At 35.6% G+C, this 556,205-nt stretch overlaps 7 protein-coding genes, 4 long non-coding RNA genes and 1 pseudogene across 15 annotated transcripts; 2 read left to right on the top strand and 10 right to left on the bottom strand.

The window, feature by feature from the left end:
- Positions 1–57,641: 57,641 nt before the first annotated feature.
- Positions 57,642–68,790, bottom strand: LOC149077617 (uncharacterized). The gene is made up of 2 exons (XM_089245170.1): positions 68,510–68,790; positions 57,642–61,511 (listed from the first exon to the last, which is right to left on the bottom strand). The coding sequence occupies exons 1-2, from the start codon at positions 68,735–68,737 to the stop codon at positions 57,846–57,848; spliced, it is 3,894 nt and encodes a 1,297-aa protein (XP_089101296.1). The 5' UTR covers positions 68,738–68,790; the 3' UTR covers positions 57,642–57,845.
- Positions 68,704–71,824, top strand: LOC149077616 (uncharacterized). The gene is made up of 2 exons (XM_089245172.1): positions 68,704–69,362; positions 69,966–71,824. The coding sequence occupies exon 2, from the start codon at positions 69,970–69,972 to the stop codon at positions 71,371–71,373; it is 1,404 nt and encodes a 467-aa protein (XP_089101298.1). The 5' UTR covers positions 68,704–69,362; positions 69,966–69,969; the 3' UTR covers positions 71,374–71,824.
- Positions 71,825–142,503: 70,679 nt separating this feature from the next.
- On the top strand, positions 142,504–149,640 carry Cwc25 (CWC25 spliceosome associated protein homolog). The gene is made up of 9 exons (XM_089245169.1): positions 142,504–142,696; positions 143,182–143,354; positions 144,874–145,019; positions 145,337–145,436; positions 146,015–146,084; positions 146,809–147,057; positions 148,231–148,430; positions 148,611–148,766; positions 149,320–149,640. The coding sequence occupies exons 1-9, from the start codon at positions 142,679–142,681 to the stop codon at positions 149,432–149,434; spliced, it is 1,227 nt and encodes a 408-aa protein (XP_089101295.1). The 5' UTR covers positions 142,504–142,678; the 3' UTR covers positions 149,435–149,640.
- On the bottom strand, positions 149,606–368,525 carry LOC149077613 (protein Obscurin-like). 3 transcript variants are annotated; one of them, XM_089245168.1, is made up of 74 exons: positions 368,249–368,525; positions 355,480–355,851; positions 353,113–353,166; positions 351,265–351,333; positions 351,075–351,118; positions 348,451–348,570; positions 345,256–345,661; positions 341,263–341,417; positions 322,678–322,771; positions 308,790–309,076; positions 262,464–262,579; positions 259,174–259,338; positions 257,873–258,043; positions 257,598–257,667; positions 256,259–256,354; positions 254,375–254,467; positions 251,907–252,071; positions 250,689–250,829; positions 249,264–249,423; positions 236,003–236,647; positions 224,650–224,712; positions 222,677–222,913; positions 221,584–221,758; positions 221,271–221,446; positions 221,055–221,142; positions 215,427–215,608; positions 214,135–214,258; positions 213,630–213,805; positions 213,091–213,196; positions 211,421–211,596; positions 211,215–211,320; positions 209,871–210,049; positions 209,120–209,228; positions 206,534–206,721; positions 205,948–206,062; positions 203,992–204,161; positions 203,661–203,778; positions 203,143–203,318; positions 202,501–202,612; positions 199,786–199,961; positions 199,030–199,135; positions 198,276–198,454; positions 196,837–197,036; positions 194,516–194,668; positions 193,790–194,028; positions 192,477–192,602; positions 192,183–192,358; positions 181,730–181,798; positions 180,839–181,003; positions 180,131–180,334; positions 179,752–179,882; positions 179,468–179,621; positions 178,709–178,990; positions 177,883–177,988; positions 173,909–174,109; positions 173,395–173,533; positions 173,068–173,240; positions 172,630–172,656; positions 171,325–171,477; positions 171,030–171,075; positions 170,273–170,359; positions 169,454–169,674; positions 168,428–168,572; positions 165,956–166,151; positions 165,708–165,859; positions 162,199–162,331; positions 161,893–162,024; positions 160,279–160,443; positions 157,842–158,022; positions 157,270–157,552; positions 156,961–157,141; positions 153,649–153,724; positions 151,789–152,127; positions 149,606–149,914 (listed from the first exon to the last, which is right to left on the bottom strand). In XM_089245168.1, exons 2-74 carry the CDS (start codon positions 355,790–355,792, stop codon positions 149,887–149,889), a joined length of 11,664 nt encoding a protein of 3,887 aa, XP_089101294.1. In that variant the 5' UTR covers positions 355,793–355,851; positions 368,249–368,525; the 3' UTR covers positions 149,606–149,886. The 3 variants fall into 3 exon arrangements, with proteins under 3 accessions (XP_089101294.1, XP_089101292.1, XP_089101293.1); XM_089245166.1 differs by lacking the exons at positions 308,790–309,076; positions 322,678–322,771; positions 341,263–341,417; ... (5 more) ...; positions 355,480–355,851; positions 368,249–368,525 and adding an exon at positions 268,627–270,803; XM_089245167.1 differs by lacking the exons at positions 308,790–309,076; positions 322,678–322,771; positions 341,263–341,417; ... (5 more) ...; positions 355,480–355,851; positions 368,249–368,525 and adding an exon at positions 268,627–270,802 and having other exon boundaries at positions 236,192–236,647.
- Positions 301,890–303,223, bottom strand: LOC149077614 (receptor expression-enhancing protein 5 pseudogene; annotated as a pseudogene). Its single transcript, XR_016194176.1, has one exon. The product of XR_016194176.1 is annotated as a receptor expression-enhancing protein 5 pseudogene (transcript).
- LOC149077608 (uncharacterized) lies at positions 362,468–527,876 on the bottom strand. Its single transcript, XM_089242381.1, has 5 exons — positions 527,758–527,876; positions 525,964–526,077; positions 523,668–523,769; positions 521,565–521,637; positions 362,468–362,526 (listed from the first exon to the last, which is right to left on the bottom strand). The coding sequence occupies exons 1-5, from the start codon at positions 527,842–527,844 to the stop codon at positions 362,468–362,470; spliced, it is 435 nt and encodes a 144-aa protein (XP_089098507.1). The 5' UTR covers positions 527,845–527,876.
- On the bottom strand, positions 396,286–418,747 carry LOC149077612 (uncharacterized). 2 transcript variants are annotated; one of them, XR_016194171.1, is made up of 4 exons: positions 418,727–418,747; positions 398,410–398,445; positions 396,561–396,602; positions 396,286–396,327 (listed from the first exon to the last, which is right to left on the bottom strand). It is a non-coding gene; the product is annotated as an uncharacterized LOC149077612 (long non-coding RNA). The 2 variants fall into 2 exon arrangements; XR_016194170.1 differs by lacking the exon at positions 418,727–418,747 and having other exon boundaries at positions 398,410–398,928.
- Positions 461,424–465,974, bottom strand: LOC149077611 (uncharacterized). The gene is made up of 5 exons (XM_089245164.1): positions 465,875–465,974; positions 463,326–463,403; positions 463,020–463,073; positions 461,945–462,025; positions 461,424–461,503 (listed from the first exon to the last, which is right to left on the bottom strand). The coding sequence occupies exons 1-5, from the start codon at positions 465,967–465,969 to the stop codon at positions 461,479–461,481; spliced, it is 333 nt and encodes a 110-aa protein (XP_089101290.1). The 5' UTR covers positions 465,970–465,974; the 3' UTR covers positions 461,424–461,478.
- LOC149077610 (uncharacterized) lies at positions 469,720–488,955 on the bottom strand. The gene is made up of 10 exons (XM_089245374.1): positions 488,880–488,955; positions 485,410–485,439; positions 482,401–482,544; positions 479,107–479,136; positions 478,440–478,574; positions 475,545–475,622; positions 473,760–473,832; positions 473,632–473,637; positions 469,955–470,049; positions 469,720–469,782 (listed from the first exon to the last, which is right to left on the bottom strand). The coding sequence occupies exons 1-10, from the start codon at positions 488,946–488,948 to the stop codon at positions 469,720–469,722; spliced, it is 723 nt and encodes a 240-aa protein (XP_089101500.1). The 5' UTR covers positions 488,949–488,955.
- On the bottom strand, positions 518,737–519,218 carry LOC149077609 (uncharacterized). Its single transcript, XR_016194178.1, has 2 exons — positions 519,107–519,218; positions 518,737–518,848 (listed from the first exon to the last, which is right to left on the bottom strand). It is a non-coding gene; the product is annotated as an uncharacterized LOC149077609 (long non-coding RNA).
- Positions 527,877–539,464: 11,588 nt separating the features above from the next.
- Positions 539,465–539,959, bottom strand: LOC149077607 (uncharacterized). The gene is made up of 2 exons (XR_016194179.1): positions 539,824–539,959; positions 539,465–539,576 (listed from the first exon to the last, which is right to left on the bottom strand). It is a non-coding gene; the product is annotated as an uncharacterized LOC149077607 (long non-coding RNA).
- A 2,557-nt stretch (positions 539,960–542,516) lies between these two features.
- LOC149077606 (uncharacterized) lies at positions 542,517–547,121 on the bottom strand. Its single transcript, XR_016194177.1, has 4 exons — positions 547,012–547,121; positions 544,429–544,479; positions 542,693–542,779; positions 542,517–542,600 (listed from the first exon to the last, which is right to left on the bottom strand). It is a non-coding gene; the product is annotated as an uncharacterized LOC149077606 (long non-coding RNA).
- Positions 547,122–556,205: the final 9,084 nt, after the last annotated feature.

The raw sequence follows: 556,205 nt of genomic DNA, 5'->3' as shown, positions 1-556,205 counted from the left end.
TTTGTCGAATCCGGTCACGCGGTGCTTTGCTTCAATTCAATCAAGAAACTTCGATATAACCTGTGCATCTCATTAGTCTTTGGGAGAACTGATACATAAAGAAATAACCACCTGTTTGTTTTCTATTTCATCGAGCTCTTGGATGAGTCCAAATTAGCAAACAAAGAAAATGGACACCTTACCTTGCTAGATCCTATCTTTTGATTCATTAACGACGTTATTCACTGACAAAGTTTAACTGTAATCGGAGGTTAAAGATCGAAATGGATGGTTAAAATTCGGGGTTTTAACCAATCCTTGTCCGTCTCTAATCCTTCAAGTTGTTGTTGGGCCGCAGCTCATAGTGTGAGAATCCCTGCACTAAACAATACTGTTCACCATTTGTGCGGATGATAAAATTAAATGATCGAATCTTTGAATATATTGCAAGCAACTCAAACTATACGGAAGTAACGTACCAATAAGTCCCCTTCGTGAATCACTTCGAAAGAAAAATTGAAACTTTCCATGTAAATTTGAAAAGCAGATATCGGTGTCCTCATGTAGGACATTCGATTTACCCGTTGGTGAATTGAACACATATGCCATTCCATCTACATATGCTGAATCACGGTTACCAAAGTAAGAATTCCAAAATTCATTGTTGAGGCCACGTACCATTGTTTCTCGACAGTTTTTCGAGCATTTGCTCAGTTCTGACGAACTTACAAAAGTGGCCTATCGTTCATGTCGGGTCCTGCCTGTCATACATGCAAAATATGACGAAGAATTGTCTAAAAGTGTAGGTTGGTATAGAGAACAAACGCACACACACACACTTTTCATTCCTTCCAGAGTTGTGCTGGGTTTCCCACCAGTACCTCAATTACCCAGAATTGTACACACAGAGAAAATCAATTTCATATAAATAGATTTTAAATTCATCCTACTTTTGAAGTGAATATTCAATCGATCTATTCAAAGCGAGTTCATTGTTCCGAACGACATAATTAAGACTATCACAATACTTGTGCAACTGACTTGAGGCACCATAAGTATAATGAAATTTAATACAGTTGAAATTCATAAATCGTTTAATATTTATGAATCACTCTATTAAAAATTCGTATGTTAATACAGCAAAAATTCCTATTACAAAAAAAAACATGCACATACACAGAAGATACAAAACACAAATACTAAAGTCTCAAAATGCCTACAAATAGGTTAAGAAAGCCATAACCAATTAGAGCAAAACAGAAAAAATTTATATTTTCGAACAAAATTAATACAAAATTATCCAAGTTATATATTATTTCAGGCTGTTATCCTGTTTAAAAAATTTTCAGAACAAATTTTTGTGAAAATATTAGTAATGAAAAAAAAATTCAGAAAAGATGCTAATTTTTTATACCTACTTAAGATGCGGTACAAGAAAAGTGGTTTCGTTTAATAATTCACTGCATTAACATCATTATGCAAAGGACAGAAAAATTTGAAAATCTTCTAGATTCGAGTATTGAAACATTGCGAATGAAACAAATGTAAGAGGAAGAGAAATTCGCATCAAAATCATGGTATAAGATAAATTTATTTAAAAAATAATTCATTCTATGCTTTCAGACTGAATTATTGAAATTCAGACACTTATTGTTTTATAGTAAGGATTCCATGGATCTCTGAAATAACCATTAAAAACCTAAAATTATATTATCTATACATATAAAGTAACATGTTCTGATTGACTGATTCATCATCGCCGAGCCGAAACCGCTGAGGATATAAATATGCAATTTGGTCAGTAGTTTTGCTTTGTAATGTAGAGGCTCGCTCACTAAGAATGGATTTTTCAAAATCAAATACCTGGGGGGGGGGGGGTCTTAAAGGGGGAATTTCCAGATTTAAAAATCCACGTGTAACAAACAGCTGGCAATGAATGAAATTTCTTATCATTATTCTTGTCTAACAAAGCTCATTATAAGAATACTTGTATTAGAAATATTAATATGGCAATTGGAAGAGAAGAGGTTTCTGTAATACCCCAAATCAGGAACAATTTTATATGGCCATAGTGAGGGTGACCATATTTTTCATCGAGCAAAATGTGGGATGCTAAATGGTAGAGAAATTTTCTTGTGGCAGCAAGTAATTCTAGTTACAACTGGCAACTTCGCGGCAATTTCTCTACCATTTGGCATCCCGTATTTCGCTCGATGAAAAATCTGATCACCCTCACCATGACCATACAAAAATGTTGTTTCTGATAACTTACAAACACCGTTTCCCTTTCAATTGTCTCATATATTAACAATTCTAATTTAATTATTCTCATAATGAGCTTGGTTAATAAAGCGCAAACCACTAGAGTGAATTTGCAGTGAAAGAGAAAATTTGTTAAAATATTAAAATCTTAAAAGTTTGAGCATGGTGAATATTTATGTATTTATGTTTTTGATAATAAATTTTCGCAAATCAGCTTTAGAAATGGTTTCAAATAAGGTATCCGACTACGTTCGAGAACACTTTTCTATAAAATGATACTGGAGCGAACTTTAATAGCATATTTTGTGATAGAAACTGTCCCGAAATGGTGAAAACAATAACAGATTTTGGTCTACCTATGTGTCATTTTCTATGGAAAAGTCATTTTAGGCAAAATTCACGTAATATTCGAAACACGATCGCAAAAAGTTTTGTAAATAAAATGTTTTGTGATTTTCATAGTACGTTTAAAGCAAACAAACAAACAAACAAATACAACGCCACAACAGGCAAATTGCCCAACGAGGTGGCTGACTTAAGAACATCATGGATCCCCGAGCCATTTTTTGGAGGCCCTACCTACTACTGCTACACCACCCCCCCCCCCCCCCCGCGGAACCCCAAACGAATCGGTACAAGCGGGAATGTGCGTGTACGTGTAGTGAAACCTGACATGAAGTGGTGTTGTTTCTCTGTAATGCTTGTTATGTGTAGTGCTGCCATCTGCCACAAGTTTTTCTAACTATGAGTGAAGTTTTATGATTGAATTATTTATCGTTGTAGGACTGTTGCTCTCTGTGGCGAGACTTTTTAACGGGGAGATCGGCTCGCATTTGCACCTTGAAGTTGGGAACCACAGAAAACCAACGTCAGCCGACCACCACTGTGGGGTTCGAACCCGGATCCTCGCATTGCGAGTCCGTCACTATAACCACTCGACCATCACAGCGGCAAACATGAATCATCATAAATTTTTACAGCAGTGATTCAAACCAACAAACTTGGCAGGTCATATTCAAGTGACTACATTGGGACTTTTCCCAATTCAGTGTGGATAATCATTTTAGGAGGTGAATATTGTTATGACTATGACCTCATATCAATAGACACTGTAAAACCAGTTATAGCCCATGCTCTGTCTCTCATGGGGGATATAAGCACTGTACCCAGAGGGGGTGGGGCCATGCTGATATCAATTATCTGACAGTGGTTTTGTTGGAAAGAGAATCTCAGTACCGAATATAATGAATATTTAGCTACTGAAGTTGTAAGTTATGAACCAAAGCTTAAAGGATTGGATGATATGCTCATAAGTTAAACCCAAATGCGTTAATGAGTACGTGTGAATTTTTTTTGAAATTTCATCCCACATTCCATCTATAAAACACTGTAATTCAAAAATTATATTTGATAGACCTCAGATTTTGGTCCATGACCGCAACAATATACAGCAGAATATGATATTGAAGTTTCGCAATGATACAATGAATACATTTTTAGAAATCCGGTCGCAAAAACAAATAAAAAATGTCAAAAATATAATTTTTCCTAAAACAAATATAAAATTTTTATTCACTCATTACTTGTATGTACAAACCAAACGCAACAAGAAAATGGACGTAACTTCGGTTCTGAGCGTCATATAAGCAAAACAACACCTGTTAGGGAATCGCAAAGAATAGGGTTTTCATAAAAAAATAAATAAAAATCGATACTTTCTTCCAAAAAAAAAAGTTTTCAACGTAGTCGGATACCTTAATATTTAAGTAAAAAATTTGAAATTTTTATATTATTTATTTTCATTATTTGAATTGAGACGTATTTTACTGAAAAATCCAGTAAAATACGCGTTATTTGTGGTCACCCTTTCTTCAACCAATCGGCTCAATCAAGATTCCCCATTTCGATTATCGATAACGGAACATAATGAATATCTTACGTCTGCATTAGAGAGAACGGATCCATCCGGAGGACTCTCGCAGATGACTACTACTACCTTCAGGTATCAAATATTATAATCAGTTCCACACCAGAAGTAACCAATAATAATTCTCGGAAATAATTATAAACATTCAAATTACGATGCCGTATATATCGGGTCATCATCTCACGGAAACATCTGCAATATAAATAGAGAGAAAAAAAAAATTAAAATACACATCCTTTTATAGCGGATATTTTGCTCTAATATTGTCTCCAACATCTTTCGTCTCCACCTGTTGGCGAATTACATCTTATTAATATTCAGCAAGTAATACGATGTAATATTGATGATCAATCCTACGGTTAATTGTTCATCGGAAGGAGGTGGAAAGAAAAAGCCATCGTGGAAAAAAAATAAAAATCAGGCAGGATGATGCCATTGGTATGGGCGAGTTGTACAAGATGGCCATTTGATGTCTTTTCCATCACCAAATGTGGCTTCTCTTTTCCTTTTCTCACACAGTCTTGTTTTTTTTTTGTTAACCCTTCTCTACGGTATTATCAAGTAATGATCATTGACCGCTGTCATTAAGTTTATATAAGAAAAGATGAAGAGGAGAGGGGAAAAAAAGAGTATAAGGAGCATGTGTACGTAATAATAATCGCCATCTTTTTCCAGCAACGACCGATTGTTTATGATACCTAAAGATGGGCTTGTGGTTTGCCTGTAGCTAAAACATTAAAAGTTAGTATTATATACAAAAAATGACGATTATTATTATTTTTCTTTTTTACGTATATTCTCCCGATATCTAATTAACCAATGACAGTGTTTATACTCTTTTTTCTCTCTCTCTACCTTATAATCCTTATAATGAAAGGAAACATTGGCGGCTAATGGGGTGAAAAAAATCAGCCATTGCTCAAAGTATTTAAAGGGTGTTTATGTGTAGTTTCCACGCAAACTTTGCCAAGAGAGAGAAGTAAATGTTGTTGTCATAATTGTATTGAGACTTTCATTAATGAGCGTAAATTATTCTAATTATCCGCTAAGCGATTATCTATCGAATTTGCACGTGAAAGAGGGAATTTGAGTCGAATTTATAAGAAAGAGACAGAGAGAGAGTCATCTAATAAAGATGGCTTTCTATGGGGATTCGAACTATCACATGTTTTTATGAATTCCGTGGTGCTTATAGTTAAGGACAGACAGGGTCGGATTAATAACCATTAAGCAAAATAAGTAAGTGCTTAGGGCAAGTGTTTAGGAGAAAAGGGGAACCACAAAAAATGATCAAACAGTGCAGTGGTTTTTAAATGTACAAACTTCTTTCCCAGCATCAACCATCCAGTAAGAAATCCTGAAAATTTAAGAGCACTCGATTGTACAGTTGAAGATCTTCATTTAAAGTTTGATCAGGGTCTGTTTACCGGGCACTGAACCAGCAAGACCGTCGAGTTTACTCCTTTCCCGTTAAAAATTACTGGGAAAGGGATGACAAAATACCGTAGGTACAGAACCCCCCACCCCCAGCGGCAGAAAATTATAGTTTCTGGTTGCGTCCCTAAGGGTTCCACAAATGCAAAGAAACTAAGATAATTTCGAACAAGAACTGACATTAATGCTCAGTTTTTGGATTGAAATTTTGCTCCATTTCCATAAAGTAAGCCCACTGCCGTCTCAACAGCATCATAGACACCCTCCTCAGGCAAAACAAATTTTCCTGACTCCCCCACCTAGCTATATATACAGGGTGATTCAAAACTCAACGTACAAACTTTTAGGGTGAAGTAGAAAACACAACAACAAAACAGAACATAATCTTTTTTTTTTGCATAACGACTTTGAGCACTTGTTGTGGAACTTTACACGTACTGCCCTCGTGTGAACTACCGCTAAATAAAGAGTTTTCACACCCATTATTGGCTTGTCATTTCTGCATCTTCGTTTATGCTCCAGCTGATCAGGTTTTGGTTTCCAGTCATACATTCCTATGTGTTTGTTCCTCGTTTCTGTGTTTTCTACTTCCTCCCCTAAAAGTTTGAACGTTGAGTTTTGAATCATCCTGTATATACCTGCCCACACATCACACGATTTACATACACACTCTCTCCAAAATTTTAACCAAATCAAATTTTTATGACGCCTTCCCGGCATTCGAGGCTCCCGAGCCATGGCATCGCAGGCCCGGGGAAAAATGATTCTTCTGAACACCCCGCCCCTACCTAAAAATACCTGCTTACCAATTTGCATACTCATATTAGAAAATTGTAAACAAATCTAATTGTCATGGGAGTAGGTGGGTTAAGGTTAAAAATAAAGAAGGCGGGCATTAAAATCACTTGAGTGCTCAGGGCCACCATATGGGTTAATTCGGTCCTGAGGACAGACATCGCCATTCGACAATTAATGCCAGTTCCGAATTCCGTAACGTGAGGATACCACCAGGGTGCTACCACTCCGGGTCACTAAATTTTGGTGGCTACGGGGATAAAACTACTTTGAATGCATTTTGATTTTTAAAGTCTAAACCAGGGGTTGGCTACGGGGATAAAACTACTTTGAATGCATTTTGATTTTTAAAGTCTAAACCAGGGGTTCACAGACTGTGCGCCGCCAACATTTGTCAGGGACGCCACGTAGTGGTGACGCTGAAAAGGTTCTTCGAACCAATTCTTTGTTACACTGCTCTGGGATCCGCGGAGAAGCGTTGATCTAACGTTGGTCTATGTCCTAGTCTAAATCAAAGAGTGTTCGACATCTAAGAGAACGTGGGCCACTTTATTGGTTTGAAACGTGTCTCGGGGGAACTTAAATAATCTTTAAATATATAGCAGGCCACTTAAGTGATTCGTGAATGCATCGCGAACCACTTAAATGATCTGTAAATATTTCGCTGGTCACTTTAGAGATCTGGGAATATATCACGGGCCACTTTCATGCGGAAGTATGCCATGGGCAACACACGTACGGGTAACTCAAATGTACTGGAACCGCTCGGGAACCGTGTCAGACGTCAGTGATCTGTGAATGAGTCGCGGGTCGCTTGAGTGATCTACTATTTCACCAAACACACCAACTCTGGCCATATCGCTACATTGCAATTTTCTGCCATTAATGAAGTGGGTTGGAAATGAAGGCGCTGTCTATCGGTTGCCTGAAGTTCGTCTGGGGAAAATATCGTATCTATATATCCTCCCACTGTCGTATTCGAACCCGGGACTATTGCAGCAACCTTCACGGTGGTAGACGAGCATCTTACCACCACGTCACTCGGGGAACTTTTGTGGTACTTGATTGAATAAGTTTTTTCTTCAAATTATATTATTATTAGTTTTAGTAAATAGAATTCTAATGCGTTATATGGCATATATGTGTTAAATAGCTCAATTATTCCTTTGAAGAACAGACATTTTTGTAAAACACGTAAGAAAAAGCACCCACTATATGAGACCCCCCCCCCTCCCCTCCGTCTTCAAAGAAGAAATCTGATGTATTTACTCTCATCAGGACGTTTTCGTTTAGGAAATTCTCTCGCGACATCTTAATCATCAATATTATCCCTCGCCGAAAAGAGGACCATGACCAACACTTTGGGTACCACTGAATCAAGGTAATAGAGGTGAAGAAAGAAAACTTTTTTCAGGTAGTCGTACCTTAAGGGCAGCAAAATATTATTCGATTCAGGCGGCAGTATTTTTGGGACCAGCCCTTTGAAAATTTATTGTCACGGTTACAAATTTATCGTCCGGCAATAAATTTGTAACGCCCTGGGATGCAGGTAGCCTTGTTGTCCATTCGGAACTACCCGAGGGAGGCAAAATGCATACTTGCCCCGGTTGAGAGAGTATTTAAATGCTGCCCCCCCCCCCCCCCGCGGTAGATAATCGGTTCTCTAGTCCTTACAGATCTAGGGATCATTCAAGTATAACGTCAGCATCGTGGGGGGGGGGGGTTTCGGATTTGCTGACTTTTGATGATAAGTGAGGAGGGGGTTTGAAGGTTGCTTACGTCATCAACCACCCCTTTTTGAAGATATGAAATATTCTAAACTGCTGACAAAATTTTGCTGACTTTTGCTGACAAGGGGGAAGGGGATCAAAAAAGGCTGAAAATCTGCTTACGTAATAATTGAATGGCCCCTACCTTTGAGTGCCTCCGAGAACACTAGGAGTCTTTTCGCTAGGCAGCGGACAAATTGCTAAATTTATGGCCTAATGACTTTATTTATTAAAATGAAACAGGGCAGAACATACGGGGCTTGGGGGATGTCATAAGGATCTCGTGATAATAAGAGTGATAAGAGTCGAAGTGATAAGAGTAAGAATAAAGTGATAAGAGTCGATTCCATGATTTTAAATTGTAAACAGTGCTGTCTTAATGTATGGGTCAACCTGGGCAGGCCCCGGGCAGAGAGAAAAGGGACTCATGGAAAATCAGATTAGGTTAAAATTTTCCAAGTGTAAGCATTTTGAATTGGTAGGCAGGTATTCCCAGCCAGGCAGGGACTTCAGAAAATTACTCAGCCCGAAAGCTCATGATGCTCTCAAGACGGCCCTAACAGTAAGTACATTACGCAGATTTTTTATACCCTAGAATATCATTTTGCCCGGAATACCACGGTGCCGGGAGACATAATTCAAATAACTGCTGCTGTAACATGCTGCCCTACCATGAAATACTGGTATGATAATACGTAATCATCAGGTGCCAATGTTCAAAGATCATCAATTGTTTATTATGCAGCTATAGTCAACTCTGTTATAACGACATCGAAGATTTTGCGAAACTTTGTTTAACCGAGTTTTTAGAAACAACGGAATATCGGCAATTCTTGTTAGAAATGTTGTCAATTATCGCCTACTAGCTATAATACCCGACGCTGCCCCGGTTGGTTTTCTTCAATTACTGGGAGGATTAAAAAAATTACAAACCATTGTAAAGGCATAAATTATTGTACATAGCACTGGCAGCAATAAAAAGATGACAAACCATTGTAAAGGCATATACATGTCTTAAACGCATTGGTAGGGAACCACGTAACCAAAGTAAGCATTCCAAAAGACATTGTTGAGGCACAGGAACCATTGTTAGCAGACAGTATTTTGTTGTTTTTTGCCCATTTCGGGCATTCGTCCCAGCTCTAAAGCTTTTAAAGTAGCCCATTGTTTAATCCGGGACATGTTTGGTATGCATGCAAAATTTGGAAACGATCGGTCTAAAATTGTAGATTTGTATAAAGAACACACACACAGAAAATCAATTTTATGTTTATAGATTTATATAAATTGTGGGGAAATTATCTTCATCATTCCGTCCCCCCCCCCCCAAGATTTTATTATTTGATTTGAAGCAACATTCGTTCGAAAACGGGACATTTTTCTAGAAATTTCTTGAGGAAATCGAAACGAAGTGACGAAATATACGTTGTTATATTCGAGATCGTTTCATTTCCACCGACGTTATAAGCAAGGTTCACTAACATTACTCTTCATAGGAATCAGCCAAGAACGCCAATTGTGAAATCGCGTTTGACCGTATACTATTTTAAATGATAAAAAAATTTAAGGAAAAACATCCTCCAGAGGGAGAGGGAGCATCTGTTCCGAACAGTGAAAGTGCCGCTAAAAACCATGTACGCATTATTATACGTAATCTCTACTTAACGCAAACTCCCTTCCTACTTATTTACTAGTTATTAACCATCAGGAGTTTGAAAATAATAAATGAATAAAAATAATAAACTATTAATGGTGTAATAACTACCATTAATCCCACAGTTGTTGTTGAGTTATGTGCGCCGAGAAACCAGTGCTGTGTTACGCCGCTATTTACTAATAACATGGTGCAAGAGGGGTGATTAGGAAGGTATTTAGTATTTCTATAAAAACTACTTATTAGGAAGCGGAAGGTAGGAAAAAACATCCATGCACCCAGGGTGTGGTTAAGAGAGGAAGGGAACATTTCTGTGTGTTGTATTGAGAGAATGTTCCTATTTAACATATGTTGTACACAAGTAACATGTAAACAAATGATTAACCGTAGAGCTTCCGGCCGTGATATCGGTTCTAGACGTCCCTCCCCAGTACTGTTGATTTCTCTGGTTCTACGGGTTCAAATCTGGACTGTGTATTTTGTATCTATTTCTAAATGGTCCCCCCCCCCCAGCATCACCAGGAATTTGTAAGAGCCCGAATTCATACAGTGAAACCTCGCCACAACGATATTAGATATACAGTCAACGCTCATTATAATCACATTCCGTTATAACGACCGACCGATAAGACAGGTCCAAAATATTTCCCAAATTCACCATGTTATTTTATATCCAATATAATGACTGGTAAACATCATTCAATCCATTACAACGACAGAGCTTGACTCGGTTCCCCCCCCCCCTCCCCGTTTTTTTTTCAAAGTTTCGGAGAAAATCCGTCGTTGACTTGGACCTTGACATTTGATGCTTGGAGAAGAAAAGGTATGAAACGATTTAAAAATAAATGATTGTGATTTCTATGCTGGAAACCCATTGATTAATTAGCGCCATCACTGGAAACTTTTTGCTTATCATTCTGTGTTTATTATGTATTACATTATTTTCCCACTCCCACGTGATTGATTTTTTATCTTACTATAAATTTCATTGCAATCCATTCGTATCTTCCGGTGCCCCAACACCCCAAAAATAGTTAAAAATTGAAATTTTTATAAAAAAAATTTCGAAATTACTTTTGGTTTGGGGTGAGAAAGTTGTGTCTTGGGCATATATTCGTTTGCATAATTTTTTTTTGTAAATTGAAATCCATTCATATCCCAAGCGTTCCAAAAATAGTTAAAAATTGAAATTTTTATGAAAATGTATTAAAAACATTTTTCAGAGTATTCAGGTATTAAAGTATAAACTTATAAATAATAATACTTTTCTAACAATACGTGAAGTATACATTTAAAAATCAAAGCAATAAATCATAAAACTTATAAAAATTGAACTTATATAATGGCTTTTTTAATTGTATTAATTTGAAGATTTACATATTTATTTGGTATTAAAATGTCTGATATGGCTTCTTGATTTTGTCCTATTCAATATGAAATCGTGTCTCTTCTCCACACGCACATTCCGACGCCTCAGACACTAGGCATCTTTCAACTGCTTGGATATGGCATGAATATTTTCACCATTCCTTCCAAGTTTTACAATGGTTTCCAACTTTCACTATGGTAAATAATTTTACACATTTGATAATAATCAATAAACGATTTTTCATTCTCTGCCTATACTATTTTCCCTGTGAAATCGATTATTTAACTCATTTTTTTAAATTTTTTATTCAAAATTTGTATAAAAATCGTTTTTTGGCAAATATTTAAGTGTCTTGGGGCACCGGAAGAAATTCATTGAAGTTGAAAAAATTTTGCATTTATGTAAGTATGCTTAAAAGACAACTTTTGCACCCCAAGCCGATTCTTTCATCCACATTTCGATTTTTCGATCCACCCTAATATACAGGCAAGTGAACTTATCACTGTATTTCGCTGAATGTAGTGAAAAATAAATGAAGGTTTTGGACATACATGCTGTATTTCCGTAAATACAATATTTATATCGTATTATGTATTTAAATTTTGATTTTTTTTTCTTCCAGAGGCATTTTCATTGCAACATTATAACAACAAAAAAATTACTACGTCAATAAAATATGAAATTTTTCGGAGAAGCTAAACTTTACGATTTTTTTAAAAGGTTCGATATAACGTCCGTTTTCCGTGGAACGAAGCGGGAGGGCAGTGCCGTCTTAAGGCATGGGCCTCAAGAGGAAAGGGGGGGGGGCCTCACAAAAATGAGATCTGGTTGAGATTTTCGAGAATTTGCCTGGTAGGGCCTCAGAAAAATCATTTGGCCCGGGGGCCCATGATGCTCTTAAGACGGCCCTGGAGGAGGGAGTCAAAATAATGTGCGCAATATAATGTGTAATATTATAATGCGCAAAATAATGTGTAATATTATAATGCGCAAAATAATGTGTAATATTATAATGCGCAAAATAATGTGTGTAATAATAAGAATAAATGCAGGTTTTTAGGCCGTAATATAGAATTTTCGTAAGTGGAATGCACATACTGCACTATGTATTTAAATTGTAGTGTCTTTTTCACATTTTTATTACAGTATTTTAAGGAGAAGCTAAACTTTAATGAATTAAAACAAAACGAAAAAATTTGATATAATGACATTCTAATATAACGTCCGTTCTCCGTGGAACGATTGGGGAGGTCGTTATAACGAACGTCGACTGTATAACGATAAATTCTTCTACAACATCAAATCTTGTTTGGAAAATCGCCTATAGTCTATAATGCAGAATTAATAATGATGTTGGAGAACTCTGAGCAACGAAGCGCCGTCTGAAATAGCACCTTGTGTTGGCGTAATCTTCTAAGCACATTATTTTCACGATATATCGAATTCCATTTTCATTTTTATAAATTTTATAACATAACTTTTCATTTTTAATCTCTCAATAAACACCATTTACTAATTTCTCCTATATTATCCATTTTTATTATTTTATTCATCCTATAACGCAATCACCGATATATTTTCAAAATCTTATAATTTATGTTAATTCAACATGTAGTTACTGAGTGGTATTGCTCTTATCGATAATTTCATTGATAAAAGATGACGAAGATCAATGTTTCTCGCTAAATCCTTTAAGTGGCATTGACGAGATATCTCGCCCCCTTAAAGCCCTTAGATTTAGTATTGATAGGCTCCATATATTTTGTAAAATTTATTTCTCAATGGAAAACTTTTTCCCCTGCACCTCTTAGTTTACACTTGCTGAAAATCGGAAGAAAGTCGAAAGTCGTTGAAGTTCGTTATTAAAAAGATGTGGCGTTTTATAGTGCGTTTGGTGATTTCTGCTGTGCCGCTTGAAGGGTTAACACATCAAATCATGACGCTGGTTTTTTTGGAATGATAGAGACAGCGTAAAAAAACGCAAATGACGTAAGAAACATGGATAAATGAACTTAAACATGAAAAGAGCGTTTTGGGAAATCAGTAAAATAAAGGATGAAATTTGAAATGAGGTTAAAATTTTAACATGCGAGAGGAAAATAAACACAGGTGACGCTCGTTATAACGACCCACGAAAAACCGATGTTAAATTGGGTGGTTCTTATATTGAATGTTTTAAAAACGATTAAAATTTCTTAAGAAAATTCCTTTCTTGTAGTATTCATTTTCATTATCCAGTATTATTCATTTTGTTATAAAGCAGTAACATTAAAAATGTATGTGGTTGAAAATAATAATCACAGTATTTAAATTAATTTATGACCCAATTTATTTCAGTCAAATACATTTAGAGACAGATGTAGCTAATTTCTTTGTAAGAAATGAGCAGGGCAGTTCGGACATACACTGGTGAAATAAATTAAGAGAATTTGCATATTTTATCGAATTTCATGAAAAGAACTGAACTGAATGTAAAACCACTGCTTCTAGGCAAAAATGCAAATCTTGTACGTCAAATACGTAAGCGTACACGTGTGTGTAGGCGGAGCCAGTAGAGAAACAGGCTTCATAAGCGCGCGTAAGTTAAGACGCATTTCGTTCGCTAGCACACCTCGGCGAATTTCTTGGTGTTATTTTGCAGCAATCAGTTAATTTCAAATCGTAACAGTAAAAATGAGTAACCACCAATGTTTAGATGATGGAATGAGGTGGCGAATTGTGGGAAGGCTAGAAGCAGGCCAATCTCAATTCCAGATTTGTAGAGAGTTCAATTTAACGTCCGGCGTCGTGTGTAACTTATGGAAACAGTTCCAGGATACCGGATCCATCGAGAGAAAGCCTGGGCAAGGTCGTCCAAGAGCCACGACAGCCAGAGAAGATCGCCATTTGTCGATTATAGCGAGGCGTAATAGGAGTGCTACAGTTTCTCAGCTCTCTCGTGACTTGTATGCAGCCACAGGAACCCGTGTATCAAGGGTGACTGTTTCCAAAAGACTTCATGAGAGAGGGTTGTTTGCAAGAAGACCTGTTGTTTGCTTCCCGCTCACTTCTACGGACAGGAGAATCCGTTTATCATGGTACAGAGAGATTGGAGTATGGATCAATGGGCGACAGTTCTCTTCACTGATGAGTCCCGGTTCAGCCTAAGCACCGATTCTCGCCGTACGTTCATATGGAGAGAACCAGGGACCCGCTACCTACCCTGCAATATCCGCGAAATCGACCATTATGGCGGAGGAGGTTTAATGGTCTGGGCAGGCATCATGTTGGATGGCCACACACTTCTCCTGTCTTTGAAAGAGGCACTGTGACTGGTGTGAGGTATAGGGATGAGGTCTTGGAGCCCTATGTTCGCCTTTTCAGGGGTGCAGTTGGCCCTGAGTTCATTTTAATGGACGATAACGCGAGGCCACATAGAGCTCTTCTGCTCGACGATTTTCTAGAGAGTGAGGATATTCGCCGGATGGATTGGCCAGTCAGATCTCCAGACCTTAAACCTATAAAGCATGTCTGGGACGCTCTGGGGAGGGCAATCGCAACTCGCAACCCCCCTCCGGGAACCATCCAGGGAATGAAAACAGCGTTGCTGAACGAGTGGGACCAATTGCCACTGGAAATGATAAACTGCCTTATTTCAAGTATGAAATCACGCTGCGAGACCTGTATATCTGTAAGAGGGGACCATACCCATCTATTAACCCATTTTTTTTTGTTTATTCTGCAACCACTGTTTCATACCTTCCGACTCCAACGAGTGTAACGCACGATTATGCGTGTGTATTGCAATTATTGAATGGTTATTTGTTTTGTATTGTATCAATGTATGTACATATCAAATTTCATTAAAATCGGTACAGTAGTTCTAGAGATAATCGACCAGGTCTGCAAATTCTCTTAATTTCTTACACCAGTGTATTTATCGATTGAATGATCTTCTCTACAGATAACCATTGTGTTGGGTCGAAAATAGCATGGACGTAAATAAGAGAAAATTTGGGACTTATTTTACTGGTCGTTATGATGAAATGGTCGGTATAACCAGGGACGTTCTAAGAGCATCGTAGGGGCCTCAGAGCAAATTGGTTTTTTAAGAAGGACCCCAACCTAACAATATATGATTGCTTTCCAATTTACGTACTTAAAATCGAAAATTTTAACGAGATCGCATTATTATGAGGCCCCTCCTGTACTTGAGGATCTGGGGCCGTGCCCTGGTCGGCCCATGCTTTAAGACATCACTGGCAATAACGCTGTAGTCGTTGTAGCCTAGCGTCGACTGTAGTATGGTAAAAAACCAAGGGTTGAAACACCATTCAGCAAGTTCCGAGATCTGTTTAATGGCGACAAGACTTTTTTCTTCCTACGTTACTCATTTCGTTCAATCACGAGACTCCAAATTTCATTTCTCTTATAATCATACAGCTGTTATTAAGGTTTTGCTAATATTTATACAGACATTTCAGCAGCGCTGGACAAATCGGAAACAAATTCAAGTCCCGGCCAAATTTCTTAGGAGTTGAGCATGTTTCCCCCCAAGAAAAAGAGTCCTAGATAATGTTGTTGTTTTCTTTTGGAAGATCCATTTTTACGAAATCAAAAATTAATTGATTTATTTGTCATACTTACACTTTACCTCAGCAACGATGCTGGTAAAATTTCAGGTGCCAATACCGATTTCCTAAGCGCCACGGTGACTAGGTGCCTGGGATTTGTCCAGCCCAGCATTTCGGTATACCTCTATCACCGTAAAATGTTTATTTGAGTGCTATAAAAACCAAAAAACATAAATACCAGCTGGAACCCAATTCCCACCAAAATCCCCAAAATCCTGTCAAAAGCCAAAATATTTCTTGACAACCACCATCATTTAATCTTCGTAAAGTTATCCATTCCTATACGTTGAAAATCGTGACAGCCAATCCGGCGAATTCTCCAAATTCCTGACACACAAAATAAATAATAAAATAACAAAATACGAGAGATCAAAAGTTAGCGAAAAGATAAAATAAAATATTAATTCCACCAGATTAAATTAACACAAATAGCTTTTTTTTGTGTGTGTGAGGAAAGATGGGGCTCAGGGTGGTCCGTCCAAAGGCGTAATGTTATTTAAACGTGTTGCTCCTGAGCGAACAATTCATTTTTTAAAAGCCTTTTTATTATCTTTTATTACATTATTATTTTGTTTTTTTTCGCGAGCCCCATAACAGAAAATGAAAAAATAAGGCCCAGTAGCTGCTTTATTAACACAGCGGTAAACGACCCTACCCGGCCCTTTTGTGCTGGGGAAAAATGACCTTTGACCTCCTCCAGAGGCAACACACGAAAACAACGCTTTTTTCCACTATGGAAAAAATAATAATAAGATAAAATATATGAAAAATAAATAAATAAATGTATGTGTATAAATGATGCCTCCCTTTTTTCTGCTAGGTTATTACGAGTGCCCATGGGGAGGAGACATAAGAACTTTCCTTGTCTCGCCATTGGCTAACTGTCCGAAGGGCCCCATGCGATAATTACTGTGTGTGTGTGTGCATCAGCTGGGGCCCACAACATCAGGGGGTAGAATGGTGGCGGTAGAAGAGGGTTGTGTGTGTGGCGATCCTCTGAAGAGGCAAAAAGAGTTAAACGCTACCAGTCGTCGTCCTTCTTATACAGTCTCTGGAATCTTTTCTTATGTTGTTGTTGTTGTTCTCACACACCACATACTGAAGAAGCTGTAGTAGAAGTAGTGGTAGTAGTAGTACGCTGCTATCACCACCCTACCTGGCGGCGTGATTATAAAGTAGGGCTGCCACTTCTTTGATATATGGGACCCTACACTATCATTATAACTCGACATTTCGGTAGGCCGTGGGGGAGGGTAAGAAAAAGAATGAAGAGGAAAACGAAATTCTTTCAAGACATGAAGAAGAAAGAAGAACATGAGAAGAAATGCCTTGTAGTCATTCCGAATAACATGATATTGATAAGTTTGTGACGTCAATTTTTTGTGATTTATTTTTTTCCAAAATCATGCACATGTTTGAACTTGAAATGGTAATCTGAAAATAATTTTAGCATTTGCCCTCCCACCATAGTTTTGGGGCCCGATTTTTAGATAATGTTCTCTGACTATGTATCCAAACATTTGAGAAGCTTATTTTCAAACGGGAACATTTCCACTTTTTCTAAATTTACAATATAGAAGTAAGCTTTACAAAAGCTGAAAATATCCCAACAGGTAGCATGTAGGAATGATAGAAGAATATTCACAAATACTATGTTTCTTGACCAACAGTCAACAGAGTTATCCACATTTGAATTTTAGAAATGTTCCGTTTTGAAAGGAAATTAGTGGCAACGTTATCTTTCGATTGAAATTTGAATTGGTCAAGTCTGAAAAATAGGAAATTTCTACTTCACCTGTTGATTCCAGAAGGTTTTAGCCCAGGAAGGTACCCTTAGTGTTTTCTCGTCATTAACGTAAGAAACAAAATCATTCTACAGTGGAACCTCACATAACTGACACTCCCCGTTAGCGGACACCTTCACTGACTTAAACTATTATGAATTACATTGAATGGTACTGAATGTATCTATCTTACTATCCATTAACGGACACTCTTCGTTAGCGAGGAGTGTCCGGTTCCATGGCTGTCCGTTATCGGGAGATGAAAAATACCGAAGTGTATGAAAAAAAGGTAGATATGTTCCATTTTGATAGAAACGTTACAATGTCATTTCAAGCAAAAATACTTCCGTTTGAATAATCCTGGTTGCATAATCTGACAGAGCTTATCACAGCTCTATTGTCGAATCCCCCACTACCACTAGTTTTTTGTCCAATAATCAAACAATATCTTTGTCATTTTCAATCGCATTCTCTTGTACAGGCCCCAGGGCCAACAATATTGTATAAATAAATAAAAATAAAAAATATTCATAAATCGTTAAAAGATGTATGTTGGAAAAAGTGGGAATGTTCCCTTTTGAAAATAATCACCTCATTTTTATTTTCATGGGGGTGAGACGGTCTTTGCCTGGGTTTGCTCAGGGTCCCTCTTAAGTTATAGTCGAATTCATTCACGTAAACTAGTATTAGGCTCGAGCCCCGTCTCCAATCTTCATTACTGTATATCTATTAGAATATTGGCTAAAACCTCCTCTCCAATATTTCTTGAGTTTGCTATAAATAAGTCGTAACGATTTTGATGCCGATGGTGGAAAATATTATAACAGTTTATTATAAACCCTTTAAACGACATTGACGAGATATCTCGTCTTCATAAAAGCCTCTTATTTTAGCAATGACGAGACCGGATATTTTTTAAAGTTGATTTCTGAAAATGTAACACTTTTCCCTATACCCTTAGTTTGCACCTGCTGCAAATCGGAAGGAAGACTACTTCATTAAAAAAAGCATGTGGCATTTTGAATTGGGTTATATAGTGATCCCTCTTTCTCCCTCTCTCATTCTTTCTGCTGTCCACTGAAATGGTTAAAGAGAAGGGTTTGGTGGGGGTGTTTACAGGTGGCGTAAGTCTAGTTCAGGCTGCCGTGATAGGATTTGCGTGGATTGTTTTGAAAGCGTATTCAGTACAATGATTGCAATTGATGATTAGGACTATATTACAATTATGTCGTAGCACTCTATGGTGCTGCTGAAATGCTTCTAAAACGAGCAGGGGTGTTGTGGAACATTTGAAATTTTAATCACTTTTCTGAAGCACTTATTATATTATTTTGAGTGTGGATTTTCACATTCGTGAAACTCTCCTTGGGAAGAGATGTCTTCGCAGAAACGTTCATCGAAGGCACAAGTTCCACGTCTGAAAACATTGTCATTGAGGACTTTTTATCCCGAAAGGTAAACTTATATAATGTGATAAAAAAAGAGGAAAAAATAGGATTCATACTTGACTCCAAAATTGGAGCTGTCAGACTCCCTTCTGTGGGGGTCAGACATTCTTGTGACGCCACTAGCCAATTCCATGGCACCCTGCAGCGTCACAACCATTCATACTTGAAATACCCATTGGAATGCATATGAGTATTGCATACAGCCTAGAAGTACACAGCAGAGAGAAACCGAACAGCAAAGTCTCGCCGCAGAGATCAACAGGCCTACAACGGTAAAATCTTCAAACATTACTCTTCATTCATAGTTCGAAAAATATGTGGCAGATGGCAGCACTATAACAATCATTGCACAGAAACAAGCTTCACGTTAGGTTCACAACACGGACATGCACATTCCAACATGTACCAATTCGTTAGAAGTTCCGCAGAGGAATAGGGACGAGATACATGTGTGGTTTAGTTGTGGTAATCGTAGCCTAGAGGTGCTTAGAAAGCGTGCTCATCCCCTACAAATGCATAGGAGGCTTACGTATGAATAGAACTGCGTGGGATGTTTATCCACTAGACGTGCGTATTAGGCTTTCGACCCCAGGAAAATGTTTAAAAGGGTTGCGAACTCATCAAATGCATATGATGCTGGTGTATTCATCGGGAATGCAGTACAAGCTTCCAACGGATGTTCCGTAGAGCCCTGGGATACCGTGGTATCAAAAGCTGTGAATTTTTTTTTATTGTTATTATGATGCAAACAGCTATAATCGGAGAAATATTCCTTTTTTCTTGGTCTCATAATCACACATCATCAAGGGTTTGGTGGAACAGTTTCATAATTATCGAGGATTCCGGCTAGAAGTAAAACATTGAAAACCTCTTGTTTAGTCCATCAACTTCCAACCGGTGTTCCGCGAGAACTTCTCTGGGATATACCGCAGTATCAGAAGCTGTGAAATTTTTCGTTTCGCTATAGAAATATCTATGTTGGGTGAAGTATTCATGTTTATTTTAGTCCCAGGAACAGTCCCATCAATCCATCGAGGGTTCCGCAAGAACAAAAAATGTGGGAGCCTCTTGTCCTAGAGAAAGTCGTAGGACGCTTGCTAATGTTTAGCAGCTTTTTATTACGTTGCCAATTTTTTCAAACCATTGCTGATTATTTTGTCGCTTAATATGTCTGAATACCTCGTCAATACGTACCCCGGGTCGAGAATCACTGCTGCAGACAATTAAATTTCGCAATGGAAGCGGGAACCTTTAAAAATTTGAATAATTAAGACTTTGCGTTAAACACAATATCTTCTGAAATAAGATATACAGTATATATTTTTTGAAAATAGTCACATACACATGTTACGAGGAGATTCCTTATTTATCCGCCGTGCACAGAAGCGAGATGTTATCGCGTGGAAGTAGTGATTTCAAAGTCACGAACATGAATCTTCCGAATGATTGAGGAGCATGTAATGTACGCGTACGCACATACATATTCACTCGCTATAAGAAAGTATCAAAATGGAAAAGCCAAAGAATGTCCGTCCGTCCGGTAAATTATGCGCATCGTGTTTTGAACTCTTTCGGGGTTGTTGTGGGCGAAAGTGATAAATACTTACCCGAGATGATATTTCACTGCTACCTCACGTGCATGTTGTTCGTTGCTGCAACCATGTAAATATGGAGTCGTGAGATTCGTTTCCCCCCCCCCTCCACCACTCTCTACATCTTATAACCATCTTCTGTGTTTAATATACGTCACGTTTTTATTCCTTTCTTTGCGTTCAGTGGCCTTTTTCCCCTTCAAAAAGTCTTTATATTAATATGCACCCACCGGCCAGATAAATGATGCCTTGGACGACAAATCGAAATGTCTACTGCAGAGGTTTCCAACGTAAAAGCTCCCGCGGAACCCTTGACTGTAATAAAGCTGTTCCCACGAAACTCTTTATGGTTTTATGAGGTTGTTCCACTGAAAACAAACAAATTTTTAATTCTTCAATGTACAGGATGCCTTCAAGTCCGTCTCAACATCAACATGGAACCACATTCAAAATTATATGCTGGGCCACCACACTAACTTACATATTTGATCTCATAAATCATAGAGCTCGACTTCATTATTGTGTAGACCGCTATACAGCTGAGACTTTTTAGGACGTGCCCGGGTGGGTTCATGGAATCTTTTTTGCCGATCTTCAAAATATTTCTCCTGCTTTTTTGCTGGGTCCACCAATCTTTTCTCACATTTCCGTCGCCAGTCCACGAAATTGTTCAACTACACCAATCCGCAGCTGTAAAATAGTTTGAGGAACATTGTTTTGGATGTTATGCCTTTTTCCTCCAAAAATAACTCAAATGTTGCTCAATATTTGTGAAGCATATAGGAATTACATTTTACGTGAACATTGCTTCGGTGGTTTCGTGAAGTTTTAAATCGGAAATTTTTATGCAAACATCGGATGCAAACACCAAACATAGCCCCCACTCTGTCCCTTGTGGGATATAAGCAGGCTATTTTGTGGCTGGGCCATGCTGGAAAAAAGAAAAAGCCCCGCTAGCCACCAAGACCGTGGACCGACCTCCGACCGACGCAAAGGACTACAAACACTGAAGATGAGGATGGATGTGGATGATCTGTTACAATCGATGACGTTGTCCCGGAGGCGGAAATCTAAAAAAAACGGGAGATGTTCTAAAACTCCCTGAACGGAGCTCGCATTTCATCGGAAACCCGTAGGAGGAAAACTAATACGACACCAATATAATGAAGTTAAAATGAACCCATTTCTAACTTCCCATTATTCTTCACTCACTTAAAAAACCCACGAAACAACCGGTCAGGCTTCATCACATATTATCCTCCTCCATATTAATCTGATACCCATTCATAACATCTCAATTTCATTTGTTCCGCTCGCTTCAAAATTATTTTTATGGAAATATAAGACCTTGAGATGTGTACAGTCACATATATATAGATGGCCTTTTTTCGCCTAAAAATAGTTGATAAAAAAAATTGATTAACATTTGTCAACTGGAAAATAATAGTCCATTTCCAAAAAAAGCGAAATTTGCTCCAAAAAAGATCGAGAAAATTGATACAAATGAGCAAAAAAATAATAATAATAGCTTTCTTTTTCAAAGAGACTGTTACATGGGCCTATATATATAAGAAAAAAGAAAATGGATCCAATTTTTAAGAGAATTGGTTTTTTGTTTTATTTTTGGTACTTATCAACTTACTTGACACGCCTCGAAGGTGAATCGGTTAGAATCTCATTGATTGGATTTTGTCGATTTGATTTCTTTTCTTCGTTCTCGATATACAAGGCTTTTTTTTTTTTTAGGTTCAGCCCACACAAAATTGTGTTTCAGCAGCAACAACAACTCGTTCGGTTGAAGCCCTATCTGATTCCGATTTTTCAATCTGTTTCAACTCTCCTACTCTCACGATAAAAATCTCATTGCATAAAACCTATCTGTGCTCGTCTCTCATAATTGAACTACCAATCGCCCGTCTGGGGGCAGGAAACTGTATCCGAATCAATTATTTTTGCTTCTGCTTTGCCACGATATTGATGGATCTTTCTTTTTGTCTTCATGCTGTAGATAACAAAAAAAAAAAGTTATATATATTAAAGGGGGGGGGGGGGAGCTTGTGCATTGACTTCGCTGGGAAATAATAATAAATACATAGGCGGAATTTTCTAGAAATGTTTTTGTTTTTCTGTATATGTGGAATGGGATGTTATTTGATTCCGGAATCATGTGTCTTGGATTGGCTTTAGTAAAATTATTATTATTTTTAGTCATTTTCAAGGCTCGCGATACTTCATCTGTGGAAATAGGTCAGTGTAATGGGCAACCTTTTTTTAGAAGCGGGCCAAAAACCAAAAAAAAAACAATTTTTTGCGGGCCGGGCATATTCGGGCATTGATTCATACTGTACCCTCTCCCACATTAGCCGGCAAACTCGTGGGACATCATCTTTTGTTGGGGGGGGGGGGGTCTGGTCCGTTCTCGGTATGACGGGAAAAGCTAGGTTTAATAAAGATAACAATATGCATTTAGCTAATTGAATGGATTTTTAAAATAAGAACTTTCCAGTCTATGTGACTCGAATTTTCCGGCATGCCGGCTGAAGTTGGGGGGGGGGGATACGGTAATTGGAATTTTATGCTACGGTTTCATTGGAAATGAGACAATGGGTCATCATTTACAACTGTGAAAAAATAAATACAGTAAGTACATTCTAACAGCTTTATTCATATTTATTACTAGAGCCCGGAAGTTCAGGCGAAATGCCATAAATTCCTTTTTTGGTTATTTTCAAAATTTTTTGGTAAAAATGTCTTCTTTTTTTTTAAATTTTCGTGCCGTAAATGTCTTTTTTAACAGTTTTAAGTTTATTAGTAAATTTCAGAGGCCATAATCTATAAAACTTTGATATTTTAAGCATTCAAAACTTCAAAAGAATTGTTCTTTTTAAAATTTTCCAAATCTAATTATTATCATCAGAAAGATCCCCCCTCCCTCTCCAGTCTCCATTCGATCTCGAATTAGTGATCTGAGAGATTGTTGTTGCCACGCATTAACTTTGCTTCAACCGGATGGTGTTAGACGTGAATGATTTTGTTTCAGAGAAACGCAGAGTTTGGTTCCTCTACGGACTTCACATAATGTCTCGCTCAAGCATTAGACTGCGTTATATGTGCATAGCGGACCGATGATTGTCCCAAGAGGTCATGAATTGACGTCGTGGCTCACACAAGGCAGGATAGGAGCAGACAGAGCTCTGGACCCCATATTGTTTTGATTTTTATTTTGTGCACCATAAATGCACTGCAAACACCCATGGCTATGTATTAAACATACATATTTAGCATTCGATTAAATTGATCAGAGTCGCCCCCAGGGGTGTGCGGAAACCATACGGCCGTACGGAGCAACGCGCTTGGAGTCCCGCATACGTGGTAATATTTCAAAGATAGAATAAACTATTAAAACTATAACTTAACTTAACTAACTTAAACTATAGAAATGATGGTAATTGTTCCAAATAAACGAGATTCATTAGCAACTCAAGGAGCCCCAACAGACCATTTTCTCTACGGGTTTCGCGTCTGGTAATGGTGGCTTTGGAATTGAGATAATTGTGAGGGTCTACTAACATTTTATTTTGGCTTAAAATCAATTCAACTTGGATAATGATGCAGTTATTATAAAATACGATTAAAACAATAAACGGATTAAGTGCAACCAATTTTTCAGCTAGTTTTTGGACCCTTTTAATACCTTTTTGTTTTAGTTATTTTTTTCTTCCTTCCAAAAATTATAAATGCCATTTTTTAGTGCCTATTTTAGGCATTTTTAGTTCAACTTCCGGGCTCTATTTATTAGATATATGCTCTATTTTTATGCATATGCTGAAGATTTTAAATCAATTTCTGTTTAAAAAATTCTCACAAATATATTTTTCATATTTAAAAAAAGGATTATTTTCCCCTTTAACGAATTTTTTTAAAACACTGAAACTGAAAATTTCTATACTATTACTAATTTTGAAATCTGCGGCGGGCCGGATAGAACCTCTAAGCTGGCCGCAGTTTTTTCATCACTGAAATAGACTTTTCCGTTTGTGATCTAGTGTAGAGTTAAAAAAAGCTGTATTAATGTATTGCATGAATGGCTTTGTTGCGAATTGATCGGCGAAATCAGTATTGTACGTATAGCATCCGGCTTACTTCGAAAAAATTTTGAAAATTCAAATCCGTAGAACTTTGAATATTTTTTTTTTCATTTTAAGGCTTGATATTTTAATCTTCCTTCAATCTTGAATTTTCAAGAGTTATGATTTTCGAAACATTCTTCCACACGTTGCTGTAGAAAAAGTTGGTATAGAATGCTGGGTTTCGTTCCGAACGATCTCTCGCGTACTCTGTATTTGTTTTACTTTTCCTCCGGTTTAGTTCGTCGAGGTGTGGATCAGTGGTTCTCAACCTACTGGTCTGTACAGTACCTCCCTTGTGATACTGTGATATTCTAAGATGGGCCACAGGTGAAAATCAGATGAAAGTAAAGCCCCGACAAGTGGTGAACGGGGGGCTGCAGAGAGCTGTGAAGAAATAAAGCTTTCAAGTGAAATACGGTGGGAAAAAAGTGACTTCTTTCAGAATCCAATACAGCTGTCCATAGCACCAGGGTCATCTTAACCTATTGGTCCATGTGGGCACGACCCTGCTCTTCATATCCATAGGGGACTTACAGAATGAGATCTGGTAATATGATTTTGAAATGTAAGCATGTAAGCTGTTTCCTCCAGGTACGTACGGTTCACTATACATACACACACACATTCCAATGTGTACCAATTCGTTAGAAGTTCCACAGAAGAACATAGACGAGGTGCATGTCTGATTTAGTAGTAGTAGGTATGCACGGGATCCCAAAACAACAATTCGCACGGGGATCCCCGATGTTGAGACGTACATGCATAAAAAACCCCTACAAGAAGGAAGCTTACCGAACTCTAGTCCAAGGTAGGTGTGAACCCAGGGTGATGAGTCAGGAGTTTCGATTTATTAAGTAGGTGCATTGGATCTTCCCGTATTTTACGCACACCTAGTTTTCCCATATAATTCGGCTCTTGGGAGGGAGGATCACCCACTTTCCCTGGATCCATGCCTGGTCCAGGATTACAGAAATCTTATTTATAATTTTTTTCATTATAAATTCAGCTTATATTAAATTCGATTCGATAAGTAGGAAGGGTCTGGCTCTTGTATAAAGTTAGGACGCCCTGGGTAAGACAGAGAAGCCAAGACAAAAGAAGACATGGTTCAAAGGAGGCCATAGACTGAAAAAGGTTAAAATACACTGGTCTGGTCTGGATAAGGACAGTACCAACACGGGGTCCACCTACGCCCCAAACCAAAGACGACCCCCAACATGCAAACTAATTAGATGTCAAAAGATTAACGTCCAGGTAGTGGTCGTAAATTTTTTCCAGAGCCATTGCAGCCCGCGGTACGGTCCTGGTCTGGATTGGTGTTTCTGGATCAGCATTTACTCGAAGACTTCCTCCCTCCTCCTCCCCCCCCCCCCCAGTCAAAAAATAGGGTAGGGACCAATGACCCCACATAGTTAATGGTTCATAGTAAAGCACTTACCCGGAGTCCCACAGATCAACATACGTACACCATAAATTCATTGTGAAATATAAACATGGAGCTGGTTAATGTAAATTTCTATTTTTCCTGCTTTGTTTCAGCGTACCTCTCATCTTGTTGATCTCTGAGTCCCATGGACAACCATTTGAAAATCACTAGTCCAGCCACTATAACAGGGTTCTCAACCACCAGGAGTCCATGGATTTCTCGAAGAGACCTCACTGTGTCCTTGGATGAGGAAAACAATCCACTCATTGTCCTTGATTGCTATAAACTAAATATTATTTTGTAAAGGGGTCCATGTTCTTCATTTTTTGTGGCACAAAAGAAGTCCGTGAAACACAAAAAGGTTAAGAACCCCTGCTCTAGAGTAAAGGTCGTAAACTGGCTGCACAAGGCCTGTAATACGAACTTATAATAGTGTTATACTTATAAATAATTTATTCGACATTATAATATATAAACTCGTGTTCGGAAAATTCATTGACAGCAATTCAACATGAGTGGTTGAACGAGTGAGTGAATGAATGATCGAGTGAGCAAACTCACTATCACTAACTCATTGGAGGTTAATCTGTCACTTACTCAATCATCAGGTCATGCACTTACTCACTATGTCATTGACTAGATCATTCATTCTGTCACTCGCTGTGTCTTATTGGCTCTGTCACTTGGTATACCACTCTGGATCGCTCACTATGACACCACAAATTAACTCACTAAGTCACTTACTATATCTCTAGGTCACTTACTCACTGGTTCACAACTACTCTATCACTCACTCCGACTACTGTATCATTTACTGACTCACTCACTCGCTCACTTACTGGCTCACTGACTTGTGTCAAATCGTTAATTGGTGAATTTTCCCAGCGGTGAATTTTAAGTCGGTGCATTGTTGTCGGGGAATTGTCCGTAAATCATGTAAGCTTGATATATTTCTTAAATTTTAGTGTAAAAATAGTTCATAAATAAAAATGTTCAAATGATGACTACAGCTAATTACGCAATCCAGCGAAAGGGCCTTTGTTGCAGACTTGTTTTTCAGTTTGTTCCTTGGTTTACAAAATTTAGCCCACGCATGCACAGGCACATATAGGCGGATGATTTACGAAAAATTCACCGACAACATAGTAAATGAGCGAGGAATGACCGAGTAAGTGAGTCTATAAATGATACTGTAGTAAGTGAGTGAGTAAGCGAGTGGCAGAATGAGTGAACTAGTGAGTAAATGCGTGACCTGGTGATTGTGTGTGACAGAGTGAGCGGATTAGTTAGGGAGTAACAAAGTAAGTGACCTGGTTAGTGAGTAGGCGAGTGATAGTGAGCTTGCTCACTCTATTATTCATTCACTCACTCATCCACTCATGTCGAACGGTGAATTTTCCTATCTGTGAATTGCATGGTGGGGGAATCGGTGTGGGTGAATTTTTCCGGACATGGATTCATACAGCATATCATATTTTATTTCCTAAAGCTGTCCAGCAAAAAAACTTCTTGTCCATTGTTTTCTAAAAATGTCGAATATCTCGTTTCATTTCAAAGAGGGCACCACCTTCATCAGATGGTGATGTCCAAACCTTCTCCACGGTTAAAAAATACCAAACTTGATCTTGTCTTTCTCCAGGTGACACCAAGTTGTTGTCCGATTGTCCGAAAATACTTTCGATGCATAATTGGCGTTTTTGATACAAGATGAGACAAGGCGAAAAAAGCACTTCAACTGGTTCCGATATCTCTAAAACATGGAAGTAAAGGCCCAAGAGTGTGCGGCACACCTTGTTTTCTACCACTCCTAAACTAGAAGTACTTGTTGAGGTCCACACACTACTTAAATAAACTCTTCAAAGTACACTCTTGTATGAGAACGAAACTAATAAAAGAAAAGCCCGGTTTTTTTCTCCTCGATACAAATTTATGTTAAGGCATTTTTTTTTCGTTTGAGCTCTGTCTAAACACTCCAATTAAAAGGGCCGAGATGGTTATCGGCATTCGGCCATAAATTAGAAGGCCGTCGATGCCGTTGTCTATTCCGCATCCTCCTCCTCTTGGATTGGATGCTGTCGATTTTACATTCCTTTAACCCTTTGCTTCAGGATAAAAAGGATTGACCAGGCAGTTTTTTTATTATAAAGGCAGTATTTACTTTCCTCCTCGTCGTTCTGAATAAGCTTAACTAATTAAAACAACACAATAAACGAACGCGTAAAACGATAAAATATTGGACACGTTCATGTCTTAAGCGTGTGCTTTCATTTTGAGTGTCTCCACCCTGTTCCGAGGTTGTTGTTCTCTGTCTCTTCACTATTGACCAATGGACAGAATTAAGTTCGGGAAGACTTTCAAGAGATGTTGTTGCGTTTCTGTATTGTCCAAACACAGTCAAATCTCTTCTTTAACGACATTTTGCATGTCCCCACCTCCTTCTTAATGCAATAATTAAATTTCACCACTTTAGTGACGTAACCCCACGTTTTTGGCGTCTAAAGATACGGGCGGGGCTCATCAAGTGATAATGCTGATGTCACAGAGCACGGTGTCATGGCGCTGTTGTTATACATAAGCTATTCTAATCCATTATTTCTATAAAAGTTTTCGATTTATTACTTTCTGTTTTTGATATTGGTACTTGGATGCCTACTAGATATTCTCGCCTTTGTGAAGTAAGTGAAATTTTAACAACGTTTTTGTTTTTTTTACACGATTTCCGGGGCATTGTCGACCACTACCCAGGGCCGTCTTAAGAGCATCATGGACCCCCGGGCAATTGACTTTTCTGAGTCTAAATTTAGAAAATTCTCGAAAATTTCAATCAGTTCTCATTTTTGTAAGGCCCCTCTTCTCTTGAGGCCCCGGGGGGGGGGGGCATACGGCACTGCCACTACCGTGCTCACTGGGATTGTCACTCTTAGTGATGAGCTCGCTAGTACAGTGTACGCTATACCACTTATAGCGTTCTTCTAAAAAACCGTCAAGAAAAAAGCGTTCCAAGTGAGAAAACGCTTTAGAAGGGAAATTAGGAAAAGAAAAGTGGATCCGGCTAATAAAGCGGAATTGACAGTATTTCTAGGCTTCCTAGTTCTATGTAGTTCCATGCAGCTCTTTGCAGTGCAGAGTTGTGATCCTGATACTTATTCGTGTTTTCTATTTTATGCAATTTCTACTAGGCAATGTTTCTTTACCTTTTCCACTACAAAAGATATGGTGCCCCCCCCCCTCCTGTTTTAACTATCCCCCTATCCACGAGCTAGACATTTTCTACTTCTTACATGGATTTCGGAAGAAATTTAGATTGTTCAAAAATTCCAACAAAATCGATCGCTGGTGGACTACATGGCTCTGACATTCTGCAGCAGCCCTTCCCCCAGGCTGGGATATTTTACTTTTATGCGCCCGCCCTTAAGGCCGAACTTTTCACGAGCCTCTCTATAGTAAATTGATATTGTGAAAAAAAGACTAATTTACCGCAGCACCAACTGCGGTTATATCGTCATACAGCAATTTAATACCGATCGAGATGGGTCGAAAATATCTCTCTAGAGAAAAAGGCATGTTATACTTCGGTTCTCGTCTTGGACAGAGGTAGCACTTTCCGCGAGAGCATGTTGACTTGTGGTAGAATTTGGGCTATCCAGGGTGCAAATTGAGAAAAGGCCTATCACCTAACCCCCTGCACCCACGAATGTTTGATTGCACTTACTACAGAAACTTCGTCAGAAGAATATAATATTTGCTTTTAGAAAAGTACTCTTGTGTGCATTCTTCCACACATTCTATGATCAAAAATGCTTGCTTAGGTTCTTATATCGTCTCTTAAAATTTAAACCATGAATTTAGGAATCACCTTGTACTGTTTTGGTCATTTGTTTTAACTTTTGAGGGGTGCTCCTCACTGTACATACGGCCTATGCATTGTTCAAAAACTCAATGTTGGGAAACCCTAACAATCTAAGTAAACATTCAGGTACTCATTTTTGCGTAAAAGAGACCACTTGTGGCGTAAAGAATTCTTTTTTTTACGATATCCGACATTTTTAGAGTATTGCCGATGTCTGTGATACCTGTTTGGTGTATTTACGCGATATTCGTCTAAGATTAGTCAAAGATTGCTGCAGATTTTCATTGGGACACACATTGACTACACGCGTTCAAAAAAATGGGCTTTTTATGTACCTTTTCAAAGTTTTCATAACAGAAGAAAGGAAAATTTCCACCCTCTCGCTTTTTCAAGAAATGTTCTTGAAAGTGAAAAAAATATCCATTTTTTTTGTGACGGATGTTTTCTGAAAGCGCATGCTCATTGCAAAAAAGGAGTGAATTCCGAGAAAACCAAACTTCTCTCTCAAACGAGGGTGTATTGTAAAAAAACTCAAAGGGCGTCCGAAGCAGAAAGTAATCACACAATCCCCAAGAGAGAGAATTAACTGTTCAGCGGCGCATGGCTATTCAGCGTGCTATGGTTTGACGGTATGATTATCAGATTCGAAGTCCTATTCCACAAGACTCCCTGGAGAATCCATTCAACAATAAACGCTAGTTGGCTCAATCCGATGTTATCTCTGAGTATTTTGCAGGTGTTTTTTAGGCCCCCAACACACCAACACCCCCAATAAAGAAGAGGGTCCTAACCAATATCCACTTTTCCAGAGGTGTTGCCTACACACGTTCAGGTTTATCTAAATTTTTCAACGGACCAGGATGAATCCAATATGATTTTTCAAGAAGGAGGCGACTTTAAGCGTAACCCTCGAAAACTTTCCAGGATCCCATTATTTTGGGAGCTCCACAATTTGAACAGCGTATATGATACTGCCAAAGCCTGTCCAATGCGGCCATTTCGAGACGGGGTCTGCCACTTCGCGGACCAAAAGTTGACCAAGACTTTTAGCCAAAGTCCGAATTGCAGAACTGATTTTGAGTTTCACCGGCCATTTCGCGAAGTGGCCAGAGATCCCTTGCCCAACCTCGATGTGCTGATGTAAGAGGTAAGAACCAAATCCATTTTTTTGTAATCCCCAACGTGTGATGCATGTCTGTATATAGCATGCACTCTATTGGATAAGCTCCATGTGACGAAAGGAAAAAAAAGTGAAATTTCAGAGAGAAAACTAAAAATAATTATATAAATATATAGTTTATTTCCCCGCCAATTTTTTTTGGAAAAAAATGATTACCGCATCGTGGCTGTGGTTTGATGGGTTGCTGTAACTAACGTGGACATAATTATCACGAGAAAATACGCCAACTCGACGATGATTCCGAATCATGTCTTTTGTAATCGGACTTCGGCCAAAGATCACCGGCTACTTCCAGAACTGGTCGGGTCAATATTTAACGAAATTGGCCAATTCCCCGCCGCGAAGTGGACAATTTCGGGCTTTGGCAGTAACATATATTTACTGACTAACCAAAGATCTTTGATCCTGGTAGCAGTTCCCAGAGGCCCCTCCCAGTTCTTACTTTGCCCTGGGCCCCTTCCCCCCATATCATAGTTAGGCCCTGATTATTTCATCTCCTCCTCCACCCCTTTTTATTTGTGTGTGTATCTTGATAAGCTCTGTTGAGGAATGGTAAAAAGGAATCCTAAGGTATGAGCCGTGGACCAAATCAACAATGTCTTAGTTTTTGGTTGTGGCCCTGGAAGCGTATTTGCATTAAATTACAGTGGTTAATCGTATTGATTTTTCCTACCACGTGATTGGGGGGTCCTTTGCGGACCCACATCTTGGCTTGAGTCGAAAAGGGACTTAAATCATCAAAATTCATTCATAATTTTTTATTCTGAATGAATAAATTAAAATTAGTATTTTTCATCATTTATTATTTCATACTAATAATGTTGTTTTCATTATTTCATCATTTATTTATTATTGAATGATTTTAAATAGAATAGAAATTTAAAAAAGACCGAAAAGAAGGAGCGCCAGAAATGTTTGACCACCTGAACTCATGACGATGGCCAACTAAATTGTCTACTCCATTGAATAGTATATGGAAACAGTTCGACAGGCGCGGATCCAGGACGATATGTCGATTGGGGGGAATTGTGAAGTACTTTGAATCATCCCGCATTTTACGGGGCTGGCAAATTTCCCCCATGTTAGCTGACTCTTGGGAGGGGGGGGGATCGTTCCCATCCCTCCCTCCCCAACTGTGTCCACACCTGAGCGAAGACTGACATCTTCAGCTGCGAATGTAGCCGAGGCAGCTATTTTCAGCTGCGACTGGATAGAAAACAGAAATCAGCTGTGAATGAAGGCAGAAATCTTCATCTGCGAAAGAGGCTGAGGCAAACGGATTCAGAGCGATATGTCGGAGAAGTGACATATGGCGTAGGTGCATTCGATCATCCCGTATTTTACGGGACACACAAATTTATTTTATATTACTCGGTTCTTGCAAAGGACGATGGATCCCCGCTTGGCAGTAGGGAATCCAATGTCGGGAGGAACGACTTATTCATTTAATGGCCTCATAATTTTAAGGGACAGACAAATTTTTACCTTGGGAGATGCGATCGCCCCTTCCGGATCAGGAGCGGATCCAGGGTGGATATGTCGGAGGAAGCGACTAATTGCGTATGTTTGTAGGATTGTGTCCTGTAAAATATGGGACAGACAAATTTTTTCCCATATTATCCGGCTTATAGGAATGGTCGATGGTCCCCTCTCTGGATCCACGCTTGCATGTATAAGCCATACACTGAAATCAATAAGTAGTCTCGAATATAATCTTATTTCTTCCACTCGCCAAATCGCAGCTTGATAACCCATCTGGAAGCCACCGGACATTTATTTTTTCATCTCAGCCTTTTTCTTGTAGTTTTGGGACCTCGCCCCCGTGTATGTTGAGTCCCTTCGGTGTAGCTTAATGACTAACTATCATCATCATCATCGGAACATGACCAAGAAGAAAGGCGAGGGTGGGGGAGGTCATAAGTGAAGTTGAAGGGTAAGGGGGAGGGGGAAAAGGAGCCATTTATTAGCCCGGGGCCAACCAAGCCAGTCCCAATACCCGTGCCCCAAAGGTACGTACGAAAAAAAGAGGGAGGTAAGGACTCGTGAGAGGTCGTAAAAAGAAGAGAAGATGGTGGGAGAAGGGATGAGTCCCGCCACCATCTTCTTTCATTCTTTCTTACTTACCTGAGAAGAGGAGCTATTACACTTTTATCAGAGTTGTGCCAATGTTTAGCAGTAATCATACAGCAGCCCCGTACTTTTGGGAAGCTCAATTTTGCCGTATTTCCTGATGGATGGTGAATTGCTTGATCGTACGTAGTTGGAGGTTGTGTTTCCAGAGGTGGGATGGATAGATGGATGAATGGACTGTTATCACGTATCTCTCTCTCTATACTCAAGAGAGAGAGAGAAAAAAATGCTTGTCCTAGGACACTTTTTTTTGCTTTTGCCGATGATGATCGTCTCTGTAGCGTTCTTTTTCGGCGTATCTTGCGGGCGTATCGCGGTTCGAAATGATTTTCGTTTTGTTTTTTTTTTTCGAAGACATTGGGGGATTGGCCTTAAAAAAAACTAAATGCGTTAGTTAGGCCGAAAACGGCCCTATTTCTGCAGCTGATGAATCTCATCTGTTTTGATGTGTTTGTTCCTCAACTGTCTAAGTTAATGATACTACTAAATATATTCATAGGTGGATTGGGCAATGGTTATCCCATTGGTGGTCTCTGGATTCACCAGGATTCCACGAGTGCTTTTTCTGGGAAAAAAGACGGCTGATTCTCTCAAAAGCTATAAAATGTAAAATTTTTCATTAGCGATATAAGAAATGTTTAAATTTTCGAGTAATATTCGTATTTCCCCGGTTCCGTAGAACAGTCTTACAACTGCAAGATATACGGAAAACTAGCTATATAGTAGAGATGCTGATTTTTTGGAAAGAAAAATTTAACTCTGCCTCCACGGGGGCCGATATCTTGTTTGCCAGACGAGTGCTCTACCACTAAGCGATGAAGACAGATAAAATATTTCTTCCTAGGATTACATATGCTGAACGGCACTGTGCGATGGGCAGTGACAACAATCAGCTAATTGCTCATAAATGGCCATCGGGGCTACCAGATGGCGACACATATGTAGAGGAAGATGATTCACCAATTCTTAATATAAGATATACAGAAAACTGGCTTAATGTAGAGATGTAGTCTTTCGCAATTATCGGGGAACGAACTGAAACGTTGGAAAATTCTAGACTAGGTACCTGAGGATGATATAACACCTAGACGGAGGAGGTTGGATCAAAGATCTCATCAAATCTTTTTTTTTTTTTTTTGGAGCAATTCTTGCCCCTCTTGAATCTCATCATCATGAGTGAATATCGACTTCAACTCTCACGCTATTTTAACACAACAGCATGTAAGGCCGTAGCGAGGGAGGCGAAGGACTTGGGGGTCTGCCACCCTCAAAATGTGGGGAAATGACCGAAAAAAAGTGAAAAAGATGGCCAAATGTATTGTTCTATCACTTTAGTCTTCCCCCCGCCCCCTACCCCCCGTTAAACGTTAATCAAGGACGACCTCTTGCATACCGGGCAAGCAAGAGGGTCTTGGTTCGAGTCCCGGTGGAGGCAAGGTGACTTTCTTTCCGAGTTCACCTCAGCATAATATCTAGAAAATATCTGTTTCCTTGATATCTTCTGCTGAGAAAAAGCCGGCTCTAATAAACGTTGGTCTTAAAATTTAAGAAAAGAGGAAAAAAGTTTTCAAAAATTTGTGGCTTTGAATTTCGAAGTAATTGAATTTTAAATTTTTTTTTGTCATCGGCATATTCCCCCGTTTGAACAAGTTCGCACACGGTCGTGGTGGTTGTACATGACATTACATTTGTCCCGCTTTCAGTGGTATTCTTTTCAATGAAGACATGAGAAGTCCTTCTGGTCAGTATGCGGAATGTCAGACAGTCACAGAAATGTTTGACCAATCTGATTATTGACCTTTTTTTCGGAACAGATTTTGAGGTCTCACTTTTTCAAGACTCTATAAGGAGATAGTTACTTATAGTTACGCGATATTACGCTTCTATCCTATGTCTCCGAAATTTGGGACCTCCTACACTGCTAGCAATATCGAGAAGCTAGAATCAATGCAAAATAAATCCACCCGCTTTATCTATGACATTTGGACCTTCATTGTGTCTGTTTCCGAACTAAAACGTGAACTTCATCTTCTCCCGTCTTTTTTCTCGCTTAACCATGCATTTAAATTTCAATACCTCGGTTATTATCTCAAAGCCAACATGCATCTCTAGCAGACTTGACCAAACGAGATAAACCTTATATCTGCTTTCACCGACTGCTTTAAATTCCATATACCATAGCTCACTGGAACTTACTCCCCGGCACTGCCGTTGATTCACCCATTCCTTTTACATTTTCGAAAAAGGGGAAATATTATTTCTGTCACCATCAACCGCATTCTCATGTATAGGCCTCGGCCAACATCATTGTGCAAATGAATAAAATAGATAAATCGCAGGCATTGGTGAGAAGCTGAAATGCTTTCAGGGTGTAATGTCTTAATGATTCAGTCATAGACGACCCTGGAATTAATTGAAACGTTTATTTATTCTGAACTTCCTTTCTTTTAAGTGTGAAAAATTTTGTCTATTCCAAGAATATTTCAAAGCCAACACACTGAAATATATTAACCTAGTCTCAAAGGGGTTGCCCCCTATGGATCATTTTTGGTTATTTTGGATTTTTTTTATAATGGCCCCCCTGTCTTTTGTGAACAAAAATTTTATAAATAAGGTTCACACCCGGTGATCCTGGGCCTGATTTCAGCGAACTTCTCCCTCCTATGAGGGTTTTCTGCAGGCCTCTTTCTCAGCATCATGTACCACAAGTCAAATTGATATTCTGGAGACGCAGAAGTTTCTGGAAGCCTAATAGCTGGAAATAACTTACATATTTTACATACTTATGCTCGAAAATAATAGCACCAGATCTCATCGTGTAGAGCCCATACCTATGGGCATGAGGTCCAGTCGGAAAGAGAAATCACACTTTTCCCCACCATATATTATTACACTTAAAGTCTTCTAATTTTTTTTTTCATAGTTCTCTGTGCCCATGACGCTGAATAGACGGTTTTATGTTATTGCTATGAAAATTTCGTTGGGGGACACCGAAATGCACACTGGTCCTGGGGGACAATAAATTTTCTAGTTAACTATTTCCTAATAAAGTTTCTAGTTGCGGCCCTGCCCCGAACCACCTGTATATAATAGCTCATCTTTTTACTTTCTTTTCATCGGTGATCTCCCCCCTCCCCCGGTATATCCCAGGACCGCAGGGGTGGACACGTGGGCCCTATGTTGGGAAACATTCATCTACAGAGTTGAGGAGCGGTCAAACCTTTGAACCATTCTAAACGTGGGCATCATCTCGTAATTTGTGGATGATCCCTTTTCCATGATTACAGTTTTACTCTTTTTTTTTCAATTTTATGCTACTACCATCGGAAACGTTTGTTTCCCAAGACAGGTAGGATGGTAGGGGTGGGTGGGGTCATCCCCAGAAGCCGTTTTTTTTTCTTATACATACATCTTAAGAAAGCAAAAAAAAAAGCAGCATCTTCCAAGGAGGGAGGCAACAAGCAAAAAGAAGACCCGGCAGGTAAGGTAGGCAGGCGAGGCATACGTGTGTGTTCGCAGTAGCAGGTGATCAAGGCAGAGGTCATGGGCCCAGGGTAATAGGTAAAACATGGGCCGAGTTGTAGGCTTGGTAGGGAGAGAATGTAGAGAGATGTACCACCAGTTAAATGATGACCATCACTTCCCCCTCCTTTGGGTTGTAGTAGCCATTAGTGAAGATCTTTTCTTCATCCACCCACTTTTTACTTCGGCTTTTTTTTTTCTCTTTGCTTTCTGGTAGGCAACGATGGCCAACATGGTGCTACCTGTTCGAGAATACGGCCGTGTGTTGTTGCCTATTTTTTTTTTTTTTTCTCTTACCAACATGGAATGTCCCTCCCCCTTAACTAAGGAGTAAAAAAGCAGAAAAAGGAAATATCCTTTCTTATCTTCTGGAATGTCGCCGTTGACGAACAGTTTTAAGGTCGTTAAAAAATATATACAGTACAGACGATATCGTTGACGGTTTCGTTCGTGATTTCTACGTCGATCTTTTTTGATGTCCAGACAAGATGGATACTTCAGCATTCCTGTAGCTACTGGAATTTCCCCGCATCGCGAATAACCGAGATATCGGATAAGGACTTCATTAGTCCTTCACGTAAAGATATTTTTCTTTTTCTCAACTCAAGAGCAGTCCTTTCGGTCAAAGAATGTCCAATCGATCCGAGATCTGTAAATTTTCTAAGTCTAAATTGTTCAGTCCTAGTTCTATGTAGTTCCATGCAGCTCTTTGCAGTGCAGAGTTGTGATCCTGATACTTATTCGTGTTTTCTATTTTATGCAATTTCTACTAGGCAATGTTTCTTTACCTTTTCCAAACACCAAAAAGTCACATTCACCAAAATACAATCATGCATTGCGTTTAGGATCAGTAAAACCAGTGAGAATAGCAAGAGTACAAAAGGCAAAAAATAAACCTTACTCCTTCGGGTTCAGTAAGAAAAAAATTGTCACCTCTTATTACAGCAAATAAACTGAAACTTCTTTGTACCGCGTGGAATCGACACTTCTCTGTACAGCAAGACAAGAAACTAACACCTCTCTGTCAAGCGAGAAATTGACACCTCTTTGTACAGCAATATGAGAAACTGACTGCTCATTGCACAGCGAAAAATTGGCACCAGGGCTGGATAAATCTATTGTTTGACATTTTCCCGAGGGCATGTAAAAGTTTTGATCAGTCGTGTTTTTTTTTTTGTTTTTTTTTCGACCACTGAAAATAAATTGAACATTGTAGCAGCAAACAAAGCACAACGAAAGAAAATTCAACAGGAAATGGTCGAAAGACCTTACTGTGTGTGTACCGTATGTGTCTCTTATCGCCAAACCTGTACCCTCCAAATGCTTACAATGTGTGCGGACTTTCTTACCATCTAAGGATAGCACTGAAAACATCGTTAGAAAAAAATGCTGAAAGGACATATGACCGTCAAGACAATTGAAACCCGTTTCTTTGGGGCTCGCGGCGTCTGCGTATTCTCAGAACCAAGCAATGAACAAATCACTCAAGTGTCCACTCTAAATAGCTATCAGAAAATTATTTCTCACAGTCTATTTTCGTAAAATTTCAGCGATCACCCTAAAATACATGGCTTTTACAGTGACAATATGCAAGAGGAAGTGTTGCAGCAACGCATTTTCACTTCATACAAAAATTGTTCGCATTTGATGGATATAAATGAAGTTTTTTCAAAAGATTCGAGTTCGAGTCGAAGTGAAAACGTCGAATTGAGAGTTTTGCGTCGAATAAATTAATTATTTTAACATTAAAATGTATAGGAACCATTTACGACTGAAGCCAAACGTGGTACAACCGACTGACGTATAAACGAGGTTCGACCGCATATGGCTATATTATACAGTATATAAAGTGTCCGAAAATGATAAAAATTCCGCGATTGATTGAAGAAAATATTTACGCCTTATTTCTCTTTACACAATAATATTGGAAAAAATATTTATAACAAAAAATTTACTTCTGCTGCCACCTATCAAATAAAAACAGAACTGTCTGTTATAATTTCTTAACTTTTTTTTATAAGTTAATTGTTGTTTTCAAACGAGTATGCAGCGTGAAAACGAACAAAATTGAATTAAATAAACTTTATATTATTCATTTTTATTCTTATACTGCATATTGGTATAAATTTTACGCGCCAAAATACCGGTTAGTATTTTTCAACACGTGACAGCGGAAATCTTAGCTTAGAGCGTTTCTCGTATTTATAATAGCAAAGTATGAAAATATGAAATATAATAAGTGAGTAGGTTAGAAAATTTTTCTCCAATTTTTTTTTTTCACCGGTTTGCAAGTTATTTCTCCGATTTACGTCGGTTCCCATTTATGTCATTTTCATTCAATTTCTGCAATGAGAAAAAGGCTGAACAACACTGAATAAATTGTGCAGGGCCCAGTCTTTTAATGCCACTAGGTAGTTTTTATCCCTCGCCTTTCAATATGATGCCCTCTGAAAAAAAAAAAAAAATTCATCAAGTCCTCTCGATTTTAACGGTGAATTTGCGTTTTGTCCCGGTTTTTATTAGGACTTGTCCTATTTTTTCTGTCACATGATCTGCACACCCTATCTTAGGCCTGCGCCTGTCGCCTGGTCCCGCACTGCAAATAGGCTATGATTCTGCGAGCGTTTGATGACTTTTCCGACGCCAACAGGGCGGACAATTATAATTGACTAGTTTTAGAATCTTAATTTGTGATCACATTCTTTTTGAATTTTCATAAAGTAAGTAAATCCAGTGATAATATTTTTCGGGCGTTCAAAGAATTCATTCAGGCATATATTATTTCAAATAACCGTACGTGCTCAAATGTAAATTTTTCGAGATTTGCCCAGCTCTGATCGATACCTCTTTGAGCAAACACATCTTTGTGCAGCAAGGAACTGACACCTTTAGGTAGATTAGGAAGCATAAAACACTTGACATTGCAAGCTTCTATGTGCAGCATGAATCTGAAGCTTTTCGGCGAAGCAAGATTCTGACATTTGACAAGAAACAGACTAAAACTTCTAGGTAAGGCAAGAATCTAACATTTCTTGATACAGAAGGATTTAAATGAAGGAGAAAATGAACAAACACACAAGAATCGGACACTTCCTGGTGAAACAAGAATCTGATATTTCTTGGTAAGACGAGAATCTGGCACTCTTTGATGGAAACAAGAATCTTGGTGAAACAATAACCTGGCACTTCTTGGTGCAGCAAGAATTTCACTCTTGTAAATGAACAAACTGACACTTCTTGGTGAAACAAGAATTGTCAGTTGACACTTTTATGTGCAGCATGAAACTGCAAGTATTTCTACGTGCAGCAAAAATTTGACACTGCTATGTACGGCAACAATCTAACACTTCCTGGTACAGCAGTAATCTGACACTTAACGAACGAACAGATAATATACTTCGTGGTAAAGCGGAATTCTGACTCTTGACACGCGAACAAGCTGAAACTTCTTGGTAAAACAAGAATCCCTATCAAAGATACACCTCTTATTAAAGCAAGAAAGTGACAACTCAGTACAGTAAGAAACTGATACCAAGAAACTGGACATCTCTTCATACAGCAACAAACTAACTGTTGTACATATTTTCTAACTTATTTCAACCTATTTCAATCAAGCCCGAAAAAGAGGAAGAAAAATAAGCCCAATTACCAATTGATTGCCTTGAACAAACTCCCAGCGGCCATTTACATGACTTGATATGATTATTAACAGAAAAAATTTGCATTTATACACTTTCTTTTATTATTTCTTCTTCACTGGAGTTTTCATTCAGGCATATATTATTTCAAATAACCGTACGTGCTCAAATGTAAATTTTTCGAGATTTGCCCAGCTCTGATCGATACCTCTTTGAGCAAACACATCTTTGTGCAGCAAGGAACTGACACCTTTAGGTAGATTAGGAAGCATAAAACACTTGACATTGCAAGCTTCTATGTGCAGCATGAATCTGAAGCTTTTCGGCGAAGCAAGATTCTGACATTTGACAAGAAACAGACTAAAACTTCTAGGTAAGGCAAGAATCTAACATTTCTTGATACAGAAGGATTTAAATGAAGGAGAAAATGAACAAACACACAAGAATCGGACACTTCCTGGTGAAACAAGAATCTGATATTTCTTGGTAAGACGAGAATCTGGCACTCTTTGATGGAAACAAGAATCTTGGTGAAACAATAACCTGGCACTTCTTGGTGCAGCAAGAATTTCACTCTTGTAAATGAACAAACTGACACTTCTTGGTGAAACAAGAATTGTCAGTTGACACTTTTATGTGCAGCATGAAACTGCAAGTATTTCTACGTGCAGCAAAAATTTGACACTGCTATGTACGGCAACAATCTAACACTTCCTGGTACAGCAGTAATCTGACACTTAACGAACGAACAGATAATATACTTCGTGGTAAAGCGGAATTCTGACTCTTGACACGCGAACAAGCTGAAACTTCTTGGTAAAACAAGAATCCCTATCAAAGATACACCTCTTATTAAAGCAAGAAAGTGACAACTCAGTACAGTAAGAAACTGATACCAAGAAACTGGACATCTCTTCATACAGCAACAAACTAACTGTTGTACATATTTTCTAACTTATTTCAACCTATTTCAATCAAGCCCGAAAAAGAGGAAGAAAAATAAGCCCAATTACCAATTGATTGCCTTGAACAAACTCCCAGCGGCCATTTACATGACTTGATATGATTATTAACAGAAAAAATTTGCATTTATACACTTTCTTTTATTATTTCTTCTTCACTGGAGTTTTCATTCAGGCATATATTATTTCAAATAACCGTACGTGCTCAAATGTAAATTTTTCGAGATTTGCCCAGCTCTGATCGATACCTCTTTGAGCAAACACATCTTTGTGCAGCAAGGAACTGACACCTTTAGGTAGATTAGGAAGCATAAAACACTTGACATTGCAAGCTTCTATGTGCAGCATGAATCTGAAGCTTTTCGGCGAAGCAAGATTCTGACATTTGACAAGAAACAGACTAAAACTTCTAGGTAAGGCAAGAATCTAACATTTCTTGATACAGAAGGATTTAAATGAAGGAGAAAATGAACAAACACACAAGAATCGGACACTTCCTGGTGAAACAAGAATCTGATATTTCTTGGTAAGACGAGAATCTGGCACTCTTTGATGGAAACAAGAATCTTGGTGAAACAATAACCTGGCACTTCTTGGTGCAGCAAGAATTTCACTCTTGTAAATGAACAAACTGACACTTCTTGGTGAAACAAGAATTGTCAGTTGACACTTTTATGTGCAGCATGAAACTGCAAGTATTTCTACGTGCAGCAAAAATTTGACACTGCTATGTACGGCAACAATCTAACACTTCCTGGTACAGCAGTAATCTGACACTTAACGAACGAACAGATAATATACTTCGTGGTAAAGCGGAATTCTGACTCTTGACACGCGAACAAGCTGAAACTTCTTGGTAAAACAAGAATCCCTATCAAAGATACACCTCTTATTAAAGCAAGAAAGTGACAACTCAGTACAGTAAGAAACTGATACCAAGAAACTGGACATCTCTTCATACAGCAACAAACTAACTGTTGTACATATTTTCTAACTTATTTCAACCTATTTCAATCAAGCCCGAAAAAGAGGAAGAAAAATAAGCCCAATTACCAATTGATTGCCTTGAACAAACTCCCAGCGGCCATTTACATGACTTGATATGATTATTAACAGAAAAAATTTGCATTTATACACTTTCTTTTATTATTTCTTCTTCACTGGAGTTATTTTGGAAATCAAACATGTCTCGTCTAATCAATTCCGAAAGCCATCAATTCAGAAATGCAATGCAGATAGGTAGATAGTGTGTCGCAAGTCACGCAAGCAAATAAGTAAAATGTCTCAGAAATTCAAATTCGATACGCGATGGCTTCAAGGTTACTTGTGGGAGTCTTTTTTTTATATCGATTCCATCAACGAAATATTGCTTATTTAACCCTAGTCCTAAGTGAATTCCCTCTCTATATATATTTGTCTCCATTGGTCTGACAGGTCTTCAAGATCAAAACAAACTTCTCTACTGGACAGAGACGTGGGCAACTCTCTGGGACGTGGGCTGTCTTGAGTAGCTTTTTCCGCTACTTTTGACGAAACCCACATGATAATCACTGAGCATAAGCATCAAGAAATACCCCGTGCGTGTTTCTCGCATTGGAAAACCCTTCTCCCACACCTAGATGTTACTTTGTATAATTATTTCAATAATATGCCAAACATTAATGGAATAAATTATCTTTTTTTTATATTTTCAGATGTCTAATGTCTATCTATTCAAGATCAAGTCTCTGTGGGGGAATCGCAATTCGCTTATTTGATTCCTCTCATGGAAAAAAATCAATTTCTTTCTCTGTTTTTCCACGTTCCGTCTCTTACGAACAAAACAATCCGGTTCATTGTACAATTATCAATCAGGAACTCATCAATATTCACATCCTTCCTACGTTATGGAGATCAAATGACCTGATGCGTGTGTTTGTCCGCGAGAAATGATGCGCGCATGCCCACGATGTCCATGAGAAATTAAAAAGAAATTGATGCACTCGATGAATGACACATTTTTCTCTTTTTTTCAATAAGATAACAATTTTGATAAGGATCGTATGGAATACGAATAGAAATGTTCTCTCTGTTGAGTGTGAACCGGATACAGTGTACAACAAAAACCCACTCGAAAAAAGTCCTTTTCACGACATCGAAACTTTCTACCTATCTATTACTATATGCGAATACGGATGTAGCGGCTGAATCAAGCATTTCGTCTAGCCTTTGTTTTTAAGAAAAATCACAACGCCTTACGCGACTTTTGATACAATGTAAAAGTCTCAAGATGCAACACGTTACTGCCTTCGGGAACCATTTAGAAACCAAAAGGATATCTATCTGTCTGTTAAGAAAATAAAACAATGCCGTTTGCTCCACTTAATCGGTTAATGAATAATCCGATATCCCGCTTATATTGATAAAATCCCCTGGAAACGAAATTTCTCCAGTAAAGGCAAGTCCTTCTTTCCTCCCCCCCCCCTTAATGTGACGATAATTATGGCCCCTGTAATTGTCTTTTTATAGCATTTCATACAATATATTTTCAGACTTTGTTTTTGAAGTTTAAAATGATATTTGAAAAAAAAAATTAGTTCTTTTTCCAAAAATATTTGGAAGTTCTCAACAAATTTAATACTAAAAATGGAAATCGTTGTCATACATTAAAAGCTAAGCCGTATCGAAAAAGAAAAAAAAGTATTTTTATAATCATAAAATACCATGAAATAAATACAAATACAACGCTACAACAGGCAAATTGCCATCATTAATGATAAAAATATTTAATCATTAATGATCAAATCTTTACGAATATTTTCCTACGTTTAAACCAAGTTAAAATGTTACTCTGAGCACTACATAGACAATTAAAACCCCATATTATACATTAGAACAGTGATTCCCAACCTTTCTTAGGCCATGCTCCGCCAAAGAATCTCTGAAATCCTGATGTTCTCACACCCCTACTTTTGTCAGGGGTACCCCCCCCCCCTTCGGTGAATCCCGAAGTTTTTTTGTTTGTTTTTTCAAATGTAAGAACAATAACATTTTTTGCTCTGCCTCCTTAAATTTTAAAACGGGTCTTTGTGTGTCCCCCCCCCTCCATTTCTGTCTGCTTTTACTTAGTCAAAAGCAGTAATTCTTAATCATGGGAATTCAGGGGGGTGGAGAGGGGGGATTCGTGAGCTTGGATGCGCAAAAGGTTAACTCATTGTTTTTACATTGCTGTGTACACAGTGATATTGTAAAGGAGTTCACGGATTTCATTTTTCTAGTATAAGGGATTTTTTTCCGTGGACTTTATCTCACTACTTCACCAAACCTGGCCATATCGCTATATATTGCAATTTACTGAAATTAATGAGATGAGTTGGAATTGAAGGCGGTATCGCCTCAAGTTCGTTTAGGAAAAATATCTTATCTATATCCTTCCTCGGGTTTGAACAGGGGACTTTCACGGTAGTAGATGAGCACCTTACCACCACGCCACTCTGGAAATGACCTCATCCCACTCTGGCACAAATTTTCTATGTAACACAAAACATTAAGGACCCTTGGGCAAACCCCCTTCTGCTGAAAGAGAAAAATAAAAGAAAGAAGTGATATATTGAAGAGTTTAAAAATTACAAAAAAAATAACTGAAAAAAAATTTAGGTTAAAAGTTAAAAAGGTTGCAAGCCTTCAATAGAAAAACACAAATTGCTCCCCTTAAAAATGAAATTGTCCCCTTGTGAGGCGTAGGCCCCACTTTGGGAATCACTGCATTAGAACCTCCGATTGGAATTCACAGGATAACTATAAATACCTATCAACCACTATGTCTATATTACTTTGATTGAATGAAGCATTCAGAAATTCAATAAAATACACAAACAGTTAAAATTTATGAAAAATTCAGCATTTTTTTTGGGGGGGTTTCCTGTAATATCAGTTTTATCTTTACATTTATTTTTATTTTATTTTTTTTGTTCTTTGTTAGCGCCGCTAACGTTTGAGATACAAGAAAAAAAATGTTTGTAAATCTGCACAAACGCCACGGCTTCATGTAATACCCTAAAATTAGAAGAAAAGAAATAATTTCTGCTTGTGAAACAGAGTGAAAGTTTTGAATGCAAAAAATAGCAATAATTAAAAAACAAAAAACTCAAACTGAAATTGCCAGAGCATGGAATTTCTCAAGCTCGGGTATCAAGCATAGCAAAAAATGTGGATAAAATCGAAGATTTGCGAAAGAACGGAAGCTCTTGATGAGAAAACGGAACGGAAGGAAAATTCAATTTCGACGGTGTCGACTAATTTCTATTGCAATGACTTTATGCTGAAAAGCCAAAAGAATCCTTGATATCCGTTTAAGCGGGGCTGACTGCAATTGTCTTTGTGTATAGCATCTTATAGAATATATTTTCAAATATTGTTTTTAAATTTTAAAATGGTAATTAAAAATTTTAGTTCGTTTTCAAAAAGATTTTTAAACTTCCAAGAATTTCAATACTGAAAATTGAAATCTACCTCATTCATGAAAAACTGAGGCATATCATAAAGAAAAGCAATGCATTTTCAATCATAAAATAACTCATCAAATTTATAAGAAATCTTTTATTTCATACTCTGAGCTGGCTAATCCAATCTTTCTCTCTCTCTCTTTCTCTCTTATCACGAATATTTAGCCTAAGCTTAGGCCAAATTAAAATGTTAGTCTGAGCACCTGCATATAAGCACCTAAGACCATTTTATATTTCCTCCAGAATCCAATCCACTCAACGAAATAACCCTAAGTCGATAGACATTCTTTATTTATTGATTGTATCTTAAACTCTGATCAGTAACACCTTTACGTACAGACTTTTGGCTACAAATTTGGAATGCACAGTTGAAGTACCAGCAATGCATCTCAGAAAAGATATGAGAAAAGAATGATGGCCCTCTTAGACATGACCACAACTAGATTAGTCCCGGAGCAAGCACAGATTTTGGCACCTCCTTGTCATGTTGAAATGTTGAAGGAGCGGTTAAAGGGTGAAATTTGCCCCCCCCCCCGGTCCGGCACTCGGGGCACCAGACCCGCCTGCTCTCCCCTAGTAGTTGCGACCCTGTTCTTAGAGAGGAAGTAACAAATAATACGTCCGTCAACCATTATAACTTCGAAAGAAGATGCCCTAAAATGGGTACCTCGAAGAAAGGAAAAACTACACCTTAAAATAAATCGATCCATCACTTCACCCTCTCTTACAATCACTATAAGCGATAATTTAGCGAATTATATCGATCGGCATTGCCTCATTTATTTTCTTCCCGGTCTCAAAACTTCTCACCGTTTAAACGGAACATTTTTATTCTCTCTCTAGTAAAAAAAAGTCAGATCTTTGTCTATACAAGGCTAAAAAAAAATCAAGATGGCAGCTGGTGGTACATCTTATATATGTATATTATAAAAAAAGAAATAATAAAACTAAATTTAAAAAAAAAAAAAAAAATTGCGTATAAATATAAAAGGGGGGTTAGAACCGGTAGGCGGTTATAAAATTGCAAATGACCGCCCTTCTGGACCGTGTACTAAAATCCACACCCACATTATGGACTACGCCCTAATCACTGCTGGTAAACTTGTCATCTATCCGCCTTCTTATGAAGTGTTTCGAATAAACCGACGAAAGCCACGCTGTCAAGTGGTTCTTCTATATAAGCATAAAGGAATATAGAGACTATGATGATGATAATATTGGTGTGATCTCTTGAGAAGATAATGAAGTGAAGACTCGAGGAGATATCCATCCGCGGTTATGCAAAAGAAAAAACCCAATTTGATGTAAGACGATCTCTCGGATCATTACGTACATCTAAAGAAAGGGATGTGGGGTGTGGGGGATGTAATATAATAACAATAATTTCCGGCATCAACACACAACTACTTGTTCGGATACTGTCTGTACGAGACATTTGGAATAGAGGAGGGGCTATTTTCGAAAAAAATTATTGGAAAGTAAAGTCTCTTAAAAGAAAGAAGAGAGTATCTGATGAAAATGTTTTCTCGGAACACAAGACACTCCCGTAGAAATATATTTTTTTTATTGTTATTATTCTCATTATTATCATTACTATTATTACTATTATTGATGTCTAGTAAAATAAGAGACGAACGCGATAAGTCTGGTGGTGAAACAGCCGAAAATTGCTTCTTCAGGATTTTCCGATACATTCATGTGACTAACCGAGAATAATTTTCTTACCAAAATACCATGAGATTACAAATAAAGCGAAATAATAGTAAAAATAAATCGTGAACGTGTTTTATAAGCAGCCAATAAAATATAAATTGGAGTGGCATGTAATATATTTTTGCATTTCTTTATTTTTCTTTTGGGACTTTTAAAAATTTGGAAAATGATGCGAAGACTTCGTCCGACTGAAAGAAATAAATTGTTAAGTCACGTGCAGAAATTCATGATGTATGTTCAGCAATATTGATTCTAATTTTATCTAGTTACTGAATATGGAGGTTGTGTATCTTCCAATGATACAAGTTATTGCATCTCTTCCTGACACACAATAACGTACTGTCGGAAACCCATCATGGATTCAGGAAAGGGAAGTCATAGGTAACCAACCTCCTTCGCTTCTATGATTACCTGACTAAACGTTTGGGAAATAGCAGAAACGTCGACGTAGTTTATCGTGATTTCCAGAAGGCATTCGATCGGGTCTAACATGGTAAACTCTTGAAGCATTTGCATGAGATTGGGATTGGGGCAGGATTTTCTGATTGAACAGGTGCCAAAAGTGGGGTCCCTCAAGGAAGTGTCCTAGGGCCCTACCTTTTTCACTTATTATCGATAAACTCAAACTAGGTATCGATGGGATGGTTAGCAAATTCACACATGACGTGAAGCTAAGGAAGGATGCCATGAATTCAAGCGATAAGGAGATGCTCCAGGCAAACTTTAACATGATTGCAGAATGGGCTAATGAATGAAACATGACCTTCAGTGTTCATAAGTGCATAATCACTCATTTTGGTTCGAACAACTTACGTTTCACTTACGAATTGAATGGTAAAGTGAAACTTGTACAATACGGAAGGTCAAGAGACTGAAATTATTTTCCGTTCTAGACAGGTTTCCGTTTTATAGAAGTGCACATAAAAATAAAGGAAGAGATTTATTTTAATCGTTTACGAAACTGAAAAGTTTTGAGAATATCACCCTAACGTCTATAAACCAACGAGTGTTAAACAGAAAGGCATGAATATTATTATTTTGAATTTTTTTTCGTGTTTGCTGTTTCAAACAACTTCATATATGAATTTTCATATTTAAAATGCGCTAATAGTTAAACTTCAATATAAAACGTTCTCCCGAATAGTAATAAAATGAACACTTACTTTTGTGCAAAATGAAAATTTTTCAATGCAGTGAAACCTCGATACTTGATATAATATGTAACGATATTCTGCGGATCAAAAAGAAATATCAATGTAGAGGGATTATCGTTATGTGTGATCAAATTTATGCTGTTGTTATCATTCCTACATCGGCATTGTTAATGCCATCAGAAAATGCGCTTTTATGTATTTATTCGCCGCAAGAAATTGTAATTGATTAATTTATTTATAAAATTCACTTACATGCATCGTGTCCCTAGAGAAGTTTACCGCATTGCACTTCTGTGTCTTACACAGAAAGTAACAATACCAATAACTTTATAGCTTTCGGTGACTTTTAGTGAAAAATATTGATGTTATCAGGTGCATTGCTTCAGAAGAAGAAAAAACAAATGGCGAGATGAAGTTAAAATTAAATTCAGAACGATTTGGAGCAAAATATAAAAAACGGTATTTTTTAATATTTTTTTTAAATTTCTGTGCAGTAGCCAAAACACGTTATTGCTAAATTGGAACAATAATTCAGCCTCCCTCGCGTATTGCTCTCCCGAAATTATCAAACATTTTCCAAGAGATTGGAGTGTTTTCTAACAAAAGTGGCCATTTCCATCATAAATGAAGCGCTAAACAAGCTTTTACTAAATTTGGAATAGTAAATCCGCTTCCTCTCAAGCCGGACCCCCAGAACCAGTTCAGATAGATAATAAGCATTCATCGTTTTCCCGAAAAGTGAAAGAGTTCGCCTAACTAAAAAGGGATCAGAAGGACTTGACTTTCCTTTCAACCAAAGGACAAAAACTTGCACTTTGCGTAAAACATTTTCCGTTTTAGCATGTTTTGCATCTACAAATAAACTAAATATGCCTTCCGTTTCCGCGTTAGACAAATTCTTTAGAGGTTATAAATAAGTTCTAAGAAAGGTTTCCTAATATTGAAAACGCATTAATTATTCTCTAGAGCGCTATGTATTTGTTCCGTTTAAGACAGGTTTTCGTCTTATGCAGTGTCCGTCTTAGACAGGTTTCACTGTATTAGTATCCCAGATGCAACTAGGATCACCGATTTGGGAATTATCATTGACTAGCGGCTTAGGTTTTATGAACATTGTTCAGCGGTGGTCAAAAAAGAAAATAGAATGCTCGGTTTCTTTTTCGAAAAGGTCTTCAAAAGTCATCCTTTCGTTTTTCCGAGGTTCAGTTCGTTCTGGACTGGCGTATGTCGTAAGGTTTTAGAGACCATACCTATACAGAGGGCATAGACATGGTTGAGAGGGTGCAGAGAAGAGAGACTTGATTTTGATTTCTTGAATATGTTTAAATTTTGGAAGAACGCAGGTGTCGGGGAGATGTGAGCGATGTGTTCAAAATTTTCAACGGGATGGATAGGATGGATCATGAATTACTAGTGCACCGTCAATCAACTGCTTTGACAAGGGGACACCAGTATCGATTGATAAGGGACAATTCTAGATTATGGTGGCTCAGATATTTTTTTTCGAAAAGGGTTGTTAATAAATGGAATAGTTTACCTCCGAGGGTCGTGGATTCTAACGCAATTGATACGTTTAAAAAGAAGTGTGATAGTGGCGATAGTGAAATAAATCGAGAAGCTATGCTTTGATAATAGAAGCATAATCTTTTTTGTGCTCATTGTTTTACAATATATTGTTAATTAATGTTATTTATTCATTATTATTATTATTTTTTTTTTTTGGTGATATTGATTTTATATTAGGTTGCTGTATTTTGGTTATACTTGACCGGAGCAGGACGTTTGGACGCGTGACACTTGGACTCTTGCCGTTTGGACACCGTACAATCGGCAGAATCATTACAGTCGATCAATTTACAATTTATTAAACTTTTAGAAAAAATTATCTATGAATTTTCATAAAGTTGGGTGGTCAGCACCGAATTTGTCTTGCAAGCGCCGAAGAGCTGCTTTTGCATAGTCACGTACAGTGCGCTTATAACAGGACCAAATTGTAGGCTTAAACAGTGGTAGACTGTTGGCGGTTGTTTTGACCCAATCTCCCAATATGATAGTTTTCAAAGAGTAACTTAATACTGGTATCAAACTTACATCAATAATTTTCACATTGCCATCTTCATTCACCCTTTGTAAAACGTCGATTTCATCCTCGATATTGGCCATGAGTGCAAAAGCCAAACCAGGAATTATACGAGCATATAGAGCAAAGTCCGAATCAGTGTTGTATCGATGAATAAGATATTCAGAAGTGAGACGCTGCTTTATATTTTTTACTAAATGGAATAAGCGTCCTTGCAAATTTACACTAAGAAACGCATTGGAAAACTCGTTGATCACATTGAAAGCGCGGCTTCCAAACAGCATGAGTCCAAAGAGCTGCGCCCAAACGTAGTGTACGCATGTTTGACATCCATATTTTTTACGGGCATACTTTTTTCAGTGGCAATTTGCCTGTTGTGGCCTGTGTATTTGTATTTGTAATAGTTCCCCCATGTTCCTTGTTCATCCCTCTACGACTTTAAATTCTAGTATTGGATAACGGATGAAAATTCTTATAGGATCTCTCGATATTGGGTGAAATCCAACAAGAACGGATCGCTCATACACACACATGAAGGATGAAACACAACTTTATCCTCTCTTAAGCGTTACAGAAAATGAAAAAATAAATAAAAGTGAATCAATCATATACTGTCATCAAGAAGGTATCGGGGGAAGGGTTTGAAGCCAGAGTAGATCGTCTCTGAGCATCACAGAGGAGAATACAGAAGCAACAAACAATCTCTGATCATCATGGATGAAGCAACAGGCATAAATCAAGTCGTGGACATCACGAACGATTTGTAACAAAAGCAAATGATATCTGAGCATCACGTAGGTTGTGAAAGAGAACAAGATCATCTGTAGTCATCGAGGAGGATGTGCAACAGGAGCAAATTAAGTCTGAACAACATGGGAAATGTCTATCATTACCAGATCATCACAGAGAGTGCAACAGACGCATCACGAGGGTTATGTCTGCAACAGTATGCGCAGCAAGAGCAAATCGGCTTTGAGCACCGAGAATATGTGCAACAGAGAACCATATCATTTCTGATTGCTACGGAGGATGTGCAGCAGAACACATCTCTGATGATCATCATGGATGATGAAGCAGGAGCAAATGTCAGACCCGAGTATTTGAAAGATGTGCAAAAGGACCAGATCTGTGATTATCACGGAGAATATGCAAGACAAGGAAGGAGATTTCACAAATGCAAATTCTCTGTAGTTATGAAAGAGTGGGATTAATATGAGAATGAGCATCTCAATCTTCAGGAATTGTGAAGGATAAAACACATAATTATCCTGGCATACTGCCGAATGTAACGAAAAATGCTCATAACTGGAGACCGAAGTTCAGGCAAAATACCATTCTTTTATTTGCATATTTGGCATCTTTTTCTCGGCCACCTCGTTGGGCATTTTGCCTGTTGTGGCGTTGTATTTGTATATTTCCAAACTTAAAAAAAGTTTGTTTCTTTTCTAAATTTTTCGTGCTGTACATGCCTATTTCGATAATGTTTTATGTTTATTCGTTAATTTTAGAGGCCTTATTCTGTAGGACAGAGATCTTCAACCTTTTTCCAGTCGTGAGCACTGCTTGTACCCATCATCAAAAGAAGAACACCCTTACGGCAAGTTTAACATACGAATACATGAAATGACAATGATTTCAAAATCATTATCAAAATGAATTCCTTCAAGGTGTTTAATTGGAACGTTGATTATATATATAAGTGCTCGCGAGCACAAAATTCGACACGAGCATCAAGCACTCCGGATACTTCAGGGAGCACCGTTGTGTGCTCGCGAGCAACGGGTTGAAGATGCCTGCTGTAGAATTTCGATATTTTTAGTATTGAGAGTTTTAAAAGAATTTCTGTTTACAATCTTCAACTCTTAGGCTGGATTAGCACTATAAAACTTTGATAAAAGACCTTTTACAAAGCTTGAAAAAAAAACAACTAATAGGCCTATTGGTTACAATCGAGAGAATATAACCAATACACTGATTGGATGAATTTTTCAAGTTTTATAAAAGAACTTTTCTAATACTTATCTAGTGTAATCCCGGCCTTGGTACGAATTAATTAAGGGTGCTCGGTCGATTGCCATCAAAATGGAATTGTTTGAATTTTCGTGTTCCCGCCGACAGGTCGATTGTCCTGTCTAATTTTCATTACTGTATGTAATGAAAAAGAGGATGTGGGGATTGCGAAACACTTCTCAAACGTTATTTAAGTGATCATTGTAAACATTATATGCAATTTGGTTAAGAAATTGGAAGACCGTTCAATGTGTTTTAATGCGTGTGCCAAATAAAAAAAAAAGTTTTACTAGCGTCCTCTGCTGTTGACTAAAAGCATTAATTTTTGGAATTAATGCATATTGTAGGTACATCTATACCCATATTTTTGTAAAAAATTATTTTGTGAGGTATTATTTCAATGAAATTTATTTTAATCGGGCTTAATTATAGTGAAATTTGATGCAGTGAAATATTGGTTATCATCTTTTTATTTTATTTTGTTATGATGGACATATTATTACCTTTCGAAACAGTTTAAGTTTCGATCTTGTGCGCGTCAAAATGAATATTAGTTTCGTTTTCTAAGGACATCTATTTTTGACTTTAAATAGTTTTTGGACATGTATATTTTTTTAAATTTCTATCGTTTCTTTTATCCGAGAAATTAATTTTTCAATAATTTACAGAATAATTTATTATTTTATTAAGTTGTGCCTTCTTATGAAGGAATCGGATACAGTGAAATATCGGTTAACACGATGTTTCTTCTACTTTTTTGAGGCAGAACCATTGAAAAAAAACTAGGCTGGACAAATTGCTTGGCATGCCCCGGGCACAGAGGCGGATTTAACGGCGGGCGCACGCCCAGAGCCCCCGACTTCTAAAGGGGCCCCAAAAAACTTCACATTTTTTTCTAATTTAAGGGGCCTAGTATTTTCTTTTGCGCCCGGAGCCTCGACTGACCGACTTTAATCCGTCACTGCCCGGGCATATAAAAATTTTGACCGGACATACTTTTTTTTAATATGCCTATACGCGTTCGCTTCGTTCGATGCATAAATTTTCTCTATATATACTGTATATTCCTCCAATGCTGATATTTTCGGATGACGAGAAGCACTGATTTCTACTTCGATGACTTCCAAAGAGACTTCTCACCGCTTTCATTTTGAAGCCATTGTATATAAACAGTCAGGAGGCCGCTGACCGCCCAGAGAGACCATCTTGGAATGACTTGCGTCACTGTATACAGTGGATCCCGCTTATAACGTTCCCTCTTTACGTTTCCCTTTTTAGTACGACTTATTTTCTTGGTCCCAACTTTCACTAAAGCCGAATCGATCTTTTTTTTTTTCTTTTTGTCTCGAGATTATTTTCCGGCTGGTGATTTCATCGGCGTGGACTCCCTATTTTTTTACAACTTTTCCATATATTTCCCACGTATTTTCTATACTTCAATTTTGTTTACACGCCTATTATTATAATCTATCATTGAAACAGTAAGTTCTTGAGTGCGGAAAATTTTTTGCCAGTTTTCGGACCCCATAGGGAAGAGTGTTTCATTGAGCAATCAGCTTCACAAAATATATGAACTTGTCAATGCAAAAACAAGAGGCTTTCAAGGTGGTGAGATATCTCGTCAATGCCACCTAAAGAGTTAATTGTAAATGCTCTTTTCTTAATGCCTATGATTTCTAGTGCCTTTTTTGCCTAGCTATTTCGACCATTTTAGTGCCGGAACTTCCGGCCTCTACTCATAACACCGAGGACTACAGATTCAATAATAATAATAACTGGGATTAATTAGATTTTAATGCATTGTTCGAGTACATGGTGAATCATTGAAAAATGAAAGGACATAACCCTTACGATAACGGGAATAAGCAACTTTATTAGATTATCATTTGAGAAGCATGGAAAGTACATATTTGAGATTGTAAATGCAAGGAAAAAAACATATTTTCACACACACACGATCCCTCGAACTTAATGACAAGGTAATATCATCCACCAAGAGACTTAATTTGTAGCGATCGTAGATAAAAGCCGCCTACGCAGGTGCGGCAGGTCAGCTCCTACAAAGGCCAACCTAAACACAGGGCAGAACAAAACGCATATTACACTGGGAGGGGGGGGGGGAGGAAGGCTTCATCCCTGCAATTTCTCCCTCTCCTCTCTTGCTTTTTTTCTTCCCATTCGTTACTTACTTCATCAGGCCAGGGCCAACAAGGCCCCCATTAAAATACATAATCGGTCCTCGTCTTCCGATAGCAATCTTATATCGGTACACAGTTTGGCTCTCTCTCACTCACTCACTCACTGCTGCTGCTGCTGCTGCACTATAATATTTACTACCATCTACGTCTGCCCTCTAGGCTAAAATAAGAAAAGAGAAGAGAAATGGTGATCGGGCCGTGAGATATCCTGTGACCAAAATATTAATTATGTGGTTTATAAGAATGCGAAGGAGTCATCGTCGGTAATACTAACTCTCTCTCTGTGTCTTGAGAGAAATGATACTCTCTGTCTCATCTGCAGATGCTGGAGGAGGCGTGAGTGAGGAGGACCAATTTCAGACTATGGACTGTGAGAATAACTAGTATGTGTACTTATATCCCCCCTCTCTGTCATTCGCCCATTATACATACACACACGCAATTTACGGGTCGGGCCGTTTGACTATTTGTATGACGGGGTCTGGGCCTTGTGCCCCCCCCCCCCATTCCTTTTGATCACATTGGAATCTCTGGTATATTTATAGGGTGTGGTTATAGACCTGTCTATGGAAATTTTGAATCTAGGGGAAAAAAATACTTCTTTTTGGGATGACCTTTCTCTAGTTTTGGTCATGCAACAAGTACTTCTGAATGAAACCTTAAAAGAAATAAAACCGAAGGAAAACATATTTTGACGTGACGCCTACCTGATGCTGTCAGGTATGCATATGTAGATATAGCGGTGATACGTCGATGACACTGGTAATGATTATTTCTCCATCGATCATGGGTCTTGTATTTCCTAGTGTCATATCAGATTGGTCAAGGTACGCAGCTTTGCATGCGAATTGAAGAAAAAAAAAAGGAAATACGCTATTGTCAGATGTCATGAGAAATACGTCTGAGCGTTTCTCATAGATTGCGAACGTGTTTACGTTGATGCTGAAGCAACATTTACTGATATTGTTCGAAGTTTACAAAAATAATAATTCGATTTGAAAAGGCTATTAATAGTAAAAAAAAGAATCCCCTTATTGTTTGGGGAAAACCTTCTGAGAAATCGATTTGGTGGGGGGAATGGTAAGTATGAAACAGCAATAACACCAGCGTATGTACTGTATCAATGGAATGCTGAAATGGATGGGAATTGATGTATTTTTGTTGGTTTTTGGATATTGTTTTGCTGTAGGGTCAATGACTATTTCCTCATGTATCAATGGTCAATATACAGATACTCACTTTGGCATAAATGGCTTTTCCTAAATTGTTGAAGTGCCTTTGTGATCACGACTACTTTAAAATGGAATCTCATTCCCTCTGGATGGAGAGAAAGCAGAATGTTTCTGGTATCAGTGAGGAGCGGAAATGGCTCTTTGAGAATGAGCCACTCCGTCATAATTGAGGGAGCATCTCGTATGGTTCTGGAATGCGTGAGAAGCAAAACAAAGGGCCCTTTAAGAACGAACAAATTCTCCTTGCGTCATCATTAGGGAGATCTGCCTAGGTGATGCGAGGAGCAGAAACGACTATTTTATGAATGAAATCTCATGCTGTCATCATTGGGAAAATTGGGATGCTTTTCGGGAACTGTTATGAAATCGGTGAGGAGCAAAAAAAAAAACCTCTTTCAAGAATGGCTCCTTCTTACGCGATTTTGTGAGATCTGGATTGGCTTTGTGATCGGTAAGAAACAGAAACGGCGATTTCAAGAACGACACCTTACGGAATTATCATTGAGGGTGCAAGAATGTTTCTTGATCAGTGAGGAGCAGAAACGGCTCTTTGAGAACAACACTCACTCCGTCGTAATTGGGAAAACATTTGGAATGTTTCTGAAATCTGCGAGGAGCAGAAAACGCAGGTACTTCAATAACTACTACTTCCTAAGTAGGGTGATTTTAGCGGTTTTGGTGCACAATAGGACTGCGCATTTGCTGCGCATCAAACAATAGGGCTCCCCACTTGCTGCGCATCAAACAATAGGGCTCCCCACTTGCTGCGCATCAAACAAATGGGTGCTTCGCACTTGTTGAGGCTCGCTAGATGGCGCTTCCTATGACGTCATTCCTAAATTATCGTTCTTGCCTATGACGTCATTCCCAAATTATCGTTTTTCAGGGGGGTCATTCCTAAATTAAACTTTATTTCCCAAGTGATGATTTTTTTCAGGGAACATTCCTAAATTAAACTTTTGAATTCATTTTCTGACTTAGAAAAAATTTGCTCCTAAATTAAACTTTATTTCCTGACTTGTTTTTTTTTTTTTTGGAGGGATGCATTTTTCCATCCCAAGTGATGAGATTATTTCAAAGAGGGGTCATTCCTAAATTAATCTTTTCTTCCACAAATTATTGTTTTTTTACTGACTTAGTTATTTTTCTAATGATTTTTTTTTTTCATTCCTAAATTAAACTTTTTTTTTCACATATCAAGCTGTAAAATAAAATTCCCTCAAAAAGAAATGTTATTGACTTTTCATCATACTCAAGCTGAAAAAAAAAAAATCACACGTAACTCAATTAATGACAGAAGCATTGATGATAAAGAAAATTAAATTTTAATGATACACAAAATAAATGAGAAAAAATATATATACAAGAATAAATGGAAAAAATATATATACAAAATAAATGGAAAAAAATATATACAAAATAAATGGAAAAAAATATATACAAAATAAATGGAAAAATATGTTAAAATAAATGGGAAAAAATATGTACATCAGTGTCCATGTAGCACTGTTCATCGAATGGCATAGTGGCCATACGCATATGTTTTAATGCCATCACCGAGAATATAGCGTTTATCGTCGCGAGGGCACAGCGACGTTTTGCGGAGGGCGACCGTTTGAAGTTTGTGGTTACTGGAGGAGATTTTTAGCATGGTGTTTTTGATCGAGGAGTTGTTGCGGAGGCAAGTCAGATAATCTTGATGTTTGAGATGCTTTTTGACGACCGCACGAACGACCCCTTTGGCGGTCTTCTTCTCCGCGACTGCTGTAATCATGCTGTACATTTTTGATCTTAATCCGACGAATTCCACAACGGGTTCGCCGCCGTTCTCGTCCTTCATGACGCCCACCACTTTTTTATTCTGCAGGCTAAACAGAGGATGATCACCGGGATAGTTTGACGTGTCGAATCTGTGGAGCTCCTCCCTCATGTCTTTGTAAATGTCACCGGTTTTTATCTCGTAGAGGAATGAATCTGTGTCTGTGAACAAAACTTCCACACCGGGTCCGTACTTTTTCTTCATAAAATTATAATGGAAGTCCGCCATCAAGTGTTTGGACAGGTCCAAAATCGTGACACCGGTATATATGGGCCTGTCCAGATGGATTTTCGTCTTCAACATCTTGATGACGGCTAACTCACCGGTGATTATCCTGAAGCATTCGAATGCCGGGGATGATATTAGCTTCCTCAAGCTCTTCTGATTGTTGGCGAGACGGATGTCGACGTGCTTCCTCAAATTTTCTAGCGATTTCCCGTACACAGCGTTATTGAGGAGCTTATAGAAGTCCTTTTCGAATTCGCACCGGGCATTTTTCCTCTTTTCGGTGTTGAACGCTATGTACGGGCGTATCCAAGGCTCTTGTGTGAATTCGACTGCACGCCGAACACCCGTCAGCTTCATCCCCAGCGACGTGTATAACTTCAGGCACCGGTAATGGATGACGTAGGAAGTTTTGTTCATCAGATTTGGTGAGAGCTTTTTGGATGGTTTATCACCGGGTCTTCTGATGAATGGAGAGAGCATGTCACCAGTAATTTCAATGTTTTCTGCCGCCAAGGGGAAACAATTGTGCTCGTCGTGCAACTTCACCGGGTATTCCATGTCCACTTCTAAAATATACCCCTTGACGGCGTTGTCATCGATGTTGAGAAAATCGATGCTCTCGAGTTCACTGGGGGACAACCATCTAAAGTCTCTCACCGGGAGGGGCTCCATCATACACTTTCCATATAAATTATTCACATCATAGTACATGATATATGATGTAGGTTCACTGGGGTTATAACCGGGTATTAACGGGTTGTTGGCTCGCGCATACCGCTTGGAGATCACTGAGACCCCACCTCGGATACCTTTCTCCATGAAGAGATGCATGTCCGGATCGTTGATCAATTCGAGCTTGACACCGGTCATTCGCAGACATGCGTTCCAGGCCAATCCCGGGGATGTGAACGTATGCACCGGGTCGATCTTGTAGTTTTCTTCGCAGAGTTTTCTAAAACTCTCGAACACATCCCCGAGAAGCAGCACGTCAGTCTTCACGTAGAGGTTGTGGTAATCACCGAGGTTGGAACACCGGAATTCTCTCCAAACGGTATGCGCATATGTATACTCGTCACTGGTTATATGTTGATCCCCCAGAGAGGTGTAAAAGGCCTCTCGTGGGGGCAGCACCGGATCTTCGAACTTCTCAAACGAGTCAACGTACTCGTACGGATAACATCCTTTACGTTGAAGAAGATGACTCGTAGCTCCAAAACATTTCTTCATGTTGTTGAAGTCACCGGGGTTCATCGCTTGCACGAGCGAATCCAACGACGCCGCCAAGAACTGGTTGGAATCCAGGAATCGCAGGCGACCGAGAGAAAAGGAGATAAATTTCTCCATATTCCTCCCGATCACCTGGATCCTGCGATCGGGGTACCGGGAAAGTCCTTGCATCAGGAAATGAGCGTCGTAGTTTTGTAAATTGTGAAATATAACCGGGATGTGACGTCTTAACCTGAGCTGGAGATTGCACTTCTGATGCAGCGCCGCTCTAAAACCACCGGTGATGTGACAGTGGTCACGAACCCTGTCGTCACCGAGTGGGCGGTCGCACACCATACAAGTGGTCGCATTCCCGAATCTCTCTTCATCTTCAGCTGTCATCTGCAGAGGCACCGGGTTGTCGAGCTTGCCCATAACCACTCGTTCTTCTTCGACGAGACACCGGAAGAAGACGTCCACGCAATCTTCACCCCTGTACACTGTGGGCTCTTTCACGTATACACCATCGGGCCCCACGACCGTATACGCGAATCCACAGGGGCGGTGAAGGCTCTTCTGGGTTGTGCTAGAGAGAGACGGGTTCGGCTTACAGCTGTCCACCTTCTCCAAGATCGCCTCAAAGTCCGCATATATGACGTATGGAACGTGCAGCTGGTAATGGTTGTTCTTGAAGAACATCACGTTGTCGTCTACACCGGGATACGTCACTCGTTGCAGACCGTGTGTCTGGCAAAGTGGTTCGTGCGCATTCAGCTGCTCGAGGGAGGAGAAGCGTTGCAAGCAATAATTGCAAAAGTGGGATGCACCTTCATACTTGGTCGTGTAGGAAAGCAAACGAGACATGTTTTGGATGAGGCAGTAGTGCGACGTTGTCTCGTTGCTGATGAACAAGAGGTTGATTGGTGTACCAGACACCACCTCACTAATCCTGAGAGGAAAGACTTCTCCCCCCTCCAACCCAAAGACGTTAATGCGCACTGAATTCGCAGCTTCGAACCGTGGGATTTGTTTAAGTGTCACCGGGTATACTAATTCACTGGTATTCAATTCATTCTCATACTGAATATAGTTGAACACCCTTTCGGGGTTTTGCTTCACCGGGTGTAGGGCAGCCAACACACACCAGAGAAAGCATTTCTCATCATCGTTCTTTACATTTACCACTGCTCTTCTGCTGGCTACCCCCTTTGGCAGCGGAATATAAGTGGCGGCCGCTAGTGGTTGGTATTGCGCCGTGTTTAGCTCAAGCAAGAGCACGCGCTCGAGCACCCAACCACTTCCGCTGCCTTCAAAATCCTCTGTCGCCTGCTTTACCTTTACGAAGGCTATTTGTAGGTGCTCTTCTATCTGGTCGGCGGTTAAAGTGGTGAGCATTTTACTTCGAAGATACCCGTTGCAGAACTCGTCCTCGCCGTCACTTCCTTTCCTGGAAAAAACAGCAGTCGCGACGATGTTCCATTTAAGGGACCTGTGGGTGGTCATGTCCTCCCTCAACAGCCGCGTCAACTCCTCTCTCACGCTGTCGAGGAAGGTGGTCATATCCATTTCGGTGTCTGGGGTGGGGATCAATTCGTGCGTCGACAACATGTCGAGTGCGCGCCTGACTTGCCCTCCTCCTCCTAGCTGTGCTCCTCCTTGGGGTGCTCCAAGCTGCTGCTGTGCCCCATGGCTCGGTGATGGCCGCTGTGGTGGTGCTCCTTGTGCCCACTGTGGGGGCACACCATGCTGGGGTGGCGCACCATGCCCCATGGCACGCTGGTGGCGCATCAAATCGCTCTTGCGGTGAAACGCTGCATCGCACACCAAACACTTGTGGCGACGCTCGCCATGCGTTAGCCTGTGCTGATTCAGATTCCTACGCAAGGAAAACTCCTTGCCGCACGTCTCGCATAGGTGTCGCTCCTGAAAAACAAATAAAAAGGGAATGTAGGACACGTAAGTCTAACACAAGCAATGGATGAGAGGTATAGAAACCCACGTCTTCCCGCTAGTTTCGGTGGCGTATCCGCCCTCAAGCGCGTGCTCAAGTCATCAAAGAAAAAAGAAATCAGAGATTGGTTGGCTGGCGAGAGAGCGTACACGTTACACAGATCCATTAAAAAAGTGTTTCCCCGCAACAAAACAATAGTGGCCGGTCTAAACAGTCAATTTCAAATCGACTTGGTGGACATGCGTAATCTAGCAATTCACAACGATGGTTACAACTATCTTTTAACGTGCATCGACGTCTTTTCCAAGTACGGTTTCGTCGTGCCTCTCAAAAGGAAAACCGGTGACAGCGTGGCCAAAGCTTTAGAAAGCATCTTTCAACAACGTCAACCAGTGGCGCTACAGAGCGATAAGGGGCGCGAATTTATAGCGTCACCAGTCCAGCGCTACCTCAAGCGTCAAGGTGTAAAGTTTTTCACTACGGAGAACGAACAGATAAAGGCCAGCGTGGTGGAAAGATGGAACAGGTCTCTCAGAAACTGGATGTACAAGTACTTCACTGCCAAGAACACGTATCGCTACATCGACATGATCGAAGACCTCGTGTGGAGTTACAATCACAGGTATCACAGGTCTATAAAAATGAGGCCCGTGGACGTGAACCCCGGAAACGAGCCGGAGGTGTGGAACAATCTCTATGGGGATACACCCAAGAAACAAGATTGCAAGTTTAAAGTGGGTGATCACGTGCGCATCACAAGATCAAAACACACCTTCGAGAGGGGGTACGATTCTAATTTCACCGAAGAGATATTCGTGGTGACCGAGTGCGTGAAAAGGGAAATTCCCGTTTACAAGCTCGAGGACCTGATGGGGGAAGAAATCAAGGGCACATTCTACGCTGAAGAGATGGTAGGTGTAAAGATGGGAGAAAAATTTCCGATTGAAAAAGTTTTAAAGAAGAGGAGAAGAAAAGGAATTATTCAATACCTCGTGAAATTTCGGGGGTATCCGAAAAAATTCAACGCGTGGGTGGTCCTATAAAAACCCGGAAACAGTGCGCGCATCTGTCATTTCAGAGATGGCTTCTTTCTATCTCACTCTACCCAGCGATGCTTCCAGAGACTTTTTTCCCGACAACACGCTCTCGAGTTTCGTGGTTAAACTTCCAAACACCCTGGAATTCGAATCCGAGATGGAAGTCGCACTGTCGGAGATAATTTATCCCCATTCATTCCACAACATCACTCAAGAGACAAACACTTTCGAATTCGATGTCGGAAACAAGATAATGAAGACCGGTCGCATAGCCCCGGGTTTCTACGAGACGACCCCCGAACTGATCAAAGCCATATCCACTCAAAATTTTCAAGACAAGATTGGTGTGACGTACAATAAAATCACGAAAAAAGTTAAGGTGAACCTCAAGAAAGACACCAAGCTCAGTCTCAGACACGGTATAGCCGAAAACCTGGGTTTCGAACCCGGCCTGATAGAGGGTCCGACCATAGTCGAGGGTCCTTTCACAGCCGATCCTAAATTAGACTTTCATCTCTTGTACGTGTACTGCAACCTGGTCGAACCTCAGGTCGTGGGTAACACCTACGCCCCGCTACTGAGAATCGTGAAAACTAGCGGTCAGGACGGGGATATCGTCAGCGTGTCTTTCGAACGCGCCCATTACGTGCCGCTGGCCAGAAAGAGTTTCGACATCGTTCACATGTATTTAAGGACGCACATGGGCAAGTTTTTCACATTTCAACGTGGAAAGGTGATAGTGAAACTACACTTTAGACTGCGACATGCATTATAAACCGTACCGGAGCTGTGCCCACAGCATCAACGATTATTATCTCGCTCAGGCTGGAAACGGACTCGGATATTATCAGGGTAGCGCTCTGCAAAGAGGTTATGGCCTCGGATCTATATTCAGCTCTCTCTTCAGATCGGCCGTGCCCCTGTTGAAACGCGGTGCCAAGGCAGTCGGTTCTCAACTGTTGCGCTCTGGTGTGGATTTCGCCAACGACATCGTTCAAGGAAAAGACGCAAAGATCGCAGCTCGCGATCGTGCCAAGGAAGCCGGAAGGTCTCTCACGGATAAGGGGGCCAATAAAATCAAATCCATGCTCGGAGGAAAGAATAAAAGGAAGAGACTCGTCAAGAAAACCGTCAGTAAGAAGAGAGCTAGAAAGCTGTCGACATCCGATATATTCAGCGATGGCTTTAATCCACGAAAATTCTCATGAGTGTTTGAAAAGCGAAGCCGATCTGTTCACGGTGCCACCCACGGAAACCTCTATAGAATCAGCCGAATGGGTCCAGTACCATCCCATATCTCAAGTGCGTGATTCGGGGGCCCCCATCGAATTTCACGTGGCCGGTAGTGCCGAAGAATACATAGACCTTTCTGCCACTCAGCTGTATGTCAGAGTAAAGGTGACAAAACCAGAAACCGCCGAAGCCGTATCGACGGCGAATAATTTCTTGCATACCCTTTTCTCTCAGATTGACGTCACGTTGAATGGAAGAACGCTCACAAACTCATCACACACTTATCCGTATCGAGCTTACCTGGAAACGCTGCTTAACTACGGATCGGATGCAAAGAAAGGACCCCTGACAGCCGAGGGCTACTACAAGGACACTGCAGGTCACATGTCTGACCTAACCAAGAACGAGGGGGCCAAGAAAAGAGCTAAACTCGCGGAAAATTCTTTTGAAATGATGGGCGTGCCTCACGTCGACATATTCTATCAACCGAAGCTGATGCTCTCTCTGGTGGACTTGAAGATGAGACTGGTTCGCTCGAAACCCGAGTTCTTTCTGATCACTGCTGCTCAGGGTTGCGACGTGGTTATCGAGCAAGCGAGTATTTTTGTGCGTAAAGTAAGAATGAATCCTGCTGTGGCTGTAGCGCATGCCATGGCGCTCGAGAAAACAACAGCCAAATATTGCATTAACCGCGTGATATGCAAGGTTTATTCGATATCCATGGGAAGCATGAGTTTCGTGCAAGATAACGTATTTCTCGGGGTCATGCCCAAGAGATTGGTTATGGGCATGGTGGACACGGAAGCATTCAACGGAACGTTCAATTTGAACCCCTTCGACTTCAAGCACAACAACGTCAACTTTGTTTCTGTTTCTATCGATGGAAGACCCGTCCCCCACACGTCGCTACAACCAGACTTTAGGAACAGACACGTCATCAGAGCCTACAACACACTCTTCGTGGGCACCGGAAGGCCCGGAGAAGATAAAGGATGTGACGTGAGCAGAGAAGAATATGAAGCCGGCGGTTACAGCCTCTTCGCCTTCAACCTGATACCCGACATGAGTGACTGCGGACACGTGCACCTACAAAAGCAGGGTAATCTGCGAGTGGAACTCAAGTTTTCCTCAGCCTTGACCAAGACCGTGTCGGTTATCATATTTGCCGAATTCGAATCGTTGGTGGAAATAACAAAGTCCAGAAGCGTCTTGTGTGACTTTGCGGGATGAACACTAAACAGATAGAGCACGCCCTCTCGACACACCCCCACACTCGAAAGGCTTTCCTAGGTGTTTTTGCGAGTGACAATTTACCCGAAAATGTGATCGCTTATCCCGCTGCACTGGTTGTGAACACGGACAGAGAGAATGAACCCGGAACGCACTGGTTGGCTATTTACATCGAAAACGAAGCGAGAGCTGATTTCTTCGACTCTTACGGGAACCCGCCCACCTATTTCAAGAAGGGACACATAAACAGATTTCTACGACGCTACTCGCGCGTCGACTATAATGACGTCATGTTACAATCAGATAAGACAACCGTGTGCGGTCACTATGTGATTTTTTTTATCTATTCTCGATGTATCGGCAAAAGTATGAATAATATTGTATCGCGTTTTAATATGCAAAACGATATGCGCGTAGCAAGCTTTGTAAAGAAAAATTTTTCTGTTAAATAAAAGAGAAAAAAAATTCATTCATTTGTCATTTACTATGGAACCTTTCAAGCTGACACATCCGAGCACCGTGCTCATTGCCGGACCCACCGGTTCGGGAAAAACATATTTTCTCAGAGAACTATTAAAACACAGAAACGAAATGTTTCGAGAGCCTCGTCCGAAACGAGTTATATGGTTTTACGGCGAATATCAGACTTTGTTCGAAGATATGGAAGACTACGTTGAGTTTCGAGAGGGGAGCAATTTCGAAAGCGTGGAAGAAGACAGCTTGGTGATTTTAGATGACCTCATGAACGAGCTATCGGGCGAGAAAAAATTAGCAAACCTTTTCACAAAGTACAGTCACCACAGAAAATTGACCGTGATTTTCATAGTGCAGAACGTGTTTCACCAGGGGCGGGAAATGAGAAACGTTTCTCTGAACGCGCAATATATGTTTCTATTCAAAAATAGAAGAGATGTCAGTCAGGTGACCCACCTGGGACGTCAGCTGTTTCCCAATAAAATCAAATTTTTCAACGAGGTGTTCGAGGATAGCACGAAAAAACCGTATTCGTATTTAATGGTTGATTTACGACCCGAGACGGAGGAGGAAATGCGCCTGCGCACTAACGTGTTACCTGGGCAGACGCAATATATCTATAAACCCAGGAAATGAAACTTTCCATTTTCGAACATGACGGCTGTGATAGAGGTCGAGGGTTTCCAGCTGTCGGATAGAACATTCATAATCAAGGAGTTGGCGTGGTGTTTCATGCATTCGAGAGAAAATTTTCACTATGTATATAAACCGCCCAAAAAGTTTTCGGAATTATCTCCTAGAGATAGACACCAATGTCTCTACGTCACCAACAACATACACGAAATATCGTGGTCGGCTGGTGATGTACCTTTTGAAATGCTGGAGCGGCATTTGCAGCGATTATCAAAAGTCGTATTGTATACGAAAGGCCACGACAAGTGTCGGATGCTACTGCAGCAGTACGGGTTAAAAGTTTATAATCTAGATGCGATTCTCTGCCCCAACATTGTGGACTTGCCAGAAGTGAGCGCGAACTGTTTTCTCCACGAAAACATGATAAAGCACTGCGCGCTGAAGAAGGCTATAGCATATAGCATATGGTTGGAATAAAAACATCGTTATTTTAAAGTATGGCATTGGAGAAGCAACAAGTACTCCGTCTACTCTCTGCCTGTCCGAGGAATAAACGCAAAGACTTGTTGAAGAAATTACCGAAATCGGCGTTAAAGACGGTCTGCGAGTGCTCGCTCAATATTTTGAAGGGTGTCATTCCGTTATCCCCGAAACAGAAAAATAAACTGAAAAGACATAAAAATACACTTCGCAAACTTGCCTGCAAAAAGACGCCGCTGTACGAGAAAAAGCGCGTGCTCATTCAGAAAGGAGGTTTCTTGTTCCAGTTAATCCCTGCCGCTATACAAACCCTCGCAACTTTGTTCATGAAATAATGGAATACGCTCGAAAATACGCTTTGATCCCAGAAAATTTGTTATCGCGTCACGTCACCACAAAAGAGCAGCTTTCTGAGTTGGACAACGAGATGTTGAAAATACTTCGAAGCAAGGAGCCCGAAGCTATAAAAATTAAACTCTATCAGAATCTGCTGAACAAGAGAATCAACGTAGCCGAGAATAATCCACCGGCAATTCAAGAAGAGAAGAAAGTTGACGAATCACCGATAGCTCTGATTTCTGTCCCGAAATCGCAAAGAGGGCACTCAGAAAAAATTATCACGCATATAAATAAGCATCCGAACATATTAAAAATTAATTCTAACGGCTCGATCGTTTATAAGAGCAGGCTCGTCAAAGGAAGCGACATTCGCGATTTGATATCAAGTGTGGTCGGTCGGAGAAAATCACCCGTGGTGGGTCAAGAAATTTTCCTGAAAGCGCTAGAAGAAACCGGAGCTCCGAGAGATTATATAAAAAACCCATTTTTGAAACATATTTGGTTAGAGCTTTGAAATGCCAACAACAGTGGAAGCCGTGATCTACGATCAAAACAATAGAAAGCAGGGTATCGCATGGAAAACGGATGTACCGTCATTCGATTTACCGAGCTGCTGGTCCTACGAATTGGAGAGTAATGGAGAACTGATAAGACACAAGAGAATGTTCGCCATATTCACGATACTGATTGTTATATTATTTACTCTTATAGCAACAACATATAAAAATCAAATGGACTTTGAAAGATGTAATTCCTCTCTTCCGCTGGGAGGAAATATTTTTCTCACGTATTGTAATAAAACCTACGATATACGCTATTTTAGCGGAAATGCGCCCACTACGAAAGCCGTTAATCTCACCAGTGCGCAAATGTATAAATTGATTCACGAGTCTGCTGATGTACAATTGAATAAAAAAATTTCTATTTGAATTCTTGTGTCGTTTTGAAATTGTTTCGCGACATGAAATTCCCAGATGTTTCGCAGCTCTACCATTAAATAAAGTTTAAATACCTTACATGAAATAAATTTAACTTGAAATAAATTTACGCCTGAGAAATTGTTTCGCGACATGAAATACAACTGAATAATTTTTTTTTCGATGAATGAAAATTTAACTCGCGACATAAATAAATTTGATTTGAAATTAAATTTAACTCGGAATAAAATTTAACTTGTAATGAAATTCCCAGATGTTTCGCAGCTCTACCATTAAATAAAGTTTAAATACCTTACATGAAATAAATTTAACTTGAAATAAATTTACGCCTGAGAAATTGTTTCGCGACATGAAATACAACTGAATAATTTTTTTTTCGATGAATGAAAATTTAACTCGCGACATAAATAAATTTGATTTGAAATTAAATTTAACTCGAAATAAAATTTAACTTGTAATGAAATTCCCAGATGTTTCGCAGCTCTACCATTAAATAAATGAGTTTAAATACCTTACATGAAATAAATTCAACTCGAAATAAAATTTACTCCTGAAAATTAATTTGGAATAAAATTTAACGCGCGATAATTTAAAAAAACAACTAACCTCTTTCTTCTTCTTCTCTGACGGAGCATATCCACTTGGTCCAGCTTCTACTGGCGCAGGACGCTTCAGGCATTGCTGGATGAAATTCTCCTCATCCTCAATCATTAATTTTATATCGCGATCACTAACTAAATCCTCGTTGAGACATTCATTGACGAAATTATCGTCATTTTCCAACAATCTAACTAATTCTTCTTTACTTATACCGAAATCGATAAAACTAGCCATTGCGCGAACGTACGAAGCGAAAGCTAAAAAACTTGATGCTGTCTGGACAAAACTCAAAAACGAAGTGAGAGGATCTGCAAAGAAGATGATACTTTTAATGAGATAAAGGGTTAGGAAGCGATAACGAGTCTCGTGTGCTATGCGTCATTACTCGGGCAGACAGTACTCATATAGTTATCAGTGTCGCGTGCAGAATAATCGAAGCAACGCGAGTGATGCATACTCACGTCAATATCATTATCAGTGATTTATGTAACATTGGATAGTGTATCGTTAGATATTGGTACTGTATCAGTGATGCATGCTCACATGAATATATTGTATCAGTGATTCACGTGAATGAGATAGTGATGCTACTCACATCATTATCAGTGATTCATGTAACATTGGATAGTGTATCATTAGATATTGGTACTGTATCAGTGATGCATGCTCACATGAATATATTGTATTAGTGATTCACGTGAATGAGATAGTGATGCTACTGGGTGCACTTTGAGATTCACAGTATATTCCTATACTTATGCTTATCAACTGCAACTGCAGTATATAAACTGCGGGACAGACACAATTCCTTAACTTAGTTCTCTCGCTCGCTTGGATACACTTCTCTCTCCGCAACTTGGTAAGATTTTTTTTTTCTATGGCTTCTTGCGTGTTAGATTTTGAGGGATTCTTGCTTAAAAGTGGGATATATGTTGTTAAGGAAATGGCTTGCTTTGATTTAAGCACAGGGAGAGTATATCACTCTCTCTACAAGCCGCCATTCTCTAGCAAGGAGCTATCCGAAGAAGATTTCCCACAAATGCTCTGGGTTAGCAGAAATCTTCTTAATATTAGATGGGGGGAAGGGCTTTTCGATTATAATTTAATGAAAATTCATCTCACCACTGTTAATAACAGATATAGTTGCATTTATGTGAACTGCAGGCAAAAAAAAAAATTTCTAGAGCAACGATTCAACCTGGAGACAGTGAAAGTCTTAAACTTCCCAAAATCCTTGACTTCTTGCGGGTTTCACCCTCTGCAAAAAGGGCATTGCGCAAGGTCGTAGCATGCGCTGAATGGTTAGATGCATAAAAATTTAATTTTGTAAAATAATAATAATAATAAAAATTTAAAAAACTTAAAAAAAAAAAAACTTCTGTTAAAATATATATTTCGCAATTTTTTTTTTTTTTCATCTTGAGAGTTGCGGAGAGAGACTGTATGCGTTGTTTTCATTTAGACAGATGGAAAGCCTCCGCTATGAATACGCTCGGAACGTACTGGATACTTCCGTTGCGATACTACACCAGCTCGAATCTGAAATCGTGTACCGTCCAGCAGAGGAATGCGTCTTCAAGTTTGGCGACAAGACTTATCCGATGCCCAGACAGCATGCTGGGTATGGTGACGCTGGCCTACACTACACCTTTTCCGGAATGACCCTCCAGGCCCAACCGTGGACACCTCTCCTCTTGGATTTGAAAGCCGTGGTCGAGAGCATCTCAGGCCATGACTACAACTTTGTTGTCGTCAACCGATACTCTGATGGAACCAAGAGCATCTCCCCGCATTCCGATGACGAATCACAGCTCGTCAAAGATTACCCCATCGCTTGCCTCTCCCTGGGCGCTGAAAGAAAGCTCGTGTTCTCTCGACGGGGGCACCAATCCGTGGACCGAATCCTGGAACACAACAGCCTGCTGACGATGCTACCTCCAACCAACCAGCTGTGGCGTCACGCGATACCTAAAGACCCAAAAGTAAAAGACGTCCGACTCAGCCTGACGTTCCGGAAAATGGTTTCGAGTAACAAGCGCCCATCACCGAACACTCAACCACCATCGGCTAAGAGATCTCGCAGCAGTGGATTCAATAAGGAAGCGCCGCCTCCCAACATCTTTCACGTGAAGGAGAACTTTTTCGTCAGCGTCGTGATCTTCAGTGGTGAAGTGCGCGTACATATTCGAGAATTTTTCGAAGGCGATGGACTCATGCACCCAGCTAAAAATGGAGTGACTCTTTCGCCGTACGTGTGGGAATGTTTGAGAACCGAATTCTCTCGTCGTACTATGCTGCAACGCGTTGATAGAACTTTCCTAGTGTCGGAGAACCTGATCGTGGACTACAGCGGTGATGATGTGCTAATTCAAACTCTACATCGCGGGGACAACAAAATTTTCAAGTGCTCCGAAAACCCCCTCAAAATGACTTTCCAGGCAATCGAGGCACTCTTCTGGAGCGAGGATGATAAACCACTTCATACCGTGATCAGTGAGCTCGTGCAGAAAACGCTCTGCTTGGACTATCTGAAAGTGTGTGTGCGCGAAAACCAAACTAAAGGAACGAGTTCTATGGATATCACCGACATTTTGGCTAAATTGGTGAGTGAAAAACTTTTTGCTAGCATCGAAAAAATTGTTGACTGCCATGGGTGTTCCATGGGATATGCTAATCAGTTGGGTCATGAATGTCTGCAGTTGAATGATAATTTAATGTTTTATAAATATTTTGATCATGCTTTAACCCTGATTGACTTTCGCGAAGTCGCTAAAACTCTGGCGGAAAATTACGATGTAGCGGAAAAATGTTTTAATGCGATTGATTTTGATGTTTTGAAATCTAAGATAGAAGAAATTTATTTGAAATAAATGAAAATCATATAAAATGACTTTGTATTTTATTGCTCCTTTGGTTTATTTTTACTTTTCAGCTTGGACATACAAAAGTTTATTTGTGACTTGAAAAAAATTTTATTTTAAAATTAATGAAACGATTCATCTTTGTTTAGTTTAGAAAATAAAGTTTAATTTAGGAATGAAAAAATCATCAGAAAATAAAGTTTAATGTAGGAAAGATCCCCAAGTTAGAAAAAAAAAAAAAAAAGTCTGAAATTAAACGATAATTTGGGAAAGATCCTTCTCTTTGGTGATATCTTCGAAGTGACGTTATGGGAAAATCTTGGGATAGAAAAAAATTAAGTTAGAAAATGCATCCCTCCAAAAAATAACAAAGTCAGAAAATAAAGTTTAATTTAGGAATGACCCCTCTTTGAAATAATCTCATCACTTGGGAAGTCAGAAAATAAACGTTAATTTGGGAAAGAGTTGAAAGAACGGTAATGAACTTTAAATTTCCCAGGGTGTTGAGAAAAAAAAAAAAACCAAGTCAGAAAATAAAGTTTAATTTAGGAGCAAATTTTTTCTAAGTCAGAAAATGAATTCAAAAGTTTAATTTAGGAATGAAAAAAAAAAATCATTAGAAAAATAACTAAGTCAGTAAAAAAACAATAATTTGTGGAAGAAAAAGATTAATTTAGGAATGACCCCTCTTTGAAATAATCTCATCACTTGGGATGGAAAAAAAAAATTTAGGAGCATCCCTCCAAAAAAAAAAAACAAGTCAGGAAATAAAGTTTAATTTAGGAGCAAATTTTTTCTAAGTCAGAAAATGAATTCAAAAGTTTAATTTAGGAATGTTCCCTGAAAAAAATCATCACTTGGGAAATAAAGTTTAATTTAGGAATGACCCCCCTGAAAAACGATAATTTGGGAATGACATCATAGGCAAGAACGATAATTTAGGAATGACGTCATAGGAAGCGCCATCTAGCGAGCCTCAACAAGTGCGAAGCACCCATTTGTTTGATGCGCAGCAAGTGGGGAGCCCTATTGTTTGATGCGCAGCAAGTGGGGAGCCCTATTGTTTGATGCGCAGCAAATGCGCAGTCCTATTGTGCACCAAAACCGCTAAAATCACCCTACTTTCCTACTTTAACGTTGGGGAGGCATCTGGCTGGAATCTGTGATCTGTAAGGAGCAGAAACGATGTTTCATGAATGAAATCTCACTCTGTCGTCATTAGGGGAATAGGAATCTCAGAGATGAAAGTGAAGTGAAATAGCTTTTGAGAATGTCTTCTCACTATATGTCATCATTGGGGGTGGTCGGAGAAAACCTGGCCATGGAAAATGTGTGTTTATGTGTTGTGAACCTAACATGAAGTTTGGTTCTGTGTAATGTTTGCTATTGTGCTGCCACCTGTCATCAATTTTTCTAACTATGAGGGAAGTGTTATGTGTTAAATGTAAATAATTGTACCGTTGTGGATCTGTTCGCCTTCTGTGGCGAGACTTTTCAAGTTCTTCAACCGAGAAAGGTGCTTTCAGCATTTGTGCAGGGCCGTAACTATGATTTTTGCCACCCCCACAACTTTAAAATTCGACAATATTAGGAGGGTTTTCTTTGTTTCCACCTGAAATCGCCGTCCCCTAAATTTTGCTCCCCGGGGCAGTTGCCCCCTCTATTTCCGACCCTGATCATGTGTGATGATAATCAATTAACACTGCCAATTTCACTTATAATTCCAAGAATAAAAATTGCTGAGCATACTTGAAACATTTTGAACATTAATATCTCAATATCAGAATATTTTCGATCTGATAATTCGGTGAGGATCGCAGATAACAAATTTAAATGATTATAGATTCAGTCATCCATATTAAAAATATATAAAAAAAGATTATGAAATTAATGTTTATTCATTTAGTATATATTTTCGCTCATGATCATCAACATTAGCATGACATGCAATGTGCAAACTGTCGCATGATTTATAATAACCGAACAAACCTCGAAAGAAAGGTGGAATTCATTAGGAGCCAATGCGCAAATTGAAAAACATCGCATAACATGCTATTGCATACATGTATAAAAATCACATAACATGATTTATATCATTATCATTATTCTTATTATCATCGTCACATTGCACTTATAAATAACCGGGGACACATTTGGTATTGCGCATGCGTGCGACGCAAAACGCAATTTAGAAGAGGAGGAGAAAAGAAAACGTGTCATCAGTAAAGCACAAGTGAAACTAATTTGGTGCCACTCCCTGGTGCGGGACAAGGAATATGTATATGATGTGGGCTATTACCCACCTTCTCGATGCTTTACTAAGCAAGGATAATAGCCCAATATGATGGGATTCAGGAATGCGGTGGTAAAACCCTCGCATGACAGAGTCAAGAGGGAGAATTCGGACAGACAACAACACCAACAAAATTGTCCTGTGGCTTCTCTCTCTCTTCCTCCTTGAAGAAAATAACTCGGTTCTCTTTTTTTTTCTTCTTGGAAAGTTTCGTGTGGTTCTCATTAATCCTGTCCGGTTTGATTATAACCTTCGAGCCCTTATAATGGCCTTCTAATGACATACTGAGGACATCGCGCGGTTCTCTCCTTCCCTCTCCCTCCACTTATATGTATATCACACACCACCCTCGGCCATTATTCTACTTGTCCTCCGCCCAAACTTGATATAGTCTCTCTCTCTCTCTTGCATATCAGTGGCTGCTTACGCATGGGGTGACCAGATTACGAATAACGTTATCCAATGGGTACCATCTACAAATTGAGGCTAAGATCGGTTTGAGGATGGTCACGACGGAAAATGCGGAGTCGTTCTGGTGAGCCGACTTCACAAGTCGTCTTTGACAATACCCGTGGTCAAGAGTTCTGCTTTTTAAATTAGAAGTTCTTAACCTGTAGTCCACATACTCCTTGGGGAGTCCTTGAAGATATTTCATGTGCGTGCGTGCATGTGTGTGTGTGTGTGTGTGTGTGTGTGTGTGTGTGTGTGTGTGTGTGTGTGTGTGTGTGTGTGTGTGTGTGTGTGTGTGAAGTCTGTGAGCTTGGATGAGAAAATAATTAGCTTATTGTTTTTAAATTGCTATACACTGAATATTATGCTATATGCTATTAAGGGGTCCGCGGACTTCGTGTAAATTGGCACAAAAATTCCGTGGAATTCGATAGGTTAAGAACCCTTAGTTATAAAATGAAGTTTTGTGAAGAAAAGGGTCGAACCTTGCTGAAGAGCCACCTCCTAGTAGGACCAATTTTTCTGGTCAGGATCAATTTGTTTTGACAGATTATCTTTGATAGAGATCATTAACAACTAGTTGTGCAATCGTCTTCCACACACAGGCTTCTTTGATCAAAGCAATGACATCATGTTTATTTTCGTCCTGTGTACCATTCCTATACGCTTCGTGAGTCGAAATGCCACACAAGAGTGCTATACAGAATTAAGAAAAGGACTTTTTGATGACCCCTCAAGGGGCTCCACTGATTTGGCTACAAATTAACAACTTTGATACTTTGAAACATGTGCAGGCACATTGTCTCATTGAAACAAAAACTGTCTAAAAAGTAATGAGAGGTGCCTCAGAAAATAGAAATTCCGTCGAAACGGTCTTGATATTCCTATATTTCCAAAATATGGCTCTGTCATTGCATATGTCAGTAATATTTAATAATATCGAGTCAATCTAAAGTGTTTCTCATCAATGAAAACATCCCCCCATCTTACTTAGCATCGAAAGATACAGGCTTTTTAGCCAAATCACGTCGCTTTCGTAGGTGCTGTTTTTTTTAATGGAGAGATTTTCATTTCGTTTTGCATACGAGACATCTAAAATTTTTTTATCACAATAAGCACAGTTAGTCCAATGCAAGGCAAATTTTATTCCTCCTGAATTACATCAGAGAGATTTATTTTTCCACGTAAAATCAGTCTGTCTCATGGAAAATCGTCTTTTTCTGCAATGGTAAGAGAAAGAAGCCTTCTTGTGCAAGCTTTCAGTCCATAATTCTCGGGTCCATTTATGAAACTGTGTAACTAACAGCCTTCAATATTTTAGTTCTTCTCGCCATTTCATGATCAGACATCACGTTTTCTATGACAGCAAGCTTTTCGCCCCTTCAATAGCCAATAATTAGTTTGTCTGTGGTATCTTCACACTTTCAGGAAAAGAATTCGATTTAGCAGTGCATGACTGATCAAAACGATCTCGATTGCTACGCCGACATGAGAAGTATTGCAATTTCTTTCTTCGATGTCAGAAAACACGCGTGTTTTTATACTTTTTTCCCCCGGGTTTTGACTTTTGCTATAATTTCAACAAGTTTTTTTTCGGGAAAAGTGCAGTAACCATCAAAATTATTTTCAATGGGAAATGTTTAGTTTCACTTGTAGTTATCACTCTACAATTTTCATGCATGTATAAGCATAAGTTTTGAAGATATTGGGATTATTCGGTTGTCTTTAAACTTTTACTATCCTCTTAGATACTAGTATAACATCTGTGCTCCCTCTACAGAAGCATAATTCGATCCATTTACCACATAGTCCATTCTTCGAAGTTCATCATTCATGCAATCATTCTCCACTTTTTTGCGGGTTTCCAAGAAAGCCTCGAGCACTTTCTGCACCCACAATCAGAAGAAGAGCACCCATGTGACAACACTGACACATGAATAATCTTAAATCAGCATTATGCTTATAAAAAATCTTCCAATGCTGGGCCGTCTTAATAGTAACATGAACCCCTGACGACAAAGTGATTGTTCTAAGACGCCCATATCTTGTTCAAAATGACTGTCTACCAATATACATGCTTCCACTCTGAAACTCCAACCAGGTCTTATTTTCATGATGCCCCTTCTGCGCTTGAAACCCATGATCATGTCTTTAGACTGAACTGCTTCAATGCAACTTACACGAGTAGAGTTCAATCGTAGTCTATAACTACGATTACATCTGTCAATAATACATGAGGATGAAATCAGACATCGAGCATTTTTGGATACCCTCCATAAACACCACGATGCTCATGCACAAGCAAACAACAGTCCCAAGATGCCTACATTACATGATATCTCCAGCTAAGAATACGAAAAAAAAAACCAAACATATAATGAATATGACAGCCATTTCTTTTTCCACAGACTAATGGACAAAGAAAGACTACATACTTACGTATGCGGTTGCAGTCATCATCACAAGAGATAGATAGAGAGAAGGTGGTTGTGGTTAATCGGGGGTGGTTCCCCCCCCCCCTTTAGATCCCGTCGTATATTTCAAGAGCTATCACAGACTTTAAGAAAAAATAAAAGATTTTTCTACCACCTTGCGTGACATGGGCAGCTGATCGCGATATCAGATAAAAAGGCTCTTCTTTATTACTTACAGGTAACCACCACCATCACCAGTCAGAGAGTGAGAGAGAGAGAGAGAGGATGGGGTTCACATACACAATATTACCCTCAAAAAAATCCCCAGTCCATCACGCAACTTGTGTGATTAATAACTTCAACCAGACAACGGACTAAAAACTTCACTATCTTCCCGAGGATAAAAGAAAAACTCACCCAGTACTAACTAACTTCAAGAAGAAGAAGCAAAAGAAGATGCCAAGTTGTTGACCTTGTGGTCCTTTTTTTTTTAGCCATTTGATGACGATGGACAAGGTATGAAATGAAATACAGTATACATTAAGAAAAAAGCTCTTTTAAGGACTTAGAAAAAAAAATAGGCAATGGACATCACATTTTCTCCATTGAGTATCACGCAAGCAATTGATATCAATGTTAAAGTGTAACGGTTGCGACGTTTTCCCACGGTTAGTAGGTATGTAGATAAGAGAGACTTTTTTAATGACTCTTCTTGGATTGCTTTATTTATTTTTTTCTCGAGAGGAAAAAGGTGTTATTTGGATGGACACGAAAAGTGACAAGATGTCTTGATTTTTCTCGTGCATGAAATAGACTTTATCTCTCCCTAATCTGATATAATTTCGGCTGTTCGGCAATCGATTATAATGGAGTAAAAAAAGATAAATTTGTGGCTATACGTAGAAGTTCTTCCCTTTTATGGTCGCATTTCAATGCCCGTGTTGTTTTCTGATTGAGAAATGGCTTCTAGGGGTTATTGTGAGACCATCGATAGCCGTAGTATAACGCGTCGCTCTCTTTTGATGATGGTTTGCTGAGGAGTAGAAGTTTAGGTAGTATGCAGAAAACGTGAATATCAGCTTGCATTTGGCTCACCAGTTAACGTGAAAATTCAAGCATTTACCATCTTCAGTTCAGAGTATGGCAGACTGATGCAGCACCAGCAGAACACAAAACAAGCACAGCTTTGACAACATAAATACTTTAGCAGCCACTACATTCAGAAGACATATTCCGGCATGTACCAATTCGTAAGGAATTCCGTGCAGGAATGTGACAGAAGCTTTGGTTTGTTATGTCTCAAATGAGATTTCTTTTTTCGTTCATCCCGTGCTCGAGTTCGTATATGCAAGTAAATTAGGCATTTTTAGCGGATAGTTTTCATTCGCAATTCAGATTACTCTAAGTCAAGGTATCATGCGTAGCTATAAAACAGTTCAATGTACCCTCTAGAACAGTGTCTCCCAAAGTGGGAAATAATTCCCCTCCCCCCCCCCCCGGTGGGCGATGGAATGGTCCGGGGAGGCGATATAAGCTACAAGTATAACATAGGATCCTATGGGCTCACTTGAGTTAGGAGGTTATGAGAGAGAAAAATTCTGAAGAAGGGGGCGATGGAACAAAAAATTTTGGAAACTATGCTCTAGAATTTACCGGTTACGGTATCAAAACACGTGCAAATAAAATCACGGAACTAAAGAAAGAAAAATTCAGCAAACACACAATGGAAAAAAGCATCGAAATTCATTTCATTTTGATTGATTAGCCATCGGTTCAAAGTATGGTAATCGCTCAATCAAACCAAGACTGTGTTATAGCTGCAGTTGTGCTGTTGAGTAATCAACAGTTCAATGCATTTCCGACCATGGTATCGTGTTACACACACTGAGTGTGGTTTCTGCTAAGGTTGGATGATTCTGAATGAATAATGCGACAAAAAAATAATTGTATTTTTTTCTGTACAAAAGAAAAGAGGAAAACACTGAAATAAAATAAGTTTTTGATCAAAATATCGTATCTTCAGACTTAAACACTATCCAGTTGTGGCTGAAACGTTCTCGGGAGAGTAATTGCAGCTCGTCATCTTCCTCCCACAATCATCCAGGAGCTGAATACAGTGCTGTTGGATAAGTAGAGCTGGCTGTCACAGGGATCCCTCCCCTAAACATCCTTTTTCCCAGTACGAATTCACGTTGCACGACCTCAATAACAGTAAAACGGGGGGGGGGGGAAATTATACTCCTTATTACCTCTTCCTTTTTTTCTTCAATATTTTAAGTCTTGTGTTAGACCAGTGCCTTGGCTTACGCAAAGGGAGGGGTTGGTGTTCTAACCCCCCCCCCCCAAGCCGAGATTATAGTGTTATTTTGGAGGAAAAAACGTAAACCCCCTTGAGAAGAAAAAAAAATCAACCCCCCCCCTCGAGAAAATTCTGTGTACGCCTATGGACCAGTGCTACCCAAAGTGGGCAATATCACCCCCGGTAGGCAATGGAATGGTCCAGGAAGCGACAGAAGCTACGGGTAGTAACATAGGATTCTATGGGTTCGCTTGAGTTGGGGGCGATGAGAGAAAAACATTTCTGAAGAAGGGGGCTGATATGGAACAAAAATTTTGAGAAACTATGTGTTAGACCATTTGACACTGATGCGTCGCAATTAACCTGTACTCGGGCCCCATAACCTGCAGAGCTGTCTTCACAAGCTCCGAAGTTGTGTCCTAAACATTCTTTTCAATGAAGGGATGCATTAATTGATCATACAATGGTCGGGAACCACAGCTCTCAACCACGCGACCTCCACAAACAAAAGGATATCAAAAACCGGATTATTACCTAAAGGCAAAAATGAAAATTTTTAATTTTATGTGTAAATTTACTAGAAAATCGGTATTAATGATCCGTGTAAAATTGTGGCACGGGGGGTCCCACTAAAACTCGAACAAGGATGTGTGAGTCTCAGGGTTGGTCTTACCAGACGGTGAGAGGGGAATCGAAAATGCTCAGAAAACGAAAATCATGAAAATTCAGAATAAATGAAAAAAAGTAGTTTCAGAGTTGATGAAAACTCCATACATGACGGAAATTCCAAATTTAGGGAAAAAATAATTCCAAAATTATTTCTTTCCGGATGAAAATGCAGAATTTTTACGGAAGAAATTATTGTTGCCGTAAATGCGCACACTCCCCCCCCCCCCCGCAAAACGCAGAGCCCGATGTGACCGCTTCCGCTAAGGGTGACTGGCGAATCACGCCCGTTCCCTAAAATTTTTCTAATTTCAAATGCAAAGTCCTATTATTCTCGAACCCAATCCGGAACAGATAAGTCAAAGAATAAGGACCCTCTCTTCCTAGAACGAATTTTAATTCAAAGGTCCGTAATAGGGGGTGCCAACCCTTGATCATTGTACCTATCGTACATCTCCATGTAACCTTCCAAATATTCTCTCGAACATTCCATATTCTTAGGGTTTAGCCCTCCAATTACAAACACCCTCCCATGTTTTTGTTTTTTTTAAGAGTTGAAACCACGTCAAATATATCCAAAAAAGAAATTGACGATAATAAAATACATGGGGTAGTAAAAAAAAAAAGCGTCTAATAGTAATAGGAATGGCTGATGAGTGTACAGTCGCCCTGTACCCTGTCATTATGGACCTAAAGATAGAGGAGACCGTTTCTCTCTCTCTTGTACAAGGACTTGTCCAGCAGCAACAGCAGGGCGTACGAAATCACCTCGTCTTTTAGCTGGAGGGCAGGTTAAAGAAAAAACCCGAAGAAAACATGAGAGGGAGGGTCGACATGTACGCCATGTGTATGCATGTATGTACACCCCCGAGAAACCCATTTCTCCTGAAACCTGCACACGCACATTTTCCATGTACCCACTTGATATTCTCTTGGGGTGTTCTCTCTCTCTCTCTCTCTCTTTTCTCTACGTTCCTTTTTCTCTTTTTACCTGAAAATGACGCCCCCTGTCTGTCTTCTGTAGCCGAAAATACCTTTAAAAAAAAAGACGCCCCCAAGGCAACAAGGGGGAGGAGATGTGTCTCCCCCGTTCTTAAAAGAAAAAAAAAATGCCTACCTTTTTACCCATTATCCGTCCGCCCTTGTCTGTCCCTGGTGCGAAAAAAAGAATGGTACCTGCGGGTCGCCAAGTCCACAACAAGTAGGAGGAGGAGAAGAAGGACCTTCAAGGAGATTAGGACCCGTAATTAACTAACTTCAAAGAAAGGCATAGGGTTGCTTAAGAAAGAAAGGCAAAAAAAAAAAGAAGATAGGGGGGAGTTAATTTCTCCAATGTACGCGGTGAAAAGAGGGTTGAGGGGGACCTCCTGGAATTTGGCGGATTGTGGCCAAGAAAAATTTCTAAGAAAATCTAGGAAGGTCATCATTTTCCTATTGTATTAAAATATTTAACTTGAGATTTAAATTTCCATTGTTGCAGAGAGTGATATTCCCCGCTGAGCTTTATATGTAATGTGTTCCGTAAATCCGTAAATAGTTTAAAAATTCTTAAGAATTGAAGGAGTTGGTATATTTGAATGCGCACGAAGGTTTCTAACAGCTGGCTGACGCCCTTGTGCGGGGAATCGAACGAACGTCTTCTCACTTGCCGGGTGAGATCGATAGTGGAGAGTGACATCATCCTTGAATAAGTCACCATCTGATGGCAGTGTCAACAATTCTGAACCTGAGTTAGATCTGACCGACCATGTACGGTCCCGTTCAGTTCACGCGAGCTCTTGATTGATGCTCTTGAAGAAAGATTGAAATTCGTTACCTTTGTATTCTGTTGGTCTAGGGCAGTGTTTCCCAAAGTGGACAATATCGTCCCTTGATGGGCGATGGAATGGTCCACGGGGGTGATAGAAGATATGACTATAACGTAGGATCCTATGGGTTCGCTTGAATCGGGAGAGGGGGCGATGAGAGAAAAACATTTCTGAAGAAGGGGACGATGGAACAAGAAGTTTAAAAAACTATGGTCGGCATGGACTTCCAACTGGTGTTCCGTGTAATCAAACACCACGGAATCCTTGAAAACCCTGGAACCCGGAGAGCTTTCAAAAAAAGGAAAACTTTCTTGTTATACTGAGATACTCACAAAGCTGTTCTTTATTTTGAGTTTTAACGAGATAGTGTCTTTTTAAAAAATTCAGGAGATTCAAAGAACAGCATAAATCAGGAAAAGAAACGTTGTTCGTTAATTTATGATGGTTTTTTTTTTTCAATTTTTCTCCGGCTTTTGAATTCAAGTATCTCTGCGAATATTGCACTTAAAAACGTAGAATTTTATTTTAAGACGGCAAAAACTTTCTAAATTTGTTTTTGAGGACACGGTGTCCGTATTAAACTTTAATTAATTTTTTTTTTTATAAATAAATAATCCCTTGCAACATGAATGACGTATCTGAGTTCTACACATTATTTTAATATTTTTTCTAATTGGGAAAATGAATCTAGAATCAACGATTCGCCAGTGAAATACGGCAAATGGGATTAAGTAATGACACCTGTGCACAGGGTGTCCTGTGAGTAGTAATGCGGCCTCTATCTCATCAACCGTTCGCCGTAGAGATATGATTCCAATTTTAAAAAATGCTCAAATTACTTCAAAAAATTACAGTGCACCAGTTTTAACAGTGGAAATGCAGCATGTCATAAAATAAAAAATCTAAATGTTTATATGATCACACTGTCCTCTAACTTTCAATTAGAGAGTTGTTGCCCTGTCTCTCCTGAAGCCAACAGACAAAAATACAAGTTTCTAAGTGCAATATTCGCTGAGATATTCGAATTGGAGAAAAGTTGGGAAACAGCATAAATGAGGGAAAGGAGTGTTGTCCGTTATAAACCAGAACCAAACTTAGCCCCGGGTATGTATATTTCACGTATTTACAATGTCTAAAAGCCAAGGTGGTTATGTTGTTCTTGCTCGTCTTACTAATATTAATTTACAACACACAAATAACAACTGTTAACATTTTGAAGCAAATTAGACAATTCAATCAATATTATTGTTCAAAAAATATTTTTCAATATCATATTATATTGAATTTTTCCATGTGACATATAATCAGAAACCAGTTATCAATCAATCACAATCTATGAATCACAACAGTTGTAGTTTTCATTTTATAGGTGACAGCTGTAGTTCCACTTCAGCGATGTTTTCATGTAATATATCTGTACTTCACAACCATACTATCGTATGCCCATTTTTGTCAATTTTGAGATATTAATACATTATCTTGTAGTTCTCATACTGTAGTTTAGGGCCATAATATTGTATTTTAGCTAAAATAATTTTTAAATTTAAATTTTTTTAACAAATGAACTACTATACGCTGCCCTTCGCCTAAATTTTATTGTAAAATAAATAAACTTTACGTTTGATTTTCTCTGCCGAATTTTTAATTTTAAATTCAACTACGCACACTTCTGATTTTTTGACCAAATTTCGCTGACTTCTGATTGCAGGATCGAATTTCACCATCAGTCGAACTATACAGTACTTCTGATCGTGAATAAAATTCCATTCGGAACTCAAATTTAATTAACTAAATTTTATTACCAGTTGATATCCAAATGTCATGCCGCATTCTGCAATACTTCGGACTGAGAATATACTACGACAGCGGTGTTCAGCAACACCTCCAACTGCAATTTTAAAATTTATTAATATATAGATACACATATGTTTATCCATTTATTGTGTTTCAAGCAAAAATATTTGTGTGAAAAATATAAATTAAAATGAGAATTCAATATTGGAATTTTAGGAAAATTTAAAAAAAATTGGCAAAAAAAAAAATGTTTGAGAAAACAAAATTTAGAAAATACACAAAATTGTAGTTTTTTTTTTTTTTTTTTTTTTTTTGTTAATGTTGAAGCCCATACAGAAACTGTTCAAACAATTCAATAAATGAAAATTCTTTTCACTGTAGGCATATTATACAGGGTGCCCTGCAAATGCTAATGCAGCCTTTATCTCATGAGCCATTCGTCGCACAGGTATGATTTCAATTTTAAAAATGCTCAAAATGCTTTAAGAAAATTACCCTATACCAGTTTTGAGAGTGGAGATGCAGTGTGTCATAAAGTAATAAAATCAAAATGTATGGTCACGCTGTCTTCTAGCTCCCAACTAAAAAGTTGTTAACCTGTCTCTCCTCAGGCCAACAGAAAAAATTACAAGTTTCCAAGTCCAATATTTGCTGAGATATTTGAATTCAAATACTTCGGAGACAAATTGGGGGAAAACAGCATAAATAAGGGAAAGAAGCTTTATATCTAAGAGTTTATGATTTTTTCCAACTTTTCTCCTATTTGAATTCATATATCTCAGTGAATATTGCACTTAGAAACATCGATTTTTTTTTGCCCCAGGTAGAGTATAGAGACAGAGCAATAACTTTCTAATTAGAAATTTACGACCAAGGGCAGTATAAAAATTTAGATTTTTAATTTTATGACCCACTATTTTCACTCTTGTAACTGATACATAATGATACCTGTACACATTTTTTGAGCATTTTTTTGAAATAAAATCCTTCTTCTACGACGAACGGTTGATAAAATAAAGGCGTAATTAGGACTTACAGGGAGGGCATCCTTTATACGTATTTTTCTTTTACACACGAAGAGTTCATTTCACTCATGATTTTAGTTGTTGGAAATGTAATGAACTCACACATGGCCCGACTTTGACTTAAGATAGATCCTGTGCAAAACAAACATTCCGCGGCTGGAGTTTAGATGTCTATTTAGTCAGTGAATATATCTTAATGAAGTTTGGGGCTCTAAATAAAGGGTCCCTGTGAAAATTTCCTACTCCCCCCCCCCCACTCGGAAATATGGAGCTGCTCATTACCATGCAATTACCCCTAATAATACTTAGTTATTGTTGGGGTTAAAGTTCGGAAATTCCTCAATAGAAACTAATAAATGTCACACGACGTAAACGAATTATGTTCCTTTTAAATTACCATTTCAGTTCGTTACGCATATAGCCCTTCAATACGTCTATTCTTACGTACCATTTACGCTAACAATTACGTAGAATAAATAAGTAACAATAGTGCCCCGTACAAAAAAAACAACAACAATGGACCCGTCCCCCCCCCCCCCGTAAATACGAGCTAATTATCCTCATGCCACGCGGAAGTATTATAAGTTTCTATCGTGATATTATTTTCGACGACACTTGGAAGTACAAAATACTATTTTCGGAGAAGGTCATTCAATCAATCGTTGACCACAATAGTCATTACCTAATAAATTCATTTGGCAGAGAAACCAGAAGAGATCCCTGGGAAAGGCCTCGTAATTATGGAATAAGCTAATATCCCGTCGAGATCAGTTCACAAATTCCATATCCACTTCGAACAATAATTAACGTCTTCTTCTTCTTCTTCTTCTCCTCCAATGACCAATGGTAATTTCGGGCTATATGTGAGGGAAAGATCATTCATTTTACTTTTCTTTTTCTTTTATCTTAAACTTTCGCCAATAACAATGAGCCATTGTTTCGTGGATAACAACTACGAACAGCAGCGAGCAATAAACATGTTATTAGTGCAATGATAGCAAATAAAAACGAGGGATCGGTAAGAAAAGAAAAAAAATGATGTTCGTGTCCTGTGTGCGGTAGAGACTGTTGATTACTGATTCCACTATTTTTTTATTATTATTATTATTATTATCATCATTATCATCATTATTATCATTATTTTCCATTCTGTTTGTTCTTGTCGATCCGATCGTCTTCTTGTGCCCGCTCTTTATTATGTCGCAACTAGTAAAAAAGAAGCCAAATAGAGATGATAATGGAGTCGTGTAGAATGTCAAAGTTAATCAGATAATGAGTGAAAGGGAGAGAGAGAAAATCTTGGAATTTCTTGCGATGTCCATTCCAGCCAATGGATGCCACTGACCCCTTGCGGCCTGTCCTTTCTTTCTCTTCCTCAACTGTATAACGGCCACTAAAATTGCGGCTAAAGAAAGGTTTGTCGGCATGATTATAGTGATAGTAATAAATTCTCGTAAAAGGAGAGTGTAACTGGCAGTTAAAGAGTCTGAAACTTTTAGGAATCATTATGGAAGTATTCCTGTTCATTATTGATGAGAAAATAATACAAACGGAAACTGCATTGGAATTTGGAAAACATTCATGGGAGTTTCACAGATACTAATTAGACAGAAGGACAAATATTCAGACTTTAAAACCATTTTTTGTCCTGTTATTATTTGAAATTGTTTTAGTAAAGAATGAGTTTTAAGACATTGTCTCTTTTTTTCTTCACAACCTTGAGTGAGATGATGCGATGTCTCATCAGTATTGTGGACGAAGTAAAGTAATCCAAGTCCAAGGGGCAGCTTAAGCAAGGGCGCAGTGATTGCTGTACACCCGGGCGGCAGGTTGTAAAGGGCAACAGATTAGGCTTTAGTCAGATTACAAGAAAATTGAGCAAGAAATTTCAAGTAGTAAAAGACACATGACATAACGCTTTTGAGCCACACGTTCACGACGCAGAGGTTGAGAAAACGTGAGGGAATATATACAGGGTCTATGATAGACGGTAAAGCGAGAAACAAGAATGCACTCTGTCACAAGGGGGGGGGGGGGGAATTAAGTACACATTTTGCCACTCCCCCCAAGCAGTTTTTCTGGAACGATCAAATAAAGCAAAAGGAGAAATTTGTTTTTTACCTGTTGGGCTCTAGAGCGCCAGAAAGGAATTTAAAATAAATTCCTGGATAAATGTTGCCTCGTTATACTTCCTCTTAACGGAATAAGTGTAAGTAATGATCATGGCCCGACTCTCCAAGGGAGGGGCTGACAAGGCTCTAGCTCAGGATGATTCTCGTCGTTTTTGTTTCTTCACCCTTTAAATTTCCAAGTGGGGGGGGGGAGGGGGTGCCAAACGTCCCAGCCTAGGAGCGTTGCTGCGGGTCGAGGTGGGGGGGGACATGGTAATGATGGCTCATAAATGATAGCAGTGATGTGAATCAAGTTATCTGACGTAATTAAAAACAGTAAAATAATCCTGAACCAAAATGTGGGACAGTTTCCTTTGAAAGCGGAATATATGCTCACGGACATTTTGTTCGGTAAACAATTATATGTGCGTGTAACGTTATATTGAAAAAATAAAAAGATTTATCCCAATTAGGACCGGACACAGGATTGACCTTTGAGGGGGGGAGGGGTAGAGAAGGCATTGTGGGGGGGGGGGGGATCGCAAAAATTTTCTTCACGAGAAATTTTGAATTACCACCCTTCAAAAAAGCATTTAAATTAAGAGAAATTGGTTAATATGCATGTATAATTTCAATTTTTTTCACTGAAATATTAACTTATACTTCATTTTTGGTTGGCTTGAAGGAGGGCAAGGGATAACCTGAGCACCACCTTGTTTATAACTCTGATCCCAGGGTCAGGCAAATGCCCTGTCAGTCACCGTCCATGGTCGTGTTTAGGATCGTAACACGAGGCTTTTCACAGAGGCGGCAAGGTAAACTTGCTCTCTCTGCCAAGTCTACTTCTCTCTCACGCACACGCGCACACACGCGCGCGCGAAAACTAGATTAACCAAATATTTTTCAACTGCACTTATAGGAATATAAAGAACCTCTGCTAAGTTTTAAGACTTAAATTTTTGGTTTCTTTCGAATTTCGCTTTTATGGTATCGTTAATATCGCTGCAATATGTTAGCTCGGAACTTCATCTTCTAGACTGAATTTAACACTTCCAATTGAAAAAAAAACAAAACAAATGTTGTGTCCTTGTAAAATCCTAGAAATAATATATTTAAAAATGTTATAAAATTTAAATGTCCATACTTTTCCCGAATCCTATACAGGGTCCCTAAATCCTGCAGAAGAGCAGTTAGGTTGGTTTTTCTGGAGGACATCCAGACCAGACGATTCACGTGGTCCCTACATAGTGGATTTATAGCTTGAAAAAATAGAAAATAATGATAAATCGTCTCGGGCGCGTTATTCCATCCTATACATATGATTTTAATATGGGAGTTATGCTCATTGGTTAAGATTATAATCACGTCACTAAACAAAGGCAAGCTGGGGTTTTTTTTATGACTATAGTGCTATCTGGGTTGGCGCTCAATTAGATACTGCTTATTCTATTACAGCGTGTAGGGTTAAGAATGTCGCATTAAAATAGGGATTTTGAAATTGAACAGCAGCAGTTTTCTACTCTGTTAATAATCACCAATATAAGACCGGCGATTATGCATATACACCGGATTTTTACGTTTAGTAAATATATCAATGGAGCAAAAGTGGGATAAATCCGGTTATTATACATTTCAACAGGTTATGCATGATCGCCGACCATTTTGGTAAGTTTAATAAATTTATCACTTTTACCTGCGATAATACAAAAAAAAAAAAACCAAGCATCTTTGATAAATTTGATAAATGCTAAAAACATCACTTTTATCGGCGATTGCGCATAATACCCAAGTGTCGTAGGTAAGCATGATAAATCGTACTATATTCATCACATTCGACAAATTTCAAGTATTTATTGAATGAACCAGGTATGCTTAGATATTATGTATCACAAAAATGATTATCCCTAAAAATGATGGCCAAAGTTTATCGAGTTATAGACAATAAAATTCAAAGTTCAGTACTTTTTCTCTAAGTAATGGGAGCCACGCTCAAAGTTATTCCAACGACAAATAATTCTGACTAATTTAATTGATTCTTTCTTTCAGACCGAGCACAACTCAGGTCTATCGCCATGGGCAATTTACTACCTTGTGAGTTGTGCCGGAAGTGTAAGTATGTGTCTAACAGTCTGCGTGCGTATCTACTGTAGGGTTACCAACCGTCCTCCTTTTTTGTCATTTCAAGCGTCCTCCTACGTTACGAAAATTTTGTCCTCCTTTTCAGGTTTCCGGAATTATTTTTCTTTTCTTTTTTATGGGGAATTGTTTTTTCTCCACTTTGAAACATATTTCTTCATTGATATATGAGTGTTTTTGATCCCCCCCCCCCCACACAGGCATTCGCCAATAGTCGTCGAAATTCCCGGAATTTTTCTGTTTCTGCTTTTTTTAGTGATTTTGTTTTAGAGTTCTGAGAAATTATCGTTGTGGTGGGTTTTATTCGTCGGAATAGGGGCGCCATCTATTGTGGAAGTTTGGATAAGTGACGTCACTAAGGATGCGGGCGCAGTCGTCCTTTCTCAGTTTTATGGTAATCTGGCAATACTTTTTAACAGGTGGCTCGCATTCGTGCCTCGAAGTTGGAAATCACGGAAAACCAACTTCAACTGACCACCAATATGGCGGTGGTAGAGTTCGAACCTGGGACCCCGCGATGCGAGTTCGTCACTACGACCGCTCGACCACCACAGCGGCATTTAATTAATTCACAGTTGATAGTGGAATAATTATTACAGCATCGTTAGTTATTCAATGAAATTTAAAGGAAATATTTTTTGGCCGTAATTTTTATTCGGGTTCCCTTGGAACTTGGCCGGAATAGTTCGTTTTCCGAAAGTAAATTCAAAAATTCTAAGTTGTGATCGCTATTATTATTTTTTTTTTACTTTTCTTTCTCATGAAGATTTTTTTAATTAGATATAATAACATAATTTTTTTTTTGTTCTAAAACGATGCTACGCAACATTTGACACATTCTTTTGTAACTGGAAGAGAGAGAGAGAGAGAGCGTTAAGATCAACGATTCAGGAATTACTCATCGGACAATGGTAATAGTAAAGACCTTATATGTATTACGGTGACTGTGATAAATCCGATCATTATGCATAATCGACGAGAATTTTAGTTAGTTTGATAAATTCCCCTAAATTTATCACATGTCTAGTTCCTCGTCATGAATAGTTCGCAAGCGTTGCTTCGTTGGTAAACATGATAAATCGTACTATATGATATACAGTACCATATTCATCACTGGTTGTTAACCTTTGGAAGAGCACGGCCAGGTGGCGATTGAGAAACCCCGCTATGCATGATAAAGGATAATTCATGCATATATTGTATCGTTGCATCGGAGTTACGATCGTAAAATTTGTTATCATTATATTGGGGTCGGACTAATAATAACGTGGTCTTCACGTATTCCCAAGGGATCAGCATGATCCGTCCAGGGAATTTTTTAGTGTTAGTAGACATCCATGCCCGAACCGGGATTCGAACCCAGACCTGCGCAGTGAGAAGCTAGTTCCTAACCACTCGACTGACAGGCGGCATACTAGACGAATTTAGAATATATTTCACATTTATCGAATTCCCTAATTACACTAGAGCGTTATGCATAATCACTGATAAAGTCAATAAATTTCAAGTATTTATCAAATTTACCAGCGACACTTGGTTACTTGGTAATTACGCATATTCGCCGGTAAAAGTGATAAATTTATCAAACTAACCAAGACGATTGGCAGTTATGAATAATAACCGCCGCATTTTACCGTGATATATAGACTTCAAACAAAAATTTTTTTTTCGAATATATATATATATATATTTAAAAAAAACCAGTAACACAAAGAGTTTAAAATTGAAGTTTTGATAATCCAATCGATCATCCTGAAAATATTCGAAATTACATCTATTTAAATAATATCAGACATAATAATAATTATTTCTAGACATAAGTTATTTTATTTTGGGATAAAATTAAATATTGATGTGCGAATAGGAAGTATTCATTTCCAATATATACAAATGGATTTATCGGTACGGCAAAAAAAGAAGCTGTGATTACCTCGTTTAAGTAACAACGTAAGTTTCATCTTCGAAAGGGACTTACTACAAGAAAACAACACCAACTAAAGCCAAAGAAGAATCATATAAAAAAAAGTAATAATAAGCTTAATAAATTATGTAATACTGTTTGGCTTTAGGCTCCTATAAATAATTAGTTTATCTGTTAATAAGTCTTAGAGAATGGGCTTCTTGTTTAATTACCATGACTAAGTCGACCACGCATTACCCACAGGCTAAAATAAAAAAAAAACGCTCTTCCTTCCCTATGTTAAAATAATAATTAAGGTCCGATCTCACAGTTCCCAGAACAAAAATATAAAACAAAATCGTGTGGCAACGAAAGAGTTTAAAAAAAAAACTTGCTTTTTTTTCTCCTCCGCTCACAGTTTCTTGTTAATTAAATGCATTTATAACTGTTAAATAAATAAGTGCGATAGAATAGTGTGATCATGACTTGAATAATAATCAAACCACGTTCTAGTCCTTCTATAAATGAACAAAAAGCGCGCCAAGTTTAGGAGAAAAATGTCTGAATATATAGAGTGAAGGCCGAATCGATTTCGAAACTAGAGTTATTGAGAAATAATTTCATTTTTTGTCGCGCCAAGATCATTGTGTGTGCATGAAGATCGGTCTGACCAGTACCTTCCAATTCAGAACTACGGTTTCCCGGGGAACATTTGCTTTTCTAGGGATTCAGACCCATATTGTCGATTCAGGAATGGTACCTTATTAACTCGGTTTCCGGAATGCTAAATAGGCCTACTCTTCGTTGAGGCAGAGCGGCGGGCTGTGTTCTGGTTAAGAAGAAAGCATTTAAAGCTATGTTGCATATCAAATTATACGCCCGATGAGTATCATGTGGAAATCATCAAAAAAAGTTGGTTCCATTTTTGGAATGAAGAGAAACGGTGAGATTGTTGATGGTTGCACGGAATCAAATAACGGTGTATAGCAGTGGTTTTCGACTTTTTTTTTTTCTGCATCATGTAACCCCTGGAAATACTTAAAACACTTGCGTACCTCCCAGAAAAGCTTTTGCGTATCCATTGAAATGCGTAGAAGTTGTGCGTTTTAATTGGAATGCGTAGAAGTTGTGCGTTTTAATTGGAATGCGTAGAAGTTGTGCGTTTTAATTGGAATGCGTAGAGAGGTTGTGCGTATTCCTTCGTAGGAGACTTAAAGTATATAGGTAATCTTAATTTGAATGAAAATTTCGGGTATCCCTTGGAATGTGTATGATCGTTGCGTACTCCTAGAAATGCGTAAAACTATGCACAGGCATACTTCTAGAAATGAATCAAAATGTGAATGTTCCACAAAGGCGTACAAAATGTCGTATTCCTTAAAATTCTTGAACTTTTTCACACAAAAATTCTTGTTGGTATATTTATGTACAATTGGCAACATCGTCTTTTACTGCAGAGTGACATGATACCGATTTCATTAGAAAAACCATGGAAGAACTAGAGTGCGCACATACGCTATATAGTCATAAGCGGATACAGGCTCCTTTAATAACGAGAGAGGGGGGAGTTGTTAAATCATTAGAGTGAATAGTGAATAGGGGGGGGGAAATTTACCCCCCTCAGCCCTCCCATCTTTGATACAAATACAATTTTTTGAGGGGAATGGGGACTGTAGGGGCAACCTTTACTTCCCTCCCTGTATCTGCCTATGCATACAGTACCTACATTTTTATTACATTCTATCTTTTCTACTTTATCCATCGTGTAAAAACTGACTTTCAGCGACAAGGCATGTGGAATCGTCAATTACAAAAGTGAATCGAATGTTGAAGAAACAACAAAAACTTCGGAATAAAGAAAATAAACAAATGATTAGTGGGTCTCTGTTTGATTCGGGACCCTGAGCCACGACGACCATCCAAATAAGGACTATCCAGGTGTAATCCAGGAGGTCATGCTTGAGCCCAGGTCCCATCGAAATTTTCATTATGATATTCAAATAGTAAATTTTAACCATTTAATTTCAGTGTTGCACTCATAGTTGGTACAATAAATAGTTAAAATGCTCTACGATCAATTACAAAACCATTCGAGGGGCTCTCGCTCATAAAAAAGTTGGGTATCATTGGTGTAAAGTCCAAAAAAGCTACACCCATTCTCATGTTTTATCTACTCAAAATTTATAATTAAAATATACGAGTTTACATAAATTTTGGATGAATAGAGAAAAAAATCACGACTACGTAGTACAGTTTTTATATCACCAAAATACACACGAGCTCAACCTTTTGCAGTCCTATGTCCAGATGGAAAAAATCGTTACTTCCTTGTTGAAACAACCTTTTACAACAGTGTTTCTCAAAGTGTGTGTCGCGGCTCCTGGGGGAACTGCCAACCTTTGTCAGAGGCGTCGCAGTGAGCAGGTGATATTGATCGGCGTGCCTATTTATTCTTTGAAATAAATAGGATAAATTTCTATTTGTATTATTTTATAAGTGAAAAAACACGAAGTACGATTCATACTAAATTATTCTGGGGAACGGCAGATAAATTATGAATTGGGCAAGGGAGGCGCGGGTCACAGGAGTTTTAGAACCCCAGTCTTACAACAAGAGTGCTCATCCTTTTCGAGAATGTGGGCCGATTCATTGGTTTGAAACCGTGTCGCGGGCCACTTAAGTGATCCGGAAATGTGTCGAGAATCACTAAAATGATCGTTAAATATGCCGCAGGTTGCTGTTGCTTGAATGATCTGTAAATGTTACGCGGGCCACTTAAGTGATCTGGAAACGTGCCGTAACCGCTTAAATGATCTGGAACTGTACCGTGGAAAAACGTAATTGAGATGAAAATGTGCCGCTGGCCACTTAAGTGATCTGTAAAACCTGAGTCACACACACACACTTGAGTAATCTGGAAATGTGCTACGGCTGACTTACGTGACCTCGGACCACTTAAGTGATGTGTGGAAATGCACAGCGGGTCACTTAAGTTATCTGGAAATGCGTCGTGGTCCACTTTAGTGATCTAGTAATGCTCCGCGGGCCATTTAATTGAATGAGAATGTGCCACGAACCACTCAAGTGTTCTATAACAACGCTCCAGGATGCTTAAAATGATCTGTAAATTCATTGCCGGCTGCTTGAAGAATCTGGGAAATGCCACACACTCACACCAAAGCTCATTTTTACAAGATTGAGTTTGAGGTCGTGTGCCATATCATATCACTCCGAGGGCCATGTTTGGTTCGCTAGTCATGAATTGAGCATGCATGCCTGACAATCATGGGAAGGTCCTTGTGATTTGGTCCCTGATAAATTATTTATATATATATATATATATATTATTCAAAATTTTTTTATGCGTTTGTTATTTGAGGATGTACACCAAACACCAAGGGTGCTCAACCTTTGAGAGAGTACGGGCACTTCACTCCTTTGAAAACGTGTCGCGCGCCACTTAAGCGCTCTGCAATTGTGCCGTGGGTGACTCAAGTGATCTGGGAATGTGCCGTGGGGGACTTAAGCGATCAGGAAATGTGGCGTGAGCCACTTGAGCCATCTAGAACTATGCCACGAGTAACTTGAGTGATGTGGAACTGTACCGCCAGCCGTTTAAGTGTTCCGAACTGTGCCACACGTCACTTAAGTGATCTGTCAATGTGCTGCGGGCCACTTGAGTGATGTGGAACTGTAGCACGGGCCACTCAGGTGATCACTAAATGTGCTGCGGATCACTCGGCACTTAAGTGACCTGTAAATATGTCACGGGTCACTCGACTAATTTGTAAATGCGCCGCTAATCATTTACGCTATCTGGAAATGTGCCGCGGACCGCTAAAGTTCTCAGGAACTGGAAAAACCTCACCATGCCCCAATCACTCAAGTGACCCGCGACATATTTACAGATCACTTGAGTGATGTGAAACTGTTGCACTGTCCGTTTAAGTGTTCCGGCACTGTGCTGCAAGTCACTTAAGTGATCTGTCGATGTGCCTCTTAGTTAATTTTTACAAAATTAGGTTTGAGGTCGCGGGCCATACCAGATAACTCCGAGAGCCACATTTAGCCAGCGGGCAGTAGGGTGAACACCCCTTGATGAGCACTGTGAGAGGTCTATAAGAATCACGAAAGAAAATTAAAAACAGGATTTATGCCGCAAATCCTTATGGATTTAAAGCACAAGAGAATCCTTCGGCAAGCACACACAGACACTAAATATTCTCGATCTCAACTCCCTGCCCCCTCTTTTATTTTTCTTTTGTTGGTCACTCATAAAACAGAAAACATTGACCAATAAACATGCTTTAATGACCTTAAGCAGATATTATTTTATGCCCTTTCTTTCCTCAAATCTCTATTTTATCTATTTTCCTTTAAGAGAGTATTATGTATTATTATTATATCCCCTCTCTCTCTCTCTCTCTCAAGTCTCCTCCCATTTATGGACGAGCGGGTAGCCTTTTTGACCACCTCGAGGTTCCAGATATTTATTGCTAATAAAAACCTTCTGATTTCCTGTTCTTAAAAATATTCTTCCATCACGTACGTAACTCGGAGGTGTGTGTGTGTGAGTAACATCAAAATGATCTGAATTCGCCATGCAAAGCATGACCGGAAATTTCACTTAAATGTTATGGTTTTGTTTACTGGCAGGGCTATATTAGTGATGGGGAAAACTACGGCCCGCGGGCCAGATGCGGCCCACCAAGGGGATCCATTCGGCCCACCAAAGGTGTTCCGGTTGTATCAATTCGCACAACACAAATCAGTTCTTAGGCTGACCATATTCCCTACATAAAAATACGGGAGGAAAGAAATCGGGATCCGTAGGTGTATACATATTATCAGCAATGAATTTTCAAATGCAATTCAAGTTGATAATTATAGCCAAAAAACAAAATTCAATGGCAAGTAAAAAGTTGCTAGTTTCAGCCAAAAATATTTTCAAAGGGAATTAATTTGCCAACTATCACTTAAATTGCTGAAAAAACGCCAATGGCGTGAAGTAGGAGGCGTTCCACAAGACGCAATGGGTGAAAAGTTGCGTAATTTAAGTATAAATTTATTTCTTCCATTAATCGGAATTTTTGGTGAATTAAAAAAAATATTTTTTTCCAGTAATTATGAAAAAATTTTCATCAATTCTGAAATTATTTCTTATAATTATTAATTCTGAGTTTTCATTAACTCCAAAATTATTTCTTCCATTAATTTTGAATTTTCCCTAAAATTCTGAAACAATTTCTTTCATTATAATTCCGAAATAATTTCTTTCATTAATTCTGAAATTATTTCTTTCGTTAGTTCTGAATTTTTATCGATTCTGAAAAGTTTCAATACATTGTTTCTAATTTTTGTATTTCTCAGCATCTCAAAAAAAGTACTACTGATGTACCAGACAAGACCCGGACCCTGTCCCTTGATCAAAAAAGTACTACCACATCTTTCCGTTTGTTGACTTTTTCGCTAATTTATTTGTTTTAATTGAAGCCCAATAGGCCACCAGGAATTTTTGAGCCTCGCAACACATTATTATAGCCTCGTTCCGTTCAAACTTCCACGTCGAGTTTTAAACCAACCTTAAATTTAAAAAAAAAACCATCAATTTTTATCCCCATCATCTAATCTTCCCAAGTACTGTATTTTGAAACTGAAATCACAACAAACACAAATTTTCAAAACGCCAACCACAATAAAATTAATTAATTCAGTATAAAACCCATACAATAATAAAATTTGAAACAAGTAAAAAGAGGACAATCAAGTCCGAAATTCCGATTATGAGGACAATGGACGAATCGGGGGGAAAAAAAAATGTCCGCTCTGCGGAGGTGTCTGTCCATCTACCAGACATTCATATCTTATTTTCTTACACGTATTATTACTAGAATGAATAGGAAACTGATTTAAAAAGAGATTGTTGTTTTTTTTTTTTTTTTGTTTCGTTTGCGAAATATTTCTCGTTTGAAATGAATGTTTTATATTGCCAAAAAAGAAGAAATATAATAATAATAAAAGGGAAGAGAGAGAGAGGAAAAATAATTAATGTCATAAGATAAAAACGCCTCAAGCCTCGTCCGTAAAATAAAACCAGTGGAGACTCGGAGTCGCCTTTAGAACCGGTCAGTCAAAAAAAGAAATGACCCTCCCCCTACCTGTATATACAGTAGTCTCTCTTTTTATGTTATGTGTCCACCCCTCCCTATTTCTGTAGAAATTTCCAGTGAAAAATGAAGCTGCCGACGTGGGACTACAGGTAATTACGCTCCCTACAAAATATGTACGCATAAGAAAAAACCAAAAAAAAAACACTTATATGTGCTCTACATTTGGCTCTAAATCGCGAAGAGCGGACACACTCTCCCTCTCTCTCTTTTCGTATAATTTTCGCTCTCTTTTCTGAAATATTTTCATTACAATATGCATATGATGGACGAAATATGCTAAACGACACAAACTGGTCCGATCAAGAGTCATACGAACGGGAATCAATTTCAAAAAAATAATTACATTAAAACACGACACATGTGAATGTGCAAATTAATCAATGTGAAAAATGCAGAAAATATTTATGCATTAATTAAAATTAAGTACTGTCCGCGCCCCCGGCCCCCCCCCCGCTTTATCGTATTTTACGGATATACCCTGTTTAAACAGATAAAATCCTCCAACACCAAAAGTTTTCCCATAAAGACAATGTTAAAATTCCACGCTTTTACTATAATTTCACTTTCCGTCTTAAATCGAATATTACGTTTCACACGTCAACTGTTAAGGGGTCATTCGAGTATTACGTCAGCATCGAGGGGTGTTTCGGATTTGCTGACTTTTGATGACGAGGGGGGAAAGGGGGGGTTTGAAGGTTGCTCACGTCATCAACCACCCCTTTTTGAAGATATGAAATATTCTAAGCGGCTGACGAAATTTTGCTGACAGGGGGGGGGGGGAGGGGGGTCAGAGTTTTGCTGATTTTTGCTGACAATGGGGGGGAGAGGGTCAAAAATGGCTGAAAATCTGCTTACGTAATACTTGAATGGCCCCTAATACAAATCAACCACTATGCACATGATGTTTTCAGTGAATGAAACATTCGAAATTGAAATGGGAAATATGTTACTAGAATTAAGATAAATACATTTGAGAGTAGGTTCTGGCCTCAATACTGAAGTTGTCTTCAATACGTACATTTAATTATTTTATTTTTATTTTCTGTTGAGCCAATAGAGGGCCCTAACTTTCCTAATCAAAAATAATTTTTTTTTTGGGTATTGTGATCATGGTGATTAAATAAAATTTCATTTCATTTTTGACGTCTGATTTATTCGAGAAGCTTTATTAATATTCATGAGTGGAGATACGCCCTCCGACCCCCCGTCAACGGCTGAACCGACTGATATAATGTATATGCATATATACATTGAGGTGACATAATCATCCTCATGCCCCATCCCCAGACTTTTAAATCTATCTCCGCCTATGTAAATATTGATTCTTAATAAGTTTTTCAATATACAAACTATACAAACGCCGTAAAATGGCAACTGAATTGTGCTCTCCATAGTCGGATACCCCGTTTAATCGATTATTGTGTGATGGAATCGTAGAGATCCGACCGATTAAGCGGGACCGACTGTACCCAGGACCGGGGTCCTGATAAATCAGGGTTCGTATAACTTAAGAAAGCGTTTCTCATGTAAATTATTTGGTATTTCATTTAAGTTCTAATTAAAGACAAAATAATACGTTTTTTAAAACAATAATTCAATTAAAAACGAATTACCTAACCTGGTACTTTATAGCAGGAGGTTCTTAACCTGGGGCAATATGACCCCCTTGCGGTCCCGGGATATCCTAAGAGTCCCGGTTAAAAATCAGATGGAAAGGAGACACATGACGAGTGGCGAAGGGGGGGGCGGTGTCATGGACAGCTGTGGCCAATTACAACTTTCGAGTGGAATAATGGTGGGAGAAAATATTACTACTTTCAGAATCCAGCAAAGTTGTCCATATAACCCATGGGGCATGTGGCCCGTTGCCTCATATTCTTAGGGGTCCTGTTATGATTTGGTACTATTATTTTCGAATGTATGCAAAATATGTAGGTTATTAAGTCCAGCTAGTTGTGGATCCCTTAAAACATCACTTTACCCATGATGTTGAGATGGCCATACATAATTCCCCCCCCCCCCCACCACAAGAATTAAGCTCGTGAGGGATATGTGTCAGAAGAGTCGATTGTAGGTTGTTGTATCGTCCCATATTTGACATAGACCTGTTTTTCACACTTGATTCTGATCTTGGGAGGGATGATCACCCCCTTCCCGGTCCCATGCCTGGCCCAGAGTTCCAGATATCAATCTTATTTATAAAATCTTTGTTCATTATAAAATTTAGTTTTGACTAAATTCAGTTCGGTAAGTTGAAAGGGTCTCGATCAAGGATGGGGGGGGGGGGTACGAGGATAAAATATTGTCCGAATGGGGGCCATGGGGTGAAAAGGGTTGAGAAGCACTGCTTTAAAGTATATAAATGGTTAAATGTTGATAAAAAACGGGGCAAATGTATAAGAGATGCTAATCCCCGGCCCGGCAAACATAGTTCGCCATACGGAGTTCCCCGAAGGGAGCATTTATTTTCCCCACAAAAAGAAAAAAACAACTTTACATCTTACCCAGGGAGCAACCATTAACAACTCTCGAGCAGCAGCAATTTAGTATCCCTGTGGGTTTATAATAATTACTTGACTTAAGTATCAATACGGGACACAAGCGGTCCGTCGTATTGTTTCAAGCATTTTACGGATCCTCGTTTTTAGAAAAGTTTAGAAACACTGATATAACTTAAGAAATTCAAAAGGCAACAATGTTTTTTAAATACAACAATAGAGTTCCTATCAAACTCTCGCAATGCTATCATTTTCTTTTATTTCTTTCCGAAAAGAAAGGATGAAAAAAGGAAAAAAAGCTTTCCTAATTTTCTCGACACGATTTCGTAGTAGTGGCGGCGGTGGTCATCTCCTTTCGGCAGCCATGTTTTTTTCTCACGTACTCCTCCGCCTTTTCTTTTATATAAAGAAAAAAAGAAGAAAATGGGAAGATCGTGTTGTAGGGGGAGGGTGGGAAAAATAAAAATCACCAAGACCAAGAAGAAAAGAAAATGTCTTGTTTCGCCTTCCCCCTTTTCTTCCCCTTAGAAAAAGAAATAAATGCAGAAGCTACTTCAAATTGCTTCGAGCAAAGAAGAACTATTATCGCCGTGAAAAAGAAAAGTTGACGGGTCATCGCCAGAAGCAGCAGCTACTGTAGTAAAGTTACTGGTTGCCACAAAATTACCGAATTCACCTTCATCATTTTATATCGCCAAACTTGGCTGAAAACATAACGAGGCTATTATTCTGTATTAGTTTCTCCACCAATGGTCCGCGGACCAGAGGTGTTGCGTGACGACGTCATCGGTCAAGGGGGGCTCAACCTTTAGGAGAGAGCGGGCCATTTAAACGGTATGTGAATGTGCCGCAGATCACTCAAGTCCTCTTTAAATGTGAAGCAGATCGCTTAATTGAACTGAGAATGAGCCGCGGGGCCACTTGATTCATGTTGAATTGTGCCGTGGATCACTTGAGTGCTTTAGAACTTTCATCAATTATGGAATTCTGAATTTTCGTATTCTGGAATTCTGAATTTTCGTATTCTGGAATTCTGAATTTTCGTATTCTGTAATTCTGAATTTTCGTATTCTGGAATTCTGAATTTTCGTATTCTGGAATTCTGAATTTTCGTATTCTGGAATTCTGAATTTTCGTATTCTGGAATTCTGAATTTTCGTATTCTGGAATTCTGAATTTTCGTATTCTGGAATTCTGAATTTTGATAAATTCTGGAATTCTGTGTGATTTTCTTCAAAGCTGATTTTTAATGAATTCTTGAATTGTGAATTTTCTTCAAATCTGATTTTTCATGAATTCTTGAATTGTGAATTTTCTTCAATTTTGATTTTTCATCAATTCTGGAATCCTGTATTTTCTTCAAATCTGATTTTTCATCAATTCTGGAATCCTGTATTTTCTTCAAATCTGATTTTTCATCAATTCTGGAATCCTGTATTTTCTTCAAATCTGATTTTTCATCAATTCTGGAATTCTGAATTTTGATAAATTCTGGAATTCTGTGTGATTTTCTTCAAATCTGATTTTTCATGAATTCTTGAATTGTGAATTTTCTTCAATTCTGATTTTTCTTTAATTTTGATTTTTCATCAATTCTGATTTTTCATCAATTCTGGAATTGTGAATTTTCTTCAATTCTGATTTTTTATCAATTCTGCAATTGTGAATTTTCTTCAATTCTGGAATCCTGAATTTCGGTCAATTCGGATTTTTCATCAATTCTGTGGAATTCTGTTTTCTCATCATATTTCTCAAACTATTTATTTTATTTATTCTATATAATTGATGAATTTATATGTATAATGACCGCATTTATCACATTTATCGTAACATTCCCGTCCTATCAATCTGAACCTTCTTTAGTTTAGGGTTATTTACTCATGGCATCCAATGTCCCCAATTCTAGCAAACTTCCAGCAATTAATAAAGCCCTAAAAGTAAGAGTTCTGTTAGAGAATGGAACCAAAAATAATTTCTGAAGAATATCAGATTTAACGGGACGATGCTAATCTCCCTCACTGACGTTCTACTACTTTTAGACACAAAAATTTACAGCAATATTTCTGAGGAGATATAATCACCAAAACTGAATTTTGGGTTTATTTTTATCTTTGTGTAGGTCCATAAAAATACAGTCGGTCCAGAAAGATTGGAAGGCAAACACCTGCTATAGGAAACTGCTTTAAATTCTAAGATTCGACAAAAGAAAAAAATAAGGACCCCTGACAGCAGGTTGTCGTTATTTTGAGGGACCTCAGGTCACCGACTCCTTTTTTATTATTAAATAACAACTTTCCTCCCCGCTAGATCCTAAGGAAAAAGAATCTTACCTTATTCCAGAGAAAGTGCACCCAGTTACATAGAAATCTCGCTATAATAGAAAGTTCCAGGCAAAAATAGCGGGTGTATGTGATATGAAAGGAAAAAAAACGCTATATCGGGGGAAGAAAAAAAATCTCCTGAACACCTGGACCTTATGCAAGATTAAATCTTTAAGGAGGGACCTTTAAAAAGCTGGGACTCTCGAGTGAAACTAATTTTTGCGTAAGTGCACTTAAATGCTGTTCACAAAAGGCGACTCGTGGCCAGTGAACCTGATCCCTGTTTTCATATTTCTCTTCAGAGGTACGCTCCTGCACGTTGCTGTATTGTACTGGTGCATGTAGTTTTAAAGGGACTTTTTTTTTATTTATTAATTCCACAGACGTGTATTTTCAATATAACCAGAGATTAATGATTTTTTTTTCACTGAATGACCGAGTGTGGTTCTTGTTTTCTCATTCAGCACCTGCAGGTGTAGCGACAGTCTCATCGACTGGTTAATAGTCGAAGAGAAGTGTAATAAGTAGAGCCCGAATTATATATGCGCTAAAAGAGTGTCAAAATAGGCTTTAAGAAGAACGCAGAAATATGCACTAAAAACACTGAAAATGTTATACATGCATTAAAAATAAAGGTAAATCTTACTTAAATCATGCCGAAATATGTGAAGAAATCAAAAATATGTGCGGAAAATGAAAATAAACGCATCCAATAATGCCGAACTATGGCATAAAAAAAAGAAAAATATATGCAAAAATGAAAAAAAAAATAAATTTAAAAGTGCCAAAAAAAAAGAAATTCATAAAAATTGTGAAAATATGCATTCAAAAATACCTGAATATGCATGGGAAAAATGCCTTAAAAATCATTCAATATGTCCTAAAACACTTTATACGTATAATGAAAAATATACGTGGAATGAAAAAATGTATGCATTTAAAAATGTCAAAGTTTCCCTAAAAATAATAAATATGCACGATAAGGAAAATATATGCGTAAAAAGAGAAATATGCAAAAAAAAAACGGAAAGGAAACAAATGTGTTTATTGAAAGCACGGAAGTATGACTTAACCCAGGCATCTTCAATCCGTTGCTCGCGAGCACCACGGTGCTCCCTGAAGCACCCACAGTGCTCGATGTTCTTGTCCGATTTCGTACTCGCGAGTTCTAGATCAACTTTGCAATTGAACACCCTTTACAAATTGCATTAAAGGATTGAAATCATTCTGATGTAGTCGAACCTGTTGCAAGGGTGCTCTTCTTTTGAAGTTAAGTACAGGTAGTGCTGGTGACAAGAAAAATGTTGAAAACCTCTGACTTAACCTAAGAGAAAAGAAAAATACGAAGTAAAACAAAAAATATGCCCAAAAACATGAGTTTGGAAGTGCGAAAATGTGCATTTAAAAGTGCTTAAAAATGTATTCAAAAAATGCCTCAAAATGAACAATGATCGGTGGTAAAATATTTCTTGAAAAATTAAAGAAAGTTGATTAAATTTGAAGAATGGAAAGATAAAATAATCTTGAAAACATTAGGACAATGCCATCAATAGAAAAAAATTCTTAAAATATGCATTTTTGTTTTCTAAAATTTCGGTGATTATATGCACTAACTATAAAAAAATGCTAAAATATGCAATTGCATATAATCCGGGCTCTAGTAATAAGACTCAGTGTCTTCGACAACCGTATGAAAAGAATTCATCGCAAACAATTCACCGCCCCCAATGGTATTTTAATACATGATTTCAATGTTCATATACTCTATATTCAGTTGTAGTTACGTTTCCAATTAAACAACAATAATACTTGCTAGTTATTTTTTTCAAGAAATTGTTAAATAACGTTATTGATTGTACATCTGTTACTGCCAAAGCCCGAAGTGCGGCCATTTCGTGAAGTGTCCAGCCTCGTTGTGAATTGGCCAAGAGTTTTGGTCAAAGTCCGAATTGCAGAAATGATTCAGCCATTCCTTGAAGTGGCCGGAAATGCCTGACCAAAGGTCAATATGCTGATGTAACCCGGCCGAATATAGGAGCCAATCCATTTTTTTTTTTCATCTCCAACGTGTTATACATGTCTATATATAGCAGCTGTATCGGATTAATTTCATGTGACGAGAGAAAAAAAAAAAAGGTGAAATTTGGTAGGAAAAACTATAAACACAATTATATTATATAAACAGGTTTTTCTGTCAATTTTTGGACGGAAAAAATGATTACAGCATCGTGACTGTGGTTTGATGGTCTGACATAACTAACGTGGACATTATTATCACGTCAAAATACGCCACCTTGACGATGATCCTGAAATATGTCTTTTGTTATCGGACTTTGGCCAGGGATCACCGACCACTTCGCGAACTAGCCAACCAATCTCCGAATTTCTGACATTGGCAGGGTAAATATTCAACGAAATTTTACAATTCATGAAGTGGCCGGCTCCGTCGAGAATAGCCGAATATTTTGGGCTTTGGCAGTAACATATCCATTCTTAATGAAATGTGTTTTAATTCTAAATGCCGCAATACAAGATCTAACTGCTTATTTGCTATCAAGTTATTCAATGCGAATGTTGGTAAATACTGTGCTGTAAACAGATTTTCTGAATTTTATAATGAGCTTCTTCGACATCTGGAATATTTTTCATTCGTCTGTTAACGAATTTAGATTTTTGTTACGATTGCGTTGTATACATCTGTGTGTAGGGTTTTTGCATTTTGTGTAATTTTTGTTACTTTACATGTAATTTGCGAATCTTACTATTTATTCGTAATTCGTGTTCTGCGCTAATTTTTACTGCAAGCTGTAATTGGGTTTCAATCTGTTGCTTTCTGTGTTTTAAATAAATAAAATAAATAAAAGTAACACACTTATCATCGTAAGAAGACATAAATAACGAAAAGGGTATTTTCTCCGCAACTCTGGAATTTGCATAGAGCACTTCAATAGAACGTACAAACTTGTTTTTCTCGAGAAAAACTCGCAGAAATCAGCACAAAATCTGCAACGAAACGATCCCTGAAAAACAAAACGATCACATGCCACGACTAGATTGACTCTAATGTCATACATCTTATCTAATATAAGATTGATCACATGAACATGAAACCGAAACGAACACACAACAAAGGAAAAAAGAAGAAAATAGAACAGAGAAAAATCGAGTTTTGTGTTGAGCGTTTTTGATTCAATGACCGATTCGGAACAAAGGAAAAAACATGTCGTAGACCCGAATCGATTCACAGTATTCTGTTTTTTGCTCTGATATAAAATTCGAGCAATTTTTTCTTAAATTTAACAGTCGATACGCGAAGTAAATGATGGGAAGCTATAGCTCCGTGGTTCCCAACGTAGAGCCCACGCCTCGCAGAGAGGAAATTTGATTTTTAACGGGAGCAATGTCTGATAGGGTTATCGACAGAGAATGTTGTATTTTATAACTCTTTTTTCATTAAAAATTTTTTTATTTGTTTATGAATATTATGTGTTTTGTAATTGGTTCAAATAATTGATTTTTTTATATTTTATTTTATCTTTTCAAATTTGTTTCAACTGCACTCAAGTACATCCAGCCCGACCTTGACCCCCACTATGTCCCCATAGGGGATGTAAGTTGGTTTCCCACAAGGGCGTGGGTCAAGGTGGCAAATTTACTCAAGTACAAGAATTGTTAATAGTCACATGGATATGTTACTGCCAAAGCCCGAAATTGATCAATCCGCGACGGTGGCTGGTGATCCCTGGCTAATGTCCGATGTGCAATTAGATCTTGTTTTGTGGGCACTTTGTATTAAAACACATTTCATTAAGAATGGATATGTTACTGTTGAAGCCCGAAATCGGGCAATTCTCGACGCAGCCGGCCTTCACAAATTGACCAATTTCGTTGAATATTTACCTGGCCAATGTCAGAAAATCGGACATTGGCCAAAGTCCGATAACTCAAGTCATATTTCTGGATCATCGTCAAGTTGGCGTATTCTGTCGTGATAATAATGTTCACGTTAGTTATGGCAGGCCATCAAACTACAATTACGATGCTGTAGTCATTTTTTTTTCTCCCAAAAATTGACAGAAAACTATATGCTTAATATATAATTGTTTTTATAGTTTTTCCTCTCAGATTTCACTTTTTTTTCTCTCGTCACATGAAATTAATCCGATACAGCTGCTATATATAGTATAACACGTTGGCGGTGGAAAAAAAATTGATTGGCTACTATCCGGCCCGGGTTACATCAGCACATCGAGCTTTTGCCAAGGATCTCCTTTCACTTCACCAAACGGTCGGCCAAATTCCGAATCGTTTCTGCAATTCTGACTTTGACCAAAACTCTTTGCCAGTTCGTGAAGTGGCTGGCCGGCAGCCCCGTCGCGAATTGGCCGCACTTCGGGCTTTGGTAGTAACAGATATATATGTTGCTATGCTACTGGACGTTGGCCGGGACGACTGGGCTGTCCCCGGCGCAAATCGGCCAACTTCGGGCTTTGGCAGTAACATATACATTAGTATACATACATATACATTAGTCACCATTCTATGTAATTTTTTTTTTTAATTTCTATCCGGCAGAGCACGAAAAGGATGCCAAATGATATGTGTCTTCAGCTCACATGTAAATTTTTTTAAGAAGGAGTTATCTTCTGCCTCCGGATTGACTTTTAAGAATACATATTTTGAAAAAAATTACCTTTTTTGATGAGTTGTCACAGTAAGGTTTTTTTTTTTTTTTTTAAATTATGTGTGTCCATAAAACAAATACAAATCGCATGAGTAACGTTTATTTATTACAAGAAAAAGTTTACATAAAAGTGGCATTTATATTATTATCATATTTCAAATAGCGCGAAAATCCTTCTTACTGTTTAATTTCGGCACAGCGTTTCGAGACTTACTTACTAACCGAAACGGTGACCCAGTCCATATTCCGAAGAATTTCTAACCGATAGGTCACCGCCGGGGTAAAAATAGTATGACAATGGATCAGATATATATATTCTACTTCTGCCAATCAATGAGATCGATGTAAGATGATACATCAAATTTTACAATAGGAAGTTGAAACAGTCGGAGTCTATTTTTCTGAATGCGACGGGATGTTTGTTCACGGATGTGCGGTTCAGAGTCGGTCAGCATTGAGATCAATGAATTTTCAGGGTGTGCGAAGTAAGTGTTTCTTTGAGAAATACAGGATATATTTCGCCTGTGGGCAAGTGCCTAGTTGCAGCGATGAGCTTGAACAGGTGCCGTGTTCTATCTTTACAGGAAGGATGAGTTGGAGTTAAATCCAGTTTTTTTAACCAATCTATGTTGATCTCTTATCCAAAAATTGTGTCTACAGTTCAAACCACGTCCGTGAATACGGCCGTAAATGATCTGAAAATATGTCGCTTGGTTCATTTTTACAAAATTATGTTTGTGTTCACGGGCCACGTCAGATGAATCCGAGGGCCACATTTGTCCCGTGACCCATAGGTTTGAGCATGTATGTTTTAGATACACAAGTCTAACTTTCATGAAAATTTAGGAATATGTGGAATATATATATATATATATATATATATATATATATATATAATTCCTTTTCATAGGAACCCTCAAAAAAGCCCAAAAACACACACAAAATTATTTCTAAATTCACAGAATAAGATAAGAATCATTCGAATACGAGAATATCTTTAAAAGAAACCAATTCAATGGAATTTTATGATTGATTAAAATGAAAAAAAGGCTTCAAAAGAATGAAGCAATTACCGGGTCATTTCAATTAACCTCCTGGTGGTCGCAGTCCGGTCGGGTGGGTGGGTTGGGAAGAAAAGATAGCCCAGGGACCCAATTCATGGGTCAGGGTCAGGGGAAAACACTGCTACTGTGTATAAGTGCATGTGCGTGATAAATATTCTCAGACGCCCCCATCACGTCCGGGGGCCCCGCCCCTCCCGGGAAACAAAAAAATAATAATAATAAGTAAATAAAGCGGTAGTTCCTTCTTCTCTCAAAATGGCTTCGACGCTCATAAATCCTTCAGCTCCAAATGAAGCTCTAGTTCCTCGTTAAGAAACAAAAAAAGAGGTCGTGAGGATTCTTATACTGTATACGTGTAGAGCTTGTGTGAGGTTCTCTCGGATCAGCTGCCAAACCTACATGATGCCATGACTCTAGCATCAGCTGAATTTATAGTTTTTCTTAATTAGATGTATTTCAGATAAGTAACTTCAAAAGCACGCGTGAGAAATTCTTGAGCGTGAGCAGGTACTGTTTTGGCAAGCATGTATATGTATAATCGTCCTTGAGTAATTATTCAGATGAAAGGGGGATGGTAGCCATGTCTAGAAAATTCACCTCCAGCAATTCACCGACATTAGTTTGACATGAGTGAATAAACGAGTGATCGCGTGAGCAAGTCAACGAGTGAGTGAATGAATGAGCGAAACCCGGCCTGTCGTTCACTCACAAGGTCACTCAGTCAATAACTAGGTAGCTCATTATATCATTCACTCACTAAGTTGCTAATTATATCACTTATATATATGTCGCTCACTATATCACTCGATCACTCTCTCAGTAGGCCGGTCACTCACTTATTAACTCACTTTGTCATTCACTCACTAGGTCATTCTTTCTATCACCAACTCACCATGTTGCTCATTCTGTCACTCACCATTAGATCCCTCAATCTATCATTACTTCATCGCAACCAACTCCTGCCATACGGAAATTTCCAACCGATGATGTTGGGTGGGAAATGAAGGCGCCATCTATCGAAGGTTGCCCCAAGCTCGGCAGGTAAAGAATTCATGCTTTCAATATTCTTCCCTCATAATCGAAACAGATTCTGACGGCAACCTTCATGATGGAAGACGAGCATCTTACCACTGCACCACTCGAGAGTAGTGGCAAGATGTCTACCACTGGGTCGCTCATCATGACACGCACACACTAGGCCACTTACTCTATTCTCATGTCTCTCACTCGGTCACTCGTTCACTCACTAGTTTGCTCACTCACCAATACTAACCACTCTGTCACTTACTCACTAGCTACTATATCATTCACTTGATTCACTCACTTACTGTCTCACTGACTCGTGTTGAACTGTTGACGGTGAATTTTCAGTAAACCAGCCAAATTAGACGGAAAAATCACAGAAGCCCATGTTTGACTTGGTGTCTGAAATATCGGGACATACGTTAATTTTTCATTGAAATGGCAATTCAAAGGCAATAAACAATTATTAAGCTCATAATCGAGAAAAATTCGTCTCTCTTTTTTTATTCAACAATAGCAACAAAAACATGACAACTGATACAAACTTGTACAAAACAGAAACACACAAAAAATACATGAATTAGGAACATTCAATCTACGACCCCAAGGGACTAGGGTGTCCTTCCAGTAGGTCTACAGAGAATGATCTAATATCTGTTAGTCAAATGGCAACCGTCATAAATTTTTAAAAAACTAATTAATTAATGGTTAGGATTTTCTATTGATTTTACTTAGCATACTTTTTAAAATATGAAGTAACCAAATGGTTTGATAGCAAGTTATGTCTACATTAATATTCTATTTTTTATTAGTGTAATCAATGTTACATATAAATTTATTTAAATCAATATACAGTGTCTCAGCACAGGTTTACAAAATTCTAGAAGTGGTAGGGTGCACCCAGACTATTCGGAATCACATGTAATGCAGGGTAGGAAATGCTTTCCTGACGCGTAAGATGACGGTATACGGGAGCGGTGGTTGGGAGCGTTTGGAGCATTGGCTTGACAGATCGCCGAAACTATCATATCATGCCTTGATAACTTTTTTCGCAGTTTCCAGACTAAAGGCATATCAAAATATTGGGTGTATGCATCCCTATTCACAGCACTGAGGAGCCTGTTGCCTTCATTGCAGGAAAGTCATAGACATGCCCGGAATCGTCCAGAATATTCGAAATTCAATGCGCCTGAGATGTAACATCTGCATTACAGCTCGCGGATAACACTTTGAACACGTTTGACCCCTGTTACTCTCTCGATGCACATTTAGTACTGGGGACCCTCTCGACTATGGTCGAAAACGTTTGGTGTACAATACATGTTGTTTGTAAACACATAAAAAAAAAGGATATGCACTATTTTAAATGAAAAATGTAATGTAAAATCTTCCACACACATGATGAAATATCTTACAATAAGTGCTTTTTTCTCAGTCCCATATGAACAAACTCATTGATAATGTCATAAAAATCTAATTTTTCAGTTATCTCAGCTTCTGCGCGCAATAAAGCTAAAGATGACAAATTTTTCTTTTGAAAGACTTGAGCAAACTGATTGATGATTTTTAATAAGAATAATCTAATAACCTTTTTAATAAGAATGATCTTTCTCTAGAGAAATTTGATATTGGTGATGTTGTTAATGATGATTCAATGCTGTCTCAACATTTCTAAAAACGTCTCTTCTAAACCTCTAGCGTCATTTAACATTTGTGTCACAACACAAACCCGAACCAAGGATGAAAATTGTCGCAGTTCGTCTGAAAAAGTGTTTGCAATAAAGTTTTGCAATATGCAAGTGTACATAATCATAACGTACATTTCAGGATTTCATGTTGATAAAACATGCAAACTTTCTGGTCATCGTTTCATATATCATTTTGCGGTCATAAAGATGTGAAATTGAGGAATCGAACGAAAGGTATTTTTGTCGTGGAGCTAATATTGCAATAGGTGCGTTATACATTCTGTGTAAAGTCTATTACTGATTGGTATAATATTAAAATTGATATTTAATAGAGTTTGCTTATAGTGGACACTTTGGAAGTAGTATGTTGTGATTTAGGGAAAATTTTCTTTGATGTCTCCAAAATTTTACCAAATAGAATGTATAAAAATTTGAGTAAAATATATACTTGTACTTTTAGAAATCTGTGGGGTCCCCTTAAAACATGAAGTCCTGGGCAGATATCCATGATGCCCATGCGGAAATCGGGCCCTGCATGTGCCCTACAATTTTGTGCAATGGCTTCTACTTTAAGATGTCTTTTCGTTAATTTCAGAACGAATACCCACAATAACAATATTTGTTTGGTGGTCGGCAGAATGACTACAATCCCGGCTCAGTAATAACATTATTTTTGTGAAAAAAAACAACAAAAAAACCAGTGTTTTGTACATTCTTTTCATGTTACATAGTATAGCGAAAAATCGACGTTGCGACGAATTGATTCTGCGACAAATTAAGGCGTGACGAGTTGAGTGTGACAAATCGACCGGCTACGTGTTGTAGGTCTGCTGCTCTCTCTGTGGTAACACTAGCGGGGAGATCGGCTCGTATTCACGTGTTGAAGTTGGGAACCATAGAAAACTAACTTCAGCCTATCACAGCTATGCAGTCAGGTGGGGTTTACACCTGGGTTTTCGGCAGCACCGTACAAATGCTGGAAAATGTGTATACTCACTCAACGGTTGAAAAAATTACAAGTTTGAAGGGGGTTGACTGTATTTTCGAATTGCTAGCAAAAAAATGTTCAGCTCTCTATTATTTCTTTTATTCTTTATGTACTTCTTTTGAACTTAATGAAGGTTTAGTATACTGTGAAAACAACGTATGTGTTAACCCAAAATAAAACTTCGAAATCTCTTCTTGGAGATGTAAAGTGGGGTGTTCCCAGTCCATCAAAGTCAATGTATTTTAAAGCAAATGATCTTCAACTCGGTGAATTCATATTCCATCACACCTATTTGAAAAGGAAATGTTTTCTAGATATTTACTGCCTATAAATATTCATTTCGATATCCAGCCGTTAAGAAATAGTTCAAGCTCAAAAGAATACCTAATATACGTAAATAAAACATTTATTTTATGTTGTAACCTTTCCAACGCCAGACATGGCACTGCGGAGGAGAGGAAGTGGGGAATCCACGTGTCGTCTAAAAAGTGAGGAAAATCGTTTCCAAAAAATGAGTTTGTTTTTTGTTCACCCTTGTGAATATAATATGTGAGAGGGCTGTGTGTTTCGAATCCCAGTTGAGGCAAATGTGAATTTTCTTTCCAATCAGCATCTCTACATGACAACCAGTTTCCTGCATACCTTGTGATTGTCACATGTTATCCGTTATTATATAAATGTTGTATTTGTTTAGGAAATTGCCTCGTCCATCTTTGTCGAATGTGTCACTCAATATCATTCAACTCCAAATCATTGATCCTGTCTTATTGAAAATTATTAATATAAACTTTCGTAATGCCTCATACTTGGTCTAGTAATGGTCAATAATTATCTCAAGCAGGTTTTGATCCGGGGGGGGGGGCGAATTGTGCAAGTTCGTTTGATCATCTCGTATTTTACGGGACAGACCAAATTTTCCCATTTTATTCGGCTTTCAGGAGGAGCGGTTTTTCTCCATCGCCCCCCTCTGGACACGTACCTGAACGAAGGCAGACATTTTCAGCCACGAATGGAGTAGAGGCAGACATATTCAGATTCGAATTGAGCGAAGGTAGGCATCTTAAGATGTGAATGGAGCGGAGGCAGACATCTTCAGCTGTGGAAGGAGTGGAAGCAAACATCTTCAGATGTGGAAGGAGTGGAAGCAAGCACCTTCAGATGTGGAAGGAGTGGAAGCAAGCATCTTCAGATGTGGAAGGAGTGGAAGCAAGCATCTTCAGCTGTGAAAGAACCGAGTCTAGACACACATCTTCAGCTACGAATATATTGGAGAAAGGCGAATCCAGGGCAATGTGTCACAGAAGTGACTTATTAAGTAGGATCATCTCTCATTTCACCTGTCAGACAAATCCTCTCCATGTCATTACGCTCTTGGGAGAGGCAACCCCCCGGATCTGCTCTTGATCCCAAAGGAGTAATGATTATTATTCAATTCATAAAAATATCATGTACGCAAAATGCGCAAAAAAAAAAAGAAAAAAAAAACAATATCTGGGATACCGGATACAATTTTTCATGCACACATTATTCTTCTAAACATTCCCGGCAATGTTTACGTGGGAGATCCATCCCAAAAGAGTCAATCTTCTCATATACCTGGAATAAAAAAAAACAAAACTAAAAAAAGAAACAAATAATAAAAATATAACACTTTGAAAACGCCTCCTACTACAAATTGTACCTTATACTTTTATTACTACCACAAGAGTAATGTTTCAAACATTCCCACGGACCGCGTATATGTACAGTTGCCACCCCCGTAACACGAACCAACGAGCAAAAAAAAACCAAAATCCAAAACAAAAGATCACGATCTCAGAAGAAAGAAAAGAGAAGCTAAATAAAACAGTTAAAACAATAAAAAAGAAATATTCTATCTATCGGCAGCCATGTTATTTTATTTTTTGTTTGGCTCTTTATTTTGTGGCAACCATTACCGTGACGGGGGGGAAGAAGAAAGAAAAAGGGGGTACGAATAAGTTTTTAATGGCTGTGATTGGTGAGATTGTGTTCGTGAGGTTGCCATTAAAGAGGAAGAATCAGTCGATTTGTTGTATGTATGCGAGTTGAAGTCGTGAGGGACGTTATGTTACGGCCTTATGGTTATGGTCCGAACATAACTGGGCGTTAAACGAGGCGTTTAGTTAAAAAGTTTTCCATCTTCTTCTTGGTTCAATACATTCGATGTTGTTTGGATACATTTGGTTAACCCTTTTGTCGAACAAAAAAAAAGAAGCTCCCGATTCGGTTGGATTGAAATTATGTGGTATAATATCTTGGATGTCATATAATTTTCTTTCGACAAAATTCTATCTCGTGATTTAGAAAATAATTGAAAACTCACCAAAAAATGATATTAGTTCCCCCCTCCCCTCAATTACGTTATTCCGGATTCTCAAATCGTGGAATGTGTGAGAATTTTTAGGTCTAAAGATATGTTTCACTACCTTCAACCAGGACCACATACAGGGTGTCCTGTAAGTGCTAGCACGGCCCTTATCTCATGAACCGTCGGTCGGAGAGGTACGATTCCAATTTAGAAAGATGCTCAACAGATGTTCAAAAAATTACCCTGTACCAGTTTTGAGAGTGAAGATACAGTGAGTAACAAAAAAAAAATCTAAATTTTTATACGGTCCCCCGTGCTCTAACTTCCACTTAGAAAGTTGTTGTCCTGTCTGTCCTGATGCCAAAAAAATCATGTTTTGAAGTGCAATATTCATAGAGATACTCGAATTTGAAAAACGGAGAAAATTTGGGAAAGAGCAGCGTTAAATGTGGAAAAAATCGTTTTACCCGCATTTAACACTGTCCTTTAACAAATTCATGAAAAGCCGTCCATGGCTCTAACGCTATGGCGGATTTATTGCCCTAGCGTCGAACCCTCCCGCGTCTAATTAGAGCCGGCTTCGAGCTCTAATTGGTGGTCGGCTGAAGTTGGTTTTCTGTGGTTCCCAACTTCAGGGTGCAAATGCGAGCAGATCTCGCCGTTAAAAAGTCTCGTCACAGAGGGCAACAGTCCTACAAACAGTAGAAATATTCAGTCATTACACTTCCCTCTGAGATATAGATGGCAGCACTAAAAAAAATCATACACAACACTAGATACACACTCAGACTGTTAGGTACACATACTTACACTTCCGGCAAAACTAACTAGGTAGTAAATTGCCCATGGCGATAGACCTGAGTTGTGCTCGGCTTGAAAAAAAAAATTAGCGTGCATCCACATTTATAGACAAAAGCACGCAACATTCTGGATCGAAATAAAAAATGACTGAAATAGATGGAATAACATGGCAAATTCTATTTTTCAATTATTTCAGTCCCCCCCCCCCCGCTCCGCAAGGTACTTTATGCCACGACTCTGGTCTATGGACAATCGCGTTACGAATCGGGTGTTCCCCAATTTCTCATAAACCAAAATCGCAGATCTATCATCTCAGATGAGAATTGCACATTTTGTAGCTGTGAACTTGTCACAAACTCTATAGACTAAATCAATCGATTTGTCTTTCTTTCTTTCAAACCGAGCACAACTCAGGTCTATCACCATCTATGGGCGATTTACTACCTAGTGAGTTGTGTCGGAAGTGTAACTGTGTGTGTGTACCTAACGGTTTTTGAGTGCGTATGTAGTGTTGTGTTCGATTTTTCAGTGCTGTCATCCATATTTCAGAAGTGAAGTGAGTGATGTGTTATGATTGAATTACATTTGTAGGTTTTTTTCTCTCTGTGACGAGACTTTTTAAAGGGGAGATCGGCTCGCATTCGTGCCTTGAAGTTTGGAACCACAGAAAACCAACATCAGCTGACCACCACTGTGGCGACGGTGGGACTCGAACCCGGTACCTCGAAAATCAATTTGTCTATAGACGGTCGCGTGATTTTGTCAATGAGTGTGGACATAGCTTAATGTAACACTGTTGATGTTAATTGTTGCGCGAGAGCAATCATATACCAAGAGATCATGCGCAAATCTGGGAGGAGGAGGCAATAGGGGAAAAGTGGTCCGTTTCATGAAATACGGAACGATTCTACAACCTTACACATTTAGTTGCCGCACGCATTATCTTGGATCGAGTAAGGGGGCGCCACTAGGCATTTAAATTTCCAAAGAATTCCACGGACTTGAGAATTTGGGAATCCAACGCTTTCCGGAATGCATGTACTAAAACTTTTGGAAGAAATTCTGTGAGAAATTTCTTGCGAGTTACACAAATTTTATAGTATTTAATTTATAGCGTATTAGAAAAAAATTAAATAGTATACTCGCAGGCAAGGGTTCCCCGTATACGTTCATTTCAAGGGTTCTTAATCATTTGTGTTCCATGGACTCTTTGTGCCAATAAGAACATTTGTGCCAATAAGAACATTTGTGCCAATAAAACAAATTCCAGGGACCTCCCCCCACCATTTCCAATAAGATGTAGCCCATATACACATTTGCTTAATAATATTCAGCACATAATAACGTAAAAGCAATAAGCTAATTATTTCCCCATCCAAACTCGAGAACTCTCCCCCTCCCCGGAAACCTTTCAAAGACCCCCCCCCCCCCAAGGGGTTCATAGGGAATGAACAAATCCATGATTAAGAATCACTACTCTAATTTGCGGGGGCAATGGTTTACAATTTCATTTCCAAACCAAATATGATTATCAATATGATTTTATAAAATGCGGAAATGAGCATCAAATCATAATTTCGGGATCTCAATATTAAAATCATGCGAGCATTTCATGAATAAATAAAAATTATCCGATAAATATCATCTCGTATATATTTTCACAATTTCTAATCTCTATAGTTCTCTCCATAATCACGCTTATTTACAGTTATGTCCAAGGGAATGGAATATCAATAATTAACGATCGTTATTCGAGTCAAAGAATATGACGGTCAATGTTATTTCTCACGCACGCACCGTCGCCAACTAAAAGAATAATTGCCAATTTTAAAAGGCATGTGATATGATTACCTGTTTAGGTTTAGAGTCGAGAGGGAAAGAAAAGAAAAAAAAAATGTAATAATAAAAATATATAAAAAATATAATATATACTTGTACGCGTATATAGAAGAAGAAATACTTTCTGGGAAGTCGGGAGCCACCGTGACTTGGGCAATTAATGCATCCCCAGAGACTTCAATCGCTTCCCACGCTTTAAGAAAGAAAAAAATAACAAGAAAATATTTAGTACAAGGAAGGAAGGAAGGTAGGTGAGAGAGGCTCTTGATGATTGGGGGTGGCAATTTGAGTTTGAAGAAAAGAAAATCGAGGCTATTACATGACATCCTCGAAGGGAACTTGCACTCATTGAAGCATCTACAATACATAGTACGTGTGTAATGAAAAGGCAATGATCATTATATCAAACAGCACGGAAATGATTCCAATAATTTTTATTATCATATTATTATATTATTTTCGTGAATTGTTATATAATTTGTGAGTTACATATTACAGTAGACTCTGGATATTTCGGCCGTGAGCTAGTCGCGCCTGTAATCCGGAGTTTTTTTAGGCGTGTTTTCTTCGATCATAGAAGAGGGACGCATGTCACGTAATGTCATTGAGGAGAAATTTGTTATTTAAATGGGCTTTTTTTGTATTGACTTCCAGTAATCCGGTGAATTCGGTAATCTGGCTCACACCCTGGTCTGATACGTGCCGAATTAGCGAGTCTAACTAAATTTGGTAATTACATTTTTTTGCTGAACGAGGAGCAGGGGTCTACAAAGCATGGCCCGCGGGCCACATTTGCCCCAAGGAGCTTTTGTGACTCTCCTATCATTTTCGGAAAATGGTTGAGACGTTGAAAAAAAATTATTAATTCCAGAGTAAATGAAAGAAATAATTTCGGAAATCAAACTGATGAAAACTCGGACTACTACTGAATGAAATAATTTTTGAACTTTTGAAACAAATAATTTGAGGAAATAGTGAAAAAGATAAAACTTATAAATCAATGAGAGGAATAATTTCGTGTATTTTGATAGAAATTATTATTAATAGAAAAATAATTGCGCATAATTATTGAAGGAATGTATTGATGTATCTCAATATCAAGATATATAGAGAAGGAAAATAATTTTAGAATAAAATAATAATTATCATTATTAATAAAATCATTTTAGGCAATTTCAGATCAAAATTAATCTCAGAATTAATTAATTTAATCAGTAATTAATCAAAAACGTTTTCAGAATTAGTAAGAAAATATTTCAAAACTAATCAAAATTGGTAATTAATGAAAGAAACAATTGAAACAAATTAAAGTTTTTCAATTATTTTTGTCCCTATTTAACTCGGGAGCTCTTCATTCGCCCTCATATGTCGCATGAGTTTTGTAGCCCGCGGGCTCCGTGGGAAGGTTAAATTTGTCCTGCCGTGTCTGAAAGTTTGAAGACCCCCCTGATTAAGAGTTTTTTAGGTATGAATTTGAATGAAAATCATTTGCCGTCCGGTAATCATTTCCGGCAAATAAGCCGCAGGAAAAATTACCAAAATAAATTGGTTTTTTTTCTAAAAACACCGCGGTTTCATATAAGCCGCACAAAACACGTAATTTTCATTCCAGAATTTATCCTTTAAGCAATTTTCAAAATTTCCTTGATCCGCATTATAACTGTTACAGCAGAAATCTCTAAAGCGCTTTGCAAAATGCCACACACTTTTCAAGAAGAATATTGTTTTACAGATTTTTATGCAACTGAGATAAGTACTTTCCTCTCCAATACCAAGAACAATAATAATAATAATAGAAACAAGTATAAGAGAAATAATCTATATTTTTCTATTATTAATACTGAACGTATATTCCTTTGCTACACGAACCGAAGGGAAGAAAAAAACACCGTCTCTCTTCTTCTGTTATCAAACTTTGAATAAAAGCTGATTCCGCCTACTGCCAGTTGATCTGACAGATTGGGGGGGGGGGAGGATTATGTAAAACATTGAAAGAATAGATAAGATTTGCAAAGAAAGCCCTCTATACAGAACTAGCTGGGCTCAGTTTTGCCGAAATAAGAAGGTTTTAAGTACGCAAGATATCTCATAATTTCCGGAATATGAGGCATCAAATTAATAGTGATATCTCGTCATTGCCGCTGTAAGGGTTAAATATACAATCAATGAACCGCCTTGAAATCGCAAATTCGTTACGAAAGCGGGTCGCGAGCTTAATGCTTAGATCAGAAGATGTTCGAAAATTTTGATCGAAGTGTTCAAAATTTTCAACAGGATGGATAAGATAGACCATGAATTATTAATACGCCGTCAATCGATTACTTTTACAAGGGGACACCGGTATCGATTGGTAAGGCACAAATTTGAGTTATGGTGTCGCAGGGAATTTTTCTCTAATAGGGTTGTTAATAAATGGAATAGCTTAATCACTGGTATAGTAAATTCTAAGACAATTAACACGTTTAAAAAGAAATACGATGAACACGTTGAGGTAAATCGAGAAGCTATCCATACTTAGAATTATACAACCATAAGTATTCTTTATGGGCATTGTATAATATTTTATCATGTATATATATATATTGTTTGTAATTGCATTTTTAATTCGGTTGCTGTATTTTTGAAATATGTGACGTCCATATTTGTTATGGGCATCTTTTTTCTTAGCCACTTCGTTGGGCAATTTGTCTGTTGTGGCCTTGTATTTGTATAAAAGCGAGGGCGACTATCATTGGATTTGCCTTGTAGAGATCTACCGGCAGACGTCAAAAGCATTGAATAATTTTTGAGATATGAGAGTTCAAATCATTTTTGTTACACAAATTTTTGCAAATGCACCCAGTATTGTCGGATGATTATTCACTGGTTTGCATCGCTAGACAGAACATAATTTATAATAATATTTCAAATATTGCTGTCTCATTCTTCATAAATATGTTAACATAAAAAAAAATGGACGTGTAGATTTTTTAAAAACCATCTCAATAAAAATATTCACACAATCAGACACAATTTTTTTTTCTCGAATTTCTGGAATATATCAGTTGAGCTATTCCTCCGTAAAGTCCATATAACTGACAACACGCCATTCATCAATCATTGACAACAATAAGTATTGGTTTTATTTCTCAATATTGAAATAAGATAGCAAAATATCTCTGAGGTGGCTATAATGACAGATTTTAAAACCTATCAATGTTGTATTTTTGTTTTCTTCCAATTTGTATAATTTCAAAGATTATTTTCTCCATTGTAAACAAATTTATTTGTAATCGTAAACAACGGATATGACTAATTATAAGATCGATGAAAGTATAAACAATTATTCATCAATCATAAACCCTATTAGCATACAACTGAAATTCCATTTCCCCCCCCCTCCCGATTTAAATCATTATAATGTTTACAAAAAATAATAGAAATAGTAAAATAAATTGATAGCTTTGCTGCTATCACTAACCTCTTTCTTAATTTGCATACACTTAAATTTTCTTCTTTATTTTCATTGTAGTTAATGGCTCGGGCCAAAAGTCACGTTCCGTTTCATTACGACCCAATTTACGGGAAAACGTTTTATTCCTTTGATTGAACTATCAGTTTTATCGATTGTTTCTTACTTGTACGAGAAAAAAAAATCAGATTTCTAGTAAACAACAAGGAAACAAAATGCATGAGATTATTTTGGAATTTGAAACCTATGTTATTGCAGAGTAACATGAAACAAATTTTTTTCAAAAAATTCATACTGAATCGATTTTTTTCTCCCAAAATATAAAATAGATCTTTTAAAAAACCGGGTATTATATTCGAGTAATCACTTTTCTTTTGACTTCAGGGGTTCGTGTTGCGTTTTCCAACAAGCCATTTTTATAAGCCGTCTTTTAGAGCGTTGTTGGAAGTAGAACAGCAATGAATACAAACAAAAACAACAAAATAAAGAACAACAAAAACTACTGACAACGCTTCTTTCTCTAATTTTCTCAGATTTGTGAATTCAGATATCTCTGTTAATATTGCACTTAGAAACGTGGAAATTTTTTCTTGCCATCAGGTCAGGACAACAACTTTCTAATTCGGTTTCTGGGCACAGGGTGTCCATACCATTTTTTTCCAAATCTTAATAACTATACAACCCCTTGCAACATTAATGACATATCCGAAATTCCTGACTTCGCACATTTATATTCCGCAAGAATGACTTTAATATCTGTCACTGTTTTCTTACTAAGTACCCCATTTTGAAAACCGTCACTCGATTGCGGGGCACTATGTAGCTATTCAACACATTTTTTCCTACTACTCGATAAGATACAAAAGTACGAAATATGAGAAATACAAAATTCACTATACTCATCTATATACAGTGGTACCTCGGTTTTCGTCGATAATCCGTTCGAAAACAATCGGCGAAATCCGAAACCGACGAAAACCGAGGTAATTATTTCCATATGAATCAATGTAAATCCAATTAATTCGTTCTAGAAACTCCAAAATGATACCAAAAACTCATTTTATAGTGAATGAATACAGTGTTTAATACTAAAAACAATAAGAAATTAATATAAAATGAATATAAAAGACCAATGTAGAGAATAAATGAACATTTAATACGGCATTTACATTTTTATACCTTTCTGAAGACTTCTTGGCATATGGAAGACGGTGAGCAGGGGGAAGAGAGAGATGTGCAGATGACATATCCTGACTGGTTCACTGATTCCTCATCGCCGATCCGAAACCGCTGAAGTTTCGAATATGAAACTTGGCAGTGGTTTCATTTCATAAAGTGAAGACCCACTAAGAACGGGTTTTCCGAAATGCGTCCCTTAAGAGGGGTCATAAGAGGGTTCAAAGGTTATATAGAGAAATCACGATTCGCCGAAACCGCTGAAGCTATAAATATAAAACTTTGTCAGTAGTTTTAGTTTGTAATGTAGACACATACGAACACCCTAAAAAGGGATATTTCAAAATTCAACATCTAACAAGGTCATACGTGGGGGGGGGGGGGAGAGGAGTTTCACAGGTTTATATGGTGCATTGCTGAATCCAAACAGAAGAAGCTATAAACATAAAATTTGGTTAGTCATATATTTTATAATCTAGAGAATCACTACGACTGGATTTCTGAAAATTTAACCCCCAAGGGGAGGGGAGGGGGGTACAAATGTTATATGGGTGAAATCATTATAGTACGACTTTTCTGATTTTCTGATTACCAAATTCACGCGAATGAAGCCGCGGGTTACAGCTACTTTTCATACGTGAACAAATGTGGAACTACCGCATTTCGCTGCGTGTAAATCGTAGATGCATTTCATTCACAATTAATGAAATCGTGTGGAAAGAAAGAGCTTTTTCTGTAAAAATAAAATGTCGATTTTTTTAGAGATATTTACTCCATTTAAAATCTTATTGATTTTTTTTATAAATTAATTTTTCCAAATATTCATTTCCATTCCACCTATCTTTCTTTTCTAAAAAAGAGAGTTTTTTTACGGATGTTCCGCGGATTATACGCAGAAAAATATGATAACATTGAAAGCAGACATTTTCATTTCGAATCTGAAAATTTCAAGTTATTGGCACAATTAGTAGTTGAGATGATATACGGAGCTAATCTTTATCATACAAATGAATAAAATCAATATATATATTTACAACAGTACACTTGTTAATTGAATTCTTTCTCCTGGAAAAATTATTCATGAAAATAGATTTTTTTCATCCTATGAAAATACATTAGATCACTTATCTAACTATAGTCGTCATTTTATGCAAATAAAGTTAAATTAAGCATCAACTTCCTCAAGAGAGTTTATAATGGATTCAGTTTTTTTCCCCTCAAATTTATAAATTTATAGTATGTGCATACGTTTGTATATAAAATGTGTATATAGAATGTTATATTACGTTGCTTTATCAGAAAAAGGAATTTATTATTAGAAATTATTATTAACTCTTCTGGAAGGACGAGTATTCTTTTGAAAGCCATATAGTGGGTGTATGTATATGTCTCTTTTTGTTTATTTTTTGTATTTTTCTTTGTTATTCTGTCTTTTTACGTACTTTGTTATGTGTTTTATTCAATAATAAAAAACAAACATACAATATGTGTCTTACAATTGCAACATTTCCAAATCCTCCGGTAGATCTTAACTAAAAAATCTTAAATGCAGAACTGATTTAAACAATTTAAAAGATATTCCCTTCTCTTTCTCTCTCTTTTTGAGAGAGAGAGAGGAGAGATATTACTAATTCCCTACAATAATTTTTCAAAGAGAATAGAATCGTTGATGCACCGAATCTTGATTGAAAATGCACGTGTTCGTGAGTGAAAATGATGCAACCGAGCTACAAAAGAATCTGTTATTATCTGCAGTGCTGCCATCTGTCGATGTACTTTTAAAATATACACATTGCTGCTCTTTCAGAAATATTTTTCCTGAAGATTCAATCAAAATCCGCGTCAAATTTTCAATAGAAAAATTGTATTTTCAAAGTAGTTTCCATCCACCAATATGAAATCGATTTTGATCACAAATTATGATAGCAGCCAAAATAAGTAAACTGATGTGTTAAATTTATTCGCTAATAATCTTGATTTCTGAAGGGCACCGAAAAACCCAAACTTCTCACTTATAAATAATTCAAGGGCCCCAATATTTTCTTTTGCGCTCAGGGGTTCAATCGACTTTAATCCGCCACTGAATGTGAACAAATGTGTAATAATGTGGCTCAAAGACAACTCTAGGAGCCATACCAAAATCAAAAAGGCTTAGAGAATCTATTGAGATGCTGCTATCCGAAGTCCACGCCGACATGTGAGAGAAAGAGAGATATCTCCAATTATGATACTCGCGAGTTCTTGATATCGAGACACTTTGTAGGCATCTAAATTTCAAAGACATACTATATTAGAAATTACAGCACTATTACAACGCTGAATATAATTTTGTTCTGGAAATAACTTCAGTACTTTCGACTGAACTTACGACACCCTATGGCAGTGCTTCTCAAAGTGCGCTTCGCGATGAGCTGGAGACATTGATTTGTGCGCTTATTTTTATTTTGAAGTGATTCATTAATAAGTGAAAATACCAGCTAAACTATTCTGGGGAGCCGCATATGACCCACGAATTGGGCAAGGGAGCCGTGGGGATCAAAAAATTTCAGAGCTACTGCCCTATGGTGACGCGGTACACTGTTTGGAAAAATTACTACGAAACTACATATATACATCGAGTCTCTGTTGTGATATTTCCCAAATGGTTTGTCGAGGGAATTGCGGTATCAACAGACCATCCGTATAATTGTTTGGTATTTGTCCGTGAGATATCTCGTGAATAAATTTCAATTCGAAGCAATAGCTCTGTGATTCACCAGCAATGTTTAACCAGCATTTTAGGTTGGCCCGAAGGATTTAAGTGATTGCGCAAGGATGCAAAAATTAAAAATTCAAATATAATTCCCTAGGGCAGCGGTTCTCAACATTTCTTGACTCGTGGAGCCCTTTTCAGCATATAATTTGTATGGCGGAACCCTGTTTGACTCGAGGAGCCCTATTTTGTACATAATTTTTATGGCAGAACATTGTAGGCCTCTCTTATTTACTTATCTATCAAATTTACCGATTCATTTTATTTTCTTCGAGTCGCCGCGGCGCCCCTGGGAGGTGCACATGGAGCCCTTGGGGCTCCGCGGAGCACCGGTTGAGAACCGCTGCCCTAGGGTGTCACGGTTGCCAGTTGGAAATCCCTGCTCTACTGCATCAATCATTTATCACTGCATACAAAATAATGTGCTGGATATAATAATGAAAATATTGCAGAATCATTCCAAAAATGTCAATCGCGACTCCCTTTCAGTCAATTTCGCAATTAAATTTCAAAATTAATTTTTCCGAAAATTCAATTATCTTTTTTCCTGACGTACAAGACTCACTTCGATTTTTAAGATAGATTTAAAAAAAATTACGAATTTTTCTGTTAAAACATTTTTTTTTAGTTTAAATTTGATTTCCGAAAAACAGAAATTTTTTTAAATTTCGATTTCGAAAACGATGGGAATTTCCCCCTTCAATTGATATTTGAATCCCCCGTTTAAAGCGTAGGCTGAAAAAAAATAATAATGTAGGTAAGATAGTGGGAGCTAAAGTAGGCGGAGGCACCTGGGCCCAATAAAAATACAAGAAGACGGCCTAAGAGAAGAAGAAAAAATATATAATAATGATAATAATAAATATATATATTAAGAAAAAAAAATAACAAGAAGAAAAGTTGCAGTAGCTCCGGGCCGAAGACATCATCAACATTCCCCCCCTTCCCCGGGGCCCAAGATAATAGCAGACAAGAGGGTGGAAATTTCGGGACCCACGGAATGAAAACAGGTAGAAAATAATAAAATAAAATGATGCCTACAAGAAAGAGAAGGTTTATTATAAATGGTACAGAGAGAGGGTGGTTATATACGAACGAAGAGAGAGCCCGGAGGTAGGTGAGGGGGCGCCTCTGCCTGATGGTTTGCCGTGGGCCCCGTAATCACGAAATCTTTTCTTTTGTTCCTTTTTATCTTTTTATTTTCCTACTACCTTTACCCCCGCTAATACCTGTTGCGGCTTCTGCTCGGCCGCCGTAATTGGGCATGTCACAGGGCCTAGTGTAATTATAAGTCAGCCCCGTCGCGGACCCTTCTGACGCTTTTGATAAAAGAGTTTAACCGAGTGAAGGTTGTTGTGGTTGGTGGTGGTGATAGAAAGAGGGTGCGGGAGCCATGGAAGACCCTTCTCCATGAAGTTTTGACCTTCGAGGACCCCCACCCACCACCGACCACATCTAGGCTGTTTTTGGGCCTGTCATTATATCTACAGGGGCTGGGATTCCAAGATCATATATACATGAATGCATGCATGCACCCTATCAAGGAACCAACATAAGAAAATAAAATAAGAAATAGTAGTAGTAGAGAGTGATAATAATAAAGGTACAAGGGAAAAAATGCAATGGAGGTTTGTTCTGTAACAATGAGTATTCTGTACTTTTCTACTGCTCCGGTAGATGAACCTTCTTATTTTATTTCATTACTAGGCCGGCTAGGCTATACGAATGACCATTTCAAACCGGACTCACGTTCTTCTCGGATATTTTTTTTTCTTCTTATTATTATTATACGCATGCGTATTATACAGTAGCTTTATGCCCTCCCACAACTTTTTATTTTCATTATTATTTATCTGAAACGGCTTGGAATATACAGGCTTTATTATTTTACATATATATATATATATATGCCTACCTATTTTTTTATATTTATTTAAATGGGGTCTACGTATATTTAAGTTGAAAAACATATTTTTTAAAACAATGCATTATCTGTCTTTATCTGGTATAATACTAATTATTTTTTTAATAACCCAGATTTTGATAACATTATGTGAATAACAGTAGAAAAAAAATAACATTAGAAGCTTAGTTTTCATGTAATATTTGAGGATAAATATATGTTGTAAAAGGGCTGTTGAATAGTATTTACTTGTTAACTAGGAGAAGACCCTTCAATTGCTTCATTATGAGGACTTGAAGGAATCAACCAGGAGCAGAGGCTTAAATAGCTAAATTAATGAATTTCCGATCTTTAAATTAACATGATCCTGATGTTGAAAAATTGAGTATTTAAGATTTATTTCATTGGAAAGATACATTCGTTATGCTGACATGCGTACCAACCGGAAATTAGGGAAAAAAACTGATATTTTGGTGAAAAATTAAAATACCGAAGGAAAATACCTTTTATATGATATATTAATGAATTTCCTCTTAATTTATATGCTTTTTGAAGGGTGATAACTCAAAATTTCTCAAGCAGACATTTTTTTCCCCCTCCACCAAGATTTTGTGCCCTCCCTCCAAAGGTCAATCCTGGTGGTATGCTTATACAAGTCATTGTACCTCGGCTATCGAAGGTAATTCGTTCCGGATTCACATTCGCTAGCCGAAACGCGATTTTCCCAGAGGTCTCCATGTGAAATCATTTAATTTATTCCTGATACGGCCCAAAATATAAACATCAAGAAGCATTATAAAAAAAATGAAAACAAAAACAAAAAAAATTGACCGTAGATGGGGGAAGAAAAAGTTCACAATCGGTTGAAGAAGTATTTGAAGGAAAATAGAGTGCACAAAAACACGGAAGACCTTTTTATTTTGCATTATTTACGCAGTCCAGTCGAGTTCGTAGGTGTCAACTAATGTTATGTGATCAGCTCATTTCTGTGCCTCATACTCATACTAGGGCCGTAACTAAGATTTTTGTGAAGGAGGGCAAATATGACTTTGCCGCCCCACCACAGAAAAATCCGATGATTTTATAATGACACTTTAGTTCTTTCCCAAACTTTTCTACCACCTCTAATGCTTGCCGCCCGGTGCTATTAAACCTCTCCTCACTCCCCTAGTTCTGGTCCTGCTGATGCAGATGGAGAAGATAATCTCCTAACGCCCAATTTGATGCTAAAAGTATCGCACCGAAAGAACTACAATGTAATACAATTGCATTGTATTGTACCGAAAGAATGTGTGCACCGTAAACTTCCAAATGTAGATTTTTTTTTTTTAATGCATTTTTCACTTGGTCATTCATTTTACATGAAATATCTCCATAGCTTTCTGGAAGAGCAATAGAAGTGTATCTGGAAAGTGATTCCTAGTGGGCTTGAAGGACAATAATTTTTGTCAGTGGCGTCGGTGCTGTGCGTACATTGGGTGCTTAAGTACCTACAGAATTTTGTCGCAACGGTCTGAGCACCCCAGAATTAATTCAGAAATCAAAATCTCCTATAGTCCAGGAACGAGACACTTTTTAATGCTGTAGTGAGTAAGGGTGGTCAAGAATACCCTCTACCCCCTACTTTTTCACTCGTGCTCTTCCCCCCCCCCCCGCCAGAGCATTCCAGAACCCAAACAGTGCCGCGTGTGCTTCAGGTTGAGAACTACTGCGTTACTTAATATCAAATACTAACCATCATAACACATCTCTTATTCAGCATAAAGAGGAGTTTACCATGATATTTATTCCTCTGACCTTCTGGTGAATGTTATTATCTAAAAATGAAGCACCCATAAATAAATCATGTTATAAGCACAAAAAGCCATCCCGTTGAACTCTTAGATAATTGAACGCAAGCCTCCATCCATTATTGAAATATTACCTTTTCATCGGCTGTGGAATATTATCAAAAGAACTGTTGTTGTCCAGGGTTTTCAATGTGGGCGTGAATCAGGAGTTACGCGATCAGGAATGAAAACATTTTCCTCAGAAAAAGAGCAGCAGGAAACGAAAATACATCCTTCGACACCGTGGACAATAAATAATGGTCCCCTTTTTTACAAGGGACGGTCCCTGTCAAGTCCAAAGAAAAGGGCCCGCTCAATTGTATAATCGTATCGGTTTTTCACGATCGGTTTTTGTCATTTTTTTTTAAAGATTTATTTGTGTCTAGCAAGGGGTAGGCTACTACTTTCCTAAGATGGGCCTATGCGAGCCTGTCCAGGTGCTTTCACCCCATCGGTCACGAAAATACATGGTGGAAGGAAATGATGACTTAAGGAAAAAAATTGACTTGGGGTCACGTTTATTGTAATAGGGGACCCCCCCCCCCCCCCTATTCCAGTCATCATAGCACAATCATGACGGGCGAACGAAAATGATTTCGTTCGCCCAAGACTTCATTGAATGGTTGGTACCCACGTGTCCCTTTTATGGGAAATCGTGCTTTTTTGACAAACGATGGATTTCTTTTGAATCTTAACACTTAGGAAAACCATATAACCCGTATTTTACGGGTATTCCCTTGTGCAACATTCTTCCATGTGGCTTTATTAATGTTAATGAAAATGTCCCATCTTTTGAAGAAGCGTCTTAAATAAAACTCACTAGAATTTGCATTCTTCGTTAGAATTAGCATGAAAATTGTTCTCGTAAATTATAAATTAAATTGTAATATAGTGGATCCCGCTTATAACGTTCCCACTTAGAACTTTTTCCCCTGCCTGGTAGGACTTATTTTCGTGGTTCCAGCTCAACTAACTCATCGAGATTTCCCGTTTAAAATGTTTTCTTCATGTCGTTCTTTTTAACACTATAAGCGAGATCTACTGTACATAATTATGATCATAAAATCACATTTTTGACATGTTCAATGTTCACTTTCATGAAATATATAACTTAATCCCCCTGCAAATTGCAGTAATTATCTATTGTATTTCCCACCCATTGGCAATTTTATTCAAAGTTTGCAATTTTCCTTACATTTGGTAAATTATTTTTTATTCACAAATTGGCAATATCTCTTATTTGGCTATCTAGCGATGTCTGAAATGAGACATTCGGACCTTGAATACGTGACATGACTATAACGTTGTTTTTGGTTTTTTGTTTCCATTTATGAATAATTTCCACGATTTCCAAAATTTTTATACCTTCCAAATCTTAATGAATTATTTATCTACTTCGCTCAAAAACCCAATTATTAGGTTAATAAATCCCCATTTTGATTGAAAATTCTGAGTCACAATGATTCAAATGAATCAGAGACAATGCGGTGCAAATGCTGATCCCTGAAAAACACCTTCCCATATATATAGATAATTTGTTTCGTTACTGTTTAAAGTAGTTTTTTCAGTTAAAATATCATAATTTATTATTTATTATGTATAAGATGCATACTTTTGTTTCATTTAAGAAGCATCATACAGCCACTCTCCCGACTTACAAACTTTCCTAATTACGAACAGAAATATTTAGTGCTCTCAGTCGATTATATATTGACCATGGTGGCATTTGGCAAAAAATGTTTTAACCAGACCCGCCTCTCTTTCTGTTTCCGATCAAAAATTTGTGAATCAGAGCAAAATCAGATTGATTTCGACTTACAGGAGATGCTCGGAACTAATCCTGTTCGTAAGTCGTGATGTGATTGCGTTTCTTTCAGCGTAAATGTATTTCTTCAATTTTTACAATTTAACGTCAACAGAGCCTTTAATATTAAAATTAATTAATAATTTTTATAGTCGTTCAGAATTTTGGATTAAAAAGCGTCAGTATTAATAAAAAAAAATTGAATTTTCTGACCAAATTCTTATATAAAAATATAGATTATAATTTTTGAATAAATTATTAAATTTTAATCTTCCTAAAATTATTTGAAATTAACAAAATTTTATATACTATTAATATTTATGTGCAATTTACAAAAAATAACAAATAGCATTTTTCTCTCACATAAAACAGGCATCTGTCATATTTTGCCTGCAAGCACCGAAGAATGGCCGTTAATTGTGTTTTCATTGACTGGCACTGTTAACCAAATAGGCTAGTCTATTTAAGTTAGTTATGCAGGGATTAGAATAATGCTGAATTGAGTTCGAGTATATGTCGGAGTGCTCTTATTCTGGTTCTAAAGGCATAGACAGTGCTCGTGGCTCAAAAAATATTAAAAACCCTTGCCTTAAAAGAATAATTAATTGTGATATTGTCAAAAGCTGTTTTTGTGGTTAAGAAAATACAAGAATATTTCTGTAAAAATGATAAATATGATACCGGTTGTTACTAGCAGAGAGTAATATGAATACATCATAGAAAGTTAATCCCATGCGTGCAATGAAAAATTTATTCTAATTTTTTTTTGTGTTGAAACTTCAAAATAGAATTTTTTCTCGTGCCTCAAGGGAGCACGCAGCGTGAAATACCAGGCTTCATTCAAATCATATGCGATGGATGGACAAGACAAAATTTATTACCTAAATCCCAGAATTAATATTTGGTGTGAAGGTTTTTTTTCCTTCTTTTAACATGCTTACGGCCTCCATGGTGTGCCCTGTAGGTGATTGTAGGCGGTGCTTTTGGGGTATTTTTGAAAATCTTGTTGTAAACTCGAAAATATTCGTGTACCATCCATTCTTCGCTTGACCTTTCGGAACTGACCTACCAGTCGTCTCTCTTTGACGGTATCTAAGACCGTGATTTGTGGCTGTACAAGCGCAAGCACCGAGATCTAGGTAAGAGAAAATCGCTTTAAGCCCAAACAAACTCCACGGGATGCCAATTCACAACCGAGATGATCTTTTTGAGAGAGAGAGCGCGTGGGCTTCTGCATGTTTACGACTTTGTATTTTGGTATACATATATGTTTTACCGACGCCATTGTAAGGCTCGCGAATGGGCCGCAAATATTTGTGAACGTGATCCCGATGTATCGCCTGATGAAAGAGAGAGAGAGCAATATACCTATTCTACTACAACCTTAGCACTATTTGTTGTAAGAGTTGTTTGCATTCCGCTAGAATATCGGCAATGGGGCCTTTGAAGATTTATTGACGTAAATGATTTTGATTATTGAAATTAATTTCAGAAATTGAATTTTAAATGAGAAAAAAAATCAAAATTTGATTATCCTGCTATATGATTAGAAAAATAACTGGATCATTCAATTCAATGACTCTCTGAAATAACATTTATTAATTTTTGGAAAAAAATTTCCGCAATGTTCGATGCATTTAACAAGATTTTTATGAAAATTTTTGACCAAGAAAAGATTACCTGAATCTTATTACCTGTGACTTTACAATGCATTTACATGCGATTGAAAAACTCACAAAAAAAATAATTTTAAAATTTGTTAATCTCCATGAATTTGAATGAGGAAAAATTAAAAAGACGGTCTTAAGAAGGGCAAGAAACAACACGAGCTATAAAACTTTTATTGCCTTAAATTAATTACAGCCCAGTTCACTCTTGATGGTTCGAGAAGTGTATGTTATAAGCAAGGTCTTGAAATTAGCTTACACAGCAGTTGCATGCATGCATAAAGCGCATTATTGAGATTGCCCTGGACAAAATAAGCTTATAAAGCATGTAATTAAATTTAATATACCATGAATATAGTTTTTAGTTGATATCTCCCGAGGAATTTTTGAAGAACATACAGGATACATAGAAAATTCATACATTTTTTCTCAGTTTAATTGATTCTACTGATATTATTTGAGTTTATGCTGGTGGTTTTCATTCAAAGTTGTCAGCATTTATACAACAAATTTAAAAAAAAGAAGAAACAACTAATGTGTTCATGAATTTCACTTATCACAAATCAATATGATTTTGCATAGTCTTTCAAAAAGTAGAGATTCGATGTTTTTGAAACATTGCAGATTTCTGATTCTACCGATCGCAACAATCTTTTTTTTTCCCCCTGCCATCTACCAAGTAATCCAGAATTAAGAGGAAAGTAAACATTCCAGTTATCTGAAGAGCATACTTATTACATGCAGTTTTCATAGAAATGCATTGAAAGAAATTTTCTCAAATAACACATAATTTATGTATGTTTTAAGCTGGGTATGTTATAACAGAGGTAAAAATATGTGAAAGTGAACGAAAAATTGAATTTCACAAAACCGTGTGTTATATCCACGGTGTATGTTGTAAATGTACTCGGCTGTATAGAACAATGGATTTTTAAAACCCTTTTATAAAATTAATTATATGAACGGGTGTATGTATGTGTGTGAAATACTTTTTACGGTTTTGGTATTGGTCAATAATATATGGGATGTGACGTATTCTAGAAATAAGCACTTCTAAAATATTGGCAGCTTATAACATGGGCCGCTTATGGCCTGGGCTTCAATAGTGAAGTAATGCTTTGGGGAATAAAGTAACCCCCCCCCCCCACAAAGGCATCTTAACACTTTTAGAGATGTGGGTACTCGGCTTTTACTTTATATATATGTGTGGATTTCTGGATTACTGTAAGTCTAGGGTTGGATTGCTCGGTCAAGTTTTACAAAAGTAAAATACTATGGCCATCCACAGCATTTCCCAGTTCAGGTTTGATGAAGAATTAGAGCCTCGTTGAAGGTTCAGTGTCTAGGCTCATCCCAGCACTGCAAAGGGGCCACTGACGATGCATGGCAATTCACATCGTTTGTGATAGACTGCCTCTTGGCTGGTAGAATATATATATATTTGGTATTTTTGCCATCTACCTTTTCCATTTGTGTTGACTGATCTAATATTGAAATGGGAGTATTTTTCAAATAATCTTAATAATATCGCAGATGGCACCAGACCGAATATGCACCTCATGTAAACATTACTTTAGGGTAAGTCTAATGAATTGGTGCATGCCGGAAATATATATGTGTTGTTTACGTAACGTAAAGAAGATTGCTTTGAGGGTTATGTGGTCACGTTACGCGTTCGAGGAGTGCTGTTATGCGTATTCCGAATTCGTAAGATGAAATAAATTGGCTTATCCGTAATATGAGTGAATTTCAATTGCTGTTGGCCTGTTTGCTCTCTTTGGAGATACTTTTTTTTTTGAACTGGGGACTGATTTGCATTCGTGCATCGAAGTTGGAAAACCACAGAAAATTCATTTCAAATGGCAACAGCTGCTACTACTACTTAACCGTACAATACACATTCCTCAGCAGAATTTCTAACGAATCTGTACATGTCGGAACATGTGTGAGTTTTATGAATGGCCCTAGCGTATTTATGTTGTCAGAGTTGAGCTTGTTTCGTGTTCTTGCTGTTACTGTCATCTGTGTCTTCCATATTTTGAAGTATAGGTGGTATCGTGATCATGATCGTTACATGGTGTTGAAGGTATCTGCCTTCTCTTTGCGAGAGACATTTTTAAATGCAAGACCGGCCCACTTTCACTCCTTGAAGTTGGAAAACTGCAGAATGCCAACTTCAGCTGACTATCAACGGGGTTCGAACCAGGATTCTGATGATGAGGGACCAGTCCAATGCCCATATGATTGCACAGCGTCTAGATGTCAACAACTGCGGTACACGAATTTTGTTTAAAACATTGAAACATAGGGCTTAGGCTTATTGCGTCAGTTACTCGCCTCTACGAACAGAAATTTTGCGTCATTTTATCCGCGATGATTTGAAATAAATTGATCAACAAAATTCGTACCATTGCATTAGCCTATTGATCACCGTTATCTAAGAATGTCAGATTGTTTTTACGACCCCGAAAATTTCCGACCACTAGCCGCCACTGAAAAAAATATTCCAACAGAAACTAATATTTTAATTTCCTAATTTTAATTGAGAAATTAAAATACTTACACGAGTCATGGTTATTATGCATACTTACCATTCGCCTTGGTAAATTTGATAAATTTATCACTTTCGCCGGTGAATATCCATAATACCCAAGCGTTGTTGGTAAATTTGATAAATACAAAAAAATAATCACTTTTATCGGTGATTATTCATAAAAACCAAGTGTCGTTGGTAAATTTGATAAATGCTTGAAAATTATTGCCTTTATCTGCGATTATTCATAATATTCTAGTGTAATTGATGAATTTGTATGAATATGAAAAAGTTTCAAATGGGTCTAGTATTTCCGATGAATATTGTCGGACCCCGATATAATGATAACAAATTTTACTATCGTACCCCGATATAATGATGCAATACATGTATGAATTATCATATATAATATATCATATGTGGTACGGTTTATCATGTTTACCAACAACGCGACGCTTGCGCATTATGGCAAAATCGCCGGTAAGAGTGATAAATTTACTGAAATTTATCAAACTTACCAAAATACTCGGCGATTATGCATAGTAACCGGATTTACTCGTAACAAATACACTTCTCACAAAACCCTATAACGAAACTTCAAAACAAATGATTTATAATTAATGTACACACACTCTAAAAAATAGACCCGTGTTCGAAACTATGCATTGGTCATGTGTTTGCGCCTTAACCTTAAAAAACGTGATCCAACTGCGTAACACGGATTCTCGCTATTAATTATTCGCACTTCTAAAGCTTGGTTCGTAAGGAAAAAATAATAATAATAATAACCTTAAGTTAACTATCATTAAGAATATCTGTTGAACTGTCCCCGCGCGGAAGAGAAGTATGAGGACTGGCTGGCGCATAATTTCGCTATTAGCGCATGCAGCAGCAGTATCTAGTGTAGTCGAACCTCGTGTGGACGATGGATTGGACTCATTCATATCTCTTCGGTAAAAGATGCCATGTTCTGATAAGGCCGTACGTTTTGTGGAATGGCTTTTTAAGAGACCGCTGCGGCGAAATTTTATTATTTTATTTTTCTTTATATTATTATCATTATTATTATTGCTATTATTATCGTTATCGTTGATGGTAATTTTTGCCGCTTCTTGTCAGTGAGTTCGCATAATGATGATGACAACATCTCGTAATCGATGCTCTGGAAGGTTGATGAAATATGTTCATTAATTATTGGGTTTTTTTTAATCCTTGTTTATTTTTCTCGTGTTTTGTGAATTTTTTTCAGAATAGAGTCGGCCCCGCTTAATCGAATATTAACGATTCCCTCGCACAATATCCGATTATGCGGGGAACAATTAAATTGCCATTTTACAACGTTAGTATAGTTCGTATGTTGAAAACTGATGAAAAGTATCACTATTAATAAAGCTTCTCTCGAGTGAATCAGACATCAAAAATGAAATGAAAATTACATTTAATTACAATGATCACCAATGCCCCCGGATGTTGATAACATAAAAAATCATAAAAAATTATCATAAAAAATGGCCGAAAAACTCGAAAAATGCCCTGAAAATTAAAAAAAAAATGCCAATGCATGAATGCCCTAAGGGCCGTCCGTATTCACGCATTGGGGATATTTGGAGGGGGAAATCTGATCTATTCACAGTGTTAATTTCTCTTCCATTTCAAAACTTTTAGGCGTTTCCGTAAAGCAGAGGTCTTCAACCTTTTTCTTGTCACGAGCACTGCTTGTACCCAACCTCAAGTTTGACATATATCAGAATGATTTCAATCCTTTAATGCAATTTGTAAAGGGTGTTCAATTGGATGTTGACCAAGAACTCGCGAGCATGAACATCGAGCACTCCGGGTGCTTCAGGGAGCACCGTGGTGTTCGCGAGCAACGGATTAAAGATGCCTGCTCTAAAGACATCAAAGTTTTTCTGCAGGCAATAAGTACGCTTTTTTCTCCCTTTATTTTTTTCAAATTTCGTGATAGCAAATTGGCCTTCTCCACTTTTAGTACACTGACATTATCGATAGTGTTTAAAGCTCCATACTTTTCTGCAAGGACTGAATGGTAGAAACCAGAATGCTGAAGATTGATATGAAATAAATATGTACGTCATATGTCATTAATTCTTAATGTTCAATATTCCCAAGGTAAAATAAACCTTACGAAATCTTACTGTACGCAGCATTCTTACGGATCAAAATCATTCAACATGAAAATTTGCAGATATCAAAATTCTTTCTGTAGTACATGCAAGTACTATACCATTTCATGCGGCGGATTTCTTGGGAATATGTGGAAATCACACGTTATTACTATCATATACTATATATATATGCAGTATATATATAGTTACTTTTCATATAATGAAAATTATTCTCTCCCAACATCCCACATAGGATCAAAACTTTTTGAATTCATTTTCACTTATTATTTGGTTAAGTGTGGCCAGCTCTTGGAATAATTACTAAATAACTAAATCATAGGCGGAGATTGACTTGGAAGTCTGGGGGGGGGGGCAAGGTCATTATTGCTGGGGGGGGGCACGATGATGATGATGTCAGCTCATATACATATATACATTCGATCAGTCGACTCTACCTTTGACGCTGGGGGGTTAACCCCCCCCCCTCCGTATCTCCGCCCATGAACTAAATTTACCTGGAATTGATTCTAAACTGTGTTTTTTCATCTACAAAGGAACATATATGTTTAAGTGATGAAAGTAAGGTTTTGTTTTCTTTTAATTTAAAAAGCCTACTCTTTTCATTTTGAAAAAAGTTTAAAAAAGAAAAAATATCATTGAAATGCCAAAAAGTTCCCTGAAATCTAAAAACAAAAAGCATTAAAAGTGGATAAGTACTAAAAATTTTAATGTCATCAACATCCGGGCTCTGCTAATTATGAATATACAACTTTTATTTGAATCCAAAAAATTATTACAAAACAATAGTTTACACAGTTCAATAATTTTTAATTTAGTTAGAATTCAATAATCAAATCCGCCTGCGGACCACCTATGCTATCGGCACGGACCACAGGTTGAGAAACGCTGACGTAATGCATTTAGAAATTATCACGTTTGAATAAGGTACTTCTGCTGCCATCTATGGGTAGACAAAGGAATTTTTGGTTTTTCAAACGCACTGTGCTATATGGCATCATGACTAAATTATTTTTTATACATTTCTTTTACCACCCTTTTTGTTTTTGTTTTTTTCAAAGGGAAGTCTATTTAATTTCCTCCTTTTCTTGCTGAAGTACCTGCTTCGGAACATCTCTTTAACACAGTGGTTCCCAAACTTTGTACATGGCACCCTGAAAGGCGTCAAGTTCGACGCTCAGAGACCTCAAAAAAACAAAAAGCGGCCGAGTGGCGTGGTGGTGAGATGCTCGGCCACAACCGAGAACGTTCCCGTCACGGCCCCAGGTTCAAACCCGGGAAAGAATATGGATATTTTTCCTAACGAGCTTTAGGCGACCACCGATAGATGGTGACTTTATTTCCAACGCACTTCATTGATAGTAGTAAATATTGCGATATGGTCAGAGTTTGGTTTAGTGAAGCAGTAGTCTCCTCACAAACTTCAATGGTGGGGGGGGGGGGTCTCAAATATTCTCACCCTAAAAAAAATATTGTCATCAGAAAACCAAACTTACTTAATCATCAATTTTCTTCTGCGCTCAAAACTTCTCAATATTACTGCTATTACTAACTGCTATCTCAAATTACATACGAGTTTCAAGGAGCTCCGACGATCCACAAAATCAACTCTTCCCCGTAGTGTCTTGCGGTCTCGACTCGGCAAGGCTGATCGTTGACAGAGTTACCGTTAATATCCAATTGAAATACGGAGGACTTTGTATCTGGCTTCGTGGAACGTGAGAAAACGTTCGAAGACGATCGCACAGCACCTGAAGGCACCTGATGAACATCTCGACTCCCGAAGAAAGCTTCCTCTTTGGAAGCAATGCTTCGACAAACCAATATCACCACCCTTAAGAGCGAGTTGGAGGGACACACCCTTTCGGGATTTGACGATGGTCAACCTCAGCATATGTCTCTAGTGCCTTTTAGTTCCTGCGGCCTTCTTGGAGAGAAATCCACGTTCTACATCCACCAGCTCAACGAAGGTCCCCATTGAAATGAAGAAACCTTCGGAATTAATCAAATTAAACTGAAGAGGAACCTAGTCCGCCAACCAATTGAGCAACCTTGTTCAATCGGAACTCCGGAAAAACATTCAAAAATCGTTCTTTATATATATACAAGGAAACAAAGAGAACTCTTGAGGCACCATTGTTACAACAATAATCTGCAACAACAATTTGATGACTTACCTCAACAACCAGGCCAAAGTTTTGATGCAACAATGAAAATCAGACTGCAAAGCATACTTCGAATTCGGTCATTTGAAAAGCCGATTCTAGGGTATCGAAGATCTGCGATTCCTACAACGCTTATTTTATGTACATTCGTGACTGTTTGAATGATGATACCTTCTTAATCTGGAAACGTTTTTTTTTAGTTACCTTCAAAAAAAAGATTAAGAAATTAAAGGATATTGATTAAAATTTCATTTAAAGGATTCCCCTCCCCATCCAATGCCGGCTTAATGCATTGGGCTCACCCAGACCCAGCCCAGAGGCGGATTTATGACGTGGCAGTGCCGTCTTAACACATGGGCCCGGGAGCCTCAAGGGAAAAGGGGCCTCATAGGAATTAGAACCGGTTGAAATTTTCGAAAATCTATCAGGTAGAGCCTCGGAAAAATCACTTGACCCGGGGACCCATGATGTTTTTAAGACGGCTCTGTGACGTGGCCACCTGCTAGCAATCGAAAATTTTCAACATTTCTACCGTTCTAATTTGATGATCTTGACCACCAATCAGTAAAATTATCCTTACCCCTCTTTCCCGAACTTGCCGCTCTGGGCTATAGGATAGTTACCCCGTGCCTAGCGAATATGATGTGCCATTCGGGATTCTGTGACGGGAGATCGAACTGAAAGCTGTGATGGAAATTAATGTGGTTCCAAGACCTGTTCCTCATATGTTTGGGCACTGAGCAAACAGAAATATGTGAAACCATCAACAATACTGACAAGGGGGGAGGGGGGTGTTTGGATGATGCTTACGTCATCAACCACCCTTTATGAAGATATGAAATATTCTTAATGGCATCTTATTCGGTGCGCCAAAAACGATAAAACAAATCTTTCCATAGTTATTGGGCACCTGAACTAACATTATCCCTATTGATAAGTCCCATACAGAGCCACTTTAGTGATCTCTAAATGTTTCACGGATCCTTCAAGTGCTCTGGAAACGTTTCCGGGTCGCTTAAGTGTTCTGCAACTGTGCAACGAATCACTCAAGTGACCCGTAATTATGCCGGGATCACTTAAATAATCTGGGACTGTTCCGCGGGTAACTTGAGTGATGAAGAACCGCATCGGGGGGCCACTTAAGTGCTCTAAAATTTTGCCACATGTGACTCAAGGAATCTCTAAATGTGCCACGGATCATTTAAGTGTTCTGGAACTGTATCACGGGTTAATAAGTGATCTTTGAATGTGCCACGGGCCACTTGAATGCTCTGGAATTGTGCCACGTGTCATTTGAGCGATCTGTAAATGCGCCACTTATTTCATTTTTACGAAATTGGGTTTGAGGGGTCAAACCACATCACATAACCTTCAGGGGCATATTTGATCCGCGGGTCAAGGGTTTACCGTGTATGGCTTAAAGAGTGGGTCGCAATGAATTTTTTAAAGATAAATTTTGAGTTCTTACCCTTCAAATAGCATTGAAATTAACAGAAATCGAGTATAATTACATATAAAGGTGTTTCGAAATTTTAATTTTTTAAGAAATATTTTTTACATTAAAAAATATTTTTTTTTCGTCTGGGGGGGGGGGGTGGCACATGAGCCCGCCCCCCTCCCGCGTACGTTTCTGATCTCCACCAATATGTGTTAGGAGGTGGGGGCAGTGCTGACAGAATTTTGCTGACAAGGGGGGGGGGGTAAAAAATGGCTAAAAATTTGCTTACGTAATACTTGAGCGGCCCCAAAGGGTTGTGTAGTTATCAAAATAAAATAAAAATTAACTTTTTATACGGACATCCTGTGCTAAGAAACAATTAGAAAGTTAATAGATGATATTTTTTCGACCCGAAACATACTGAGAAATTGAATTTTTTGTTATTGAGTCCAAGAGTTGTTGTCCAGTATTTTCTGAGGCCAACAAAAAAACTCCATGTTTCCTAGTGCAATATTCGCCGAAATATTTTAATTGAAAATTCGGAGGAAAATTGGGGGAAAAAAGCATAAGCTAACAGAAAACGTTCCCCCCTCACCCCCATTCATGCTGTTTTTTGAAAATGTTCTCGTTTTTGGAACTTAAATATCTCAACGAATATTTAAGAAACGTGGGAATTTTTGTTGGCATCAGAAATGGCAGGACAACACCATTCCAAGGGTTTTTCAGTACATGGTATCAGTATAAAAAGTTAATTTTTATTTTATTTTGATAAATATACAATCTCTTGCAATATGAATGACGTATCTGAGGTCTACACATTGTTTGGATACTTTTACTGTACTGGAACTTTGTTTATATGACGTTCCAAATTACACATTTGTACGAGTCAAAACGTCGTATAAATGTGTAAGTCAAATAACCAAGATTTTTTGATAAAAATGTCTTCCCCCCCCCCACCCCCCCCTACAGACATACACAATATTATAAAATTCAATGTGTTTAAATTGCACCTCCAATTCTTTTATGAAAAATATTTCAATCGTACTTGAGGGGAGAAAAAATTAAATCGCATTTCGAATCACTTAAAGAAATAAAATTTAGCGGAACATTACCTTTTTGCGATATACGACGTTGCTTAAAAAATTGCAACAAAATCTTCTGGACTTGGAAAAATTTCCTATCTTGGAATTTTTTGGCAGTAGAAGATTTGCAACCAGCAGCTTGGTCTTTGATTTTGTTTCTCTGCTTTATTATAGTTTTCAAAGTTGACGCACAGGGATATTCAACTGTTTTGCAAGATCAACTTTCGTCATTAATTTAAAATTCTTCGCGAATTCTTCCAAATTTAAATTTTTTTTATGGTAAACGCTTTTCGTTTTCTTGACATTACGAACGGTGGATTCGACAGAACCGGCACGCAAAGCACCACAGCGAAAGAAAATTCTACAGGAAATGATGAAAAGAACTTACTGTATATGTGTACCGTGTGTCTCTTATCGGCAAATCTGTACACTCCAAAGCTTTCAATGTGTTTGTGGACTTTCTTACCCACTGAGGATAACGCTGAAGCAATTTTTGAAAGGGCATATGACCGTCAAAACAATTGAAACCGTTTCTTTTCATGCTCACCTTGTCTGCGTATTCTCTGAAACAAGCAAAAAACAAATCACTCACCTAAATGACCATCAGTCAGCTCACTGGCTATTTTCGTACATGTCAGGAATCACCCCAAAAATTCATAAATTTTACGCTGAGAATGTGTAAGAAGAACTGCTGCGACAGTGCGTTTACACTGCATACAAAAATTATGCGCTTTGATGGATATAAATGAGGTTTTTCAAAAGGTTCGGAGCTCAAGTCAAAGTTAAAACGTCGAATGATTGAGGTTTTGCATGGAATAAATGAATTATTTTAACATTAAAATGTATAGGAACCGATTGCGACCGAAGCCAAACGTCGTATAAACGTGAAAGTTGTATAACTGAGCAAAGTATAAACGAGGTTTCTCTGTAATTTAAAGTATGTTTGTAGGATCAAACGGTTCGCCAGTCATTTGCGGTGCCAGATGTTAGCTATGCACCCTGCATGTACTCGTACCATCCTTTAAAGCAGTGATTCTCAACCGGTGCTCCGCGGCCGATCGAGAAAAATAAAAATAACAGTAAATTTGAAAAACAAATAATTATTAATATTTTTGAGTAACTTTGATGAATAAATAAAAAATAGGCCTATGGGCTCCGCCATAGAAATTATATACTGGAAAGGGCTCCGTGGGTCAAAAAAGGTTGAGAACCGCTGCTTTAAGGCAAGCAATTTCTTTCTGTTCGCGGGCGAACATATAGGTCAGTTATAGCGTCACGGGCAGCATCAGTGGTGCAACTTCGGTGTATAAGCCGCTCCATTATTAATTGAATTAATTAGTTAGTTATTAAATTAATTTTCGTCACAAGAAATAAGAAGTTTTTAAGCGGTGTGTTGATCAAGAAATCTCTGCTGTTGAAAGAGTTCAAATGATGATCACAAATTTAATTTTTTCACGGTACTTTTACCTTGTCGCGGGCCACACAAAATCACTTTACGGGCCAGCTCTTGGTCACCCCTGCTTTAAAGCGCACAGAGTATTACACCGTACCAATTATGTTAGAAAAATAATCTGAATACCGTATTCCTCTGCATTAGCCGACATGCCGGGAAATAACGAGGAAGACCAGCATGCTGGTAATACCAGTGTTTTCTGCATGCACCCCCCCCCCCCTTTAAATTTGGGTCTGATAAATGTTAAATTCTTGAATATCTTTATTTAATAAAAATTTATTGCATTTTTTGAATGCATTAAACCTCACTTATCCAGACCCCAATGTTCAAAAACCTTGTGTCTCACGAGTGTTACGGCATGCCGCATAATGCAAGGAGTGTACAGTAAATTCTGAAGCATGCTGTGATCTTTGATTATTTTTCACTTGTATAAATTCAACAAAATGAAAAATTCGAAATATTCTTAAAAAAAGGGGGGGGGGCAAACATTTTCCAGGGGGGGGGGGGCAAAGCACATGTACTCAATGTATGTATATACATATTTGTATATATATATATATATATACCAATTTTATTGTATTTTCAAAAGCCGGGGGGGGGGAGGAAATGAATTTAAAAAAAGAAATAAAAGAAATTGACGTGGGGAGCACGTGCCCCTTTTAGCCCCTGTCTACGAAACATAGGCGGAGATAGACTTGGAAGTCTGGGGGGGGGCACGGTCGTTATTGCTGGGGGCACGATGATGATGATGTAAATTCATATATACATATATACATTAGATCAGTCGACTCCACCTGTGACGCTGGGGGGCATTTTCTCCCACTCCCCCCGTATTTCCGCCCATGCTACGAAACATGCCCCCTCCACATCCGAAAGCAGGGCTGAGATCTGCGGCGAGCCCCCAAGCCAGACTTTTCATGGGCCTTTTTATAATGAATTCATAGCATGAAAAAACAAAAAATGATGATAATTGTCCCGGGCCCCGAGGGCCCTTGCCAGCCCCACCCATGAGGCGACGGCGGCATGCTGCGAACGATCATGCTTAGACACGGGATGTTTGGAAATCCTAACCAAATAAATCATGTTGAATTGCGACTGAATGATATATAAGAAAAAATTTTTGTAATATCATAGGTCGGTTGAAGGTTTTGAAAGCGGCCTATTGAAATTTTGCCCCCATTCTCGCATTATAATTTAAAGTTCTTGTAACCAAGTAATTAAATTTGTCATCCCTCCGGACTGAGCACCATGTGCTATAGTCCCCTTAGCCCCAATCCCTCTGAAAAAAACGAAAAAAAAATGTTGCGCGAAAATTAAAAAAAACTAATTTTTTAAATTTTACCGCCAAATTCTTTGACGTCATGTTAATCCCAGCGCCACCTGTGAAAACTTTCACCTACCTGATTTCAGAAAGCTAATGTTTTTATTACTGGCAACACTGAAGATTTTGTTTGTTTATAAACTTCATTGGTTCAAGATGGTGGATTGTAACGTCATGCATAATCCCTTGAGGAATTAAACTAATAATCATTATAAGTAGAAAGGAATTATTAATTTGTGAATTCCTTGTTTTTATATTTATTTTTCGTGAAGATTATTATTTTTTGGCTTTCATTATGGGAGGTGGTGATCTGGTGAGTTGAGACTATAACGTAATCCTAGTGGAGTTAAATTGAAAAGAAAAACACAAAATTATATAATTATTATCTTTCAATAATAGATATTCATAAAAATATATTCAAAATTGTTATGATGTTTGTTCGTTCTGTGCAAAAGTGATAACAATACCCAAATTATAACATCCATGATTCTAATAAGCAGCATCGACTGTAACCAATTTGCAGCTATTTTCGAGCATGAGATGCAAGATGAAATGTAAATTATATGGCATCGAAAGTTATACTGCTAAATCACTACTAGATGCATTGATATATCATGAATCATTAAGTGTTCCCACCATGTTCAGCTTGTTTGATCTTAGCTTTTCCTATCATGTTCACTTGGCAATCACCGAAATAGCTGTATATTTATCCCCTGAATGCTGGTCATCGTCTATTTGCTTGTTACAAAGTGTTTAATTTATAAATGAACTTTTTCTATTTTTTTTTTTTAACCACAGAACTTGAAGAAATCTTGGCATCCGTCTACGCTGAGGAATATCGAAAGAGTCTGGAAAGCGGAACAGAAGCATGAAGCTGAGCAGCAGAAAATTGAACAGCTCCAAAAAGAGTTGGCCGCTGAAAGAGCGAGAGATGAGATGCGAACGTATGCGGAGGATCAAGGCGTTGTCAAGTAATTTGATGAATTTTTTTTATTTATTCTTGTATTTGATGTAGTTTTTAACATTTTAAACTGATTAAGGAATATTATTACGTGGAGTATCAGGTTTATTCTCTTGTGTGCTAAAAACTTTTCTGAGATAATTTAAATGTGCAATCAGCAGTATGCATATGTATGAAAATATATGTTTTAAACCTGCTATTCAGTAGAGATGCAGAATATGCACTCGTGCTGTTCTTCAGCAAAAGTACCCCATTTGGTGCTATTTTTTCCCCATATTTTTCAATAAATTGCGTATTTATGCATAAGCCAAGTTTTTTGCTGAAAACTTTGTCCTCAATTTGTGGAGGGGAGTTCAGCTTATACACAGATGAGTTTTTTAGGAGAAAATATTGGCCCCCCGCAACCTTACCAAATCATATAACTACATGGCTTCTGCATGGCTAGCTTGAAGATCTGTGATGTCGTTGGACTACTTTAGGACTTCACTAATTAGTAGCGTAATTTTTGTAGCTATGTTCCAACCCCCACAGAACTGATGATGTTGAATCCAAAGCAAAAAACTCCATTGGCTTTGATGCCCCATAGATTGACATCAATTTTACAGGCTTTGAATACGAGTACTTAAACCTATCTTATAATTCCCTTTCAGAAATCTTGTCTTAGTGGGTGTCTTTATCATGAAATATAATACTGACCAAAAATTTCATATTTTTAGCTTCAGCGATTTCGGCTCGGTATGATTTCTCTTTGTAACCTTAGAACCCCTTAGGGGTCAAATTAAAAAAAAACAAAACTTAGTGAGTCTTTATATCATAAATTAAAACCGCTGACCAAATTTCATATTTATAGCTTCAGCGATGGTGAGTTATTCAGGACATGTTATTTTAAATGTATAGAGGTTTTTAGTTATTAGAGCAGTGGTTCAAAAAACAATTTTAGGTCTCAAAGCACAAATGTTCACTTAAAACACTAAATTATTCTTTCCATTGTCTTCTCACACGGGACAATTTGAGAACCTGTCTGCATTGGAAATGTATTATGTCAAGGTTTGAAAATCCCATTTCATCATGACAACTAACAAAAGTGTTATTGATACCTGACATTTTCTATGTGCAGTCACTAATTTATGTCAGTGTATCATGAAAAGGCATAATCTCTTTCAAACCCTGTACGAACGGGGGGGGGGGGGGGGGTTGTTTAGATGTTCTTTTTTTAAAATCTCAGTTCAGCCATGACTTCGAGAATCAACTTATGTGAGTGTTATTGTTGAAGTCATGCCTGAGGGGAAAAAGAGTATCTACAGTGGAAGAGAATAACTCCCTACAATTGTTAGTGCCGGTTTTGAAATGGTTAATTTGTAGCAAATTCAGGAAAAAAATTTATTTTGAACCATTTTTCTCAATTGGGTTTTCTAAGAAATGTAGCTGGTGTGGTGCCTGAGTTTATTTAAACTTGTCGAGCCCTGTTTTACCTCTGCGCATTGATATCAAAGAAGTATATCACATTCATTATAACTTATGTGTTTTAGGAGAAGAGATGAACGACTAGATTGGATGTACCAGGGACCAGCGGCCATGGTTAACAGAGATGACTACTTGTTGGGTCGAAAGATTGACAAAACATTTGAGCTGCTGCAAATGCAAGAAAAGGGAGCTGATCCAACAAAAGAAGAGAGTATGTGTAATTTTTTTTTAAACAAATAAATCATTTCCACATTGTGTTTTTCCTTTGGAGAATGGATGTCTGTAAATGTTTCGTTTAGTTCTAATTCACTTACATATCTATAGTTTGATCATGGATATGTGCATACAATCTGAGAATGTTGGAATCAGTTGGTACCAAGCATTTGATAATGAACTGTGATTTTTCTGCCTCAAGTTTACTACCATAAATTTTCTAAAAGTGAAGGGCGAGATTCTCTGTGATGTATATTTGTAATTGTGTTTAATTAACTCTCTGCGATTTTTTTTCTCATTTCCTCATAATTTTAGGTGGTCAGCCCAGCTCTTTATTTCGCCTAGGTTCATCTGCATCTGATGTAACAGTAGACCTTGCTACGAAAATAAGAGAAGATCCTCTGTTCACCATCATGTAAGTTTGAATGTGCATTTTCTGATTGAACATGTCTCGTTTTTTGATGATTCTTCAAGATTGATCAAAATATTATCTCTTCATGCAAGGGTTGTGAATGAAAAAGCAGTAACATCGGCAATGCAAAAGTAGTATTGAACATACAACTGAAATTTTTTTACATCCCTCGCAATAATCACCATTGAAGACTTAACCTCTTTTGCAAATAGTAAACATGTTTAACAACATGTGTAGTATTTCGAGGTGCCACTGTACTTTACTCCATATAGAAATGGGAAACTTGGGAAAAATGATTACCCAATTTACTCTTGTTTTTTACTTTGATGCAGTGAAACCAGCCTAAGAGGAACACTATAAGATGGGGAACCTCTCTTGAATGAAATTGAAAGATGGTGCTTTGATGTACACCTTTATAAAACTGTCCTATTTCGATCTTTTTAACGTTGCATTTCATACATGTTTCATTGTAGTAGCAAGAGAAAATAATCAGATTATTTCAAGATTTTACAGTTATGTTATTGATCAATGGCCTTCATTACATGTATTTATTGTGTTTAAATAATTTTTTTTTTTTGTAGGAAAAAAGAGAAGGAGCAGCGTAAGAACCTTCTGATGAATCCAGTGAAAATGAAACAGTTACAAGCCATGGTAAAGTATAAAATAGTTAAAATTTTAACTATATAAATGCTTATGTTAATGTGGTGACTGTTGATACCAAACAGAACAGTCTGGAAGAGAAATGAGCTGACTATTATCACATAGCAGCACACCAACTCACACGTTTTATAGTTTCCACTGTGGCTTACGAACCTGACAGCACAGCGTACAGTTTAAAATAATAATAAAGAAAGATGTTGAGTTTTTTATCTTCCTTTTAATAATTCTTGTATTTCTTTAAATTTCATCCAAATTTGAAGTTGTTTATCTCGACCTTCGGTCAGTATTTATATTTTTTAAAGTGCTTCGTAGTGTTTTGTGAAATTTATCTTCAAATTTTGGGCTGTTTCTAGAACAAATTAAATTATTACACAGAGGAACTTATAGAAATCGAGTTTCTGCTAATGAATATGATTCTGGAAACAATTATCTTCATTAGCCGAGGTATATTGCTGTATTCATTTTGTTCTTTCAACTGACACCCTTTAAAAACAAATCAACTTGAAAGATTGAGTTTATCAGTGCTTTCTCAAATAAATCACTGTGTCCATGTCTGATGGAATGATCACATAACTATGACGATAATTTTAAAGTTATTGCATTGTCATAGTTTTCAGAATTTATTAAATAGCTAATTTTGGTAATTTTTTGTTACATTAATAGCTTAAATTTATTTTTGTTTGTTTCTTTAAATTTGTTTTCATTGTTAATATAGTTGAAAGACACGATCAAGAAAGACAAAAAGAAGAAAAAGAAAACCAAAAAAAGCAAAAGTAAGAAGTCAAGGAAGAGGCATGAGAGCAATTCCTCAGATTCTAGTAGCTCTTCAGATTCAGATAATGACCAAGTAGTTTCACGGGATGAAAAAGCAGAAAAGAAATCTCATTACACACAGAAAGATAGACGTGATGACAGATCCTATGAGAATGGCGATAAATATCTCAAAGGCCGTAGATATGAAGAGGTAATTTTTTTTTCAAATTTTTAATCAAGGTTGACCTCAACTACGGGTGTACACAGGACCCACCATCTGTGGGTAACATACTATACTGTACACTAATTCTGATCATATTGCCGTGCGGCAATTTCTTACCAGTGGAGCTGGGTGGGAAATGAAGGCACCATCTATTGGTGGTTGCCCCAGGCTTGGTAGGTATTCAATCATTACGCTTCACTCATAGTTAGAAAAACTGGTAGCACTACACATAACAAGCATTACACAGAAACAAACTCCACGTCAGTTTTCACTACATGTACACGCATATTCCAACATGTACCAATTCGTTAGAGGGTTCCGCAGAGGAATATGGACAAGGTACATGTGTGATTTAGTAGGTAAAAAAATTGTGTTTTAGATGTTTATCCACCTGAATTCGAACATGTGAACTTTGATGTTAGAAGCCGAGCATCTTACCACTGCACCTTGAGTTATTTACCTTCAAAAAACAACATTTTTGAACTAAAATAGCTATTTTTCATCATATGAAAGACCACAGACCTTCATCTTATAATATATTTCACATATTTTTAATCATCCTGGGCAGAAATTCATGTCACTCCCCTCTCCCTGTGTGCACCCCTTGGCTTCATCATGTGTTGAAGATTGTTTCATCGTTGTGATATTTTTGTCTATAAAATACAACACTCTACTATTTTGAACTTTTTTTTTTAAAAAAAAAGAAAAATAATTTATATTACAGAGCAGTGTTTCTCAGTGTTGAGGTTGTGTGGATCCTTAGAGCCCAAAATAGGGAGAGAAAAAGAAGGGATGTGCTTAAGTGGAAATCTTGAGAAACGGTGCACATTTTTGGCATAAGAGGGGAAAGTTTTCAAAATAAATTTAATCCTTGATTTCAGTGAAGGATAAAAAAATTCCAGTAGGTTTTTTGTTGAAAAAACGGGTCATTTTATTAAAAAAAATAAAAAATAGGAACAGCAAAAATATATGACAACGTCCTGGATCATATGGCCACCCCATGCAATCCCCAAAAAATTCAGTTTTCTTTTTTCTTTGTATGACATACTTTCTTCAGTGTAAAATACTTCATCACTTGATAAACTACAGATTTTTCAAGTCTGAGAATTGGCATCTATGATGTACGATTATACCTTTCTTTTTTTCTTTTTTTGTGTGCAGGAATATGAAAATAGAAGAGATAAGTATAAAAAAGAACATGATGGAAATAGAAAAAGACAAAACGATTATGACGAGTATGATGAAAATAAGAGAATGAAATACTGCAAAGATATTGACAGAAGACAAGAAAGAGAAAATGTGTATGAGAAGAAAAATTCTTATAATTCTAAGAGCTTTTATCAAAAGCCCAAAACTGAAAAGTGAGTGAGCTAATATAAATTATTTGATGAGAATAAAGGTTGAATAAAAATTTCTTTGTATTAAGTAATTTACATCATTGTGCCTAATGTTTTCTTATGATCAGAAAGTCTTTTGCAATGGTAGTCTCTGAGCATGGTGAAATTCTAATTATTTGCGATTATGCATTTTTATGCTCACAGGAAAATGAGTGCAGAGGAGAAAGAAAGGCTAAGGCAAGAAATGATGGAGAATGCCAGGTGGAGGGAAAAACAAAGAGAGAAGAACGTGAAACGTTATGTCAAGGAAGGTGAACGAGAAGACAGAATTGGTGAAGGAAGTGCCTCAAGCTTCATACAGTAAGTGTAAATTATAGTTCGACCTAAGGTTTAGAAATTTTAAGGTGCAAAAATTTACACCTATGAAAATCCTAAATCAACAAATGTGTTACATTTTCGTTTGTAAATGAATTATGTGAAACACACAAAGAAATTCAATCTTGCATCAATTATATTGTGTTTCTTATCCATTGAACAATTGATTTTCAAAATTTTACCTGCTTTTAAAAAATTAAGGCAATATGATTATTATTTTTTGAGCAATTTTTTTAAGATGGGTGTACAACCTTTTCAGTTTGTGGGCCAGATATGAATATGGCTCGTAGGCCAGACAAATGATGTAACTATTGTGTTGCATACATTGATACTGTTCTTCAGGAACACCTTTCTCGGGCTGAATGAAACCCTTTAGTGGACTGCATTTGGTCCCCTACACTGGAGGGCGTGCACCCCTACTTTAAGACATTAATTTTCTTGTATATAAAACTGGAATCATTGATAATATTAAATAGTGTAACTTAATCAAATTTTCTATACATAAAACATGAGTTGTATCACTCTTTTTCTTTTGTAGACCAATGTTGTCGAAAGCTGCTGAGAGAGGAACAGTTGAAAATAGAGTCAAGCAGAAAATATTCACTATCCAGAGAAATAAGTCTGACATGGACCGAAACTTTGCTCGCAGATGATCATCATTCACATTCAATAAATAAAAGCATCTGTAAATATTTCTTTCAAAGAGTAAAAAAATTATTAATCAATGTTTAAAAATGTTTGTCAGAAACTTTGTTGCATTTAAATATTTGATGTATTGAGTTCATAAGATTATTTGATTTACTGAAGTCTACGAGTTTGAATAATGAGCACATAAAAAAATGATTTCTTCATTTCTCAATTTTTCTTCTTTTTTTGACATACATAATACAGGTTCAATATTACAGAGTCACAAATGAGTTAACCTAACTTTGTGAACAGTCAACATGATGATAATCTCATTCATTACATCAGGAACGCTTATGGATCGGACAAATGTCTTTTCGACAATAAATTGGCTGACTAATACAAAATTTAACAATACACATGAAAATTTTGAGAAAAAAAAATCATGTATACACACACACACAGTGACTAACGCATTCACTTAAAAGTCATCATCTTTAACAATGACCCTGAAATAAAAAGAAAAAAAAAATAAGTACAATAGAAATGGGAGAAATCATAATTAAATTACTAAAAGAATATACTATATTTTTCTGCATTAGCTGCCGTGTGGGAAGACCAACATGTCAGGAAATTTGCATTGAGTTTCAGATTGCATTGAGTCGAATTGAATCAGATAATTTTTAAGCATCAAGAATCAATTACATTGGCTAATTTGAACCTTATCCATTCTTTGCATTTCTGGGGAGCTTTTCTGTTTTATGACCTATGTTTAGGTAGTTCAAATTTTGTTTGCTTTGTCATAATAACAAATAAATCATAACAAATCATAATTTATCAAAAATATTGGATATTATATATAGAAATGTCCTCTCCACTTGTCAATACAAGATTCATTGAAAGACTGGTTATTTGTGGAGATGAAGATTACAAGGAAGAAAAATTCATCATTACCCCCGGTCTCTCCCTTGCCGGACGAGTGCTCTGCCATCTAAGCTATGGAAGCAGATAGAATATTTCAACCTTGGAGTGTATATATATGTTGAAAAGCACCTGTACATGGACGGCGTCAACAATCAACTAATAGCTTGTGAATGACAAAGGCCAACCAGATGGCCACATGCATATGGTTATTATAACCATAATAACCATATAACTGGTTATATAACCAGTCTTTTGATGAATCTTGTATTGACAAGTGGATGAGGACGCTTCTATATGCATATGGTCATCTGGTTGGCCTTTGTCATTCACAAGCTATTAGTTGATTGTTGACGCCGTCCATTCTACGGTGCCTTTCAACATATATGTACGCTCCAAGTTTGAAATATTTTATCTGCTTCCATAGCTAAGATGGTAGAGCACTCGTCCGGCAAGCGAGAGGCCGGGTTCGAGTTCCCGTGAGGGCAGTGATGAATTTTCTTCCTTGTAATCTCCACAAATAACCAGTCTTTCTATGAATCTTGTATTGGATATTAAGCATACTAATCCTTCGTGTAGATTAGAAATAAAAGCAGACTGAGAGGAATTTTTGTATTTATTGACCATATGTGTAAAATTGGAATAAGCAGATCAAAAAATTAAAGAATTGCACTGTAATATAGGATGTGTTGTGACCATAGGCGTACACAGAATTTTCTCGGGGGGGGGGGTAAATTTTTCTCTTCTCAAGGGGGGTTATGTTTTTTCTGCAAAATAACACTATAATCTTGGCTTGGGGGGTTAGAACACGAAACACCCCTCCACCCCTTGCGTACATCAATGGTTGTGACACAAAAGTGTGATAGCATATTTCTTCAACCTCTGAACATGCAGAGAAATATAAATATGCAAAATACAGTATTTCGTATTTGGTTGATGATAATTAAGTAAATGCTCAGTTTTCATTATCAAATTCCTGGGCAAAACACGTTCGTTTGTTACAGTAAAAACTTACTTATTCTGATTTGCTTACTTATTGGATAATTAATACAAATTCATATCCTCTTTTGAACGTACGTGGTATCCTGTGATCCTCATTAAATCTCACTTTTTCTGGCATGTCCAGGGTCAAGCGTTCAAAAAGCTTAAGTCCAGAGTTATACAATATGCCAGCTAATGTGAAGGAATAGGATATCAGAAGGTTGCAAAAGTATTTGGGTAAGCAACTTCACCCGCAACTCGAATGGGTAAAATGTCGAGAAAAATTTATTGATCATGTCACTCTTAACAACCTAAATAGAGTGCACTGTCACTTGTAGATTAGTTGGAATTTGCTGTACATCAACGTATACTCAAAATTAAAAAAATCAGATAAGATACGTTTTGACAGAATGTATTTAAAATGTACATTTAAATAAGAAAGCAGTTTATAAAATATCACGAAAACTAGAAAAAATATTACTTTGTTGAGGACAAACCCAGAGAAGTTAACATCTCTGGATCCATGGCATCTGCTTTTGCAGAGTGAAATTCTCTTGCGAACAAGGCCAGCTTATCTGGGAGGAACCAGGCACTTTCTCTCTTAAGGATCATGTACTCGCTTGGTGCAAGCCATTTGTTTTCTAAACATTCTGCTACTGTAGGTCGTTTTATAGGACATGACTTGAAGATGTTCAGAAGAAACCTGGTGGCTTCCATTGTAACATTTTTGTAGACGTTGTCGAATTCATAACGGACGAATAAAACATTGTCTGTTGTCTCTTGATCTGTTGCACCCCGGAATGGAGATACTCCACTCAATCTACAACATGAACAGACAAATTGTCATTTGGAATAAGAAAAATACACGAAACTTGCATCAATTACATTTGTTATCATGATTTTTTTAATCATAACTTTATCACATTTTGATTCATCCTGTGGAGAATAGTGTTAGTCAACTTTTTTCTAACCCATGTGAGTATCAAGATCAAAAATCTTGCCACTAAATTTTGATGGTTGGCTGGTGTCCTGTTTTTTATGCAGGATTGTACCTACCGTATTCTAAACCTGTAGCAGACTTAAACTGTCAACTGACATCAATACGTCATTAAAACTACTATAAATGAAGAGCTTATTTTCAAAAGAGAACTTTTCCACAATTACTAAATTTACAGTAGAAGTAAAAATCATTTTTTCTCCAGAATGAGCTGCTTCATAAAAGTGGAAAATAGTGCAACAGTTAGCATATGGGAGTGGTGTAAGAATATTTAAATATTGTTTCTTGATCAGCATTCAAGGGTGTTGCCTACATTAAAATTTTGGAAATGTATTTTGTCCATAATCCGACAGAGCTAATCCCAAAGATTCAGAAACCATTGAAAAGTGCATTTTGTAAAAAAAGTGGAAATGTTCCCATTTGAAAATAGCTCCTTAAATATCACTGAAATTATTTGTTGCATTGCATTCGCATTAACCCTTTGTAGAATATTCATGTATAATTTCCATTCTGAATTCTTCACCTTCTGACAATGTTAAAGTTTATTAATAGTTGTTGATAATAGAGTCTAGCATTCTTTGGCTTCCATCCTCTTCAAACCCTGTCATCAGTATAATGCTGGGATATCTCGCCTCCTTAAAAGCCTCTTATTTTAGCAATGATGAGCCCAACTATTTTCTAAAGCCCACTCCTCCATCCCTTTCAACCCAAGCCAACTTTCAGTGACAGGGAGAAGAGACAAATATGTCTAAAATTGATCTTTTTCCTTCCCAATGTCTGATTCCAGTTGGCACGTGAATAAACATACATCACATATACACAGATACAATATTTATTTTTTTGGTTTTAAGGTTCTCAGAGTTGGGTAGGAAAGTTATGTTCACAAAATTGGAAAAAATAGCCTTCTTGAAAAAGATATGCCATTTTTAAAGCAGATCAGTGAAAATAGTCAAACTGTTTAAGGGTGGGGGGGGGGGGATTAAAGAAATCTGATTTACCTGAAAAAATTTTAGATAAATTTAAAAATGTGAGGTATTTTTTACTTCCAAAAATTTTTCTGAACTCATATTTTTAGAGCATTTAAACATTCCACCGATTTATGGGGTTTGAAACACGTGGATCTGTTGTATCGATATCAGAAGATAGTTTGATTCATTAAAAAATAAATAAACAAAAAATTCTTAGAGAAAAAACGGTGCACAGAAATTACTCTATTTTTGAATGAACTTTGCTGCTTCAAAAAATTTTAACCAACCTTTGCTTGCCACACTTGGAATTGCAGGTTGGCCACCACTGTTATAAAACATCATAACCAATTTTTTTTAAACATTATTGTTAACTTACAGAATATAAGTGAGAACTCCAACACACCATACATCAGTACCAGTTGTAACCTCTTCATGCTTAACTACCTCTGGAGCTAAAATTAAAAAAAAAGCCTAAAATTAATGCATCAAAGGCTTGTCTTTTTACCATGAGTTTATATAACTAGCTCTTTTCCTATCTTCTCTTATAGAATGACTAGCTGTTACCTGCGGCTTTGCACTCGTGGATTTGGTAATCTGAAAATTTCTTGGTGATGATTCTCTCCCCTATATAACCTTTGAACCCCTTAGGGGTCAAGTTTTGAAAAACCCCTTCTTAGTCAGTCTTTACATCATGAAATAAAACTATGACCCCAATTTCATATTAATAGCTTGAACATTTCTATATATAACCTTTGAACCCTCCTTGGGGGTCAAATTTTTAAAACCCTTTTCATAGTGAGTCTTTACATTACAAAATAAAACTACTACCTAAATTTCATATTTATAGTTTCAGCTCAGAGATAATAAATCAGTGAATCAGTCAGGACACGTTATTTCACATATACATAGATTACATGAAACAGTGCGTGTGTGTGATTCCGTTTGCCAAAAACTTATATTTTTCAAAACAATTAGTAACCTATATCCAAGGATGATGTCACTCTCTGCTATCCATATGAAAGTTGGCTGCTGTTAGTTGAGTTCTGCTATTCATATCAAAAGCTGGCTGATACGAAGATATGTTTAGGAAAGAGACAATTCATCTGCCTATGCTGGGAATCGAACCCACATCCTCTCATTTGCTGGGTGAGCGCACTAGACTACACAGGCAATGGATATCTCAATCTTTCCTTAGAGCTCATGTGCACTGAACAGGACTGTACATGGACAGTTGGACCTAATTCAGGTCAAAGCTCACAATTGCTGACACTGCCACCAGATGTTGACTTATCCGAGGATGATGTCACTCGTCGCTATCCATACAGAGGTTTTTAACAGCTGGCTAATGCGAAGATATGTTAAAGACAGAGAGAAAATTCAACTGCCTATGGGGGAGTCGAACCCACGTCCTCTCACTTGCCAGATGAGTGCACTGGACTACATAGGCATAGAATATCTTGATCTTTCTTTGGAGCTCATGTGTACTGAACGTTGAATTTTCTCTTTCCTAAACATATTTTCTCATCAGCCAACTGTTAAAAACCTTCGTATGGATAATGGAGAGTGACATCATCTTTGGATAAGTTCCCATCTGGCGGCAGTATCAGCAATTGTGCGCTTTGACCTGAATTAGGTCAGACTGTTTATGTACAGTCTCATTCAATGCACATGATCTCTAAGGATGCTCGTTGCTTGTGTAGTCTAGTGGTCTAGGGCACTCACCCAGCAAGTGAGAGAATGTGGGTTTGATTCCCCCGCATAGGCAGTTGAATTTTCTTTCTTTCCTAAACATATGTTCACATCAGCCAGCTGTTAAAAACCTTAATAAATTTATGTACCATAATTTTTTGCCTATAATTCAAGCATTATACCCGAAACACTCAGAATTTTTTAGAGCAGATTAAATGTCCCTGAATATTATCCAGAGATTTTTACAAAAGAAGGTTCTCATAAAATAATTACTTCCAAAAATACAGATATACCTCTGCTAACATAATGCATAATACCTGCCTTGGCATAAAAATTTTTCCGCTAACAAAGATTTTTTTTGGGGTTTTTTATACCTTGTTAACAAAAATGGACTCGGCTAATGAAAATTTTAGTTGATATGGATGCATGAGCAAACATAAAACAGCCGTATCATGAGCTAAATTTTTGCCCCAATCAAAATGAATCCAATTAGTGACTACTACACCGCACACCAACTCTGATCATATATCGCCATACAGCACTTTCCAACCAGTGGAGTTGGGTGGGAAATGAAGGCTCCATCCATAGGTGGTCGCCCTAGGCACAGTAGGTAAAGAACTTGCTTCTAATTTTCTATGCCCGGAATCGAACCCATGGACCTTGATGATAACCTTCATAGTGGAAGATGAACATCTTTACCACTGCGCCACTCGGGCACTACCCAATTAGTAACTGTAACTTGAGCCAGATTAATTTATTTTCACCTATGAATCATTTTCTAGATACACATTTCTCTTTCAAAAAGGTTTTTTTTTGGGAAACTTCATGTAAAATGAATGATTAAGCAGCAAAAATGCATTTGAAGGAAAAAAGTCTTAGACTTGAATGATTTCAGTGCATAGGGTAAGACTCTTGTTACAAAACTCTACAGGAGCTTATCTTTCCCATCTGCATATGTGTGAGAAAGAAATGAGATGACTATATCACATACCACACCAACTTACACTTTTTTTCATTATGGCTCATGAACATGACTGTATAGTGTACATATTGTAAAATAAAAAGATGATGTGTTTTTCTTTTCATCTTCCTTCAAATTCTGCTTCAGCCAATTGTGAAGTTGTTCATCTCCGCCATTGATCAGTTTCTATTTTTTTATAGTGATTCTTTGTGTTTTATGAAAGTTACTTTGAAATTTTAAGCAGTTCCCAGAACAAATTAAGCAATTTCCCATAAAAACCTGTGGAAAATCATGTTTCGGCTAACAAATGGGATTCTGGAATGAATTATCTTTCTTAGCTGAGGTCCCCATGTAATGAAGATTTTAAATTGTAAGCAATCTAAGTTTATGAGCAAAAAATATTTAATGAAAATGTTTCAATTCACAAGAAAATGCAGTGTAAAGGACAGAGTCATATGCAAGAGGGCATTGAGGCCTGCACACCCACCGAGACGATAGATCAAAAATTTAAAACATTCTTAAATACCTTTGTAAAAAGTTGAAATTTAAAAAAGTTACATGCTGTCTTCAACCCTTTAAGTGGCACTGACAAGATATCTCATCGCCATAAAAGCCTCTTATTTTAGCATTGGCAAGCGCAAGTATTTTGTAAAGTTGATTTCTTAATGGAACACTTTGTCCTATGCCTCTCAGTTTGCATCTGCTGAAAATCTGAAGAAAACCTACTTCGTCAAAAAAGATATGACATTTTTTAAAGGGGGTTAAGGGATTTCCGCTGTGCCACTTGAACTATACTTGGTTACTATATACTATCTTAATTAATTTCTGTTAATTTACAATGTTTTTTGAAGATTAGTAACTTAAAATCACTCTGGAAAATATTCCTTGTGTGTGCCCCTCTGAAAGTCTATCTTACCTGCTTCTCTATTCAACACGACCCGTTAAATCCTGATGCATTTTGATTTTATTTGATATGGTTATCAGTGTAAAATATTTCATGACAGTTTATTCAGAATAGAGTTCATTGTAAAAACAAACCAAGATATTCAAGAACGCCTTCTACTAATGCTTTTCCACCGCTTTTGGGAACAAATCGTGCACTTCCGAAATCGACCAACTTTATATCAGATCTCCTCTGATTCACCATCACTACATTATCTGGTTGTAATTCTATATAGAAAATTCCTCTAAAGTGTAAATATTCGATGGCATCCAAGACCTGCAATGATGAACAGAAAATAGTTATCTTATAGAATTCAATTTCTGACCAAGATTCAAGAGAGAAGAATATTTTTTTGTTTTATTAGGTCGTATACAAAGTAATAATGACCAAGTCAATTGAATCACCTGCTTGATGATTTTAGCGACAACTTCTTCATTATAGTCTTTACGTAGTGACAGATACGTTAGCACATCGACTCCAGACAGTTTTTCCATTATTAATACAGTCTTGTCTCCATGGTGAGATGCTGAGAGTAAAGCGACTATTTTCTCATGTTGTAATGATTTGAGAATGTCATATTCTTGTTTTCCATCCGACGCTGCACCCGGTTTTGACTGAATGATTTTGGCAATACTCGTAGTACTTGTGGCTTTAACCCATACATTCAAAACCACTGAAAAACGTCCCCTACAGATAATAAATGTGGAAACAATTAATCTCACTAAACTTAAATCGCAATGTGAAATAAAGCTTGATTTAATTATTTGATCAAAGCGAAATGAAGCACAAACACAGTAAGCCACATGCAGTTGATGCTCATTATAACAACCCTCATAGTTCCATTGGAAATGTAAATTGTATTAGGTGGAATCTCATTATATCAAAAGAAAAACCATATAAGATAGTTGTAATGAGAAAACATTTGGGACTAACATACACTAATTTTTCTCACAATTTTAATGATATTCTAACTCACCGGTCCATTTCGGAAACAATTCTGTACAAATCGAGGATATCTCCTTCAACAAGCTCAACTGGTTTGGTCTCTATTGAATAATCCAGCTCAATGCTGTGATCTTCCATGACATACTCTGTACATTTCTCGCTCATTTCTTGTTGGTATTTTCTGTAGGGACTTACCTTTACATTTTCAGCTCCTGGAAATTATATTAAAAAAAAAGTTCCTGAAAATCTAAATTACTTCAATAATATTATGTATTCGACCAGTTCTCAACCTGCTACCATGTATGAAAAGTCATAGCAGGAGATTAAGAAGCTGCAGCTGGAACAAATAAAATGAATAAGGTGAAATCAGGGTTCAGTCATTAGAATATTGTTATGAAATTATGTAAATAGTCCTTATTTATAATATATTGTGTAATTTTTCGCTAATAAATAGTCATTATCTTATATAAAAATGAAAATTAGTGAATTTCTCAGTGAATCTCACCAAGTTGGCAACAAACTTGAGTTTGACAACAGCGTTAATGCTTTGAATGTCTTGACATCAGAGAAATTTGTAGAAAAGAAAAGAATGGGATCTTATACAAGAAACTTCTAGAGTTTTCTTTCTCTCTCTACAAAACCAACTGCTAAAGCAGTGATTCCCAACGTGGGCGTTAGCGCCCCCTTGGGAGCGATGGAAAGTTCCAGGAGGGCGGTAGGAGCTATGGATATAACATAGGATCCTATGGGTTAGATTGCATGGGGGGCGATGGGAGAAAAAAAATTTCTGAAGAAGGGGGCGATGGGACAAAAAAGGTTGGGAAACTATGCTAAAGGGAAACGAGAGGTAGTTGAGAAGAGGACAAACTCTTGCCTGCGCTTGAGAAGCCGTCTTTCAGGGGCTCTCTGTGTGTAGCATATATTGAAAAATCTCTGCTTGTGAATAAGTGTTAATAGCTGTTCTAAACAAATCTGTGATGACATGCATTTTGTTTCGTTCTTTACTCATTTTAAGGACTTGTGTCCAAGAAATTATCTGGAACAATATTTTAACATTTATCTGAACATGGATTCATATATTTTTATAAACAGACTTATCCAATATTTTGTTCGCCTTCACATTAATGAAACAAACCATAAAGTCGTTTCTGAGCAGGGTTTGTAATTTATATTCAATCTAAGCTGCCTCTGCGCACAGCAGGGCTGGAGAGAGTTTTTTGTGAAAAAAACATTATAAATATCATTGCTTGACAGCCCGCCATTATATTATCACACCATTATAATAAACTTCAGGTTTGAGCAGGTAAAATGAAAAAATAAACAGGCCATTTCTCTCTATCATAATTAAGAGATGCTGAAAGTATGTTTTTTCTTATTGTATTTTTTGAGTAAATTATGAAACTTATATGATGAAAAACACATTTAATAATGAAAATTTAATAGCCGACTATTTGCTGCCAATATAGGATGAGGCAAAAGAAAGATAAAAGGTCAAAATAGGGGGGGGGGCATGAGGGAAAAACGTTAATGGGAGACCATAAGAAAAAAAGGGGAAAGACGAGCAAAGAAAAATATAGAAAAGCACTTATTAGGTGACCCGAGAGGAAAAAAAGAAATTCAAGAACTGTAAATTTTTTTAACATAGTTAACATTCAATTTTACGAAACCTCCAATTTATGAACCACACATTTTTACAGATTAGTATTCTGGTCCCGAACAATATACCATTCCTTTTAATGTCTCTCCCATTTAGAGTTTCCCATTGCTCAAGTCCACATGAGTTTGGAAAAATGAGCACCTACTGTAATTCAGGTAATTTTTTAGTTTAATCATTTTTTGATCATTTTTGTCGCGTCGCACCACTGTCATTTTCTGCACACGAGGGCTAATTAGACAGGGACCTACAATTTATCGCCGATTCCGAACGGCAGGCTTGTTTTTTTATACTCATCGAGAGGTTGGTGCGCTAGCCTCTCGATGGGGGACTCCCTGCGGTAGCAATTTTTTGCTGCGGTCAAGTCGCCGTTTTTTTGTTGTACCCCTGTGTCAGGAAAGTTTTCTGACAAGGACGAACCGGGTATCGAACTCGCGACACCTCTAAACATCCTTTGGTACTTAAGGCGAGCATCTTATCGACCGGGCTACCGCGCCCCTAATTTTTTAGTATTTAAAATGTCTGAAGTTTTATAAGTAAGGCCAGAACTAGAGGGGAAAACCAAAAGGGCATATGTCTTGAGCAGCAAATTTTAGAAAGAAACTGTTATAAAATCATCTAATTTTACAGTGGGTGAGGGAAAAATTATATTTGCACCGCTCTTACAAAAATACTAGTAACGGTTCTCATATTTAAGTATTATAAATTTTCACTAATAAAAGAACAAAACTTCATAAATTTTCAGTATTTTAGTTCCTGGCCATACGCATCCAATAGTTTTAATTTCAGCAGTAACAAGAAATCATACACTGACCTTTCTCTTTTGTATTTACAAGTCTTGAGGGGAAACCAACTTCTCCCCAGCCAAATTTGTTGAAAGCTTTAATACGGAATTCATACGCTGTTGTTGGCTGTAAGTTTCGAACAACAAAGTATTCATGATTGATGCTTTTTGACACTTCCAACCACTCAGTTGAGCCTAAAAAGTAATTTAATGCTGATCAGTGCTTGTGTGCGGGCATTTATTGTTTACATAAGAAAAATATTTTCTCCCAAACATTTTCAATGAAATTATAAAATCTTCAAAATTGCATGGAAGAAAAATCAGAATTATAAATTTTTTGAATATTTTTGATGTGTATAAAAAGAATAGTTTAGACTGCAACTAGGTCCATTTTTTGCTGCTGTCCTCAACATGGTTTCCCATATCCTGCAGCCGGGCGTCATGGCTCGTTGATGGACTCCTCTAAAGTGAATATATAGTGAGAGAAAATAAAAAAATGATAAGAATCATCTTGGGTTCCAGGGCAAGAGCCCTGCCAGACCCATCATTCGCGGGGGGGGGGGGGGGCGATTGTCCTTCCTTTGGCTTTACAAAATATACTAGAAATGGTATAAACATATAAATTGAGTACATGTTCTTTGCAACCCCCTCCTCCCCTTGGAAAAAGTTGAAATAACTGCCCGGAGCCCTGCTCCTTTAAACTCATTTTGATGACTCATGGTCATCAATATGAGTTTCTGTTCAATACTAATTAATACGTTGTGTTCAACATAAATGTTTAAAAATAAATTTATATAATTCGGTAATATTCATACAGTTATTTCAAGGCCTACATAGCCCCTTTTTCAAATGAAAAAAATGGGGGTAATAAAAATATTTTTTATTATATAGTGCAGACAATTTTCATATAAAATTCCTTGACTACTCACAAACATAATTTTCATCTTTGTATTCTAATCATGTTTCTAGATTAATTTGTTATTGTAATATCCATTATTTTGTATTTATTGTTTGAATTAAACAAAAAGTTTATTTAAAAAAAATTAGCTAAGAAGCACTGAATTATTTCATTGACTGTTTTGCTCATTTTATTTCTGGCCGTGGAAATTCGAGGCAGGAATCGAGTTTGATCACCACCTAGAGAATGTGAGTTTTTTTTTTTTGGTCAGTGAAAAAATAAAATTTGTGAAACAGTCAATCAACTATGTATAACTATGTCTGCACCTCCTGTCACTAATCACAGCCTTCTAAGCATGCATATAACTCACATCATAAATACGTTAAGACCACACACACACATAATACGTTCTGGCATGCACCTGTATGTTAGAAATTCCCATAGTGAAATACGCATAGTAGTGTCCACCTACCAATCACAAACAGCTTTCATCAACCCATAAACATACATCTCAATCAATGACTACCTGAGGACCTGCAATTATCTCTAAGTAATGTTAACCTCAAGTACTAAGGAAACATTAAGAACAAACTCTTACTAACAACAATATTCTTTTAGCCTGGCAAATTATTTGAATTTAAATTGAGTTTCAATCTAAAGCCATAGATTACGCTTCCTGAATTTTATTTGATTATAATACCTCATTTTTGTTCTCAACTAAAAGTTTCCGAAATGATTCTTCTCACCAGTTTGTTTGTACTCCAAAGTGTAGCACAATGTTGGTGTATGACCTTCATCTCTTGGTGGTGCCCACGAGAGATAAACTTCAGTGTCTGATACTTCCTTTATTTCAGGTGGGTCTGGTCTGCCTGGCTTATCTACAATAGAAAATTCAAACTTAAACAAAAGTTTTAACACATGCTGGAACTTCACCCGAAAACAGAATATTTGATATGATTAATATACATTCATATGAACACATTATCAAAACATTGTATTTTTGAAATTCTTTTGGAAAATCTAAACATAAAATATTACAGATCGCATAATACCTCCCAGCTTGAGTCGAGCCCTGCATATGGTCATACCATGTTCATTTCTGGCAACACATTTATAAACACCTACATCATAAGCTCTTGAAGGGTTTATCCTCAGCTCACTACAGCCATCCTTTTTATTTGTTACCTACAACATATTTTGATATCAGAAACTTTCATTGGATGAATAAAATCATTTCATGAAAACACAACTGAAAAAAAAAAAATATATATATATATATATACATGGCACTAAAGTTCCACAAGTGTTTTTAGGGGATTAACTGCACATGCCTTTGCTTCAATCAGTTGAGATTACTTCACTTATAACTAATTGAATGATATACAGAATTGAGCCAAAACATAAAAGTCACTTGCAAGAAACACAAATAAATTTTTTTTGCAGCAAACATATGGTATGTATAACCAACGAAAGTATAACAAGAAGTCATAAATAAAACACGGGCCAGAGTGTTGTTGTAATTGAAATTTTGTGTAGCTGAAACATTAAGAACAGAAAAGGCTTATCTAATTTACACTGCTGGCCACCCAAATTGCAACACCAAGAAAGACAAGAGATATCGCAACAATATTTATTTCGTAGATAACATGTTGACCAAGCATCAAATGATTAAATTTATAGACTTCTGTGAAGTGTGGTTCCTGCCAAAATCAGTAGCCAGAGTAGCCGCCATTGTTGGAGATCACCGCTGCCACACGCCTCGGCATTGATTCAAAGAGACTTTGGATGTGTTCTTGGGGTACAGCAGACCAAGCAGCTTCCACGCGTTGCCAAAGTTGATCTGGTGTGGCAGCTGGGGATGTAATGTGGGTCAATCGTTGAGCAACCATGGACCACATGTTTTCTATCGGCGAAAGATCCGGAGCGCGAGCTGGCCAGGGAAGCAATTCAATCTGGCGATTGACGAAGAACCTTTGGACAATGCGTGTCACGTGTGGTCGCGCATTATCCTGTTGAAATATGGCTGTGGGCAAACCCTGAAGGTAAGGAAGGACAACTGGCTCCAACACCTCGGAGATGTAGCGCTGGCTTTTTAAAGTACCGGCAATGCGTACTAGAGGAGTGCGAGAGTGATATCCAATACCGCCCCATACCATAATACCAGGTGCTGGACCAGTGTGGCGGTGCATAACGCAGCTGTTCAGCATCCTCTGTCCACGGTGTCTCCAGACTCGAATCCGACCATCGTGGTGCTGCAGACAGAAGCGTGACTCGTCAGTAAAGACAATTTCATTCCATTGTGCCGTCCACATCCTTCTTTCATCGCACCATTGGCGGCGGAGACCTCTGTGGTTCTGCGTCAAGGGTAGACGAAGCAATGGACGTCTTGCGGACCGACACTCTGCTGTAAACGGCGTCGAATGGTACGCGCAGACACTGGATGATGCGGTACAGACTGAATGGGCTGTGCTATGGTTCGTGATGTGGCTGAGCGATCCGTCACTGCCTTACGCACAATACGCCTGTCATCACGTGAAGTGGTGCACTGAGGTGGATGCGATCGAACACGTCGGTCCGTCGTACCCTCCTGCATCCAACGATCACATATCCGCATTACAGTTGTTTGATTTCGTCCAACACGACTACCGATTTCCCTGAAAGATAATCCACAATCTCGGTAGGCCACTATCCTTCCTCTGTCGAACTCGGATACTTGATCAAAAGATGATCGCTGTTTTCTACGAGGCATAATTGATCGTTTTTTTGAAAAAACCACAAGAAAAACACAATTGCCGTACTTCAAATCGTCGAAATCTCCAAGCCTTAAATAGCGCTTTGAAGTGGCGCCACAGGCGCGCGTGATGTGCGTCTGCGCTGAAATTCTAATCATTTGCATATCTCACCTCCGCTAATGCATGTTGTAAATTTCATATTATTTGCATGCTTCCTTCAGGGTGTTGTATTTACGGTGGCCAGCAGTGTATATGAAGAACATATTGCTATGACTGGATCTCTAACCTAGGTGTCCAGCAAAATGAATTACTATTTGTCAAAATTAGGTAAATATTTTCCTTCTTTAATGTTGCAGCACAAGAAAGCTTTGACCACCAACATAGGTTTCACTTATAACCTTCACCTTCAAATATAACAATCGCCTTCGAAACAGCACTTATAGTATGCTAATCGCATTATGTAGTAATTAATACATATCAAGGATAGCACAAAACAAATGAATTTTTGATTGAAATATTCATGTCTCATTGATACCAGAGGTAAAGTTTACTTTTCTGTCTTGTCCATGAAGGCAGGGGGATATGATGAGCAGGACAGTGCTTCCATACACACAGAGTACATAGAACCTTTTCGAATTTAATCTCCCATAACCACTTGCATAGAAGAACCACTGTTATATTAGGTAAGCTATTCTTTTGTTTTGTCTCAACTCTAAACCTAATGTAAAAAGATTACTACTAGTTTCTTTCAAAATGAGCAAAACTCATGTCTATTGCCATCGATGGGCAATTTACTACCTAGTGAGTTGGGCCGGAAGTGTGGGTGGGTGTGTGTGTACCTAACAGCCTGAGTGCTTATCTAGTGTTAGGGTTGCCAACCATACTTTTTTGTCTTTTCAAGCATCCTCCTATGTTTCAGAATATTTGCCCTTTTGTCCTCTTTTTCAGGTTTCCGGAATTATTTTTCTTTTTTTTCCCCACTTTGAAACACATATTTCTTCATTGATACGAGTGTTTTTTTCCCCACACGCTTTTACCAATAGTCGTCAAAATTTCCAGAACTTTTTTCTGTCTCTCCTTTTTTTTAGCAGTTTTATTTTAGAGTGTGGGAAAATTATTGTTGTGGCCGTTTTTTTCGTTCGGAATAGTGGCGCCATCAATTGTGAAAATTGGGATAAGTGACATCATTAAGGATGGACGTGCAAGTGTTTTCCTTTCTCAATTTTTGAATCTGGTAACCCTATAGTGTTACATCTGATTTTTCAATGCTGCCATCTATATATTTCAGAAGTGAATGAAGTGTAATGATTGAATATTTGTACTGTTTGTAGGCCTGCTACTCTCTGTGGCGAGACTTCTTAACGTGGAGATTAGCTTGCACTCACGCCTCGAAGTTGGAAACCACAGAAAACTAACTTCAGCTAACTATCACTGTGGTGCCAGTGGGGGCTCGAAGGGTACCCATGATGTGAGTCTGTCACTATGATACTCGACTACTGCAGCGGCAAAACGATGACTCTACTACTATTAAACAGTACATGCACCTCATAAATAATATTCTGCAGAATTTTTAACAAAATACCAGAACATGTGTTCTAAATTGTTTGTGTGGCCCTTAACATATTTATGGTTTCAGAGTTATGTGTTTTGTTATCATATATTGAAGTGAAAATGGAAGATGCCCAATACACAAACACAAATTTGCCTGCTGTCTGCAAAGATACTTCTTCAAATGGGAGATCAGTATACTGGTTCGCATTTGCATCTCATAGTTGGAAAACAGCCATGCAAATAGATTACTGCAATATAAGAAAAGAAATGACAATCACCACAACACGACTGCTTTCAAGAAGTATTCCATCATTCCTGAACCAAGTACAGTCTGGCTTTGGACGACCAATTGCTAAGCATTTGAAAACAACTTCTTCATTCTCCTTCATAACAGTATCCTGAATCTTCTCCCGAAAAAATGGTGCTTCCCCTATTTATAAAAAATATTAATTAATTTAATTAATACGGAGAAACAACATTAGTCAACATAACATTGAAATTTTTAAAGTTGAATATCGAAAGATACCAATTGCTATTTCCCTGGAACCTTTGTCTTTCCAAACCTCTCGTTTTAATAGCTCCATCTGTTCATGCGCAAACCCAAGAGTTCCAATTTCATGATATAGGCGCATTGGAATAGTTCTAGTGGAGAGTCCTTTACGCTCATCCCCTATTTCTTCATCCATGATGTCTAAAAACTTGCGCCTTTCACGTATAACTAGCTGTTAAGGGAAAGACAAAAATCTAATCAAATCATTTTTAATTTTTGTTATAACTCAAAATTTTCTATTCTCAAATGCATCATAGCAAGACTCTCGTTAATCCGGTTAATCTAGTAATCCAGAATTTTTTAGGTGGGGGGTTTTTCTTAAAGCAATAGGAGAGGAAAACATGCCACTATGTCTGTGTAAAGTGGTTTATATCATTTAAATGGGCTTTTTCAATTGACTTCCAGTAATCCAGCAATTTCAATAATCCGACATACCTTGGTCTGATATGTGCTAGATTTGCAAGAGTCTACTGTAATGATAAAACACTAACTGAAAAATGTCACTAAATTTTAAATAGGAAATATTCTACATTATATAATCATAAGTAATTTTACAAAAATGTAAACTAAAACTGATTTCATAAAAATTAAAAAGGGGGAATTCCTAGAACAACACTTAATGATATTTTTTATTATGCCAAAATCAGGTTGGAAATTAAAGCATGCTGCAAACAATGAAGAAGTGGTCAGAGTTATATTTGCTAATTTGAAAGGCTAATTTTCTAAGGCTCAAAATATGCCAATTTTCAGTGCCACTATGACATACAATATTCTGCCGATTACTGGATCAATGATGCAATAGATCAGTGTTTCCCAAAGTAGAGCTCTTGGCAACGGGATAAGTCCATGGCAAAGTTCTGGCGTTCATTCATTCATGTTTCCCAAAGTGGGTGATGGAATGGTTCAGGGTGGCAATAGAAGCTACTGACTTAACATAGGATCCTATGGATTCCTTGAAGGGGGGGGGGGCGATGAGAGGAAAAAATTGTTGCTGAAAGGGCGATGGAACAAGAAGTTTGGGAAAATATGGAATAGATGAATGTGTGGAATAAGTGATATTACATAGTATCAATATGTCGAAGACTGATTGCTGGCAACCTATGGAGTGAATGGATTATTTTTTTTGGCCTACTGGCAATGGGTGTAAATGCTGGAGTCAGAAAAGAAAAACCCACATCAAAAGAAAAAAATGTTCAGTATCTGTCACATCTTTCTATGATGAAATTTAATTTCTGTATAAGCAATGTTTTCTCTTATTCTACAAACAAATACTCATTAGAAAATGATAGCTAAGGTTTAGAATCTTGAACAATGAAAATATCATTTAATTAATTGATATTTGAATGTCTACTATGACGTATATATTTTGAGTCTCTTGAAGATTGTGGTTTTGAAACCAAAAGTAAAATGGATGCAGAAGTGGAGGGGAAAGCATTGAAATTTTTTTTAAAAACACAAGAATTATGGCAGATAGGCCAAGAATAAAAATATTTTACATTTTTTGGTCAAAAACTTTGAAATTATTAGGATTGTTGTCATAAATGTCAGACATTGCCTATCCTCAGAAATGGAAATGGGGCCGAATAATTAACAAAACGTTTGAGACATTTGCCAATATGAATTATGAGACGTAATAACTGCATGATAAATTCTGATTATTCCCTTTTTGGTATCATTATAATATATTTACTGTCAGTGTGAAGAAATCAGCATTTAATTACATACATATGTTCATAAGAAATGCAGAAAGTATAAGGTTTAATCATGAGTAGAAAATTCACAGCCTAATTCTCCTAAAGGAAAATTAACTTGAAATAAATACATTCATTATTTAAAGGAAAATTAATTATCGGAAAAATTCACAGCCATGCAATTCACTGACATGGCAATTCACAGCTAGGAAAATTCATGCACACACAATTAATCAACAAAGTGACATGGTGAGTGGATGAACAGGTGAATGAGTCAGTAAGCAAATGAATGATTGTTCAAGTGAGTCAGGGAATTAGTGAAAGAACATATGAGCAATTGAGTGAGTGAAAGAGTCACTCACTTGGTCATTAATACTGTCACTCACCCCCTCACTTGTCATTCACTGGTTCACTTAAATGTTCATTCATTCACTCAATTGGTCACTCACCCATTCACTTTGTCACTCACTCCCTCTCTCTCTCATTTACTCAGTCACTCACTTGTCCATTCCTTTGACTACTCACTCCATAACTCAATCACTTATTCTCTCAATCCATCTCCCACTCTGTCACTTACTCACTAGCTTATTTGCTAGCTCATTCACTAACTCATTTGATCACTCATTTGCTCAATCACTCAGACAGTCAGTCACTGGTGGCGAACTATTGTCGGCCAATTTTCCCAGCATGCTTTTTCCAGTAGTAAATTGTGTGGCTGTGAATTTTCAATAAATCAGGTTTAATAAACAGCTCTTACAGTGCTATCACCCCAGTGGGAGTCTCGAAGACTAGCAGCCAGAGATGGACTGGTAGTGGCTCCAACTCTGAGATACTGCCTTATACGCAATGGAAAGTCAGGATCCCTCAACTGCAGCAGATATGTGTCAGGGCCACACTGATAGCTGCATGTGAAAAAAAAATAAAATCATTATTTTCTCAACCAAAATTAAAAAAATAATAGTAAAGATTGACAAACTTGCACAGTTTTTACAAAGTCTAAAAGAGTTTAACAAATTCTGATGAACCAAAAGATATACAACATATCAAAAAGACAAAAATTTACTTCAATGATTTAGCCTTTCTTTTTTTTCACTCGGTTTAAATCTAGAAATGTATCTGAAATTTTATTTTCCTATTATCTATCACCTATAACAATAACCACCTCCAAAAATGTGTTCATACAAAATCAAATACTGTTTAAAAGATATGGTACTAAAATGTAAAACTTTAGCACTATTTGTAACATCTCTGGGAATTTCAAACATTTTACAGCACCCTTATCGGATATAGAGACACCTCAAATTTCCTTTGACATACACTAGTTGAGAATCAGTCACATTACCAGGTTTAATGTAATTGAATCGCATAACTACAGTAGAAGTCTGTTACAACGGAAGCTCACAATCACGGGAAAAATTGACGTTATAACAAACTTCTTGTTATAAGCTGATGCTTTTGAAACATTAAGCTCTTTGACAATCACCTACAAATCACTTGTCATATCGAGATTGTTGTTATGAGCCATAATTCTTATAATGTTATACTCGTTATAATTCTCCATGCCGTTATAACAGACTTTTACTGTATCATCTGGCATCACACCTTTGGTTGCATGATGTTTGGAAATCACTAATTTAAACAATCAAATACATGCATGAAATTTAATAAAAAAAAAAAAATCTGAAAATAAATTGAACTGAGTATAACCCTTCATATTTTAGATATAAACAACATTAATTTCAAGAATGTCACTTGCATGATTGAATGAGAAAATGAATCATACTTGCTCTCAGAGCGAAAATCAATTTCTTCTCGATTGATTTTTTGTTTGTATGTGATATCATCAAATTGTGATGGTCCAATGGCTGGTGCTTTAACTTCTGGCTCAGGTGTATTTTCTGGTGTATAGCATTCTCCTGGTGGGTAAATCATTTTACTCGGATGATGGAAACATGATTCTAAAGTTCGTCTTCTGTAGCATCGTTTGCAAGAGGCATTGTCATACTGCAAAATAGAATGCAATTCAATAAAATATGATAACTGTAGGGAAAACTGTTATACCTTGAAACATTATTTTTCGAACATTTTTTTTTGCTCAGTAAGTTTTTATCATAAAATTTTGCTATTTAATTGTATAATTATATAATTATAAATATAAATAAACATAAATTAGCATTTAGTATCAGTATACTGTATGAAGCATATCATGTGAAGTTTAAATTACCCTTCTTTCTTACTGTAACCATGAAATATGGATTTTTAGACAAGGCGCAAAAATGTGTTCCGAGGTACAACATGGGTCTTGTACTCTTCATCTCTTCCATTCCAAAAACATCAGCTAGAATGCAATACTGTCAAAACTATTCAAATTGTTTCAATGTTTATTTTGCTCAAGGTACAACTGTTTCCCCTGTACTAAGCAATATTTACATGAAACTTTTGAGATTTTAATAGCATGAAAATGAACAAGTTCAGCTTCTACACAAGTAAAAAAATCACTGGAACTTGGCATTAGATTATATTTTTATAAATAGTTAAAACATCAACCAAATTGTATAAGAAAATGCATGCAATTAGATTAATATTATCAAAAATATTATACCCAATCTTTCCATTTCCTGTAATAATCTTTGAGTCTGTCTATATTGCTGAGAGTTTTATCACCAGCTGATGGTACATCTGCGTAATCCTAAAAAAAGATTTTAGAAGTTGTCAGAAAATTTAAGCTTTTGTTAAAGTTATTATTCATTCAAAAATAATATATTTATATACAAACACTGTAAATTATTTTCTAATCAGGGTTTTAATTTTTGGATTTTTATTAATTGTGATGATTCAGACAATCAATATAGCTGTTGTTAGATATGTGCAACGTGTGCAGCTGTGTAGGATGATAAAATATTATTGACAGAAATTTACCGTTGGCATTTTCTCGATTTTTTTTTTTTTTGGTTTTGATTCACCAGAGAAAGAGTAATATCGATGATAAATAGTAATATCAAGTTAATATCACAACTTTACATTCAATACTTTCAACAACAGAACCTCAAGAAAGCCTCTTGAAAATAAGGACCATAGAGGTAACTGAAGCAAAAATTCACCAATTTTTTAAATCAGTGAAAAAAATTGTTTTGCAGTTACTTTAAAACATTTTACTGAATTCTTTTTACAATAAATTAAAAATATTTTGATCATGAAAAAAATTTTAGGAAAAATGTGCATTTTATAAGGATTGACATTATAAAGTTTTTATAATTCCAAATAAAATAATCCATGTCTCAGGCCCTTTTGTAGACACAATTCCTGATATTTAAGCCATCATGATAAAAAATAAATAAATGAAACTATGGAATTTTTACCTTAATCCACCTGTGTTGGAGCGCAGTCTTTACATTCATTCTTCCACTGTGGAAGAAATAAAAAAAACACAATGTAAATTTTATGCATATAACATATATAGATTGAGCAATAAACAAATTTGTAAAAAAATTACTTATAAACCTAATAATAGTACAAAGCAGAAAAAAATACTTAATTTAATGATTATAGAATAATTTGAATACAGTGGAAGAGAGCTATAAACTATTTATTAATTTTTTTATTATGACTTTTGAATATTAAAAAAAAAAAAACAAATAGAGAAATCATTTATACCTGGGGTCAAACACCAGAAGTTTAGACATGAAGTCCTTTGCATCATCAGTGACGCCTGTGAAGGCACTTTCACTAAAATTGATTTTTCCTTGCTGTACCTTGGTTAATGTCTCTCTGTCATTCTCGCCCAGGAATGGAGACAAGCCACTTAGCCTGATGTAATAAATAATAGAGAGAGTGACATTTTTAAATTAATTGTCTTTTTTTTTCTTTTGTACATTGTTTCGTTCAATTCATAAAATGAATGACGGAAAGAAAATTCTGCAAATGGTGATCATTTTTAACTATCACAAGTGAGCTTTCTATTTCAACATTTTGACACCTGTATGGTTTTATTCCACAGACTACCATTTTACAGTCAACAATGTGAAAGACGACTTCATTAAAAAAATAAATGGGATGATGATCTGTGTTGGTTTCATCTCCCTTAGCAGTGGCAGTCAAATTGCTGAAAGGCAGTCTCAGGGACAAACATGCATAATTTTTACTACAAACCATGAAATATTGAAAAAAAAAATTGTAGGACCCATGATCTTATGTTAGTAAAAACACATTAAATCTTAATAGGTGATCTTAATTTGTATACATGACTATGCATTTGGTATTAAATGCTTACAAAGTGTTGAAACAAATCTTTAAAAGCACACAATTCAAATATGACCTAAATGGTGCCTTTATTTAAATAATATCCAGATGAACTGTAAATGATATATAAGACTTTATACATTAAGAAATTAATATATTTATGTCAATTATAGAATTTCAGTGGAATTGATCTTGCATACTTAGGAACTTACATACTCATCTAAGGTTAAAGCAATAGCTGGTGTGCTGGTAGAAAATGATGGTATATAAGTAGCCATTATAAAAACAGGAATGAGATAAAGCAAGAGGGGCGACATTCCCCTCACTTGAACCTAATCTTTCTTGAATTTGATTTAGGGATATTTTTCCATCTTGCCCTGCTGGATTTGTACTGAGTAGGACAGTGACATCGAGTTTACTATGCCTGCATGTTCCAAAGTATGTAATGCATAGGGATGTGTTCCTATGCATTACATACTTTGGAAAAAGTGAGTGGAAGTACTAAAATGAATCATCAACAAGTTAACACTATTGTTAGAAGCGCTTTGATGAAATTAAATTCAACATCATTTCATTCAACATTAAATTTCAACATCCCTTTAAAGTGACAGATAATTGATTTTAACTTCCTCTCCATCAAATTAAACAGTAATTAGCATAAAATCTTGAACATTGTCAGCTCAAAAAGGTGATAAAATAAAATATACATTTGCTACTCACAAGAGATATGTTATCACTCCAACACTCCTGTGGGAAGAAAAAAAGAAAAGTTTGTAGTAACATAAAATTATTGCTAATACAATTACTGATATGCAGCAACTTACATAACATAAAATAAAAAGAAAATATAATTTTTTAACTTTAATACATATGTAATTTTTAAATTCTTTCAGGTTTTTTTTCAAAATACTTTAAAATCAAAAAATTCTACTTTTTATTTCAAAAGATTTATTTGATGAAAAGCAGATTACATGATCACATTTTATATTCATATAATCTTGGTTGTCATTTTCTTTAAACTAAAAAATTTTAAAGTTGATAAAGCTACCAGGTATCTGAAGAAATGACTGAACTACCCAAAAATAAAAATATGAAATAATTCAGAATTAGACAAAATTAGAAAAAGAGAAATTCGTTTAGTGAGACAAATTAACCTACCACATATCAGCTAAAAGTGTTGCAGGTAGTTTGTTTGCTATTTCAGGGGCTACAAATTCTGGATGACCATATTCTAAGAAATAGTCTTTACCAGGTATGAGGTGGGCAGCGAGTCCGAAGTCTCCAACTTTGATGTCATAGCTGTTGACACGAGACACTAACATATCTCCAACCTTAAAAATTAAAACATAAAAAAACATTTGAGGACTGGAAAGGAGAAATTTGAACAAGAAATTTCTTTTTTATTGAAACATATGATGCATGCAAACATGTAACTTACAATGTAACCCAAGAATAGTAATAAAAGAAGATGAAAAACCTACTTACAGTCAATCCAAGGTGACCAATAAATCGTCCGTGCATATGTTCTAGACCCTCGAGAAGTTGCTTGATGTAATAAGCCACTTCTCTTTCGGTTAATGTTCCCCTCTTCAGAATATTATCAAGTAATTCACCTCCACCACATCTAACATAAGAATCAAGTCAAATAACACAAGAAACCTCATTTGTAAGACACGAAAAAATAGTCAAGAAAAGAGGTTAAGCAAAAAGATTGATGTCTTGAATAGTGAAACCATGGTGTTCAAAGCAAACAGAGACCACAATTACCATTAATGCAATCAGAAGCATAATAGAAACATTCTGACACTTAAAACGTTTTTATAAGCATTCTATTCTAGATTAAAAACATTGGTAACAATGCAAGCAATGAAAAAAAAAACGTTGGTTTCCACATATTTTTTCAAACATTCTTTTGTAAATCTTTTTAAGTACATTCAATAAGCATATTCAAACATAAAAAAATAAATAAAAGTCCCTACAAAAACATATTGAAGGATACAAGTCAGTTATAAGTTTAAGTGAATTTTTAGCATCAAATGCATCCCATAGTCGAACAAGTTTTGGATGACAGAGCTGATTCATTATATCCATTTCAGAGCGCATGAAGCCTTTGAATTTACCAGTGCCATTCATCATTTTTGCAGCAAAGCTGTCACCAGTGTCTCGTTTGACTGCATGGTACACAATTCCCTGAGTTCCTCTAAAATACAATAACCAAAGACATTTATGTATGAAATGATAATTATATATATGCTCATAATTCATGTATATAAAACCTTTAAAATAGAGTTATAAAGCTCTTATAAGTATTTATAGAGCTATAAAGCTAAATATGTAATTCACGTATGTAACAGATTTATAACCCTATTAACCTATAGGGAATAGAATTGAATAAATAAAATAGAATACAGTACAGTCTTGTTTATCGGACCTTTGCTTATCTGACATTGTGTATTATCCCATGACCCACTGAAAAGAAGAAAAAAAACCGTATCAATCAACAACAAGAATCGCAAGTTGCTAGCGTGAGCGTAGTCTATTTTTGTTGACCCTGACTGTACAGTGACGTGCCTGTCTACACTATGATTAAGGATGATGATCATTATGAAATAACTGATGAAGAAATTGTTGCTTTTGCATTGCGATGACAATGAAATTGAAAATGAAGATCAAGCACCAACTGTTGAGCATATTAGAATTTCACATAACGACGGAGTTAAGGATCTAGAAACTACAATTAAATACACTGAGCAATAAGAAGCTACAGGAATTGACATAAAGATGGTGAGACTTGGCAGCAAAGAAACGACACTCGCCAGGATAGCAGACTATCATTAAAAAAAAAAATTTTCTTTAGATTATCACACGACTGAACATTTAAGCTTTAAGCACTGTATTTAAGTTCAGAATATTGTGTAACTGTCAAGTTAATTTTTCAGTTAATTTTTTCAATTGTTTCGCTATAAAATATTATTATTAGGTTCATAAAGTGTAAAATTATAACATAGTTTAATGTCTACTAAGCTGTTTCTTAACACCTCCCTACTATCTAACATTTTTACTTATCTGACGGTAACAAGACTCTACTGTATAAAGAACAGAAGAGAATATCTTGAATAAAATAAAAATAATTGAAACATAGAAGGTTTTAGAGTAATTATCCAGGTGTTATATGACTGCTGTGTAGGAGTGTGGACATTGTGCTGGACTCAAGTCCTAAGGATCCAGGTTCGAACCACATTGATGGTACAGTGGTGGTTGGCTGAAGTTGGTTTTCTGTGGTTTTCCAGATTTGAAGTGCGCACATGAGCCGATCTCTCATTTGAAAAAGTCTCTCCCCAGAGAGCAGGCAGACCTACAACACAACACTGACATAACTTGGAAATTCAAGCATTTCCATTTTTACTTTAAAAAGTGATCATTTGATCATTTTCTGCGCATGAGGGCTAATTAGACCGGGACCTACAATTTATTGCTGATTCCGAATGGCAGACTTGTTTATTTATACTCGTCGAGGGGTTGGTGCGCTAACCCCTCGATGGGGGGACTCCCTATGGTAGCTTTTTTTTCTGCTGTCAGGTCGCCGTTTTTGTTGTACCCCTGTGTCAGGTAATTTTTCTGACAAGGATGAACCGGGTATTGAACTCGCGACACCTCTAAACATTCTTTGGTACTTTAGGTGAGTATCTTATCGACCTGGGCTACCGCGCCCTTCAAAAAGTGGAAAACAGCTGGTAGCATGAACATGAAACACGTGCAACTCGACAACATACATGCATTAGAGCCACGTATACGCATATTCTAGCCTGTGCGAATTCGTTAGAAATTCCGTAGAGGAATGTGAAGGAGGTGCATGTACAATTAAGTAGTAGTAGTAGGTGTTACATGAGTATGGTAAAAAAAATCTGATTTTTATACAGCAATATGCACAAAGTTATGCAATAGGTGTGGCCTAGTAAAATCAGTGGCTCCCAAACTTTTTTGACTCGCAGAGCCTTTTCAAGTATATAATTTCTATGGTGGAGCCCCATATACCCTCTTTTCATATAGTTATCAAATTTACTGATTTAATTTATTTTCCTTGAGCAGCTAACTCAAACAAATACAAATACAATGCCACAACAGGCAAAATGCCCAACAAGGTGGCTGATCCTAGCAAAGAGATTTACCCTAACTAATTAATTAATTAATTTTCTTTTTCTAAAGGACATTTTGACATACTAATTTTTACACAAATCAATCAAAACAAATTTGTTTTTTAATACTTTAAACATTGAAGGACCGGACACACCCCGCTTCCCATCTCAGAGAGATATAGAAGCTTTCCCGGGGGATGGGTGTACTTGGAAATTTATTAATTTATGTGAAAATAACAATGATATACATATATACAATAAATAATCTGGAGTAAAAATTGTGATCATATAGCATCATCCACAGATAATCAGTCCGTAATCGTAATAGTCCTTATATAAATAATCAAAGAATAATTTTTGTCTTGTATGTGATAGAATCTGGAAGTGAGTTTATCCAATCTAGAATATACCAATCTCATCAATCAAGCTGTCAAAAGATATAAATTGACGTCTCTATGGCCGGCATCTCCATTTCATTCACATCCGCCGGAAAAGGATGAAACAGTTGACACTTGTCTTCTTGGGCATAAATTGTATCGATTATTAGGTGTCGGTGAAACAACCGATGCTTTTCTTCTTGGCCGTGAATTATACTTTTTAATAGGTAACCGTGTTACCTCTCTTGTTGGCTAGTAAGCCGGGTCTTCGAGCGTGAATATCATCCCCTTGATCCCGCAGCTCGCGTCTTATTGTGGAGTAGATGTAGGTTACGGTCCAGGAATCGAATCAACCTCTGCAAACGTTGAAAGTTCAGAGGGCTGTCTAGAATTCTTATCTTTCAAGCCAGCATTCTGGACTCTGGCAGTTGGCCAAAGTGGAAGTCTCTTGTCTGGAGACACATGGTTATGTAATGCCATAGGAAACCATTTGAACCGCGGATGCATGCGCTGTTACTAGAACGTTTAAAACGCAGAAGATACACCGGAAAAGGGCCATGCTCGGAGATAGCGATTGCTTTATCTCTCTAGGTCATACCTTCAAACTCCAATGAACTCGTCGTTGTATCTTGTATGCGTCCTTTGCTGCACATGTATTCCAATTGGTCTGCCACTCCTGCAACACGTCCTCTCTAAGCACCCGATGGACGGGATAGAAAAATTGTCCATAAAAAGGGGGGGGGGTGACAGTCAATCAGGGGTTTAAAACACATACTTTTATTATACAAGGGGAAATTATTATTTGGCCATGAAAGTGACCGCTTCTGAGGGGTGTCCGTTAAGAAGGGTTTTACTGTGGTCAGTTTTGTCTCAGGTGTGAAGATATTTCTGACAATGTAATTAAGTTAGGGCCACTTATGCACTAAGTATACACATTTCGTCATGCACCAGTTCATCAGAAATTCTATAGAGAAATGTATACAAGGTGCATGTATGGTTAAGTAGTAGTATAGGTTTGAAACGTTGAGAGCTGAAGATCAAGAACACTGTCAACAATGACAACCACACTGAAAAATTTTTCTTAAGACTGACAATAACGTTAGACAGAAACAGGCAAGAAACTGTAAAAGCCTTTAAAAACAGAAGATGCCATACAAGCCTTGGGGGGTTCCAATTTCCAAAAATCACAGCAAAGTTTTCATCTTTAATAACTTCCCCAACATACACTCTCAAAGATCAGCAAAGTTTTGTTACATATGGTATTTTAATGGACTAAATAATTTTTATGATTATCGTTTAATAATCATTACTATTTCAGCTGTTTCTATGTTCCCTGTGATTATGATCAAATTTCAAGAATGTGAACTTTCAACAGAAAATTGTATAGCTCTGAGTTCCTGTAAGTTGTATTGCTGTAATTTTGACATAGATGGCACTTTAAATATTATTGAACTTCATACCTGCCCAGCTCATCACCAATATCATAAAAGTCTTCCAATGTTTTTGAACGAGGTCTCACTGTGATGGGCCTAGTATATGTTTTCCTTTCGAACATGTCTTCGGAGTCTGGGAAAAAGAAAAATATCATAAAGCATTTGAAGCATGGTTAACTAGTGAAACATATTTCCGTTTCTTCTTATTTTTAGAAAGGCAATTAATGCTTTCAGTTTGTTCAACAAAAAGCAGATTATATAAACTGCTCAGCTGGCCAAATCTCTAAAAATGTACATACCCAACCTAAAATAATAAGTTCCTGAATCAATATTTGACATGCTAGCATTGGACATGTGGTTGAAAAAAATACATGCACGTGAAGTAATAGTTCTGCTCACCCCTGATACACTATCTCATTGAGACCTAAACACTCCTGAAATTGATGAAATTTGGTAAGTGGCTATGCCTTTGTTTTTCATGGTATGGACTCACCACTTCTGATTCGTATGCATGACACTTTAAGTTATATTGTAACATTATGGACAACTCTGCTGCATCTGCACTGTGGCAATCGTTAAAAACAAACAAACCAGGTGTTCAATAAAATAAAATGTTTTGAATAAACATGAAAGATTATCACTACAGCAAATCTCATATTTGGTCTTATCAAAGTTAATTTTTTCTTCCAAAATCTTATCAGATAACATGAAATCAGTTTAACATAAAATAATATATTGGCCTTTATATTACAGCTCTTTAGTTCTATGTTAACAAGATTGTCAAAAATAAATAAAATATACATGCACATGTATATTCACTGATTTTATACATTGAAAAAAAAAAGATAATCACCTTCAATATTCAGACTAGCAGATGTGGATGCGGTACCAGCAATATTAGAAGCAGAGCAAGAGAAAAGACCTGCATCTCTGGAAATGAGATTACTGAGGAACAAAGTACATTTATCAGGTTCTTCCCACAATATTTTGACCCGATCTGATTCATAAAGAGGATGCCAATCCCTGAACCACTTGATTTTTGGATAAGGTACTCCAGTGACCTTGCACTGCATTCGAGCACATCTCCTATTCATAGCAGTGGTCTCATCTAACTTCTGGATGAAAAATGGGTGCTCTGCAATATGAAAATTAAAAATATATATATAACGTTCTAAAGAATAATTTATTCAAAACCTTAATGAGTATTATGCCACGCATTCTCCTTGCATGACAAAAGAGAGAGACTTTTCAAAACCACAGAATAAGTAGATGTACATATCATATATAATATATGAATTACAAACACATAAAATATAACATAAATTATAACACACAAATTTTCTGCAATGAATGAATGTAAGACATTCAACCAACTGTAATCTCATATATACTCACTATTACACCCATAAATACTTTGAAAAAATTATTTTTATTTGCAATAGATATAAAAGTCATCAAATTCATGTTTTTTTGACTATTTATATTTCTTAAGAATTTATTGTGAACAAGGACGGATGAATAATTTAATCCGAATATTTGCACAGTAATTGAAAGTTTATAAAAATTACCATTCATCCCCCCCCCCCCGAATTCATAAACAAGCATACTTCACCTGCAAGAAGAAGCTTTATCTTCATTTTTGCTTCTCCTTCATTGTTTGTAGCATGACATAGGTAAGTGCCAACATAATCATCATTCATGCAGCCAATAAACACTGAAAGCTTCCCATTACGATCTTGAAGGAAGCTGTACTTAGTATTATCAATCTGAAATACAAGAAAGTTTCAAATGAAAATATGGATAATTGTTTTGAATGTTATCTATCACCTGATGAAAATCAAAGGAAATAGTTATTGAGAAAACTAATGTTTATTTCAACCAAATAATTTTGTTTACCTTCACGTCATCTTTATACCAATTAACCTCTGGCTCAGGATGACCATACAACCAGAATTCTATAGTTACAGGTTGACCTTTGACTCCATACATGACATCTTCTTCTTTCCGTAAGAATCTTGGAGGAGCCGCTGTAAATAATGTGGATTGAAATGATAGAAATCTTAAAACAGATACTTGAATTTGATTTTATTTCATAGAAGAGGCTAATTTCAGTGGTGACCCAAATTTAAATAAATGCAGCTATTCAAGACAATATTAATTTTTTTTTAAGTTTAGCTTTTAAAAATGAAATAATAAAGCTGAAATTAAAATGACAAAATTCTCATTGATTAAATTTAACTGAATATCAAAGAACTATTTAATTTTCCAACTTTACCATATTTTTCTAAAGGAGGATGCTCAATTTCAAAATCTCTTGGCTTGTAACTTCCAACAGGATGTGGTTCAACAAGCTTGCTTCTGTGGGCAGTGGTATATGGAGAGGGATCACTAATGCCAAATTTATTCTCAACTCGAATGCGAAATTTGTAATCTTGACCTGGAGTTAGATCTCTGACATCACATAATGTATCTCTTAGCCCTACAAATAAAGAAGAAAAACAACACTTAAGGATAGACTTTAAGAATATTTTGTACAACTCAAACATGAAATAGCTTACTGGGGTCATTTCATAAAATAATGATAATTTCCGTTCTCAAAGCTATTTGAAAATTGACAACAGTTAAGACAAACTGGAAACTAATATAAGGAACTTATCATATTATGGTGTGAATGTTCATAAAAGTACTGGCAAGAGTAGGCCTTGGTTTAAGATTAAAAGAAATAATTTACAGTAAAACCCCTCTTTTGGAGATAAAAAAATCGGTCCCCAAAAGAAGAGTGACAGTTATTCAGGGGTTTGAAATGCATACTTTTATATAAGGGGAAATTATTTTTTGGTCATAAAAGAACGGTGACCATTGAGAGGGTTTTTACCATATCTTAAAGAAATTTAAGATAAATTGGCGAGGAAAGTAATTCCTTTCCTGAACGTTTACAATCGAATGAACCATCTGATTGAAAAACAGAAACAAGCATCCTCACCAGTTCTATATGGTTCATATTCTCCTCCTGGATGTTTGGCCATTTCTATTTGGTAAGTGACAGGAACACGAGGTGCAGTGGGAACAGATGGCTTCCAAGCTAATGTCAAGGAATGTTCAGACATCCTTACTATTCTTGGTTTTTCTGCCAAGGGAACTGGAGCACCTGTAAACAAGATTAAATGCTAGTCAACACAACTTATTATTCACACACACAAACCAAAATCCTATGATGAGGTAACAAAATGTTGGCAGCTTTAATAACACTATAAAGAGAGAAACTGAATGCACCATCTTATTACTTATATCATACTGAAATCAGAAAATAGAATTATAATTGTTCGCAAATTTTAATGGGAAAAGCACTCTACTTGAATATAAATATTTGAACATGGCCAATTTATCTTTTAATTTGTTATTCATGCTTGAGTAACTGAAAAATTTATTCACCTTATAAGGGCACCTACAATATAATCAAAATAGGGCATGTGAGCTTTGAAATTAAACTAAAAAATAAAATTAAACAAGAGATAAAATTAGAGTGGATACAAAATTATACTTGCGTTGTGTTGCTTGAGCACATGCTAAATTGATACAAAATGTTGTCTAGATTAGTTGTGCTCATAAATAGACATTTTCTGAGCATTCTAGCAATTCATTTAGTTTCTTAGAAAAGGTAAAATATGTTTTAAAGAAAAAATCATCAGTAAAATATCTTAAAAAATTATTATTTTTGGCCATTTCTCTTGAAGAAACAGAATGTAAAACTGTTAGATTTGCTGTTTACCTTTATTGATGCATACAGTTTTTTTTATTGTATTATCACATTTTCGTATTACTGTGTGTGTGAATAACCATAAGTATATATATATTTTTTTAAAAAAAGACTGACCAGATTTCTTGAACTTGTCAAAATCCATGAATTGATCACCAAATGGTTTTATATATTTCTGATCTAGACCTAAGAAAAAAAATTATAATTTATTGTTCATTCTACCTCAACTGCATGATTCTTAGGAATATCACTCACTTTGGTATTTGAGCATTCATCAAAAACAAATTAAAACATACTTAAAATCCCTTAAATGCGGGTTTTTCTTCATAGAGGGAACTGTAGCAATCCGTTTATTAAAGTTATAACAGATCTTATGGTGACAGTTTTTATTTAACATTCAGAAGAATAAGATATTTTCAGGCACAAAACTATAGAATTATATTTTTATATTCCAAACAAAAAAATTCTTTCTTTAGCCCCAAAGACATTCATGAATTTAAATTTTTATCAAAACCAAGGCGTACACAGAACCTAACTTTAGGGCGATGGGGGGGGGGGAATGGAGGAGAGGAGAAAATCAGCAAATCTCTTCCAGGGGAAATTTGAGTTACTCGATTTAAAAAAAAACCCCACCTTAAAAAAATGTCTGTGATGCCCCTCCCTATTCAATGCTTAACAAAACCACTTTTTTTTTGTGTGTGTGAAACTATGATAGAGATGAGAAGTATATATACTAACAGTGCGTCTTAATGCATGGGCCCACCTGGGCATGGCCCGGGGGCCTAATGAAAATGAGATCTGATTAAAATCTACTAGAATTTACCAGGTAGGGTCTCAGAAAAACCACTTGGCCCAAGGGCCCATGATGCTCTTAAGATGTCCCAGTATACTAAAATGAGATGAGAAGAAAGCATGAGTTATGCAGCAGTGAAACAAACATTTCTACGCACCACTGCATGTTCACGGTCACACTCCATTACAGTGCTAGAAATTTTCAGCAAACAAATTTTCCTTTGCATTTGGGATTTCATGAGCTCAACAGAGATTCAATAAAATTCTAACCTTGTCATAGCACCACAATTCTGCAGAGTAAATGGTGCTGCTTAAATGGTTCAACTGTATTTTCATATTCATCAAAACTTTGATTCTAAAGTTTTGATGAATATGAAAATACAATTGAACCCTTTAACAATACCATTTACTCTGCAGAATTTTGGTGCTATGACGAGTTTAGAATTTTAATGAATCTTGCTCATGTTGAACTCATGTAATCCCAAATGCATAGGAAACTTTGATTTCAAAGTTTTGGATCTAAGTTCATCCATTATTTTGGCAAAAATGAGATTGAAAGTTGCGACCAAATTGACAGAGAACTGAACTAATTCAAACCAGTTCAGTGATATTTATATATAGTCATACTGTAAACTTGGTGTGCACACACTCATCCCAAGTATCATTCATAGCAGGAAATTTTCAGGAGTAAAAACATTTTTAACTTCTGTAAGAAATGAACTTCTCGTGATCTTGCTCATGCGCAACAAAAAAGCAATATTGATTTTTCTTCTTTACTATTAGTAGTTGGGATACCACATTTTTTGTGGGGCATAACTTTTAAGTATAAAATGATATTATATACAGCTATTAATATAACGATAGAGCAGCTTATAACTTCTAATCAAACTGAATTCTTTGATTTATATTGAGTGCCAACCTACAGTTTGGGTCCTGAAATCATAGTTGATGAAAACATAGCCGCTTTGAGTCCACAAAAAAACCATTAAGTTCTTGTATAATTATACCCTATGTGCAGGAAATGACCATGGTGTAACAAAAATGTATAAGATACATATAAATGACTTTAAATAAAACTGACTAGGACAGGGTAAAACTAGATGGGGGGGGGGAAGAGAGAGAGTGCCCTGGGTGGCAAACTTTAGGAGGAAGCATTGACAAAAACACTGTTATACATACCATATTTTAATTGGGTCTCTTAAAAATAGGAAGGATTTATTATACATGGATAGTATTATATCTTTTTCACTTTTTTTATAATTCAAAGCCCAAATCAGGGGGGGGGGGTCCTTATACATGTTAAAATATGCTAATACACATGCAGGATTATCAAATTCTATAGGGAGGAGGAGGCAGCATAATCACCTTCGCTGCCCTCTTACAAAATAACTAGTTACTGCCCTGGACTTGAGTCACAGTAGCTCTGCATTGACCACATTCCTAAATTGTGAATGAATGTTTTTCTATTCTGACAGAGACAGAAAGATGTTTCTACTTTTTCAAAATTTTAGTAACATTAATTAATTTTGTGCATCACTTTGATATAAGAAGTTACAACATCTCCCACCTTAGATAACTTTCCCCCATTGGTTGATACTGAACATCAAGATATTTGAAGCAAAATGTATGTATTCAAAACTGTATTTATTGAAGAAAATGAAGTGAATGATTTTTTTTGACAAACGAATATTGCTTTAGTTGAGTAACATGAAAAAAAAAATTCATCTGATACTAATGCAGTTGAATCTAGATCTAATAGGTCATATGATAGTGGGACAATTTTATTTGTAAAATGGAGGAAAATCTTTAGATCAGATTCAAGACAAACAGAAATATATGTATAGAGATTTAAAAAAATTGTTATACCTCAATTTAACCGAAGTATGATCAACATGTATATGTATGACAAGAAAGCAAGACAAATATTTATCACAATGAAAATATTTCTGGTTTTTTTTTGTAAAGGCTGTGATTGATGTTTGCTTTATAGTGTATATTATTACCTGCAGTAAAAAAGCACACCAAGGCTCCCTAGCCTGGGATCTTTGGCAGGCATCTTGATGATAAATCGATTGCATGGAAGAACTACTACTAAACCAGACATGCACCTAGTCCATATTCCTCTATGGAACTTTTAACAAATTGGTGTATGTTGGAATGTGTGTGTGTGTTGTAAACCTAACATAAAGCTTGTTTCTGTGTAATGCTTGTTATGTGTAGTGCTGCCATCAACTTTTCTAACCATGAGTGTAGTGTAATGGTTGAAGATTTTATCATTGTAGGCATGTTGCTCTCTGTGGCAAGACTTTTTAATGGAGAGATTGGCTCGCATTTGCATCTCAAAGTTAAAAACCACAAAAAACCAAATTCAGCCGACCAACACTATGGCGATGGTGGGGTTTGAATCCAGGTTTTCACAATGCGAATCTGTCAATATGACCACTCGACCACCACAGCGAAAAAAAATGTGTGAAAGAACTGTGAGAAACTTTCATGAAAAAAATGATGGAAATAGTCCAAGTCCTGTAAGCCTTTCCCCTTGTGGGGACCATGAATTATGCTTAGTTGTCTATGTTTTGCTCAATTATTTGCGTTCATAGTAGAACCCACAAACATTTTATTGAATTTTTAATGAATGAGAGTTTGTTTATAAAAATACACTCGACTAATGATGCAACTGCAATAACTAAGATTGTGAACTTGAAACACTTAATAACTTGAAATTCAGTTTATTCCCACAAATATTTCATTTGAATCTTGATATTCACTGTAAATCCCAAAACCCGCAAATACTTACGGCATTAAAAATTATCTATAGAAACTTCCAGCAGGTAAACTTTTGTATTTCAAAACTTATATTGATTTCAATTTAATTATTCCTATTTTTTTTATTTTTTTGTGTTTGTAAAGTTTCAGACATAAATAGAGTGAACATTCTATTGCATTTACAAAGAAAGAGTTTCAATTGCAAAATTAATTTGGGATGATACTGAAACGTGCACTTATTTCCTAGATTAATATACAAATTGTCGGTGAATTTGAATCATTATTTTTTACTTGACCATCTAACCACATTGAACTGTCTGGTAAGTCTATATTTTAAATTTGATGCTGTGGGACAATTTGAATGCACAAAGGGCACTATAAATTGAAAAGTTAGGTGAATGTCAATAATGAGATCGTTACTTTATGGCAACAATTGCCATCTTAACCCATTAACGCCTGTTCATAAGAAAATTTGCCATTCTAAATTTTAAGTTTTTTCTTCGCCAATAAATAGTGGAAGTGGTTCTACTCATTATTTTTTGTTGTTAAAAAAATCAAAGTAGTAGTTAATGGATTAATACATGGGCCCACTCGCGCGAGCGGGCACAGCCTGGAACCTCACAAAAATGAGAAGTAGTTGAAATTTTCGAGAATTTTCCAGGTATGGCCTCAAAAACATTACTTGGCCTGGGGGGCACATGATGCTCTTAAGACGGCACTAATGGCGACCATACAAAAAAAAACTAGATGTAAAATAAAAAAATAATATGTCAAGATTTTCATTGTGGATATAATGGGAAGTTTTCTCAATATTTCAGATAAACTAAATGAATGAAAAATATTTCACCTCACTGCCATGTATACTTTCCTGATTCCTTCAAGAAAAATATAACAAAAAAATAGACATGAAATTAGAATGTGATGAGCTCAGGGAAAAAGTGTTGACTGTTGATTCCTGCCAAATTAACCAATTAGAGTACAAATTCACTTATTAGAGTACTCCCATATAACAAAATGGTCATGCAAAAAGTGCATGTTAATGGAATAAAAATTAAAGTTGAAACTCAGACTACTAGTGCAGAAAAAAAATACAAATATCTAATTTCAATTAATTATACTTCCTGGAAATTCTTTTAGGAGATCTATTCAGAATATTATGTGAAACTGTTATTCCTTCTTTTAAAACTGGCAACAAGTAGAAATTTTCTTGAAAAAATCAGAGGAAATTGAGAAAAAGTGTTGGGAAAAGCCTAAAGTCTCATAATTTTTTAAAATAACCATTATGTTTTTTGTTTTTTTTTTAAATACAAAAACTCTTATACAACATGTGAACTAGTTTCCTTATTTCTCGAAATTCATATATTGGGCCTAATAGAGACTAAATACCCGGACACTTAAAAATGATAAATTACTGAATTGGCTGGTTAGAACCTTAAGTCTTCTTTCTGTTTCGTAACCACTACTACTATATACCTGTAAGACTCCCAAGGTGCCACAAATGTGTGGGCTGCTTTTTCTCACAGTAGAATTTTTTTTAACTTCAGGGAGATGCGCGCCCTGAGTTGAAGGAATGTGTAAGTTTTGAGTTACAAATATGGCGAATATGAACTTTGGGGGCTTGTATCACTTAAAGTTGAACTTTTCGGGTTTTTTAAGATGGCTTCCAAGAGAAAGTACACTGCTGGCCACCCAAATTGCAACACCAAGAAAGACAAGAGATATCGCAACAATATTTATTTCGTAGATAACATGTTGACCAAGCATCAAATGATTAAATTTATAGACTTCTGTGAAGTGTGGTTCCTGCCAAAATCAGTAGCCAGAGTAGCCGCCATTGTTGGAGATCACCGCTGCCACACGCCTCGGCATTGATTCAAAGAGACTTTGGATGTGTTCTTGGGGTACAGCAGACCAAGCAGCTTCCACGCGTTGCCAAAGTTGATCTGGTGTGGCAGCTGGGGATGTAATGTGGGTCAATCGTTGAGCAACCATGGACCACATGTTTTCTATCGGCGAAAGATCCGGAGCGCGAGCTGGCCAGGGAAGCAATTCAATCTGGCGATTGACGAAGAACCTTTGGACAATGCGTGTCACGTGTGGTCGCGCATTATCCTGTTGAAATATGGCTGTGGGCAAACCCTGAAGGTAAGGAAGGACAACTGGCTCCAACACCTCGGAGATGTAGCGCTGGCTTTTTAAAGTACCGGCAATGCGTACTAGAGGAGTGCGAGAGTGATATCCAATACCGCCCCATACCATAATACCAGGTGCTGGACCAGTGTGGCGGTGCATAACGCAGCTGTTCAGCATCCTCTGTCCACGGTGTCTCCAGACTCGAATCCGACCATCGTGGTGCTGCAGACAGAAGCGTGACTCGTCAGTAAAGACAATTTCATTCCATTGTGCCGTCCACATCCTTCTTTCATCGCACCATTGGCGGCGGAGACCTCTGTGGTTCTGCGTCAAGGGTAGACGAAGCAATGGACGTCTTGCGGACCGACACTCTGCTGTAAACGGCGTCGAATGGTACGCGCAGACACTGGATGATGCGGTACAGACTGAATGGGCTGTGCTATGGTTCGTGATGTGGCTGAGCGATCCGTCACTGCCTTACGCACAATACGCCTGTCATCACGTGAAGTGGTGCACTGAGGTGGATGCGATCGAACACGTCGGTCCGTCGTACCCTCCTGCATCCAACGATCACATATCCGCATTACAGTTGTTTGATTTCGTCCAACACGACTACCGATTTCCCTGAAAGATAATCCACAATCTCGGTAGGCCACTATCCTTCCTCTGTCGAACTCGGATACTTGATCAAAAGATGATCGCTGTTTTCTACGAGGCATAATTGATCGTTTTTTTGAAAAAACCACAAGAAAAACACAATTGCCGTACTTCAAATCGTCGAAATCTCCAAGCCTTAAATAGCGCTTTGAAGTGGCGCCACAGGCGCGCGTGATGTGCGTCTGCGCTGAAATTCTAATCATTTGCATATCTCACCTCCGCTAATGCATGTTGTAAATTTCATATTATTTGCATGCTTCCTTCAGGGTGTTGTATTTACGGTGGCCAGCAGTGTATATTCGGGAATAGTGTGATTTATTACATAAAATTTAGCAATAAAGTTCTGGGATAAATTTTATGTGAACATGAATTTATGCATCAACTTGGTGAAAAAAAATTTAAGTTTGCTAGCTTTCCAATACTTCTTGTTGGACAGTGGTTTAATGCATTGTCTACTTCTTCTCACACAATGTGGAGCTCTAATTTGTATGGATCATCATCACTAACAACCAGGGGGTAATAGATTTTAATGGTCACACGATTGAGTCATCCGGTGAAGCCTCCATTCAGGCTCACTTACCCTCATGAAATATAAGCAACTTATTGTTTTTCTCCTAAGGGGAGGAAAATATTAATAATTTATTGATATTATTATTATTATAACCAGTCACGAAATGGCAACAGTGTAGCATCCAAATGTTGGTTCTGTTGTTATTGTCATGTACGCTCCTGCTGGATTTTTATTAAAGTTTTTGTTAGCTTTTTATTCATAATCGATGTGGTATGTATCACTACACAGAAGTGAGTTATTTTCACTCACAAAAATTAATTAAAAAATTGAAAATTTGAAACAAAAAACTGGAAAAATAAAGGAATGCTGACATTTATGTTTCTAATGCATTTTTTAAGTATCAAGAATGCAAAACAATTTTGCAAATTCAAAAAAATAAATGCTCCAGTCTAAAACGGATATAAATTTGCAGATATACATCTTATAAACATTCCCGAAGGAATTTCCTAACAAACTGTTGAACATTAAAGAGTTTTTTCATGTGGCATTTCTTTATGTATTTATGAGTGTCCGAGGTGCATGTATGTGTGTGTCACAAGCGCTGAGTTCCTGAATATTTCATAATCTTTTATTTTTAAATAAAAAGACAGATGTGAGTAGAAGATTTTACATGTGTTTCCAATAAAACATGACCAGAAGCCTTTTTTTGTTCTTTACGATTTCACTATTGATGATATAGTTGATGAGTAAAAATTTTTATATCTGGATTGGATGATGGGACATACTGCATTAATGGTCATGCTGAGATATTCGAGTTGCAGATTCTAGAAAGCTCTTTAGTATATAAATTGATTTCACCATTTTTACAGAACAAATTTGAACTTAAAAAAAAAAATTATTCTCATTTTCGCAGATTAAAGAGACACAAATCCCAGCAGTGTTGTCATATTGATGACACTTTTCCAGATTAATTTAAAAAAATTGATTGTTATAAAAATTCAAGTATTATATTAACACAGAGCTCACTAAAACGATGGGTATTTGATATAAAATTAAAAAGGGAAGGGAAGGAGAGTAAGATAAAAAAAATATGAGAGCAAAGCTCAAAGCAGCGTCACAATGTGACAGCACTGCTGAAATGGTAAAAGAAAAATACACTTAAAACTGAAACACAATCATCAGAGTGAATATTTTAATAAAAAATAAATTCTGATTCTACAAGTGCTTTTAAACATTCCACAATGATATTATGTGGATATCAATAAGCCAAACAAATAAAACTCATTAATAACAAACACAAAATACTAAAATTCTCTATAACAGAGAAATAAAGAATTCTAGAGATATACAGCTGCTAAAATTCAATTGATAGGGAGGAATCAATATAACATAAATCGTGTCTAATCAGTAAAAAAGAGATTTCATATATATGTGTTTAGTGAGCTCTGTGGTTGATCAGAAGCCAATTAATACAAAAGAATAGCAAGGAAAAAGAAAATGGTAACAAAAAGATGTAAACCACTACGGATCATTTTAAAATGTGGATCAATTGAAATGCTTTGCTTAAGTGAATTATAAATTTATACTCGAGTTAGAAAAGACTGGAAAAGTTTTTACACAATTCCCTAAAATGAATATTAAAAACCAATGGTTCCAAAAGTAAAGAAGAAGCTGAGTAAATATCTAGAAGAGTCTTGAATATCCAAGCAGAAAATATATGCAAGGTTTGAGTCATTAATGCTGAATGGATTTAAAACACTCAGCTTGTCTGGATGCTGTGATAAAAAAGCAGTGAAAAAGGAAAAAAAAATCAGAAACTCTCTTTCCACCAAAAAAGAAAAGAAAAAGAAAATTATTACCATTCATCAGTAAAAATTCCTACAACTGTGAACAGTGGTTTTGGTGTGGTGGTTAAAATGAGCCTATATTTCATAACATACAAAAAACTCAAGTACAAAAAAAAAACGTATAAAAGGGGAAAAACACTAAAAAAAACCTACACTAATGAGGATAAAAATTGTTCTAAAAAAAGATCTTGGTTCAAGCAGATCCTGGATCATCAAGACTCAACGATATAAGATAACTTGACTATATGTACAAAAGCACCACCTTGGGTTTGGGGTTAAACTATGTATAAAATCTAAATGGAATGGAAATTAATTGTTTTAGCAGTTACTATAGAAATTTTAAAAAAAATGTGCGGGAGAGCAAAAACGAACAAAACAAAAAATAAAAGAGGTAGAGTTAATGCAAAATATATTGGTTCACACTGAACTACTTTAACGTTGAATACTTTTCAGCGCAGTTACTATACAGCTATGTGATCCAGTGTCATTATTTACAATAGAACTCAAAAATTATAAGATCATATTTACACACAAACATTGACAGATAACTAACATAAGTGGAACAATAATACTAATATTAAAACTACAACTACCACACAAAATAAAATCAAATGAACTCAGCAAATGCATTGAAAAATACTGGTATTTTACATGCCTAAGTGAAAAATATAAATTACGAGAGAGAGATAGGATGATTTCTTATTTTCTCCCATTTAATACACATCAGCAAGGAACATATTTGGAATGACGGGAGAAAATATTCCATATACATAAAATTTATAATAAAAGTGAGATATGACACACAAACTATAACCATTATTCAGAGATCCATTCTTATTAAAAAAAATAATCCTAATTCAAACATGCTATATACTAGCATTTACATGGACATTTTTTACTACATTAACAATAACTTGTACTCATTCTCATCTTAGAACTCTCAGAACATGAGCATGAATAGATAATTTTCTGTTTTAAAATAACAAGACAAACTTCTCATTATCATTCTTATTTCCCCTCCTATGTTTAAAATGTAAAAAAAAAATGTATTATTTGAATTAAGAAAAACTACTTCTAAATATCTTGTTAGAGATTATGCGTTTCACCAGTGTTTCCTAACCTTTTTATGTTGCAGACCCTTCCCCCTCCTTCTGTAATGAAGGTCAATGTTCCACAGACCCCATGTAGCTTCAGAAGGCCAATTTTGACACCACTCTTCCATAAAATTTTAAATGTTTAGTTTTTATAATTTGCATATCATAAAAAGAATTGAAGTAACAAGTTACAGTTTCACAGCATAAAATGTGCCATTCATGCTATGGTAGTAAACGCGAAAATAATCTTACAGACCCCTTAGTGAGTACTCATGGAATTCCCGTCCCGGGGGTCCACAGGTTGAAAAATACTGTTGTATACGATGAATAGATTGAAATATGAACATAACACCAAATGGTTTAAACTGAGAGGAGGTTCATAATGTAAATAATTGCTTATATTACTTATAATTGTAAATAAATACTTATGCGGAAAAATTCCAAAAACACCACTGGGGAAAAAACGGGTTAAATATTAGGAAAGGTCTATTTTTATACTGCAATGATTATCTGCAAGTGGGTGCGCAGTGTATGGAGGTACATAATCATGAAGAGAAATTGAAAGGAAGTAGCAGGGCTTCAGGGTTTTTTGCATTTACAGTCTGCCTGGCAACGGTAAATGAAATCTTGCAAGCCACTGACAGCATTGTCTTCCTGACACAAAAACTCAGGAGTGTTCATCAGTGTCAAAATTACAGCCAGCATAATAATGATGAACACAGTTACAATAACAACATTAGCTGGTGAAAGGAAACGTAATGGCTCCTTACTGTCAGGTCTTATATGTGCGCTGCTGGTAGCACTACCATGAGGATTTGATATAGCAACGCTATATTCTCCATAATCTGATGGATCAATATCTCGAATGATGAGACGCAATATGCCAGTTGATTCAAGCTCACTCTTATGTCTTGGTGATAGATCTAGAGGTTGACCATCTTTTGACCTTGGTAAAAAATGAATAAAATTAAAAACTAAGAATTTGTTGCTGATAAAAGCTTAACCTGAATGCTAATTTATACTTTCATGGAAAAACTATTACAAATGTACAAGATGAAAATTACCACTTGACTTCAGGTGTTGGAATACCAGTGACGCATGCAGTAAATTTAGCTGTCATACCCTCTGATACTTCACAATCACCAATTTTCTTCAAGAATGTTGGAGGCTCTCCTTTTTGAACTTTGTCACTACATTGAAAAAAGCCAAAGCAATTAACTCCATGAGAACAACTAATTTTCCATTAGATGGAGTATCTGAAAATATTGGAACTGGAAGAGATTTATAGCTTACTGCAATCTACACTTGTTATAATGACCATGGTTCACTGAGACCATTCCCATTATAATGGCCAATACCGATACGTCCTTAATTTTTTTCCCATTTTCATATAAATATTCTCTTAAAAAGTTAATTTTTTTCTTCAAACTTTTGATATAATGAGCTCCCGATATAATGCCAGTTTTTTGTGGAAGAAAAAATTTCATTATAACAAAGGTTCACTGTAGTTTTTTCCCGCATGACAAAAAGGTGGTTCTGGTTGATTTAATGATGATTAACTGCTAAATTTTAAACAATGTTTCAATACCCAGAGCATCACTTGAGCATCACAAAAATGTCAAGTATAATTCATAACAGAAAATACTCTCAAAGTAAAAAAAATAAATCTAGAAAAATTTTTACCTACTTATTATCTGGTCAAACAAAAATCAGAGAATGATGTCACTCTCCCCTATCCATGCAAAGGTTTTTAACAGCTGGCTGATACAAAGATATATTTAGGAAAAGAGAGAAAATTTAACTGCCTTTGTGCGGGGAATCGAACCCACATCCTTTCTTTCTGGGAGAACACTCTAGTTCACAAGACCACAAAGGCAACGAATATCTCAATCTTTCCTTGGAGCGGGACCGTACATGGATGGTTAGACCGGATTCAACCCCACAAAAACAGTTGAATTTTCTCTTTCCTAAATATATCTCTTCGCATCAGCTAGCTGTTAAAAACATTCGTAAAAACAAACTTTTCGAAGAATTCTTTAAAAGAAATAAGTTTTTCATAAAGTTCTGAAAGTTCAAAAAGTAATAATGATATAGGAAACTTTAATGTACATAAATGAGCAATAGAAATCAAAGTGGGGAAGAAAAAGATGTCAAATGTGTATTTTTCTTGATTTCTGGTCAAGTTCCAGTAATTAATGAACATCTTTGCACAAATGAATTTAAATACTGGTTTGAATGTGTATAAAAAAATACTATTAATAAAATTTCAAACGGGAGGTCTAAAATACAAGGGGGGTATAAATGCAATGTTAAGTATATGTGCTTTATACCCCTTGTGCTTCAAACACCTGAAATCATTTAGTGTGAATATACTCACCTAATATTAACAGCTGATCTGGTTGAGTCTTCACCAATTGGATTTGAAGCTCTGCATTCAAAAATCCCAGTATCTCCAACTTCACAACTAGTCACAGACAAGCAAAGCAAATCACCAGCTTTGGTAATGGAATATTTGGGACCATGCAATATTTTATTGCCATTAAAGTACCAAGAAATGTCTGGTTCTGGGAAACCCTTCACTCTACAGCTCAGAATTAATGGATTACCAATTATGCCCTAAAATAAAAAAAGTATGAGTTGTTGCAGGTAAAATGTCAATGTCTCTTCTCATATCTATATGCCATGAATACTTAAAAAATAATTTATTATTAATAAATTTATAAATATTTATCTCTATTCCAACCTATTAGGAAAAAAAAAGCTGCTCATGTATGATGCAGCAGTATATAATCCACACTAAAAAAATTCAATGTTTTTGAATATATGTGAATTATGTGCTCAAAAATACAGTAAGTTAAAGAAAATTATAAAGGTGGGGGAGGGGGAGGTGGAATTTTTTTTTCTCAGCTGATGAAAAATTTATTCAGTGCCGCATGATTTGGTACTTCATAAAATGAGAAATTTTAGAATAAGAAATCATTGATAATATCTTTACACTTAGGATTAAGCTTTAATGATATTGAAACTCACTTGCATAATTGAACAAATAGAAAAAAAAGTTTTTAGTGTGCATAAAAGAAACATACAGTACAAACAAACGTACATTATAATCAGCCAGTGACTGAATAAATCGAGGAGCTGTTTTCTTCTCGATTGATGCCTGTCCCTCAGAACTTGCTTTACCCAGTGGATTGCTCAGAATACATCTATACATACCAGCATCTTCTGGTTTGCTTTCTTTGATTTCTAAAATAGCCTGAAAAAAAGTTTTATCATTTAAATTAATTATAACTATAGAAAATGAACTTATGCATCAATACTATCAATAAAGTAATTACAGTGAAGAAAAATTCAATGTTTCATAGAAAAAGAAAATAACTTTCTGATGTCCCAGATATTTCACAAAAAATACTGTATACTGTGAAAATAATTTTTTAGATATTGGACCAGAGGAAGAATCTTGGTGAATATGCCATATTGAAATTTAGAAAATTATCAAGAAGAAAGTTACTGCAAGAGAATTCACACTACCAGTTTTGCCCTCTTTCCATACAAAAATTCCTAGCTGCATTGGTGTTGAGCTGAACTTGACCAACATTTTTAGCTTTACCCTCAAAAATATATAGGTAAATCACCTATATTGGGGTGTCAGACACAATAGCACCTTGGGCCATTTATTTAAAAATTATCTGTCAAGTGGGCAGCCAATTATAAAAAATTAATTAAAAATCTGTTAATTATTAACAAAACTTTGGTAGTTGGTAATTAAAAATTTATTAATTAGCAACAAATGTTTATAATAAATTTTTAATTATAAACATTTGTTGCTAATTAATAAATTAATAAAAAACAGTTCAATTGGAATCAAAAGAAAGTGAAAGACGAGTTTTCAACAAACCATAAAATTAATTTTAACTAACCCCCAAAAATAATCGAGAATATTCTATTCTATAAATGGCATTTGAGCAAATTCAATTTACACATAAACTTGCCAGTGCCTGGAAAAATATATGTTATTAGCTGATTTTTCCATTAAAGTTGGATGTTTAAGTCATTCAAAAATGTTCTGCAACATTAATTAAGAATGCTAAATATAGCCCCATGTCTTATCATTAAGAAATGAAACATCTTGATCTTTTATTTTTAAGACCAGTTTTGACTCGCTTAACAGCAAAAAAAATATGACAACCAAGAAAGCTGTAAGACAACCAATGACCTTTTGTGTAATAAGTTATTAGCCCCCCCCCCCTTGAAACTTCTAAGTCTTGAAGAAATTGCGGGGATAAGAGCTACTTGAGTGACCCTGGACCAGATACAGTTCAAAGTGATCATCACAGGCTTTAGAATGCACTTTATTTCCAACTCTTTGCATCAATAAGCCTGCTAATAAATGACACAATGGAAAGATTGCAGTTTAAGAATGTCTGAATACATTTCCTTCAATTTCATCATGTCTTGAAGCCAAATTTGCAATTTTTTTCAGCTACTGCTGGTGTACCACTCTTTCTCACTACTACTAGTTTGTTCATAGGAGGTTGATATTTTTCCTAAGTGCAAACTTTGATACAGTTTGCCATGAGCAAAATATTTTCCACCTCTTTTGGTTTTATGAATATAAAATATTTCTGAAAATTTTTCAGTGATGTTCATATTAGCCCGAAGATAGTCATTTGAGCCATGTCCATGAACACCAAAATTTCATTGAGCACTATTGAAAAACAATGTGCATTTGGGGATATTACTCCTAACTGGTCACAAAAATTATCAGTTACTTATTATTCTTTTGACCTCAATATGTCTCAATACAAAAATATCATTAAATGCTTGCAGATATTCAAAACAAACATTTTCTGCAGCATTTATCATCCATTCCTTAACAAAGGAACCTTCACTGAAAGGCTTGGGTTTGTTTTGAGAATATGTAGCTGATTTCATACATGCAGAGGCTCTCATTGCCGTTCTTGAGATAAATTCTTCACACTTTTTAATAACAGAATTTTGAAAAACAATTTTTTGGATCTTGGGACACTGCGGGCATTGAGTTTGACACCCCCGGACTTACATTTTCTACTAGGCCTATTGATCAGTACAAGATGATGTCAAAAAAGAATATACAAAAAAGACAGAATTGAAAACTTCAGTGAGATTTATGTTAGAGCAATGGATTTATCCATGCCATTTCTACCTTTCTTATGCAACTTGAATTTCAAGAAATAGGCAAAACTCTGGCTGGGATAAAATTTTCATGTGATTTAATGGTGCTGAGATGTTTTTCAATTTATGTGATGTTAAAAGCACAAGGCAGTAAAAGCAGACATATCAATACAATATAATATACTGTTATTGCTGAATAGGCTGTAAGTTTGAAAAATTAAAAAAAAAAGTATAAAATAAGAATTTTCTTCTAAATTCATGGATGCATACCTTCTTTCCATCAAAAGTCATTAGAACACCTTCAGATGGTTTAATATCTTCTTCATTTAATACCCAAGTGACATCAGGAAGAGGATTCCCAGACACAACTGGTTCGAATCTTAGTGGCTCACCTTCCTTTACATTAACATCCTTAAGTCCTCCCACAAAAGATGGAACAGATTCAGGTTCATTTGATGCACTTCCTTTACCTTTGAGTGAAAAAAAATTTAATTAAAACTTTATATGTATAGAAAAAATGAATTTTTTTTAGAGACATGAATACAAGCATTCGCTGATGAATGCAAATAAAATTTTATGTTAATCTGATTAAAAAATTATGTTTTTTAGTACAAATGAAAAACTGGTAGAGACTGGTCATCACCATTATTACTTTTGAAAACATGGTTACTTAAATCATTATGAATATTTTATACCTTCAATGACAGAAACATTATTGCATTTCTATTATCTCATTCTGATAACAAAATTGATGAGCATGAATGTTATTACTTAAATATGAAATTTCAAAGGGGTGGGAGGGGCAAATCGTGTAAGTTCGTGAGACTGCCCTGTATTTTGTGGGCAGACAAATTTACTCAGTTTATTCCACTCTTGGGAGGAGTGGTCATTCCCACAGTCCGCCTCTGGATCTGCACCCGAGCAAAGGCAGACATTTTCAGCTGCAAATGGAGTGGAGGCAGGTGGATCCAGGGTGATGTGTCAGAGAAGTGACATACTGCGTAGGTACATTGGCTCATCCTGTATTTTATGGGACAGAAAACATTTCTCACATTTTTCGGCTCTCGGGAGGGGTGGCCACCCCATCGCCTCCTCCCCCGGATCCGCCTCCACCTTCCCCAGCAGAAGAGTAGAAAAATAGGAGTTCATAGACTTCACCTCTATGCAGAAATCATTTGCAACAGTTGCAAAAATTAAATGCAGAGCACAAGTTGCACTATGAAGTTGTTTATGTTGTGAAGACGGGCCGGATCCTGAATCCTGTGAACTATGTGGCTGCAGAAGGCGCCAACTAAAGGGGGGCAATTTTTATCACCAAAATATTATTTGCTTACATTTGAAAAATGTCCAGAACCGGTTCTGATGAAAACTGATAAAATCTTAAAGCATTATATCCACAATAGTTTATATCAGGGGTGGCCACCTTTTTTCTGTTCCAGAGCCAACAAATTAGTCAGCTGTTGATCACCCCTGGTCTAAAGTACTATTTATTGTCAACATTTCTTGACTTGGTCATTAGCTTGTGCTTGAAATGTACACAATAATAATGAAAAAAATGTGTTTTTATAAATTTTGTAAGAAACTATGAGGAATTTTATGCAGAACAATCAAATTAAATTATTAAAAGCTAATAACTCTTTAGCATTTGTAAGCAGCTTCAGCAAAAAAGTTTCCTTGTGTGTTACCTGTTAAAAGTTGTCTAGTATTACCTGTCACAGACAAAGCTCCATTGGAAACATCTTCACCTAGATCATTTTTAGCCACAAGCGAATATTTTCCAGAATCCTCTGGTTTGCTACCATCAAATAACAAAGCAACTGTACCATCTGGGCTTTTCACTTCTTTAGTATGTGTACCATCAGGAACAAATTCTTGACCATCTTTGAGCCTGTTTATAAAAATGTGTGTGTATGTTCAATTTTGGTATCACCATATAAGTCAACTGCATAAATTAAAAAAGCAATCTTAGACATGAACCTGTGATATAAAATATTGCAAACTATTGATGTCTATGGATCTTGAATTTTTATTTTTATTTTTTGCTCACCTAAAAGGCTTTCTGAATCAATAGGTTTTCTGAGTTTTTGAGAAGGCAGGCGTCGGGGAACAAGGGTTGGCATTTTTAATGCATTTAGGCATAGCCACCTTTCAGAAAAGCCTATACTTTTCGAACCATGCATGGGGTTCCTCCTGATGAAGACCCACTGCATAGGTTCTATTTCACTCTCATAAAATTCAATTGTTTTCTTTAATAATTCGTTTATATATATACATATACAGTTGACACTTGATTTGGCAAACTGCACATTTTTTACAAACTAATCTTCTATAGGCTGTGCGATACAATATACCATACCTTTAAGCATTTTTCAGAATTCACAAATTATTTTTCATATCGGCATAGGTTCGTAAAAATGAGTGTGCTAACTATATTCAGGACATATATAAATTCATTGTACCTACCATTTAAGCTCTGGAGGAGGAGATCCACTGAGTTTTGCTTCAAGCTTTGCTGGATAGCCTTCGATAACATCAACAGGCTGCAATTGTTTCTGGAATGTTGGAGCCTCTGATAAAAGAAAAATAAATATAAATCATAATTAAATATAAATAATATCATATAAAAACAAAATTTAACTAAAACACCAAAATTGAATAGAAACATTATCTAATGCAGTGATATTATGAACATATGAAATAAATTAGAAGTACTAATTACATTATATAATTAACAATACTCATGCAATCATTTAATTCGCAATATTAATTTCAGCCACATATAGCGAGATTTGTGTAGGAAATGAGTTTTGAAACAAAGAAGATTCAGATCTTGAAGGAGGAAAAATGTTTTAACTTAGTTTACATGAGTAAAAATAGATGTACAGATATCATTTGCTCAGATAACAGCTTTAAAAAATTCACAATACTCAATCTGTCAATCCTTATAACTAGTTTGCTATTGAGTATGCAAACTTTTATGAAATTCCATTTCTTGAACTACTATAAAATAACTGTATGATTTTGTATTTATATTTCTTATTTTTGATTTATCTCTACCTGTTATAAAACAAAATGATATGAATGATGAAGGTTCACTCCTATTTAAAAAATTAAATACTAATTTAAAAATTTTTGTTTTATTCTAAAAAGAAATATATAATCAATTATAAATAAATGAATATCTCTCACAATGAAAACTGAATTTAATAAATCACATACGATTGACATTCACTGGAGCAGCAGTTTCAGCAATGCCTTTGTCATTCTCAGCAATCACGGTATATTTTCCAGCATCCTCCAATCTTGCATTGTTAATATCCAAGACAAGAGTACCATCTGGCTTCTCACTAACACAGACACGATTGCTCATCTTCAATTCTTTGCCATCTTTCAACCTTTTCAAACAATTGACAGAAAAATTAATGACTCATAAAAATTGCTCATCTAACATGATATATCAATCCATACAAGTAATTAAAAACAAATGTCATAACACACACAAATTCATTTACTTAGGAAATTTTTTTTGAAAAATCTAATACTTTGAACTCGCTCAACAAACACTGGTATTAACAAGTTTTACGTGTAATGAAATTGTTCCATGTCCTGTGAATTTTGCATTGCTTATCAATGCTACTTTGACTGCTTACAACGAACACCAATTTTAGCAAAGTAAGCCAATAGCAAATTTTTGACAGATTTTCAAACATGAAATTGTCACGAATTTCTTTGTAATCTTATCTAAATCTTTTTATCTGTAAATTTACCTTTCTGCACCTAATAATGTCTCCTTTCCTTCCTTGGAAAACATTCTAGTAGGGCTGTTTTTGATACTGTAAAATACTATATTTTGCTTCTTTTTTTTCAACTTTTCTCTGTTAAATCTCATATTGTTTGCAGAAAACCTCATTAGGAAGAAAGGATTACAGTTTATTTATTCCCAAAAATCTAACTTCTAAACCACCTTTAGTAGTGGCTACAGCCATTCATTACTACCTTTAGCCATTCATTACCACCATTTGCCATTCTCAAGCTCAATTCCGACATGGGTTGCGATAGTTTCATTGTGTACAAATTAATATTGAGAATTTTGAGAGTTCATGTGCAAAATGACACTCATTGCTTCAAAAATTATAGCTACACTGAAGAGCCAAAAAAACTGGTACACCTGCCTAATATCATGTAGCCCCCCCTCCCCCCCCGCGAGCACGCAGAAGTGCCATAACACGATGTGGCATGGACCCGACTAATGTCTGAAGTAGTGCTGGAGGTAACTGACACCATGAATCCTGCAGGGCTGTCCATAAATCTGTAGGAGTAAGAGGGGGTAGAGATTTCTTCTGAACAGCACGTTGCAAGGCATCCCAGATATGTTCAATAATGTTCATGTCTGGGGATTTTGGTGGCCAGCGGAAGTGTCTAAAGTCAGAAGAGTGTTCCTGAAGCCACTTTGTAGCAATTCTGGACGTGTGGGGTGTCGCATTGTCCTGCTGAAATTGCCCAAGTCCGTCGGAATGCACAATGGACATGAATGTGTGCAGGTGATCAGACAGGATGCTTACGCACCTGTCACCTGTCAGAGTCGTATCAGAGGTCCCATATCACGCCAACTGCACACGCCCCATACCATCACAGAGCCTCCACCAGCTTGAACAATCCCCTGTTGACATGTAGGGTCCATGGATTCATGAGGTTGTCTCCATACCCGTACATGTCCATCAGCTCAAAGCAATTGGAACCGAGACTCGTCAGACCAGGCAACGTGTTTCCAGTCCTCAACAGTCCAATGTCTGTGTTGTCGGGCCCAGGCAAGGCGTAAAGCTTTGTGTCGTGCAGTCATCAAGGGTACACGAGTGGGCCTTTGGCTCCGAAAGTCCATATCGATGATGTTTCGTTGAATGGTTCGCACGCTGACACTTGTTGATGGCCCAGCATTGAAATTTGCAGCAATTTGCGGAAGGGTTTGCACGTCTGTAACGTTTAATGATTCTCGTCAGTCGTCGTTGGTCCCGTTCTTGCATGATCCTTTTTTCCGTGAAATGGTCGTACGTGAAAATGCAAATTTCATCGCTACCTCGGAGATGCTATGTCCCATCTCTCGTGCGCAGACTATAACACCACGTTCAAACTCACTTAAATCTCGATAACCTGCCACTATAGCAGCAGTAACCTATCTAACAACTATGCCAGACACTTGTTGTGTTATATAGGCGTTGCCGACTGCAGCGCTGTACTCTGATTGGTTCCATATCTCTTTATTTGCATACCCATGCCTGTACCAGTTTTCTTGGCTCTTCAGTTTATATAATATACAGTTGGTTGAAGCGAAAAAGAAAGTAAAGTACAAAAAATAAAAAACTGGGATTACTCAATTTTTGTTATTCGTTCTTTAAATGGTTTGAAAAAATGAGACAAAAAATTTTCTGGTGTCTGTGATCTTACTAAAAGAAAAATGTGTTATATTTCGCATTATTATTTGGCAAAAATAATGCAAATGTAAAATGTTCAAAGTCCACAAAACTATAGAAAAAAGCAATGATTGACACATATTTTTATTAATATTTTCAATTATGTGAGATTTTTTTAATTTTTTATTTGCACTAAATATATTATGCAATCTATTCAAGAAATCTGTACTTAAAAATTCATATCATGCATGTAGAATGTTTTGTTTTGCTTGAACTCATCATTTTTCAAACAGGTACTGACACAACAAAGTCTACCTATAGTAAATAGTTTTGCTGTTTTTCCTACTTTGTTATAAGCACAGGTCTGACTGTATTTGCAAGAATTTCATCCAAAAAATATTTGGCAACATCATAAATATGGCAAAAGAAGACAAGAAAAATTTTTCTTTGAAGGGTGGGGCATAAAATATGACTACAAAAGACAAACATATTTTTAAGATTAATGTCTTTCTTTATTTCAACGAACCATTTGATTGCTGGTTTCGGCTCTCCTGATACTTTCACCTTCAGCTGGCCCGTTTCTCCATTGGAAAGACTAAGAGGCTCCAAAGAAGAATCAATCACAGGTTTGGAGCAAGCTATTGATAAAATAGTAACGATCAGTTAATAAGTAGGGTAAGTTATTGAAGTCTGATTTCAAAGAAATTTGTGTTCATGATGAGATGGAATATAAATTCTATTAATCATACGAATGAATGTTGTTTATTTTTCTAGTATTGGGAAAAACAAAGATATAAACACACACATGCATTGAAAATAACTGCGGAAATTTATTATACTTTGCTACACTGTTATTCTAAAAAATTATTTACTTATGTTATCTGAAAATACAGTGAAGTTTCTTTTCTTGAGGACAAATATATAAAAATTCAAAATTACTCTCACACAATTTATTGATTATTCAACACACAGAACATATCTGTATGAGTAGAATCATAGGAAAAAATTAAGTTAAAAATTATTGCCATGCTTTTAAGTATTCATACTTTAGTGATTCCTTGGCTATTTAAAAAAAAATTATGAACTATAAAATTTGCTTTGAATATTGCTTAGAGCATGAATATTACAGTATTACAAAATACTAACAGCAATTTTAGTTGCATCTTACCTTTTACATGAACAGGTGCTGTACTTTGAACTTTCCCTTCAGAATTGCTTGCGATGACAGAATACTTCCCAGAATCTCCAGGGTTAGCACGACTCACTTTCAGAGAAACTGTCCCATCAGGTTCTTCCAACAGCCTAACATGATCTGATGGAAGAAGGTCTTTACCATCTTTTTGCCTTGAACATAAAAACACGAAGTATCATCATTATGGAGGTAAGCTTGAATAATGAGACGAGTGAGATATTGCAAACAATAAATAATGAAAACTGAAAAGATTTGCAAGAATCTTTAAAATTTCTAAAATGACTTAATATTGTTAGTGATATAGTATATCAGTAATCGTGTATAATATATGCGTCTAATATAAACGTTATTGGCATTTTTTTCCTTTGATGTGTAAAATCCAATATTATTTCCCCTCTCCATGAGAACTGATTTATATGAATTTTATATTGTATAATATACTCAGTTATTAGTGACATCAAGTTTTTATATGTTCATACTGTAAAATCTCTTACCATTTAATTGTTGTTGGATTTCCAGAAAGCTTTGCTGTTAAAACAAGAGGCTGCTCTTCTAAAATGTTCACTTCTTCCAATTGTTTAATAAATTCTGGCTTTTTACCAGCTGGAACAGCTGTCATACAATTTAAAAATAGAACTAGTTGAATTATTTCGATAACTTTTATCAGTCAGGACAACAATTAATGTTATAGAGTCTATAAATACAACTAATTGACGATTAGTCACTACAGACAATTTCAAACATGCTGTAGAAAATGTGTTTTTTTTCTAGCACATTCTACAACATTGAAAAGAGAAGTCTAAAGGGAAGGGGTAATCTACTCACTGGTGACAGGTGCTTCACATTTTGCTTCACCTTCATCACTGACAGCAATGATACTGTAGATGCCAGCATCATCAGGTGTCACTTCATCTATTTTCAGAGTTATTGTTCCATCTGGACCTTCATCAAGAGAATAATGCCCATTCAATGCAATTGGTTTCCCATCTTTCAGCCTGTGGAGAATAAATATTTCCAATAGCATTTATAATTTATCAAACAACTACCAAAGTAATCATAATATTAATTTGATGGCATATAAAGGAAAAAAGGACTCACGCCATCATATACAAATGCTATTTTGTCGACAGATCACACAGATATCTAGAGCTGATTTTTTTTTCATTCTTCAAATAAAAAATATTGGCTATATCAACACATCTAGAACATTTACTGAACAAAATAAACAAAAATATTCCCCAAATGAAGAATTTGAAGTTTTTAAAGTTCTCTGATTATCTTTGGTGTGCATGATAGAAAAAATAATTCACAAGCTACAAAGAAATATCAGATGGGATTTTTTTCATTAAGATAAGATAGTCATACACAGACTAGATTCATTTCCAGAGGATAGCATCAATTATTGACCCAAAGAGTTGATAAAAGCTACAGTTGCATTGAGGGAATGTAATAACTCCTTCACAAATCCTTTGCTTTTCCCAATATCCACAGAAAATGTAACAAAACTGTAATTATAGCAACACTAATTTGTGATCGTTATATGTAAGATGAATATCTGGTTTTCCTATATACAGTAGATAATGCTTATTGGAATCACAAATATTAATATCATTCAGGAATTGTTATCACTTTCGCGGTATTTTAAGCTAAAGTGAAATCAGACTAAGTTTTTATCAGCAAGTTATCGTTATCAGCCTGCAAAACTATGTAGGAGGTTAGAAATAGTATTCTTCCCCCCCTTTTCTGTTGACAAACATTTACATAATCACTTTTCAATGCCTTAATCGAGCCCTAATAGCCGCTATGATCCTTGTACGTGTGGAGCTGCTTTTAAAGTGAATTTTCTACTGTGAAGGCAAATGAATATAAGATTAAAAACAGATAAATCTTCAGAGTTCTTTTTTTCAGAGTTGTCCAGATTCACAGTTTTTCCCGAAAGACTTCTTTGAAGGATCTATGGAATGTACTGTAGATTAAAAAATGTACAAATTGTAATTCGTGAAACATTAAGAAATTACGTTTGAACCCCAAACAATGGCTAAATAACAGAAAAAGCAAGATTAAAATGATTGAAGGGGGTAGGGACATCCCGATTTAGAATGGTATGGGGAAAAGTCATGGATTGAACATTTTGCAACCATTTATGTGGAAAAAAAAGACATAGTTCCTACAGTTTCATATGTCCTGTTTGACCAAACTAGGTGTATGCTCATCTTATTGGATTAAAGTATCTTTTTGGATATAGTTATCAATCCATTATTGTTATCAGAAAACATGAGTTTTGATGCGATCACACGAAGTGATGTGCACTGTATTTTTCAAACTCTCTGGCCTAACTTGATATATATTCAAATAAATTACTCCATACATTAAAAACTAATTACTTTTATTTGTCCTGTGATCTGTTTTTTTGCCCTCACTAAATACATAATGATAAAACTCTGTTTTGTACAGTTATTTTTCATTGCTAGGGAATCTCTCACTTTCACATTGCTTTGCTGAGGAGTAGCACAGTAGATGTTGTCACTTGTTTTTACACCAAGGATATGTACATTGCAACTCATACTTAAGTACTGAATAGAAAACTTATGAATTTTGAGTTTCTTCTTTAATAAAAATTAATAATATACATTCTTCATTAATACACAAGGAAATACAATTTCAAGATTTTCATGAAAACTCTTTCTCAATTTATTTATAACGGTTAAGAAACAATGGCTCAAATAGACAACATAACTTCAAATAGTCCTTAAACAAAATGAATACATAAATAAAATTTACCATTTCAGAGTTGGTTTTGGTTCTCCCCCAACTTTGGCAACTAATTTTCCTGGTTTTCCTTCCATCAATTTTGTTGGTTGCAAAGCTTGTTCAAATGCAGGTTTTCTTGTGTGAACTACGCAAATCATATAAACATATATATGAAAATATGTTGATATCTTCAATGAAAATTTATCTCTTGATTGTATTAAATATGAAAATATGATATTGCATTCTTAACAAACGAATCCTTCCTTTATTATTCCTACTATGAAATGAAAACATACAAAACACCTTAAGCCCTCTTGAATGAAATTGTTCTTTTTTTTTTAGTCATGTGATGAAAGAATTAACACTGGTTATATTTATTTGGTTACAAGAAACAAAAGAAAAAAAATCAAATTAAATACTGAGTAATAAAGTTGAATTGAGTTTATTATCAAATTGCAACACTAAAAACAAATATTACTTACATAACAATTGCATATATATGTAATGAATTCAACTTTTTGGCCATATCAAATAATAAATTTATGCATAGGAAGTAGGAATAGGGATGTATAGAAATTTATACATGTCACAAAGAATTAGTAATTTATACACATACCCTTGACTGTAAGAGCAGCAGTACTTGAAGCAGATCCTAAATCATTTGTAGCCTCACACGTGTACTTGCCACTTTCTGCTTTAGTAATTTTCTTGATTTTCAAACTGTAATCATGGATGTTGCCAGTAGCTGAATCCTCACTGCAAACAAAATTCTTATTTCCAGATAAATCTTTACCATCATGGAGCCTGAAATAAAATTGAATGAAACAAGTTTCAAGTTTAAGAACAAGTCCTTAACTATAAATAAAATAATGAGATTGCAAATAATAGATGCTCAAAAACCCTAAACAAAAATGTGAGCATCAAAAAAGAAAGTGATTATTTGTAACAATTCAAAAGGAGGCATAAATAACAAAGTTTCTTCAAAATGATGAAAATATGCATAAAATTTACACACTATGAAATTTTCCACAATTCAAGGCAAGAAAAATGAAATCAGAAAAAGAAATGAAAAGTTTTTGCAGAGAAAAAACTTAGCATTATTTTTTTGCAAAAATTTTCAGCAATATTAATCGAGAGGCTAATGATTTCAAGATTCCATAATCCTGATAGAAAATAATATCAATAGATGAAGGACAGAAGATAATCTGCATCCAAAGATAATTTCTCTGTTTAGGTTGCTAATCTAAGTCCTTCAGAATATTTAATACCTATGATGTGAGTAATTTCAAATTTTCACAAATATACTAAAAAAAGAATTCAAATTATTCACCAAAACATTAGAAGATATTAAAGTGTATCAAAAAGTTGATATGAAAAATCAACCATGGTATTAAATAAGCTTATAGTCAATTTTTTTCTATAGATCTATAGATATAGATCATATACCTTCTTTTGAAAAAATGATCAGCTATTTACTTTGAATAGAAAGGCGTGATAATGAAAGAATATACTACAGCATACACTCGTTATAAAGACCCTTCCATTTTAATGACCGTTATGACAGGTCCTAAATTTTTTGAATTTCTGCAATGTTATTTTTCATTAAATATAATGACTGATAAATATGATTCAATCCATTACAATGACTAATCTCAGCTCAGCCTCCCGGTTTTTTTCAATGAAATGGACAAAATCTGTCATTGAGTGTGTTTGACCTTGACCTCTGATACTTGGAGATGTAAAGATAAAGTGTCGTCACTTCTATGGAATACCCTGTGGTTAAGTAGTGCCCTCCCTGGAAACAGGGCTAGTCATAGCAAATAGCAAGGCACGAGCTGACTGGATGATGTTGATGACCCCTCCCCTGCTTACCCTGTTTTATTTTCTCACATGATGGCTCACTCTCACTTCCCATGTAGTTGATTTTTTACAAAATATTTGATTCACTTTCTCAATTTAATACTTTCAAGTTTTCTGTAAACACCAGTCTAGAATCTATATTACAACAATAATACAACAATACAATATAACAACTCATATGTATGTAAAATTTCTTTGTTTCAGTAATACAAAAAAAAACTATATATCAATGTATATATCAATATATATGAAACAATTATCAACCTGCACAAACCACAAATAGGCTGTTGCTGATATAATATCATAGAGTAACCTTTGTAGACCTGCTGGAAGGACATTCATGTCCCTTGAGGTCAAAAGTGTGTGTGTAATATATGCTTGTATATGTATATATGTTTGTATATTGAATATTTTGTATTTGTGCCAATTAAAAAAATATATGTATTTACAGGTAACTGAACTTATTTTTTCATTCTGAAAATTATTCATTCAACATGTCTGTCCAAAAAGAATGGGGAGTTATATCTTTACCGAATTTGCCCACATTAGCTGGCATGTCAGGTAATTCGAATCACAGATTCTGGAAATTCTCAAATATCTTTATTGTAAAAATCCATTGAAACCACTGAATGCATAATGTGATCCATATAAAACCTCGCTTTTCCCAGCATGTCAGGAATGGACCAGACTCCAACATTAAAAAATCTGATGTCCCTCCAGTTTGGCCGCATGCCGGGGGAAAATGGCAGATCTCAAATTGAATGCTTTAGCTGAATTTTATGAGAAATTGATGTCAAAAGCCGAAATAGCCTATCATTAAATATTCCAAAGAGTACTTTGTTCATCATAATTAAAAACCGTGACTAAATTATAAAAGTTGGGGAGTTTGGGGTTTCCTTTTTCACATAGTCGATCAAGGGAAAGGAAATTCCAACTGATGTGGAAAAAGGGGAGAAGCTAGATTTTATGATTTTTTGAGAATGTTCGATATAACGACAGTTTTCTGTGGAATGAGGGGGAGGGTCATTATACAGAGTGTCAACTATAATATGATTTTTATTGTTCCCTAATTTTAATCCTTAATGAGTTTGAATGAAAATTTTTATTAATCATAAAATTTTCATATAAGCATTAAAAATACTATTACAGATTGTGGATCCTGCTTATAGCATTTTTCAAATGTCATGAAAAAGAAATGCTTTAAATGGGAAATCTTACAGGGTATTGATGAAAATTGTGACCATGAATATAACTCGTACAAGCAGGAAAATGTTCTACTAAGAGGGAGCCAATAAGCAGGGATTCACTGTATAACACAATGTAGTATGGTAATGAAAATTACCATTTCACTTTAGGTGAAGGACAACCTTTCACACTAACTGCCATCACCAAATTAGTAGCTCCTGCATCTGATTCGATGTCTGATAGCATCTTTATGAATTCAGGTTTGCCTAAAATAAAAATCAGAAATTGAATCAATATTTCATAATTTGATCCCTTAGAGATATTTAGGTTCTCTACCTAAGTAGAGAATTTAATTTGAGATGCATTAAATGATGAGATATTTGAAATTGCAATCTCATTCTTAACGGTATATAGTAAATGTATAAAATTTTGGGAATCCTAAAGATAACATTTAAAAAATAGATTACACAATAAACTCAACCAACATAAAATACAATTTAAAAAACTATTAAATTTTGCCACCACAACCCTTTGGAGAAAAACTGTGGTAAGTTGCCCTATGATGATACACCAAGTTGAGGTCGAATATCAATCGCATAAAGAACCATTAATTTTCTATTTGTGTGACTATGACTATTCCTCTATAAAGTTTATACTAATTATAAATGTTCAGCTACAAATTAGATGTTTATTTTATTTATATTTAATATGCATTGGAATAGCAGATATACAGGTATCTTCAGATCTACAGGTAAGCTGAATTAGATGAATCTTAATTCTAATACAATTATTATGGTTGGGATTATTATTAATTTAAAACTAATTTAATATGGAAGAAATAAACAAAAGATTAAACTTTTGTTAAATGAAATTTTTTTTTTAAAGCTTCAAAATATTAAGTCACTTGCATTTAATGCCCAAGTTTCCTGAGCTAGATTTCGAGCCATGCTCATTTTTCAGTTCACAAGTATATGCGCCAACAACACTAGGAAGAGCATTTTCTATTACAAGGGAATAAGCATTCAATCCTTCTTCTACAACTTTCAGATGCTTTCCATCAATTTTCAATTCTTTACCATCTTTGAGCCTTAAAAGTATTGTTGAAAAAAAAATCATGATTTTCACTCAACTAATTTTAATAATTTTCTAAATAAGTATATATCACTGATTTTCTAACAATTTATTTTACTTGTCATACATAAAGGAATTAATAACAATGTCGCTGATTTAAAAAAAGAAAAAAAACCCGATTAAATCAATAAATGCCTTCTACAATGAATAATCTAAACCACGAATATATGTACAGAAAACTGATATGATACAGGTTCAATGCAACAAAAATAAGTTTTTGTATCAAACACATTTTAGAATGAATATTTTTATGGGAAGGTTTTTGTATGTACATGCAACATACGGGGTCAAAAACCTCATCATATCAATTTATTTTCTAAATTATTTTTTGGTGTAGTTTCAGTGAAGAATAAAGGTCAAATATGTTTGGCTATCTCGGTAAAATTATTTTTTTCATCTAGAAAGAGTTGTGATTCCTTGTCTGCGTCATTATTTTAAAGTTGCTGAAATTTTATGTGTTCAGAGTTTTATAAAATTGCATTAATTTGAGGGAGAATTAGAAATAAAATTCAAAGAAACTACTATTAAACTTTGCTAAACAAGGTTTTATCTGTTTATAAACAACAGTAAAATAGAGACAAACTGTATATTTCACCTCTAATAGTCAATTTTTGCTAATTTAAAAATCACCTCTAATTAATTGAATTGATGAATTTCACTTAGAAATATGCAAATACAAATGTAACGGCAGCCATTTGTATCTGTATTTACAAAAAAAATTCATAGCATTTTTATGGGGTGAATCAGAAGGCTAATTGAATTTATATACTCAAAAGTGGGTCAATATATATTGCAATGAACTCAAACAAAACAAGCAAGGTCATCTCTAATATTGGAAATATACAGTCCCAACTCGATTTTGAAAAACCTCCAATTTAGAGGAGGATACGTTTTTACGAACTAGTCCTCTGACACCAAACAATATGTTATTTTTTTAAGCATATTTCCCATTCACAAAATTTCACTTTTACGAACTTGATGTTCATGTCGTTCATTTGATTTTGTAAAAATGAGCATCGATTGTAGTAAGAATATTTAAATCTGAACCAAAATGAATGACATTCACACATGAAATGAAAATTTAACTAACAATATGATAAATAACTTTTTTATCAATTTACCATTTCAAAGTAGGTTTCGGGTTACCACTGATTTCAACTGAAAAATGTAAAGATTCACCTTCCAGGCCGTCTATATTCTCCATACCTTTGATAAATGTTGGAGAAGCTACATATAAAACAGAAAAAAATATTTTAATGGAAGAATAACTTATATTTTGACTACGGAAAGAAATGAAAATCAAATATTGAATTCATCAACTGCAAACCTTTGACGATGAGATTGCTAAACTCAGCCTGGTTTCCTAGTGGATTTGTCAGCACACATGAATAACTTCCGGAATCTTCTAGCTTAGCTTTTTCTATCTTAAGAATGTGCTTCTTATTTCCATCATCTGTGATTTTTATTCGGTCGCTTGGTTTCAATTGTTGACCACCTTTATACCTGTGATTTGAAACATTAAAAGTTTCATAAAATGTTGAGTCAAAAGTTCGAAAGCCATTTTGATTTCATAAAAAAAAAGAGGGTTAAATTGATTTTTAATCCCTTAGTGACCACAGACAAAATATCTCGTTCAAATACAAGTGAAAGAAATGCATTTCAGCAATTCCTGTTTTTTTTAACCTCTTTTTTTTATCATGTTTCGCAAAGCACACACTGTACATATACAAACATACACATGTTTGCAGCGCCAATGCTGAGATACCTTGTCTCCTTAAAACACTCTTATTTTGGCAATCCCGAAATACCTCATTTTAAAATCCTCTCATATATGCAATCCCTAGCCCAGATAGCTCTGTATAGAGAGCTTTGCCAATTACATGTTTTCCTCCCCCTCCCCTGTTCTGCCAATCAACTGCCAGTGGGCAGAGTCAGCTTTTGTCCAATTTTTTTTATTATCATTTTAAAATGGGGGCAGCTCAAGCAATCTGGAAAAAATTCTTCTTCTTGATAATAGGTGGCAATTTCTAGAAGGTTTAGTGATTTTCATTATGGCAGCTATAATGCAGATCAGGAAAATTTTAAACACCACTTAAAAGGTTAAGAAAGAGAAAGAGAGCACATGGGGAAGAAAGGAATATAGAAAGAGAGGGTGAGAGTGAAAGAGCTTTCATCTACTCAAGCTCTTATCTACTCAGGCTTATATCTACTGTACTGTTTTTTCCCCTTCTATATTTTTTCTTCCTTTTTTATATTTCTTTCTTTCTTCCTTCTTCTTCCTTTTTATAATGTGCATGAATAAGGAAACTTTTTAGCATTATCGCTGATACTGCAAATTGAGTTTGTCTAAATTTGTTGCCACAAGCCCGTACGTCAAGGGTTAATTTGAACTATGTTCAAGCCTACAAAGATTCAAATATTGATTGAATCTGGAGACGGACAAGAAGACACTTTTGGTATTTTCACAAATGTGTGAATTTTTTTTCACACACACGCCAGAACTCTGCCACCTGACTTACCCTGTTGTTGAGATCTTTTCCAGCACAGCTTTGTTTTCCATGCCATAAAGGCAGGGTTTCATGGTTAAAACCAATAAAAAAGATTTTTAAAGCAACACTAAATATCTTTTGACATGGCCAGGTTGAAAATCCACGACGAGAAATAAAGAAAATTACAGCATGTATCAAATTATTAACAAATGAAGCAACTTCACTTTCCTGAAACATGTTGGAGCTCAAAAGGCACTGATTGCGAGAACATCTCAAGAGACAAGATCTTAAAAAAGTAATACTGAATTTTCCCCACTCAAAATTTCTTTTTTGATTTCTTTTCCTTTTCATTTACATCATTTGCCACTGCTCGTTTACCCTCACTCTTCTCATGCCATTACTTTTTTCTGTTCCCCAAGAGTGGCAGTATAATTGAAGTGGTTTCACAACACTACTCCAAAAATGTAAATGTTTTCACAAAATAAAAATAAGCAGGATTTTAACTCACCATTTCACTTCTGGTACAGGACTGCCATCAGCTTCCACTTCAAATATTATAGCTTCATCTGCCATTGCTGACATGTCCTTCAGACCCTTTTTGAAACTGGGGGCAGCTGGAACATTAAAGAAAAAATATTCATAACATCCATTCTAAAACTACATAGTTTATTTCTTTATCAGCAGAACTATTAAAGTCAACATAGCTTCCCAAGCATCTTTCCACTTTTACATACATTATAATGGAAAATGAAAATGCATGTTCAAACCATTCAAAATCGAGTGCATGCAACAATGAACCGAAAGCTCATTGATTTTTCTACCACAACAAAGCTGGGGCCTATTTCACAATTATTTAATGAAGTGCAAGTTGATCTGTGAGGGAAAAAAATTGCATGATATGCAGTTCTTTATGAGAATTGACAAGGGCTCGTTATTTATAGTTCTGCTACACATATATGACAGGGATTTCATAATAATTTAGATCCCTATAACTAAGTTTGACTGCATGTGTTTTGTTATTTGATTAATCCAAAAAAAAGTCCTTACATTTCACTGTCATCTTGCACGATGATACTGCTTCACCTATTTCATTTGAGGCTTTGACAGTGTATTCACCACCATCTTCTTTCTTGATATTCTTGATCACGAGGGTGAAACTTTCATCATCAGCAAACAAGAAGCGGAATCGCCCACCAGTGCTTATTTCTTTGCCCTTGTGAAGCCTTCAAAAAAGAACATTTTTACTGCATTGCTCAATAAAAGCTGTGCCGCAAATACTATTATAATGTTAGGATATCACATTTTACCTTGCTGATTTCATCGCCAGAATAAATAAGAGTAAATGATGTTATAAATTGAATGGATTTTACAATGCATCAAAATTAAGAAAGTTTAAAATAAAGACTTCGAAAAAATATTTTTTAACATGAACAGATGTAAGAAGCATAGATAAATTTGACAATAACTTATCAGCTTATAAGCTTATTAAACTTCAATAAAATTTTGTACACCTGATGTTTAGAATAAAAATTTTATCTTTGAAGTGCCTTACCATGTCACTTTTGGTTTTGGATAACCTGTTATTTTCAAATCAAGCATCGCTGATCCACCTTCTGTTGCTTCTACATCAGAAAGATGTGCTTTGATAGCGGGTGCTTCAGCTTGTCTGACAACCCCTGAAAAAACAGGAATGAAAACAAATAAAGTAAGACATAAATAGCAAAAAGAAAGAACGTCACACATACAATTATCTTTTATAATGTTGCAAATACAAAAAAATTCCCTGATTTAAAGAACTGGATGGTACTGATATTTACATTTATATGAAATCAAAGAATTTGTTTAATCTCAAAGCAGAGATAATCACTAAGATTCACACAGACACGTTAAAAAATTACAAAATTAAGAAAATCATTGAATTGAGACGATAATTTAATTGGGTTTGTTAAGTCTTGTACTTACAGATTTTTGATTAAGAATTTGAAAGATCCAAGTCCCAAGTGTTCGAAACTTTATTTACAAGCAGGTGTGATTGAAAAAAGATGAGCGAATTTGTTCTTTTGTTATCTACCAATGCCCCTCTCAAGCATTCACCACCTTTTGCTTACCCCTTTTGTATTGTGAACTTATTAAGCAATTTTTCATAATCATTTTTAATTTAAAACAAGGGGGAATTGCCTAGATGAATAAGGCAATCTTTTGTAAAGTTATCAGAGCTTTTCACGGCAAAAAAACCAGTGCATTACTCAATGTTTTGTTTCTTCGAATGGGTTCAGACATTAAATGGGACTCGTTACATCAAATTTATGTGAAAAAAGTTTTTTTTTAAAGAATTCATATTTATGTAGATAGAATAAAAAATTATATATATATATTATTTATTTAGTTATAATGTAGGCAGTTGCAGTGAAAATGTGTCAGACTAGAAAATAATAATGATTATGTGTATGCACCTACATGTGTACTGAATTCTTTAATATTAAGAGTCTAAGTCAAACAACATTTTGACTAATGTAAAAACACAGGTTTGGCCTACGTTTCTCTGAGGAGAAAAAAAGGTCAGGCAGAGCTCAGTTCCAACATTGTATTGAGTTGAACTGTCTCTGTGGGTTGTTATTTTAAATGAAAAATAACATGGGATGAATAGGGTAAAAAAACTGGGACTGATTTGTACCGGTCGTTGTAATGAAGAATGGTTCATTAGAACCAATAATCATCAATAATGGTCATATCAATTCATGGTCGTTACTGACAGTCTGCTACAGCTTATATTGGAAAATTAGAAAATTCATACAGCAATGCAGAAATAGAATGCAACATCCATGATTTTAAATTGCCTACTACCTTGGACAGTAAGTTCAGCACTGCAAGCGATTTTGCTGCCTGTACTTGTGCTGGCAACACAAGTGTATAGACCAGCATCATCTGGAGTTACATGCTGGAACATGAGAGCCAAGCTGTCTTCTTCTTCACTGAAAACAACCTGGAACCTTTCATTTGCTTCAAAGTCTTGACCATCTTTGAACCTGGAACAATATTATGTCAAACTTTGATGATATACAGAAAAGGATTTAAATTTTGATACAGATATGAATGTTTTCTTCTCAGGATCAGATTCATTGTTTTGATTATAATCATTAGGCTTTCCCAGGTAGCTCATTAGCAGAGGTTTCAGCCCAAAGAGAAAATTAGGGGGCTAGGTTTGCCAAACATCTCATATATATGCAGAAAGGTGACACATGCATTGCATTCTATATTCATGAATTACAAGGGGAAAGGCACTTTCCAGTGAATTTTAAAGCAAATAATTACCAGTAATTGGCAGAAGGCACTTTCGCTTGGTTTCATTATTTTGGCAAAAATAACGTGCGTCTTTCTCTTCTTCACAGACAATGATGTCATCATGATAAAGTACCTCAAATACCCAAAAATTTCAGAAAAATTTACGCATAAGTTGAAATTGACCCTTACAGTAATACTTTTACTTATTACCTAGGTTCTTCAACGAAAGAGGTTACTGGGCCCAGGAGAGATGGCATCCCTCTCTTCTGAGCAGCATCATGGTACAGAGTCAGTTTTTACAAATAAACTGAAATTTTAGATTCAAGTTCAGCTAGAATTGCGATAGGTTTGTGCACCTCTTGACAATATCAGCAACAGGTTAGTTAGTGTTCTGTGCAATGCTCTGCAAGAGGGGCGGTCATGATTTCAGGAACCGACACTCATTAAAATTCTTCGGGTAAAAAAACACTAATGAATAATGAACATCAGATTGTGGACAAACTAAAAATTTAAAAAATACAGTGATACCTCAGATAACGAATACCTCGGCTTGCTAATTTTTTGGCTAACAATTATTTTTTCATGATTTTCCACCTTAGATAACGAATACTACAGATTCAGCTAATGAACATTTTCACTGATATAGATGCACGCGCTAACATAAAACAACTGTGTCACGAGCTGAATATTAATGCCCCTTACATCATCAGAATTACTGTCACCCGACTGCGATTAATTCATGTCCACCTCAGAATTATATTCTAGATGCACCCTCCACTTCTCTTACCGAACCTTCTTTAATAATTTCATATAAAATGAAAGATTCGACTGATAGAACATGCATTGGAATAAAAAAAAAGAAGCTTATTTTCTTCGAGCACATGCTGTTTCAGTGTAAACACTCAGTACAAAACTGAGCAGTCCATTCTAGGAATTTCAAGGACTATGTCGATAGGACATTCTAAGAGCTGATCTTTTCCATCTGCGTGAATCAGACACAGAAATGAGCTAATCAAATCACAAACCGGGATGGCAGGGACACAAATGGTACTTGACACCTATGAACTCGATCGGGTCGTGTGGCCAGCTTCAGTATGGTTGTTAAATCTGGTGCTTTAGTTGTGTGAAATAAAATGATATTCAGCACCTCATCTTCCTGTAAATTATCATTTACCTAATTTTGAAGCCGTTAATTTTAACTTCAGTTGCTTTTTGTCTTTTTTATAGTGTTCCTTAGTGTTTTAAAAAAACTTATTTTTAAATTTGTTAGCAGAGGTATCGCTATACTGCGACAGATTGGACAAGCTTCTGCCATGAGTTGCATACTTGAAATTTTGTAGCAGACAATGTTATGACTTCTTTGAAGAAAAAGGCACAACCCTCAGTCTATTGCCATTATCGCCTGAGTGGCGCAGTGGTAAGATGCTCGTCTCCCACTATGTAGGTTACCATCAAGATCCATGGGTTCAAATTTGGCCAAAGAACATCAGAAAAAAGTTCTTTACCTACTGAGCCTGGGGCACCCACCATAGATGGCACCTTCATTTCCCACTGAATTCCACAGGTTGTCAATTGCAGTATGACGATATATGATCAGAGTTAGTGCATAGTAATATGGGGAATTTACTACAATTCTACACTTCCTTTTCAGAAGCGAGTAGTGCTTAAAGTGTGTGCATGTATGGGCACACAGTGGGATATGTACAGTCTGTTGTTCTTACCTAGTGTAGAGCGGGAAGTTATTTTGGTGCCATCATTTATTGAAATTGTGAATGAAGTGTAATGATTCAACATTTGTATTGTTATGGGAGTGGGTATTTGTTTTTTCTTTCTGTGGCACATGACCCCTCATCCTGCAGCAAGGTCCCCCCAAGGTTGAGATTTTGGTAAGGCTTCCTTCCCCCCCCCCTCCAGGCCAGATTTAATTTTATACAGAGCCCCTCTATAGCGAATGATACAGAGGGCAAGAGGCGATTCACTAATGAGTGTATTATTAACATAGAACAAGAGAGACTATAATCTTCCCCCCCCCCATACACATTTGAAGAGTAAGTATTAAAGGTATCATATTTTATAGCGATATACATATTTGTTTTCCGACTTTATGTCCAAAGTGGCTGTTGTTCAGCAGTTACCAGTAAGTCTGAGACATGTTTGGTTCCAACATAATATGTCCATTGTTTGGAGGTGGCCATTAGAAAAGAGGTTTTACTGTAATAGGAAACTGTTTACTGAAATATTTAAGTGATACGTATATCTTACGGTCTTAGGTAAGTGTTAAGATATATGAGATGAAAAATTTATTCCAATTATTTTACTTTGTTGTCTGCTTCAATTGGATGGCAAAAGGAATTGGGAGAATACATTGCATTGCAGAAGTAATCTTTGTCATGTCAAGACTGTGGACATCGTCTCCGTTTCAGGTGTGACTCAGCATTGATCATAAGTTTTATTCTAGACTCCTTATTGCATATATGAAATATCGTTTTTTATTTTCACATAAATTAATAAATTTCTGGATACACTCATCCTCCGGGAACGCTTTGTTCTCTGAGATTGGAAGCGGGATGTGTCTGGTTTATCAATGTAACTCAGTGTCAGGAAAGTTACTGAGGAGGACGAATCTCCCGCAATACCACTAAACACTCTTTGGTACTTTAAACAAGTATCTTATCAACCTGGGCTGCCACTTTGATTTAAAAATTCATCACAGAACAATAAGCCTGATTCTGCAATTTACCGTAAATTTTTAGCCGAGAAAATAAAAGTAACAAAGCAACATTGTTGCTGCAATAGCGATATATATTTCTCTGTAATGTTAATATTTACAATACACATAGATATGAGGCACATCTCTCTCATCTAATTTTCAAGACGTCACAACGAAAAGTGCATAGGACTACATTATGCGTGGCAACGCCTATGACTCCATCGGCATATCCTTTGAATTGTCCTTTTCGGATTCAGCACCCGCACAAGTTTGTGCGGTTGTTCTTCCATCGTGGACACCGGGATGTTTTTTCACACCAAGGACAAGAGGTTTCAATAGATTGTCCCGAGAGAAAAATGGACGGCCGGCGATGACTTTACGTTCGAGGTACTCGGGGCTGTCGAAGTAATTTATTTTCTCCGAGAACACGAATGAGAACTTCTTGCCGCCGACTTCGCAAACTAGGTTACTCGACGCGTTGGATAAATCGCCAGCTTGGCTCGCCGTTGCTGTAGATCCGTGATGCAGCCCTAGAAGATCTTTAATCTCGGCGACGCCAATATCCGAATCATCCATTAGATTGAACTTGTCAGTCCCTTGTACAATATTACTTTGTTCGGGATCGAAGATGTTCACGCTCGATTCTTCTTGCGACGACATGATACGGCGCGATTTCGCTAAACCCACGCGGATGTTTCAAATGTAAATAAACAGAAACATCTGTACGACCTTGACTTCAGGAACTTAGATTATGAAAAAATTACACAGAGCTTTTGACCTTGTGGTCATTTTCTGCTCGATTCTATAATTAAATTTTTATTGACCATATGATTCATCATTTACGAGAGAGAATTTTTTTTCACTGATATTCGGACGTCCTTCCAAAATTTTTAACCTCTCATCAAAGACGTTTCATGTCTGCAGGTCATAAAAACCCAAGCCCTAACTCTCTATGATTTGAGTATAATGACCAGATGCTAGTGTCATCTGGTGACAAGAATTAAAAGATTGAATAAAAATGTCTTGTAAAGATTGAAATATAGAACCTCTGCTGGTATCTAGTTACGAAAATAAATATTAGAGATTCTGAAGGTTTCAAATTAAATTGAATAGATGGCAGCACAAGTTCTAATTTGATTAAATGAACGCGCCAAGTTCAAACCCTGATAGTTAATTTTTTTTAAATAATGTTTCAAAAAAAAATTAAATTAAAATAGATTAAATAATTTAAAAAATTCAATTTCAAATTTTTATTATTTTTCAAAATGAATGCATAATGTATATTAAATAATATAAATTAATTTAACTTTTTTATTAGCTTAAAACATCATGATATTCAAAATTTTCATTATAACTTGCCATTAATTGATTATCGAATCAACAAATTTTTAATTTTCTCTTGCATATTTTTCTTAATGGGTGAATTAATATGTATATACCGGCTGCATAGCTAAGATCTTGCATCCTAAATACCTGGCGAGCCGTTGATCCTAGAGAAATACTTCCAATTGGAAAAATTATCAAGGTAACGTGGGGGGGGGGGGGGGGGGAGGAACCTCAGATACAAATACAAAGCCCACAATAAACAAAATGCCAACGAGGTGGCTGCAAAATATGTATGTCGAAATACGTACCTAAACTACATCAAAAACACTGCAACCCAATAAGAGCAATAAAAACCAATAATTACGGTAAAATATAAGTATAATGCCCATAAAAAGTTATGGTTGTCTTGATCTAAGTATGGATAGCTTATCGATTTATCCCGATATGCATCTTACTTCTTTTTAAACGTCTCAATCGTGTTAGAATTTACTATCCCTGGGGTAAGCTATTTTATTTATTAATAACCCTGTTGGAGGAAAAACTCCTTGCGCTACCACGAACCTAGAATTGTCCCTTACCAATCGATATTGGTGTCCCCTTGTTGACAGCTGTTGATTGACGGTTCATTTTATCCATCCCTTGACAATTTTAAACACTTCGATCATATCCTAAAATAATTATTTGAATGCAAAAATCTCGGAGAAAAAGATGGGGGGAAAAATGTAAGTGTGCGGCAAAAACTAACGGAAAACATTTTTTCCCCTTGACGCACCCCTCCTCACTCGCATTTCCGCACATGCAATTGATCAGTTTCTTTGATCATGAGCATGCCTCATGTCGGAGGGAATGCGGGGGGGGGGGGAGGTGATATGCAGGGCATGGGCATTTTCTGTTCGGAAAACGCTGATATCGGTGCTCTACATTGGGAATGGAAAGGTTTGGAGAAGATTCCGGGGGACCGAAATCTTCTCACTCCTAGTGGTTCTGCTTTGATGATTACGTGAGATTCGTTCATATAATCACTCATGGTGCGTGTTGTGTTGTCGGAGAGGACCGTGTGTATCTTTAATTCGAACTGGTTTTTTTCGGATTGTATTATCAGCTCATAGTGATGCATATTAGTTATATTCATCAACAAGTGAAAATTAACTCACCATTTGAATCTCGGCGTCCTTGGTCGCGGAGATGGCGTCCTCTCTTCCTCTACGTATTCTTCTATACCTCGAAATATATCTTTGTTCTCTGCAATGATGTAAACATCGAAAAATTAGCCGGAAACGCTCTCACCATTTGAGAATAACATACTGTCGAGATCACTGGGAAATGCAACGATGGCAATTATGTTTTGTATGGTTCAAAAATCGACTCACTAACGACACTGAGATTCCCAGTCGTTGTTGCCGATCCTTGGCTATTTGTCGCTATGCAGGAATAGGTTCCGGCATCTTTACCGCTCACGTGGTCTAGAGCTAGTTCGAACACTTCTTTACTCTCGTATGAAACTCTCACGCGGTCATCCAACTTCAATTCTTTGCCGTCTTTCATACTAGGAATTGGATATTGAAATAAAATCATTATTTATAATGTTGCAATGAAATAGTGTGATACATTGCTTTTAAAATTATGACACAAGAATTCGTAGTTTCAGTGACCATATTTATTTGTTTTTGAAAGGCAACTCACAATTTCACTTCAGGCTCCGGCTGGGCCCTCACCACCAGCTCAAATCGAACGCAAGTTCCTTCCAGTAGCTGAGTTTCTTTGTTCAATTTGACTTTGAAGACGGGTTCGTGAGGTAGAATCGTCCCGCCTGGAGTCGAAGGCCTCGAGTCTTCTTTTGGGACACCCAAAAGAGGTGCTGAGGAATAAATTATATAGAAGCACGGTTAAAGAAACTTTCTACTTATTTCTCAAAGTACAGGATGTACATAATAATTGAAGCTTCTCTGTTCTGAGAAAGCAGTTTACAACCTCATCTACTCATCAGAAAATTATGAAACTGTAAAAAAAGTCTTCATGAAGGGATAGGGAAAATTTCTGAAGCTTTTTAGGAGACAGATAATCTCTGCATGGCATCATTCCAGGGACGTCATTTCAACTTTTTCCGGGGTGGGGGAGGCAAAGAATATGTACTCAATGCATATATATACATATATATATCATTTTTAGTGTATTTTCAAAAGCTTGGGGGGGGGGGACAAGTTCGCTGTGGACTCCCCCACCTCACTCCCTGCGGAAATATTTATGTCTCTGCCATGCCATGAACCCCCATTTATTGCAGCAGAAACTACAGCCATCTATAAGCGAGAATATTTTCGAATAATGCAGGAAGTTATTATCCAACCATATAGTAAATATGATGCAATACTAATGCCATCTACCTGACTGCAATATCCAAAAGAGCTAAAATAAAGTTTCTTACTTTTATCGAGAGATGTCATCGTTGGAGCTGTGATTTTGCTCATAAATTAAATTAAAACTTTTCTTTTTAGTAATTTATTAAGATAATTTATTCTTTTCAACCTGGAATTGATTTAGTTAATTAGAATTAATTAGTTAAATGAGGTAGGTAGGTAGGTTTTATAATTCTACAATTAGGCCGCGGATCCCCCGAGTAAACTCAATGTGGACTTCTGGAGTCCAGGCACACCCATTTGGGAACAACTGCTCTACCATGAAGTTTGAGCAGTTTGGCCACATGTTCACAGAGAATAACATGCGCCTTACGATTAGCATAGAAACAATGTCTAACAATGAAATTTGGAACTTAACTTACAAACTTTGACATTGAGCGGTGCACTGCACGACGAACTTCCCTGAGCGTTGTTTGCCACAACGGTGTACAATCCGCCATCTTCTTTCTTTGTGTCTTTTATGACGAGCGAATGTTTGTGATCCTTCGAAACGGTCTCAATTCGGTTGCTCTTCTTTAGACGGTGGTTATTTTTGAGCCACGTCACCGATGGAGGAGGGCTTCCTTCAGTCTGGCATTCCAGAGCTGCCGTTTCCCCAACTACAAGCAAGAAAGTTATACCAATTAAAATTGATATCCATGTGTTTACGATTTATTGAATCATAAGATTAGTACCACGGAAGAAGTGTTGCCAACAGTGCTGAAATTGATCAACTAGAATTTTTTTTAAATTCTCATAAAAAACAACTAAAAACATGATTCAATGATAACTAGAATTTCTTTTTTGGTCAGTGGTATTTTAATTATGTATTTTAGTTTCCTCTGCAACTAGATGCGTATTTTTCCAAGTAAATGGCCTACGGAAAAACCATAGAGTCGAAAAATAACTCAGTTGGCAACACTGTATGGAAGCGGAGGTATATTTTCTGACTGAACTGAACTGAACTGAACTGAATTAGAATTAATTTGCCAGTTCCGCAGCACAATTTTTAATGGCCGTTCTACTGGTCTTAGAAGGGGGCCACTATGGACGTGCCCTATTTTGGAGCGTGTGTGTGAGTGTGTGAAAAGTGTGTGTAAGATGTGGTGTCTATATTTTCCTCAGGCTGACATTACACTACAAAAGTTTTAGAAAGCTCTTTCATAAAACTTCAAATGCCACCAATCAGGTACATTTGAGCGAATGTAACTGTGGCTTATTTGTTGTTTTTTCAAAGTTTATAAAAGATCTTTCAAAAACTTGAAAAAAAATCAACAAACAATATGTCTATCGGTTACATTCGCTCGAATGCAACTGATACGTTTATTGGTGGCATTTTAAAACATTTTGTAAAGGAAATTTTCTAAAACTTTTATAGAGTAATCTCGGCTTTAGAGTACGTTTTCATTTACTGAAGCGTGTTTGGGCGCGCAAGATATTTTTTTTTATCGAAGTTCTTTCCTCAAAAAAATAATTGAACTCTCTTCTCCTAATAAGAATAAATAACATTTTTGAGAGAATCAACGTGCATTAATGAGTTAGAAAGAATAGTCTTTACTTGAAAATAACAAATTTTTCGTTAAACTCCTTAATTCTATGATAGAATTTATTTTAAATAGATATTAATGAACTTTTTTAGATTTAATAGATTTAGGTAGAGAAATCTAATTCACTCATGTAATACTTATTCTATGAGAAGCATTCGCTTGAAGGGAATGCCGTGACTATACCTACCAAAATTAATATTCTTTCCTAAGTAAGCCATTGACGTGGCTTTGTTTTCCACGATCATTTTACGTCCTCAAATGGGCTGATGAGTGGAACTAAGTGGGAGTCTTTCACAAAAGCCATCAAAAACCGAAAAAAAATCGCGATATTCGTCAAAGTTCCGATTTCCTTTCCGAAAATTCTGTAAATTTATAATTTACATTCCAAAAAATTGTCAAGTTTATGATTTTTTTCGGATATTCGGTGAATTAATGATATTCACATTCCGAAAATTCTGTGGATTTATGATTTTCTTTCCGAAAGTTCAATAAATTCATGGTTTCAAATTCGAAAAATTCACTAAATCTATGATTTCGGTTCCGAAAGTTAATTTTAATTTATGATCCGAAAATTAATTTTATGTTTTTCATTCCGTAAGTTCACTAAATTGATTATTTCCATTCCGAAAATTCGTAAAATTGATTGCCTTCCCGGAAATTGTAAAATTGACGATTTCCAGTCCGAATATTCAATTCATTTCTGTTCAAGGTTCAGTAATAATGAAAAGAAAATATGAAAATTATTCCATCTCCTTCAATTATAACGAAACCTTATCACGCGTAAGGTTTTCTTTCAAACTCATACTTACGTGTACAAGTGACTCCTTTCAATGCTTTCACGAAGGAAGGTTTGTCAGCCATAATACCTAGGTCTGTAAAGCAGCCACACATATATGTTACGTTGAAGCAAAAAATAATCATTGAAAAATGAAAAAAGTACTATAAACTACTGAAAAAATGAAAAAGCACTTAAAAACAAAATTCAAATTTCAAACAAAAATATTAGAAGCACCAAAAATACACTATGCAGTATTCGACAACATCGAGAAAGAAAAGTGTAAAATGAAAACAGTGATGTTAATTTAGTGTTGTTGCCAAAAAAAATTACTGATTATTATTTTTTCAAATTAAATTTTCGAGTGCATTTACTAATTATGTTCTAGAAAGACTAAATGCGTTAGAAAATTACAGTCGTGAGCTTACTACTAATGCATTTTCTTGCACCATGCTTCTATTTCTGTGCGGATTTCGAAATGATCATAAACGAAATACTCATTTTTCAGAATTGGTATGAGTTTTTCATTTGAAATAATATCCACTATGACGTATGCAGTTTGAAAATTTACTTTGAAAATTAAATTGATGAAGTTATTATAAATTAAATGTGCTATTTCAAACCATTGAAATATAACTGATTATAAAACGTGGTCGATCAAAGGAACGATCACGGGTGTTGCCGTGATATAGTTTCAAAATATTTGAAACTCCAGTCTTATTTCCAAGAATGTAAAAAAGTGTGAATATTATTGGAATAGTGAATTTGAAAAATACAACTACAGTAAAGCATCGATTATCCGAATACCGATCAACCGGAACATCGGTTAACCGACAGCATTCCAGTCGGCAAATTCAAATTTGTGCGCTATGTAGAGGTTCCATTAGCGACCGCTAGTGCTTTTAGTGAAGCAAAAGATATATATAATTTTTGGACTTCTTTTCCTGATCTGTAGACCTACTTTAAAGGCCATTTTGAACATGTCTAACTAGGCTATAGTCAGTTCTCTGTGTTATTTGTAAGACATGTGATAGAAAATATATAGTCTCATGTTTAATATCATTGTTTCTTTTTTTCATATTTCTCCTTTGACATTGGTACAATTTTTTTCGGTGAATTTAACCGAAAAATCAATTATCCGAACACCCCCCCCCCCAATCCCCAAATGTTTCGGATAATCGATGCTCTACTGTGTATGTATTTTTTTTTCTTTTCGCTTCCATAATTCCAACTAACAATTTTTTAGGTTATAGCTATCAATAGCTAGAGATGGCATTAGCTGACGATAAGCCAATGTTAGTTATGTATCTGTTTCAGAAAAATTTCGTAATGCAAATCTTGTATTCTGCAGCTATTTCGTGATCGACAAAAAAATAGATAAATAAATAAATAAATAAAAATTTACGAATAGCTTTAATTTATTTGAGTTGGTCAAATTCCAATCTGTTATGATTTTTCAATAATTCTTGCATTTTCCGTTTCTATTACGTTTCGGCAAAAAGTTTATTGAGATTGAAATGTTTTCATCTTTATAAAATTGAAAAATATTGGTTATGGGGGGAAAATCTGCGTATTTTATGAGCGATGATTTTTTTCAGTAGCTAAAGAAATAGAAAATTAAATAATGCAATAAAATACAAATTTGGGTGTAGTTTCTGAACTATTCGTTTGCATAAAGTGGCACCACCCCTCAGTTGAGTATGAATATTTCCTGCCATTGTAGACGAATTGACAAGCTTTTCATATTATGCATGATATATTTCATATTATGCATGATATATTTCATATTATACACAAATAATACCATAGATAAAGCACCGAGAATATCTTTCATAAATTTTCATAGAAATCGGAAACTCTTCATACAATGTACGCGATAAGCTCGATTCTCAACCATTGGTGATTTCCCCGCAATTCCACAGAGCATGGGTTCCCACATTAGTGAGCTTGATTGACTTTACGCCCGGGGGAGGGGGGGGGGCAAAGATGAACCTAATTTTTTGATTGCTTTTTAGTACACCATGAATTTACTACAGAGTGGCTCGCAAAAAGTGTTCCCTGCTTGAAGGCCTATAAGCTAGGAGAGAGAGTACATGACTGTCTTAACAATGGCATAGTGTTATCCTCTGGTCTCCTTCCTTCCTAGTAGGAAGTACCTGCCTATTTATTTATACAAGTTTACTCTCAGAAACCATGATACCAAATCTTATTATTACAAGGGCTGTGCCTATCATAAACGCGGGAACTTACGGGCTAAGGACATTTGCTCCCCCAAAAAATTTCTGAAAAACAATGGATATATTCTTCCTCCTGTGTACTCGCTTTAGTTCCGCATATACGGGACGACCAGCAACTTTCAGCCCTCTAATATTTTCTTCATGGCGGCGCTTCTGCTGCCGGCAATTAAGGTCCCGGGTTAGATAGTTCTGAGAGAGAGAGAGAGAGAGAGAGCCGTGTGACAACCATGAGACTTCCAATTTATATATACAGTCGAATCCCGTTATAACGAACTCCAAGAGACCGGAGAAATAACTTCGTTATAATGAAATTTCGTTATGAAGGAATTCCAGGTTTCTCCATTGTTCCTATGTAAACTTATCTTGGGGGAATTAGATAAGTATTCGTTAAAATTAGATTTTCGCTATAACGGTATTCGTTAAAACGGGATTCGACTGTATATATATATGTTCAGCCATCTCCATACTGGACTTGAGTTGCCGCTCACCGATAATTTAGAACTTTATAGCACTAAGTCTAAAATTGACAATAATGATTGATAAATAATACAAATTAATATAATTAACTTATATCTATAAATTTCCAAGGTTTAACTCGTTTCACTAACAGTCAGTTGGTTTTACGTGATTAATTCATCAATAAGTGACGAGGGATTAACGATGCCATGGCCTACTCCGTTTATAGGGTCACTCCGTTTACGGAGACATATTTGTACTTTTCCGAAAGTGACTCATTTTAACGAGGTTTGACTACATATAAAATATTATGTTACTCAACTGAATATATTTTTCCGAAGCTTTTATTATTGAAACCCAATTCGGAATTGTTATTCTTCTTCATATGGGGGGGGGGGGGGTTAAAATAAGAATGATCTAAATTGCTTGCATAGATTCCCATGTTGAAATTTTATGATTTCACAGTCTAGGGGTGAACTTACTATTGAGACTTAGTCCAGTTTTTCTTTCACTAGTTTAGCACTTGTGGACTGCATTTCTGGACTTCGGTCAGAATTGTTGAAAATTTGTCTCTTACACCACTGACTTCAACCCACTCATATGTATTTTGCGAACTAGGGAATTTTTTTACTCGATTAATCTATATCTGCTATCATCCACCCTGACTAGTTGTCAGGGTGGATGATAGCAGAGTATCGCGCAATTTTGCTATAGAAATTATTATTTGGATTGAGTGCCAATTTGGCAGAGGTGTTTCCTTTCCTGAGAAGTAATCGATCCTTATCGGACCATCTTTTAAGATAGATCCATCATCAGATGTCCTTGTCACCACAGTGGTGAGCAAAGTTGATGCAGGAACGCAAAAATCATATTTACTTGTTTGTATATTAAGAGTGTCTTTTCTTTACACAGACCAGTATCGAGTTCGGCTCTAGCTGCATGTCCAGTATCTATTGGACAATTTTCTTTGAGATTTCTTTTACCCTCTGATGACCTGATGTGGATAATCATTTCCCAGGACCAGAGGTATTGCCAATCCGCAGTTGGAGCAATGGTTAGAGCACGGGACACACGTGTTGAATGCTGTGTGTTTGATTCCCTCTCAAACCCATCTAAGATTCGCCCGAGTGGCGTGGTGATAAGATACTCGTCTACCACCGTGAAGGTTGCTGTCACGGTCCCGGGTCCCAATTCGGGGGAGGATATAGATAAGCTATTTTCCCTAACGAACTTGAGGCGAGACCACCAATAGAAAGCTGCTCCTTCATTTCCAGCCCGTCTCATTAATAGCAGTAAATTGCAATATAACGATATGGCCATAGTTGGTGTTTGGTGAAGTATAAGAGGTATTGCTATCAAACAATCAATATAAGTGAGACGTTATATATCAAAATCCCTCGGTATTTCAGTTCCATCCACCTTGATACCCTGTATTTTAAATTTTGCTGATGAAAACGATTTCTCAAATACGATGAAATGATCGTTCATATTTTTGTTGTGAATAAAGAAATAACGCTCTTAAGTTTTCAGTTTTTCTTTCCATGAAAAAATAAAAGACATTTTGGTCGTAGTAATAGTGAAAATTGATCGAAACATTTACTAATTAAAAAAAAAGATAATAATATTTTTGAATTAATATTCAAAATCACAAGGTGGGACCACTATGTACTCTTTAAAAAATGTGCTAGCCAAAGGGCACTTATAAATCAATTTCATTTTTTTTCCCTTCGATTACTTCAGGCGTTTAACGTGATAGGGCATCGAAGATCTTCGATTGAACATGGTAAAAGCTAGAATTGCTGAATTAAATGAGCACTATGTTACCAAAAGAGTTGCACTTGAAATCATTATGCTGTTTTTGCATTTTTTTTTAAATGCCATAATTACATATCGGGAAAAAAGTATTCTTTCTGACCTTAAAACCTCATTCTCCGGATTTTCAGAGATTATGACTGCAAAAGTTGTTGAAATAAGATAATATCATATTAAAATGAGATAGTTTGTTGTTCTCATCATGTACTTTTTACTTTCTATTTGACGATGAAGTTCAATTTGTGAATAGAAAAATACCATATAAATTTATTATTCAACCAAAAAAAGCCGGTTCAATAAATATTATTTTTTTTCAAAACCGTTAAAACTTCTGAGGTGTTAAAAATGCTGATTAATTATCGTTTGATTCATGAGTCACTAAAAATGTTGATTAATTACAGTTTAAGTCAAGCGCCACTATAAAGCAATTAAATAAAATTACAAGTTCTTCGGTAGTAAGCCTTCTCCATCCAGCAGATGAGTAATTAGTAGGTGAATTATCAAGTTAGAAAATACACTACATGGCCAAAAATATCCAAACACCCCTCCGTTAAAGAAGACGTGGCCCGTTAAACTGTTCAGCAACTCGTCTAGGTTTGTCGGATGCCAAAAAAGGGCGTTCTGTTAGAATATATTTTGCCGAGCTTCTAATGTCGTGGCACGGAATGATTCTCTGGTGCTGTTTTTCGTGATTTGAACCCAGTTTTTTGGTTCTTGAAATGGAAACTTGAACGAACAAAAATAAAATAAATAAATGGACCCCCCCCCCCAAATTGAGAAAATTCTGCGTACGTCTATGGAAATATTATGTATTAAAATTTTTGACCACAAGTTCAATGGCCGCACATCTACTACTACTTATTCGCACATGCATCTCTCGTACATATTCTTTTACGGAATTTCTAACGAACCGGTACATGCCGGAATATGTGTTCTGATCGTGTGCGGCCCTAACGTACTTATGTTGTAAGAATGGGGCTTGTTTCGTGTTCTTGCTGGTGCTGCCATCTGTCATGCCATATTTCGGAGTGAAGATGGTAAATGCTTGAATTTTCGTATGTTATGTCAGTATCGTGTTTTCTGTCTACTCTCTGAGGAATGACTTTTTTAAATGGGAGACCGGGGCTCACAATCAAGCCTCGAAGTTGGAAAACCAACTTCGGCCCACCACTACTGTGCGTCAATGAGGTTCGAACCTTCATCCTCACGATGAGAGTCCAGATGCCCACACGACCGCACCGCTGGCCGAACACCGAGCAACTGCAACAGACGAATGGGATATTGACGTATTTAAGAACCTAGTGGGAAGAATGCAAAAAGTTTGGCATGTAGTCAGCAATTTATGCTAAGATGACTCAACATCCTATCACCATGCTCATCATGATCCTCTGATTGTACAATTGATAGTCTTTGGATAATCCTGGCCACATAGTATAGCATAAAATGTTTCCCAGTTAAATAAAAACTAAACACAAAAATGCATGCGAGAACATGCAGAAGCAAAATATACCAAAAATTTAAAACATTAAAAATGAAAAAAAAAATTACTTGCAAAAAAAGTGAAAATTTTGCAACAAAACAAAACTGTATATTGGCTTGAAAAATAGTGGAAGAATTTTATGGCTTACATGCCAGTATTTTCTGGCCTATCCGACGCGACACTCAAGTTATTAGAAACATAATTTTGGAGATCTACGGCACCAATACTGATGTTAATTTTATTTTGAAAACACGACTTTCAAGAAATTGACAATAAAATTATGAAGTAAAATAAAAAGTTTAACGAGTTTGATTGCCTTAAATGTGATCGGAGTTAGTTCTTATCAAATATTTGTTCGCATAATTCGAGATAATAGCAATTGTATGAAAGAAGTTGTAATCATAATAACTGCTTAAATAAAAAATTTACGTTTACGAAAAATATTTGCGCCCCCCCCACATAATGCAATTTTTCTTTATTGGCCTATGATTTTAATTGTACGAAAATATAGGTTTTGGTTAAGAATTAAAATACTTTTAATTAATTTTGCATTGTATTTTACTTTGTATACAAATTCTAATCTTAATTGGTGTATACGTTACGGTAAATGTGATAAATGGGTTATTTACCAATCGTATTGGTACGATTGGTAAGCTTGAAAATTTACCACTTTCACTGAAGATAACGCATAATATCTAAGCGTCATTCGTAAATTTGATAAATATTGAAAACATTATAAATCTTATCAGCAATTATGCAAAATGACCAAATGTCGTTGGCATATTTGATAAAAACTTGAAATTTATCGCCTTTATCTATGATTATGCATAATGCCCTAGTGTAATTGGTGAATTTGGTAAATATATAAAAAAAATCCAAATGAGTCTATAATGCGTGATGAATACAGTCTGACACCGATATGATGATGACAAATTGTACTATCGTATCCCTATATAATTATGAAATACATGTATGAATTATCATATATAGTGTGGTATATTATGTAGTACGATTTATCATGTTTACCAACGACGCGACGTTGGGATATTATGCATAATCACCGGAAAAAGTCATCATTTTTTAGTACTAATTAAATTTACATACGGCACTTGGGTACTGTGCATAATTGCCAGTAAAAGTGATAAATTTAGGAAAATTTATCAAATTCACAAAAATTCTCGGCGATTATGAAAAATAACTGGTTTCTATTTATAATAACAAGATTTGTCACATTTACTGTAACATATACATAGTTGCATGGAACCCATATTCTGATTGACACTGGTACTTGGATTAATCAATCACAATTAATAATTATCAATCGATTAACACTGATAAAAACTTTGAATTTAATCGATTATATAGAGTATAAATGTTCATTATTATATTGATCGATGCTACTGTTTAGGTTGATAATTATAACAAATTATTTGAAAAATTCCCGTTCTTTTCAAACTGAAAGAAATAACCATTCGTAAAAAGTTATTTCTGCACTGTGTAATTGTATAACTAAGAATGGATATGATAGTGCATCTGAATAGGTAATAAATTGATAACTCATTAAAAAATTTCATGATAATTCGATTGTCTTGTGAAACCAGTGAAATAATTATAGGGAAAAATAGATTGAAAAAAGATGACTGCAAGACAATTCACAGTGCAAAAATAATTTTTTATTGAGTAGTCGTTTTATACACGATACATTCTGATGACATTTTCTACAGAAAAAAAACGTATAAACGTATATTTCCCAACTTTACAGTCATTAAATATCAATTATCATTTATTACATGAGGATTCATATTGAACTTCGTGAGTTGTAGGAGAATTTCTATTTCAACAACACATTGCGTGAGAAGATTGATTGAATTAGAGTGTTTGATATTTTCTCCGAAATTGATTTATAATTGGAATTGGTATAACTGTTTTTTAAAAATAATGGCAATCACAGTATTTGTCGATAAAAATACAAAGGGTAAATCACACATGCCATTTGAGTATGATGTTGCATTCTCGCATGTACACAAACTTTGAAATGAAAAAAAAAAGAAGAAGAAGAATGTTGAAGCCACACTCTCTGAAACATGCGCATGCCATGATCATGTCTGAAATCTTTTTATTATCAAATCCATTATTTACCAATGGATTTTTCTCATACATTCAATCGATTTCTAATTCTCATTTTATTGTATTATTCACGATTATAAATTGTGCATTAATGTAGTAATTCACATTCAATGCAGGCAAACGTCTGAATCTTGCTTTTTAGAAGATTCATTCAAATTCCTCAATGATTCCGAAATCGAATGATACTAATTATGTAGGCGACTATACAGACGAACACCCAGTCTTTTTTTTTACTTATAATATAAAACAATAAACAGAAATTCTTCCATCTACGGAAAATGATCTAAAAATAATTAGGAATCTTTGCAAAAAAATGAGTGCTCAGATCCTTTAGAAAAACTAGAAAATTCTCACTTTAATTTCTTGAAAAAAATCACAGTAATTGTACAATTGGAATGATTTATGTCAGTAAATAAAATTTGTAACTAATGTAGTCATTTTTTATTTCTTGAAGTTATAAGTACCAAAAAAATGAGCATAATCGGGAAAAAAATCCTTATTTCTGGATATGTTTGGTAAAAAAATAACTTCTCAATGTCCATTAATAATTGGGAGATACGATTTGTAATACTGTACTAGATATTTTGACTGATTGAAAAACTGCAAGTGAATGAGGGTTAGTTCGTCAATGAGAAAATGAAAAAAAAAAAAACAATTTAAAAAGGGTATGCGTTCATGTATTGCATATTTGTTTTCCCATCTGTATAACAACGAATATCTAATGAATTCTTTGCGAGTGAGTTGTTATCGCAAAGTTGTCATTATCACCAAAGTAAATCAAATACGGATGCGCAGTATATGTGGAAAAATGGTGGCCATCAACATTTCTTCCAAAAGAATTGTAGTAATACAGGCGTCCCTCGCCTTACGCGATTAATTCGATTCGCAAAATAGTCGTGTAAGACGAAATCGTGTAAAGCGCGTTGAATTTAACATGAGAAAGATAGGGATAAGAGGTTGGTTTTCTTCACAGAAGTCATTCATTAAGGAATTTGCATTCATTAAAAAAATGTACCCAACGGCAAGAAACTTTTTTTTAATGAATTAATTATTCAAACATAAGAATAAATCCTGTGAATTTAGGCAATATGAATTAATTAAATTAATTGTTTTTTGTCTTCACTACTTCTGATCGATTCTAGTGAGTGTGAATGCTTTCTTTCCTGCAGAGCCTAGCATGACGAGCTGATAACTCTTTTTAATGAAACAGTCGAGATTCGACTGGCAAGCATCGCTTTTCGTCTTCTTATGAAAACTTTAATACCGAAGCCAGAAAATTCCGAATTTTTCTCGCAAATATGAAAATTCTATTTTCATTGAAACTGGTTTTTCCGATTAAATTTCTCATGCTATTGTCAGTGTGTTACGATTGAGCGTTGCCATTGTCAGGCATACCAAACGTTGTTTATCAGTGAGATCTGGTGAGTCGTATCTGAGAATTTCTCTCAGCTACATCATCAAATCCAACGTATTTCTTCGTCAGAGAGGATTATGTTATATAAATATCTTCCATTTGCAAGCTCATTTCCAAGACTAAATTTTGCAGGTTGGAATTACTAAAATCAACCTTTAAAAATCGCGTTATAGCGAAATCCCGCAAAACGAGGGGTACCCGTATCTCGATTACGCTAAGCTCTTGATATCCGAAGTCATTTTTTTGTATAATGAATTTGAAAAAGTCGTTGCAGTATAAAAACGTATAAAATCCCTTTACGTCGTGACAAAGTGGTTCAGCTGCTAATCTTGCGTGTAAGGCACAGTTTTCAACGTACGTACAATATTTGAAATGTTGAGAATTGTACGCTCAAAATAAAGTACTCAAATTAATAGAATTGTATACTGTATTTATTTGATATTTTTACTACTTTCTATAGTCTCCATAAAATATATGGATAATCAAGTTCTCAAAAACATTTCAAAACAATTCAAGCTCAGTTAACCTTGCATTTCAGTTTGGAGACCCTAGTAAAAAAAAGGGGGGGGGGGTGGAAGGAATGATAGGTGTATTTTGTATTTTAAATGAAGAACGTACATTTTTTTTTTCAATTATATAATCATATCTCGAAAAGTTTTCATTCTATTTTAAAACTTTTAGTTCATTGCACAGAAAGTGTGATAGGAATAATCTTTGTGTGTGTGTGAAGAACATGTTGATACAAGCAGTATTTTCTAGTTTACAATGTCTAGCATAAGTACTGAAAATATGCTAATTTTACATAATTAGCAATATAAGTTTTTTTTGCCAAAATATACATGAAATGACATATATATATATGTTCTTAATTTTATACCATATCCAAACCAAAAAACTCGAATTTTATCCAAAGTGAACTTTTTAAAAAAAAATAAGGTACCCCGAAGGAGGGCAGTAGCCCTAAACCGCCAAAATGTATCCTGATACCCAATAGCCACGATTGAAATACAGTAACTAAAAATTGACACGTGAAAAAGTTAACTTGAAATTCACACACGTGCTTTTCATTTCAGAATTTTCAAGTCTCAATTTTCGAGATTTACTTTTTCATATTCTCAATTTTCTAATTTTACTCTCGATTAATAGCAATTTTCATATTTACTTTTGGTGATAATGAAAAAACTTTACGACCAGTTCTCAACAAGCAACAACGGTGACGCATTGATTCAGAAGAATGGGTATACACTGGATCAGCCAATGAAATATCTAATTACCCTGAATATGTGTAACATGCTGAGCAAAAAAAAAAAAAAGAAGAAGACTTTCTAGAAATTTAGCAGATTTAGGGGGAAAATAATCTCAGAATTGCATCTGTTTAACAACATGCGTATTAATTACATATGAACGTACAACATTCACGCATGACTGTGATCTCCAACACATGCATCGTAATCATTCATAATCTCGCGAGAGAAAAGATAAATGGGTACATAGTTTGTAAAGCAACAGAATAAAATAAAATAAAAGCAAATGCAAACACATTAAAAAAATTATATTTGGCACACACGGGTTGCAAGAAAAATCATTCACACTGGTCATAACCGTAAAAAAAAGAGCAGGGAATACAAAACAAACACACACACACACTAGCTCACATTCCATGCGTCAAAGTCAGAAGCAAAAGAAACAAATATATCTTTGGAATCTCTTGACTGGATTGGAAAATTGTTGGTTAATTGATAAACAATGATGGAGGTGAGTCAGAACAATCAAAACAAGTTCGATAAATAATAGCATGCGCACAGGATCGGTACAAGGATTAGGAAATGGTACAGGTATGGATAGGAATGACCATACAAACCATCTGCTGGAGGAGGCGACATGCTACCGGTCGGTGACCTCAAACTACCACTTGCCAGGGTGGCGTTATCGTCACACGTGTCCATACTGTCATCTAACCTAGCGTCCGATTCAGACAGCAAGTCAGACATTACGTGTATGGGTGGTACCGTGAACTGCTGGGTTCCCTCGGTGTCCTCAACCTTCTCACCTTGTTTCTTAGGACCTTCAACTGCACTGCTGGCGGCGGATTTATCCGCAGACGTCTTCCTCTTTTGCGGTCCTTCTTCGTGAGACGTTTGGCGTTTAGTTGGTGGTCGCTGGACCTCTTTGTCTTTTTGGTTACTGGTGGAGTCAGTCTTGCCTTTCTCCGCGGTCGTTGATTCTGTCCCGGTTACCTCTTTTGACGACTGTTTTACCAGAGGACGATTTTCTGAAACCTTTGCGATATCCTGTGCTTTATTTTCAGGTATTTGAACCTCTTCTGAAGCGGATTTTGTTTTCTTGAGCTTTGGTTCTGCCACGCGTTCTTCTTTCTCTTCTGAGGCCTTATGCTTCAGCTCAGGTTTTGTAACTTGAGCTTTGTTGTCCTTGTCATTGTCTTTTGTTTCGACCAGTTCCGATGCAGTTTCTAGCACAGGTTCGTCTTCTCCAAGATCTTCTGGAACTACGAAGAGAAAGAAAGAAGGATATTGAAACATATTATATAGAAAACACGGACATAGTGTTTCATAATGATCTATAACTATTATTGGAACCTTCATAATCCCGTTAGCAGAAAATTTTTTAAGTCCGTGAAACAGGGGTTCAACGTTTATTTCACTATATACTAACGGATGCTCCACATCAACGGACAAAATTTTTGGTCCCAAGGTGTCCATTATTGAGTGAATCCAATGTATTCATATACGAGTAGAGAAATAATTGAAATGACTTTGATAAGGTTTTTAGATATATCGCTGAGATTGGATCTGGTTGAAGCTTGATTCATGCAAATACAAATACAAAATCAAAAGCTACAACAGGCCAATTGGCGAACAAGGTGGCTGAAAAAAAAATATGAAAAATATAAAAAAATTCAAGAAAAATCATTATATACATAAAAAAATGCTGGAAAAAAGTGCATAAAAATATGGTTTCCATAGCCTGAATACAGCAGCCCAATAGCAATAAGGAAAACTAAGAAGTAAAAATATAAACTGCCCATAAAAATATGGTTGCCATTCATTTAGGTATGGATATCTTCTCGATTACTTCCACCCAACTAACCAATATTTCCTCTTGAAAGTGTCTATCGTTGGGGGGGGGGGGAGGGATTCATGACAACCGAAGGTAAGCTATTCCATGTATCAATAACCCTATTAGAAGAAAAGTCCCTGCGAAATGACAACCTAGAATTATCCTCAACTAACAGAAACTGGTGTCCCCGAGTCGAAGCAATGGCGACACAATATTTTATCATCCGTCATTAACGTGTCGATCCCATTGAAAAATCTTAAACACTTTAATCATATCTCTACGACGTCGATTTTGTTCCAAAGAAAACAAATTTATTCATGAGTGAAAATTATTTCTCAGTGAAAAGTTGTCATTCCGTTAACTCTTGAACTTTCGTAGAATGAATGTGGTTATTTTTCGCAGTGTTCGGAGGTTGCTCGTAGATTCTCGCTCCGAACGCCTACATCATTATTCAAGCGAAGTTAATCTGTCGACAATTCCGACTATCCACAGCACGCGACAAAATTCTATCGAATACTCACGCGTGTTTGGGAATTCAAAATACTTCCTATCAGAAAAAAGAAAGTTTTCTTCGCCGTTTCAACCGAAAATATTTTAACAATGAAAAATTTCAAAACAATACCGAGAAAGCATTGCGTGAACGAAAAATACTTCATCTAACAAAGCAAATAAATAAAACACAAGTGATCCTTTAATTTTGAGAAAAATTTGTAATGACATGGATTCTGATAATTCTCCAAAACTTTTTGGGGGGGGGTTAAAACTATCTCATTAAAAACTAGATTATAAAACTGAGTATTGTAGTAATTCGATTAATATACATTTTTTAAATAAAAAAGTTAACGCAATTGAAAATGCTTTCTTTGTCTGCCATCTCCCAGAAAATGCATTTATATCGAGATTTATTTATAAATACATTATTTATACATCAAACAAAAAAAAACCAACAAATTGATGCTTTGTAGTTGTATATAAATTCAGTCAGCCAATAAGATAAATAGAAATTTCAATGTAAGTTTTAAAGTTTTGGAATCTTCGCTTCTTTTCACAGACATTTTGTATATTAGGCAGTCATTACACTATAAAAGTTTTAGAAAATATGTTTTATAAAACTTGAAAAATTCAACAAATAAGCGTATCGGTTACATTTGAGCGAGTACAACCAAAAGGCTTATTGGTTGTTTTTTCCAAATTTTTTAGTATAATGAAGGCCTTAAAGGATATGAAATGCGATTTGGAAATGCCTCGAATGGGATTTCTTAAACATTAAAAAAAAAAGAAAAATATTATAGAAATATTGAGGAAATACTAAGAGGGATTCATGCCATCGCAGTTGAAAGGTTAAAATGATTATTACGAGCAGAATTTTTTAAAAATAATTAAAAAAACAAAAAAAAATTGATTTATTCATCAGAACACTAATATGACATATCTGGCATTAACAATCCATTATTGAAAAAAAAATGAAAGATTATCATTGCTAATAAACCTTTCGGTCATCATCGATATCACTGCAATATATTTTACTGATAGTAATATTTAGAACGCAGTCAATAACAACGTTTTCGTTGTTGATAAATATTTACTTTTAAGAAAAAAAAAAAAGTTTTTTTTTCGAAATATTTTCATATAACTTTCTTCAAATACGAAAAGTAATTTCGGAATCCATCAAGGCTCAATACAGTTTTTGTCAACCTTTCTGAAAACAAGGATCAGTAAAATGTGTGAAACAATTTGACGGACCCCTTGTGCCCTGTATTACGGAAAATTCCTGAAATTTTCGTTTATACTTTTGTCCCGTTTTTTCAACGATACTTATTTGAATATTGAATAAGTAATAAGTAATAAGGTCGTAATACATCCACACACAGCGTTTTCATAATATAAGTTATACTATGGTAATTATGGCAAAAATTACAAATATTTATTTAACATTTATTAGATCCCATATCTTTGTTTCGTTTTATTTGATAGGTTTAACGTTTTGTCCAAATTTTCATGCAGTTTTAACTACGATTGGTGAATGAGCCTATTTCTGAAAATGTATTTTGATGACAATTTGCAATGTCCCGTATTTTACGGATTATTATTTAAGAACCCAGTTTATCAAATTTTATTTTTCTCACTGAAATAGTAACATTAGATCATTTGAATATTTTTTTCGTGAAATATATTTTTGTTTACTGCGATATGTAGAAGTCCCTTATTTCCACGCCATTTCAACCAATAAACTACATATTGCGGCAAAATTCAGTGATATTCCGTATTTGGTATCCCAATTTCCTGCATTGTTCTCGATAATGTATGGTGAACCTAAGTATGAAGGTGCAATATTATTTGGACCCATCAGTTGCAAAGGGTGAATAATTTAATCAAGTCTGTTTGCGGACAACAGGTTGAGAAACGCTGCCGTATTGTATTCATTCTACGATTTCTATATTTAGAAATATAGGCCTATGTACTATATTCCTGCATATTCTTATGCACGACACATCATATATTATGCCTTATAGCATTTTATCAATGATAAGTTGATGATAAGATCAATGATAAACTGCTGTTCAAACAATTGAAGAATCAAAGCAACTTCTAAACGAATTATTGACTTTCACTTATTTCTTTCATATACAATAGATAATGGATCCATGTGATTAAAAATTATTATATGAAGCAAAAACCTTACCTCACTAAATTGATAGGGGCAGAGAATAATTTAATTCGCGGATCCAAAACTAAACACTGAGAAAATCACTCTGGATTGAAATGAAACTCTACCTGAATCATTTAAACGGAAAAAAATAGCTTTTAAAAACAAAAATAAAAACCTGTAGAAAGTGCTGTCACAGAGGGTTAAATTTAGCGATTTGGAAGAACACACAAGATAGAGACTGACGATGAAAATGAGAAATTTGGAAACTTTAAACAGAAAAAGTTTGGTTAGACCAAGATACGTGGCAGTGAAGTATTAAAAAGCAATTTTTTTCGTATTTATTGGGTATATAAACATGCATAATAACATCGTAGAGGTCATAAAATACCGAAAATAAAATAGCGAAGAATAGTAGAACTTACGTAGCAGGAAATGATGGAGAAAGAGGCCCTCTTGATGCTCGGGCAAACCGCCAGGGAATTCGCAAAGGATAGTCTTTTTACCACGGCAAAAGAAAATCGAGCGCACCAAAGCTCGCAAAAAGTTTTCTTGCCGTTAGACGGCGTTTCATCCACACAGACCCTGACTCTTCTTCAACAAGATTAGGGTGAAGCTTCTGTTTTGGTCGAAGCCATTTTTAGAGAGAGTGACGCTAAACACAACGGGGAAAAAAGCAAGACTCGACTCAAACGAGGAGGCGAAATTAAAAATAAAGAAGAGTTTAAAAGAACTGAGTCACTTATCATTGGCTTTCTCCAGGTTTATGTAAAATAAGAGGAGACGAAAATCGAGTGAAGGTGAAAAATTGCTGCTCCAGTGACTGCATTTTCGATAAGGAAACATCTAGACGAAGGATGTCGTTAAGTTTTCTTTTTGGAGCGAGAATTATGTATCACATCAGCTTGTGCCACTTTGAAGGTTGTTGTGAATACAAGTTGTAAAAGGGGTGCGTTAAATTGCTTTTGGCTGAAAACAAAAAAAAACAAAAAAAAAAACCGGGAAAACACACTGAAAGATTGAGTGAGAGCCTACATCAGGTCTTTGAAAAATATCTCTAGTGGCCCGTTTCCGAGGACAAGAGAATGTGACCGAAATTTTTCTTGCCAAAATAAAGTCTTAAAAGCTTTTTCCATCGTTACAAAAAAAAAACGATTTATTTTTGACACTCTTTAAATTAAGCTTTTCTTCTCACACATTAAGTTTTCATGAGAAATTTTGAATTTGAAATTTCAATTTCGTGTATCAAAACGGCAGAGAAATACTATACTGTGATACCTCGGCTAACGAAGATGATTAATCCCGGAATCATATCCATTAGCCACAACCCGATTTTCCCAATAGGTTTCTTTGCAAAATTGCCTAATTCGTTTCAGGAACTGCCTAAAATTTTCTTTCATAGAACACTATAAAAAATAAGAAAAGTGACCGAAACGCTGAGATCAATGATTTTACAATTGTATGAGAGAATTTAAAGGCAGATGAGATACGGAAGATCTTTTTATTTTACACTATGACTGCTATGCAGTCTGGTTCATAAGCCATAGAGAAAAAAAAAGGTATGAGGTGGTTTAATATATGCACTAAAAGGCATTTTTTTCATGTATTTTCTCTCAGCATTCATGTAAAATGAATGGTTAATTTCATTTTACATGAAATTGCTCAAAATCTTCGTGAAAGAGAAAGAGAGGTTTATTGGGTAGCGAGTCCGGGGTGGAAATAAATTGATCTTTTTTTATTGACTCACAAGGAAAGGGTCCGAAGATGACGTCTTTAAAACGTTTTGAAAAAATTATACCAATTATTCTACTCATTTAAATATGCACAAAAATATTAAAAGATCAGGCGGAATCATTATTGGTCATTCAAAGGAATTGTAAATTCGGTATTATATATATATATATATAATATTTTTAGAGGCCAAGAATGATTTTCAAAATCTCGCAACCCTGGAGTATTACTGACGCCATTCAGACAACACATGATCAAGTACAGAACAGACATAGAAAGAGAAAGAGAGAGAGAGAGAGAGAGAAAGGGAGAGACAGGAAAAAAAGAGAAATGCAGTAATTAGTTTCTAGAACAGAGAAGCTGAAAGAAAGAACGGAAAAAAGTGAAAATACAGTAGCCACCACTTATAAGTCTGTGTTAAAACAGCATTTGGTTTTTGTTTTGTCGATTTGTTTGTTATAAGCGGTTGATTTTTATAACCAGTGATTCTTATAAGCGGTGGCTACTGTACAGGTTTTTTTGTTTTTTTTTATAGATATCGCCAAGGAGTACGAGAGGCAATGAGACCGACTGTTAATAACATTTCTAAAACATTTTTGCTTCTTTGATAATTGTATTCCGCCGATGATTTGTTGTTTTTATGTGTTTATGTGGGTGAGATGAATGTACTTTAATTTGTTCATAGTTTTTTGAGGACGACACCTTGGGAACCTTTTTCTTGCCATTGGATCAAGTTTGATTGGCACAAAAAACTAATTTTGCTCACAACGCGTTTGCTTTATGTTAGCGCATCCATTCATATCGATGAAAATGTTTATTAGCCGAATCTGTATCAGACCGAATTCGTTAGCTGAAGCATAAAAAAGGAAAAAAAATCTTGATTAGCCGAAAAATTCGAAAGCTGAGCCGTTCGTTAGCCGAGGTATCATTGCACTTGATTTACACTATAACGAAGTAAAGGAAACTCTGAAGAACAGAATACCCACCTAAAGTTACGCGATAGGTGGGACCGAAAATGACGGTAAGTGTAATTTTTGCGTTAAGTCGGGATGATGGATATTTGCAGACCAGATGAGTAGTCATTCATGAGCATCACATTAAAAGAACTATTTCTTAAGTTTACTTTTTTAACGTAAGACATTAGGCATGCAACCAGTCTGTAAAAATGACAAACCTTAGGATTTCAAATTGAGGCATAACGGCAACCAGAAATGTAACTATGCCGAGTTAAATTTTTGCACGGAACGGTAAGGAATCCTTGGAATTATAAATTGATATTCTTGAAATGGCGGCTGAACAAATTATGAAAATCCCTTTGGCTTCCTGGATGAACAATTTGGGAGTCCACATAGTGTATATTTATTATGTGTCCATTCGCGCGCGGGGCTACAGTGGTGGTCGAGTGGTTATAGTGACGGACTCGCGATGCGAGGATCCGGGTTCGAACCCCACAGTGGTGGTCGGCTGAAGTTGGTTTTCTGTGGTTCCCAACTTCAAGGCGCAAATGCGAGCCGATCTCCCCGTTAAAAAGTCTCGCCACAGAGAGCAACAGTCCTACAACGGTAAATCATTCAACCATAACACTTCACTCATAGTTAGAAAAACTGGGGGCAGATGACAGCACTACACATAACAAGCATTACACAGAAACAAACTTTACGTCAGGTTGCACTACACGTACACGCACATTCCCGCATGTACCGATTCGTTGGGGGTTTCGCGGGGGGGGGGGTGCATGTGTGGTGTAGCAGTAGTAGGTAGGGCCTCCAAAAAATGGCTCGGGGATCCCTGATGTTCTTAGTCAGCCACCTCGTTGGGCAATTTGCCTGTTGTGGCGTCGTATTTGTATTTGTATTACATGTTTTTTTTCTCTTTTGCATTCCTTTCTATTGTTATTGTCTAGTACTGTGTAATTTGTATGTTTGTGTATTTTTTGCAATAAAAAGAAATGCTGAACGTTAGATAGAGGGTGCTCCCCAATAAGATAAAACGATGAGATTAAAAAGCTGGCCGAAACTAAGCGAATGATAGAAGCATCAAAAAGTATATACCGTAGGGTGCATAAGAAAGTCCTTTTATCTTGAAATAACTCGAGAACCGTTGATTCAAGAAGCTTACTTTTAGTTGGAAAAAATATCCAAATAACCCGTAGACCTCTGATACATCATTCATATTGCAAGGGCTCGTATGGTAATTTAAAAAAAACAACACATTTTTTGTTGAAGAAGTTGCCCTGTTTTTCCTTATCCCAAGAAAACAAAATCCATGCTTATACGTGAAATATTCACTGGAATATTTGAATTCGGCAGTCACTGAAAATGAAAGAAAGAACCTCATAAACTAAAGGACAAGTTCATTCTACGCTTCAAATGCTGTTCTTTCCGTCATTTTCAGCGATTTTCGAATACAAATATCTCGGCGAATATATATATTCGCCGAGATATTCGTAGAATATTGATGACACGATGATGGTATATAATACATCATAATACATGATACGATCCAAAAGAAAACTTAACACATTGCAAAACAGCTTGATACAAAAATTAAATCAATCGTCACATTGTACGTGCAGTAACAGCATACGATGCCAAATCAGAAGCGCAATATCTACCAATAGATGCCATAAGATACCAATATGAATAAGAAAAAAATTAAATCGAATTTTACTGCACTTCTAATCTTTCTAATTGAGTTTTTCAAAACAGGGTCACCAAATAAGAAGTTAATTTTTTAAATTTTAAATAATAACCATACAACCCCTTGCAATATGAATAACGTATCAGAGGTCTACGGGTTATTCGAATACTTTTTCCAACTGGAAGTATACTTCTGTGATCAACAGTTCGCGAATTATTCCAGGATAAAGTGACTTTTCTGTGACCCTGTATACGTACGTAAATGAACTGAAGATATTTCTTTCAGTGTTGAAAACTTGAAAGTATAAAGTTCGATTAGAAAATTATAAAAACTAATTATGATTATCAGAAATTTTTTTTTCTAGCAATGAGTTCACCGCAACAGATGCAATATACGCAACCTGTGGAGGATACAGTTAGAGTTTTCTGTAAAGACACATTCTCTTATTATATCTGAACTCAGTGAAGAAAGGCTGGGACAGACAAAGATCAGACATGCTTTTCCCCCACGAATATATTTAACGTTGAATACTGCCGCCATCTATCGACTCGCTTGATCACTAAAGGAATAAGCAGATTGAGTAGGAAAAGTGGCATAGGTTTAACCAACACCTTCCATAGCAGGAAGCCTCCGCGCGAAGCTTTGACGTCCATGACGTCCTTTGAAGCTCGTCCATTTCACCTGTGGCCATTGGATATAGCAGTCCGACGTATGCGAAATCTTCACGTTTTTTTGCAGTATATCTTAATGACTTTTCTTTCAAACCGAGCACAATTAAGGTATATCACCATCTATAGGCAATTTACTACCTAGTGAGTTGTGCCGGAAGTATAACTGTGTGTGTACCTAACAGTCTGAGTGCGTATGTAGTGTCGTTTGATTTTTCAGTACCGTCATCTATATTTCAGATGTGAAGTGAGTGATGTGTTATGATTGAATTACATTTGTACTGTTTGTAGGTCTGTTTCTCTTTATGGGGAGATACTTTTTAAAGGGGAGATCGGCTCGCATTCGCGCCTTGAAGTTGGGAACCACAGAAAACCAACTTCAGCTGATCATCACTGTGACGACGGTGGGGTTTGAACTCGGGTATCCACGATGCGAGACCGTCACTATGACCACCACAGCGGCTATATCTAATGACTACAAGTGAAATAGGTGACGTCACGAGCTTCCCACGGAGGTTTCCTGCGATGAAATTTTTTTTTTTTTTAACACACAACTGGTGTGACACTCAAGTTTCTGATAAGCAAAAATTCAAAGCAGAATGAGTCGTTGTCACTCTAGGGGTACTCGAGTATGTCGATAGATGGTGACACAGTATCCAACATTCAACAAAATTGTTGGTGTGTGTGTGAGTAGATATTATTTCTATAACAATATTTAAATGCAACAAAAGCAGTAGCAGATTAAAGTCGGTTGAGGCCACGGGCGCAAAAGAAAATATTGGGCCCCTTGAATTAAAAAAGAGTGCAAAGTTTGGGTTTTTCGGGGGCCCTTGCGCTTACTGCTAAATCCGCCTCTTAGAACAGGCATTTCAAATGTATGTTTAATGGTTAATGTACGCTGTAACTTATATGTTTTTAATTATTCGAGTTGAAGAGTGAAAACTTATTGATAAATTTTTCTTTAATTAAAAAATTACTGGCACAATAATAGTTGTATAATGAGCATAGGATATTAGTTTGTGTTTCGACCAATTGCTGATTTAACTGGCATCTGAAATTACAGTAAATTTTTCTTAGTGAAAATAAGTAAATTTAAATAGTGCAATTTGTTTTGTAAAAACTGAGTAATCTCAACATAAATTTGAGAATTACCTTTATATTGTCAAAGATATGTCTTTAGATATACATTTTTCAATCCTGCAAATTACTGTTATCGGACGATATAGTTTTCTTAAAATGCTTTAAAAACATTCGTCGGGCATATATACTTTGATATCTATTGAATGATTTTGTTAATGGAATAGATAAATACAACTGGTTAATGTTATTTACCAGGTGTTAACACCAATCTTTATTGCATTAACGATTGACGGTTCAGAATCATGACCAGTTTCTCAGGGATCGATCATCATAAATGTATCAGAGAAACAGTAAAACACCTCCCTAGCGAAAATTATGTATCACACGTGAGCCACTTTGCGCCACTTTGAAGAGTGAAGTGAATACAAGTTTTTAAAAGAGCGTGTTAACCACACTTGTCAGCTGGGTTTTTAATATTTTTCCATTCCATTCATATTTCTATGACTAGAAATAACAAACAGAAAATCACACAAACGCTTATTTTTTTAATTTAAAAATCTCAAAATTTTGATTCACATATTACCTTTTTTTTAAATTACTTTTTTTTTCAAATAGCTCTTATTTGAGTTTTTTTGCATGGAATATAAATAATCTACTTTTTAGATAGAATTATGTAAATGAACTAGATTGTAGGTCTATGTAGTTACTAATTAGATTACAAAAGCATGTATCATTATATTGTGCTGTTGCATGAAACCATAGCATTTGTGAAGATTTAGTTAAATGTTTACTTTTCGTTAGCGCTCTCTAGGGAAGAAGATCACGCAAGCCAATTTCGGAAAGAAGAGGATGCTCGTGCCTGGCACGGGCAAGTCAGGCAACAGGTTAAATTGCTTTTGACTAGAAAAAAAAAAAAAGGAAAACACGCTGAAAGATTGAGTGAGAGCTACTCCCTTAGGTTTTTGAAAAATATCTCTAGCGGTCCGTTTCCAAGACAAGAGAATGTGACCGAAATATCTGTTGCCAAATTCGAGTCTTAAAAGCTTCCTTCGTTGCAAAAAATCCAAAAAAAAAAAAAAATAATAATAATAATAGTAATATAATAAATAAATAAAATAAATAATATATACAAAAAACACACACACACACACAAACACACATCAAGAAAACTCCTTAATTTTGACACTCTTCCCGCTGATTGTTTTTATACATTCGAACTTTTAAAGTGAAATTTCACGTTTGGAATTTCTTTTTGTATTTTGTGAATCTCCAAAATGTGATGGCAACACATTATACACTGATTTAAACTATTTTCGGAAAGAATTTTTTGATATTTACGATAATACACGGGTATTTTTCTATAATACACAGTATATTTTTGAAACTGGATGAGTGACCAGTAATTAGATGAATTTTTAATTTATGAGTCCGCATTATATATCTTGATGATTACAAACTGCTTATGTATATATATAAAGTATATATACACGAAGAAATTTTTTATTGCCCATAATAATCAGAAAAGTGATAATACAACTTTTAACTAGTTATCTCGAGTGAAACATATTTTATCCAAATATGGCTATCCGTATGTGTATATGGGTCTCTGTTTATTACTGAAACTAAACGTACCTTCTGTTTTAAATCATATTGCGATTTCCATAAATATTATAACTGTATTCTAAACTCAACAAACACGTCCCACATTCTATATATATAAACACCTTTTTTTTCCTTTATATATATATATGCGAGTGATATTTTAATTTTAATTTACCATTTAAAGTAAAGTCACAAATTTTTCCGAATAAGATCTAGTTTATTATTTTTGAGTGACGTTGGGGTGAAATTTCATCTCCGTGGCAGTTGTGCCGAGATCTGTACACTTTGGAATTCTGGACTCAATGGAAATAATGTACACATCGTATATAATTGTCCTTCAGTTGAATGCCCCCGTGTTCATCGTAAAAAATATGCTACGCCACATTGTAAATTTATTAATTTTACTGCAGGATGGATTAATACTATTAATAAATACTAATTCATCCAATAGGAGAGGTTTATGTTAGACATATACAGTCAGTTTCTTCAACAATGTTTGTTTGCTTTTATTTGAAATTTATATTTAATTATTTTCCCCCGTTCCTTTTTGAACAATTACGATGTATATATAAAAGGTGTTGCCAATCTTTGCAAAGGGCCAATAGCCTATGTGCTAATAAACGCGTTTGGACTTACTTTCTATAATGAAATAAAGAAAACTTTGAAGAGTTACAACGAAATCACCAAACTTACGCAAAAGTTTAATTCTTCAGGTTAAACTTTCTTCTGGAACAGCATTTTTTTTTAATTTTTTTTTTGGTGTTAAGAATACAATTGGATTCAGACCTCGTGTTTCGGACACCTGAAGAAGAACACTCAGAAGAAGATTTGGCGTTAGAAAAAACATCTTTATGGAGTTTAGAGAAAATTCGTACTTATTTTTCAAAAACTATGGTTTAGGTAAGTATTATATAAGATTTTTTTAGTGTGTCCTTTTTTAATCCCTAAATATTTAGGGATTAAAAATTAACAAAGTATTAAGAAAAGATCTATGCAATGCTGAGGTAAATATACATAAAAAAATGCTTAAGAATGTTCAGTAGTTCAAAAATAACTGATCAACATGTTTGATAACTAAATCCCATCTCTAGATAGTCGGTTTGTACCTGAGGACGTTGAGAATGAAATCTTCATCGTTCATACATCGACTCATTTATCCGCTAGCTATGTGTTGAAATAGATACAGTCGAATCCCGTTATAACGAACTTCAAGAGACCGTAGAAATAACTTTGTTATAATGAAATTTCGTTGTACAGGAATTTCAGGTTAATTAAAATGTCCCTATGTAAACTTATCTGGGGGGATTAAAAAGTGCTCGTTAAAACGAGAATTTCGCTATAAAGGGATTCGTTAAAACGGGATTCGACTGTACATACATCTCGTATGGTGAATACTACAACTGTAGGAAATTCAATTTTAAATCGTTTTGAAAAGAAGAGTCTAAATGAAAAAACATTTTTGATATCACTGCTATAACACAAATAATTCTAAATAACCCCACTTTAAAAGAGTTTACGAGAGCTTACGAGCACGTGCTAAAGCACTTCAATTTTTCTACTGATGTCAAAATCGCCAAAAGCTTAGTTATCTGATCGTAGTAGTATTCACTCTACGATTTAATGTCATCAATAAAAGAATAATTTAATTAAATTGCGAAAATTCGTTGTTATATTACCTTGTGAATTGGAGCTGACATCCTTCAACCAGCTCGTTTTTTGCTCTTGAGACTTCGACCTCATGAGTAAAGGAAATCCTAATTTTCCCTTCTTTGAATGCTTCACTAAAATCTTCAGATCATCGTCAGGAAGACTTTCGACGAATTCCACTTCTGGAATCTGTTAGAAAAATCCAAAATGGGATTAAAAACTCATCTTAATATAGTATCCTGATGGTTAATAAAAATTATATGACAATAAAAGTCAATTTGCTATTAAGGAAATAGGAATTTTCTGGACATTATGCCGAAGTGAAAAAGGAAAGAAAAATCAACTGGTCGACGCAGAGAACTGAACCCAGGTCCTCTTGCGAACCGGAAAAAGTGCATTACCACATACACCACTGGACACATGACCCTGCCTTTCTTTTTTCATGAACTGTGGCGTAAGGCACTGAAGTAGAGGCATTATCAGCCTCCCCTAAACTTCAGCAAATAGCGCCCAGCTGGAACGGTAGAGTGAGTAAGACGGTTTTTTCTCAGAAATCAGGGAAGTAGATTAAATAAATTTATGGAAATCTATCAAAGTAAGTATTACTATGATTAGACATTTATCACATTTGCCATAACATATATATGTAATAAAATAAAATTTTATTTTCTCACACGGTTCCCCGTATATACAAATTTTATTCTTGCATTCAATGAGAGTCAAACATTAGTGGATTTTATGTTTCTGATCACCGAGATGACATACATTCAACCTGTTGTAAAAGGGCATCTCCCAGAAGCAACAACAGTTTGATGAAACATATTCATTATAGTTTTTTACCTCGTTAATACCGAATTTATTTGCATTCGGCTCTCATGTGATTAGGGAAAGAGTTTGCTTTACTGAACCGAATGTATTTCACAGTTTAAAATTTGTTTGGCCCTCAAACACATTCATTTAAACATATTTCACAGCTGATCCACTAAAGCAAGATATTTTTCGTCGGAAAAATTGGTAACTTGGTGAAAATTATCATTGAAAAAAAAACCAAGTATCTCAGCAATTGTTTCACTTAGAAACATGGAATTTTCTCAATTTCATCATTAAATGCAGTACTCAACGTTACTAGATATCACTTGTAGGGATTGTAGAAGAAACAGAAATTTTCTATTTCAATGCATAGTGTCTTAACAAATGAATATCTATACATTATTTGAATATTTTTTTTAATTGGAAATATCCAAACATCCCATAAGGGTGTATAATGGCTTTAGTTTGCTTCTTGTATAGTAACATTTTATTTAAAAATATAGTTATTTAAATATTTTATTTGTGATATTCTACGTTGGCCCAGGTTTTTAAGCAATTGTATTCATATTGTAGAGAATAAATGAACATCGCGTAGTGTTTAATAAATAATAATAATACTACATGTATAAGACTGTATTGCTTACTTTGAATATATTCGTAACTTGGAAAGCTTCTGCTCCGGTTGCAGAAACTTGTTTTTCTGCGATGACGATCCTTCCTTTGAACAGGAAAACGTATCTTTCTGAAGCAACTTCGCTGTTGTCTTCAAAAACATCAAAAGAATCCTGAAATTTACACAAAGAAAGACCTTCAATACCATTTGATATCAATATTTATAATTCTCTTATTTTACTCTCCGTTGCAACGTTTAATTTTAAAATCAAAAGACTAGTTTATTTCCTAGTTTTTCCAATATCCAAAAAAAAAAAAGTTTCAACGAGGATTTTATTTGAATTTCATGTTGTAAACATCATTAGTTGCCTGTAGCTATTCCTTCTACTCAAAGTTATTTTAAAAAAAACTATATTTTCTGAATATATATATATATATATATATATATATATATACCTCATTTACTTTCTAAAATTATTTTTGACATGTGAATCTCAATAGATTAGATTAGCGTCTTTGAAACAAGGTTTTTTCAACATTCATGATATTTCAATGATGAGCAACAGAATCGATAAAGTCAATTACATTTTTGCCCTTTTTTTTTTTAATGTCAAAAAAGAGTCATATGAAAAAATGATTTTACTGAAAAGTTTCAGCCACCTCTCTGGGCCATCTGCCTGTTGTGGCGTTTGTGTTTGTATTTGAAAATAGATATTAATATAAATGATAATTAAATAATTTATCTTTCTTGTTCGAGGCAACATGAATGACTAGCGATTCAAATCAGTGACACGAATCGACAGTGATTTTGGTAAGGAAACATTTAAATTTTTCATCATAGTATAATCAAGTGTAGTTGAATCAAATTGGATTGATATTAATTACCACTGTTATAAACCGAAATGCGTTTTTTTTTCCATTACTGAGTTCAAACGATACAGCGAATCAGCAGTTGTTAAACTATATTTGATGTGTTTATATGAAAAGTTGCAACCGGCTTACACACTGATTTGACTTACGCGCTTATTGTCGATCTCACTTATCGCGTAACTTCAGAATACAACTGTACTGATATTCACTGGACAACCACTGCCACAAACCCAACTGGTTCTGTTCTTGATAAAAAAAAAACACCCAAAGAATCAAGTTTTCGAAACAAGTTAGCTGGTTGCAATACTATTAGAAGGATAAGAGGCCTAAACTTTATAATGTAAGGGTATTTCTCTATTGTCTATTGAGGAAATACATACATGTCTAATGATTCTTCCGAGTTTCAGCATATCCCCTGTGCAACCTTGCATGGCTTGAATGCACTGAAGATCTTTCGTCCTCTTGTTGATGCTATGAATGAAGTCCAACGCTTTCTGAAGGTCATTTGTGTCCTCGTTCAATCGACTCGAGTACTTGATAATTTCCTTCGCAATGAGAAAAATACAATTATTATTCATAAACAAGGGAAAATAGCAACTGATATAAAATCTGAGCAATCTGATAATAATTCTCTTTAACTCGTCAAATGTTGTTTTTTTCGCGCTTTCTTTCAATGAAATATATTCCCCCCACAGAAATTCACCCCAAAAGTGGGAACAGTATTCTGGAGAAAATAGGAAAAAAAAGATTATGTATTTATATTCTAGTTAGATTATTATTATTTTTTTGCATGCTTCCAAATAAATGATCACTTACGCAAACAAGTTTAAGCTATTCAATTACAGCATACGATGTGGTATACAGAGATTGAAGGGGGGGGGGATGTCTATGAGCTAATATTATTCATTGGAGTACGTAGCGATTTTCAGCCGTGGAGAAATGTGTTTTCTTATCATTTATTTCTCGTTTAAAAACAACGCTCGTTTTTTCCCCTTTAAATACAAATACAATGACAAAGGCCATAACAGGAAAATTGCTGAGCGAGATGGCTGAACAAAGATGGCCATGAAAAATATGGATGTAAATATAACCAAGATGAGAGCCACAACCAAAATGAAATTTTAAAACGAGAGATTAAAAAACTTCCTACAATACGAATTGTTTTTATAACTTTGTAGGTAAAAATGACATCCAAGCAATGGGTGTTCGATCACCCTCCAGTATTTTTGGAATGTGTCAGTGCACATCAGAATTTATTCAAAAATCAGAATTTTTGTACATGTAGCTCAAGCCGAATACCGGCACCCAGGGGTCTAAACAACTTCCGACGTGCCTTTAAATTTAATTCCCTCCATTTAAGCTGAGCTTTCAGATTTTTAGCAGCAAGTATAAGTCAGCGCCGTGGAATGAAACATGTGCCAAATAAAAAAATTAGAAATTAATTCTCAAACGTATTACCTTGTCAAAATAGAACTATAATCACCAAATTACTATGCAAGGGTGATTTCATAATTACCCTTGTCGTATTTCACAGGTGAACCGTTGATCCTAGAGACGTATACTCCAGATAGAAAAACTACCCAAATAACGTGTAGAACTCAGATATATACGTCATTCGTAATGCAAGGGGGTGTACAGTTTCAAAAACAAAAAAAAAATAACTTTTTACACGGACATCCTGTCTTCAAATACACAGTTATAAAGTTGTTGCCCTGTCTCTCCTGATGCCAACGAAAAAAATCCACGTTTCTAAGCGCGATATTTACTGAGATATCCGAATTCGAAAAATGGGGGAAAGAATAGCAAAAGCTAACCGACAACGCTTCTTTCTCTCATTCGCGCTGTTGTTTCGAAATTTTTCCCCCCGATTTTTGAATTCGAATAACCCAGTGCATATTGCACTCCGAAACATGTTTTTTTTGTTGGCCTCAAAAGTGTCAGGTCAACAGCTTTCTTATTGTGGTTTTGTGTACAGGGTGTCCGTATAATTTTTTTAATATTTTAATAACTATACAACCCTTGCAACATGAATGCCGCGTCTGAGTTCTTCACGTTATTTGGATACGTTTTATTAATTGGAAGATACGCCTCTGGGATCAACGGTTCGCCAGTAAAATGCAGCAAAGAAAATTATGGAATCAACCTGTCTAGCGTCGTCTATCAAAGAAACTGCAAACGAACTATATTATGCCGAATTATATCGTAGGCATAAACTTATATCCGGTCCATGAGCCCGAGCAAACTCAATATTCACCACCACCTCGATAATATCTATATGAATGCATTAGTAGGTTTGAGCCCCCTTTCCCAAATATTTTTGTGTCCTCCTAATATTTTCAATACCTTCACGCCTTTGCATATTGTACTCGATAGTGCAGTCGACGCTAGATATAACTACCACCTTCGTTCGGGCGAAAACGGATGTAATATTGGGAAGGTCGTTACATCGAAAGGAAAACATACATGATGATCGTTATTTAACGTTGAGACTTGAAACGTTTGAGACTTATTCTCCCTGTCATTGTAATGGAGTGGTCCTTATAATGCAATAGTCAGTTTCAGAAATTATTTTAACATACAACCGCTTAAGCAGAGACGAGCAGAGAGGAAAAGGGGGAAAATTTTTAAAGTGAAAAACGTGTTTTTATGTACTCTCACAAAAAAAATTCTTGGGGTTAATTTCTCATTTTAAATCGGCGTACACATTTGGCAAACGAAAAAAATGGGGTGTTTTGCAGCTCTTGCATAGAACTTCCGACATAATAAGACGTCTGAAACATTGGACGGGAAAATGAACATCGATTGAATTTAAATGGAATCAATCATCGAAGACGGCTTCAACACCGACCTTGAGGAGGAGCTGATAATCATTAAGTCTCTGAATTGGAAGTTTCAAGTGGTCCACCAAAGTCTTATCATCCCCAATGGATTGGCTGAAATTCTGAAAGAAAAAAAAATCATTTAAGTTGACATAATAGAAAGATGTTTATGTCGTAACATCCATACTTGAGATGTCCCTGATTATTGAATTAAAATTATACAACTTCAGGTTTGCAATTAATTACAAATTTTACAGTAATTAGAAGAAAATGCAAAATAGAGAAAATAATCATATTTCAATAGTCATAATAATTTGCATTGATATGATATTGCATTCACTGGTGCAATATTGCGCTTTCGAATTGCATCCGTATGTTGTTACTGTACATACTGATCTGATTTATCCTCTCTTTTGTATTACGCTGTATTGCAATTTTTGAGTTTCTTGAACCGTATATGTTTGTTGTTGTTACTTACGTTTGTAAGCCTCGTGGCATACTCTGTGGAACACGAGGAGTTGTTTCTGAAGGACCCAAATAATAATTAAAAAAAAATAGTCATAATAAAATGGTTATTTATGATTATTGAGTTTGCACAAATGAATATGATGCGATTTTAAAAACTTATATTTTCAAAACTATTACACATAATATAATCTGCCATACATAAAAATAAAGAAAAAAAATTAACGTTTTTCTTTCCAACATCGCTCAATAGATGACAGCACTTTCCGTAAAACGCAGCGTCTGAAGTTTGTGCTGACAATGGGAGAAATTTTTTTTTGCATATTAGAATATGCAAGTTTTTTTCTCCCGCTACTTCTGTGCATCATGCATTTAGAAATTTTTGAAAAAAAAAAAAATTAAAGAATGAGTAATGATCGGAATGTTCAGTAAATATCAGCCATTGCATTCCACGGAAGTGTTGCTATCCATTGAGCGATGTTGAAAAAAAAAATTGAATGTTTTTCTTTATTTTTTTTTGCGGATCAAAGATATTATATTGTGTGTAATAGTTTGGAAAATACATTTATGTCTTTCATTTGTGCAAACCCACTATAATGAAAAAAGCTACGGTAAGGAGGAGGGAAGTTGCTCGAAGCTAGTAAAATGATCTTGTATTCGAAAATACAATTAACATTTACTCGATTTTTATACTTTTGGATAGATATTAGGAGTTTGTTTCACCAAAAATGACAGAAAGAAATAAGAATTCTGTGGATTAAAAGTCCAGTGAGGAATTATCGGGAAAAAAAGGTAATTTTACTGCGATGGCTGAACCTTTCGAAAATGATAGAAAAAAATTATTAATCCTTATAACTTGTGCCTCTTCGTGCCACTTTTCGAAGTTCTGAAAATTTTTGAGACGTGGTTATTTTAGTACGTGAAAGGTATAGGACATACGAGACTTCAATGACTGATATCTGAGTGAATTTTTATTCAAATTTTACAGGGTAATTTTTTTTTCTCATCCAGAGTTATAGAAACAGGCTTAGAGTTAACAAAATGTCAATTTATTGATTGGGCGACGTATAAACATTTTATTTTGCTTCTTGCATTTTGTGTGATGGTTATTTTTGAGGAGCCTAACTATCACAGAACCCATCTTTTCAGATTATTTTTGGTATTTAAATTTCTGTACCTTTTTTACTGTTTTCTACTAAAATTTCTGTAGTTAAATGAAATTTTAGCCTCAATGTAATATTCAAATATATTCTGCGAGGTCTTTGTCATCAAGTTACTTATCACATATGACACTTTTTACAATTCATTTATGATGTCATGCGCAAATATACAAATTGCTCATTATTTGTGGTACAGAGAAGTTATTAGAAACAGAAAAATAATGTTTTCAGACATGTTAAGATCATCTCTATGTAAAAGGATAGAAGTTTTGATGTGACCATACTTACATCGAAATACTCTCTAACACTTGCGTCACTTTTCAAAAGCCTTTGTGCTCTTGCTTCATTCCAGCAATACGCAGAATGCATATCAAAATCCCTCTCCTTCAAGGAAAGTACGATAAATATGAATATCGATATGACCGAGTAGAAAATACGATAAATACATATATTGCTGGAAATATTATGTAAAGAGAATCCAATGAAGCATATTAATATATTTTCTGTTTTAAAAAAAGAGTAGGATACGTAAAATGAACTTTTCCTCTCATTAAAATGACCACGTCAATAACCACCATATCAAGACCTAAACGTTCCCGCTTCTATGCGTCACAGAAGTTACCTATAAACCATTAGCCATACAGGAACACAAACTGGGATGTAACTTAACTTTCTCACTAGCATTAATGAAATATCCCACCATCTTAAAACCTATAATTTTAGTAACGAAGACATAGATAACTTGTATAGCAGATTTCTAACATTTTCCTATCCCACTTACTTTGAACTGCTGAAAATCGGAAGAAATCTTACTTCATGAAAAAAAGAAGATGTATTTTACAGTGGGTTCAGTGATTTCTGCTGGGTTAAGAAAGGTGCTGTACCCCACAGCAGAGGCGTACTCATGCTTTCCCCTAATCCGACCAAAGCTTAGAAAAAATTTAATATTTCGGTAAAAAATCAAAATGCAGTCGAATCCCACTATAACGAACTCCAAGCAAACGGAGAAATCACTTCGTTAAAACGAAATTTCGTTACAAAGGAATTCCAGGTTTTTGTATTGTTCCCATTTAAACTTATCTGGGGGACTGGAAAAGTTTTCGTTAAAACGAGATTTCTGCTATAACGGTATTCGCTAAAACGCGATTTGACTGTATTGAAAGGAAAAAAAAAACTTTTTTTTTGTTATTTTTACCAATTTCTGAAAATTTAAATGCTTTTTGAAGAGTTAACACTTCGCCGGAAGGAAATTTTTGTGCCACCCTAGAGGTAGATTCTGCTTTCGCCCCTGCCGCAGGGCCTACCATATTACTCTTATTTCGTAAAGAAATCTAACCACATTGTGCGTGAAGTCACATGGAGCCATTGCGACAATTTGATACACTAATTTTGGAGGAATATTGGTCACACGTAGAGCCTTCCAATTAGCATAATATAACCAAGATTAGTTGCCATATGCCTGTATTTAATGGTGTAGAATATTAATATTTGGCAAAAAAATTGATGAAAGTTATTTAATAACGGTGAAAGAGTTGTTCTTTTCGTAGAAAGTAATTTTGTATTGCTAAATTAGGAATTTTTTTATTGTGCGAATCGAATACGAATAAAATATTATTGACTGACTCACCAGTCGTAGGAATGTTTTGCCAAGCTTTGTTGGTTCTTTAGCATGATAATGGACTCCTTTCATGAGGACACTGAAACGAATAATGAAAAGTAAATATAATGCACAGTATTTCATGTTATGCACAGTATTTCATGTTATGCACAGTATTTCATCTTACTCCGAATCATGAATCTACGACGGATTAATAGATTGTGTCGAAATATTTTATAGCTATTACTATAGATCGAAATGATCGAAATAGATTTTGTATTACATTAGAAGCGTAACTTGCTTACTTGTTGTGGAAATCACAGACATCCTTAAAATTTCCAAAAATGGAACTTTTTCGATCCCTTAGAGCTTTTGGTACTTCTGGGTCGTCAATCTGCTGCAGGTAGTTCTCAACTACGAACTGCATATCCTTGGAGAAATCTTCCTCTGTTTCAACAAGTTCTCTCACTACAGCTCTGATCAAGAAAAAGAAACATAATGAAAGAGATGGAATGTTTTCGGCCCGAAATATACTGATAAATTGAATTTTCTGGATGTTATGCCGAAACCAATATTTGGAAAGAAAAGTGATTTTCTTGAAGTTAATTGATCACTTTTCTTTCCAAATATTGGTTTCGGCAAACATCCAGAAAATTCAATTTCTCAGTACAAACGGATAATGAATTAATCTTATTAATTGAAAAAGAAAAAATGTATGCACACAAAGGGTGCATAGCTAGCTCCCCCTTTCCGCAATTTACTGGAGAACCGTTGATCCTAGATGCATACTTCCAATAAGAAAAATTATCAAAACAACGTGTAGAACTCAGATACGTCATTCATATATACTCAAAAACCCAATTAAAAAGTTTCGTCCTGCTTTGCCTGATGCCAACAAAAAAAAATTCCACGTTTCTAAATGCAGTATTCCTTGAGATATTTGATTTTAAAAATTACAGAAAAGTTGGGAAAAGGAACAGCTTATGAAGCGTAGAAGAAGTTTGTCCGTTAGTTTACGCAGTCCTTTCCCTCATTTTTCAGCGATTTTCGAATTCAAATATCTCTGCAAAAATTGCAACTCAAAACATAGAATTTTTTTTTGGATCAGGAAAAACGAGGCAACAAATTTCTAATTGGATTTTATAGGAGGGGACCAAAATATGAAGTTAATTTATTATAAATAACTGTACAACCACTTGCAATATGAATGATGCATCTGATGACCACATATTATTTGGGTACTTTTACTAATTGGAATGTTTCTCTAGGAGCAACGGCTCGTTGGTAAAACACCGGTACCAGCTGTTATCTATGCATTTTATACCTGTACATTTTTGAACGAGATTGAAGTATTCCATAGAGAAAGACATAATATAATGATATATTATCATATCATGAAGCAAAATTATTATAATTTTATACATTCTGATGAAAACAACCTTTGCAAATAGCAAATAAAACTCCAGTGGTACACTAATTTACTTTGTAACTGTGACTCATTTGTACAGATATGGGTACAACGTTTCGCAACATTATAATTATAAATGTTTCAAGACTAAATATCCAAAAACGGTATTGAAAATAGAAGTAAATTTGAAGCACGTACTCCCTGTTCTCAATGGCTTCTTTTTTCTTCGGGTCAATGGCAGTCTCCGGAATGGCATAACTGCTCAGGGTTTGCTTCGCCGTCGATTTCTCGAGGTAGCAGGCCGGAACCCATCCTTCTCGAGGAATCTCTTCGGCGTTCATTGGTCTGGTTCTGACTAACCATCTAGATGAAATAAAACATTTTAATATGAAAAAAAGGTAGAAAAAAATCAGTCAATTAGTCGCAAAACAATCACTTTTCTGTAAATGTGAATTTTTCGGAAAGTCTCAAATTCTATATTCGAAAAATATTGAAATCACAGAAAAATCTTTCTTATTTGAAACAAAGAAAACACTAGAGTTTACCATATTTTAACATGTATAAGGAACTACTTTTTGGGTCCAAAAATTGGGTCCCAAAAATAGGAGGGGTTTCTTATACATGGATAGTATTAAATATATATGGTGTCCTGTAAGTGCTAATGCGGCCTTTATCACGTCAACCGTTTGTTGTAGAGGAGAGGTATGATTTCAATTTGAAAAAAAGGTCAAAATGCGTTCAAAAATCCCTCTGTGTCAGTTGGGAAATTGAAAACACAGTGCGTCAAAAAATAAAAAAAATCTAAATTTTTATGCGGTCTCCCTGTCCTCCAACTTCAAACAGCAAAGTGGTTTTGCCCTGTCTTTCCTGAGTCGAAGAAAACAGACCCTATGTTTTTAATGGCGGTATTCGCAAGGACATACGAATTCAAAAATGGGAGAAAAGTTGGGGGGAAGGCAGCAAAAATGAGGGAAAGGAGCGTTGTCCGTTAGTTTTTGCTGCCGTTTCCCAATTTTTCTCCGATTTTGAATTAAAATATCTCGGTGAATATTGCAGTTAAACACAGGGGATTTTTTTATTGGGCTCAGAAGAGACAGGACAACCATGTTCTAATTGAAAGTTAGAGGACGGGGGAGCGTAAAAAAATTTTAGAATTTTTATTTTGTGACACACTGTATTCTCACTCTTGAAACTTTTAACGCGTTTTGAGCATTTTTAAAATTGAAATCATGCTTCTACGACTGGTGGTTGATGAGATAAAGGTCGCATTAAAACTTACAGGACACCCTGTATAGCTTTTCAACTTTTTTCCAAATTTTAAGCCCAAAAAATCAGGGGTTCCTTCTACACATTAAAGTACGGTACATTTCGGATGTGAGAAATGTGTGATGAGAGTACCTTCGTAGAGATGCAAAAAGAAAAAGGAAAATAAATAAATAAATAAATGTAAAATAAATAACTAAAAAAATAAGAGCTTTTTATAACAATAGAGATATTGATTTGTTTTACTGAAAACTTTCTCTAAAATTTAACTAGCAAGTTGCATTATTTCTTCGGTCATAAACCATTGCATTAATTTGTATGTTCCGTTACATACGAACTTCTTTGACTGAATCCTTTTCCTCCAAAAAACTCTGGAGCCGTAATTGCCATATTGTGCAACGTACATGTACATAATTGCTAAATGTTTGTCATTCATAGTTTACGTGTCACTGATTATCAGCTCATTACCTGTATTCTTGTCAACCGTTTGTATGGGTAAAACCCACCGACATTAAGAGAAATAAACGATTGTTTGATATTTCTTCGGTCACTAACTTGACGTAAACCTTCTCACCTCACGCGTATCATTGCATACCAGGGGTCTTCAACATTCAGACATGGTAGGCCAAATTGAAACTCCTCACGAAGCCCGCGGCCCTACAACCCATGTGATTTAGTGAAATTAATAGGAGGGCCAATGGGGGCCCCCATGTTAAGCAGGAACAAAAATAATTGAAGCCTTTTATTTATTCTCAGCATATATAAACTTGGTAGCGCATGAAAGTAATGTTACCTCTCGATATAATGATATAAGCCCTCTATTACGATATTTTTTTCTTGATCCGAATGAGCATTGTTATACCGAGGTTTCAACATGCTTATTTAAGTTTGAATACCGTGACAGCTTTTATGTTTTATAATGATGCGTCAAGTTCAAACTTGCTATCGTGTCGATGACACCCGACTTTTTTTCATGTTCGATGTTTTTAAGTCGCTTTAAATATCGAAGTTTAAGGTTGCGAAATGGTTCGATTGCCAAATGTCGAAAAGATATAAATAGAGGATTTTTTTTTTCTTTTCCAATTCCTTCCCTTGAAAAAACAAACTTATTTTAGCACGAAAAAGCTGTTTAGTTTCTTGTCTTATTACAGCAAAGGGTCATGTGCAGTCAGTTGCATGCTTTGGAAGTTATATATACCAAACACACACACACTATACCCTACCCTATGAGGATTTTCTTTTGACTTATTTGTGACCCGAAAACATCTGTAGACTAGTGCAGTGGATGTGGATGGAAATGTCGCCGAAAAGGATTTTCTAGGATGAGCTGAATCGGCGAAATAATGCTTTCTTGGACAGGCAGCTGTTTTAAACGCGGTTAATCGACTTTATTTTCGGAGGTGACAGTTTTATGATTCGCGGTTTTCAGTGACATTCCACCGAGTGTACATACGTGCGAGAGCAAAAAAAATAAACAATTCTTTTAGATGGTTGAAAACACACGATTCATAAAACACGAGGGAGGAAAAAATAAAAGTTCCGTCTCTCTACAGCATCGGTGAAGAAAGTTCCGGACTCAATTTTCGGTAGTGTCATTTGTAGTGCCATTTTTCAAGTAACTGATAGAGCCATGCCGTTTTAGCATTTTAATATTCCAATTTTGTTGCTTGTATTTCATGCTTAGTCATTATTGGAAGTTCTACGTGAGAAGTTTTACCTTGCCACTCTGGTGCGAGCAAAACGAGAGGAAAAAAACTTGTCACCAAAAGAAAAAAATTAATGAAGAATTTTTTGTTTATAGAAACAAACTAGTTCTTACTTTAGGTCCAATAGGAAGAAAGATCCAATGTAGGAAGACATTATCAAATAGAAAAAAAATTTAGTCAAATTTCAGTGACATCGTATTTCCGACGGTTATGTTAATTTGGTTATTTTGAAAGAATTCTATCATCATAGGGTAACGTTCGAAAACCAACAAATATATTTTGTTTTCTTAAATTTTTCTTCGAATAGCCGATTTTCACGGAGTTTTCAATACCCGTAAGTATTAAAAATGAGAAGTTTTTCCTGTGTAACATAAAGCTTATCCTACACAAATGTGTGCATATTCAGAATATTTCTAACATAAAAAAAATTAAACATTTCTTGCAACTTCTTTCATCGTCTATAATTTGAATCTTTTTATTTAATCAAGCAACAAATAAGAAGAGAATTGCTATGAATACCTTCTCGGCTTTGATGCATCAATCACATCGACTTCTTGGCCTTCCTTCATAGGAACGGCTTCTTCATCACTTTCCATTGGTTGGAAATCCATAATTGCTATGTACACATCCAGGCACTATGATCATTAAAAGTTGATTAGTATTTAAAACAATTTTGATAAAAAAAAAATATGTTTATTCAAATTCACTTCAAAAGGGAATATTTAAAATAATTTTACAATTTAACCCTTATCGGTCCAGTTGCTTTTTCCGGCATTTCGTTGGTACAGTACCGTACTTTGTAGCGCCTCCCCCCGTTGAGGAAGGCCCCTGCATATTGGTCCTTTCACGATTTTTGTATAGCGTATAAATTTCGCTAAGAAGCCGAATTCACATTACTTTTATATTTTTTGTAAGAGGCCGTTCTAACAGTTAAGTACCATTGCTTCCTGATACGGGGGGGGGGGGTACTGTGTTCAGTCCACTTAAACATAGGACCGCAAAAGGTTAATAGGGTGCAAATTCTCATCGTTGTCTAATACATATACTTCCTAATCTTTAGTTTCAGAAAAAAGGTTCGGATTAAAATAAAAGAAATGTTTCAAATATCACCCATCATTATACAAGCCGTTGAAGTCCAAACAAACATTCGTAATAAAAATATATGAAAATTATCTTTTTATGTCATCCATCGGTCCTATAAGTCATATCTAGTTGAATATTTTTCATGTTCTATCACGTGAGGAAAAAAATCCATTTTTCTGCTACCAAAACTTTTGCTATTTGAAGTTAGTCAAATCACTCTTTTTTTTTCGGAAAAATAGGGTTCATGCACAAAATTATTTCAGGGAGAACTAGATAGTAGATACTTTTTTTACTAGATTAGTTTATCCATCGGGGGCAGGTTAACAACTCTAAAGAGGGTGTCAAGATCTCTGAGGCTTTAAATGTCGATTTTTCAAAAATGACTTGAAAAGTTATTTCATTTAATTGCAAATAAACTGCAAAATTTTTCGTGTCAATCGGTTCGCTGTTTCAAAATAAAAGAAGGAAGTAATGAATGACTGTGTTACAGTATACAAGAAACAAACTCTTTTTAACGCATTTTCTGAGATGGAGTTTTAGAAGTTTTTGCAGCCCATCCGTAATATTAAAAAAATCTGCTGCTCAAAACAAATGCGGCAATTTTGTGGAAATGTTTATAAGAATGTGCTAATAAACGGAACCTCCGATTTAATTATTCGCAGCGATATTTCAGTATTTAAAAAAATGAAATTTTTGAAATTTATCTTTTTTCCTTGTATTCATTTATTGCTTTTCTTTTCAATTTTAGAAGAAAAAGTTGACAGATTTTTTGATACGAATTTTTTTTAAATTTGATTTGTGCCATAATATAATATTTTCCAAAGTCTTTTCTGAAATGTCGACTTTAGATGTCCTGACATCCCTTAACGCTGTGTCACTGGATGAGATGTCAGCAACACTATATTGATTATTTGTTTTAAAAGCTCTGTATGACATGTTAAATTTTTTCCGGGAATGATGCATTTTGTCATGAAACATGCCAACAATTCATCAAGTTGAAGGTTTCACAACTCGGTCATAAAATCATTTATTTGTTCTGATTTACATGTTATTGCATGTGAACATTTTTACTAGATATAATAAGTAATAAGACCTGGAGAATGTACGAAATTTTTAAACTTCGTGACTGGTTCGGAAACAATTTTTTTAACCAAACAGCTTCTAGAATGATAAATGAAAGCATTTGAAACATTTCTTCTAACTATAAGTTTTCTCTAAGACTATAGTTTAGAAATTACATATTGGACAACGACGAGAGTGAGCTGCTTGTATATTATTAGGGTATTATTACATAATATCATTTCATAGTTGAAATTCTCCCGTTTTCTGAAGAAGTTGATTCGTAAATTTTAATAAAGTTTTCCTTCAGCAGAAAATTGGTGTCATATTTCATTCTCTGTTTTTATGTAAAAAGTTTTTTTATCGATTTATTTTGCATCAAAAATCTAAATTTCATGAAGTTTCCTGAAATATATTCCATGAATTAAAAACGAAGTAAGTTAGCTTTTTTTTACAGCGTAGTATCCTTATGAACACTATTCTTCTCTTGCGATAATTATGCCTGGTCAAGTGATTGGAATAGATAAGCGTGTTTCATTCGCATCTCTCTGTGGCAGCTATCATCAGTTCTTTTTTGATAGGAATATGATAAAATAAAAAGAATTCTCTTATAGTTCTGGTTTTAAATCGTTTATTTTATCTTTGATCTCATGTGCAGCATGTGCAACACGAAGGATATTTTCTATTCGATTAGTAGAATGAAATACAAATAATAGACAGCTAATGACAAGCTTGAGCTTAACAGTGTGGTGACAAAAAGAAAAGCACCCCCAGCGAAAACAAATACCTCCATATAAGCAAGGATGACGTCACTCTCCGCTACCATACGAAGGATTTAACAACTGGCTGTTGCGAAGATATATTTTTTTTTGGAAAGAGAGAAAATTCAACTGCCCCTGCGGGGAATCGAACCCACGTCCTTTCACTTTCCGGGCGAACGCCCTAGCCGGAAGTGAAATGACGTGGGTTCGATTCCCCGCAGGGGCAGTTGAATTTTCTCTCTTTCCAAAAAAAAATATATCTTCTCAACAGCCAGTTGTTAAATCCTTCACCTCTATATAATGCAGCGAACCCGACTGAAAGACTTTTAAATATCTGTAGTCCCTGGATTTGAACGAGTCTCAAATTAAATTGAGCTGTCACAAAGACAGACTTATGGTGTGTTCTCAAAATGTTGTGCGTTCTGTGTTTTTCCTGTATAAAAGTCGATACTTCCATTATATTTCAAATATGGTTCCTTAGGACACCATGTGCTATTGAGAGTTTCATGAAAAGGCATGATACCAAGTCGATAAAACGAATCAATTAACTGATAAATATAGTAGTCTAATGAATTTTAATTTCTTATATTCCCCACTCTCTGATACTTTTTCCGTACGCTCTTGATTTCAGGTTATAAATCGAAATTATTGTTCTCCTTCAATTAGAACAGGCATCATCAACTCGTTGCTCGCGAGCACCACGGTGCTCCCTGAATCACCCAGAGTGTTCGATGCTCATGTCCGATTTCGTGCTCGCGAGCGATTGATCAGCAATTCCAATTAAACACTTTGTACACATTGCAATCAAGGATTGAAATCATCCTGATGTCATGTAATTCGTATGTCAAACTTGCTGTAAGGGTGCTCTTCTTTTGATGATGACTAAAGGCAGTGCTCGCAACTGAAAAAAAAGTTCAAGACCTCTGCCTTAGAACATTAAACGCGATACCTTAATGGACCACCTCAGATAAGTGCAGCGGAATCGGGGATGTCCGCTGACCGCAATTTAAGATTCCCTGTTGAAGACACCCACCGTGTTATAAAATCCAAGGACATCCACCAGTAATTGTAAAAATTTTTATTTATTAAAGTGACTGCAATTTACGAATATATTATTTAGATGAACTTGAACGTGAATTGCATTCAAAGAAAGTTTTATTTTTATTTTTTTTTATTACTGAGATATTCAAAAATAAAAGATTTAAAAAACATCTGTAGATTTATAATTGCATCTTTCCCATTTATACCGCGGAATACATTCAAAGCTAGACCATAAAAAAAGAAAGAAAAGAAGACAGTGAAAAGGTTTAATTTTATTAAGAAATTTAATCTGTTTTAATGTTTCTCCATGATAATGTTTTTCTTTCTCCATCTATATGTGAGCGGCATTTCTACAAAGACGTAAGAATCTACGACAGCCAAAGGGGTGACAGAGGGGGCCCCAAAAAAATAAGCTATACTTAGTTCTTTGGCTCGAAAATGGTGGTGTTGACATAACAGTAAATAAGTGACATTGTTCACGAGAGAAACAGCAACCTCGGCTGTATAATATTCTATTTCCCGGCGCATTCATAAAGGAACAATGGCAGTAAAAAATTAAAGAAAATCTGTCAACCAAAAATATGTCTCCTTAAAGAAAGAGATTGTTTGTTGCTCTTTCTTTTTTGGTACCCATACCCGATATTGAAGTTACTCATCAGAAAATAAAAGAAGTTCCTTTCTTTTAAGATAAAAGTAGAAATTTCGACAAAGAGATAGATATTAGTTTAAAAAAAGTCACAAAATAAGTAGATTTTGTGAGAAAATTTCTGCATACGACATCATTCTTAGTAGTTTTTATACGACGATAGTTTATACGTCAATATTTTGGGGAGCGTGCAATGAATCAAAAAGATGCATTTCAGTTACTTTATGTGGGGGAAAGTTCGAATTTGTAACAGTAGAAAGAGATTGAGATACAATAAATATAATTTTTCGTAAAATACTACTTATACAGGGTGTTTCACCAAAAGTGTTCCAAAGGATTATAAATTATATGGTTTATTTTCAAATTAAAGTAAAATTGAAAAATTAACAAAAATATCGAATTTCGAAGCAATATTTCAATCTTGAAAAAGCATTAATTGAAATTTTTATACGGCCCCAATCAAAAAAACTGTTGGTTAGGAAACTTTTTCTTCTTTACCTTTATAAATAAAGAAAGAAATTTGCCCATTCTCAATTTTTGGCAGTTTCGCATTTTTTTTTTTGAAGTTTTGAAATATCCACACAGTTATAAAACAAAAAAAAAAATTTAGGAAAAACGAAAATTAAAAATTTCAATCATCGATACCTCGGCGAAGTTTCATCCAGTTGTTACAGAATTTACTTCATTCGTTAAAAAAGAAAAATATTCATTTCATTTCGCAACTAATCAGTTTTAGAAGAGTAACAATCGCAGCAAAATTTTCTTTTTTTACTGAAAAGTTTTCTTCTTTTACTGAAAAGTTTTCTTTTTTTACTGAAAAGTTTTCTTCTTTTACTGAAAAGTTTTCTTTTTTTACTGAAAATTCTTCTTATTTTCTTCTTATTTTACTGAAAATTCTTCTTATTTTACTGAAAATTCTTCTTATTTTACTGAAAATTCTTCTTATTTTACTGAAAATTCTTCTTATTTTACTGAAAATTCTTCTTATTTTGCTGAAAATTCTTCTTATTTTACTGAAAAGTTTTCTTCTTTTACTGAAAATTCTTCTTATTTTACTTCAATTTCGAAATGAGCCATAGAATTTATATCCTTTTCAGACACTTTTGGTGAAACACGACGCACACTGATCAGTTTTAAATTTCGAAATTCAGTCTTTACTTGAGTCCATGATTGTGTTGAAAATCATTATGATCGTTTATCCATTGCAGATAGAATGCATTCAGTACAAATTTATTACACATATGCAGTAAAAGTCCGTTATAACGAACGAGAGTTCATAATCACAGGAAACATTTTCGTTATAACGAACTTGTTGTTAGCGAACTTGAAACTTTTGCGCTCTGTCAAGTAATAAATTGAAGAAAATTCCTGCTTTATCTACATCATAGTTTCCCAAACATCAGCCCCTTCTTCAGAATTTTTTTTTATGGCCCCCCCCCTAACGTAAGCGCCTCTCATCCATTATCTACCGCATTCGTCTAAGATGAAAATTCAATTTTCAATTGATAACTGTTCACTTGCATTTTACAGACAGAAATGTGTTAAAAAATAAATACTTTAAACCAATTTTCAATAGTGGAAAAAAATTCATTATTTAAATATTTGAATTTTAATGATGTTTATAGTCAATTTCTAATACAATGATGTTTTGAAAACAAAACTTAACGCACACGCCGCATTAGTATGAGTACCGCGGGTAACCAAAATTGTTTTTAAAACGTAAGCGTGGTAGCAGATAAACCTAAAATACATTAAATTATAATTCTCATTGAATCAGATTATTAAACAATAGAAAACCCTTTCTCTCTGCTTTTCACAGCTTTCTCAGCAGACCGCACAAGTTGTCGAAAGAAGCATGACATCTGAAAGTAATTTATCTCAATTAAGTATTGAACTTATATATAAAAAATAAAACGGGTATTTAAAGCAACTTTGAAACTAAATTTAAAAGGGCAAAAAAGCACACTGGATTTTCCTCGACTAATTCTGTCTCCGTGTTATCTCTTATCATTTCTTACATCAGATTCGTGAACGATAAACGTAAACTTTAGGTGCTCTTTTTCTTTTTAAATTCTTAATTTATTATTCTCACCTGTGAGTTGTCCCATTTGGCTGCATCTGAGTATGAGTCAACTCTTTCTGTCTGAATTGTTGCACCATGGCCAAGAGGAGGAGAAGAACCTTGAAAATCTTTCGCTCGCACAACAGGTAAGAGATCCTCTTGCTTTTCCATCAAGGACGTAGTTATGGGTAGCCGGCTCTTCATCTCATTAACGAGCTCGGAAGGGCTGAATTCTACAATGGGATCATTGATGATTTCTTCCGTGTAAGAAGCTGAAATTAACTCTTGACAACCGGGAAGTATTTCTTTGGAGGATTTCTCTTCTTCAGATGTTTGGAAACGCTCTATTCCTTTGGAGTTTTTGTTCGTGGTTGTCCGAGAATTTCGACTCGTTTCTAGAATATTTCGAATAGCCGAAGCTCTCATCGATCCTTCTAGAATATCAGACTGGGATTCATGATTTTCATTCAAGATTTCTGTGAATAAGATTTTTTTCATTTGATTGTCCCCGTTTTTTACCGGTGAGGATGCGGCCTGACTTTCTCCATCTTTTTCGTGCGTCGTTTTTGCTTGGATTTTGCTGATAATTTCAGAACGAAGTTCAGTCAGATGCTCTGATTCAATTTCAATAATTTGGGCATTTTTCAGAGAACTCTGAACATAGTTTTCGGAAGAATCTCTAGATGTGTCTTTTGACGTGTCTAGATGGTTTACAGTATCGACAGACTCACTAAAACATTCTCTAACATCAGAGTGTCCTCTCGGCGTTCGGTCATTTGAAACACGTGACATGCCTACATCGTCATTCACGAGTCTCGTATCTTGACACATTAAATTTTCAGTACCCATTAAATGACACGATTCCTTAAAGTTTTCATTTACAGTCTGACTTAAATCTAGAGAGGAGCTTACTTGTTGAGATTCATTTGATTTGTATTCAGTGGAAGATTCACACGATCGAATATTACCATCGATTGAATTGATTACTGAATGACTTACCCTTTCTTGTGCATTATTTTCGTGAGTTTTGTCGTCGGATTCCTCGTTAAAATCCAACCCGACAGCTTCGTCTTGATCGTAGGTACCGACAGGAACAAGAAAATCACGTGTTTTTGACTCGAGCTGTTTGTCAAAATTGTGGAATTGTTGTTTGTATTTGTCGATCCTTTTAGTTTTTTCTTCATTGACAACTTCACTATTCACGGTATTATATTGAAGATCATTTTCTTCGATCATCATATGTTCAGGTATTGTATCTTGAAGATGCACGCACCCGTTTGTTTCTGAGGTGTGGGTCCCATTGATTGTTGGACCACTCTTCCTGATTGGACTACGTGACTTATTTTTATGCCTCCTGGGTCTCGATTTTCGAATATCTTCGAGTAATACCACTTCTTTGACGATTTCGTTCAATTCGTTACCGTTTTCTGAGGGGTTTTCTTTGACATTGGAGATATGGATTCGCACAGGAACAGAAAGGGGATTTTTAACTTCTTTGACCATTCTTAAAGGCAGCGTCGATGTATCGAACACTTCTTCACGTCTTATGGACTCCGTAACGACAGGTAACGTATGTCTCCTCGTATATTTTGTCGGCTGCTTCTCCGGCTTCATTTCTGGTATCTCCCTCAGCGCAGCTGGAACCAAAGACCCTTCTTTTCCGCGGATGAACAGGTACTCACTGTCATTAAGTTTCAAAATATCGTTTATACCACCATCAACCATCAACTCAACCTCCACGGGTATCAACACATCCCCGTAATCCACACTATCGGCTACCGACATCATGTCATCAGCCGTTTTGTCCGTACTAGCACCCTGTACGGGATATATGTACTTATGACCAGCCATCGCGTGGTACTTTGAAGTGACCTTGCAGTGGAACTCGTGCTCGGTCACGAGTCTCGCTGTCCCGTCCCTTTCTATGATGGGGTAAACGTACTTGTAATCCTTGAAATACTTGCTCTTCTCAGTTATGCGGCATGAGACAGACGGGGGCATCAGTGGTAAATCCTCAAATGCTGGGGTGTAATGGTGCTCGTCCATCGAGTGACTTTTGCCGGTGATCCTACAGAAAGGAGAGACCGATCTCTTTCTGACATTACGGCTGAAATCAACGTCAGCTGATTTCGAGCACTTGACTCGTCTAGACTCTATTTCCATGTTTCACGTCAGAGTGACTTTTGGCATCATTTTAGAGAAAAATATTCTATATATAATTTACTTTTCCACCCTCGCAGAAAATCGCATAAAACATAAAACACCACTCCTTAAATTTCAATGTCAGATAATTGGATCGCAGCCATATATTCAGAAAAACTGACAATTATATCGCAATGATATTTATGTACGCAGTAAAAGCTACCAGCTACGTTGGAAAAAACAACCTGTATTTGAGAAATTGTTCAGAAAAACTCCGTAAATGGTCCTTGAATAATTCAATTAATCAATATGGAACCCAGAGTATACTTTCTCCTTCATATCTTCCGAAGGATAGCAAAACTATATTAAAATTAACATTTTCTACAGTACTTTCAATCCAAGGTATGTCCTGAAATCCAAAGCACCATAAACGTAGCAATTTTTCGTCCAGACCAAACAAAAGACGCGTAAGACGCGGTGATTCTCCACTGAAAACAAAACGGGACAAGACCACGAAAGTGTTCCAGCGAAAATTGGAAAAATAAAAATGGAAAAGCTTCACTTGAGTGTTACTTCCACTGAGTGTTTAGAAGAAAACGAAGAAGTGGAGAAAAAACGAAAGACAAACATTACACGAGTGTCAAGCGCATGCGCAGTTCATTCCCAAAGGTTACGTCAAAGACCATCACCCCCTGAAGTGAGAACAGGTAAAGCTGTGTGCGTGTCAGTGTGAAAAAAGAAGAACAAGATGACGGGACGTTGATTTTAAGAGCTTCACTTGGAGCAGGAAAAGATCTTGATCGAAGAAAAGGAAGATTAGGAAAAAAAAAATCAAGTCCTTTATCTTCTCTTTCGGAGGAAACATACAATAATAGATGTGAAATGACGACGTCTAAATCGGGTGGTTGACAGCTGCTGCCGTAACCGCAGACTGAAGTTTTGAGAAATGAGAGGAAGACGTTCATAAAAATAAATATACATATGCATGTAATCTATAGAAGAAACCGTTTCCAAATCGCTTCTTAGAAATACGAATTCGGGAGCCGAACTTCCATAGCTGAATTGAATTTTGATGCCAATCTATGTAAGTGATGACAATTTGCTAAACAGCGGAACATAAATTCGCATCCTTCTCTTAGCTCTCAGTTTCATTGAACAAATACAGTCCCGCTTAATCAGATAAATGGATATCCCGACTTCTCCCGATTCTACCCCTTCTCAAGAGCAGGACCGTAACAAGGATTTTTTCCGTCCGGGGAAAAATTATTTTGCCACCCCTACAAATTCAAAATTCGATAATTTTGTAACGGTATTTATTCTTCGTTCCCACCTAAAACTGCTGCCCCCTATATTTTGCCACCTGGGACAGTTGGCCCCTATCCTTCTCTAATTCCGGCCCTGATCTAGAGACAATGTTGAAGTTCCCTCCGCTTAATCGAATAAGTTCAGCAACTTTTCTCCATCAGGTCGAATATTATGATTCACACAATTGCTAATACAAATCAAACTTTGTTATGTAATTATTTTGCAAATGAAGCATTTCGAATTAATGAGAAATATGTCGTCAAGTTGATACTTTGAAAAAAAAATAGACATGAGAGTGAGCACTGGCTCTGAAGTATCTAATAAGGAAAGGGTCCCAAAGTGCCCTCAAAAAATTATGGAAAAATTTAAGTCTCACCCAAGAACGTATAAAAAAAATTAGTGGTGGAATGCAATTATTAAAGCCGCAAAAAATTACTAAATAATTAGAACAGTTGGCTGCTCATCGCCTCTCGCGCTTAGCTATATAAAAAAGAAATTCAATTTCTCTTCACTCTCTCCTCCAGCTTCTAGAAAAAACTAGTAATTTTTTTTTTTTTTTTTTGCTCATTCTTTTGTCTGTGCTGTACTTGATCATGTGTTACTTGAATAACGTCACTCTAACATAAGGTCTGCGGGATTTTCAAATTGTTGGCCTCTTTTTGTTTGTTCTTTAGAATTCAAACTATTTCGTCGTTTCCCAGCCCAATGAGGTGTCCGATGACTTACAAATGACCCTTCTGAGGCGTTGTGAAGAGGAAAGACAAGTTTGTGCGTGCATGTGTAAAGCATGAGTGTGTGTTTGTGTAGAGTAAACAAAAATCAAGTTCAACGTACAAATGAAGCATTTACTCCAAAAGATCACAATTAGGGGAAAAATTAAAAAATTGAATATTTTTCAATGAAATTTATTGATTTATTTTTTAAACTTATTTATTGTGTCATATGTTATTCATTTCCCCTTTCGCAGATGTACGTGTGTGTGAATATATTATTGCTTTTTACTGATATTCCTCGTTGCTCTTTCCAAGTTTTATTGATTGTTTGAATTGTGCACCTGTGAAGTTAGAGAGAAAATTCAACTGCCCAATTTCCGGGTTTCGCTCTTTCCAAAAATATATCTTCGCACAACCAACTGTTAAAAACCTTTGTGTGGATAGCAGAGTAATGTCATCCTCGGATAAGTCGCCATCTGTTGGCATCGTTAGCAATTATGAGCTTTGGCCTTTATTATGTCCGACCGTCCATGTACGGTCCCGTTCAGTGCACACGAGCTCCAAGGAAAAATTGCGGTATTCGTTGCTTCTGTAGTCTAGTGGTTTAGGGCGTTCAGGACGTGGGTTCGATCCCCCGCACAAGGGCAGTTTAATTTTCTCTCTTTTGAAAAATATATCTCCTCACAACCAGCTGTGTTAAAAACCTTTGTATGGATAGCGGAGAGTGACGTCATCCTCGGATATACGTGTTACCACATATTTTCGTATTGTCAGTGATTAGAGAGGATTTCAACAGTTGAACCTCGTCTACGTTGGAAATTCATCTTGCACATTTTCAGTGTCTACTAGTTGTATCTGATGTTCGTGAATTTCTCGGATGACCGCGCCATATTTCCTTCCCACATCACGATTTTAAAATTACGTGCGTTTGATTATTTCGGCTTCGCAGTTGAGTCTATTTAGTTCGTTTAATGATTCTTGATTGGAGAGCTGTACTTTTCCTCTTCCCAGTAGATAGTCCTCCTCATTCTCAACTGCTGTATCCTGTTCATTGTCGTGGGTATTATTAGTTTTACAGGCTGTAATGGACTGAGATGAAACTACTTAGGCACTTTTTTACATTTTTGTGCATATTGAAATGAATAAAATCAATGGTGATTTTTCAAAATTTTTTTGAAGACCTCACCTTGGGACCCTTTCCTTGTAAGCTGTCTTCAGTAAGTACCTTTAAACTATTTTTATTTTGTTGTCTGTTGAGACCATAGAGAGCGCTAACTTTCGGATGAAAAGTGAAAATCTTATGCATTATGATCGTTGTAATTCAATGTTCATTTCATTTTAATGTCTGATTTATTCCAGAATATTATTAAATTGATCCTCCATCAATTTTCAGTATACTGTACAAACCATGCAGACACCAACGGCGTTAAACAATTAAATTGTCCTCATAATCGGCTATCCCGCTTGATCGGATATTGTGTGCTGGAATGCTACTATCCATTTAAGCGGGGTCGATTGCCCAGGATCCCCAGCCCCTTAAAGGACCTTCTATTGGTTGAAACTAAAATAACATCTTTAGCATATGATACCTAGGATATCACTTGGTACAGTAGTGTAATAATTGACGAAACGAGCGCAATAGCTGACTGAGGTAGATACATTTTCTCAGGGGCTCCTTTGTTCGAAGCGCAAATAAAGTGGAGACCACGGGTTACGTAATAATCGTAAGAAAAATTGAAAGGTAGAACGGGGGCCGTCCGCTACTACTACTAAACCAGACATACACCTCGTCCATATTCCTCTAACGAATTGGTACATGTTGGAATGTGTGTGTACGTATAGTGAACCTAACGTGAAGTTTGTTTCTGTGTAATGCTGGTTATGTGTAGTGCTGCCATCTGCAATCAGTTTTTCACCTCGTAGTGAGTGAAGTGTAATGAATGAATAATTACACCGTTGTAGGCCTGTTGCGAGACTTTTTAATGGGGAGATCGGCTCGCATTAGCGACTCGAAGTTGGGAACCGCAGAAAACCAACTTCAGCCGATTACCACTGCGGTGGGGTTTGAACCCGGATCCCCACGATACGAGTCCGTCACTATGACCACCACTACCTCATTAATTGATCTGATTCGCCGGCGTCGCGACACCTACATTAAGGCCGCTCAACCGGTCTAATTAACAGGCTTTCAGAAACAAAGTTTTACTTTTTGAGTTATTCTAAAACATATATGTCATAACTATTACCTTCTTGATGTATATCCTGATTATAAAGTTCATTGAAAATGTATTTTATTTATAAAACTTTAATAAATTTATTTTATACTGAGTTTTTTTGAAAGTATTATAATATAAATTTTTAAAACTGTGAATTTGTGTTTGAAAAATTATCAAAATTCTTCTAGTCTTTATTTATGCCTAGAGATGGCAGTGAAACATTTTTACTCATCTAAAAATCCACAATATAATGAATCATTATATCAATATTTATATAATCATTAAAAAATATGACGTCATGCAAATCAGAGCCCTATTTATAATTATTGATGATAAATAGGACTTTGATTTGAATGACGTCGTATTTTTTAAGACAAGTCGTAATGTAAGCATTTTGAGTGCTTGGTCATATTTTAGGGATTGTCAAGCAATTGGTCATATGTTTTGGTCATTTACAGATCTTTCAAATCCCCCTCCCGGCTCATTCCCAAGCCACTCATGTGACCCGTGCCATATTTACGAATCATTTGAGTGACCTGTGGCATATTTACAGATCACTTGAGTGACTCGTGGCATATTAAAAGATCATTTAAGTGACCCACAGCATAGTTTTAGAGAACTTAGCGGTCTGCGGAACATTTACAGATCTCTTAAGTGACCTGCGGCTCTGTCCCAAGTCACTGAGTGAAGTGGGCCACGATCCGTTTTCAAATCAATGAAGCGGCCCGCACTCTCCCAAAGGTTGAGCATCCTTGCTATAGATACACAATGCCCAATGCACCATCTAAGTTTTCGTAACATTGTGCTATTGTTATCATTACAGGCGGGTTCTATCAACCCCGCCCATTTTTAATATATAACCTTGATATTGAGATCAAATGTATCCTGTAATATTTCATATACAATCTTGTCAGGACTCATATTTTTACAGTGCACATTCCACCCAAAAACATGTGTATTTTAGGAAACGCCGCTGGAGAGCGTGGGAATTTTATGATTCTTCTTCTTTCATTTTGAAGAGCTTTAAAATTTTTTTTTTTCATTCAAAGAAGTTCCAATATTTACAAGTAATATATAACAGTTGCTTCGCTATTTCTATCTCGTGACACGTGCTCGAGGTGGCAACCTCACCTCTCTTGCGCGTGGGATTCCTCTCTCTCTCTCTCTTTTACGTACGTATATCCAACTCCGAATATTCCGATGACATTTGTAGAGCAGTAATACGTACTAACTGTGTAGTTAGTGACCTTTTTCTTCTCTTTTTATTCTTCAGGGTATTTTTACGTCTTATGACACGGGGAAAACGCGAAATTAACATGATTTTACTAGAACAAGGTGTAAAACTATAACTTACTCTAATCGACGCTCGATATAACGACCAACTTCGTTCCCATCGAAAACAGACGTTATATTAGGAGGGTCGTTATATCTGAAGGGAAACATATGTGATACTCGTTATATGTGATAGTCGTGAAACTTATCCTACCGGTCTTTGGAGTGGAGTGGTCTCTAAAACGTGGGGTCTTTATAACGAGCGTTGCCTGTATTTCGTGAAAGATACAATACAGTGTGTTGTAAACTGTGACATGAAATCGATTACTGTATTATGAATATGCTCTTGGCTTCACGATAGAAAACACCCCGTATCGCAATTTCCTGCTAGTATTATTTTATACGTCAGAGAAAATCAAATACAGTCGACGACTACCCCTTCCGTTCCAAGGAAAACGGACGTTATATTGGGAGGTCGTTATATCGAACGTTTTCAAAAAAAAAAAAAAAAACATTTTTTTTACTTTACAAATTTACTTTCTCCGCTTCTTCCAACTATTGGAATTTCCCTTTCCGTGATCGACAACGCGTAGGAAAAACTCAGACTCTTCTGCTTTCATAATTTTATCGGTGACCTTTCAGTTAGAAATTCTTTAGAATACGGACTGGATCACCGTTCGGTTAAGAAGCTTCCATAATTAAATCACGGTTTTCAAGTATAGTGAACAAAGTACTCTTTGGAATATTCAATGAGTTGGCTATTTTGGCTTCCGACATCGATTTTTAGTCAACTTCCGCCAAACTTTCAATTTCAGATCTACCATATTCCCCCCAGCATTAGCGGGCACGCAGCCTAACTTGAGGGACACAAGATATTTGAATGTTGGGTCTCTGGTCCTTCAGCCAATTCAATATGGACTTCTTTAAAATAAAGATATTTAAGAGTTATCTAGAATTTCTGATTGGGATTTATGCTCGGGAATGAGGGTAAAGATGTAGTGCTTCGTTTATTCAGGGTAGCCATGTCGAATTAATAATTTTCAGAATGAAAACATAGATAGGTTGTGACGGTCGATGTGGTGTGTACGAAGCTTCAAACATGGAAATTCTTAATTTTCCTTCAATAGAAAGCATCACTCTACGATTACATACGTAAGCGACTATATCATTCACGCTTAGAGAGTTTTCTTCTTGCAATAATCTTAATCTTCTCAAGGCTTCGGAAAAAATGATTATTACTACATGTCCTTGTAAACAGTTCACTTGCTACAAGGCTCCGTTACCTGTATATTATATCGTTGAGAAATTAAGTAAAATTTCGGAAAAATCAACTAAAGTGGGAGTGAGCCACCACGTGAAAAAATAAAACAGAATGGCAAGGGTTGGAGAAACATCGCCATACCGTCGACTCGCTTGGGCGCAGTGCGCCTTACTATGGTTGGCTCTGTTTCCAGCGCGGGCGCTACTCAACTACAGGGTTTTGCGGGGCAGTGACAACGCTGTACCTTTTCTTCACCAAGCATCGAAGGTCGAGGTCAAAAACACTCAACAACGGATTTTATACATTTCTTTGTAACAAAAAATAACTGGAGGCTGAGCTGAGTACGTTCGCTGTAACGGATTGAATGGTGTTTAGCGGTCGTTATATTGGATAAAACAACACGGCAGAAATAGGAAGAATTTTGGTACTTTCGTAACAATCGTTATAATGGAAGGACCGTTTTATCGAGTATCCACTCTACTTGTATACTGAAAAGCCAACAGTATTTCTTAGTGTGGATTATAGGAAGCTGCATATTTACTGCTATGACTGAACCGTACATGCACCACTTTAACATTCCTCTTATTTCTATCGAATTGGTACATGTCGGAGGGTGTGTTCTGAGTGTATGTTTGGCTCTAACATATTCATGTTGTCAAAGTCCAGCTTTTTTCGTGTTCTACTGGTACTGCCATCTCTGTTGCATATTTTGAAGTAGATTGGCATATTCCTCAATTTCCATATGATGTACGTATCTGCCTGACCTCTGCGGAGAGATTGTTTTTCAAATAGGAGACCATCTCGATGCGCATTTACTGCTGGTTTTAATTTTTTCTAATAGGTTATAATGGAGATTAAAATTTGAAAAGAAAACCTAAAATAATTATCTTACAGATGTTATAAGGTTTAGATGAGAGAATAGAGGAATCAACATTTTTTTTTAAGTCTTGACCAACGTCTGTTCCACTCAAGACTTGATGATAGTTATAACCGACAGAAAATTATACAAGTACTGCAAATTATAGATGGACTTTTTTTGTTTCTAAAATATGAGAATTTTATATGCGTGGATATCATGTTTTTCAACGATGCGTGAAAATGATAGAATTTAGGTGCAATAAGGTGATCTGTAAATATGCCGCGAGTAACTTAGAATATCTGGGTGTCGCAGGCCACTCAAGCGATCTGAAGTGTACCGCTAGCTTTTGAACTGATGTGGAACTGTACTACGAGCCATTTCAGTGACCTGGTAATATGCCTCCCTCTTAGTTCATTTTTACAAAATTAGGTTTAAGGTTGCAGCCTCATCAGATCACTCCGATGGCCATAGAATGAGGATGTATAGTTTAGATCAAAGTCTCCCAAACATTTTGTTCTATCGCCCCTTTATTTAATAAATTGTTATTCCCATCGTCTTTTCCCCAACTGAAGTCAGCCCATAGGATCCTATGCTAAACCCACAGCTTCTACCGCCCTCTTGGACCATTATATTGTTCCCCTGGGGGCGATATTGCCTACTTTGGGTACCACTGGTTTAGATGTACCAAAAAAAAATAAATAAATAAAATCCAGTGTAAGGCTATGTACAGTGATGAATTTAATAATACCATATTCACATCGTATGACAATCGCTACAAACAGAAAAACAAAACATTCACGTTGTCATTGCCATAGGCGGAAATAGACTTTTAAGTCTGGGGGGGGGGGCAAGATGATGATGATGTCGATTCATCTATACATCATTCTGATATATATCATCATTCTATACATCATCATAACATTCATCTGTCGACTTCACCTTTGATGCTGGGGGGAATGCCCCCCCACGCCCCCCCCCGTATCACCGCCCATGGTCATTGCATTAGTTCTACCGAGTAGAACGGTTTTTATTCATTTGAAATAGGAGATTAATGAAGCATCTTAATATGATAATAATAAATATTATCACCCTTGTTGAGATGTATCATTCACCATCAATCATTATGTCGTATGGTGGGTATGGTACTATATATATCGTGGTATGGTACCATTTACGTAAGGAAAAAAGAGTCAATCAATCAATGACATGGTTAAGAGAATGCTTAGCCTCATGAAAGAGCAATCGGTTTCACGAAGAGTCGAATCATTTCAGATGACTGAATAGTTCATGAAAGAAGTCTCTTTAATACTGACAAATCTGAAATTTTATTTTATTTTTCTCTGTAAGAACAACATTTATGGCCACGATGCTATCTAAACTCGCTCCCTAGAAAAGCTTCTTGAACATTAGGGTCTATGACCCGAGATAAATATATGAAAAAAACGAGAACACCAAACAACAGCCACTCTGTTCTGCGGCAGTAACTCTCTTTACTGCACCCGCTTGATGTCATATTACGACTCAGTCAGACGTACAAGGAAAATAAAAACATGTCTGTAGCTTCTCTACGAAAAGATTATGAACTTTAAAAAAAAAAGGCAAAATTAGAAAACGAAAACCACCAACTTTTGCTTATTTATTTCTGTTTAGAAACTGCTGAGGTCGTCACTGGAATCTTCAAAGAAATATTCAACGGAGCAAAATATTCTTCCTAAGATTGTTTTCGAAACTTCCTCTCTGGAATGAGATCTGGTGGCACCGTCATTGTCCTCATAAAAATGACGAAACGTACAGTACCAGGTCTCTTCGGAAATATCTGCTTTATTTATACAGGGTGATTCAAAACACGTCGTACAAACTTTTGGGGGAGGTAGATAACCCAAAAACACAAAGCAGAATCACATAGGAATGTATGACAGGAAACTCCAACCTGATCAGCTTTAGGATCAACGAAGATGCAGAAATGACAAGCCACTAATGGGAAGAACAGCTTTTTATTTAGCGACAGGCCCGTAGATGGAAATTTCGTTCGGGGGGAACCAAAGTATAGGGGCCAAATCCATTCTGATAGAACAATAGATTTGGCCATCTTTTCCCCTTTTTTCGGTCATTTTCTCACACTTCGGAGAGAGGGGGGTAGACCCCCAAGTCCGTCCTCCCCCGCTACGGCCTTGTTTAGCGATACTTTACACGAGGACAGTACGTGTACACTTTAAGTTCCACAACAAGTGCTCAAAGTTATTATCACCACAGTTACGCACACTTCACAACGGTGACGCATTGATTGTCGAGCCCTTTAAAATATACCCGGCATTTCGCAGACGTTTGAAGCAGTGACGGAGCGCGCTCAAGCGTGCATAACTGTGGATGGTAAGAGCTTTGATCACACTTGTTGTGAAACTTAACAGTTACGTGTGTACAGCCCGTACTGTTCTCGTGTAAAGAATCATCATATAAGGAGTTTTTCCACCCACTATTGGCTTGTCATTTCTGCATCTTCGTTTATCCTCCTGCTGATCAGGTTGGGGTTTCCGGTCATACATTCATATGTGATTCTGTTTCGTGTTTTCTACCTCCCACAAAGGTTTTTACGTTGAGTTTTGAATCACCCTGTACAATCCGCAGCGGTGAAAATTTCTTTCATCAATAATGAAATGAATCTACTTCATTCCGCAAAGGAAATCAAAATGAAAGAGAACTAAAAAGTAAGAACTCTCAAAGAATAAAAGGTATTGTTTGTGACGCTTTTTGTAAAAAAAAATTGTAGATTTATTTACAGAAATATATAAGCAATTATTTTTTATATATTTCTGTCTATTCCAACCTCTCAGAAGAAAAAAGAAAACTGTTAGGTAATCCGCAATCGGATATTTCAATGTTTTTATTCACATATAATCCACGGATTACACGCCGGAAAATACGGTACAAGCAACAAAGGATAAAAAGTTTGCAGTATTCAAAAATACATTGCATGCAAGTCATTAAACGAATTTTTGCTTGCTGCTAAATTACTGGTTTTCAATCGGTCTCCGTAAAAGTGGAAGAGTGTGAATTTTCAACGCGTTCCTGCAACAGGCCATTGTCCTCAGTCTGATAGGGTGATGAAGCAGACTAAAACTTAAATTAACTGGGGAGAAGTGATGTCTTTCCACACATACGTCGCCATCTGGTTGCCCTGATGCCATTTGCGAGCAATTAGCAGAATGTTGCCGCCGTCCATTGCACACGGAGCTGGTCAACATTTATATATGCTCGGGGAGGGCGAGAGGTGAATTCTATCGGTCTTCATAGCTTAGATGGTTTAGCACTCGTCCGGAAAATAAGAGACCGGGGTTCGAGTCCTCGTAGGGGCAGAGAATTTTCCTTCCCTGAAACACCGATATCTTTGCCCGTTTTCCGTATCTGCTGTAGGTTAAAACCTCCCTCAGAGATAAGGTGTCGCCCACACAGTCTAAAGGGGACAGTACTGTATAGTAGAAACTCACAGTACTACAGTGGATAACGAACAAAAAGGGAACCCAATTTTTTTCCCCTGTAATGGAAATCATTTGTTAATATACAGGGTGTCCTGTAAGTGTGAATTCGAATATGCGCAGGGCGTCTCAGAGCATCACGTGCCCCCGGCCAAGAGATTTTTCTGAGGACCGCCAGGAAAATTTGCATCGGGGGTGGCCAACCTTTTTTCAAGACATGCCACAATCAGCACTTTTGATGCAAGTGACCTCTACGAACCTTAACATGCAGATAAACGTCCCGTTTTACGGGATATGAGCATTCTCTACATTCCTGCCAAAATACTGTTCGGCTCTGTTTGTTCTCTTATTTTCGGGAAAATGCCAAGTTTGTCAGCCTTTTGTGTCTTAAATTGTTTTTATTTTTAATTCGCGAATTAGATTATCGCGATGCAGATTGTATATGTATGCACATCTGTAGAAAATTTCAATTTTACCTACACCATGTTGGGCATAGACATTGGAACTTGAGGCCTCAAAGTGCTTGCCCTTCCCCCCAGCGATAAACTTTACTAGAGGAATTAACCCCGCTCTCATCCTTCCAAGAATTCATGGATATAAAATGTAATTCTATTATACAATGCATGTTCCCATGTGGATGATCCTGAATCTCGTACACACGGGACGTCCAGCAAATATTCCTGAAGATGAAAAACCGAATAGAAATGCATTGAATAAAAAAAACGTCACCACGTAATTATTATTTTAAGAGTGCCTACCATACTAAATACAGGTTGGCAGCCTACAAGGCCATCGTTCATAAGAAGAGGATTGTTTAAAAGTTGGAGAGAATTTCTTTGATTGAAAAATGGAATAGAATTAATTTAATTTTTTTGAAAGTGTTCGTGGCCACACTGATACTCGGTGCACCATTTGTGACTCGCGTGCCGCGGGTTGGCCACCCCTGGTTTACGTGCTTACTATCTAAAATAATGATAACGGTAGTTTGTCCGATGCGCCAAGCCAGTAAAAACCAATAAATTATTTTCCAAACACGGTACAAAAACACGAAGTTATATGTTTATTGTTGATACACTTATGATATTTTTCCAAAAAAATATCAGTAAAAAAAAATTATGTTTCGAATCAATTCGTGCTGTGGTTTCTGATTCATATTTGGTTACTGAAAAAGTAATTATGGTCTGAAAGAGAAAATCCTGGTGAGAAAAATCATATTTTAGCACGGATATGCGTTTATTCTTTCTGCGCGAAAAAAAGAGGAAGATATGTAAACTTTATTAACCATTTAAGAGGCATTGGCGAGATATTTCGCCTTCTTAAAAGCATCTTATTTTAGTATTGACAAGCTCAAATATATTGTTAAGCTGATTCTTCAATGGATCACCTTCTTTTATACCTCCTTCCAGTTTGCAAATGCTGAAAGTCGGAAGGGAGCCTACATAGTTAATTATTATATGGCATTTTATAAGGGGTTTGGTGATTTCTGATATGCCGTTTAAGGGGGTCTCACAACTTTCAGCATGGTAAAAAACTACGCTCTAATAGAAATATCATTATCATTAAACTATTGAACCATTGATTTATTTCAAATATTTTACGCGTAGTTTTCGACCGTATGTGCTATTCCATGTTAATATAATAATTTATCCTAGCGTCCTTAGGGAATGTGCTAATATGTTGGGCCAGTTGCGCAGATTTTCTGAAGTAGTGCTGCTGAGGGTATCGTCCCAGGGGATTGGAAGCTTGTTAATTTGGTTCCGATATTTAAAAAGGAAAGTAAAATAGCAGTTTCGAATTATCGTCTAGTGAGTCTGATGAGCTCCTTCTCCAAAATTTTGGAAGTTATAATCAAAAAGAGAATTGGTGAAGTGGATATACGAGAATAATGTATTGTCATGTAACCTATGCTGTAAAACCAGCATAGGTTCAGGAATGGGAAATCATGTGTAATCAACTTTCTTTACTTTGCTTCTATGATCACGTGACTAGGGCTTTTTGTAAAGACAAAAATGTAGATGTCGTTTACCTTGATTTTCAGAAGGCATTCGATCGAGTCCAACATGGCAAATTCTTGAAGGGTTTACACGAGATTGGGATTGGGAGCAACTTGCTTAATTGAATAGAATCGTGGTTAAGAGATAAGTCACAACGAGTTATGGTGAAGTGAACGGGGAATTCTCTGGTTGAACAGACGCCGCAAGTGGAGTTCCTCAAGAAAGTGTCCAACTTTTTTCACTTTGATAATGTGAAGCTAATGGGGGTAATCGGGAATTAAAACGATAGGGAGTTGCTCCAGACCAACTTAAACAAGATTGCAGCATGGGCAAATGAATGGAGCATGACGTTTAGCGTAGATAAGTGCATGGTCGCTCATTTTGGTTCGAACAACCCATGGTTCTCTTACGAGTTGAATGGTGTCACCATCCCGGATGCAACTAGGGCCACCGATTTGGGAATTCTCATTGACGAGCGGCTTAGGTTTTCTGAACATTGTTCAGCGGTGGTCAAAAAATCGAATAGAATGCTTGGTCTCATTTTCAAAAAGGTCTCTTCGCGTTCTCCTAAAGTCATTCTTCCGCTTTTTCGAGGCTTAGTTCGTCCTGGACTGGAGTATGCTGTAAGGTTTTGGAGACCATACCTACAGAGGGACATAGACTTGGTTGAAGGGGTGCAGAGAAGAGCTACGCTTGTCTTTATTGGTACACGGGGCTTGAGTTTTGAAGAGGGACTTCATTTTTTGAATATGTTTACATTGGATGAACGCAGATGTCAGAGGGATATGATCTCTCGCCGCAGAGAGCACCAGGCCTACAACTTTATTACACATCACTCACTATGAGTTGAGAAAAAACTCATAGTTTAAAAAATTGATTGCAGATGGCGGCATTACACAGAAACAAACTTCATGGAAGGTTCACTATACATACACACACATTCCAACATGTACCAATTCGTTAGAAGTTCCTCAGAGGAATATGGACGAGGTGCGTGTCTGGTTTTTGTAGTAGGGGGATATGATCGAAGTGTGTTAAAATGATTACCATGATTTATTAATTCGTCGTCAATCAACTGCTTTTACAAAGGGACACTAGTATCGTTTGGTAAAGGACAATTCTAGGTTATGGTGTCGTAGGGAGTTTTCACTAATAATAATCCATGATAAAATACCATGACATCAATGCCATGGTATTTTATCATACGTGCAAGTTTTTTTTAATTTTGTTTTGTTGAAAATTTACAAAATATTAATTATCAGATATTGAGATATGTAAAACTTTATAAATCAATAGTTAAAAGTATTTTTAATTATATTTATATTAGAGCAGAGTTTTGATAATGTTGAAAGGTATGAGATGCTTTAAAGCAGCGCTTCTCAAGCGAGTCCTTGGGACTCCATGTGCATTTTCCAGAGGTTCCTTTGGTGGTTCAAAGAAAATTAAATAAATCAGTAAATTTGATAAATAAATAAAGAAAGGAGGCGTGTGGGGCTCCGTAATAGAAACTGTATAATTAAAGAAGGGTTTCGCGAGTCACAAAAATAGCTCAAGAACTGCTGCCTTAATAAATAATATGAAGGAATAAAACACTAGCACTGTGAAGTAGTGCTGCCATCTACTGAAATGCCTCAGAGTTATGAATGGTTAAAGAGGAAACTGGATCTGATCTTTATTTTCGATTTATTTCCCTCGGCTTTTAAATTATCGGTTCTGTGGGGTTTGAACATATCCCCTGCCAATAATGCCGGTTTCTCGAACTCTGCTACAAAAATGATCACTGATTTCTGGAGTCAATATTTTCTCATCGAAAACTGACCCGAGTAAAAGCCGACCCTCCCCACCTGAGGAACGAATTTTTCCAAAAAAAAAAAAAACTCGGCTTATACACGAGTATATACGGTACTCAGAAATGCTTATTGAAAGACTATCGGGAAACATGATGACTTGAATGTACAGAATGGAATGTCAAAGAATTCGGATATTAATGCACAAAAAGTTCATGATGTAGGATGGGAAAATACGAAATACAAAAATTATGGAAGATGTTTAAGAGAATTATTGAGATCTACGGTACATGTAGCGCCAAAATGATTGGAATTCACATGAAATTATTTACTGTTCAGAATAATTTTTCATAGATAAGGCGCCACTTAATCGGAAACGATTCCATCGCACAATATGTTCGATCAAGCGGGATATCCGATTACGCAAGATTCCTTGAAAGACTGTTTTTTCGGAGATGATGATTATACAATGCAGAAAATTCATCTCTGCCCCTCCACGAACCCCGGTCTCTCGTTTGCAGGTTGAGTGCTCAACCAACTACTAAGCACTCAATATGAAAACAGGATATTTCTCTATATATATAGTATCCAAAAAAAAAAAAAATATAACCAGTCTTTCGAGGAATCTTGCATTAACCCTCAACTGGCATGGTGAATGAATGCATTGCTCAACATGCCACTCCGTTGAGAAAGAAATGCAACGGATGCATCCTGTTATCAGTACCTTTCAAGCAGGTTATCCATACGTTCTTGACAAATTTATGAGGTTGTTCTATTTTTTCGTTCTTTCCGTTATTTTATTGGTTAAAATTTCCGTGCGGTCAAAATGACCCCATCTCAGCATTCGCGTAAAACATTTTTTGCCTGACTGCCGTAGTGTTGAGATAGAAATATCGTCTCGGAAGAGCGCCAGTTTTCCCGATAAGGCCCCTTACACACAGAGCGGACGCGGGTCCGGATCCGCATGCCCTTTCACACGAGCACATATTTGTGGGCGTTTCACCCACATCTTTAGACTGATTTTGTTTTCACCCAGTGAACGCCATTCGTGGATAGCGCGTTGTTTAATAAATATATTTAGTTTATTGTTAAGTTTTATTTGATAAAACTCAACTATAAATTAATAATTACATTATTAATTTATTGTTAAGTTTGAATAAAATTTAAACCGTAAATTTTATTCACGGTTTTCTCTTCGAGTCACTAAGTCTAGTAAGCTCTTAGTTTTAAATTTTGCATAAAAACATTTTCCTATATTTTTTTGTTGCAATTTTTGTATTTATTTTTGTCCTTCACCCCTGATTCAGTGCTCATAGGCAGCAAAAATCCATTCTTTGGTGGTTTAATTTGGAGCCCCATAAAATATGGGTATAAAGATGCCTTCAGTTCGATCCTCACAAGTAGTCGACGCGAGAAAATATCTTAGAATATTTTCAAAAGATTTTGAAAAAAAAAAAAAATCTATGATCTGTCTTTTTTTTGGAAAATATGAAAGAAAAATTCCAAAAACATCCAATGATGTTCCAAAAAAAAAAAAATTCAGGAAATATCAGACTTTGCAAGTAGAAAAAGGGGTAGGGGTGGGGACTTTCAAAATGTCTGTGCTTAGAAACATTCACATCACAATTCTGTCATAAGCCCGGATTCAACTAAAAACCTGATCGGTTGCATTTTTCAAGTTTATAAAATAACTTCCATAGACCTTTTAGAGTGAAATCCTATCCTTAGATTACTTACTTCTGAAATATAAAATTTCACTTTTTTTCAGTTTATAGACTGAATATCGAGTAAAATATACTTGTAGGTTTTGGGGGAGGGGGCACCAAAATTATTCAAGTGCTTAGGGCCTTCAAACGTCTTAATCCGGCCCTGAGTAAACGCCGTACGGGGATAACGTTGTTTAATAAAAGTATTTAGGTTTAAAAGTTAAAAAAATTAGAAGATTAAAAATTAAAAAAATATATTTGAAATAATTTTAAATATTTATATTTTTTAATAATTTTAAAAAGAAAAAAATTAATTTTTTAAAAATTAAATTTAAAAGTTATTGAAGTATTTAGTCAATTATATAATTATCGTAATGAATTACAGAACGGCTCATTATTTTACGTGTTATATAGATCGCAAATTTTATAGTGTTTTCTTTCAGATATAAAATTTCATTCCCAATAGCGGCTACATTTTCATGGTCTCGTCAGTGCTCGTTGTTGGCAGGTTTTATTGTATAAAATTGTAAAGTATGGACAAAAGACAGTTAAAGTTGCTATATCTCCTTTATCTCAGAAGGAAACAGAGAGATAGACGTATGTGGGAACATCCTATTCATGAGCAGGTACCTTCATATGGTGTTTTTAAGGGTATTTCTGGCAAATAATTAAAAAAATTCCATGCAAAATCATCTTTAAAAGTAGCCAAAGATGCGGGCGAATTCCACCCGGACCCGTGTCGTTCGAATAGCTCCATATAACCTAATGCACAAAACCTGTATGTGCTGATGTAGAGCCCGCACTTAGGTTTTGGCACAAGCGGACGCCATCCGTACCCGCACGGACACTTCGAAGTTACGGGCGCATTCCGCATCGTCTGAAAGGCACCTTATATACCAATAGTTAAAACTCCTTCCGGACCCGCATCCGCTCCGTGTGAAAGGGGCTCTAACGGTTTCAAATTAATGGTGAAACATTGGATGTCCGATGTGAGCATAAGGATAGTGTTGTTAATGAATTCTATGTAAGATCTGTGTGATCAATATTTCGTGGTGTTGTTTGTGTGTGTGCAAGTACTGTGTTTCCGACTTAGAATAAGACAAATTTTGGTGCCTGTGAAAATATAGTAAGTATTACTTTAATTTGTAGATTTTATTTTCTGAGTATATATTAATCGTATTCAGCTTTTAATCATGAAAATTGCGTTCAAAAATGTGATATGCAATTAAAAAAAAATTCAAAAGTCATGTATCCCTTCATTTTTTTGGAATGTGTGTTCTAATAATAAAAGACAATTATTAGGAAAATATTACAGAAATCTGAAAAATTATTTAGTGAATTAATTGACAGATGAATGAAGGCATGTAAAAAAAATCATTGCATTTATATGAAGACTTCTTTTGGTGATTTTTAAAATGCATTAATACTTACTGGGGTTAAAATGACCCCACGACGCCAGTTACGCGCAGAATTTTCACAACCTCAGTTAAAGGTTAACAAGTGAAGAGGACATTTCTACATATACAGTCAAACCTCGTTAATCAGTCACTCTTGGGAGAGCAAAAATGTGACTTAGTAAGCGGAGTGACTCGTTAAACGGAGTAAGCCATAACTGTGCCAATTCCTGCCTGAGGACAAATGGGACTTCCAAAAAGTGACCCGGTAAGCGGAGTGACGTGTTAACCGGGTGACGCACTAACGAGGTTTGACTGTATATATATATCTATATATATATATTTACTTATTTTATTTATTTATATATTTATTCAATATTGTTTGGCCGAGGCCTATACAAGAGTATGCGGAAGTTATGAATGACGAAAATGACGACTGATGACACAGGAAAATTCGGAAATCGTAGTACAATCTACAATATTTGATGGTAGATTGTTCCAGTCGATAATAGTTATAAAGAAAAGTTAAACGAGAGATAAGTCGAAGAGAGTTGAGTGGTTGGATATTGAGATGGCGCTTTTTTTTTTTGAGTTCCGATATGGAGAAAAATGAAGCGAGTGGACTTATTTTGGATATATTCTAATTTGTCCATGTTTGCTTGGGTATGGGGGTCCCAGGCTTCATAGGCATAGGAGAGAGCAGGGAGGATATATATATATATGTCTGGTAGCACAGGCGACTGACATGACGGGTGGAGTTTTTCAGGTTACGACGAAGGAAAAAGAGTTTTTGGAGAAATTTATTAAAATATAATCAACGTAAGATTCCAGAAATGATCGGAATAGATTATAATGCACAAGTAATTATAATGGGAAACCTCAGAGATCAAAGAACTGTCTATAGAGTAAGGGAAATCGTGGGTAATTCTCTCTTTTATGGGTAGCTTTCATGAAACCAGTTTTTGAGAAGTTGAGGGGCAATACCCAGGTTGAGCACCATTCGGAAATAATGTTAAGGTTGTGTTGGAGAGATTCTTGGTCGGAAAAGTTGGACACTGTTTTGTAGATGACACAACCATCAACGAATAGTCTGATACGGCAGTTTATGGAGTCGGGTAGATCATTTATATAAATTAGAAATAGTAATGGCGAGAGGGCCGAACCCTGGGGTGTGCCAGACTTGACATGAAGAAATGGGGAGTTCTGGCCCTTGTATGAGACAAACTGGCTGCTGAAATATTGTCTGAGGCTTCTTCTGCGGCCGATCAAGTCTCAGAAATGCATATAGAGAACAAGTCGATGACAGTAGATGTACGAAGCCTTTCTCGCCTGCCGCGGAGACTTACGTTCAAATAACCTCAGATGATGGCTGCCACAGATGTGGGCGAAACGTCAGGAAGAAAATCTCCTGGACCATGGACTAATAACCCGGAAACCGTTTGCAAGTCATCAAACTGGCTACTGTTAATGAGGAAGGCCTTCACCCATTTCAGCAGTTGAACATTTAGACCAAGGTTTGAAAGTTTTAGGATATATATCAGATTATGCTGGAAATAATTCAGTTTCCATTTTTAACGTTTAACAATTTCTATTTTTAACGTTTGTATAGTTTGTACATCGGAGACTGAGGAAAAGGATCAATATTAATGAAGTTTCTCGAATAAATCGGACATAAAAAAATGAAATGAAAATGACATTTAATTACCATGATCACAATACCTAAGAACTTTACTAACATTAGAAAAGTTACGCCATCTATTGGCTTAATAAACAAAATAAATAAATGTACGTATTAAAGACAATGTAAATACTTTTAAGCGTATTTATCTCAATTTAATAACAATGTTTACTAATTTTAAATGCTTGTATTCAATAGAACCTTTATGTAAATAATTGTTGATGTATGTTAACAGTGTTTACGTATGATTACAATATTCGATTAAAATTTTATTGTCACGTTTTCATCTTCTAATAAGGTATGTGTAGTTGACGGATGCGTTTACCCGTGATCCGCCGTAACATGAGGGAAAATTGTGTTCTTTAAACTTAATAACCCTATTTTTTTTTTTTTTTTGTTTGTTATTGTTCCTGCGATAAATCTGATACCGACCTTGCAGTGGAAAATAATGGCCAGTTGCATCCTGAGTAACCGTTGCTTTCATTCTAGGTTTTTGAAAAAGAATGCTAAACACTGAGACAGAATCATCAAGGGAATCAGAAACTACGATGAGAGGACTGACGCCGAAGACGGCTACACAGGTTGAAACCTTCTAACTGTAGAAGTCGATGTCCAAATGATGATGCTGACAGATGAAGCCGAAGAAATCCTAGACTTCCCCACGAGCGGAAAAGTCTGCAAAGCCGACACGAAATTCCGGTAGATGTTTCTGATCGCAGCGAATGAAACAAAAACGCTTAGCAGTCCTGAAATGTTCCAGAGGAGAACAAAAGCACTGGAAATAGCTCTCACCATGGCATTCGATAGCAGTGGCACATGCGCTACAACCAAGCGAAAAAAAGCCCAAGAGACAGCCAGTGAACGTTACTCCAGAAAAACCGATGTTCTCTTCTGTGCCTTTTCCTTCTCCCGGGAAATCCCCCGGGAACCCAGCCGTGAACTCAAGTAAGCAACCAACACCTGAGTTACCGTCTCAACCAAGCATCGACCGGAACAAAAAGGGGAGGAAACCGACCAACCACAGGCCGTGATCCTGACTAACGAGACAATAGCGCTTCTCTCCCGTTCTGAGTTTGAGAAGACAATTTCTCTCCACCCTGGCCGGGAGAAAATTACTCCTATCCATATCCAGAGCAATGAAAACTGGAGAAAAACATCCAAAGAGTTGGAGAAAATTGCTGGGAAACATTAAAACTATCACGTTAATATTAACAAACCGGTAATAAGTGCTGGCGACTGGAATTGTAAAAGTCCCTCATTCTTCAGCCATTCCACAAATAGACAAGGTAGAGTGCTTGGAAGATTTTGTAGGAACAATTGCTTGTGCATTCATTCATCGAACATTCCGACCAATTATCCTACCAGTCGATTTTATCGACCCGATGTTCTAGAGTCTAGACTATGGAATCTTCAAGAACTTTAGGCACAACATTTTTTCTCTTTCGAAACAACTGCCAAAACTTAATTCAACTCAGAACCCTATTATTTTCACCATCGATATAACTAGACCAAACGATATTCCATATCAACTGGTTACCAACTGGGAAATTTTCCGCTCTACGCTGGAAACATTACTAGTGTGGAACTTAGCAGAATTGACAACAAACTGTATTGAAAATGCATTAGTTGATGTGATTGAACAATATAAAACAGCTATTCAAGCCTCCACCAGGAAGATCAAGGCAAAAGAAAACAGATTTGGCATTCTGAAGAATTGTGGGACAAAATCAGACTAAAAAACCGGGTCCGAAAACTTTGGCAAAGATTTATAAGACAGTCTGACAAAACCACTTTAAACAGACTAGAAAAGGAAGTAAGACAAGAAACAACTGAGTATGTCAATGAGAGATTCGCCCACTTCATTGAGGAAGCCACAGCATCCGATGGCTCACTTTGAAAAGCGTGGAAAATCTGTTAACGAAAATCTCCAGTGGTGGACAAAATTACAAATGAACAAGGTCAACTGTTGTATACAAACGAAGAGATTGTTGAAACGTTTGCTGATAACTATGAAAAGCAATTTATGCCAAACAGTCTGCAATCTCGAAGTATTGCCTCAGCTCATCATGGGAAAGTTTAAGAATTCCTGGGTACAGTTCGCTCGGGCGCCTTGCGCGGAATGGGTACTGCCGGTTTGACCAATGTTGACGAAATCAGGGGCATAATTAACAAACTCAAAACTAAAAAAGCTTCTGGTCATGACAAATTTCAAATCTCGCTCTTAAAAATCTTCCGCTTTCTATCCTCAAATCCTTCACTAATATATTCAATAGCATACTTCAGACAAGCTATTTTCCCAATGTCTGGAAACTTTCTATCGTCAAACCTCTTTACAGATCTGGAACTGATCCACTTTTCTCTCAAAACTTCAGACCTATAAGCTTATTCAATGACATTTCTAAAGAACGTATCTATATTTCACGTCTTGACACTTTCCTGTCCTTCAACAACATTCTTCGAAGTAAGCAGCACGGATTCAGGCGGGGGCAATCTTGCGTTAATCAGCCGCACAGATTTACCGAATTCGTGATGACTGCGTTCAACTACAAAGAACATATCTGTGCCCTCTGTCTGTACGGCTTTCGATAAAACAAATCACACGACCTTACTATCCAAACTAATTGATCTGGGTTTGCCTGGCAATTTGATCGTTTTATCATCATCGTTTTCCAGCTCCTCAGCGCGGAATGCGTGGTCTATTTGCTGATGATACCATCCTATTGACCAATCAAAAAAGGGAAAAAATGAATTGAAATTTACAAGAATCAGCTGAAGACTTGTGTCAAGACAACGATATAAAATTAAATAATCAAAAATGTCAATATATTCTCTTCAAAAGACGGTACAAGTTCCCAAGAACTCTCATATGCATCGGCAACACAGTGTTAACGAGAAAACTCCCAAGTCCAATGTCTAGGATTTATACCAGATAAGTCGCTCTCATTTGCTCCTCAGGTGACGTACGATTGAATGTAATCTTTATTCAACAAAGATTACGTTCAATCCTAAGGTCATGTTCGTAAAAATATAATAAATCGTCAATTAATTATTCAATTAAATGAACATAACTATGGTGTAGGATGGTGTATCCGAATGGCAATGTTGGTTTTGTTTGATGATAACACGTGGAGAAAGCCAACACTGCAAGACTAATAGTGTTTTTATGATTGATTTTATCTTCTTCAAACGTATTTTAATTTGATTTTATTACAAAATATGTGTGATGTACGTATTATGCACGGGAAAAATAGCTAATTGGTTTAATGAAGAGAAGGGCTATATATTTTTCCATATTTATCGACTTCTCAACTTTATGTATTTTGGAATTATGCATAATCACCGGAAGATGTGATTAACATAGTAAAATTTAATAAAAACTTTCTTTATCGAGATGATTTGTGATTATTTTTGCAATGTCAGCAATATGGTTATTTTCCATATTCTTGGTTGTTATTGTTATAATTATTATTTTTATTTTTTTGGATGAACAAATAATACATCATATACATGTGATGTTACAATTGATGTGATTACAATACAGTGTGTGTGATGTCTTCATTAGAACTTTTTCTTTGACGTTCTTGATTATGGTTATATGACTGATGCCGGTTCTACGGTATCTGCACTGCCGAGTGAACTCGTTTACACAAGAATTTTGTCATAAACTAATATTTTATTGATTTAAAAATCTTTGACTGGTGTCTCTCGATTATGTAAAATTTTATGATGTTTGGGGTTTTTATGTACCATATCATCAGCTACTTCCCTTATGACATTTCACCTATTTCTTCTTCGACTGTGTTGTGTTTTATCTCGATGAGCACTCGTTTCGCAAAGATATGTAAGCAATGCTATCCTGGCTCTTCCATTCTGAACACATGCATTCACTATACACTGGACACATGCACAGACTTGTCTTTTTCCTTCACATACTACCCCTGGTGATCCGTGAGTCGCCAGACAGCCCGCAAAGGCTAGATGGCGACTGAAACGTTCAATATTGGTCCGGGCATTTCTGTAAGATTCATTGGAACGTCTTTGGGTATATAATGTGTCGTATATTTATACCCCCTTTTTGGCACCTATTTAATCATTTATCTTCTAGCAATTGTGGATAATATGATCGCTGGAAGTGATAAGTGGAGTTTACTGTGAAACATTCTCTCGTACCTTAATCCCTTAACCTTGCATATTAATATATTTCATGAAAAATATATATATTAACCTCATTTTATGAAAAAAAGAAAAACCCACCGAGATGCAGTGACCTTGAAGTGTTATTTAATTTCTTCATTAATGTCTATAGGGGTCATTGAGTATAGCAAACGAAAAAATAAATCTCTGAACAACAGAGAAATAGTAAACTAGACATTCTACTGAGTGTTGAAGCTCACGAGGGGAATGTTAAGAATGAAGAAACGGTTCAGCCAAATTGGCAAGGAAAAATGAAAGAACAAAAAAAGGCAGTGAAAGTAACAAAGAAATGCTGCACGGACTCTTGAAACAATGAGTGTTTGTCAGAAAAGATATAATACACGCAAAAAAGAAGGAATAACCGCAGGAATTTTTATGCGTTTCAATAAGAAGGGCTGAAAGGTGACTTTTACGTTGAATAATCGTCGTCACATCGTGATGACTTATCCCTACTGAGCCTGCTACAATTCTGCCGTTTTGAAAAAGTATTTTTTGTTTGCCGACAACGATGCATTGCATTTGTCGTTAAAGCAAAGCTGTGTTTGTCCATGTCACTGTGGTGCTGTTTTAAATATGTCTTTGTACGATGATAATTTGGAAATGTGTGTGTGAAACAAATTTAAAAAATCTCCATTGTGATTAGACTGCACTGACTGGTCGGAATAATTGTAATTCATAGAAATTCAGCCATTTCTGAATGGGTTAATCTAAGTTAGCTAAATTGAAACATTATTCAGATAGGCTTTCTTGTGATAACTTTAGTATACGCTTATATATTAGGCACGTCTTATTTAACTCTTTAAGTGACATTCACAAGATATCTCGCTTTCTTAACCCTTACAGCGGCAATTCCGAGATATCTCGGGTTTTTAAAATAACTCCCCAAATAGTAGTTTAGACCGAGTTTTTTCCCCTCTTGATATAAAATGCTTTCCTTCCTCCCCCCTCTCCTGTAAGTCAACTGCCAGTGGGCGGAGTCAGCTTTTGTTCAAAGTCTGATGGGCATCAGTTGTATGTTTAATTTTGAGCAAACGAGGAAAATTATTAGCTTTTCAAATCATAAAGCACGGGCACTCAATGCTAACCATATAGAGACAAAATCAGAACATCTAACTGGATAATTAGCTCAGTCATAAACATACAACAATCAAAACAAACCACGCACAACAGAATGCTGCGAAACTGAAATAAATAACGGGAAATATTGATAATCGTGGTAAGCGCATCTCTCTCTCTCTCTTTCACAAAGCGCTTCTGTGAGAGCTAAAGAGGTCTTGTTTAGTGCCATAGAATGTTTTTTCCTCAAGTGAAATCGTTTGATATGCCTAATATTTCAGAAAACACTGATACAGTGGAGCTTCTCCCAACGAACGCTTCCCGTTAACGGCACTTTTCTGATCCCTGATCCTGTGGAATAAGGCTTTCATATGTTTCACTCTCTGGTAGTGGACAGTATAATCAGGTAAACTGTGATTTTTTTTCCAAACTCTAATTCATAAATTTTCCGTCAAACACTAAGAATTATATTATATTCAAAAAAGACTATGTTCAGTCCCAAGCTCGTGTTGATAAATATGATAAATCGTCAATTAATTACTTAATTAAGTGAACATAACTATGGTGTATCCGAATGGTAATGTTGGTTTTGTTTGATAACATGTGGAGAAAGCCAACACTGCAAGGCTAAGGGCCGTATTCACCGACATGGTTTAAACTGTAGTCACAATTTTTGTATCAGAAATCAACATAGATTGGTTACAAACCTGAATTTAACCAATCCGTTTCGAACGCTTATCAAAAAAATTATGACTATAGTTTAAACCACGTCGGTGAATACCGCCCTAGTAGTGTTTTTATGATTGATTTTATCTTCTTCAAACGCATTTTAATTTGATATTTATTACAAAACATGTGTGATGTACGTATTATGTACGGGAAAAACAGTTAATTGGTTTAATGAACAGAAGGGCTATATATTTTTCCATATTTATCGACTTCTCAACTTCATGTATTTTGGAATTATGCATAATCACCGGAAAATGTGATAAACGTAGTAAAATTTAATAAAAACTTCCTTTATCGAGATGATTAGTGATTATGCATAAACACTGGTTGTATAACTTCTACAGTAATACATATGCATTTTAACGCTAAAATGTATAAGAACCGATCACGCGGCCGAAGCCAAACGCCGCGGCGTATAAATGTGGAAGTCGTATAAACGTAGTTCCACTGTATATCGCACCTCCCCATTAGTGGACAAAATCTTTAGTTCCATGGGTGACCGTTATCGAGAGATTATACTGTATTTCGCTCATTTTTTTAAGGATGCGGTACCGACATAGGAACAGAATCTTCAACCCATCCCTCTCTCTTTCAGCCCGAAATATATTTTTCTCTTTGAATAAAATACATTCTAACTCTCTCTAATCAATAATGATCAATTAATTCATAGTCAATAATTTTAATTTAGTATATATAAAAACTTTTTTCCCCAAATAATTTTCCTTTCATTCATGTTATCGTTTTTATGCCAAATTTTTTTCGGAAAACGGTGAATAACAGAGTTTTGACATATAATGGATTAAGCCTCAGAAAAAATTTCATTTTTATTCAATGAAAAACATTTAATATTCTTCGCCCACGAAATAAACTAGTCTAAAGCTGGCCGAGATACAAAATATTGATTACTTTTACAGTTCCCCCCTCGTTCTCCAACTATAAAATGTTGCTCTGTATGTGTTAGGAGCCTAACAAAAAAAATTCCATTCGTCTGAGTGCAATATAAATTCCGCTGAAATATTTTTTAATCCAGATATCGCAGCCAACAATGCACTTACAAACATGAATTTTTTTTGGGCTTAGGAGAGATAGGACAATACTTTTCTAATGGGAAGTTAGAGGTCAAGGGGATCGCATGAAAAATTTAATTTTGCATCTAGGTACGTATGCTGCGCATAGTGGAAGTAATGGCACGTAAAATGGACACGTCATTTCTTCAGATTTTTATTGATCAGCACGTATTCCCAAGAGACCGTTACGATCTGTCCAGGGAATTTGTTAGTGATAGTAGACACCCATCCATGCCGACCCGAGATTCGAACCCAGACCTGCACAGTCAGAAGCTAGCTCACTAACCACTGGACTGCCAGGCGGCATTCGATACTTTTTGGATACTTTGGATACTTTTTCTAACTAGAAGTATGTTTCTATAACCAACGGTTCACGAGTTATTTGAAGTCGTGAACAAATACCTCTCATTGGCCAGCCAGTTCGTGAAGTGGCTGGTGATCCATGGTCAAAGTCCGAAAAAGAAAATCCGTGATTCAGGGTCATCGAAATTTTGTGTATTTTTTCGTGGTAATTATGTCCACGTAAGCTGTGAGAAACCCATCATATCTCGCAGTCACAATGTAGTAACCATTTCTTCTTCTTCCAAATTTGAAAGAAAAAACTATATTTCTATATTCTTATATAAATCGTTTTTTCGTCTGTCTCAAAATTTTCATTTTTCTTCTCTCGTCACAAGGGGCTTCTCCAATACAGCTACTATATATATATATATATATATATAGCCATGTATCACACGCATACCGGACCGTCTTACACCAGCACATCGAACATTGGCCAGGGATCTCCAGCTATTTTCACGAATTGGCCGGCCAAAGCCCGAATCATTTCTGCAAATTAGACTTTGGCCAAAACTCTCGGCTAATGCGCGAATAGGTCGCACTTCGGGCTGTGGCAGTGATGCATACATTTCTATCTCGTCTAATTTTAATTGCAGCTGCCACCTCTAACACTATGCATGGTATAGAAGCAGTACGAGATACGTATTACAGAGATCATGGAAGAGAGAGAGAGAGAGCGCTAATATATTGCCATACTGTGAGGTTATAGTGTAATCCTAGCCCTAAACCGGTATTACACTATAAAAGTTTGATAAGTGTTCTTTTGTAAAACTTAAAATTGTGGTCAATAAGCGTATCGGTTACGAGAATGTAACCGATAGGCTATTTGGTTTTCTTTTTTCAAGTTTTGTAAACGATCTTTTATCAAATTTTTATAGTGTAAAACAGACCTTAGACAAAGATTAATGAGGAAAGGGAAATTAATGAGAAAGAACATTATTTTCGCTCTCACAAAGGGTTTATGCATTTTCAAAAACACCACATTACCATCATAGTGATCTTAATTCTGTGTGTGTGATTCCGACACTTATAATCGAAACTGTCCATCAGTCAATTCAGTAATCTCTAAATGACCATGAATTAATTACATTCGATCGACGATTTAAAACGGTGTTTCATGGACCGAGATGGATTGGGCAGGTAGCACAAAATCTGTATTAATACGTCATTTGTTTTCAATGTCGATATTGAATACCATTGGCACAAAATCAGAATTTTGTTTTTAATTTAACTCTTTTGTTTAGTTTTTTTTTTCATTATCTGTCTATACTTGGGACAGCGGCCTTACTTGGGACGATTTGGGAACTCTTAAACTTAGTTGGACTTCTTCCAACTTAATAAGTTGGTAGCCCTGAGCTGATTTAAAGCAGGTCATCACGTTTGTTTATTATGTTAAAATTTCGTGATTGTTTCAGTAGTGTAGAACGTATTTCGGCTGAGGAAAAGGCTTTTTTATGTGTTTTCGGGGCGAAAACCGGTAAGATTTTTTTAGTGAACTCTCCATGGCTTTCACCACATTTACGTTTAGACATGGGGGGGGGGGGGGTTCTCTGATTTTGGGCACTGTTAGGCAATGTCTCCCCTATAGAATGCCGGTTCAATCCATTTCTTTATCTCCATTATTGTCAAGTACAGCCAGGATTGAATTTCACTCAGAATTAAACATGAAACAACAGACAAAAAATTTACTGTCCCAAGTTAGGGTACCCGTGTCTAACTTGGGAAAACGCCAGGCTATTCTTTTAGGTACTAAATGTGCATCCAAAATTTTCCAACTTTCATTACAATGAACGGAGACAACCCTCCAGAATGTAGGTATTTTTTCTTAAATTTTAGCGTTTTACTGAGGGGTATTTTATCAGTGCAAAGTTCAAAATTGTCCCAAGTAGAGACATTGACTGCTTTGAAGCACCAGGATAGATAATTTGCTATGTACTAACCAATTATTTGGAAGAAATATTTTTTAACATTTCTCGTCCTTAATTATATAGAGCTAAAATCACCTACTAAACACTAAATAGCTCACATAATAATTATTCATTATTATCATTATAGTTTTAATTATTTTCTTTTTTTTCTTATTTTATTTTTCATAAATTTGTAGATGAAGGTTTAAAAAAGAATTTAGATGACCTCGATAATTTTTAAAACTCTACTAATTTATAAGAAATATTTAGAGAGTTTTGTATAGTTTGTGTGTTCGCAGTAGTGTTTTTAATTATTTCAATTATTTTAGTGTTTATCAAATTATATCCATTATTTTCAAGAACTATTCTCGATTATGAAGATTTATGTGCGATATTTACTCTATCATCATTTTGAGTGATTATAAATAGTTTTTACACTTTTTTCATTGGCATTGTACATGAACGGTCTATGCACCTGCCCATGTACATAACTTTTTTCAGTCTCCAGTGAAGGAAGACAATGTGTTATTTTTTAGATTATAAATGGTTAGGTTGCCCGGAACATCCGAGTCCCCCTCGGATAAATGTTCTCACATCACCTAGTGTAATGGAGAATGGGTGTCTCTCGGTTACTATCACTGTCATAGTAGTTTTAGCCACGTAATACTCTACTTACGAATACAAGTGATATTCACTGCAATTGAAAACAATCAATAATTTTTTTGAAAGCGTGACACAAATATCACAAATAGCAAAAACAATAGCATAAAAATATGTTCATATAAAAAAAACATTTAATGATTGATTTTCAACTTTTAAAATTGATTGATTTTCAACTTTTAAAATTGATTGATTTTAAACTTTTAAAATTGATTGATTTTAAACTTTTAAAATTGATTGATTTTAAACTTTTAAAATTGATTGATTTTAAACTTTTAAAATTGATTGATTTTAAACTTTTAAAATTGATTGATTTTAAACTTTTAAAATGCTGCTAATGAAATAATTAGTTCAATTCTATTTTTGATAAAGTAAATTACTAAAAACAAAACAATTAAGACTATTTTTAGAACATCAACATGCATGTGGAAACTATAAAAACTAAGGAAATATCAAATAAACGGAAAATAAAAGAAAAATGACCGAGTTCAGTTACCCACTTCCATGGGAATTTACGAGCGTCCGGCATCAGGTACCGTAAACAGGCTTTGGGTTCTTCTATAATGCAAATTGTTGCAAACCAGCGTCTCTCAACCTATGGTCCGCAGGCAGACTTGATAAAGTTATTCACCCGTTGTGAATGATATTAGTAATATATCCATATGAGTTCAAATAAAATTATATCTTCATACTTAGGTTCACCATGCCGTATCAAGAAGAATGCGATCCTTAATACGGGATATCACTAAATTTTGCCGAAAGTTACAATTTATTGCTTTGAACGAATTTTCTAATTACTAAAATTGCTTAAGGGTGTGGAAATAAAGGACTGCTACAAATCGCAGTAAAAAAAAAATGTATTTCACGAGAAAAATGTTCAAATGAGCTGATGACCATATTTCATTGAGAAAAATAAAACTGGATAAATTGATATCTTCAATAGTAACTTTTAAAATACGGGCATCACCAGTTGTCATCAAAAACATTATAAAAAGATGCACACAGTCGCCAATAGTAATTAAAATTCCAAAAAATTGCGGACGAAACCTGAAAAATACGTGGGACCGATGAATATTTATAACTTACGCCATCATTATCATAATTTAATTTACATTATGAAAACGCTGTGTATTCACGACTTTAGTAAATATTACAAATGAGTATAGTTGAAAAAATGGGACAAATGCATAAAAAAATCGGAACAACGAAAATCATAGGAATGTCCCGTTAATACTAGACACAAGTGGTCCGTCAAACAGTTTCAGACATTTTACCGATCCTGTTTTCAGAAAGGTTGAGAAAAATACTGTTATAAACAAACCGTAAAACATTATTTAAGTATTTAAGTACACATTCTCTGACTACGGAATCGAAACCAATATCGACGTGTCATTGAAACATAGTGATATTTGCCGTGATGATTGAGAGAAGCAATAGATACTAAAATATTTTACACTTAAAATCGATCACAGTGTCTAAATCGGAAAAATTAGGTTATATTTTTGCCATAAAAATTAATTTGGATAAAAATCTAAGAAAAATAATCTTTCTAAAACAGTATACATAATTTTAATTGACATTTTCTCTCCATATATATGCACTGCATTGTAATATTTTTATATCTCGTTATATATTTGCACCATTATCTCCATTTTGAAAATTTTGTTCCACGGCGTACTATTTAGATTAGATTGACGTCAATCCAATAAAAGAACAATAGATCACACTGAATAAAATTATCGTGAAACATTTAAGAAAAAACAAACAACATAGTCACTGTGTGTGTGTGTGTGCTGCAACATAACGTCACTCTGATAAACTAGTCCACTATAAAGTCCGGCATTATTATTATTTTTTTCCGTACGGTTATGGAGGTCATCGGGTGAAATATTCGAGAATTTGCGGCAAAAAATTCGTTTTCGGAGACTTCGGAACGCGATGGTCGAATTCTTTCACTTTGACGCGGAAAAGAAAAGATTATTATTAGATACTGGTGACAACAACTCGCAGTGATGACTGCAATTGACACTAACGTCACTTTAGGTCTTTCTTGTCATCCGTTCTCTGGTGGTTTTTCGTAGACATCAATGGAAAGTTTTTTCAGAGAAAAAGGGAATCTCAGGAAAAGAAATATGGGAGAGAGTTTATGATTCCTTGTCGTGGTTTTCAGAAACACCATCCGGGGTATTTTCCGTCTTATTATCCAGATGCGACAGGAACACAGGTCGGACGAAGCTGTAGTAGAGGATCTTGGAACCGTTGAGGCGGCAAGGCAGGAAGCACCAGATCAAGAAGATGCTCTTCAGAAGCCAGTAGAACGGGATGACACTGATGATAATTTCAGAAAAGAACTCACACAGGCTCAGGGCGGCGAACACGACCCAATACGTCAACCAGATGGTATCATCCTCTTTCTGCCTGCTCTCGATGGCGATGATGGAACAATATGCCGGGTATGCGAATCCGATGGCGTTGCATATCAACTGGGCACCGTATCCAATAATCACCAGCGCTGTGAGTAGGGAACCACCACCGAGCACAATTTTCCGCCTCTCTATCCCGGAGAATTCTTCGGCCTTTTTCAAGTACTCGTTGAACTTATTGTCCTCCTCCAGCTGCTTGTCCAGTCTCAGCAACATGGTATTGAGTGACATCATTTTGATGTTTGACAGAAATGCCATATACTAGTAAATCCGAGAAAGAGAGTACCGATCGATATTAGTCAACACAAGTGGACGTCCTTCACTATACCCAAAGGCAGGATCCACTTGCTGGAGAGATCCTGGATCAGAACAGAAGTTCTAGGTGGAGGGGGGTCGACTAGTTTTTTCGAGAGAGCATGCGCGAGTGGAGAGAATTCACGAGATCAAATTAGATGTTTCTTGTAGCTGCCTCCTAGGTTCCCAAGTTATATTTAGTATTTGAAGGTCTTGGTAGCCGTGGGTTCTGCCAAGAGATTTGAATTGTTTCAGAACCTCGTTTTCGACCAGCTTCGAGAAAATAGAATATAAAAAAGCCCCCAGTCTCCAAGACGATTCCATGTGTTAGTTTCAGCTATTCCCCGCTCTGAGATGCGTATAAATAGTATATCACATTGTCTAGTTTTAAGAGTAAGTAGAAAAAAGTACATTAGAGAGCAACACTTGTGTGGTTCATTCTCCACTTCTCTCCTCCGTTCACCTGCCGTCCCTCCATCTTAATTCCAACTAGAATCGTCGGTCTCCCGTCCCAGAACCAGAGACACATGCAAAGAGACGTAGAGAGAGAGACAGAGAGAGAGAAAGAAAGAAAGAGATGAGACACTGTGTGGATCTTTTGGTTTTATGCTTGATACAATTGTTTCGTAGGTCATCCAGTCTTCTACGCTTATTTTTATTACAGAGAGTCTAACGAAGATCAAAATCGATCTAATAAGGCTCTAGTTCATTGAAAAAGAGAACAAACAGTGATCCAGCTCAAGGTCATTCACTTAAAGAAATTTGACACCAGTGCAGATTCGTCACCAGATCTAAGAGTGTATGGCCCCGATGTCATCAGTAATGGCAAGGTTCGTAACCGACTGATGTTTGAGAAAGGCTGTGAGAACATGTGAATCCTTTAGTACGCTCATTGGTTATAACAGACAACTGGCCCAGTTTACGAACCTTCCACGGCATTTGGACCTAGTTAAGGCCTACAAACGGTACAAATATTCAATAATTTCATTTCTGAAATATGTATGGCAGCACTGAAAAATCAGACACAACACTAGATACGCACTTGGACTATTAGTACACACGCTTACACTTCCGACACAACTCACTTGATAGTGAATTGTCCATGGCGATAGACCCAAGTTGTGCTCGGTTTGAAAGAAAGTAAGTATTTGGACGCGATACCGTTGCCCACCCTATATCATCAGGGTAGGTCAGTGCCAAGGTAGAACTTGCACTGTATGGGCAGGATAGGTACAACCTGGGCAGACCCAGGACTTATAAATCCACGATCAGCGGACGTATTCGTAAAAACAGTGAGACCTCGCCCAGTGTACTTACAAGCAGCACTATCCGCATTATGCAAGGAATGACGATAAACACTGCGCATATATGAAGTTACTAACGCGCTCTTCATAAATGTATTTTCAAACGGCTCCTTATTTTAAAACTAGTCGCTAAAAATTATAGTAATTCAGTCACAGGAGCCAAATTACCTTTAAAGACATACATCGATCGTTATCAACGATCTCTGTATTTAAAAATTAAGGGTACTGTCATCATGTTGTTAATACTACTACTTCAACTCTGGCCATATCGCTATATTGCAATTTACTGCCATTAATGAGATGGGTTGGAAGTGAAGTCGTTGTCTACCAGTGGTCGAATTCGTTAGGGGGGGGGGGGAAATATCTCATTTATATCCTCCCTCGGGTTCGAACACGGCACCGTGACAACAATCTTCATGGTGGTAGACGAGCATCTTACCACCACGTTACTCGGGCGGAAACATTGATCTCCAGCCTGATGTGCTAACCACTGAACCAAACAAACTTTGTTGTTAATATTCTTTACTCAGCAGAACACTACGCCTAAAACATTCACAAGCAATATAAATAACGTTCTTATAACACTTTGCAATTGGTTCATTGCTTACGATCTCCAAATCAATATTTCCAAAAGTAAATTTATCAACTTTATACTTACACGTATATTGCCTATGGCATAATTTTTCACAAGCCAGTTTTTTCTAAGTATAATTCTTGTAATTATCAACGTCTAGAGCAAATATCCTCCGCAAAATACCTTGGCATTTATATTGACCAAAATTTAAAATGACTCTCTCACTGTAATCATTTGAAATCAAAACTTCCTTTCATTCGATATAAATTCTACAACACGAACCAATCTTTTCCATTAACATATTATTATTCAATGCTCCACTCGCACTTACTTTATAGTCTGCCGCTCTGAGGAAGTGATTATGTAACCAATATGGCTCCCATCATTTCTTCACAATTATTTAGTTACTCGAATTTTGGCAAACAACTACACAACTCCCTGTAAACATATACTCGCTGCTTCTAGTTAGTAATTTCCATTCTCAAAAAGCATTGCAGCTTCTCATTCCTAAATTTTATAATAGCCTTACAAATCTGATAGTCTTTTACATTTCCGATTAACGAAAAAATTCCCAAACAACATTTACTACAAATTTATAATATTGAAAGTACTTTTCATTTCACATCCTCAGACTGTAAATCTCTCTTTTGTTACTGACTGCATATTACCCCACTTCGTCAAATTCTCCAAAAATATCTTTGCTATTAACTTTTTTTAACGTTCTTGTGCCAAATGAAAATTAATAGATAATCTCATGTTGATAATTTTTTTTTCTCATAAATACCAAACCACCCTCTCTCAGCATTATATCATTATATTCCTCCCCTGAAACACCGACGTCACTTCATTCAGCCATTTTTCCGAATCTGTTGCATTAACAGGGGAATTATCCATAATTCCAATTAACAATTTCATTTAATTTATATTGACCCACTGAAAAGACTTTCAGTCCACTGGGGTCGCAGAGTGTCTGTGTAACCGTGATGCCATTTTTTGTGGGTTTTTTTCTTCTCGTGTGTATTTTTCTCAGTTGTTTTGATTGTATGTTTCACATGTTGTGTTCAGAGCAATAATGAAAGAAAAGATTTTGCTATAGTTAATTGAATTCAGTGGTACAATAGCAGAACGTCGGGGGGATTGAGCTTCTATTTAGGCTTTTCGAGGCTCAAGATGCTCTCAGAAACATTCTTTTTTAAGTAAATATCAGGGTGTCCCCCCCCCCCTGATGAGACCCGATTCTTTTCGATTAATTTAAGTTCTTGAATTTTTTAATTTTCACGTAATGCTTTCAATTTTCATATAATGCTTTCAAATTCCAGTTTTTCTCATCATCAACTTTGTTTTCAATTTTTCATGTATAGACAATGAATTTTTACACTGTTTATACACTACACTGTATATTGAAGCTTCCTATGGCGCTAGTATTGATGAGTTTCAATGAAAGTTAATTTATTTTGCAAAATAATGTACATTTTCTGTCTCTCTCTCTCTCTCTCTCTCTATATATATATATATATATATATATGTCAATTTGCGAGCTATTAGCAGAATGTTGCCGCCGTCCATTGCACGAACCATTCAGCATATACATACGATCCGAGGGGGAGGGAGGGGGAATTATATCTCCCTTCATAGCTTAGTTGCTAAAGCACTCGCCAGGAAAACGTGAGACCAGGATTCGAGTCCCCGAGAGGGCGGAGATGAATTTTCCTTCCCTTGAAACACCGATATCTCTTCATTCAGCGTTTTCCGAATCTGTAATAATATATTTATCTCTCTCTCTGATTTATTACGCGTACAATTCACTATAACAACCAGGCTACTTTAAAATTTCGTCAGAGCAGGGAAATGCCCGAAATGGACAAAAATCTGTCGGGCAACAATGGTTTTTGGGCCTCAACAATCACTTTCGGAACGTTTACTTTGATTACCGTGGTTCCCTAGCAATGCGTTCCAGACGTGTATATGCCTTTATAATGGTTTGTAACTTCTTTAATGCTGCCAGCATGATAGTTTATGCTTATGGTCTGCCACTTTTCAATCCTCCCAGTAATGAGGCTTTTTGAATAGACGTCAGAATCAACATCAGCATCACTTTGAGGGTCAGGCAAAGGATGATCCCATAGAAATCAGTGTTATAATTGCCGATTTTACTGTAGAAATGCGGAAATTTAGTGGGGTTTTACGCCACATCAATAATTTCAAAAATTGTATTGAATTCTAGATTTTTGAAATATATTGAGTTCGCTTAGAGATATAAGAAGCCCACAAAATTAAATACAAAGTAATTAGCCAGACCTACTTTTGAGTTGGATATCCATGCAATAACATTGATTTCAACTTTTTATTTATGTCTTCTCAAGCATGAAAATTAATGTCTTTTGATATTCAACTGCATAAATTCATGTAGTTTAGGGTGTTTTAAAATTAATTATCGGCCCGTAAAGTATATCGAAGAAATTCCACAGCTTTAATTAAGCATTTTTGGAAGCAGAAACGGATAACGGATGGATAACTTTTAAGTTCAAGGAGTGGGGGAATCAAAATACATAGCGTCCCTTAAAAAAAAGGGGAAAAATTATTTCTACGTTTCTTTTTAAATCTGGATTTGTTTCTTTCATTAGTCGCCATATTGGTTAACTTTAGACACGGTTTACATGTCCCTGAAAGAAAGAGGGATATATCACGTGATCCAAAAAGCCCCATTGAAGAAAACCTGGGCAGCGCTGGTTATTATAGCTAGCTTTATATATGTTCCCTTGGGGAATTATTCTTGACGTGGCTTATTTACCCCAAACTACGATAGTCTTTTTTTTCTTTTTTTTTTGTAATATTGTAAAATAAATTCCGTATTTGTAACATAAGTATGGTCTAGTTTCACACACAAAGGAAGGAATATTCAAAAGGCTTCAATATTGGAATCCTTTTTTTACGGTCACTCTTGTTTTACGTGGACGATTTTTTTTTTTCCCACAAAAGAAGGTTGCTATTAGAACTGTATTTCTAACATCGCTTGTGTGGGGATATATAATGTTCATCCATGGCTAAAGAAATAAAGTGCGCACACAGGGCATTACTCGTATAAAGCTTCAAGAGTAGAAATTTTTCTACAGATGAACACTATGTTCTGATAGGATGCGGGAAAAAGAAATGAAGCCAAACTTAGTAGCTATTGTTGCTACTATAAGCTTGATGAGGTTTTCAAGCTCTTTAAGATTCCAGCATAGAATAAGTAAAAGTTTTGGTACCCTTTCCTAGTCCACATTGCCACAGAACGTTCGAAGTAGAACAAAAACACTTGTGAATCTTTTTTTTTTTTTCAAAACTCGTCAACTCGATTTTGTTCTTTGCGAATTTGGAATCTGCATCAATGTTTTGCATTCCTTCAAACATTTAGCTCTTGGAAATACTCCTTTTCATCTACCAGGACATATTGCTTGTTTTAGTTATCTATGTTTAAACGGGTAGTACTAAATGATTCACAACGCGTCATTCACGTGCAAAGTAGCACAGCCCTGCCCGTATCAGAGATTTGGCGTGTTACCGGGTATATCTTATACTTGACATGGATCAACTTGCAGGGATTCCATACCTTCTCACTCTGAATTTCAAAAAAAATTTAGAGTTCTTACTAGTTGGCAAGTGAATAATTAACCGTTGCAAATCGGTACCGGTCTGACTAGCCTAACAATGGCTGAACTATGTAATGTATCGAACGTGAAAGAAATCTTTCGCAGAATTTTGGAAGTCCTAAAATGTTCTTCTCTTGCGTTGAATCAATTAAAGAGTCAGTACAAACGCAATATTGTCATCAATGTGTTACAAGAATGTATCAACAGGAAATACCTTTCCTCCCTCGGTGATCGACCCTTCTATTTCAGCAGCCAACATATTAGAGGACGATTTCACTGAGCTCGAAGAGATGCTCGATTCATCGGCCTCGTAGGCACTGATTTTCGAACGCTTGGCCGAATACGAGACGGATTCATCTTCTTGCGACAATTGCCTCGATGTCCGAGACGATTTGAAAGTTGATCCCACAGCAACTGTAGTACCCTCGACCTGAGTACGAGAGTATCCAGCTGATGATACGAGCGTAGATGATGCAGCTTGTGTCACGTTTTCCACGCCGTCTGAATCATTAATGAAAGAGAAAAAAAGCATTAAATGATTATATGAGATAAATAATATCGGTATTAAAGTTCAATATTTATGTACGTACATGAAATTGATTTTCGTCTGCGTGTGCATGTTTTCAATACAAATCTACAATTGAATCGTCAGGTTTAAGAACGGAATGAAGCCCAAAAATGGCAAATTTACTTTTTTGTGCACCGTAAAATAGCCCCTTCCCCCCACGGACTCCTGGTGTAATCTGATTATTTTGATATTTTCCTGCCCTCGCGCATGCTTCTTGAAATTGTATCTGAAGAACCGTTACCCGTTTACATGGGAAATGAAAAAAGCGCGTTTATTCGGTTTTCAAGGATTTTCACCAAAACGCGGTTACAGGGACCGGCACTCCAACCCCCGCTTTACTGATGTCGTCAGATGTCCACCGCGCAAAATATTATAGGTTACACTCTCCAAGTATCTCTAACAAAGAAGGGGCAATTTCTACTTTCAATTTATTTTCCCCACAAGAGAAAAAAGTTGTCATGAACGGGGTGCAAAAACCCTCGAATGCTACTACAATATTGCAGATGTAAACGGGGTTTGAATGTACATGACTGGGGGGGGGGGTCTTTTAGATCCAACTGCAGTGCCTCCGATTTTTTATTGTTTTATTTTTACTTATTTGTTTTGTACAGTCTCGCACTTTTGTGTACACATTTATACTAATTCATGATGTTACTTCAAATCTCGTATTTGAATGCATATTATCCAGTTCTATAGATATCCCTGAAATGGGGGGCACTCGAAATCATTGTATAATCCGATTCCTCTTCATTATATGTCTGACCTCGCGCAGGTTTTTTTGTAATTGTATATGAATGCATCTACATGACCAGGGGGTCCTTTAGGTCCAATGATAGGGACCCTTTTGACCCTTGAAGACCAGCTACACCCCGCTTCCCATCTCAGAGAGATATCTAAGCGTCCTTTGATTTCCAAAATGTTCCCAACCCCGAAGGTTGGGTGTATCCGGAAAGTTTGTTATAAACAACAAAACATTGTCACCTCAGACGAAGGCAACAAAAAATAAAAAATATATATATAAAGCAATCGTCAATCTGAAATCATATAACAGATAATTAAAGTCGAAACAACAAACGCCAATGGGCAATCAAAATTATAAACAAGATTATAAGATGATGACATGTAGATGATGCATCCCGAGTCTTGGCGATGCTCGGCTCTACCGAAATCTCGCCAAGAATGTTATAGTCTCGGGGAATTCTTAGTGGGAACTGAAACGTGACCGAATTCGAGGAAAAAGTCCAAACTCTTCATGGCAACAGAAACTGATTCACAAAAATTTTTATTGGTCGAATGTGCTTTTCTTCAAAAAATTCTGCAAAGAAAAAAAAAATCCAAAGCGTAAACTGAGTTCAAAATTCTAAATTTATGAATCGAATGAATTCGAACATTACAATGAAGATCCCATTACATCCATTACATCCCATAAAGAATCTAACGATCGTCAATTAATCGAATGATTGTCAATAATGGATATAAAATTTCATATTATAAATGAAGATAAAAGGAAAAAAACCAGTCCCTATATAGTTAGGCAAGAAATTAGCAGACATAGAACCTTGAAATTAGTGGTAATTGAATGAAAACCCTGCCAATTATACAAGTTATTTTTTTCGATTTCTGAAAAACTTGAGATTTTTGGATTTATTCCTTTCTTATAAACATGATGATTCAATTATGGATTGATCTTTTCCAAATATCGTGTCAAACAGGTTCGGAAGTGTTTGACACGAAGAAGAAGTTTCGAAAGTTTTTTAGTCACGTTAGCCGTTTGTTGGTCGTTTGGCCGGCTGCGTTCATCCTCCGTTATTTGTGAAAGGGCCACATTCTCTGTTCAGCTGACTGCTGCGCAACCACAGAAAAAAGACGGGACTGTATATTTCCGTACGACCGGAATGGTGTGTGAAAGCGGGCCAAGTCAAAGGGAGGAGGGGGGGGGGGTGTTTTCAAACTGTGAGTGTAGTGTAATGATTGAATATATGCGTGTAGTAGGTCTGTTGCTCTCTGTGGATAGACGTTTTTTAAATGGGAGATCAGCTCGCATTCACGACTGAATGTTGCAAACCACAGAAAACAAACTTGAGCTGACCACCACTGTGCCGCTAGTGTTCTAACTCAAGTCCTCGCGATGCGAGTTCGATAGTATGATCGCACAGCGACAAGTAAATGGTGTGGAAGTGATACCAACACATGATTGAAAGTTGTCTCTCATAGGTATACTCTGATTGAGTATACCTATTACTCAATATATAATTCTACATAATGGAAGGTCTATAAAGTGAAAATGACGATCAAACAGTTGGTACCAAATGCAGTTTCCTGGATTCAAACAAGACATTTCTTGCCACATGTCTGACAGTGTGTATGTAATATACAGGGTGTTCTCGAAGTGTTAGCTCGGCCTCTATCTCATCAACCGTCCGTCGTAGGGAACGATTCCAGTTTAGAAAATGCTCAAAAAGCGTTCTAAAATTTCACTGCACCAATTTTGAGAGTGGAAATACAGTGCGTTACGAAATGTAAAAATCTACATTTTCATACGATCCCCTTGTTCTCTAACTTCCATTTAGAAAATCGTTGCCCTGTCTCCACTGAACCCCCCCCCCCTCCCAAAAAAAGTAATCATATTTTCTACTGCAACATCCACTGACATTAGAATTCAAAAACAAGAGAAAAGTTGGGAAAGAACAGAAAAAAAACTAACGGACACGCACAACGCTCCTTTCCATCATTTTTATGCTGTTTCTCAACTTTTCTCTGTTTCTTTTGAATTCGAATATCTCTGATTCTGAAGCTTGATTTTCACACTGAGATACTGCGCTGATCATGGCATAGAGATCACACCCTCTCGATAAACTGAAAAATGGATTAGAATTTCACTCACAGATGGCGCTATATCTCAAAAACTTGTCATAGTCATAAAATACGATACATGCTTGTTTTGATGCGCGTCACATGAAAGTGGAAAACATTTCAATTTCAGCAACCACTAGCAGCTCAGTCTACATTTAAACGATATTCAGTTTCACCCACCGTATCTGCTAACATTGATTGAGGAATAGTCTTGATTCTTGTCTTCAGTTTTTACCGGGGTGGTCGTAATATGGGTCCACTTTGCAGCAGGTCTACAAAGGTAGAGATATTCAACCAACACACTTCACTCAGAATTTTTAATATAGATGGCAGGACTGAAAATTCACACACAAAATTATATAAACACTCACACTTACGGCCCATCTGAATTGATAGTAAATTGCACATGGCGATACATCTCCCCCCAACCAGATCACGGCCGCCACTCTGTCTCAATGAAGAGATTTTAGCACGGTAGTCAAAGAAGACCTGAACTATGCTGGAAGCTGTGCATATATGTGAATATGCATATATTGTGAACCTACTGTGTGAAGTCTGTCTCTTTATAATGCTTGTTATGTGTAGTGTGCTGCCATCTACCATCAGTTTTTCTAACTGTGAGGGAAGAAGTCGTATGATTGAGTAATTGCATCGTTGTAGGCCTGTTGCTCTCTGTGGGAAAACATTTCAACGGAGAGATCGGCTTGCATTCGCGCACTCTAGAAGTTGAGAACCATAGAAAACAAAGTTCAGCCTACCACCACTGTGGAAATGGTAGGCTTCGAACACTCACGAAGGGAATCCATCTCCATGGCCAATAGACTGAGGTTGTGCTCAAGAAAGGAGGAAAACTGCATCTGCCATGGAATTCTCGACACTATTTATATTGCTTCGGATGTCGAGTTTTTTTAAGATACACCGCCATCTCTGAGTGAAATTTTGAACTAATTTTTTGATCAAAAAAACTACTCCATGACAAGTGATACAGTATTTTAGTGCAAACTGCACTTAATGTCGATTGGTTGATTTTTAACAATTAAATTTTAAAACGTGTCATGGACTTTAGGTCCAGCCTGTATACATACTAGTGGCGATTGAATTGTGTCGAGGAATGAATGGACCCAGACAATATAATAATACAGGGTGTCCCACAATTGACTTGCCTACTTGAAATATGAATACATATACAAATGTAAGCGATAAAAATGTACCAGTCACTGCATTGTGCTTGGAAGAAGCCAAGATTTTCACTAAACTGAATTTCTGAAACATCGCCAACAAATAGCGGTGTGTGGGCAAATTAAAATACGGTATTTTCAAAATGTCCACCAGTTGCAGAAATTCATCAAGCATCTCATCTGGGCTGACCTGAATCGAATTCAGACAGAATTTTGAAATTTTGAAGTTACAAAGTTCGCCAACAGATGACGCAAAATAATTTCGAAATTCCGCCTGCATTTCAATTCATGCTGTTCTATGGCGGAGACGTTTACATAGGTTTCTGCGAATTTTGTTATGAGGCAGTTGCTGCTAATGATTTGTTCATTTTTAAAATGCGGTACCGCATTTCAGCTCTTATGACTACAATGCCACCTGTTGCCGAACTTTGTAACTATAGTAGATTATAATCCGGACCGGATCCAGCACAAAGGGGCCGTTCAAGTATTACGTCAGCAATTTTTTCAGCCATTATTGAACTCCCACTCTTATCAGCAAAAGTCAGCAAAACTCTGACCCCTCACCCCCGTCAGCAAAATTTCGTCATCCATATAATGATAAATCCTTTGTCCATGGACCAAATGTGGCCCGGAGGTTATCTTATGTGGCCTGCCGCCCAAACCTAATTTTGTAAAAATGAACTAAGCGGCACATATACAGATTGCTTAGGTAACAAATGGCACAATTCCAGTGAATTAAGAAGGAAAAGCGAGAAAAAGAAAAAAGTAAAAGAAAAGGGAGAAAAAAATGCAAATCAAAGGAAAACAGTATAATAGTTAAGTTGATAAGAGAGTATGTACGAAGTAGATTTCTCTTCCAGCCTCAGCCTGTTCTCTTTCCCTCTTATGCGTATATAGTAGAATACATCACGTGTGGCGAAAAAATCAGTAATAGAATTATAGAAATGAACAGAAGTAAAAAGTGAAATTCTTTTTCATAGGGTTACAACAAAAGTTCGCGATGATGAAAAGAGAGGAAAGAAAATAGAGAGAACTTGTTTGAATTCATTCAACTGGCGTTTGGACTCGTTCCATGGGAAAATGTGACTTTTTTTTTTTCATTGAGACACTAAATGCTCCCTTCGGAGAACCCCCGTATGACGAATCATATTACTGAGAAAGTTTTTCGTACGAGCAACTGTGAATTCAGGTCTGCTGAAAGTAACTGACCGAGAACTAAAGAAAGGGGGGTTTTGTTCTCACACACATCTGTTTCCACTAAAGGTGGACCATTGCAAAAGTAACTTCATGCGTATATGGATCATAGCGGCTACTAGGGCCGTAACAAGGCAGGTGAAACAGGTAAACTCGCACAGGGCCCATTTGGTAGGGGGGCGTATAATGGGCCCAAAAATTTGCCAGAAGGGGGCCTAAATTCAAATTCTTGCACAGGAGTGGCTAACTAAGGCCCTGACGGCTACTATTGCCCAAATAGGGCATCGTGAACCGATAACGGAAAACAATTCTGTGGTGTTTGGTCAGAACACGATAACTCCAAAATCCCATTTTTGAGATATAAGACTTTTTGCTCGTCATTTAAAAATTAAAAATAAAGCATACACATAGAAATAAACATGAAAATATCATACATGAGCATGTTGTTTATCCGTACGAACGTATTTGTGCATTTATCTCACTTCTAATTAGTTATAATTCGCAATTTTCTGACCTCCTATATAGTCTTCAGGTTAATAACGCTAATTTGTTGGGAAAAAGTCTGATTCAACCTCAGCGTCCGAATGCGCTATATAATAATAATAAAAAGAAGAAGAAAAAAATTGACTGGAAAAAAACCCATTTCATAAACCGTAATCCTTGGTAACTATAAACAAATTTTTTCCCGTGTTTTGATATTGGCCGGTTACGGGCTTTGAAAGAGTCATAATACTACCCAAATGATAAAATAATTCGAATTCCAAACTTTGTTATTCAAAATGTGCTTTTTCCCAGTAACTCTCAGTAATCCAGCGATTTCGATAATCCGGCACACCCTGGTCTGATGTGTGCCGGATTATCGAGAGTCTCCTGTAATTTCAAAATACTGTTTATTTCACCAAGTTCAGAATTTCCTGAGCATTAATGAAACAAACGATGCATTTCTGTCACTTTCCCGTTATTTTTATTCATTTTTCAATTGGGTGAGTCAATTTCGTCAGTCGCTATAATTTCCAGTTGATTTCGACGATTTTTATGCTTCTATAGTAGTTTCAGACTTTAATAACAGATGGCAGTAAAAATATTCCCCAAAATGAGTTTTCATTTCTCAACTGGGCGCACAGATGGCGCCACGACATAATGGAATCTAAGAACAATTTTGTATTTGTAAGAGATTTGGTGAAAACCTCTCTCGGTCAAAATTTCTTCAACTCATTGCAAGAACAGGATAAGACTTACGGAAAGAAAAAAAGTTTAAAGAGGAGAAATTGATAAAAACACGAAAGAAAAACAAATTATATTGCTACTCTACATGCTAGATAACAATGTTTACAGAATGAATGTGAATCATAATCAAATACCTAAAAATGACATGTAGTAACACTACAAAAAAGATTGCATAAAACAAAATGAAATTTAAACATTAAATGAAATATTGTGAGAGCATGAACCATTTTTTATTAATGTTATGTGTTTGGAGTGATTTAATGTGCGGGCAATTTAGGATCTGGAGTTTGGTGGCCAGATGTCGCTGTTTTCCGCTATTTTTCCCGAAAAAGGCTTTAACACCGGAAACTGCAAAACACGTTCCAAATTTTTTTGCTTCTCGTCTTTTTTAGTTTCAAACTCAAGGTGGAGAGAGATTTGGTCTCTGAGAAAAAAATTTTAGATTATTTAACGAAATGCCTATAAAGGATTATAGCTCAAATTTTAAGCAGGAATGCGCCGATTTAGAAAATCGCTGAAAGAAATAAACACAGAATGAAGTTTTAAATGCTTAAATTATATATGTATATATATATATACAATTTGTAGGACGTACAGAAAATGCAGAGAATAATAAGTTGCAAATCTCGACTGGTCTTACGCTCTCATTTTGTGCGAAATACACACAAGGAATCGGTGGCGAATATAAATCAGAATTCACTGGGACTAACAAGAGAACAAAAAGAAGCAAAATAACTTATCCATTAGGAAACAGCAAATACATCAAAAACTAAGGTAAATTTGAGAAAGCTTCTTGTGAATATTCTCAAGAGAGATTTGATGTGTCAATTAATAATTTTTTCTGATTCATTCGTATCTAGCATAAGGAAGCAACGAAGAAAAAATTTAAGATTACCGCGCTAAACGTCGTCAATAACCCATATTTAGTTTTGACTATTTGAGCTATATCTATACATATAAAATTGATTTTCTCTGTGTCTGCGCGTGTATATGATCTCTATTACAAATCTACAATTTCAAATCGACCGTTGCCAAATTTTGCGCACTCGTTTATACTATACATTACTAACTCCACTTGAACGATAGGCTACTGTAAAAGTTCGTCAGAGCAGGGCAAATTGGGTTTTTGGGCCTAAACAATTACTTTCGGAATGTTTACTTTATTCACCGTAGTTCCCTAACAATGCGTCACGGGCATATTTATTCCTTTGCAATGGTTTGCCACTTCTTCAATGCTCCCAGTACGTTGAGAAAACCTGGGCAGCGCGCCGGTAATTATAGCTAGTTGTTAATAAATGATAGTTATGATCATAATATTATTATGATACACATTAACACTGTATATATTTGTGACCGTACGATTTTACAGCCAGGTCTCGACCAGAAATATTTTTCTATTCATTACAAACTTTTATAAATTTTTGTGTTTAAATTACGTTTTATGCTTATTTCAACTTTTAAAACTTCCTGTAATTCTCTTAATTGTAAATCCTTTATGAGTTTTTTTTGTATGCAGTAGTTTTATGCTATTATAGTTTTTTTTAATGCATCTCAGCAGTATTATAGCATGTTGCTGCTATTCAAATATCATATATGTGATGATGGGATAGCATGAAAAAAAATCCATACTATGGTTTTTTTGCAATTCTATTTAATAGCCATAATACAAACATATCATTTTTATATATTTCATATCCTGAAATAATCACATAATCTGTACCCTGCCACTAAAAAAGCATAATATTTATTATTCAAAACAGTTTTCGGGAATATGCAACGTATTTCAAGGAGTAAAGAGTTTTGACCACAAAGTGGTCAAAACCACCACTGTGGAACGGACGCTTGTTTGTCCTGGTTTTCGCTTGCGCAATGAAATAGAATTATTTTGACTATTTTTTCCAATTTAACTTTTTCAGCTACGTTAGATATTATGCTAGGAATTTTTATTTCACTGTTACATTTTTGCATACTACATTTGCTGATAACTCTTATTGATATACAAATATAATCAATAATACACTCATTGATTATATTGGCTATACTGATTGGCAGCAAGTTGCATCTAGAAATATGAATTCAGTTTTGGAGGAATTGCGGCAAGATTTCTTTGCAGGCAGAAATTTCGAAAACTTTGGCACTGAGATTATAGATGATACAGTAAAACCCGTCTTAACGGGCATCCCTCTTTTACGGACGGATTTTTTGTCCCGCATGTGTGCACAAAAGAGAGGTTTTACTGTGTTAAAGAAACTAGAATTTGCCCCGCTTTTGCTCCGATATAGGATATAAGCCTGTTATCTTGAGCGCAAAGCACTGCTGTGAAAATTTACACAAAAAATATTCGGAGTTCTTGGCACGAATTAATCAATTTTACATTGATTCCTATGAAATAACCATTTTGGTTTACCAACGGACTTCGGGAACGAATTACATGTAGCAAGTTCGTAAACCGAGGGTTGAAGCATAGACGTTATAATGTGAGACTAAGAGTACTTAAGCCCCCCCCCCCCACTAGTAATTTATTAGTTTAAATGGAACGCATCCTACCCTTCATGGCATACGCCCTTCAATTAGATATACACGGGACGTCTGACAATCATGGCTCCTATCCCGATGTTTTACTCGTTTTTTGGCCTCTGTGTAGAAGTAGCATGATAATATTTCCGTAAAACATTATTACTTTGCAATTTCACGCTGTGATGCCCGCCACATCAGAGTTTTAAAAATAATCCAGTTCTTAACAACGATTTCAGGGATTTCTCCCGGTTTTGCAGGCACCTAATTTGGTCACCCTAACCTGATGTGCTACTTTGTCCCAAAACGAAAAATGATTGAAACAGGGGTGCTATCATATAGCATTATCAGCATATTATGCTGATTGCTTCAGCTTCGCGTAGTAGCCGGCGATTCCACCAGGTCGTAGCACTAGTCAGGCATGTACACCTTCAATAGAGTTCTAATATTCGTCGTTAGGTTGCAGCAGTGTTTTTATCCTATTAAATACACGTGTTTCGTTGTTGTCAAACTTTTCTTTGTGCAAAGAATCCAGTACATATTTTACAGCGTGCTGAACTCTCGTTCTGAGGATCCAGGTTCAAACCCCGTTGACAGCACAGTGGTGGTCGGCTGAAGTTGGTTTTCTGAGATTTCCCAGCTTCAGGGTGTGAATGCGAGCCGGTCTCTCGTTTGAAAAAGTCTCTCCGCAGACAGCAGACAGACCTACAACACGATACTGGCATAACATGAAAATGCAAGCGTTTCCATCTTTACTTCAGAAAATGGAAGACAGATGTCAACACAAAACAAGCGGAACTCGACAACATAAATATGTTAGGGCCACATACACTGAGAACACTCATCGCGGCATGTGTCGATTCGTTTGAAAGTCCGTAAAGGAATGTATACGAGGTGCATCTATGGTTAAGTAGTAGTAGCACATGTTTTATCTTAGGTAAGCACCAAATTTTAAAGCCGATATAATCCTGACAAAAAATACATAAAATGATTTTATTGAACTGTCAAAGTTTTTTTGATAAAATGCACGGATAATAAAAAACAGTATTAGTAACTGAAAAACTGGTTACTTTGTCCCAAATAAGTGGGGCAAAGTAGCGGAAAACGCTCGAGTCAACACCTTGAACTTGTAGTGGTGAAACTGAGAACAAGTCTGATGGGGAAAACGAGCCATTGGAATCAATTCCACCAAAAACTGGAAACACAATCACTTTGGAAGAAGGAAATATTGTAGTAGTTGCTTTGGAAGGAAAAATACTTTTCGGGAATGGTTATGAGTGTAGAGCAGAAACAGTCAGTCTTGTGGATTGCATGGAGCCCACAAAAAAGGCTAGGAAGTGGCCAACAGAAAAAAGACACCTTTTGCCTACCTACAAATGATATAATATGAATCCTCCAAAATTATTGGAAAAAGGGACTTTTTCCTGCTAATATTGTTTTGCCAAGAATTGACAGTTGTTTTTGAACGTACAGTAGCACTCAAAAGTCTTTTGACAACCATAAATGTGTCTGCAAGATTTGTATTTTAATTTTTTAAATTAAATGTATCTTATGAAACAAAGCACTGAGTCTCATTACAAACTGTTAGGAACGAAAAATTGCGTACTTAAACTTTTTAAATTGAAAAAAATACTAATTTACTTTTCTTTGTTGGTTCAAAAGTCTTTTGACACAAACAAACAAGAAAGCAAACAAGTAGTAAATAATCAAATCAGCCATGTATTGTGCACCATAACAAAGTAGAATAAGTAAACATTTTGTTGAAAGCAGTTTACATTTAAAATTACTTGAAATGTTTTGATATGGACTCAAAGTTTTTCTCATGTGGTCAGTGGGTATTTTTTCCATTATTTTTTCACACAATTATAAAAAAAAAACTCGAATTTACATAATTTCTAGCTCCGACTCGTCTGTCGAACTCAATCCATAAATGCTTGATGGTATTTAAGTTAGGGCTCTGCCTCACCACCCATCAAATTGTAATTTTGTTACCTTTCAAGTGAAGCCTAACAACTTTTGAACTATATTTACATTAATTGTCGTGTTGGAATATCGGTGAGAGTGTGATGTGTCACGTCTTAAAAGTTGACGTGGTTAATGGATGAGTTTTTTTGACGAAGCATATCCCTTTGTTTTTTTTTTCAGAAGGCTGAAGAGAACCGACACTCTTAGCAGTGAAGTGGCTGAGCATTTGGTAATTAGTTTGTTTTGATTATTTATTGTATAAATGCCGCTAAAAGCATGTGGATAAACATCATGATGAGAATAGGACAGCCAATAAGCATTTTTTATTATATTTTATCATGTATCTATAGTAACATTTTAGTTTTTATAATTGCATTTCTAATTGGGTTGCTGTATTTTAGAAATACGTATATGATATCCATATTTGTTATAGGCATCTTTTTTTTTCCCAGCCTCCTCTTTGGGCATTTTGCCTGTTGTGGCCTTGTATAATGGAACTACAATTAAAAGCAACGCCATCTGGAAGCGAAAATGCGGATATATCTGCATAATTATGAAAATTAGTGTTACAACATGAAAAAAATGAAAATCACTGGAAACATCATCTGCCCATAAAACAGTATATTTTACTAGTTTATTGATGGATCAAAATCGAACACATAAGAGAAAACTATTCAAACGGCTAATATAAGAATGGCTCTTTGACATTCTTAGAAAAAAAGGTTTCTTGAGGATACTGTGTGTCTGTGTGTGTGAAAAAAATAAATGACATACAGTAGAAATAAATTATCAGAAAGTTATGACAAGCAAAAAATGGTGAGGAAAGTTAATACACCGATTATTCACCATACAGTAAAACAAGATTAGCAACTGAAGGTGCAGTTCTATGTATAATCTAGAAATGTTAGAGTAAATGAGAAATTGTACCATGAAGATTAACCCTCTATGGTCCAGCGTATATTTGAATACACACGTACGTGACAAATACATGGAAAAAAACACATTATACTAATTACTTTTCTAAATTTTTTCGGAATTTTGGAAAGTGTGATCTTTCAGTGTCATTTTAATGCACAATACGTCTATATAAGTACGCGTATTGAATAGATCGACAAAAAAAATTTTGATATTATGTTGAAATTGATATGTTAAAAGCAACGCATGGGAGAGAACCAACTGAAATTTTCAATGTCTGTTATAAAAGACATGATATAATAAAATTTCATTAAATAAAAATTTTTAAAAGAGAAATTCAAGAAGTAACGCTGAAGGAAATTGACATGGGGTTTCCATTTTATATCCTGTTTAATACACGGGCCAAGTTCTCATGATCAAATAATGAAATTTCCACATGAAGATTATACGACGAAATTTTTTCTTGATGTAGAGAAATTCAAATGCGTGAATCAAGAAATCCTAGTTAGTTGGTGGATTCGTACAGAATTTTATCTCGAATATTGGTGAAATTTTCGAAAAGGAAGTGAAAATCAAGGAACGCAATGTATAAAATTAAGAACTGGGTTTTACCGAATTTCTTTTATAGTTAGATTACAAAATAAAAATTGTAAATTGATCGTCAAGCAGTTATCATTAGAAATGTATGAAGATAATTTTACAAAATTCCTCCATTCTAAATATGAATCTACTTAAGATATCCGACTACCTTTCTTGTCACTTTTCTTTAAAATGGTTCTGGAGTGAACTTTAAATACATTTTTTGATAGAAAGTGCCTCTAAATGGTGAAAACAGTGACAGATTTTGGTCTATCTATTATATTTTCTATGAAAAAGTCGTTTTTATGTCAAATTTTAGGCAAACTTCATGTGATATTCGAAACACGATTGCAAAAAATTTTATAAATGAAATGCTTTGTGATTTTCACAGTGCATTTAGCTAATAATGTTGCAGATTATGAACCAAAATTTAAAGGATTGCATAATATGTTCATAAGTTACACCAAAATATGTTTAAGTACGTGTGAATTTTTTTGAAATTTCATTCTACATTTTGTCTATAAAACACTGTAATTCAAAAAATATATGTGATAGACCTTAGATTTTGGTTCATAACCTCAACAATATATAGCAAAATATCACACTAAATTTCGTAAAGATGCAATGAATCAATTTTTACAAATCATGTCACAACGTCAAGTAAAATGTCAAAAATAGCATTCTTCGTAAAACCCGTTTAAAGTGTTTATTCGCTTATTACTTGTATGTAAAAACGCAACACTAAAGTGAACGTAACTTTGATTCTAAGCATCATAAACAAAAAGGCCCGTTTTGGAATTAAAACAAATAGGGAATTTGGAATTAAAAAACATATGAATTATATTTATGAAAAATACAAAAAATGAAAATCTATATTTTCTTCCAAAATGACGTTTTTAACGTAGTCGGATACCTTAAAATAATCAAAAGGATGTGGTATTTCTGGTGAAGATATTGTTATTTGTCTCTGCATTGATTGTGATCAAGACATCTAGAATGGTATATGTGCAATTTTATAATGCAACTGAAATTATTTTTTCTGGTTCGAGTTTTGCAGATTCAGTGATAAATTTAAAAAAAAAAGAAGAAAAGAAGCGTGGTAAACTTACCAGAGGTATACCTCAGTGACGTGGACCTGAACGCAGACCGAGTTGATGAAAACATATCACTTTCGTTGTAGCCAGCTTCTAAAATGCCGACTTCCTAAGGTATAAAAGCAGCAAATATAATGAATGACTTATCATTCTCATACAGCAAATATAATGAATGACTAATCATTCTCATACAGCAAATATAATGAATGACTAATCATTCTCATACAGCAAATATAATGAATGACTAATCATTCTCATACAGCAAATATAATGAATGACTAATCTTTCTCATACAGCAAATATAATGAATGACTAATCATTCTCATAATTATATACACAATGAATAAATAATTCTTCTTATTAAATGGAATTTGAAAGAAGACTACAGGATCTAAGAATATTAAGATAGAGATTGGTTATTTTTCACTTTATGATAATAATCAATCTATAGCTATTTTTTGTATTTTTAGATGAGAAATTATTTTCCAATGCTTAATTTTTTTTTTCACCAATCTATTTCAATTGAAAAATAGTTATAACATACTATTTCATAACATAACATACACTGAAAAATGAAAAAAAAAAAGAATATTTTTAATTTTTACAGCCGAAAGAATAAAATTCGATTGATGTAATGGGCAATTTTCATGGTTGTGATTGAAAGTTATTTACAAACTAGTGTAATTGAAAGAGTCTTGTTTACTGCTCGTCTGATGAAGCTGGCGTCTTTTATCAATGAATTTTTGAAACAAAAGATTTTAGATTCAATCATTGTAGTGATTGCTTCTCTAAGGCTTGGCGTACATTGATATAATATAACACATAGCTATAAAATAGCTAGCATATAGTTATCGTATGTTTATGTTGGAATTTATAGTTATTTTGCTGATGTACAGAAATTTTTTTTGGAGGATTCTGAACTATTTTCCCCATGCATAGCTTCGAAAAATATCTCGTTGCTAGTCATGTACGCCATCTACACAAAACATTCATTGACTAGATTTTTAGGGGTGGCGTTTGTTGTGCATTCTATTGAATATCGATGGCTAAGAATAAAATGAAATACCATCTCAGCCACCTTAAACTTACATTACGTTTCCCGCATTCCTAATAAGTAATTTTCATGTGATTTGTCACGATTGCCATTTTTCCAATACCAACAAAAACAGGGTAAGATATCATTCAATTTCGATTAAAACGAGAAATTATAGTCATAAATGATGATGAAGGTAACATATATGCCAGTTGTTTGTCTAAGCCAGCGGACATCAACCTTTGGAAGGCCGCAGCGCGATTGAATTCTTTTATGGAATTTAAAGGATGGTTCTACAAACGACTAAATGGGAGATAAATGGATAAAAATGAACAGGTGAACTCCTAACTAATGAATTCATAATACAAAATTTCTAACCGAAAATTGACTAACTACTATTTCTATTTTCGCTATCATAAGAAAAAAAATGAGATAAAACACGTAAAAAAAACCCCGATTAATAATAACCTACCATGACAGACCAGAATCAGAAGTTTAACCACATGCCCAGCTTAAGGTCGATTGTGGGATTACGAACGGGACCAGGTAGGTCTATGAAACTGCCATGCAATGCAAACAACGCAATTAAAATATTGAGAGGAGGCCAAGAGATGATTTTTTGTAGTACATTATTTAGTATCATCTATATAAGACAGATGGCAGCACTAGCAAGGAATAAATACCAACGCCCGAGTGGTGTCGTGTGGTGGTAAGATGCTCGTCTACCAACGTGAAGGTTGCAGTTGCGGTCCCGGGTTCGAATACGAGAAAGGATATAGTTAAGATATTTTCCCTAACGAGCTTGAGGAGACCACCGATAGACAGCGACTTCATTTTTTAACCCATCTCATTAATGCCAGTAAATTTCAATATAGTGATATGGCCAGAGTTGGTATTTGGTGAAGTAGCAAGGATTAAATCAAGCACAACTCTGATAATACGTTGTGAATCACACGTACACTCAGAACACACCGGCATATACCGATTCGTTAGAAATCCTGTAGAGGAATGTACGAGGTGCTTGTACGATTAAATTGCATTTGTAGTATTACGTATTTAGTACCATAAATGTTTCGTAGATGACGCTACAAAAAAAAGACTACTAAAAAATTTTGTTTCTAGAATATGTATTGTTTTGTGAAACCATTTTACTAAATCACCATATTCAATAGGGATTCCGCTTATAACGCTCTTTAATAACAATCATGGAAAAACGTTTTAAGCAGAAAAACGATTTAAACGGGAAGTCTCGATAAGTATTGGTGGGAGTTGGAACTCTGCGAGAAAATTAGTCGTAGTAAGCGAGGGGGGGGGGGAAACGTTCTAAGTGGGAACTTTTAAGTGGGATAGACTATAATTGATTCGATTGAAAACTAAGCTAGAGAATGTTGTTGTTGACGAGAATAGGGAATTCGTGCATTAAGAAATTTTACGGCCAGAATTCAAAGGATTCGCAAGGAGGGTAAAAATTTTGAACATAAAGCTGAGACGTCACTTTATTTTTGACGAAATTCAACAGCTTGCTTCGTGAAAAATAGAATAAAAAACCATTAATTTTCTTTTCTTTTCTTAAGAACTTCCGTAATCGTGCTTCCCTTTTTAGCTGACAACGGAAAAGAAAGAAGAAAAAGTGAATCTTTTTTTTTTTCTCTCTTTCTGTGCGATCTTCTTATTCCAACACAACCTAATCCCATACAGCAATAACTGCCAAATGGGTTTCCTTTGGCTGTCTTTCAATAAAACTTCTCTTCAGAGCATGTGTGTTTCGTTTTTTATACGCTGCCAGCGGCTTTTTCGGCAGTCACGTGCTTCTTTCATTATCATATATACAGGGTGAGCCGAGGAAAAGAAGGAAAACTGCAAGGTTTTCATAACATGTCAAAACTGCATTAATTTTACTGGCGTTAAAGTAAAATAGTATCTTAGAACTTCATTCACGTGTTTATACGTCGTTTCCAGTGTTAGACTCATGTAATTGAGAGAAATACGATAAGTACAAAAGCGTTTTTAAATAATAAAAGTTGAAATAAAGAGTAGAACGATTTGTAGGTGAAAGGAAGAAACTGACCAATGTAAGAAGTATCAACTCAATAATTGTGACCATGAATTGTCTCCGCAGATTGTAATCAGAGCTACAACATGTAAAAATTCCCGCATAATACGAACAAGCAAATGTACCCTGCCGTGTGTTGCTTCTGAATTCGAAAGGAAAATAGCAGCACTTCTTATACAAATACAAGGCCCAAACAGGCAAAATCACCGACGAAGTGGCTGAGAAAAAGATGCCCGTAACAAATATGAATGTTATGTAATGCAGCAACCCAACCAGCTGCAAAGTACAGCAACCAAATTAAAAATGCAATTATAGGAAATAAAAACTATAATATATATATATATACATATGAAATATAATAGAATGCCCATAAAAAAGATTATGGCTGCCTTATCTAAGTATGGCTTCTCGATTTATACCCCTATCATGTTTATCGTATTTCTTTTTAAACGTGTCAGTTATAACGACAGCCGCCTGTCAGTCGAGTGGTTAGGGAACTAGCTTCTCACTGTGCAGGTCTGGGTTCGAATCCCGGTTCAGGCATGTATGTCTACTATTACCAACAAATTCTCTGGACGGATCATTCTGATTCCTTAGGAATACGCGAAGACCACGTTATTTAAAAATCTAAAAAAAAATTAATTAATTAATTTACTACCAACCGGGATAAGCTATGCCATTTATTCACACCCCTAACTACAGAAAAACTCCCTGCGATTCCACAACCTTGAGTTGACCCTCATCAATCGATACTGGTGATCTCCTTGTCAAAGCAGTTGATTGGCGTCGTATCAATGGCCCATCCTACTCCGGTTCAAATTTATCAATAACTGACTGAGGGCCTCGCTGAGTTAAGTTCAACTGATAGCCCCTTTACGACTTGGTAGGCTAGCTAAAGTATACGACACCAAATTAAAATTTATATTATATGATAATACTTACGCTTTTTATATATCAACTGACTATAAATTCATCAATAACCCATTTTTTAAATAAAAATTCAATACATTTATTTTAAAATTTCTTTAAAATAATATTTGATGATGATTTTTTTTCACAATTAAATTTTTGTTTAAAAAAAATCGATAAAAGTTCTTCTAATCTCCGTTTCTACCTCAAGATGGCAGAAACACAAATTGATTCGTAAAGTGTGAGAGTGGAAAGCAATGGAGGGAGTGTCGTCGCTGTGGACGTTGTATGAGAGGATTAAGGCTGAAACTCCGGAAGCAGAATTATGAGAAAAAAACAAGAAATAAGACAACCTGAGGATTTTTCGATTCCTTATAGTCCATTCAAGGTGTCCATGCTTTTACTGTGCGCATTTCACCAAAGTAAATACAAATACAAGGCCACAACAGGAAAAATGCCCAACGAGGTGTTCTTTAGGAGACGTCGCTTGAGAGCGTGGGAATTTTATGATTTTTTTATTTTAATTTGAGAGCTTTATTTTTTTTTCCCATTCCAATAAATTCCAATATTCATAAGTAATACATAACAGTCACTTCACAATACCACAACCTAGAATTGTCCCTTATCAATCGATACTGGTGTTCCCCTTTATATCCCACAAGGGACAGAGCGGGGGGCCATGTTTGTTGTTTGCATAACTCAAGCCCCGTGTGCCAACGAGGGCATGCATAGATCATCTCTGCACCCCTTCAACCAAGTCTATGTCCCGCTGTAAGTATGGTCTCCAAAACCTTACAGCATAGTCCAGTCCAGGACGAACTAAGCCTCGGGGAACGCGAAGAGACCTTCTTAAGAATCAAACAGATCATTCTATTCGTTTTTTTGACCACCGCTGAATATTCAGAAATCCTAAGCCGCTCGTCAATAAGAATTCCCAAATCGGTGACCCTATTTGCATCCGGGATAGTGACACCATTTAACTCGTAAGTGAAACGTGGATCGTTTAAACCAAAATGAGCGATCATGCACTTGTAAACGCTAAACGGCATGCTCCATTCATTTGCCCATGCTGCAATCCGGTTTAAGTTGGTCTGGAGTAACTCCCTACCGCTTTGTTGTTTTCGCGATTACCCCCATTAGCTTCTCGTCATCTGCGGCGGATTTGCTAACAATCCCATCAACACAATCCCTCCTTGAACCCATTATATGTATTTTTGAGAAACAAACTTTACGTTAGGTTAGGGTTTTCAACTTGTGTGAGTAGGTCTGCCGCGAAATTTTTCAAAGCCAATTGGCAAAACTATTTTCTAAAGTCTAAAGCATAGTTTCCCAAACTTTCTGTTCCATCGCCCCCTATTTCAAAATGTTTTTCTTCTCATCGCCCTCCAACTCAATTCACCCCATAGGATCCTGTACTAAACCCTAAGCAGATACCAGCAAACGAGAGACAGGGGTTCGGATCCCCGTGAGGGCAGAGATGAATTTTCCTTTCCTGAAAAAATCGATATCTCCTTACTTAACTAGTTTCCTGTATCTGTCGTATTAACAAGGGAGAGTGACGTCTTTCCTCATAAACTCTAAGCTTCTACCACCGTCCTGGACATTTAAATCGCCCCCAGGGGGCGATATTGCCGACTCTGGGAAAACACTGGTCCAAAACATTATGAGTGCATAGACCAAAAATAAGACCTAATCACATAATCTAAAAATTATGGCACGAGACCTTTATGTAATAATCTGGCCGTATTTAAACGACTTTCTCTCAGTAATAATTTTATCCAGTACACAGAATAAAATATTCAACAAAGTGAATTATTGTATCAAATTAAGATTTTTACAAGAAATTTTAATTATATTTTAATTACAATTAAGGAACATTTGTTTGTATTTGTTAATAATTAAATCACTGAAGTTTTACTTTAAAAAAAAATCTTTACTCAAGTATTCCGAGGAAGTTCAACTGTACGTTCGCGTGCCGTGAGACAAAAAAGGTTGAAAAACGCTGCGTTAGGTACACACAGAGCCGTACCTAGAAGGGGCGGGGGGGGGGGCTGTCCCGGGTGACAATTTTAGGCGAGAACAATAAATACCGTTATAAAATTATCGAATTTGAAAGTTATGGGGGCGGCAAAAATCCTAATTACTGCCCAGTCACTTAAATCCTAGTTACTGGATACGCAACGTATACTAGGCGCATGCACAAATTCGTTTGAAATTACTATAAAGTAATGGTACATATATGAGGTTTGGTATAGCGTGAGCTAAATTGTAGGGAGAATCTAATCTGCACAATCTAAATCGGATTGGAACTGTCAGTGACAGCGTTAATGTTTCAAAGGATGTTTTTGCCAAGAAAAATTGCTAAAACATTGCAACATTTTTCGAAAGTCTTAGGTACACAGAAAGATTTCGTACACGCAGTCGATTTCCATTTATTTTGGAAATCGATTTTATTTATTTTGTGGGGGAGGAGAATCGGCGTCTATCATTTCAAAATATACAGGAATGCTGAGAGTGCAAGAAATTTTGAACGTACAACTAAATGTAAATTGACGTAAAAAGTTATTAAACTTCAGCACTGAAGGTAATTTTTAAACTAATGCGAGATGTGATTTCCAAATCTAATGAAAACTTCACAATTGATGAATCGAAAATAATTGTAGAAATAATTCCTGCACGAATCGAAATTCACAATTAATGAAAGAAATAACTCGAGAATTGATGGAAATTCAGAATTTTAGAATATACTGATGAAAATTCAGGACCGATGATAAAAATAATTTCAGAATCAATAAGAGAAATAATTCCAGGAATGGTAAAAATTCAAAATTAACGGGGAGAAAAATTCATAACGGATGAAAATGAAGAATTATTGAAATTAACGGTTCCATCATTCTTGAAATTCTGAACAAAATGAAAATAATCCAGAATTGATGAAATTTAGAAATAATGCAATAAGTGATTTAAAATTGGTGGGAGCTTCCAGTAATTTACCATCAATGCGGGGTCTAACAGAGTGCGGGGTCCGGTGAGACCGCACCTGTCGCACACCTCTAAGGGCGGCTCTGATTTGATGAATTTTACATCTCAGTGGTTCCCAAACAATTTTTTTTTTGTCCATTTAGAGCATCAAACCCTCTCCGAAATTCACCGACTAAAAATCACCGCTTGGAAAATGCACCGAAAACAGTTCGTCACCAGTGAGTGAGTGAAGCAGTAACCGAATGAATGACCAAGTTAGTAAGCGAATGAGTGTGGGACCGCATGAGGGACTCAGTCACTCATTCACCTACCATTCGCTCATTTTATCACCTGCTCACTCACTAATTCATCTGCTCGCTTAATAACTCGGTGACGCATTTACTCATCTGTTCACTCACTGACTCCCTCGGCTACGTGCTCATTCGCTCAGTCATTCGCTCACCTGCTCGATCTACCACACATTTGTTAACCTGGAGAACTGGAGAAACCGCGAGACACCCAGTCTCTGTCGTTAACCTGATGAATCATCAACTCCCCTGACCCCTTGCTCACTACTTTACTGCACGCCAACTCTAGTCATATATCACCATACGGTAATTTCCAACCAGTGGGTTGGTGCAAAATGAAGGTGTCATTTATCAGCGGTCGTCCCGGGCCCGGTGGATAAAGAAACTGTTTCTGACATCCTATGTTCGGATTCAAACCCGTGGACTTTCATAGTGGAAGACGAGCATCATACCACTGGTGGACCCACTTGCACACTGGCTCACTAACCTATTCATCCACTCACTCCCTATATTACTTTGTCGATGGATTGTCAGTGAATTTTCTTAGCGGTAAACCGTCAGGTCGGTGAATGTTTCCAGTGGTAAATTTTCCCTTCGGTAAATTGTGCGGCGGTGAATTTTCCACACACGAGTGTCCTTCGTGAGACTTCTGTGAGCGGGGAAGGGGTATCGTGGGCTTGGATGAGAGAACAATTAACTCATTTTTTTCATATTGCTATATCATCATCAACCATTTTCAATCCACTGATGGATGAAGGTCTGCTCTAATTGTTTCTAATTTACTCTGTCTCATGCTTTAGACATCCAGTTGACTCCAGCTACTTTTCCGATCTCGTCGATCATCTTGCGTGGGGGCGCCTTCTCGGACGTTTACCAACCCAGAATACTTGTGGTCCATCTGTTGTCCTGTCGTCTTGTAATACGTCCAGCTTACTTCCATTTTAAATGTTTAATTCATCCATGCTATCCTTTAGCTTTGTGTGGCTTCTTATTCGAGTGATTCGTTTTCTGTCTCTCCTTGTGATGCCTAGCATACATCTTCCACCATGCCCCTTTGTGTTGTCTGTAGCCTTTTTACTTTTTATCGTCTTGCTTATGGGTGTCCATGTTTCAGCTCCGTATGTCAGCGCTGGTAGCACACGCCGGTTAAACACTTTTCAGGTGCAATACCATGTGGCTCTTCAGAATTAAGCAGTTATTGCTATATACAGAATATTATTTTGTGAAGGAGTATATATGGATTTTGTTTTTCTTCACTTCATTTATTTTGTCGGAAATTGTCCACGGAACACAAAACATTAAGAACCCTTAGACAAAACCTTTTCGAAGAAAACACTGAGAGAAAAATGTCGCGTCAAGAAATTGTTTAAAAAATACAAATTTAAAAGAATATGAAAATGGTGGAAGTTCTGAAAAATTCCGTGATCGCAACCCTTTATAGGAAAAACTCATTCTCAAATTGCCTCGCTTAAAAATCAAATCGCCCCGATTTGGGGCGTGTCCTCACGTTGGGAATCACGGTTATATCTTGTGCTTTTCGCTGCAGTTGTAGCGTAGACTGAAAAAAAGGTCTACCTTGTTTTCGAAAAATATACGCTTCTCTACAAAGTGAGAAATAAAAAAGATTATAATATGTTTTTTTGGGATTTCGCCAAACGCTTAAAACTGTAAACGCTTCTTTTTCTGTTCAACATTCAAGCAATCAACAGACAGTTCATTCCCTCTTCACAAACCACAGAAGAAAAAACACCAACCGCAACAGTACAAAGGGGGAGAAAAAAAAATATTCCCGACACATGAATCCTATTGTTCAAAAGGTCTGAGAGTGTATTTTTTCGAGGCCGCAGCCTTGAAGATCTACAACAACATGCTGGATGCTGAGTCGACCATGTCTATCAATCTGCAGAATTTTAATAAGGCTGTTGTTCACTCAGTAAAGTTCATACGATTAACGTGGGGTATAGCCGTTATGTTTAAATCGGTTTTGCTAACAACTTTGGATAAGCCATAAAAATATGGGAAAAATATTCCTAAAGCCCCCCCCCCCCATATCCAACAGCAGAGACACTAGGTTGGGAATGTTAGCTGCCCCCATGCCAGAATTTTCACGGGACCCTAAATAGTGAATGTATGTTGTTAAAAAACCAAATAATTGCGAGAATCGACCCGGGCCCTAGATTAGAGGGTCACTCTGTCAGGCCCCCGCCCTTGGCTGAACATGGCATAAATTTTGAGAGTAGGCAAGAACAATTGAGTCATGTTAGAGGTATGAATATGGTGCTAGAGACATGCAATGTTAGTTTGTTTCATGGTATGGTCGTTTACCGACCAATTTCGACTTGTCACGCGTAAATTCACCCACACGAAAATTCTAATGCGTAAAAAATTATACGTTTTTGCCAATTCTCACTTGTAGTTTGAAATGTAGATGGCGGCAATGAACGCATAACACTCATGACCTTAGACACAGTGTTTGCAAATACGCATCCCGATGCGAGATGCGTGATTCAGGCATTAAAATTGAATTTTACTCCCCAAATTTCATCGAAGAGTCAAAATTCTTCTTCAAATTTTTGGTAATTTTTTTGAATAGGGTAATTTCTCTGTTTTTTCATTAAAAAAATCCCCCCGTTTTTACTAAATCACCGCCTAAATTTTTAGAGAGAAGAGTGAAATTACTCTTTAAATGATTTTTTTCAGATAATACTGATTAGGCATATAGTTATATTGTCAGGGGATAATATGAAGATATTTCTGGCATGTTCTGCTATTCACTAAAGGTTCTTGACTTTTTGTGTTCCATTAACTGTCGGTAGGCTACCAATAAAATGAAATTCACGGACCTCTTTGCAAAATAGCATCAAGTATACAGCAATGTAACACAAATGAGTTAATTTTTTTCTCATCCGAATTTACGGAGCCCCCCCCCCCTCTCCGCTCCCACAACCTGAAATCTTTCCCAAAGACCTCCCAGGAAGTCTTTGGACACCTGCACTTGAGGTTTTCTGAAGGATCCACATTGTAGTAAAAATACTTGCCTCTGTGTAGTCGTGTGAACATAGTGATGGTTTCTCGTCGCAATGTCCCAGGTTCGATAACCGCTGGCGGCATAGGATGGTGGGCAAAAGTTTATTTTCCGCGGTTTTCCACTTATGCGGAGGGAATGCGAATCAGTCTGTTGTTAGAAAAGAAAATCCACACAACGAATAACAGATCTTACAATATTATAATATCACTCATATGAATATTTTCATCATTGTGGGTTTCATGTCTGTAAAACAGATGCACCTGAATCACATATATGCATGTGAATACACTGGTTAGGTTCCGCGATAACTAATTCCCTACCTAGTCGCTTAATCAAATATGAAATAATGTTAAATTGCGTGTCTGATAAACACACCAGGGCTGTGTAGGCTGTCGTTATTAAAGTATATACAGGGTGCATAGGTAACAGCACGAATGGCATTTCACTGGCGCACCGTGGATCCTAGAGGCATACTTCCAATTCGAAAAGAGTATCCGATAACATAACGTGTAGTACAAAAGCCTCCTGTATACCATAGATACTAGTAGCATCTAAGAAGCTTTGGTAGTACTCAGATACGTCATTCATATTGTAAGGGTTATATAGTTATCAAAATAAAAAAAAAATTAACTTCCTTATACGAACACACTGTCTTTAAAACCCCAGTTGGAAAGTTGTTGCCCTGTCTCTTCTGGGGCAAAAAACCACGTTTTTCAGTGCAATATTCGCTGAAATATTCGAAATCAAAAAAACTGATGGAAGTTGGGGAAAAATCACACACATTTTAAATGCCGGTGAATCGTTTTGCCTGCCTTTTATATAATGCTGCTTTTTTCCCAACTTTCCTTGCTTGAACATACATTGAGCATTGTTTGAATTAGAACCACGTACGACGTGTACGACAAGAAATTGATGAGATAAATGCCGAATTAGGACTTACAGGACACCCTGTACAAAGGGAAATCACCACGATCACGCAGAAAGCAACGATGAAGATACAGATTATTCAATTTCTGGATCAAGTCCGATAAGCCGACACACAAAATCCCCCCCCTCCCTCCCCGTTAGACTGCTTTTACTTTTTGCATTCATGTGTGCAATCGATACCAGACTTTACTTACGTCCCGTGAATTCATCTACCAAAGCAACAACCACTCCCGTGACCACCCGAAGGATGCAAGTGGGTGTTGTTTCGCAACAGCATCTGTTCGAAAAGAGGATGTTCCGAAATAGATCCAAAATAGTGTCTCGCTGAGAGCAGAAAGGGGTGAACCACAATGAAGGGCAGCCATTGAGTACGTTAAGAAACAATCTTTAAGACAGAATGCTTTTCTTCTCGAGCATCTCATTCTTTCATCACGAAACTATCATCGTCTCGGACCTGTTCTTTTTCCACCGCCGATAAGATAAACAGACACAAGCATGTACTAGACCTACATTAATCTTACCTGCGTATTTCAGAGAGAGAATTCTACTCGCCAATGTTCATTGGGGTGACTTCGAAACCCCCTGTTTAGTCATGATACACTCACATTCCAGACAGAATCCGTATATACATGATGTCCAAATGTTCTTCTGTTCTGAGCTGTCGACAGCTTTAAGTATACCACATCAGAAAATGATGAAACTTCGGGAACTTCTGAATGGATGAGGGGAAAAATTTCCGAAAAACGCTTCAGACATCAAAAATTTCTGCATAGGTTTTAGTGCGGAATCAACATGCTCGTAAAATACTTTGACCAGCAAAGCGCGTTCTTGTGAAATCAACGCCGTACTGTTTGGTGTAGAAATAAGAATGGAGATCGTTCTGCTGGAGATGTTTAGAGTCCTTGCTATAAAGCTTAAGCAGATTTAGTCACGTGTTTGCAAGAAATTAGCTCTATAATTTGCATAGGAAACATCCACTAATGATGAACATCGGAACTGAATTTTACTGCGCTCAATATTTTTCCGAAGACGTTTCAGTTTCGTGAATACTTTCTGATATGACGCGCTTTGACAGATATATCATGTTCCCGAGTCCAGTTCACGGTTTACAGTCCAAAAATTGAGTTCAGGATTGCCCAGGTAGGCCAGTCAGCTGTTAAAACAATGTCCTGTATGTTCTTGGCTTTACGTGCATCGCTGCAGGAAACTTCATGTTAGGTTTACATAGCTTAAAGTTTTCACTATACAGGGTGTCCTATTAGTTCTACTTCATCAACCGTATGTCGTGGAGGTATAGGTTCAATTTAAAAAATGCTCAAAATGTGTTCAGAAATCACTCTATACCGGCCTTACGAGTGGAAGTACAGTGTGTCACAAAATAATCTGAATTTTATTCGGTTTCTCTGTCTCTCTCTCTTGAGGCCAACAAAAAATAAATAAACAAATAAAAATAAATCCATGTTTCTAAGTGCAATATTGGCTGAGATATTTGAATTCAAAATCAGAGAAGGGGGAATGAAGGCCGAATTAGGACTTAAAGGACACACTGTATATCCTAGCACAATGTCTACAGTTTTCTGGCGGGTGTTTTAATCAGTTTCACTCTGGAGTGTAGCTTTACTTGGTTGTCGTAAGATGCGCTCACCAAATCATGACTGAAGTATGACGATGACTCCTACTGATTTTGGGTTTTTCAGTTTTTTCCGACTCCCCTTAACCGTCAGCTGCTTACATTCAGTCGTTCTAGCAGATAAAGAAAAACGAACTCCAAAGTTATCTTTTCATTACTGTGAAAAAAGAATGTTTTGTCCCGCACTGCCAGATAACCCCCAACTAAATATTTAGCTTTGTTGTATTCTGTTTTTTGGTGTTCGGATGTAGAAAATCATTTTTTCTCCACCGAGAGAGAGAGATAGGCTTTAGCATCCAGGTCATGCCTCAACAAGAAAGGCATGAAAATCTTCAAAAAATATAACTCAGCAGTTCCCAACATTCTTTTCGCCATGTCTCTCTACCTAAGCATCTTATAAAATTCTTATGTCCCCTTCAAGAGACACTGGGGGGGGGGGGAAAGGAGACGATCGGGAAGTATAAAAAAGTTAAAATGTTGAAAAAAAAATATTTTTAAATGCTGCTTTAATAAATTTCTATGAATTTGAAACGCTTTTTTGAAGGTTAAAAAGCTTGAAATTTCTTGGGGGAGATTCTCTGTACTCTACTCACACGTCAAATTAGCCTGTGTGCCCCTATAGAAGGAAGTAGGCCCTATTTGTACTCCTGTACCCTTTCTGTGACATATACAGTAGAACCTCTCGATAACGGACACTCATGGGACGGAAAATTTTGTTCGTAACGTAGGAGTGCCTGTTAATAGATAGCAAAATACACTGAGGCCCGTTTTTTGTTTTTTTTTTGACGTAATTTTAAAGGAGCGTTCGCTATCGTGAGGTGACCACTAAAAGGGGAATATTTTATGAGGGAGGTTTTACTGTAGTTTTTGCTATTTGGAAAAGGATCTCCTGTCCTCTCACGTGGAGGAAGCCAAAAATCTATCAACCTGGCCCAAAGTACGGGGTTTCTAACCTTTGAGACAGTGCGGGTCGAAAAACAGTTCCCTTGAAGCCTAATGGTCAATAATTCGTACTGCGGTATCTCTGTTCACACAGTGGCGTCTTAACAAATAAACCCAACGGGGCCCAAGGGCTTTTAGTCCCATTAGGGAGGAATTATTTTATATTATCTTAGGGAGGGATTATATTATCTCCCTATTTTTAATAGGGAGCCCTATATTATTGAAGAATTTTATTTATTAAGATAATTTTTTCATTAATATGAATTTTAATCAACATTTAAATTATTTTATTATCAAATACGAATTATTTCTTAGTTCGAGAAATTATTTTTTCATTAAATATATGAATTTTCATAAATCATGATCGCTCCCATTAAATCATCAAATTGCTCTCCCCCCCCCCCCCCTGTGGGGCATGGACCCCACGTTTGGAAGCAAGGATCTATCTCTAACTCATCACAGATGGTCTCTGTTATGAAGCTGCAACATTATGTAGGAGGATAGAAAGTGTTCTCTCCTCGCTCCCTCAATGATAGACATTTCCGTACACCTAAATCGGTCTTTGATCCATATACGTTTGGAAAAGCTTTTGCAATGATCTTCCTATAGTGAACGTAAATGTATCAAAAAAAAAATAAAGCTCTTTCCTCCAGTTCTTGATCAGTTTCTTTCATTTGACCAGATTCAATTTTTTTTTTCAGAAGGCTTTCCCAAGGAATCTATGAAGCGTATTGGATATAAAAAAATGGAATTCAAGATATACATTATATATAGCTTCAGTTTAACGGCTCACAGAAAGGGACACCTACTTACTTACCGAACACGGTCAGGCTCTGTCACTTGCAGAATTCAAGCCCCATTTTAATTCATAAAATTAAAAATTTTATATTCCCTCTCTCAATATACAAATGACATAAATTTACAAAAAATAATCCCATTACTACAGACATCCCGTCCAGTAGTTATGTTTAGCATTACGGCAGACTGCTCGGAAAAATATGCTCACAAAGGCTGAATAATATGAAAAAACAGGATTTTAGCTTCAAGGAAAAACAAATAAGTTCCGTTTTGGAATGAAAAAAATGAAAAAACACACACACACACACAGATCAAACCTTTTGCAACCAAATAATATGTTTTATATATATATGGAGAAAATGGGAAAATATTGTCACATTGCACCGATGTCCGTTCATCCCATTTGAGCAAAAGGGATGTGTGGTCACCGCACTTGCAAAACGGGCTTTTTGGATATAATTATCATCCGGTTATTGGTATCAGAAACCCAGAGTCCCAATGTGATCACATTAAGCGGCGCGGACTGTAGTTGATTATCTTGTTTGTGTGTTTTTATCGGGGCTTGCGGTTTTCGACGGCTCTTGGGTAATAAATGTCAATAGCAACGGAATCCTTGAAAGCAAAAGTTAAGACTCAATGATTTAGAGTTGTTAATATAAAGAAAAAGAACGAAGAGAGAGAGAGTGAGATCCCCGCACGTTTCACGATGAGATTTTCGCCCACCATTGCAACTCAGTTTAGCAACTTTGCTGAATCCGCGCGATTCTGTGTCTCCTCAAAAAACTTCTTCCGACTCAGCGACTGCTGGTGAGGAACAACAAGAAAGAAGCAACATCAAAAGAAAAGAGAATCCACAAACCAGAGCCAAAGACACTTTTTTGTGATGCGTTCTCATATCTCAGTAATTACTTGGATTAATACTTTTTCATTCAAGTTATATTTTTATCGCCAAACTTAATTTGTGCCCAATTACAGAGCGTATTATATAACCTTCAAAAAAATTCAGCCGCCATAAAGATTAGTCTTGCAAGTAAGAATCAAGAACAAAGATGCTTCTTCATAAACTGGTTCACTGCATAATTATAGTGTACATCTAATTCTACGATGAAAAATTAGAAATTTATAATAAAGCCTCCCGAACGTTTACTTCAATAATTTATGAACGAAAACGTTTTCTTTCAATAATTACCACCGTAGGAATCACGTAGTGATTTAGTCACTATGAAAATTGATCTTGCAAATAGAAATCTAGAACAAAGATGATTTACAAGAAAAATCATTGTTCATATTTTTCCAGGACATTTCGATGAATTTTCTCAGCTCATTCTTACAGTCACTTATTTTTCACTTGTTTTTTCTCTTGTAATATCACTTGTTTAATCGCATAATATTGTTTGTTTGTTAATAACATCTTTTTGTTGATGTGACATCTTGTAACATCTTGATGTTTGTCGATAACATCACTTGTTTAACTCATAATATCTATAGCCAAAATTCTCGAAATCTGTGGCTGAGGAATCGGGGAAACTGAATACAACGACGCACACACTGTCGCACACACGATGTAAACACTTTGTCTCGAGGGGACTCAAAAATACTATTATTGTTCAAGCAAAGTCGAAATTTATGGTGTTCAAATCAAGGCTGGGACGCGGATGTTCAATGGATTTAACGGCACTGGCATCTAACCAAAGTTTTTTTAGCTGGCTTTTACCTAAGAGAAATATCCACTCTTCCCGAGCTACGACAGCAAAATGTCTGCAAGCATGTCATAACATTGAAGGTAAGAAAATTACAAGCAAGGAAAAATTATCTCTCTCGAGTAATTGCAGAACCACTTCCAAATTTTTTTGAAAAGAACGAAGTTTTGAATGTAGATCGTGTGTGAATAGGATTTGAAGTCATCACAATCTATCCAATGAAGTTTCAATGAAAATTATAGGGCCATATTGTTCTCCTTTGCTATAGATAAATTTCGTGAATGCCAAATGGTCATTTGTAAGTTTTCCAGGAATTGGGTTTTGGACTTTATTTCAGTGATACACTCGAATTTAATTTTTTCTTTTGGATTTATTGCAGTTTCCTCAACTTTTTGTTTCTCGTCACCCCACCCCTTCTTCAGAAAATTTTCAACAAATTATAAAAAATCCATAGGATCCTATGTTCTACCTGTAGCTTCTATCGCCACTTTGGACAGTTTCATTGCCCACTTTCGGAAACACCGTTTTAATGAATCCCTGACAGCATGAAATCTGCTGGCAATCTCAAATTCAAATTTATACTTGCATCAATACAGATTCAAAAAAAAATTAGCCACACGGTTACAAATCGAATTTTCTTTGTTGATGTTATTTCAGTTTAGATCGACTTAAATGTTAAACATTTTTATTGCCATGGTCATTTGAAATCTTGAAAAGAAACATAAGTTGTACAGATCTGAATCTTACAATATTTCTCTATATTAGCTTCTTCAAATCTGAGCATTAGAAGACTAAAGTTAGAATCTGTAAATTCAGAAAATGGAGTTCATTTTGGTTTTTGGTCAATAACTTAAAAAAAAATTCGAGCACGTTTGCATTGTTACAATTACACATTTATAAAGTTTTGAATTGTGAGATCTCTTGAAAACCGCAGATTTTGTACCGTTTTCTTAAGCTACAGGCATTTCCAAATAATTAGATAAATTAAAGAAAAAGTATCAAATGCCGACGTAAATGTTTATCTCTTATCTTTAAAAGTTTTTAACTAATTTACATATTTTCAATCATATTATTCACTGCAAAGATTTGGCAAATTCACTCTTAGCTTTATAATTTTTCCAGCACTATAATAACTGAATGATACATTTAGCAAACGAATGAAAATTAATGTCAATTTTAAAACCTCGAGGAAAAATACTCTGAAAACTAGAACTTAATTTGATGAACATTTGAAAATCAATTATTTGAAATCCGGTTTCATATACAAGCAACGCACTTCTTTTTTAAATATTACGCAGTAAGTTTATTACGTAGAGAAATACTTTGTAGAGCTGGTATTTGGTGTGTAGATTTTATCCTATACTAAGAATAAGCTTTAGCATAGAGTAGTAAACCATTGAAATCATAAAAATATGTTAAGACATTTATCGAAACATTGGAATGATCTATGATTGGCCACGAATGACCTTTCGTTGAAAAATTTCTGATTCGAAACTTTGCACGGAGAAGCATCAATTGCATTTCATTGAAAGAAGTTGGAGAAATTTAAAAAGCCGAGAGAGGGGGGCTAATTGGGGTTTAAATTTAATCTCAACGTTCATCCTCCTAAGCGTGTGCTAAATCTTAGACCTATATACAGATAGGCCGCCGTATTTGTTATCCAGTATCTACTAATTGACCGAGATCCTGTATTCGTATACATGTTTACGCCAGATTACTCTTATCCATGAAAGCAGATATTATTCATACAGACATATAAATGAATAGGTAATAAAATAAAAACAATATATAGTAATTTCCAAACCTACCGGAACGTTTGGAAACGATTTCGTTCGATGAGTTAAGCTTGACTAATTTGACAAAATATAAAGTCGAAAAAAATTTCCAATTCACAGTTTTTGGAAGTAACCGCTTTCCCTTTGAGAGGAAAATTGAGGATTCATGTGTCATAACTTATCGGGAAAATAAAATCTATTACCTCAATATTTCAGTTCCAATAAAGTAATTATTTTACAGGTATGATAAATGTCTAGTCCTAGTCTCTCAGTGTTACCTGAGAAAATAATTTTGAAGAGCAATATTTTTGTTTTCTTTCTACAACAGTTTTGTAGAAAGAAAGAGGGTATTTCTTACAATAAACAGAGAAATAACTCTATAAAAAGTAGTCTGGGGTGGTCCGTGAACTTCAATATGAATTTGATGACGAATTCATTGCGTTAAAAAATATATTTAGATTTTTTTTTTAAATGTATGTATATTTCTAGAGGAAACTACAATTAACAGAGCAAAATGAAGTCATGCATATTCTGACCTGACTGTATTGTGATTCCGTCAAAGACGTCAATGTAGGCGCTTCTCTTATTCCGAGTCTTAGAGTTGGTGGAACTTGTTGATCTGCCACAGAGGCCACGAACTCTTCGGATACGTCCTCTTCGCCACATGTCGGTGTGATTGTGGTGCTGCCATCTGTAGAGGAGAAAAGGTAACCGATAGAAAACTTGTCTTTCGAAAAAGCTTAAATGCTACGCTAAATGTGATAAATATCCGGTGGTTGTGCATAATCGTCGACCATTGCAGTAAGTTTTATAAATTTCACTGCATTTTTCCCTTCACCGGTGATTACGCATAATACCCCAGCATCGTTGGTAAACTAAAATTAATAAATAGTACTGGATTCATCACAATGCCGTGTTGCTTATCTTATGGTGACTTTATCATCATTTATTACCAACCATGGCTTCAATGCACTATTGCATTTAATAGGCAGAGCGAAGGTGGACGGGGTATGAGCTGTTAAAGTTTCATCTACGGCACCCCGATATACGGGAGAAAATTCAAGATGATGAGATTTAAATTTTTTTCCCTTTTCCCAAAGAGAGTCTAAACAAAGACTATTCCTCTATGACAATCAGATTTTTGAGTTCATATTTACCAGGGCTTGGAATCGATTAAAATTTTTAACTGGTTAATCAAAAAATTTTAATCGATTAATCGAATATTTTTGTGACCAAATAATATTATTGGTTGCTATAAAAATATATTTTATTCATTACACTCAACTTATTCGGTAGATGTAAACAAATATAGGAATTGGTTAAGAAATAGAGGCCACCCGCTTCAAGCAATTTAATATGCTGAACATAATTTGCCTAAACCTGTAATTTATTCACTTTGATCTTGTCGTTTTTTGAAAAAAAGAAATCGGTAATTTTTTTGGTTATTATTATCCACTGATTTCGAAACTACTTGCGATTATTCTGTTTTTTTTGCTTTTGTTTTTTTAGAAACTCCTCCTCAAAGGTACTTGTGAGGTGATGCTTACAAGAATACGGAGAACTACTGTTCGTACTGGAGGAAATGAATTTTGGTAGTCTTTTTTAAAACTTCTTGTACATAGAACTTTCACAATGACTTTCACTCCCATCAAACTCAATTTGAAACTGAAAACATCAATTTTTATTGAATCTAAATTGATCAAAATATTGATTCAAATATTTTTAAATATGGTCACTTATCAAAATGTTATGTATAGAACACGATTTTTATGACATCTTATTTGCTTTTCCGAAAAAAATCGCAAAAAATTGCGTAATTCACAAACTTTTTTATTAAAAATTTTAATCGAATTGATTGATTGAGTCGATTAACTAAACTGACATTTTTAACTGTGATTAACAATTGATCGATCGATTAATCGGACCAGCCCTAATTTTACATTTTCGGACCTTTCAGTTTAAGATAAACGATTTATTTACAGAAAAAAAGATAGATTAGGGAACCGTATAAAGATTTAGATTTTTTAGTTTGTTACACACTGTATTTTCACTGTCAAAACTGGTACAGAGTAATTTTTGAACGCCTGTTGAGCTTTTTTTTTAAATTTTAATCATACCTTCTCGACGGACGATTAATGAGATAGAGGCCGTGCTAGCACTTACGGGACACTTTGTATAATGCGCATTATGTTACTTTAAGATGAAGGAGAATGGGAGCTCTTTTGAGCTCGGTGCTCTGTATAGCGTTCAACGAATCTCTCGATAACGAACACCCTTGGGACCGAAGATTTTGTCTGCTAACGGAAAGTGACCGTTATAGGAGGTCCCACTGTAGTAAAGAAAAAGAGCCACGGATTTCTCCTTCTTCAGAATACATACATTTGAATGCATAAAATAAGATTACAAAGTGTACAAAATCATGAGTATAGAGTATTATATGCGGTTAATAATGAAATTTACAGGGAGGAAAAAGAATTTTTTGAAGTTGCAAAATGTTAATTGATTCTTTTTATACCAAAGTTCACGGACAGCTTGACATTTTTCAAAAGGCCCCTTTGTTTGAGACTGGTTCCTCAAACTTTATACATTTACGACACTCTTGGAAAACGGATTATAAGTTGTCCGATAGTAATACGGATAATTTCCTGTATTTTTTTCTTTTCGAACGGAATTCGAAATGTGATGTTCCTATGCTATGTAACTATTCGTTTGGACACGTGACCCCTTTTTTTTTTGCTTTGTGTGGTGCGTAGTTTTGCTCAAGTTTGCCATATTGCGATGAAAGTGTCATCCGGAAAAACGCGTCGTTATTTTCTTACGATATAAATTTGTATTTCTTCTCAGGTTCCATTGTTCAACAACTTTAATTTGTTAATCATGATTTGTACAGTTTTAAATACTTTTTCAAATGCATTCATTATAATTCATCTGAATGAACTTGTGCCTGCCATGTCGGTTTCTTTAGTATATATGATAGGTTAGTTTCATGGCGTGGTACGCAATATTCACTGCGAATGTGTGAGTACCAAATTTTATTCTATCTGACCGGGTCTCTGGGCTCCACCCCAATTTTTTTTAACCAAGACAGAAGAAAAAAGGGTTTATTCGTCCGAAATGTTGCCCTAAAAATTTGTTTTTTCTTTATTCATCATGTGAATTTAGTTCAAGCCGAATAAATTTATTTTTTATTCGAAGTACATTTATTTTTAGAGTATATTTAGATTTTGGAGTATGCCGTCAGGTTTTGGAGACCATACTTACAGAGGGGCAATGGTTTGGTCGAAGGGGTGCAAAGAAGTGACACGCGTGCTCTTGATGGCACACGGGGCTTAAGCTACGAAGAGAGACTTTTTGAAAATGTTTTGGAAGAGCGCAGATATCGGGGGGATGTTTTAGGTGTTCAAAATTTTCAACGGGATGGATAAAATAGACCATGAGTTATTAATACGCCGTCAGTTAACTGCTTCGACAAGGGAAAACCAGTACCGATCGGTAAGGGGTATTTCTAGGTTGTGTTGTCGCAGGGAGTTCTTCTCTATTAGGGTTGTGAATGAATGGAATAGCTTACTCCCGCGGGTAGTGAATTATAAGACGATTGACACGTTTAAAAAGAAATACGATAAATATATTGGAGTAAATCGCGAGAAGCTATCCACACTTAGATGGGTTCGGTAAATATAAAAATATACTCGTTCAGTATATTTATATTTTATCATAATTATTGGTATTTTTATTGCTCTTGTTGGGTTGCTGTATTTTTGATAATAGCTTAGATATATTTTCGACATCCATATTTTTTATGGGCATTTTTTTCACCCACCTCTTGGGCATTTTTGTCTCTTATGTATTTTAAAATTAATTCTCAATTAAAAGTTTGCTTGGTTGAATAACTTTTTTGAACCAATAAGTTTTTGTAAAAATGCCTGTTAATTGTTGAGAAACATACGTTGAGGAAATCATTGGCCATATTGCCTTCATCTGTTGATAATATGGGTAAGAGGTAGACCCTAAGATAAAAGAGGTTTTCCATATTTTCGGTTGAGATGTGACGTGAATCATTATGTGTGTGTTTTTCTTTCAAAAACACTTCAAAGTATTTTTTAACTCCATCTGCTTTTCAGAATTTATCATACAGACCTCAGTAAAAATCACTGAAGCTTAGCATGGTCATATTACCTTAATTTGAAATATTACGCTAAGGCTGTACGAGACTGAAGAACTTCGAAGACACTTTGAAGTCATGCACAATACTCGTCTACAATTAAAGCCTTATTACTACTTTCGAGCATAACTTTGTGTCTGCAATATCTCACGCCATCCCGGACTTATTAAATGCCTTGGAAATTGTTATGGCCTACTGTGTGGAAGTCATTGTTCTGGAATATCACAATTCATAACTGGGTCGTTTTTAATTATTTTGTGTTCCTTAAGTACATTGCATGTTTTCAGTGTTTAAAGGTGGATAAAGGGTGCTCAATGATTCGACTTATTGGTAAATACTAATGATGATAACATCTTGAATAACTTACTCTGATAGCCGAGTTCCTGAGCATAAGGCACAAGATCAGCGGATTCTTCTGTGATGTCAGCGACACCGAATGGAGTATCACCGCCCAACGTCCTGACGCTTATCTTGTTGGTGCCATCTTCGGTTTCGAAATGCGGAAGATCTACGGATGTCGAAGAAATGTCTCGAGGGATGTCGAACGTCACTACGGATTCGGGTGGCCAAGGATAACTACGCAATGTGTTGTCGGTTACTGCTGTTATCGAGACGTTCGTTGGATTCGATCTACATCTCGTGGGATCGGACTCCTCTTGTCTGAGAGCGAAAGGGTCCCTGGACCCTTCTGATACTGCTTTTTCAGCCGAATCTGGGGAAGGAATCTCTGGAACGAGAGTTTCTTGACTCTCTCGCGTTTTACGTAGAGCTTCCTAAAAAATAACAAAATAAATTATTTTCAGTTTTATGTTCATGTGAATTCATTTCCATTTTCCTACTTTTCATCAACAAATGAAAATTTATTGAAATAAATATTACTTTTTTTATGTTGAAATTTTTATAAGTGTAAGAATCCAACAAAATATATACGGGGTGGTTATAATTAAACTGACGTTATACTCAGACCAATGCAGCGCCCATTCTGTTGTACGTATTTCGTTGAACTTGGAATACAGGTTGTACGGACCATACGGAAAAAGAAAACTGAATGGTTGGTATACAGTTTCACCTGGTGGTCGAAAATATAACTATTTTTTACTGCAGTTTTCTCTGCCCCCCGCCCCCGTTCCATAAATATGTATACCAAATTTCAACAAAATACGTCCTCCAGAACATGCGCTACATAAGTCCGAATAGTGTCAGTATAGCTACAACCACCCTGCCTTCATAGTCTCTGCCTTTTTGACAACATGAATGTGAGTGTAAAACTTCATTCCATGTTAAATTTTTCTTTCAGATTCCAAATGCATATATTCACCTCCTTTACATGCCAACAAAAATCCCCCTCGAAAACATTTCTCTGGGAAAATTTCTAATGAATTGTTGCAAGCAAAAAAGTGTGTGTATATGCGTGAACCTAACGTATTTGTGTTGTCAGAGTTATGTTTATTTGATCTTACACTGATAACTGTTTTTCATATTTTGAAGTGAAAAACGACAAATGGTTGAATTTCCATGTTTTGTAAGGATCGTGTTAAATGTCTGCATGCTCTCTGCGTATCTAACTACACCACGAGTTCCATAACTTGGGAAATAAATAAATCTGAAGTATTCAATTTCGATAAAAATTTATTATAAGTTTTATCATGCTTCACATTCTGTATAAAACTGTTTTCCCGGTCAATATCTCTATAATCGTTGTGACTTCAGAAACATACTTTGAATTTTTTTTTTTTGAAATGACGTAAAATGTTATAATTTGTTTCACTGACTTTATACATAAAGAAAAATAAAGGAATTGATCCTTTTTTTTATGCGGTCCCTGTGTGATAAAACTCCCAATTAGTGAAATGATAGGAACCTGCTCCTAAAATAATTTTCAAAATCTTCCACATCTTTAAATCCAATATTCATGAAGATACTTGAAGTTTACAACATTTATCAACGATGGTTGGGGTGTGGTTCACAAATTACTCTAAATTAAATCAGGCAACAATTATTGAAAGCAAAGTGTAAAATCACATCAGGCAGCTCACAGCTATGAGATAGGCCTCACTGTCCTGTAAAAACGTGTCTCACATAGTGATAATAATTGTTCCATAAAAAACTGATACGCCTATAACCCTTTCAGATCCGAGCATTAATTTTTTTTGGAATTTTCAAGATGTTTTTGCATTTTTGATACTCAAAAATGCATTAAAAACATAAATGGCGACAAATATTTTTCAATTTTTTTTATGAAGAAATAATTCCTTCGTTCAATTTCTTTTTCAGTCAAGATGATGTACGGTATATTTTTCCCAGAATTTTGTTGCTAAATTTTATGTAATAAATCGCATTTTCTGCTGGACGCCATCCTAAAAACTTCCCGAAAGTTCAACTTTAAGTGCTGCCCTCTGGTGAAAGCCCCAAAGTTCATATTTCAGTATTTTTTTGACTCAAAACTTGCATAATCCTTTTTTTACGTCTGGCTGAGGTAAAAACAAAAATTCTCTAGTGAGAAAAAGACGACCACCAGATTTGTGCATGCAGGGTCCGAAATGGGAGAAGCAATCAAACTCAGTTATAATGACCTCGGTTGTATTGGTAACTCAGCTATAACGTCAATAATCGGCAACTACGTACAGTTCCCACAGAGAATGATGTTAATGAACTTTTTTCTATTCATCCGATAAAAATGCAACGACCTCAAATATAGCGTCACTTTGTGACGCTTTCGGTCTTGTTTTAGATTGACGTTTTCCCAGGAGATTCCCAGAATTAGAGCCTCATTGCATTAATTGCATTAAGGGAATGTTCGTCTAAAATTCAAATGATGCCTAACGATTAAAAAAAAATATTACGTTTTTGACGCTCCCACTTGCTTGTTGGTATGACAATTATACATTGTCGTATTGTATTTTCTCGTAATTTTGTCCGACTATTTCTTTTCAAAATAGTGTTTACAAAAATCGGTGTTGGAGATGATTTGTATAATTCATAAATTACATATATGGATATATCACTATGAATAGAAAAATTCATATTTGTCTGCAGAACTTTTAAAACACATTCCAATTCACTGCAGACTTATAATAGCACTTAATACTTGGCTATTTCACGAGCAATAGAAAACATTTTTTGGTGAGAATTGGCAATGCTTTCGGAAGAAAAATATTTATGATAACGATTTCCCTTATTTTTTTCCCCGGTAAAATATGTTCACCTTAATCATAATGGAATAATAATGAAATAACAATTTCATGTAGTGTATTTGGTTGCATGTTATTGTATTTGTTGTACTTGAAAACATCAACCACGCATGTAACCACCACTCGGTTAACGAAAAAAATTCGTTGAATCTTCAAAGTCGCTATAACCGAATTTGGCTATATAAAGACTGAACAAAAAAATGTGCCCGAAATGCAAGTATAGTAGTTCATTTTGTATATTAAACTTCCCTCACATCAAGAACATCACTCGTGGAAATGATATTCGAGCTATTGTTGTATTATTACATCTCAATAATAATGACTGCCAAAATTCAAGTCCGATAATTATAGTGACGGGAGTGAACACTTACATCCAGTAGGTCATCAATTTCAATATCCGAGTCGAATTGTCCTTCGTCTTCTTTTTCCATGGTTATACTCCCAGTATGGTCACCCTGCGTACTGCTTTGAGTTAGATCTTCGATGATACCCTTACATAGCAAAAATCAGAGAAAAAATATAGTTTAGATGCAGAAACGTACGACTGAGTACAAGATGTGCAAAATAATGAGCACATTATAGTGTTTATTTATTCGTATAGAAGAAAATTTCTTTATCAAGTTATTAACAACATGCATCTGTCTGTACTTTGTGGAATGTGCACTAGTTTTGAAGAGAAATCGATAAAGTCAAGTTTTATACTGGCGATTTTTTTAAATTTCCAATTAATTTTAAATATATTTTTTAAAAATATTTCTATTTCTGCACTGCTATACAGTAAATTAGCCTTGTCCGTATATTTTTCGGAAATGTTTCAATTTTACCAGATAAAACGTGAAAGAATGTGTTGAAATGCATTAAAATTTCACATCATTTGTGCATTTATTAGCATTATTAAAATACAACGATGGAAATACAAATACAAATAATATGGGAAGAATATATTTGAAGTATTTCTCAATTAATATTTTTATAATCGAATAAAATCTTCAAGGAAACTATTTTTACAAAACATCATGACGGTCTTACAATTATGAGTATGATTTAGTTTGGAGAAAAATGAAGATGAGTTGTAACCGAAATTAAAATATACAAATACAAATGCAACGCCGCAACAGGCAAAATATCCAACGAGGTGGCTGAGAAAAAGATGCCCATAACAAACATGGATGTCATATATTTCAAAAATACAGCAACCCAATTAAAAATGCAATTACAAACAATATATACACATGATGAAATATTATACAATGCCCATAAGAATACTTATGGTTGCCTTATTCTAAGTATGGATAGCTTCTCGATTTAACATGTTTATTGTATTTCTTTTTAAACGTGTCAAATCTCAGTAATGGTAGAATAAAATGATTTTGGCATCATTTTAAAATAGGTATTGTAGTTCGCTCTATGTATATATCTAGACTGTACGTGGGACGTCGTGAAATTTTGGACGTAATTAATAGTTTACTGGGATTATGAAAAGGAAATGAACTCTATTTAAAACTTGATGCATAAAAAAATTACAATTATGGATTATTTTTAGATAATTTGAATGGAAGTTAACGAAGTGAGCTTGTAATAAAGAAGAAAATAACATTTGCATTATGAAATAATTTGGAAATATTATGGAGAAACTATAATTTTTCTCTATAAAGTTATCGCAGATAAGAAAAATAAGAAATTACAATCCAATAAATTTTCGATTTTAAACAATTGCTAATTCCGGAAGTAAAGGATGAAAAAACAGTTAAAAACAACATTATGTATAATATATATGTCACCGCCGAAGCCCAAAATTGGCCAAATCGTGACCAGGCCGGTCACTTCACGAATTGGCCAATTTTGTTAAATATTGACCCGACCAATGCCCGAATTTCGAACATTGGCTTCACGAAGTGGACGGTGATTCCTGACAAAAGACATGATTCGGGGTCACTGTCAAGTTGTCGTATTTTTTCGTGATAATTATGTCCATGGTGGTTATGGCAACCGATCAAACCGCAGTCACGATGCTGTAATAATTTTTTCTCTCTAAAATTTGGCAGAAAAAACTATATGTTTATATAACTATTTTTATCGTTTTTCTCTCAAATTTCACTTTTTTTCTCTCGTCTCGTGGAGCTAATCCGATACATCTGCTAAATATAGGGTTACCAGGTTCGAAAACGGATAAAAGTGGACGTCTGCTCACACCTTCCCCGTCACGTCACTCATCCAAATTTTCTCAATAGATGACGCCACTATTCCGACCAATTAAAAAAAAAACCGACCGCAAAATAATTTTTCCAAGCTCTAAAACAGAACCACTAAAAAAGTGAAATCATGAAAAATTCTGGAAATCTCGACGGCTATTGGTGAATGGCGGGTGGGAAGAAAAAAACACAAAAACACTCATATCAATGAAGATGAGGTAACGGAAGTAAAGGTGCTTTGCATTAGTCCGGGGTTGTGGGCGGTTCTATCTATCTATCATATCAATGAAGAAATATGTTTCAAAGCAGAGGGAAAAAAATTTCCCCAGAAAATAAGAAAAATTATTCTGCAAACTTGAAAAGGAGGACAAAAGGGCGAACTTTCCGAAACGTAGGAGGACCCTTGAAATGACGTCAAAAAGGAAGACATATCCTCCTAAAAGAGGACGGTTTGGTAACCCTAGCTGTATGTGTATCACGCGTTGGCGATTAAAAAAAAAGTGATTCGGCTCCTACCTCTCACATCAGCACATCGAGCTTTGGCCAGGTATCTCCGACCACTTCGCGAAATGGTCGACCAGAGTCTATATCATTTCTGCAATTCGGACTTTGGCTAAAACTCTTGGCCAATTCGCGACAGGACCGGCCGCTTCGCGAATTGGCCGCACTTCGGGCTTCGGCAACACATTATGTACGACGTGTGTACATCATATTTATGTGTATTTTACTTCATTAGCACAATAAAGAGATGCATTATATTTCACTCAATATTATGCAAGGTATGTAAATAAATTTCCATGTACCTGCATTTGTTCAGAGACCGTGAGCGATTTTCTGTTCGTTCCGACTGAAATGGGAGAAAAAACATTAAGTTGATGTTTTTCAATATTTAGATGAAAAAGCGAATGTACTAAATGTGTGTATTATTCACATGCTTTATATAAAAGAAGTATTAGTTCGCAAATTTGTGTTTGTAAATTACACTGTCATCACCTGAATAAGCTTCTTCTGTATGAGAGCCGTCATCGATGACTATAAGAAGGGCTGATTGTCTGCCGTCACCTGAAACAAACAATAAAAACACTTATGAGTTTATTAAAAATAATGAACGAAATAACGTAGATTACGTACAATGAAAAATACACAATATTTATACAGTTGAATCCCGTTATAACGATTTCCAAGAGACCAAAGAAATCACTTCCCTAAAACGAAATTTTGTTATAAAGAATTCCAGATCTTTGTATTCAAATTTATTAGAAAATATAAAGATTTTTCTCGGGGATTTGAAAAGTGTTCGTTAAAACGAGATTTTCGCTATAATGGTATTCGTTAAAACGGGATTCAACTGTATATATACTCCATACACAATTTGCAATGAATCTGTTATTAATTCAAAAGAAAGCTAAAATTAATTTTACAAATAAAATAATAGCTTTTAGGCACAAATCGGACTGGCTTTACCTCGAAAAAGTCCAACAGAAAATGGCATTCATTGTGGCTGATTTTGATAATAGATGGCAGCATCATCTCGTTTTATATACACGTACGTCGTTTTTTCAACAAAATTTCATATTCGGAAAAATAAATTTTTCCCGAGGTTAAAATGGTAGCTTAATCGCCAAAAGAAAAGAATCCTCTATAAGAGTGTTATCCGAAACTATAGTTTTTGGAGAGTATTTTCTCTCCTTTCCAAAATTTTAAGGAATATTTTTGAGAAAAGAGGGTTTTTTTTCCTTTCTTATCAGTGAAAAATAAATCTAAAATAAGTTACACATAAAATATGAAGACGTAATTTCACTCCTCAACGAAATTTGGAGGAGTAAAATTGAAAATTTCGATGTGTGAATCACGCATCAAAGAGCAGTGACGAACACTGCTCTACAGCATCATTATTAAAATACGTGAATGGTATTTTGCCACGGAAGAATTAAACAATGATTATAAATTAAAAAAAATCAATTATTTAACTATAGAAAATGGGTTTTTTTCATCAATTTTTACAGTGATATGTTCTATTCAAAAGAGACACGTGTTAAAACTTTAATTTTATCCCTCACGTTCTTTCTAAGCTGATAATTGAATGAAAAATACATTTGCAAATAAGTTTGTGGTAATACAGTTCCTATAGGTAATTTAAATTTCGATTTTTTTTATCTGTACGTATAAAATAACTTGTCCTGACTGACTGGCTAACTACTGACTCATCATCGCCGAGCCGAACCCATGAGGTTTTTGGTCAGCACAATTTCATTTTATAATGCAAAGATTCATTAAAAGGGGGTTTTTCGAAATTCGACCCCTCAAGGGGGTTCATAAGGGAGTTAAAATTTCATATAGAGAAAGCATGCCGAGCGATGCATTAAAACCGCTGAAACTATATAAATAAAATTTTGTTAACAGTTTCATTTCATAACGAACAGTCTAAATAAGAAGTGGTTGTTTTGCCCCTTCAAATTCGACCCCTGAGGGTGTCATAAGGGGGCTCAAAGGTTGTATGGGGCAATCATGGCTGAGCCAAAACCACCGAAACTATAAATATGAAATTTGGTCAGTATTATCCTTATATATATTATAGTTATATATATAGATACCCACTAAGAACAGATTTCTTAAAATTCAACGTCCAAGGGAGTCATGGCGCGTTCAAATGTTATAGAGAGGATATCATCGTGAAGTAATTTTCAGATTACCAAATCCACGCGAGCGAAGCCACGAGTAACTGCTAGTTTTCTATAATAAGATATCAAATACTTTTTAAACAATTACATTATGAAAACCATGTAATGCATAAAATATGGTAATAGTCGGAAAAAATTCATTTCAAAATTCAAAATTCACCTTCTTCTGGGAAAGATCCTTCCAAAGTCACGTCTGTACATGTTCCTGTTGCTCCTTGAAATGAAAACAAAAGTAATAATAAAAACAAACCCTACTGATGTAATTCTTTTTTTGTGGACATTATAATTCACCTCATGCGTGTATATGAATATATAATAAAATGCATGTATAATTTTGTTTTTAAGTACGTCGATAACTGAATTTATTTACTCACATACGTAACACGATCTAACACTTTCGTTCATCGCCATCATGTATTTTGATTTTATTTCTTTTCCACACAACTTATAAGTAAGTTGTAAGATAAGTTGTTGATAATTAATTTATGAATAATCAGTCCTTTGCACATTACATGCGTTTTTTTGTTTATGTGTTATGTGTGTCTATACAGGGTGTCCTGTAAAAATTCAGCATTTTTCCCATTAACCGTTCGTCGTAGAGGTATGATCTGTAAACATATTCTCGCGTGTGTTCAGTTTGAGGGTGAAAATACAGTGTGTCATGAAACAAAAACAAAAATTAACTTTTTACAGGGAAAACCTATCCTTTAACTTCCAATTATAAAGTTGTTGCGTTGTCTCATCTGAGGCCCACAAAAAAGTCCATGTTTCTAAGTGCAATATTCGCTGAGATATTCGAATACAGCATAAATAACGGAAAGTATCGTTGTCGGTTAGTTTTTGCTGTTCTTTCCCTCAACTTTCCATCAATTCTCAAATTCAAATATCTCTACGAATATTGAACTTGGAATCATGCAATTTTTCTTTGTTTGTCTCAGGAGAGACAAGGCAACATTTTTCTGATTGAGGTTTTGAACACATGGTATAAGAAGTTAATTTTTGTATTTCAATAACCATACAACCGCTTACAATGTGAATGACGTTCTTGAGTTGTACACGTTATTTGGATACTTTTCTAATTGGGATGTATGCCTGTATGATCAACGGTTCGCCAGTAAAATGTGGAAAGGGGGGAATTAAATAATCTCTGTCTCTCTCTGTATATTTTTATTAATATAAATTATTTTATATTATTGTACTCAATTATATTTCATATAATCGATATAATTATAAAATAGATTTTGTTAGTTATAAAAACTGGAAATAATCAAGAATATCAATCATTGCGATAAACTGTATCTCATTTTTATCCAATCTTTCGAGGGAAAGACTACGATTGTACTACGATGCGATCGATACCACGATATTTTAAGATCATCATAAAATGCTTTAATATTTTACTGGCCAATGGAAAACATCGGTTTTGTGTTAATCAGAAAAAAAGACATTTTTCGTTCATGAAAATACTCTTCTTCTTCTTCCTGGAGGTGTGAAACAAAAATTTCATTCATTTCAACACATATGCCGTAAATTTTATTTTCTAAAATGACTAGTTCAAGGAGTAATAAAATTTAATTTTTTCGTCTTAATTTTAAGGTTGTTTCTATGGAAATGGGCAAGTCAAGAAAAACTATGGTAAAACCTCTTTTTTTCATGAAATTTTTTGATTGACATGAGTAAACGGAAGGATCAGAAGTGGAAAGAAAAGGAAAAATAAAAATAAAAATCAATCTAAATCTGAATTCTGTCGGTAAATGGTTATGAGTACAGGTTGGTTAAAAATATACTGGCGTAATAAACTCAGACGTATGTAGCGCCCATTCTGGTGGAGATATTTTGATGAAACTTGGACGATATAATTAATATATTGACCATGGCAAGAAGAAAGATTCGACAAAAGTAGTTCGATTTTTGACCACCAGGTGAAAAGTTGGCGATTTTGTTAAAACACTGTTACGTTTTTCCTTGTGGTCCAAAAGCGTAAATACCAAGTTTCAAAATGAAATGCGTCCACCACGTCGGGCGCTACAAGGGTCAGAGTAATGTCAGTGTAATCAAGCTGAGTAATACCGTTTGAATTATACTGGCACTACTCCGATCAATGCAGCGCCCACTGTGGTGGATGCGGTTCATTGAAACGGGGTATATACGTTATTTAGACCGGGGGGGGGGGAGAAAACTGCGATAAAACTTTTCACCTTGTGGTCAAAAATCGAACTATTTTTTATTAAATCTTTCTTTTCCCCATAGTTTATATATCCTATGCAGTAGCGGATTAAAGCAGCACCTCCATTAAAGTCGGTCGAGTCCCCGGGCGCAAAAGAAAACATTGGGCCCCTTAAATCAAAAAAGTGTGAAGTTTGAGTTTTCCGGGGTCCTTTAGAAGCGAAGGCACATATTTTCATCAAAATATCTCCATGAGAATGGGCGCTACATACGTCTGAGTAGTGTCACAGTTTATTTTTAACCACCCTGTATGGATCCCATCGTATATAATGCAATATAGTATAATTCTATAATCACTCACCCCGTTGATAATAGTATAGAGAGCCGAAGCACGAAGTGAGTCCCTGGTCATTCTCGATTCGGCACTCGTATTCACCATCGTCTTCCTCGCTGACGTTCGAAATGATGAGTTCGTGCCATCCGTCATCGTGGTGGATGATCTCTCGCCTCCCGGACAGAGGTTCCAACATCTCTCCGCATCGCCACCATGTCACCACCGGTTTCGTGTTACCCTCGACGGGATTTTCGACCTTCACCTGGAAAGTGACGATGTCACCATCTGTAGCGTCTGTCTCGGCTGGGAGGGCTTGCAGAAACTGGGGGGCGTTGGACATTCCAGATTTCCCGCTGAGAAAGAAGCTTTGTTGAGTCTCTCTCTTTTTTTCACAGATCCCTAAACAAAACACAAGCTTAAATCAAAATCATACGAAATTATAGGAATCATATCTATTTGAATAATTATAATAAGTGATATTAAGATATCACCAACCATTTTTTAAAGTTGAGTGAAACTCGTGGTGATGATAAATATTTTTTTTATATTTTTCTTGCTTGTAATGAAGCAGATATTTACGGGCCTTTCACATCCCCCTGTGAAGACGTGTATTTTCAGTACTTGGCGATAGACCACGGTGAATTAGTTTTAGCAATTTCTATCCTTCCAGATAATGATGGATGATCTCAAAAATTATTTTTAAACAACTGCATTGTGTAAATTTGCTACACTCCGCTGGGTGATGACTAATTCTGCCGGTTCATAGGATGCACCCGTATTTTACGGGACAGACCAATCTTTCCTTACAATTTGGCTCTTTAAAGAGGCGAACGCCCCTCTCTGGAACGCCTACCCAGCGCAAGTCCACATGCACGTGGTCCAAGTGGATATGTAATTTCAGATATATGAATAAAAAATTATTCCTATCACATTCATGCCATGGGCTCAAACGAGGGGGCAGTATTACATCATTTGAGGGGGCCCACTGAGATCACGTGGTATTGCCCCGGTTGTCCTAGTTACTGCATAGGGTTGATTGGAATTTTACTTAATAGTGTTTAAAAGTGGGTACTCCATAGTTACAAGTGGGGACACCCAATGTCTCAAACACACACACACACACACACACACACAACGCACGGATTATCGTAGTTCCGATTTCTACTACTGTGCACACCGTTTAATGAGATCATATCAAGATTCGTAGTTTCTGATAACGATAACCGAATGATAACTATATCCGAAAAATATCCGGGTTATACATACGATAACCATATGTTCTGTTTAGTTGAACGGGACAACTTTGTTGTTCTTTCTCACATAACAGGCTTCAAAATGTTAAAAAGTGCTTCTTTTTTTTCAGTTGCCCCAAAACAAGATTATTTTCTGCTTTAAGCTAAAATCCCTTTTTCTAATTCAGAAATTTTAAGGAGTTAAAATGGAACTGTCCAATGTGTATTATGAATTGCGGTACTTTGTATAAATTCCCTAGTGAATATCAGCGAAAGTAATAATTGAGACACCGTTGCTACATCCAATTACTTCTCCGGAATTGAACCTTAGAACCTGACGGCAGCTTTCATGGTGGTAGACAAGCATCTTATCACTGCGCCACTCGCACCCCTTCACTTTTTTGAGTTATACTAATGCTACCATCTGTCTCTATATTTTGAAGTGAAAATGCCTGAATTTTCATTTTATGTGAGTATCGTATTGAAGGTCTTCTTGCTTTCTGCGGCGCTACTCTTCAGAAAATTGAAACTAATATGATAACTAGCGTTACGTAAATTTCGCATTTACGAAATTACCGCGATAAATGCGAAATTTGCTGAATAAATGCTGAAATTTGATTTTTTACAACTTTTTCGCGAAATCTAAGTAATTTACACCTTTTGAAGTTTAAAAGTCATAATTTTGGTCAGTACTTGTGAGCGTGCTTCAAAGGGGAATCATAAGCATCACTTCTTTACCCGCTGATATTGCGTTAGATGTAAATACAGTCGAGTTCTAGGGGTTATAACATAGCCCCTATGTGATTCGAGAAGTTTATGCAATAACCGACGTGTATGTTATAAGAGAGGTGTTGAAATTAGCTTACGTAGCAATAACATATATGCATTATAGGATTGATTGTTGTGGACAAAATAAGTTCATACTTCACATAGTTGAAATATAATATAGTATGGATACAGTTTCTGCAAGACATCTGAAAAGTTTGAAAATTTATTAGGAAACGCAAGACATACAACAACATGCAGACATTTTTGGAAATGCTAATGATTTTTTTGAGTTTACGCCAAGTTTTCGTTTGAAATTGACAGCAGTGCACAATTTAAAAACTCGGAAAAAATAACCCCACTGATGATGAATTTCATAAAAACGTCACCGATCAATAATACACCTGCATTAGCATAGCTTTTCAACGGTGACTGAATTGATTTGCAGCAATTGTTCTTTATCACCGCCACGGATAAAAAGATCATAAAGTAATAATAAAACAAGTGGAAACTCGATAATTCGAAACCATAAACGATAGATTTGCACAGAAAGAGAGGATTTTATTAAATGTCAAAAAGTTTATCGCCAAAATAGTTACATTTATCACTGACAGGTAGCGCTGAAGATTATTAATTTAATATATTCCGCGTCGTTTGTTGATGAAAAATGCAACAATTCCAGCCATGTATATAATTTCTCGTTTATTGAAAAAATATGGGTCTTTTTGTGTGAAAACAGAAAAGAGATATCGCCCGCATACAATGAATGTTTCTGACTATATTTTTCTAGGGTTTTTTGCAGTATGTTATATCCGGGTTATTTTCTTGGTTAAGACCTTTTTTTTGTTATATACACAGTGTATGTTATGTTTTAAGCAGGGTAAGTTATAACAGAGGTAAAAATATATAGACGTGAATGGGGCAGATTTGTTATATCCGGGTTATTTAATAAGTGCATTCGACTGCATAAGCAACTTTTTGGAATTTCGGGAAAAAATGATATCAAAAGTATTTGAAAAATAAGGTTAAATTATGAGAAAGTAGAGATATATCATTACAATGTTAGTTTCAACAAAGTATTTTTAGTAATACGGTCACTAGCTAAGTACTGTGGCCCCTAATGACAGTACTAAGTACTTTCAGTAACACTTTACAGTAATACGGCCGGTTTTTGTTTTTTAATTTTTAATTTGCATTATGTTTTATTCATTTCAGAGCTTTTTTTTCTTGTGAATTGATGTGAAATTTTTCATTTGGAATTCGTTGTTGCGAATAATTGCGAAATTTCGAGTTTTCTTTTTGAAATTATGTTGTCCCGGACACCATTTTCATCATTCCTCTTCCATTGGGCGAAAACCCCTATACGGACACCAATGAGTGCAATTTTGCTTCGAATTATGCTTACTAGATGGGAGCAAAAGTTGAAATATCTGATCTACTTTTTTTATATTTCGCTACTTTTGAATGAAATTTTCGCTTGAAGTTTGCTAAAATAGGTTTGGCATCCCTGATGTCCGTTTAGAATCCGAGACCACGTGTTGTGCTCGTATATTATTCTACGCTGTTTAATTTTGCCAACTCTAGTATAATCATCGCTCCTTATCAATAAGAAAAAAAAACTGATGTCCCGAATACAATGAAAAACGTAGTATTGGAGTTCGTGCTCTTGCAACTGAATTCAATGCATTGATTAAATACATTTTCTTGTGGACACAATGATGGAAAGACATTGGATCTAGTCTCTAAGCCTAAAATACATTTTAAAAGAAAATCCACCATACATCAAATTATAAGTTTATCCAAAACATGTAAATTCAGTAATTACGTATACACAGAATTTCTTTTGATACGGTCATCCCTGTTTTACGGACCATTTTTTTTTTTTGTCCCGTGAGTGTCCGCACAAGAGGGATTTTACTACAGTTTATAATCAGAAAAGATAAGACACGCTATAACCTCATTAACAATTGAAAGACAAGTATTTCAAAAGATTGGGCGTAGTTCATTATTTTAAGAACATCTTATTGTGTTTTTTTTTGGAGCAGATATAAACTCCTTTAAAAATTTTATACATCGTTTTCAATACCAAGGAGCCACGCTCACGTGATCTTGCGGGTCCTCAAGGAGAACGAGAGGCTTCTTAGAGATGTATTTTTAGTCTCGTGCCGAACTTTGACTCAAACTCTCTACTCTCTTCTCTCTCCTCCAGCTCCCTTTTGGTTTCTCCATCATTCCAAAAAGTTAAGGAGTTTCTGACGGAACGAAATACGAAGGAAAGAAATGTGTGTGTGTGTGTGTGTGTGTGTGTGTGTGTGTGTGTGTGTGTGTGTGTGTGTGTGTGTGTGTGTGTGTGTGTGTGTGTGTGTGTGTGTGTGTGTACATATTCCCGGTGTACCAGAGAGAAAGACCCAGCTGTGGGAAATTAGCTTTGCCCCCTCCCCCCTTATGTTATTTTTGGAAAAAAACTCCTTTTTTTTACCCTGCGAAGCCCATCACAAACAAAATCATAGACCTATTTTTTCCTAAGCTGATGGTGAAGAAGCGCCCTTCCAGCAGCTCGTTATATAAAATGATTATTCTGTGGAAATTGTGCCAATGGCCAAGCTGCAATTATAAATCTCGCGCGATGCTCCAGGAAAGAGTTTTAAACGGGGACGGAAACGTTTTGTAATGTTCGCGCGCGTGGAAAATATTTAAAACATTTACGTTGTTGATGACAATATTACGTCATATCCTGCTACGTTTCGTATGCACTTGAGCTGTTATTCGAAAGCATTGTCATGCCTGGCCCAAAGAAAATATAGTTTAAGATCTTTTTTGGAATATTTAACATTTCATGGTCCCGTGTATAATTGAATATACAGGGTGTCCTGTAAGTTCTAATTCCGCCTTTATCTCATCAACCGTTCAGCGTAGACGTATGGTTTCAATTTCAAAAATGCTCTCAAAATGTGTTCAAGAATCACTACCACTTTCAAAAGTAAAAATGCAGTGTGTAACTAAATTAAAATAATCTAAATTTTTATACAGCCGCCCATGTTCTAACTTCCAAACAGAAAGTTGTTTCCCTGTCTCTTCTGAGGACGACGAAGAAAGTTCCATGTTTCCAACTGCAAAATTCACTGAGATCTGAATTCAAAAATGGAAAAACGTTAGCAAAAAACAGCATAAAATAACAAAAAACGCTCCTTTCAAGAAATTATGCATTTCTTTCTCAACTTTTCTTTATTTTGAATTCAAATATCTCAGCGAATATTACTGTAAAAAAATTATTGGATTTCTTATATGTCCATGTCATTGATTCGAACCAACCATCGTTCATCAACCTAACGTGAAAATGTCGTGTTTATAATCTTTCTATCGGTACCGTATAAATGGAAGCGCCCTCAGGCACAAATTGAAGTTAGTGTTTTTCCCCAACACGATTTGACTGTTTATAGCTCCAACGGCTACAGCAGTGACACGAATGACATTAGCGATGGGGTAATTCATTTAGAACTTGAGACGTTTGATATTCTTCGAATGGATGCAGAATCACCACATTGATTATTTTTGTCGCACCAGGGTGATTTTCTGCACATGAGGGCTAATTAGACCAGGACCTACAATTTATATCCGACCTACAATTTATATCCGATTCCGAACGGCAGTTTTTTTATACGCCCCGAGGAGAGCACTAACTACTCGATGTGTGATTCCCTGTGGTAGCAGTATTTTTTCTGTGGTCATGTTGCCGTTTCGGCTGTACCGCTGTGCAGGGTCGGAAGTAAAGGCAGCAACTGCCCTGGGCGGCAAAAATCCTAGATACGGCCCTGCCCCAGGAAATTTTCTGACAATGACGAACCGGGTAGCGAACTCGCGACACTTCTAAACACCCTCTGGTACTTTAGGTGAATATCTTATCGACCTGGGCTACCGCGCCCACAATCATCACAATTAAGTAGCGTGTATATCCAACACCACCTATAGAACGAGGCCTCCGCGCGAAGTTTGTGACATCAATGAAGAAGGCCATTTCTCCTCTTGGCATTGGATATACTACAAAAAAAGCCAATGGCAATAGGTGAAATGGTCTTCTTCCGTGACGTCACGAGTTTCGGCTCCCTTCTCTTGAGGGCCCCCTGGGCCGTGCCCGGGTGGGCCCATGCGTGAAGACGGCACTGGCTTTTTCCTCACCTGGGAAAGCAAAGAAAAAGTTATATTTTTATGTGCAATATGCGTTTAGATATTTGAATTCGAAATCCCTGAAAATGAGGGGAATGAACCGTATTAAGTGAGGGACAAGCTCATCCTACGCTTCATATGCTGTTATTTTATACGCACAGGTATATATTCATTCAAAAGTCTTCGTTAATTTTCAACTGAGAAAAATAGTTGAGACAATACGCATGACCCCTCTCCACGTATAATTATATACATTTCTATGCGATTGAAACATTCATTTAAATATCCATAATACTTAGCTAATTTATTCTTGCTTTCTATTCTCGGAAGTTCTTCTCTAAAATAGATGGCATTGCATCCTAAACACAAGTTATGCATAGCACTAGATATGCATAAAGTATCTAAAATATGTGTTCATTAGTTTCATGTTTAAGCATCAAATGCACCCATTCTACAATTATCACGAATGGCTTTTGATATTAGTTCAAAAACGGTTTAAACATATAGCAGAAAAATATCTATATTAAATTACCTTTATGACCTATCAAACGATCTCTAATCTTGACAATAATCATTATTTTTTTTAACATTTTTTACTCTATACTTCTAACCACCAACCACATCATGCTCAATGAAGAGATATAAGCAGGCCCTTAGGGTCCTTTCACACGGAGTGGATGCGGACGCGGGTCCAGAAGAAGTTTTAACAATTGGTATATACGGAGCTTTTCAAACGAGGCGAAATTCGCCTGCACCTTCGAAGTGTTAATGCGGGTCCGCGGATTATGTCGTCCGCATGTGTCAAAACCTTAGTGCGGGCTTCGCATTCGCACATACAAGTTTTGTACATTGGGTTATTCGGAGCTATTTACACGACGCGGATGCGGGTCGAATTCGTCCGCATCTTTGGCTACTTTTTAAAGATGATTTTGCACGGAATTTTTTTAATTATTTTGCCATAAATACCCTTAAAAACACCATATGAAGGTCCCTGTTCATCAGTAGGATGTACCCACATACGTCTATCTGCCTACCAACTGCCTTTTGTCCATACTTTACAATTTTCTACAATAATTCCTGCCAACAACGGCCACTGACCACTGACGGGACCAAAATTATAAGCCGTTCTGTAATTCATTACGAATATTTAAATTGACTACATACTTTAATAACTTTTAAATTTAAGTACAAATTTTTAATTTTTTCTTTTACGAATACAAATACAACGCCACAACAGGCAAATTGCCCAACGAGGTGGCTGGCTTAAGAACATCATGGATCCCCGAGGATCCCTACCTACTACTGCTACACCACACATGCACCCCCCCCCCCCCGCGGAACCCCCAAGGAATCGGTACATGCGGGAATGTGCGTGTACGTGTAGTGAAACCTGACGTGAATTTTTTTTTGTTTTTCTGTAATGCTTGTTATGTGTAGTGCTGCCATCTGCCACCAGTTCTTCTAACTATGAGTGAAGTGTTATGATTGAATGATTTATCGTTGTAGCACTGTTGCTCTCTGTGGCGAGACTTTTTAACGGGGAGATCGGCTCGCATTTGCGCCTTGAAGTTGGGAACCACAGAAAACCAACTTCAGCCGACCACCACTGTGGAGTTCGAACCCGGATCCTCGCATCGCGAGTCCGTCACTATAACCAAACGACCACCACATCAAATATGATATATGAAAATATGATATAATGTACAGGGTGAATGTAATTAAAGCTCCCGTACTGTGAGTAGTTTTTATCAAAAACTGCTTATCTGAATATAGCCAAATTTTTAAGATATCTTAATGAGACCACGGGAGAGAGATTTAGGGGGGAGAGATTAGATTACGGGAGATCAAAACGCATGGAGCTTTTTTCATTGCATTTTACAGTTTCCCATACGAAGTTCCAATGGAATGCGCCTACCAGAATGGGGGGGGGGCTACATAGGTCTGAGTAGTTTCAGTATACTGACATTGCTCAGACTAATGTAGCACACGTCTGTATATACTGACACGAAGCTTTTTAACAGCTGGCTGATGCGAAGATATATTTTGGAAAGAGAGAAGCGCTTCAACTGCCCCAACGGGGAATCGAACCCATGTACTTTCACTTTCCTGATGAACACCCTAGTCCACTAGACTACAGAGGCAACGGAGCTCGTGTTGGTCTGTACCTTTACATACCTAAATATACCTTTCCTTAGAACTCGTGTACACGAAACGGGACCGTGCATGGACGGTCGGACCTAACTCAGGCCTTAGCTCAAAATTGCTGACAATGCCACCAGATGGCGACTTATCTGAGGATGATGTCACTCTCCGCTATCCATACGAAGGTTTTTAGCAGCTGACTGATGCACTGAACAGGACCGTATATGTATGCGCGGAGATATGAGGGGATATGAGAGGCATTGCCTCCCCCCAACGTCAAAGGTGGAGTCGACCGATCTAATATGTATGTGTATATATGAATTAACATCATCATCATCGTACCCCCCCCCCAGACTTTCAAGTCTATCTCCGCCTATGCGTCTCTGTACGGTCCCGTTCAGTGCACACGAGCTCCAAGGAAAGAGGAAAGATTGAGATCTTCGTTGCCTCCGTAGTCTAGTGGTCTAGAGCGTTCACCTCTATAGAGTGAAAGGACGCGGGTTTGATTTCCCGCGGGGGCAGTTGAATTCTTTCTTTAAAAAATATATCTTCGCATCAGTCAGCTGTTAAAAACCTTCGTATGCATAGTGGAGAGTGACATCATCCTCGGATATACTAACACTACTCCAATCAATGCAGCATCCGTTCTGGATGGGGAACGTATTTTATTGAAACTTGGTATATACGCTATATAAAGTCCATGAGGAAATAGCACCATTTTCTCACCTGGTGGCCAAAAACTGAACTATTTTTTTCATAAATGCCTTTCCCACGGTCCCATTAAGATATTCAAAAAATTTGACTGTATTCGGATGAGCAGTTTTTGAGAAAAACCACTCAGAGTACGGGAACTTTAATTATAATCACCTAATACATTGAATACGTACATCACTGATCGCTTCACGTAAAACGACTTGTTAAGGTAACGTATGTATGAGTCATATAACCATCCATTCAAAAACGATGAGTGAAAATAAAATCTTTTCCGTATGATATTACCCCTTTTTTCTTCACCGCTGGTAGCTATAGTAATGTTTATAACATAGTAAACACTTTTATATCATTCTACATCAACATTTCATAGGGAAAGTAAATAAATATTGCATTGAAAAAAAATAGAGTCTGTTTCCGTAAACTTTAACAGAGGAGAGAGAGAGAGAAAAACAAATTCACTGGTGATAAAAAAGTGTTTCAGAGACCGAAAAACCTACATTTTAGCTCGAAGCGTCGTCACTGTGAAGGAGGTAAAGTAAAATAATAATAAAATAGAAGGGAAAAAAAGGAAATTTAGCAAAAGCCTGATTTCTGAGTCAGAGTTTGCGGCAAATTGCCAACGAGACTGGCTATGAATACCGACCCGACCCGCCGCAAAAGCACAAACGCTATAGAGGAGCAGAGCTTTTCTGTTGATGAGAAATACCGATGCGGCGTGGAAATAAAAATATTAGATCTCCACATGCGCATGTATTATTTACTTATTTTTACATGCCCAAGAAATACATTTTTCATGTTTATTCATTATATATTTTACGGTGAATGGGATTAATCGGTTATTATGCATGCTTAACAATCTTCTTGGTGAGTCTGATAAAATTTATCAAACCCCTACCGGTGAATATGTATAATACCCAAGCGTCGTTGGCAAATTTGATAAAAACTAAACAAAATTATCACTTTTACCGGAGATTATGCATAACTCCCAAGCGTCCTTGGTAAACTTGATAAATACTAAAAACAATTTCACTTTTACTGGAGATCATGTGTAATACCAAAGCGTCTCGTTGGTAAATTTAATAAATATTAAAAAAATATATTATATTTTTACCGGCGATTATGCATAATAACCAAGTGTTGTTGGTAAATTTGATGGATACTAAAAAATTATCACGTTTACTGGAGATCATGCATTCTATACAAACGTCGTTGGTAAATTTGACGAATACTTGAAATTTATCGCCTATATCTGTGATTATGCATAATAAACTAGTGTAATTGGTGAATTTGATAAATATGAAAAAAATATTATATTTTTTATTATGCGTGATGAATATAGTCGGACCCAGATATGATGTTAAAAAATTTTATGATCGGACCATGATGTAATGATACAATACATGTATGAATTATCATGTATAGCATATATAATATAGTATGATTTATCATGTTTACCAACGACGTGATGCTTGGGTAACATGCATAATCACCAGTAAAACGGATTAATGTAGGGAAACTTATCAAATTTAAAACCAACGCTTCAGTCCATAACCACCGGTAAAAGGGATAAACTTAAGAAAATTTATCATAACTTATTTATCATGAATTTTGTCATGAAATCTATCATGACTTACCAAAATGCTTGGTAAGTCTTCATAATAATCGGTTATTATGCATAATACCCGCATTTATCAAATTTACAGTAACATATACATGAGAAAATATTTGAATGGGCATGCATATAATGTTTATTCATTATATAGTCGATGATCCCGAAGTGATATATTCAAGGGAGAAATTTCCATTTAAAATGAAAGGACGTGATCGATGGCGGAGTTGATCATAGGGTGTAACATAAATATGTCTCGAAAAGATGGATCCACAGACATCAGTGACTCCACCCAAATCAGTTCAAGATTTTTTTTTTCGAGGGACATTACCCTGAATATATTTTCCACAAAGATGGTTTGCCATTTAATTTACGGGAATGAATGGGAATTATAATACCTAATGTGTCTATCGGGATTAATAAAAATATTTTCTGTACATACATTTATGGTCTAAACTAGAGCCGGACAAATCCCAGATACCAGGTCGCCGTTACGACTCACGAATTAGTATCGGGGCCTAAAATTGTCTTTGTGTGGTTACCGAATTGCAGGCTGAGAGCACCGCACAAAATGCCTGGAATTTATAGCAGCACATCTGCAAACATGAAAGAGGGTCATTATGCCCTGAAAAAGTCAAAAGAAGCACTATTTCGGACCCCTTTTCTCCGGGTAAAATTTTTTTTGGCCCCTAGATTTTTTTTACGATTTGCCCAGCTCTTCTCTAAACCAATGTTCTTCATCCGAGAAACGTTTCAGTGAAACCTTGATACGACGGACCAAGAAAACAGTTGTAGAAGCATTATCGATATATCAATAGGCATCAGTTTAACATTTGGTATCTCCATAAAATACTCCAAAAACCTCGTTGTAGAGGGATTTATCGTTGAACCGAGAACCGTTTTATAGTGAGGTTTCACTGTAGTCCTTGTATAATTTTAGATTTTATACTTTTAAACATCTCTAAATTGGTTTTTATTTCTGTCTTCCGAGTCCTGTGAAAGTATTTTTCCCATTTATTAATTTTTTTTGCCGGTCTGCAAATTATTCCTCCTCTTCATTTTTAAGCTATCCATACTTAGAATAAGACAACCATAAATATTCTTTATGGGCATTGTATAGTATTTTATCATGTGTATATATTGATTATAATTTTTGTTAGTTATGTTAGCATTTTTAATTGGGTTGCTATATTTTTTTTTTTGGAAATATATGACATCCATATTTTTATGGGCATCTTTTTCTTAGCCACCTCATTGGGCATTTTGCGTGTTGTGGCGTTGTATTTGTTTTTATATTTGCAGGTCCTCAAATTTTATCCTCACATTAATTAATTTATTTGTTACGGAGCGCAAATTATTTCTAAAACATTTGTTTTTGTCGGTCCTCAAATCGTATTTCCTTATTATTTATTTTTTTATGGCCCGCAAATCATTTCCCGTTTCCCTTTTCTTGCCTATCAAGCAAATTATCTGGATCTAATTATGTAGCAAATTATTTCTCTTATTTACTCATTCTGTCCTCATATTATTTCTCCCATTTGTTTACATTTTGCAGGTCTGCAAACTATTCGTTCTGTTTATGTTTTATTTCTTTTATTAACTTTTTTTGTCGGTCCATAAATCGTTTCTTGCATTTATTTATTAATTGCCCTTATTTATTTATTGTTTTCCTTGGATTAATGCAAATTGTTGTTGTGTAAAGAAATAATTTTATTTTCCATTCGCAGATTATTTCTCACATTGGCAATTATTTTGCCGGTCCGCGGCTGTGAGAAGGTTGATAAAAAAAAACTGTGCTAAACCAGTGTTTTCGCAATCTATTTTCCGCTAAACGGCAGAAAATTTAGAGATAGACTCGAAAATCTAATTCTTATCAAATAAAAATTATTTAATTGTATGCACATCCAATATTCGGAATATTCCCGTGGGCTCAAATGAAAATTTAAACCATTTTGCTGCACGTTAATGGCCTGTCGAATTGTTTTTGCGATAAATCACTAGTTCTTCCTTGGGTTCACAAAATGTCTAGAAATGCTGGTCTAAACCTATTTACTCATTAGGATTTATTATAACTTTCTTGTATGCAATAAATAATACTAATTTCATATGACCGTAAGATAATTGCAAAAAATTTAATAATAACACTATAATAATTTCTATATCAACTTACCTTTGAATAAGTTAATGTATCCAAAAGAAATCCAATTTCCTTGGAATTATTTCCTCACTTGTGTATAAATCTTGTTTCCGGATTATATTTTTTTACTTATAATTTTTTGTTAATTTTTTTCTCACTTAATTGAAATTCATTGGGCGGGAAATGAAAATAATGAGAGAACAACCCCCAACCCAAACAGAAAAGAAGGCAGAGACCCTTTTCCCCCAAGACTACTTACACGGGAAACAACACTTCGTGGGATCTTCACGAGTCTGTCGAGACGATCTCTGACGTTTACCCGAAGGTTGCCGTAAACGTCACTCTCAAAACACAAATAAAAACTCGCCAAAATATTTCCGCAATTTCACGCCAAATGCTATTGTTTTAATCCCTAAATGCATCATTTTTTTGGAGCTAATAATTGTTTCAGTTACTGAAACGTACGGAAAGCCTGGAAAATCATTAAAAAAATCTATTTCGGATTATATTGCTTATACAGCGGGCGTTATTGAAGAAGTGTAAAGCTTCAAAAATCGCATTTAAAATGAATGCATTGAAACAAAATATTACATTCCAAATATATAACTACCTTCTTTACGTCTCGAATTATAGTAAGAAAAAATTCAGGTTTGCTTCATTAAAATATACTTGAATCATTAAGTGTCCATTCGTGAGATCAGTGTATTGGGAATTTCAAATTATACAAAATATAACAAAAAATTACAAAAAATAGTAATTTGAAAATATAGCTATGATTGGTTTTCTATATTATATTTATTCTATTTTATATATTTTGAAAATTATATATATCATATTTTCAAATTATGTTATATCGCTCCTCCATGCTAGAAGCACAAATGTGCAATGTTCTTACTAAAAAAAAAACACATAGGGAATGACGTTTGAGTACTTACTCTACCCATGTTATTCTACGGAAGTTATTTTCCTAAAATGTTATGTAACATGTTTCAATAGGAATAAAATTTCGCATTTCACGCAATACTAAGGTAAAATAAATTCAAAATAAGGTATCCAATCAGCTGATAAATGAAAAAGTGAAAATTTTCACATTCATGCTTCTAGCATGAGGAGGGGGGGAGGACAAAATTTCACGTTCAAATTATATTATATTATTTAAATTATATTATATTATTTAAATTATATTATATTATTTAAATTATATTATATTATTTAAATTATATTATATTATTTAAATTATATTATATTAAATTTTCAAATGTATTATATTTTCATATTAATGTATTTTGTATTATATTTTCATATTAATGTATTTTGTATTATATTTCAATATTAATGCGTTTTGTATTGTACTTTCAAATTAAATTTGTTTATTCTAAAATTAAAGTAAAATGTGAAAAATAATAAGAACAACAGTTGAATGAATAAATTGAAAATTTCACTATGATATTTCCATCTTGTAATGATAATTGAGGAGCAAATATAAAAATTAAAATTTCTACAGCTGTGTTTACCCATTTTATAAAATAAGTAAACCTTGTGCATTTCCATTTATTCACTATGTCATATCCGAAGAGAAATTTGACGAGATACTGACAGTTGAAATTACGGATTTTTGTTTTCTGAGGACAAAAATCTCTAAAACGTGGTCGTTTTACAATGCAAAAAAAGTAAGAAAAATGAAGAATATTTACATTATTCATATTTCAATTACATCCAATGTTTCGGAATTTTTTTCCCTTGCTTTCAAAGCACCAATCATATAATTGGTGCATTTTGTAACAACATTAAAACCTCAAACTGATTTTTCTTAACTAATTGATAATAAATTAATAAAGTATCATCAACGTTATCTACGTCGCATTGAATCAAGATTGCTGTTTTTTTTCCCTGTATTTTAAAGCATAAAAAAATTATGAAAATGATTAAAAAAATTAATTTTAAAACAGTTTAAAGAAAAATATATCATTTATAGAATTGAAATCTCAACTTTTTTTTCGCTTTCACAGTACTTGTGTTTTAATATCTTTTTTTAAATTTCATTTTAATGACGTAATTTATTTTCATTGAACTTATGTCCTTCCTATTGAAGTTAAATGTTTGCTTTTGAGAATATAAACATAAACATTTGATTAAAATATTTGAAAATTAGATATATTCTCGGAAATAAAGTAGGCAAAAGCTCACAGAAATAATTTCAAGAACGTATACGTTTTTGAAAAGAAACTGAAATATTAAAACAATAGTAATAATAGTAATAGAAAATGCCAAAATTGAACCATCGTATAATATGTACAATACAACATTATATAAACAGATTGAGAAGCACTGCACAACTGTAATAAATCCAACATAAAATACTGCAGAAAATTTAAAATTATAAAATGATAAGTTTGAATATACATAGAATTTTCATAATAATGTTTCAAAGGAAATTCAGAAATCTCGATCTAAAATTATCCGAATAATATATAAAAGGTATAATAGTTATTTGATTGTCTTTTAATATTACTTAATTATATAGCCTTCAAAATCTTCCACAATTGAATTGTTTTTGCTCATTTAGACGAATATTAATTACTATTTATTGATCTGCGGCAGCCGTTCTTAACCTTTTTGACCCCCCCAAGGACGAGTAAAATGTCTGGAACAATTCCATTGCTTATCAACTTATGCCGAGATTACACAATAAAATTTTTGCACAAATACTTTTATGAAGCTTGGAAAATGCAACCAATAAGCGTATTGGTTACATTTGAGCGAATTTAACCTTATTGTTTTCTTTTTTTTCTCAACTTTTGCGAAATATCTTTCAGTAAACTTTTATAGTGTAATTCCGGCTCCATATAGTTATGTGGGTTTAATCATTTATTTGAACATTCGCGATTTTTTCTTACATTTGTGGTATAAAATTGAATAAGCATCAATTTTTGAAGTTTGCCCTCACCGGTCCGCGGATCATAAGTCGAAAAGCACTGATCTACCGGAAAGAGTGATGATCCGCCAAGAGGGGAGTTTCATCTAAGACAATCTACACCATAATCATCAACATCATCTCCTACAAGGTCTTTGGCAAAATCTCCATTGGAACATTTCTTTTCTGTTCCACTTCCTAACCTTACATCAGCGGAACAACAACAACACACTTCCGGGATATTCGCGTCAGACATTTGATCGTCTACGTGTGAGACGTTCTTCCACGTGACACCGAATATTGTCCACGTGTGGTTGGCTAATGGCGTTAGCATCTAAGATACGAATGCATAAAAAAGAAGAATAAAGTGAAAACTATTCGCGCACTTGAAGGTTTCATATAGCAATTCAAGTTCACCGAGGCAAAAGAAAAGAATCCATCTTTTTATCAAGAGTCCGAATATCAAATTACGTAATATTAGTGAATTGACCTCCGGGGTGTTATCTTGCTGACTCGCGGAAGGGGGAAAAAAACACCCACAAATTTTTTTATCACCTCAATTAGAATTGCCTAAAAGTAAATATCAAGCAAAATTCCTTTAGCATTTTGCTTGATATAAGCAATTTTAATTACCTTATTAAATACGTTGAATTAGATAATTAAAATTGTTTAAGCGGTCTCCTACCTTTAAACATGATGAAAAAACTATGTTCTAATAGAAATATAATTAAATATATTACTGAAATGCCTCACAAATAAATTCTTCCTTGTCAGAAAAGTCATGTGCAAAAAAAGAAATCTGGCAACGTTCTCGTCCCGTTCACGTTTATATATATGCCGATCGTCACTGTGTGTGAGGCCGTGTGTACTGCATTATTGTAATAACTACACTGCTGGCCACCCAAATTGCAACACCAAGAAAGACAAGAGATATCGCAACAATATTTATTTTGTAGATAACATGTTGACCAAGCATCAAATGATTAAATTTATAGACTTCTGTGAAGTGTGGTTCCTGCCAAAATCAGTAGCCAGTGTAGCCGCCATTGTTGGAGATCACCGCTGCCACACGCCTCGGCATTGATTCAAAGAAACTTTGAATGTGTTCTTGGGGTACAGCAGACCAAGCAGCTTCCACGCGTTGCCAAAGTTGATCTGGTGTGGTAGCTGGGGATGTAATCTGGGTCAATCGTTGAGCAACCATGGACCACATGTTTTCTATCGGCGAAAGATCCGGAGAGCGAGCTGGCCAGGGAAGCAATTCAATCTGGCGATTGACGAAGAACCTTTGGACAATGCGTGCCACGTGTGGTCGCGCATTATCCTGTTGAAATATGGCTGTGGGCAAGCCCTTAAGGTAAGGAAGGACAACTGGCTCCAACACCTCGGAGATGTAGCGCTGGCTTTTTAAAGTACCGGCAATGCGTACTAGAGGAGTGCGAGAGTGATATCCAATACCGCCCCATACCATAATACCCGGTGCAGGACCAGTGTGGCGGTGCATAACGCAGCTGTTCAGCATCCTTTCTCCACGGTGTCTCCAGACTCGAATCCGACCATCGTGGTGTTGTAGACAGAAGCGTGACTCACCAGTAAAGACAATTTCATTCCATTGTGCCGTCCACATCCTTCTTTCATCGCACCATTGGCGGCGGAGACGTCTGTGGTTCTGCGTCAAGGGTAGACGAAGCAATGGACGCCTTGCGGACAGACCACTCTGCTGTAAACGGCGTCGAATGGTACGCGCAGACACTGGATGATGCGGTACAGACTGAATGTGCACTGCTGTGCTATGGTTCGTGATGTGGCTGAGCGATCCGTCACTGCCATACGCACAATACGCCTGTCATCACGTGAAGTGGTGCACTGAGGTGGATGCGATCGAACACGTCGGTCCGTCGTACCCTCCTGCATCCAACGATCACATATCCGCATTACAGTTGTTTGGTTTCGTCCAACACGACTACCGATTTCCCTGAAAGATAATCCACAATCTCGGTAGGCCACTATCCTTCCTCTGTCGAACTCGGATACTTGATCAAAAGATGATCGCTGTTTTCTACGAGGCATAATTGATCGTTTTTTTGAAAAAACCACAAGAAAAACACAATTGCCGTACTTCAAATCGTCCAAATCTCCAAGCCTTAAATAGCGTATTTGCATATCTCACCTCCGCTAATGCATGTTGTAAATTTCATATTATTTGCATGCTTCCTTCAGGGTGTTGCATTTACGGTGGCCAGCAGTGTATAATTGAATATTAAACTAAGTTAATCTAGAACTAAGTGTACTAGTAAAGAATTTAAGATGTTATGGGCCCAGGACATGCGCAGACTTAGTTTTATAAGTTTTTTTTTTGCATTTGTTGCTATAATAGTCGTGGCAGTAACACGCCGGCAGCTAAGCCTAAAGTTCACGCTACTATAAGTACAATGGCCGGAGTGGACGTTTCCAATATGAATAAATTCAATGGTGATAATTATTCAGAGTGGAGGTTCTAAATAGGATTTGCCCTGAAGGCAAAATATGTATATGCCGTTGCGAGCGGAACCACAGCCAAGCCTGACGTCGAAACCGATCTTGAAAAGTGGGAAAGGAGCGATGCAGTGGCGATGTTTACCATCACTGCAGCGATGGACATGAAACAAATCACGCTCGTCGAAAGCTGCACCAGTTCCGCAGAGATGCTAAAGAAGTTAGACTCGGTATTCCAGCAGAAATCCGATTTCAACAAGATGTTGTTGGACAAATTCCACCAAATGAAAATGGAACCAAGCGATTCTGTAGCGCGGTACATCGCTAAAGTCGAGAACCTTGACCATCAAATAAAGAACTCTGGTGAAAGCATCAGCGACGCTACACTGATAACAAAAATCCTAGGAACTCTTCCGGCAAAATATCGGAACTTTCGGCAATCATGGCTATCGATGGATGAAAGCAAACAAAATATAGCCAACTCAACAGCCAGGCTCATCGATGAAGAAACTGAGTTATCTAAGAACGAACAAAACAAGTCGGCGTTCTTCGTGAATCGTAGTAGGCCAAATTTTTCAGCCAGTCATTGAAGGCTAAAGACAAACCAACCCAGAGTCAACCGAGCCAACATGACATGCTATTCCTGTCGAAAGAAAGGTCACTTTGCTAGAGATTGCCGAGCAAAAAGGAATATAAAAACCCGGGTATCGACAGTGACGCAGCCAACTATGCCTTTAACGCTCAGTTGCTGGGGTCGGGCCACTGCACTGGAGATCAATGGATCCTCGATAGTGGTGCATCTGCACACATGACCTTTGATCATAAAATTTTGTGTAAACTCCAACGGTTGGATTGTTTTGACAAAGTTCGCCTTGGCAACAATACTGAGCTCCCCATCAAGGGAAAGGGTGAGGTAAAGATTCTCAAATATGTCAACAGTACATGGGTTGAAGGCTTGATGACCAATGTACTGTATGTGCCAGGCTTAAAGAGGAACTTATTCTCTGAAGGAACTATTGCAAGCAAGGGAATGAGAATAATTAAAGATGAGAATTGTGCCAAAATGTACAATCGCGATCACTATATTATCGGCATTGCAGTGCGTACATCAAATAACCTGTACCAGATGATGTTCAAAACGTTGAGACCCCTTGAGGTTAATGTAGCTGATACAGATGACCTCAGGTTGTGGCACGAGCGAATTGGCCATGTTAATCTCAAGGCATCTTGAGAGAATTGAGTGACAAGGGTGTTATTGAGAAAACTGATTTTGCAAACTGTGACAAATTTTTTTGCGAAGGTTGTCAGTATGGCAAAGAGCACAGACTACCTTTCTGTTGTAGAACATACAAAGCCGAGAAACCTGGAGAACTGATCCATAGTGACCTGTGTGGTCCAATGTACTGTATGTGCCAGGCTTAAAGAGGAACTTATTCTCTGAAGGAACTATTGCAAGCAAGGGAATGAGAATAATTAAAGATGAGAATTGTGCCAAAATGTACAATCGCGATCACTATATTATCGGCATTGCAGTGCGTACATCAAATAACCTGTACCAGATGATGTTCAAAACGTTGAGATGGTTCAACGTTTCAACATCACTTCAACATCACTTGGTGGTGCTAATTACTTTGTAATTTTCAAAGACCATTTCAGTGGCTTCAGAACAGTTCAGTGCATGGAATGGAGCAAAATGTTGAGATTTCATTCAGTCAATCTTATTTAAAATCAAATTTTAAATTTGAAAAATATTTAAATTTTGAAATTACTAGAGAAGTTTCAAGTCACTAGCTTTGAAAAAGCACTTTAACAGAACTTGATTAAAACAACATGTAAAGTGCTTTTTCAAAGGTAGTGACTTGAAACTTCTCTAGTAATTTCAAAATTTAAATATTTTTCAAATTTAAAATTTGATTTTAAATAAGATTGACTGAATGAAATCTCAACTTTTTGCTCCATTCCATGCACTGAACTGTTTCCCTTTTTTAAATCAATTTTTATTCAATTACATTGATGTCGTGCTTTTTATTTTACTATACAAAAACATTTTACCACAAAATGATGTTTCTATTAGAGCGTCGTTTTTCACCATATTAAAAGGTATGAGACCCCTTAAGAAATTTTAATTACCTAATTGAACGTATTTAATAAGGTAATTAAAATTGCTTATATCAAGCAAAATACCAAAGGAATTTTGCTTCCTATTATAACTTTAATGTTTTGGCACCTATGGAATTAATTCAATTTTAATTAATACTAAGAAATTAATTCTACTTATAGTTAATTTAATCGCATAAATTAATTCTTTTGGCACTTATTTAATCGCATTATAATAATGAAAAAAGGAGAGAGTGGAAAAAAAAGGCATGAAAGGCAATTGCTTTGATCTGGTGTGTTCGGTGATTTTGCTGAAATAATGTAGATCCTCATTTAAATTGAGTAAACTGCTATTAAGAAAAAGTATTGGATAAGCGCGGTTGAAGGTCTGGTTGAATGATCCTCCTTCTGATCTTTTCTCCTGGAACTGTTAAATTTGACCCTTCTCATGCACTAACACTTATATTCACTGCACTTCCACTGGCATTTACAGTTTTTTCTTTCTCCCTTTCTTCAAGGGCCAGTTTTGTAAGCCGCGAGGTGGCTCAGGCCGAGAACCGGCCAAAAAGTCACATTATGGTCTAATCTGATACCCCGTTTATCGGTTATTCTGAGCTCAGTAGTAAAATCTATATCTAATAAAGTATAAAAAGTATATCCGAATTGCACTGGATGCTCCCTCCCCACTTTCCTGCTGATACCGATTGTTGATAGATAACTTTTTTCTCCTCTTTCACCAGTCGTGTATTTACAAGAGGCTTTTGGGCCATAGCCCAGAGCGGCCAGTTAGGAGGGACGGCAGATTTGAGGAATGAGTGGTCAGAAAAGTATTAGAATGGGAGAAGTACGGCAAAACTTGTATAGCCCACCATTGATCCGCCCCTGAATAGAGAGCGAGAACAAGGTCAGCGAATGACCAAAAGAGTGCCATAGAGTGCTTGCACGTATGTGAATGACCAAATAAAACCAAAAGAGAGTCTATTATCATGGAAGTGCCATAAAGGGCGAAAGTCCAGGTGAGTTAGTTACCTGTTTAGAGGCTAGTAGCATGGAAATTACCTAGAGAGAGCAAGGAAACGGGTTCGTGAGTGACCAAAAGAGTGACTTGGGTGTATGCAAGCATGTAAATGACCAAAAGAGTGACCTGGAGAGAGAGGGAGAGAGAAACAATGTCAGTGAGCGATAGAAATAGTCAACTAAAGAGTGTGTGGGCATGGAAGGGGTTTAAAGAGCAAGAGGAGCCACGCCAATGAGTGACAAAAAGAATGATGTACAGAACGAGAGACCAGTTAGATATTGATCAGCGTGCGAGTAGCGTGTTGGTAAGAGGTTCGTTTACCACCTGAAGGTTGTTGTCTCGGTCCTAGATCCTGTCCCGAGGAAGGTGGTTATAGATAAGACATTTTTCCTGAACGAGCTTCAGGCCATCACTGATAGACAGCACCTTCATTTCCAATCCATCTCATTAATGTCGGTAAATTGCAATATAGCGATACGGTCAAAGTTGGTGCTGGGTGAAGTAGTCAGATATTGACCTGTGTGAGCATGAGTGAACAAAAGAGTGACCTAGAGAGCATGTAAGCATAACAGTGACCAAAAGAATTACCTAGAAAATATGTAAGAATGGAAGTGACATAGAGTGTGTGCAAACATATGTACTCATAAAACAGCAAGCATGTGAATGACTAGAAGAGTTATCTAGATCAGTGTTTCTTTACCTTTTTCAGCTCATGCCCCTCCCGCCCATCTTATCCAGGGTCCTCCACACCTTACCCAAGAGTGAGGTACTTTCTATTTTTTTCTTATGAATGAAATTTTAATAAATCAGATCAATCTCTGGAATCCCGACTAGGCACGGATTCAAAGAGTGGATTATCATCTATCCCAGGAGCCAAATTATATTGTAAAAAACGGTCTGTGTAAAATACGGTACGATCCAACGAACATGCACGATAAATCGACCCTCCCAACACATCAACCGTTTCTCTGGCGGAAGTAACAGCTTACATATGAAAGTCATATAGTACCAGATCCCATATAGTGTATTTGTATTTGTATATTTGTGTAGTGCAGTCCCCGTCCCTCCATTATAGACATGAAGACCCGGGTCATGCCCCATAGACTAAATATATTATTTCAACTCTGTGTCATGCCCACATAGACCCATGGGTTTCCCCTGGTTCTATGGACGGATCTGATGAATTCTGAAAGTCGTAATATTTTTCAATCATGTTTCAGTTTTAAAGCTTTTCTCTTCACGGCTATCTGACTCCCTTCACCACCTGTCGTGGATCACCTTCCTTCTGATTTTCTCCCGTGCCCCCCCCCCCTTTTAAGAATATCACAGGACCGAAAGAGGGCCATATGGCCCAAGGTTGACAACCACTGACCTAGACAATATGTGAGTGGGAATGACCTAGAGAGTGAGTGAACATGGGAATGATGCAGCTATACATACGGATTTATTTTCCGATTAATATCGGTGTAACAAGAATGGGGTCGTCTGTCTTAAAAACATCGACTTTTAGGTCCACGGAAGGGATTGGGGATCCAACGACGTGAAAAAAAATTTCGACTTGTGATAAAGCATATCATTTATTTATTTCAAAATTTAGGTTGATTAGGTTTCAAGAGCAAGTCCAAACAATTACATATGAGATTTCCATTGTCGATGGAATTTCGTTGTTCTGGCCATTGTTTCGCAACAGAAAGAAAGAAAACTATGCAATTCTTTCGAGAAGCCATTGTTATTCTCGATTGTTAGTAATCGTTTTGTTACCGGTTTCTTTAGTATATAAATATAAACAGAATGGATCATCGTATCATCAGTAGAAGAAAAAAAAAAAAAAATTCGAATGCGGAAATTTTCCAGATGAAGCTTCTTTGGTTATTTTCTTAACCGGGTATCAACAACACCAGGCCGAGAGATGCCTCTAGTATGGTGCTGTTGTTGGTGGATGAGGGTATTTGGATTCGTGAAGTTAGGAGCGGATGAGGGATTGGTGACGTAATAAGGAATTGTAAGTACCGATCGAATAGTCTGAGTAAACTGACCCTGGTTAATTTCCAGGGTCGCTCGCTACGATAAAAAAAAAAATGTATATATCTTACAAGGTAAGAGATATTGGCCGTCGGTATTTTTTTCTGCGTTCTTGCAAAACCCAGATTAAGGCACGGGGCGCCGTGTCGCAGTGTTTTTACCTTTGCCACGAATCCGGTGCAAATGTTCATTGGGTTCTGTGACGGCCGCTGCAGAATGGATTCGAATCAATGAACAACACTTTAAAATCGAAGACACGGCAGAGTTTCCGACTTCGTACGGGAAGCGGCTGGAAGGGTTGAACCGGTAAAGTGGAATGGTGAAACAAAAGCATGATCTCGTCCTTTTTTTTTACTAATAACCTTAAAATGGTGTAAAGGCAAAAAATTATGGACCGATTTCTGGAATAGAGCTAGATGAGTTTGCGGGACGCTGCGATCATTGAACTTTGGAATGAATGAATGCGAGCACTACGACCATCTGAGAGATTTTCCTCATTGTCTTGAGTAAGGGGAAGAGAACATTGAAGGTAAAATCAACTCGGTTTTAAGTAGTGAAATGCAATCACGACCACCATCTTGTATTTTCCCCCTGGATGTCCTTGAGGGGACTGAAGGAAAGGGAAAATTAAGGTGGGATTTCAGAAAGGAGCTTGATGAATGGCATGACGATGCTATTCATCAAGGGTCAAAGCTTTCGCTCGGTTCTTAAAGAAATCCGTGGTTGTCCGTCGAGTGTGTATTGGCCTGAAAAATTTGAATGCAGACTTGGCGGGTATTTTAATATAAGGTTAAAAGGTTATCCATGGGATATGATTCTAGAAATTCATCAGCAATAATAGTTTATACGGTTGCATGAAAAAAAGTCGGACAACCTTATTTTGTTTAAATATTTTATTCCATGGTTAAATCAGTATATAAAGCATATAGATTCGATTCTTATCTAATAATAGAAATACTATCTGAAAATAACCTTGTAATCGACTCATACACTTTGTTGCAAAAAAGAAAAAAAAAAAAAAGGCAGTGCAACTGGCGAGATAAAATATTCTGCGCTATAATTATTGAACTGCATCTGCGGGCCACTGAGTCGATCAGTCAAACTTGATAGGTATTTATTTTCCATTCTTGCTGCAAAAACTGAAATTTTTCATCTAGATTAGAAAATTTCGTAGCTTTAACAGCGACGTTAAAGCACCTACAATGTACTCTCGTATATTCTCTATTACATTAAGATGAGGTGATTACGATGGCCATTTTTTTGGCTCCACACCACGACTTCGCCGACTTGGCTGTGTGTTTTGGATCCAAAATATGAAGTCCTAAATCTTATCAGTTCTGCCTATTTAGTTTTCTATCTCGTACATTTTTTTTTAAACTACTACACTTTGATCTTAGCCAAAAAGACGAGAAGCGATAATTTTTAAATTAAACTACTGGCCAAATTTCATATTTTCAGTTTCGGATCGGAGTGATTTTTCTACGTAACATTTGAACCCCTTTATGGCCCCATTCGGGATCGAATTGTCTGAAAAACCCTTAGTGAACTTTTACATAATAAAATGAAAATATCGAAAAGGCAGTTTCTGAAGTTTGCGTGTTCACATGCGGATCACCAATGTCGCGAAGGCATGACGTTCTTCGAGAATAGAGATTGAAGGAATCCAGATAATGGTCATATACTATATTCATCCGACATATTTTAAATCAAGCTTTATACGTTTCGTTGGTGAATTACATTTTTATACACTACAACTTGCAATAGCCTTTGAATTTCCTTGGGTGTAATTGGCAACTTTATTTGCATTTGACAGTTCTTTGTTTTTATATCAGCAACCTTATTTGAATTTGAAAATCTGGTTGGTGGTTTCGGAGATTTTTTACAAAGGAAATACACTGAAGAGCCACAAAAACTGGTAGACCTGCCTAATATCGTGTAGGGCCCACGCGAGCCAGCAGAAGTGCCGGAACACGACGTGGCATGGACTCGACTAATGTCTGCAGTAGTGCTGGAGCTAATTGATACCATGAATCCTGCAGGGCTGTCCATAAATCCGTAGGAGTAAGAGAGGGTGGAGATCTCTTCTGAACAGCACGTTGCAAGGCATCCCAGATATGTTCAATAATGTTCATGTCTGGGGATTTAGGTGGCCAGCGGAAATGTCTAAAGTCAGAAGAGTGTTCCTGGAGCCACTTTGTAGCAATTCTGGAAGTGTGAGGTGTCGCATTATCCTGCTGAAATTGTCCAAGTCCGTAGGAATGCACAATGGACATGAATGGGTGCAGGCAATCAGACAGGATGCTTACGTACCTGTCACCTGTCAGAGTCGTATCTAGACGTATCAGGGGTCCCATATCACGCCAACTGCACACGCCCCATACCATCACAGAGCCTCCACCAGCTTGAACAGTCCCCTGTTGACATGTAGGGTCCATGGATTCATGAGGTTGTCTACATACCTGTACACGACCATCAGCTCGAAGCAATTGGAACCGAGACTCGTCAGACCAGGCAACGTGTTTCCAGTCCTCAACAGTCCAATGTCGGTGTTGTCGGGCCCAGGCGAGGCGTAAAGCTTTGTGTCGTGCACTACACGAGTGGGCCTTCGGCTCCGAAAGCCCATATCGATGATGTTTCGTTGAATGGTTCGCACGCTGACACTTGTTGATGGCCCAGCATTGAAATCTGCAGCAATTTGCGGAAGGGTTGCGCGTCTGTCACGTTTAATGATTCTCGTCAGCCCCGTTCTTGCATGATCTTTTTCCGGCCGCAGCGATGTCGTAGATTTAATTTTTTACCGGATTCCCGATATTCACGGTACACTCGTGAAATGGTCGTACGTGAAAATCCAAATTTCGTCGCTACCTCGGAGATGCTATGTCCCATCTCTCGTGCGCCGACTATAACACCACGTTCAAACTCAGTTAAATCTCGATAACCTGCCATTGTAGCAGCAGTAACCGATCTAACAACTATGCCACGCATTTGTTGTGTTATATAGGCGTTGCCGACCACAGCGTCGTACTCTGATTGGTTCCATATCTCTTTATTTGCATACGCATGCCTGTACCAGTTTTTTTTGGCTCTTCAGCTTAGGTATTTATCGTATTACGTGTATCGATAGTTTCTACCGGAACAGCGAACCCCTTGAAGGGCTGCATGTGGTCCGCGCCCTCCTTCTGCGCATTACAGAATGTAAATAACACATTTTTGGTCATTTATCTTCAGAAATGATAACTAACCTCTGTCATTATACACAGTGGAATCGTTATACAGATATTTCAAAATTCATAATTCCACGACTCCTGCTCCATTATTGCAGGAATATTTCTTCTATCCACGTAAAGAAAAACCTCAGCATCTTATAACGTATTTCTATTAACGGGATTTAACAAATGATATCAGAATGTAATTTCATTGAGAAAGATATCCGTGTAAGGAGTGAATAAAAAGATATATACAGGTATGAAATACATATATACTTCCGTCTCCATCTTTTCTTCAACGCACTTTCTGCCCTCCGAATGCACTTCTTTTTCTCTTCGGGATCTATAAATTCATATTCAAACAAAATTATTTTTAGAGTGAAAACCGGAAAAAATTTCAAACCGTTTTTTTAAATTTTAAACTTACAGTCAAGACATATTTTCAGTGGTATGGAAATTTTATTATTATTATTAATAAGACAGAGAGATAGTTTGTGGATCTATTTTTCTGGTTTCTTTGATGACATGGAAATTCTCATTTTCGGTTTTTTTTCACAACGCATCACATAATACAACGATGACAGTATTCTTTTTTGTGAGAAACAACGGTTGTATAACTAACGTGAATTACAATGTAGTACTCTAATTATACAAATGTAACATAATATGCAGCAAAATTACATCAATGGATGCATAGAAAACAAGGGGTATGACATTTTAGTGGCGAACTGATGATCCTAGAGAGGTAGTTGTACATCTAATTAAAAAAGTTTTCAAATAACGTGTAGTACACTCAGACATGTCATTCATGTTCCAAGGGGCGGTATAGTTATTAGAATAAGAAAAGTATGTTTTGTACAGTAGCCGTGTGCCCCAAAACACAATTAAAAGTTGTTGCCCTGTCTCTCGTGATGCAAAAAGAAAAAAAAATCAATATTTCTAATTGTTCATTATTCACTGACATTCAAAATGTTTTCCCCCCAAAATTGTTTGCCAACTTTCCTCCCTTTTTCGTCATTCTCGTCGTGTTTGCCGACTGAAACAGTCGCAAATTTTTTTTCCTCCCTCAAAAGTACAAGCCGGATTCAAACGAATAATTCCTCGGATCCCATAGTCAGAAAGTTCAGGCGAAAGGCCGGGCTTTCTAGTTAGACACGTGCAAGCCGTAAAGATTGCAGTTATAGGATGAGGGAAGCCTTCGCCGGGAAAAAACTTCTCATCGACGTCAGGTAGGAGATACACAGACCGTGACACAGCGAAAGAGTGGACTGGCCACAAGCTTTGAAGGGGTAAGCGTAATAGTTATTTAGAGCGCTCGACGAATATCCCTATTTTGGCGGGAAATAAGTTAAAATGGAAAGTAATTTTGTATGCGCACTCGGTCATTCGCCGTCGGTAAATGTTAAGGCAGCCTGGTCAAAATTGATTACAGTTGCTAGATACGCAAACCAGAACGCAGATAACTTTCGTGAAATTGTTCTCGAGTGTTTTCAAACACTGGTAGTTGAATTAAATAGGCAATATGAAGAACAATTGCCAATTGGAAGTTCTACATGTAGTGATCCAGTAAGGATCAGAAGGTTGATTGATTTATATTCTAAGAGTAAGTTCTATAGTAAAGGTATGTTAAAGAAACAAATGGATCTTGTAAACAAAGTAGTGACATTTTTTAGAAATAACTTCTTTTTTAACATAACTTCAGGTAAGAAATATAGAAAAAAATCCAAAGTTGTTAAGGATGATGTGTAAGCGAAAGAGGGTTCTCATACTAGGGGATTTCAATTACCCGGGTATTGATTGGGAGAACCTTTCATCTGGAAATCAGTATGAAAGAGACTTTCTTAAGTTGGTGCTCGAAAATTTTTTGTATCAGCATGTATCAGAAGCCACTAGGGGTACTGCTATTTTGGATTTAGTTCTTACTAGTTCTGAGGATCTAGTTGAACATGTTTCGGTGGGGGAAGAGTTTTCTTCCAGTGATCATCGTATCGTCAGATTTCACTGTAACTTTTCCTCGGGTAAGGTTGATAACAAAAGACTTGTTCCTTGTTTTCGGAGAACTAACTTTGATGTTTTGCGAAGAAGGTTAGCGGAAGTTTTCAAAGACCGGTTGGAATCAGTAGGGGTGGTAAGTCAATGGGAAGAATTTAGTACGAAGCTGTCCTCTGTTTTGCACGACGTCATACCCTTTGTTCGAAAAAAGCGTGTTTGTACATCACACCCTCTATGGTTCACGGATAGCGTGCGGAACCTTTATCTTGAAAAGAAAAGAGCATTCAGAGAGTATAAAAGTGGACGAGGTGACCTATCATTGTTTACTGATAAAAGAAGACTGTTGAAGAAAGCGATAAGGGATAGTAAAAAGGAAGTTGAATCTAGGTTGGCAGATAGCATTGGCTCTGACCCAAAATCATTTTTTCGATACGTCAATAATGGATGTAAGGGGACAGTTGGCCCCCTCTCGATAGGAGGCTCAAAAGTAGAGAGCAATGTAGGCATGTGTAGTGCTTTCAATGACTTTTTCGCGTCGGTTTTTAATGGAGATAATGATATTCGATATACGGGTGTTGCATGGGGTAATAAAACGCTCAACGATATTCAAGTGGAAGACGTGGAGGTCCTAAATCTTCTAAGAAATGTATGTGCAAGCAAAGCACCAGGACCAGATGATATCTATCCCAGGGTTCTCAGGGAAGGTGCTAATGAATTGTTGGGGCCAGTCGCACAGATATACAGGAGTAGTGTTGCTGAGGGTATCGTCCCGAGAGATTGGAAACTGGCTAACGTTGTTCCTATATTTAAGAAGGGTAGTAGAGAAGTGGTGTCTAATTATCGTCCAGTGAGTTTGACGAGCTCCCTCTCGAAAATTTTGGAAATTATCATCAAAAGGCAGTTTGTGAAGTGGATAGACGAGAATAATGTATTGTCGGATAATCAGCATGGGTTCAGGAAGGGGAAGTCATGTGTAACTAACCTCCTTTGCTTCTATGATTACGTGACTAAGGCTTTGGGTAAGAGCAAAAATGTCGACGTTGTTTACCTTGATTTCCAGAAGGCATTCGATCGGGTCCAACATGGCAAACTCTTGAAGCGTTTACACGAGATTGGAATAGGGGGCAACTTGCTGAATTGGATAGAATCGTGGTTAAGAGATAGGTCTCAACGAGTTATGGTGAACGGGGAATTCTCTGGTTGGACAGACGTCACAAGTGGAGTTCCTCAGGGAAGTGTCCTTGGCCCCATACTTTTTTCACTTTTTATCGACAAACTCGATCAGGGTATCGATGGAATTACTAGCAAATTCGCAGATGATGTGAAGCTAATGGGGGTAATCGGAAATGAAAGCGATAGGGAGTTGCTCCAGACCAACTTAAACAAGATTGCAGCATGGGCAAATGAATGGAGCATGACGTTTAGCGTAGATAAGTGCATGGTCGCTCATTTTGGTTCGAACAACCCACGGTTCTCTTACGAGTTGAATGGTGTCACTATCCCGGATGCAACTAGAGTCACCGATTTGGGAATTCTCATTGACGAGCGACTTAAGTTTTCTGAACATTGTTCAGCGGTTGTCAAAAAATCGAATAGAATGCTTGGTCTCATTTTCAAAAAGGTCTCTTCGCGTTCTCCTAAAGTCATTCTTCCGTTTTTTCGAGGCTTAGTTCGTCCTGGACTGGAGTATGCTGTAAGGTTTTGGAGACCATACCTACAGAGGGACATAGACTTGGTTGAAGGGGTGCAGAGAAGAGCTACGCGTGTCCTTATTGGCACACAGGGCTTGAGTTATGAAGAAAGACTTAATTTTTTGAATATGTTTACATTGTATGAACGCAGGTGTCGAGGAGATATGATCGAAGCGTTCAAAATTTTCAATGGGATGGATAGGATGGATCATGAACTTTTAGTACACCGCCAATCGACTGCTTTTACAAGGGGACACCAGTATCGATTGGTGAGGGACAATGCAAGGTTATGGTGTCGCAGGGAATTTTTCTCCAATAGGGTTGTTAATAAATGGAATAGCTTACCCCCGGAGGTAGTAAATTGTAACACAATTGACACGTTTAAAAATAAATACGATAGACATGTTGGGGTAAATGGAGAAGCTATCCATTCTTAGAATAAGACAACCATAAGTATTCTTTATGGGCATTGTATAATATTTTATCATGTGTATATATTGTTTGTAATTTGTGTTAATTGCATTTTTAATTGGGTTGCTGTATTTTTGAAACATATGACATCCATATTTTTATGGGCATCTTTTTATCAGCCACCTCGTTGGGCATTTTGCCTGTTGTGGCGTTGTATTTGTATTTGTATTTGTATATGATAAGGTAATTTCAAAGGTACAATTCTCAAGTTCAGAGTGGGAGAAACAGGTAAGTCTAAAGGTGTATTTAGCCCATAGGGCTTTTCATATGCTATGGTGCAAAGGAATAACAGTGAAAAAAAATAAAGAGCGTCTCATAGATGAAAAAAACGAGATCTTAACAGATATTCAGTGTAATGGAAATGAGGAAAATGTCTCAATCTGTGAAATAAGTGAAAAAATAGTTGAAAACACGCACATCTTGGGAAACTACACGGCTTTGACCAGCAAAACAGAGATAGAGTAAACAGATGTGAACAGGATTGTAGACACAAATGGGGCAGTGCAAAATGAAAAGACTACAGTGGTGCATAAATGACTGGACTCGGGGCACATAATTTCGATGAAAATAGCAATGAAAATGGAAAAAATCATAGCAGTAATGATTTTCAAAAAAAAAAAAAAAACGACAGTCAGAAGGTAGAGAGATCAAGGGGTAGTGCCAAATTCGGGTTTTCTTTCAAACAACTGGATAAAGCAGAATCCTCAAGTAGTGAAAGTGATCAAAATAATGAAGGAGAAGAAGAACAAAATGGATTTCCGATTATACTAAAGAGAGGAACAAAAAAAGCCGACAGGAGGAAATATAAACCTCCAGATATCTATTTGACTCAATTGGAAAACTGGATCACATTAAGAAATAAGCTTAATGAAATATGTGAGAATGGTTTTAAGGGAATTCAAAAAACAGGGGACTGGGTGCTGCAGGTGGAATCTATCAAAAACTGGGCGATAGTCAAGCAGTTTCTAAATACAGAAGGATACGAATTCCACAGCTTTAAACTGAAGGAAAAAAAGTCCATGAAAATAGTGATAAAATAAACTTACATGTTTCATGTACCACAGAAATAATCCAAGAAAACCTGGAATCACTGGGTTTTGAAATTGTCTCAATAAACAGATTGGTAAGACTTAGGAGCAAAAAGGAACTACCAATGGTCGTCATTGAGATGCCAAAAAACAAAACAATGAGAAAATTTTTAGACCTGATAGTCTTCTGAACATGGCAGTTCGAGTACAGAATTTCAAAAGGCGGGGTGGACCAGTGCGATGCTATCGCTGTCAGCGGTTTTACCACAGTCAAGCTAGCTGTAATAACGCAGCTAGATGTATGAAATGTGGTCAAGGTCACATGACCCGTGACTGCTCCAAGAAAAGAGAAGATGGGCCTGTATCGTGTGCAAATTGCATGGGGGATCATATCAGTGCATGGTCAGGGTGCAAGATGAATCCAAGAAATAGAGGTCAGAGGTTCTATGATCAGAAGGAGGTCAGCAGTACACCAAGAGATTGGAGGAGATCCACAAACAATGTTACAAGAATCCCAGTAGGAACTACCCAAGTCCCAGGGTAGAAAAGCACAAAATCAAGCAACTTCCCAGCACAAAGTCAACTTCTACAGAAGGAGAAAGATCGAAAAGATGTAATAAACACAAAAAATTACAAGGTATGGATAAATCCTAACTGACAAATGAAAAAGAACTCCCTGATAAGACAGGAAAAAAAGCAAGAAAATACATTGAATGCTGAAAAAAGAATTTTCAGTAGAACAGAATTCTGGGAACGAAGGAAAGAGAAATATGCTGATAGACTAGCAGCAAGGGATATTGAAAAATCGGAAGAAATAGCAGGGAATGGAATGGGAGAGAGACGAGAATGTGAAGAAAAAAGTTATGATGAAGGGGAAGATACAAACAGTTTCAACTTCATCATAGAAAAGATATCCAAAGTAGCCATGAAATATGTATGGAAAATTTTGGCTACACAAAATCATGCAGCAAGGAGGGAAATACTTGCAGAAGCGTTCAAGCAAATTACAGAAGTTCTTTTACAATGAATAATGAAAGCAAACCTCTGGAGGTTATGCTGCAATACTAATAAATAAAATAGCGGAATTAAAAGAATTACTCACAGATAGGAAAACGGGTATTTGCTGCATAAGCAAAACACACCTATAACCAGGATGGCAGGCAAATATCCCAAACTACAATTGTGTGAGAAAAGACAGATTGGATGGAAGGAAAGGAGGTGTGACGATATATATCAAGAACAATTTTAATTATGGAAAAATAAACATAACAGACTCTACAATCACGGGGACAATAACAGCAGACATAGAGTACAACGATAAAAGTTGATAAGATTTACAGCCATTTACAAACCTCCAGGCAATCCTATAGATCTTAGTCACTTAAAGGAAATTATGGACTGCAATCACACAATTACTATAATGGGTGATCTTAACTGTAAAGATACTTCTTTTGGCTGTAAAAAATACAATCGGCAAGGAAAAATACTAAAAAGATTCTGTGAAGCTGAAAGGATAAGAGTGCACACAACAAAAGAACTGTTAAAAACACTATTCAATCATTAATTTATTTCAAATATTTTACGCATTGGTTTGATTGTACGTGCTGTCTTATGCTATTATAAAGTTTTACATACATCTGATACTTAATTTTTTTTTTGTAAATTATTAAAAAAATGCATTAAACACAGATTGCGTGCATGATAAAATAGCATGATATCAATGTAATTGAATAAAAATTGATTCAAAATATATGACGTAAACGGTTCAGTTCATGAAAAGGAGTAAAAGTTTGAGATTTCATTGTGTCAATTTTATTTAAAATTAAATTTTAAATTTAAAAAAATTTTAAATTTTTAAATTACTAAAGTAGTTTCAAGTCACTGGCTTTCAAAAAGCATTTTAAAGTAACAATTAACAGAAATAAATTAAAATAACATGTAAAGCTGTTTTTTATTTGGGAGGGGGTTAATGAATTCTCGTAGATAGGGACCAGTACCAGTAGAAGGCTTACTTAGTTTTGCTGACAAAGTGGGGGGGGGGAGGAGGGGAAGATGTCACTATTTTGCTTAATTTTGCTGAAAAGGGGTAGGGGGAACAAAATATTCTGCTGGCGTAATATAGTAATGCCCCGAAGTTAAGCAATAAGGACATTGCAATGGGCTTGTTCAGTTATCATGTGACCGAAGACAACTGTACAAGCCAAATTCGCGTAAGTCTCAGGGAACAGTTTTCCATAGAAATACATATAAATACTAGCTAATTGGGCCAATTTTTTGAGAGAACAAACGTCTTTTTGTGTTTTTTTTTTTATTATGACTGTAATGCTGTTGTATCCAACTGCGATTGGGTCCAGTAAAAAAAACCGCGAACGAAAGTTATACTTTCCTACGGCGATAGAGCATGGACCGTATTCGGTTTGAGAGATTCGGCTTGAACGCGCTTCAGATGTTTCAATAACACCTTGGAGACAACAAAACAGCCGTGAGTTGAAACTGATCGAAAGTTACAGATTTTTTAAACTGGGCTCCAGATAGGAAATTGTGACCTTCCACAGAAAAATTGGCAGATACCAAACAAACCTTGTGTTTTCAGGACAAAGTTTTCACCTTTATATACTGTGACCTCTCTAAAAAATCAGTTTAATAAACTCCACTATTTAAGCAATAATCCCGTAACTACGATTGGAGAGAAGAAATGTGAATTTTTTGACACGTAATCGTGTAACTCCGAAATCGCGCAATTTCGGGTAGAGTAAGGCGGACTATCAGGGGCGTTGCCAGAAATTTCGTTCGGGGGGGGGGGAGGAGGACAAAGTGATAGAACAATACATTTGGCCATCTTTCCCCCTTTTTTCGGCCATTCTCTCACATTTCCGGAGGGTGGGGACCAGACCCCTAAGTCTCCGCCTACTCGGTATGCCCTTGCGGTGCATTACTATAGTAATTGAATGACCTCCAGTGTCCCCTTTTCAGGCATCTTCAACCCGTTGCTCTCGAGCACCACGGTGCTCGTGAGCACTTGATCAACAGTTCCAATTAAACAACTTGTACACATTGCATTCAACTGAACTGAACTGAATAAAAACTGGATTTGGTGGTTCCTAAGAATTCTTAACTGCCACCTCAGAAAGTGCCATGAAACGGCTGTGAAGAAGAGATTTGTTGTGTTTAGAGAGTGTGTGAAAATTGCGTGTGTAGAAGAAGAAAGGATAGAGGGGAAAATTTTAAAGTCAAAATCGGGAAAAATTTGTCCAATAGCGAGACAGTTTTCCAATGTCACAATAAAACCTTCTTTGCACGAAGCACACCACAGTCCATACGGAGACAAGTTCCTCTTTAGCAACAAGCAAGTTCTTATACAATCTCTTTATGACAAGCCAAAGTCCATTTACAGATCACCACCTACAGCAGATCAAGTTTCTTGTGGAACTATATGGGATAAAAAATTTATCTTCCGATATTAAACAAGATAACAAAAAACCCATTTTTTCTAAGATAGTAGGTAAGAAAAACCACTCATCTCTTAGAGCGCAAAAAGACCTTTTTACTTCAATAATTAAAAATCAATTAAGAATCAATAAGAATTCAGGAATAAAACCTGAAAAACAAGCACTATGACCATTATTATCATGGCAAAATTTATATTTACAAGGGTATTACAAAAGAAAGTTTTATTAAATATTTTTATAATTTTAAAACAATACTCATTTAATTATTAAGAAGCATAATATAATCCTCAAAACCATACTATTTACAAAATCCAGTATTTACATGGGATTTCCCTCAATTAGTATTTACAAGAGATTTTTATCCCGATCCAGTATTTACAAGGGATTAAACCTCAACATTCACTATATACAGGGAATTATTTTCCCAAAATCTATTTACACGGGAAATTAACCCAAAATCCACTATTTACAAGGGGTCTTATCCCCAAAATCCAATTTTATGACGTAAGTCAATAGTTATTTGCAATATATCTTTCATTTTAACTTTTTTCAATTTAGTATAAGACAACACTCCTTCAACTATATCAGCTGCAAATTGCAACTTAGAATTTATAACACACTTCTGCCCTATCCAAAATTTACTCAAAGCAATTTTACAAACTGACCAAAATAAGGTTCCAAATAAGCAGAGCCTATGATTTATAGTAAGGTGAGAAAATTTTTTACTAGAGTAGATCAACAAACACATTTCAGTAATGATACTCACAATATTTCCATCTTCCATAATATCAGAAAAATAATTTATAGTATCAGAAAAATCACCAGTTTCCAAAACATCCCAATTACTCACAATAGAGCCCACAAAGTAGACCGGAGGGATGCTATATGCCTTACCTATACCCATTTGAGAGTCAGCTTCATCCTGAGTAAAATATGTGCAAGAGCAACAAGAAAATTGCTCAACCATGTGTATCATCTTTTGTAAGATTAACTCAAGAAGTTTTTCAGAACCAATTGCTAAATATTTCACATGAATCTCCAAGAGTTCATTTAAGCTGAACTCTTTGGCTACTTTACAATTTTCCACTAAGTTCAGGGGATTTTTAGGGGCTTCGAGCCAGATTTTTCCAAGAAAGTCCAAAATTCTGGAAAAAACACCTTGTTTTGTCCAAGAGAACTTTTGAGCCAAGGGAACACATAATGCTAACTCATAAAGGTCCCTATCAAATACCTGATTCCTGAAAGGGCAACTAAAAGCCATGATAATAACAATCACAGTACTTACCCAACAAGCCAGGAACCACCAAGAGAAAACCTATACACTATACGGCGACCGCTAGGAATATCAATAGAACACTATACGGCGACCGAAAGATGATCGTAGTACTGCAGTTCTTTATGCGACGAAAACGCAAGAAGCTACGCAATTTACAGCCTATTTGAGCACGACCGTTACACATCCAAAAGATTGTAGCTCATCTCGTAGACATACGGCCACAAAAACATAACAGGAACTTAAGGAAGCAGTTACGATATCAAGAACTAATTAATTATGCTAATCACTTCATTAATTACGCAAAAACAGATCTTTTGACGAACGTAGTGACAACGTATACAAAGAGCGCCGAAGCCCCCTCACATTGCATTCAAGGATTGAAATCATCCTAATTTCATGCATTCGTATGTCAAACTTGCTGAAAGGGTGCTCTTTTTTTGAAGATGAGTGCAGGCAGTGCTCGCGACTAGAAAAAGCTTGAAGACCTCTGGCCTTATAGTGTGTAAATTTTCAAATAAAGAGAGAATTCATACATCGTAGTAAAATATTTCTCATTTCTTTTCAAAGATGGCAGCACTTTCTAAGATGCGAATAGTGATTTCTCACAATAAATAAATAGGGGAATGGATTATGCACTCTTTATTATAGAGTTCCAGGTTTGTAATTTAAGTATTCTTCTTCTAAGGGATTTTGTCCGGAGGAATTTATAATTTCTAATTATTTTTACAAAACGAAGGAAAGTATCTGATTAAATTTACTCGAGTTATTTTCTCAAGACTATTTTTTCTTTATTGTAATGGGTTTTGTTACTTTTGTCATCTTGTATTAGGGTTAGATATTTTGAGTGGCTTTTCGACTTAATTGGTATTTAATGTGAAGATTACTCACTAGTTTTCTGAAGTTGCATCAACTTGTCTGGATCCTGGCCAAATCTTTTCACAATTCATTTTAGTCCGGTTAAAATTTTTGAAGGTTTCACGCCAAGTAATTGATTGAGGTACGAATTTTAAAACCGAACGTTAATGTATATGACGTATATTTTGTGTATTCGTTTATTTATAATGTATAAAGTGATACGTCATCACGAAAGTTTGCATGCGGTTGTGGAAAAAAAGAAGAAGTAACACAATATTCTCATGAAGGAGCGCATTTTATTTCTCAATTTTTCACCAATAGTAATGTGTGATTACTATAATAATCATCCACTTGTAAATTTTTAATTATCGTCAGTAATTATCAAATTTAATCCAGTAAAGACACAAAAAAAATCCCGTGGAAAAACTACGTTTGTTGTCAATCACAGGCCAAAATTTAATACCGAATCCCAGAAGCAAATGCTCTATTCGCGTCGACTCTAGCTCAAAAAAATTACATTTCTACAAGCGAGTGAAGTGTTTTGAATCGAAAAAAGAAAATTTATAATAATTGTTATCGCTCTATCTAAAAAAGAAACGGAAGAGAATGCGAAATATATATTTTCATGAGAATAATTTGTTCTCAAATCCGAGTTCAAATTTTTTGAAAACGGTTTTACAGACTAGAAAAATCACTATATAAAACGAATTTTGAAATTTTCATATTAACTTCAGATAGAAGTTCGTCTGAGGTCATAAAAAACTGAGTGTAAAAGAAATAAATTATTTTTCAAAACTTGAAAAATTTCGTGATTGAACGGTGGAAGATAATAATAGAAACGTGTTAGTTATTCATTGGAATTCACATTACAGAGAAGAAAACGAATGGATTAAACTTTTATTATTTTTTGAAGTTTATTTCAGATGAAAAATGATGAAAATTCATCACTGAACTCGATTTCTTTCCCGAATACTTTAAGAAAATTTATTGCACTAAAAAAAAATTGCAAAAATGACCAAATAATATCGATAAACATATCCATAGTATGCGTTGGAGGCGGCAATTTTATTGTTGGCGATGGAAGATACATCATACACATCATATAAAAGTTTTTCAGCTCCTTGAACTTGCATCGATGTGAGAATGTCCATGAGTGGAATAATAGGATTCCTGACAAACACACTGACTTCTCGCTATCCCAAAACACCTTTCTGTGGAAAAAACATAGAAGAACTCGGTAAACAAATAGCTGCTTTCTTCCTGATAACTGAGAAATTTATTGCAATTATAAATTTATATAAACATAGTTTTTAGTTTTTTCCCCATTTCAAACATTTGGTTGGTACTTACGGCGGTATTCTACGAAAGATAAATTGGTGTTAATTCAACTCTTAACTCTAAAAGTCTTCCAAACATTGTATTTGATAGCATTTGAAAGAAAAGTGGAAATAATTTCAAAATAGCAATTCAAATTACAAAAGCAAAATGCTGTGAAGAGAAAAACTCATACTTACTACTATAGCCTGAGAGAAGAGAAAGCAGTTTTATATTACCTGTGAAAATACGTCTGAACCCCCCCCCCCCCCCCCCTACCCTGAACGGGAAAAACAGCATAAATGAGGGGAAACAGCATTTTCTGTTCATTTATGCTGTTTTCCCCAATTTTCCCATATTTTTTTTAAATTTAAATTTTAGCTAATATCACTCCTAGAAAGGCAGAATTTATTGTGTTGGCCTCAGGCGAGACAGGGTAACAACTTTCTAATTGGGTTTTGGAGCAAAGGATGACCATACAAAAAGTTTTTTTTTTGGTAACCGTTTTCAACATGAAGGCATATGTGAGGGTTACACGTGATTTGGATACTTTTTCTAATTGTCAGTATTGCCTCTAAGATCAACGCATGCCAGTAAAATACCGTGTGTGCTGTTACCTATGTACTCTGTATAACTGACTTTGCAATTACTAAATTGCCGTTTTTGTTTTCAAAATTTTGTATATGTTACGACCAAAGTCCGAAGTGTAGCCAGTTCGCGAATTGACCGAGAGTTCTGGCCAAAGTCCGACAGTTAGTGTATTTTTTATTTTTTTTTTTTACTTTGGCTTTCCAGTATGCGTAGTGGCTAGAGATCCTTTGCCAAAATCAGATGTGCTGCTCTATTATTAGGTAATCGGGGGGGTCAGACATACAGGGCGTCCTGTAAGTGCTAATTCGGCCTTTATATCATCAACCGTCCATCGCAGAGGCATGATTATAGTTTAAAAAATGATCAAAAGGCGTTCAAAAATGGCCCTGTACCATGAGCGAAAATGCAGTGTGATACAAAATAAAAACACAGAATGCTCTCATGTCTGATATGAACTGAATCTAGAGCAGGTTTTCTTAATTAGGGGTTCGTGGATCTCCATTTGTCTTTGTAGAGGTTCATTAAAGTTCAAGTCTGTCATGTTTGTTTTGTTTTTGTTCTGTCCAATATTGTTTTCTGTTGCAATTAATGTAACCAATCCTTTGTTGTTCAGTTATACTTGTATGAGTATTGTGACCACGTACAGTATTTGGGACACTTTTCAGTAAAGTTAATCAGTAAGCATTCCCATGAAAAATAGTCAAAAATAGTTACTTACTTTATTCTGCAATAAATTAAATTATGAAATTCATTGAAATTCTCAGTAAAATCAATTTAGAAAAAATGATACAATACACATTTAAAACGTGATACTGCATATAGTATATTTTACTAATAATGATTATAATTCCAAGCAAATATATCGATTCAATGTTTCCATCATTTTAAAGTTTAATTAATACTATAAATTAGGCATCTTCAACCCGTTGCTCGCGTGCACCATGGTGCTCCCTGAAGCAACGTCCCAAGTAAACAACTTGTACAAATTGCATTGAAGGATTGGAAGTCATCCTGATTTCATGCATTGGTATGTCACACTTGTTGTAAGGGTGCTCTTCTTTTGATGATGGGTATATTCAGTAATCGCGACTAGAAAAAGGTTGAAGACCTCTGCATCACAATCCTTTGATAAGTTCTACTATTTCTAATTCTAAACTTTAATTTTATGCATTGATTGACTTATCAGACACACTCCACGTGTTTGTACTTTTCTTTCCAATTATCTTCGCTTGGTGTACAGTCATCCGTACTTCGTATAACTAGCGGAGAAATTCATCGTTTCACTATTTGTGAAGTTGTTTCACCTCAACCGCGAGTCGACAGCTGGAGCTTTACGAACGTTTCGGACAGAGAAGAGATAGAAGAAAGATTCAGGTCCAGCTGAATTCTGCGATTTTTTATAATGCAACGCCCTCTACCGACAAAAATTGAACTATTTTTTCTTCACCTATTCCTCCCTCCCTCCTTCTCGAGAATAACAATATCGTAAACCGCACTCAAGTAAACAAATCCCTTCAATTTCTATGAATTTTTAAAACTATTTAACAATTTATGGGGCATTACTTAATTTTAATTTCGAGTGAAAAAGCCTCTCTTGGCACTGGTTTTTAAAGCTTCACAACACTATTTAATTATTGTCTATAAATATATGAAAATGAAAAATTTACGTACTTTAGCCTTTTCTACATTCACTGCTGTGCTCAGCGCTCCTCCCTTAAAATAAAAATGTTTGCAGGTGAAAAAGAAAAACGAGACGCATATGACTATTACTTTTAAATGTGTGAAAAATATACCAATGATATTCAACTAGATTTTATATCACTTCTTATTTTTTTAAACAGAAAAATCTCGATATTTCACGAGATTTCAATCACTCACTTATATTGAATTGAAGATGGATAGAGAAAAAGTTATATACAATATAAGGCTTCACACATAATACTCACGATAAGTCCTTTTCCACCTTTTCCACCTTTTCCTCCTTTTCCCTGGTAATATAATCGTATAAATTAAAATAATATTAAATTATCTCGACACCAACATCATCACTTAATTTACTTCAATTCATGTCCTTGGTTCATCATAATAGAAACAATTTACAATTATTTCAACTTCTACCCCCATTTATGACTTCGGCGAAGATTACACTATAAAAGTTGAATAAAAGATCTTTTAGAATATCTTTGGTCAATTATTAAACAATTATCTTTGAATAAAAGATCACAACTTGAAAAAATAGAAGAAAAAACCACCAATAAGCCTATTTGTTGCACTCGTTCAAATGCAACCAATATGCTTATTTATTGCAGTTTTCAATTTTTATAAAAGAACTTTTATAAAATTTTTATAGTGGGATATCGGCTTTCTAGACCAAACCGTACAATTTCTATGTACAGGGTGTCCTGTTAATGCTAATGTGGCCTTTATTTTATCAACCGCCTGTCGTAGAGGTATGATTTCAATTTAAAAAATGCTCAAAAAGTGTTGAAAAATTGCTCTGTGCCAGTTTTGAGAGTGAAAATAGAATGTGTCACAAAATTAAAAAATCTAAAATTTTATACTGTCCAAGCTTGTGAATGACCAAATCACTGACCAAGCTTGTGAATGACCAAAACACTGATCAAGCTTGTGAATGACCAAAACACTGACCAAGCTTGTGAATGACCAAAACACTGACCAAGCTTGTGAATGATCTAGAGCATAGTTTCCCAACATTTTTTGTCCCCTCGTCTCGCCCCCTCTTCAGAAATTTTTTTCTCCCATCGCCCTCCAACGCAATCTAACCCATAGGATCCTATGTTATACCCGTAGCTTCTGCAACCCCCCCCCCGGAGCATTACATGGCCCCCCGGGGGGCGTTAACACCCACGTTGGGAATCACTGATCTAGAGCATAGTTTTCCAACCTTTTTTGTCCCATCGCCCCCTTCTTCAGAAAATTTTTTCTCCAATCGCCCCCAACGCAATCTAACCCATAGGATCTTATGTTATACCCGTAGCTTCTACTTCCCTCCCCGGAATTTCCCATCTCCCCCGGGAGGGGGGGGGGGTTAACGCCCACGTTGGGAATCACTGATCTAGAGCTTCTGCAAGCATGCGAATGCTTCTCAGAAACTTCACAACTTTAGGCTTTTTTTTCAAATTTGTCGCATTTTCCTTCTATCCACCATAACTCTAAAACGGTTAGAGATAGAATAGGTCAAGCTGCTTTACGCTTTACTTGGGCTCGTCTATACTCTCCCCACCTTTCATTTGGAAGATTAAGTGTGAAGTTAACCCTACGTACACTGTGTGAAGAAATCTTTTTTTTACATGTTGTATAAATATGAAATGCAGAATTCGTGTTAAATTCCACCCAGCCATTCACTTGATATTGCAATTTCGGTTACAATTCACTCTTATTTTTTCGCTTCTCCCAACTAAATCGTACTCATAATTGTAAAGCCGTCATGATGTTTTAGGTAAAAACAATTTCCTTGAAGATTTTATTTGATTATAAAAATATTAATTGAGAAATACTTCAAATATATTCTTCCCATATTATCAAGAATAGAAAAATAGCAGTATTTGTTCTCTCGAAAAACTTACTTTCTATAAAAATAAAATATAAATTGCCCTTAAAATATCTGTTCTCGAAACCATATTCTCTTGCGTAGGCTTCCGCCAACAATATTGAATAAATAAATGAAATAAACCAAGGGAAAAGTGTGAATTATAGAGAAAAATTCGATTAAACAGCATCATGTATTTTGAATGTATGAACGGTGCGGAAATCACAATAAATAACAATCCTTACCTTGCCCTTGCCTTTCACTATGTCAAAAACATCTTCCTACAAAAATAATCGCAATGAAATATGGGATTTTGATTGATTTCTATACATATAACAAGTAATATGTTCTATCACAGGGATAAACAATCATTCCGTCCACGGGCCAGATATGCGGTAATTTTGCCACTCGCGGGACAGAAAATAGGGCCAAAATTAATCCAACAATATATACAGGGTGTTCGGTAAGTCCCAATTCGGCCTCTATCTCATCAGAAGTAGGGCTCTAATTTGGTTCTAAAAAATGCTCAAAACGTGTTCAGGAATCCCTCCGGACCAGTATGGAGAGATAAAATATAGAGTGTCATAATATAAAAGAAAAACCTGAATTTTTATACGGACACTAAATTTTGATGGAAAAATTTCTCTGCTGAGGTCAAAAGAAAAAGAAACAAAAACGTAGCTCTCGTAGTTACGGCTATAGCAAAAATATTTCGAAAAATTCTGATGGCAACACTCACTTTTATACATTTCAGCATGTGCCGGTACTCAGAAAAATCCTCAACGAAAAAGGCAAATACAAGGGAAGACGAAAATTTCTTATGCATTTTGATACGCTATGGGTGTCGTCTTCAGAGGATAGAAAATTATCACGCTGACCGAGGATCCCACTTGGATTGATTACTAAATCTTAACTCTCGGTTGATGGGTGGAAAGAAAAAATATATGTCTGTCCAAGGAAAACGTCGTGACCAGAGTGAAGCTGAGCGCCTGCGTGTGTCTCCTAAAACTTCCTGATTGGCTCCTTGTGAAATGAAGCAATTTGATTGGTCTATTCGAAGTTTCTCACAACTCCTGCTCGTAATGAACTTGAGCCGTGAGGCTGCGATCAGTAGTGGTGATTTATTGCCTTTTACTAATTTATTTGCATGCCCGAATACAGTTGAATAACATTTTAACGAGTATCGTTATAGCGAAAATCTCGTTTTAACGAACACTTTTCTAATCCCTCAGATAAATTTACAGGGCAACAATGCAAAAACACTAATTCCTTTATAACGAAATTTCGTTATAACGAACTGATTTCTCCAGTCTCTTGGAATTCGTTATAACGGGATTCCACTGTATATGCCTTCGTAGAAGATTAAATAAGTCGTGGATTTTATGGGAAACTTTCGCTTCCTGAAATTTGAATCTATGGTCCTCTTAGCAGCAGTGAGTGGCGGCCATCCATCTGAATTGTAAGAAAATTCGAATGACCATTACTTTCATTTTCCGGCTTGGACAGACGTATATTTTTTCCTTTCCGCTGAGCATCCGAAAATAAAAATTTATTAATCAATCCAAGTGGGATCCTCGATCAGCGTGATGATTTTTAATCCTCTGAAGACGACACCCATAGCGTGTCGAAATGCATAAGCAGTTTTCGTATTTTCCTTGTATTTGAATTTTTCGCTGGTGATTTTTTTCTGAGTATTATTAGGCAAAGTTTACCCACTCTTCCATGTACCTGTAGCATGATGAACGTCCTAGACGAAGAAAAAGAAACACGTGGAAACCACCAATGTGTGAAGATCACATTACTCATGCAAGAAGTCTCCCACCGAAGGGTTTGAGCACCGACATTCTTGTTCTGGTCTTATTTTGTCTGCGTCCTGCTCTGACGTTCTGGGCACTGCAGTCGCTGTTACAACGCCATTCATGGTTTTTCTCTGCGTCAATCACTTAACAATGCATAAAAGTGAGTGTTGCCATTTGAATTTATCGGAATTTCGTTGCGGTGACCGTAATTGTGAGAGAACTGCGATTTTGTTTTCCTTTTCGTTTTTCAGTGCATTGTTTGAAACACCATTATCGAATTTCATTCGCTTTCGTTAGTTTGTGCAGCCGCTAGGGGCTCGTATATCGGCTTTATTATAATTTAGTTATTTTATGAAAACCGTGTATTACAATGAAAGTTAGTAAAAACAGCCATAACTGAAAAACGACCAAAAAATTTCTTGATTCACTGTTTGTATTTTATCGGATTCGAACGAATCTTCCAGGTACAACTGCAAATATCTTCACCATTAATGTGTCTCTGTGAGGTATTTTTAAGAACAGTCGTCCTATATACCAGAGATTGACCGAAATAGGTCTTGGGAATCTAGGACGAGATGCCGACTTCTGGTCTACACTACGTTTTGGGCTTCCCTACGCTGGTTATAATCTTTAATTAAGGCATATGGATGTTAATACTTACAATAATATACTGTAAAGTAGATAGAAAAAAATGTGCAATGGTAAAATATATAACATTTCTTATGGATATCGTTTTAATGATTTAATATGTTCCAAATAGCATGTCTCAGTATATTGTCGAAACATTGTATTTATTTAATAAATATACTTACTGCAGCATCCTGAAAAATATGAAACAACAATATGAACAAAGAAACACGGTGACTAAAAATCCACAATTCATATAGCACACAATGGCTTAACTTCTTTAACTATAGCTCAGATAAATGAAGCAAACGTTGCTTTTGTTTAACCTTCAGCATGGTTATGACATGATTTCCGATTGAACTTCCATCATCATCCGGGGATGATGAGCGTAGCAGCATGCTCCATCATCTGATGATGATCTCAATTTTTTATTTTCAAAAAACATTTTGTAGCATTTTGTAGCATGATTGAAATGACGAATAGAGTTGGCGTACTCATATATATTCTAGTTCTTTTTTATTATTATTTCTCTATTTTCTAACAGGTTTGCTTGTACTGTATGGGATGGTTGTACATTGTTGAGTGGTGATAAAATCCTGTCTTCCGCGATTACTCTTCTGTTGCTGATAGTGGGTTCGAAACCCATTCTCTATGCATCACACTCTTTTTCTTCAAAACACAATAAAACCTGTACGAAACTGAACGTCAAGAGACTGAATTAATATTCCATTTTAGATAGGTTTCCATTTTACAAATGAGCACCACACACACACGCATAAAATCATTAATCAATGAAGAGACTATTTTTTTATTCCGTCGAAGACAGGTTTCTGTCTCTAAAGTGTCTGCCATGGATAGGTTTCAATGTACAGTGATAACTCAGCTTACGATGTTCTGGCTAAAACGAACGTGATCCCAGAAACGAATTATCTTCGTCAGCCGAGGTAATCACTGTATTTACGACAGTTTGAGTGCCATCTATCTTTCACAAAATTTAACTGAAAAATATAGAAATTTTTTTATTCAGCCGCACAACATTTCTACGGCTATTCCGACAGCCTAGAGGTTAAAACAATTTTCTGATCCATTGAACACATGGAATTAGATATTTAGATAGAGAAAATTTATTTTTCTACTTCTATCTATAGATCGTTAAAATATATATATATATATATTTTAAATTCGTTTAAAAAAATAAGTATTTATAACTAGTCAAACCTTTCGGGAAAAAATTGCAGACATTGTAAGACGCAATGGTATAATATAATCTTCACCAACAATTCGCAATTATTGTTTTAATGTATCTGCGGACTTTACGCAAGAAAGCTAAACTGTTTCTAAATTTGAGACATATTTTTCAGTTAAAAACGATAATTTTGAGTTTTAAAAAATTAAAATAAAATTATTTAAATTAAAAATTTTAATAAATTTTATTTTAATTTCAGTTAAAACGATAAACACTCATTTGATAATTTTCGTCGCGCAACAATCATTTTCTATACACGGGACTTAATCGAACATCCAAGCCACACACATACCTCTGCACAATTTTTAATGAATCGATACATGTCGGAATAAGTTGTGTAAGTGTATGTATATGTACGAACCTAACGTATTTAAGTTGTCGGAGAGTTTTATTTGTTTCGTGTTCTTGTTGGTGCTGTCATCTGCCTTCCATATTTTAAAGTAAAGATGGCGAATGTTATGTCAGCATTGTGTTGCATGTCTGATTACTCTCTGCGGAGAGAGAGACTGCAGTTTTTTCCCCAATCTCCTGCTACGAGTTTCGTGTGCGTCTTCTGGTTACTTTCTTTGGTGATCTCGTTGCTGTTTCTATTGAACTTTCTTGTCAGGAACAATTTTATAACGAGGGTCATGCTGTATCGAACTCGCGGCGTGAGTCTTTTATCGACTCGGCCTAACGTCCCCAAAGAAATGTGATATCAGAGAAGACAATAGTGTAATAATTTTTGAGGCTATAGTTTTCTCCTAGAAATATCTCAAAAACGTATAGATATTTACGGATGGAAATCTTTTTATGCATGACAATGATATTGAAAATGATACTCACAACGCCCTATATAAACAGGAATTGATGTTTTGTAGAATTATGAAGAGCTACATGAACTGTATAGTGTATCAATCAAATGAAATTACAAAAATATTCAGGAAAGAGTTTTTAGAAACAAATTGGTGTTCTTTCGTTGTTTTGAGTAGTGTAATTTAAAGTGTGGTTGTGAAAATCCATGCATACTCACAGCATCTTTCTACATAGAAATGATAATTTGAATTAATTATTGAAAAATTACTAGATGTACAACTTCGACAAAAAAAAACATATTTTTATTTTTAAAAAAAATTGTTTTTCTTAATTTTGAGTATTTTGAAATGTTTACTTCTAAAAGAAACGTGTTTAAAATAAAATGAGTGAACATCAAAATTAAGCAACGTCCTACCTCTAATGTGACGTGTACACAATGAGTGTACAGTTTAGGTTACATAACTTACTTGTAATCGGAAAAGGAGTAAGTATTTTCTGTGAATTAATAATATTCTGTCGTTATAACTATGAATATTGACGAGACGTTTCTACAACACGAGTTGTCGCCATCATCAGGAGATAAGTATTACACAAAACCGACAGCAGAGTAGAATCAAATCGTGGGAAAACTATGTTAATTTTAGACCGACTCGACTTGACTGGCTTCTAAAACGTATTTATATATTCATCAGTTTCTATTTTATGCTTTTTTCATGAGAGGGAAAAGGATTAATGGCGTTCCTGATGCGTTTATATCCGGATTACGCAAACGGTTCGAGTAAACAGTTGCATTACGCAAAAAGTTCTGGGTAACAATGGGAAGATCAAATCAAGGTGATATGTTTATGGAATGTATTTCTTTTCTACTTACCAATAACAACTTCAAAAGAAAAACACAAAATTTAATTAATAAATGTTTATCTTAAACGGAAATGCATTATTTTCGACGAATATAAGTTTATATAATTTTCTTCATTGAAATAAAACAATATATTTATTTTAATTCCTGTGAGCGAGGATTCCATGTGATTAATTATTTTAGAAATTATTCTGGAAATAAATTACGTAATGTGGAAAATTTCGTTAGTGAATAAATATATGCATTCATTTATTTATGCGACGGCCAAAGAATAAAATCGGCCAGTCCGCGAATTGGCAAATTTCGTTATTAGTTGACCCGACCAATGTCCGAATTTCCGGCTGTGGCCAGCCAGTTCGTAAATTTGGAGATCCCTGGCGAAACATGAAAAGAAAGAAACATGATTCGGGGTCATCGCCAAGCTGGCGTATTTTTTCGTGATAATTGTGTGAACGTTAGTTAAGTCCGCGTAGAAACTTTAAAAATTCATAAAAACCGAAATAAAAAATGGTTTGCGGTGCTGCAAACCATTTTTTATTCCGGTTATTTTTCCGGTTTTTATGAATTTTTGAAGTTTTTCGGACTTTTTACTTACCCTGTATATAGGTTTCTTCTCTCAAATTTCTCTTTTTTTTCCCATCTACTCTCGTGGAGCTAATTAAATACAGCTGCTGTACATAGCCATGTATCACACGTTGGCGATGAAAGAAATGGATTTGGGGCTTACAGGAGCGTCTTGCATCGCAACATCGAACTTTGGGCAGGGATGTCCACCCACTTCTCGAATTGGCCGGCCAAAACCTGAAAAATCTCTAGTCATTTCTGAAAATCGGAATTTGGTTCAAACTCGACCGATTCGCGAACTGGCCACCATTAGGACTTTGGCCGTCACATTATATAAATAGTTCAGTAACAGGTAATTTAATACTACTGAACTTAAAGAACATGCCCCAGTCGATTAATTCAACTAGAATTTTTAACAACTGATCGATTAATCGGCCCAACCCTAATTAAGTAACAAAAATATAAATGAGCCTTTCCGTCCCGATTGAAGCCTTTTTATTAATATTTTCCATGAATATTACTTGAAATATACTTAATTTGATAGAAGATATGTTTTTACTGCTTATTTTTTTTCCCCCAAATGTTTTTTTTTTTGCTGTTTATTTTTCCGTGACAGCATCGTAAATTTAATACTTACACCGGATTGCTGTGAAAATAGAAATATTATAAGAAGAATTATGTGAATTATCATTTTGAGTCTGTTCAAATTCAAATGTTTAAGGCAGTGTATACGTATAATTTATTTTTAAAAATTCCTGTTTTAGGCGGTAATCGAATAAACAACGAATGGAACGGTATCATTTTTGACTATATTAGATGGCTATATGAAATATTCTAAAATATGAGAGAAAGGGAGAGGCATTGTGAATTTCATAAAAAAATATAAATTACAAAAAAAAATAGTTTCAAAATTATTTCGATTGAAAAAAAAATATTACCATTAATTCATTATTCACTTCGTGAACTAACGTTTAAATAATGAAATTATAAATTTAAGAATTTATTAAACTATAAATTTAAGAGTTTATTAAATTATAAATTTAAGAATTTATTAAACTATAAGTTTAAGAGTTAATTAATATTTAATGCACGACAGTTCCGATGTATTTAAGAAATATGTATTTTTTGCAGAAAATCTCTCTCCCTTTTTTCTTTGATTACTTACTTTCACCTTCACAAAAATAAATTAATTTCTATCAGAAAAAGAACTAATTACAGAATATGTGTGAAAAATGATGTACGAAATGATGTACTATATGTACGATTACACAATGAAGTTCATTAAACATTAATTTAATACAGTCTCTAGTTTTCACGGATTATGTTCATATGACATGTTTTGGATGTCTGCTACTGACCATAGTGTTTCAATTCGCCTGTTCATTTGGTTTTGAAGTTTTTTAGAGGTTTTTTTGTATTTTTCTTTCAAATTCAGACTCAATATGAAAGCTTATAGTTGTTTACATGAGCACAATATATGCGAAAAGCGAAATTTTCAGAGTCTAGTTTCATCATAGACTTCAATTATAGAATCATTCAGCACATGCGTTGAATATTTAGGATGAATCATAGACGGAATATGGGTGATCTTTTACTTTTGGAAATGCTCCCTTGGGGGAACCCCGTATGGCGAACTATGTTTGCCGGGCCGGGGGTTAGTATCTCTTACTTCTTGAAAACTGATATTACTTGAATTTGTAGATGTTCTACAGTACAGTGATTCAAGTTTTTGTCTGAAGAATACTCAGGTCATTCTAGCTTCGTTTATGTCTAGTTCCAGTACTTAACAATAGATATCCGTAACAATGAATTTTATACTTACAAAATCACCCTAAAAAAGTGAAGTGGTTAGTTGTATTTCAATGATGCTGAACATGTTTCTTGCTGAAAAAACTGGAACACACACATACTCACTCTCTAATCTTATATATATACAGTAGAAGTCCGTTATAACTACAGTAGGGCTGGTCCGATTAATCCGGTCGGTTGATCGATCAGTTTTTAATCGAGTTAATCGATTCGATTAATTCGATTAAGATTTTATTAAAAGTTTCTGAATTACTTCGATTTTTTTTGAAAGAAAAACTGATTAGATGTCATAAATTATGTTTTATACAGAACATCTTGGATAAGTGACCGTATTTAAAATATTTTTTTAATCAATATTTTCATGAAATTAGATTCAACAGAACTTGATGGTTTCAGTTTCAAATTAAGTTTGATGGAAATTTTAAAAGACAAAACCAAAATTCATTGTTTTCACTATGAACAGACATTTTTCGTATTCTTGGAAGCATCAGCTTATCTCCTCACAAGCACCATTCGAAAGGAGTTTCTAAGCAAGTATGCAACAGTATAATCGAAATTAGTTTCGAAATCAGTGAATAATAAAAAATAACCGATTTATTTAAAAAAAAATAAGATCCAAGTGAAGAAATTACATATTTTGGCAATTATATCCTGCATATTAAATTGCTTGAAGCGGGCAGCCTTAATTTCTTAACCTATTGCTATATTTATTTACATGTACAGAATACGTGAGTGATATCAATAAAATATATTTTTCTATCATCTTAATATTATATGATCACAAAAAATATTCGATTAAAATTCGATTAGTCGGTCGAATAACCGATTAAAGTTTTTGGATTAACTAGTTAAAAATTTTAATCGATTCCCATCCCTAAACTGCCCGAGTGGTGGCATGGTGGTAAGATGCTCATCTACCATCGTGAAGGTTGTTGTCATGGTCCCGGGTTCGAACCCAAAGGAGGATATAGATAAGATATTTTCCCTAACGAACTCGAGGCGACCACCGATAGACAGCGCCTTCACTTCCAACCCATCTCACTAATGGCAGTAAATTGCAATACAGCGATATGGCCAGAGTTGGTGTTTGGTGAAGTAGCCCTAAACTGCAGCTCACAATCACAGGAAAAGTTGTCGTTATAACGGACTTCTCATTATAAGCGTACTTTTTTGTAACATTGGCTCCTTGAGAATAACCTGTGAATCAGTCGCTATATTGTGATTCTCGTCATAAGCCGTACGCGCCATAACAGACTTTTACTGTATATATATATATATATATATATATATATCCGCTGTAAACGCGATGATATGAATAGAAATCCCAAAATTGTGAATTTATTTGTAAAAAAGTTTTTTTTTTTTTTTTTTTTTTTTTTTTTTGAGATACTTACTCCAACTCTCTAAAAGAAACAACAATCGAGTATATTTAGTCTGGTGAAATGCATTTTTGTGGGTGAGATGAACATACGAAGAAAATATAATGAGAATATTTGACTTGTTTCTTTTTATTTCGTATAGTTTTAGTTATGATCATATATATATTTTTTTGCTCTAAAAAAAGCAAGTGAACTATAAGCATAATAATAATATAAAATATCTTTTAGAAACTCAACAATATACGAATAAGGTAACACATAGAAACGTTGGGGATACTTACGACAAATTGCTGAAAAATGTTTCAGTATTATAAATTTCAATTTTACCTCATATACATATACTGAAGAGATGGTAAGAAACTTTTATTTTCCAGCTGGTAACTGAGCTCAGAACATTTCTTCAGTTAGATTATCAGCCTTTGATACCGAGCCTATTTCTATGTAGTTATCAATGGAAAACCAACGATGCCGAGGCACATATATAAGTACCATTTCATACTGTATTTTTTATTCGGTGGTAGAGCATTTAAATCTTAATGAGTTTTCAATTTGTATCTTAGAATAAATGAATTGTACATTTCGAAAAGGGCTCATCTACGAAAATTAAATTTTTTCACCAAACACAAAAAATTTCATTCTTTGTTGAACCGTTTGACTTATTTGAGAATTTTTTTTTCTCTCAAATTACCGACAACTATGTACGTTAATTTTAGGGAAAAAAACTCAAATGAATCAAACGGTTTTTTTTAAACAGAAATTCAGTTTTTTATGCCTCATGATTTTTTTTTTGATTTTCGGCAATGAGCCTTTTCCGATATTTACAATTCATATGTAAAAATAATAAATTTAAATTTCTTTTCTCAAATTTTAATGATCGTTTTTAATCAATAACCTATGGTATTGACAGTAATTAACAACAGTTCATGAAATAATTATTAATAAATACCATAAGTGTTTGCTCAAAACGTGATAATATTGCATACTTTCATTCCATATTATTTTTTTTTAATTTGTAATAATAATAGTTGGACAGTCATTTATGTATGATTTGTAAATAACCATTATATGCTCGTATATGATAATGTTTGCATGTTTTATGATAGATATTACTTACTTCCGTCTACGAAAATAGAAAGAAAATAATTTTATAGAATGTTTTGATATAATTTTCGATACTGATTTTGCCTTAGAAATATTTTTATAATTACATAATAATTATAACTGACTACTTAGTCAAAAGTTCTTAATTCGGAATGATCGATCTAATTTTTTTCCCGATTATGATCTTTCCTTCCCATACTAAAGTGAACGAAGAAAAATATTTTATGATTTCGGAAAAATTAATGAATTTTCTGATAGAAATAAATCTTTTTACTTACGATCAGACCCTATAAGAAATAACAAAAATTTAAAAGTTTATTTACACTGAAAGCCGTAAATGAATCGTATTATCTTTTGAACCTTTATGGAAAATATATAATTGCAACTTTAAATATATATATATAATATTTCCCAGATTTTTTTTACTTGAAATGGAAAAAAAGAGTCAGTCCCATATGAAACTTTTCTTCACTGTAAATATGAACTAGAAAATTATTTATTTTATAACTTTTATTTCTAGTTGTGGGGAGGGGGGTGGATCATAGCGACCAAGATTACCGATTCAAACAGAGGACCTCAAATAATTGAGATCTCATTTTTTCTGAATTTTCATCGATTCTGAAATTGTTTTTTTATCAATTTTTTCATACACTTTGGAATTGATTTTTCATCAAGTCTTTTATTAATTCTGGAATTATTTTTTCATCAATTCTTCTATTAATTCTGGAATTATTTTTTCATCAATTCTTTCATTAATTCCGACAATATGTTTTTTCATCAATTCTTTCATTAATTCCGACAATATGTTTTTCCATCAATTCTTAAGTTATTTCTTTTCATCAATTCCTAAGGTATTTCTTTTCATCAATTCTTTAATTAATTCTGGAATTATTTTTTCCTCAGGTTGTAATTTTCATTAGTTTAGTAATTATCTCTTTTAATAATTTAAATTTTTTTCAGTTTCAAACTTTTCATTAAATTTTGTGATTTTTAATTGTTTTTTTTTCAACATTCCAGCATATTCTGTAATAATGTATTCATTTTTGGAATGTATTTTCCCTCCCTTCCACAATATACAGTATAATATTGGGCTATAGGGGATTTTAAGAGCCCCTGAAAATATCAAGAAGCTTCTACCCCTACTATTATTTTCCCGCCGAGCCCCGGAAAGGGTAACCCGGACGTGATGACAGCTTTTGGATATAAAATTAAGTGGAGAAGCGTTTATAAATAGTTGTTCTGCGTCCAATTTTGATGATCCAAATATTTTCAGAATAAAGGGAAGATTGACATCGAAATTAAATTCAATTATTTATTTATAAATAAATTGATAATAATAATTAAGGAGCAATGACCTTATAAATTTACTTGTAAATATTTTTACCCAATAGACAAAGAGAAAAAAAAATACACATATTATGCGAATAGATATTTAACCATCCCTTTTAATTTTCATAAAAATTCAATGCATTGAATGAGATATTAAAATTTTTATATATTAATGATCTTCTTATACTTACGGCTACTTCCTAAAAATGATTTAGAACACAATGTATCTTCATTGCTCGCATATATAATACGATATGTACAAAATTACTGCATTCGTTTCGTTTACCAAGAATACATATTTTTACTCGGATTCAGAATATTTTTCATCAATATACAGTACTTACTGCTATCTGTGAGTAGGCATAACAAATTACAATGAGATCGAGTGTCTTTCAAAAAAAGAGATATATTTATAATATTGCACGTTGCACACTTATATACAGTCGAATTCGCTTATAACATGCTCCCCTTGATGATTCGAGTGCAAATTATAACCGACGTGTATGTTATGAGCGTGGTTTTGAAATTTGAAATTTGCTTATACAGCAGTTTTATACATGCATAAAGTGCAGTATTGAGATTGCCGCGGACAAAATAAGCTTATGCCGTATGAAATCAAATTTAATACTGCATGGGAAATAGTTTTGGAATCTTATGAGGAAATTTGGAAATTTATTAGGGTATGTGATATACGAACATGCACGAATTTTTGCTCAATTTAATCGATTTAACTGACATCTTTTGAGGTTTATGCTGCAGTGGAACAACCCCCAACGAACACTCTTCGTTTTAACGGATACTTCCCGTTAATGAACACTTTTCTGATCTCAGGGCCCGTGGAATAGGGATTGAATGTATTTCACTCCCCGTTAGCGGACACTCTCGATGGTGGACAGTAAAATGAGGCAAACTAATTTTTCTCCACAGACTCTAATTTATTAATTTTTGGTCATGTACCGAGAATTTATCAGATTCGACTAACATTGTGTTTAATGCTCAACTCGTGTTGGTGAATATGATAAAAACGTAATTTAAATACTTAATGGGCTGAAATTAATCATGGTCTGGAATTCGAATGGTAATGTGTTGGTTTTGTTTGTATATACGTGTGAAGAAAGCCAACATTACAAAGCTGATAATGTTGTTATGAATATGTTTTTAACTTTTTAATACTTATTTTAACTTAGTTTAACTTTTATTACAAAATACGTGAAATGCGCGTATCATGTACGGGTAAAAATAATCATTTGGTTTGATGAGGAGACGAAAGGTTATAAGTTTTTCCATATTTATCAGACTTTTCAACTTTATTTATAAATTATGCATAATCGCCGGTAAAAATGATAAATAATGCGAAATTTAATCAAACATTCTTTAGACGATTGGTGATTATGAATAATCACCGGTGTATCATTTACACCAGTGGCTCTTATCCTTTTTTTTGCCCATGGCCCCCTTTCAACCATTTTGCATGCCTGTGATCCCTCCCATTGTGAACATGATTAATTTCCATACCCTCCAACACCGCTCCCCAGATTTTCTCGTTTGGAAATTGTTATTAAAATATTATTTGAAGTATAAAATGCTTTAATTTAATTATTTTTTAATTTGTGAGAATAATGAAAAGCATAATAAACATAATGCAATACATTAAAAATAAATAAGGAATTATTTTCGATCAATGTGAACTTTATGCTTGAATACTGTAGCGCATTATTACTTTTTATTACTTTTATACTCTTCATGCTTGAAAGTAGTAAGTAGGAAATGGCCCCCGTTTGAAAGCTAAAAGTTCGAACTTTTTCACAACATTTTCAATTATAATATTTATATCAAGGATTTAGATTCATGTTGTAGCCCTATGCTGAAATGTGGCCATATTCACTCTTAGTTTCTTTTATTCATGTCTCTGAAGGGTAAGAAACTGCCGAAAGTATTTGGGATTGTACTGGCCTGGAAAATGTATGGATTAGTATCGAACAGTATAGGGGTACGATATCAATTCTTTCCTTTAGAAAACCTTTAAAGAGCTGCTGTGTCAAACCACGGCCGACTAGACAATAATTGTTTAGTGGGCTATGGTCAAACTGTCAATCTCAGAGGAGCCCTTCATACATTTTACCTGCTTTATAGAAACCAATCAGCAAACCAAATGCCAATAAGCAATTCGCCCATAAAAAATATTTTTAGTTCCCTTAACTAAGAATGGATAGCTTCTGCATTTACCCCAATATGTTAATCATATTTCTTTTTAAACGTGTCAATTGTGTTGTAATTCACTACCACCCCCCGAGGGTAAGCTAATCCAACCCTATTAGAGAAAATCTCCCTGCGACACCACAACCTTGAGTTGTCTCTTACCAATCGATGCTTTTGTCTACTTTTCAAAGCAGTCGATTGACGGTGTATTAGTACTTGGTACTCGCTTTCCTGTCGATCCAGTTGAAAATTTTAAAAACTTCCATCATGTCCTCCCACACCCGACACCTGCGTTCTTCTAATGAAGACACATTCAAAAAATCAAGTCTTTCTTCATAGCTCAAGCCTTGTGTACCAACCAGACACGCGTAGTCCTTCTCTGCGCCTCCCTCAATCATGCTTATATCCCTCTGTTGGTAAGGTCTCCAAACCCTTACGGCATACTCCAGTCCAGGACGAACTAAACCCCATAAAAAATATTTTACAAGACAATATCCCATTGCTTTTTCATATATATATATCTGGCTCTTGGGGGGGGGGGGACGATGTGACTGATCAAGCTGACAACCCCGGGATTAACGCCTGATTTCTTACAGAGCCATCTATTGGTAGTGAAAATGTATCCATTTAGAATACATTTCCGTCATTAAAGAAATTTCCACTACTTTCTGTGAAACAATAACATCAAGATACAACCCGAATACAATGGAATGTTGCAAAAATAAGTCTTTTTTTTTCTAAAGGTTTTTGTTTGCAGTATGTGATATCCTATTATTTTTCTACGTTTGGAGAATATGTTATATCAACAGTGTATGTTTTAAGCGGGGGTATGTAATAACAGACGTGAGAATATACGGAAGTGAATGAGCCGAAAATCGGGGATTACAAAACCTTATGTTGCATCCACGGTATATGTTTTTCCCCAGATTACGTTATAAGTGTACTCGACTGTATTGCCGAATAAATCACACGACATATTGTGTCAAACGTAATTTTAAAAAATCAATAAAACACGAGACTATTATATTGTTTTTTTAAAGAGTACTTACAAGTTCTTCCTGTTCATTAAATCAAACGAATAAATGAATATACAGATTTCTAATAACTCGAATAACAGGTGCGTATATTTATAAAGTTGAATGTACATATTTATTATAATCTATACACATTCAAAAATGCTCAAAGGCAACGGTTGAAAAAATGAAATATCAACTGGCGAGTAAAAAAGTTACGTGAGCAAGGATGCATACTGATGGTAGCTGTAAATTGTAACGTATAGGAAGAAATTGCGTAGCATTTGTATGTAAAAGTACAAAGTGTGACTATGAGTCAACTCGTGAAATACTACCAAAGCATGAAAAAAAGCCCGTTTCCATTGATACCTAGAGTTGAGAGTTGTTTACTTCGCATTCAAACATTTGGGTTTCGTTGAGGTAATGTCTTATTATTTTCGAATATAATTCGTGAAGTTTTTTTTCCCGTGATGATAATGATATAAATTATTCCTTAACCCCTTTACGACCACGAGCGAAATATTACGTCCAAATGCCAGTGGAATAAATTCAAACACGTTCTCTGTGTTTTCTTTCCTCTCTCTTTACCAACGCGAAGCTATGTAGTCACCCTATCTCTACGGATGCTCCTGTTACGGCCGTATTCACCAACACAGTTTAAACTGCAATCTGAGGTGAAAGGATTGAAGATTGAAACGGATTGGTTAAATTGAAGATTTTCCATGTCGATCGATTGCGATCCATGTCGATCGCTAATCCTTTAACCTGCGATGTAGTTTAAACTCTGTCGGTGATACGGCCATAAATGATTTTTTTTCCCACACATATAATGTATCTTTTTATTACATACATGTGAGAGCGAAAGGAAACACGTAGGGTGAGGGTGAAAAGGGACTCTAAAAACTCTCTTATCTACCTTATCTATATACTACCTATATACCGAATACTTTTTCCCTTTTTATATTTTTTCTCCCCCACTTCTTACTTTTGCTAAGGCATCGTTGCCAGATTTATCGCGAATTAAATAATCCCAGATAATCCGAATTTGTTGCCAAAAGCTTGTGCGTAAAGTGATTAAAGGGGTTTTAGGTGCTATTGTGCGTATCTAATATATATACGAGAATATTTGCGGTTTGCATGGAACCCCCCCACCCTCAAAATTAGGGTAACAACGTTTGATTTTGATGAAAAAAGGCTAGTGGTTCCAAATAACAAATTACAAGATCAGTTACATAATTATTAAACCTTTAAATTTATCTGTTACTGAAATATTATTTGCACGATGAAATATTTGTTGAATATTTTCTGCAATATCCAAATCAAAGGGAATTTTTCATTCATGATTTCGTATTTTATGATTTATGAATTCATTTTATCTTCTGTATCATTCAATTGTTTCCTCTTCCCAATCTTTTTTAGTTTCATTAAAAAAAAAACAAAAAAACATTATATTGTTCGAAGACAGAAATTGCTAGATATTCAAAAACGGTTTTCTTCAGATATAATCAGAAGTGATGAAAAGTGATATTGATCCATTTTCGAAATTAAACTAGTACATTCAAAATGAAATGAAGAATTTTACTAAAATGAGAGTGATCGATTTTAGTAGATATAAAAAAGGATTATAAAACTGTTTTTGATGGGTGTCGAGTCTATAATAATTATGAAGTTATTATTGACTAGGATTTTAGGTTTTCTAAGTAAAGCAAAAATACAAAACGATGAGAAAATTTTTATACATTCACACTTACCGCAGTTTTCTAAAAAAGAGAGATTTACATTATTAGAATTAGAAAAAAAATTTATCAAAAAAAAATTTTTAAATAAAATATTCGGATCCTTATTACAAAAGATACAAATTTTCGAGTTATGACGAATACCCATTTTATTGATCTTAAAAATTACCAATTTCCACAATAATATTTTTATGATATAGTAAAAAATTTAGAATCTTCCGATGAGAGGACGTTCTATTTCCTTTTTCATACGATTAAATTCAAATATATTATAATTTAGATAACAATGTTTGATCAGTTCGATATAAATATTTTCAAATATTTATTTTATAATCAACAGATTCCGAGACAATTTCGAATGTTTAAAACTCCTTTGAAAATTAATAGAAATGAACTTGGAAGTTTCGATTTTTGAATTTGAACGATTCACATAAATTATAAATCGGAATCGTGCGAAACTATATATAAGAATACTCACGTTTGAATCACTTTTCTATGAAAAAAAGATGTAGTACATGTTAAAAATCTATCTCGAATGATGAAATAAATCAGGAATGAATGGTTTATGCACAAAACTTTCACATATATGAATACTCTTAAAAATAACGCATTTATTTTATGAAATTCTTAACTATTTATCTACGTATTAAATTTTGATCGCACATGAAGCAGATGAGTTTTTTTAATCAATACCACTTTATTAACATTATAAAATAAAGTAAAATTAAAATTAATTATATGATTAAAGTAAAAAATACTCGCGTATTAACACAAAATTATTGTTTTAATTGAATCATCATTTATATTTTAGCGATTTTATTCCGAAAATGTAATGATACATATTTTTCTCTATTTGTATTGTTAATAAATTGAATAGTTTACCCCCGGGGATAATAAATTCTAACACAATTGACACATTGAAAAAAGAATACGATATAAGCATGCTGGGGTAAATCGAGAACCTATCCATACTTAGATAAGACATCCATACGTACTTTTTATGGGCATTGTATTACACTTTTTCTTATTATAGTTTATAGTTATTATTATTATAGTTTTTAATTATATTAAATTATTATTATATTAATTATATTATTATAGTTTTTTAATTGCATTTATAATTGGGTTGCTGTATTGTAGAAATATATGACATCCATATTTTTGTTATGGACATCTTTTTCTCAGCCACCACGTTAGGAATTTTGCCTGTTGTGGCCTTGTATTTTTATTTGGATATGTCACTGTAAATCTGATAAATGCGGTTATTATACACAATAACCAGTTATTATGGTTATGCCCATAATAACTGGTTATTTTGCATACTTGCCAAACATTTTGGTAAATTTGATAAATTTCTCCAAATTTATCACTTTTACTGGTATTTATGCATAATACTCAAACGTTGCGTTGTTTGTAAACATGATAAATCATACTAAATGATATACTACAGTCAAATATAATTATAACGAGCTCCAAGAGCCCGGAGAAATCACTTCGTTATAAAGGAATTTCAGATTTTTGCATCTGTGGGGATTAGAAAAGTGTTCGTTAAAACGAAATTTTCCCTATAACGGTATTCGTAAAAATGAGATTTGACTGTATATATGATAATTCATGCATTTATTGCATTGCTATATCTGGGTACGGTAGCACAATTTGTTATAATTATATCGGGGTCCGACTATATTCACATACTAGACATACTAGACTCATTTGGAATTTTGTGCTCTTATTTATCAAATTCACCAATTACCCTTGGGTACTATGCATAGTTATAAAGGCAACAAATTTCAAGTATTTATCAAATTTTCCAACTACCCTTGCTAATTATGCATAATCGCCTGTAAAAGGAATAATGTTTTCAATATGTATCAAATTTACCAACGACGCTTGCGCGTTATGCATATTTGCCAGTAAAAGTGATGTTTTTATCAAACTTACCAAGACGATTGGTAAGTATGCATATTAACCGGTTATTATGTACAATCACCGATTCATCACATTTGCCTTAACGGATATAAATATCCGAACCGATACATGTTATTGAAAGAGTATATTATAATGCATGCGTTAAACTCAAAACGTATATAGTTATAAATGGACGACATTTCATCTAGTGCATGTAATGCCGTGATTACACAATAAAATTTTGTTGAAAGATCTATTATAAAACTTTAAAAAAACAACCAATAAACCTATCGGTTACATTCACTCGAATTTAACCGATATGCGTATTGGTTGCTTTTTTAAGTGTTCTAAAACAACTTTTATAAAACTTTTACAGAGTATAATTTCAGCCTATGGCCGGGATCACATTATAAAAGTCTGATAAAAGTTTGTTTATAAAACTTGAAAAACACTACCAATTACCCTATTGGTTACATTCGTTCGAGCGTAACAGATGCGCGTATTTATTGCATTTTCCATGTTTTATAAAAGGGTTTTTGTAGCGTAATAATGGCATAATACTAGTATTGCGTAGTAAAACGGATTTGATTAGAACGATTGAATTACGTGTAGTGAGGTTGCACTACACGTACACGCACATTCCCGCAGGTACCGATTTGTTGGGGTTCGTTGGGGGGTTCCGCGGGAGGGGGGTGCATGTGTGGTGTAGCACTAGTAGGTGGGGCCTCCAAAAAATGGCTCGGGGATTCATGATGTTCTTAAGTCAGCCAACTCGTTGGGCAATTTGCCTGTTGTGGCGTTGTATTTGTATTTGTATTTGTATACATCTGATGTGTTGCCGATAAGCTATAAGTGTCAGGATTATTACTTTAATTTTCACATTGGTCTTTTAGTATGAACAAATGAGTAATTATGCAGGGTGATTCCATAATTTTCCTTGCCACATTTTACTCGCAAACCATTGATCATAGAGTCATACTTCCAGTTAGAAAAAATATCCAAATAACGTGTAGTATTCAGATATGTCATTCATGTTGTGCAAGGGGTCGTAGAGTAATTAAAATAAAAATGTTAACTTTCTATACGGACACCTTGTGCTCAAAAACTCAATTAGGAAGTTTTTGCCCTGCCCTGCCCAGCACATCCTAGAGATAGTAGGACTCCGCACTGTTTGCCAAATTCATCTGAACGTCATGAGAGTAGTCTGGTAAGGCTACCTAGCAAGTTTGCCGCATTTTGAATCACAGCATCCTATTTTATTTCTTCTTATTTTGGCATAGAATCTTCCGTGTAGACTCACAAATACCACATGGTGATTGAATATGGAGCATAGAAATCGTCAATTCTGTGTCCGAGAGATTGTTCCTTTTCCACACAACGATGACACTAGCACGTGCAGCTGATTTTTTTCCTCAATGTTCTGAGTGTGGATGGACTACTTGGGTGACGTGTGGAGGCTTCTATCTCTAGGATCAGCTGCCCTGTCCCTCTTGAGACCAACGAAAAAGTTCACGTTTCCAAGGGCAATAATCTGTGAGATATTTGAATTTAAAAATCTAAGAAAAAGTTGGAAAGAAATACACAAATTTACGTACAACGCTTCTTTCCCTCGTTTATGCTGTTGTTTTCCCAACTTTCCTCCGTTTAATATTGCGCTTGCAGCATGGGAGAATTATGGAATCACCCCGTATATTCTGTATTATTATACAAGGTGTCCAGTAAGTGCTAATCCGGCCTTTATCTCATCAACCGTTTGTCGTAGATGTACGGTTACAATTTAAAAAAAAAATTACTTTGAAACAGTATTGAGAGTGCAAATACAGCGTGCAACAAAATAAAAATAAATCTAAATGTTTATGCGCTTCCCCCCGTTTTCTAACTACTTTCTAACTGAAAGTATGGTGAAAAGGGGGCCGTATGAAAATTCAGATTTTTATTTTGAGATGCACTGTATTCTCACTCTTAAAATTGGTACAGGGTAATTTTGAAACGCCTTTTGAGCATCTTTTAAATTGGAATTGTACTTCTACGACAGGCGGTTGATGAGATAAAGACCGCATTTGCACCTACAGGGCACCGTATATAGGCATCCAAAAGAATTTTTTTTGTTTGAGTACCATCTGAATAAGTTCGAAAGTGAGATTATGAATGAGCATACTAATGAATGCTAATTATTATACAGTATATTCGAAACTTACCAGTTTTGGTTTTTTCGCATTTTTCCCATCCTGAAATGCAAAATATATATTTCAGTATCGTAAATTGCAGGCATTCAAGTACAGTATCTGCATGTACAAAAAATAAATGCAGACACAAATTCTTTTTGATCTCCTTACTACGCTGAATTTAATAAAATAATTATGACGCTGTTGAAAAAAATGCTTACGATAAGTGCATAATTTATAAATATCAAGAAATTTAACGTTACATTATAATACAATTTTTGCAATACCATGAAGCGAATTGTAAACTCCAGAAAAGCAGAAAAAATTAACACCTTGAAACTTGAGATTCTTAAATTTACACGGAATTATTAAACTTGTGTCAGATACAAGCTAAGAAAATAATTACATTGCTGGAAGTTTCTAGTGTGTGAATAGTTAATATTGTCGAATTGTGTGAACAGTTAAATTAAACACCTATATAATGAATAATTTTCTAATTAAAAATATAAAGAATTTATCTAAAAAAAAGTATGAAATTGAATGAATCGGATATTAAGTAGAATTAATTTTCCAGTTGCTTCATACTTCCTCATTAACTTGCACTCGATTCCAATGAAGCAGTTCTTTTAAATGTTTATAATTAATTGCAATTATTAATTAACTAATTTTTATTGAAAATTAACCGTTTTTTTTACTACTAATTTCTAATAATTTGCGGCCCATTTGAGAGATGATATTGAAGTTAACGGCCCGAAGTATTATTGAGTTTGATACATTGATCATTTTTGTCGCACCACGGTCATTTTCTGCACACAAGGGCCAATTAGACCGGGATCTACAATTTATTACCGATTCCGAACGGCAGGCTTGTTTTTTATACTCACATCGAGAGGTTGATGCGCTAGCCCCTCGATGGGATACTCCCTGCGGTAGCAGTTTTTTTTGCTGCACCCCTGTCTCAGGAAAGTTTTCTGACACGGACGAACCGGGTATCAAACTCGCGACACCTCTAAATATCCTTCGGTACTTCAGGCGAGCATCTTATCGACCTGGGCTACCACGCCCCACAGACGGGCAGCTTATAAACAATGCCTACATTTTCGTTAATGAACTTTGAAATTTAGTTTCGCCTGAAACTCCGCCTCTCGTGACGTCTTGCTAGATTTTTTTGTTCGCAGTAGCCAATCACTGGCATGGTAATCCTTCTTATGTTACTAAGAGGGTAAAGATTGTAATTACGCAGACGGGTACACTTATCTGTAAATTGAGAAGGTTCCTATGAAGTTGTGGTAAATTTGTAATCGGAAACACATACTGATTTTCCAAGTTGTGGATATTCTGTACTTGTTTACGAGAATAATATCATAATAGTATTTCTATCGGGAATCCTCAAGTTATGTTAGAGTATAACAAAATTCAAAATAAATGGATACTAACGCAACTTGAATGCTTCAAAAATCGAATATTCTGGCACCAAATTAATCACGTTTGGTGTTCCAGTGAGCACCATGGTACTCACGAACATATGGTTGGAGATAAAGCTGGTTGAAAGTAGCCACTTGACCATTTCCGCGGGTTTTAAAATTTCCCTCATCCAAGTTATAATTGTAACAGTGGAAATCCCTAAACCCTGGTGAAAATTCCCCTTTTTTTTCAAGAAGAGCTTCTTGCGATTCTATGCAAGTGACAGTGCTTTCCTCTCCAACTCGAAGAATAATGATGAAAAACACGAAGGAAGAGAAATACTGTCTTTTTTCCAAGATTCTTACACTGTACGGATATTCCTATACTGTCACGAAGGGTGAAAAAACTATATTTTTGAACACAGTCTTTTTCTATTTTTCTTATGAAAATGAGGACAAAAGCTGGCTCCGCCCACTGGTACTTGATCTAACAGGTTGAGCTAGATAGAAAACGTGATTGAAAGGTGGAAAAAAAAACTCATCGCAGTATCCTGACTCGCCATTGCTGTAATAAGAGTGTTTAAAGGAGGCGAGCTATCTCGTCATTGTGTGTGTGTGTGTCGAAATACAAAGCATCAAGTGAAACCTATTTGCTTAGGTTCTGGTAGCCTGTTGGAATTTATTTTGGTGAGCCGTGAAACAAGCCGATAGATCAGGGGTGGGCAACCTTTTCCCAAGCCGTGCCACAATCAAGATTATTTTCGCTGCGCTCGCCACTATACGGATTTTAATACCCAGACCATGTGTCCCGTTCTTACGGGCATTCTCTTCGTTCCTGCAAAATATTGTTCGGCTGCCCTTTTATTTTTACAGAAATGTTCAGTTCGTCAGACTCTTGAGATCTAAATTGTTTCTATTTTTGAGTCATAAATTAGATTATCACAATGCAGATTGTGTATGTATTTATACGTACGTACGTATATCGGTAGAAGCTCACCGTACACTATGTATATTTATAGACACTGGAATCTGAACAGCGCTCAGGGTGCTAAAACACCCCCCCCCCCAATAAACTTTGTAAGAGGGTTTAGTACCCCTTGCTTCAAGGATTGATGGATCAATGTAATTGTATTATACAATGCATGTTCCCATCCGAATGATTATGAATCTCGTACATATGGGACGTCCAGTAACTATGCCCACAGATAAAAAACCGATCAGAAACGCATTGAATAGAAAGCCATCACATCGTTATAACTTCCAGAGTGCCTACCGTACTAAATATAGGTTTGGCATCCTACATTTAGTACGGTACCTATAAAAATAATTGTTTAAAAGTTTGAGACAATTTATTTGATTGTGAAAAATGGAATAGTCAAAAAAACCATTCTTCTGGCACGCGCACCGCGGGTTAGCCACACCTGCGATAGATAATAGCATTGCATGAACCCTGATTTGTTAACACACTGAAAAACATTTAAACATAACAAATTAAAATAAATTTGATTTTTTGTAGCATTTGTACTTGATTTATTATTGAGTTCATATTTGGAACATGACAAAAAACTACTTACTTTCGACTGGATGAAATTAAATAAAATCATGTTCAAACCTATGTTCTTTGAATGGATAAACACTGATTTTCCATCATCGTTATTATGTACACACACATAAAAAATATATATACAAGTACTGTATATATACTTCATCATCCCCACTGGCGTCTCAACAAATGTTCATCTGGGCCGGCTCCCAGGGCCTTGAGTGAAATAGTAGGCCTTAATTATTAAAGGATTGTACTAACTCTGAAATTATTTTTACCTTATTATCTATTTTCAAAAACTTCTGAAGTTATTTGTACTATTAATTCTGAAGTTATTTGTACTATTAATTCTGAAGTTATTTGTACTATTAATTCTGAAGTTATTTGTACTATTAATTCTGAAGTTATTTGTACTATTAATTCTGAAGTTATTTGTACTATTAATTCTGAAGTTATTTGTACTATTAATTCTGAAGTTATTTGTACTATTCTGTTGTTCTCAATTCTGAAATTATTCATTTTCTCAATTCTGAAATTATTCATTTTCTCAATTCTGAAATTATTCATTTTATCAATTCTGAAATTATTCATTTTATCAATTCTGAAATTATTCATTTTCTCAATTCTGAAATTATTCATTTTCTCAATTCTGAAATTATTCATTTTCTCAATTCTGAAATTATTCATTTTATCAATTCTGAAATTATTCATTTTATCAATTCTGAAATTATTCATTTTATCAATTCTGAAATTATTCATTTTATCAATTCTGAAATTATTCATTTTATCAATTCTGAAATTAATCATTTTATAATTTTCTGGAATTACTTATTTTATTAATTCTAATTCTCTGAAATTATTCTTTTAATTTTAAATTTTGATTTATTCTGAAATTTTTCTTTCAGTTCTGAAATTTTATTAATTCTGAAAATAATTATACAAGCTGCACATGACAAAATAATAATTCTTCCATACTCACGCCTGTGAGTATTTGGTCGATGATTGAACCGGCATTACCCAGTAGAGTTTCGGTACAAACTTTACCACTGCCATCGAATAAACTTGTCAGTAATCCAGTAGCTGCCTTTACAGAACAAAAAGAAAAACGGAATAATGCATAAAAAATTTTTAAACTAATTATAAAAAGTAGAAGTATTTACTATGTTTTCAATCAAAAGTATTTTCATACAATGATAACAGTTATTTATTCTTATCAGCCTTTTCAGACCCAAGCGTTAATTTTTTTTGGAATTTTTGATACTCAGCAAATGTATTAAGAACACATAAATGTCAGCAAAAATCTTCATTTTTTCATTTTTTTTAAATTTTTCAATTATATTTTTTTGTGTGAAGTAATTCACTTCGATCAAATTTTTTCAACCCCCACAATGTAAGGTATATTCATTTTCACATGCAAATTTTTTCTTGAATTGTATTGCTCAATTTTACGTAATAAATTGCACGTTTCCCCGAGGCACTTTCTCCTGGAAGCCATCTTAAAAAATGTATGAAAGTTCAAGTGCTGTCCTCTGATGGGAAGGCTCTCAACGTTCATATTCTCCACATTTCTGACTCAAAACTTACATAGTTCTTCAAGTCAAGGGTTAACTCCCTGAGGTCGAAAGAAAAACTTCTATAGTGATAAAAAGCAATCCACACATTTGTGGCACCAGGGTCTCCGGAAGGGTTATCGATTAAAGTTATCTCCTAACTTTTAGCATATATTTAAAAAAACACTTGCTTATGTAGAAATATTATTAAAAATCTTCTTTATTTATTTACTTCAAATTATTACTGCATATGCTTGATTGCGTATGGTATCAGGCATAATTTTACGCTAGCACAAAATTTTACATATCTCTAATACTGCACGTAATTGTTCACAAATTTTCATAGAAACTCATTAAAAGCAGCCTGCGCGCATGATAAAATATGACATCAATGAAATTTGAAAATAAAATGAAACTGTTCAATTCATAAAATTACGAAAAAGATTTGAGTTCAATTCAATACTTGGGTTATAAAACAAATTCAAAATTCAAAATAATAATGAAATTCAATTTGGAATATGATTGAGTCGATAAAATCTCAATCTTTTTCATCATTTTATGAACTGAGCAATTCCCTTTATTTTGTGAATCAACTCTTATTCAGTTTCATGGACGTCATGTTATTTTATCATGCGTGCAGGCTGTTTTTAATGAAAATTTGTAAAACATTAAGTATATTAGAGACATGTAAAATTTTGTACTAGCATACGCAATCAAATATATGTGGTAGCAATTATGGATAAATAATATTTTTAATAATAGTTGTACATAAGAAAGTTTTTTACCATGTTAAAAGGTGGGAGACCCCATAAAAAATTATCTTTACAAAAAAATGAAACTTTTAAAATACAAAAATGATGGAATATAAAATTAAACATTTTACATAAAAAATAACATAAACGTGTGATTTATTTACATATAAATACTTACTGCTACCTGCAAATCATACATTCAAAAATACTTTAATAATTTACATTATCATCTAATAATTTTGCAATTAGTTGAGCAAGAATTATTTAACTCATTTATCTGACCAAATCGAGTATGCATATTCACACGAAGTTCTAGAAGAATTTTTGTATAATATTACTTAACACGATAGAGTTCTCATGCAATCAACTCAATGACAATATAGTTCACACGTGCTTCATTTTATCAATATATTGAAATTGGATTATTTAAATATGAAGGCAGATGCATCTATTATAGCAAGGTAAAGTGATCGCAATTTGGCGAGCACATATTACAGACACTTCATTCATGAAAATTTCTTCTTATTAACTAAGAATTGCTCGGCATAATTGAAGTGACACCATATAAAGTAGGGGGTGGGGGGGGTTGTTAACCTTTTTCAGCCGCGACCAAAACTCAACAACAAGATCAGCTTCGCGACCCATAGGACTGTTTGATTTTGCAATTGGTGAAACCAGTGACTCAATAAGTGCATTTATAACAGGACTGTAAGTGGATTTGTACGACTCATCTAGGAAACCCCCTAGGAATCCTGTTTGGGTCGTGACCCATAGCTCAAGAATCCCTGATTGTAAGTGGATTTGTGTGACCTGTTTCGGAAGCCTCTGCGAATCAAGTTTTGATCGGGACCTATAGCTGAAGACTCTTTGGTTAAAATTAACAATTGTCGATAGAGCCTGGGCAGTGTACGGTATGAAATGAAATGAGCCCAAAATTCCCTGGCTGTAAGTAAATTAGTACGATCCGTCTCGGAAGTCCCGGTGAATCAAGTTTGGGTCATGATCCATAGCTCAAACAGCCCTGTGTATAAGTGTATTTATACTCCTGTTCTCGGAATCCCATGTGAATCACGTTTGGGTCAGGACCCATAGCTTGAAAGCTTCTGGCTATTTGTGGATTTGAACGACCCACCTCTGAAGTCCGTGATACCCACGTTTGTCTCGCGAAACAAACGTTAAAAAACCCCTGATCTCTGAGAAAATATTAATATAGTGTTTGTTTACTTATGCTTTTCTAACACATTAATAACAATTTGACTTTTATTACAGTTTTTAACAATTCCATGTCTGCATGTGATCCACACAAACTAAAAGAAACAATTAAAGAGGCAATCAACATTTTTAACCTGCCATAATATGGCTGTTAAAAATGTATATTTTCAGAAGCTTGATACTTTCGTAATTTTTCCCAAATTGACGATATAATTTTTAAATATTACTTGCCGAAAATGGGATCTCTACCACTAATACTTTCAACAAATTTCTGAATTACTAAATGAAATTTTGTAATAAAAGAAAATTGTTTAGTAGGTTGAAAAGAAGCAAAATATATCACATAATCTATATATAATATGTTTATAAACATATTGGAGTTTGACCGATTTGGCTGAAGAACATACTTACAGTTTTAGTGACAGCGCCGACAATTTTGCCTAAAATTCCTTTATCATTAGTTTCAGACATTTTTTTCTGTTTTATGATGCCCTTAGGAAGGAAAAAAAACATTTTATCAATCTCAAAATTTGATTGCTGTTTGAGCAAATATTACAATTACAGCATAATTTAGGAGAATAGATCCACATTATAAATGCTTATAAAATAATGATTTATGCTATTCAAAATCATTAAATAAGTGAATAAATATGATTTGGTTTTGGCAAAATATTTCGAATGTAATGAAATGAATCCGTGTTTTTGTTCTAATTAGTTACAGAAAACCTCGATATCGGGATACTCTGCTGACGAAGAAAAAATGTCGTTGTAGAGGGGTTTTCGTTGTATGAGAGATGGTAATTATATCAGCAACTGCTAAATTTATGCTGTTGTTGGCATCTCGTCTGAATTGACGTTATTATTACTACCATAAAATGTATTTATAAGTTTATTCGCAGCAATTACGTAGTTGATTAATAAATTCAGTTGGTTGTTCTACTCTGTAAAGTTATTTACTGCACGACGATGTAGTGTTGCACTACACAAAAATAAGCTTCAAGTCAACCCCGTTACTTCTCAACAATTACGGAAATCAGACCAGTTTCCAATACTCCAAATATCCTTGAAGTCTTCCTAAACCCAGTTCAGTAACACTTTCGGAGGGTAGATAGCTCAAAATACCAATGCTACTAATTATTATACACCCTCAAAAGAACAAAAGGTGATTTTGAGTGAAGTATATAAAACATACAAATACACAAATACAAAAGCTACAACAGACAAAATGTCTAACGAGGTGGAAAAAAATAAAAACGCAAAAAGAAAAAAGAAATATCGTTGCAGCAGCTTCGAAATGTTCTCAAAAAATATGGCTACAGATGGATTTATCGTTGTAAAGGATATCGTTTTATCGAAAGTAATTTAACATTAGACTACAGTCATTTCAAAACAGAATTCCAGAAAATGTCGTTGTAGAGGGATTTATCTTTGTATCGAGTGTCATTGTAGCGAGGTTTCACTGTGTGTAGTTATTTGTCATGACATCACACATTATAAACATTGTTTCATATTTATTTCATTCAAATTTTAACTTTATTCTAATTTCAATTCTATATTTTTCATATTTGAAAATTGACTTCATACTTACTTGTAGCTATCAAAAAAAAAAACAAGTTATGAGAGTGAATATTTTTTTCATTATAACAGATATAAAATGTACAAGCTAAGTGTTTTGAATATGCAGGTTATAATACAATATGACAATATCTCGTTATAACCATATTATATTATAATCGTATCATGGGTTAAAATTAATGACATAGTATCATAATTTGTTGTTGCTACTTGAAATATTTTAAAATTATAAAGTGAAAAATAACTTTAAAACGTTATTTCAAATGATTTCACGACTGTCTTTACAAAATTAAATTAGAATATAAAGCAATCTAATGAAATCTTATATTATATTCATTATAGTTATTAGAGGGAAAGGTTATTATACCTTGAAACATTGATTTTAAAATTTTTTTTCAAGTCAGCTATTACACGAAATTAATTTTTAGCATCTGTGTATACTGTATGGAGGGGACATCTGGTGTTATTTGAATCACCATTCTGCTCTACTATAACCATGAGATATGTATTTAAATGTCCGAGCTAAAATGTTCCAAGGTACAAAATTGGATAATTGCGAATCTTGAAACATGTAATGTTGTACTTCGAAACAGGGAAAATTACAAAGACAAAAACACAAATATTACAGGAAAAAGTGTGTGTGATAAAAAATCAAAATAATGAACAAATATGATTATTAATATCCATTAATATATATAAAAGTAACAATAATGGAGATAAGAACGTATTTATGTAGATGAAAATGGATAAATATTATTCGACATTATATTTGTATAAAAAAAAATTAAATGTTCTTAAATTTTAAGTTCCGCCATTTTTATTGATGTTGGGTGATTTCATTAAAGATGATTTAGAGACACATTGAAGGACTGGACACACTCCGCTTCTTTTTTCAGATAGAAATTTCAAAACGGTCCCGAAGGATGGGTGCATCCGGAAACTTTATTATGTAACAAGAGAAATATGGGAACAATAAATATATAACTATCGATCTGGATCATCAAGGTCTGTTCAATAATAGAGATTCGTTAATTACATACAGTAAAAATAAGTTCATTTTCGTGAAATAAATCTTGATTGTATGTCGTTACTATAGAAATCTTATAGAATCTCAATATGATCACCAGATTAAATCACTAATTTGCCATTATGATAATTTGCAAAAATCCTCCATCCTCGTTTAGAGATACAACATCTGCGATGCCGACATTTTTGCTGTATTTTGCACTGGTTGGGTAATACAAAATATTGTCTCATCTCTCGCCCTAGGAAAATTCACTTGGTACAAGTTTAGTTGGACGTATCCCACACTGTAAAATTCATGGGGTATTTCGTTCAAAGAAATTTGACCAGGAGATAACCAAAGATGAATAGAAGAGAAGAAATGGAAGTAACTAAACCTATTTGTAAGAGAGAGACAGAGAGAGAGAACTAAAATTAAAAATGCAAATTGAATATAAAAGCGAAAGAAGTGGAGTTAAAAATTGATGTAGGTTGAGTATTCTAAGGTAAAATAGGATCATTTTTAGTTTTATACTGTTCCAAAACACAGTATGTTTTTTTGTTTCGAGACACATTATTCCACGATTTTTGAAAAAATATTAATTGCTTCATTTACAGCGCTTGGTTATGATTGAGCACGTCATATGATTCATCAGGTGATTGCATAGATCAGCGTACCTATGGTCCGCGACGATAGCATAGGTGGTCCGCAGGTAGACTTGATAAAATTATTCACCCGTTGTATTGATATTAGTAGTATTCATATGGCTTTAAATAAAAAAATATACCTCCATACTTAGGTTCACCATACATCATCGAGAAGAATGCAGGAAATTGCGATCCTAAATACGGGATATCACTAAATTTTTGCAAAAAATCGCAATTCATTGCATTAAGTGCAATTTGCTAATTAATACTGAAATTGCTGAAGGATGCGGAAATAAAGGGCTGCTACAAATCTCAGTAAACAAAAATGCATTCCACGAAAAAAATATTCAAATGATAGGATGACCATATTTCATTGAGCAGATATAAAATTCGGTCAACCGGGATCTTAAATAATAATCCTTAAAATACGAAACATCCCAGTTGCCATCAAAATCATTGCCAGTAGGCACAGTGACTAATCGTAATTGAAGTTCCAAAAACTTGCGAACAAAACGTTAAATCCGACAAATATGTGAGATGAATATTTATAACTTATGCCTTAATTAGTGCCGTCACTAGGCAGGTACAACAGATGCACAAGTCCAGAATGGGCCTAAGAATGGGCCAGAAGGGGCCTGAATGTCAATCCTTGTACAGGGCACTAGGATGTCCATTTATGGTACTGGCCATAATTATCATATATTAATTGATATTATGAAAATGCTCTGCATTCAAGACTTTAGTGAATATTACAAATTGAAATGAGTATCGTTAACAACGAAATCTACTAGAATGTCTCGTAATACAGGATAAAAATGTTCCGTCAAAATGTTTCAGACATTTTACTAGTCCTTGTTTTCAGAAAGGTTGAGAAACATTTACCATAGATTACAATACTGAATATAGTTCGCTAAACGTGCAATGTTGGAAGAAACATGGCAAAAATGAGCTCACAGTTTTTTTACTAAAACGGGTCTATAGAAATCGCTGCCAAGGGTCACAGACAACTGAAACAACATTCAGTTGTGAGGTTTTTGTAAATAGGTTATATTTCTAATCCCATTGCACTCCAAAAATATCAGCTAGAATTCAATATACTATAAAAAATATTTCAAGGTTTACTAAGGCCTCGAGATACATTAGTTTACCCGCCCTAATGTATTATTTTAATTAGAGCTCATTTAAATCAATGTCTTAAAAATTTGTAGACACACTTACACATTCGATGAATTTGCTGAGGAAAGATGAGGCTGTATCAAATACTATGGAAGTGATTATTTTTCCTGAATCATCGATCAAGTCCGAGGGTTTCAAGATAATCTAGAAAAAACAATCAGCGTAAGAAATTGATACAAATTAAAAGGTATATATTTAATGTCATTAGTATTAAAAAATATCTGTGAATGCAGTAGAATCTCATTAATCCGACCGTGCTCTAATCCGGCCCGTCCAGTAATCCGGCGTGTTTAGGCGGATTTTCATCGAGGATTTGAGAGAAAAACATGACATTGCGCAGAAGTTTATAGTTACAGTCGACCGCTCGTTATAATGACCCTCGTCATCCGGCTGAAAATGGACGTTGTATTGGAAGGTCGTTATATCGAAAGGAAAAGTACATAGGTTATTTGTTACATGAAAACACTTGAAACTTAATCCTATCGGGTCGTCATGGAATAGGTTAATTTTACCCTACTTAGGGCGGAAACTTAGTCTAGCGCTGCAGTTTTGCAGTAATTGAAGGCTCTAGATCTGTATCATTGGCAAGAAACCAGACGACGGACATTAAGGGAGTGGCATTTCTCTCGAACCTGATCTCATTGGCACCCGACTCGGGGATTATCCCGTTCTGCCCAGGAATTTAGGAATAATAATAGGAATTTTATACTTAGAGCAGCTCATCTTGTAAGTGCAGAGCAGGATTTTAACGTCAGGTTTACGAATTATCCCGTATACCTTCGTGGTGGGTCGGGGATAATCTATGAGATTATCCTACTGGGTCGTTGTAATGGAATGGACGCTATAACATGGGGTCTTTATAACGAGCGTCGACTGTATTACTTAAATGGGCTTTTTCCAATTGATTTGGCGATTTCGGTAATCCGGCACACCCTGGTCTGATATGCGCCGGATTAGCGAGAGTCTACTACATATAAAAAGAAAAAAAAAAGCTAAATAAAACAATAACCTTATCTTAATTTAAAAAGTTTTATACGGTATTAATTTCTTTTATCGAGATCGAAATATTTTAGGCTTATAATGTTCCATTTCAAAAGAAACCGATTTGAAGTGTCATACTTGAACATCACTTTGTTTACTCGTGTTTTTAAATACATGAAGCACTACAAATGATAGTAAAAATATACTTTAAGTGCGAATTGAAGAATTTATCAATATTAAGAAAAAATTTGCATTTTATCGACTGCTTTATAGGAGAAATGATCAATACTTACTACTATCTGCAAGAGTCATACCAATAGAAAACATTATGAGTAATGTACAATTAACAAGCATTTTTGGCATAAAAAAGTAATTGGAAGTACCATGTGCCCTCTTAGTTCAAAGTGTCAAGGTTTGCAATTGAATTTCATTTGGTTAGCATAAATACTGCGTTTATAGAGCAGTATTTAAAATGTTATTTGTTATATTATTATTAGAGCCCGGATTAAAAGCAAGTGCATTTTCATATTTCGGTTTTTTTAGCATTAAATGCATATAAATGCATAAAATCAAACAATTTTTAGAATAAGTGCATATTTTTGAAGGTTTATTAAAGCTCGATTACTCTTTTTTTTAAATTTTTCAAATAAATATTGTTCGTAATGTTTCCATGTAACATCGATTTTTTTCTCCAGGTAGGATTTAATGAATTAATATATAGAGATTTTTGTAATCTTTTCTCTTAGTATCAACTGTTGCATTGTGACGCTCTTTCTAGAAAAAGCGTCTCAAAATTATTTTGTTTCTTTTGTCACTGGTATTTTGTTACTCAGCAATGACGAAAACGTTACTGAGTTCGCTACTGAGGAGCCACCACTAACTAGAAACAAAAAATGTCTTTTCTAGAAAATATGTAAAAATTATTTTTACATATGCAATTCATTGCATTAAGTGCAATTTGCTAATTAATACTGAAATTGCTGAAGGATGCGGAAATAAAGGGCTGCTACAAATCGCAGTAAACAAAAATGCATTCCACGAAAAAAATATTCAAATGATAGGATGACCATATTTCATTGAGCAGATATAAAATTCTGTCAACCAGGATCTTAAATAATAATCCTTAAAATACGAAACACCCCAGTTGCCATCAAAATCATTGCCGGTAAGCACAGTGACTAATCGTAATTGAAGTTCCAAAAACTTGCGAACAAAACGTTAAATCCGACAAATATGTGATTTTTTGTAATATGTATTTTTTTGTAAATTAATATGCACTAAGAAATCGAAAATATGCATTTTAAAAATACATCTGGATTTTTATTTGCAAGGTGATTTTTTTAACGCATATTTGTCATTTTTGGTACGTTGGGAATTTTGAAATGCATATTGTGGCATTTTAAGTGCATATTCTAGTATTTATAAGTGCAATTTGGGGATTTTAAGTGCATATTCTGGCATTTTTAAGTGCATATTCTGGCATTTTTAAGTGCATATTCTGGCATTTTTAAGTGCATATTCTGGCATTTTTAAGTGCATATTCTGGCATTTTTAAGTGCATATTCTGGCATTTTTAAGTGCATATTCTGGCATTTTTAAGTGCATATTCTGGCATTTTTAAGTGCATATTCTGGATTTTTAAGGCGCAATAATTCGGGCTCTAGTTGTTGTCGTTCAAAATGATAAAAGGTATGAGGACCCCCCCTCCAAACTTGAACATTGAAAGTTACGGATCAACCGACAACATGAATCGTTTCACGTCACCAGAAGATAAAATAGGGGTAGTAGATTCTTATGATAATTTATATTACACATGAAACTCTTACACAAATAAATGTTTCACACTTACGTATTCAACTATGACTTCAATGACTTCCAAGATGCTACTTATGCCGTACGGTTCTAGTACATCCTTGAAATAAAAATAGAACAATTTGATGGAACAATTCTGAACTAATTTTTTCTAATTCACAAATGAAAAAAAAAAATTGAATGCCGAGTGTATTTGAAAGAGCTACTTTTATTGGCTGGTTTAGCATTCTATGCAAAATACGAAAATAAAATTCTTCGAGTTATACATGTGAACATCTATATACCATTCTTACACATAATTTCCTTAATTTTTATTTTCCTATTTAGTATAAATCTTTCTATTTTTTTTATATAAAGGGAATAAAATATATTTTCTGCGGTAATTAATTTTCCTATAGAGTTATATGTAATCTACATGTATATGTTTGGGTAAATGTGATAAATCGGTAATTATACATAATAACGGGTTATTACGCATATCCCCTAATCGTATTCGTGTGAGTTTCATAAATTCATCACTTTTACTGGAGAATATGAATAATACCCACAACCGTCGTTCGCAAAATTTATTAATACTGAAAGCATTATCACTTTTACCGGTCATTATGTATAATAACCAAATGTTGTTGGTAAATTTGATGAATACTTGCAATTTATTGCCTTTATCTGTGATTATATGATAATACCCTAGTGTAATTCTTGAATTTGATAAATAAGGAAAAAAATTCCAAATGAGTATGTGTATGGATGATGGATGTAGCCGGACACCGATATATAATGATAAAAAATATTACTGCGATCGTAACTCGATGCAATGATACACTATATGTATGTATTATCATGCATGGTATATCATTTTCTGCAATTTTTCATGTTTACCAACGACGCGATGCTTGAGTATAATGCATAATCGCCGGTAAAAGTGATAATTTTTTAGTACAGTACTTGATAAATTTACTAACGACGCTCGGGTACCACCCATAAGAGCTGGAAAAAGTGATTAATTTAGGGAAATTTACCAAATTTACCAAAATGTTCTGCGGTTATGCATAAAAACCGGTTATTAAGGTATATTATTATTATGCGGTAATTAACCGGATTTATCACATTTATCGTAACATATAAATTCCACTTTTATTAATTTTGAATTGAAATTCAAGAAACTGTTGCATAAAATTTTGATTCGCATATGAGCTCTGCATAAAAAGTTTCCATATAAAAAGAAATTTATGAAACCATTAACTATTTTTCAAAAAAGTTCCGATCTATCGATTTGCTAGCTGTTTGTAAAATTATCTTGTGTTAGTGCAAAAATCATATGTAGAGGTAAAAAAACCAAAATATTACACAAAATAATTACCTTCACCTAAATGAAAAGAAAATGAATTGATTGGTATGAGAAAAAGTCCTATAAGATAAATCTTACAGAAAATACAATTCGATCGTTGATAATATGGCGTACGAATGGCACAAAAAATTTGAAGTGTTATTAAAGATACTGCATAGTATATATTAATGGATTTATAATATAGGAATTTACATAATTTATATATGGTGTGCAATCTTTTCAATATAAAGTTTTGACTTTTCACACTACATGGAATTTTTTTTTGAGTTTTTTTGAATACAACCACTTCCGGACTTACGAACTTTGAAGCAAAATACAGTCAACTCTCGGCTTGCGAACTTAATTCGTTCCTGAAGTCCGTATGTAAACCGAATTGTTCTCAAACCAAAAAAAAAATTCCGTTGGAATTGTGGCGCTACTTGTCTTGTACAATTTTTATATTTTTATTATATTTTTTATGCCACTCACTAGCTAGGCATTATCTAGTGTGTTCTTGTATTGGAGTTCAGTCTGGCTCCAACTGTCGACCGAACATGTCCTAAAAGTCTCTCTCTCTTCTATTAAATAACTAAAAAAAGAAAGGAGTCATGACTGTATGTTTCCGAAATAACAACCAGACACATCCACCAGCACTAGCATCACCATAGTACTGGTGACCCGCGTAAAGCAGATGTTTGACAGCCACGAACTAGAAAGCAGACGAAAACAAGTACTCTTTCTCGCTTCGTAATATACGACTTGCTGCATTTTTTTTCCCCTGTGTGTGGTGCGTTTGCTGACTGATTGAGGGGGCATCTCCTCAGTTCTCTTCCTGGATTGTGCTGAACTTTTTTTTGGATATGCCGAACGCTACCGAAGAAACAGGTATGTCTTCTGAATTAGAACTTTCGCGTGTTTCTTTCCGCGCGCCTTCGATTTGGAAATCCGATGTCGATCTTTGGTTTCTTCAGATTGAATCGAACTTTAACATAGCCGGAATTACTGATCCTAAAACGCAATTTCACTGTGTTGTCTCAGCTCTCGATGTTGAAGTGTTATCATATGTTAGTGATTTGATCATAGCTCCTGTTACAGACGATTCTTACAACCAGTTAAAAACACGCATTTGTCAACAGTTTTCACTGTCGGAAACTTCCCGCTTACGAGTTCTACTCCAAGAGCTCACTCTTGGGGATAAGCGACCTTCTCAGTTGTTGCATGAGATGTATACATTAGCTAGCAAGAAAATTTCAGATGAAGTCCTTAAAACCCTTTGGTTACAACGTTTGCCTATCCATACACAGCAGATACTTTCTGTTAGTAAAGATACATTGCCGGATTTAGCAGAAATGGCAGATAAAATTACCGAAGTCACTGGGCACACACCGACTATTTCTGAGGTCAGCCGTAATGAAACCATCAGCTTGCAATCACTTCAAAGTCAAATTTCGACTTTGACCGTTGCTGTTGACCGCTTATCCCGCTATAGAGAGAAAAATTTTAACAAAAAGGGAAGAGTTCGTTCAAATTCTCGGTCTAGAGAGAGGTCTAGAGGTGATGTTACACCCAAAAGTAAACCTTATTGTTGGTACCATTTCAAATTCGGTCGAAAAGCATCAAAATGCATTAAACCCTGTGATTGGTCGGAAAACTAACTGGCCCATCTGTTTTGGCGACAGCAGGTGATGGCCGGCGTTTAGTTCGCCTTTTTGTTCATGATCGAAAATCCGGTACTGGTTTTTTAGTGGACACAGGCGCTAGCATTTCGGTTTTCCCACGAGATACACAGGTACATAAAGCAGCAGATACAAACTTTTCGCTATACGCAGCTAACGATACTAAAATTTCTACGTATGGTTGCAAATCTTTATCAGTGGATTTAGGGTTACGCAGACTATTTAGATGGTCCTTCGTTATAGCTGATGTTAATCGCCCGATATTAGGTGCTGATTTCTTAGAACATTATGGTCTATTAGTTGACGTAAAAAAGTCTCGTTTGATTGACAGTTTGACTTCACTTTCAATCAAATGTAGCAATGCCAGTTGCCCTACATTAGGCTTAAAGACCATTAGTGGAGATTCGCCCTACTTGAAAATTTTATCTAAATTTCCTAATCTAACGAATCCTTCTATGCTTGGGGCTACTTCTAAAAAACACTGCGTTACACATTGCATTACTACTAAAGGTTCTCCTGTCTTTACCAAAGCCCGCAGACTTTCTCCAGAGAAACTTGCTATTGCAAAGCGTGAAGTTCAAACGCTAATGGATCAGGGCATACTGAGACCTTCAAAAAGTCCATGGGCAAGCCCGATGCACATTGTTCCTAAACGTAATGGAGAATACCATTTATGTGGGGATTACAGAAAACTTAATTCTATAACGTGTCCAGACAGATATCCTATACCACATGTTCATGATTTCAGTTACGGTCTGCAGGGAAAAAACATTTTTTTCTAAATTGGACTTGGTTAAGGCTTATCATCAGATACCTTTAGATCCCGAGTCTGTTGAAAAAACTGCCATTATTACCCCATTCGGACTTTATGAGTACTTATATATGTGTTTTGGATTGTCTAATGCGGCACAATTATTTCAGCGGTTCATAGATATTGTCTTAAGAGACTTGAACTGTTATGCATATTTAGATGACGTACTAGTTGCATCTGCAACAGAAGAAGAACTTATGAATTCATTTATCACGTTTTTGTGGCTCCGAAAAGTCCCCATCAAACCAACACGGAAAAAAAACTCTACCATAATTCCAAAGAGATGGAATTCCACCGGTACCTGGGCAAAGTCCGGTTTCGTGAATATGAATCATCTGTAATCTCTCTCAGTGCCAAAGCCCTCAAAATCTCCGTTTGCAACATTGTCTAGCCATAAAATATACTCCAAGACGAACAAATGGAACAGAAGGACACTTGCCGCAAAGCTTTGTAAATAAGAACTACGTAATTTAGGATGTTAAAATAATGTTTCGAGAAGTTACTGACTGTTAGTGCTATGCCAGATGTTAGTACAAAACATTTTTGAAATATTTCTTTTCTCCAGCTCCGTAAAGTTTGAAACGATCTGCTGATCCACGGCCTGGGTAAGAGGAGCCGCATTTGTGGCAGGAATTTTAATATGATGAGAATAATTAGTGGATTATCAGTTAATTCTTCAGCCACATTCTGTCTAGAAAAGAATTGTAATCTAAGATTTCTGAAATATGTTTCCGTTTTTTGTGTTCATAAACCAAGCATTAGTTCGTAAACCGAATTGTTAGCAAACCGACACGTTCGTAAACCGAGAGCTGATTGAACATTCTTAGCAAATCCTAATCTGGCTTTAGGAATTTTTAGCAAAACCAGCATGCCTCCTACCTCTAGCTGCAGCCCTGATTTCAGAATTATAGACGTTCAAGGGATATAAATATGTATTATTGTTCCATGTGGCAGCAACAGTGCATGAATCATGCCTATTTATCTACTAACTTTCCTGCACACAATCTTCACAATTTGGAAAAATTTGATTTAGAAGCTGGAAATGAAGACATGGCAAAATTCATTGCTGCTACTGAGTGAGAATTAACTGATTAAGATTTGACAGGATTTGAAAGTTGCCAAAGTAACTGAAAAATAACTCTAGACAAAAAAATAGAACCTCTATAAAAACTGACAGAAAATTTTCTCTGAAAAATATTTGGTTCTGGTATTTTGGAAGACTCGTGACAGCCTGGAAATGCTCGAAAAATGGGTGAAAATGCAGCTCGATTCAATAAAGAACAAAGAGAGCTACGCATATTAATAACCCTCACAGCGGCAATGACGGGATAGCTCACCTAACTTGATGCTTTTTATATCGACAATTCCGCGATATCTTGCTGCCTTAAAACTCTCTCATTTCGGCAATGATCAGCCCAGACACAGTTGTAAGTTTTCTTCTCTTCATAACATATTTTCTATCCGTCCTACAACCTGTCAGATCAACTGCCAGTGGGAGGAATCAACTTTCGCTCTAAGTTTGATAACGGGGGGAAGACAGAGACGATGTTTTTCTTTGTTTCCATCTGGGTAGTATAGGAATATGCATTCGGTATAAATAATAGGAAAAAAAATGGAGTATTTCTCTTATAATGAGTTGCGCTAACTAGGAAAATGGTTCCAGTTACGACCAAAATCTGTTCTGGGCATCGTTCGTAAGACGGAGAATGGCTGTATTTTTAGGTCACTTTTCCTCTCCGCATATTACCAAAAAATGCCAAATGTAAAACATGTTACCTTCGTAAGAATTAGTTATAAGTGACTTACTACTGTAATGATGTCTACGATGATTTCCTCAACAATGCTGCCTATACCTTTGGAACTAAGACCACCAGTGGCATCAATATCGAATATGATATCAATGTCACTTGGACCATTCTAAACAAAAATCAAATGACATGACATTATTACATTGTTGTTTTAATGAATACAGTATAATGAGGCGAAGATATACTTCCCCTCATAATTTCGGTAATTGCACAATTGAATTAAAAAATCAAAGTACTGCTCTGTTCTTTTCTTACTGTAATAAGAATGGCTATGCACTATTAGAAAACTTTCTTAAACAATTGGTAAGTTTATTGAGTTTTTGACCATTCGAGGAACTTCAATATCAAGAAGTCTTAGACAAATTTAAATTTTGATTTCATGGTATTCCTTGGATATATTTAAAGAATTAGTAACTACCTAACTGACATAAAGGTGTTTTTTGCTCTAAAATACTTAAGGCCTAGTTCTTTCTTGACAAACTAAAGAAAAGTTCAAATTTCACTCGCAGGTGGCACTACAAAAGAAAAAACTCGACATGCCACATGAAATGAAACATAAACAGTGCATAATAATTTGTGACACAATTTGCGTTACATAAAACTACATTTCAATAGGAGCTCTTTTTTGTAGTTCAGGCCACATCTGAATAGGTGCAATAGTACTCATGTTGAGATATGGCAGAGTTTCATGTAACACAAATTGTCAGAAACATTAATTATACACTGTTTGTATTGCATTTTATGTCTTTGGTCGAGTTTATTATTGAAAAAAAGCTGTAGGTCTAGGCCAAGCTAAGTATTTAGTGCAAACCGCACCTTTTTATGTTAATTGGTTGATTTGTTATCAATTTTAAAAATGTGTCCAGGACCTCTAGTCCTCTTATGTTAAGCTGTGATGTTGCTCATGGTGAGCGATCAGCCTTCACCAGCAATCATAAAAAATAATCAAGTGAATTATCTACGGACCCGGTTGTCTATGGCTCGGCTAGTAGGTAATAGTTATTAAATATACAAAAAGTGATATAATTTTACATAATTTTTAAAAGAATACAAAATATTTAATGGACAGTGATTTCTTTGTAGTAAAAATTGATGATTTACACTTTCCTTAGTTTAAAATTCTCTAACAGAAATCCCAATTATCAAAAAATTAGTTGAGAGCGAAATCTTGATACTTACCACTAACTAAAAATAAAATAACAATAACTTCAGTTACAAATCCTATCGATTATTATCAAGTTTTTTCTATATTTTTGACGAATGGAACTAGGAAAATGTTCTATAGTAAACTAAAAATGTCATTTCAATTCATTTAAAAAAACATGGACCAAAGGAGAGCATGCAATTATTCGGGAAAATTCTGTATTTACTGAATAGTTATAATTTCAATAATTTTGTGTGTGTGATTATTATATGTATTTATCAGATCATTACCGATCTCAATATACTTACACTTTTGATCACCAGACGAATCAAGTTTTGGATAAATTCATCCGAAAAGTAGAGGATATTCAAGCTCTTGACTTTATCCTTGATAAAAGAAAGAAAATCCATTGTACATTGCGATTACTGCAAAATAAATAAATTCAATACATTAAATGCGCAATTAAATAGTCAATTTTTTTTCCGTGGATGACGTTGATTTACGCACGGGAAGTCTCTATGGTAGACAATGCAGACTCTAGTCGACCAGGAAAAGTTTGATACTGACACCGCTTATTAGAATCATGGACAATGTTATCATCCGGGTATTGTTACCACTTTTATAAAGAAGGGAACGGACCAATATTATAACATAAAAAAAATTCGTTTGTTGTAATCAGGACTTCGGTTTATGTTATCCTTCTTTTCGGTGAGAGTTTTCTTATTTTTGCATACTTCTAAGCTAATGTTGAACCAGACTCATCTTCTCTTAGAAGTTCTCGTTATCAATCTGCACGACGATGTAGAAGGTCAGAACTCTTGTTGACGACAATTTGCTTGCTCAATGTGTTCTAACCATTGTCAATGTCTTAACCAATTAATAGTTTCGCTTTTTTGCCATATCGTGTCCAAAAATAAACGCATTTTTGATTTAAAAAAAATTGTATTCAAATCCATAACATAAATTCAAATCCGCAGTCAAAACTGTTACTAGTGTTGTATTTATTAAATTATGCTAATTTTTAATTGCAGCGAAAAAATGAAATTTTCGCTGCTTAAAGTTGTCTTTTTTTCCGAACAACTAGCTGAACTGAAAGTGTTCTTTCCAGTTCAGCTAGTTGGGTGAAAGCTAGTGAAACGGATGTCTGAGAAAGGCATGCATTTTTTAATACTTACATTTTTATTTCATTTCAAAGCTCAGCTTTGGATACGATTATTTACGATTATTATTATACGATTTTTTGGATACGATTATTACAAGGAAGAGAATTCATCTCTGCCCCTACGGGGACTCGAACCCTGGTCTCTCGTTTGCCGGACGACTGCTCTACCGAGGTTCGAGTCCCCGTGGGGGCAGAGATGAATTTTTTTTCCTTGAAATCTCTAAAGATAACCAGTCTTTCGAGGAATCTTGTATTAACAAGTGGAGAGGATATTTCTACATACATTCCAGCATTGTCATCACTTTCGCCAAGTGCGGAATGAACCAATATCACACACGGGAAAAAATTAGTTTTTAGTTATCGGTTTAGGCTATCAATTTTATTTCGTCGAAACTGTTTTTCTGTCTGCATATTTGAATCTAAGGTTGAACAAGGTTAATCTTTTTCGCTATACGTTATTAATACGTATAACTATGTAGGATATCAGAAGGCTCCCTTATTGACAGGCATGTGTAAGGTTGAAAAAAAAAACCCGTTTCTTAAGTTCTTGGCCAGTTTCTTACTGTCCACATTCACAGTTCTTCTGCCTGAAGACTTCAACAAGGGAATCTATGGAACGCACCGTACTTTTTAAAAATATAATCCATATTATACACATTAGACAATTTCATTGTAACTCCTCATAGATTCCGAATTAAAAAAAGGTATTCTAGCAAAAAGGGAGAAAAAATCTGTTTCAGAACAATTGATACAAAAATGCAATATTCAACATTTTGAAACCTGTTATGAAAGAAAAGCGGTTTTAATTTATACAAAAATTGCCGCGTTTTCAAGACAAATAAATTCAATTGGTCGAATGGTCGACGCGTTTCGGCTCTTCAATGGAGAGCCGTCATCAGGACCTCGTGGTAAGAATTCACACGAATGAGTCGTGGAGGGGTGATGTTTACGCGCGTCTGGTCGTCCGAAGAGTTCGCCTTTGTATTTGCTGCGTCCGAGTGGTCTTTGGATGCGAATTGGGGAGTCATCTGTTGCAAAGTGTTGAAAGTTTTGTCACGACTGAGGTTAATAAAGTCTGCCCAAGCTAACGAAATAGGTGGCGTGTTTCGTCAGCTTGGACACTCTTTATTAACACTCTTTATTAACACTCTTTATTAACACTCTTTATTAACACTCTTTATTAACACTCTTTATTAACACTCTTTATTAACACTCTTTATTAACACTCTTTATTAACACACTTTATTGATTCAATAAATAAATTCAATAACAACTGAATTTATTTGTCTTAAAAACGTGGCAATTTTTGTATAAATTAAAACCAGGAAAAGTTTCTCATTTTTGTGATAAAAACGGTTTTGTTTTGTGTCTCCACACACACACACACACACACAACGTCCCATTCTACCAAACGGGACATGCAATCATTATACGTACTACCGGGATTTTTTCAGGTACAGTTATCAATTGGTTATTGCTACCAGAACCCATGCGTTCGGTTGTGATCATAATAAGCGGTGTGCACTGTATTTTAAAGGCCAATTACAACGAATCTTATTGCGTATTTTATGGGGGGGGGGGGAGAGGAAAAATGTGTAGTTATACTTACTTTAACCTGTAAGATATAATAAAACAATAATAAAGGTAAATTCTACGCAATTTGCCTAATGATACCTTACAGATAGAATACATTTTTAAACGTTCTTTGAAATTTTAAAAAAATGTTGAATTTTATGACGTCATTGAAAAAGCTTACAAAGAATTTATTCAAAATTGTTTTTTACATCGCGTTGTAGAAACAGTAAAATAAATATTATAACCAAAAATTTTTACTGAATTAAACGGTATTCAAAAAAGAAAAAAAAATACGATTTTTGAAAAGATATGTTCTTCATTCACGTACATGCGAAAAAAGAAATCTAGAATCAGTTTATAATATTTAATAGTAAGTACTATACGCCGCACTGTATATGTATATGTTACGGTAAATGGGATAGATCGGCAACTATACATAATAACCGGTGTAATGCATACTTACATTTGGTAAGTTTGATAAATTTATCTTTTTTACCGGCGAATATGCATAATACCCAAACTTCGTCGATAAATTTGATAAATACTGAAATCATTATCACTTTTACGGTGATTATGCACATTTACCTAGTGTCGTTGGTAAATTTGATAAACACTTGAAATTTATCGCCTTTATCTGTGATTATGCATAATACCCCAGTGTAAATGAACTTAATAAATATGAAAACATTGCCGAATGAGTCTCGTATGTGTGACGACTATAGTCGGACCCAGATATAGTGATAAATTTATTGATCGTACCCCTATATAAATACAACGCCACAACAGGCAAAATGCACAACGAGGTGACTGAGAAAAAGATGCCCATAAAAATGACAATGCATGTATAAATTATCATGTATAGTATATCATATAGTGCGATTTATCATGTGTACCAACGACGCTGGCGTACTATGCATAATCACCGGTGAAAGTGATTAATTTAGAGAAAATTATCAATTTTAAAAATGCTCGGCGATTATGTGTAATAACCGATTAATCACATTTATAGTAACATATACATCCATACTTATTTTTTCCGATAATTTTTTTAGAATTGCAATGAATTTCGCTCAAAATTTTGGAGATAACTGCATCTCTCTAATTAACAATTTTAATTTTGATTCTTCATATTACTTACGTAATCTATGAAGGTGGTGATGAAAGTTTCGACGATGGTGATTACTTCGGATGGATTGATTTTTCCTTCGCCGTCAAGCACCTTAGGACCGTAGATGTACTGGAAAAAGTATGACCCGTGAATTTGTCATTGATTTAAAGAATTAAACTAATCCGAAATAAAAATGAGAAAAATTAAAATCAAATTACGGCTAGGAGTCAATTCAGCAGTCAATTTAGCAGTCAACAGCAAAGTTATAAATTAATTTGAAGCATTTTTTTAGCAAAGTTTATCACATATTTTTGAAATTTTTAATAAATATTAAACTCTTAAGAATTTTGAATTGACATTTTTATACATTCGTAAAATTTTAAGAACTTAATTTCTATTCGAAATCACGCTAAATAAATATGCAAAATTATGCGCATTGATGTCATATATAAGCACCATATATTTATCGGTGCAATTAAATATTTATACTATAAGTAAGTTTTGTTTCAGAAAAATCACAAACTATTAGATGAAATTAATTTAATTAAATCGCGAATTTTGAAATAATTTACGCAAAAAAGTGAATGCGTCAATAAAAAAAATCAGTATCACACTCACTATTATCTGCAAAAGAAAAACACATAAATTTCTATAAGTACTGAAACAAGTCTTTGACGAGTTATAAAATTTCATTAAATTGGATTTGAATTCTTGCAAAACAATTCGATATAATTTAAGTGTAATGTAAGTTTTCCAACATGATACTATCATGCATCATTGACAAGCAATTGAATATACTGTATGTGTACTACTTTTTCCGATTAAATGTAATTTTTATTACACATCTATTTACTTTTTTTTAGATTAATGAGTTTTCAGTTTTCTTATGTAATTTACGTGTAAAAATATATACAGGGTGAGTCCATAATTCCCCTTTGCTGCATTTTACTGGCGAGCTGTTGATCCAAGTGGAATATTTTTAATTAGAGAAAGTATCCAAATAACGTATAAGACTCGAGATATATATACGTCGTTCATGTTTCAAGGGGTTGTACAGTTATTAAAATATAAAAATTCGTTTTTATTTGGTCATTCTTTCCTGAAAAAACTCAATTATAAAACAGTTGCCCAGTCTTGAGCCCAAAAAGAAATTCCATTTTTATAAATATATTCACTCAGATATTTGAATTCGAAAATTAGAGAAAAGTTGGGAAAGAACAGCATAAACTAACGGATAACGCTTCTTTCCCTACTTTTTCAAAATTAAAAAAAAAAAAAAAATTCAACTATCTCAGTAAATGTTTCACTTAGAAACGTGGATTTTTTTTTCGGAATATCAAGAGACAGACAGAGCAACAACATTGTAAGTGTGTTTGAGGAGAGGTGAGCAATTGAAAAGTTAATTTTTATATTGTAATACCAACACAAGCCCTTGCAACATGAATGACGTATCTAAGTTCTGCACGTTATTTGGATACTTTTTATAATTGGAAGTATGCCTTGGATCAACGATTCACCAATAAAATGGGAAAAGGGGGTTACGGAATCACCCTGTATAGCACTTTGTCTAAAAAAATAATACATTTTCAATCAAAAATAATGTTCAAAGACAAATAATCAAAGAAAGTAAATGATCTGACACGTTTTCGGAACTGTTGGGTGCCGTTTATCAGAGGTTAGGATGACATAACTGTCATCCTAGTTATAACCTTTGACATGTGCATAAAGACATTCATTTTCTGTGATGATTTATCTTTATAAAAGTTGTTTTTAATTTAAAATCTATTGTTGAAATCTTTCATCTTTATAGTTTCGAAGCGTTTTTGCTAAAAATACACGTAATGTTGTCTTCGGTGGAAAACTACAGCGAATGAGAAATCCCCTATGAAGTAATATATAATTATATTTTGATGGCATATGGTGATGATAAAGTTGCCATTCATGAATCATGATTTTTTTTTCAAAACTGAATTTGAATTTTTGCATAATTTTTAAATTTTAAATTTAGCTGTTTAAATATCAGTTTTATGGAGTATATAGCATTTGAAAAGAAGTGAAATAAATCGATTCAGTTTTTGTATTAATTTTTTTTATTTATCAAATGTAAACCATATTATTTAAAGGCCGGGATTCCACTATAAAAGTCTGATAAAAGATCTTTTACAAAACTTGAAAAAATTCACCCAAAACATATTGGTTACAATCGCTCGAATGCAACCGATACGCTTATTGGTTGCATTTTTCCAGTTTTATAAAATAACCTTTCTAAAATTTTGATAGTGTAATCCCGGCCTAATTAAGTATTCTTGTAAAACTTTAGCTTTACTTGTAACAGTTTGGGACGAAAAAAAATCATAGGCTCTTTATGAAATCATTATTAATGCGGTTGTTGCCACCATTAATAAATGCATAAAAATGCTCTCACTAACGTGTAAGTGTGCATAATTTATACATTAACAATATACTTCGATAGGTACTCATAACGTTTATTTTATTGAATTCATATGAAAATATTTTGTTTTACTTACGTATTCGATGATAATTTCAAGGACGTCGTCATCATCGTTCAAGTTGTATTTCTTGAGAACATCCTTAAGATTTTCAGAATATTGTTAGTAAGAATAAAATTAAATTATAGAAATATATATAGACATGCAATTAAAACTCAGAAACTGAACAGATAGAATACGCAGTGACGGAAAACATTGTCTCGAATATCCATCATTACATTGAATAAAATAAGAAAGCCCAACTAAAACAGTAATGCACTACGTACGTACAAAATCTGTACTTACTGTTATCTGAAGAGAAAAAGTTAAAGTCAAATTAAAACAACACGATCATAGATGATATTTTATCATAAAAAAAAAAAATTCAAGTACGGTAATTGATTACCTTTTACAAAAGAACGGTATCACGACAATTTCAGATTCAATATAGACATACAGTTGAACGTGGTTACAATGACCTTGGATGTATCGAATCCCCGGTTTTAACGTCAATAATTCCTGGATCTGATAGATTCCCATAGAGAATATCGTCATTAAACCTGTGCTTATGAAGTCAGTGAGAACGCAACGGCCTCGGTTATAACGACACAATTTTTGTCGTTATTCCGTAATCATTTATTATATAATTAAAGTTATTGTACTTACACTAAGTATTTCACCCTTCTCATTTTTTTTACAAAAATGTCTTGTTATTTCAACGAATCCTAGAACTTAATAATACTTAGTGTACTTGCATAATCTTTACTGAAATCTGAAGTGAGCGTAATTTGCAGAATCGATTAATTATTTTACAATCAATAAGTATAAATATCAGGGCTGGACTAATCTTTAATGACACAAAATTTGCAAACACAACATAGAAATCAGTTGCTAATTTACATTGTATATCAGTGCCATATAAACTATAAATGAATTAAACGAAGTATTTGTTTTATGAATGACTGATAATTTGGCTTTTAAGCATTTCACATAGTAATCTGCAATATATTTTCGGTTATTTTTTACTGAGTTCTTAGATGGATATGCAATGGATATGTTGCGGCAAATGTGATAAATCGGTAACTATGCATACTTACCAGTCGTCTTGATAAGTTTCATAAATGTATCACTTTTAGAGGCGAATATTCGTATACCCAATCGTCGTAGTTGATAACTTTGATTAATAATAAAAAAATTACCACTTTTACCGGAGACTGCAATTGCATAATACTGTCGTTGGTAAATTCGATAGATGCTGAAAACATCACTTTTACGGTGATTATACATATTAACCCAGTGCCGTTGGTAAATTTGATAAATATTTCAAATTTATCGCCTTTATCTGTGATTATGCATAATACTCTATCACAATTGGTGAATTTGACAGGTATGAAAAAAAATTTCAAATGATTCTTGTATGTGTGATGCATATAGTCGGACTCCGATATAATGATAAAATCAATGTATGAGTTATCACGTATAGTATATCATATAGTACGGTTAATCATTCTACAGATACGGAAAACTGGCTGTGTGAGGAGATAGTGATGACCCATCTCTGCCTCTGCTCTCCCAGTAGCTCGAACCCGGTTTCTCGTACGCCGGACGAGTGCTCTACCTCGAATCTATGAAAATAAATAGAATATTCACTCCTTGAGCGTATATAAATATGCTGAATGGCTCCATGCGATGGAGGGTGTCAACATTCCACTAATAGCTTGCAAATGACATCAAGACAATCTCATATATGCACGATCCAAGGGGAGGAACATCTATTTTCTTTCATAGCTTACAGGTAGAGTATTCGTCCGGCATGCGATATACCGGGGTTCTATTCCCGTTGAGGGCAGAGATGGATTTTCCTTTCCTGAACATCAATATATCCTCACGCAGTCAGTTTTCCGTATATATTGCATTTACAAAAGAGGTCGTCTTTCTCTACATATACGATTTATTATGTTTACCAAGCCAGTAGAAGTTATTAGTTTTTAGAGAAATTTATAAAATTTACCAATGATGTTTGGGTAGTATGCATAGTTACCAATAAACGGATAAATTCAGGGAAATTTATCAAACTTACCAAAACGCACAGTGATTATGAATAATAACCGGTTATTATGTACAATAATTGGATTTGTCATATTTACCGTAATAGATTCATTAATATCATTCGTGTGTGTGTATATATAAACGCATAACATTCAAAATACTTACGGCTGTTTGGATCTCTTCAACGATTTCGTCCGTAGCCTTTTTCGGCACTTTATCATCAATGGTACCTTCTTTTTCGTTAATTAATGGCTCAGAGTCCGGGGACTTCTTATTTTTCTCCTAAATCAAAACAATAAAAGAAAAATGGAAACGTAAGATAAAAGTTATTTTGAAGTGTACAATTTTTGTGCAAATGAAAACAATAAGTGATATTGAATTTTATCATTTTCCAATTCTAAAATATGTGAACAGTGAAGTATTTAAAGCGGATCTTAGAGGATCCTAGGGCGGCAAGTTCAGAGGTGTGGTAAATTTGAGGAATGACCAAAAAAGTTAGTAGAACGGGAGAAGGGCGGCAATATTTGTATACATCAATAAATTCACCTCTGCCCAGACAGCGAGGGACTAGGTTAGTGATTTGCCTAGAGAGTTTGAAAACACGTGAGTGAGCAAAATGTAGGAACTTAAAGACTTAAAGTGTGAGCAAGCATGTGAATGATCAAAAGAGTGGTATACAGATCAGGTCAGTGAGTGGTCTAGAGCGTGTGCAAGTTTGTGAATGACCAAAAGAATGACCATAAGAGCATGTGTAAACGTGTAAATGATCAAAATTATGAAATATAAAGCAAGGAACTATATTGGTGAGCTACCAAAAAAGTGACCTAGAGCGTGTACATACATGTTAGTGACAAAACAGTGTGCAAGCATGTAAGTGACCTAACCGTTGTGCACGCGCATGTGGATGGCTATAAGAGTGACTTAGAGAGTATGTGAGCATGTGAGGGGACCAAAACAGTGTGCAAGCATATGAGTGACTAAAAGAGTAACTTAGACACACGGTGTACTTACATGGATTACGGGAGTCCTAGCGGGTTACAGCACAGGGTCGCGAGTTCAAGAAAAGAGTAGTAGAAAAATTATACTAGAATGGGGAGAAAGGGCGGAAAAAATTGTGTAGCGCTCATGGGCGGCAAAACCATTAACACGCTTCGGGTGATGAATTCTATTTTCAAGAAAGCAAGTCGTTCCGAATAATTTTCTGAAATAATTGAAGTGTAATCGAACTACACATAATTTTTATTAATCAAATTTTATCTGCTTGATACGCACGTCACTTATACGTTCTGGATATTTTTTTTTAAACTTCATTTTTAAAACAAATATTTTCCTGTTCCTTTCAAAAAAACAGTATTTAAAGACATTCCATAAAATGATTACAATTTATGTTTATGTTTGTATTATTTATGTATTATTTATATATTATACATGTATAGTATGTATTATTTATGTTTATATCAAATTTTCTTTTAGTAGTGCTGAATAAATAAAATGCTAGACATATTTGGTAGAAAAGAAATAGATACATACCGTTATCTACAATAAATAAATAAAATGAATTTATTACTAATGCATAAATAATTTTTTTATAAATAATTCCGATAGCAAAACATAAAACAGTTCATTTTTTTCCGAACATGATCAAGAAAAATCATTTTCGCTCATCGACTTTAATATCATTTATTAGTACGTATTTATTTATTACTATTTGGCTTGAAAAAAAAATGATTGAAGATTATTACAAAAAACCGATTAATACTCACCTTTTTGATGACAACTGGCATGAATTTGTTAAGAACGTCATCAGAAACTTTAGTTATTTTGCGATTTTTCAATTCGTTCTTCACAGAAAAAAATAACACAATTTTTTTATTATTGTCATTCAAATAATAATTGACTTTGGTGCAAAATTAATTATGTTATGTATAATATAACGTAAAAACTTATAAAAGTGCTCTATATAAAAATGTATTTACTCTCTTATAAGAAATTAAATATGGCCTTTAAAACAAAAACTTTCCGAAAATGTTTTTCATTCCTATTTCAAATAACGTTAGTTTTATCAAAATACAGTAATATGGTAATGAGGAGTTATGGTACAGTCTTAACTGTTTTGAGCCATTATTTATTGTATGAACAAAAATTCTCCGCTAGCTAATCTCATCGAGCTAAAAAAAATTTCCCTTTTGAATAAGTTTTTCCCCAAAAAATCAGAATTAATGTACTGCTACCTCCAGGTTAAAATACCTAGCCAAGAAGTATATTAAGCTTTACAAAAGCACAAAATTAAAATAGATAAATAAATAAATAATTATTTTTATTTGATAAAAAAAATTAAAAAATTGAACATTAATGAAAGAATGAAATAAAAATTTATAATTTATGAAAAGGGAAAAACTTATCCAGTTATGAGAGTTTCTAATAATTTAAAGCCACCCTTCCCCCTCCCCCCCATGTTTAGTTCAAAGCCCTGGCTCAGGCGACTGGTTTAAAAGATTATAAAGCCAAAACATTTTATTGTTTAGAAACATTTAATAAGGATTTTTAAATTCCAAATGCGTCGCGAAGTTGGTCAGATTGTTTAAAAGTACTGCGTATAAGTCCTGAGTTAATTCTTATGATAGCGCAGCCAAAAGAAGCTGACAATATGACATCACAAAGCTTGCTTTAGCGTGCAAAATGAACTCTTGTGTGGCCGGGGGGGGGGGGGGCTGCAGCCTAAAAATGTGCGCTATCTGCTTTTGCAATATAGTGACTTGAGTACTTTGGTAACTGAGCGTTTCAACAACGAAGACGTACTTGCAATACGAAAGTAATTTTCAGAAAATTGGAATTACATTGATTGGTTTCTGAGACCTCCATATTTAGCTTCCAAATACCATTCGGATGCATTTCTATCACAATAAGTTTCATTAACCCAATTGACAATTCTTAATAGAGTCTAGAAACTCATTTTTACGTTACAAAATACAAATACAAATACAACGCCACAACAGGCAAATTGCCCAACGAGGTGGCTGACTTAAGAACATCATGGATCCCCGAGCCCTTTTTTACCCTACCTACGAGCCCTACCTACTACTGCTACACCACACATTCACACCGCCCACAACCCCCCGCGGAACCCCCAACGAATCGGTACATGCGGGAATGTGTGTGTACGTGTAGTGAAACCTGACGTGAAGTTTTTTTTTTTTTTTTTGTTTCTCTGTAATGCTTGTTATGTGTAGTGCTGCCATCTGCCACCAGTTTTTCAAACTATGAGTGAAGTGTTATGATTGAATGATTTTTTTTTGTTGTAGGACTGTTGCTCTCTGTGGCGAGACTTTTTAACGGGGAGATCGGCTCGCATTTGCGCCTTGAAGTTGGGAACCACAGAAAACCAACTTCAACCGACCACCACTGTGGGGTTCGAACCCGGATCCTCGCATCGCGAGTCCGTCACTATAACCACTCGACCACCACAGCGGCCAATAAGTTATTACACTACAGAAAGTACTCAGTTATTTAAAACTAATCTAAGTTTGATTAAAATTTCCATTTGAAAACAAAAGAGAACAGAATACTTACTTTCACCTGCAACATAAATACACAGAAATGCACAATTATTTTCGGATTATATATAACATATAAGATAATTTTGGAAGTTAAAATCTTTGCATACATATTATACAAATACAACGCCACAATAGGCGAAATGCTCAACTTGGTGGCTGAGAAAATATATCATATTTTCCTATATATGACCTTAGTCATATATTTCAAAAATACAGCAACCCAATTAAAAATGCAATTAAAAACAATATATAATGACTTCAATTTTTGAGTAGGGATTTTATTCCCTATGCTTTAACTTTTACGTGGAAAGTGAAAGAGTGGAAAATCCCTATTTTATTTGAAAAAATTCCTTTTGTATCACACATGATTAAATATTATACAATACCCATAAAGAATACTTATGATTTTCTTATTCTAAGTATGGATAGCTTTTCGATTTACTCCAACATGTTTATCGTATTTCTTTTTCAACGTGTCAATTGTGTTAGAATTAACGCAAGCTCCGCGTGCGAATAAGGACACGCGTAGCTCTTCTCTGCACCCCTTCAACCAAGTCTATGTCCCTCTGTAGGTATGGTCTCCAAAACCTCACAGCATGCCCCAGTCCAGGACGAACTAAGCCTCGGAAAAGCGGAAGATTGACTTTAGGAAAACGCGAAGAGACCTTTTTGAAAATGTGAGAACAAGCATTCTATTCGATTTTTTCACTACCGCTGAACAATGTTCAGAAAACCTAAGCATTCCCAAATCGGTGACCCTAGCTGCATCTCTGGGATAGTGGCACCACTCGTAAGAGAAACGTGGGTTGTTCGAACCAAAATGAACGACCATGCACTTGTCAACGCTAAACGTCATGATCCATTCATTTTCCCATGCTACAATCCTGTTTAAGTTAGTCTGGAGCAACTCACTATCGCTTTGATTCCCAATCACCCCCATTAGCTAATTATATAATAATTATATATCAATCCTATTTTGAATCCATTAAATCTCATTAATGAATTTTTGAATGTAAATAACGAAAATGGCGAATAACTCAATACTTATATAAATGTTAGATTTTAAAAACAGGCCGGAGTTACACTATAAAAGTTTTGGAAAAATTATTTTATAAAACTTGAGAAATGCACCCAATAAGGGTATCAGTTACATTCGAGTCAATGTAACCAATTTGCTTATTGATTGATTTTTACAAGTTATGTTGAAAATATTTTATCAAACTTTTTTGGTGCAATCCTAGCAATAAACTCATGCGGTTTTGATCGATAACAACTTTTCTTCTATAATTAAGATCGTGATTCTTTGCGATTTAATTCAGAATCATCGCCGGTATATAATACGTTTATTCGTCTCATGTTCATTACATTTTCATCATTAATGATGATGTTTGATGATAGTCTCAGTTTACATTGATCGAATATAATAGAATAAAAATATTTATATATTCTACATGGATTCGATGTAATTTGTATTACTCACATCCTCTTTGATTCTATCGATAAATTCTTGGGTGGTAGAGGTTACTGTCTTTGTAATAACTTTTCCATTATCATCAATAATTTCGCTAGACTTTTTGACAACCTAAGAAAATGCAAAGAAAATGAAATATACAAATTAACATTTGCTATAGATCAGGTAATTTCGGGCGGTATTGCCCGTATCCTAGCAAGTCCCATTACGGATTAGATTTGGGACAAACAAAAAACATTAATTAATTAAAACTTTTAAAAATTCGGTGATGGTGTTATATGCAAGAAGAGGTACGTGTCACACACTCATTTCCAGAGAGTAATTGGTGCATCAACGATTGAGAAAAGATTACCGCATGTATGATAGTTCTGATTATTTTTGTAAAAGACATCGATACTTACTATTACCTTAATCATTTTGAAAGTTATAATAATTGGTATTAGTTTGGCGATTCAGATTTCATAATAAAATTACAAATTTATACAATAAAATATGTTGCTTTTTTGTGTTATTTCATTAACTTGTGAAAAGCAAATAATTCAGTTTGACGAAAAAAAAAAAATTATTTAAAAGTATATTTTTTGCAAAAGCATATTGTTAACATTTTTTAATACAAATCGTTCATAAAATATATTGATACATACATATTCGACGATAACTGTAACGATTTCACCATCGTCGTCCTTGACGTATTTCTTGACCACTTCCTATCAAAATAATGTAGAAAGAAATCTTAGTCGTTCGAATGAGGGAAATACTTAATAATCTATTAATTTGTATAGCAATGATTTCGAAAAACAAACACGTATTCGTCGTGTTTTACATGCCGTTTTAAACTATTCTTTTTACAATTATTTAGTACTATTTATCAATTCTATATTGCCAATAAGATGTTTTTTTTATTTCAATTTATATGCATGTATAGGACAAACACATTCTGTTGGAAAATTCTAGGACATATATTAAAATAACAACAAATACAGTATTTAATCATTGCCATAATTTTGCATGAAATATAAATAAATATTAATTGTTTTTTTTTGTTTTTTAATTGTAAGTTTTAAAATAATGTAATATGTTTTGATATGTTTTTGTTGTAATATGTTGTAATATGTTTGTAATAATGTTGTAATATGTTTGTAATAATGTTGTAATATGTTTGTAATAATGTTGTAATATGTTTGTAATAATGTTGTATGTTTATATATATATTGTGTTTTTATATTGTATGAATAGACACGTAACGCATTGTCATTTACTAAAGACATTTATTGCGTATTAAATTATTAAATTCAATCAATTTATTTTTTGAATCAAGTATATAATATAACTTACTTTCACCTAAAATGAAGAAAATATGAAGAGGCAAATGTATTTTTGGAAATGTAAATTATAAAATTATTACAAACGAAAAGTTATGCCGAAAAAATGAAAATGGAAACGTCTAATGATCCTCTACTAAGCATCTAATGACCTTTTTTATACACAAATTCCGAATAAATTATATACTTCAAAAAAAATTTAAAAATTAATTTTTTGAAGTTCATTTTAAATAGATGTTTCAATTTATAAATTTCCATTGTTCCTATGATAATATTTTAGAAATTCTTATAGAAATATATATTTTGAAAAAGATAATTTGTTTAAAAATCATTTTTAAACACGTAATAAATTATTTTTATACAAATACCACGCCACAACAGGCAAACTGCCAAAGGAGGTGGCTGACTTAAGAACATCATGGATCCCCGAGCCATTTTTTGGACGCCCTACCTACTACTGCTACACCACACATGCAACCCGCCCACAACCCCCCCCCCCCCCGCGGAACCTCCAACGAATCGGTACATGCGGGAATATGCGTGTAGTGAAACCTGACGTGAAGATTTTTGTTTCTCTGAAATGCTTGTTATGTGTAGTGCTGCCATCTGTCACCAGTTTTTCTAACTATGAGTGAAGTGTTATGATTGAGTGATTTATCGTTGTAGCACTGTTGCTCTCTGTGGCGAGACTTTTTAACGGGGAGATCGGCTCGCATTTGCGCCTTGAAGTTGGGAACCACAGAATACCAACTTCAGCCGACCACCACTGTGGGGTTCGAACCCGGATCGCGAGTCCGTCACTATAACCACTCGACCACCACAGAGGAAATGTTAAAAGTAAATAGAAAATCTACATTTTGTTTCCAAAAATTGTATTCCAAAACTCCTTTTATTCCTTACGACTTCATTTTTAGTAAATGAAATCCACATAGGAGAATTATTCGCAAAAAACTATAGTAATTTCAGCCAAATTTTCAAAAGTATAATAATTTTTTTAATTAATGTTACTTATTTCATTAAGATGAATAGAGATAATTTTTTTTCATAATTATGTATTTTGTTCCATAACAAGAAGTTCAATATTCATTTATGTATCATTACGACTCATTTTTACCAGTGATTGTGATTGTCAGTTACTCCAAAAAATAAATATGACTACTACTTGCACTCAAAATTATACATCAAAATTTACAATTACTGAAGTGCAATTATAATCTTCCAAGAACGAGAATGGACTTAGGTACGGAACGTATACAACGATTTCTTTAGTTTCCTTTAGAAGAAAATCAAAAGTAGAAATCAAGAATCAGTTCAGCAACTGTGAATTGAGAAATCTAAAAAAAGCAATGAGAAATCTTTTTCTCATTTAGCAACTTGAATGAATGCTACTTTGATCCTAGAAAACTAGTTTGTGGATCCAAAGCTGAAACTGATAATGCAATAGAACCAACTACTAAGAAAAACCAGTTTAGGGGCCAAGATAGCTGACCAAGAATTTTCTTGTATTTGCTAGAAGGTATTCCTGAGCGTTTCCAAGATACGTTCCGACGGTCATTGCAGTATAATAATGTATGTACATTTTGTACATTGCACAAGTTATAGTACCGTACGCAAAGGCAGCATTTCTGTCCATAACATCATTTGCCAGTCGAGTGACTTCGGACCCCGGTTCGAACTCTACCGTCGGCGCAGTGGTGGTCGGCTGAACTTGGTTTTCTGTGGTGCCCAACTTCGAGACGCAAATGCAAGCCGATCTCTCCGTTAAAAACTCTCACCACACAGAGAGCAACAGGCTTACAACGGTACAGATATTCAATCATTACACTTCACTCATCATTACACAGAAACAAACTTCACGTTAGATTCACAACACGTACACGCACATTCCGCCATGAACCAATTCGATAAAATTTCGTAACACATTCAGTAGAGGAATGTGTGTATGAGGTACATGTGCGGTCACGTAGTAGAAGTAGTCGAATGACTTCCCCTTCCGGTTTCGTCTCCGGGCTTGCTTGTGCTCAGGAGGAGGGAGGGTGCGCGCTGGTGAGATGAGTGATATGACTTCGTCTTGCTCTCTGGCCTTAGATAGGCGCCGATTTGGCGGTGTCGGCACAGGGCACGAGTGTGATAGTGTATGGTGACGGGCACCGCGTGGAATGTGAGAGAGGAGCCAGCACTGGGGGCTCTGCACTTAGAAATGCAGAATTTCTTTTGTTAGCATCAGGAGAGACAGGGCAACAACTTTCTAATTGGATTTTGGGATACAGGGTATCCATATAAAAAGTTTTTTTTAATTTTAATTACTATACAACCCCTTCGAACATGAATGACATCTGAGTACTGCACGGTATTTGGATACATTTTATAACTGGAGGTATGCCTCCAGGATCTACGGTTCGCCAGTAAAATTTCATGTGTCCTCTTACCTATGCATGCTGTATATATAAAGTATATACAACGCATCCCGGAAAAGAATTAAAGATTCGAAAGAATCATTTAAAAGAATTAAGAAGCAAAATAGAATTTATTCTATTATATTCAGTTAATTAATATATTATTCACTAACACTGAAACAATTAGGCCCGAATCAAAATAACAAAAAGATTACTAAGGGTATCCGGGGAAATATCTACACTGTTAACACTAACGCTTAAAACACCCAAGAAGAGTAATACATCAAAGACTCGGGGAAAACACCAAAATGGCTGAAAACAAAGAAACACCTCCTATACGAACACGTGGGCAAATGTTTTATTATCAACAAAGAAACAACGGAAATGATGTTTGATTGATGTATGGATATAATCAATACCAGTTCTACCAAATACTATCCTTTCTTGCAAAGAGGAACTTATTTTTACTTACACTTTTTTCAACTTCTTTTATTATATCCTTCGTAGTATCCTTCACAACATTTTTGTCGACTTTACCCTTGTCATCTACAGGTTTCTTTTTCTCAGGTTTGGCCTTTGGAAACAAATATGAATCAATTTATAACCAATAACTGTATTATAAACTTTTAGAGATTCTGTTTTCAATTTCATCCGATCAGAGAAATTTCTTCAGAAAAACAAAAATCACTTTTCTTCTCTTTCTTGTTTTAAATAAATGATTTAGAAAACACTTTCCGTATTCTTTGTAGGTATCAATTTGAATTGGGTAATTTTTGAAATCATTCGATTCTTACTTTCTTGAAGACTTCTCGGACAACTTTTGAAATCGTTTTGTCGTCTTTTATACCGTAAGGCTTCACTTCATCCTGAATGATAAGAACCATAAAAGAAAATATCAGATTTGGAATTATTCAACAAAAACCATAAATATTAACTTACAAAAATATAAAAAGTTTCGCGAAAGTTAATTAAAAAAAAAATATTTAAGTGGAATCTTTTCTCGAAATCAGAATCGAGCTTTAAAACTTAATTAATTGTTCCGGTTCATCGCAAGAATAAATGTGACGTGTATATAATTTCAGGTTTTCGCGACGAGTTTGCAAAAAATGTGATTAACTAACTTCCATTACATTTATTTATTTTCGTTGTGAGCATGTTATGCTACAGAATATTATGCACAAAAAACAAAAGTGAAATACTCACTTTAACCTACCGAAAGAAACAAAATTTGGCATCGACATTACATCACATATGCATAAGGTAAAGCAATTGTAACTCATTTATATAAAAGAAAATAGTAATGTTATGAACTTATAGTCTACTATTAGCATTTATTAAATTCTTAAAAAAAAATAATATTATGCAAATTCGAATACAAATAAAAGAACATAGAGATTGTTCAAGTTGAGTGATATGTTAAAGATAAGGAAGGAAATAGGCCGATATATATCATCCATTTGCTGTGACTTAAAAAATCTTTAGATGTTGCACAACAAATCATTAACATAATTATAAAGGAAGGAGGAGAGAACTTCAGAGAGGAAAGATAATAAAACCCCCCCCTTGAATTACGATTTTCTGTTTTAAATTGAAGTTTTCTCCATTACTACACTGTAGTAAGCTATAAGGATGACCAAACATTTTTTCAAAACAATAGTGTTATATGAAACTAATACGTAGGAAAAACGTTGAATCCTCGGTACAATGAGAACGTGAATAGTGCTCTGCTTACTAGAGCAGCTCAGTGTATACAGGGTGATTCTCTGTACGCATAGCATCGGACAGACTTCAAAGGCTTGTAAAGCAAACTATTATTACTCCATGACCATGACCATAATTGGTGGGCCGGGGCCCCAATCGCCGCTGTGATAGCGGCCCATACCCCCTTCATCTCTCTTCGCCACCTGCTTAGCGAATGTGCGCGAAGCCATAGCGTGTTGTGCAGATTGTTCATTAAATTTCACTCTTCTTGTAAGAGTTAGCACCCTTGCGGGTCTTTAAATACTTAAATGGTTTGTGCCGTCAACTCGTTCTAGACGCCTCTTACTCTCATAATTATATAAATTGCTAGCATTTCTTTAGCCGACTACCCGGAGAAATCTGTGAGTTGGGCTTTTTCTCACTTCTTTTCTCTCTTTTCTTATCTGTTACCCGGGACCGCTGCTGGGTAGGAGTGGATGAGGGGGGGGGGAACCAGCCCAGGGCGTGAAGTTTAGTAGTTCAAAATAAAAACGGAATCGTCTCAGGGCCGGTCAGTATCTTTCTGATAATACTGATATCATATGTAAGGTTCACAAGATTCAAACTTTCAATATTAGGAAAGGAAATTATCTATATACATTACTATTTACATCAATTTTATGCGGTTATCTATATATATACCTCCACCGAAGATTAGAGGAAGAAAAGAAAAGAGGGAGGGGGAGGATAGGTGGTTTATTTACAATATTTACAGCTGTGGTTATGTTCCACTGCGCTGAGGAGGGGTGTTGCTAGGCAACAGGTCTTATTCCTCTGTTGCCATCTCTTTTTTGTTTTCCACTGTTACCTTGGTAACTGTGGGCTATTTCTTTCTCTCTCGATTCTCTTATCGCTCCTCTATTGTTCGAGGAGGAGAGAGGCTATCGATCTTTCCCTCCTATTGTTTGAGGAGGTTCTCATGCTCCTATTGTGTTAATACTGACGTCGTATCTCTTCTTTTCCTTCTTTCGGAGCACTTTCGTGCTAGTGACGTCTCGAGTACTCGTTTCGTGTTTGGTTTCGTTTTGTTGCTTGTGTGATGTTTAATTTGCTTGGCTTGTGGAGAGTGTGTGTTTTTGGTGTGTGTTCTTGTTTGTGTATTTTTGTGTGTGGCTAGAGACCCGGAACGTTGGGTCTCTGTAGTTGGAGAAGGTTTTTAGGCCTTCTTCGACAGAGGAAACTATCACTGTCGTAATCTGAGATAGTCCTAAGATGATCGTGTTCTGATTCTTCTAATCTCTCATAGAATTTTCGGGCTATCTTTTGAACGAATTCGAAGAGTGTTTCTGTGGCCGTGTCCTGTCTAAGGTGGCGGTTGCGAACAAACCACGGTGCTCTGAGCACTTTCCTAATGTATTTGTTCTGCTCTCTTTCAAGCTTGGTGATTATAGAATCCCTGCTTTAGAACCATGTAACGGCTCCGTAGGTTAGCGTTGGTCTAAGTACCATCTTGTATAATATTACTTTGTTTTTAACCGATAGAGAAGTTCTATATTGACATATCTTTTTCATGCTGTTGGCTGCGATACCCATTCTCCTCATTGCTTCTTTGCTGTGAGCTGTAAATGCGAGGCGCTTATCGAGGATAACGCCGAGGTATTTGCTCTGTCTTTTGGCTCTATTCTTGCTCCCCCTACCTCGAGGTAGGCCTGGGGAGGAAGGTTTGCAAGTCTGACTATTATTACTACTACTACTACTCAACCATACTATACAATTTTTACTCCAAGGGTGCTCAACCATTAGGAGAGCGCGGGCAACTTCATCGGTTTGAAAACGTGTCGCGGACCACTTTAGTGATCTGGAAATGTGCCACTGGTAGCTTCACTTTAGTGATCTGGAAATGTGCCACTGGTAGCTTGAGTGATATGGATGGGCCACAATGGACCATCACTTGAGTAATCTGGAAGTGTGCCCCGAGCCACTTCAGTGATGTAGAACTATCTTAAGTGCTATGGAACGCTGCATCGCAATGTGGGTCACTATTAACTACTCAATAATGCTGCGGTCACTCAAGTGGTCTTTTAATGTGCAATGCTTAAGTGATCTGTAAATGTGCTGCGGATTCATTGAATGATCTGTAAATGTGCTGCGGATTCATTGAATGATCTGTAAATGTACAGCTTAGTTCATTTTTACAAAATTACGTTTGAGTTTGTGGGCCACATCACATGACATTTGGCCATGGGGCAATCATACACATTTCTCGGCGGCACTTAAGGAATCTATACATGTCAGAATATGTCTTCTGAGTGTATGTGTGGTCCTTAACGACTTATGCTGACAGAGTTGTATTTTTTTGTGATTTTGCTGGTACTTCGGTCTACCTCCCCTATTTCGAAGATGGTGAATACTTGTGTAATAATTTTCATGTAAGGTAAGTATCATGTCGAAGGTTAGGGTGCTCTCGGTGGTTATAAAATACACTGGGAAATATACAGGGCGGGCGAAAATTTCTGGGCACATTGCGAAAATTAGAAAAAAGAATCAAGCAATTGGCGTAGAAAAGTCCCGGTTGCACCAAGATACGTACTTACAAAGGTATCGAGATTTCTTTATTAGACAGTAAAAAGTTTAAAGTTTCACATTTCATCCCCCTTAGATATTACCCGAGGAAGAAATATTGCCGAAACTGAAATTTAGCATTTTTATGCAACGAAAATCATAATAAACATTAAGTATACCCTGTGTGTGTGTCGCATTTTATGTATTACGCCTATTTTTTCGTGTTACAGCGCTATCTACGAGTGAAAAAAAAATTGAATTTTTTTGATCAATGTTTTTATAACCACCGCTGAGCAGTGTTCAGAAAATCTATCAGTTAATCCATAAAAAAAAACCAACTTGACGTCTTGATAAATATTTTAGTGCAAACCGCACTTTTAATGCCTCGATTGATTTTTGTGTGCGTGTCAAGGACTAATAGCCCCAACCTGTATATATACATATATTTTTAATTGAAAAGATTCTTGACAGCAATTCACGAGTTAGAGTAGAATTGGAATCTACAGACTCAAAAATTACTCAGGGGAATAAATGAAATTCTTATTTAACTTCAGTTTTTGAAATTATTTTTTTGTTCCAATTGCTCATTTATAGTAAATTTCGCAAAAAAAAGGAAATCAAAATTAGGATTAAATCTCATTAAGCTTTTCATTAATGGCAAAGAAAAAAATATTGATTACAGCAGAATCTAAAAAAAAACAGCTGCTTAGAAAATGCTAAACAGTATGTATCTGTATCAAATGAAATATCTGATGTAGATGAGATATATGTGTATATATGTCTCACCTTGCCAATTAGATGAGAAATGGATTAGATGTGGTTTCTTTGATCATTTTTTACAAGTAACAGATGCTTGATTATCAAAGACAAAACTACATATAACGATATATATTCAAAACCATCCATCAAATATATCTCTATTTTAGAGTAACACAGAAACTTACAACGTTCTTAATCTCATCGATATTCTTCTGAGTGATTCTGTATTCTTCAATTATATCAGTGAGATCAGACTCATCCTAGAATCATGGAAAAATATAATGAGTCTATCTGAGGTAATTGATAAAAAAGCAATTGTAATACTTACAGGTAATCATATTTGATTATAACTTATTGCCATTTTAATCTTACAAAAACGTAATTAATTTAGAGGAATAATTTTTCTTCTTATTTTTGTAAAAAAAAAAAAACATTTGTTTAATATGATCTTTTCTTGAGAGCAAATACAAAACAACGTATTTTTAAATGATTTTATAATAATGAAGAGAAAATGAATGAAAAGATGGATAAAAGAAAATAAGAAAAAAATTAAATGAATAATTTTTCTATTGCACTACATGAAAAATGATAATGCGCATAATGACGATGATACAGTGCAAAAAAATAAATTAAACAAATAATAATAATAAATAAATGTTATAAATCTTTTATTCACGCATACAATACGGCTGCAGACTTACGTCTGGTGTACCTCCTTTCCGTGGATTTTTAGGATCTTTACCATTTTTCTTATCGGAAGTAGTTGTCGTCGTTGTTCTTGTCTAATAAAAACAAGTCAAAACGAATATCGTAATAGGTAGAACATGATTATAAAAAGCAAATCTTCAGTTTTTGGATGATATTTGTTCAGTCTTATAACACTGAGAAATACAGGGTGTCGCATAAATTTTTATTGTTACCGGTCTTCGCAGGGCCCTTGAGATGTGTAAAAGCTCACAAGAGGAATGATTTCAGAACGTAAAAAAAGCTGTTCGAACCTTTGAGGGGGATTTATAATTTTTTTTTTCATTTTCTTTATTTCTCCTCTAAGACTCGAACACATAAACTCTCTCCAATCGATTCCTCCATTAGAGTCAACAGAAGCTAGCTCTTCTATTCGAACAATTGAATGCCATGAGCTCTTACATGCGTTAACTAGCCTTTAGGTAAAAAAAAACTTCAGCAATGGTGTTTTACCTACCATGGTCAATATCACAATGAAAACGTTATGGAAGAGTAAGTAACTAGAAAATTCAGAAATGAGCTTTTAATCGTACACTCTGCATTTTACAGGACTCTGATTTGCACATTTCTAGTGATTTGCTTTCGTGCAGCGTCCTTTATAGACAAAAAACTTAAACTAATTGTTTTCTTCACCCAACAAACAATCTCTTTCCGTGACAACTTTTCAGCAAACCCATCCAAATATAGTAATTCCTTAAAATTTCATGAATTTTTAAACTATTTACTAATTTATAGGACACCCCGTAGTGTATTCAGTTTAATCAGTGTTAATCTAAAAATGATGATCTAAATCAGGAGTCTTCAACGCTCGGCACGCGTTGATAGAAATTATTTTTCACAATCAATAAAAGAGCAATATCATAATTATTGAAATAAATTATTTTCAGATATACCCCCCCCCCCCTTTCTATTGAGATGTCACTAAGTTACAAGAGTTGGTGGCCCGCGGGCTTCGTGGGAAATTTCAATTTTGCCCGCCGTGTCTGAAAGGTTGAAGACCCCTGATCTAAATAATTTCCATAACATACATACAGTCGTAGTTCTTGTAGATTTCTTGTTTGGATTTTTCTTATCGTCTTTGGGATCCTAATCGCAAATATAGAAACGAAATACATAAATTGGTGTGCATATCATTTAACTAGTTCTTGTAAAATATGAAAACTATGATATATTAAAGAAGTCACTGCATAAATTCAATGGTCTTCACATGGTACAATCTCAGGTAAAAAAATTGCAATAAAAATAATAATTTGTATCTACTATATTGAAGGTCATTCGTTGTTCTTAATGCAAAAGGAATTATTACAACAACCGTAAAAATTACTTATTGAGGCTTACAGAGGGTTTGTCTTTATTCTCTGGTTGTTTCTTGTTGTCTTTTTTGTCTCCATCCTTCGGCTTATCTGGTTTATTCTTCTATTTGGAGCAAAAATATATATCAATTTGTACCACATTTCATACACTATAATGCAAAAAGTCTGCGTCCTTTATTTAGTTTAGACATTTTTCCTCGAATTTCTTGAAAAATACTGAACGAATCGCTCTGAAATTTCGGTCATATATACCCTATGATAGTACCATTTCCAGTTGAAATTTAATCACGAATGCATTTAGGGGAATCGAAAAAAAAAATTAAATAAGAAAAAAAGAGTTTTTGTTGAACCCTGTATCAGAAAAAGCTGCAAATGACTTGTGAGTTTGATAAAATATTATACTAACTTCTTGCAATACTTCTGTTCATTTTCGTGAGAGTATCACGTATATTCACGAAAATGTAAGTGTTTACTATATAAGTTCCCATTTTCAACGCATGATTTTTGCTTATAACATGTTGAGTTTTCAACCAATTTTTACGAAATTTACAGAAAACATGACGCTATACATGAAACATACAGTAGAGACATTTAAAATGTGACAAATCATTGAAATATCATTGGGATATGAGTATTTTTAGTAAGTAATTATTAATTGCGCATGCGCAAGAAAAGTAAATCTTTTTCATTATTTGATTGTCATATATGACATACGAAAAAGTGATTAATTTTAATTTTGAATTTTAGTTTTTAAAGTTTTAAATTTTTAACCACGATTGAACAGGGAACGCTGTACGCGGCTCAATTTGCGCCTTCCCTAACAGAAGTGGTTTAGCATAACACGCTTATATGATGTATAAATAAACAAACTGAAGCCTAAAATGAAATAACAGCAAATAATAGAAATACAAATTTGTGGAAAATCTCTTATTATTCAGTTACTTTCAGCAAGATTCGAAATTACAGCTCACAATATGACGCATTTCTTTATTGAGCTGGAATTTTCATGTGATGAATTGCACTATACATCTGGCAATCAAATTTTGAAAAATAAAATTTGTTTCTTGCGCATACTAATATCCAGTTGAATAATATTTTAGTCACATTTTAATTTTCAGTACAATATGTCTCATGTATAGCGTCATGTTTTCTATAAATTTCGTAAAAACTGGTAGAAAATTCGTCTTAGTCTACACGGACTTTGGTCGTAACATATCTAATGTTACAAAATAAACCATTTACATACAGAAAACAGTTGTAAGCACTTGTCGAAATTAATTATTTGATGAATATTTGTTAAAAATATTATATAAATACTATATATCTTTCACACTTACCTTTATCTGCAAAATTACAATAAATATGATTGGGAGAATAAACGTGTTTGTGTATCTCTTTTTGAAACATTGAAATCTTTACAACATACAATAATGGCATCAGAATGCAAATGCATAAGTTTCATTCCGACTTGAAACAAAGCATGTTCAATAAAAACATATTTTTCGAATCTCGAGCTATAATTACTAATTAAGGAGAAGGTAGAACGCTTCCTTTCAAATAATTAGATTAGAACGAGTTAAACCGTCCGAGGCGGGAAAGCGATTAAAACAACCGGAAAGCCTTTTGTTGCCAGAAACAATATTTCTCAGTTATTGATGATTGGAAGAACATTTTTTTTTCTTTCACGGTGATCTGTGAGCTTTAACCACTGCACGTGCAAACATTTGGCAATAAATTTGGATTATCTCTATTTGACAAATCGGTGATAAATCTAGTGACTTCGTCCTAAACCAACCCTACGTTAGAAAAAGGATAATTTGGCATTTTTCGTCGCGATGCGGTCATTTTCTACACGCGAGGGATAACTAGACCGGGACGTACAATTTATTTCCCATTCCGAACGGCAGCTTTTTTCTTATACTCACCGAGAGGTTGATGCGGTAACCCCTTAGTGTGGGACTCCTTCCGGTGGTAATCTTTTTCTGTGGTCATATCGCCGTTTCTGATGTAATCCTGTATCCGGAAAGTTTCTGACAAGGACGAACCCTGGTATTGAACTCACTACATTTCTACAAATCCTTTGGTACTTTTGGCGCGCATCTTATCGACCTGGGCTACCGCGTCCATTCTTTTTCGCTCTTATACACATATAAAAGCCACAAAAGACAAAATGCTCATTCTTATCTCTTACATGCCCTTTTAAATGCATATAGTATAAAGATACACTATATGTGTGGAAAAAAATCATTTAAAGGGGTATAGAAAGAAAGGAGGGAAAGTAAAAGCAACTTCAGTTTTGAGATAGGGTTATTATAGAGCTTCGCGATGGTGAAGAGAGAGGAAAGAAAACACAGAAAACTTGTTTGAATTTATTCCACTGGCGTTTGGGCGCAATATTTCGTCCGTGACTGTAAAGCGGTTAAAGGATACAGTAAAAAGAACCATTCTTCTTTTGAAAAATTTGTTTTTATGCCATTTGATTTTTCATGAATGAGTTGGGCTATAAAATTTTGTTTTAGCCCATTCTGTTGAAACAGTTGTAGAATTTGACCGAAATGAAGTTTCTCTACTTACCGTATCTGGATTTTCATTGATGAAATCTTGAGTACTTTTGGAAACTTTGGACGTATCTGGGTTTCCTTTGTTGTCAAATAGTTCCGTTGGATCATTATCTATCTATTATTAAAAAAAATCCAGAAAATGTTTTCTTCAAATGAATTTAGAAAAAAAGTATGGCGTACGAGCACTTGAATAAGCGGTTCCCTTTTTTAACTCACCATATCATTTTAAACTCAATTAAATAATAGTGAATGCGATACGTTATAACTGACTCGATATGATTAAATACACAATAATGTTTGTGTTATCGAATCAAAAGTATGACAGAACGTCATCGAAATTTCAAATTAGAGATTTACATTTAGGAATCAAGCTCTAAAATTGGCCGCGCAATTTTTCGAATATCTTTACATTCACACGAATGTATTGAGTAGATGATATTGTTTGACAAAGACATATAGGGTGGATACTATCGACAGCCCAATAATTACACACGTGATTTCTTGTGAAAAACTAGTGTAAAAAAGTGTTTTCCGTTCTAGGGTTGGACGAATATTTACGGGGTTATAACGTTTTGAATTTTTGTGACATTTCAGTTTTCGTTGACGATCGGTTACACGCGAAACACCGAAAGAAATGTAAATTTTCCTCCATGCTGCAGGTTGCCGTTAATTGGAAATGAACTAAATATTCAACCTCGTTAGAAGCCAAGCTCAGTTATTTTCTTCCACGATTGACACTTTTTCCATCTTCGTGTAGAGTGATGTTAACCTTGTTATTACGTGTTACTTTCGCCCCACCAAATTGACAAATTTATCACTAGCTTTGTAAAGTGCTAGCCAAAGATGATCCATTGGAAATTTTTTTCCTCCAAAATCAGAAAATCTTCATTAAATTGTGGTAATTTTCTTTTCCCTTCACTGTTAAGTACAATTTTTTGAAGGAAAGGGGGTAAGGAAAAACACTAGTTTGCACAGCTTTAGTTTTTTTTATTACTCTCACGGCTAATAGCATTGCTATCAGCGGAAAAATGCCAAGTTATACGTTTTGTGCCCGTTTGAAGAATTTGACAGTATTCTCTCTCGGAAGTGACGTTATAAATTTTTAATGCGTTGTAACTCCACAATTATTGGTCTAATCAAAAAATTAAAAACGTTTTGGTTTATTAGTCTTTCATAAGGAATCACGTGTGTAATTATTGGGTGGTATATGTTATAGGCGGTAAATGTGATGAATCCGGTTAATTATGTATAATCACCGACCATTTTGGTAACTTTGATAAATTTCCCTAAAGTTATCACTTTGACCATTGACCGTGCATAATTCTCAATGCCTCATTGGTGAATTCGATAATTGCTAAAAAAATTATCACTTTTACCAGTGATTTCACATAATACCGAAGCGTCGTTGGTAATCATGGTAAATCATGCTCGATTCTTCACATATGGGTGGCTATTAGGCATAATTGTCATTTCGTATTAATAGGTATGATAAATAGGTTCTATTGAGGTAATACGATTGCTGTATTTAGGTGACAATAGGCCTACTTGTGATCCAGAGTCTGGACCAGATACGGTATAATGTATTCTGATTTGACGCGTTTTTCGAAACATCTCCGACTGGGCTCCCACTTAATGAATTCTTATATCAGACCTTGATATAACGAACATCTATTCTATTTTCAAACACACACGCATATATATATATATATATATAACTTTGATAAATACTGAAAACATTATAACTTTTACCTTCAATCATGCATAATAACCAAGTGTCGTTGGTAGATTTGATAAATACTAGTAATTTATTGCCCTCATCGGTGATTATGCATAATACCCTAATGTAATTGGTGAATTTGATAAATATGGAAAAATTCCAAATGAGTCTTCTCAGTGTGAAAAATATAGTGGGACCCCGATATTATGATAGCAAATTTTTAGCAATCTTAGATATAATGATAAAATTCATATATGAATTATCATGTATAGTATATCATATAGTACGATGTATCATGTTCACCAACGACGCGACGCTCGGGTGTTATGCATAATTGACCGTAAAAGTGATTAATTTAGAGAAATTTATCAAACTTACCAGAATGCTTGGTAAGTATGCATAATAACCATCATGTGCAACAACCGTATTTATCACATTTACCGTGTATATATATATATATTGTTAAATTTCCATTTTAAAATGTGCTTAAATATATTTTTTCAACATTTTAAAATGTAATTTTAACAATCTTTTTTCACTACACTGCATATTACAGCTGCCTATGGCGCTGGTATTGGGGAGTTTCGACAAAAATTAAGTTTTCATAATGTACATTCTTCTAACATATGTAGGCCTATACATATAATAAAAAAAATAAATTAAAATACTTACGATTATCTGTAAAAAATAATGTAATTAGAATTTAATCAATGAATTAAATTGAATGAAGTTCTTTGATGCTTCCTGGATTTGCTTTTCTTTCGCACATATATTCATTCAATTAAATCGCAATTAACGGGACTTATAACGTATTCTAATCAGGAGAGAGAATCGATTGAGAGTGAGACCAATATAATTTATTAAGGGATGGAATTAACATCACTTTAGTTTAGAGTAGTTTGATAAAAACAATTATTCGCTCATAACAAAAATTATATTGCACGGAAAAAAATCACTATTATTAAAATTATTAATTATAATTTTAATTTTGTAAGCAACCGGCCACGTTGCATGTGTTGCAGGGGGGATAAAGAAACTTCTCCCCCCCCCCCCGACATTTTGTCTGCCCTGACCGTATGAGTGAATAAGTGAGTGAGTGAGTGAGTGAACGACAAAGTGAGTGCGCGAATGACTATATGAGTGGCCGTAAGCGTCCGTGAGTATCAGTATGCGACCAAGTGAGTGACCATATGCGTGAGCAAGTGAGGAGTGGAAAAGTGAACATGCACTCACACACTCGGTTACTCACACATACTGTTATTCACCGATTCACTCATAGGTCACCCACTTGTTCACTAATACGATCAAGGAAGGCGAAATGTCGGGGGACATGTTTCTGGATCCCACTGTACTATAAAGTGCAAAGGACCCGTTTTAAAGTGCAAAGTATACCCGTTTCAAAGTGCATAGTATAGGAATTTGTCTCTCTAATAGGGCTGTGAGTAAATGGAATAGCTTACCCCCCCCCCCCCCGGGGCTAGTGAATTCCAACACAATTGACAAGTTTAAAAAGAAGTATGATGAACACATTCTGATTAATCAAGAAGTTATCCATACTTAGATAAGACAACCATAAATATTTTTTTATGTGGGCATTGTATTATATTTTATCATGTGTGTGTATATATAGTTTTTAGTTTTCTGCACTTTTAATTGGGGGCTTGCTATATTTTAGAAACATGCGACATCCATATTTGTTATGAGCATCTTTCTTCAGCCACCTCGTTGGGCATAGTGCCTGTTGCGGCCCTGTGCTTGTATTTGCTTTTATGCTCATTTTAATATTGCGCCAAACAGAAGGACAGAAAAATAAAAGGATTCTTACCTTTTTTATGACCTGATGGATAACATTGTCGTTGTCATCCAAATTCTGTGGCTTCAGATTTTCCTTTAAAAGAATCGGAACAAGTATTTGATAAGAAATGTGTTTCGTCTATATCCAAATATTTATATCAATTGAAGTTTTGATTTATATACATCAATTGAAAAAATAATAATAATAACGGTTTGATGATACAAAACAAACTTTGAAATTCACAGTAATTGTTTTTCTTCAATTGATTTCCAATATTTGATCTAGAAAGAATAAGCAAAACCAATTCAATACTCACTTTGACCTAAAGAAGAAAATTATAAACGTATCACCATTTAATTTGGAATGGCAAATTGTAATAACCATAAAGACGATGCCAATATAAATCAGCCTGAAATCATGCAAAAGCAGAAATGTTTCAAAAAGTTTGAAATCAATCTAACGTATGTTCATCGTGCATTCCTAATAAATGCTATTTCAAAAAATTATAATTGGTTTCAATCAAATGTCGAAAAAAAAGCTAAAATACTGGAAAATACCGGAAAAAAATAGCCTATACTTACAGGTTTCATGAGGTTGTTGATGATATTGCGTGTGGTAGTTACAATAACCCCACGATTGATGGAATTGTCATCGCCGTACAACTGATCTGGCCCATCTGAAACCTTTGTAACAGAAAAAAAAATAAATAAAATAAATATATATATAATCAAAATTATATGTATTACTTTCAGTGAATTTTCAACTCTTTTAAATAATTTCATGACAGTTTAATGGCATTTCATCAGTTTAATGGCAATGATTATATCGTACTTTTACTCAATTAATAGTTTACTGCATATTTCACCTGATTCATTTTCTTTTGTTCTATTTATCCCGATCGGGCTTAGATTATAATTATTACAGTATGCTGTAAACATTTATAAGATTGAAATTAGTTTGTATGAAAACAATGCGTATTCAATTTTATATCAAAATGTGTATCCTGCTAAAATTACGTTAATTCAGAAATTATCATGAAAAAAAATTGGGATTGCGAGTGTTACATTCGGGATAGACAATGGGTGTTAATGGGAGTTCATTGATTGCCAATTCAAAAATGTAGTTACTCACCGTTATCTGAATATTGAATTATATATTTTTAATGAGCCATTTTCAAAAAAAAAAAACATCCAAAATTTTATTCTCGGAATTTAAAGTACAGGGTGTGCCATAAATTCGTGAATAGTTTGAAAATTCAAAAGAACTGAAAGAATTGGTATATTTAAATGCGATTTGCGAAAAAGTTATTTTCACGAACGGGGTGTTTTTCGTACAAAAAAAATTAGTTCAATTCTTTGTCTACAGAGGGCCAGAGAAACCAATCCAGCAGTGGTGAATGGACCTAAACCTTTATTTAATCTCTTCTGAGCCCGGAACGTTCGTAAAGTTCCAGCCGGCAATTCTTGGCTGACGAGAAACAACTTCACCAATAGTGCTTTATCTATCGCAATGAAATCGTCATGTAAGTGCCAGTAATAAGAAAATTCAGAAATGAGCTGTTAATTGTATACACATACTTCACTTTACAGGAGTATGTTTTGCATGTTTCTAGTGATTTTCTTCTGTGCAGTATCCTCTATTGACATTTGAACTGCAGTTTTTCTGTACCAAAAAAAAAAAATTCTCACATGTGGCAATAATTCTTTTGCAAATCGTATTCAAATATACCGATTCCTCCACTTTTTATGAGTTTTTATGCTATTTACGCATTCACGGGACACCTCGAATTTGGGCAGAATCAAACGGGATATTTTTAACAAGTACTTATGCAGCGATTCACAAGGACGTCTATGGATTTTACTGGCAAACATCACAGCCAGTCAGTCAAAAAATGTTTTATTATTATTTATTAATTAAGAGGGTTGGGGTTATGCTTATTGGTGGGGGCAGTGGCAAAAAAAGGAGGAAGAAACCAGGCAAAAATTGGTAAAAATGGAAAAAAATTAAAAAGTGGAAGACAAAAATTAAAAAGTGGAAGACAAAAATTAAAAGCAATATTACATTATGGATGTTACGCAATTATCAGTCATTGGAACTACAATTTTGATGGATACAGTTTTCCACTATTTATTTTCTTCCATATTTCTATTAATATTATTGAAGTCAATAATATTAAAAGATTTAATAATTAATATTAAAAGACTACATGAAAAATGACTGCAGATAATATGACTTACATGAAAAGTCAATATTATTGAAGTCAATGATATTGACTTTTCATGTAAGTGATGCGTATTATGAGCAAAATTGTTTAAGCATGGCCTTTAACAAACTCATTTCCCTTTACAAGAATAACGGGGAAAACCCTGCATGCCAAAAAAAACCTTCTTTTAATTCTCAGTTCTTCTTTTAGTACGCGAACATATTCAAAGTTTGTTAATTCAGTTCTTATATGAAATGACGAATTTAAATTTTAAATTGGTTTGCTCTTTCACGTGCTTCCATCCTGACTGTAATTGTTACCTTGCATGTGGCTAAATTTCCAACATTTTAACATCTCTTTTTATAATTCTCGGAAATAGTCCTTATCTCATCTAATGTTAAAATCGTAAGCTATTGTATTGCAGTGTTTGCTTTTAATTTAAAAGATGCCCAAGAAAAAATTGACAAAATTCTCAACATAAATGTTGAAAATTAAAATACTGTGGGCTCAATCAACGATGGTGATCTTTTTAGATATCGTCTATCTAATACTTTGGAATACTCTTAAATAATTTCTAATATTTTTGAACTTCACTGACCTTTATCAAAACCAATGAAATGAGAAGGAATTTTCTACACTCTCATTTCTGTCATACAACTAAAATCAATTCAGGTTGTTGGACTTCATTAAGAAAAGACGTGTGTGCTTTGATAAGAACTTTTTTACAAACTATTTGCTTGGCAAAAATGGTCTTTATTCGTATTTATCTCCAACCCTTTTGTCTAATTAAAAAGAAAACAGCTGATTCCAGAGGTAAAAAAATAGTTTGAAATATTTCACCTTCGTGAAGTACGTTAAGATTCTCAGAACTTGCTTCATGAAAGTAAACATTTTGAATTCTTTTAATTTTAGCTACTGGCAAAAACTATTTTTGCCGGGGCGGTTTTTTCCATGGTTTTTCCACTAAAGCAAAACTTTGCCAATCTTGTTTATTAGTATTTTCATTTGCAAAATGATTAGACGATTCCTGCTGAATCTCATGAGTTAAATATAATCCTAATTCTTTCTGAATTTAGTTTCACAATGAAAAAAAAAATTAGTCCATTTTTGAGAATGACATGAATGACTTATGTATTGAGAAGAAAAAGAAACAATGAATAAACTCAAGGAAAAAAATTCTTCAAAATATACGTATACCGAGAGAAAAATCAAATGAGTCGGGAATTAAAAAATAAATTGAGATCACTGAAATATTTTGTAACTCACGTATTTGACCACAATACGAACGAATTTCTTGACAATCTTTTTCACCACATCATCATCAGGATCAGTTATATTGAATTTTTTTAATTCATCCTGATGGAAGGAAAATAAAGACACGCAATACATTAATAAAATATTCAAGTAGCTAAAATAAGTATTCGATATACAGGGTGTTTTGTTAATGAACCGACAAACTCCGAAGGTTGTTAGTATACATAAAGAGGAACAAAAATTGCAATGGAACATGGTGTCGCAAACCACGTTGAGAGAGTAAATATCTCGAAAACGCTTGCAGGTTTCGACGTCGCGCAGGAACTACAAAAAGTACAATAATAACGACAAAAAGATTTATTTGATTAATTATTACAAAAGTTGTTGGAAGTCGCTGACAATGTAAAAACTACAACAATGTAAAAACGATTCCCGGACGCGCTCGAAGATACCGGGTATGCTTTTGATATCTGCCGCATCGACGACAATCCGCGCTTTGAGATCCTCCGGAGTGTCCGCAGGCGTCGCATGAACAAGTGATTTAAGGTGGCGTCCGATATGGTGAGCGAACCCATGAACGCAGTCAGCGGTCAACTAACATGCACCTTTCGTCTCCTCTAGAAACTGAATGCGTTTTTCGCGATTCCCCCCCTCTCTCAACGTGGTTTGCGACACCATGCTGTTCCATTGTAATTTTTGTTCCTCTTGATGCCTACTGATAACCCTCTGAGTTTGTCGGTCCATTAACAGAACATCCTGTGTTATAAATTGATATGTAACCGAATATGTGAAAATACTCACTTTTACCTGTAGGAAAATGAAAAATCATAAATTACAAAGTTTATCATAACGAAAACAGTATCGGATAATACTTTGAAATTCCTTCACTGAAAATTTTATTATGAAACAAATCAAAAGGAAAAACAAACTTACTATGTCCATAATATTATTGACATCTTTTGGTTTAAGTTTGTATTTGTCAACTAAATCGGCAATATCGCTCTAGATGAAATAGAAATAAATGTGCAAAAAGGGTGAAAACAGTTTACTATAAATAAGTTTACATTAGATATATGCACTTTCTCAAAATACCGTCCAATTTCAATCCTACTTATTTGCTCCATAATTATTGAAAAAAAAATATTTTCACCCCGAATCTATAATTTTTTTAAATTCACAAACACGTTTGCAGATAACCAATATGGCTTAAAAGCCGAGGAACCTTAAAAGCTTTGTTAAACTTCCCAGAATTTATATACAGTAGTATTGATAAATATACAACCGACATATTTTTAGATGTTTCCAAAGCATTTGACAACGTGAACAATTCCATTTTGTTCACATGAATTGTGTTTGATTAATAAACTTGACTCTGCAGCAATAAAGGAAACACACTTAACTGGTCCATCTCTTATCTACATATTTAATCGTCGGCATAGAGTTAAAATGCAGAATCGCTTAAATATTAACTTTTTTACAATGAATAGAGGAGTCCCTCAAGGATCAAATTCAGCTCCTTACTTTTCGTAATTTTCATAAATGATTTCTGCAAACGAAATATTTTCGGAACCCCGACATCCTATAAGGGCGATTCGGTTCTTTTGTATTCTTCTAATGACATTGATACATTAACATCTCACAAGGAAAGGGTCCCAAGGTGTCGTCTTCAAAAAATTATGAAGCAATTCATGTATATTAATCTCACCAAAAACACATAACAACCAAAAAATTATCGGCGGAGTGCAATTAATAAAATTGTAAAAAATTAATAAAAAATACAGCAGTTGGCTGCTCATCGCCTCTTGTGCTTCTTGGCGAGATCTACAAAAAAAAATCCCCCTCACACTCTAGCTCTTCTCTTTTTCCTCTCTTTATCTCCATTTTCTTCTCCAACTTTTCTCTTCTAGAAAGTAGTTTTTTTATCTTCCTTTTTCTGTGCTGTACGTGATCAATGCTCATATGTTGTTTGAATGACATCGCTCTTAGACTGTAGGGGTTTCGATTTTTTAAAAGTCATTCTTAGCCTCCAAAATATTAATATTTATAATAGTAACACATAACAACATTCCGCCGGATTTTTCGTTATATTTTTGTGCAATTTAAATGTGTAGAATCAGTGCCAGTTTTTTCAAATTTTTTTGAAGACTTCACCTTGAAACCCTTTCCTTGTCGCATCAAATGAGACCTTCGTATAATAAGAAAGTGTTTCGTTGCATATGATTTAACATTAAATCTTACCAAAAATAAATATATCTATTTCAATTTAATTAACACAGAAACTGACCTCAATCTAAAAAATTCCACAACACAATATGAGCTATAAACCCGGTTTGTGCTCTTTTAGTAAAATATTTAAAGTGAATGTTATTAAATACACGGGTCTCTGTATTAATCAAAATTTAAAATGTAAAACACATGCTGATGAAATTTCAAAAGAAACTTCGTTTCGTTATGTATAAGCTTTTTGTTCATCTCAAACACAAAGTCACAGTCAAGTTCTTGAATTATTTATGTCCATGTACATTCTCTTATAAAACATGGTGCATATAATTAATTATCTGGGGTGCAGACTACAAGACAAATTTACAATATTCTGGTTCACAGAACCTAAAACTTAGTTTTACCTTTTAAATATAATGTTATATACTGAATTATTTTCACTGTATACCTGAATAAATCTAGAACAATCCCGTAGAACAATGAAAAAAACTCACATCAAGACCAGATTTGTCTGGCTTTTCCTTCGGGCTTTCTTTGTCTTTATCTTTCTTGTCATCTGGTTCTTTTTCGTTCTAAAAATAAAAATTAGTTCCTTAATGTCATAATCTGAAATTATAAAGCGAGGGTGGCATCTCATAATCATGAAAAACAGAAAAAAAAGTTCCTTAAACTATAATAACCTGATTTATCTATTTATAACACGTACCTTTAGTGATTCACAACTGAATTACGATTGCTCATCACCTGTTTTATCATCACAACTTTGAATTTTTTTTTATTGTAGACAAATACACACAAATTACACAAATACTTTACAATAAAAAACGAAAAGGAATACAAAAGAAAAAGAAAAAAGGAGAGCAAAACTAACGCGATATTGCAACTCGTCGAGGAAAAGATTTTTCCAGACACGCACACTCATTTCGTTCTTGCTTCCATTCCTCTCTCATCAGCATACTACGTATGCGGACAGGGTGTCCTGTAAGTGCTAATACGGCGTTTATCTCATCAATCATCCGTCGTAGAGGGATGCTTTCTTTTTAAAAAAATTCTCAAAAGGCGTTCAAAGATTGCCCTGAAGCAGTTTTGAAAACGAACATACAGTACTTAACCGAAAAAAAAATCTAAATTTTCATGCGGTCCCCTTGTCCTCTAACTTTCAATTAGAAAGTTGTTGTCTTGTTTCTCCTGAGGTCTGGGACAGAAAAAATCCCGTGTTCCTAAGTGCAATAATAACTAAGATATTCAAAAATAGGAGTACATTTATGAAAGAACAGCAAAAACTAACGGACAACGCTCCTTTCCCAACTTTTCTCCGATTTTGGAATTCAAATATCTCAGCGAATATTGTACTTAAAAACTTAGAATTTTTCTGCTGGCTACAAGAGAGACAGGGCAATAGCTACCGAAATGGAAGTTTGAGGACAAGTGGGAACGCACAAAAATTTTGATTTTTAATTTTTTCCCACACTCTGAATTTACACTCTCAAAACTGCTACAGGTTAATTTTTGAAAGATTTTGGGCACATTTTACATTCTATGACGTACGGTTGATGAGATAAAGGCCGCAGAAACACTTACAGGGCACCCTGTATATATGTGAAGTGACAGATATCTGTAGTATACTAGTTGATAAAGAATTCATGGAAAATTAGAACACGTCTAAATAAATTTTTTCGTCATTGAATGTGTGACCAAATATGAAAGTTTGAGATACAAGAATAAGATACATTCATATCACTGACACTAATTTTGGCGATGAGATTCTCACTGAGACGGGTGGAGATTTAATCACTAAAAGAAATCGAGGGAAAAACAGGTTCGTGGGAAACGTATGTGATGTAATAGGCGCACCGTATCCAATCCATTACAGCAAAAGTGTAAGGTTTGAATAGCTGTGCATTTCACTGACAAATGGGCATAATATTTTATTATGCATAGTGCATAATGTATTGTGCTTGAACCACATTCACCCTCGGAAAGAGTTTTGGTTTCTCTTCGAGTGAGGATCAAGTTCAAGCTGCACCAAACAACGACATAAGTGGTATAGTCCTTCAACCACGAGATGAGACTCGTGGAATATATCGTGTTGCGTCACGTCGGATGATTTTTTTTTTTGATTGTTTTAGGTAAAACGATTACACATCGGAAATAGTCCGTTGGCGAATGAGATTTCACGTTTAGCTCGTCTGTGGAAGAAACATAACAATCGTGGTAGGTGGACACGAAATGCCGTAGTCAACTCTCATCTCGTGTTGGGAGAACTAGTAGTAGATTTTGCATCACCTACGATCGAGGAGAGATATCACTAGCATTACATCCCTTATACTTTCGGATGATTAGCATCACATATCGCGGTAGATCCGTCGGAAAAATCCGGTATTCGCTACTGGTTTACGACCGCTAGTCTATAGCTAAAGAGTATGTGTTCGTAACAAATATAACTATTCTAACATTAAAGTTACGCGTTATTTAGATAAAATATGTATATCTATGCACATCTCTGAAAACTCCACGGAATATGTTATCAAATGTTTTTTTAATGTTCACTTTTTCTGTTATTATTTAATCATTTGGGAGATGGCACTCATAAATGGTTTTTATGGTCGGTAGAAGCAGGAATTTGCACTGCTTTGACAGCATCAAAATCTCTATTTTTTGAAAGGCTACGCTGAGCGATGGCAAGAAAAATCCATAAACATGAGTTGCTTCTTTTTTTATTAAATGCGTAGTGACAATTTTACATTAAAACCATTAGCATAAACAGAAGATAATGTCAGTGAAATCGATTAAATTAAAGAAAAATACCGGGTGATTCCACAATTCTTCTCTTGCTTATACTTCCAATCAGAAAAAGTATTCAAATACAAATACACAAGGCCACAACAAGCAAAATGCCCGACGAGGTGGCAGAAAAAGGCCATAACAAAAAATATGGGTGTCATATATTTCTAAAATATAGCAAATAAATTAAAAATTCAATTATAATTAAAAAAATTAACACTCTAGAAATAGCAGTACAATAAAACAGTTGATATTTGGAAAATACTGTATTCTAGCTTCTACTTATAACATACGCTTCTCGAATCACCAAAGGGGGAATGTTATAAACGAACTCGACTATAATTACGTTTCGAATTGGTTTACGGTATTATTATTTTTCACCCTATTTCAAAGAACTGAAAATAATCCCAAGATTTTAGAGTAATACAATTATAAATAGGCGTAGAGATGAAGAATCGGAGTCGTAGAATACACGTTCGAAGAAACTTCGTGCGATCATTGGATTGTAATGCATTGTTATATTTAGTTATAGAGGAAAAATAAAATGTTTTTTCTTACCAGTTAAATATTAAACAAAAACAGTAGTAAGTGATAATAAAACTCACGGGATTATCATTGCCCTTATCGCCAGGATCTTCTTGGTTATTATTATCATCATTATTATCATCGCCTTTGTTGTCTCCACCTCCAAGAAGATTAGTAATGTCATTATTTCCTTTCACTCGGACATTCTTAGGTCCCTACACACGGTGATAAGCAAAATGAAATATATTGTGTAAGAATGTATTAAACATTCATCTATAATATATAGAAATTGTTTTTTCAAGTCAATCGCACACAAAAACAGCTATCTTTACGACAAGATGAATAAAGGCCAACGTTTTTTTGACAAACAATGCCCATTTGTCGTAGAAATATATTTACAGAGTGTTCTATAAATTCGTAAATAACTTAAAAATTCATACAAATGAAAAAAATCAGATTATTTGAATGCTGTTTTTGCGAAAAATTTAATCTCACGACGGTGAATTTTTTTTTTGGTACCGAAAAAAATTAGTTCAAATTTTCGACGATGGAGGCCACTGCGTGAAAGCAAATCGCTGGAAATACGCAAATCAGACTCCTTTAAAATGAAATATGTACGTTAAAATGTACAGATTGCATATCTGAAGCGATGGTGAACTCGGTATTCTAAGTCTCCCCTTCAAAGATTTTACTTGTCGATTTGAGCTACCCTGTGACGTTAACAATCGAATGCGTTTTGATACTCACGTATCTGATAGTACGTCTTCTGGTGACTTTCTGAAAATTAAATGAATCAATGAGAATTAATTTCTTTGAACTTCCATAGCATGCGTTAAAAATGTCAAACGTTAAAAATATTTTATTATATGTGTTTCGTTTATTTTCTATACTAAGCATCATGAATATAATCAAACACATAGTGCATAATACAAAAGGTATTGATCGTTAATGTCAGGTGCGGCTCGAGCTTACCCGGCCGCCCGGGTACGAAGCTTCATATGCCACCCCTAATGGCGACCCTGGTTGCCGGGGCCGTCTTTAAGAACATCATGCCACCCCCCCCCACCCACAAATAATTTTTCTAATTCCCTACCTCGAAACTTCTCGAAAATTTTAACCGGTTTTCATTCTTGTGAGGCCTCCACCCTTGTGGGGGGGGGGGGGTGCTCGTTTGGGCCCATGCGTTAAGACGACGCTGCCATGCCATGCCCGAAGCCTCACAAGACTTCAGTGAACGCGACCTCGAGGTAAACCTGATTTTGGTTTTTCAGAAGAAAGCCGAACATCACTATATACCGTGAAAAATGCGCGTGACCAGACGCACATTTTTCATTTGCTATACTTAAAGCTACGTTTGATTTTGTATTAATCTGTGATTGGGGGGGGGGGCGGCTCTTGAAGAGGGAGCGAAGGTGCGTCATAAAAGCGCTTTAATTCATTATAACCTTAGTTCTTCAAATTGATTTCATTTAAACCTTATGAAGTTTAATTATTTTTTTCAGATGAATTTGATGAAATAAAAAAAAAAGATATACACCGTATTTTTAAAAGCACTAATTTACAATAAAAATTAAAAAAAAAAAATGTGTCTCGTGAAATATGGAACATATCGTCATCCCCCCATATGCAAAGTAGCGCGTTAGGGAAACGCTGCAAGACAGTTTTGTTAGTTATAGAGCGTGGGGAAATGGGGTTATACAAGAAAGTGGGTTATATACAGGTCATTATACAGGGTACATAGCAAACAGCGGAGGGGGGGGGGGCGGAATGCCACTTTACTGACGAACCGTCGATCCTAGAAGAATACTTCCAATTAGAAAAATTATCCAACTAACTTCTGGTACTCAAATAGGTTTTTCATGTTTCAAGGGGGTGTATAGTTATTGAAATAAAAATGTCAACTCTTTACACGGAACGCTCTGCCTAAGAGTCCGATAAGAAAATCGTTACTTTGCTTCTCCTGATGCCAACTAAAAACAATTCCACGTTTCAAAGTGTAGAGATATTAGAATTCAAAAAACGGAGGAAATTTTGGAAAAAACAGTGTTAAAAATGTGGGTAAAACGGTTTTAACGTATCTAACGCCGTTCTTTCCTAAATTTCTTCCGTTTTTTGAATTCTACTATCTCAGTGAATATTGCACTTGCAAACATGGGAAATTTTTTGTTGGCATCAGGAGAGACAGCGCTTTCTAGTTGGGTTTTAGGGTACACGGGGACTATATAAAAAGTTGATTTTTTATTATAGTACTATACAACCCCTTGAAACATAGTGACGTGAGTACTACACGTTATTTGCAAATTTTTTCTAATTGAAAGTACGCTTCTAGGATAAACGGTTCGCCAGTGAAATGTGATAACCCCCTGTTTACTATGCACCTTGTATATATCAGTGAAATCTCGATACAACAATATCCCGCACTACGATAAATCTGTCTGTAGCGATATTTTTTAAGGATATTTCAAAACTGCTGCAACGATATTCAATATATTTCACTCAAAATCACTTTTAAATTCTTCGCCAGTGTAGTGCGCAGATGTGTTGTGCTGGAAACTACTTTTGCATGGTGAGACAACTAACTGCATTTCAATCATCAGCAAACAATTTAGCATTTTTTTGCTGCGAATAAGTATACTTAGGCCGGGATTACAAAATAAAAGTTTTATAAAAGAGCTTTTCAATATTTGAAGGGAGAAAAAAACAACACTAAGCTATTGGTTACATTCAAGCGAATGTAACCAATAGCTTATTTTTCAAGTTTTGTAAAAAAAAAAAATCTTTTATCAAACTTTTATAATGTAATTCCGAACTTATAAAAGTGCATTTTATCGTGGTAATTCAGAACAGATGCTGACAACAGCATAAATTTGCTGTCGCCTAAATGATAATGCTAACTCTCGGTCTAACGGTGACCTCTTTACAACGATATTTTTCCTTGGCCCGCGGAGTATCGTTATATCGAAGTTTCACTGTATACCGCTTTTGGGCGATATCTCCGAGCGTCCACGAGCACTGATGCTGGTGTGGCATCTATCATTTAAATTAGAATAACTCCTCACCTTATATTGCATCGTGCATCAATTCTTTTCGAAAATGATTTTTTGACAGTCTTAGATTGATAAATTTTTTATACAGAAAAAAATTAAACCCTTTTTGTGTGTGTTATCGAATTGACCGAACCTTTCTTTCTGCTCTTCCTGTAAAGTTGGGAATTTTAAATTGAAAGAAGAGTATAAATTTTTTCATAATTCGCAATAAGCAATTAGTTATGGCAAAAAAATGCTAAAGCTAAACGATAATTTTCAATGTTGAAAAATATCAGTTAGTTTGAATGCATAAATCGATCTCGTTAACGTTCCACTGTACGGCATAGATAGTACAAAACGAAATTAGACTAACAAAAACCCGCAATGTCCAAAACCGTGGACGTGAACCTGTGGTAGGCCCGTAATAGACTCGACTTAGACTACTACTGAACCGTACAAAAAAGGATCTCCGTAAACATTCTTCTGTGAAACGTATGGGGGCGTGTTGGAATGCATGTATTTAATGTATGTATGTGTGTGCATTGTACAATCATCAAGTTTTATTTATTTTTTCTAAGGAATGCCCGCCATGTGTTCCAGAAGTGCTGTCATATGCCTTCCGCATTCGGAAGCAATCTCGGCAGTTTATTTCTCCTGTATCCCGTACTATGTGTGAATTTAAACGTTGCAGGCTTCATTGTGTTTTCTGTGGCGCGACTTTATTTTTTAAATGGGAGATCAGCTCACATTTGCCATTTCAAATTGAAAAACCACAGATAACCAACTTCAGCCGATCACGGCATTCCGATGCTGGCATTGAGCGCGACTGCTGCGAAAATCGTCTTGAAACAGCTGTCGCAGTGCGCATGTGTGACCTTTACATAAAACTTGAATCAACTAATCATCGCGGCACACCGATTTCATTACGGAGCATGAGCATTTTTTTTCAGTGTAAGCCATTACTTCTGGATACGTTTATACCGACACCCTGTAAATTGGTATCGCCTTTACTTACCCTGTTGTTTTTATCCCCATCATCATCATCCTTTTTATCATCGTCACCCTTTTTATCATCGTCATCACCATTGCCTCCTCCACCGCCACCGTCTCCTCCGTCACCTCCATCGCCACCTCCTCCACTGATATACCTGGTAGGTCCCTAACAAAAGAAAAATATGGAAAATATAATTGAACAGGTAGATTTTTTTCCTTTCACACACCAACTCAGGTCTATAGCCCGATAGGACCCGGATTTACAATCTAATATTCCGTGTGGAAGTTTATGCATTTATACTTAACAGTCTCAGTGCGTATCAAGTGTCATGGGAATTTTTAGTGCTGCCAACTATATTTCTAATTGCAAGTCAAGCGTGATGATTGTACTGTATTTGTACCGTTGTGAGTTTGTTGCTCTCGGCTGCAAGACTTTTCAACTTGCTATCGCTGCCTGGGGAGGAAATTGCTGTAGTTATGAGAGACTGCAGTGTCTCCACTTATCGTTCCGCGGTAATTATGTGTGTTGTAAGGAAATGAAAAGTATGTTTCTGATGTATTGGTTACAGAGCCACCCTTTTTTAAGGGTGTGTGATAGATGCGGTTGCACGGGTTCCACACTTTCGAATAACAATTTAATAAATTCTGAATTTTCACCAACTCCGGTGTTTATGAATTTTCCTCCTTCTGGGATTATGAATTTTTATCCATTATTTTATCCATTTATTTATTATTATTATTTTTATCCATAATTGGCGGATACCACGGCGAAGGAAGCTACCGAATGCGAAATCATTACAGGTGATCTGCTGCTTCCCGCATCACACGCCAAAGCAATTCTATGGAAGGATCTAATGAATAAATGGCAACAGAGGTGGGATGACAACACAGAGCCCGGTCGATCAACTCATAGCATCCTGCGACATGTAATGCCTCGGAACCATAAATGGTCACGTGAGATGATTATGCTCGTAACGGGCCATGGTCCATTTCCGGCTAACCTTCATAGGTTCAAATCAATCCCCAGTGATAAATGCTCATGTTTGGCCTCTTCACTACGCAACTCTATGCCCCAAGACAACGGCTTTCCACTTCAGAGAGCCAGCTGAACATCTGCGAATACCTTGGCTTGAGTGCATCCTGAAGCGGGAAGATTCGAAAAGTAAAATACGTAAACTGGTCCGCTTTCTAGAGCAGCACCCTGAGGATATCCGAACTGCAGTCCCGGAGCCAGAACCAGATAGAGAGCCACCTATGCCAGTTAGGAGATCCACTAGACTACGACGTCAACTACACCCAGACAGCGATCTCGTACATCTGTTTAGAGAAGAGGAAGAAGAAGAAGAGGAGCCTGAGTAGTCGAGAATAGTTTGATCCACGCTGGCTTATCGAAAAGCTGGATACAGGCAGCAATTACTGACGAATGTCTTTGGACCAAATCAAACCACACGGTGCAGCGATTAGATCAACCCAGCAGTAGATTGACAGCTTTCATTGATGTGATAGTTACTGATCCAATGAAAATCCCTGAAGAGAAGAAGATCACATTTTATCAAGAACTATTCCCGATTATGACGATTATTATGTGATTTATAACCTGTGATTTACAATTGTGATTTATTTACAGAATCACCATTTTTCGATTACAGATTTTATACTTGTTTACTGGCGAGGTGCGTAATGGCAACTGCCCATGTATGTAATATATCTTTCTCAAGATCAATAAATGGTTAGGTTTCCCCGGAGGCACCCGAGTCCCCAGGGACAATGTGCTTATATCACTGAGTGTGACAGAGCCTGGGTGTCTCTCGGTTCCTATCACTATCACTATCATTGTCCTTCTAGAATCGGTAAAGTGTATTAAAAAACAAGTATGAAGCGTGTGAATAAAACTGTTATGGCACGATGTGCCACACTGACAACGCCCTAAGGGGCTATTCAAGTATTACGTCAGCAGATTTTTAGCCATTTTCGATCCCACCTCCCCCAGTTCGATGATCAAAAATTTATTTTTTTGATGCAAAAAATATTGAAAAATAAAATTGAAATATTAGAAAAAAATACCTTTATATTGTTATTATGCTAAATTTCTGTTATTATTTGAAGGCTCATTTTTTTTAAGAAATTCATTGACATACACTTTCTAACCACGCCATATACGCTTAACCCACGGTCCATGGGCCAAATGTGGCCAGCCACATCAAACCTAATTTTGTGAAAGTGACATAATTTGCAGATCGCTTAATTGACCCGTTGCACAATTCCAGAGCATTTAAGCGGCCCGTAGCACATTCATAGATCACTCAAGTAGGCCCGTGACACATTCACAGATTACTTGATGGACCCGCGGCACAGTTCCATAACACTTAAGCGGAGCATGGAACATTTGGAGATCCCTTAAGAGACATATGACGCAGTTTTAGAACACTTATGCGGTCTGCAGTGCAGTTCTGCATCAATAAAGTTACCCGCGGTACATTCTCAAATTATTTAAGTGATCCGCGGTGCGTTCTCAGATTATTTACTTGATCCATGGCATAATTACGTATCACTTGATTGACCCGGAGCACAGTCAAAAAGCACTTATGCTGCCCCCTACACACTTCTAGAGCACGTAAGTGGCCCGGTCGCATTTCCAGATCATTCGAAAGATACGCGGAGCATTTAGAGATCACTATAGTGGCTGTATAGTGGACTTATCAGTAGGGATAATCTTAGTTCAGGTGCCCACAAACTAGAGAAACGTTTTTCTCGTTTTTGGCACAGATTCAGTAGCCTATACTGCCATTAATTTTATAAAGGGTGATTGAGATGACGTAAGCATCATTCAACCTCCCCTCCCATCTTATCATCAAAAGACAGCAGCCCCCCCCCCCCCATCGATGCCGACGTATTACTTGAATGACCTCCTAACCTAGTTTGAATACGAACAACATATCATATACTTTTTATTTCCATGGAGAAACTCTCTAGAAAAAAAGTTCAATTAGCAAAAATCATATTGTAAATGGAATCACACAATGTTACTCACTTGTTTAATCGTTCGTCTCGTGGGACCCCTCTGTAAAAGGAAAAGAAAAATAATATTTTCTAGCATTCCAGAGTTAGACCGGTGCGCTTAATATACCTCTCCCTTCTTAGAAACATGAAAAATAGAAAGGGACCAAATACAGCCCCTTCTTAAATCAAATGGAATACGATCATAGAATTACGATCAAATAAAAATATCCCGGCTAATAGCCTTTTTAAATAATGTGTTTCGAACCCCTGTTTAACGGTTACCCTTCAGATACGGTCATGAACACCATTTTCATCATTCGCTCCATTGGACTAAAACCTGTATATGGACACCATTATTTGCGGTTTTCGTTCGAATTATGCTCACTAGATGGCAGCAAAAAATTTAAATATTTGATAAACTTTTTTTTATATGTATGGCTACTTTTGAATGAAAGTTTTGGCTAGAAGTTTGTTAATGTTTGGCAACTCTGATGTGCTTTTAGATTCTGAAATCACGTGTTGCTGATTGTGCTCCTATATACTAGAGCTGACCATGTTAAACAGCCGGAATAATGCAAAATAATCGTCTGACTCTGTCACTAAGAGAAAAAATTTCTCTCTCAAATACAGTGAAAACATTAAATTAGGAGTTCATGCTCTTCCAAATGAATTCAATGCATTGATTAAATAAATTTTCCTGTAAACGCAATGATGGAAAGGCGTTGGAGTTAGTCTTTCAGCTTAAAATACATTTTGAAGGAGTTGAAATACTCAGCAAAACCCACCACAGCGCGACTGATCAGTTTTTTCAACAGATATTAATTCAGTATTTAAACTTTGTGTAATATTTCTTTCGTAATTTATATTCCGTATCTATGCAAAAATTATGTATTTTCATGATTTTAAACGCATCTCACATTGTCGGAATTTCATTCATATTCAAATAAAGAATCATTTCAGTTGCTGTTAGTAGTGTATGATGCAATCAATACGGGAACCCCCATCTGATACGGTCACACCTCTTTCATGGACAACGTTTTTTAATCACTTCTTTTGTATCAAGTACAAGTGCATTTTTTTACAATTCTCCGAGTAATTTTCGAATGGCATTGGAAATTTTAAGCAAAACCATTTTGCACATATTTTTAGGACTTTATAGTTCTGTTACGGTGAATCTTATAAATCGGTTATTGTACGCAATAACTTGTTATTACGCACACTATTCGTCTTGGTATTTTTGAGACATTTATTATTTTTACCGGTGATTTTGCATAATAGCCAAGTGTCGTTGGTAAATTTGATAGACACTTGCAATTTATCGCCAGTATCAGATATTATGCATGACATCCAGGTCCGTCATTTGTGGGGGGAGGGTAGGAGGGGGGCCTTTAGAAAATACACTAGAAGTGTTAAATACAATATAGGAAAATAGTCCGTAGAAACTTCAAAAATTCATAGAAACCGGAAAAATAACCGAAATAAAAAAAGGTTTGCAGGGTTAGCATTGCTAGGTCACGGAAATTTTTTTTTGACTGGGAAAAAAGAAACTAAAAAACAGCCGATAGGTGGCGCTAGTATGAACGACTTCGTGGAAATATGCAAATGATACGGTTATAAGAACTTGCGCTCCTACTCCACAACCAGTTCACCGTTGTAAACCGTGTATGTGAACAAGGATGCTGAGTGCGAAGGATAAAGTTTTGTTGGTGAAGTTGTGAACCAGGAATCAGCGACCATCATGGAATCCTTGATCTGTACCCCATACAGATTGCAGTCGTGCCATGAACTTTTACCAGCGAATACAGTACAGAGGGAAGCATTTGCGAGGTGGGCTTTCTCCAAAATCGAATAGAATCCCACCTGGGTCTTTAACATCTTGTGGACAGATGAAGCTCATTTTTCGCTTCATGGAGACGTTAATAATCATAACTATCGCATCTGGGCGACGTCTAATCCACATGAGTGCACGCAGAAACCATTGCATTCCCCAAAAGTGACAGTGTGTGTGGGTTCATAGGTTCGTTCATCATAGCACCATTTTTCTTTGAAACGCAGTGCCCAGTAAATGGGTGGAAATTGGCTACGGTGAATGCGCAGCGTTATTTAAAGCTTCTGCGTGAGAGATTCGCTTTGTACACCCACGTTTATGCAAGATGGAGCAACTAGACACACTGCTACTCCGGTCAAGGCATTCCTGATACAGACGTTCGGGGAAGACAACATCATTAGCAGTCGTTGTAGGTTCCCATGGAATCCTCGGTTTCCAGATTTGACACCGGCAGACTTTTGGTTATGGGGATATTTGAAATACCGGGTGTATTGATCCGGTCCATCCAATCTATCGCAACTGAAAGATGTGGTCCGCCCAGAGTTGCCATGTATACATCCGGACGTGCTGCACTCTGCCGTTGCTGGATTTGTGACTCGCCTGCTATGTGTTAGCCCCTTTGGTGGTGGTCATATGGAACACATACTGCTATAATAAACGATTTGGATGCATTCTGTTCGTTATTTGCGTATCCTTTATTTGACTTCTATACGACAGCGCCACCTATCGGCTGTTTTTTAGTTATTTTCCCTGTTTATTGAAAAAAATTTCCTGTGACCTAGCGATGCTAACCCTGCAAACCGTTTTTTATGAATTTTAAGGGTTTCTACACAGACTTTTCGCCCAACCTGTATATATATATATGTACATACATTGAATATATGTTCTTTGCCTCCCCCCCGGGAAAAGTTGAAATTACAGTCCTGATAAAACCCTACTACTTTACCAAACACCAACTCTGGTCATATCGCTATATTGCAATTTACTGCCATTAGTGAGATGGGTTGAAAGCGAAGGCGCTGTCTATTGGTGGTCGCCTCGAGTTCGTTAGGGAAAATATCGTATCTATATCCTCCCACGGGTTTGAACCCGGGACCCTGACAACAACCTTCACGATGGTAGACGAGCATCTTACTACCATGCCACTTGGGCACAAAATCGTCGCTAGATGACTCGGACCTGATAATACCCTAGTACAATTGGTGAATTTGATAAATATCAAAAAAATTCCAAATGAGTCTAGTATGTATGATGATTATTGTCTGACCCGATACCAAATTTCAAGATCGTACCCCGATAAAATGATACAATACATATAAGAATTATCCTGCAGAGTATATCATATAGTAGGATTTATGATGTTCACCAACCAAGTGACGATTGGGTATTACGCGTAATCACCAGTAAAAATAATTAATTTAGAAAAATTTATCAAATTCACCAACGACGTTCGGGCACTATAATCGCCGGTAAAAGTAACAAATACTCGTGCGATTATGCATAATAATTGGTTATTATGAATAATAAGTGAATTTATCTCATTTAGACAACAGTTGAATTCACGTGATATACTTGCTCACCCTCGTAATTTTCCGGTATGCGTCAAGATGTGAGGGATTATGGTATGGAATTTTATGTTTGTAAAATTCAAACGATAAATTTAAATTTCTTACCTTTACGATTTTTTTTCCTGTGGAAAAATAAAAATGATAAATATACATGAAAAGTAAATATACATGCATATGGGGGGGGGGGGGGTACATCAGTTTTGATTAATCGCTGGCCCACGGACCGGTGAGGGTCTAAGAGAATTTCCTGCCGGTCCGTGAAAAGTTTACCTATTCGTAAAGAAAAGCTACATAATTTTAGATATAATTAAATGTCATTCCATCTCTATATTTGTTTTTAATTCTGTCTTGGCCGTCCGAAAGTTTGCGTATTGTTATTAGTTATTTACTTTTGGCCAGTCTGGGGTTAATTTTTCCCATTTATTTATTTTTCCCCGTTTCACCAGTTGTTTCTGCTACTCATTTATTTTTGCCAATCCTAAAATTATTTCTCCTATTTGAGCATTTTCTGTTGGTTCTGAATCATTTCTCACATTTATTTATTTTTTTGCCGGTCCGCTAATTATTCAATTTAATTACTTTTTCTCCGATCTGCAAATAACCGTATTTTATCGTGCATAAGGAACCCGTGATTTCTTTAGGTTTAAAATTCGGAAAAGAAACTTGAAAAGATATATCTATAAATACTATACATTTATTAGGAGCACCTTCTATTTTCGGGACCAAACTTTTAGCAACAAGAGGGTTCGTTACACATGATAAAATGTTGTATTCCTCCTATTTATTCATTTTTTGCTGGTCCGCAAATTATTCGTTTATATTTTTGTCGGCCAGCAAACGTTTTCCACATTTTTTTGCTGATATGCAAGTTATTTCTACAATTAATTTATTTTTACCAGTATGAAAATTATTTTAGCATTTTTTTTTCACGTTTTGCAGGACAGAAAATTATTTCTCCTCTATATTTTTTGCCCGTCCGCAAGTTATTTTTCCTATATATGAGCTTTTTGCCGGTCCGCCAATTATTTCTTCTGTTTGCATGTTTTTATGTTACTCCGCAAATTATTATTTCTCTTATTTATTTACTGCCATCCTGCAAATTTTATCTATCCTATTTATCTATCTTTGACTGGTCCCCTAAATATTTTCCAAATTTCTTCCGGTGTGAGAGTTATTTTAACGAAATTCACAGGTTTACCAGTGTAAAACAATTGAAGAACCCTGTCTAAATGACTGATCCGACAGCACAAAACAAGCATCATAGCTCAATAATTACTTGAGTACTTGGAGTTGAGTTACGGCTAGTGGCTATGTGCAAGAAAGCGTTTGATTCGAATTTTCGTAATCAATATCCTTTCGTAAAGTGTTGTTTCTATAGGTTTCTATATCAATAATACTGCTGGTGTAGAAACCCAGCGCTTTAAAAAGATAAACAAAATATTCAACTTTTACATGCTGTACAGTTTACAGCAGCTACTGTTTAAACTTTAAACAGTAGCTAGCGTACTTTAAACTTTAAAGTAATAAAGTACCAGTGGAAAATGAGGTGTGGAGAAAATTCAAAAAAACTATATTTTAAACGTAAATTATGAGTTACTTACCATCAACACCTGAAATCAAAAGGAATATTTTTGTGTTCGTATTTAAACGGTATTAAGTACACATGAACATTTATTATATTATACTGATAATGCGTACAGAAAATATAATATTTTCCTACAAAAGCCTTCAATAAGTTCAATGGTTATTCTAAATTGCAGTTTTGAAACAAAATCCTCGTCTAGTTAGCAGCTCGTAACCAACAAAAATTTGTTAGGCCACTTTAAAGTAAAAACAAAAAAAAAAATTAAATTTAAAAAATTAGATGCTCATAGCGGGGATGTACAGGGTGTCTTAAAATTCATGAAAATTCAAGGAATGAATGTATTTGAATTCCCCGGTTTGCGAAAAAGTTATTTTCACAAAGGGGATACTTTTGTACAAAATAAATTTCAAATTTATATCGATAGAAGGTGCTGTATGAAAGGAAATTGTTGAAAATCTGCAAATCCGAGTACCGTAAAATGCAAGGTTATAAATAACGGCTCATTTCTGAATTTTCCTGTTGCCGGATCTTACTTAAGGTTTTCATTGTGATCTTGACATTAGTGGATAAAGTACTATTGATATATATCCACCAATTTTACCTCGTGGGTTTTTCCTCTTCCACTAGAGCTTTACGAACGTTTCCGACGCAGAAGAGATTGAAGAAAGGTTCGGATAAATATTTCTACGATTTCCTTTCGTGCTGCGCTTTCTATCGAAGGAAATTTGAGCTAAATTTCTTTTCTGTATCAACCCCCTCCCCCCATCGGGAGAATAATTATTTAAGGGGGAAAAAGCTCTTCCAAATAAATCAATTTCTTTAATTTTTACGAATTTTTAAACTATTTACGATGTTATGGGACACCCTGTACAAAATGATATTAATATTTGTCTTACGATTTCTGTATATACAATGAGTAATAAATATTTCACATAAAAGGCTTGAAACGTTACAAATGTCTGTTTTTCGTCTGGGCAGGTATGTGACCAGGCCACACTACTTGGTTGTTTTCCTTGGAGCGCGGTCTTTGTTCCCTCTTTATGTGCAATATTGTCACTTTCACATCTTGTTAAATTTTTGTAAGTGCATAATAAGCAAAGCCATAGCATAATTCAGAATTTATTTTGATAGTAATTTTACATAATTATTAACATATTATTCTGCAAGTATTCTTCGAATGTTTTATGTGAGAAGGACCCATAAATTCGGACCCATATTTGTTCCAGAATTGGACCCATAAGTTCCAGTTTGCGGAACTTATGGTTCGAACCCATAAGGTCCGAACCTCTAAGGAACAGGCTCTGCCCATTTGTGTAGTATAGGAGGTTAACAGTGCTCTAGCCCTGACTGAATCTAATAATAGTTTTTTTTTATTACATAAATTTACAAGAGAGGCCTGTGAAAATTTTTGTCTCAGGGACCTAAATACAGGATTAGTGGAGGCCCTGTTGACGATAATTGCGATACTCATTAACTGAAATTATTCTTGATAAATTTCTCATATCTTTCCAGTTCTTTTTCTCCCCTTTCTGGACAAGTGTTACTTTTTCCTGCTAAATCAATAACAGAAATTAGTGTGTTGGAGGTCTTTTGTTGAAACATTTGATTAGCACTCACAGGTGTTCAAGTCTATTACAGCCTTAAGAAAGAATAATGAAAGAAATCGAAAAACTCTCTCTCTTGTATAGTTCTCCTTGCATTTACATTCATTTCGTATTGGAGAAAAACTTACTCTCTAAAACCTACAAAATTTCACACACACAATTGTCATCCTACCAAATTTTGTTATGTTAAGAAAATATATTGAAACGACTGCAGTCTCTTTGGGAGTTATTTTTTTTTAAAAATGTCATTTTTGATAAAACGCTCATAGTTTTGGTTTTTATATGGTATACAATTAAGGATATATATAAATGCCATTTCATGAATAATTTGACAAATATATATATAAAATTAGAAAAAAAAAATGAGAAGACGTGAAAACTCTGACTTTTGAAGTTTCTGAAATAAATCTGGTTTCTGTCAGTTGCTCTTTTAAATGCTTGCTATATATACGAAGAAGAGCCAACACAATATATATATATATATATTTTGATATTTATATATTTAAATTGGCATATTTTCAGTACTTCTGCTAGACATTGTACAGTAAAAACCACTGCTTTCATCAACGGGTTCTTCACACAGTATATTGCTGCGACATTTTTCTGTGTAATGAACTAAAAGTTTCGGAATAGCATTAAAAGCTTTTTAAGATTATACATGTAAAAAAATACACATTTTTCGTTAAAAATACTTGATATTCTCAATATAAAATCGATTAAATCAAAAAGTTTTGAAAACATAATGCTTAGTTTTCAGTTCATTGCACCGTCAGAAAGTTTGAAAGATTCTTGATTTATATTTTTCGGGAAATCGAAAAGCAAAACACGCAAATCTTCAGAAAACGCATTGAAGATTTTGTTTTCAAACTAAGATCATTAGAGTCGTTTCACTTAATTGACAACAACTTCGCTTCTAGCCATTGTAGAGATAAAAATTAAACAGTTTTGGATTCTAAAACAACTGCTCTTATAAATAAACAAAAAAAAAAAAAAACAGTTTCGTAAATGTTAACTAAATTCATTTATCGATTCATTCATTTTGAAGGAGGGAAATCGCCTTAACCCATCCAATGTTTCTGTCGTAACATTACGTCGGAAGTTCTATGGAAGAAGTACAAGACACTATTCTTTCGCTTGCCAAATGTATGGTCCGATTTGGGAAAACAATTAATCCTAGGAATTTTTTGTGCGAGTAGATAAAAGCGTCGTCTTTGCTCGAGGGGTTGTATGTTAGGATGATATGCTTGAGGGGGAGGATTTTAAAACTGATTAGCGTGTTAGCAAATTAGAAATAATATCTAGTACACTATGCAAAGGAATGAAGTTATTGAGAATATTAGGGGGGGGGGGGGGTTTAGCTCAAACCTAATATTTCTATTAGTATTATCGCGATGGGGTGGAAAATGTTGAGTGGGTGCATGGTCATCGACCGGATTCAAGTTTACACCTACGAAAATTCGGCATTATATAGTTGGTTATTTGGCCATTATATTATGTCCAGTAGTTCTTTTTCGACAAGATTTTACGCCGTCATATATTTCATTCCGAGTCGTTGAAGTATGCATGGTGTTAGAATGTGAAAGCTCAATTTAAGTAAAGAAAACTTAGGGGAACGAAAGTAGTGTGTTTTTTGGACCCGTGAGTGCCGTTGCTCGGCTTGAGCTTCATGTAAAAATCCAAATTTTTCTTAATAAATTCTGGCGTACTCTGAGATGCATGTTAAAAAATATTGGGGCACACGAGCCTGGCTTTGTCCAAGACGTGTTTTCCTAGGACCAGTGTTTTTTTGTCGTCCATCTGGATGAACTGCTTGCGTTAAAATCAATCTTAAAATAAAAGTTTATTTTCAAACGAGAAACAAATGTGATAACAAATGCTAATTCCTCGGTTCAGCTGGCAAATCGCTACCCGCTCTAAATGATGCATATTCATTCATAAACTTTCCACAATCTCCACATGCCGCATCATTTATAGTTATTGAATCGCTAAAACCTGTTTGTGCAAGTAATCATTGCACTTACTTGAAGCATAAAAAAAGAATCAATAACCAGAAAATATAATCTGTTTTTTCCTTTTTCATCAGAAAGTTTCTACTTTCGGTGAATCTTTAAGTAAGAAAGTGAAGAAAAAGTACACATTTCACTGAGAGAAGGAGCGAGAAAAGAAAAACATTGGAGGGATTAACTTCCTCGATGTATTTAGATTCTTGTTAAATTAAGTCTCGTTATAAGAGAGTATAACTATTATTCGCTCAATCCAGGTATGTAAAATTCATTTTGCACGTGTAATAAAAAATTAACAAGTTTCATATATATATATATAGGTACATGAGTTAGAATCGTTTGACTTACCGTCAAGAAAACAAATGCAAAGGAGGGCTGTGCCGCACAAAGCGACAAAAATGGAGACTTTCATGCTTCACGTGATTGAAGGGTCGCTGGGGTCCCTTCGTAGAATTCCCTCTCAGATGAACTCTCCTTTATGGCGGGTTATAGAAATGTGATCGCTGAAAACTTCGGTAGAGTTATTGCGAAACACCCTCCGTTAGATATCCTACGTTTGGCACGCCAAAAGGAATATCGCCAAATATAACATTCTCATTCGGTGGTTCGCTTAGAATTTAAATATATTATGCGTAGCCAATCCACATCGTCCCAATTTCGGACGAATGGTTGTGGTTATGTTATATGAAACGCCGTGTTTTTCAATCAGCATCATTACCAAATGTATAATTAACGAAAGAATCATTTCCCAAAACTGAAATACAAATATCATAATTCGTTCACAAAAATATATCGAAATACCGTGGTAATGTTATATAAATGTATTTCTCATACAAAATACTTTTTTACAAAATATAAAAGAATGAACATCATTATGAAATGTTTCTGATCTTTCTCTTTATTATACAGGGTGATTCGCGCACCTAAACAAGCATTTCTGATCACAGAATGTGCGATCGAATCGCAATTAACAAAGGCAGTAGAGGGTGGTTTTTAGAGAGAAAAGCTCAACAGTACTTAACGAAAAGTAAATGTATATCATATTTTCCAGACGGATTTCCGCAATAATTGCAACCAAACATTCGAGGGTATCGTTATGTGGTAGGCCTGCTCATGGTGCAACATGGGTAACACGAATTATACCACAAGTCATTATACCGTTTAATCATTGTTTGGCGCAGCATAGCCTTGATGGTCCTTGCACCATTAGAAACAAACTCCAATTTAATCCGAATGGTTCATAGCGCGATTCACCGCAAATCCGTCCGAAAAATGTGATATTTGTTTTTGGTGAGGTACTGTTCTGTACTCTATAAAAACCACCCTCTACCGGCTTTGCTATTGCAATTCGACCACACATTCTCTGACCAAAAATGGCTGTTTATGTGTCTTATATAACCTTTTAAAGTTTGTCCAACGAATTGCCCTGTACGCTATTCTGTGAATTTAAAAAAAAATATCATTATTTATAACATCATTCAAAAGCATAATGATCAACCCCTTAGTGCCACATTCAATGATTAATTGTTATTGGCAGAGAGAAATATAGAATTAATAATTTTAACATTGTGAACGTGTAAACAGATGATTCAAGGGGGGGGGGGGTGTTGAACAGGATTTATAATTTCAGAAAAACAACATTTTTTGAATCTGTACAATATCATCCCCTTCCATTTCTCGCCAATTGTCTACCGCATTACGAAACACGTTTACCTGCATTATCCGATACAGAGTTTCTTAACATTGCGTCTATTTGTTCGTTGTTTCTATGTCTACTCACACACAGCTGTTTCACTGGCATGTCACCAGACTCAAAACCATTTATGAAAATTTCTCAATGATGTGAACGCAAATATTGCTTGATTATGAGTTGATTTTGTGGGTAAAACGGTTTTTCCGCATTTAACACTGTTGTTTCCCAAATTTCCCCAGTCTTCGAATTGGAATATGCCTGTGAATATTGCTCTTAGAAACACGGGATTTTATTTTTTTGACATCAGGAGAAAGAGGGAAACAACTTTCTATCCGAGGTTGATATCACTCTTCGCTGTCCATACGAAGGTTTTTAACAGCTTTCTGATGCGGAGATATATTTAGGAAAAAGAGAAAATTAACAGCCAGCTGTTAAAAACCTTCGTATGGATAGCGGAGAGTGACATCATTTCTGGATAAGTCGCTATCTGTAGTTGCTGCAGTGTCAGAAATTGTGAGATTTGGCCGGAGTTAGGTCCGACCGTCCATGTACGATCCCATTCAGTGCATACGAGCTCCAAGGATAGATTGAGACTTTTCGTGACTTTTTAGTCTAGTTGTCTAGGAAATTCACTCGGAAAGCGAAAGGACGTGGTCTCAATTCCCCGGAAATGCATTTGAATTTTTTTCTCTTTCCTAAATACATATATTCGTATCAACCAGCTGTTAAAAACTTTCTAATTGGAAGTTGGAGCACAGCGAGCCGTATAAAAAATAAGATTTTTTATTTTGTTACACACTGTAATTTCACTCTCAAAACTGGTACAGGGTAATATTTGAACGTCTGATGAGCATTTTTTTTAAAACAGGAATCATATCACTACGACGGACGGTTGATGAGATAAAGGTCGTGATAGCACTTACAGGACGCCCTGTACATAAAACCCATTACACAGTGTATGAGTAGAATAAACCAATTCCCATTGCCGTAGGTGAAATATTGATTCAAGTAATAAATTTTGAAGTTAGAGAGGGAATTCGAAGGTCATTCGCAAATCAAACAGGAGAATAGTTAAATTTGTACATAATCAAATAATGAGAAATCGGTTTCAAATAGATCTGAATATAACTGATATTTATTTGTTTTGAAGAAAAAATTATCAATACAATTTATTGAATTACTAATTCACAAACTCACAATTAATTGATTTTATTCGTTGATTTCATTCTGCGAAATAATGAGTGGATTTTATTTACTAATAAATCACACACGGATAATGGTATTTGAAGAGCATTTAATAGGAAAAAAAATCAACTTCCGAAATTCTCTAACTTACATTTTTTGAACCGAATCCTCAATGACAGCTTTAAAGATGACTTGCAAGTACCAAGGAATATGCAAAAAAAATACAAATTCTATAGTTTCTTTATAATTAGTCGTGCGGTGATGATATTTACTTGGTTTTATATAGGGTGAATCTAAATTCATGGGACAAACTTTAAGTGGTGATATAAGACATAGAATGGATGTTCGAATCTCACAGTAGCAAAGGCGGTAGAGAGCGCACAACAGCACTTCACCAAAAAATAAATATCATATTATCTGATGGATTTGTTGTAATATGCGCCACCAACTGGTGCATATGCACCTTGGGAATGGATTGGAGTTTGTTTTTTATTCGTGCAAGGACCATCAAGATTATGCTGCGCCAAACAATGACAAAGTGGTATAATGACTTGCGGTAGAATTCGCACTACCCAGGCTGCACCCTGAGAAGGTCTACCACAATACATCCTCGAATGGTTGAATGCAGCAAATCCATCATAAAAATATGATATTTTCTTTTGGTGAAGTGCTGTTGCGCACTCTCTGAAAACATCCTTTGCTAGTGCGATTCGACCACACGTTCTGTGATAGAAATTTTTTTTTTTAGGTGTCTTATGTATCACCTCTTAAATCGTTTTTTTTCCAAGAACTTAGAATCACCCTGTATATTTCTGAAAAGATTAAATTTTTTTAATTTTTTTAAATTTTGTAAAAAGTTAAGTATCATTATTTTTTTTCATTGATTTGTTTTTTTTTGCATAAAAATGTCATAACATGAATATTTATCTAACTTGAAACATTTCTGCAACTACCTTAAGTTTTTGGCAGCAACCATCTGTTGAGAAAAACTTACTCACTTACTGACTTATATTAATCGAAACGGTGACCCAGTCCATATTCCGAAGAGAGGAAAAACTGAGTGAGAGGACTTTCTGGACACGCTGTGTATCATTAAGACAAGACAACATTTGCTGAATCGACTTTTTTTTTTCTATCGGCCTAATAATTGTAATTGATTTGATAGAGCGGAATGTTCTGTCATAATAAATAAATAGATAAATAATTATTCTGTACCTCATAACCATACCATCGAATGTGCATTTGAGTGACTTTACTGTTTTAAAGAGAAAACAATAATTTATCTCATTATTTTGTTAATTCCTCGAAAAATATATTGGGGCATACTATAGTATGGCTACTTCATTTAAAAATTATTTTAGCTGAAATGCAATACTATGACCCTGAACTACAGAATGAGAACTACAAGTTCTCAAAATTGAAAGAAAATGGGCGCATGATAGTATGATGTCACGACAGTTCAGCGCCGCGACAATTCAGAGCGAGACAATTTAGCGCAGTGGCAATTCAGTGCAGTTGATTGTGTTTTGTAAATAAAAATTCCCTTCCCACTCTTTCCAGACTTAAACCTCTCTGGTATACTTTCAAAATTCAAAATGCTTTGAAATGATTTTGAAAATAAGGGAATGGTTAGAATTTTTTTTGACACAATTATTTCGTCGTCATGAGAAATGTATTATCATGTCATGAAAAAGTAGTTATATATACGCTTGCAGCTGAAAATTATTTTGTTATTCCTCGTAGAAATTCATCTGATGCGATTCTCGTAATTTTGAATTATTTCAAAAATTCTTTTTCCAGTGTCCATGGCTCTTTCACGACGCTTAGTATTTCTTTGACCGAAGATGCATTGCTCTAATTTAACTTCTGTTCATTTTTCCTCTTTCTGCACAGAGCCAATATGAATTTCCAAACATTGTGATGATGGACTTCAATAGTGCTGCTGAATGAATTATGCCTGCCCTGAATATTATTACCGGTTTTTGCTAAGCCATCAATAGCGGCTTCGAACTGATTCCATAGTTCTATAGCAAATTTTGGATCTCCGAAGATTTCTCCGTGTTGGCCTTTCAATCCAGGTATCTTCGAAATAATTTACAATATCATGTAAATCGTTGTCTCTGTAGAACTCGCTATCTTACAAATCAGTAATGTATCAGTAAATATGCTAATCCTAAGTCTGGAAAAAGTGGAAAGGGATTTTTTTTTTACAAAACACAATCACTGCGCTGAACTGTCGTAAATCCCGATAGTATGGTTCTGAGGTACAGTATTGTTAAGACATCATATGATAATGTAAGTGTGTAATATCTTCCTGATGTTAATATAGATAAAAATCTTTGAGAAATATCTTGTTTTTCTAACTTGTCTACGTTTCGATGCCAAACTCATTTTCTAACAAGCATCTATGTTCTGATTTTGCGAAATGAATATAAAAAAGTGTTTATACATATTAATTTTTTTTATTTTTAGTGGAAGCGAAATTTGTAATCGCATTTCTTGGAAATGGTTTAATTTGTTTAATGGGATATTTTTGATTTGTTCAGGGAAATAGTTTTATTTAACGAATGATTCGTTGAACAGGAGCAACCACTTGTTATTTTCTAGGTCTTGTTTGGCTTTTAGTGTTTAAACATCGGTGACTGATCACATATTTACACACGGCTTACGCCAGCTTTTCATTCTGCAATTGTCATCATCTCCAAGCAAAGCCGACATTTAAATAAAAGAGAAAAGAGATACAGCGAATTTGTCGACATAATTGGATTTCCAATTTCAGTTTTAGAACTTCTCTTTTGATATTTTCTTGACATGAAAATTTCGAAATTTCTGTCTATTCATGCATACATTTCTACTCATTAGTTTCAGGATTTGTGATTCGATATGAATTTCACATATGTATACAATATACTAACCATAAGTCAGTGCTCGAATTTTTTAGAATTTAAAGAAAAATACTGGATGAATCGTTTTGTAGTTTTGGGCATGTGAACATGATGCCTGAATTCACATTTTCCAGTGAAGATTTAGAGACCCAGTGTCTTTAAGGTACAGACAGAAAAAACTAAATAAAAAATAGTGTTTTGGATCATTCTTGCGTCATAAAAAAAGCTGCAAACAATTTGTAACTTTAACAAAATATATTAATTGCTTTGTGAAATATACATTATGCATTTTCGTCAAAATAGCACGTAGGCCTACACTTATAAAGAGATATGAATGTTTCTTTTAAAAATTCCAATTTTCAGCAAAGCCGTCCTCACGCGTGTGAGACGGATGCGGTCGCACTGGGCCCCGCGGTATGGGGGGAGGACCCCACATTTAGGGTAATAGAAGTGTAAAAAAAATACAAATGCTAAATATATTTTCAATTCTGGGATTTTTTTCTCTAATTCTGAAGTTTCATCGATTCTGGGATATTTTCTGTCATTAATACTGAATTTCTATCACTTCTAGGATTTTGTTCTCCATTAATTTTGAATTTTCATCATTCCTGGGGATCTGAATTTTTTCCATAAAATTAGGATGCGAATTTCCTTCAATTCTGGGAATTTTTTTTCTCATTAATTTCCGTCAATTCTGGGATTTTCGTCTTTGATTAATTCTGAATTTTCATCGGTGAGTAGATATAATACATTTACAGAATTCCTGTGCATTTGGTGACAACGCATGAATCTTGAATGGATGCCGATGATTCCCTCCCCCCCCCCCCCACCACAAAATATATAAAATCGGAGCTAAGGAACCCTGAAATTATTTTCGCACCGGGCTCCGCGTCTGATTAGGGTGGCCCTGATTTTTAGCTCATGTTTTTTTTTTCTAATAACATGTGAAGTTCTCAACGAATTTCCACGAAACATGTAGAAAATGTGACAATATATATTAAACACACTCAAGTGGAATTCGAAATGAAAACATTAAATACATTCGAATAAATTCGATCGTTTTAAGAAAATGATTTTCGAGCACGCATGCGCAAAAAGAAATTTCAGTTTTATTTTTTGATAATTTTGTTGCCAACTACCTAATGCAACTTATATGAAATTTCCAGTTAAATGTCGTAAAAATTCCGAAAGATGTTGACGATATAGTAAGCTGTGTATACAGGGGTGCGATTGCCTATTTTCGCCCTCTCCGCATTTTACGGGCGAACCACTGATCCTAGAGAGAGACATACTTCTAGTTATAAAAATTATCCAAATGTGCATCATTCATGTTGCAAGGGATTGTATAGTTAGCAGAATTAGCTTCTTATACGAGAACCCTGTCCTCAAAACCGAGTTAGAAAGTTCTTGCCCTGTCTCTCTTGAAGTCAACAAAGAAAATTCCACGTTTTTAAGTGCAATTTTCACTGAGATATTTACAATTCAAAAATATAGGAAGATAATTAGGGAAAGAACAGTATAAATAAAAGAAAGCCGGGTTGTCCAGTAGTTTTTGCTGTTCTTTCCCAACTTTATCCTCCGATTTTGGAAGGTAAGATTGCTAATTATCGGTAAAATTGCTGAACAACCCTTTAATGCGGGCTCAACTCCCGGAGCTGTTTTTAAGTCGTTTTTTTTGCGGGGGGGGGGGGGGTATAGCGTTAACAACATTTACAGATGTCCCCCCTCCCCCCGCTTTTCGAATTTGAATATCTCAGTGAATATTGAATTCACAGAAACGTTTATATATAGTTGGCATCTAAGAAGGAAGGGTTAACAAATTTCTAATTGAATTTTGGGGCACGCGGGTACTGTATAAAAATGTATTTTTTATTTTAGCAACTATACAAGCACATGAAACATGAACGGCATATCTGAGTACTACACGTTATTTGGAAACATTTTTTAATTGAGCAACTTACTAATGTTAATTTACCGCACACAACTATTAACTGACAAAATTTTTAAGCGAATTTGAAAATTCTAATAATAGTATTGCTCAAAAAAGTATTTATCAGTATCATATTATATTGACTTTTTCTATGTGACGCATTAGTCAAAAACCGGTGATCTCAATTTCGATCACAACAGTTGTAATTTTTATTCGGTAGGTAACAGCAGTAGTTACAGTTCACACAGTGGATATAATATATACAGTAAAACCTCGTTAAGTCGTCACCCTAATAAGTCGTCACTCCGATTAAGTCGTCATTTTTCTACAGGCCCTTCCATCTCTCATAGACAACAATGCTATTAAATCCTCGTTTACTCGTCGCTAATTCCGGTTAACTCGTCACTATGAAAAAATTTGAGAAAGTGGAGCACAGACTATTTTTATGGCTCCCATAAAAAAAAAGATCTTGTTAACAGCATTGCCATATGCTTAAAAGTCACCATAAAATTCTATATACCCAAACGGAACAGTTTAAGTAACGAAAGTTATGCTGGGGGAGTTCATTGCCGACTAAGGTTTTTGGAACGTTGGGGGCTGTTCAAGATGATCTCATTTCTGCCTGGGCTCCATTGGATAAACTGCGAGACACCCAGGCTCTGTCGCAAGAAGCAACGTAAGCACTTCGGCCCCCCCAGGGCATCTCCGGCAAAACCAAAATTTATGGATACGTCGAAGATTACACATAGTGCAAGAAATCAAGAATTATGTAAATCGAAGAATCCAATTAATCAAGTTAAAGTCAAAGTGCAACGGGCACGGATAATAAATAATTATAGAAAGCATGGACTCTCCTAATTTAGGGCTTGAAATTTAAACAAAATATCTTTGTTGAACAAAATTTGACATTCTTTCCCAAGTAGAGGTCTTCTGTTTACTTTTCCCTGCCCGGGGCCCCTCCGTCAAGTCAAAAGTGTTCGAGATTACTTTGTAGCATGACCTACTGATGAAGAATTAAAATACTAAAATTTTAAATTTGATGTCTATGTAAAATTAATGTGAAATAGTTTTCTGTTATGAGGAAAAGCTACTTATAGCTTTAGACTAACAGAGCAACTGTTCATCTAAATTAAAAATTACTAGTATAAATCAAAGTGTACAGTACATTTTACCACAATAATTTAAGTGATAAGAGATGAAAAAGGTAAAAAATTGATATCGTTTATTCTTTCGCGATCTATAAATGATGACTCAATTTCCCCTTGCAGCATTTTACTTGCAAACCGTTTATTCTAGAAGCATACTTTCAATCAGAAAAAGTATCCAAATGACGTGTAAAACTCAAATATGTCATTTATGTTTGAAGGGGTTTTATAATTATAAAAAAAATCAACTTTTTTTATACGAGCACCCTGTCCTCAAAACCCAACTAGAAACTTGTTGCCCTGTCTCTCCTGAGGAAACAAAAATCCACGTTTCTATGTGCAATATTCGCAACACCAGTTCAAAACTCATGCTGTAGAGAACTTGTGAGGCATTTCGGCATGAGAAGTGTGTATAGAAATAATACGCAGTACGAAAATGATAGCTGTTAAACAATCAAACAGGCTTGGAAGAAGATTCCACAGCAAGTCATTTATGACTTATCTCGATCGATGACATCCCCATTGATAAAAATTATATATAGAGAAAAAAGGCAATTTTTTTTCCTTATGCCAGGAGCGTTTGAACTTCACTACAAATTCAACAATTTTTTTTTTCTGAGACAGTGTAGCATCAGTGTACTCACCAATTCATTTATTTTTACTGGAAAATGTTTAGTTCCACTTGTGATTATAACTCTAAAACTTTCATGCATCAACAGATTTTCGAGATATGGTCCTTTTCCAGTTGTTCTTAAACTTTTTCTCAGCAACTTAAGGGCTGTATTCACCGACAGGGTTTAAACTATAGACACATTTTTTGAATAACAGATCAACATACATTGGCTAAGAACCTGAATTTAACCAATCCGTATCGATCTCATCAAAAAATTGTGACTATAGTTTAAACCATGTCGGTGAATACCGCCCTAAGGAAATCGTGTATCCAACAGCGGTGTGCAACCATCGCCATCGTGATATCCCGGATGAGATATTCTCATATATAGTTCTAAAATTTTTCTAAATTATTTCTCGCATTCTTCGTGATCTTATTTCAAAATCCCACATTTAATGAGAGAATTAAGGTCATCTTTTCATTAATTCATTTAGGGTTCGGGTATTTTTGAGCTGGTGTTTTTCATCATTTATGTACAATATGCAATTATGATTGCTTTTTATGTTGACGTACCCAAAAAATATATCAGAAATCCGACGTCGGGGGAGAGGCAATTATTTTTGATTTCCGCGTAGGGTGGAATTTTCACGCAACGTTTCCAGAAATCCAGCACTTGGTGTAATGAAGTTTTTACAGATCCTATCCATGTATGCAATGAAGACCGAATGATGGAAATGTAATTGTTTTGCGTAGTTCAAGAAAAGTTAAGCATTTAATTACTTCGTAAATATATGTATATAAATATATACAGGGTGATTAAACTTCCCGCACTCTGAGTAGTCTTTCTCAAAAACTGCTAATCCAAACGCAGCCAAATTCTTAGAATATTATATCAAGGGAGAGAGAATTTTGAAAGAAAAGATAGTTAAATTTTCGATCACCAGGTGAAAAAGCACTTTCTTTATTGAATTCTCCATCGTTAGTATACTGACTGCTACTAAAAAGGGAAATTTTTGTAATATAAATAATGTACGCGTGTAATTCAAATGTGAATGTCCAGCATGTGTTTATATTGCATATTCTGTAAAAGGAAAGGGAAACAAAACTGCCCGGCGCTGTGAACGGAGGCTTTGTTTCTTCACTTCCCGTCATAGTCGAGGCGCTGTATATATATTTTTGTATACATTGTGTATTTAGACCATTCTCAAATCTCTCCCACTTCAACATGCCAGCTTCTTCTTCTTCTTTCTTGCCCCCAAGTCTTTTCTACACTATTTCTTTTGAAATCCCTGGCTGCGGTCTCCGGCCTTTATGTGCCACTGGGCGCACGTGCAATTTTTCTCCCTAGACATTGGATTCAATCACCCATTTTTGTCAAATGATTTGTACGTTGCATCGACTTGATGGCTGAATTCATGGGGAGAACGACGCGAGTGATTCGAAACTTGCGAGCACGGGGCAAGGGGAACCACCATTATAAATCTTTGCTAACTTTTCCGACACAACTCTGACTCTTTTGAGGTAACGGATTAAGGTGCTTTGCATCAGTCCGGGGTTGTAATCGGTTCTGTCTATCTATCTACTGTGGCGTATGCAAATTACTGTGCTGTGACGTGTACATGTGGCACTGCAGTCCATACACATATAAACCGGAATCAACCTGGAGAAATAGCTGCTCTATACCTTACTCCGTCACTAGCCATCACATCCACGCGGGTCGTGCTGATGATCTAAATTCTTAAATTTTTGTGTCAATTATGTCCTAATATTTAATTGTTGAATGTTTAATTATTAATAGTTTAATAAATAGTTATTAACCCTTTCAAGTTCCTATATTCAATATTGGAGTCATTCACCTCACCACTAGACTACTGACCACTACTCAGACCTATGTTGCTCCCCTACTGGTAGACATATTCCTTTGAAACTTGGTATATACGCTATATGGAACATGGAAAAAAGTAGAATGTAGCGAATGTAGAAGAAAGCCCCACTTTTTCACCTGGTGGTCGAAAATTTAACTACTTTTTTTTTAATTTCATAAATCTTTCTCTCCTATGGTCTCATTAAAATATCCTGAAAATTTTTCTCGATTCGGATAAGCATTTTCTGAGAAAAACTAGTCAGTGTACGGAAACTTTAATCATAATCACCCTGCAACAGGGTCCATAGGTAACAGGCGTATGGTATCTTACTAGCAAGCCGATGATCCTGTAGACATACTTTCAATTTGTAAAAAGTATCCAAATAACGTATCTTTCATGTTACAAGTGGTATAGTAATAAAAACGAAAATGTTAACTATTTGTATGTACACCCTGTGTTCAAGAACCCAGTTTTAAAGTTGTTGCTCCGTCTCTCCTGATGCCAAAAAAAAAAAAAAAAATCCACGTTTCTAGGTGTGTGAAATATTCACTGAGATATTCACATTGGAAAAATGTAAGAAAGTCGGGGAAAAACGGTTTATCAGCATTTAATGCTGTTTTTTCTCAACATTCCTCCGTTTTTCGAATGCAGTTTCGGAAGTTTTTCTAAACTTTTGAGACAGCTATATTTCATAATTTTTAATTGAAAAATTCCAAAACTAATTTTCTGGTTTGAACGGCAAAACGTAAGTTTAGTTCCTCCATTGAACAGGCGCACTCTTTCCTTATCACGCGGACAGCGCCATCTAGTGGTGGATGCTGTCGCCACAGATCTAATTGTCATTGTGTATAAAACGATTAAACATTTTCACATTTCAATTGTTTTAATAATATAGCCTTTCCAGTCAAAATCATTCACACGAAACCAGCTTTTCATTTACTTTTCTCATGGGGTTTCAAAAACTCATGGGGTTTTCCAAACTCAAACCCTGGTTTGAGTTTGGAACCACCATCGCGTTTCCTGCATCTTCTGAAGAGACATTTTTACAATACGTTATGTTTTTTTCTTCATATTTTTCAGTTCTTGTTCCTCAAAAAGATGAATAATTACTTTTTATGTTACAAAAAATTGTGCAAGAGGTGTTGAAGCAACAAGCGATATGAAAAACACTTCTTTTTTTTTAAATTTCCAACAAAATAATCCAAGTAAAATAATCAATAGTTGAGATCAAGGCCGTAACTAGACAGGTACAACAGGTGCGCCCTCATAGAGCCTACTTGGAGGGGGGCGGGGCAGAATGGGCCTCAATGGGCCAGATTGGGCCTAAATTCAAATTCATTCACAAGGCACAGGAATGGCCCTGGATGGGATTGGACTATTTCAGTGGCGCGCAAACTTTTTGAACCGTGACTCCCTTCTGATCAAAAATTTATAGGTGACCCCTTCATATGCTGACCATATTTTTTCCGGGACATTCCGGTTTTTTGCCGGTTAATGTGCTACCCGAATACCCTTTTCGGAACGCTTGTTTTTATTTTGATTAGGTGATATTGACTTCAAAATATATTCAATTTTTCGTAATATCATGTTTAAATATTTACTTTGGTTTTTGATGTACTTAGTGTCCCGTACGTAAGATGGAAGTGTAGCGAGTGTAGTATGGTCCTTCATTTTCGTATACAAGGGAATAAATAAAGAATCATCCAATTTCAAAATGATTCTACACGTGAAATCAACCATTAAAAAAATTGTTCATAAAACGTAGACGGATGATTATTGGAAATCGGATGATTCTCCCACGTCCTTTTTTTTTGCAAGGGCATTGCACATTCGTGATTCTAGCATGACGGAGCCGATATATTGGTTATTGTACAAGTAGAATTTGGTTTATCATCATGTGAATGTATCATATAATGTGAAGCTCAGCTGAATAAAGGCATTCTTTAGTTCTAACATATTTTTAAATAAAAATGAATTTCTTATTTGGAAGTTTTTATTTTGGAGAATCTCTCGCTACATCGCTATTTCATTAACGGAAAACTGGCTGAATGAGGAGATACTGATTTTTCAGGAAAGGAAAATAATTACCAAACAAGCCAAAACAAATTCTCCAATACTTATTGCTGTGTTGGCAAATTTTTTTTGGCTTGTTTGGTAATTATTTTCTTTTCCTGAAACATCAGTATCTCCTAATTCAGCCAGTTTTCCGTATCTGTCGTATTGACAAGTGTGAGAACGACGTCTTTTGTCATATACGTCGGCCCTGATGTCATGTGCGAGCTATTAGCAGAATGTTGCCGCCGTCCATAGTACGGAGCCAGCATATACATACTCTCCAAGGAGGAGGGAATTCCATCTGTCTTCACAGCTTAGTTGGTAGAGCGCTCGTCCAGCAAACGAACGGGGTTCGAATTCCCGCCAGAGCGCAGGTGAATTTTCCTTTCCTGAAACATCAGTATCTCCTTATTCAGCCAATTCTCCGTATTTGTCGTACAGCAATAAGTCACCAAAATATTTATTTTTTCATCTTTTACCCTCCAGCAGCGGACACAATGCGAGGATCGTATTGTATAAAATTTTTCGGGGTTACTCTATAATCGCGTTCTATACACGCAAGCAGATAAAAATATCCCGCTATTTTGTACCGAAAAATTCACAAATTCCGCTAGAGAGGTATTAATCGAATAAATGTTGTGAATTTTTTTTTTCGTTGAAAATATAGACTTTATTTGCAAACGACTTTTCGGGGAGCAGGTTCCACATTTCCTTAATTGGAAGTTTTAGCTTGCGTGGAGTAGAAAAAGTTAATTTCTTGTTGTTATTTTAAAAACTGCAACGTTTATAGAACCTGCATGTCATTTAACAACTTTTTGTAAGTCTTCTGATGTCAACGGCTGCGAAGATAGTCCTGCGCATAAATATTTTGAATTACCGTATATAATAAGTATTATTATTTTTTCTTTGCTAATAATTGTAGTAAAAATAGCTTGTTATATGCCATAATAACAGTACCTTGACTGAATTTCCTCGAATTGTATACATTTCAGAAAAAAAATGTATTTATTTCCCTTTATACGATCAGGGACGAAATATTGTGTCCAAATGCCAGTGGAATAAATTCAATCCAGCGCTGATTGTTTCTTCAACCTCTTTTTTTTCCTCATCGCGAAGCTTATTGTTATCCTGTGAAACAAAGTTGTGTGTGTTTTCCCCCTCCCTCCATGTCCTCCTTGGCTTCCCCCCGTTCTCCACCGCATCCCCCCCCCCACATATAATGTATCTTTCCAGTACTAATCCTTCTATTATATACTGTACATGGAAGTGAGAAAGAGAACACGTAGGTGTGGGTGAAAAAGCAAGACACTGTACATCTCTGATCTCTCTGTAACTCTTTTATCTAATTATCTACTGTCTGTATTGCTCCTCCCTACCCTTATTGTTTTTTTATTATTCCTTTTTTTAACGTGCGAACAAGGCTACCATATATTTCATGTTTGTGCGTCTAATACAGATCATTCAAATGTATCACAAGCAGCTCGAAGGGATTAATGTATAGGTTCCTATAGTTTCTAATAAGAAGTTGGAATATTTTGCATACTCTTATGCATTTCTTATATGTACTCAATTGATTCAAATGTGTACTCTTACAAATTTCTTTTCATTCACTTTTTATTTCTTTCATACCTAGCACAACGCAAGTCCATCGCCATGGGTAATTTACTACCTAGTGAGTTGCACTTGAAGTTTAAGTGTATGTACCTAACAGTCTGAGTGCGTATCTAGTGTTGTGTCCAATTTTTCAGTGCTGCCACCTATCTCTTCGGAAGTGAAGTGTAATGAATGAATATTTGTACTTTTTGTTGGCCTGTTGATCTCTGTGGCGAGACTTTTTAACGGGGGGGGGGGGGATTGGCTCGCGATTGCGCCTCGGAATTGGGAACCACAGAAAACCAACTTCAGCCGACCACCACTGTGGCGACGGTGGGGCTCAAACCTGGGTCGAGTTGTCACTATGACCACCACAGCGGCAAAAAATGTCGGATAGCTTCACGTTACTTCGTGTACTTCGGTACGTATGTCCCGTGTTTTAATCATTGTTCAAACTGGGGATCTTTTCATTGACTGTGAACAAGGGGTGTTTTTCTCTATTATTAAATAAGTACTCTTGTTCGAACATTCGACTATAAAGGGTGGATACTATCGAACGCCCAATAAATAAGCCCGCGATTCCTTGTCAAAAACTTATGTGGAAAAACGCATTCCGTTTTTTTGATTTGACCCATAATTAAAGAGTTATAACGCTTTAAAAATTCCTTCACTTACAAATCATGCCAAATTCACCAAATGTACACCAAACGTAGAACGATCGTTCATACAAAAAATTAGAAATGTTTTTTTTTTCTTTGATCAGAGTTGTAAGAAGTCTGTGTTCATTTGATTTATCCCGTATGAATAAATAAACTTTTATTAACAATTTTGAGATGAGATTGTGTGTTATCCAGTTTTAATTTAGTTTCCAGAAATTTACATGTTTCATCACCGATTTTGATTGCAATTTTGCAACAAAATAAACTTGATTAATACAATGAGATTGTTGAATGCTATCGAGAGATCACAGTTACAAATTATCATAATGAGGTCTAATAAATAAAGTTTGAAATTTTTACGGTATCCCACTTATGACGGTTTTTAACAGCTGATTGATGCGACGATATTTAAAGAGATAAAATTCAACTACTTTTGTGTGCGGTGAATCGAACCCACAATATCCTCTCACTTGAGTTTTCTCTCTTTCCTAAATTTATTTTCGCATGGCAGCTGTGAAAAAACCTTCGTATGGATAGCGGAGAGTGACATATTCCTCTGAACTCCATGTTATAAGCATGAAACAATATTCAAAAGCATTCTTAGAAAAACAAACAGTAAAGGGGTAGCTCACAATTTTCAAAATGAAAGCGAAGGGGGAGGCTTTATTCTTTGTGGTAATAAAATTACGAAATGAAATATAATAGCATCTGAAAGGGGAGGCTAAATCAGTAGTGCCTAGGGCGGCGAGAGTCTGAAGTCCGTCTCTGCTTAGAGGGGCATAAGTCAGTCACCGCTTTATAAGTACGCCTGAAAAAATGACCAAGTTCCGCGCGAATCATGAAGGATGGAATAAATTTCGTTCAAAAGATCTTGTCGAAATCTCTCTTGTAAAAAGGTATAAAGTGAATTTATAAACATTTCAGCGCGATAAAAGTAAATTGGTCAGAATTTAAATGAAAAATCCTCATTCATTGTGAAATGCAGAATTCGGTGTGTAAATGCGATTAACTACATGAATAGTCAGTAGAAAAACATCAGAAACCAATACTTATTTTGTGTGTGTCGATTCATGAAATCATTAGTTAGATTTAAAGTTTCTGATTTGTGAATCGTTATTATTTTACTGTTTCTACCAGTCACTTTCGTCACAAGCTACGATTTTTACATCCTTTATTGAAGCTTTCTACGTGTAACTGTTTCGATGACATTAAAAAAAAAAAAAAACGACAGCACACTACACTGTATGCACCTTCACTTAAGAGATTTCCATTAACAGTGACGGAGAAAACATTAACATACATTTTCGCAAAGAAGGGATTTTGTTCATTTTTTCAAATAGCTAACACTTTACAAATCTGGTGATGAATTTGCCAATATAGTGGACGAAGCTAAAACACAGTGATAAAGGAGAGAAATATGGAGAGAAAAAGTGTCAATCATGATAAAAGAAGATAGAACTTGGCTTCTAAAACGGGATTAGATATTTCAGATCACTTTCAAACAGCGTCAACACGCTGCAGAGAGTCAAATTCACATTGTTGGGTGTTTGACGCGTAACTGATCGCTACAAAACTGGCAAGTCACAAAAATTCAAAACGTTATAGCTCTCTAATTACTGATCAAATCAAAAGACGGAAAAAAAAATCATTTTTCCATATTAGTTTTTCACAAAAATCACGCGTGTAATTATTGGGCGGTGATAGTATCCATCCTGCATATTCAAATTTGTAATTATCTGATGAAATTTATAATTTTGCATCATTTGACATTAGCGAAGATGTTTCTAAAAAAACTCGGGAAATTTTATAACTCAGATAAAAACAGTGACAGTGATATAGCTAAATTTTTTATTAACAAGAAGTTGATTTACACAAGCATTCCATAAACCATGAACAAATTTTCAAAGACATTGAAAATAGCAGTGTGCACCTTTAATAATATTACAGTACTGATAAAATAAATGCCCCGTAGAGATGTAACATATAAAATTCATATCAAGAAACCACTTGTGCATTTCATACAGAGAATTTTTATTAAATTTCAGAAACAAAAGAACTGGAATCTTGAGTGGTTGAATGTCAACTAAATAGGATTGTCACATAGTTCATAGAGTTCTATTGACAATGGAGAAGCAAAAAATATCCACAGGCTAAATCATATTCTGAACGTAATAGGTGCCCTATAATAATAAAAAATGTCTATTTTCATATTCCATTAGTTATAAATGTCCAATGTTATATCGGGAAACAAGAAGATGAGTCAAAAATACATTTCATCGACCTGAAAAAAAAGATAAAAAGCTGCTCAGAATCACTTTAACTGCACGTTTCTCATATTCATATATTTTTCACAAAGAAAAGCTAAATATTTGATCAAACATAAGATTGTATGTTTGATATTTGTGATGTATATTTGTCAGGGGAATATAATAGGAATGTATTAAAAATGTTTTTCTTAATAACTCATTTAATTTCAAGTGATTTTTTTATTAACATCATTAATAATTTTAATTGAACCATTGTCTTTTCTCTTTTCAATTACTCCGAAGAAGCTAAAAAAAACCAATTATTTGATAAGTAAAAAATTATTCTTCTCTTGCAAATAAGAAATCAATAGGTATCAATAATCTTGACAAATTACTAGCAAATTAGTTTTTGCATGCTCAGTATTGTTTTTGAAATTTACTTATAATATTTATTTAAAATATTTTTGAAATAAATATATAGGTTAAGAAATATATAATAAATTAATAAATATATTAACTCAAACATTTATTTCAAAATTTTAATAATATTACGGTATAAACGATGCAAAAATAACAAAACTTATTAAATAACGACATATTAATAAATAAATTCAATCCATGCGTGCAGTAAAAATGATTCAACAACTCACTCTCACTTTCGGGAAAAAGAACAAAATTTCCATGTTATTCAACAACATCATTATTGTATTCGATATTAATGATTCATATCAATTCAAAATAGCGTTAATAATTTTTCATTCATGAAACATAATTCAAAATTACAAATACTGTATATTATCTTGAGTAAGAACGTATGACTCAATTTCATATAATCATCATTGGAACTAATTTCTTCATTCATATCATATTTAATTGGCGTTAATCGAATCATGTGAAATTAAATTAAAATATAGTTGTTTGTAATTGAATCAGGTTGCTTTTGAATGATTTTAATACTCACGTCCTCTCGGAATACATCGAGATAATCATTGGCACCAGCAGATACTGCTGCTGAATTGACATTTCCAGTTTCATCGATTATTTCGCTGGACCTTTTGACAACCTGAAAAAGGCGTGGGAAGTGGAATTTTTTTGTATAAAAATCAAATGACTAGCCACATAAATTAAGACGAAACCTACCTTTTAACTCTAATACTTAATTTTTTTGCAAATTTTCAAAAACATTCATTAAAAAATGCTTGCGTGCATGATAAATTTTCATAAAATCAATGAAATTGAATAAAAAAATGATTCAAAATAAAGAAAACTATTCAGTTCATAAAATGATGACATAGATTGAGATTTTATCTCTTTTTTTTTTAAATATAAGTTTAAAAAGAAGTTTATAATCAAAGTATTTATGAATATATCTTTTCCGTAATTTTATAAGTGAATAGATATACAGTTTTCTTTATTTTTAATGAATGCTTGTATTCAATTTCATTGATGTCGTGTTACTTTATCATGCACGCCAGCTGTTGATGTTTTTCTGAAAATTATTAAAAAACTAAATATTGGGGGTACGTAAAATTTTTAGTGACATAGAGCGTATACCATAAAATATATGTGGTGAAATTTTAAAATAAGCGCAATGGGCGAATAATACTTTCAATAATATTTCAAATACAAATACAAATACAACGCCACAACAGGCAAAATGCCCAACGAGGTGGCTGATAAAAAGATGCCCATAAAAATATGGATGTCATATATTTCAAAAATGACAGCAATCCAATTAAAAATGCAATTAACACAAATTATATTTCTGCATAAGAATGTTTTTTACTGTGTTTAAGAATTAGGACATCCCAATATATATTCGAAAAGATAAGTTTTCTTCATTAATAATTTAGGTTTTAATGTATCTTTTAACATTTATTTTATATAGCTATTTATTAAAGAATCTGTACTTACTATAATCTACAAGAAAAGAGGTATAATTTTTTTTCAATGAAACACTCCATGATAATTGTTGTATATTTGTTTGGAAACGAAAATTATTTCCGTACATAAAACTTTTAACAATTTTGGGTAAGAACGAATTCGGTAAAAAATATTGATACCATTTCTTTACTTAAACCATCCAACGGAAAAATATAATTAACATATTTTAATATTAAATGTTATTATGTATTAACGCATATTATATCAATGTCCGATTAATAAATATCCTTATAGTACTTATTGTTGCTTTTATTATTGGTCTATCATTATTGTTATTATTATTATTATTATATTACGAGGTGTATATTGATCAATACTTACATATTTGATGACGGTTTTCAGGATTTCACCATTTTCGTCCATACCGTGCTCCTTGATTACTTCCTATTACGTATTAAATAAAATAAAAAATAAAAGATTACATGACGATAAACTAAACAGACCTAGGGCTCACACTTTTTCTACTTCTTCGTAAAATGCCCTACTTTCCGGGTTTTTTCCTACTTTTCCAAATTTTTTACCAAATCAAGTCAGCAAAATTCATCTAACTGTTTTTAAATGAAGATGGAATCATCAGTATAATAGCAAATAATACGAATATAGAAGATTGCAATTAATGGTTCTGCCAAATTAAAAGTTTTATCATTTTTCGAAGTTATTTGGGGAGTGTATGTGAACCGATTGGTTTATCGATTTCTCCTTTGCTAAGTTTGAGGGCTCCAAAACTCTTTTTGTTTCAATGCTTTTAGTAAGTAAAAACTTCTGTCTGGGTGGAAAAAATAATTTTATATTATCTGCTTCATTTTTTTGTGTGTGGTATTAGACTATTCGTTACTCTATACAGTAACTGTACAATATAGTTACTGTAGAGTAATTAACATTCAAAAATATGGTGCACATTTCGTATAGGTGCAACAACAGTTTGCATAACAAAATAGTTGGACCTCCTATTAAGACCTAGGTTTTGTGAAACTGATGCTACCCAATAGGATTCAATTGTCTTCTGCATTTTTAGGACATACAGGAGCATGAACAATGTTTACAAATCTCTGCAAAGAGCTAGAAATGAAATTGCTTTATTTGTGATTTAAAACAATGACACTGGCATTAAACAGTAAAACGTAAACAAATCCCTTTAAAAAGAATGGACAGCGCAGAAAAAAATTATCTGTGGTTGCTAGTACGCTGTTTTGGTCCAAAATTATTTTTCTTACCAGTTCATTTCTATGTTTTTGCTTTAGCTCAAGCTTAGTTGAATCTTATAGGATTCTGAAATAGTGCTATGGAAAAAATATTTTTGAATTTTTTAAAAATAAATTTTTGAGAGATTTTCTTTTATATTGGTCTATGATTACATTGTCTGGGAGGCACCCCCCCCCCCCCACGTCCTACTTTTTCCAATATTTTATCCTGCAGACACAACAAATTGCATGTTGTCAGACAGAAAATCATTATCGTGTAGATCATATTGCACTAGTTTTATTTAGAATTTATTTTATCAGTGACTCTCAATTGCTTAAATAATTCTCACATATCCTCAATACAATTATGTTCGACTTTTTTCAAGGTATTTTCCATTAAAAATTATATTTATAAGGATATTCATCTATATATATAAAATTGATTTTCTGTCTGTGTGTGTGTTCTCCATACAAATCTACAATTTTAGATCGATCGTCGCCAAATTTTGCATATATACCAAATGGGACCCGACTTGAACGATAGGCTACTTTAAAATTTCGTCAGACCAGGGCAAATGCCCCAAATGACCAAAAAACTGCCCGGCAACAATGGTTTTTGGGCCTCAACAATCACTTTCCGAACGTTTACTTTGGTTACCGTGGTTCCCTAGCGATGAGTTTCAGACGTGTTTATGTCTTTACAATGGTTTGTCACTTCTTTAATGCTGCCAGTTATGTATAATTTTAAAAATTAAATTGAATTCTCGATTTTTGAAATATTGAATTCGCTTGGAGATACGAAGCCCAGAAAATTAAGTATGAAGTAATTAGCCGGATCTACTTTTGAGTTGGATATCCATGTAATAACATTGATTTCAACTTTTTATTTATATCTTCTCAGGCATGAAAATTAATGTCTCCGTGCATAAATTCATAGTATAGGATGTTTCAAAATTAATTATGGGCCAGTAAAGTACATCGAAGAAATTCCACAGCTTTAATTAAGCATTTTTGGAAGCTGAAACAGGCAGAGATGGATAACTTGAAGTTCAGGGGGAGGGAATCGAAATACCTAGCACCCATCAAAAAAAGTGGGGGGAGGGGACTATTCATTTCTATGTTTCTTTAAATTTAGATTTGTTTATTTCATGAGTCGCGCAGGACGTCACCATATTGGTTATCTTTAGACACGGTTTGCATGTCCCTCAAAGAAAGAGGGAGATATCACGTGGTTCATAAAGCCTCATTGAAGAAAACCCGGGCAACGCCGGGTATTATAGCTAGTAGTTTATAAAATCATTCTTCAAATGAGTAACAGACACTATTTCCCAGGGGGTTGCAAAATGTAACTTAACTATTGTAGCTCTGGCTTTCTTATATCATGTGCTTTGTATATTTGTGTTGTTTTGCCTCATAAGTGAGAAAAATACATTAAAATTTTAAAAAAAGACAAAAAACGATTAATTTAGTTTTTATAACTAATGTGTCTGTTTCGCTAAATGTAATAAATGCGGTTATTATACAGAATAATCAGTTGTTGTGCATAGTACCCAAGCATCGTTGGCAAATTTGATAAGTACTAAAAAATTATCACTTTTACTGGTGATTATGCATAATACCTAAGCGTCGCGTCGTTGGTGCACGATATACTATAGCACTACATGATATACTTTACATAATAATTCCTACATTTATCATTATATCGGGGTACGATCGTAAAATTCCTTATCATCATATCGGGGTACGATCGTAAAATTCCTTATCATCATATCGGGGTACGATAGTAAAATTCCTTATCATTATATCGGGGTCGACTATATTCATCACACATATCATTCAATTCCTACATTTATCATTATATCGGGGTACGATCGTAAAATTCCTTATCATCATATCGGGGTACGATAGTAAAATTCCTTATCATCATATCGGGGTACGATAGTAAAATTCCTTATCATTATATCGGGGTCGACTATATTCATCACACATAATACATTTATTGAGGATTTTCTACTAACGGCACTTGGTTACTATGTATAATCGCCGATGAAAGTGGTAATGTTTCCAGTATTTTTCAGCCTTACCAATGACGCTTGGGTATTATGCATATTCGCCGGTAAAGGTGATAAATTTATCAAACTTACAAATACGATTGGTAAGTATGCATAATAAGCGATTATTATGCATAATAACTGATTTATCACATTTACCGTAACAATCTATTTGAAGGATCTGTAAGAATTAATCAAACTTAAAATCGTTCTATAAAAATTGAGTTATTTAACTTACTAGTCATTCTACAGTTTCTACTATTCGTACAGTAGTATAAACGTATTTATACGAAATGCTATAAGTGAAATCACACTTACTTTTACCTGAAAAGTAAAAAAACATTTTTTTCAATTTTTATGATATAACGTGAACATAGTAGTACATTAATAATGAATAGAGATGTATGAGGATACATCGGAAGAAAATCAGTGTAAGATACCTAAGAATTCATTTGCGCGGGAAAAATTTATATTTTAAGGACAAAGTCCGAAATCGACCAGTTCACGAATTGGCCAATGTATGAATTTCGGGATTTGCCAGCCAGTTTATGAGGTGGCTGGGGATCACTAGACAGTAATGCTTCAAAACCACACACAATGTTATACGTTCACTATAGAATGACCCATGAAAACTCTGGCTTCGAGGGGGGACTTGCCAAAGATACCAGTCTAGGAGCCCTGTGCCCGAGTAGCACAGTGGTAAGGGTTCCCGTCTACCACCATGAAGGCTATCGTCAGGTCTACATATGCTTTTGGGGGGAAAAACGTATAGACAAGTTATTTTCCCTACCAAACCTGAGACGACCACCGGTAGATGACGCCTTCATTTCCGACCCAACTCAATCGGTAGTAATTTGCTGTATGACGATATGACCAGAGTTGGTGTGTGGTAAAGTAGTAGAAGCCTGAAGGGAGCCCTGCTTTGGTATGTGGGAGTGATGCAGAAATCTTGATGTCACCATAAGCCTCTCGTCAGGTATAATAGCCATTCGCAAGAGTATGTTGCTTCTTAATGACTGGTGCAACCAGTGCTAGCAGGTTTAAATTATTTGCTTCGTCCATCTGCAAGAAATTGTGCTAATCTCTAGGCACAACCTCAATTCTGAAAGCAAGTTTATGTGGGAAAAATGTGCCCCCATTTCTGTAGTTACTCTTTGCTTTGAACCATATTTTTCTGATAGCTTTTTCTTGTGATTTCTATTTACCTTTCAGTAGCAATCCCGAGATATCTCGTCAAACTTGATCTGCTTTGCATGTGAGCCATCCCCAAAATGTTTTGTCTTCTAAAAGACGCGTTGAAGGTATCTTTACCATAAAACACGTTTTCCAACCCCCTCTCCAACCAATCAAATACCAGTAGGCGGAGTCAGATCTTGTTCAAGGTTAGATAAGAGAAGGTGCGAGAAAAATGTAGAGTATAGTTTTTCCATACTCATGAACTAAATATAAGCTTACGCCTACGATAATTCGGAATTATATATTTCGTTAGCATTTTTTATTTGTCCATAACATTATACAAAATTTTTCTTTTCGTCAAGATATTACACATGAGAATTTTTTGGGAATTTTGTATTTTCTATTCGATATAGGTACGTTTCATTCCGCGTCGCCTTGAGGCATCGTACCAGCTTAACTCAGCAACCGTCGGATTTCTTCAGATGCTGAGAAATGTATGAATTTAACATATGAATTACATTGAATAAACATAGAATTACTAATTGATACTTACAATTTTTTCCATTGTTTTTATAATTTCTTCCCCAATATCTTTCACGGCATTTTTATCAACATTGCCTTCGTTATCCACCAATTCTACTTTTTTAGACGATTTTTCAGCCTATGAAACAAACAAAATTGAGATTGTGTGAATAATAATGATTGCATTTTAATATTTCGACTAAAATTACGAAGATTATCTCTATACAGAAAACCACAAAGCAACTCTTTTTTTTAAACAGTAGACAGCGTTGGATTTTTTCGCTCACTATTATTCTAAGCATATTTTCATTAGATTCTATTCATATAATTTTTATTGTACAAGTTATTTCTTTACATAATTGAAGAGTATATTTCTTCCATAAATTTCATTACTCACTTTTTCGAATATGATCCGAACAAACTCAGAAATCGTGTCATCGTCTTCCACACCATACGGTTTCAGCGCATCCTTAATGGTTATATTAGACACAAACGGTTAAATACAATTTACATAAATAAAAATCACTTATTTTTTCTCATGTTTAGTACAAGTAAAAGTAAAAATAAAACATATCTTCATACTTTCAAATTTATCTTCGTTTAGAAATCATAACTCGGCCGTGAAACCAAATGATTTTATCGCGAGAAGAGCGGAAGATCATCTTCAGTGCATTCATTTGTAATGTTAGACTGTAGAGAATTTTTTTTCTGATATCTTTTCAGGGATTAAGAGGTTTTAAATTCAATGTACAGAATGTAAGTGATAATGCGGCATTTACTTCATTAACCACCCGTCGTAGAGGTATGATGCCAACTTAAAAAATTTTCAAAATGTGTTGAAAAATTATCATGTACCAGTTTTTAGAGTGAGAATACAGTGTTTCACAAAATAAGATTCATCAGATCATTTGAAATTTTTTGTTTTTCGTGAAATACATAGTTTTCCATTGAGTTTATTAGCAGCCATTTATTTTCACACCATTTCAGCAATTTTAGCACTGATCAGTAAATTGCATTGAAAGCAATAAATTGCAATTTTTTGGCAAAATTTACTGATATTCCGTATTTATCATCGCAATTTTCTGAATTCTCCTCGATGATGTGTGGTAAACTTAAGTATGAAGGTATAATTTTAGTTCAACCCATATAAATATTACCAATAGCAATTATAACGGGTGAATAATTATATAACATCTGCCTGCGGACCACTTATGCAGCGCCTGAACTGGGGGGCAACTGCCCCAGGAGGCAGATTTAGCTGGAAACTGTGATAAAATTATCGAATTTTGAAGTGGTGGGGGGAGGTGAAAAGCATGGTTTTATCCATGTGACAAAAATTCTAGTTACGGTCCTGCATCTATGTCATCGTCGCGGACCATAGGTTGAGAAACGATGATGTATAGTATTTCAAGTTTCGGTGGTAATCGTTTGATTATACAACACATATAACAGAATTACCAGATTATTGCGATACTCACTTTGGCCTATTAAAAGAGAATAAAGTTGTTTTGATATTATATTCGGTGAAGATGACGAAAAAGTGTTTAATCTCACAATCTCGAGTAAAAACATTCTCAAGCGTGATCTGATCACCGAACGTTGACAATGATACTGAAATACACTGAATTCCGTAGGTTGATATCTAATTCCGATCATAATACAGTTTAAAAAAATTACAAATATCCATATTTAATTTACGAAGTGAAGGTCGAATAACACAGAAGTCAAATGTTAGAAAATGTGCACAAAATTGCAACTTTCGCACGTGAATTTATGGAACAAGAAATTATCCACTTTCGCAACTCTCAGCGGAAAAATTTAAAAACTCGTCTAAATTATAAAAAAGAAATAAATGAAAACCTTAACAGTAGAACCTCATTATAACGGACTTCGCTTATAACGGACAGCTAAAAAAATGAAAAAAATTGTAAAAATTTTATCTGACGAGTTTCATTTTGAGTCTTTTTTTTCCAGATCAGATATGATTTGTTGAATATAATTACAATGGAGGAACGCGGGTGTCGTCAGGGGGGGAGGGGGGAGAATATGATCGAAGGTTTGAAATTGTCAACGGAATGGGGCATAAATTATTAATACGCCGTCAATCAACTTCTTCGACATAAGGGATACCGGTATCGTTTAGTAAGGGACCATCCCAGGTTTTGGTGCCGCAGGGAGTTTTTCTCTAATAGGGTTGCCAATGAACGGAATATCTTACCTCCGGACGTCGTGAATTCTAACACAATTGGCACGTGCGATAAGCATATTGAAGTAAACAGAGAATCTATCCGTACTTAGAATGATACGCACGATGCGAAAACCATAATATTTTTATGGGCATCTTTTGAAAGCCACCTCGTTGGGCATTTTACTAGTTGTGGCCTTTGTGTTTGTTTGTATAAGAATGGGAAAAAGTATTGAAAAAAATATATTAACTCGTTTAAAAACCATTCCCAAGCAAGCGATTAAACATCAATCTTTGTTCTGTTTTGCGTAAATATGGATTCACTGCATGACTCATACCGCTCGCCAGCTTGAAAAATTAAGATTAATACAGTGCATACGTACACGTCTTTTTCAATTCAACCTATATTGAAGGCTGTTTTTTATTTCATACGTAATAAAAACTTTTTACAGCTGTACAGGGTTACATCAATGAAAGTACAGCTAACTACTATACTTTCATTGATGTACACCCTGTAACACTACACCCCCTCTAAATATTACCAGCCTTTCATTATAACATTATAACAGACAAACTTCAGTCCGTATTAGTCCGTATAACGAGGTTCTGCTACTGTTGTTCTTAGTGTTTTTCTCAATGACATAAAGACAAAGTATATATATACTCACTATGTCCTTAATTTCGTCGATATTTTTCTGTGAAACCTTGTGTTTTTCCATCACGTCAGAAAGGTCAGATTCCTCCTGTAATCAATAGAGAAATTATAGTATTTGGAAAAAAAAAAGAACACTTTAGCCCGTTAAAATCGAAAAATAACTATGAAATTCAGAATTTACGGACAGTTTCCTATAATTTTCACAAGCCTTCGATTTCCCATAATTTTAATGTACAATTTTTTTTTTCATTTTGTGTCATTTTCTGTTTGAATGAGGTCTTGATCCCCAGGCCCCTCTATAGTAAATGTATACGTAATGTAAAAAAAATAAAAATAATATTCGTATCGGGCCTCTTGTCAGGCTCCTTTATGAAGATTCGTGCGTCTTGGCAGTTAAATAATCAATCAAGCCGTCGAATTCATGGCAAAACAGGTAGGGACAGATAGTTTCCCCCCTCGATATTACCAGGACTAGGATATCACCTAGATGATCACCTAGATATTACTCGATATCACCTAGACTCTACTCGATATCACCAGGTATGAAAAACTTGTCATAAAATGAGTGAAATTGACTTTTGTAAAAACAAAAGTAGAAATTTGTTCACCTCGTTGGTCATTTTGCCTGTTACTTGCATTTGTAAATTAGGGTGTATTTGAGTGAATATTTGTAATTTTCGCTATTAATGTACTGTAGTTACAGGACATTAGGATCAGATACCAGTAGGTGTAAATCTTGAGTCGATGAACACGTGTAGGGATATAACTTTCAAAAATGTACAGTCAGTAATGTAATTACAAGATTCATCGAAAGACTGGTTATTTGTGGAGATGAAGATTACAAGGAAGAAAATTCCCCCCCTTCCCGGGGACTCGAACCCCGGTCTCTCGCTTGCCGGACGAGTGCTCTACCATCTAAGCTATGGAAGCAGATGGAATATTTCAATCTTGGAGCGTATATATATAGATGAATTTTCTTCCTTGTAATCTTCATCTCCACAAATAACCAGTCTTTCGATGAATCTTGTATTGACAAGTGGAGAGGACGTTTCTATATGAGTAATGTAGTTGTCGTTAATAAAATTTTACGACAAGAAGAATGTTTACAGCTCGTCATTTAGATGTCTTCCATTATGCCTAAACCTAGGGCAGCACTCGTGTCCAGCCTGGCCCAATAGTCATTCGCAAATATTTTCTTCCAATGTATGCCTCTCTCGCAGCAACGAAGTACCTGCTGCGTAGGCTGGCTATACACTGGCGCAGCCTGACCGAACATTTCTTGGCGAATATTTGCTTCCAGAACACGCTCTCATCAAGGATACTAATTCGCCAACGCGGTTGTGAATGTTGGCGTTCGTCGACTAATGTGCGACTAGATGGATTGGAAGATCGGGAAGGAAGGCGGCACCTAATGAATTGGATTAGAAGATGGAAGGTTCTGGTTGTTCTCTTCGACCTGTCTTCCAATACCATCCGGCTTCAGACATTTGACGATCATTGCCAATGGTGGAGTGGCCATACCACTCACCCATGACCAACTTTGAAAGGTATTGGGCCAGGTTGGACACGAGTGTGGCCCAAGCTTAAACAAAAAGTGTCGGACGGATGAGCTATTCAATAACTGAATATCTATTAAAAACTAATTCGAAAACATTTAATAGATCATTCATTTCTGTAATCAATTGCAGGTCTAGATCGTGTACTTGAATCCAACGCATGTGACCACTGCGTGAAGTACGGGTAGTTTAAAGCTTATATTTGGTGAAAATTACCTACAAAACAGCTGAAACCGTGCATAGTGCGCAAATTACACCATCACTCTGAATAGGCAAATGCATTTCCTGGACAACCCATTTGATTAAAAAAACATCAGCTGTGCGCAGAACGAGCTGGTGCCAATTAAGTTTGAACAAAAGCATATTTCCACCTAAATGTGTTTTCAATGTGCATTATTTCAGATGGCACATTATGACGCCGTAGCCTAACTGCCATGAATAGGAACCTAAGGACAGTGTCCATGCCAGGAGTAACAGTCGCATAGTCACCGATCGGTTGCATTAAATGTCATTGGTGTCAATAATCAGCCAATGTATTAGCCCACAGAAAGCGAATACTTACTTCGAATCCTTTCTTTGGTTTCTTGGATCGGGTTATCCTGTAGGTGGTGTGAGTAGTATACGTTCTTTTACCACCCGTTCCGGTCGTCACTGTCCTATGGGTCTATTAGAAAAAAATGAAGAAACGAATAGCGAAATGGTTAACATAATTATTCTTCGCTAACATGTTCAATGATTCTTTTTCATCTTCGATACAACACAAATAAATTTAAAATTTAATAATTATCTACGATAATAAGATAACCATTTAGATCATTCAAAATTTTACATGATTTTTTATGTACATGGGGATTCCATAATACCCCTTGCCGCATTTTACTGGCGAACCGCTGATCCTAGAGATATTACTTTCAATTAGAAAAAGTACCGAAATAAAGTGTAGACCTCAGATACGTCATAAGGTGTTGTATAGTTATTAAAATAAGAAAATTAACTTTTCATACGAACACCCTGTCCTCAAAAATACTATTAGAAAGATGTCGTCCTGTCTCTCCTGAGGCTAATGAAAATATATTGACTGATCTCCGAAAAATACGAATACTGCCGTTATAATAAAAATTTGATTACATTAAATAAATGAACAGCTTTATTACTTTCACATGCTCCCTACGTTTTCTGTGATAAAGAATAACGCCTGGAATATACATGCTACTTATTGCTACAAAAAGTTATTGGTAGTATTCGAGCAGTTGTTCCCAATAAGCTCATTGGTTATAATGCTAAAGGCTCACACAATAAATGTGGAAAGCGTATAAACGAAGTTCCACTGCTTAATCGTACCTCCTATTAGCGTACACTCCCCTTAAGCGAACAAAGTTTTTGGTCCAATGGGTGTCCGTTATCGAGAGGTTCTACTGCATCAGTTTTTATCTGTTTATGGAGTCCCGACGATCCACAAAATCAGCTCTTCCCCGGAGTGCTTTGTGGTCTCAACTCGGCTAGGGTGCTTGTCGACAGACAAGCCGTTAAAATCCAATTGAAATACGGAGGACGTTTGTATCTGACTTCGTGGAACGGGAGAAAACTTTCTTGGAGAGAAATCCACGTTCCATTTCCACCAGCTCAACGAAGGTCTCCATTGAAATGGGGAAATCTTCGGAATTAATTGAATTTAACTGAAGGGGAACCTAGTCCACACCAATCGATTGAGCACCCTTATTCAGCCGGAACTCTAGAATATTATCCGACGGTCGTTCTTTATATAGGCATACAACAAAGAGATTCCTTGAGCCCCTATTGCCACAACATAAAAGTGAAACCATGTTTGTTAAGAAGTCAATTCATAATTCGCGACCTTGTGTACGAATATACACATAGACCGCTTATAAAAAAATGTTTGAATCTTATATACTTATCATTAAAATCTCATTATGACTTCACCTTTCCCCATAAATGAACCCCGGGACTTCAGGTATTTCCAATTGTGTTTCTAATGCTTAAATAATCTCATGTACGTTCGTATTTGGGCTTTCTGGTATCCCATTTAGCTCAACATTATTTCTGTTCCATTTCGGTTTCATATTCATTCACATGATACAATCGAATCGCATTATAACCAACTCTAAGAGACCGGAGAAATCACTTCGTTATAACGAAATTTCGTTATAAAGGAATTCTGGTGTTTTGCATTGTTCCCATGTAAACTTATCTAGAGGATTAGGAAAGTGTTCGTTAAAACGAGATTATCGCTATAACGGTATTCGTTAAAAGGGGATTCGATTGTACTTCATATTTGCCATTTCTATTTTCCATCTTGATCATTTTCTTTGCTTATTTGCTGAACAATTTCGTTCAAGTTTGCTACCTGCTTTGAAAATTCATCCATGCACTTTGAGTTTTAATCTATTGACTTTATAACTTCTTTCATTTTATTTTCCATTGCTTCTTGTTAATGAACCACTTTTTTCTGTAGCACGTTGAATAGTTTCCTTTACTTCTTATTTGAAATCATTTTTTGAGGACCGCTCGTCAAAAGGTCGGTCCTCGGCAAACATGAGATTTTGGGCCCCGCGTAGCGTTCTTTGAGGAATTGTCAAGGAGTATAGTTATGTATTGATAATAATTATAATAATTGCATTCCCACGGGATGCGAAGTCATGGTGACTTACATGATCATACAGCTGCAGTGCGTAAACACGTAACATACTTCATGGTGAGAACCCGCGATTGGATGAAGTATTTCAGGGTGATTTTAGCTGATATTTAATAATAATAATAATAATAGTAATAATAAAAACTGGTGGCAAATTTTTTTAAACAAAATTTCTTAATTTTTTCGATATCGAACCAATACTTACGGTGGTGTGTGTTGACGATCCAGACCCAGACCCAGAACTTGACCCTGATCCTGACCCAGATTGAGTACTGCTGCCACTTCCGCCCCCACCTTGGGTTATTTTAGTGCTCTGTACCTATTTAAAAAGAAGCTCATCATAATTTTGATGGAAATTCACTCTTTCATGCAAAAAAAAATGAAATATTAGACAGTTTTTCGTGAAATAAACAAAAAAGTTAGTCCTATACGTGTGACCATAATATGTGCGTATGTGGGAGCTGTCAAAAAGGTAGAATCTCAAACACCACAAAACACCAACTATTAAAAGTCAATATGACGCACAATATTGAGATTAACTTCATTAATTTTTTGGCGAGATAGTAGGGCGCTAAATAAAATGCGGGATTTTTATAAGAAAGGACAAGTTACGTATTATAATTTCCAAAAGAATCGTTATATTAAGATTTCACTGTATTATTTTGCGAAATCCCGTAGTTTGTTAATACAAAAAAAAAAAAAAAAAAATGATGCTATAATATCTTGAAAATTATCTCAGCCTCATATTATTATTTTTTTGATGGGAATTTATAATTGTATTTTGCGATCCACACCTTTGGGTGTATAAATTAATATGGTCAAGTTACACCAATCTTGACTTTCCACAGTAAAATTGATTCGGAATCGGTTTTGGACTGTTAGAATTTCGTCGGGATTTTAGCTGTCAGGATCAAGTCCGGGCAAACGTATGTGAATACACCATGTTTCTCCACGTGTAGGAAAGATATGTACAGTCGTCCCTTGGCTTACGAACATCTCGGTGCAAATAATTCGGTTTACGAAAAAAAATGACTCGGCTTGCGAACTAATCTCAGTTTACGAACACGGAAAACGATCTAAATCTTGGAAGAAGCATATTTATAAGAAAGCTGAGATTTCAATTTTCTTCTCTTTACAGAATTTGGTTGAAAAATCATATTTCATAAGAGTAATATTCCCACCACCAAATACGGCTCCTATTATCCAGCTCAAGGATCCGCAGGTCTTTCCAAACTTAACGAAGCTCTGCAGAAAAGAACTTTTCAAAGATGTTTTGTAATAATATCTGACGCGGTCAGTAGCTTCCGGAAATATTATTCTATCATCCTACAATTGCACAGTTATTTACAAAGTTTGGCAGCAAGTGTCATACAGAACCATCAATTTGTTTTATGGCCAGATAGTGTTGCAAGCAAAGATTTCGAGAGCTTTGGCACTGAGAATATAGATGATGTATATTCAAAAGAACAAAGACTTTGCCCTGGTACTGTTTGTATTCTTCTTTCATTTCATTTCTTTCGAATTATTGTAATTATTTTAGTGTAGGTTTAAAGATTCATTTGTTATGTACAGAAGCTTTCTTTCCTTCAAACCGAGCACAACTCCGGTTCATCGCCATTTGAAACTTACTAACTAGTAAGTCGTGCCGGAAATGTGAGTGTCTGTACCTAAGTGCGTATCTAAAAAATAAACAAAATAAAATTAGTATTGCGTATCTGATTTTACAGTGCTGTCATCTACACTTCAGAAATGAAGTGTACTGATTGAATATTTGTACCGCTGTAAGCTCTGTGTAGCAAGACTTTTTAATGGAGAGATGGGTTCGCATTCGCACCTCGAAGTGGGGAACCACAAAAAACATGTTGATGTCGATTGTACTGACCGTAAAATGTGTAACCTCAATCGTCCTCATTAAATAAGTTTCTACAATTCAAATTTAATTCAAGATCGAAAAGTTAAATTTCGTTATAAGTAACTATAAGAAAGTATTTCTACTTACAGAATCTGGATTTTCCTTAATGAATGTTTGAGTAAATTTGGATATTTTGGACTTGTCGGGATTCCCTGAGTTGTCAAATAACTCCATCAAATCGTCGGACCTCTATTTATATTTAAAAAAAGAGAAAAATGGTTTGAAAAATACATCATTATGTGCAAAATTTATTGAAAAATGCACCGCATAACTTGTTTGTTTAAATATTATGATATGGTTTTTTTTTAATTTAGAAAGTAACACTTTGCAAAAATGATCGCCAAATTAGTACATTGGCGAAAAAGAATTCAGTATATCTGAGTTTGAATATACATATACCTTATAATAATCAAAATAATGACATGACTCATTATAAAATAATGAATCATGTTATTCAAATTAAAAATTCAATAGTGTGTAAAGCGTATTTATTTCATTGAATAGGTATTTTCATTGTTTTTGAAATCATTCATATTTTGCCAATTCTGAAAAAAAATTAATATTTTTTTTCAATTCTGAAATTACATTCAATATATAATTCCGAAAAATCATTTCTTTCAGTGATTCTAGAAATACTTCTTTCACAAATAAAAATTTATATCCATTATGAAATAATTTCTTCCACTAATTCTTGAAATCATTTCTAATCATAATTCTTGAAATTTTTGCTTTCATTAAAGTGTTTTTCGGCTCAATTTCTATAGTAATGTGCTGAAAATATACAGAAAGTCCTGTAAGTCCTCCTGATTCGGATTTTATCTCATCAACCATTCGCCGTACAGATATAGTTCTAATTAAAAAAATGCTCAAAATATGTGCTCAAAGTCACTGTATTAGTCTCGAGAGTGGAAATACGTGCCAAAAAATTAAAAAAAAACCCTAAATTTTTAGACACCCCCTTCGTTCTATAACTTCCAGTAAGAAAGTTCTTACCGTCTCTTCTGAGCTAATAAAAACCACATGTTATTAACAACTATAACATTCTCCGAGATATTTGAGTTCCAAAATAAAAAAAAGGGGGGAAAAACAGCATGATGAGCTTGTCCTTTAGTTTATGCCGTTCTTTGCCACCTTTTCTGTGGCTATTGAATTCAAATTCCTGGTCGAATATTGCAGTTTGAAACATGAGATGTTTTTTTGTTGTGCTTAGGAGAGACAGGAAAAATTTCGGATCGGAAGTTTCCAAATCTCTACGACGAACGGTTGATGAGATAAACGCAGAATTTGGACTTCCTGGGCACCCTATTTACAAATAGAGGCTCAAAAAATAAATTTTTATCTGCAGACCCACGAACACGTTAAGACGCATCGAATGCACAGCGTTCACGATATAGCATAACTGTGTCCTGAGAATTGATTGTTTTTTCCTTGTTTTATCATCACTCAATGTTAAGTATAAATTTTCTCAAAATGGTTTGCGCGCCAGGCGAAAACTTGCATTGAATTTTTGAATTTTTTCACTCATTCACAACGATACCAAATAAGCCATAAAAGCCTAACATCTTTCAATATAAGGTGTCCTGTAAATGCTAAAATACAGCTTTCACATCACAACCATACATTCATACATCACAACCGTCTGTCGTAGAGATACGATTCAAATTTTAAAATCAATGCTCAAAAGATGTTCAAAAACTACCCTGTACCAGTTTGATACAGAAAATACAGTATATAACAAGAAACACCTAAGTTTTAAGTAGGCTCCTTGTCCTCTAACTTCTAATTAGAAAGTTTTTGCCCTGTCATCGCTGACGTCCACAAAAAAAAATCCATGCTTCTAAGTGCAATAATCGCTGAAATATTCGAGTTAGCAAAAACTAACGGATAACGCTCCTTTCCCTCGTAGTCCTTTTATAGTCCTAGGCTGTCCTTTCCTAACTTTTCTCCGATTTTTGAATTCCAATAATTCGATCAATATTCCACTCGACAAATTAAAATTTTTATTTTGTTGGCCCCAGGAGACACCGGGCAATAACATTCTAATTGGGAAAAAAATTAGAGAACAAGAGTGCACCGTATAGAAATTTATGTTTATTATTTTGTCACATACTGCGTGTACCACTTTCCACTCTCAAAACTGGTACAGGGTGATTTTCAAAATTGAAACCATACCTCTACGACGGACGGTTGATGAGATAAAAGCCGTGCTAGCACTTACAGGACACCCTGTATAATGTCTATTTGTTTATCTTTTTTTGTCAAAACACATATAAGAACATTTTCTATACTTACAATTATCTATAGAAAAAATAATAATAAATCCAAGGAATTAATGACAGAAAATTTAAACCATACATGAAAATAATTGTAGATCTATATAATAGTGTTTATTTTTCGATGTAACTAATTTTATTTCATTTACAAAACCAATATCAAGGTATTCAGTACTTACGTATTTGATGATAATTCGAATGTTGTCGTCTCCATCGTCCATGTTTTCATTTGAGAGTGTTTCCTTGAAGATACGATCGATATATTATTAGAGAAACCGAATTAAGAGACAAAAAAATGCAGTTACAGTTCAGGGATTGCCCAACAGCTGGCCCGTAAAGTGATTTTGTGCGGCCCGCGACAAGGTAAAAATACAGAGAAGAAATTAAACTTATGATCATTATTTGAACTATCGGGGAGTTCCAACAGCAGATTTCTTGATTAACAAACTGCTTACAAACTTATTTCTAGCGACGAAATTAATTTAATAACTAACTAATTATTTTAATAATGGAACGGCTTATACACCGAAGTTGCACCACTGATGCTGCCCGCGACGCTATAGCTGAACATTATGTTGGCCCGCGAACAGAAAGAAGTTGACCACCCCTGTTATTGTTGAACACATAAATCAATAACGACGGAATGCGAAACAAAACATTTCCGGTGAATGTTGTAGGCAGAAAGAGTGACGTGAGTAAAAGCATCAGTTAATGCCACATCGACATCCTGCATCGTAAATTATTGAATTATTACCACTTACTTTCACCTGAGAAGAAAAAGAATGGAAGAAAATTGTTAAACTGGGGTATACACAACACATTCAACGTATCAAATGTCACCACATTGTCAAAAATAATGGCTGGTCATCTATTCATTGATCTGTTTTGGTGTCTAAACAGTTGACGCTCGTTATACTCTCGCGGCCCACTTAACTCTCCATGCTGCTGACAGTTTTTGATATTTTATGTACGTAATTGTGTGGGGTATATATTTTTACCTGCTATGTACAGTCAAACTTCGTTAATGAGTCACTCTTGGGAGAGCAAAAATATGACTTGATATGCGGAGTGACTCATTAAACGGAGTAAGCCATAGCTGTGCCATTTCCTGCCTGAGAAAAATAGGGGCGTCCTAAAAAAGTGATCTGGTAAGCGGAGTGACGTATAACCGTGTGACGCATTAACGAGGTTTGACTGTATATGGAACGCGATAACAGCGTGACCTGAATGATTTTATAAAATACGTGAAACGCGATATTCGCGTTGTCTGCGGCTAAAGGGTTAAATAATCTGTAAATCTGTCGCGGACCTCTTTAGTGCTCTGGAAACGTTCCACGGGCCACTCAATTCAAGTGAAAATGTGCGGTGAGCCCTTTGAGTTCACTGGAACTGTGCTGAGCATAACTTGAGCGATGTGGAACTGCACCACGGATCGTTTATTTCCTGAAACTGTGTCGCGGGTCACTCAAGTGATCTTTAAATATGTGGCGGGCCACTTAAGTGATGTGGAACTGCACCGCGAGCCGCTTGGGAAATCTATAAATATGTCGTGAATTCATCAAGTGATTTGGAAAATTGCCGAGGATCCCTTAAGTGATCTCGAAATGTGCCACTCAATTTAGTTTTAAAAATTAATGTTGTGGTCCCCGTTCATATTACTTGACACCGAGGACCACATTTTACCCGCGGGTCATGGATTGAGCATGTGTGACAAAAAAAAAATGAACAATTTAGCATTTTTTTCTGTCTGAATTTGACGTTTTGTCAAAAAGCTGTTTTACGATTTCTTTCTAAACTTTCGACACAACGACTAGTCCGTTACCTGTACCCGAGCTGCGCAGTGGTAAGATGCTCGTCTTTCATTATGAAGATTAACGTCAAAGTCCCCGGGTTCGGATCCCGGCAAAGAACATTAGAAATAAGTTCTTTACCTACTGAGCCTGGGACGACCGCCAATAGATAGTTCGTTCATTTCCTACCCAAATCCACTGGTTGGAAATTGCTATATGGCGATATATGACCGGAGTTTGTGTTCAGTAAAGTCAGTCCGCTTTCTGCGAAAAGCAAGGGCTCGTTCTAACGAGCGTCGGATTTAGCATAAAAAACAGAAAAGATATCAATTTCCGTTACTTACGGTTTTTTTCATTTCATCAACGATGCTATTCGTAGCGTCTTTTGTCAATTTCGAATTGATGCCACCTTCAACTTCATTCACCAATGACTCGGAAGTCTCCTTCATTAAGGTCTACGGAAAACAATACGGAAAATAATTTTCAAATTTTCTCTTCCAAACGAACCCGTTTCACATTTCATTATGTGAAATATTTCACATAATTTCGTCCATGCACGAAATATTGGTGCACGGACACCAATTCCTTTCTACTATCGTTTAGAAATGCCTGGTGCAACATGGGTATAATCACCCTGGATTAATTTCAAGAGCACATTCAATGAAAAATAAAATAAAAATTTTACACAATTATTTTTTAAACTTAGTAATAAACAATATTGTGTTTGATTAAATGTTTGCATGGTGTCCCATTTAAATTCGAGAGGAAACCGTTTCAAGTTTCATAAGAATAGAAAAAGTTGGTTTATTTGAATGCGGTTTGTAAGAAAGAGGTATTTTCCGCCATAAGGGGGTGTGGGCTTTACTTCGATCGGATACAATCAAATGTCCGATTCCTCTAAAAATTCGTTTTGAATGGGTTTTAACTGAATGAAACAGCTCTTTCATTTGAATCAAAATTCCACATACTTTATCAAAAATGCGGAAAGTTTGATACATAAAGAAAATTCGTCTCTTATTGTATATCTATATCGTGAGTCGCTTATAGGAGAAACATTCTAAACGTTCTAATTAATTGAGTGATTTCAGTAAAAAGTCTGAACATTGGATATAAAAAATACCAGATACTTACCACTATCTAAAAAATTATTACAAAAACCAATTTTTTGATTAATATTTGAACTATATCTTTGATGTAATAATGCTGCAAATACAATTAAGGAACTCGTGTGCTATAAATGTGATAAAAATGAAATCATTTCTATACGAATGTTCTAAAAAAAGCTTCAAAAACAGCGATTCTCTATCTATTGGTAGTGCCCGGATTAAGTGTGGCATTACCATTGAAAAAGGAAAGGGAATTAACTGAAATTACATATAGCAGCTGTTCTTAACCTTTCTTGACTCGCGGAGCCCTTTTTAGTACATAGTTTCTATGGGGGAGGGCCCTTTGGGCTTCTTTTCTTTATATTTAGTTATCAAATTTAATGATTTATTTTAATTTCCCCGAACGGCCACGGCACCCCTGAAAAGTTCACACGGAGCACCAATGGAGAACCGCTGATATGTTGAATCGAGTCGTGTTCACTAAGAGGTTAAAAAACGTCTGCCGTAATACAGTGTTCCAGGAATTTAAACCCGTTTTGAAAAATGTAAAAAAAAAAAAAAAACTGTTGAAAATAGAGACAAGCAACTATAAATGCATTTTAAAGAGCTCTTTCTCAGCTTTTTTGCTTGCAGCAAAATTTCTACGATCATACCTTTAGTGACGCGGAGGACGTCAAACATGTAGGACACTTCTTGATATGTTATTCACAACATGGATGCTGCAAAGAATGGAAATAAAATGCAAAAAAGAACCTTGAAACCTGTTGTTTGAAATGCTTTTAGCCGTTTGTCTCTATCTTTAATAACTTTGTCAGAATAGGTCTAGACTTCTGAACCACCCAGCCCAGTTATACAGTAAGTCCAATAAAGTGTTCCGAACTTTGCCCCGAAAAACTTTGCTTTCCTAACTATGCTTGTTCCGAATCTAGGCTGGAAGAGATCTCGGCAGCGGGATAAGTCCGGCGTCCGAGTCCTGACGTTCATTCATTTGGTCCAGTTTTATTGACTCATTATCAGATGTTTTGTGTTAAATATTCAATATTTAAAATCGGAATACGCATATCAGAAGAGTTTATTGATGTTATAAAAATAACTCTCTGTTATATTACCATCTATTATTATTTACCATCATACATCGATATCCATTCATATTCCTATAATAACATTCAGACTTTCTAAAAAAGAAATAACAATGTAACTGCAATGACAGTGATACTTACTTTTCTCAAGAGAACGCGAACGAATTTGCGAAGAGCTTTGTCAGGAATATCAGTTATTTTGCGAGATTTCAAGTCATCCTTGACAAAAAAGAAAGGAATAAAATAACATTACTGATCGATCTTAATACCTTATTTATTACCATCCCCAGTGATGCTTATGTTCTTAGGAACACAAGCTTGTGGTTTTTACGTTAATTTTCGTTTCAAAAACAAAATATTTGGCAACGGTACATTTTTATGATTAGTTTTTTTTTACTCATTTATTTTACTCCAAGAAATTTGAATAATTCGATGAATAACTACCGTGTTTCAACGTATACAAAGGAAACCCTTTCGGCAAAAATTTGGTCCCAAAACTAGGAGGGGAGTTTCTTACAAATGTATAGAAAAATAGATACATCTTTTCAACTTTTCAGTTCAAAAAAACCACGGAGGGTTCCTTTTATATACGTTAAAATAAGGTAATTCAAACAAATACAGTCAATTCTTGACAAATGAAAAAAAATCCCTCCCTCTCTTTCGAAATAATTTTCGAAAAAACTCTATCTTGAAGGCCAAGCCTAATGATAGTAAAAAGAAAACACGGAAATATTCCTCTTCTTTCGCGTAAATCTGGCTTTTTTCCGGGGGTAGGAGAAATTGATAAGAAAGGATTATTCGTATCCCATTGTGTTGATGGATTTTGTCACTCATAGGCGGCCACTATGATTGACGGTGGGTGGGAGTTGGAAGCCATGTGGATAACTTGTTCAGCATGGCAAAAAAGTAAGCAAACAGACAATTCAAAATTGCTCCAAGAAAGCTGTGGGTTTGGAACCAATCATCTCAGTATTGACGGACAGATCTGGTGGTTCACTCGAATTTCAACGATTCTCTTAACAATGTTGCAGATGAAATTTCAAAACATTGGGGCATTACTAAAAACACTTGAAGATAGGAATTTCATTTTCTGGATTTTGTAAAAATAGACAGTGTGTTCAATATTCTCTCCAACGTTGTCCAATCCCTCGGGGTAAAAGGATTCCATCCATCGCTCTTGCGACAGAGCCTGGATCACGTCTGGTCTTACAGTGTGTTCAATTCATACTTGCGCTCCGTCAATTCCGAGATAGAGATGTTTGACTATATTTGATATTTTATTATCACGTAAAATATTGTCGATATTTGTGGAAATTGATTTCTTGCCTTTTTCCCATTTTTAACTGTATTAAGTTTTATAATCAATTGATAAGTTAAACTTCCTAATTATTATCAATAAATCTGCATCGATTCGTAGTGTGGTTTGTTCAATTTATGCACATCTTGAAATAGATTAATAGAATCCAAAAATCAAAACAAGTATGATATAAATACTCACTCTCACCTGCAGCAGAAGCAAAATATTTTTTGATTTTTTTATACTGGGATGATTTTGAATATATATCAAAAATATAAAACGAATTGTACGTCATAAACTATATACAGTGCATGCCACTTAACGTCATCACATTGGGACTAGGGATTCCTGATAAACATTACCGATTATTAACTATTTATGAAAAAAAAAAAAACACCAGTTGTGAATACGATGACCATATGTCCCGTTTGGTTGCACGAAACGCATGACAGTGGGAGGGACAACTCCATTTTTTTTCTCATCGTAACAAATTTCAAAATAAAAAATCGTTCATTTCTTTGTTCTTAGGATAAAACGAATGTGGTTTCAGTTTGGATATGGTATAAAATTACAAAATAAGTGTTATTTCATGAATATTTTGGCAGAAACAATTTTATTGCCAATTTTATATATATAAAATTTGAATATTTTAGTACTGAACTAGACATTGCGCACTTGAAACTAATCCTTGTATCAACATGCTCTTCACATATTATTGCCCTAAAAGTTTTCTGTGCAATCCGTGCAGTTTTAGAAAAATTCTGTGGAAACTTTATCAGATACGATTGTTTACGCGAAAGAAACACGCATTTTTCGTTAAAAATTCTTGATATTCTCAATTCAAAATATGTAAATATAAAAATTTCAAACGTATTACTTAGTTTTTAGTTCATTACAAAGCAAGAACTGTCTAAAATACAGTGGGGAAGTTTCACAGAGGTATTTTGAAAAATGTTCGAACTATGAAGTTTTTCGTGAAGTCAAAAAGCAAACGGAAAACACAAATCTTCAGAAAATGCATTGAAGGATTTTATTACCGGATCCCTTGAGGAAGTCTTCCGGCGAAGGAACAGTGAATGTAGTCAGTTGAAAGTAACTGACCATCAACTGTACAAAGGGGCTTTTTTACCTCACATATACCTTCACTATAGGAAAGAAATTGCAAAAGAAGAACTACACTTACATTTATCATAGCTGCTATTACAGTCCGATTAAGACAATGTGAACTGAGTACGGAAATTTTCTCAATTAGGGGAGCCTTCTGATACGCCACATAGTCTTGCAGATTGATAACGGTAACTTAAAGGGGAAATTTTTGAGCCTTATTCAACCTTAGCCTCTCAAGATAGGCCAAAAAAAAAAGAGAAAAAACTTTAGGTCGGTATTAAACTGAAAATTTTACAAACGTTCTTTTATGAAACTTGCAAAATTCAACCAATAGGCTTATCTATTTACATTCGAGTAAATACGATCGATAAGCTTATTGGCTGCCATTTCTCAAATTTTATGAAATAACTTTTGTAACTACTATAGTGCAATACCTGCTGCAGACGAAAAAAATTGATAGCATTAACCATCCTGATAAATAAAGTATTTTTTTTTATGTTATGATTAAGGTCCATTCCTTACTTTGCTAGAGTGATAAAAATGCTCGAATAATAACATCATCCGTGATTCCAATAAGCTTCGTCTCTATACTTTACATTATAAGTCAGAAGAAATACGTAGGGCTTTCTCGCTTAATTTAGGAATTGCATTTAACCGCTTTTGGACATTACTTTTAAATATGATGGAAAGTATTTAACTTAAATTCAATTTTTTTTTACGTTTCAACAAAAAAATAACTGCGTAGTCGTAAAAAAGTTCTGTATTCACGTCATAGATATTGATTCCAATATATGCACGCTCGTACACAAAATTGCACAGATATCACCAAGTAGTACATGCAACACAAACTATGTATCACATAAAATATATATTTTACGCACACACAGATGATATTATAGTCGAGTGAAGCTGCATCTAAGCTATATTTATACTTGCAATTGATATGCATTTGTGACACTTACATTATCTTTGATTTCATCGATAAATTCTTTGACGGCGGAAGATATCACTGCATAAGCGACTTTTCCATCATCATCGATTATTTCAATCGACCTTTTGACAACCTAAGAAAAATGAAAAGTAAGAGTTCCTTTGTAAGATAGACTCTATTTTACCAGCAAAATATTAAATATATGCGTTTTCTGAAGCATTATATTAAACATTTTATATATTAAGTTTCCGTGATATTTAGGATAAGTTCTGATCAGTGAGAGCGGGGGTTGTATTCAACTATTATTTAATGGGACGCTAAATGTACTTGCAACCAACTTTGGCGGTTGAAGCTACGTTAACACCCTTTCTGACGAGGTGAGCTCATTTATATCATTCTAACTCACTTTAATAGTTCTTTCAACTAGTGCGATGCGTCACAAGACAAATCTGGAGTCACCCAATTGATGGTTAGAGGAAAGAGTAATTTCTGTTTGGTGCCAAGGATTCACTACTTTGACAGATTTCAAAAATATTCATAGACGGTGCATAGCAAACAGGGAGTATGGAATTTTACTGGTGAACCGTTGATCCTAGAGGTATACTTCCAATTATAAAAAGTTTCATAACAACGTGTAGTACTTGGATATGTTATTCATGTTTCAAGGGGTTGTATAGTTATTACACAATAAAAATAACTTATTAACTTTTAATACAGTTCCCGTGTGCCCCAAAACCCAATTAGAAAGTTGTTGCTCTGTTTGTCCTGATGCCAACAGAAAACATTCCACGTCGCAATATTTGTTGATATATAAATTCGAACAACAGAGGAAAGTTGGGGAAAACAGCTCTAAATGCGGAAAAACCGTTTTAACCGAATTTAGCGCTGTTTTTTTCCCCAAAGTTTGTCCGTTTTTCGAATTCGAATATCTCAAGTGAATATTTTTCTTTAGTGAAGGCCTCTTCTTATATGGGGGAGAGGAGAAATCAAGACGAATATCGAAAACTGGAATTATTCACTGGTATCCCATATCATCAACAACCCTCTTCTTGCGACATGATGCCATTGAAACATCGCTGTTTTTTTGCTAAACTCGCCAAGTTCATCGCCAACTTAGTGCAATTTACAGGAAAAAAATACTTATTCTGGACCTAATTATACGTTTTACATAGAATAAAGGCTATTTACATTCTTTCGAGCAAAAAATGGAGCAACCAACATCGTCGTTGACTGTTTGAACTATTTGCATATACTTCGTAACAATACTTTCGCAAAAATTAGACACTGTATATAATGTATATGTATATTTTACACAAGATAACACCGGAATTTTTTCTACTTACGAGTATCTGTAAAGATAATGCAAAAACTTTGTTAAATATTCAGTCATTTATGTTTGGCGTTCTCTTTTGCTTGTTTAATCACTACCGACATTGTGGAATGGAAATTGATAATATCAACCGTTTCAAAAACGATAATATATAAATAAAAAAAATTAACATGCATTCTATAAATGCATTGATCATATAGCGTCAATTTTATAAATCGATCACACATAAACATATTGATTTATTCCTCCTAAGTGTTCAATATCGGGCAAATTTGTACGAATACTCACAAATTTAACGATTGCTTTCACGATTTCACCATCGCCGTCAATGTCCAATTTCTTTATAACTTCCTATTAATAATAAAGAAAATCATATGTGTCATGGAAATGATATAAAACTCATAATGTACTGTTATTTTGAAAGAAAAAATAATAATCAGAATTGGCTGCTAATTATCATGTTATCTGTTCTTTTTTTACTGTATTTTATCCCAACAGATATTGTGTGAACTGTGCTCGATCAACTTCATAACATTGGTAATATACAACAATAATTTTCAATTGCTGCTACTTTTTTTTTCTTATTACAATCATAATACAGTTTTTTCATTGAAATATTATTGTGAGGATGTGTTTACGCTTTGTAACTACTTACTTTTACCTACAAAAGAAAGGAAACCAAAAGTTTATATTAGCAAAAAAAATGGTGGAAAGTTCAAATGCAGTAATGAGTATATCATGGGAAATTGATTAAATTTTAAGAATAAAATATAACTGAGAAATATACGAAAAAGAAATTTCTTTGCGAGAAATGAAGTTATAAAATTATTCAAATAATATGAAAAGCTATTCTTTGTGTCGCATTGAGAATATTGAGATACTTACGATTCTCTCAATTTCTTTTGTAACATCCTTGACAATGTTCTTCACCTCATCTTTGACGACATTACCTTTGTCATCGACCAATTTCTTTCCGTCTGATGATTTTTTAACCTTTGAAAAACAGAGATATTAATTGCATAAATAATATATTGCATCATTAGCAGTCAGATTTTTGTGCGAAATATTTCTCAAAGAAAAGATATCTCAAGCAATTTTTTTTAAATTTTTTTCAAACAGTTACTTTATTCGAATTACTTCACTCGATACATAAGTTTATATGATTGAATATATATTTCTGAAAATTTGGGTTTATAGATAATTTATGAAACATCTACTCTGAAGAGAAGTGGACACTTACTTTTCTAAAGATGATTCGAACAACTTTTGAAACCGTTTTATCATCTTTCACGTCATAAGGCTTCAGTTCATCCTTCATTAAAATAACATCGAAAGAAAAAGAAGAAAACATCAAAGTTACGATTGTTTAATAAAATGCCCACTTCACGAAAAAGTTACTTACCTTAAAATTAATGATATAATCGTCGAATATTTCAGAAAAACATCAAGACGACGATGTTTTCTCGATATGTCATGCCATTAAAGCATAAATTCTCAAATACATTTTTTATTTTGTGCTTAACCTTCTTTCGGTAGCAAGGTGGACATATGCAATGTATGTGTCTGCTGTACAGCCGACAGAGAGAGGCCGATTTTTAGAAACAGCAAAGAAAGGCTCAATTTTACCAAAAAGCAGTTCACCACTTGGCGATTTTTTAAGCTTTTCTTGCCAAGCTGGTTTACGTGAGTGTCCTCTTATGCTATGGAGGTCATCTTGAACCTTCCTGTCCCTGTCCTAAAAATAGAACATGGCCCACCGATCTGTCTTAACGAAGGGATATAAGCAGATGGTTAAAGACGTGGGACGCACTCGAAAAATGCTGGTCATCTTGAACCGGTAACATCCGGAAAAAACGATGATTTTGGCGAATAAGCAGGGTGATTCTGTGCCAGCACTTCGCAGACGAGTAGCAACCAGAAACACCGCGACTCCTGTCTGAAGAACTGCCTTTTTTAAAAAAATTGAGCAGTTGAGAGATAGACGGCTTTCTCCCCCAACCCAAGATACCAAGGAAACAGATATTACTTAATAGACTTATTCTGAATATTGATAAATGTTTTGATCTTCCATTCACTCACAAAAAGAATCCAATCTTTTTTACGTATAGCATTAATAATAGTAAATTACTCAGAAGAACCTCTGCGACTGATTTAGGAGTTATTTATAGTACCTATTTTAACCTTACTGATCACATTGGAAATCTTTGTTCTGTGTCATATAAAAAACTTGGCTTGCTTAAAAAAGAATGTCGAGAGACTTCAACGATAATAATACTTTAGTATCTCTTTTTAATACGCTTGTAAGATCTAAACTGGAATATGCTTGAATTATCTGGAACCCATTTCACGCTTGCCATATTATGAGTCTTGAAATTATTCAAAAAAACTTTCTAAGGTATTTCAAAAGACATGGTCCTTATAACAATATTCTATCTGCCACTTATCTACGAAACAGTTTCAATGTTATTAGTTTACAAAAACGCAGAGATTACTTGCTCGTTATTTTCTTCAAGAAACTGTTGACTAACCAAATTGATTGCATACCCATTCTTAACGAAATCTGTTTCAATATCAAGTACCACAATATAAGATCTAATTGCTTATTTACCGTGAAATCATTCAATACTAATATTGGTAATTGCTGTGCCGTAAACAGATTTTCCGAATTTTACAAAAAGCTTCGTCGACATCTGGATATTTTTCATTCGTCTGTTACCGACTTTAGATTTTTGCTGCGATTGTAATTTTTGTTACTGTTTATTTGTCTTTTGTGTACTTTATCATGCAGTCGTATTTTCTATTCTGTGCTAATTTTTATTTTCACCGCAAGCTGTAACTGGGTTTAAACGTGTAGTTTTGTATTCTGAATAAATAAATAATTGCGGCCTTGGCTGCAATAGTAACTAAACAAGACTTTGAGAGCTTTTTTTCAGAGCTCCTAATTTTATAAAATGGTTCTGACATACGAAGTGACATGGAAGTTCCATTATTGATTAACTATACATCAAAGGACTTTCCCAAATTCAATATGCAAACTACGCATATTATTGTACCACGCCGGAGAAGCATTGTGAACTACTACTAATTAATAGTATATGCGCACCTCGTACGCATTCTCCCGCGGAATTTATAACAAATCGGTTTATGCTCGGATTGCCTGTTCTGAGTGTATGTGTGGCCCCTAATGTATTAATGTTGCCAGAGTTGTGCGTCTTTCGTGTTCTGTTGCTGTTGCCATCAGTTTCTCATATATTGAAGTGAAAATTACATCATATGCCTAAACGGGATTTGTAAGGATTCCGCAGCGTTTGATCACGTGGAACCACAAAAATGTCTCGGAATTCCAGAGTTCCGTGGAACACCCATGATATATTCACATCATTTAAAAATATACAATCACATAATTTAAACGCAGGAAATTATGGTATGGTTTTTTTTTCATCCAGTCGTTACAGCATATTGTAGGGTATACACAAATGTATGGAACACCAAAATACTTACTCTTACCTATTTAAAAAAAATGAGGATTGATTTTACATGTGATTTTATATTTTGAATACTTAATAAAGTTAGAATGTTGCAATGAAAATTATGAGATTCCACAATTTGGGAATAAGAAAAAAAATTCAATTTTACTGTGATACAAATTTTACTTAATCACTAATGATTTTTGTGGCACATCATAAACAACCTAATCTAAAACCTATTGCAACTGAGGCGCAAAACTAATTAAAATGAAATAAATAAAAACTGCAAAATAAAATAAAAATAAATAAAAAATAAATAAAAATAATAAAATGAAATAAATAAAAAAAATGTGTTATTCATTCATGCAAAGCATTTGTTATAAGAAAATTCCCGAAAATCCATTTTCTTATTTACATTTTTTTACGGAGTGTTACCAATATATACAGGCAGAAGAAGGTAAGAAAAACTTACGATATCCTTGATCTCATTCAAATTCTTTTGAGAAATCTTCTGTTCGCGAATTAGATCAGAAAGATCGGATTCATCTTGCTATATAGAGGAAAAAAATAATTCAGATTTATTTGGATGATAATATGCGAATAGATCATTGATATCGGAAAACATTGATTTATTATACTTACGAGGAGTTTATTTCCATCTCCTGACGTTTTGGTAACTATTTTCTGTCCATCTGATGTGTAGATAGTTGTCGTTATGATTCTTCTGGTCTGTTGAAGAAAGTGGAAAGAAATTTTCAAATAAATATCTATATAACAACGACAATGAAATGTTCTTGAACGATATTACTTCTCAATCATATACAGGCTGATTCAAATTGTTTGCACAGGACCATCTGTGCAACCGTTGACATTAGAATAAAATACATTAAAATGCCCTCTATTGGGGACACTCGCGGGACAAAAAAAAAAATCGTTCGTGAAAAAGAGCTGACCGGGGGAGGGAGGTTTGCCTGTAAAATGCAGTATTAGCAATAACAGAAATAGTTATGTGAAAATGAACGAAATTATTTTAATATGAGATGCGTTAACTCATGAAAGTACATAATTATTGCATAGATACGGAAATTATAATTACAGAGGAAATATTTTACAAAGTTTGCACACGGAACGATGTTTGATGGATTTTGCTGAGCATTCCAACCCTTTCAAAATGTATTTTAAGTTGTGAGGCTAAATCCGATGTCTTTCCGTCATTGTGTTTACAAGAAAATATATTTCATTCGACAAGGATTTAGAGAGCGACTGTTATTAGAGCTGACTATAATATTAAGCATCGTGGAAACAATGTGTAAAATATACGAGCATAACCAGCAATGGGTGATTTCAGATTCTAAAGTGGCATCAGAGTTGCCGAACATTGCAAACGTCAAGCCTAAATTTCATTGGCAAGTAGTCAAAAAGCGGATCAAATGTTAGACTTTCCCTTGCCATCTAGCGAGTATAACTTGAACCAAAGTTGCAACTGTTGGTGAGCGTGCAGGAGTTTAGTCCAATGTGGAACAGATGATGAAAATGGTGTCCGTGACCGTATCTGGGAGTGACCGTTAAGCAGGGGATTAAAACACATTATTTACAGGCTTTTTTTCTGTATCATGGATAGGGTTTTTGCCGGGAAATTATTATTTGACCCAAAAAGAAAGGAGTGACCTTTACGAGAGATTTTACTGTACTGGCAGGGGATGCATCCGATTTACGAATTTTTGCATAAAACGTGCTTAGACACTTTCCTTCATAAATGTATTTGTTTTTACATTTTCATTCGAAAACAGCTTGAAAAAAAAAAGTTGTTATGTCATGAATTTTCTATTCATATAAAATTCGGCATAAAACCTCGTAAAGCTCATTGGTATTGTATGAGGTTTTGTGCAGAATTCTCTCTAAAACTTCCAAGTAGCTGGAATTTTTCTTAAAAATAATTTTAGAATTCTGCTAGAAAATGTGACTACCAAAAGCGTTTTTATCAGTGAATTGTGCATAATAATTCATACAGATTATTTCTCCAATTATATATTCTCTGCTATTTCTCAATTTTTTCCCTCCATGTACTCGTATTTATTTTGTGCTAGTACTCAAATTATTTTTCTCATTCATTTGGTTCTTTTTTTTCCAGTCAGCCAATTTCTTCTAATTTTATTAATTTCTTTGAAGGTACGCAAATGTTTTCTCCCATTTCCGCAACTCGGCGAATTTGTTCGATTGCCTTTCATCGGTTCATAGCTTTGAAAAGTTGAAAGACCACTGGTTTTGACCTCTTGTGATTTTGAGGTATTGCAACAAAAGAAACGGAATTAACAAACTATTTTATAAAGTTGTTATTGAAGTTCATATAATTGTTAAAAGTTGATCAATACACTTACTGTGTATTTGGTTCTTTTCCGTGTTCTTGTCTTGCCTCCATCGGTGGATACCTATTCAAAACGAAACGTATCATAAGAGAACATTCACATCTTTAGTTTTCATGAATAAGTAGTAGCCTATCAGGACTACTTTTGATATTAATGAGTAGGGCTAGGATTCCTATGACTTTGCATGTTTTTATGCATTTTGCATATTTCGCTATTTTTACGCTATGGAGCACTTTCTCATGATTTTCAGAAATTTTGGGGTATTTTTTCTTGATCTCTTCAGAATTTAAGGCCTAGTTTCATATTTTGGAGCATTATTTCCCATATTTCAGCATAACAATTAACCTTACAGTGCATACTGTTGCCGATTGGCAACATCTACTTTAAGCATGTTTCTTTTCCCGTTGCCAATTGGCAACTTCGTGCTTGAGACTTCCATTATTCCCATTTTTCATTTACATTCGAAAGCCATTGATAGATGGCAATGAAACTCCTCAGTTAAAAAAAAGGAATGTAAATCTTCTGTAATCTTCTGTTAAAAAAAGAAAAGCATGCGCTGTGAAGGGCCGAAATGATTTATTTCCACTTATTTTTTTCACGTTCAAGTTTGCAACCCAATTTTTTTTCTTCTATAGTTTGAATTACAATGAAGGTAATTATGAATTTGGAAAGTAATAATACTTCAAAAATCTATTTTACGTCCTCTTTAAGACCCTGTACAAGGAGTACAATGAATGAATGAACGCAAGGGTCTTTGCCACCGGACTTATCACGTTGCGGAGATCTCTTCCAGCCCAGCTTCGTGGCAGAGTCTGGAACAAAGTGAGTGCACCTAACAGTCTGAGTGTGTAGCTAGTGTTCTGTATAGTGTTCAGTGCTGCCACCTATACTTCAAATTGTGAGTGAAGTGTAATGATTGAATATTTGTAACGTTGTAGGCCTGTTGCTCTCTGTGGCGAGACTTTTTAACAAGGAGATCGACTCGCATTCACGCCTTAAAGTTGGGAACCACAGAAAACCAACTTCAGCGGACACCACTGGGGTCCCGGTGAGGCCCGAACCCGGATCCTCGTGATGCGAGTCCGTCACTATGACCACTCGACTATGGTGGTCGGCATTGTATAAGGAGTACGATGCGGAATAGATTTTTTTTTTAATATTTTTCCCGGCTTTCTATAGGCTTAATTAATTATGGATAAAATTATCAGATCAAAATAAAAAAAAATCATGCATTATAGGGTTAAGAGGAATTTTCCCCTCCAAAGCTCTTCTCTAGCTTCATTTCCCACAATTGGTGACTGTTGAAGTAATTGGTAATTTTACTTGCCTTGATGTCATTACTTGACATCGTTTTTGGCAATAATTAGTGGTTTTCGGTGATATTAGTGACTATTGGTGGTTTTCAACAATATTAGCGATTATTGGTGTTTTTTCGGCAATATTAGCGATTATTGGTGGTTTTTCGGCAATATTAGTGACTATTGGCAATTTTAATTGTATACCTTTAGCATTATTTTTGACAACGTTTGGCAATTTCCTGTATTTTCCCGTATTTTTCTCAAGGAAATATGATCGCCTATTTATAAAAAGGACATTTTTATTTTGGACATAAATTAATTTTTATGGATCATATTCTGTTGGCATTTAGGTCAAATATATCTTAGCCATACTAATGAGATACTTTTAAGTTGGAAAAATATATATAGGTCTAATGAAAAATTTTCGAAAATTCTAATTTAGTAAATTCAGTGACATTAAAAATACCGTGGTTTGCGAAAAAGTTTTTTTCGGTAGTGGTTCACATTTTTGTCAATAGAGGACACCATAAGAAAGCCAGGCAATAGTGATTGGGCCTGAATTGAACTTTTCTTCAACTACTTTAGTGTCCATAACGTTCATCAGATTCGTGGCTGACGTAAAACAACTTCACCAATGGTGCTTTATCCACTAATGTCAACACCACAATAAAAACCTTATGTAAGTGCCAATAACAGGAAAATCAGTCTGAGTAGCGCAGTGGTAAGATGCTCTTCACCACCATGTAGGTGTCTACGGGTCGATGTTGGTAAAGTACACGGATAACAAGTTCTTTACCTACCAAACTTGGGGTGATCACCGGTAGATAGAGCTTTCATTTCCGACTTAACTCGATGGATAGCAAGTAAATTGCAGTATGGAGATATGACTGGAGTTGGTGTGCTTAAAGCAAATTTTTGACAGGAAAATTCAGAAATGAGTTGTTGATCGTACGTATACCATGTATTTTGCATATTTCCAAGTGATTTGCTTTCATGCAGCACCCTCTATCGCAAAAATTCACACTAATATTTTTTTCTGCAAAAAAAAAAAATCCCCTTTCGTGAAAACCTTTTCGCAAACCGCATTAAAATATGCGGTTTGAAAATACCCGTAGCGAAATATATATAAAATTTTCAATTTTTATGAATTTTTAAGCCATTTATGAATTTATGGGGCATAATTTATATATGATTATATCTTTATAATTAAAATATTATAGTAAATTGAATACTCAGTTTGAAATACTAATTAAGTAATTGATTACTCTATGATTTGTGGACATATACAATGACTCACGTAATCCGTTAAATCGTATTCATCGCTGCTGTCTGAGCTGTCATCGCCTCCATCACTTGTGACCGTAATCTTGTGTAAATTTTTCTTACGGTCTTTACGATTCTGTAAAATGCATATAATCAATTAAATGTGAAAAGTAAGACTATATATTTGAATTTAAAAAAAAAGATTTCATTATGTTGAATTAAATATATATAAACACAAAGAGAGGAGAGAATTTAAAAAAAAACTGCAATTATATATAACTTTAAATCAATTAACCTAAACACGGTACCGAAGCAGAAACTCGGCCTGCATCAGAAATACTGAATAAAAAGTACCGGCAAAGTAAATATTTTGGATAATTACGATAATTTGGAACCGAAACGGTTAACAAACTTGGGTCGCAGGAGATTCTGACACACATGGGTTGTACAAACTCATTTACAGCCAGGGATTCTTATGGGCTATGACCCAAACTCTGATTCCCATAGGCTTTAGAGGTGAAGAAGTCGTACAAATCCACTTATAGCCATAGATTCTTGAGGTGTGAGTTATCCCCGCAGGGACTTTTGCGATGGGTTGTTCAAATCCACTTACAGCCAGGAATTCTTTAGCTATGGGTTATGATTCAAGCTTGATTCGCATAAGCTTTAGGGTTGACGTATACTATATAGTTGGTACAAATCCTTTTACAGCCATGGATTCTTGATCTATGAGTCACGACCCAAACCTCATTCACAGGAGCTTTCGAGATGGGTTGTTCAAATCCACTAACAGACAGGGTGCGCTTTAGCTATGGCTTATGACCCAAATTTCATTCGCAAAGGCTTTACATCCATGATGTTCTTAAGTCAGCCACCTCGTTGGGCAATTTGCCTGTTGTGGCGTTGTATTTGTATTTGTATAGAGATGGGTGGTACAAACCCATTTATAGCCCATGAATTCTTGAACTGTGGGTCATGACCCAAACCTGATTCGCAGCAGCTTCCTAGACGAGGTGTACAAATCCACTTGCTAGCCTGTTATAAATGCACGTATTGCGTCATTAGTTTCACTAATTTCGGAAAACAAACAGTCACTGAGTTGAACGGGTCACAAAGCTGATCGTAGTTGATTTTGGGTTCCTTCTTAAAAAGGTTACAAATCCCAGAATTAAATCATGTTTTTTCATTTTCAAGAACACCATTTTATACACACAACTATGTCATTATTTTGGAAGATGTTTGAAAAATCCCATACAATTCATTTGCAATGCGTTCAATAAGAAAAATATTTTAAAAAATGATTTTATTTGTGGATAAAAAAAAATTACTACCAGCATAATGTTTCTAAAAAGTTGAGGAATTACAAATATATTTATTATTACGTTATGAAAATTTTCAAGTACTTACTTCCACCTGCAAAATGTATCAAAATGCGATTCATTATGAGAGTAAGAATGCCTGAATTATTTGAAATAATTTCAAGTAACTTTGTGGCTTCAGAAATTAGACTCTTATTGACTCTTAATTTGACTTTTGAATTGACTTTTCGTTGACTCTTGATTAGGAAAAGATCAATGACAGAATTTCATAATATATTACCAGAATGATATATACAGGGTGTCCCCTAAATTTGGTCGCCTTATAAAAAAATCATAAAATATTAATCAATTGACATACCGTGGGATGCTCCGTCAGACATCAATTAGCATAATTTTTCGACACAAGGAGAGAAAAAGGGTTAAAATTCTTACGAACAGGAGGCAATGCATAGCGTTGTTTTCTAATAATCTCAAATTGAAGGATTAAATTATCCGTTTAAAAGAGCACGGGAATCAACTTGCAGCTTATGAAAAAAATTTCCCAGGCAACACTGAATGGCAATTAAATAACGGCTTCGTTGCATTATGAAGTCTCTTTGGAAGATGCGATGTCGGCACTAGTGAAAAACGCACATTTGGTGAAGCTACTTTTATCTGTAGAAGTTTTTCATGTGCTTTGTTAACGTGGTGCCAAATAAAGTCACCCATTGGAGAGAACTTTACGAATTTTTTTGACCGTGATGAAAAAATCCGATTTTTTGACAAGTTTAAGGACGCAACTCCCTCTCCACCCACAGTACGTCAATTTGTTGATATTTTATAATTTTTAAAATCCGTCCAATTTTATGGGAAACCCATATACCCGTATCTAATAGATTTTAATCATTTGTAATTAATAATCATTGTAATACAAATGATTGATGTAATCAATTCCTTTACTTACAAAATCTGGATTTTCTTTGATGAAATTTTCAGTAAGTTTGGATGCTTCGGACGGATCTGGTTTTCCGTTGTCGTCGAACAATTTCTTTGAATTCCCGGATTTCTAATTGGATAGAATATGCAAAATTACTCTTTGAAAATGCAACCAGGAAAAGAAATGCGCGAAAACTATTCGGATGGGTGGTTTGTTATAATTTAATTACACTTGAACCTTCTTTATAATGTTTTTTTCTTAAAAAAATATTTGGATAAATCGAGAAGCTTTCCATACTTAGATAAGTTAACCACAAGCATTTATTGGCAGTGTATTTATTTTATCATAATAATTTCTTTGTATTAGTTTTATTTTAGTGTGTATTTGTTATCTTGTAGTAATTGCTCTTGTTTCGGATTACCGTACTTTAGTTTTTATTGACACACACACACACACACATATATATATATACGTGTGTGTGTGTGTGTATATATATATATATATATGGGTTTTTTGAGTAACTGAAATTATTTCAGTTCAGAGAATTTTCCGATATGAATCAATTTTTCCCTAAAACGATAACGTGTTGCTTTGGGGCTAATGCAGGGATGAACACGGCATAAACTTGGCTGTTTTATTTCTACGATTTTATATAAATTTAGCGAAATCAGAAATAAATTATTTGCCCTATTTCTTTTGTCTTTGAGTTCGCGAATAAATCACCTCAGCCCGCACTTGATTATACAGTTTTGACAAGTGTATAATATCCAAGAAACGTGCGTTTTTGGGTAAAATTATAGGGTTTCACTGTAATACACGCATATTGTTCCTCCAAATCATAGAAATAAATTTGAATAATTTTGTGCGATTTTCTTTGGAAAAAAATCAGTGTTTTTAGATCACAATTCGGTGTTTAAAGGTGTTCTTGAAATTTGTGTGGACATCAATAAATAACTAGTCAATAATAAAAATATACATATAAGTCAATGTCGGGATGAATCAAAATAATATTCGGGTTGATGTAATTATGTTGTCATGACAGTAAGAATTTGTTCTTGATACTTACTATTATCTGTAAAATTAATATAAATGCAATTCAAATGATCAGTTTTGGATAAAGATAATGATTTTTGGCGTTTATCGACTTCATTCGTTTAAAAAAACTAATATATTTATTTAATTGTGCTTTAAAAATTGATGTTTTTTTTCTGTTTTTTACCAAAAATTGAAAAATTACAGATCAAATCAAAAAATATAGTGAATAAATATTCGAATTTTACTACTATAATTATTACTAACGACAACGCGTATAATAAACATTTGCGTATATTTCGTTGCAATCTTAAATTTCAACATTTTCATCCTTTTCTTCCCCGTGAAAAAAAAATTAAATAAAATATCTGTCTAACACCGCGGTTATTTACAAGGGATCGACGGTCCCGTTGGCCCTTGCAAAGATTTCGAGGTGTCCATGAGCTTGGATGAGAAATCAGATATTATTTTTATATTATTATATGCTGAATATTATTCAGTAAAAGAGTACGGGGAATTATTCTTAAAGGAATCCCCTAGATTTCGTATCATTGGCACCAAGGATCCATGGAACACATGAGGTTGAGGACCCTGGTTCAATTTGGAACTTTAATCGAAAATATAAAATTTTGCGACTGTACTTAAGTCGCAAAACTAAATAGCATTATAATGACAAAATCCATTGCTGATATAAAAATGGTGTCTTATGACATAGTTTCTTTCACTTCTCAATGTTCAAAGTTATAGGAAGATATTCTTTACTTACGTATTTGATGACAACTTGAACTGTCTCGTCGTCATTGTTCAAACCTTGTTTCTTGAGAATTTCCTTTAAGTATATAAGGGTTCATTTAATATATTATTACTACTCATTTAATATATTATTAAAAAAATTCATTTATAAAGAACCTTTTCTTAAAAATACCGTTATTCTACTAGGGCAATTGGAATTGGGGCATAGAATCAGGGCATAGAATTATGCTGAAATGTGAAAATTAACAAATACACATACGTATTTCGTCAATAGCATTTGTAATAAGTACCGTAAGGGAACCCGTAAAATACAAAATATACGTCGTTACAACATAAATACTCCTCTAAAAAGTGTTCAGTATTTTTTTACACGTTTTGAAGGTCTTACAATTTACCCTCATTTTTTGAAGTACAGGCATACGTTTTTTTCCCCTAATTTGACATATTTTTTGCGCTCATTTACATCTTTGTAGAGCTGATCTGGTTTGAAGTTGCAGAAGCCATATCTATAGTTTTATAGCCAATTAGTCTTCATATAAGAAATTTTCAGAGAGAGAAAAGAGAGAAATTAATGAAATTTTGTGATGATGCAATGCATTGCAGCTCTTACCAGACGCGGGATCCTGGTACGAATATAATATGGGGCCTTTTCACGGGCTGTGGCTTCACAACATTTGAATATTTCTCTCCTTAATTTGAATTTTCATAAATTCTAGATTAATTAACTCTAGATTGTTTTCCCATTGATTATATATTATTTCTTTTGTTAATTTAATTTTTTAAATTTCCGAATTTTAATCAGTTTTGGAATCGATGGATTCTTTCCTGTTCACCTCAGCATAATATCCAGAAAGCTTATTAATTTCAAGTTCTGGAATCATTTCTTTCTTTAATTTTGAATTTTCATTAATTCTGAAATGATTAATCGCATCAATTTTAGACTATTTCTTCTATCAATTTTGATTAATTCCCCAATTACATTCTTTCATTAATTTCACAATTAGTTATTCATCCATTCGGAATACATAATTTCGGTGTTAGTTTTGAGCGTGAATTGCATGGCAATCTAATTGCGAGTTCATATTTTTGTGTAAATATTTTTCAACATTACTGGTAATATTGTATGTTTTACTTTCTTTGACCATGAAACACCCCCTCCCCCCCAAAGGCTCAGGGAGGTCCTCCAAAAATGTTTGGGGCTCGGGACACTGAAATCGGTAACGCAACCTCGGTTAGTACAACGAATAACTTAATCTATCATTTAGCTTTTCATAAGCATTTTCATTACTGAAGAGCAGGCACCTTGACACTAATGATATTGTTAAAAAAAATTAACATGTAATCAATATTTTATTTTTATTTTTACTGATGTAAGTGTGGGGCGCGGTGTATCCTCGCCTGTCGCCACCCCTAAGGGCGGCTCTGGTGCGATGTGTTATTAGCAATGTGAACGCTATACAATGCCCAAGTCTATCTTATAGAATTGGTTTTGTTAACTTACTTTTTCCTGAAAAACAAAGCAAATTAGAAAATTAGCCACACATATAATATTACATAAAACAAAAAATCATTAAGAATTAAAAAATCCAACTGGATCTTTAAACAACATGCATTTTATAATGTACAGTAGAAACGAAATTTTTTATAAACTGATCCGAATTGTTTATTATTATTATTATTATTATTAATCAAATGCAAAAAATACGAGAAAATGGAGAAAAAATTGCCAACGGATCAAGAAAAATGACAATGACCCATTCTCTGGTAAATGCTAATAAAATTAGTACGGACAACAAAATAATGAATAGAAAAAAATTTATAAATATGAATTCTTCATATAATTCTATAATTCTATTAATTCCATTCTACGAATTCTTCTAATATAATTAATTCTATATTTTATTCTATATAGAGAAATAGTAATTAATCTGTATAGTAATATCATTGTACAGGGTGTCCTGTAAGTGCTAATGCAGCCTTTATCTCATTAACCACCCGTCGTAGAGGTATAATTTGAATTTAAAAAACACAAAAGATGTTGAAAATTACCCTGCACCAGTTTCGAAAGTGAAAATGCAGTGTGTCACAAAACAAATGATTTAAATAATAAATAATAAATTTTTATACTGTTCCCTTTTCCTTTAACTTTCAATTGGAATGTTTTTGCCATGTATCTCCTGAGGCCTACAGAGAAAATCCCATGCTTTCAAGTGTAATATTCGCTGAGATATTTGAATTCAAAAACTGGAGGAAAGTTATGGAAGAATAGCAAAAACTAACGGGCAACGCTCCTTTTCCTTGATTTATGCTGTCTTTTCCCAACTTTTCTTCGATGTTTGAATTCAAATATCTCATCGAATATTGCACTTGGAAATTTAAACTTTTTTGTTGCCCTCGGGAAAGACAGAGTAACAGTTTTCTAACTGGAAGTTAGCGAACAGGGGGAAGCATATAAACATTTATTTTATTACTCACTGTATTTTCACTTTGAAAACTACTACTTCACCAAACACCAACTCTGGCCATATCGCTATATTGCAATTTACTGCCATTAGTGAGATGGGTTGGAAGCAAAGACGCTGTCTATCGGTGGCCGCCTCGAGTTCGTTAGGGAAAATATCTTATCTTATATCCTCCCTTTTGTTCGAACCCGGGACCCTGACAACAACCTTCACGGTGGTAGACGAGCATCTTACCACCATGCCACTCGGGCACCACTTCGAAAACTGGCACAGCTTAATCTGTTGAACGATTTTTGAAAATTTTTTTAAACTGAAGCCATATCTCTACGACAAACGAGTGATGAGATAAAGGCCACATTAGCAGTTGCAGGAAACTTATGGCAGGAGAGGAGTACCTTTTATATAGAAACAAATTCACATATTGCATTAAATAAACATTTAACATTTACAGCGTACAATTTTTAATTAAATTTAAAAACCATTGTTAATCTTCTAATTCTCTAGTCTGGTACTACTTTGATAATTAGATAAAATTATCAAAAGTACAATGCGGCAATGCATTGTTCTTAGTATTGAAAACGATTAACCTTTTAAGCGACACAGCAGAATACGCTGAACCTGCATAAAAATCGTATCATTTTTGAGAAGGCTTCTTTCCTATTTTCAGCAGGTGCAAATTAAGGATTATAGGGAAAATTTTTACATTCAAGAATCAATTTTTTACAAAATATCTGGCCTTGTCAATGCTAAAATAAGAGGCTCGTAAAGAGGCGAGATATCTCGTCAATGACGCTTAAAGGGTTAGACGGAAAGTGAACATAAAAATGAACTTTGTTTCACGATACTCACAGGTTTTTCGATTTCTTCAATGATTTCATCCGTAGCATCTTTTGGTAGGTTTGGATTAACGGTACCATCTTCTTCATTGACCAATGGATCGGAATCAGGTGACTTTTTGTTCTTTTCCTGAAGAAAATTGACAAAATCGAAGTTAAATTAGCATATTTCTCCCTCATTTACTTAAACTTCATAACGATGACTTCAGTATTTAGAACTACATGAATGAGTATTGTAAATTACTGCGTGCCATATTGCACTTTTTTCTTCGGGAAATAATAGATTCCACCAGATACGATAATGCACGCAAAAATAAGATTTTGAAATTTTCCCATCACTTGATTTTTGCCACTAAGATCTTCTTTTCCGAAAGGAAAAAAAAAGAAAGAATCCTTTCAAATAACATAGATAACAATAGAAATACCGTATCTTTCGGCATGCCATAAAACTCGAGAAACACCAGGTTTTTTGGCACGCCGTTCCCAGCGTGAAAGGAAAATTATTGAAATTGCACGAATTAAGAATATTCCAAGATATTTTTTAAATACATCAACAGTAAATATGGAAGCGGACGACAAGTGTCCTAAATTGAGGACTGCAAAATATGACGACACATTTGAAAAAAAAAGTTGAGTAAAAATTATTCACATTAAACTGTAATCTAAATAACCAATTACAAAACAATAAATTGCATGAGAAAAACAATGTCGATACTTACTATAACCTTAAAAAAAACCAGGGAATAAAATTATTATTCGAATCCTCTGCGAAACGTAATTTACAACAAATACTACCGCTGATTTTATTACAAATTTCGTAAGCCACAAATTAGAAAAAACTAAAACCGTTTTCATCATCAAGGATATGAATGACACCACTGCAATCCGCCCGTTGCGGTATACGCCATAATCTGAGGGTCCGACGTCGAGACAGCAATCCAGCCTAGCAGGAGAGGCTAGGCCGAATCGCGACTCACGAGTTTATGTCAAATAAAAGGGGTTTGGAGAATCACGCCATTAAACACGTGACCCAACAAACCCGATTGGATCAAAAGCAATTAGATTCCTCCTTTGAGACCAGACGTCCCAATCAAAATACGCTTTAGTGGCTATACATCTTTACCGGCTATATTGCAAAGTTACATCACCCCGGTAAGGCCGTTACAACAACAATATATTTACACTATTTACGATTTCCGAGAATTATGTTCCGTGACATTTACATGCCTAGCTGTCCGCGACAGTGATTTATTAACTCGAGTCAAGCTCGTAGTTAATATCTGACTTGAGTCTTTTGACTGTTTTTTGTGCAGGGTTTTGAAACTTCCAGATGTGCACTGATGACTCGTTCTCGAGGCGAGATTCTTTTTTGGTTTTGCCGAAGGCAATTCTCACATTTGGTTTCTTGGTCATATTGAGCCGCTTTGTGGCCCTTCTCGTTACAGAGTTAGCACGCCTCAGGTCTCTTAAATTTACATGAAAGATGACCGAATTGCCAACACCGAAAGCATTGTAGGGAGCTTCAGAAACTCCCTAACTGCATCATCAAGGATGTAATAAAAGCAGTCCTTAACATTTCAATGGCCAATGTTTCCAATCAGGGACATCTCGGCTTTTATATTTACAGAAAAAAATATTTTTTATATTATTATCCTGAAGATTCAAAAAACCAAAGCACTAAAGATTCAAAACTTTTAATTTACAAAACGAAAATCTCATGCATTTTCAGGTTTATGTCGTAAAATTTAATTTTTTTTTCAAATCACCCATTTTCACATAAGAATTAGTTTTTTTGTTTCTACTTATAATTTTAATGTCATTTTTATGGACATGGGTGAGTCCAAAAGAAAAGAAGGTATGTTTTTTTTCCTTTCAGAATTTCTTCATATAACGTCTCTACACTAAAAGAT

The sequence above is a fragment of the Pholcus phalangioides genome, unplaced genomic scaffold, assembly GCF_987345545.1.
Source record: "Pholcus phalangioides strain wild (caught in Gottingen) unplaced genomic scaffold, Ppha-v1.0 ptg000015l_1, whole genome shotgun sequence".
Classification (NCBI taxonomy): Eukaryota; Metazoa; Arthropoda; class Arachnida; order Araneae; family Pholcidae; genus Pholcus; species Pholcus phalangioides.
This window is presented reverse-complemented; position numbering and strand designations above follow the sequence as displayed.

Excerpts from the sequence above, each read along its gene's own strand:
- LOC149077617 (XM_089245170.1), bottom strand. The coding sequence starts at position 68,737 with ATGGCTAGTTTTATCGATTTCGGTATAAGTAAAGAAGAATTAGTTAGA. Across the intron at positions 61,512-68,509 it reads CAGAGAAGAAGAAGAAAGAG|GAGCGACACCTATGCGAGAC; the intron begins GTTAGTTGTTTT and ends TTTGTTTTTCAG.
- LOC149077616 (XM_089245172.1), top strand. The coding sequence starts at position 69,970 with ATGGAAAGCCTCCGCTATGAATACGCTCGGAACGTACTGGATACTTCC.
- Cwc25 (XM_089245169.1), top strand. Across the intron at positions 146,085-146,808 it reads TGAAACAGTTACAAGCCATG|TTGAAAGACACGATCAAGAA; the intron begins GTAAAGTATAAA and ends TTGTTAATATAG. Across the intron at positions 148,431-148,610 it reads CAAAAGCCCAAAACTGAAAA|GAAAATGAGTGCAGAGGAGA; the intron begins GTGAGTGAGCTA and ends TTATGCTCACAG.
- LOC149077613 (XM_089245166.1), bottom strand. The coding sequence starts at position 270,759 with ATGGAAATAGAGTCTAGACGAGTCAAGTGCTCGAAATCAGCTGACGTT. Across the intron at positions 215,609-221,054 it reads AGGACGCCGAGATTCAAATG|GTTCAAAGATGGTCAAGACT; the intron begins GTGAGTTAATTT and ends ATATTGTTCCAG. Across the intron at positions 170,360-171,029 it reads TCCAACACAGGTGGATTAAG|GATTACGCAGATGTACCATC; the intron begins GTAAAAATTCCA and ends ATCTTTTTTTAG.
- LOC149077611 (XM_089245164.1), bottom strand. The coding sequence starts at position 465,969 with ATGATCCAACGGAACTATTTGACAACAAAGGAAACCCAGATACGTCCA. Across the intron at positions 463,404-465,874 it reads TCAATGAAAATCCAGATACG|AAGAATAAACCAGATAAGCC; the intron begins GTAAGTAGAGAA and ends TGCTCCAAATAG. Across the intron at positions 461,504-461,944 it reads GGAAAGGAGGTACACCAGAC|GATGAGTCTGATCTCACTGA; the intron begins GTAAGTCTGCAG and ends CCATGATTCTAG.
- LOC149077610 (XM_089245374.1), bottom strand. The coding sequence starts at position 488,948 with ATGCATGTATATTTACTTTTCATGTATATTTATCATTTTTATTTTTCC. Across the intron at positions 478,575-479,106 it reads GAAGACGTACTATCAGATAC|GGACCTAAGAATGTCCGAGT; the intron begins GTGAGTATCAAA and ends CACCGTGTGTAG. Across the intron at positions 473,833-475,544 it reads CAGACAAATCTGGTCTTGAT|AGCGATATTGCCGATTTAGT; the intron begins GTGAGTTTTTTT and ends TATTTCATCTAG.
- LOC149077608 (XM_089242381.1), bottom strand. The coding sequence starts at position 527,844 with ATGGAGTTATTTGACAACTCAGGGAATCCCGACAAGTCCAAAATATCC. Across the intron at positions 526,078-527,757 it reads TTAAGGAAAATCCAGATTCT|GTACAGAGCACTAAAATAAC; the intron begins GTAAGTAGAAAT and ends CTTTTTAAATAG. Across the intron at positions 362,527-521,564 it reads TATCGACGAAATTAAGGACA|TAGCCAAAGATGCGGACGAA; the intron begins TAGTGAGTATAT and ends ATCTTTAAAAAG.